Genomic DNA, 562,771 nt, shown 5'->3' with positions numbered 1-562,771 from the left:
AAATAAGAAAAGCTAGCTGGACATGATGGCGTGCACCTGTAGTCAGAGTTACTCGGGAGGCTGAGGTGGGAGAATCGCTTTAACCAGTGGGGCAAAGGTTAAACTGAGCCAAGATAGTGCCACTGCACTCCAGCCTGGGCAATAGAGTGAGACTCTGTCTTAAAAATAAATAAATAAATAAATAAATAAATAAATAAGATGCTGAAAATTCCTATTTAAGGAAATAATTCTTTTTCTGATTTATTTAAGGCTACATTTGTGTTTTCTTAATACAAATATTTTAAAAGTTTCTTCATATGTGGTTTTTGTATTTCCTATTGTTTTGCTTCAGATTTTTTTTTGTCTTTTCTCCTGTTATTGCGTTCACTCTCATTCTGTTCTGTACTTGATTTTTTTTGTATATAAGGATTTTTTTAAAAAGATTATTTATCCCTGTTAACAAATTGAAATCTGTATTCACTTTAATAGATTTTTGCCCCCAGTTAGCATGTGCTTAGTGAGAAGTTGCAGGGTAAGAAGAAAAGAAAACAAAGTTCCCTTCCCCAACATTTTTCCTGGTTATAAAGAAAAAAGCATGAACTTGTATAACGATCTAGTCCTGTACAGCATGAGAAATATTAATTGCTAGACTGAGGTTTTGGTGACTAAAGCTAGGAATAACTTTTTAAGACTGAAGAATGAGGTAAGCTATCAAATCTAACCAGGTTTTCACATAACAGGTTTGCAGAGACCGGTGAATAAAAAGTAAAAAAATTGTTTTATTAATTCCAGTGACTAACATTACTTCATCAACATATATCATAAATAAAATTTCAAAAATAATTGTTGATATGGTTTGGCTGGGTCCCCCCCACCCCCGCAATTCTCACCTTCAATTATATAATCCCCACGCATCAAAGGTGGGGCCAAGTGGATTTAATTGAATCATGGGGGCAGTTTCCCTCATACCCTACTCATGGTAGTGAATATGTCTCAGGAGATCTAATGGTTTTATAAATGATAGTTCCCCTGGACAAATTCTCTTGCCTGCCACCATGTAAGATGTACCTTTGCTACTCCTTCACCTTCTGCCATGATTGTGAGGCCTTCCCAGCAATGCGGAACTGTGAGTCCATTAAACATCTTTCCTTTATAAATTACCTAGTCTCAAGTATGTTTTTATTAGCAGTTTGAGAATCAACTAATACAGTAAATTGGTACCAGTAGAGTGGGGTGCTGTTGTAAAGATAACAAAAAATGTAGAAGTGACTTTGGAACTAGGAAACAGGCAGAGGTTGAAACAGTTTGGAGGACTCAGAAGAAAGAAGGAAGATGTAGGGAAGTTTGGAACTTCTTACAGACTTGTTGAATGACTTTGACCAAAATGCTGATAGTGATTTGGACAATACAATCTAGGCTGAGGTGGTCTCAGATAGAGATGAGAAACTTACTGGGAACAGGAACAAAGGTGATTGTCGCTGTTATAGCTCAGAGACTGGTAGCATTTTGCCACTGCCCTAGAGATCTGTGGAACTTTCAACTTGAGAGAGATGATTTAGAGCATCTGGCGGAAGAAATTTCTAAGCAGCAAAGCATTCAAGGGATGACTTGGGTGCAGTTAAAAGCATTCCATTTTATATATTCACAATATATGGTTTTATATATTCGCAAATATATGGTTTGGAATTGAAAATTATGTTAAAAGGGAAGCAGAGCATAAAAGTTCAGAAAATTTGCAGCCTGATGATTTGATAGAAAAGAAAAACCCATTTTCTGGGGAGCAATTTAAGCTGGCTGCAGAAATTTGCACAAGTAATGAGAAGCCAAATGTTAATCGCCAAGACAACGGGGAAAATGTCTCCAGGGCATGTCAGAGGTCTTCAGGGCAACCCCTCCCATCACAGGCCCAGAGGCCTAGGAGAAAAAAATTGTTTTGTGAGCAGGGCCCAGGACCTTGCTGCTTTTTGCAGTTTCAGGAGTTGGTGCCTTGCATCCCAGCAGAGGCTAAAAGGGGCCGACATAGAGCTCAGACCATTGCTTCAGATGGTGCAAGCCCCAAGCCTTGGTAGCTTCCATGTGATGTTGAGCTTGTGGGTGCACAGAAGTCAAGAATTAAGGTTTGGGAACCTCTGCTTAGATTTCAGAGGATGTATGGAAATACCTGAATGTCCAGCAAATGTTTGCTGAAAGGGTGGGGACCTCATAGAGAACCTCTGCTATGGCAGTGCAGGAAGAAAATGTGGGGTGGGAACCCCCACACAGAGTCCCCACTGGGGCACTGCTTAGTGGAGCTGTGAGAAGAGACCCACTGTACTCCAGACCCCAGAATGGTAGATCCTCCAACAGTTAGCATTGTGCACCTGGAAAAGATGCAGACGCTCAATGCCAGCCCATGAAAGCAGCCAGGAGGGAAGCTGTACCCTACAAAGCCACAGGGGTGGAGTTGCCTAAGACCATGGGAACCCACCTCTTGCATCAGTGTGACCTGGATGTGAGACATGGAGTCAAATGAGGTCATTTTTGAGCTTTAAGATTTGACTGCCCTGCTGGATTTTGTACTTGCGTGGAACGTGTAGCCCCTTTGTTTTGGCCAATTTCTCCCATTTGAATAGGTTTACTTACCCACTGCCTGTACCCCCATTGTATCTAGGAAATAACAAATTTGCTTTTGATTTTACAAAGGGACTTGCCTTGTCTCAGATGAGACTTGGGACTGTGGACTTTTGAGTTAATGCTGAAATGAGTTAATACTTTGAGAGACTGTTGGGAAGGCATTATTGGTTTTGAAATGTGAGGACATGATATTTGGCATGGGCCAGGGTGGAATGATATAGTTTGACTCTGTGTGTCTGCTCAAATCTTACCACATGTTAAAGGCAGGGCCATGTGGAGATAATTGAATCATGGGGACAGTCTCCCCCATACTGTGCTCATGGTAGTGAATAAGTCTCACAAGATCTGATGGTTTTATAAATGGGAGTTCCCCTGCACAAGCCCTCTTGCCTGTCACCATGTAAGATGTGACTTGGTCCTCATTTACCTTCCACCATGATTGTGAGGCCTCCCCAGCCACATGGAACTGTGAGTCAATTAAACCTCTTGTTTTAATAAATTATCCAGTCTTGGTTATGTCTTTATTAGCAGCATGAGAACAGACTAATACGATTGCATCAGTTTCCTAAAATGTTACAAAAATAAATGGCAGGAAACCACAAGGAAATATGTTGAAATACAGGTTATTGTAGGATCAACAAGCAATATCATCAGGAAGATGAAAATAAAATGTGATATAAAAGCATCAGTGGGGTTATCAAATAGTAGAGTATGCACCTAGCAAAGTGAATTGGTGTGATAGATAAGAAATTTGGTGTGATGGGTTTTCAAAGGGAAAACATAGAGAAATGAATGATTACAGAGATTATCAATCTGGAGAATAAATCATAAAAATCTAAGTCTAGGGAAGAAACCAGAACAATTATAGTAAGTACAATCATCAAAGTGTTCTCACATTTCTTTCTAAACACTTATTCCTAGTGTACAGCTTAATGTGGCTCTAGGCAAAGTGAGAGAGAAAATCTCATAGAAACATAATCTAGCCAATTGTTTTTTAATTATAAGACTAATAAACAAATCTTATAAATCTTTAGGCAGGAAAATAAAAATGACAGAAAAGGAAATCTTAAGGAAATAGAATGGTTGTTATATTAAAATGTAAACATAATATACTTGGCATGATATTTATCAGGCAAAACAACTATTTATGGGCCAGACATAGTGGCTCATCCTGTAATTCCAACACCTTGGGAGGCTGAGGTGAAAGGGTTTCTTAAGGTCAGGAGTTTGTGATCAGCCTGGGAATCATAGCAAGATCCTGTCTATAAAAACAAAGAAAACTAATTAACTGGGCGTGGTGGTGCATGCCTGTAGTCCCAGCTACAGGAGGAGGCTGAGGTGGAAGAATTGTGCCACTGCACTCCAACCCAACGACAGAGCCAGTCCCTGTCTCAAAAAGAAAATTAAAAAAAAGCTCCCCCACCCCACCATTTATTAGTTCATTGATTTGTGCCTAGAAATCAATTGTTTTAACACATCCATTAAGAATCATTATGTGCCAAGTCTTTTATCTAGATAAGAAGCACAATTTGAATTTGAAAATACTATTGCTCAATATCAAGTTAATTATAACTTTTTTGAAGATATAATGCAAACACAAAATTCAGAATATAAAAATATGTAGAGAGTATGTTGTTAACAATAAGGGAAGAAAATAGAGGGGGAAGATTGGCAGGAAAAACAAGACATTTTGACTTTATCACTTTGAGGTTTCTTCTATTTTTACAGTTATTTTATTTATTTATTTATTTTTAATTTTGTGGGTACACAGTAGGTTTATATATTTATGGGATATATGAGATATTTTGATACAGGCATGCAAAGTGAAATAAGCACGTCATGGAAAATAGGGTATCCATCTCCTCAAGCATTTATCCTTTGAGTTACAAACAACCCAATTATACTCTTTAAGGTATATTTAAAGTATGCTATTAAATTATTGTTGACTATAGTCACCTTATTGTGCTATCAATTAGTAGGTCTCATTCATTCTTCTAATTATTTATTTATACCTATTGAAAATCCCCACCTCCTCCCTGACACCCCCAACCACCACCTCCCACCACTAGCCCCCTGCCTCTGGTAACCGTTCATCTACTGTCTATGTCCATGAGTTCAAATGTTCTGATTTTTAGGTCCCACAAATAAGTGAGAATATGTGATGTCTGTCTCTCTGTGCCTTTCTGTCACTTAACATAATGATCTCCAGTTCCATCCGTGTTGTTATAAATAACTGGATCGCATTCTTTTTTCTGGTGGAATACTACTCCATTGTACACATGCACCACATTTTCTTGATCCATTCATCTGTTGATGGACGCTTAGGTTGCTTACAGATGTTAGCTACTGTAAACAGTGCAGCAACAAACATAGGGGTGCAGATGTGTCTTCCATATACTGATTTCCTTTCTTTGGGATGTATGACCTGCAGTAGGATTGCTGGATCATATAGTAGCTCATGTTTAGTTTTCTGAGGAACCTCCAAACTGTTCTCCATAGTGGTTACACTAACTTACATTCCCACCAACAGTGTACAAGTGATCCCTTTTCGCCACATCCTCGCAAGCATTTATTACCAGCTTTTAGATATAAACCTGTTTTCAGATATAAGCCATTTTAACTGGAGTTAGATGATATCACATTGCAGTTTTGATTTGCATTTTTCTGATAATCAATGATGTTGAGCACCTTTTCATACGCTTGTTTACTATTCATATGTCTTCCTTTGAGAAATGTCTATTCAAATCTTTTGCACATTTTTAATTGGATTATTTTATTTGATCCCCTTACATATTGCGGTTATTAATCCCCTGCCAGATGAGTCCTTCACAAATACTTTCTCCCATTCTGTGAGTTGTCGCTTCTCTTCATTGATTGTTTCTTTTACTGTGCAGAAAAAGATTTTCAACTTTATGTAATCCCATTTGTTCACTTTTGTTTAGGTTTCCTGTGCTTATGGGATATTGCCCTCAAAATTTTTTGAACAAACCTCTGTCCTGGAGATTCTCTGCAATGTTTTCTTGTAGTAGTTTCATAGTTTGAGGTCTTAGATTTAAGTCTGTAATCCATTTTGATTTTTTTTTATATGGTGAGACATAGGGGTCTAGTTACATTCTTCTGCATATGTTCATCTGGTTTTCCCAGCACCATTTATGGAAAGACTGTCTTTTCCCCAGTGTATGTTCTTGGCACTTTTGTCAGAAATGAGTTCACTGTAGGTGTGTGGATTTATTTCTGTGTTCTCTATTCTGTTCCATTGGTCTATGTGTCTGTTTTTATGCCACTACTATGCTGTTTTGATTACTATAGTTGTGTAGTATAATTTGAAGTCAGGTAATAATATTCCTCCAGTTTTGTTCTGATTGCTTAGGATGGCTTTGGCTATTCTGGGTCTTTTGTGATTCCACATAAATTTTAGAATTGTTTTTTCCTATGTCTGTGAAGAATGTTGTTGGTATTTTGACAGTGATTGCATTGAATCTGTAGATTGCTTTAGGTAGTATGGAGATTTTAACAATGTTGACCCTTCCAATCCATAAACATAAAATATCTTTCCATTTTTTTGTATCCTTTTGAATTTCTTTCATCAGTGTTTTATAGTTTTCATTATAGAGCTCTTTAACTTCTTTAGTTAATTCCTAGGTATTTAACTTTATGTGTGGCTACTGTAAATGGAACTACTTTCTTGATTTCTTTTTCACATTGTTCACTGTTGACATATAGAAATGCTATTGATTTTTGTATGTTGGTTTCATATCCAGCAAATGTACCAAATTTATCAGTCGTAATAGTTTTCTGGTTGAGTCTTTAGGTTTTTCCAAATATAAGATCATATCATCTGCAAACAAAGATAACTTGGTTTCTTCCTTCCCATTGTGAATGCCCTTTGTATCCTTCTCTTGTCTGATTGCTGTAGCTAGAACTTCCTCTATTATATTGAATGACTATGGTAACAGTGGGCATCCTTGTTGTGCTCCAGTCCTTTGAGGAAAAGATTTCAGTTTGTCTCCATTCAGTGTGATACTAACTGTGTATCTGTTGAATACACCTTTTGTTACTTTGAGGTGTGTTCCTTCTATCCCCAGTATTTGAAGGTTTTCAGCATGAAAGATATTGAATGTTATCAAATGCTTTTTCAGCATCAGTTGAAATGATTGTATGATTTTTATCCTTCATTCTGTTAACATGATGTATCACATTGATTGACTTACGTATATTACACCATCCTTGCATCCCAGGGATAAAGTCCACTTGGTCATGATGAATGATCTTTCTAATGTATTGCTGAATTCAGTTTGCTAGTATTTTGTTGAGGATTTTTGCATCTTTATTTATTAGAGATTTTAACCTGTAATTTTCTTTCTCTTTTTTTTTTGGATGTGTCTTTGTCTGATTTTGGCATCAGGGTAATACTGGCCCCCTATATTCCCCCAGCATCTGACATACCTCGGTACCATATCAGAAAGAAGGAGCCTAGAGTATTGTTCTGTTTCTCTGGGATGTTCTCTCACATACATGCATTCCCTCATCATTGGTCACACTTTTGCCATTTTCTGTTTACTATCTATCTTCACCAAGCTTAGTATCTCTGGATGGAAGTCCATAGGTGAGCTCTAGTACCCACCCATAGAGTGCAGCAATAGCCCCTTGCATCAATAGTCATTCCAGAACTTCCCTCTCTGAACATTCCCAATAAGAAAAAGTACAGTTACAAATATAAATATGGCAGGAGTATCTCTACCACTAGTCAGGGGGCAGCATCTAGGCAGTCTTAGTTTAGTGAGAGAAATAATCATTCCTCAGCCCATTGTCCCTTTAGTAATGTACACTTAAATTCAGAGGACTTGAAGTAATGTTTTCAGCTGCAATGACTTCTTGTGGTAAAATTTACAGCTGTATTTCTAAATTGGTAAAAATGGATCTGGCAAAACAGAAACAGTTACTAGGTTGGAAAGATGTATGATCTGACATTGCCATAATCCATGAGTCTGTACTAAGCATTGCCTTTGGGATAACCACTCAATTCTTTCAGAACTTCCAGACATATTGCCTTCAATGTTATTTACCACGAATCTTGCTTTGTAATCTAGATTTTATTATCTACAAGGTGAGTGTGTGACTCAAGTTAGGATGTGTTGTCAGAAAAATGGGCAGATTGCTTTGCACAAGGAGAAAAAGAATCACAGAGTTTGGACCATTTCAAAAAAGGAGCTAGAAGTTCTTTTGTGGATTATATCATTGGTCAAAAATGCTGGCTGCAAACAGCTTATGAATGTAATGTACACCAAGAGCAACCACCAGTGGAGGGCTGCTGCATGTGTCATTTCCATATTATTAGTTTTTCTAAACTGTTCCATGCTAATTGGAAGTTTGTCTGATATTACCTATGAAATAATAGGCATTTTGAGTTTTAAATTATTTAACCACAATGATAAGGGCTATCTTCATCAAAGCACAGTAACAAACAAGGAATTGTCTTTTAATCCCCCTTTAAAAAATTCACAAACAATAACCATATATATTTATTGGGTGCATAGTAATGTGTGTGTGTGTATATATATAATGTATAGTAGTCAGTTAGGGTGATTAGCATCTCCATTATCTCAAACATTGATCATTTCTTTCTGTTGGGAACATTGAATATTCTTCTTCCAGCTATTTGGTAGTATATAGTATATTCTTGGCAAGTGAAAAAAAAATTACATCTAAGTGTTAACTCCAGGTATCTTGAAATGCCAACTCCTAACAGTCATAGCCTAGGAGTTCATGTTAGCCTTCTTGCAACTATGTATATCTACATAATTAATCAAAATCATTTGTGTTTTGGTGAGAATTAGCATCTGCAATGGTGAGTTTTATGTGTCAGCTTAGTTAGGCTATCAATCCAAGTTATTTAATCAAATATTAATCTAAGTGTTGCTGTGAAGAAGGTATTTTATAGATGGAGTTAGTAACATCTACAATAAGTTGTCTTTAAGTAAAGATTACCCTTGATAATGTGGGTGGGTCACATTCAATCAATTGAAGCAGTAAGAGTCAAAGCTTAGGCTTCCCAAAGAAGAAAGTCTACTGCCAGACTATAACATCAACCCTTGTCTGAGTTTCTACTCTATTAGCCTGCCCCATGAATTTTGGACTTGCTTATACCCACAAATCAAGTAAACCAGTTGCATAAAACAAATCTCTCTCTATCTAATCTATCTATACACACCTCACACTATACATTCTGTTTCTCTGAAAAACACTAATACATCATCTTACCACTTAATATTTTTAAGCAATTAAAATCTCTCACTATCTTCCCAAGATTTGGTATTATTTAATATTCACTAGAGAGGCTAGTTTGACCAATTATAAAATTCCCATTTAACAAGAACAACTAAGACCAGGTGAAGAGAGTCCTTTTCCAAAGTCTGACTATAAGCCGGTAATTGAATTCACTACCAAATTACAAACCATTTATTTCAAGGAATCTGTGGAAAGATTAACCTGGCAGGTACCAATACTTTTCTGTTTTGCAAAGCAGACCACACATTTAATGTTATTTCTCTACTATTCATGGTCATCTGGTCTTTAAAACCTGGTGCTTGGAAGGCAGGATCTGTTGATGAAGGGTCAGAGCGAAGGAGTGCCATGACTTAACTGTATCTTCCTAAGTCTCCATCAGAACCTTTGTCGCACATGAAGTCAATTATGTTTGGTTCAGATATTTATCTCAATATTGCTGGGTTTGATTGTTCATTTGCTTTACTTTCCACCATGAGATGTTTTAATACCACCAAACTTGTTAGCAGCAACCAAGAAGATGTATTTCTACTAATTTCTCCATTATTTTGTATCTTATTCTAAATATATATATATATATATATATATGTATTTTACAAATTCTAGAGTCAAAGTCATATAATCCAAACTACACTCCTATGATTCATTCCAGATAATCTTCCTCTGAGGATTTTCCCTTCAGACAAAGAGTGCATCAGTAACACCCTGGCAATAAAAGTTTGTCAGACCCTTCATCCTATCCTTAAATTTCATGGTGCCTTTACCATATCATGAAGAAGGAGAGAAGCTCAGCATCCATTTCTGATACTACTCTGCCACTCCTACACTGCTAACAGCAGTGATCTTGCTTTCAGAACTAACAATTCACATTTTTACCTATCATTATGTTAACTGTTGAAAATTATTTAACACGGCAATAATGTCAATAGCACAGTGAGAATTGTGACTCTTATGTGTAGTATCTGATTATCCTAATCGTCACCTTAAATTCGTGTGTTTAAGGAAGATGACTCAATGTAGTGTCTGTGATTTCTGAAGTTCTTCCATCTCCTTTATTAGTTGATGAGCTTCCTCAGCTGCATCTTATGAAATCCAGTTATTTATTATACTTATTTTATATGGACAACCTAAAAAATGTGGTTTGAGCACCTTAACTCAGATTCTTATTTACCTTCAGTCTGGTGTACACCTAAAGATTCTCTTGCAAGAATTTTAACAATGGTCAAATCATCAGTCTTCTGTGAAATTAGAGAAAACATCACAGACTTATTTTTAAAACTTTTCTTATAGAAACACGCAGAAAACTGTCAAAAACATGGGTGACAGCTACCTATGTAGAGAAATAAAACATTACTATTTCATTAGAAATACAATTTAACTTCGAAAACTTAAATTTAAATATGATTTCTAAAATAGTTAAGACTTGGTTACATTTGATGCCATCAACAAAGATGAACTAGGTAGTAATCATAATGAAGTACATTCTTAAATACAATCATTTTTATGATATATACATACCTCAGAGTGGAGATAAATTAAAATATTAGTATGTAATATATCGTAGTTACTATGTTTTGTAGATTAAAGATATCCACAAATAATTTGAAAATCCTCTGATTAAGTGACCTATTTCCCCATCATCTTGAACTTGTGCTAGCCCATGACTCTTTTGACCAATAGGATATGGTATAAGTATCTCTATGCCAGATATGGAAATAAGCTTTAAAACAATAGCAGCTTCTACCTTGGTCTCTTGTAGCTTCTAACCAGCATGAGAGAATTCTGGCTACTCTGTAGAGAGGCCCTGAGAGTGACAGGAGTCACCTGAACCCCAAATTTCACTTGTTGCTGGCAAAGCACCAAACATGTGACTGAGGACATATTGAACCCTCCACCTCAGAATATTAACCAGATTAATAACAATGAATGTCTCCATTAATAAACAGAAAACAAAAGAATTATCCATCTGAACCCCACCAAAATTCTATGCCCCATGGAATTGTGTCATGTCATTAAATGGCATATTAGAAAAGAAGAAACACCTCAAAACACTAACCTAAGTTGCAACTTAAGAAGGTGGGAAATCATGAATATTAATGCAGAGATCAATGAAGCAAGTACAATATAGAAAAAAACTGCTTCCTTAATCTTCTCAAAGAATTAATAAAACAAACCAATGTTAGTTCTTTGAGAAGAATAAATGATACATTTCTAGCAAGAACAATGAAGGAAAAAAGAGAAAAGAAACAAATTACCTGTCATTTGGCATGGTATATGGCATTGATTGAAATGGTTCCAATAACTAAAGAGTATAAAATTATTTTAATTTTTGAAATGTCCAAAGTGTCAGGGTTTTGTCTGAAAAACACACCAAAAAAAAAGAGAATACCCAAAAGAGTTCCATTATTTAATGGAAATTTTATATGAAGGAAAATTCTACAAGAAGGTACAGCAATGGCCTTGGTCATATTCATGAGTAAATACCTCCTCTTCCTCTGTTACACTCTAGAGACTGCTGAGGCTCTGTCTTAGACTATTGAAGGAAGAGTTTAAAGAGATTCTCCATTAGAACACCTGCTGCCAGAGGCTAGATGGTCATCTTGTCTTTCTGATGGCAGTTCATAAATGAGTGGTTACTACGCTACCTGGAAAGTTGTGGCAGATCCTCATGGGAAAATATAAGATTAAAGGAGTTCAATGGCTAAACTTTAATGTGTTTTCTCAGCTATTATGGAAGACACTGAGGACATTAAAATGCCAGATCACAAGGGTTGATACCAATTCATGGTCAGTGATTAATTAATGGGAAAATAGTTGATTCGAGTACTTCTTGCCTGAGATACTACCTTTATGGGAATTAAAAGGACTGATCAAACTGGGACAAGTTGATGCCCACCAAAATAAAAACTCTACCAGGATTGGAAAGTGACTGGAGTCAACAAATAGGTATTTTGGTTCATTACCTAGAAGTAACTACTTATATACATGAAAGGAATGGTCACAGAAGGACCCAAACCAACAGAAGCACCAGAAAAGGTAAAAATTGTTTACCATAAAGGTCCAGTTTCTTAGCAAGATAGGTAAGATTTAAAAATTCATTAGGACATATCCACTGGGGTGATGGCCCAGCATATAGCTAGTAAATAGATCATATTTGATGTTTGTTCTTAACACCAGGAAGATTTAAGCAAGCTTTGAAGGCCACTAAAACGTATTTGAGACTTGATTTTTCTCATGGAAGTTAAATCTAACGTATGAAAATTAAATAATCTGAATTGTTTTTGCCCACCAAGTTATATTCTTCTGATCAAGGAAACTATTTTGCAGTAATGTTATACAACAATGGGCAAATAAACACCACATCAAATATACATATCATACCCTTTATCTTCTGCAGAGTAGTGGAAATATTTGAAATCATTAATTGAAATACCTGCTAAAAAAAACTGGGGCAGGTAGGTCAGTAATAAAGGCTGGTTTACTTGTTTTCAAGTTGTACATTAAAATTAAACATGAGATAATCGTGGTTTTTGCTTTTAGTTCTGTTTATGTGATGAATAACATTATTGATTCATGTTTGTTGAGCCAACCTTGCACCACAGGAATAAAGCCTACTTGATTGTGGTGCATTAGCATTTTGATATGCTGCTGGATTCTGTTTGATAGTATTTTGTTGACTATTTTTGCATCTATGTTCATCAAGGGTATTGACCAGAAATTTTCTTTTTCAGCTGTGTCTCTGCCAGGTTTTGGCATTTGGATGATGCTGGCCTCATAGAATCATTTGGGAAGCTGTCCCTCCTCCTCAATTTTTTGGAATAGTTTCAGTAAGAATGATACCAGCTCTTCCTTTCATATCTGGTATAATTTGGCTGTGAATCTGTCTGGTCCTGGGCTTTTGTTGGTTGGTAGGCTTTTAATTACTGATTCAATTTTGGAACTCACTTTTGCTTGGCTTGGAGATTGAATCTAAATGTCCATCAATGGTAGATTGGATTTTTAAAATGTGGTACACATTTACCATGGAATACTGTGCAGCCATAAAATGTAGTGAGATAATGTCCTTTGCAGGAACATAGATGAAGCTGGAGGCCATTATCTAAGCAAACTAACACAGGAACAGAAAACCAAATATCATACGTTCTCACTTATAAGTGAAAGCTAAACATTGAGTACATATAGATACAAAGAAGAGAACAACAGATACTTGAGGGTGGAGGATGGTAGTTTCTTCCACTTGATTGCATCAGCTATTGAAGCTTGTGCATGCATCATGAATTTCTCATGCCATGGTTTTTATCTCCATCAAGTCATTTAAGGTCTTCTCTACACTGTTTATTCTAGTTAGCCATTCATATAATCTTTTTTCAAGGTTTTTAGCTTCCTTGCGATGGGTTTGAACATCCTCCTTTAGCTTGGAGAAGTTTGTTATTATTGACCTTCTGAAGCCGACTTCTGTCAATTGGTCAAAGTCGTTTTCTGTCCAGCTTTGACCCACTGCTGGTGAGGAGCTGCGATCCTTTGGAGGAGAAGAGGTGCTCTGGTTTTTCAAATTTCCAACTTTTCTGCTCTGGTTTCTCTCCATCTCTGTGGTTTTATCTACCTTTGGTCTTTGATGATGGTAACCTACAGATGGGGTTCCGGTATAGATGTCCTTTTTGTTGATGTTGGTGCTATTTATTTCTGTTTGTTAGTTTTCCTTCTAACAGTCAGGTCCCTCAGCTGCAGGTCTGTTGGAGTTTGCTGGAGATCTACTCCAGACCCTGTTTGCCTCGGTGTCACCAGCAGAGGCTGCAGAACAGCAAATATTGCTGCCTGATCCTTCCTCTGGAAGCTTCGTCCCAGAGGGACACTCGCCTGTATGAGGTGTAAGTCATCCCGTACTGGGAGGGTGTCTCCCAGTTAGGTTACATAGGGGTCAGGAACCCACTTGAGGAGACAGTCTGTCTGCTCTCAGACCTCAAGCACCATGCTGGAGAACCACTGCTCTCTTCAGAGCTATCAGACAGGGACGTTAAAGTCTGCAGAAGTTTCTTCTGCATTTTGTTCAGCTATGCTCTGCTCCCAGAGGTGGAGTCTACAGAGGCAGCAGGCCTAGATGTGCTGCAGTGGGCTCCACCCAGTTCAAGCTTCCAGGCCACTTTGTTTACCTACTCAAGCCTCAGTAATAGCGGATGCCCCTCCCCGCACCAGGCTGTTGCCTCGCAGGTCAATCTCAGACTGCTGCACTAGCAGTGAGCAAGGCTCCCTTGGTGTGGGACCTGCCCAGCCAGGTGCAGGAGAGTATCTCCTGGTCTGCCATTTGCTAAGACCATTGGAAAAGCACAGTATTTGGGCAGGAGCATCCCGTTTTTCCCAGGTCCAGTCTTCCATGGCTTCCCTTCACTAGGAAAGGGAAGTCCCCTGACCCCGGTGCTTCTGGGGTAAGGCAATGCTTACCCTGCTTCAGTTCCCCCTCCCACTGTCCAACCAGTCCCAATGAGATGAACCAGGTACCTCAGTTGAAAATGCAGAAATCACCCATCTTCTGCACTGATCATGCTGGGAGCTGCAGACCAGAGCTGTTCCTATTCAGCCATCTTGGAGCAGTGACCACATTTGTTTTTCTTGTAGAAACACTCTGCTGCTCCAATTCAGGGATGGTGATGGCAGATAATTTATTTGCAAATGATTGAGGTTTTCTAACACTTAGATTACTGATAGAAAGAAAGGAATGGGCAGGAGAATGTGTGCAAGGGATTGACTTACATTGATGAACCATTGAATCTAATTTGGGTATGGTGGGAAGAGAGAAAGTGAAGGGAAAAGAATAGTGAAAAAGTGTCAGGGTCATTGAACGGTTGGAACGAATTTAGTACAGTAATTGAGCTAAAAAGATTGTTGAAATGATCTAGAGTGTGACACTTAATATTTAAATAATTTGGGTAGTTTAATTGGAAACGACAAAGTTTAGATAGACTAGAATCAATAGTGGAGACTACTAGTAGCTCAAAGGGACTTCTCTGGTTTCTTGATTGAACGTAGCTATGTGCATTCCCATTGACTTCTGAACCACCGTCAGTAAGTTTCATCTTAGTGGGAGTCCTTAGGCTGTCCCTTTCTCCAAATTATGCCATTAAATTTCTGGCTGACTGGCCACTTTGTTGCTTGCCCCAGCTAATATCCTCTACACATACTAGTCTTCTCTACTTGCTTCCCACTGTAACCTCTTTGTATTCAATAGGATCCTTGGGCAGGGATTTTTCCATGCTGTAAAGTAACTCCCCTTCAGTGGGGCAGCAGAGCTTCCAGTCCACATAGACTGCTTGCCTATCCAAGGTTCAACTTCTGAGCCACAGAACTGGACTGCTAGACAAAGGTGGATAAAAGCAGCCACTCTTCTTACTGAGATTTATATAGACTTTCTAGAATAAATATTTCCCAACAGTATGCTTTTTGGCCAATTTCTAGAGATTATTTTTATAATTTTATCCAGTTTTATTGCTGCCTTTTGGTGGTGAGTGAATATACCAAGACCCACAAATACCCATTCTCACAGTACCATCTGAACAAAATGATTTTGAAGTAAAATTTGTTTGTTCAAAAATTTCAGGAACATTTACATACCAAAAATTATTCTTGATTTGACCTTTTATAGTCTACAAAATATGAAAACTATTAAGAAGTTATCTTTTTTTTTTTTTTTGACAGTCTCACTGTGTCGCCCAGGCTGGAGAGCAGTGGTGTGATCTCGGTTCATTGCAAACTCCACCTCCCAGGTTCATGCCATTCTCCTGCCTCAGCCTCCCGAGTAGCTGGGGCTACAGGTACCCGCCACCATGCCTGGCTCATTTTTTTTTAATTTTTAGTACAGACAGGGTTTTACTATGTTAGCCAGGATGGTCTGAAGTTACCTCATTCTTAATACCAGTTTTAAGTGGAATTTACAACTAGAACAGTGATGCTGGCCTGATCACCTGCACTTGCTTGACTATTGATGTAGCTGAAATCTTGGCTAGAAAAAAGAAGGGGCTTCCTCTTTCCTCTTCAATGGCCCATTCTGAATATTCCAAACTCAGAGACTCAGGGACCACAGCAAGGATATTGAACAGCTTTTATTTTACTCAAGTAAATATTACATGATAAATTCAGAGTATTATTATGAAAACACTGATTAGACACTATTTGCTTATTTTGCACAACCCTCCATGAACTTTGATGTTTACCACAAAGGACATTACTAAACTAGCTTCCAGTTAGTACGCTGAAATTCAAAGTCATGCTCATAACTGTTAGTGAAAGAGGATTCAAAGCAACACCACCACCACTGAAGTATTTTTAGTGATATAAGTTTGGAACTACCAGGCATGTGGCTCATGATCAGTGTAATTCTAATCTCACAGATATCCTCTGTTGGGGGAGAAGGTAAGTTGAAAGCAGACCTGAATGTTTAGTTCCTTTTTCAGATACATTTATCCGTTTTGGTATGTAAGCTTACATATTTTTTAATGAATAAATAGCTGAAAATATTTTAAATGATTTATAATGTTAATCTATTTTATGGAAATACTTTCTAACATGCGATTAGCAGGAAAATAGAATAAAATTAGTTCTCTCCATCCTCTAAGTTGCAAAGGTAAATGGCCGCCAAACAGAGAATGTAAAGAGGAATTAAATGAGGGAAAATCTGCTATAATCACAGTGGCAAGGTGAAGTATTAGTGTAATTCTGCATAAACTCTGCAATGCCACTAACTAGAAAAATCAATCTCAAAAAGATCTGGCCACCTTCAAAATGCTTTTAGGATTTTATTTTCCTAGATTTGATCATTTAAATTTTATAGGTCTTTAAATTTTAAATGGAATTCCCATTCAATCTAATTATCATTCAACAGAGGGAAATATATTTTACTGAAACAATAGAAAATATCACTTATATATAAACCAGTGAACTGTCAAGAAATTGCTCCTTCTGAGCTCTTAAATATCAAGAATGAAGTAATGTATTACCTCTTTAATAATATTACAAACTGCTTCTTACGATATTTTATAAATGGTCCTATTTTATTTCATGTTGAAATTAAGGCCACCATACCACACGAATTGCAAATAAAATCTCTACCAAGGTCTAGGATACTAATTAAACTATGTGTGTACATGGAGTTTCGATCATTATGCTTTACTCTTTGATTTCCAGAAAGTTTTTACTTTACTGTTTTGCTGTTTCCTAATGTTTACAGACCTTTGAAGTTTTATTTGAACAGTTTCTCGTCTGTCCTGACATAAGAGAATGATATGAACAATAAAATTCTTTCCTTTAAATATTTGCCCTTAGAAGTGTTGCAAAGCATTATTTCTATTGGTTTGAAATTCATTTTATTTTGTTTTCACTTTTAGTGCTGAGTTGTAATCACAGGAGTGCGACTGTATGAGTGTATTTGATTTTTCTTAAATCTATGTTTATGGTATTCATTAAGTGGCTTATACACCTATTACAAATGGCATTACAAGAGGATTTCTAAATAGGGGGGAAACAGAGGAAGATAAGTGAAAAATATGAGAGAAATATACAGAATTTTGACAATTCCTAACCCTCCCCCCACCAAAAAAAAGTTCAAGCTTCAATCCAGTCTCTGGGAGAAACTTCAGTGACATTCTATCTAAAGGTTGCCTAGATGTTAAATGATCTGTAAATGTGTGTTACACCGTCCTTTAGGTGTCTATTGAGAGCCCTGCCAAACAGCAAAAACAACACACTGAAGCAACACATTTGTATACATAGAAAACTGCATGCTTCCACTAGCAAAATATTTATCAAGCAATATGTTGTGCTTCATGTAGCAAAGAAGCTGGAAGAAAATGACAAGCCTAACCACACCTCACTGCAACTTACCATAGTGTCCCAAAGAAAAGCAAAATGTAAATAGGCAAATAAATTGCAAGACTATATGTGACTGTGAGTGTGTGTGTGCGCGTGTGTGTGTGTGTGTATAAACAGTCATACATAATGAGAGGGGCACGTTCTGAGAAGTTCATCCTTAGGCGATTTCTTTCTTATTCAAACATTGTAGGGTGTACTTACACAAACCTAGGTTGTATAGCCTACTACCTAACTAGGTCATATGGTATAGCCTGTCGCTCCTAGGCTGCAAATCTGTACAGTACGTTACGGTACTGAATACTGTGGGCAATTGTAGCACCATTGTAAGTATATGTTTATCTAAATATAGAAAAAATACAATAAAAATACAGTGTAAAACATTAGAAATGGCACACTTGTATGCGGCTCTTACCATGAATAGGGTGTGCAGGACTGAAAGTTGCTCTCAGTAAGTCATTACATGAGTGGTGAGTGAATATGACAGCTTAGAACATTACCATACACTAGTGGAGGTAGAATAAACACTGTATACTTAGGCTAGACTAATTCATTTTATTAATTTATTTATTTATTTAAATAGTTTTGGCGGGAGCAGGTGGTTTTTGGTTACATGGATAAGTTCTTTAGTGCTAATTACTGAGTTTTTGATACACCCAGGTTAGACTAAATTTATTTTAAAACTTTTCTTCGATAATAAATTAACCTTAGTTTATATTAACCGTTTTACTTCATCAACTTTAATTTTTTTTGTCTTTTGAGATAATATTTAGCTTAAAAACATTGTAGAGATGTACAAAAGCTTTTTTATTTCTATTCTTGTTCTATAAGCTTTTCTCTTTTAAATATTTTACTTATTTATTTACTTTTTAAACCTTTTGTTAAAAACAGACACAAACACACACATTAACCTTGGCCTACAAAGGGTCAGGATCATCAGTATCACTATCTTCTTCCTCCACTCTTGTCCCACTAGAAGGTCTTCAGGGTAGTAACACACATGGAGCTGTCCTCTCCTGTGATAACAAAGGTTTCTTCTCGAATAGTTACTGAAGGACCTGAGGAAAAATTAACTGTAAAACAGTGAATAGAAGAAGTGAACCATAAAATACTGATAACAATTATAGTATATGAAATACATTAACCAGTAACACTTCTGTATTATCATCATCAAGTATTACGTACTGTACAAAATTGTGTGTGGTGTATTTTTATGTGACTGACAATGCTGTAGGTTTGTTTACACCGGCAGTGCCACAAACATGTGAGTAATATATTGCACTGCAATGCTATGATGGCTATTAGGTGATAGGAATTTTTCAGCTACACTCTAATCTTATGGGTCCCCTGTCATATAAGCAATCAGTCATCGACCAAAATGTCATTATGTGTTGAATAACTGTATGACTGTGTGTGTGTGTGTGCATATATATATATATATATATAAAATGTGTGTGTGTGTATATATATCCCAGAAGAAATATATTCATAGTATTCTATCAGAATGTTGAGACAAGAAAAATTATTTTCTACTTTTGAAGTGGGTGGTTGTGTAAAGGAGGTTTGCAAAAAGACATTAACACTCCTAGCTAGCACCACTGCAGATATGCACAATGAATATTTGATGAATGTCATAGAGTTAGTTCTGGAAAACCAAGTTATTTGGATAGCAAAGAATATGTAGGTGCAAATGTATGAAAATAAACTACTATAATTTTGGAGGAGTGAAGGATAATCGAAAGAGTTATGATAGGTTAATACTATCAAGACGGGAGTCTTTCCTTCAATACCTTTACCAAAACTATCTAATGTCAAATTTTAAACAGACAATCAATTTCAGGTTTCACAAGGTGAAAATATTTCAAATATTGTGTAACATTAAACATTACTTGTAGATAGATGAAAAAGAGAAATTTCTCTGATTTGTCAGCTTAATTTCTGCACACATCTTCCAAATAAGGTGAAAAATAAAATTATTCCTTATGCAGCAGTACTATATTGCAAAAATATCTTGAGATAAAAACAAAGAGCAGTATTATATTGAGGAAATATATTGAGCTAAATACTTACTCAAAGATAAAGTATATCAAACCCATAGAATGTACAATATCAAGAGTGAACCCTAACATAAACTATGGACTTTGGGTGATAATTATATTGATGGTGTGGGAGGTTATCCGTGTGGTAGGGAAGAGGAAGTGGTAGGTAGGAAATCTCTGTACCTTCCACTCAATTTTGCTGTGAAAAACCTGTAAATAAAAAATAAAGTCTACTAAAAAATATGTGTGTGTATATATGTATGTGTACACAAAAAAGAGTCAAAAAGTATGAAGATTTCACTCATTTTCTACATTGCTTTAATGTATCTTGCACCGTAGTGCGTATGGATGCATATGTACATATATACAGTAGTCCTTTAGTATCCTCAAGGAATTGGTTCCAGGACTCTACCCACACACAGTAGATACCAAAATCCAAGGATACTCAAGTCTCTCAGAGAGAATGGTGTAGTATTTTCATATAACCTGTGCATATCCTCCCATACAGTTTATTTTATTTTATTTTATTTATTTATTTACTTATTTATTTATTTTTTTTGAGGTGCAGTCTTGCTCTGTCGCCTCCAGGCTGGAGTTTAGTGGCATGATCTCGGCTCACTGCAACCTCCCCCTCCCAGGTTCAAGTGATTCTTCTGCCTCAGCCTCCCGAGTAGCTGGGATTACAGGAGCACACCACCACACCAGGCTAATTTTTGTGTTTTTAGTAGAGATGGGGTTTCGCCATGTTGGTCAGGCTGGTCTCAAACTCCTGACCTCAAGTGATCCACCCGCCTCAACCTCCCAAAGTGCTGGGATTACAGGCATGAGCTACCACACCCAGCCCTCTCATACAATTTAAGTAATTTAAGTAATTTCTAGATTATTTATAATACCTAATACAATGTAAATGCTATACAACAAAGGAAATAGCAATGATCTTTCTCCTGAGAAACATTTATGAGAGTTAAGAGAGAAATAGATATATGAAGATGTTCTTTGTCCCTAAAATAGTTTATAAACATAAAATATTTTATTATAAAAACCAAAATACAAGTATACACATATAAATACAAATATACAAATACATATTTGTATATACAACATTTAGCAGAGTTTAGCTCTAAATTTATCTTGATTGAGTTGTTCTTAGTGATTTTCTTATATTCTCTAAATTATTTCCACTGAAACTATATTAACTTTGTAACCAGAAAATATTCAAAATGATATTAGTAAACAAAAAACAAAACTACCTACCCAACATCTTTACTGCACCAGAAAATAAATAGGGCAGAGTTTCTGGTGGAGATACCTATGACGGTCAATGAGAATAGAGAAAAGAAGTAAGTTGAGAGCTAAGAGCAACCTTATCACTCCTCCACTGTATACTATGCAGATAAGGAAGATTTGCTACTCTTATACTCTGCTTCATTCTTAAATTGTGGTGTGAGGGTTTTCTTCTTGAAGAAATTGCAGGAGAGTTCATACTTCATATCACTCCAAAATATAAATTTTATATGCATTAACAATGACCTCCTCAAATACTTTTGTACCCTTAATTAGTGATGGTTTTTCATTCCTAATTTGTACACTGGAAAGCATTTAAGCTAAAGGCATTTAAGCTAAATGAAAGAAAAAAACTGTAAATGAGATGATTAAAATATAATCTACTGATTTATTTAAGTAGCTTATTGTGTAATTCTACAGTTTTGTGTTATTTTCCCAGCAACATTTTGTGATTTTCCAAAAATAAAACATGGAATTCTATATGATGAAGAAAAACATAAGCCATTCTCCCAAGTTCCTACAGGGGAAGTTTTCTATTACTCCTGTGAATATAATTTTGTGTCTCCGTCAAAATCCTTTTGGACTCGCATAACATGCACGGAAGAAGGATGGTCACCAACACCAAAGTGTCTCAGTGAGTAAATGCCCTGTTCATTAAATGGATGTCATTCAGTGAATAAAGAAGGATGTGCCAGACAAGACCATAAGGTCTTGATAATCACAGAGGCAGTGACCAGAGGAGCTGCAAAGATGGGAGATATAGTTCTCCAAGTTTGAGATGCCTCCTATGAGAATCAATGAAGAATAAATATGTCAACTGTCTTGCATTACATGGAAATGCTCTACGTGTTGAAATATATTAATTGTTTTAGACTGATGATTAATATATTTGACTGCTAATATTTCTTTACTAATATTCATTTGGCAGCAGCCTGATCATAGTTTTCCTTTAAAATGCCATTTTTATACATATTCTGTTTTGAATTTACCATTCTTCTGCACATTGCAAGGAGGTTTAGCATTTTCACTTTTATATTTCAATAAATCATTTATTTGGTCCTTCAAAGTGCAGCTATTAATACTCCAATAAATGTAGAGAGCAAACTCCAATGATAACAGGTGTATTAAAAGAGAAAACAATTGGGAGACAGATAGATGAGGCAACAAAGGAAGTAGCAATGATCTTTCTCCTAAGAAACATTTATGAGAGTTAAGAGAGAAATAGATATATGAAGATGTTCTTTGTCCCTAAAATAGTTTATAAACATAAAATATTTTATTATAAAAACCATAGAGCAACAACATGAAATATTTTCTTCTATATGTATATATAAAAGAAACAAAAATATATTTCAGCATATATATATAGTAGCATGACTTAAAGCCTTTTGAAAATGTTTATATTTGATTTCAGCTTTGAAAGTTTTCCTTTTTTTTTTTTTTGAGACAGAGTAAGACTCTGTCACCCAGGCTGGAGTACAGTGGTGCCTTCTCAACTCACTGCTACCTCTGCTTTCTGGGTTCAAGTGATTCTCCTGTCTCAGCCTCCAGACTAGCTGGAATTACAAGTGCGCACCACTATGCCCTCTAATTTTTGTATTTGTAGTAGAAACAGGGTTTCACCATGTTAGCCAGGCTAGTCTCAAACTCCCGGCCTCAAGTGATCCACTCGCCTCAGCCTCTCAAAGTGCAGGGATTACCAGCATGAGCCACTTCACCCGATTTATTAAAATATTTTAAAATGCAGTTGTACTTTTTCTTTGCTACTTCCATCTTGTATATTAATCCGTTTTGGGGTCCTTAGGACTGTGTTTCTTTCCTTTTGTGGAAAATGGTCATTCTGAATCTTCAGGACAAACACATCTAGAAGGAGATACTGTACAAATTATTTGCAACACAGGATACAGCCTTCAAAACAAGGAGAACAATATTTCATGTGTGGAACGGGGCTGGTCTGCTCCTCCCAAATGCAGGTCCACTAGTAAGTACAACGCTGTTCTCTCAGATGCTGTTATATATTATAAAGTTTAAAAGAAATAAATCTTTTTTTTTTACAAATTAAATATAGGTTAAATATAGGTTTTACCACAAAATTCTATCATTATTCATTTGATTTTCAGTTCCAATTGTGTCTAAATGGATGTGCAATAACATAGTTTGCCTAACTATATAAATCAAATGTATGTGGTAAGTAAAAACATTAAATAAGAATACACCTTGAATATAATCCCTTGAAGTTTAAGTAATGCCTGTGTGTGGTTTCTAGTGTCAGGTTAGAAAGAAATGGTTACAAAACTGAAGTATTAAAGTGAAAATAAATCAAATTCTAATGAAAATGTCTGGTAAGTAAGACAGCATTTAATATGTATCTTTATTTAAATTCTTATGCTTTATTGAATAAATCATCAATTCCTACGTTTTAGAAAGTCCATACTTCTGAGAGGTATGTTTATTTGTGAGCGGCTTAGCATTTGAAAAACGATTCTTTTGGAAACCTGTGGCATAAATGATGGCACCTCCCAGTCCTGTGTGAACTCTTGTAATTCTTCGTCTTTATAGCGCCTCAGTAATTGTTCTTCGCCCAGCCCAATACGATTCCGTCCTATGCTTGCACAGCTCAGTATTCAACTAAAAACACAAGGAGCCCCGTGGAAACTTCTACAGCTCTTTCTCTTCATACCACTTTCTCTCTACTACTATGCCCAGTAACTTCTGGCCACCGTAGTCTCCAAGACTGACCTTATTAGTCTCAACTCAAGAAGACCACTGAGTTCTTCCTGGGTTCTCCCTCACAGCACAGAGTCTGAGAAAGGCCTCCCAGCAAACAGATGGGGCTGTGTGCTATGGTAGTTTGGGGTTTTGAGGTTTTTTCATTTTCTTAGTCATCACGGTTGTGTGCTGGGAGATTTCCAGTGTTCTTGATATATATTTTGTACAGTTTTCTAATTTTTTTCCAGTGGGATGCTATGTTGATACCAGCTATTCCATCCAATCAGGAAATAGAATCCGTGGTATGCTTTTCAAAAGATGTTATGTTATCAAATATTATTCCACATCTTCAATATTTAATTTAAAACCTCTAGAGCAGGGCACAGTGGTGTGTGCCTGTAGTCCCAGCCACTGGGAAGGCTGAAGCAGGAGGATCACTTGAGCCCAGGTGTTCAAGACTGCAGTGAGCTATGACTGCACCAGTGCACTCCAACCTGGGCAACAGAGTGAGACCCTGTCTTCACTAAATTTAAACTTCTAGAAAACTGAGTCTTCTTAAAACAACTGAAACTGTGATAGTTTTTCGGTAAATAGTTAAATCATAGTATCTTTCTATTACTACAGGATTAAACATGATTAACATTTGCAAAAAAAAAAAAGAACAAATGTTATGAATACCAGAAAATTCCAGTGATTGAATAGGTTTCAGGATTTATAGGCTTCAATGATGGCATAAATATTTCCATGCTCTCTCTATGTCATGAACAAGCTCTCTTCAATTTGTGGGATGATGGCTATTGTCAGCCCAACGATTATATTTTAGAAGCCTGACAAATTAAGTTTGACCAGCTGTATCCCATACAAGCTGGCTCTCTCTTGTGTACAGTCTGTAAGACTTTGTTAGCCTTTGATTAAGTCTGTTGCTTTGTGACACAAAAAATATCCCGGGTTTAATTCATGTTTTCCCTGTCCAAGAACTAGAATCAGCCATACCTTCAATAAGTTCTGGTTCCATTCAGTGAGTAACGACATTTAGAAACTAAGTTGCCAAGATAAAGTTGCTTCAAAACTTAGCCCACTTTATTTAGTCTGACAAAGAACACATCTTTTTGTTCAAGTTCTCAGAATATTGCTACCTTTCCCTCTCTGCCTGTTGCTTATTCCAAAAGCATAAGGCAACATATTGAGGTTATAAGAGTAGATGGAGGAAGTCAGAATCTCCAAAGTGGAAGAATTCAGCAGAACAGTCTATGTCCAAGGTTGAATGGTAGCTCAAGAACACCATGGAGAGTTAATAAAGTTTCAGGGCAACTAGACTCATAATGATAGGTGCATAGTCTGTGTTTTCATCTAAGGTAACATTTTGCAAGTTATGGTAATCTATGTTCCAGGGATTAGTACAGAGCCATCTTTGGGAGCCATTATTCCTTCTACAACACCATGCAATAACCACATATGAATGAAGCAGCTGGGAAACCCTACATCAGCCAAGATCAATTATATTTATTTATTTATTTACTTAATTACTTACTTATTTCCTTATTATTATTATTATTATTATTTTTTGAGACAGAGTCTCACTATGTTGCCCAGGTTGGAGTGCAATGGTGTGATCTGGCTCCCTGCAAATTCTGCCTCCAAAGTTCAAGCGATTCTTGTGCCTCAGCCTCCTGAGTAGTTGGGATTACAGGCATGTGTCACCACACCCAGCTAATTTCTGTATTCTTAGTAGAGACAGGGTTTCACCAAGTTGGCCAGGTTGGTCTTGAACTCCCAACCTCAGGTGATCTGCCAACCTTGGCCTCCCAAGTGCTGATATTACAGACATGAGCCACTGCACCCAGCCAGATCAATTATTTTCAATGGCATTTTGTTTTTACAATTAGATTTTTTAAAAGATGACAATCAATAAAGAATTGCCATCCAAAATCTTGGAATAAAATACAGAGATTTAGGGATACAAGTTTTATGTAAGTGAAATGAGTCACATTCTAGTGGGATTTGCTCGAGTAAACTGCAATCAAACCATTAAAGTGCCAATGACAGTACATAAAACTAGTCACTTTAAATAATATTTATGAGATTATTAATTAGAAAATATTTCAATTGTTTTTTTGTGTGTATACTTGATTTATTCAGATTATTTACTCTGTCTTGAATGTCAATTATATATTTTATGTAAGAATTAATATATACTTTTATAAACTAACCATTAATGAGAGATGATTAAATAAGAAAAATAAACACATATTCATATACATAATTATTTCTAATTGAATCAGAAGATATTCATAATGAGTTTTTATAAACATACTAGTGATAGAGATGAGAATAATGGAAAGGTTCAAAAAACTTAGAAGATGGGTTTTCTAAAAAGTCTTTGATATTTAGTTACCCATTTATAAAATTGGGAATAATTTGATTTATAATTTCCCTCCAACTTTCTCCCCATATGGGTGAAATTGGCCAAAAGAACGGGGCTACAGTCCCCATGCAAGTTCAAAACCCAGCAGGGCGCTCATTAAATCTTCAATCTCCAAAAATGGTCTCCTTTGACTCCCTGTCTCACATCCAGGACACACTGATGCAAGGGGTAGACTACCAAGGCCTTGGGTAGCTCCACTTCTGTGGCTTTGCAGCGTTCAGCCACCAGGGCTGCTCTCATGGGCTGGCATTGAGTGCCTGTGGCCTTTCCAGGTGCATAGTACAAGCTGTTGGCTTATCTACCATTCTGTGGTCTGGAGGAGAGTACCCCCCTATGCAAAGCTCCACTCGGCAGTGCCTCAGTGGTGACTCTGTGGGGGGGTTCCAACCCTACATTTCCCTTCCACACTGCCCTAGCAGAGTTTCTCCATGAGGACTCCGCCCCTGCAGACTTTTGCCTGGACATGCAGGAATTTCCATACAACCTCAGAAATCCAGGCAGAGGTTCCCACTTGGAACCAAAAAAAGCTCAAAATCTTATCTTCTGTGCCTTATGCACAGGCACAAAACCACGTGGAAGCTGCCGAGGTTCGAGGTTTGCACCTTCTGAAAAAATGACGTGAGCTATATCTTGGCCCCATTTAGCCACAGCTGGAGCTGGAGCAGCTAGGACTCAGCAGGGCACCAGGTCCTGAGGCTGCACACAGCAGCAGGGCCCAGGCCCATGAAACTATTTTTCCTCCTAGGCCTGTGATGGGAAAGCCTCAAAGATCTCTGACATGCCCTAGAGTCATTTTCGCCATTGTCTTAGGCTATTAACATTTGGCTCCTTGTTACTTATGCAAATTTCTGCAGCAGGCTTGAATTATTCGCCAGAATATTCGTTTTTCTCTTCTACTACATGGTCAGGCTGCAAATTTTGCAAACTTTTATAGTCTGTCACTCTTGAATATTTTGCTGCTTAGAAATTTCCTACTCTAGTTACCCTAAATCATCTCTCTCAACTTCAAAGTTCCACAGATCTCTAAGGCAGGGGCAAATTGCCACTAATCTCTTTGCTACAGCATAGCAAGAGTGACCTTTGCTCCAGTTCCCAATGAGTTTCTCATTTCCATCTAAGACTACCTCGGCCTGGACTTCATTGTCCATATCACTATAAGCATTTTGGTCAAAACTGCTGAACAAGTCTCAAGGGGGTTCCAAACTGTCCCTCATCTTCCTGTCTTCTTCTGAGCCCCCTAAGCTGTTCCAACCTCTGCCTATTACCCGGTTCCAAAGTCACTTACACATTTTCAGGTACCTTATAGCAGTGCCCACTGTACCAATTGACTGTATTAGTCCATTCTCACACTGCTATAAAGAACTTCTCCAACCTGGCTAATGTATCAATAAAGTAGGTTTGGCCAGACATGGTGGCTCACACCTGTAATCCTAGCACTTTGGGAGACTGGGGCAGGCGAATCACTTGAGTTCAGGAGTTTGAGACTAGCCTGGCCCACATGGTGAAACTCTGTCTTTACTAAAATATAAAAATCAGCTGGGCATGGTGGTGCACACCTGTAATCCCAGCTATTCAGGAGGATAAGGGAGGAGAATCGCTTGAGCTGGGGAGGCGGAGGCTGTAGTGAGCCGAGATAGTGCCACTGCACTGCAGTCTGGGCAACAAAGTGAGACTCCGTCTCAAAATAATAATAATAAATAAATAAAATAGGTTTAATTGACTCACAGTTCCACATGGCTGTGGCTTCAGAAAACTTACAATCATGGCAGAAGGGGAGGCAGGCACTTCTTCACAAGGCAGCAGGAGAGAGACAAGTGGGTGAAGGAGGAACTTCCAAACACTTATAAAACCATCAGATCTTTTGAGAACTCACTCACTATCATGAGAACAGCATGGGGGAAGCCATCCCCATGATCCAACCACCCCCCACTGTGTCTCTGCCTCAGTACCTGGGGATTACAATTCAAGATAAGATGTGAGTGGGGACACAAAGCCTAACTATATCAGGTGGCAAGTATGTGTGATAAATGATGTGAATGCAAAAAAGAGTAATTTCAAGTGCTCCAGCTACCAGTATCTCCTCAGGCTTCTAATATCATTCCCTTCTTATATTTTTGATAGATTTGGAACAATTTAATGTAATTAAGTCAAAATAGCTGATATATTTTTTCAAGTTATGAGAAAAATATTGTACAGTATTAGTTGGTTCTACATGTCACTATTAGTTTATGCCTTATGGTCAATCTTGAAAGTGTTCAGTCATTTTTTTTTATTGTTTTCAGTCCGGTACTTTTTCTTTTCTCTTTCTGGATCGCCTCTCCTTATTTGTTATTGTTTGTTGTATCCTAAAGGTCTCTGAAGCTCAGTTCAGCTTTCTATTTTCAGTCTATTTTCAGACTGAGTAATTAATATTGCTCTGTATTGAAGTTCATGAATTTATTCATCTGTCAACTCCCAATGTATTATTAGGCCTATCCAGTGGGTTTTTTTTTTAATGCTTGTTTTACTATTTGGGTTTATAATTCCTACCGGACTTTTCAAAGCACCATCAGTTTCAACATCTGTGTCTTCTTAGTGTTGTCTTCTGTTATTAATAATTGTCTTTTCTCTATTGAGTTTCCTGGTCCTTAATATGATGAGTAATTTTTAAATTTATTCTAGATATTTTAGGTGTTATATATTGAGTACTGGATTGCAAAAAGTCTTATTTGGCAGCTTCCATTGCTACCATGCTGGGTATAAGCCCAGGTTTCCCACTTAGCTTCTGCTGACATCATGGGGAAAGGGAGAGGTGTCTTGTTACTTGACCATGTGGGTGAAAGTTTAAGTTCCACAGTTGACCTCTGTTTATCTGGGAGTGTGGAGGGTGGTCATTGGCTTCTTAGGATCTTTCCTACAGTATGTAAGTTATTGGTAAACATGATTCTGGTCTTGTAAGGCTGCTCTTTTCCTGGGCTTTTGGGTATAGAAAGTAGGCGCTTCTGGGGATTTTCTTTTTTTGTCTGAACCTCATATTAATACTGGGTTGCAGTCTCCTCCAGTGTCCTAACCAGGATATACAGGAGTCCAAAAGAAAACCCACATGACCCTGCTGTATCATTCCTGAGTCCTGAAGTCTCTAGCTAGATCAAAGTCTCTACCTCTTTCAGAGTCTTCTTATGTTCTTTTCTTTTTTTTTTTTTTTTTTACATTGTGTCCAAAATTCGAGTTGTCCTTAGCATAAGGAAAAGGTAGAAAAGTTCGTTCCTCATTTTGCCGATACCAAGAATCCAGCAATTTCCTTTTACTTTCTATTAATTTGTATTGTTTAAATTTTTCAAGGAATTAATGTTTCTTTTGTAAGGCAAATGAAAATAAAGAATGAAATGACTATGGACCCAATAAACTCCAAAGAATGTTGAATTTAAAATAAGAAACTTTCTGTGTTTGTCATAGCTTTCTATCTGTTTAGCACATACTCATTTAGAAAAACATTTCTTAATCCTGGAATACTACGAGGTGTCATCTTTGTTAATGCTGTATGTGTTCATTCAGTCAGGAGAAAATAACTTAAAATATAACTTTCAGTTTGTAGGATAAATTTTACTCCAGGAATCATTTCATTCAGCACAAATCACAAAAGCCCTGATAGAATATAAAGTGCCTAGTTTGTATTTGCCTTATTTGAACTTGCAGTTTTATTTGCTCTCCCAGTAAATCAAATGATGTTTTTTTAGTTTTTGCAGAAAAATGTGGGCCCCCTCCACCTATTGACAATGGAGACATTACTTCATTCCCGTTGTCAGTATATGCTCCAGGTTCGTCAGTTGAGTATCAATGCCAGAGCTTGTATAAACTTGAGGGTGATAATCAAATAACATGTAGAAATGGACAATGGTCAGAACGACCAAAATGCTTAGGTAAGTACTTTAATATTCTCATGGGTCTGGAAAAAATCAGTGTGATGAGTCTGATATTTCACTGTTTGTAATAGAATTTTCACAGATTAACAAACAAGCATTCTGCTGAATGCTTGCCTACCAAACGTTTATATAATGGAATGTAAAGTTTAGAAATTTTTCTCTTTATATTTATGTTTTATTTTAAAACATTTAGTTGATAAATAAAAAAATCTATTCTTGTTCTATAACATGTTGTTTGATATATTTATAAAGCAATGATTACTACAAATTAATTAACACATTCATCACCACCTATGGTTACCATTGTGTGTAAATATGTGTGTGTGTGTGTGTGAGAGAGAGAGATAAGGACTCTTAAAATCTGCTTTCTCTTCAAATTTCAAGTGAATAATACCATATTATTAGCTATTAATGTCATTACATTTCTCTATTTGATTCCCAGTTCTTGTTCATCTTATTACTGAAAGTTTGGATTCTTTCACCAAAATCATAATCAAACAGAAACAGCAATGACAGGTTCTAAAATACAACTATCTTAATATAACAATTGATGTTATGAATCTGGTAATAACTTTAAATTATCATCCATTAAACATAGTACCTCATTTTTACATCGTTTACCATTTTAACTTTACTTAAATCTATATTATGTTTTTACAGCATTGGTTTGGAAAGGATTTAGAGAAATAATTCCTCAACCATCATATAACATTCTACTTGAAAACCTGTCTATGAGTCTATAAAGATTTGCATACTACTTAATGTTTTATGTTCATTTTTTTCTACTTTCAGATCCATGTGTAATATCACAAGAAATGATGGAAAAATATAATATAAAATTAAAGTGGACAAACCAACGAAAGCTTTATTCAAGAACAGGTGACATAGTTGAGTTTGATTGTAAATATGGATATCGTCCAACAAAATCTCATTCATTTCGAGCAGTGTGTCAGGATGGAAAACTGATATATCCCAGTTGTGAAGAAAAATAGAATAAATGGCATTACTATTAGTAAAATGCACTTATTTTTCTGAATTTACTATTAAATCTGTTTTCAATTTCATTTTTCAAGTACTATTTTACTCATTTTTATTCATAAATAAAATTTTGTGTTGATGTGTGAAAATGCAATTATAATCTGAGACATGTCACAATAGTGAATACTATCTTCACCAAATCTAAGTAACAACCTAGGAATTGTCTTTTTTTTTTTTCCTTTTTAAAAAAAAGTTGACAATAACTGTATATATTCATGAGGTACATAGTTATGTTTCCATATATATAATGTATAATGGTCAGTTAGGGTAATTAGTATATCCATTATCTCAAACACTTATCATTTCTTTGGGTTGGGAGCATTAAATATTCTCCTTCCAGCTATTTGGTACTCCATAGTATATTATTGGTAACTGAAGGAATTATATCTAAATGTTACCCCCACATATCTTGAAAGTCAGTTCCTAACAGTCACAGCCTGGGAGTTCATGTTAGCCTTCTTTCAGAGCTTGCAACTATGTATATCCACATAACTAATCAAAATAATATGTGTTTTGGTGAGAATTAGCATCTGCAATGGTTAGTTTTATGTGTCAACTTGGCTAGGCTATCAAGCCCAATTAAATAATCAAATGTTAATCTAAGTGTTGCTGTGAAGAAAGTATTTTATAGATGGAGTTAATAACATCTACAATAAGTTGCCTTTAAGTAAAGATTATCCTTGATAATGTGGGTGGGTCACATTCAATCAATCGAAGCAGTAAGAGTCAAAACTTAGGCTTCCAAAGAAGAAGAAATTCTACCTCAAGACTGTAACATTGACCCTTGTCTGAGTTTCTACTCTATTCACCTATGAATTTTGGACTTACTTATGCCCACAAGTCAAGTAACCCAATTGCATAAAAAAAACTCTCTCTATGTCATCTACCTACATACATCTCACACTATACATTCTGTTTCTCTGGGAAATACTAATACATTATCTTACCACTTAATTTTTTTTAACCAATTAAAATCTCTCACTATCTTCCTAGGATTCGTATCACTTAATATTCACTAGAGAGGCTAGTTTGACCAATTATAAAATTCTCATTTAACAAGAACAACTAAGACCAGGTGAAGAAAGAACTTTTCCAAAGTCTGACTATAAGCTAGTAATTGAATTTACCACTAAATTACAAACCATTTATTTTAAAGAAACTGTGGTTAAAATTAACCTGGCAGGCACCAATATTTTTCTGTTTTGCAAAATGGACCACATATTTAATGTTCTTTCTCTAGTATTCATGGTCATCTGATCTCTCAAACCTGGCGCTTGGAAGGTAGTATCTGTTAATGAAGGGTCAGAGCGAAGGAGCACCATAACTTAACCTGTATCTTAACAAGTCTCCATCAGAACCTTTGTTACACATGAAGCCAAATATTTTGGTTCAAATATTTCTCTCAGTATTGCTAGGTTAAATTGTTCATTTTCTTTACTTTCCAACATGAGATGTTTTAATTTCACCAAACTTGTTAGCAGCAACCAAGAAATTATATTTCTACTAACTTCTCCATCATATTGTATCATATTCTAAATATACTTTTTTCACAAATTCTGGAGTCAAAGTCATATAATCCAAACTCCACTCTTACGATTCATCCCAGATAATCTTCCTCAGAGGATTTTCCCTTCAAAGAAAAAGTGGATTGGTAACACCCTGGCAATAGAAGTTTGTCAGACCCTCCATCCTACCCTTTTTTTAATTTCATGGTGCCTTTACCATATCATGAAGAGAATGAGAAGCTGAGTGTCCATTTCTGATACCACTCTGCAACTCCTATACTGCTCAGTTAACAGCAGTGATCTTGCTTTCAGAATTAACAATTCACACTTTTATCTATCATTACGTTAACTTTTAAAAATGATTTTAGGCTGGGCACGGTAGCTCATGCCTGTAATCCCAGCACTTTGGGAGGCCAAGGCGGGCGGATTACGAGGTCAGGAGATCAAGACCATCCTGGCTAACATGGTGAGACCCCGACTCTACTAAAAATACAAAAAATTAACCGGGCCTGTTGGCGGGCGCCTGTAGTCCCAGCTACTGGGGAGGCTGAGGCAGGAGAATGGTGTGAACCCGAGAGGCGGAGCTTGCAGAGAGCCGAGATCGCGCCACTGCACTCCAGCCTGGGCAACAGAACGAGACTCGTTTCAAAATAAATAAATAAATAAATAATAAAAATAAAAATGAAAAATTATTTTAAACAGCAATAATGTCAAGAGCATAGTGAGAATTGTAACTCCCATGTGTGCCTTCTGACTGTCCAAATCTGTCTTCAGAATGCATGTGGCTAAGAGAGACAGTCTTGATGAGTGTCTGTCATCTCTTAAGTTCCTCCATCTCTTGTACTTTATGAGTTGATGAACTCCCTCAACTGCAACTTATGAAATCCAGTTATTTGTTACACTTATTTTAGATGAACAACCTAAAAAGCGTGATTTGGGCACCTTAACCCAGATTCTTATTTCTCTTGGATCTGATGTACAAGTTTCTCTTGCAAGAATTTTAACGAGGGTCACATTATCAGTCTTCTATGAAATTAGAGAAAACATCACAGACTTGTTTTTAAACCTTTTCTTAAAAAGAAACATGCAGAAAATTGTCAAAAACATGGGTGAGCACTACCTAGGTAAAGAAATAAAACATTACTATTTCATCAGAAATACAATCTAACTTTGAAAACTTAAATATGATTTCTAAAATAGTTAAGACTTCGTTATATTTAATGTCATCAACAAAGATGAACTAGGTAAGTAATCATAATGGAGTACATTCTTAATTACAATCATTTTTATGACACATATATACCTCAGAGTGGAGATAATTAAAATATTAGCATGTAATGCAGCAAAGTTACTACATTATGCAGATTAAAGATGTCCACAAATAATTTGAAAATCCTCTGATTAAGTGACCTGTTTCCCTTCACCTTGAACTTGTGGTAACCCATGACTGCTTTGACCAATAGGATATAGTGTAAGTACCTCTATGCCAATTAAGGATAAAAGCTTCAAAAAAAATAGCAGCTTGGTCTCTAGTAGCTTCTAACCAGCATGCGAGAATTCTGACTACCCTGTAAAGAGGCCCTGAGAATGACAGGAGTCACCTTAACCCCAAATTTCACCCATCACTGGCAAAGCGATGTGACTGAAGACATATTCAACCCTCAACCCCAGAATATGTACCAGATAAATAACATTGAATGTCTTTATTAATGCCCCCAAAAAACAAAAGAATTATCCATCTGAATCCCATCAAAATTACTGCTCCATAGAACTGTAAGATGTAATTAAATGGTGTATTAGAAGAAAGAACCATCTCAAAACACTAAACTAAGCTTAAAATATAAGAAAGTAGGAAATAATGAATATTAGTGCAGAAATCAATGAAGCAAATTCAACTTAGAAAAAATGTATTTTATTAATCTTCTCAAAGAACAAATGAAACTAACCAATGCTAGTTCTTTGAGAAGAATAATAAATTTATTTCTAGCAAGAAAAACAAAGGAAAAAAAACACACAAATTACCTGCCATTTGAGATGGTATAGGGCATTAATTAAAATTCCTCTAACAACTGAAGGGTATAAAATTATTTTAATTTTTAAAATGTCCTAATGGTTTTATCTGAAAAACATACCAAAAGAGAAGAGAATACACAAAGTAGTTCCATCATTACATGGGCATTGTATATGAAAGAAAATTCTACAAGAGGGTACAACAGTAACCCTGGTCACATTTGTAAGTAAATAGCTTGTCTTCTTCTGGGACTCACTGCAGAGACTATTGAGGCTCTGTCTTAGGCTATAGAAGGAAGAATTTAAACCAGGGATCTTTCACTAGACCATCTGCTGCAGGAGCCTAGATGATCAGCCTATCTCTCTGATGGCCATCTATAAAAGAATGGCCATTTCTCTACCCAGAAAGTTGTGACAGATTCTCATGGGAAAACATAATTTTTTTTTTTTTTTTTTTTTTTTTTTTTTTAGGATTTTTGTGTCTATATTCATCAGGATACTGGCCTGCAGTTTTCTTTTTTGTTGTATCTCTGCTAGGTTTTGGTATCAGGATGATGCTGGCCTCATAAAATGAATTAGCAAGGAATCCCTCCTCCTCAATTTTTTGAATAGTTTCAGTAGAAATGGTAACAGCTCTTCCTTACATATATAGTAGAATTCAGCTGTGAACCTATCTTGTGCTGGGATTTTTCTGGTTGGTAGGTTTTTATGACTGACTCATTTTTGGGATTCACCATTGGTCTGTACAGAGATTCAATCTAAATGCCCATCAATGGTAGATTGCATTTCTAAAATGTGGTACACATACTCCATGGAATACTATGTAGCCACAAAAAAGAGTGAGATTTTGTCCTTTGAAGGAACGTAGATGGAGCTGGAGGCAAACTAACACAGAAATAGAAAACCAAAAACCCCATGTTCTCACTTATAAGTGGAAGCTAAACATCGAATACATATGGACACAAAGAAGCAAACAACAAATACTGGGACCTTCTTGATGGTGGATGATGGGAGGCTGAAGACAGAAAAACCACCTTTCAGGTACTATGCTTATTACCTGGGTGACAAAATAATTTGCACATCAAAGTCCCCCATGACACACAATTTACCTATGTAGCAAACCTGCACATATACTCCTGAATCTAAAACAAAAGTAAAATATACAAATAAAATTAAAAAGCTAAACAAGAGATAAACCAAATATGGTTTACTATTAGATAAATTTCCTAGATACAGTGGTAGAAGAAACGACGATTTAGGGATGGTACTAGCACTTATCTACAAGTCTTTCCAAACACATCACAATTTCCTTCTCTGCCTTACACTATAATTTCTGAGTCCAGTTTAAAATGAACAGCTCTTGAAGTATCACTCATATTTAAACAGAATTTACTGTCTATAATTTTTAATTTAACAGAATTCCGAAGGGATTGGTGGGCCAGATGAAGGACTGACAAATGACAGTCATGGGGAACTGTGGCCTGCTGCTTATTTTTGTAGGGCTCTGACTACAATGGTTTTTACATTTTGACATCTTTTTAAATTTAAAATAAGAATAATATTTTTATAATTAAAATTATATTCATAAAATGTATATGAAATTCACGTATTTGTGTCCATAAAGTGTTATTGGAACACAACTATGTTCGCTAGTTTACATATTCCCCATGGCTGTTCTCACACTATCAGGGTACAACAGAGTAGTTGCAACAGAGACCACAGAAGCTAGAATGTCCCGTCCTCTCACCTGGCCTATCTGGGCCGTCAGCAACAAACGCTTTGTTAGCAATTAGAAGTAATAGGCCTGTAAGTGTGTACATTTCTAATCCTATCCCATATGAATGAAAATAAATCATGAGAGAGGCACTGGCAAGATTCTTATTTCCAGTGAATGGGTTAGCTCGATGGTCAAGCCTGATGTTTCTTTTTGAAGAGGAAAGTGTGGGTTAAAATAAATGATAGAAAAAAGAAAGTGGCACAATTACCTAAATAACATATCTAACAAATATACCATTAAAAGGGAATATACTGTTAAAAGGGAATAGTTATGTAACTATTAAAAGGGAAACTCAAACATAGTTTTGTTTACCTCTAGACAACCTTAGAGCAGGAAAATAATTTTCTCTCTTACCTTTTATTCAGACACCTATAAGAGGGAAATACTTGGTCTCTTTAAGACCCTACCACTACTAGAACAAAATGCCATGGATCTGGGAGGCAGCAGGCTTGAGCAACAACATTACTGGAGTGATATACAGCATATGCTACAGCGAAACAAAGGAAATTCAGGTCACACACACATATGCTGATGTGGTTTGTATCTTGAGATAAAATACATCCTGTGTGACCCAGTGGTGGTAGGACAAAGAAGTCTGTGCATGAGTTCTACCGATGGATCTCTCAATGAATAACCCTCCCCTACTGCTGCTGCGCCCTTTGCCTGTGATACAGCCCTTTTGTGAGTATATGCTGTTTGAGTCCTGTGAATTCCTTCAGCAATCCAACGCCAACATTCTTACCACCTGGTAAGACTAAACAACTTAATATATATAAAAGCAAATAAAACACTTCTACCTGAAAACTATCTCAATAAATGTCTGTGTCTTTCATTAAATACTACTTCACTGATTAAATAATGTATAGGTGTAGGAAGCATGTCCCTGTCTCTGAGTTTCATCTACAAAATGGAGATAACATTTTTGAAATCAGATTTTAATTCATAAATGTATGTAAATAGTTTTCAGTGTAATGGATATTCAACCATATCTATAATCACATAGTAAGTATGCAATAAATCATTGAAGCTATTATTATCATTAATATTACTCAAAGGAAAAATAAAACGTGATCAGTAGAAACCTGGCTCTTTGTTTTGTATCAATCTGTGTAACAAAAATCTTTTCTCCAGCACATTGATCACACAGGTAAGCAGCAGCAAGATGAAGGAGCTTATAGATATAGCAGATACAAAACATGTCCACAGGATAGACATGTAAAAACTTATAGCAATATAATAAGCACATTAATAGTAAAAGATGGAAGACATGATAAGAATGTAGAGAAGAAATAAACACTTTCTTGGAGGCCAGGAAATAGATCTGAAAGGAAATGACATTTGATGTGAGATTCAAACTTGAATATAATTTTGGCAGATGGATACAGAGAAAATCAACACTTAGGAGAAACAGAATGTGAAAGACCAACAGCAAGAAAAAGAAAAAGCATAACTGCGAAGCTTCAACAAATTAGCATGACTACAGCTCAGAAAATTCATTGTGATGGGTGATGTGAGGTAGGGAGGAATCAGAAAAGATTTTATAGGCCTGACAAGGAGACTGAACTTTACTCAGAGAGTGATCAGGGAGCCATTGATGGATTTTAAGCAAGGGAGGTGCATAGACAGATGGACCACGGTTTCATGAGCGTGGAGCCTGGATTACAGTCGGGCGTTAACAATATATAATGTTCAGGTAGAAGAGCTATTTCAGACATCATTTCTACTGTGTTTAATTTGTAATATCTAGTACAATATCCATACAAAATGAATTTCACATTTATCAATACATAAGAAATACTTAAAGTATCAGGTTTGTTACCTCACAAAAGTGAAATACTAAAATATTTGAGAATACAAAAATGGACATTTGTAGCCCAAATCAAATTCAAGAAAAAAAGTTATCTGAAAATTTCATACAAATTATGTGCAATGGAAAAATTACAATGTTAAAAACTGATTAAATTTACTGAGAAAATCAATGATGTTCCAGTAGAAAAGTAGAGGCATAAATAATTCAGTTAAAGCAAAATAGTCAACAAGTAAATGGAAAGTGTTCAAATTAAATAATTTTGAAAAGAACAGTAGAGTTTTTAATTATAAAATTAGTAAGATTGAATATTTAAGCCTATACAGTTATGGTAAAATCAGTTTACATATGCATAGTTTGAGTCAGCATAAACAGATATGTATAGATTTATAAACAAAATGCTAGGGTTTAGCCAGAACCCTAAACATGCATTAATATTTTGTCATTTCCTTTTTACTACTTAAAATTTATGTAATAAGTTTTTAAAATATCATGTACAAATAATTTTCCTGCAACTTCATTGCAACAAGAAAAACTGAGAGAAGTTTTACTATCCAAAAAGATAATAAATTATATTATAACAGTTATAAGTAAGCATACATTAAAATAATCAAAATAATATTAATGATTTCAAATATAATATGAAAAGTAAAATCTTCTATATAGTTCTTAAATGATTTTTAAAACTATCCACAAATATTCAAGAAAATAGAAAATTCTTGAAAGTGATTGTGAGACAGATAAGGAGATACTCAAGTGTAAAGCCTGACTGTCTTGGGAACAAAAAATTATCCTAATTGAGTTGAAAAAAGGCTGAAGAAGGAAATGAAGACTTTTTCCATTATTCATTATTAATGAATAGCAACCATTCATAAGTTAGTTTCAGGACACAAAATATGATTTAAAAAATCTGAGAGTATCTTTAGTAAACTTGCATAATTCTGCTATGAGACATATATTTCTAAAATAGGTTGATCCTGAGCATCAGTAGGAAGAATATGTTCTGTAAGTAAGGGATGGGGTGCATAGCAAGGACTTAATAGAGTACAGCTGGAGAATGCTGGAGGTATCAGCAAGGCAGGAGGCTATGGATTAGGTAAACTCTTGCAAGATCATCTTACATGATCCCTGGAGGAAAATAGCGTGAGTAGGACATCATAACCTGTTCTCATTTCTTTGCTCAGTTAGGAGGTAAAAGTCGAGTGATTATCCATTAAAACTTATCAGCTGTGGTGGCTCACGTCTGTAATCCCAGTACTTTAGGAGGCTGAGGTGGGCAGATCACGAGGTCAGGAGATCAAGACCATCCTGGCCAACATGGTGAAGCCATGTCTCTACTAAAAATACAAAAATTAGCTGGGTGTGGTGGTGCGTGCCTGTAGTCCCAGTTACTCAGGAGGCTGAGGCAGGAGAATCACTTGAACCCAGGAGACAGAGGCTGTAGTGAGCCAAAATCGTGCCACTACTGCACTCTAGCTTAGGCAGCAGAGCGAGACTCTGCCTAAAAAAATAGATAAATAAATAAAAAACCTATTAATTGATGAAACACAATGGGCACCAGAAACAACACAAAACAAACAAAAAAGATGAAAATAAAATGTGTTGAAGTTAGTAACACTAAAGAATTTTAGAAATAATTTAATGTTTGTACTTTATATGTGCATAAATAAATTAAAAGATTCTGAAGGTTTCTTTTTAGACAGGGCCTCGTTCCGTTGCCCAGGCTGGAGTGCAGTGGCATGATCTTGGTTCACTGCAGCCTGCACCTCCTGGGTCCAAGAGATTCTCTTGCCTCAACCTCCTAAGTAGATGGGATTACAGGAGTGTGCTACCACTCCTGGCTAACATTTTTATATTTTTAGTAGAGACAGGGACTCACTATGTTGGCCAAGCTGGTCTCAAACTCCTGACCTCAAGTATTCCACCCACCTCAGCCTCCCAAAGTATTGAGATTACAGGTGTGAGCCACTGCACCCAGCCTAATTAGAAGTTTAATAGGATTTAGCTTCAGGTCTTTGAAGATTGGTTTTTGTCTTTACCTAAGTAAATATTTCAGATTTGGTCTCTTTATTAGAAAACTTGTTGAAAACAATTTTCATGCTATCAAAAGGTATCTTAAAACTGTGATAAACATTAATCGCGGAGTAGTGTACATAAACTTTGTGTTTACATACAAATTATTTATATTTCTTTACCACATATTACATTTTTATTTCTATATTAATATTTATTTATATGTTGTTTATATGATGTGTTATGTCCACAAAGTTGATTCTATTTCTCTGGAGACAATGCCAATTCTAAATTATTTTCATATTTTGCCACCACAATTTTTACAAATGTATACGTATGTACACACCTATTTTCTATTCATCATAATACGATTGTAATTACATCTCGGATTTTTTTTGGGGGGTAAATTTTTGTTTCTTTGTGATTCTTTATTCATTCTAAACTTTCTTCACTGAAAATATATTACGTTTGCAGTCAGAAAAATAAATAATAGTATAAAAAACTTACCCAGGTAGTATCCTGGCTGAACTATCAGGGGACAGACGTGGCTCAGCTTTCTGCTAAAAGATTTCATGATAGGCAAAGAAAAGAAAGGAGAATGGAATTGAATAGAGATTTAAAATCTGTACTGTTATGCTGACCAACATAAATCTTAGACATGGGATGTCGACAGTGTAAAGCTACTCATATCCTCTACCTTGATTTTTGTTTTGTTCTGTATTGTTATCTTCTTGGAGATACTTCAAAACAGTTTACACTTGATTTGACTCCAAAAATATTAGAGTGTCTTCTTTAACGATGATGTTATTAAGTCATCATGGGTTACATATAGTTCTCTGTTTCTTTTTTTGTTGTTGTTGCTGTTGTTGTTGTTGTTGTTGAGATGGAGTCTCACTCTGTGGCCCAGGCTGGAGTGCTGTGGCTGGATCTCAGAGTTCTCTGTTTCTTAATCACTAATGACAAGTGGTAATGAGTTAAATGAATAAAATGCATCAATGATATAATTGATATATAAGTTGTGTATTTTCAAATGCAGGATATTTATTTGTTTTTTCTCCCCAGAGAAATTTGTGGATATGCAGAAATAAAATAAGGACAGTTATATGACCAAGATAAACATAAACCAATTTTACCAGTTCACAAGAAAAAAAAAAATTGTTCTACTACTCCTGTGAATATAGCTTCATGTCTCCTTCAAATCCCCTATGGACTCACGTAACATGCACAGAGAAAGAATGGGTATCAACAGTGAAGTGTCTTAGTAAGTAAATGTCCTGATCATCATCTGCATAAATCATTCAGCAAATAGAGAGGGACACCTCAAAAGGGATCAGGGTCTTGACATCTCAGCAGAGATGAGAGATGTAACCCTTATATTATTTGGAAGCATTTTATGAAAATCAAGTGACAAGATAAGATATAAAGCTTTGGGGACTATCTATTCCCCAAATACAGTATTTCTATTCATAGAAATATTTGAATTATTTCTGAAATGGACAAAAGCCTTGGTAGTTGATACCTATTTTTTAATATGTATTTGTGTCAATATGAAAAGAAGTATTCCCTAGGAAAATCAAGGAAGAATTAAATAGAGTGCAATACCATGTTCTTGGAATAGAATACTCAACAGAGTAAATAAATAAATTTTTCTCAAATTGTACTATAGGCTTAACATAATTCCTTATTAAAATTTCAACAGAATTCTTTGTAAATATAGATCTTTTCATACTAAATTTATATTGAAATGCACAGGAGTTAGAATGGCTGAAACATTTTTCTTTAATAATAAAGTTGAAAGGATCACACAAATCAAATTTGAGGCCTTGAAATATAGTTACCATATTCAAAACAGTATAGTATTGATGGAGGGATAGACGTAAATCAATAGAACAGATAGAGAATTCAGAAATAAACCCACACAAATATGCTCAACTAACTTTTGACAAAGATGCACAAATAATTCAACAAAGATCCTTTTTTTTTTTTTTTAGTTCAGGGCTACACGTGCAGGTTTGTTACATAGGTAAACTTGTTTCATGGGAGTTAGTTATACAGAGTATTCTGTCATCCAGGTATTCAGCCTAGTACCCATTTGTTATTTTTCCTGATCCTCTCCCTCCTCCCACCCTTCACCCTCCAGTAGTCCCCAGTGTGTGTTGTTCCCTTCTATGTGTTCATGTGTTCTCATGATTGAGCTCACACTTAGAAGTGAGAAAACATGTGGTATGTTGTTGAGAAAAGTTTCTTTTCAACAAATTGTGTTGGGCATTAGCACTTTCTTAGCCAAAAAATTAATTTTGATTTAATCTCACATATTTTACAAAACATAACTCCAAATGGCTTCTATATCTAAATGTATAATGTAAAACGATCAAACTTGTAGAGGAAAAGAAGAGAAAATCTTTGTGACCTGGAGTTTGATGGAATTGTTCTTAAACAGGACACCTAAAGGATGACCCACAAAAGAATGAAATAATAATAATACTTTATCAACATTAAACACTTTTTCTCCGTGAAAGACATTCTATGAGAGTGAAAAGATAAGCTACGTATTAGGAAAAAATAGTTGCAAATAACATATCTGACAGAGGAGTTATACATCGAATACATAAAGAATGCTCTAAACACAGATAAAACAATCCAATTAATAAAGGTGCCAAAACCTTGAACAGATCTAACAAAAAAGATATTCAGATGGAAAACAAACATGGGAAAAGTTATTCAATGTCATTACCAATATGGAAATACAAATTAAAACCACAATGAGATTTACTATGTATCTAATAAAATGCTTTTAAAATAATTAAATGAAACACACTGGTAATAGCAAGTGCAGGTGAAAATGCAATACAATGGATCTCTCATGCATTGCTTGTGGAGATGTAAAATGGCATAGCCACTATGGAAAACAGACAATTTCTTATAGAGCTCAACAGTGCTTTTCATAAAACCCAGTAATCTCATCCCTGACTGTTTATCATAGGGCAGGAGATGGCAAACTGTATCCTAGGAACTAGCGCTCTATTTTCTTAATAATGTTTTATTGGATGTGAGTCACACCTTTTTATTTATGTATTGTCTATCATTATTTTGGCTCTATAACTGCAAAGTTAGGTAGTTCTGGCAGAGGCCATATGGTTCACAACCCTAAAATACTAAACATATGACCCTTTAAGAACAAGTTTGCCGTTCAAGTAAAACATTGCACAAAATTGTCCATCATAGCTTTATGTGTAATAGCCAAAAAAGTAGAAGCAACTCAAATGTCCTCAGATGAGTGAAAGAATAAACAAACATGTTACATCCATACAATGGAGTGCTTCACAGCAGTTAAAGGAAATTATTTATAATGCAACAGCTTGGCTACATGTCAAGGACATTATCCTGTGTGAAAAATATCCAAATCAAAAAGTTGACTTACTGTATAATCCAATTTATACAATACTCAAAAAGACTAAATTACAGCTATGCAGAACATACTAGTGATGGCTAGCAATGAGGGGTAGGGGAATGTGGGGACCATAAAAGGACAGCATACGGGAGTTTTCTGGAGGTGATAGAATAGTTCTGTGTATGATTGAGTAGTTCGGCATATGACTGATTGTGGTGATGGTTACATGAGTGCATACATGTTGTAAAATTAATATACCATACACACACATACACAAACACAAAGGCAAGCTCATGGGAAAAACCATGAAATTCAGTAAGGTTCATAGTTGAGTTAGTAGTAGAGTACTAATGTCAATTTCCTGGTCTCAATTATTGTACTATAGATATAAGAGATGGAGGAAGTTATAGTTATTGGAGGAAGCTGGGTAAAGGGTACATGGGCATTCTCTGTACTATTTTTGTGACTTATTATATAAATCTAAGATTATTTCAAAACAGAAATTGTTTGGATTATATAGACTGGGATGTTTATTTTATAGCACTTTTGAGGATGAGAATTTTGAATATTCAAGAGTTATAACCAATTTCAGTAATTTTTCTTTGAGATACGTAAACGTATCTCAAATTTTATCAGTAATAACTTCTACAAGCCAGTTTCATATGTATTTGAATGCTATAATTTGCCTTTTAACCCTTTCATATTTTTTGTAACAACAAATAGTTTGAGACTTAATTTACTTTCCCTGCACTAAACCTGGAATCCACAAAAAAAAAAAAAAAAAAAAAAAAAAAAAAGAGGTCCCAGGTTTCTAGATTTAAAATGCTGTGTAAGAAACTTATTGGCATAAAACAGCAATCATTTTATTATACTTAAGGATACTGTTAGGAATTGACACAGGGCCCTTAGGTGATGACTTATAACTGTTCCACAATATTTGAGCCTCACGTGAAAAGAGTTAAATGGGTTAGGACTCAAATAACTTAGATTTGGAATCTGAAAATTTCACTCACATGTATGACACCTGGGCTGATTGCCTGGACCTACTGGGACTGTCAACCAGAAGACCTATATATGGCTTCTGCATACAGATTGAACTTCTCGCCAAAGAGCAAAAGGCTTCCAAGGTAGTGTCAGAGAGATAGTCTTCCAAAATATAAACCCATAACTCTCTAATATCTAGCAGAGTCATTACGCCTATATTGTATTGACAAAAGCATGCCACTAAAAAGTACAGATTTTCAAAATGAGGGAAATTTGATTCTAAATCTTGATAGGATCGTGGCAAAATCACATGGCAGAAGAACAAGTAAGATGAGACACAGTGGAGTGAGCATCTTTCAAAATAAAATTGGCCACAAAATTTAAGACAAAGTTATTTTCTAACCTGCCCTTCTATCTCTTATCAAGTATAGTTTCCTTCTTTTATTTATTGTCAATGTTTCTGTGGGGGGAGGCATAATCTCCTGAAATTACTCGAAATAGGAAACAAACAAAAAAGGGCAATCTAGGTTTCTAAATTAGAAGAAATATTCAGCAAATAAAAAGAGAATAATTGTTGAGTACTGGGCTTCAAAAAAAAAATAGACAAGAGAAGATAGTGTTAATTCAACTAAAAATCAGCACTAGCTCTGTGAAAATTAACTCTGTGCTTACAAATAAATGATAACATCCCCTAGATTCAGACAAACCAATTATTTAAAGGTCAGAGAGATTAGAAGAAGCCAGCAAAAGACTGAGATGGTGAAGCCTTTGAGACAGAAGAGAAACCAGGAGAATGTGGTGTTCCATAAACCCTGTGAAACAGGGATTTCCAAATGGAAGGGGAAAGTCATGAAATTGTTCTGAGTATTCAGTTTTGACCAATGGATTTGATTAGATTGAAGAAGACATTGGTGACTGTTACAAGAGGGGTTTAAGTGCGGTGGTGGGAATGAAAAAATGAATTAAAGTAGAGATTGTAGATAACATATTAGAGTCATTGTATTATAAAATGAGAAGTGAATTAGATTACTAGAAAGAGATTTGGATTCTACAAACAATTTTTTGAGCTTTTGTTTTTGCTCTTTACAATGAAAGATGTTTGGTATGTTTGCATATTGGTGGAAATAATTTGGAAAATGGAGAAATTAATGATACAGGTGAGAAGGAATAATTGAAAGAGCAAAATCCTTTCATAGAAAAGATGGGATCAAATCTGGTAGAGACCATAACAAGATAGGAGTAAAGATCAACATCCAGTGAAACAGGAGACAATGCAGAAAAAGATGCATATAAATAGCAGGTAGTTTTCTTCTGATTGCTTCTATATCTAGATGAAAAAATAAATGAAGTCATTAGCAAAGTGCAAGGTGAGGACTGGTGGTTAAGGAGGGAGATAATGAAAATAGGGGAGGGGAAAAGCAGTGTCAAAATTATTTAGGACCATGATCATTAATTTAAGCAAGGCAAGTCAACACAGTTGCCTTTGTTTTTCTTGTAGACACACTCTGGTGCTTCAATTCAGGGACGGGGCAAGCAGAGAATTTATTTGCAAAGGACTGAGGTTTTCTAAGACTTGGATTACAGATAGAAAGGAAGGAATGGGCAGGAGAGTGTGTGCAAGGGATTGACTTACAGTGATGAGCCATGGAATCTAATTTAGATGTGGTGGGAAGAGAGAAAGTGAAGGGAAAAGAATAGTGAAAAAGTGTCAAGGTCATTGAATGTTTGGAACAAATTTAGTAAAGTGAGCTAAAAAGATTGTTGAAATGGTCTAGAGTGTGATGCTTAATATTTAGATATTTTAGGTAGTGTAGTAATTGGAAACGACAAGGTTTAGATAGACTAGAATCAATAGTGGAGACTACTAATATCTCACAGGGACTTCTCTAGTTTCTTGATTGGACATAGCTATGTGCATTCTCATTGACTTCTGAACCACTGTCAGTAAGTTTCGTCTTAGTGAGATCATTAGGCTGTCTATTTCTCGAAATTTCCCCATTAAATGTTAAATTTCTAACAGGCTGGGCACTTTTTGCTTGCTTCAGCTACTATCCTCTAGACATACTCGTCTTCTCTGATTGTTTCCCACTGTAATCTCTTTGTATTCAATAGGATCCTCAGGTGTGGACCTTTCCAAGCTATAAAGTCACTCTTCTCCAGCAAGGGAGCAGAGCTTCCAGTCCACATGGACTGCCTGCCCATCCAGGGTCCAACTTCTGAGCCACAGAATTGGGCTGCGAGACAGAGGTGGATGAAATGATCGCTCTCTTTTACTGAATTTTATGGAGACTTTCTGGAATAAATATGTCCTAACATTATACTGTTTGGCCAGTTTCCAGAGACAACCAATGGTTACTTTTAAAATTGTAAAAGTAGTTTTATTCCAGTTTTATTGCTGCCTTTTGGTGGGGAGTGAATATACCAAGACCCTCACAAAGCCATTCTCAAAGTCCCACCTGAACAAAATGATTTTGAATTATAATTTTGTTCCTTCAAACATTTCAGGAAACATTACTTGGCAAAAAGTATTCTTGATTAGACCTTTTATAGTTTATGAAATATTAAAACTGTTAAGAAGGTACCTAATTATTAGTGCCAGTTTTAAAAGAAATTTACGACTACAAAAGTGATGTTGTATTAAGATGAGGAGTGATGACTTGCACTTGCTTGCCTTTTGAAACAGCTGAACCCTTGGCTAGAAAAAAAGAAAAAAAAAAAAAAAGGCAGGGGGGAGCTTCCTGTCTCCTCTAAACAGTTATTTCTGATTATTCCAAACTCAGAGACTCGGTGACTACAACAAGGAAATTGAACAGCAGTTATTTTGCTCAAATAAACATTACATAATGAGTTGAGAACATTTTTGTGAAAACACTGATTAGACACTATTTGCTTATTTCACACAACCCTCCATGAACTTTGATATTTTCCACAAAGGGATTTACTAAAGTAGCTTCCCGTTAGTATACTGAAATACAAAGTGATCTTCATAACTGTTAATTTAAAGTAACACCACCATCACTGGAGTACTTTTAGTTATATGTGATTGGGACTACCAAGCATGTTGCTCTTATTCAGTGTAATCCTAATCTCATGGGTATCCACTGTTGGGGGAGAAGGTAAGTTGAAAACAGATCCGAATATTTTAGTTCCTTTTCAAATGTATTTATTGATTGTGTGTGTATATGCATAAGATTATTTTTAAATGAATAAATAGCTGAGGATAATTTGAAAGGGTATCATAATATTCATCTATTTTCTGGAAATATTTTCCAACATGCAATTAGTAGGAAAATAAAATGAAGTTAATTCTCTCCATTCTCTAGTTTGCAAAGGGTAAATGGTCACCAAATAGATAATGTAAAGAGAAATCAAATGAGAGAAAATCTGCTATAATAAAGGTGACAAGGTGAAATATTAATGTAATTCTGCATAAACTCCGCAATGCCACTGACTGGAAAAATCAACCCCAAAAAGATTTGGCCACCTTCAATATGTTTTTAGAATTTTATTTTCATAGATTTGATAGTTTAAATTTTAAATGTTATTAAAATGAAGGAATTATCATTTCAGTCTAATTACAATTCAACAGGGAAATATATTTTAATGAAACAATAGAAAATATTATTTTTATATGTAAACCAGTGAACTGCCAAAAAACTGTTCCTCCTGAGCTCTTCCACAAATTTCAAAAGTGAAATAATATATCACCTCTTTATTAATACTATATACTGGTTCTTATAACATTATAAACTATCCTATTTTATTTCATGTGAAAATTAAAACCACCATATCAAAAGAATTGCAAACAAAATCTCTAACAGGATCTAGGATACTGATTAAACTATGTGTGTACATGGAGTTTCAGTCATTGTGCTATACTCTTTGATTTCCAGAAAGTTTTTCTTTTACTGCTTTACTGCTTTCTAATGTTTACAGATCTTTAAATTTTTTTGAACACTTTCTTCTCAGTCCTGACATAAGAGAAAAATATGAACAATAAAATACTTTCTTTTTAAGATACGCCCTTACAAATGTGGCAAAACATTATTTCTATGGGCCTGAAATTCATTTAATTTTGTTTTCACTTTTAGTACTGAGTTGTAATCACAGGAGTGCGATTGTATGAGTGTATTTGATTTTTCTTAAGTCTGTGTTTATGATATTTATTAAGTGGCTTAAACATCTGTTACAAATGGCATTACACAAGGATTTCTAAATGGGGGTGGAAGCAGAGGAAGGTAAGTGAAAATTATGAGGATAATATGTAGAATTTTGACAATTCCTAATCCAACAAAAAAATTTCAAACTTTAGTCCAGTCCCAGGATAAACTTTAGTGAAATTCTGTCTAAAAATTGTCTAGGTGTTAAATGACCTGTAAGTGTGCATTACACTTTTATTTTGGTGTCTATTTAGAAACTGGCCAAACAGCAGAAATAACACACGAAAGCAACACTTTTATACAAACAGAAAACTGCATGCTTCCAGCAGGAAAACATTAATCAAGCAATATATTGTACTTCATGCTGTAGCAAAGAGGCTAGAAAGAATATGACAACCCCACCCATGCCTCCCTACTACTTAGAAGGTCCTAAAAGAAAAGCAAAATGTAAATAGGCAAATAAATTGCAAGGTTTTATATACAGGTGATTGTGTGTGTGTGTGTGTGTGTGTGTACACTCATGCATCACTTAATGATAGGAAAACGTTCTGAGAAGTGTGTCTTTAGGCAATTTTGTCCTCCTGCAGACATAACAGAGTGTACTTATACAAACCTAGATTGTATAGCCTACTACCTAACTAGGCTATATGGCCTGTCACTCCTAGACTGCAAACCTGTACACCATGTTACTGTACTGAATACTGTGGGCAATTGTAGCACAAATGTAAGAACGTGTTTATCTAAACATAGAAAATGTACAATAAAAGTACAATAGAAAATATTAAGAATGGCAGGCTTGTATAGGGCTCTTACCATCAGCAGGGTTTGCAAGACTGAAAGTTGTTCTGGGTAAGTCACTGAGTGAGTGGTGTGTGAATATGAAGGCTTAGCACATTACCATACACTACTGTAAACTTCATAAACACTGAATACTTGAGCTAGAGTAAATTTATTTCATTTATATATTTATTCAATATTTTGGGGGGGAGCAGGTGGTTCTTGTTTACATGGATAAGTTCTTTAGTACTAATTACTGAGGTTTTGGTGCACCCAGGATAGACTAAATTTATTTTAAAAACTTTTCTTCAATAATACATTAATTTATGGTAAGCTTTTTACTTTATCAACTGAAAATTTTTTAACTTGTAACTCTTTTGTGATACATTTAGCTTAAAACACATCTTGTATAGATGTACAAAATATTTTTTTCTTTCTATTCTTATTCTGTAAGATTTTATCTTTTATATTTTATTTATTTATTTACCTTCTACACCTTTTTGTTATAAACAGACACAAACACACACATTAACCTCGGCCTACAAAGGGTCAAGATCATCAGTACCACAGTCTTCCTCCTCCACTCTTGTTCCACTAGAAGGTCTTCAGGGCAGTAACACACATGGAGCTGTCCTCTCCTGTGATAACAAAGGTTTCTTCTGGAATAGTTCCTGAAGGACCTGCCTGAGGATGTTTTACAGTTATTTTTTTTAAATGAGTAGAAGAAGTAAACTATAAAATAATGATAACAACTATAGTACATTAAATACATTAACTAGTACCATGGTCATTTATTATCTTTATCAAGTATTATGCACCATACATAATTGTGTGTGCTATTGTTTATATGACTGGCAATGCAGTAGGTTTGTTTATACCAGCATCACTACAAACATGTGAGTAATACATTGGACTGTGATGTTGTGGTGGTCATCAGTTGATAGGAATTTTTCAGCTATATTATAATCTTATGGGACCACTGTGATATAAGTGATCCGTCACTGACCAAAACGTCATTATGTGATAAATGACTGTATGTCTGTATATATGTGTGTGTGTGTGTATACATGTATACGTGTGTGTGTGTGTGTATATATATATCTCAGAAGAAATGTATTCATAGTATTCTATCAGAATGTTGAGACAAAGAAAATTATTTTCTGCTTTTGAAGTGGGTGATTGTGTAATGGTAAGGTTGCAAAAGGACAATAACACTCTTAGCTAGCACCATTGCGGATGTGCACAATGGTTATACGATGCGTGTTGTAGAGCAAGTTCTGAAGGATAGGTAGAATACAACTGGATGACGAGAACAAAGTTATTCTGGATAGTGAAGAATATGTAAGTACAAATGTATGAAAATCAAGTACTATAACTGCAATTTTCGAGGAGCAAAGGATATTTAAAAGGAGTTATGATAGGTTAATACTATGAAGACACGAGGGAGTCTTTCCTTCAATATCTTCTCCAAAACTATCTAATGTCGATTTTTAAACAGTTAGGTAATAAATTTAAGGTTTCACAAGGTTAAATACCACAAGAGGTATTTCAAATATTGTGCAACATTAAACATTACTTCTAGGTAGATTAAAAAGAGAAATTTCCCTCGATTGTCAGCTGAATTTCTGCATGCTTTTTCTAAATAAGGTGAGAAACAAAACAATTTCTTACGCAGCAATGCTATATTGAGAAAATATCTTGAGCTAAAAAATGAGCACACTATATTGAGGAAATATCTTGAGCTAAAAAAGCATTGAAAGATAAAGTACATCAAATCCATAGAATGTACTATATCAAGAGTAAACCCCAATGTAAACTATGGACTTTGAATGACAATAATATTGATGGGGAAGGGGGCTATTCATGTGGCAGGGAAGAGGAAGTGTTATATAGGAAATCTCTGTAACTTCCACTCAATTTTACTGTGAAAAAACTGTAAATAAAAATTAAGTCTAATAAAAATTATGTGTATACATATAAAATATATATACACAAAAAAATAGAGTCAAAACATGAAGATTTCACCCATTTTCTACATTGTTTTAATATATCTGGCACCACAGTGGGTATGGATGTATGTGTAAGTGTCTATATACATATATCCAGTAGTATCCTCAGTATCCTTAGTATCCTCAAGGAATTGTTCCAGGACTCTTTTCACCCCCAGCAGATAACCAAATCCACAGATGCTCAAGTCTCTAAGAGAGAATGGTGTAGTATTTGCATATAACATATGCACATCCTCCCATATAATTTAAATAATCTCTAGATTATTTATAATATCTAATATAATGTAAATACCATATAAATTATTGTTATATTGTATTTTTAATTGCATTATTTTATCATTTTATTATCTTTTTATTGTTTTTTCTTTTTCAGATGTTTTGGACCTGCAGTATAACAAACATTTATATATACAGCAATTACCAGAATTTAGCTTTAATTTTATCTTAGTTGAGTTGTTCTTAGTGATTTTCTTATACTCTCTAAATTATTTCCACAAAAACTATATAAACTTTGTAACCAGAAAGTAATCAGAATATTAATAAGCAAAAAAATCAAATTACCTACCCAACATTTTTACTGCACCAGAAAAAAAAAATAGGACAGATTTTTCTGGTGGAGATACCTATGACAGTCGATGAGTATAGAAAAAGAAAGAAATTTGAGAGCTGAGAGTAATCCTATCACTCCTCTACTGTACACTACACTGATCAGGGAGATTTGCCACTCTTACAGTCTACTTTCATTCTTAAATTGTTGTGTGAGGATATTGTTCTTGAAGACATTGCAGAAGAGTTCAGATTTCATAACACCCCAAAATATAAATTTTATATTCATTAACAATGACTTCCTCGGTCCGGCATGGTGGCTCACGCCTGTAATCTCGGCACTTTGGAAGGCCAAGGCGCATGGATCACCTGAGGTCAGGAGTTCAAGACCAGCCTGGCCAATATGGTGAAACCTTGTCTCTACTAAAAATACAAAAAAATTAGTCGGGTGTAGTGGCAGGCACCTGTAATCTCAGGTACTCAGGAGGCCGAGGCAGGAGAATCGCTTGAACCTGGGAAGTGGAGGCTGCAGTGAGCCAAGATTTGCACAATTGCACTTCAGCCTGGGCAGCAAGAGTGAAACCTGAAACTCCCCCTCAAAAAAAAATAAAAATAAAATGACTTCCTTAAATACTCTTGTATTCTTATTTAGTGATCTTTCTTCATTCCAAATTAGTACACTGGAAAGCATTTAAGCTAAAGGCATTTAAGTTGAATGAAACACAAAACTATAAATGAGATGATTAAAATATAATCTAGTGATTCATTAATGTAGCTTTTTATTTAATTCTTCAGTTTTGTGTTATTTTTCCCAGCAACACTTTGTGATTTTCCAAAAATACGCCATGGATTTCTGTATGATGAAGAAAATTATAAGCCATTTTCCCAAGTTCCTATAGGGGAAGTTTTCTATTACTCCTGTGAATATAATTTTGTGTCTCCGTCAAAATCCTTTTGGACTCGCATAACATGCACGGAAGAAGGATGGTCACCAACACCAAAGTGTCTCAGTGAGTAAATGCCCTGTTCATTAAATGGATGTCATTCAGTGAATAAAGAAGGATGTGCCAGACAAGATCATAAGGTCTTGATAATCACAGGGGCAGTGACCAGAGGAGCTGGAAAGATGGGAGATGTAGTCCTCCTAGTTTGAGATGCCTCCTATGAGAATCAATGAAGAATAAACATATCAACTGTCTTGCATTACCTGGAAATGCTCTACATGTTGAAATATATTAATTGTTTTAGACTGATGATTAATATATTTGACTGCTAATATTTCTTTACTAATATTCATTTGGCAGCAGCCTGATCATAGTTTTCCTTTAAAATAAGTCATTTTGTATAGATATTCTGTTTTGAATTTACCATTCTCTTGCATATTGCAAGGTAAGGTTTGGTATTTTGACTTTTATATTTTCAATAAATCATTTATTTGGTCCTTCCAAGTGTAGCTATATTAATACTCCAATAAATATAGAGACCAGACTCCAATGACAACAGGTGTATTAAAGAAGAAAAACAATGGGAGAGAGATTAGATGAGGCAACAAAGGACATAGTAATGATCTTTCTCCTTTTGTAAGAAACGTTTATGGGAATTGTGAGAAATATTTATATGAAGATATGGTTTTATCCCTAGAAGAGTTTATAAACACAAGATATTTTGTTATAAAAACCATACAGCAACAATATGAAATATTAACTTTCTTTTATATGTACATATATAGGAACAAAAATATATTTCGTCATTTATACAATAGCATGACCTAAATTATTTTGAAAATTTACACATTATGTCAGTTTTCAAAGTTTTCCTTTCTTAATAAAATATTTTAAAATGCACTTTTTTTACTACTTCCATCTTGTACATTAATCAATTTTTGGTCCTTAGGAATGTGTTCCTTTCCTTTTGTGAAAAATGGTCATTCTGAATCTTCAGGACAAATACATCTGGAAGGTGATACTGTACAAATTGTTTGCAACGCAGGATACAGCCTTCAAAACAAGGAGAAAAGCATTTCATGTGTAGAACGGGGCTGGTCCGCTCCTCCCAAATGCAGCTTCACTAGTAAGCAAAATACTGCCTTCTAGTTTTGCTAATTATTTAAAGAAATAAGTCTATTGTTTATAGATTAAATATAGGTTAAATATAGGTTTCACCACTACTTCTATCATTATTTATTTGATTTTCAGTTCCAATTTTGTCTAAGTAGATGTGCAATAACATAGTTTGCCTACCTATATAAATCAAATGTACATAAGAAGAAGAAATATTAGAGAAGAATACACTTTGAAGATAATCCATTAATGTAACACCTGTTTGTTGTTTATATTATCAAGTTAGTTCACAATAAATGGTTACAAAACTGAGATATTAAAGTGCAAATAAGTCCAATTACAGTTAAAATGTCTTATAAGGAAGTTTTTAGTATTTATCTTTATTTAAATTAATATGTTTGAGTCAATAAATCATTTTCTAAGTTGTAAAAAGTCCGTACTTCTGAGAGGTATGTTTATTTGTGAGCAGCTTAGAACTTGGGAAACGATTCTTTTGGAAGTCTGTGGTATAAATGATGGCAACTCCCAGTCCTGTGTGAACTCTTGTAATTCTTCGTCTTCACTGTCTTCAGTAATTGTTCTTTGCCCAGCCCAATGCGATTCCATCCTGTGCTTGCACAGCTCAGTATTCAACCAAAAACTTAAGGAAACTTCCATAGCTCTTTCTCTTCATAATACTTTCTCTCTGCTACTATGTCCAGTAACTTCTGGCCACTACAGTCTCCAAGACTGACCTTACTAGTCTCAACTAAAGAAGACCACTACGTTCTTCCCGGTTTCTCCCTCCTTGCACAGTCCAGAAAAGGCCTCCCAACACACAACTGGGGCTGTCATTGACTTTGCTTTACTATTTTGAGGTATTGAGGGTTTTTTCCTTTTTTCAGTCATCACAGTCCTGAACTGGGTGATTTCCAGCGTTCTGAAAATAAATTTTGTAAAATTTTCTAAATTTTTTTTCAGTGGGATGATATGTTGATAGCAAGTACTCCATCCTACCAAGAAATAAAATCTATGGTATGTTTTTCAAAAGATGGTATGTTATCAAATATCATTCCACATCTTCAATTCTTAAATTCAAACCTCTAGAGCTGGGCACAGTGATGTGCACCCGTAGTCCTGATGTGCACCCGTAGTCCCCGCCACTGGCAAGGCTGAAACAGGAGTTCAATGCTGAAGTGAGTTATGACTGCACCAGTGCACTCCAACCTGGGCAACAGAGTGAGAACCTTCCCCACTAGAAAAACAAAACAAAGTAAAGCAAAATGAAATTTAAACCTCTAGAAATGGAGTCTTTTTAAAACAGCTGGAACTGTGATACTTTTTCAGTAAACAGTTAAGTCCTGGTCTCTTTCAATTACAAGGGGTTAAAACATTATTAACATTTGCAAAAAGAAATAAAATAACAAATGTTACCAAAACTAGAAAATTCCAGTGATTGAAAAGGGTTCAAAATTTATAGGCTTCAATTATGGTATAAATATTTCCACGCTTTCTCTTGTCCATACCTGTTCATGTCGTGAACAAGCTCTCTTCATTTTGAGAGATGATGGCTATTGTCAGCCCAACAATTATATTTTAGAAGCTTGACAAATTAAGTTTGGCCAGCTGTAACCCATACAAGCTGGCTCTGTGTGCAGTCCGTAAGATTTTGTTAGTCTTTGAACAATTCGGTTGCTTTGTGACACAAAAAATATCTAAGACTTAAGTCATGTTTCCACTGCCCTGGAACTGGAATCAGCCATACCTCCAATAAGCCCTGGTTCCATTTAGTGGGCAATGACATTTAGAAACTAAGTTGTCAGAATAAACTTGTTTCAAAATTTGGTAGATTTTATTTAATCAGAAAAAGCACATCTTATTGTTCAGGTTCTCAGAATATTGCTACCTTTCCCTTTCTGCCCGTTGCTTATTCCAAAAGCACAAGACAACATGTTGAGGTTGCCAGAGTAGACGGAAGAAGTCAGAGTCTCCAAAGAGGAAGAATTCAGCAGAACACTCTATGTCCAAGGTTGAATGATAGCTCACGAACACCATGGAGAGTTAATAAAGTTTCAGGGCAACTAGACTCCTGATGACAGCTTAGCTGCACAGTCTGTTTATTCGTGTAAGGTAACATCTTACAAGTTATGGTAATCTATGTTGCAGGCATTAGTAGAGTGCCATATCTGGGGGTCGTTATTCCATTTACACCACCATGCAATAACGATATACGAATAAAGCAACTGGAAATACTACATCGGCCAAGATCAATTATTTTCTTTTTTTATATATACTTTAAGTTCTAGGGTACATGTGCACAACATGCAGGTTTGTTACAAAAGTAAACATGTGCCATATTGGTTTGCTGCACCCATTAACCCGTGATTTACATTAGGTATTTCTCCTAATGCTATCCCTCCCCCTACCTCCCACCCCACAACAGGCCCCAGTGTGTGATGTTCCCCACCCTGTGTCCAAGTGTTCTCATTGTTCAATTCCCACCTGTGCGTGAGAACTTGCAGTGTTTGGTTTTCTGTCCTTGTAATAGTTTGCTCAGAATGATGGTTTCCAGCTTCATCCATGACCCTGCAAAGGACAAGAACTCATCCTTTTTTATGGCTGCATAGTATTCCATAGTGTATATATGCCACATTTTCTTAATCCAGTCTATCATTCATGGACATTTGGGTTGGTTCCAAGTCTTTGCTATTGTGAATACTAGCACAATAAACATATATGTGCATGTGTCTTTATAGCAGCGTGATTTATAATCCTATGGGGTATATACCCAGTAATGAGATCACTGGGTCCAATGGTATTTCTGGTTCTAGATCCTTGCGGAATCGCCACACTGTCTACCACAATGGTTGAACTAGTTTGCACTCCCACCAGCAGTGCAAAAGTGTTCCTGTTTCTCCACATCCTTTCTAGCATCTGTTGTTTCCTGACTTTTTAATGATTGCCATTCTAACTGGTGTGAGATGGTATCTCATTGTGGTTTTGATTTGCATTTCTCTGATGGCCAGTGATGATGAGCATTTTTTCATGTGTGTGTTGGCTGAATAAATGTCTTCTTTTAAGAAGTGTCTGTTCATATCCTTTGCCCACTTTTTGATGGGGTTGTTTTTCTCTTGTAGATTTGTTTAAGTTCTTTGTAGATTCTGGCTATTAGTCCTTTGTCAGGTGGGTAAATTGCAAAAATTTTCTCCCATTCTGTAGGTTGCCTGTTCACCCTGATGGTAGCTTCTTTTGCTGTGCAGAAAGCTCTTTACTTTAATTAGATCTCATTTGTCTATTTTGGCTTTTGTTGCCATTGCTTTTGGTGTTTTAGTCATGAAGACCTTGCACATGCCTATGTCCTGAATGGTAAAGCCTAGGTTTTCTTCTAGGGTTTTTATGGTTTTTAGGTCTAACATTTAAGTCTTTATTCCATCTTGAATTAATTTTTGTATAAGGTATAAGGAAGGGACCCAGTTTCAGCTTTCTACATATGGCTAACCAGTTTTCCCAGCACCATTTATTGAATAGGGAATCCTTTCCCCATTTCTTGTTTTTGTCAAGTTTGTCAAAGATCAGATGGTTGTAGATGTCTGGTCTTATTTCTGAGGCCTCTGTTCTGTTCCATTGGTCTATATCTCTGTTTTGATACTGTACAATGCTGTTTTGGTTACTGTAGCCTTGTAGTATAGTTTGAAGTCATGTAGCATGATGCCTCCAGCTTTGTTCTTTTGGCTTAGGATTGTCTTGGCAATGTGGGGTCTTTTTTGGTTCCATATGAACTTTAAAGTAGTTTTATCCAATTCTGTGAAGAAAGTTAGTGGTAGCTTGATGGGGATGGCATTGAATCTATAAATTACCTTGGGTAGTATGGTCATTTTCATGATATTGATTCTTCCTATCCATGAGCATGGAATGTTCTTCCATTTGTTTTTGTCCTCTTTTATTTCGTTGAACAGTGGTTTCTAGTTCTTCTTGAAGAGGTCCTTCACATCCCTTGTAAGTTAGATTACTAGGTATTTTATTCTCTTTGAAGTAATTGAGAAAAGGAGTTCACTCATGATTTGGCTCTCTGTCTGTTATGAGTGTATAGGAATGCTTGCGATTTTTGCACACTGATTTTGTATCCTGAGACTTTGCTGAAGTTGCTTATCAGCTTAAGGAGATTTTGGACTGAGACGATGGGGTTTTCTAAATATACAATCATGTCATCTGCAAACAGAGACAATTTGACTTCCTTTTTTCCTAATTGAATCCCTTTATTTCTTTCTCTTGCCTGATTGCCCTGGCCAGAACTTCCAACACTATGCTGAATAGGAGTGATGAGAGAGGGCATCCTTGTCTTGTGCCAGTTTTCAAAGGGAATGCTTCCAGTTTTTTCCCATTCAGTATGATATTGGCTGTGGGTTTGTCATAAATAGCTCTTACTCTTTTGAGATATGTTCCATCAGTACCTAGTTTACTGAGAGTTTTTAGCATGAAGGGCTGTTGAAATTTGTCAAAGGCCTTTTCTGCATCTATTGATATAATCATGTGTTTTTTGTCATTGGTTCTGTTTATGTGATGGATTACATTTATTGGTTTGCCTGTGTTGAACCAGCCTTGCATCCCAGGGATGAAGCCCACTTGATCATGGTTGATAAGCTTTTTGATGTGCTGCTGGATTTGGTTTGCTAGTATTTTACTGAGGATTTTTGCACTGATGTTCATCAGGGATATTGGTCTAAAATTATCTTTTTTGTTGTGTCTCTGCCAGGCTTTGGTATCAGGATGATGTTGGCCTCATAGACTGAGTTAGGAAGGATTCCCTCTTTTTCTATTGATTGGAATAGTTTCAGAAGGAATGGTACCAGCTCCTCCTTGGGGGTTGGGGAAGTTCTCCTGGATAATATCCTGAAGAGTGTTTTCCAAGTTGATTCCATTCTCCCCCTCACTTTCAGGTACACCAATCAAATGTAGATTTGGTCTTTTCACGTAGTCCCATATTTCTTGGAGGCTTTGTTCATTTCTTTTTACTCTTTTCTCTCTAAACTTCTCTTCTTTCTTTATTTCATTAATTTGATCTTCAATCACTGATACCCTTTATTCTACCTTATCAAATCAGCTACTGAAGCTTGTGCATGCATCACGTATTTCTCATGCCATGGTTTTCAGCTCCATCAGGTCATTCAAGGTCTACTCTACACTTTTTATTCTAGTTTGCCATTCATCTAATATTTTTTCAAGGTTTTTAGCTTCCTTGCGATGGGTTTGAACATCCTCCTTTAGCTTGGAGAAGTTTGTTGTTACGAGCCTTCTGAAGCCTACTTCCGTCAGTGCATCAAAGTCACTCTCTGTCCAGCTTTGTTCTATTGTTGGTGAGGAGCTGTTATTCTTTGTAGGAGAAGAGGCACTCTGGTTTTTAGAATTTTCAGCTTTTCTGCTCTGGTTTCTCCCCATCTCTGCGGTTTTATCTACCTTTGGTCTTTGATGTTGGTGACCTACAGATGGAGTTTTGTTGTGGATGTCCTTTTTGTGGATGTTGCTGCTATTTCTTTCTGTTTGTCAGTTTTCCTTTTAACAGTGAGGTCCCTCAGCTGCAGTTCTGTAGGATTTTGCTGGAGGTCCACTCCAGACCCTGTTTGCCTGGGTATCACCAGCAGAGGCTACAGAACAGCAAATATTGCAGAACAGCAAAGATTGCTGCCTGCTTCTTCTTCTGGAAGCTTCATTCCAGCGGGGCACCCACCTGTGTGAGGTGTCAGTTGGCCCCTACTGGGAGGTGTCTCCCAGTTAGGCCACATGTGGGACAGGGACCCACTTGATGAGACTGAGACAGTCTGTCCTTTCTCAGAGCTCAAATACTGTGCTGGGAGAACCACTGCTCTCTTCAGAGTTGTCAGACGAGGACATTTAAGTCTGCAGAAGTTTCTGCTGCCTTTTGTTCAGCTATGCCCTGGCACCAGGGATACAGTTTACAGAAGCAGCAGGCCTTGTTGAGCTGCAGTGGTCTCTGCCCAGTTCAAGCTTCCCCAGCTGCTTTGTTTACCTACTCAAGCCTCAGTAATGACGGTGCCCCTCCCCCTGCCAGGCTGCTGCATCACAGGTCAATCTCAGACTGCTGCACTAGCAGTGAGCAAGCCTCTGTGGGCATGGTACCCACCAAGCCAGGCACAGGATACAGTCTCCTGGTATGCCATTTGCTAAGACCACTGGAAAAGCACAGTATTTGTGCATGAGTGTTCCGATTTTCCAGGTACAGTCTGTCACAGCTTCCCTTGGCTAGGAAAGGGAAATTCCTCAACCCCTTGCACTTCCCAGGGAAGAAATGTCCTACCCTGCTTTGGTTTCCCCTCCATCGGCTGCATCCATTGTCCAACCAGTCCCAATGAGATGAACCAGGTACCTCAATTGGAAATGCAGAAATCACCCATCTCCTGCATCTATCACGCTGGAAGCTGCAGACCAGAGCTGTTCCTATTCGACCATCTTAGAACAGAATTAAGATCAATTATTTTCAATGGCATTTTGTCTTTAACAATTAGATTAAAAAAAAAAAGACTATAAACAATCAATAAAGAGCTGCCACGCAAAATACTAGAATAAAAACAGATTTAGGGATACATATTTTATTTTATCGAAATAAGGCACATTCTCTTGAGATTTGCTCAAGTAAACTGTGATCAATACATTAAAGTGCCAATAACAGTACATAAAACTAGCTAGTTTGAAAATATTTATAAGATTATTTGTTAGAAAATATTTCAATTTTATTTTCGTGTATGCTTGATTTCTTCAGATTATTTCATTTGTCTTGAATGTCAATTATTTTTACATAAGAATATATAATTGTATAAACTAATCTTTAATGAAAGATTATTAAATAAGAAAACTACACACATATTCATATACATATCTGTTTCTAATTGAATCAGAATATATTCATAATGAGTTAGTTTTTACAAACATATTAGTGATAGAGTTGAGTATAATGGAAAGATTCAAAAAACCTAGATGGGTTTTTTAAAAGTCTTTTATTTAGTTACCCTTTTGTAAAATTGAGAATAATTTGCTTTTTAATATTCCCTTCAACTTAACATTTATTAGTTGTGTCCTGTTTTGGTGTTTCACATATCTACTTTTGTTTGAGACAGGGTCTCACTCTGTCACCCAGGCTGGAGTGTAGTGGTGCGATTTCGGCTCACTGCAACCTCCGCCTCCTGGGTTCAAGTGATTCTCCTGCCTCAGCCTCCCTAGTAGTTGGGACTACAGGCACCCACTACTGTGCCTGGCTAATTTTTGCATTTTTAGTAGAGACAGGGTTTCAACATGTTTGCCAGGATGGTCTCGAACTCCTGACCTCAGGTGATACACCCTCCTTGGCCTCCCAAAGTGCTGAGATTACAGACATGACCCACCATGTCCGGCCCACATATCTGCTTTTTATACATCTTTTTTTTTATTTCACAAAAAGTAATTAAATATGTTGCAATTTGATTTTGTTACTTGAAGGATTTTTTTGTGATTTAAGTGTGAAAAAACCTTCATATTCTGTATTATAAACAAATAATGTTATTAAACTTATGTTTTAAACAACATAATTAAAACTCATATTGCTAATTAAACAAATGAAATAATTTACTGTATTAGTAACTTCACAGACTTTCTTATTACAATCCTGAAGAGATTCTCCTAGAAAATGTTACCTTGCTGCAATTTCCCAATTTGCCTGAGGGGTCTTAGATATAGTTGTTGGATATAAATAATTACTTTATATGTTTTCTCAAAGGCAAGAATATATTTTATACTCCTCTGTATATGAAGCCCCTTGCATCTTATTTTCATATAGCACACATTAAATTTGTTTCTGCAATGAAAATTCAATGTATGTTCATTTAATTTTATTTTTAGAAGAAGAATGTCATGTTCCAATTTTAGAAGCAAATGTAGATGCTAAGCCAGAAAAAGAAAGCTACGAAGTTGGAGATGTGTTGAAATTCTCCTGCAGAAAAAATCTTACAAGAGTTGGACCAGAATCAGTTCAATGTTACCAATTTGGGTGGTCACCCAACTTTCCGACATGTAAAGGTCAGTATTTATTTTAGAAGTGATGAAACAAGAATTTGATTTTTATAATAATGCCTATATATTTTTATTGGAGCTTATATTACATCTATAATCTGACAAAGTGGTAAAATGGCAAAGGTAGTATTTTATTTAGAAAGGAGAAAGGGTGCAGTTCTGTAGTAATTAAGTTGCATCCATTATTTAGGTGTCCTTAATCAAGGAGTAATTCTACTTCTGTGTTTGAAAATACATAATAGGATTTTATGGGTCAAAATATAGTAGCTGGAATTGAGATGTGTTAGGATTTTTCCATCTAGCTCAATAAAAAATTTATACATTTTAAAAATATTGTATGAACAACATTATATTTTATTAAGTAATTAAGAAAATAATCAAGTCATTGCATATATGAATTATTCATTAGAAAACAATGATGATTTGTACCTGCTTCAGATGGCACTATTTTTATCAAAAATGGCTTATCACATTATTTCAGGTATGTATTAGTCCATTTTCACAATGCTGATAAAGACATACCCAAGACTGGGCAATTTACAAAAGAAAGAGTTTTAATGATCTCACAGTTTCACGTGGCTGGAGACACCTCACAATCATGGCAGAAAGTGAAAGGCAAATCTCGAATAATGGCAGACAAGAGAAGAGAACCTGTGCAGGGAAACCTCCCTTTATAAAACCATCAGATCTCGTGAGACTTATTCACTATCATGAGAATAGCACGGGAAAGACCTGCCCCCATAATTCAATTACCTCCCACTAGGTTCTTCCCACAACATGTAGGAATTGTGGGAGTTACAATTCAAGATGAGATTTGGGTAAGGACACAGCTAAACCATGTCAAAGTATTTCTAGATATTAATAAAACTTATAATTATACATTGCATATGTATATTATATCACATATTAGATAACTATTTACTTTTATGTAGCATTCAGAATATTGACCTACTTAAAAATCTTCAAGAGTACAGCTTAATATCCTGATTATAATAAACAGCCAACAAAATATCGGTAAAGATGGACAATCAGGATGTTTAAATACAGAGAGGATATAAGATTGTACTAAGAAAATATTATTAATTTGGTGAAATGTAATAAGATACTTTGTATATGTAGGCAAATGTCTTTATGAGATAGCATTCTGAAGAATTTAGGACTAAAATCTCACTGTCATTTACTTTCAATTACTTCACAAAAAATAAGTAAATAGGGCAAAGTGTAACATTTTTATATCTAGATAATCAGTTTATAAGTGTTCATTATGCATTCTTTCTCCTTCCATTTGCTCAAAATTGTTCATCATGAAAAGTGTCAATATTCGAGGAAGTGAAAGAAGTCAATACACTATGTACACTGTAAAAAACACATGTCCCCAAAAATAGAAGTGCAATATAAAGATAATTAATTTCTAAGTCAAAAACATAGTAGCTCCACATTTTGCTATACTTATAAGACCATTTAAGCATTATTTATGGTTTCTTTATAATAGGACGAGTACAGTCGTGTGGTCCACCTCCTCAGCTCTCCAATGGTGAAGTTAAGGAGATAAGAAAAGAGGAATATGGACACAATGAAGTAGTAGAATATTATTGCAATCGTAATTTTATAATAAAAGGACCTAAGAAAATACAATGTGTGGATGGAAAATGGACAACTTTACCCACTTGTGTTGGTAAATAAATATTAACATTTAAACAGAACAGTTACTATCACTTTGCACTTACATATAAATAGACATGTAAATAGATTTAAAATATTTTCAGAGTAAGCACTCATTTTATTACATTTTCTTAGAGCAAGTGAAAACATGTGGATATATACCTGAACTTCAGTATGGTTATGTCCAGCAGTCTGTCCCTCCCTATCAACATGGAGTTTCAGTGGAGGTGAATTGCAGAAATGAATATACAATGATTGGAAATAACAAGATTACCTGTATTGATGGACTATGGACAGAGCTTCCTATGTGTGTTGGTGAGAAAACATTCCTAAACTTCATATTTGATTATTTATAATTTCGATTGGGATTGTATAAAGTGTTTAAATCTGGCTAGAATTACAACTTTATTGATACTGACTCTTCCTTTCACAAGTAAAATATGTCAATCCATTTATTCAGGTCTTACATTCAACTTTGCCATATGGTTTTATGAATTTCTTGTTATTACTGCACAGATTTCTTCACCAGTTTATATGGGATTTTTCTGGTATGATGAATGGAAACTTTTATTTACTTATATGCTTGAATAATTATACTTCCTATATGTAAGAATGTGATTTAATTGCATACATTAATTTTGTTTCCAGTAACCTTGTTGAATTTCTGTATTAATTCTAATATTTAATTTGGATATTGTATTTCTACAAATGATGGCAATTTAATACATTTTATTTCATTGCTCTAACTCAGTCTTTACCTCAGCATGTTCCAGATAGAACAACCTAAAAAATAACAGTGTAGCTTGAGTTCTATTAAATTCCAGAGTGTTTGGAGTCCCTCCATAGAAGAAGAGTAGGGGACTAGGACCCAGGAATTAGGCATGATCCTTGCTCTTTCTGTCCCCATAATTCTCTTATTTCTATTCTTAATTTTCTGGTCAGTTTGTCAGTTTCCTCCACAGAAGTAGTAAGTAGTACGTAGTAGTAGTCTGTCAGCCTGTGTGCTCTACTCTTACCTTGCAGCCTCAGGACTTACAGCCTTGACACTTAAGTATTTGCAGGTTTTCTTCCTGACACCCTCAGATCCTGGCCTCTTTTGTTCTATCTCTAGCAAACTCAATACATTAAAGCCTCTAATTTTGAACTTTAAAGACATGCAGATTTTCTGCTGCTGTTCTCCTTACAGAAACTGAAACAGAACCGCCTCTCTCTCCATCTCGTGGACTTTTGGATTATCGATTGGCCCACCCATTGCTGGGAAAAATTACAGTAGGTGTTGCCACCCATTGTCCCAGGCAAATACCTGGTCAATGGCCATCCATAATGACCTATTGTGAGGGAATGTTTTCCACTACCAGGAGCCAGAACTCTGTTATGGGAAGATGTAGATCATATATCTTCATGGTCATCAACTTTTATGCAAACATCAACCTCTAGCCCCATATGGGATAAATTAAAAATAGAAACTATTGCAGAGAAACACCTATAAGCATAGAAGTAGCAGAGCACACTCCATGTCTCGTTATCCCAAACTTTTACACACTAAGGAAAAGGCTCCATAACTATCTACATGTTTATGGGAAATGGGAAAGAAACTTAACAATGAGAACTACTTAGACAAGTAGGCTTATTAGGAATGTATGTTCTGAAGCTCAGTCATGTTATTATCGGTGAGTTCTTCCCCTGAGAATACTCTGACTTACTGAGTCAGAGGTTTTGCTGAGCTTTTGAAATGTGAGAGTCATTGAACCTCAAGGAGGATCTAGATTTATCTCTTACTGATGCTTTGCTTCCTACAGACTTACCCATGTATTGCCTCTTTTTATTATTTAAATGTTTTGAAGATATTTAAGACAGTTTAGTGCAAAACAATCATACATGCGTACATTTTCAGAGCCTTTAACAATTCATTTGTAGCTTCCTAAGAACTATCCTTCAGTCAAAACTCCCACCAGGAAAACCCATCTTGCACTTTCATTTCTCAGAAAACTTTCTGAACTCCTTTCCTGTCATTCAAAGATGGGATACAGTTTTTTGTTTCATTTTTTCTTTTTTCAACAGCATTGCCCATTTTATGCAATGAGATCAAGAATAATTTTTGTGATGTTGCTTAAAAGCATCAAACATAATTATGCTATTAATATTTCAGATATTTTATTGACATAATTGTTTAGTTTCTATTTAATGTTATTTTTTACAGCAACACACCAACTTAAGAGGTGCAAAATATCAGGAGTTAATATAAAAACGTTATTCAGGTCATCTGGGAATGAATTTAATCACAATGCTAGAATACGTTACAGATGTTTAGACATCCGTGGATACAGGCACTCAGTCTGCATAAACGGGAAATGGAATCCTGAACTAGACTGCACAGGTAAGATTTGTTTAAAACATTTTGTTGATGCTGTTCCTTCTTTACAAGAAAAATTATTTTGAAATTAGAATGTTTTTAAATTAAATATTTTTTGTGGCATACAATTTCTAAGCTAATAGTAAAGTTAGAAACTAGTTATAATACTCTTTCCGGACAAATGTTATTCTTTAAAAGCCTTGTCTTTCTGGTAAAGATGAGCGAGTAAAGCTGTTTTTACTCTATTACAGTCTCACAAAACCTTGAAAGAAAAAAAGAAATAAAGAACTGTAAAAAAAGAACAAAACTTAATCTTCAATGACTTTAAGAAACAATTAAAACCCCAATTATGAACTGTGAAACAAAACTAACAGATATTGCCAATTCTGGACCAGACAGTAGGCTGAGTAAAAAGTAGGCTGAGAAAGAAAATATATTTGAGTAATAAATTATTTCCCTAAGAATAAGTCCCACATTCCTCGAAGGCTTATATTCAAATCATTTAATTTGAGCAATAGGATTATAAATTACAAGTAATTATAAAATGGGGCACCCATATTAAATTAAAATAAACCAGAATTAGAGAAAACAAAGTGCTTAAAAAGGAGTGACAATAAAAGACAGAAGACAGACTGCAGACTTCTCATCAGCAATATAAAAAGCCAAAGAAAATAGGGTAATCTCTTCAAAGTGCTTAGTGAAAGTAACTGGCAACCAATTATTCTGTATACCAATATAATTGACTAATGATTCCAAAATAAAGAAATTTTCAACCACAGGAAGGATAGGAGTTTACACACAAGATCATAATTTGAAAGAAATCATATAAAATATACATAAATGAGATAAAATACTAATTTATAACAAAAGGTGTGAGGTCATTAGAAATTGTGAGGAAAAATACTGGAATATATTGTTAAACACATAAGGATTTCAAAATGATAACTACAATCTGTTTAAAGCAACTGGAAAATTTTTATGTTTATAAAATATTTGATTTTATTATATATTTTTTTCTATTTGAGGAAGAGAAATATTCTGATAGTGGAAAGAAGTTTGAAGCCTTTTATGTGTCCGTGAAATGTTTACTTAAATTGGCCATTCAGCCCACAAATAATTCTGACAACTTCAAATATTAAAGCCCTATAGATCACTTTTTATAACCACAAACAAATAATATTAAAAGTGGATAAAAAGTTATCCACTTCCTTACCCTTCATTTTGGGTAGGGAAATAATTTACTTCCAAATAACCTAGCAATGTAATGTTTAAAATACTAAGAACTATGTTGTAATTATAAGGACACATAATAAAACCTATGAGGTGCAACATAACCAAAATTTAGAATGATGTGGCATTCTAAAAGTATACATATATACTTTTTCCAAAGTAGATAAGTTTAAGGCTATGAATGCCACTATGAAAGTATATATATATATATATATATATACTTTTATATATGTATACTTTTATATATATATACACTTTATATATGTATACTTTTATATATGTATATATGTATATCCTAAAAAGCTAGGGGGAAAAATGAATTCAGATATTAGGAGGAAAAGGAGATAATAAAAGTAAAAGCAGAAGAAAATGAAATAGAATCTTGTATTTCCAACTAATCCAAGCCATGAAACTAATGTTTTGAAAAGATTAACAAGCAGAGCTGTCTAAATGAGATGACTCTAATCAAGAATGGTGTGCATACACAAACATTTCTACAACCAAAGAGTAGATGAAAACTGAAATACAGGGAATAATAATATGAGTTCAATTTTTTTACATAAATAAATTACAAGCATAAAGAGAAGGAAAATACTGTGAGGCATAAGTATCATAATAAGGAAGAAGCCTTTTTTAAAGTTTTGAGAAGAGCCGGTAGATAGTAGTCTGGAGATTAGGTAAGAACGTTATTAGGTGGCAAATATTTGTTACACACGTTGCTTGTTCTTGAGAAAGATAATAAAATTTCTCATTTTATGCATCAGAAATACATGGCTTCAATAAGTTATTTGGTCAAAATCAAGACTGGAGCTTGTTTCCAGATTTTTATATCAGTGCTGTTTCAAATAGACTGTGTCTACACTAGGCAGAAATTTCTAAAGAGAATGTCCAACTCTATAAAGAAAGTAAGTTAGACAACTGAGATCATTATGTGTAATGTTCTTTTACCTAAAATATAAAAACAATAGTATTTGTGTGATATTTGAACATCTAAGTCACTTAGTTCGGACTTTGTTGATGAAATTTTCATTATTAGTTGTACATTCGAGATTACAGACACCTTCAGCTTCCCTGTTTTCCGGCACTGGGACATCTAGGAGACTGATAGCAGGTAACTGCTGAGTCCCTAGATTGGCAGTACAGGCCTTGATGCTCACTCGAAAGAGTCTTGATGATACTTAATAAGTATTCATCTTTGTGACTATGTATTTAAACAAAAATACTTAAACCACCAAACAGAAATTCATAAACAATGAAAATGTTTAGTTTCCAAAATGTTTACAAAATACCTAAACAAAGAGGTAATAAGACATCTAAGTAGAAGAGCTTCTAAAGAATAAATAATATTGAAAAACTGACCCATCTATCAATCAAATGTGTCTGATATCCTCTTTTCATGTGCTCCTCATAGACTTTCTTCAAGCTCATGACCAAACTTTGCTAATCAAAAATGTGTTCTAACAATAATAATATCAGGCTAATTTTATCTTCTTTTGCAGTTAATTACTGAAATAAGACCGATCACAAAAGACTGGTCTTGTTAATGGTTGATTAGAATAAGATGCATCTGGAATTAAGTACTTTAAGTTCACCCTTTTCTTAAACCAGTAAATCAGTAGGACAAGTCATATAAAATATAAAATACGCATCAGTGGACCCCAGTCCCAGACATCTATCTAGATTTCCACAGGAACAGTGTCTGTTTAGATTTGCACTATTTTGCCTTTCTGAGCTTGAAAAAATAAGGAAAAATCCAATAAAAATTTCTAGTTTAGGCAATATGTATGTTTTGGCTTATTTTATACTGACCTCAGGTTCTGTTCAAAGAATTTATTAAAGATCTGTTGTATATAATTATCATATTTTTTAATCCAGCTAAACCGAGAAAGAGTAGATATGCATTCTTCCATCTTGATTTTTAAATGAAAATAGTATAGCAAGGAAAAAATGATATCTATCACTTTCAATATAATAATTTTGAAGGGAAGTGCCAGTAGACAGTAGCCACTACTCTGGAAAAACATGAGATGAAGAGATGAAGGAGACCACTGTAAGGGCATGAGCCCAGGTCAGGAGGTTTAGACAATGCTTTGGCATCCAAGTTGACCATTTTAAACTTTTCCCTAAGATAAGCCAAACAACCAAAAAAGAATTTAATTCCTAGTCCAATGGAGGCATTCCAGTTATGTTCATTACCAGTCATTCTCATGTTTACAAGAAAATGCAAGTCATGGAAATCCTATATTGAGATGTAGGGTTCAGTTATTAGGGGAAGTCATAGTTATTTCTGATTATCGTCATTTTTATTTTTAGTTCTAAATTGTTTAAATTAGATGTACATAACTTTTTGAATCACATGGGTTAGTTAGAAAAAAATTACAGAAATTTATTTGTAAATCATACAAGGGAATTGACAGGAATAATGAACAGGAGATGCAAGAGAGCATCTGAAAAATTTTAAACTAATGGTTATAACAAAAACAATCACTTTTTAAACTGTAAACTATAGTGACACAAAAAATATTTGTTATTATAACATTTATATATAGGGAGAGAGAAAGAGAAAGTGATAGGGAGACATAGTGTGTGTGTGTGTGTGTGTGTGTGTGTGTGTGTGTGTGTGTGTGTGTCATTGAATGTTCCATTATCCTGAAACACTACCCTGTTGAGCTTTTTTCTTAACTTTTATTAATCATATAATTTAATTCCAATATTTTGTAGAAAAAAAGGAACAATTCTGCCCACCGCCACCTCAGATACCTAATGCTCAGAATATGACAACCACAATGAATTATCAGGATGGAGAAAAAGTAGCTGTTCTCTGTAAAGAAAACTATCTACTTCCAGAAGCAAAAGAAATTGTATGTAAAAATGGACGATGGCAATCATTACCACACTGTGTTGGTTAGTAGTTTATTTCTAAGTAATTTCACTTAAAAAGAGGTTATTATTCCCCTTTGCTTTATCTAAAGAAAGAAAAAAGAACTTATGACTAATCTATTGCACTGTACCCTAAAGCCTTAAATTGCTAAGTAACCAATTCTGTCATTTAAAAAGTTTCTCGGCCGGGCGCGGTGGCTCACGCCTGCAATCCCAGCACTTTGGGAGGCCGAGGCGGGTGGATCACAAGGTCAGGAGATCGAGACCACGGTGAAACCCCGTCTCTACTAAAAATACAAAAAAATTAGCCGGGCGCGGTTGTGGGCGCCTGTAGTCCCAGCTACTCGGGAGGCTGAGGCAGGAGAATGGCGTGAACCCGGGAGGCGGAGCTTGCAGTGAGCCGAGATCGCGCCACTGCACTCCAGCCTGGGCGACAGAGCGAGACTTAGGCCGGGCGCGGTGGCTCAAGCCTGTAATCCCAGCACTTTGGGAGGCCGAGACGGCCGGATCAAAAGGTCAGGAGATCGAGACCATCCTGGCTAACATGGTGAAACCCCGTCTCTACTAAAAATACAAAAAAAAAACTAGCCGGGCGAGGTGGCGGGCGCCTGTAGTCCCAGCTACTTGGGAGGCTGAGGCAGGAGAATGGCGTAAACCCGGGAGGCGGAGCTTGCAGTGAGCTGAGATCTGGCCACTGCAGTCCAGCCTGGGCGACAGAGCGAGACTCTGTCTCAAAAAAAAAAAAAAAAAAAAAAAAAAAAGAGTTTCTCTATGCGTTATCTTCAACAGTGTTCATAGAAGAAACAAGTTTGAAATTTCTACATCTTCTTAAAAATCTTTTCTAACATATTTTTACTGTACCTTTTCTATGTTTAAATATGTTTAGATATGCAAATATTTACCATCATGTCACAATGGCTCTATAGTATTCAGTACAGTAGCATGCTGTACAGGTTTGTGGCCTAGGACAGTGATACCCAACCCTTTTGGTATCAGGGACCTGTTCTGTGGAAGACAATTTTTCCATGGACTGAGGAGGTTAGGGGATGTTTTCAGGATGAAACTGCTCCACCTCAGATCATCAGGCATTAGATTCTCATAAAGAGCATGCAACCTATATCCCTTGCGTGTGCAGTTCACAATAGGGTTCAAGATCCCATGAGAATCTAGTGCCCCGGCTGATCTGACAGGAGGTAGAGTTCTGGCAGTAGTGCTCGTTCGCCCACCACTCACTTCCTGTTGTGCAGCCCACTTCCTAAGAGGCCACAGAGGGTACTGGTCTGCAGCCAGGGGTTTGGGGACAACAGGAGCAATAGGTTACACCACATAGCCTAGGTGTGTAGTAGACTACATTATCTAGGTTTGTGTAGGCTCACTCCATGATGCTCACACAAGGAAAAAAGAGCCTAATGACACATTTCTCAGAATATCTTCTTGTCATTAAGTGCTACATGGCTGCATTTCAAAAACACGTATTTCAAAATATTACCTGACAGTACATCAGCTACATCAAGGAGTGCTTAGTGCTGGACAAGATGTCTGATAATTGAACAATCTATTTAACTAAATAAAAACCATTGGTAATTTTGCCTAGAGGTATTTCCATAGGGAGTGAGTAAATAATTGCACTGTGTTCAAGAAAGAATGTGGGGTGATAAAGTAAGATCGTGGAGGATGAGAAACAAGTAAATGTATTCGAAAGGGGATAGAGAAATGAGGCAGTTGCCAGATAGAAGATATGGATAAAGTGAAATTTTACCTTATTGAATTGTGACATTTTCAGCATGTTTGTAGGTTGGTGAATGGTTAAGTGGAGAGGGAGAAATTGATGTTACAGAAGAAAGGAGATAATTCATGAAGAAGGGTCCTTTACTAGTTTAAAGGCTAAAGAATCTAGTGTCCTCAGGAAGAAGTCAATCTGAGAAAGCAGGGACAGTAACTCGACGAAACAAGAGGAGGTACAAGTTATTTGGAACAGGATTACTTAGTGATTTCATATTTATGTTCTTGGTGACATATAAAGGGAGACCAGTCAGTACAATGGAATGTATTCCAACCAATCTTAGCATGAAGTTGTTTTTTTTTTAGTTTTCCCCAAAATCTCTTCATTAGCATGAAATTGAAACATTTATTGATAAGGAAAGATGCCTACAATATTATGTGGTATCAAAAAAGTAAATGCAGAAGAGTATGTCTGCAATTCATTTTCAGTAAAACTACAAGTTTATGATCATATACTAGTTGGTATATGCTATTTGCATAAAGTAATAATTACCCTGAGACTAGAAATGGTAAGAAAGTTGTTTACCTTTACCTTTCCTCATTAAATAACAATTGACTATTAAGGGGTGGAAGAGGAACCTAGACCAGAAGTTTACTCACCTGTCTCTCCTGCCTTAAATAAAAACTATTCCTAGTATTTTATATGAGTTTCACTTTAACATGAAAGGAGCTACGATACGTTTTGAATCAGACTTTATAACAGAAATACTGTAATTAATTATTTGAATTTCCAGACGCCTTATATTAAAGATATGATACATGGTGCTTTATGATATTACTTTGTTTAAACTAACATACTGACTGTCTCTCAACAAATAAATGCTATTTTCCAGAGTCTACAGCATATTGTGGGCCCCCTCCATCTATTAACAATGGAGATATCACCTCATTCCCGTTATCAGTGTATCCTCCATGGTCAACAGTGACGTACCGTTGCCAGTCCTTCTATGAACTCCAGGGCTCTGTAACTGTAACATGCAGAAACAAACAGTGGTCAGAACCACCAAGATGCCTAGGTGAGTTCTTCATATTCTCTCGGAATCTGAGATTTAATATTCATAAAGTAGTTTTTATGGACTAATTTCATAGAATAACCCTTAAGTTTCATTCAGTCAAAATCTTTCTTGTCAAATGTAAATACATACAAAGAAACATTTGAAAAATTTGCTTTAGGCAAAGTGAGAAAAATTTTTTTAAAAACTATAAATAAAATTTTAAAGACCTATGTGTGATAAGGTGCATTATGAAATTCTATAAATAGAGACCAAAGCTATTTATGGGGCCTATTCTCATACCATTAAATATCTTCATGTTATAAGCATCTACCTGAGAACTTCTCACAGAGACCATTTGAAAAACGTTGGTCTAGGAAAGCTGTCATTTAATACTGTATAAGGTCCTACTTGTAAACCTGAAAGCTTTCCCTAGTAGAACATCCAGTTGACTAATACTGACATGGCTTTTTACTTGCATGTTGCCAGAATTTCTGGCAGGAGAGATAGAAAATCTGGAAGAGTTATTGAGCCACTTTCCAAATCTTCACTATCCCTTCTTTTCACCCTATTTTTTTCTACTACAAAATAATGTCAATATACATGTTAAGTTTCCACAAATTCATGTGCACTTTGTGGCATTAAAAAAATTAACATAGTAGACTCCTTATGAAAACTTGGAGATTCACTTTTGGGGTTTAAAAGGAGATTCTTTTATTGGTCATGACAAACTAAAAGCGACAAGATACAAAGAATATGGGCGAATTAATAACACCAATTATGGGAAAAGGATGAACGTCAGTTTAGAATAAGCGGAAGAAAACTGTAATTTCCATAAACCCCTCTGTTTTCTGGTGTCCAAAAGAGACATCATGATAATAAGGATCTGTTCCTGCAACAGTTCTCACTATTGCCCAATGCCTCGATTCACAGGCCTAGACCAGAAGTTTCTTAGAGTCTTGAAAATTCATCCTTCTGATGATGCCTCTTTCTTCCACCTTCTGTCGTAACAAATTACCCCAATGCCACTATGGCCTATACAGTGCTTCAAACCACTACTCTACGTGAGTCCCCTCTCCCAGGATATCATTAAAATTGTGTGGGAACTGAACTCAGAAAATGTTGAGTTAGTATAAGGCAGAAGTATCATCTGAACAATTTTGATAGAATGTAGAAAAACTAGGTTTCAAAGGTAACTTCCAGGGTTTAAGTTGGAGGGATTGATGGATAGACAAAAATGCCGTTATCTAATATTTTAAGTGCAGCAAAGTTTTAGATGGTCCAATAATTTAAAATAGGCAGAAATTATCATGGCCAGTGATCATAAAATAAATTTCCAAAAGAAAAGCAAGAACAAACTTTGTAGCCTAAAAAGTGTGTACCATGTGGACAATCAGAGTTTGTGGGAAGGTCCTTCTAGCAAAAAGAAACGGTATTTTGAGCAATGACAAACACACAATTACAAAAACAAACAAGCAACAAAACCCATCAAAGGTATCTAGACAATTCAAGGAAACATGATCTAAATACGAAACGTAAAATAATTTTATTTCCTATGAGATAGGAGATTAAGATTAGACAGCTCTGAAGAAATAATTTTTTCCAGCCAGGCATGGTGGTTCACGCCTGTAATCCCAGCACTTTAGGAGACCAAGGCGGGAGGAATCACCTGAGGTCAGGAGTTTGAGACTAGCCTGACCAACACGGAGAAACTCCATCTCTACTAAAAATACAGAATTAACTGGGCATGGCTGGCATATGCCTGTAATCTCAACTACTTGGGAGGCTGAGGCAGGAGAATCGCTTGAACCCGGGAGGCGGAGGTTGCAGTGAGCTGAGATTGCGCCATTGCACTCCAGCCTGGGCAACAAGAGCGAAACTCCATTAAAAAAATAATTTTTTCCAAAACCAGACATAAATTTCTTTGGATGGTTTGTAGGTATTGAATGAAGTAGGGAGCCATTACATATTTTTAATAGCAGTTTCTTGACATAGTATCTTTTTTTTATTTTTATTTTTTTCAAGACAAAGTCTTGCTCTGTCACACAGGCTGGAGTGCAGTGACATGATCTTAGCCCACTGCCACCTCCACCTCCCGGGTTCAAGTGATTCTCCTGCCTCAGCCTCCTGAGTAGTTGGGATTACAGGCACATGCCACCATGCCCGGCTAATTCTTGTATTCTTAGTAGAGACAGGGTTTCACCATATTGGCCAGGCTGATCTCGAACTCTTGACCTCGTGATCCATCCACCTTGGCCTCCCAAAGTGCTGGGATTACAGGCGTGAGCCACTGCGCCCGGCCAAATGTAGTATTTTAAAATTATCAGTTGACTAAGAACATGTGGTTATTTTATACCAAGAAAACATGCAATATGGGGAAATTATTTAAGGCCCTGGCAGAGATAGATTAGGGTCTCGATTAGTAGTTAAAAAACAGGAACCAAATGAAAGAGGGGTTAAAGATAACTTCAGAATTTCTCAATTTATGGGGAATATTCTCAGGTGCTTAACACATAAGAATATTTACAAATCAATCAAAATTCAATATAAAAAATATGTAGGGTACATAAACAGAAAATGAAAAACATACGGCAAACATGAAAAAATGCTTGTCTACGCCAACATAAAATTTCAATGAAGTGGCAATGTTCAACTAGGAAATTGGCAAAAAGAAAAAAATATATAACATAAAGATTTGGCAAGGATGTGGGGAGTTAAGCACTCTAATATACGTAAAAGTGTATAATTACATATACATGTGTGTATACATAATAGAAATATATATTACATATTACATATATTTTTAACATATGTGAATACACCTATACACATAATACACATAATATATGTATTCATATAATATGTTATATATATTATATTTACTATATAATATACAAATATATATTTATACATTAGATATAAATTGATTACATTACATTAGATATAAATTGTATGTAACATTATATGTATAAAATTAACAAACATATATTACAATTAACATACATATAATGGTATGTGTTATATATACAAATTATATTATATATTATATATTTATATAAGATATATATAAATATATATAAAATACTGATTTTAAGAAAGAATGAGTGATATCTGTGGTCAGGGAAGAAGATAATACTGTTTTTCCTACAGAAATCAAAGTTTCACAAAAGTTAAGATTCACTGATAGTTACATAATAAAAAGGGATATCTAAACAAACAACATTCATGCTGGTAGAATTTTTAGTAAAGTATAGCAATTAAGAGCTCAGGCTCTGAACTCATACTGGCAGGATCCATATTCTGGCTCAAAACACTGACTAAACTGTGTGGCCTTGAGAAAATCTTTTAGCATTTATTTCCTTATATGTAGCCCATACACAGTGCTAAGAACACCACCAAGAATAACTCAATCAATATTATTTTTAAATAAATATTAATATTTTTCATCATTTTAATTCCAAAATACTCTTAAATGCAATTTCACTATTCAATGAAATGTAAAGATGTATTATTATTTATTTATTTTATTGTACCATTTCTTCTTTCAGATCCATGTGTGATATCTGAAGAAAACATGAACAAAAATAACATACAGTTAAGATGGAGAAACAATGAAAAAGTTTATGTAAAAACAGGGGATGCTGTTGAATTTCAGTGTAAATTCCTATATAAAGCGAAGATATCATCACCATCATTTCGAGCAATCTGTCAAGAAGGGAAATTTGAATATCCCATATGTGAAAGAAGCGAGCTTAATTTTCCTGAATAAATTCTTAAAACATACATCTATGCTAAAAGTAGCCATTATGTAGCCAATTCTGTAGTTACTGCTTTCATTCTTTCAGGTGTTGTTTAACTCAGTTTTATTTACAACTCTGGATTTTCAGAGTTTTTGAAATTTGTAAGCTGAGAGAACAATGCTTCACTTAATAAGAGGGGGTCTTAGTCCATTTTACATTGTTATAACAGAATATCACAGACTGGGTAACTTCTAACCAATAGTTTATTTGTTTCATAAATCTAAAAGCTGGGCAGTCCAAGATTGAGGGGCTACATCTGGTGAGGGTCTTCTCAAAGCATCATAATATGGTGGAAGGTATCACGTGGCAAGAGAGCATGTACATGGGAGTGAGAGAAAAAGGGAGAGAGAGAGAGAGAGTGGTGGGGGCGGGGAGGAGGATAAACTCATCCTTAAAGACACCACTCCTGAGATAACAATCCAATCCCATGATAATGGCATTAATCCATTCAAGAAGGCAGAGCTCTCATGACTTAATCACATCCTAAAGGGCTCACCTCACAACACTGTTGCATTGGGAGTTAAGTTGCCACATAAACTTTCGGGGACACATTCAAACCACAGGAGAAAGTCATATTATTCCTGGGCAAATCACAATATGGGGAATTGTATTCATAAATGTCCACAGAGACAGTAAATGTTCTCGCTTCAGTAATAATTCATCTAATCCCTCCTGTTTGTCTCAAATTATAAGATAACTTTGAAGCTTTCTGAATTGACTTTATTTAAGAGGAAACGTAGATGTTATTTTAGTCTCTATCTTCATGTCATCATCACTTAAAAACCTGCAAAAGCTGTCAACTTTTGTGGTTGTAGCAAGTATTAATAAATATTTATAAATCCTCTAATGTAAGTCTAGCTACCTATCTAATACTGAATACCCCTTAAAGTATTAAATGCCCCATCTCCTATAAAAGAGTAGACTTTGAAGTTTTAACCAGTTCTTCTGTGGAGCTTCTAATCTAGTCAAGAGGTGATATACACATACGAAAAGGTGAAAATTATTTGGTTACAAAATTGCATATACAGAATTATCTAGATGTGTATAAATGGTTGTAGAAGAAAGAGTGAGAGAAATAAAAATGATGGCTTTAATAATTCTATATGGTTTAGGTTTAAAAAATTAAAATAGGATGGGCACAGTGGCTCACACCTGTAATCCTAGAACTTTGGAAGGCCAAGGCAGGTGAATTGCTTGAGGCCAGGTGTTCGAGACAGCCTGTCCAACATGGCAAAACTTTGTCTCTAATAAAATACAAAAAAAAAAAAATAGCCAGAGAAGGTAGTGCATACCTGTGATTCCAGCTACTTGGGAGGCTGAGGCAGAAGAACCTGGGAAGCAAAGGTTGCAGCATGCCAAGATCATGCCACTGCAGTCCATCCTGGGTGACAGAGCAAGACTCTGTCTCAGAGAAAGAAAGAAAGGAAGGGAAAGAGAGAGAGAAAAAAAAAGAAAAAAGAAGGAAGGAAGGAAGGAAGGAAGGAAGGAAGGAAGGAAGGAAGGAAGGAAGGAAGGAAGGAAGGGAGGAAGGAAGGAAGGAAGGAAGGGAGGAAGGGAGGAAGGGAGGGAGGGAGGGAGGGAGGGAGGGAGGGAAGGAGGAAGAGAAAGAAAGGAAGAAAGGAAGAAAAAGGGAAAAAAGAAAGAAAAGAAAGAAAGAATATTTTCAAATTTTTCACACTTTCCCAAATTTTACATTTTTCATGTTGAACATATATTACTTTTATATTCAGAAGAGAGTAATCAAAACTGTCACTAACAAACAAGGCAATAGAAGATGGGTATAAAGACCATGTTAGTCATGATGCTGATTTCATGCAACAACTTTATTATTTTTTGATGTACCATAGTTTGGGAAAATACTAAACAGGAAGTATTAGAAATATATTTTAGATATTCCTGTACTTCACACAGCATTTCTTAATTAAAATATTTTTGGTCAGAAGAATTTTTTAGGTAGCCTGGAGGATGGAGGCTGCAGTGAGCCAAGACGGTGCCACTGCACTCCAGACTGGGCAACACAGTGAGACTTAGTCTCAAAAAAAAAAAAAAAAGATTTTTAAAAGTATCTATTAAAAATATGACTAGTAAAACAGGTAAAAATTAAGACTTAAAATATTCACCACCACAGATTTGACAATTGATTCTTAGATATCACACCAAAACCACAAACAAGAAAATATAAAGTACAGAAATTGCATTTTCTCAAAATGTAAAATGTCATGCTTCAAAGGATACTATTGAAAAAGGAAAATAGAACTCACACAATGGGAAAAAAAATTTGCAAAATTGTATATCTCATAAAGTACTTGTATCGAGAATATATGTAAGGAACTTTTACAACCACAAAAAAAGAGAAATAAGGCAATTTCAAAATAAGCAAAGGATTCAAATAGACATTTCTCTAAAGAAGATATATAAATGGCCTATAGGCACATGAAAAGATGTATAACATCATTAATTATTAAGCAAATATGAATCAAAACCACAGTGAGATAACACTTCACACCCTCAAAGATAGGTATAAGCAAGAAGTCAGGTAATAACAAATGATGTCAAGGAAACTGGAAGCAACATACACTTCTGGTGGGGATACAAACTGGTTTGACCAATTTGGAAAACAAGCTGCAGTTTTTTAAAAAGTTAAACAATAATATTGCCATTAATTCAGCAGTCTACTCCTAAATACATACCCAAGATAAATTTTTAAAAATGTGTCCACAAAAGCACTTGTACACATATGTTTATAGCAGCATTATTTGTGTTAGCCAAAAGGAGGAAACAATCTAAATGCTCATCAATTGATGAATGGGTAAACAAAATGTGGCATATCTAAACAATGGAATATTATTTGGGCATGAAAAGGGAATGAAGTGATAATAGATGCTATAACATGGATGAACGTTGAAAATATTCTGCTAAGTGTAAGAAGCCAGTCACAAATGACCACATATTATGATTCCATTTTTATGGCATGTCCAGACTAGGCAAACATGTAGAGATAGAAGGTGGATCTGTGGTTGGTTAGGGTTAGAGCTGAAGGAGAGAGGTTAGAAGCTGATAGCCAAAGTGTACAGGGTTTCTTTTTGAGGCGATAAATATTCTAAAGTTGATTGTGGTAATTGTTGTAAAACTCTGTGATTATATTAAAAAAATTAAATTATACCCATTAAGTGGGTGAATTGTATGGTATGTAAATTATATCTCAATAAAGACGTGACAGAAAATAGCAGTAAATGTTTACAATTCATGAGAAGGATACACTGGAAATTTTAAAACTAAAAATAGTTTTAAAATTTAGGCTTAGTAGCAGAATGTAGAAAAAATTATCTGGGGTTGAATAAAAAAATAAGAATTTGTTACTCACACTTGCTATCTATTGAAACAGCCGGCTTCATGTCTAGGAAGAAGGCAGGTAACAGTTTTCGATTCTGAGGGGGAAATCTTGAATACAAATATTACCTGAAACTTAAATATATATATGTGTGTGTGTGTTTTATTCTGAGTAAAATCATAACCTTATTTTATTTTATCTTTATTTTTATTTTTGTAGTGATGAGGCCTTACTATGTTACCCAGGGTAGTCTCAAAGTCCTGGCCTCAAGCCATCCTCCCACCTCAGTCTCCCAAAGTGCTGGGATTACAGGCAAGTGCACCACACTATTCCTGTAACAGTATTTTAAACCTGAACACTCCCTCTCAGTTCCTGAGAATTTTTCTAAGTTTCTCAAGCTATTCTGTGACACAATCTAAAGCAAGGTGTTTGAACAACAATATAGGGCTCGTTGCTTCACTTACCTTACTACTCCCCTCCAAAGTATAAAGGAAGCCAGACAAGCAAAAGGACTGAAATTAGAAATTACAGAAAACATTTCCTTACAGATATTTGTCAGGCGTCATGAGTACCACAATCGCTTTTCTTGGGGGAGATGGGTAGAGCTTCATTCCCCATTCCCTCCAGTGTAATAAGAAGGGCTTCAAAGAGATTACTTGGGTGGGTTAATCAAGAAAAGACTGACAAAGCCTCCACCCCGACCGCCACTTGGCTCATCCCCCTACTGGAAATCTAAATCCTTTTTTACTAGATAGTAAAATGGTATGCGGTGGAGAAAATGAATTCCTGGAACCAAAACATAAAATGCAAAGGCTGATAGGATTATAAAATGAAAGCTGAAATGTTTAAGCAGGTTTTATGTAAAGTAGTTGTGTATCCTTTACCTAAATGTTTCGTGGAAATGGATATTGTGTCTGAGGAATGTTTCCCCTGCCTAGGACTGTAAAACAGGACGTATAAATCAGCCCTGTGAGCAATATTAACTGAACGTACTAAATGGGAGCCAGTAAGATTGTCCAAGCCTAGAGTTTAGAGTGAAAGTTGAGAGTGCTGGTGGGGAGGAATCCTCCACTTGAGAGCCCTTTGTGGAATGTTCACTGGGACTGATGGCAAAAGCCTGTGAGTACCTCCCAACAGCAACTACTAGCGCTTTAGAGGAGAGAACTTTCCACTTTCAGGGCATTTACTGCATTGCTATGGGAAAGTACCCTTCTGCAAATGGAAATAGCAGTGCACAAGACTTCCATAATAAAATGGAAATGATTTGTATAGGACCTTGCTACTTGGGGAGCACAAGGAGGAGATTCTAAGAATCAGGGAGCTACTTTTTCCCCTTGGCCTGACTTTTTCTCCCTTGGCCTGACTTTTTCAATTCCGACTTGACTTATGGATGACAATTTAAAGGTGAACAAATGACATCCTGTTTGGAAGCCGCTACTCTGTTTGAAAAAGCCTCAAGAAAACCTTTTTATTTTGAGATATTTATAGCTTACCAAGATTGAGTACAGTATATTTTTGTGAGCAAAATTTACCTTCTCTCTATCTAAGATCTCCAAAACTTGGAAACTATTCATGAGTATTTTTCTTTTAGAGAAATATAATTATTTGCAAAAGTTCAGTAAGAATCTGTTTTATTTTGTAACAGGATATAACTGGAGACACTAGTTATTTTACCAGGACTTTGACTGAAATGGCATATTTTCAGATATGACCAGACTGAGGAATTGAGGCCAACTTTAGAGCGCCAATAAAAAACCCCTAGGAAAGGCTGGCCTGGTACCTTGTCTAAATGATTCCCGTGCAAAGTTTCTGACTTGTAGTAAGTAAAAAGAATGTCCCTTTCAAAAAGGCCCAGGAGCCTCAAGATATTTTGGGACCTCAAGAGGCATGGAATTTGTACATGTATAAGAAGCACAGTCTAATGGCAAGTGCTTGGCTTGGTTTCTGGCCTTGAGGCTTTTAAAAAGTCAAATCTAGGCCGGGCGCGGTGGCTCACACTGTAATCCCAGCACTTTGGGAGGCCGAGACGGGCAGATCACGAGGTCAAGGCGATCAAGACTAACCTGGCTAACACAGTGAAACCCCGTCTCTACTAAAAAAAACAAAAAAATTAACTGGGCGTGGTGGTGGGCGCCTGTAGTCCCAGCTACTAGGGACGTTGGGGCAGGAGAATGGCGTGAACCCAGGAGGCAGAGCTTGCAGTGAGCCGAGATCGTGCCATTCTGGACTACAGAGCAAGACTCCCTCACCAAAAAAAAAAAAAAAAGTTAATCCCAAAGTGCTGGAACTACAGGCGTGAGCTGCTGTGCCCAACAATAATGCTTAATCTTATTTCTCTATGAGATTCTTCCTTCTCTCTCAAAAGCTCTGGAACCTATGGTCATTGAGCAATAAACTTTCTTATATCTTCATCCTCTTCTCAAGAAATTACAAACTCCTTCACATAAGGCAAACTTTGCTCTCTCCTTTGTGGACACTGCTTTCTTTGTATTCCTCTCAAACTGAGATTGTCTGTTAACATGCATCCACTCTTCTTGGGACGTGGAATCAATGTCCTTACTGATCTTCATATTTTTTCTCAGATTATTATTCTGTTTCTTTCCTTCCTTTAAAATCCCCTTCTTGAAAGCTCATTCTTTTCAACGTTACCACTTGCCAAAATGTTTGCTGCTGTTATGGTTTGCCTCTGTGTCCCCATCCAAATCTCATCTTGAATTGTAATCCCCACATGTCAAAGGAGGGACCTGGTGGGAGTTGAATGCATCCTGGGGACAGTTTAACCCATGCTGTTCTTGTGACACTGAGTGAGTTCTCATGAGAGCTGATGGTTTTAAAGTGTGACATTTCCTCTCTTTTTCTCTCTCTCCTGCCACCATGTGAAAAAGATTCTTGCTTCCCCTTCACCTTCTGCCATGATTGTACATTTTCTGAGGCCTCTCCAGCCATGCAGAACTGTGAGTCAATTAAACCTCTCTATAAATCTCAGTCTCCAGTAGTTCTTTATAGCTGTGTGAAAACGAACTAGTACAGAAAATTGGTACTGGGAGTGGGACAATGCAATAGAGATACCTAAAAATGTGGAAGCGACCTTGGAACTGGGTAACGGGCAGAGGTTGGAACAGTTGGGTAGGCTCAGAAGAAAAAAGAAAGGTGTGGAAAATTTGGAACTTCCTAGGGACTGGTTGAATGGTTTTGACCAAAATGCTGATAGTGATATGGACAATGAAGGTGGTCTCAGATGTAGATGAGGAAATTACTGGGAATTGGAACAAAGGTCACTCTTGCTATGCTTTAGCAAAGAAACTGGCAGCATTTTGCCCTTGCCCTAGAGATCTGTGGAACTTCAAACTTGGGAGAGATGGCTTAGGGTATCTGGGGAAAAAATTTCTAAAAGGAAAGCATTCAAGATATAACCTGGCTTTTTCTGAAAGCGAACAGTCGTATGTGTTCACAAAGAGATTATTTGAAATTGGGACTTATGTTTAAAAGGGAAACAGACCGTAAAAGTTTGGAAAATTTGCAGCCTGACCGTGCAACAGGAAAGAAAAATCCATTTTCTGGGGAGAAATTTAAGCCTGCTGCAGAAATTTGCAAAACAAGGAGTCAAATGTTAATAACCAAGACAAGGGAGAAAATGTCTCCAGAGTGTTTCAGAGATCTTCGTGGCTGCCCCGCCCATCACGGGCCTGGAAGCCTAGGAGAGAAAAACGGTTTTGTGGGCTGGGCCCAGGGCCCTGCTACTCTGTACAGCCTTGGGACATGGCGCCTTGTGTCCCAGTCACTCCAGCTCCAGCAGTGGCTAAAAGGGATCCATGTACATCTTGGGCTGTTTCTTCAGAGGATGCAAGTCCCAAGACTTGGTGGCTTCCATGTGGTGTTGGGGCTGCAGGTGTGCAGAAGACAACAGTTGAGCTTTGAGAGCCTTTGCCTAAATTTCAGAGGATGTATGGAAACACCTTGATGTCCAGCCAGAAGTCTGGTGCAGGGGCAGAGCCCTCATGGAGAATCTCTACTAGGGAAATGCAGAAGGGAAACATGGGGTTGGAGCTTCCACACAGAGTCCCCACTGGGAGACTGCCCAGTGGAGCTGTGAGAATAGGGTCACCACACTCCAGACCCCAGAATGCATTGCATTGTGCACCAGAAAAGTCTCAGGCACTCAACGCCAGCCTGTGAAATCAGCTGCAGGGGACTGTACCCTGCAAAGCCACAGGGACAGACCAGTCCAAGGTCTTGGGAGCCCACCTCTTGCATCATTGTGTTCTGAATGTGAGACATGGAATCAAAGGAGATTATTTTGGAGCTTTAAGATTTAATAAGTGCCCTGTCAGGTTTCAGATTGCATGGGGCCTGCAGCCCCTTTGTTTTGGCCAAGTGCTCCCATTTGGAATGGGAACATTTACCAAATGTCTGTAACTCCATTGTATGTTGGAAGTAACTAACTTGTTTGATTTTACCAGCTCATGGTCAGAAGGGACTTGCTTTGTCAGATGAGACTTTGGAATTGGACCTTTGAGTTAATGCTGGAATGAGTTAAGACTTAGGGGACTGTTGGCAAGGCATGATTGGTTTTGACATGTGAAAAGGACATGAGATTTGGAATAGACCGGGCTGGAATGATATTGTTTGACTCCGTGTTCCCACTCAAATCTCATCTCAAATTGTATTCCCTACATGTCAAGAGAGGGACTTGGTGAGATGTGATTGGACCATGCGGTCAGTTTCCCACATGCTATGCTCATGATAGTGATTGAGTTCTCATGAGAGCTAATGGTTTTAAAGTGTGGTACTTCCTTACTGTCTCTCTCTCTCTCTCCCCCTCTCTCTCTCTCTCTTCTTCTCTCTCTCTCTTTCTCTTCCCCCTCTATCTCTCTCCCTCTCTCCCTCTCCCTCTTTCTCTCCTGTTGCTATATGAAAAGGTCCTTGTTTTCCCTTTGCCTTCTGCCATGACTAAGCTTCCTGAGGTCTCCCCACCCATGCAGAATTGTGAATCAGTTAAACCTTTTTCCTGTATAAATTACTTAGACTCCAGTATTTCCTTATAGCAGTATGATAAAAGACTAATACAGGTGTTATCTCTAAGCTTTCTGAACTTTCCCCCTCAGTCACTAATTGCTAGTACCTCCTGGCTCAGTTTTCTTCCTTACTCCAAATTCTTTCATGTCTGTTAGCATTAACACCTGCTTTGCTGTACCACTCAACAAATTTGCTTCTCAATCCTTTATTGCCTCATCTCTGTTGCCACTTTTCTCAACTTTATGCTCCTATTGCCAGAGTACACTCCTTCCCATCATCTGAAACTCCTCAACTTCAAAAGTCACAAATTCATATATTCTACTCATTAATTACCATATTTATTTCTTCTGACTAGCTTACTCACACTTCCATGGACTGTTTTAACCACATCTATACTTTCAACCTAATGCACCTGCTACTTTCTCACATCCTTTAAGAGCCTCCAGTATTTACTCTTTCTTTATGTCTCTCTTCAAATTAAATAGCTCACATTCCAATAACTCTTTTGCAAACAGCCTTAAATCTCTTGCTCCACTTTCCTTTTGATTGTACAGTCTACCAAATACCCATGGCTGAATAAACTTATACATCCATATTCTCCATTTATGTACATAAGCAGCCAAGTGTTGTAGAGAAAGGAAAAAAAAAAAAAAAAAGCTTATGTACATAAGCCGCCAAGTGTTGTAGAGAAAGGCAAAAAAAAAAAAAAAGCAGATTAGTATCTCTAAAAATTCATGATTCAGCACTGCTAAACAATCCTACTCTATCTTATTTTTGTCTGCTTAGTACTCACTACTTTGTTGTGATTAAGGCCCTTAATCTAAAATGGGAAAACGTTTAGATTTGATTTTTTTAAATATGAATTTTTAGGAAAATTAAGAGTATATATATTCAATCACGAAAGGGGGAATTTGTAAAGAAGTAAGTTTGGAGTACAGAAACACACTTCTAATAAAAGATTTTGATCAAATGTTAAATAAATCTCCTATTTTCAGCAGCATTTGCTTATTTTTATTGAAGCAAAGAGTGATTTAGTATATACCCTCACATGAAGTTGGCAGTGTTCATTTTCCAAAAAGAAAATACATTTTTGAGATAGAGTCTCCCTCTGTCACTCAGACTAAAGTACAGTGGCACCATCTCTGCTCACTGCAACCTCCACCTCCCGGGTTCAAACGATTCTCATGCCTCAGTCTCCTGAGTAGCTGGAATTATAGGCACACACCACTGCACCTGGCTAATTTTTTGTATTTTTATTAGAGGTAGGGTTTTACCATGTTGGCCAGGCTGGTCTGGAACTCCTCAAGTGATCCGCCCACCTTGGCCTCCCAAAGTGTTGGGATTACAGGCGTGAGCTACTATGCCCAGACACAAATCAATTTTTTTATATCCTCTCAAGGTGCTGATGTTTACTCTGACGACTCTGGTGCTATAAGTTTACTGTGCACAATATATATTGAGGCAACTACAACTACTAGCTCAAAAAATATTAAATTATTAACAGGCCTGATTATTCAGTATATGCAATCAAGTACTATTCTTTTCCTCAGCTTTACTGATACATAACTGACAAATAAAATTAAATATATTCAAGGTGTACAACGTGATGTTTTGATCTATGTGCACATGGTGAAATGACTACCATAATCAAGCTAACATACCTGTTACCTGGCATACTTACCTTCCATCTGTGGTGAGAATATTTAGATTCTACCCTCTTGGTAAATATCAGGTATGCAATATTATTATTAACTGTAGTCATCATGCTGTATAAAAGGTCTCCGAATTTAGTCATCTTATAACTGTAAGTTTGTACACTTTGACCAACAGCTTCCCTTTTCTCCCACCTTCTGACTCCTGGTAACTACTCTTCAACTCTTGGTTTCTATGAGTTCATTATTTTTTAAATTCCATATATAAGTGACATCATACAGTATTTGTCTTTCTGGTTTTTTTCCACAGTTTTTCTGCTTATTTCACTTAACATAATATCCTCTAGAATCATCAAATCATCATGTTGCAACCAACAGGATTTCCTTCTTTTTTAAGGCTGAATAATATTTAATTGTAGGTATATGTTACCTTTTTCTTTCTCTTTTTTCTTTCTTTTTTATTTAATTTTAATTTTAATTTTATTTTATTTTATTTTATTTTTTTGAGACTGGGTTTCACTCTGTTGCAGTGCAGTGGTATGGGTATGATCTTAGCTTACTACAGCCTTGAACTCCCAGACTCAACCGATCCTCCCTCCTCAGTCTCCTGAATAGCTGAGACTGCAGATGAGCACCAGCATACCCGGCTAATTTTTTTTATTTTTTGTAGAGATGAGGTCTCAGTATGTTGCCCAAGCTAGCCTCGAACCCCTGGCTTCAAGCAACCCTCCTCCCTCGGATTCCCAAAGTGCTGGGATTACAGGTGTGGGCCACCAGCCCGGCCACATTTTCTTGTTTCATTTATGGGCGGACACTTAGGTTGTTGCTATATCTTGCCTATTGGGAGTAATGTTTAATATCAGTATTGTAAAGAATTATTACGTATATATTTCTTGTTTTCTTTCCTTAAATATGGGTAAATAAAAAAGAAAAAATGGCCAACATGGTGACTTATGCTTGTAATCCCAGCACTTTGAGAGTCTAAGGCAGACAGATTGCTTGAGCTCAGGTATTCCAGACCAGCTTGGGCAATGTGGCTAAACCCCATCTTTACAGAAAGCAAAAATTAACCGGGTGTAGTGGCACACACGTGTGGTCCCAGCTACTCAGAAGGCTGAAGTGGGAGTATTACTTAAGCTCAGGAGGTAGAGGCTGCAGTGAGTTGTGATGGCACCACTGCACTCCAGTCTGAGTGACACAGCAAGACTCTGTCAAAAAAAAAAAAAAAAAAAAAAGCAAAAAGCAGAGTAAGAAGGCAACAGGGAAAGGAAAATGTTAGGTATCTAGTTAATAGAGAAAATGCTTAGTGACTATGTAATTAGTATTTTAATTACATTAAAAGTTTTAAATAGAAATACTTTAAAAGAGAAATTTTAAGCCCACTGTGACAATTTTCAGTTTTATTCAGGAAACAATGTAGCTACTATATGCAATGGACTGCATCAGCATTATAGGATGAAAACATAAAACACACTTTCCTCTTTCAAGGCACTAAGGTGCTTGTGGAGAAAGACAGTTATAAGCAGAACTTTTCAATACACTGTGAGACACAGAAAGAAAAATACTGCATGATTCCACTTATATGAGGTAACTAAAATAGTCAAAATCACAGAATCAATAAGTAGAATGGTGGTTACTGGGGGAGGTGGAGGGGAAAATGAGGAGTTACTAGTCAATAGGCAAGAAGTTTGAGATAAATTAATTAATAAGATCTAGAGATCTGCTGTACAACATTGTACCTATAGTCAAAAATACTATATTGTGCACTTAAAAAAATTTTTAGAGGGTAGCTCTCTTATAAGTTTTCTTACCATAATAACATTTTTGAAAATTAACTCAAGTTAAAAACAAAAAAAAAAAGATTTTGTTCAAACAACTATATATGTGTGTGTATTATATATACATAGAATAAATATATATTAATATATATGCATACATGTTATATACATAACTGCATATATAATGTATAATGAGAAATGCCACAATATAAATGTGTTCAAGGAGGGTCGATGAGCATATCACCCAATCTGGGGGAAGGAGAGTCAGGAATGGTTTTCTTAAGGAAATGACTGTGATCTGACTCTCAGTAGCTGAGTGAGAGTTGTTGGGAATAAGTATAACATTCTTGGCAGAAGAAATCAAACTACCAATATGGAGAGATGAAAAAACGCATTTTGTATGAAAAGAAATATTAAGTAAACGTATATTGTTGAGGATAAAGAGCACACTGTAATAACAGCAACGTGATAGAAAAGAGACAATTTACAGAGGAACTATGTGCTAGAATAAAAAGTCTAGGCTTGTCCTAAAGGGAATGCAGAGACTTTGCAGGGTTTTAGGTAGACTAGAGATGAAGAAAGTTTGCATTTAGTAGGTTATTCTGAAAGTAATGTGAAACATGATTCAGAGAAGAAGCAAGACTAGAGGCAGACAGATAAATTAGGAGTAGACTATTTCATTAGTCCAAGAGTAAGACTATTAGAACCTAAACCACAGCCATGGTAGTAAAAATGAAAGAAATTGTAAATTCAAGAATTATTTCACAGGTAAAATTAGCAGGATTTAGTGATTGAATAAAAGTGGTATGGGAACAAAGTGTCGAAAGGAATCAGGACAAAAGCCAGGCTTATAACATTCATGATTAGATGAATGGTTATATCCATAGCAAGAGGAAGAAGAGAGAGATAAAGACAGAGAGAGAGGCGGGGGAGGCAGGGGAGTGGTAACATAAATTCAATTTTTATTACTTCACTTTCATGAGGTTACATACGAGTCTGAACCTGTGAGAAGAGGTTTGGGAAAAGATGTGGATTGAGAAGGGCAAAAAGCAGATGATGAAACCCTAAATAGTGCAAACTTTATTTAATGGGCAGAAATAGGAGTAAAAAGACTATATATGGGGTCAAGAATAGTAATCAGAAATGTAGAAGCATAATCAGGAGAAAGTGGAATGATAAAAGCCAAGAAAAAGCAGTTTTCCAAGAAGGAGGGAATAGTGAATATTCACTGCCACTAGTAAAATAAAGACTGAAACATACATGTGTTTCCAATACATGTTCCCAAACTTACATGTATTTCAGATTAAAATAAATAAATAAGTGTAGAAGACAATTTTCAGTTAGTTGAGAAGTTATTTACCCCATATTATTTCTTGTTATTTATATTTGTTTCATCTGTATCTTTCTATTCTATCTTTTTAAAAAATTCAGACTTTTATATACTACTTTTGTGTTTCCTAGTTCCTTAAGGTTTATATTTAGTTGTATTAACTTTTTCTCTTTGGCTTTCTTTATTGTTCTTTCTATAGTTTTCAGATTTATTTGTTTAGAATTATTTATTCTCATTTTTATATTGATTGATATATTTTAAGCTAATAGTTTACTCTGAATACTGCTTCAGTTATATCCTATAAATTCTGATATGCAATGTTTTCATTATTGTTTCCTAGAAATTCTGTCATTTTAGTTTATATTTATTTTTTGACCCCAGAATTGCTTAATAGAAAGTTTGTACATTTCCAGGGAAAATAGCCTTTGTGTTGTGCTTAAGTTTTAAATGTGTTGTACTATGATCAGAAAATGTGACCTATATTAATTTATATGGAATTTAAGTAGATTTTCTTTATGACCTAACATATATGGCAAGTTTTTACGACTGTTTTATGTGTGCCTAAAAATAAGTATATTCTTTATTATTAGGGAACAGGGTTGATATAGATCCATAAGATATAAAGTATTGATTGTTCGAATCTTCTATATCTTTGACTAATATTTTGTTCACTTGAAATGTTTTAGATAATAAATTTTATTAAATTTTCTTCCTATTTTCTGTCTTGTATAGTTTCTGCTTTATGAAATTTACCATTACATTAATTTATTATAGTTACTTTGAATTGTGTCTCCTTTTGCAATTAAGGTTTTATAAAAGGTCCTTCTTTGATTAATTTATTGTTTATGGCAGGATTTTCACTTTATCAAGCCTAGTATCCTTTATTTTTTGTTGTTGTTTAAATTGGTTGTACTTTTAAATAATGTACTTTTTTTAAAAGTACAGTTATGGTACAATACATGTAAATTAAAATTTACCATCCTAACCATTTTTAAGTGTGTAGTTTAGTGGCATTAACTACATTCGCGTTATTGTACAACCATAACCAACATCCATCTCCAAAATTCTTTTCCTCTTGTAAGACTAAAGCTCTGAACCCACTAAACAACTTACCATTTCCCTCTCCTTCCAACTCCTGGCAACCACCATTCTACTTTCTGTCCATATAAATTGTCAATGCTAGGTATCTCATACAAGTAAAATAATACTTTTAGTACAATATTATATAATATAATAATATTTGCTTAATGTAACTGGCTTCTATAATTTAACATGATTACCTCAAGTTGATGCCTTACTGTAGTTTTGATATACGTTTCCCTAATGATTAGTGTTGGGCATCTTTTCATGTGTTTATCGGCCATTTGTATATCTTGGCTGAAGAAATACCTATTTATATTCCTCAGCCTTTTTTTTTTTTTTTTTTTTTTTTTTTTTTTTTTTTTTGAGATAGAGTTTCGCTCGTTTTTCCCAGGCTGGAGCGCAATGACACGATCTCGGCTCACTACAACCCCCGCCTCCTGGATTCAAGCCATTCCACTGCCTCAGCTTCCCAAGTAGCTGGAATTACAGGCATGTGCCACCACGCCCAGCTAATTTTTGTATTTTTAGTAGAGACGGGGTTTTGTCACGTTGGTCAGGCTGGTCTCAAACTCCTGACCTCAGGTGATCTACCCTCCTTGGCCTCTCAAAGTGCTGGGATTATGGGTGTGAGCCACCACGCTCAGCCAAGCAAAGTATTTTTTAAAACTTTGTCTTGTGGTAAATCTCACAGCAGATGAAAGCAGCTCCATTCCTACAATAACCTGACCTCAGGTGATGCACCCGCCTCGGCCTCCCAAAGTGCTGGGATTACAGGCGTGAGTCACCGCGCCCGGCCCCTCACTCATTTTTATATTCTATTATTTGCCTTCTTATTTTGAGTTGTGAGAGCTGTTTATATATTCTGGATAAAAATCACTGATGAAATATATGACTTTTAAATATTTTCTCCTGTTTCACGGGTGACTTTCTCACTTTGCTGATTCTGTCCTTTGATCCTTACTCGATGTACTTTTTTCTACTCCTTCTTTTCTTTTTTTTTTTTTTTTTTTTTTTGAGACGGAGTCTCGCTTTGTCACCCAGGCTGGAGTGCAGTGGCGCGATCTCGGCTCACTGCAAGCTCCGCCTCCGGGGTTCAAGCCATTCTCCTGCCTCAGCCTCCGAGTAGCTTGGGACTACAGGCGCCGCCACCACGCCCAGCTAATTTTTTTTTTTTTTTTGTATTTTTAGTAGAGACGGGGTTTCACCGTGTTAGCCAGGATGGTCTGGATCTCCTGACCTCGTGATCCACCCGCCTCGGCCTCCCAAAGTGCTGGGATTACAGGCGTGAGCCACCACGCCCGGCTCCTTCTTTTCTTTTTAACTATTTTGAAGAAGCTAGTTTTAGTTGTGCCTTTTGCACACAACCCTGAGCTGAGTTTTGCTTTGGAACCAAAAAAGAAAATACTTTTCTAATAGAAGATTTAAGTTCTTTATAATAATTTTATAGGTTTTTTATATCTATAGTGTGTGCAGATGCAGCTTTTTAAAACTTTTCACTATATGGTCTCTTTTCAATGTTCATTATATTGCTGCTATTGCTGCTGTTACAGTAGTTTATATTTATTTTGCTATTTAGGAAGAAGGGTATTTTTAGGTAGTTTATGCTATGATTTTAAAATAATATCATACTTCCACAGATTTTGGGCAATGTCTATTTGTTATCATTAAAAAATATAAAATTGGCTTACAACTTCTTTCTTTCCTCTCCTTCTTTCCAACTCCTCCATCTTCTAAGTTTATTCAATGTTAAGATCTTTTTTGGTGTTTATATTGGTTCTTCTAAATGTGTTAGAATTCTACTATTCTATTTCAGTTTTACATTTTATTATTTGACTCCCACCTAATGTACGAAGGAAGAAATGAAGGGAAGGAAGGACAGAAAAAAGAAAAGTAAAAGACAGAATATAAGGAAGATAAAACAATTGAAAAGTCCATTAATGAAAGAATAATTAAATTATGTTACCCCTAGCTTATAAAATGCTATTCAGTTATTATAGAGAATAAAGCCAACCTATATATGCTGACATGATAATAGTTTATTTTATTTTGGGTGAAAATGTAAGTCCTACAACAGTATATATGGTATGATATGTAACATATAGCCCACTTATATATAAAAAACAATGCTTTTCCAGTAGCTGGAAAAGAAGTCTTTGTGTTTCTGAAGGAAATCTAGGTAGTTCATCAAAGCTATAACCCTAAGAATCAAGTACATCCTCAAGAATCACTTGAACCTAGGAGGAGAAGGTTACAGTGAGCTGAGACGGTGTCACTGCACTCCAGCTTGGGCGACAGAGCGAGAGTGTCTACAAAAAAAAAAAAAAAGAATAAAGTGCTTACTTAGTCTTTTCACTTGCCTATCTCACAGTTACCTCAAAAACACATTTCCAAAATTATTAATAAAACTCTTCATGCTAATCCACACTCCCTCCCATTGCTTCTCCTTCCCATTCTTCCTATCACATTTAGATGGCCATCCCATCCACTTAGTCAAGCCAAAACCTAGGAGTTCTCCTGAACTCTTTTCTCTGCCTCACTGTCCCCCACATCTAATCAATTATCATTATAATGATGCCACATACTAAATATCTTATTTCAGCTTAGTTTGTACCATCCTGCTGCTGCCACCAGTGTAAGTGACTACCTTATCTTTGCTGGATGACTGCCTTATTTTCCTCAGTGATTTCTCTTTGCCCACACCTTTTCCCCGTCCAATCAGTCTCTCCATATTATAGTCAGTGATGTCTTTAAAAAATTCCCAGTAAGCATTGCATTCCATTTAGTGACTTCCAAAATCTTTAATTTGACCTACGAAGGCCTTCACAATCAGGGCTCCAACCTCTCCAAGTTTCATTTACTCCTCTCTGTCCTTCACTCCTTTCCACTCAGTCCGTATTGGATTTTTATTAGCTTCTTGGAAACGTCATGTTCTTTGCTGTTTTTCACGTTCTTTCTCTACATGAATTCTTATATTTTCTCCCATCCAAATCACTTATATATCACTTCCTCACTGAAGACTTTTTAAACACCCAGTACTAGGCAATATCATCTGGTGTTTACTGACAATGATGGGGTCTTTTCTGCCATGCCTCATTTCGTAGGGATTTGCTTGCATCTTTCCTCCGCTCCGAGAGACAAGCTTCACAAGAGCAGAAACAGGGTGTGTCTTATTGTTTTATTTTCAGTGGTTAGTGTAATGCCTAGCATATAGTATGAGCTTTGACTTTGCATATGCTATTCCTTCTACTTGAAATGTGTTTTCTTAAAATCTTTTAAACCTAGACTTACTTTTACTTTTTTCCAAGATGCTTCCTATACCACATCCATACAAAAAAAAAAAGTTAAATACTACTTACTTTGTGCCTCCACTTTACTTTGTAAGTGCTTCCACTGTTGCACTTTTCAAAATTTTTATTTCTTTAGCATGTGGAGTTTACTTTTAGCTGCATTGCCTAAAGAATTTTTTATCTCCTCTCAACATATAAAAATCAGTGTATTTCACAATTAGCAAATCAAAACATATGGCGATACTGGACACAATATTCCCCCATGACAATAATTCACCTTGAGCGAAGTAGTTGTCCTGGTTAAACAGTGCATGCCATCTCCAGTTCATAGTGATAGAAATATCACTAGATAAGCCACAATCATCACCCATTTTGAGTTTGCAATCACTAGTACTAGTTTATCTCTTTTACTAAGTAAGTAGGTCATTACTTTGCGTTCTTTGAAAAATAACAAGGAGAATTTTAGTCGTTTTGAATCCTGCACTACCCAGCATGTTCCCTGGGATAAAGCAGGTGCTCAATAATGTTATTTAATTGATAGATTGATGAATTTATTTAAAAAGATTACTGCTTTTCTGTTGATATTTAATTTTAATTAAATTTCCATTTTTATGGGATCCACTGTGGGAACCTACTACAGGAGATTAATTAAAATAATGAATATGAACTCAAGGACAGTTCTGAAATATACATATTTAACATTGAATGAATTAATACTTATTTAATCCACAGAGTTAGGTCAGCTGTGGCGTCATTTCCGAAAGAAGCTATTTCATAACCAGTAGTAGAGAATTGTCCTTTGGGCATTTGAGAATATCATCATAAGGAGAAACAGATCTTGAGTTAGAATAACTGAATAGTTTCTAGAAAGGAAAACTTGTTCTAATACCAACAACCAATCCTAATAGGGGTCCTAGTATCTGGGTACTACTGCTATTACATGTGCTTATGAATGAGCTGAAATAACAATTGGAAGTATAACTCTCACTTCAGATGAAAAAGTGACAATGTTGCTATTTCACATCTCTAACAGACCTTGATAATACTGACAGTTGTTTTTTGATGCTTGTAGGATGCTCTTATTTCAGATTTTGTAATCCACATAATTCCAAAAATCATCTAATCTAAAAAAAGGCTTGAAAGTGTAAAATGTAAAAATGCCAAGAGTCCTGGGAGGCCGAGGCAGGTGGATCACCTGAGGTGAGGAGTTTGAGACCAGCCTGGCCAACATGGTGAAACCTCATCTCTACTAAAAATACAAAAAAAAAAAAAAAAAAAAAAAAAAGTAGCTGGGTGTGGTGGTACACACCTGTAATCCCAGCTACTCGGAAGGCTGAGGCAGGAGAATTGCTTGAACCCAGGAGGTGAAAGTTGCAGTGAGCCAAGAGCATCCCATTGCACTCTAGTCTGGGCAACAGAAGGAGACTCCATCTCAAAATAAATAAATAAATAAATAAAATAAAATTCCAAGAGTCATTCTTTCTTTAACTGTGTCTCTTTAACAATATTTGAGCACATGTTCAAATATGGTAGTATACTACCTCATAAACAATTTGGTTATTAACCTGGTAACAAATATTACAGGTAATTTAAAAAGTATTTTTACATTTAGAAAGTCTGAAGGGCAGTCTCTTCTGTCTTTAATAAAGCAGATTCTCTAATACAGCATATAGTTTCTTATCTCTAGTGTGTTTGGCCCTTTAATACTGACATAAACTTTGAATTAAGGGTAACAAAAGCCTTAATATTAATAAAGGTGATAATGAATGTGAATGTAAAATTTTTACACATACAGTATATTGAAAACAATGATATAGTCTAGTCAATGGGCATTAGGAAATGAAAATATTTTGATGTGTAGATTAATTTGTAACAGATGGAAGACATACAAAAGAGATTACGTTCTACATCAAATTATACAAACTAAAAATTAAACAACATTTATTGGTTTTTATTTATAAATAAAGAAATGTTCAGCACAAACAATTTAGGTTCAAATATTTAAGCAAGGAAAAACTCAGAAGTTTTTAACTTAACATACTTCCTCAAAATTATGTTTTATAAGGAATTTCATGATATATTGAAATATGACTCCTCTTTCTGCCATTCAATTCTATGTTCTTAAGGGTTCTTGATAAGACAGAGTCCTTGAGGGGAAAAAGAGAGATTTTTGAAATAAGCATCAATTGTAATCAAGTGTTTATTATAATCTTAGCCTTTCAATTTTTCATATAGTCATTGTTTTTATTAAGTACTATTAAGAACAAATTATCTTACTTAGTAAATAATGCCACCAGTTCCCTTTAAAAAACTCAATATTATTTACTACACTACTCACCATTTTTTAAATATTTTTCTACATGTTTACCTTTTTCTTTTGAAAGTGAGAAATTCATACTGTACCAAAACATTTAAATAGCATATAAATTTTTTTCCACCCTGATTTTACCACAATTAGAAATAAAAATAAAAAATTTTCCCACTATTGTGTGTCTTTTACATATTTTTTTATTAGAGCGGTCAAAGCATCTAAAAAGCTGGCTTTATGTAATTCATATAGCTCATTGTTTGCAATTTTTAAAACAGGACCACATGCACTTTGCCACTACTTATATTTTTAATATTCTTAGCTGAACAAAAAATATAATTTCCATTTTCTGTATATAGTGTCTTCAAAAACGGTTAAAATTCTGATCCTACAAAATGGTTTACATAATTTTATTATACTTTTTTTAACATTTCTCTAAGAAAATAGTTAAATTATTTCTTGTAAGTAGTAGAAGATGTATTTTTTAAATTGTAGTATGAGGAAACTCCTTAGTACGTGATTTCCAAAAGTTACATAAAAATGTGGTTCCGAAAATAAACACCGTATTTTCTACACTTTATTAGTAGTGCATGAAATTAGATTAAGAAGTAGGAGAAAGTGTGATTTTGTCCTTATCACAGAACATATAGGTTGATTTTTGCACTTTTAAATATTACACATATAAATTGATTTATTTTTCCATTTGCCAAAGTGTCACAAATATCAAATGGCAAATGTTGCTTTCACTTCAGACAATTCAGAAGGCCTGTTGAATTCATTACCACTTCCAGTTGTTTGCTTGGTACAAAAAAAATGAAGAAAATATTATTATTTTTTCTTTCCAGTTGCCATAAAGTAAGAGTGGTGTAGAACATAACATTTCTGAAATGTTGAATAACAATCTGACCACAAAAAAACATACCTATAGGTGAAAGCCTCTTCTTACCTTTGTCTTGGAATACATCTTGGATATTTTAACTGCCCTCTGTCACATTGCATTCTAAGTATAGATCCAGTAATATATAATTCAGCTGGGTAAGTATCTCCTCTACAAATAAACTCAACATATTCACCATGCAAAATATGTGGTCTATTGTCAAAATCCCATTTCAGAAGTAAATTATTCTTTTCCATTTCAGTAAAAGATAACGTGCATGGCTCTGGGAACAACAACAAGAGAAAAAAAAAAAAGAAAGAAAGAAAAAGAAGAAAACTATCTTGTTACATCTTGGTAGGAACAGGAATCATTGTATTGCGTACTCATGAGGACCTTAAAATTCTCAGACGTAAGAGTAGCAAGTCAGTTAATTAGAATTAATATTTGAGTCATAAAATACGTTCAAATCTTACAGAAAACAGTGAGCCATTTCTCTCTGTGGTCCTGGATTTGGGGAAAAGGTATTTTCTGCCAGTCACTTAGTTTTATGTCATTAGCTTTTTCAAAGACAACAAACAAACAAAAAGAGGTATTCTGGGGGAAGCATTGACAGTTACTAATGGTCATTGATATCATGCTCTTTTCCCTTTTCCTTCTTCGGAAAGTTCAAATAAAATTATCATGAGACAAATTATTAATTGCTGTATAAATAACATTTTATGGAAATATAGACACTAACTAGATTCTCAACACTGACCAAAGCTTTATAACCTCATGCCATCCAAAATGGTTGACAGTTACTTCTCTTTAAAATGTCTAGTTAAGAAATATCAAGGCTGGATTAAGACATTTTAAATTCTAAGCATGGAAAGTATAATTGTGTCCTTTCCCATGTATACTAAACAAAAGAGAACCTTAAAGTGTGTATTAGGATACACACACACAAAAAAAAAAACTCTTTGATTTTTTTTCCCAGAATAAAAACATTAATATTTCTAAAACATCAAATATCAGATTATTTCAGAAAATGGGATTTCTTGTGTCCTTATTTGTCTCCTGGATGACCTAGCATTAAGAAATAACTTCTGAGACAGGTAAAAAGGTTCAGAGTTGCTAATAAGGCATATTAATCACATACCTGTAGTACATTAACAAACTTATTTACAGTATGCCCTGTCTGATTGCCTGCAGGGGATACATTTCAAGAACCCCAATGCATGCTTGAAACTGCAGATAATACCAAACCCTATTGTCATTCATTTGGAACACGTTTTTGTTCATGTCTTCTGCTCACAAATTTAAGGCCTCTTCCACCTCAACTAAGCATTTGTTATACACTGTGGCTTGTAACTTTTGCAGTCTGAGGTGCAACAATAAAACTTGCATGGATTTCTTTTTCCTTCTTTACACTTTCATAGATAGAAGACTCATTGTTTCCATGGATCTTAGCAACCTCAGCATACATTTATTTTTCTTTTCTTTTTAAGTTGAGAACTTCCACCTTTTCACTTAAAGGAAGAACTTTACGCTTCTTTTTAGCATACCTTGGGCAGGAAAGATGAAAAGGCATGAGATTTTATTATACTACTCAGTGCAGAATTTAAAATGTATAAACTGTTTTTCTTCTGAAATTTTCAATTTAACGTTTTCAGACTGCAGTTTACAGCAGGTAACTGAAACCCCAGAAAGTGAAACCGCTGCTGAGGGTACTGTGTTCAGTTATTTTTTTCAGCAACTACTTATTAAATGCCTATGTGTCAAACGTTATGCCGGAAGTGCTACAGGCGCTAAAAATGAACAAGAATTACTACAGTCATTACAAAATCGTCGTGAAAATGAAGTCAAGTAGTACTATAATTTAGAATGCCATTGTTCTACAAAACATGAGATTTAAATTAAAAGAAATTTAAAAGTTGATTCATGGACCTTTAACTTTCGGCTGTGGCAGAGTAGATCATACCAAACTCGGCTACGACAGAGTAGATTATATCAAACCAGCAATTCTATTAAGAAACCGAAAATCTGAAAAACAGGGAAACAAGCAAGCATTTCAAGGTATCAGAAAACCTCCAAGGAACTTAGTCAAGGAACTAAGGTTCTGGAAAAAATGTATTCAGGTGAGTTAAACGTCTACGTGAGGCTGGGTGCGGTGGCTCACTCCTGTAATCCCAGCACTTTGGGAGGCCAAGGCAGGTGGATGATCTGAGGTCAGGAGTTTGAGACCAGCCTGGCCAACATGGCGAAACCCCGTCTCTACTGAAAATAAAATAAAATAAATAAAATAAAATAATAAAATAAATAAACTAAACTAAAATAAAATAAAATATGCAGGCATGGTGGTGCTTGCCCGTAATCCCAGCTACTCGGGAAAGCTGAGGCAGAAGGATCGCTTCAACCTGGGAGGTGGAGGTTGCAGTGAGCCGGGATCGTGCCACTGCACTCCAGCCTGGGCGACAGAAGGAGAGTCTGTCAAAAAAAAATTCTATGTGCCATTTTTTCTCTTGAGGTGATCGTTGCCTTTAAGTCTGAGAGATTAGATGATAGAGAATGGCCAGGATAGGCATAGAGCCAGGAGAACTTGTGAAAATCTCATCATAGAGTTGAAGACAGAAAAACGAGAATTTGGTAAACCAAGGCAGCCAGGACTTGAAAAGGAAAGAACTTAGAAGGATAGGAGGTGTAGAGATATGAGCCCCAGGCTCTGCGCTAGCTTTTCCCTGAGGTACTGCTTATCCCTGACTTGTATAGAGGCATAGGATGAGAAACCAAGCAGAAAGTAAACACAAACTTACAGTGGGCATTTGGCAGTCTCCCAGTAATATCAGAGACAGTCAAGGAGAAAAAGCTTTAATAAACACAACAAACTCTCCGTGAAGAGCCCTGGACAGTTACGGTCTGTGAGAAAAGGCAAGCAGAGTCTGAAAACAAATGTAGAGAAAGTTTTATTTTTCATTGTATTGAAACCAACTGCCTCTACCCTAATCATCAGCCAGAGGATGAGATGAGCATTCTTTGGAGTAAGTTGACATCATCCAAACCTCCTAAAATTTTCCATATGTAATATTTGAAATTCAATCAACTGTTAACAAAAATATCAAGAATTTGGGGCTAGAAAATAGTTCCAGATATTGGAGTTTGCAGATAAGCCTTAATAAAAAGTATGAATTATATGTTCAAGAAGTTGATGTTAAGATAGGATCTTTCATCAGCTAACTCAAAGCTACAAAAAGAAAATATGAAATAGAAATGCAAAGATAATCGCTGAAATTGAGAACTCAAAAGATGAGTTTAAAGCAGATTGGATACATCTAAAGAGAGGATTATTAAACTAGAAGAAAATTGCCAAATTGAAACAAAGAAACAATACAACGAGAAAATTACCAAACAATTACTACTGTAAAACAAGAAGAAAATCAGAGAAAATATAGATTTAAAGAGACAATGGCATAGCAAAAAGATGTAATATATGTATCATGGAATCACAGCCAAGGAGTGGGAAATGCACACTTTAAAAGATATTAGCCAAACATTTCTAAAACCCATGAAGGATATCAAGCACATCAAGATTCAAGGAATGCTACTAACTTGAAGAATAAAATGTACAAAGAAACCCACATCTAGGCCAACATAAATAATTTGCTGAGATTAAAAACAAAGAGAAATGTTAAAAACAGCAGAGAAAAAAAAGATACATTACATTCAAAAAGTATTATTAAGAACAGCATTTGATTATTTAACAAAAACTATAAAAACCAGAAAAGGATGAAATGACACTTTTTTTTTTTAGATGGAGTCTTGCTTGTCGCCCAGGCTGGAGTGCAGTGCCGATTCTTGGCTCACTGCAAGCTCCACCTCACAGGTTCATGCCGTTCTCCTGCCTCAGCCTCTCGAGTAGCTGGGACTACAGGCGCCCACCACCATGCCCGCTAACTTTTTTTTTTTTTAATTTATTTATTATTATTGTACTTTAAGTTGTAGGGTACATGTGCATAACGTGCAGGTTTGTTACATATGTATACTTGTGCCATGTTGGTGTGCTGCACCCATCAACTCATCATTTACATCAGGTATAACTCCCAATGCAATCCCTCCCCCCTCCCCCCTCCCCATGATAGGCCCCTGTGTGTGATGTTCCCCTTCCTGAGTCCAAGTGATCTCATTATTCAGTTCCCACCTATGAGTGAGAACATGCGGTGTTTGGTTTTCTGTTCTTGTGATAGTTTGCTAAGAATGATGGTTTCTAGCTGCATCCATGTCCCTACAAAGGACGCAAACTCATCCTTTTTGATGGCTGCATAGTATTCCATGGTGTATATGTGCCACATTTTCTTAATCCAATCTGTCACTGATGGACATTTGGGTTGATTCCAAGTCTTTGCTATTGTGAATAGTGCTGCAATAAACATACGTGTGCATGTGTCTTTATAGCAGCATAATTTATAATCCTTTGGGTATATACACAGTAATGGGATGGCTGGGTCATATGGTACATCTAGTTCTAGATCCTTGAGGAATCGCCATACTGTTTTCCATAATGGTTGAACTAGTTTACAATCCCACCAACATTGTAAAAGTGTTCCTATTTCTCCACATCCTCTCCAGCACCTGTTGTTTCCTGACTTTTTAATGATCGCCATTCTAACTGGTGTGAGATGGTATCTCATTGTGGTTTTGATTTGCATTTCTCTGATGGCCAGTGATGATGAGCATTTTTTCATGTGTCTGTTGGCTGTATGAATGTCTTCTTTTGAGAAATGTCTGTTCATATCCTTTGCCCACTTTTTGATGGGGTTGTTTATTTTTAGTAGGGGCAGGGTTTCACCATGTTAGCCAGGATGGTTTTGATTTCCTGACCTCGTGATCTGTCTGCCTCGGCCTCCCGAAGTGCTGGAATTACAGGTGTGAGCCACTGCGCCCAGCCAAAATAACAGATTTTAAAGCACTGAAATAAAATAAGGGCTAGGCTAGAATTCTATATCAGGCAAAAATATCCTTCAAAATTGAAGAAAAATAAAGACATTTGCAGACTTAAAAAAAAACGGAAAAAATAATAAAGAAATAATAGTTTTCAAGCAAAAGTAAAATTATCCCAGTGAGAAACAGAGAAAAACTGGAAAAGATGAGGAGAAAATGCATTGATAAATATATAAGTAAATCTAAAAGAATATAGTTGGACAAAACAATAATGTCAATCATATCTTTTGGATTTAAAATACATGTAGAATTAAAATACATGATATAGTAATACAAAATGTTGGAAGAGTAAATAATTAGTGTTTTAAAGTCCTAGAGAAGTAATAAAAGTTCTAATATATATTGGATTGAATTAATATTGTATGATATAATCTCTATGATAATGGTTAAGAAAAAATGACAGGAAAGTATAATTAACCAGCTAATAGAGGATGAAATAGTTTAACAAAAAATAGATTTATCCATAAGAAAGTAAAAATATTTTTAAAAAGAAAAAATAATAGAGAACACTGGGCACCATGGCTTACATCTGTAATCCAGCACTTTGGAAGGCCAAAGCAGGAGGATCACTTGAGCCCAGGAACTCAAGACCACTCTGGGCAACATAAGGTGACTCCATCTCCACTAAAAATAAAAATAAAAAAAATAGCTGGGTGTGGTGGCACATGCCCCGTCTCTACAAAAAAAAAAAAAAAGAAAAATCTAAAAATTAGCTAGGTGTGGTCCCAACTACTAAAGAGGCTGAGGTGAGAGGTCATTTAAGCCCAAGGTCAGGGCACTCCAGCCTGGGCAACAAATGAGACCCTGTCTCTCTTTATATATATCCATCTACCTATCTGTCGATAGACCAGCCTAGGCAACATAAGGAGATTTCATCTCCATAAAAAATGAAGATAAAAAAATAGCTTGGTGTGGTGGCACACACCCTGTCTCTATAAAAAAAATATATAAAATATATATACATTTCTAGATGTGTCTACATAGATACACAGATATTGAGAGAGAGAGACAGAGACTTTGTTGCCCAGGCTGGAGTTCCTTAGAAACAAATATCTCTCTCTCTCTCTCTCTCTATATATATATATATATGTGTGTGTGTGTATGTATGTGTATGTATGTATATATATGTATATATGTATGTATGTGTGTGTGTATATCTACATATATATGGGTCGGTTCCAAGATGGCCAAATACGAACAGCTCCAGTCTGCAGCTCCCAGAAAGATAGACACAGAATACGGGTGATTTCTGCATTTCCAACTGAGGTACCTGGTTTATCTCATTGGGACCGGCTAGTCAGTGGGTGCACCCCACAGAGGGAGAATGGAAGCAGGGTGGGGCATCGCTACACTTGGGAGTGCAAGGGGTGGGGGGATTTCCCTTTCCTAGCCAAGGGAAGCCATGACAGACTGTACCTGGAGAAATGGTACACTTCTGACAAATACTGTGCTTTTCCCATGGTCTTAGCAGTCAGAAGACCAGGAGATATCCTCCCTTGCCTGGCTTGGTGTGTCCCACGCACACGGTGCCTTGCTCACTGCTAGTGCAGCAGTATGAGATCAACCTGCAATGCTGCAGCTTCACTGCAGGAAGTGGTATCTGCCATTGCTGTGGCTTCAGTAGCTCACAGTGGAAACAAAGCGGCCAGGAACCTCGAACTGGGCAGAGCCCACCACAGCTCAGCAAGGCCTACTCCCTCTCTAAATTCCACCTCTAGGGACAGGGCATGGCAGGACAAAAGGCAACAGAGAGCTTCTGCAGGCTTAAACGGTCCTCTCTGATAGATCTGAAGAGAGCAGTGGCTCTCTCAGCATGGCGTCCGAGCTCTGAGAATGGACAGACTGCCTCCTCAAGCGGGTCCCTGACCTCCATGTAGCCTGACTGGGAGACACCTCCCAGTAGGGGCCAACAGATACCTCAAACAGGCAGAAGCACCCCTGGGATGAAGCTTCCAGAGGAAGGATCTGGCAGCAATGTTTGCTGTTCTGCAGCCTCCACTGGTGATACCCAGGAAAACAGGATCTGGAGTAGACCTCCAGGAAACTCCAACAGACCTGCAGCTGAGGCGCCTGACTGTTAGAAGAAAAACTAACAGACAGACAGAAATAGCATCAACATCAACAAAAAGGGCATCCACACCAAAATCCCATCTGTAGGTCACCAACATCAAAGACCAAATGTAGATAAAAACCACAAAGATGGGGAGAAACCAGAGCAGAAAAGATGAAAATTCCAAAAACCAGAAGGCCTCTTATCCTCCAAAGGATTGCAGCTCCTTGCCAGCATGGGAACAAAACTGGACAGAGAATGAGTTTGATGAGCTGACAGAAGTAGTCTTCAGAAGGTTGGTAATAACAAACTTCTCCGAGCTAAAGGAGCATGTTCTAACCCATCACAAGGAAACTAAAACCTTGAAAAAAGGTTAGATGAATGACCAGCTAGAGTAAAAACTGTAGAGAAGACCTTAAATGACCTGAAGGAGCTGAAAAACACAGCACGAGAACTTCATGATGCATGCACAAGCTTCAATAGTCAATTTGATCAAATGCAAGAAAAGGTATCAGTGATTGAAGATCAAATTAATTAAGCGAGAAAACAAGATTAGAGAAAAAAGAGTGAAAAGAAATGAATAAACCCTCCAAGAAATATGGGACTATGTGAAAAGACCAAATACCTGTTTGATCTCTGTACTGGAAAGTGATGGGGAGAATGGAACAAGTTAGAAAACACTCTTCAGGATATTATCCAGGAAAACTTCCCTAACCTAGAAAGGCAGGCCAACATTCAAATTCAAGAAATACAGAGAACACCACAAAGATACTCCCCGACAAGAGCAACTCCAAAACACATAATTGTCAGATTCACCAAGGTTGAAATGAAGAAAAAAATGTTAAGGGCAGCTGGAGAGAAAGGTCAGGTTACCCATAAAGGGAAGCTCATCAGACTAACAGAAGATCTCTTGGCAGAAACTCTACAAGCCAAAAGAGAGTGGAGGCTAATACTCAACATTCTTAAAGAAAAGAATTTTCAACCCAGAATCTCATATCCAGCCAAATTAAGCTTCATAAGTGAAAGAGAAATAAAATCCTTTACAGACAAGCAAATGCTGAGAGATTTTTGTCACCACTGGGCCTGCCTTACAAGAGCTCCTGAAGGAAGCACTTAACATGGAAAGGAATAACTGGTACTACCCATTGCAAAAACATGCCATATTGTAAAGACCATTGATGCTATGAAGAAATTGCATCAATTAACTCATAAAATAACCAGTCAACATCATAATGACAGGATCAAATTCACACATCATGATACTAACCTTAAATGTAAATGGGCTAAATGCCCCAATTAAAAGACACAGACTGGCAAATTGGATAGAGTCAAGACCCATCAGTGTGCTGTATTCTGGAGACCCATGTAATGTGCAAAGACACATATAGGCTCAAAATAAAGGGATGGAGGAAGATCTACCAAGCAAATGGAAAGCAAAAAAAAAAAAGCACAGCTTGCAATCCCAGTCTCTGATAAAACAGACTGTAAACCAACAAAGATCAAAAGAGACAAAGAAGGCCATTACATAATGCTAAAGGGATCAATTCAACAAGAAAGAGCTAACTATCCTAAATACATATGCACCCAACACAGGAGCACCCAGATTCATAAAGCAAGTCCTTAGAGACCTGCAAAGAGACTTAGACATTCACACAATAATAATGGGAGACTTTAACACTCCACTGTCAACATTAGGCAGATCAGTGAGACAGAAGGTTAGCAAGGATATCCAGGATTTGAACTCAGCTCTGGACCAAGTGGACCTAATAGACATCTACGGAACTCTACATCCCAAATCAACAGAATATACATTCTTCTTAGTACCACATCACACTTATTCTAAAGTTGACCACATAATTGGAAGTAAAACACTCCTCAGCAAATGTAAAAGAACAGCAATCACAGCAAACTGTCTCTCAGAACACAGTGCAATCAAATTAGAACTCAGGATTAATAAACTCACTCAAAACTTCACAACTACATGGAAACTGAACAACCTGCTCCTGAATGACTACTGGGTAAATAACAAAATGAAGGCAGAAATAAAGATGTTCTTTGAAACCAATGAGAACAAGGACACATTTGTTCTCTGTGACACATTTAAAGCAGTGTGTAGAGGGAAATTTATAACACTAAATGCCCACAAGATAAAGCAGGAAAGATCTAAAATCGACACCCTAAGATCACAACTAAAAGAACTAGAGAAGCAAGAGCAAACAAATTCAAAAGTTAGCAGAAGGCAAGAAATAACTAAGATCAGAACAGAACTGAAGGAGACAGAGACACAAAAACCCTTCAAAAAATCAATGAATCCAGGAGCTGGTTTTTTGAAAAGATCAACAAAATTGATAGACCAGTAGCAAGACTAATAAAGAAAAGAGAGAAGAATCAAATAGATGCAACAAAAAATGACAAAGGGTATATCACCACCAATCCCACAGAAATACAAACTACCATCAGAGAATACTATAAACACCACTATGCAAATAAACTAGAAAATTTAGAAGAAATGGCTAAATTCCTGGACACTACACCCTCTCAACACTAAACCAGGAAGAAGTTGAACCTCTGAATAGACCAAAAACATGCTCTGATATTGAGGCAATAATTAATAGCCTACCAACCAAAAGAAGTCGAGGACCAGACGGCTTCACAGTCGAAATCTACCAGAGGTACAAAGAGGAGATTGTACCATTCATTCTGAAACGATTCCAATCAACAGAAAAAGAGGGACTCCTCCCTAACTCACTTTATGAGGCCAACATCATCCCAATACCGAAGCCTGGCAGAGACATAGCAAAAACATAGAATTTTAGGCTGATATCCCTGAAGAACATCAATGCAAAAATTCTCAATAAAATACTGGTGAACTGAATCCAGCAGCACATAAAAAAGCATATCCACAATGATCAAGTCAGCTTCATCCATGGGATGCAAGGCTGGTTCAACATATGCAAATCAATAAACATAATCCATCACATAAACAGAACCAACGAAAAAAACTGCATGATTACATCAATAGATGCAGAAAAGGTCTTCGACAAAATTCAACAGCCCTTCATGCTAAAAACTCTCAATAAACTAGATATTGATGGAATGTATCTCAAAACAATAAGAGCTATCTATGACAAACCAACAGACAATATCATACTGAATAGGCAAAAATTGGAAACATTCCCTTTGAAAACTGGCACAAGACAAGGATGCACTCTCTCACCACTCCTATTCAGCATAGTGTTGGGAGTTCTGGCTAGGACAATCAGGCAAGAGAAAGAAAGAGTATTCAATTAGGAAAAAAGGAAGTCAAACTATCTCCGTTTGCAGATGACATGACTGTATATTTAGAAAACCCCATTGTCTCAGCCCTAAATCTCCTTAAGCAGATAAACACCTTCAGCAAAGTCTCAGGATACAAAATCATTGTGCAAAAATCACAAGCATTCCTATACACCAATAACAAACAGAGAGCCAAATCATGAGTGAACTCCCATTCACAATTACTACAAAGAGAATAAAATACCTTGGAATCCAACTTACAAAGGATGTGAAGGACCTCTTCAAGGATGACTACAAACCACTGCTCAACAAAATAGAAGAGGACAAGAACAAATGGAAGAGCATTCCATGCTCATGGATAGGAAGAATCAATATCGTGGAAATGGCCATACTGCCCAAGGTAATTTATAGATTCAGTGCTATCTCCATCAGCCTACCACTGACTTTCTTCACAGAATTGGAAAAAACTACTTTAAAGTTCATACGGAGCCAAAAAAGAGCCCACATAGCCAAGACAATCCTAAGCAAAAAGAATAAAGGATGGAGGCATAATGCTACCTGACTTCAAATTATACTATAAGGCTACAGAAAACAAAACAGCATGGTACTGGTACCAAAACAGATATATAGACCAATGGAACAGAACAGAGACCTCAGAAATACCACCACTCATCTACAACCATCTGATCATTGACAAACCTGATAAAAACCTGCAATGGGGAAAGGATTCCCTATTTAATAAATGGTGCTGGGAAAACTGGCTAGCCATATGTAGAAAGCTGAAACTGGATCCCTTCCTTATACCTTATACAAAAATTAATTCAAGATGGAATAAAGACTTAAATGTTAGACCTAAAAACCATAAAAACCCTAGAAGAAAACTTAGACAATATCATTCAGGACATAGACATGGGCAAATACTTCATGACTAAAACACCAAAAGCAATGGTAACAAAAGCCAAAATTGACAAATAAAATCTAAATGAACTGAAGAGCTTCTGCACAGCAAAATAATCTACCATCAGAGTGAGGAGGCAACCTACAGAATGGGAGAACATTTTTGCAATCTAGCCATCTGACAAAGCGCTAATATCCAGAATCTACAAAGAACTTAAGCAAATTTACAAGAATAAAACAACCCCATCAAAAAGTAGGCAAAGGATATGAACAGACACTTCTTAAAAGAAGACATTTATGCAGCCAATAGAAAAATGAAAAAATGCTCATCATCACTGGTAATCAGAGAAATGCTAATCAAAAGCACAATGAGATACCATATCATGCCAGTTACAATAGCGATCATTAAAAAGTCAGGAAACAACAGATGCTGGAGAGGATGTAGAGAAATAGGAACACTTTTACACTGTAGGTGGGAGTATAAATTGGGTCAACCATTGTGGAAGACAGTGTGGCGATTCCTCAAGGATCTAGAACTAGAAATACCATTTGACCCAGTGATCCCATTACTGGATATATTCCCAAAGGATTATAAATCATGCTACCATAAAGACACATGCACATGTATGTTTATTGTGGAACTATTCACAATAGCAAAGACTTGGAACCAACCCAAGTGTCCATCAATGATAGACTGGATTAAGAAAATATGGCACATATACACAATGGAATGCTGTGCAGCCATAAAAAGGGATGAGTTTTTTATGTCCTTTGCAGGGACATGGATGAAGCTGGAAACCATCATTCTGAGCAAACTATCTCAAGGACAGAAAACCAAACACTGCATGTTCTTGTTCATAGGCAGGAGTTGAACAATGAGAATATCACACACCAGGGCCTGTCGTGTACTGGGGGGTTGGGGGAGGGATAGCGTTAAGAGAAATACCTAATGTAAATGACAAGTTGATGGGTGCAGCAAACCAATATGGCACATGTATACCTATGTAACAAACCTGCACATTGTGTGCATGTACCCTAGAACTTAAACTATAATAAAACACACATACATATATATGGAGAGAGAGAGAGAGAGATGACCAATTGGATATACATGGAGTATAGTAACATACACCTAGTATAGAAAGATGAGGTATAAACTGAAATATATTAGTAATTACATGAATACGTAAATGAACTAAATATTCCATTATAAAGAAAAAATTATAAACTGCATAAGTATATTTTAAAATAAGCTATATATTGCTTATAAGAGATGCACGCTAAAAGTAAGAACTCAGAAGTTTGAAAGTTAAGGGATGGAAAAATGTGTACTATGTAAATGCTTGTCAAAAACCCTTTGGTGCAGTTAAGGAGACTTCAAGTCCAAAAAAAAAAAAAAAAAAAAAAAAAAAAGGCATTACTATATATGAAGGAGGTCTTTTAAAATTAGACTATGCCAGTATACCAAGATTCAGTGTCCCAATTTGTGTGTGTACCTAATGAAATAGCATCAAAATACAAAAGCAAAAATTGACAGAACTAAAATATGAAATGTTTTACAATGCCAAGTGAGACTTTAACATGCTTCTCTCAGTCATTGATAGAAAACAAACACACACAAATCAGTACAGCTTTGGATTAACTTAAACATAAAAAAAAAATTCAATCCAATTTGCATATATAAAGCAGTGAACCCAATAGTGACAAAGTTAACTTTTTTCAAGTACAAAAAGAACACATACCTAAAGCAAATATATGCTTGTTATAAAGCAAATATCAACAAATTTTAAAGTGTAGATATAATTCAAAATATGTCTTAATTGAATTAAACTAGAAATCAACAACCAAAAGAAAACTAGAAAATCCCCTAAATATTCAGAACTTTAAAAAGAAACTTCTAAATGATGCAGAGCACACAGAATGTATCAAAATGAATACTATAAAATTTTTGAGCTGAATGATAGTAAAAATCCAAGATATAAAAATGGGTTGGATGAAGTTAAAGTTGTGCTCAGAGAGAAATTTCTATTTTTAAATTCATTTTTTTAGAAAAAATGTAAATGCTGAAAATCAGTAATCTATGTATGCATCTAAACAAGCCAGAAAAAGAGTAACAAAAGAAATACAAGAAAATAGAAGAAAGAAAATAATAAAGATAATAGCATAATTAATAAAATAGAAAGCAACATTTGATGAATCAACAAATGCAAATGTTGGTTGTTTGAAAACACTAATAAAATATGTAGACCCTTAGTAAAGCATGTCAAGACAGATACATGTTAATAGAAGTAATAACAAAAGATACGTCAATAAAAACATCAAAAAGAGGATAGGAAGATGTCATAACTACTTTATGTTACTGGATTGGACAATGTAGCTGTAATGAACAGATCAAGAAACCACTCTCTACCAAAACTGATAGAAGAAGAAATAATTACCGTTATTTGTTAAACAAATCAAAGCTGTCAGTTTGTCTTTTCACAGAAAAACTCAAGTCTCAGATGGCTTTCTGGTTAACTCTTAAGATTATTAAGGAAGAAATAGCATCGATCCAGAAAAACAGAAAAGAGGGAACACTTCCCAATCATGGGATGAAGTCAGCACAAACTTGATATCAAATCAGAAAGGAAAATAACCGACCAGTCTTTCTCATGAAAATAGATGAGTAAAATATTGATAAATAAAAATATAACATAGAATATACATAATTTATCACAACTTTGTGGAATTTCTCACAGGAATACAATCATGCTTTAACATTCAAAAGAAGCAGTATAATTCATTAAATTTGCAGGGAAGAAAACCAAAAGTAATAACCATGAAATTATTTCAACAGACATTGCTAAAATTAAACACTGAAGATTCTTTAAAAATATATTTTTGCAAAATAGAAAGAAAGGTTTCTATACCTTTAACTTGATTTTTTTAAAAGTATTTGTAACAACACATAGAGGTGAATTATTGAAAGTTTTACTTGTGAGAATGGGAAACAAAGACATCTACTACCTCTTCCATTCAACATTGTACTGAAGCCCTAGCCAGTGAAAGAACATAAGAGAGATAAATAAAAGTCAGAATTGGAAATAAAAAACATTTTCTTATTATTTACAGATGTGCTATTTTATGCCTCTGAGGCCTTAGTAAATGTTGTTACTCTTACTAGGATGCCTTGCTAATAAAACATTAACTTGCTTCATCTTTCCATATTGAGTTATCCATTTCTTTATTTCCCCATTGTACTAATGTTTTCTATTATAGTACAAATCACAATAATGATAATTGTTAACGTTTACTCACACCACTATGGCTTATCAACTTATAGCCCCACATCAACCTGATCTGTGGTTTGTCTTTAATAAATATTTATTAGAACAAACTGAACTATAGTCATTTATGATCTAGAGGAAAGAATAGAAACCAGTGATGAAATAAGCACATGAATAAAATAACACAAATGTAGCAAATTTAGCATTATATTAGTGTTATGTTACCTTAAAAATGACAGCAAATTAAAAATATATAGTTTTACTTTTTTAGAGGCATATTTAGTAGTACCTACCTAAACACAATGGTGGTGTAGTCCACGTTCCCTCTAAACAATAGGCCTCCCTAGATCCTTGTAGGAAATGGTGATCAAAACATCTGTATTCTACTGAAGAGCCATTTTCATAGGTGTCTACTACTGAACTGATAATGTCTCCATGTTTAATAAGTGGAGGAGATGTGCACATTCCTTTAGATTCTGCAAAAATAAGTTTTAAAGTATACAATGAATTGCTATAATGAACATCCAGTACTTTGTAAGTGCTACAGAAATAAGTTGAGATATATAATATAAAGGCATTTTTTTTTTTTTTCAGAGACAGAGTCTCACTCTGTAGCCCAGGCTGGAGCATGGTGGCATGATCATGGCTCACTGCAACCTTGGCCTCCCAGGCTCAAGTGATCCTCCTGTCTTAGCCTCCCAACTAGTTGGGACTACAGGTACATTTTTCTTTTGTAGAGACAGGGCCTCACTATGTTGCTCAGGCTGGTCTTGAATTCCTGGACTCAAGAAATCTGCCCACCTTGGCCTCCCAAAGTGCTAGGATTACAGGCGTTAGCCACTCCACCTAGCCATAAAGGCATTTTTTAGGCAGTTCTGAAACATTTTTAAAATATTGAAAATATTTTTGCAATAATATTATACCATACAATTTATTTTCATAATTAGAATCACATTTTATAGTATTTATATACGTATTTAAAACTATCAGAGTATTAACAATCATGATTTTATTTCTCCCTAAGTCTATGGGATTTTTCTAGAAGCCATGCTTTCTGTATATATTATCTTCCTTTTCTTCCTTATTAAAAGTAATAGTCCCTATATCCAGGCAGTATTGAGACAATGGGTCCCCAGAAAGCCCTAAGTAGAGCAATGCTTTACAGTGTTTGTTGTTGAGTGTCACAAAAAGGTGATTAATTCTCTGATAGTCTGGCAACATTTATAAAACCTCTTGATTTTTCCCCTTCATAAAATTGACTTATTGGAATTCAAAGATGTCAGCATGGCCATCCTATATTGGTATGTATGCTGATTGAAATTTGGAAGTTGGATCACTCCTCTCAACTTTATAGATTAGAAGATGATGGTGGTGAATTGGGGTCATAGGTATAAATTTTCTCTAAAGATCCGTGATGTTGAGCTTTTTCTCATATATTTGTTTGCCACATAAATGTCTTCTTTTGAGAAGTGACTTTTCATATCCTTTGCCCACTTTTTGATGGGTTGTTTGTTTTTTTTCTTGTAAATTTGTGTTAAGTTCCATGTATATTCTGGATCTTAGACCTTTGTCAGATGAGTAGATTGCAAAAGTCTTCTCCCATTCTGTAAGTTGCCTGTTCACTCTGAGGATAGTTTCTTTCGCTGTGCAGAAGCTCTTTAGTTTAATTAGATCTCATTTGCCAGTTTTAGCTCTCATTGCAATTGCTTTTGGCATTTTCGTCATGAAGTCTTTGCCCATGCCTATGTCCTGAATGGTATTGCCTAGGTTTTCTTCTAGAGTTTTTATGGTTTTGGATTTTACATTTAAATCTTTAATCCATCTTGAGTTAATTTTTGTATAAGGTGTATCCACAATGAGATACCATCTCACACCAGTCAAAATGGCAATTATTAAAAAGTTAAGACACAATAGATGCCGGTGAGGCTGAGGAGAAATAGGAATGCTTTTACACTGCTAGTGGGAATGTAAATTAGTTCAACCATTGTGGAAGACGGCGTGGTGATTCCTCAAGGATCTAGAACCAGAAATACAATTTGATGCAGCGATTCCATTACTGGATATATACCCAAAAGAATATAAATCATTCTACTATAAAGACACATGCACACATATGTTTATTGCAGCACTATTTACAATAACAAAACATGGAACCAATTCAAATGCCCATCAATAGCAGACTGGATAAAGAAAATGTGGTACATATACACCATGGAATACTATGCAGCCATAAAAAGGAATGAGATCATGTCCTTTGCATGGACATGGATGAAACTGGGAGCCATTATCCTCAGCAAACTAACACAGAAAGAGAAAATGAAAGACCATATGTCCTCACTCACAAGTAGGAGTTGAACAATGAGAACACATGGTCATAGGGATGGGAACAACACACACTGGGTCCAGTCAGAGGGTGAGAGGTGAGGAGAGGGAGAACATAAAGACAAATAGCTAATGCACGTGTGGCTTAAAACCTAGATGACAGGCCAGGCGCGGTGGCTCAAGCCTGTAATCTCAGCACTTTGGGAGGCCAAGACAGGCAGATCACGACGTCAGGAGATCGAGACCATCCTGGCTAACACGGTGAAACCCCGTCTCTACTAAAAAATACAAAAAACTAGCCTGGCGAGGTGGCGGGCGCCTGTAGTCCCAGCTACTCGGGAGGCTGAGGCAGGAGAATGGCATGAACCCGGGAGGCGGAGTTTGCAGTGAGCTGAGATCCGGCCACTGCACTCCAGCCCAGGGGACAGAGTGAGACTCCGTCTCAAAAAAAAAAAAAACCTAGATGACAGGTTGATAGGTACAGCAAACCACCATGGCACACGTATACCTATGTAACGAACCTGCAAATTCTGCACTTGTATCCCAGAACTAAAGGAAAATAAAAATAAAATAAAACAAAATTATAAATAATAATAATAAAAAGAAAAATAGCAACAAAATATAAATAAATTTTCAACCCAGGTAGCAGATATTGATCAAGTAAGATACTTGCAGAGAACATTATTATTTTACCTTTTCTAGTACATAAAGGATATTTCACTTCTCCTCTGTTGCACTGCACAGATAATTCAGACAATGGGGTTAACGGAGATAAGTCATATCCCTGTTTACATACAAAATCTATTAAATCTCCATGTAAGACTTTCCCTTCATATTTCCACTTCATCTCTATGTTATTTCTGTTCATGTAATCCACATTAACAGTACATGGCTCTGAAAAACAAAATGCTCTTTTAAATTCTTTACTTGTCTGACAAATATAAAAGTGATATTTTTTAAAACAAAAATTATGACAAGTATCAAAAGCAATATTTTATAATTTAAATCATAATTAAGGCTTCTCACACACATATATACATATAAGAAAATACACACTTTATTACTATCAAATGAATCTATACATTACTTGTCATAAACTAAAACCACTTAATTTAAAACATCAAAAATACTGTTGGAGGGCATCAATCAGTTAGATTAATAATAGCTTTCTTTCTACAAAATAAAAACCTTAAACTACCATGTAGAAAATAATAGAAAACCTGCTAATGAATAAAACCAAGACTCCTGCCCTCATAGAGCTTGCCTTCTAATTGAGAGAAACACCTACAATACATAATAAATATAATAAAGACATGAATTGTACAATGTGTGGCAGATATGGTTTGGCTGTGTGCCTACCCAAATCTCATCTTGAATTGTAGCTCCCATAATTCCCACATGTCATGGGAGGAACCTGGCCGGAGGTCATTGAATCCTGGGGTGGGTCTTTCCCGTGCTGTTCTCATTATAGTGAATAAGTCTCATGAAATCTGATGGTTTTATAAAGGGGAGTTTCCCTGCACACAATCTCTTGCCTGCCTCCATGTAAAACATGCCTAGCTTGTCCTTTACCTTCCATCATGATTATGAGGCCTCCCCAGCCATGTGGAACCGTGAGTGCATTTAATTTCTTTCCTTTATAAATTACCCATCTCAGGTATGTCTTTATTAGCAGCGTGAGAACAGACTAACACAGTGGCCATCTTTAAACTACAGCATAAGATAACTTGGTTGAAAACAAGAGTACTGGAGGGGGAGTGGGTAACAAAAGAGTTAGGTGAAGAGAAGTTGCACTTTTCAGTGAGGTGATTAGGGTAGGCCTAAATAAGAAGTAATATTTGCACAAAAGTTTGAAGGGGACTGAGTGAACCACGTCATTACGTCATTTTCTTATGAAAGAGTGTCCCAAGCAACTAACCAGTGCAAAGGCCCTGAAGTGAGAACATTCTTGGCTTGTTTGTGGAAGAGTAAGGAGACCAGAAAGACTGGAGTGATTAGAGCAGGGAAGGGAGTATGGAGAGGTTAGAGAGACTCTTAATGTCTGAAATAATAATTCCTACAGAGACAATTCTATGCTTTATCATACCGTTGTGAATTTGTACTGATAGCCTTTCCGGCTTCAATAGATAAGCAAGATATACAAATCCCCTTTCTCTTGCCCTGATAACAATGATTAATCTTCATTTGATATTTCCTTTGATTCATTAGGACCAAACCTAACTCTCTTGAGGTGGTTGTTCCAGATATAGAATGATGTATTTCCTTTAATGCTGTTATTTCCTTATGAACTTGTTTCATTACTAGTTTTGCCCTAAATATTTTAATCTAGTCTTTGTCCTTAGAGATTACTGTATCTCCACTCAACGCAATATCAATCAAATCATCAAAAACTTAATATCAAAACCATTTATAAAAATATGAGAGCAATAGAAAAATTCTACATGAATATGTGCCTGTGTCTGAATTTGAATGGGAACAGCCTCCTAAGAATTACTTGAAAGGTGGAAACTACTAACAAAAGGTTGAAAGAGCTCAAGACTTAAAACATACATTTATATATAAGTGTATATATATATATACACTTAAAAATGGCTAAAGTAAATTTTATGTTATGCATAATTCACCACAATAAAAAAATACACTAATATTTTAGGGACTTTCTACTTAAAGAACTGGGAGGGAAAACAGTTGTGAAAAAAAATGATTTATACAAAATAGTCATTTTCATGATATTAAAACACAAGAAAATCACATAAAAGTACGAACATAAACATTCCATGTGCTCTCTTTCTTACCCAAGCAAACAGGTGGGGATGACCATTTTCCTTGTTCACAACGAGATATTTTTGATCCCCTCAGCAAGTAATATTCGTTACATCTATATTCCACGGAAGATCCTGCTGCATAGCTTGCCAGTAACCCATCGGCCACAGCCCCATTCATTACAACAGGAGGATGCTTACAATTCTCATTATTTTCTAAGAAAAGAGGTTGTTTTAAATTAATATGAGCTCAAAACAATATACTATAGTAACTCATACTGTAGTGTCTCAATATTTGTATTAATAAAATAATTTAGGACAATTGTTTTATAAATTCATTACAAATATGAAAAATGTTTTTCAGCTCAAATATTTTTAAAATTTGCTAAGCAAGAGTTGACAGCAAATATGTTGCCTAAAAACAACTATACGTATTTTTTCTCTTTTCTCAATTGTGAAGGAATTATGATAACAGACATTTCTTAAATCTATAGAATGAGAAACTATTCTTCAACCTAAAGATTATGGTCAATTCTAAAATTGCTCTTTGGCATTAACCCATTTTTATTTTCTTCTTTCTCATTCCTCTTCATCTCAGGTCTCAATCGACCCACCGAGGAAATATCCATTTTTTTCTCTCTTTTTGGTATCTTTTTTTTTTTTTTTTTTTTTTTTTGAGACGGAGTCTAGCTCCATCGCCCAGGCTGGAGTGCAGTGGCCAGATCTCAGCTCACTGCAAGCTCCACCTCCCAGGTTTACACCATTCTCCTGCCTCAGCCTCCCGAGTAGCTGGGACTACAGGCAGCCGCCACCTCGCCCGCCACCTCGCCCAGCTAGTTTTTTGTATTTTTTAGGAGAGACGGGGTTTCACCGTGTTAGCCAGGATGGTCTCGATCTCCTGACGTCGTGATCTGCCTGTCTTGGCCTCCCAAAGTGCTGGGATTACAGGCTTAATCTTTTTGGTATCTTTCTCTTACTCTGTAAATTTCTTTAGCATCCTTCACAGCTTTTGTCTTATTCAATAAATATCCTATATAAACATGTGTGTGAAGATCTCGCTGTGATCTGATTAAGAAATGAGAAAGATGACAGGAATAGTAGCCCCCAGGAGTGATAGTGTAGCCTGGTGGTGCCCTTCAGTAAAATCAAAGACCAGGGACGTGTCTCAGAAGGGCATAAGGTTCAGAATGGCCAGATGCAAAATATCGGCAGGACTTACCCAAGGTCAAGAACAGAATGCTCTACCCTGACTTTGTAGGACACATGGGGAGAAGAAGCAGATAATGCTTATGGCCAGCCACTCAATCCACCATGCCCTTATTTACTTCTGTAATGAAGCACATCATCATTTATGTGCTGTCATTTAGAACTTACAGGTCATGGCATGACATAGATCAGATAACCGTGCTTAGCACCAGTGTTCAGAAAGGTTTTTTTTTTTTTAATTCTTTACATTGACTTAAATTCTATAGATGGCTACACATACACGCACACACACATGCACACATGCAACACAGAAGAGTAGGTGCTGTAGCAATGCGTTTCTAATTTGCCTAAGCCGTGGTCTCTTCCTAGGAATATGCAGATTAAAGTAACAGAATGGAAAATTTTACACCGTAAGTTTAGCTACTGATGGTAAATATAGCATACATACCAACACACTCAGGAGCAAGTGTCCATGTTCCACGATTACAAGTTATCTCATTCGATCCACGGAGAAGGTAGCCACTTTTACATGCATATGTCACTTTGTCCCCATTGTAATAAATCTTAGAGTGTAAATTTGCTGCACCATTTTCAACGAAGGGTGGTTCCTCACAGGCTACCCTCTCCTGTCCTTCTGAAAAGGTACAGTTGAAAGAGAACAGACCATTTATCTACACATGCAGATTTCATTTTAGCAAAGCTTCTTCGAGGTGTTACTAACCAATGCATTTTGGAGGTTCTGTCCATTTTCCATTTTCACAACGTATTTCTTCTGACCCATGGATCACAAAATTAAGTTCACATTCTATACGAACTATTTCTCCATGACGATAAGTTGTTGAATGTGTTTGAATTTTGGAGTTTATAGGCAGAGGTGGAGGAGGACATCTGTTTCTTCTTCCTTATGGAAAAAAATCAGCACCTTTAGTCATATAATTAAAAAATAATAAAGATTAAATAAAAAGGTCCGTTGTGTCAAGCATCATAGAGAGTATGGCAGACTGATTCCAGAAGCATTCCTTTGATCCCCACCTCCTGATGTTAACTTCCTTGTGTGATAACTCTTTCCATGAATAGGACCTGTAACTTGCTTCTAGCCCACAAAATACAGCAAAGATCATGGATTAGTATGTGATTATGTACACATAATTATGTAACATCAGATTTTAACACCATTCTTGCCAAGAGACTCTCTCTCCTTGCTAGTTTTGAAGAAACAAGAAGCTACATCATGAGCTTCCAAAGCAGAAGGGCTGTAAGGCAAGGGGCAGCGGGCTGCCTTCAGTTAACAGCCACAAGAAACAGAGGCTCTCAGTTCAGCAGTCTGCAAAGCGCTGAATGCTGTCAATGACCACAGTGAGATTGGAAGAAGTCTTGCCCAGTCAAGCCTCAGATGAGACTTCAGTCCAGCTAACATCCTGATTGCAGCTTTGTTAGCCAGGGATGCAGGGATCTGGTTAAGCCACACCCAAACTCCCAACCTACACACAATGGGAAATAATGTTTGTGTTGTTTTAAGCTGCTGAGTTTGTGGTGACATTGTTATTCACCAATAGAATACTAAAGTAGCAAGCATTTTACATTTATTACCTCCTTTAGTCCTAAAATAACTTTATTGTAGGAACTATTATTTCTCCCATGTTATAGACAAACTAAAACTTATGAAGTAAATAAATTAATAGCATGCAGCAGATCTGTTCTTGAACCCACGTCTGTCTAAATTAAAGTCTCCTACTCTAAAATACTGACCACACTACTTTCCTATTGCTGCTGTGATAAATTACAATTTAGTGGCTTAAAACAGCACAAATGTATCCTCTTACAGTCCTGAAGGCCAGAAGTCCAGAGTCAGTTTCACTGGACTAAAATCGAGGTATCAGGAGAGCTGCATTCCTGCTGGAGGCTTTGGAGGAGAATCAGCTATTTTGCCTTTTCTAACTTCTTGAAATTACCTGTATTCCTTGGCTCACAATCCCTTCCTCAAAACATTTCAACCTGTGGCTTCCTTTATCACATCTCCCGCTTCCTCTTCTGTAGTCAATCTCCCTCTGCCTCCCTTTTATAAAAGCATTTCTGATTATATTTAGAGTCTGGATAGATAATTCCAGATAGTATTCCTACCTTAAGATTGTTAACCTCAAAGTGTCTTTTACCAGGTAAGGTAACATTTAGTGGTTCCCAGTATTAGAATGTGGTTATATTTTGGGAGAAGAGAGATATAATTCAGCCTGCAACACTGCCTATTGTATGCCTAATGACTATTTACCAGAGAAAATAGGCTTGTTGTCATGCTGGCTAATTTGGAAGAGGAAAGGGGTATAAAAGGCCTTAAGTAGGTCTGCCATTTATTTTTGAAATAGCAATGTGGGAGGCGGAGGCAGGCTGATCACCTGAGATCAGGAGTCCGAGACCAGCCTGACCAACATGGCAAAACTCTGTCTCTACTAAAAACACAAAAAAATTAGCTGGGTATGGTGGCTGATGCCTGTAGTCCCAGCTACTCAGGAGGCTGAGGCAGGAGAATCCCTTGAACCTGGGAGGTGGAGGTTGCAGTGAGCTGAGATCGTGCCACTGCACTCTAGCTTGGGTGACACAGCAAGACTCCATCTCAAAAAAAAAAAAAAAAAAAAAAAAAAAGGAAAAATATGCTTTAAAAAATTTGCTTAAAAAATCTTCTCTACTACTATACCAAGGATGTCAAGCACGAATGAAAAATCATAAAATATTTAAAGTTACTGTACAGTGCATTTAGGGAATTATGATAGTTCTGGCAATCCCACTGCATACCCGTGGTCAGAGCCCTCATTTGTTTCCCCCAGCACCCGTTCCAAATCTTCACCACTTTCTTCCAAGTTGTGCCTTCATGTCTTTCACCTGCCTGTCAATAGACATTATATCCCATATTACGGAAAATAAAAAACTACTATCAAACCCTTTGCGTCACCCTATCCTCCCAATCCTCAAACTCCTATTTATCTCTTAAGACCCAATGTAAATATTAGCCATCACTTCTGTGAATGCTATTCCACAGCATACCAATCAGAATCCCTAATGTTTATTCCTGCACTTTGTACCTGAGTTGATTGTACCATTTGTCACATTATAGCAATTATTTTTTCATATCTGCAATTATTTTTTTCATATCTTCTACTAGATAGGACCGTCCTCATATTAAATTGTATGTGTGTTTAAATAATTATGGATGTCTTCTGACAGGTAATTGCATCACCCATTTGGACACATCCAGTAATAGAAATGTGACCATAGATATTACATTTTTGGGCAGCTTCTACTAGATGACCTCTTTTCCCATTTTCACTTCTGGGTGTTAGTGTTCTGTTTTTTCTGCTTTCTACCTCGCTATTTTAGATATTAATTTTTACATCTGGAAATATGTGGCAAATAAAGAGAAAGTATCCTTGCAAAGCTGCCAGATTGGGGTAATTAGGTCTAATAATTCCCAATAAGAAAAGTTATTTATTGTAATAAGGGATTTAAAATGTATAATATATATTTTTAAATAATAAATTTAAAAGATATAGTCATTTACAAACTAATACAAAACAAGATTTATTCAGGTGGAATATATTAAAGATTGCTGAAAATAGCACTGATTTAAAAGACAATATTTATTTTAAAAATAGGACTCAGGAAAAAAATTAGATACGACCACAGGAATTTTATCAGAGCTAATAGAGAGTAAAGCTGATAAAGACATGGCATTTTGTGAGTATTAAATTTAAAAATTTACCTTCGCATACAGGAGATTCTGGGTACCAACCGAAGTTATAGCATTGAATTAAATCAGATCCACTTAGATAATAATTTTCATGACAGAAAAACTGAATGACATCTCCTTCTTCATAGGTTTGCTTTACAGGATGAAAATAACCATTTTCAATTAATCTTAAAGAAGAGCACTTTAATTCTACAAATAAAAGAATGAATAAAATTACAAACAAATTTTTTTTCTGCTACAACAAAATTCACTATTTACATGACATATCTAGAATAAAAATTAAATTTGCCAAAAAGCTTATGAATTCATTTTATATATTTGTTAAATATCATTAAGCTTATTCTAATTTAATCCTGTGAGCTAAAATGAATTTTTTCTACTTGGGAGCTTTCAATTATCAAAGACTGCTATCAACATAATTAAAAATAAAGGCAAAAAATTATGAAAAGATGAAATATAATTAGCATGACAACTTATATACACTTCTCTATGAGAAAAAGCTTTCAGAGTGAGAGCAGATTTTATTCCAAATGAGAACCTACTGGTACATTTTGGTGTGAGAGACCATCCGTATGTGAGACATTCTACCTCCTCCGTCTTCTTTCCTCCGGCTGTGTAGTAGCCAGTAGCACATTCATATTGTACTTTGTCCTTCACTTTGAATGTTTTCTGTGTTGTGGAATAATTTCCATTATATAATTCAGGAGCCAAACATGTTTCTAAAATTATAAAAATTATTTATTTTATAAATCTTTTTAATAACCTAGAATGTAAAAAAATATCAAAATGTGTTTTAACAGATCTTAAGAATATATGGTAAAATCAACTCTTAGTAAAATTGAAAAATAGCCCCAATTTTTCTTTGCCTCTATTCTCTTTTTTCATACACCTTGTGACCTAACCCTACCAGCTTTCTGTTCTTAAAATTCTGGTCTACAAGTGCTTGACCAAAGGCCAAAATTCAACTGAAGGCTTGTGCAGTAGCAATTGTGAAGTATGTGCTGTCTATGCATTTTTACAATTTAAACAACTTACTAACAAAGTATACATATATTTAAATTATTGAACTATTTTTAAGTATATCTGGCATTGGTTCACAACATAAAATAATGTACATGATCTTAAATTCTTCTGTAATAAAGGAAATAGTGACATATAAAGGAAAAGCTTCTTTTATTTTATTCCATTCCAATTCCTTTCATTGGTGCAAAGTAAGAACTATTGGTGTAGGTGTGCTGTAGGGATTGAGAACATTTGGATTAAGGAATCACCTAGTACTTGAAAAAAGTAATATCAACTTCCTGCATTGCAGACATAATGAAAAATAAATTTTATTAAATAATAGATATCAATATAAGCTTCAATATATTCAATATAAGTTTGACAAGCTCTTATCTTCAGTTTTAGGAAATGATTCTTATACCATGTTCTTTCCTACAGGTTGGTTGAGAAGACCATCCATCTGAGAGACATTGAACCACTTCTTCATCCTTCCCTCCAGTGGTTTTGTACCCTGAAGCGCAACCATAATGCATGTTCTCTTGAATTTTATACAATAACTTTACATCAGAGATGTAACCATTACTCAGGTCAGGCTTAGTGCATTTTTCTATGGGAAAAAAAAATTATTTGTTTAACTTAATGATGAAACTAAACTTGTTTTTTACTAAATTGTAAAATTAAGCCAAAAGTATAATGTTATTATTAGCAATTTCATTTTGGAAATATCTGCATAAAATTTTTTTTTAAATAATCTGCATAATTTTTGAAAATTAACACTGACTTTCTTTGTATTTAGTATTTTTAGTTCTTATAGTAATTTCTACCCCTACCAGATCTACTTCTAGGTAGATTTACTAGATATATCAACAGCAATAACCATATTCAACATCCTCTTTTAAATGAAACTGGCTCAACCAAAGCCCCTTACTCTGGATCACCTGCCCTAGCGGAAGATCACTGATAGTTCGATGATAGTGTAGCCCGACATAAAATAATGAAATGAGTCAATTAGATTACCTTCTCACAAATTTGAACTCAAACTTTCAATTCAAAATTGAAAAACACATTTTTCAATGGGTATCATGAGAGAAGTTGGCACACAAAGGAGAGATGAGTCTTACAAATGATAAAGCATTAGAGTAGCAATCTTGCGCTTCCAGAGGCCAGCGTTTCAAGCACTTTTCTGGCATCCTATGCTTAATTATCAAAATAAGTTTCTTGTTACTTCAAGTAAATTACATCTCTTTGCCTTGTAATGTGATAAACAATTTCAGTTATTACCCTATTCCCTTCAACAGAGTATTATTAAAAACAGATAAAGAAAATAACATTTTCATGTAAAAGCGTTCTTTATCGGATTTCAAATTACGCCTTCATGTTGTAGAAAGACAGATGACTAGTGATTTTGTTCTTATCTACTAAAAGGTTTAACTGTTTTCTGTTTTTATTGGACCCCTATTTTTATATATGAATTTCTTTGAGTATGCAACGTTGAGTGACAGACACATCCAGCTGACTTACTGAAGCACCTTGGCTCTGGAGACCAGCCTTCTGTTGTACACGTGGTTCGCTCTTCTTGTCTTCCACTTTCGGTGGTATAACCAGCCAAGCAGAAAAATGACAATTTTTGGTCTATGCTCATTGGAAAGTAATAGCTTTTAAAAATATAGTAATATTGGGCAATTCTTCCATTTTCCACATGAGGAAAACCACAGGGTTTTTCTGAAATGAGTAAATGTCAAGCTGAAAATGGAAAAAGAAATCTAAAAACATAAATTTGTAATCAGGTGACAACACAAACTAAAAGTTTTTAGGGACACTTCAACTAGTACTTATTTTTCTTACTTAAATTTTCAAGGTACTTTTGTGATAATTCGAGCAGTCCTTTTATCATAATTGATCTGCAAATGACTTTAAACATCCGACAGTCATGGTAAAACTTAGCAGACCACCTTTTCAGAGAAGCTTTGCCTAACTTCGTAGAACAGTACTTTCTTTTTTCTTCCTAGAGACAGAGTCTGCCTCAGTTTTCCAGGCTTCAGTACAGTGCTGAAATATAGCTCACTGCCACCAGGAGCTCCTGGGCTTAAGCAAACCTCCTCTCCTGTAGCTAGGACTGCAGGTACATGCCACTACATGTGGCTAAGTTTTGTTTTTTTTTTTGTAGAGATGAGGGGTCTCACTGTGTTGCTCACACTGGTCTCAAACTCCTGGACTCAAAGGATCCTTCTGCTGTGGCCTCCCAAAGCACTAGGATTACAAGAGTTGAGCCACTCCACCCTGCCTGCACTTCCTAATAGATATGTATTGCAAGTCACATATGTAATTTAAAAATTTCTAATAGTCACATTCATAAAAATACTAAGGAACAGTTGAAGTTAATTTTAATAATAGGTGTTTATGTAACCTAATATATTGAAAATATTTTACAATATTTTACGTTCTTTATTTTCTTACTAACTCTTTAAAATCCACTATATATTTATACTTACAGAACATCTGATCTTGGACTAGTGACATTTTAAGTACTGTCTCCAATAGCTATATGTGGCTAATGGCCACTGTATTGGACAGCACAGTTCAGGAATAGATAAAATTTCTCCTTAACATATGCAAACTCATAAAAAATTTTGAAATAAATCGCATTTTTAAAGAAAAAAACAGACAACCAATTAAAACAAAGCAAGACTTGAGCAAGAACTTTGCAAAATAGGACATTTAAATGGTTAGAGACCTAGTACTTAGCATTACTAGTCATCAGGGAAATGCAAATGTAAACCACCATGAGATAGTACTGCATATCCAACAGAACTGCTGAAATGAAAAAGGCAAGTTATCTCAATGATTGTGAAGAAGTGAAGAAACTGGAACTTGCATATTTCTACAACTGAAAGTATAAATCAGTCCAAACTCTGTGAGAGAATACTTTTGCAATACATTTTGGGGTAAAACGTGTACAAACTGTATTACCCAATTGAAAAAGCATATATTTTTATACCAAAAGACATGTAAAAGAATGCTTATAGTAGCGTTATTCATATAGTCCAAAACTGGGAACAATCTAAATGCCTATAAATAATAGAAAAGATAAACACGTTTTAGACTATGCATACAATGGAACATTATCCAAAACAGAAATGAACAAATGGTGAATCTCATAAACATAATATTGAGTGAAACAAGCCAATCACATATGAATTAATGTATACATTTGCATAACTTTTTAAAAGAAGACAAACTAATCCATGATAATAGAAGTCAGAATGGTTACCTTTGGGGTTTAGTACCTTAGAGGGATCATTTTTGTTTCTGGGGTGCTCTCACTGTTCTATATCTTGATCTGATGGTGTAAACTTTTATAAAAAAATATATAAGTGTATCCTATGACTTTTGCATTTTTCTGGATATATTATACTCCAAATGAAACATACATTTTAAAAATTTATCTTCATGTTGAAAATCTTAAAATCATAAAAACGCTTAAAAGAAAGAAATACTTGAACAATCCTAGGAGCTGTGTTGGGAAGAAACATGGGCAGTCATGGATGGAAGAAGGCCTGGATCCAGTATGATTACTCTGGCTTCAATGCCTTGGTTGATCACTGTATACCTTAATGCTACTGTGAGACATAAAAGAGTAGCAGTGCTAGCCTAGGTCTGAAGGAAATGGATGTGGAATGATGAGTAACAAAACTTCCAGCATCTGATGGAGCAGACAGAAAAACATGGGCAGGATGGTCCCCATTCCCTGAGAATTTTTCTCACCATTTTTCACACCCAAGCACCAAAGGAATTTACAATAAAAAGAGTCTTTCGAAATAGCAGTGCAATGGTGAATACACAAGGAATTTCCCTGGGGGGCACAGGTGCTTGTCAGGGAGGTGCAGCAAAATATTCTTTGCACAACAATCCTAGGTTGTGGCTTTAAAGACTGTCCTGGGACATCGCCCTCCACCACGAGGATAGGCACATTACTTGTTAAGGTAGCTGGAATGCCTTGGAGAATATGAACTCCTGAGAAAAAATTAATGAGAAATGTGAGGAATATGCTAATCATATATAAACCAGAAAATCACAGACATCTGAACATACAAAAAAAGTATATGAAGAGATGGACACACTACTGATCAGAGAATGGTAAATAAATAAAAATGGATGTTATGAATAACCGTATAGCAACCAGTATAAAAATGGACAATATGAGGTGTTGGTGAGGATGATGAGAAGCAACAATTTACATCCTCTCTCAGAGATGATATACTTCGAAACTGCCATTCTGCAAAAGTAATCTCTCACTACTCACAGAAATCAAGTACAAGAATAGACTCAAGAATCCTACCTGTGAGTGAATACAGACTGACGATATTCTCACAGAAAGATAAGTTGGTTATATCATAATATTCATTCTAGAGCTATTTGTGGTTGAGAGAGCTAGAGTAACATATTAAAACACTATAGTAGGTCCCAGGGGAAACAGACTTCAAGACTGGGAATAAGGGGATAAAATGTGTAAGTAAAGTAAGAGTGAGACCTTTCATAGGCCAATAATAACTGCAAACCATGAAATGAGAAATACAGTTAATCCAATTCTTGCCCCTGAAGTGCACAATGGGAGTTGAGAGAAGCATGCAAAAATAAGATCATTGTCTCTGTCTTCAAGCTGCTTACTTTTTTGTTGCTGTGTAAAACGCATTGTAACCTTATAATAATTAGAAAATTGACTAGAATATTGCAATGGCTTTATGGTATGGATAACGGTCAATTATATCTTCTGGTATTTCCCTATTTAGACAGAAAAATAAAATCAAAAGAAATTCATGCAAAAATCATCCTATTATAGATTAAAAGTATAAAATAAGATGAATTCTGTGTCTTTCACTTTTATAATTTTAATTATAGATGTTTGGGTAGAAAACGTATAGTAAACTATTCAACTAAAACACAATGAAAACTTATATATTTAATTTCAACGAATTCCCTTAGATGTTTATTTTAGAAAAGCTTTATTGCTGTAGCTTCCTTCTTTGTATGTTCACTCTTGCTAATGCTAAGTGACCTCCCTGGATTCTTCATCCTACGGCCTGATAATATTGATAATGTTCCTAAACAACATACCCATGTATACTGCCTACCTTCCACTCTCACACTAATCTTACACACTGGGCAATCTGACTATAAAGCTATCTAATAGGGAGTCCACAGGTGTTGGTTTGTTTGGAAAGTCCTGATTTACATGTGTTGTCCAAACAATTATTAATAGAGCCCCTCTTTTACTCTCTAAGTGTTCCTGTTTGTACAAGCAATTGTATAGTTCACCTACTAATCGTTACTTAATGTCTCCACACCAATGAATAATTCATTGGGATAAAAATCAAAGTCTCAAAAGTAGAAAATATTTATGGCTGTTTCCTTTTCAAATTTCCCACATGAAACTCTCACCTTATGAACAGAATTAAAATTGTACAAGTTTTCTCAGTATTAGGAGTGGATTCTAGCATAAATTTAGAATTAAAGTTAACATGTGACTTTGAAATGGACATATTGTTAGCCTGAAAACCTTTTCGAAGTATTTAGATCCTTGTCTCCTATGCCCTCTAGAGATACGAGGATTTTTGTTTTTCTAACTTATACTACTGTAAGAACACTTTACTAATTTTGCTCAAAGGAAAAGGTCTAAATATTATAAAAAGTCATATTTATAAAATATGTTATAAAATTGATATATGAAAATGAAAGAGTACACTAAAACTTGAGTTGTACAAATATTAGAATCTCCATTTATATGTTTTAGAGAATAAAGAATATTAAGAATTAATTTTACCTTCTGCATAGAGTTCTCCTGAGATTATCAATATGATGATAAAAGTCAGGTTTTTCAACCTCATCTTCAGTGATGTGCTTCACAAAGATTTTAACAATTCTAAAGCACTAGGAACTTGTCATTAAGTACACAATACTTCTCTTGAGGAAAAAGTTAATAATTTATAACCTCTCTCTAAGTCCTTTTGTAACAAGTCTTACATTTCACTTAAAATATTTTGAAATAATGTTAAAATAACACAACTATATTAATTGACATTACTTATCATGCCAGAGTCCAGTAAGAGTATTATAACTGATTAGGGCAACAATAGCAACAGAATAAATAATTAACACAGGCTGCATAAAAAAACTAGGTAAATTTTCAACCTAAGTGCCCAATTGTCAATTCATAAAGTTCACTTGAGGCCATGAATCTTTACTAATATTGATCAGGTAAAAAGATGAACTTAGGAACATGAGATAATGGATACCTGATGTTGAAATACGTTGTTGCCTAGATTGCACTCCTTAAAGAGATATAGAACCATATTGTCTCAATGATAAAATAGTATTACTTATAATAGTAGTATTTGACATTTAGAGAGTTTCTACTTTGTGGTAAGTGGTGAGATCAGCACTATGCTACATCAACATTCATTCATGAGAAATGTTAAAATGTCTATGATATAGCAGGACATGTAACAGTTTTGAGGTATTTAGCAGTGAAAAAATGGGATTAAAATTATTGTCCTCATGGAGTTTACATACTAATGAGTTTTAATTTAAAATACAAAATAGGAAAAAATGGTGGCTAGGAGGCAGGACTAACTTGCAACTCCCACTTGAATGGACAGAGCAGGATGTGGAGACTCGCATCATGAACTTTTGCTCCAAGAACTACTGCAGGGATATACCAGGAAAGCCAAGAGATTCCACAGACCCTCTGAAGGAAGTAGGCTGCTCCTGCATGAAACAGAAGACAGCCCACATACTGTGAATGCCCAAACTGTGAAAAGTGTGAAAGGGGTATTGTCCACCCCTGAACACATACCCTTGGGGAGCCTGAAGGTCTAGATCACGGAAGAAGGATTTGACCTTACCTGGAGCCGAGACAATTTAGAGAGCTGAGTGAAATACAGGGGTAGAGGAAGCAGGGAGTAACACCCCATGGTCTCTGTGAGTCCCCAGAAAACCATTTCTGACTTGACTCACAGGGGCTGCCAGAGGAACTGGGAAAAGACCACAGGGAGAAGGAAACCTCCAGCTGAACTTTGTAACAATTCCAACCGAACACAAAGTTTCCTGGCCAGAACTCGTGAAAAAGCGTGAATCTGGTGTGGGTGTGCAGACTCAACAGGTAGGGAGGCACAAAAGTCTGGCTTGCATTCTCAGCTGGGAGGCTGGTAGCCTGGGACAAGTTCTCACTCCTGTTCCCCCACTGCCTGGAAACAAACTCGGTGCTTTTGGGAGGAGCACAGTAGAAGTGAGATTTGCTTGTTGGTTTGTGTGGGAGCTGGGTGGATGAGGTCTGTAACTGCCAGCTTTCCCCCACTTCCCTGACAACCTGCATGACACAGCAGAAGCAGCCATCATCCTCCTGGGAAGGTAACTCCGTTGACCTGGGAATCACACCCCGATTTCCCACAGAGCCACAACAAGCCCCACCCAAAGCGAGTCTGAGCTCAGACATGCCTAACCCTGCCCCCACTTGATGGTCCTTCCCTACTCACCCTATAGCTGAAGACAAAGGTCATATTCTCTTGGAAGTTCTAGTGTCCCACCCACCACCTCATCCTCCCTCCCTTATACTACCACAGTTGATGCTCTCTTGAAAGCACTACCTCCCGGCAGGAGGCCACCTAGCAGGAAACTAGTGCATTAAACACCTACAACTAAGGACCCTCACAGGGTTCATTTCACTCCCCTGCCACCTCTACTGGAACAGGTGCTAGTATCCATGACTGAGAGACCCGAAGACAGTTTACAACACAAGACTCTATGCAGACAACTCCCAGTACCAGCCCAGAGCCTGGTAGCCCTTCTGGTGGCTAGATCCAGAAAAGTAATAACAATCACTACAGTTTGGCTCTCAGGATGTCACATGCCTAGGAAAAGGGGGAGAATACTACATCAAGGGAGCACCCCATGGGACAAAAGAATCTCAACAGCAGCCTTGAGCCTCAGATCTTCCCTCTGACATAGCCTACCCAAAAGAAAATAAACCAGAAAGACAATTTTGGTATTATGACAAAACAAGGTTCTGTATCACGTCCCAAAAATCACACTAGCTCATCAGCAATGGATCCAAACCAAGAAGAAATTCCTGAACTGCCAGAAAAAGAATTCAGGAGTTCAATTATTAAGTTAATCAAGGAGGCACCAGAGAAAGGTGAAATCCAACTTAAGGATATCAAAAAAATGATACAAGACATGAGCAGAGAAATCTTCAGTGAAATAGATAGCATAAATAAAAAACAATCACAACTTCAAGAAATAAAGAGCACACTTAGAGAAATGCAAACTGTACTGGAAAGTCTCAGCAATATAATAAAACAACCAGAAGAAAGAACTTCAGAGCTTGAAGACAAGGTTTTCGAAGTAACCCAATCCAAAAAAGACAAAGAAAAAAAAATTAAGTGAACAAAACCTCCAAGAAGTTTGGGATTATGTTAAATGACTAAACCTAAGAATAATTGGTGTTCCTGAGGAAGAAGAAAAATCTAAAATTTGGAAAACATATTTAGGGAAATAATTAAAAAAAACAAACAAACAAACAAACAAAAACTTCCCTGGCCTTGCTAGATATCTAGCCATCTGTATACAAGAAGCTCAAAGAACACTTGGGAAATTCATCATAAAAAGATCATTGCCGCCGGGCACAGTGGCTCACTCCTGTAATCCCAGCACTTTGGGAGGCTGAGGCAGGTGGATCACGAGGTCGGAAGATCAAGACCATCTTGGCCAATATGGTGAAACACTGTCTCAACTAAAATACAAAAAAAAAAAAAAAAAATAGCTGAGGATGGTGGCGTATGCCTGTAATCCCAGCTACTTGGGAGGCTGACGCAGGGGAATCGCTTGAACCCCGGGCGGTTGTGGAGGTCGTGCCACTGCACTATAATATATAAAAGATTATAGCAGAATGTGGTCGCTCACGCCTGTAATCCCAACACGCTGGGAGGCTGAGGTGGGCAGATCATGAGGTCAAGAGATCAAGACCATCCTGGCAAACATGATGAAACCCCGTCTTTACTAAAAATACAAAAATTAGCTGGACATGGTGCTGTATCTGTAGTCCTAGCTACTTGGGAGGCTGAGGCAGGAGAGTCACTTGAACCCAGGAGGTGGAGGTTGCAGTGAGCTGAGATCGTGCCACTGCACTCCAGCCTGGCAACAGAGTGAGACACCATCTCAAAAAAAAAAAAAGAAAAAGAAAAAAAAAAAAGATCATCACCTAGGCACATAGTCATCAGGTTATCTGAAGTCAAGAGAAAAGGATCTTAAGAACAGTGGCAAAAGCACCGGGTAACAAGTAAAAGAAAACCTATCAGATTCACAGCAGATTTCTAAGCAGAAATCCTATAAATTAGAAGGGATTGGGGACTTATCTTCAGCCTCCTTAAAAAAATAATTATCAGCTAAGAATTTTGTATCCAGAAAAGCTAAGCTTCATAAGTGAAGGAAAGATACAGCCTTTTTTAGACAAACAGATGTTGAGAGAATTTGCCACTACCAAGCCAGCAATACAAGAACTGCTAAAAGAAGCTCTAAATCTTGAAACAAATCCTGGAAACACAACAAAACAGAATTTCATTAAGGCATGAATCTCACAGGACCTATAAAACAAAAATACAGTAAATAAATAAATAAATACTTAAATAAATAAAATCAATGTATTCAGGCAACAAACAGCATGATGAGTGGAATGATACCTCACATCTCAATACTAATGTTGAATGTAAATGGTAAATGTTCCACTTAAAAGATACAGAATTGCAGAATGGATAAGAATTCACCAACCAACTATCTGCCGCCTTTAAGAGACTCACCTAACACATAAGGACTTACATAAACTTAAGGTAAAGGGGTGAAAAAAGATACTCCATGCAAATGGACACCAAAAGTGAGCAGAAGTAGCTATTCTTATATCAGACAAAGCAAACTTTAAAGCAACTGCAGTTAAGAAAGACAAAGAAGGACATTATATAACGATAAAAGGCCTTGTCCAACAGGAAAATATCAAAATCCTAATTATACATGCACCTAACACTGGAACTCCCGAATTTATAAAACAATTACTACTAGACCTAAGAAATGAGACAGACAGCAACACCATACTAGTGGGGGACTTCAATACTCCACTAGATATGCCACCAAGACAGAAAGTCAACAACAGCAACAACAACAAAATGGATTTAAACTATACCCTGGGACAAATGGACTTAACAGATATATACAGAAGATTCAACCCAACAACCACAGAATATACATTGTATTCATCAGCACATGGAACTTTCTATAAGATAGACTGTATGATAGGCAATAAAACAAACCTCAATAAATTTAAAAAATATATATATCAAGTACTGTCTCAGACCACAGTGGAATAAAGTGAAAACTAACTCCAAAAGGAATCTTAAAAACCATGCTAATACATGGAAACTAAATAACCTGTTCCTGAATGATAACTAGGCCAACAATGAAAGACGGAAATTAAAAAATTATTTGGACTGGATAACAATAGTGACATAACCTATCAAAACCTCTGGGATACAGTAAATGTGGTGTCAAGAGGAAAGTCTGTTGTCCTAAAGGCCTACATCAAAAACTCTGAAAGAGCACCAACAGATAATTTAAGGTCGCACCTCAAGGAACTAGAGAAATAAGAACAAACCAAACCTAAGCCCAGCAGAAGAAAGGAAATAACCAAGATCAGAGCAGAACTAAATGAAATTGAAACAAAAAAAATTGTTTTAAATATGAATGAAACAAGAAGCTGGTTCCTTGAAAAGATAAATAAAATCGATAGACCATTAGATTAACCAAGAATAACCAAGAAAAGAAGGAATAAAATCCAAATAAGCTCAATTAGAAATGAAACAGGAGATATTACAACTGACACCACAGAAATACAAAAGATCATTCAAAGCTACTATGAACACCGTTACATGCACAAACTAGACAACCTAGAAGAGGTGAATAAATTCCTGGAAAAATACAACCCTCCCAGCTTAAATTAGGAAGTATTAGATATCCTGAACAGACCAATAATAAGCAGTGAGATTGAAGTGATAATAAAAAAAATTACCAACAAAACAAGTCCAGGGCCAGATGGATTCACAACAGAATTCTACGAGACACTCAAAGAAAAATTGGTGCCAATCCTACTGACACCATTTCACAAGACAGAGAAAAAGGGAATCCTCTCTAATTCATTCTATGAAGCCGGTATCACCCTATCACCAAAACCAGGAAAGGACATAACCAAAAAAGAAAAGTACCGACCAATATCCCTGGTGAACACAGAAATAAAAATCCTTAATAAAATACTAGCTAACTGAATCCAACAACATATCAAAAAGATAATCCACCATTATCAAATGGGTTTCATACCAGGGATGCAGGGATTGTTTAACATATCCAAGTCAGTAAATGTGATATACCACATAAACAGAATTAAAAACAAAATCACATGATCATCTCAGTAAATACAGTAAAAGTATTTGACAAAATCCAGCATCCCTTTATGATTAAAATGCTTAGTGAAATTGGCATGCAAGGGGCATATCTCAATGTAATAAAAGCCATATATGATGAACTCACAACCAACATAATACTGAATGGGGAAATGTCGAAAGCATTCCCTCTGAAAACTGGAACAAGATAAGAATGCCCACTCTCACCACTTTTCTTCAACATAGTGCTGGAAGTCCTAGCTAGAAAAATCAGACAAGAGAAAGAAATAAAGGGCAACCAAATCTGTAAAGAGGAAGTCAAACTGTCACTGTTTGCTGATGATATAATTGTATACCTAGAAAACCCTAAAGACTCCTCCAGAAAGCTCCTGGAACTGATGAAAGAATTCAGCAATGCTTCTGGATACAAAATTAATGTACACAAATCAGTAGCTCTCCTATATACCAACAGCAACCAAGCTGAGGATCAAATCAAGAACTCAACTCCTTTCACAATAGCTGCAAAAAAAAAAAAAAAAAAAAAAAAAAATTGGGAATATACCTAACCAAAAAGGTGAAAGGCCTCTACAAGGAAAACTACAAAACACAGCTGAAAGAAATCATAGATGACACAAATGGAAACACATCCCATGCTCATGGATGGGTAAAACCAATATTGTGAAAATGACCATACTGCCAAAAGCAATTCACAAATTCAATGCAATTCCCATCAAAATACCATCATCATTCTTCACAGAACTAGAAAAAGCAATCCTAAAATGTATATGAAACCAAAAAGAGAGCCTGCATACCCAAAGCAAGACTAAGCAAAAAGAACAAATTTGGAGGCATCACATTACCCAACTTCAAACTATACTATAAGGTCATAGGCACCAAAACAGCATGGTACTAGTATAAAAATAGGCACATAGAACAATGGAACAGAATGGAGAACTCAGAAATAAACCCAAATAGTTACAGCCAACTGATCTTCAACAAGGCAAACAAAAACATAAAGTGGGGAAAGGACACCCTATTCAACAGATGGTGCTGGGATAATTGTCAAACCACAATTCAAGATGGATCAAGGACTTAAATCTAAGACCTGAAACTATAAAAATTCTAGAAGATAACATTGGAAAAACCCTTCTAGACATTGGCTTAGGCAAAGACTTCATGGCCAAGAACCCAAAAGCAAATGCAACAAAAACAAAGATAAACAGATGGGATTTAATTAAACTAAAGAGCTTCTGCATGGCAAAAGGAACAGTCAGCAGAATAAACAGACAGTCCTCAAATTGGAGAAAATCTTCACAATCTATGCATTTGACAAAGGACTAATATCTGGACTACAAAGAACTTAAACAAATTAGCAATAAAAAAGAAAAACAGTCCCATCAAAAAGTAGGCTAAGGACATAAATAGACGATTCTCAAAAGAAAATATACAAATGGCCAACAAATGTGTTAAAAAATGCTCGACATCACTCATGATCAGGAAATCCGAATCAAAACCACAATGAGATACCACCTTACTCCTTCAATGGCCATAATCAAAAAAATCAATAATAGATGTTGGTGTGGATTCAGTGAAAAGGGAACACTTCTACACTACTGATGGGAATGTAAACTAGTACAACCACTGTGGAAAACAGTGTGGAGATTCCTTAAAGAACTAAAAGTAGAACTACCATTTGATCCAGCAATCCCATTACTGGGTATCTACCCAGAGGAAAATAAGTCTTTATACAAAAAAGATACTTGCACAAGCATGTTAATAGCATCACAATTCACAATTGCAAAAATATGGAACCAGCCCAAATGTCCATCAACATCAATCAATGAGTGGATAAAAAAAGTTGTGGTATATATACAGGATGGAATACTACTCAGCCATAAAATGAGTTAATGGCATTCACAGTAACATGAATGGAACTGGAGGCTATTATTCTAAGTGAAGTAACTCAGAAATGGAAAGTCAAATATCATATGTTCTCACTCATAATTGAGAGCTAAGCTACGAGGATGCAAAGGCATAAGAATGATACAATGGGTTTTGGGGATTCTGGGGAAAGATGGAACAGGGCTGAGTGATAAAAGACTGCAAATTGGGTTCAATGTATACTGGTTGGGTGATGGGTGCACCAAAATCTCACAGATCACTGCTAAAGAACTTACTCATGTAACCAAATACCTGTTCCCCAATAACCTATGGAAATAAAAATAAAATAAAATAGAGTACAAAATAATTCTGCAAGGCAGAAGCTATTATTATTTCAATTTTGTAATTTGTATTAAAATATATTAACAGAAAAGTGTACATATGTTAAAAATTCTCACAAATTTAAAACATTCATGAATCCAGAACCCAGAACAAAGAAGGAATATACCAGCACTGCAAAATCCCCCTCCCAAGTTACTGCCTACATCTACTCCAGTGTTAAACAATATCTTGACTTCTAACAGCATAGATCAATCAGTAGTTTTATACTATATAAATGTAATCATATGGGAAATACATGTATATTTTTATGTCTGGTTCCTGTTGTTTAACATTTTGGTTCTGAGATTCATCCATATTTGAGGGTATAGTAGATAGCACCTTTTCTAAATGGTATTACATTCTGTAAATATGCCATAAATTATCCATTCAACTATTTATGTAAATTTGTGTTACTTACAATTTATAAAAATCATTGACATCTGCTTATTTTCAAATTTTTTTTCACACAGAACCTCTACCTAGATGCTATCATTAACATTTTACTATCGTTTTCTTTTTCTTCTTCTTCTTCTTCTTCTTCTTCTTCTTCTTCTTCTTCTTCTTCTTATTATTATTATTATTATTATTATTATTTTTTTTTTTTTTTTTTTTTTTTTTTTTTCTTGAGACGGACTCTTGCTCTGTGCCCCAGGCTGGAGTGCAGTGGCGCGATCTCGGCTCACTGCAAGCTCCGCCCCCGGGTTCACGCCATTATCCCAAGTAGCTGGGACTACAGGCGCCCACCACCTCGCCCGGCTAGTTTTTTTGTATTTTTTTAGTAGAGACGGAGTTTCACGGTGTTAGCCAGGATGGTCTAGATCTCGTAACCTTGTGATCCGCCCGCCTCGGCCTCCCAAAGTGCTGGGATTACAGGCTTGAGCCACCGCGCCCGGCCTTCTTATTAATTTTTAAATACTTCAATTAACCTAATTTTAAACAATACGTCTCCAGAATGTATTCATTTTGCATAACTGAAACTTTGTAGCCTTTAACCAAAACTTCTTTATTTTCTCTAGCCTTCAGTCCCCTAGCAACCACCATTTTACTCTCTGTTTCCACTTGTTTGACTGTTTTAAATTCCACATATAAATGAGAGTATGGAGTATTTATCTTTCTGTGTCTGGTTATTTCACTCCACATATGCCCTCCATGTCCATCCTTGTTGCTGTCAATAGCAGGATTTTCTTCTTTTTTCAAGGCTGTATAATATGTCATTGTATGCATATAAAGTTGACCCTTAAACAATGTGGGGGTTAGGACTGCTGACTCTGGGCACAGTCAAAATTCTCCATGTAACATTTGACTCCCCCAAAACTTAACTACTAATACCATGTTGTGAACTGAAAGCCTTACCAATAACATAATTAGATGATTAAAACACATTTTTTGTTATATGTGTTACAGACCATATTCTTACAATAGAGTAAGCTAGAGGAAAGAAAATGTAACTAATAAAATCATAAAAAGAAGAAATATATTTACTAAGTGAAAGTGGATCATCATAAAGGCCTTATCCTTGTCATCTTCATGTTGAAAAAAGGAGGGGTTGTTCTTGGTGTCTCAGGAGTGGCAGAGGCAAAAGAGGTGGAAGAAATGGAAGTGCAAGCAGGAGAGGCAGGCAAACTTTGTGTAACTTTGTGGAAATGCATTATAATCTCTGATGTTTTGTTTTATCATTTCTCTAAAAATGTTTCTACACAGTACCAATCTTTCTTTCACCGTTTGCTTTAGTTTCTCTGCCCATATCATAGAAGGGTTCATGTCATAAAAGAGACAAAAGTAGTCTTAAATAATCAGAACACTTCTGCCAGATTGTCTAATGTAAATTTGTTTTCTGGCACTGCTTCTTTTATATCTTCTTCCCCATGATTGGCACTGGTTCAGAAGCACTCTTCTCCATCAAGTCTTCTATTAATTTCTCTGTTGTGGTGTCCATTACCTCTTGAATTTCTACAAAATTCATATATTTAAACCTTTCACCCCTTACCTTTTGTTTTTTTTCTTTTGCCATATCCACACTGTTCCTTGATTGGCTCCATTGTAAATCCTGTGAAGGCATGCACATATAGACAGTTCTCTGCAGCAGGAATTTATTGTTTTATGATCGATGGCATTCAGAGCTGATTATATAACAATAATGACATCTTCAGTAGTGTAATTCTTCCATATTTTTATGATGCTCTTTCTTTCGGGGTTCTCTATCTGCATGCTCTTCCAGAGCATTGACAATCTTTTCCATATGGTAATGTGGGTAATGAGCCTTAAAAGTCCTTATTACCCCCTGATCTAGAGGCCAAATTAGAGTTGTATTTGGGGAAAGAAGACGAATTCTACCTCTTCATTATTGAACTCATGGGGTTTTGCATGGCTAGGGGCATTGTCCAATATCAAAAGAACATTAATAGGCAGTTCCTTACTGGCAAGGTACTTCCTAGCTTCAGGGACAAAGCATTCATGGAGGCAATCCAGAAAAAGGGTTCTCATTGTTCAACCACGGTTCTCTTGTTGTACAACCAGAGACTGGCAACAGGTGTTTCTCTTTTCCTTTCAAGGCTCAGGAGTTACCAACTTTATAGATAAGGGCAGTCCTGATCATAAACCCGACTGCATTTACACTAAATGGTAGAGTTAGCATACCCCTTCGTGCCTTAAATCTTGGTACTTGCTTGTCTTCCTTACTAATAAATGCCCTTTGTATCAGTTTTTTCTATTTAGACCATTTTTGTCTGCATTTAAAATGCATTCAGGTAGATATCCTTTCTTCTCAATGATTTTCTTAATGGCACCTGGGAATTCATCTGCTGCTTCTAGCTTGGCAGAAGCTACTTCTGTTCTCTTGACATTTTTAAAACCAAAACTTTTTCTAAAATTATCAAATTATCTTTTGCTGTAGTTAAATATTTTCCAGCTTTAAATCCTTTACTTCCCTTTGGCTGTAAGTTGTCATATAACAACTTTTTTTTTTACAAATTAAATTATAGCCTATAAGGGTGACTTTTGTTTAGCAATCGTGCACCTACATAAAAGCTACATTCTCAAGACAGAAAGATATTTTGCAAAAAGTGCAAGATTTTTGTGACTGTTGGCATAGATGCAGTGATGGCTATCCAAATTTCCTTTTCTTTCTTTACAATGTTCCTTATTCTAGAATAATTTACCTTGAAATTGTGGGCAATTTCATCTGCAGACCTCAATCTGCAGTACATATCAAGCAATTCAACCTTTCTTTTAATGTTATGACTTTTATTTGCTTCTGGGGAGCCCTTGCAGTATCACTAGTAGCACTTGGTATGTGTTCCCTGTTGCTATTCAAGGTTTACAGTATTGCACGAAATATAAAGAAGAATACACAAAAACCACGAGAGATCCTTTTTTACTGCAATACACAATTTACTAGAGTGATGAACTGCTCACATGGAAATGATTAGCATCACATGACATTTTAAGCAGATACAACACTGGAGCTCACTACATAATAACAGGAGGTGGCTATGAAATTATTGCAGAAGTACAGTATATACTACAATTAATTTTATGTGGTTATGATTTAATACTGCATACTTTTGCTTATTTACATTTATCTCGACTGTGAACGGTCTCATGTATGGTCTGCAAGTGTTTGTGTGTGTAAATTTCAATACATTTTGACTTTTTACAATAGATTTGTGTATATTTTATGGTAGCATATAATAAAAGACTATTATCTACATATATTTATGCATGCATGGTATATTTAACTTTTTCTCAATGTTTTTAATGTTTCTATGTTACAGTTTACCTGCATGTTTTTTCAAACGTCACAAATTTCCAAAAAGTTTTCCAACACACGTATTGAAAAAAAATGTACATAGGAGTGCACTTCAACGGTTCAAACCCATGTTATTAAAGAGTCAACTGTAATGCTTTTGAAAATTCATTCATCTATCAGTGAACACTTAAGTTGTTTCCATATCTTGACTATTGTAAATAATCCTGCAATGAACATTGGAGTACAGACATCTCTTTGAGATACTGAGTTTAATTCCTTTAGACATATATTCAGAAGTGAGATTTCTCGATCAAATGGTAATTTTATTTTTAATTTTTTTTAGAAACCTCCACGTTGTTTTCTATAGTAGCTGCACCTTTTTACACTTCCACTAACCATGTATAAAGGTTTCCTTTTCTCCACTTCCTCACCAATAACAGGTCTGAGGTGACATCTCATTGTAGTTTTGATTTGCATTTCCCTAATGATTAGTGATGTTGATCACATTTTCATATACCTGTTGGCAATTTGTATGTCTTCTTTGCCCATTTTATAATCAGGTAATTTATTTCCCTATTAAGTTATAGGAATTACTTATATATTTTGGATATTAATGATTTGCATGTGTTCCCCAAAGTTCATATGTTGGAAATGTAATCTCCAACATAAATGTGTTGGAAAGTGGGACATTTAAGATATAATTAGGTCATGAGATCTCTACCCTCATGGTAGGATTAATGCTGTTTTCAAGGGGAGTAGGTTAGTTATTGTGGGTGTGAGTCCCTAATAAAAGGATGAGTTTGGCCCCCTTGATGGTTAATATTAGATGATATGGTTTTGCTGTTTCCCCACTCAAATCTCATCTTGAATTCCCACATGTCATGGGAGGGACCCAGTGGGAGGTGATTGAATCATGGGGGCAGGTATTTCCTGTGCTGTTCTTGTGATATTGAATAAGCCTCATGAGATCTGATGGCTTTAAAAGGCAGTTTCACTGAACAAGCTCTCTCTTTTTCCCTGCCATCCCTGTGAGACGTGACTTGCTCCTCCTTGCCTTCTGCCATGATCGTGAGGCTTCCCCAGCCACGTGGAACTGTAAGTCCATTAAACCCCTTTTCCTGCATAAATTACCCAGTCTTCAATATGCCTTTATCAGCAGCCTGAAAATCGAATAATACAGTAAGTTGATACCAGGAGTGGGGTACTGCTGAAAAAATACCTGAAAATGTAGAAGTAACTTTGGAACTGGGTAAGAGGCAGATGTTGGAACAGTCTGGAGGGCTCAGAAGACAGAAAAATGTGAAAAAGTATGGAACTTCCTAGAGACTTGTTGAATGGCTTTGCCCAAAATGCTGATAGTGATATGGACAATGAAATCCAGGATGAGGTGGTCTCAGATGGAGATGAGGAACTTGTTGGTAACTGGAGTAAAGGTGACCCCTGTTATGTTCTAGCAAAGAGACTGGTGGCATTTTGTCTTTACCCCAGATATTTGTGGAACTTTGAACTTGAGAGAGATGATTTAGGGTATCTGGTGGAAGAAATTTCTAAGCAGCAAGGCATTCAAGAGGTGAGTTGAGTGCTGTTAAAGGCATTCAGTTTTGTGAGGGAAGCACAGCACAAAAGTTAGGAAAATTTGCAGCCTGACAATGCAATAAAAAAGAAAATCCCATTTTCTGAGGAGAAATTTAAGCCAGCTGCAGAAATTTGCATAAGTAATGAGGAACCAAATGTTAATCTCCAAAACAATGGGGAAAATGTCTCCAGGACATGTTAGAGGTCTTCACAGTAGCCCCGCCCATCACAGGCCTAGAGGATCAGAAGGAAAAAGTGGTTTCATGAGTTGGGTCCAGGGTCCTCATGCTGTGTGCAACCTAGGAACTTGCTGACCTGCATCCCAGCTGCTCAAGCCAAGGCTGAAAGGGGTCAACATAGAGCTCGGACCATGGCTTCAGAGGTTGCAAACCTGAAGCCTTGGCAACTTCCATGTGGTGTTGAGCCTGCCAGTGCACAGAAGTCAAGAATTGGGGTTTGGGAACCTCTACATAGATTTTGGAGGATGTGTGGGAATGCCTGGATGCCCAGGCTGAAGTTTGCTGGAGGGGCAGGGCCCTCGTGGTGAACCCCTGCTAGGGCAATGCAGAAGGGAAATGTGGGGTCAGAGCCCCCACACAGAGTCCTTACTGGGGTACTACCTAGTGGAGCTGTGAGAAGAGGGCCACCAACCTCCACAGCACAGAATGGTAGACCCACCGTCAGCTTACACCGTGCATTTGGAAAAGCTGTAGACATTCAATCCTAGCCCATGAAAGCAACTGGAAGAGAGGCTGTTCCCTGAAAAGCCACAGGGGAAGAGCTGCCCAAGACCATGGGAACCTACCTCTTACATCAGCATGACCTGATGTGAGACATGGATTCAAAGGAGACCATTTTAGAGCTTTAAGATTTGACTGCCTTGCTGGATTTCAGACTTGCATGGGGCCTGTAGCTCTTTGTTTTGGTCCATTTCTCCCATTTGGAATGGCTGTATTTACCTAATGCCTATATCCCCACTGCATCTAGGAAGTAACTAGCCTGCTTTTGATTTTCCAGGCTTATAGATGGAAGAAACTTGCCTTGTCTTAGATGAGACTTTTGACTGTGAACTTTTGAGTTAATGCTAAAATGGGTTAAGCCTTAGGGAATGGTTGGGAAGGTATGATTGGTTTAGAAATATGAGGACATGACATTTGGTGTGGTCCAGAGACAGAATGATATGTTTTGGCTGTTTCCTCACCCAAATGTTATCTTGAATTTCCACGTGTTATGGGAGGGACCCAGTAAGAGGTAACTGAATCATGGAGGTAGGTTTTCCCTGTGCTGTTCTCGTGATATTAAATAAGTCTCACAAGATCTCATGGCTTTATAAGGTAGAGTTTCTCTGCACAAGCTCTTTTTGCCTGCTTCCAGCCACATAAGATGTGACTTGCTCCTCCTTGCCTTTTGCCATGATTGTGAGACTTCCCCAGCCACATGTAACTGTAAGTCCATTAAACCCTTTTTCCTGTATAAATTAACTAGTCTTGGGTATGTCTTTATCAGCAGTGTGAAAATGGACTAATACATTAGATATCAACTTGATTGCATTTAAGGATGCCTGGATAACTGGTATTGTTTCTTGATGTGTCTGTGAGGGTGTTGCCAGATGAGATTGACATTTGAGTTAGTGGACTAAGAGATAGAGACCCGAGATTGACATTTGAGTCAGTGGAGTGGGAGAGGGAGATCCATCCTTAATGTGGGTGGGCACCATCCAATCAGCTGCCAGCACAACTAGAACAAAGCATGTGAAAGAAAGTGGGAAAAACTGGTTGGCTGAGTCTTCTGGCTTCCATCTTTCTCCCGTGCTGAATGCTTTCTTCTGTACCTCCTGCCTTTGGACATCAGACTCCAGGTTCTTTGGCCTCTGGACTCTTGGAATTACACCTGTGGTTTGCTGGGAGCTCTCAGGCCTTTGGTTACAGGCTCAAGGCTGAACTGTTGGCTTCCTTGCTTTTGAGACTTTTGGATTCGAATTGAGCCACTACTGGCTTCTTTCTTCCCCAGCTTGCAGGAAGCTTATCCTAGGACTTCTCCATTTGATCATGTGAGCCAATTCTCCCTAATTAATTTCTTTTCGTGTATACATATATACTATTAGTTCTGTCCCTCTGGAGAACCCTAATACAGATTTTGGTACCAGGAGTGGTTCTAGAGGAACAGAGTTTTAAGGATGGATTTCTTTAGTTGGTTTTGGAGTTTCTGGAGATGGCTGTTAAATCTGATTAGATCCAAAAATGCCAAGGACTCTATTTCTGATAGTATGGAGAACACTGATAGTTTTTGATGTGAATTGTTTAGATTCAAAATAAATGTATTTGGTACTCCTTATTAATTGCTCCTGAGAAGCAAGGAGTTTAGTGTCTCTATAAATAATACCTTTGACCATATGTGGAGAACCAAGGAATATGATGAAGTTAGTTGAGTACTCCTAAGTTCGCTGAACAAAGTGATGAAAGAAAAAGATGAGCTCGGGGATTCTAACTCCCAGCTCCAGGAGCGCATACTTAGCCTCAATTTTTCTAAGATTGCTCTGGGTGAGGGCCTTATCTCCACATTCGTATCCACAAATCAGACACAAACTCTTATCATGTGAGTGGCTAACCTGCAATGAAAGACGCATGCTCAGCGCCACCAGGTGTCTACTGTTAAAGTGAGGGCATTGATCAGGAAAGAATGGGACCCTGTAACTTGGAAAGGGGATCTGTGGGATGACCCTGATGAAGCTGAGGGCACTAAGCTCCTAAATGCTAATGAACCTTTTTCACCAGAGGAAACAGTCTCCCCATCCCCAGTGGTGGCAACATTCCCTCCCTGACTCATGCTGCCATCAGCCTTTCCACCTTTGTCTGAGTAGATACATCCTGTGATGCCTGAGGCAACAGCAAAGGCCTCTCCAGAGGCAGTTGCTAGGCAAGACAATGCTAATTCTGCTCAGGACCCACCCCCACTACCCCTCTTTGCATCTAGAGTTGTAACAAGACTAAAGTTTTTGAAGGTCCCTAGAGGTGAGGTTCAGAGTGTTACCCACAAGGAGGTGCACTACACTCCAAAACAACTGTTTGAGTTTTCTCATTTATATAAGCAGAAATCCAGAAAACAGGTATGGGAATGAATATTAAAGGTGTGGGATAATGGTGAAAGCACCATAAAGTTGGATCAGGCTGAATTGGTTGATACAGGCCCACTAAACAGAAATTCTGCATTTGATGTCACAGCTCAAGGAGTTAAAAGGAGTTCTAATAGTTTATTTGCTTGTTTACCTGAAACATGGATCAAAAGATGGCCCACTGTGAGCTAGCTGGAAATGCCCTATCTCCCTTGTAGAGGGTTAATGTAGAGGAAGAGATCCAAAGGCTTAATGTAGAGGAAGAGATCCAAAGGCTTAGAAGATTGGAATGCTAAAGTAGATTTGTCACTTTAGACCTACTCACACCAACTAGGAGGGTTCAGAAGACATACCCTTCACCAAAACCTTGTGAAATAGATTGTGAGGGAAACATCAGCATCCTTGTAGAGCTCGCTCTGTGATTACTCCTCTCTGTATGCTAGATCTTACTGTGAGAACTGTAGTCACTCAAATGGAAAACTTAAATGTGATGGGAATAATTGGATCCCAAGGTGGCAGGGGCCAAGTGGTGGCATTCAACCATCACATCAAGGTGGATATAGTTGCCATAATGGACAGCAGAGGCAAAGCAGTAATCAGGCAGTCTACTCAAGTAGAGCTCTGGCATTGGCTAATTAATCATCGTGTTCCTAGAAGTGAAATTGAGAAGAAGCCTGCTACATTCTTAATTTGCATAAGCCGAAAATTTCTAGGTCAAGTGGACAAAAGACTAATTTGAATCACAAAAAGAGAATCACGGCCCCTCCATCATTTTGCAGACTTGAGCCAGTTTAGAGACGCAGAAACCCTTGAATGAAGGGGAAGCCAGGTCCCCTTGAGGAAAGACTCCACTACACTGCCAACAATTTATGCTGTTAATCTTTTTCCCATCCCCCCTCAAGGAGACCTCTGGATTATTACCAGGGTGACTGTGCATTGGGTAAAGGGGAATGATTAGACCTTTAAGGGACCACTGGACACTGGCTCTGAGCTGACATTGATTTTAGGGGACCAAAAACATCATTGCAGCCCTCCAGTTACAGTAGGGGCTTATAGAAGTCAGGTAATTAATGGAGTTTTAACTCAGATCTGACTTATAGCGAGTCCAGTGGGTTCCCAGACTCTTCCTGTGGTTATTTCTCCAGTTGCAGAATGCATAATTGAAATAGACATACTTTACAGCTGGCAGAACCCCCACACTGGCTCCCTAACTGGTAGGGTGAGGGATATTATGGTGGGAAAGGCAAAATGGAAGCCATTACAGTTGCCTCCACCTAGAAAAATAGCAAATCACAAACAATATTTTATCTCTGGAGGGATTGCTGAGATTAGTGACACCATCAAGGACTTGAAAGACACAATGTAGGGGAGGTGATTCCCAACACATCCCTGTTCAACTTTCCTATTTGTCTGTGCAGAACTCAGATGGGTCTTGGAGAATGACAGCAGATTATTATAAGCTTAACCACGTGGTGACTCCAATTTGCAACTGCCTTACCAGATGTAGTTTCATTGCTTGAACAAATTAACACATCTCCTGGTGCCTGGTAAGCAGCCATTGATTTGGCAAATGCTTTTTTGTTTATTCCTATCCATAAGGCCCACCAGAAGCAATTTGCCTTCATCTAGCAAGGCCAACTATATACCTTCACTGTCCTACCTCAGGGGTATATCAACTGTCCAGCTTTGTGTCATAATCTTGTTTGCAGAGACCTTGATCACTTGTCCTTTCCACAAGACTAGTCCATTTCATTGATGACATTATGATGATTGCACCCAGTCAGCGAGAAGTAGCAACTACACCGAACTTATTGGTGAGGCATTTGCATACCAGGGAATGGGAAATAAATCTGACTAAAATTCAGGGAACTTCTACCTCAGTGAAATTTCTAAGGATCCAGTGGTGCGGACCTGTTGAGGTATTCCTTCTAAAGCGAAGGATAAGTTGTTGCCTTTGGTCCCTCCTACAACCAAGAAAGAGGCTCAACACCTAGTGGACCTACTTGGATTTTGGAGGCAACACATTCCTCACTTGGGTGTGTTACTCTGGCCCGTTTATCAAGTGACCCAAAAGGCTGACCGTTATGAGTGGGATCCAGAACAGGAGAAGGCTCTACCACAGGTCCACGATGCTGTTCAAGCTTCTCTGCCACTTGGGTCATATGACCCAGCTGATCCAATGGTGCTTGAGGTGTCAGTGGCAGATAGGGACACTGTTTGGAGCCTTTGGCAGGTCCCCACAGTTGAATCACAGTGGAGGCCTCTAGGATTTTGGAGCAAGGCCCTACCATCTTCTTCAGATAACTACTCTCCTTTTGAGGGACAGCTCCTGGCCTTTTACTGGGCCTTGGTAAAAACTGAACATTTGACTATGGGTCACCAAGTTACCATGTGACCTGAAATGCCTATCATAAACTGGGTGCTTCCTGAGCCATTTAGCTATAAGATTGGGTATGCACAGCAGCACTGCATCATTAAATGGAAGTGGTATATGTGATTGGGCTTGAGCAGGTCCTGAAGGGATAAGTTACATGAGGAAGTGGCTCAAATGCCCATGGTCCCTACTCCTCTCGCCTTGTCCTCTCTCTCCCAGCCTGCACTGATGACCACATGGGGAGTTCCCTATGATCAGTTGACAGAGGAGGAGAAGACTAGAGCCTGGTTTGTAGATAGTTCTGTACAATATACAGGCATCACCTGAAAGTGGACAACTGCAGCACTATAGCCCCTTTCTAGTACATCCCTGAAGGACAGTGGTGAAGGGAAATCTTCCCAATGGGCAAAAGTTTGAGCAGTGCACCTGGTTGTGCACTTTGCTTGGAAGAAGAAATGTTTAGAATGTGTGATTATATACTGATTCAAGGCCTACAGCCAATGGTTTGGCTGGATGGTCACGAACTTGGAAGGAATATAATTGGAAAATTGGTGATTAAAGAAATTTTGGGGAAGGGATAGGTGGATGGACCTTTCTGATGGTCAAAAACTGTGAAGATATTTGTGTTCCATGTGAATGCTCTCCAAAGAGTGACCTCAGCAGAGGAGGATTATAATAATTGAGTGAATAGGATGACCTGTTCTGTGGATATCAATCAGGCTCTTTCCCCATCCATGTCACTACCCAATGGGCTCATAAACAAAGTGGCTATGGTGGCAGGGATGGAGGTTACAAATGGGTTGAGCAACATGGACTTCCACTCACCAAGGCTGACCTGGCTAAGGCCATGGCTGAGTGCCAAATCTGCCAGCAGCAGAGACCAATACTGAGCCCTCAATATGATACCATTCCTTGGGTGATCAGCCAGCTACTTGGTGGGAGGTTGATTATGTTGGACCTCTTCAGTCATGGAAAGGGTAGCTGTTTGTCCTCACTGGAATAGACACTCACTCCATCCTGAACACAATACCATCTGTGGACTCACAGAATGCCTTATCCACCGTTATGGTATTCTTCATAGCATTGCCTCTGACAAGAGCACTCAATTCACAGCCAAAAAAGTATGACAGTGGGCTCATGCTCAGAATTCACTGACCTTACTGTGTTACTCATCATCTTGAAGCAGCTGGATTGATGGAATGGTGGAATGGCCTTTTGAAGTCATAATTACACCACCAACTCGGTGATAATACTTTGTAGTGCTTGGGCAAAGTTCTCTAGAAGGTTGTGTATGCTCTGAATCAGGGTCTGGAATGCTGCCACCAGAAGAAACAACGATCCCATTAAACTGGAAGTGATGATTGCCACCTGGCCACTTTGGGCTCCTTCTGCCTCTAAATCAACAGGCTATGAAGGGAGTTACAGTGTTGGCTGGGGTGACTGACCTGGACTATCAAGATGAAATCAGACTACTGCTTCACAATGGAGGTAAGAAGGAGTATGTCTCAAATACAGGCGATACCTTAGTGCATCTCTTAGTATTACCATGACCTGTGATTAAGGTCAATGGGAAACTATAACAACCCAATCCAGGCAGGACTATAAATGGCCCAGACTCTTCAAGAATAAAGGTTTGGGTCACTTTACCGGGTAAACAATCACAACCAGCCAAGGTGCTTGCTGAAAGCAAAGGGAATACAAAATGAGTAGTAGAAGATGGTAGTTATCAATACCAGCTACTACCATGTGACCAGTTGCAGAAATGAAGACTGTCATTGTCATGAGTATTTATTTCCTCCTTATTTTGTTAAGAATATGTTTGTGCACATATATACCTGTACTAAGAAAATATCTTTGTTTTATTTCCTTTTATCATGTAGTGTAAGACTTATTGACTTCATATCAGCATTTAAGTGTTGTTAGCTTTATGTAATGGCATTTAGGTTAAGGATTAGTGTCCTTCCAGTTGTACAAAGAATAGCTATATTGTGGCATAACGATGACCTTATTATTATCTTTATTTTGAGATTAAGTATGATTTTAGGAGAGGTATATGGGTGCCAAGTTGACAAGTGGTGATGGTTAATATTAGGTGTCAACTTAATTGGATTGAAGGATGCCTAGATAGCTGATATTGTTTCTGGTGTGTGACTGTGAGGGTGTTGCCAGAGGAGACTGACATTTGAGTCAGTGGAGTGGGAGAGGAAGAACCCCCTCAATGTGGGCAGATACCATCCAATTGGCTGCCAGCATAGCTAGAACAAAGAAGGCAGGTGGGATAAGCTGGCTTGATGAGTCTTCTGGCTTTCATCATTCTCCCGTGCTGGATGCTTCCTTTTGTTCATCCTGCCCTTCAACATCAGACTCCGGGTTCATCAGCCTTTGGACCCTTGGGCTTATTCCAGTGGTTTGCTGGGGGCTGTCAGGCCTTCAGCCACAGACTGAAGGCTGCACTGTCAGTGATATAGTTTGGTTCTGTGTCCCCACTAAAATCTCACGTCGAATTGTAATTCCCAGTGTTGGGGGAGGGACCTGGTGGGAGGTGATTAGATCATGGGGGCGGATTTCCTCCTTGCTGTTCTCAGGACAGTGAGTTATCATGAGATCTAATGTGTAGCACTTCCCCCTTTCCTTTCTCCCCCTCTGACATGTGAAGGTATTGGCTTCCTCTTGGTCTTCTGGCTTGACTGTAAGTTTCCTGAGGCCTCCCAGCCATGCTTTCTGTACAGTCTGTGAATCAAACTGTCACAATCAAACCTCCTTTATTCGTAAATTATCCAGTCTTAGTTATTTATAGCAATGTGAGAAAAAATGAATACAGTTGGCTTTCCTGCTGTTGAGGGTTTTGGACTCAGACTGAGCCACTATTGGCTTCTTTCTTCCCAGCTTGTAGATGGCCTATCGTGGAACTTCACCTTGTGATCGTATGAGCCAATTCTTCCTCTATTTAATAAATTCCCTTTCACATATACATATACTCTTTAGTTCTGTCCCTCTGGAGAACCCTGACTAATACAGATATCCCTTGGTTCTCCACATACGGTCAAAGGTACTATGTATAGAGACTAAACCCCTTGCCTCTCATGAGCGGTGATCAGGAATATCAAATGCATTTATTTTGCATAACTCTCTCAGCAGTTCACACCAAGGATTATCAGTGTTCTCCATACTATTAGAAGTAGAGTCCTTAGCAGTTTTTTGGGTCTAATCATATTAAGTAGCTAAGTTCAGAAACCCAGAAACCAACTAAAGAAATCCTTCCTTAAAATTCTGTTCCTCTAGAACCATTCCTGATACCAACATATGTATTAGTTGTTGTTGGGTAATAAATTGTTTCCAATATTTTATTATTGCCCATGTTTCTGCAATGTCAATACTGCACATGCTATTTTGCATATATGACTATATATGATAAATCCCCAGAAGTGAAATGTGCATTTGTAATACAGATAGTGTATTATTTTTCTAATGAAATTATGCCTATTATGCCAATAATTCTTTTTCCAACAGCAGCATATGAGACAATGTTGGACCCATAGTACCAACCCATATCAACATTTATCGAATGCAGCAAAACAGTACTTAAATCTATAGCACTGACTGCCTGTATTAGAAAAGAAAAAGATCTCAAATCAATAATAACAGCTTCCACTTCAAGATTTAGAAAACGAAGAGCAAATGACACACCAAGTAAGCAGAACAAATGAATAATTTATTCTAAATGTCATATGAAAATGCAAAGGACCTAGAACAGTCAAAGCAACTTAGATGATTTACATCACCTTTGGATGATTTACACTAACTGATCTTAAGCCTTATTATAAACCTATGATAATCAAGACAGCATTATATTTGCATAAAAATAAACAAAGACATCAATGGAAAAGAGAAGCCAGAAATAGACAAATATATATATGGTCCACTGTTTTTTGACAAATGTGTAAATGCCATTCCATGGAGAAAGGATAGTCTTTTCAATAAATGGTGCTGGAGCAACTGGCTATCGATATGTAAAAAACTAAACTTTGGTTCACACCTTACACTGTATACAAAAATCAACTTTAAATTGATTAATAAACTACACAACTAAAGTGATACGACTTCTAATAGAAAACATAGTAGAAAATCTTTATGACCTTGAATTAAGCAAAGAGGTTTTAGATACAATACATCAAAAGTATAATCGATAAAAGAAAAAGAAAACATAAACTGGATTTCATCAAAATTTAAAACTTCTGTTGTTCAAAAGGCACTATTAAAAGAATGAAAAGTAACAGACTAGAACTATTTGTAAACTACACGTCTAATAAAGAACTCATATCTGGAATATTTTCTAAACTCTCAAAACTTAATAAGAAAATAACTTAATTTTTAAAATGGAGAAGACTTGAATAAACACTTCACCAAGGAGGACATGTAGATAGCAATAAATAAATATACAAAAAATAAAAAAAAAAACAGATGCTCAACATAATTAGCATTAGGAAAATGCAAATTAAAACCACTATAAGATAACGTTACTCATCTATATATAGAAGGCACAAATAAAACAGGCAGGAAAAATGTTTGAGAAGCTAAGTTTATTAAATAAACTGATATGTAATTATGCAATCCAGAGTAAGGATCTACTAAAAAGACAACTAGGATTGGGAAGTGAAAATGAAAGTGGGGACTGAGAGTTATACCACTTTTTATCTTTCACATTTTGTAACATTTCTTTTATCTTGCCTGTCCTAGGAGTGAAACTGCAGTTCAACGTACTAGTGAGGATGTTATCAATGCACAAGATGTAGTATGCGTATCATTAAATTTGACAGTGTATATTTTTAAAGGAATTTCACAGCAGATTATAACTTCATCCCTTATAGTCAAATTTGAGCTGTGGATGCAGTCCCACTATAAGCAGCGAGAATAGCCCTGTAATTCTTTATCTGCCAAATCTAACACACTTCCCTGGGAATGGGCAAAGGGGAAGCCCTGGTAAGACCGATGTTACTGTCTGCTGTAAGAGTAGTTAGTAGTACAGCTGAAACAAGGGAGTTAGGGTGTGAATTAAAAGTCCATTAGAAATTATTGGCCTGAGATTCAACAATAGAAAAATTGTTTTAATATCTGGAAGCCATCTTCTTACATATGTAACTTCATCTAAATATTTCTTGTGCAACTATTTATTAATTATATCTATCTTAGAGGAAATTGGTGCCAATAACATTTTTACGCTGGTCAATTATGTCCTACCAGTATAATTTACCAAAGTGAATAATTACTTATTAGTGCTAAAATTCTGTTAAGTGAAAAAGAAAAATAAAACAATAAAAAAGTCAGCAAGTCAGTCAAAAAACAAAACAAAACAATATTTGGAAAATACAGAGTCCCAAAAGCTCCCAAAACACTTTATTGGAACAAAAAGAGAAAAAAAAGAAAAAAAATTCTCCAGAGTTAATTTCCATATACTCTTTAATGCACCAATATATTTAGATCTATCCTAACCAAATCATAAGCACATAATTTCACACAAATTAGGTTTAATTCTTAAATTGTTCTAATCAAGTTATACATTAAGTAGTTAAATAGTCTCTCAATTTCTAGCTACTCCTGATTTATTTTGAACAGTTAAACACTTTCATGGCATTCATACATGGGCAGACTTTGAGATTCTATCAGATTTCAGCCATAAGAATTAGACATCTGTGGCCCTGAAACCGCAGATACTAGTAACAGTCACTCAAAGCTGTAGAAAAAAAATTACACTTCAATACTGAATCATTTTCAGGTCTGTGGTATATAACTACACAACAAGATTCTATTATGAGCAATAGCATGTTCCTTCCACTTCAAATTATAAACCCCATCAGTTCAATGGTAAGAATTTTTAGTAAATACAGTGGTAGGTGTATTCTTTTTGTGAGCCTAGAAGGACTCACTTGCTTATCTGGATGCTTTAGCCAGTCAAGGATATGGATAAGGATGCCGTTGATATGAATTTGTGAGATTATTTTATCCTAGTCTCACTTCTTAGTGAGTAGACAGATCTTCCATTTCTAACATTTGTTTTATAAAAATTCCTCAACTTGCCTATAAAAAAGGTGTAACCAGCTATTATTTCCTTTTAGGAATATGATTCCATTCTAACTACTATAATACTTTAAGATAATAGGAATAATATAATCATCTTATGGCGTATTAGTTTGTTACATGCATAAAGCTATAAATAATTAGAAAATGAAGAAGGTAATGAACGGTTATGCTTTTTTAAATACAAAGTCAGATTTCAAAAGTTGAACAGAGAGCAAAAATCACTTTACATACTCATGATTGGCTTTTATATTTTTTTACACTATACATACTGAAAATGTTTACATTTACTAATAAGGAATGCCAAGTGTATCCATCACCATTTGAATGGCTTGCAGGGGATTTGTGATTTCTTCCATGTTATCTCTTCTCAAAACCCAATCTGGCTTAAGCCTATTTAAAAAAAAAAAAAAAAAAAAAAAAAAAAAACATTCTGGCATTAATAAAGTTCTTCTCTTATGAGTTACCTTCACTTTTTTCGTCTTAGCTAAATTGTAGCTACTCCTGAACACATCATTTCCCTTACAACCTGCTCAAAGAGGTGGGAGAACTTCATATTATTGTCCATCATTATTTCCAGACTATTTCTCTCCATCCTTTCTTAAAAAATAATGCTGGCTTCTTTGATGCTTATGCTATTTAGCTTGCCCACTGCCTTTTGGTCATCGGCCAAACTCTCAGTGCCTTATTCCTTGTAAACCTGGTTCTTGGTCTCCTCTTAACTCCTGTCACCGTTCTCAGCAACAGCAACACCTATATGACCAACAACCTAGTCCGTTTTTGCCCCTCTTTCCTTGAATTCTACCTCAACTAATCCTTTTTAATATGATCACATACTAGACTTTGTCATCATCAGAAAGTGTGTGACCACAGAAATCTTAATTTGAGACTTCTGTTCTCCATCCACCATTTCTGATTCATCCATGTCATCTGCTCTAACACAGTCACTGAACTAGTTCTTCTACCCCACTGAGATCTCCACTTCATTTGGCCTCAACACATACCCAACTTCCACCAGAACGCTGTTCTTACTTTCCTGTGTATCTAGCTCAGGTGCATCAGTATTATCAAAACCTCTGCAAATGTCATTAACGGTTGTCTCTCTCTCCTACCAAACTAGTCTGAAAAATTCTACTTGGATTTCAAATTGAGTCAAAATATCTGCCTTCTCCATTCCTATACAGCTGCATATTACTAAAAAAGTTTACATAACCAAGCTGACTTTATTTTTTGCCAATAATTGCAAATCTAAAATCAGCATTTGAAATTGCCAGCATGCTCTCTTTCTCTCCAAGATGACTACCTTGGTCCTTTCTCCTTTTCAAACTTCCGCTCCATCCCCTCTGAGCTGCTTATGAGTTGTTAAGTTTATAATCTCAAACTTATTGAGAAAATAGTATCAAACAGAGGGGAGTTCATGCATCTTCTCACATAATTCCCCACTATATGCATTTCCATCATCTTATTCTGTCCTGTTAAAAATCCAAAGATGTATCAATTGGTGAGTGAAAAAAGTGTGGTATGACCATACAATGGAATAGTACTAAGTGATAAAAAGGAATGAAATTCAAATCCATGCATAAACATGAACACATTTCAAAAGCATTATGCTAAGTAAAAGAATCCAGTCACAAAAAGCTATCTACTATATGATTCCATATATGTGACAGCATAGAAATGGCAAAACTAAAGGTACAAAAACCAGATCAGTAGTTCCCAAAATCCAGGGAATAAAGAAAGAGAACTGATAAGGGGCATAAGGAAACTTTGTGTTACAGAATTATTTTGTATCTCAGTGGTGGTAGTTTCCTAACTGTATACAAAACCAATTGAATTGCATACATTTAAAGGATACGTTTATACTGTCAATAAATTTTACCTCAAAAGCCTGACCTACATCAAAATTTTAAGATAATCTATTCATATGTTAGAATGAGTTTTTAAAATATAATGAATATTAAATTCTACCAAGTCCTTAAAAAACATGTAGAAATGGTCCCATTAATATATTTCAAGCAAATGAACTTATGTTATGCTGTGAAATATGCATGCACAAAACCAATTTATAACTATATTATACAATTTATAATTACGAGTATAATTATAAAGCTAACGGCTGTGTAACCACTCAGGTCAAGAAATAGTGTGTTGTCAACAATGTAGGATTTGTACCTAGTATAGAAAATTGCTAAGTCTCAAGAAGGAAGGAAGGAAGGAAGGAAGGGAGGGAGAGAAGGAGAAGGGGGAAGAAAAAAAGGAGGAGGTAGAAAGAAGGAAGGGAGGGAAAAAAACTAATTAAATGCCATGACAGTTCACCAAAATAAACTAAATCTTTTTGCCAATAAAATTAGAAAATGTCAATCTAAATTTCCAGAAGGAGAAATTTCAAGAATCAGGGTGATTATGGGAGGACTGGAGGCTGATATTTTGGCTAAGAAGGACTTTTGGCACTTCTTAAACAGTGTAGCTTGTCCTTCATGCAAAATAAAATAAATAAAATTAAATTAAATAAATAACAAAACTTATAACAAGCTTCTTAGCCTTAGTTCTTAACTATTTAATAGAAGAAGTTTGTTGAATAACTACTAAATATCCAAAGCTACAGTATAATGTTATTTCATTATTTACCAAGATTGCCTCTTTTAAATTTGCCAAACATTCCATTCTTATTCACATGTTGTTTCTCTATTGAAAAGCACATCTTGTTTGTGGTAAGTGCTCAATAAATATTTGTTAAATGAATGAATGAACTGTAACACAAATTTATAGACTGTATTCAACTGCTTACCTTGAAACTATTCTGGTTCTTACAGGTGTTTCTGGGATAAAAGGAATGCTTATAGAAGAATTCTTCTTTTGCTTGTGAAGTATTCTTTCAGTATTCATTTTATGTTTATGAGCTGTAAGTTTGTAGAGACTGTAAATACGGTCAACAACTTTGGATCTACTTCGTACATCCTACAAAATAAAATGCACAATTACTAAAAAGTAGTAAGAATTAAAATTTTATCCCTTTAAGACTAGCAAAATCAAATATAACAAATAAAAACGATGCAGTAAACCTTTTTTTTTGAGACCGAATCTCGCTCTGTCACCCAGGCTGGGGTACAGTGGCACGATCTTGGCTCACTGCAACCCCTGCCTCCCGGGTTCATGCCATTCTCCTGCTTCAGCCTCCTGAGTAGCTGGGACTACAGGCGCCCGCTACTACACCCAGCTAATTTTTTTTTTGTATTTTTAGTAGAGATGGGGTTTCACTGTGTTAGCCAGGATGGTCTCAATCTCCTGACCTTGTGATCCGCCTGCCTTGGCCACCCAAAGTGCTGGGATTACAGGCGTGAGCCACAGCGCCTAGCCTGCAGTAAACTTTTAAGCTTTGAATAATCAAAGAAACCTCACCAAGTTTGGCAGGTAGATTGATTAAATTACGAGCTAATTTGTAAGGCAATTATAAAGAAGATAAATATTCAAAAGTTGCATAGTTAACTCCACACTGAATACAAGAAGGAATTATTATAGTCAACATAGGAATTATTATAGTCAACATACCTATCATATCCAGTTACCAAGTCTTGAAAAGTTTACCTCTGCAAAGTTTCCAAAGTCTTCTACTTATCTCTCAGCGACACAATCCTAAGACAAGCACAATCTCTTGCCTAGATCACTACATATCAACACTTGCCACCTTCCTTAATAGTCTCCCTATATCCACACATGCTCTCCCAAATTCATTCTTCCATCAGAAGCCAGAGTGTTGTTAAAATTTAAATTGGAAAATATAATTCCCTTGCTTTACCCTGCAGTGGTTCCCACGTATCGGGATAAAGGCCACAGTCCAATCATGGCCTATGGTTTCACCTATGTTAATTGTGACATTTAAAAAGAATGACTCAGAGGTCTCATCGTAGAAGAGCTTGAAATACAATTATGGTTACAACAGGAGGATAAGAAGTTATACATATCTGGTTTTCTATCTTGCTAGGATAGTTTTCTCTCTAGTAAATGGGAAATTGTTACTTATATGGCTGTAATAAATTTATTTTCAGAATTCAGTTTAATACGTCAGAAAGAAACAACTCATAGATATATCCTAAACTCATTTTATCAGTGCAAAAAGCAGGTTTGAACACACATAAAACCCTATTTTAGAGTGATAATTACTAAAGGAAAACCATAAAAGTCATAGATGTAAGATCACAGAAAAATAATCTTAAAGGAAGGCAACTGATTAATACTTACAGAGGCTCTATTTGTTGTCTTCAGTAAAACAGCCAACAAACAACAAGTTTTTGTAAAAATGCTTCCACCTTTGTCTGCAACTTTATTACCAGGCTTTTCTCGGTATATCTGCAAAAGCTCCAATAGTGTATCTATACAATTTTCTACATCATAAACTGCTGAAGTAGTTTTCTCATACTTGAAGAGAACAGAATGAAATTAAAAGTTGTAATAAACACATACATTTACAAACAATCCAACCAAAAAACAAAATACAAAAGTCCATACCTATAGCCAAACTTTTGGACCGCCTGCAGTAAGTGCAAAGGACTTTGTGAAATAGCTCTGATATCATCATTTATAGATCTATCATATATGTGTATTCACATTTTAATCTTAATCTTTTCCCCCTAATTCTAAAGTTTCACATTTAAAAAAATCAAATTTAAAACCTCTGAAAACAAACATCTTGAAGTCAATAAAAGCAAACTTTTAAAGATAAGACCACTTTAGTAAGAATCTCTAAGGAAAAATATAACTTATCTGTGATATTATTAATCAGAGGTAAGATAATGATAAAGGCAGGATCTAATTAGTTACTCTATTACATGCTCCTTGAGAGGAAGAAGAGCTTGCTCGAAAATGAAACAAGATAAATTTGATACTAATAAGTCTAGGATATATTTTCCATGTCTTGTTTTTCTAATTGTATTATTAGATTCATGGTGAAATTTGCATGGTAACAAATAATGATACTAAGATAAAAATAACAAAACAACATAGCTGACACTTTGTGTGGCAAGTTTATGTATTAATGTGTATTAACTCAATCCTCACAATAACGTTTTGAGTACTGTTACTATACTCATTTTATAGTTGGGGAAAGTAAAGTACAGAGAAGCTAAGTAACCTATAATAAGCTATTGGGCTGGGATTCAAACTCAAACAGTTTGGCCTCAGATCGGTGTTCTTAACCACTACCTCTCAATAAAAATATTAGGTAAAGTGCTTTAAGTTGTCACTGAAAGGTTAAGTAGGAAAGAGAAATCTTTCAACCTTTGGTTGCATACAATATAGTTTGGAATAGTCCAAGGCCAAAAGACAAATTCTGATACACAGATCAACAGTTACAGAGTAACTAAGTTATAGCAATAATTTTCTTTCTCACGCTTTGCTAGATATGATTATAATGTGGTAATACTATTTTGATATAATGCAGTAGATAACACCACTACCTCTAAAGGCAGACAGAAATGAATCCAAATTCAATTCTACCACTTATCACACTAAGGTTCTTAGGGGAGGAACCTAACTTCTATAATTATTATTATTTCTTCTCTATAAAATGGGAATAATAATATGAACTATTGTAGAGGATGATTATGAGGATTAAACAATGCATGAAAAATACTAGCACGTAGTAAGTACTTAATAACTTTTAATCATTTTTAATATAAAGACTGAGGAAATAAAATAACACAAAAATTGGAATTTAAATCTACATTTATGTTAATAAACATTTTTTTCACCCTAAGACTCTTGCACATAAATTAATTTTAACTTAGAGATTTAAGCCCTAGTGATGAGTAAACACAAACTTAATTTGCAGGGCCTTATTTGTTGACCCATGAATCTCATTAATAAAATGAAAAACTACCTTAGATACATTAAGCAAGACTTGCACAGCATATCTGATGACTTCCATACAAGGAACACTACGATTACAACTTCGGATCAAAACAAATATTTTAGAAATTGCTCCACTCTGGGCCATGTTCTCACAACAAAGTGGAGACAATCTAGTAACTACCTCTGAAAGAAAAAAAAAAAAATAACATACAGGTAAATTTACAGCAACGAAATGAATTTTTAGCTAATAATGTACTATTACAACATTTTTTAAACATGTGAACATAAACTAACCTAGGTGTTTTAAGGCCTCAAGAATGGCAGAAAGGTGCTTATATGTCAAAAGGTAATGAAGGGCAAGTGCAGTTCTTTTGTAGAGTTTGTTTTCTTCTCGAATCTCCCTATTAACAACTTGAAGACTTAGTCGAATAGCTTTAATTTTTGTACAATCGTTTTTCTTCCTCCAAGAATAGCCTCTCCATAATGCCTTAAAGAGATAAAATCGAGTAATTTTAAGATTATAGCCAATGTTTTCTATTTACATCTACATCTGTTTTCACAATGTAAACATTTTCAGTAAATTTATTTGACATGATCACATGCATTTCAATTAAAATTTCAAGTTCAAATAAACAGCAAAATCAATTTTCAAAAACAGAAATACAGAGAATATTCCTGTATGTAAACTGGGTAGCCTTTATTGACCAAAGATGTCTAAATCTATTCAAAATGTTAAAATACTTTTTTACTTATTGATTATAAACCTCCCCTAGAGTATTTGAAAATAAAGAGCTTAGCAATGAAATTATGGTAGTATAGAGCTTATGAGTTATTCTACTGGCTAATGTATTAGCTTTTTAAAATGGTGACTATGTTTTTATAGCATTAGATATCATGTAGATGATTTGCAAATTAAAGTTTTGGACTAAAACTATACAAATTTCAATTACCTGAATTTTAATGATTCCACTAGTGAATTTTTCTTGCTTTTTACGGAGGACAAAATGGCGCACTGCTTTCTGTATTACTGATGCAGCCCTATTTTGCTGGCTCAGACATTCTTGACCTTCATGCTCAATCTTTTTGATGCTGTATTTCTGAATAAATTTCTTTTGTTGTAATCTTGCTCGAAACCATCTCTGTTTAAAACACAGACTTTTGTTTTTCATTTCTACTTCAAGTTTTTTTTTTAAAAATACAAATATACATTCATATATAAATGAAAGAAATAGAACAGTATATCAAGAAATCTTTCAGCTTTCCCCAGAGGCATTACTTCCCCACTCCACTTGGTGTAAAAACCTTTCCAGTCCATGTTGGGTGCTTGTGTGTGTGTGCGCACGCATATGCACAGGAGTATAGTTAATCCTGGACAACACATGTCTGTGCACGCACAGGCACAGGAGTATAGCTAACCCTGGACAAAACGTGTCTGTGCATGCACACGCACAGGAGTACAGTTAACACTGGACAACACGTGTCTGTGCACGCATACACACAGGAGTACAGTTAATCCTGGACAACATGTGTCTGTGTACGCACACACACAGGAGTATAGTTAATCCTGGACAATATGTGTCTGTGCATGCACATGCACAGGAGTATAGTTAATCCCAGACAACATTGTCTTCATTTTACAATTTATATAAATTCTACCAAACTGCATGTATCATTCTGCAATTTTTTCACTGAATATTTTATATGTAAATATATGTTAATGTATATAAACTAGAATTCTTCTTCAAAATATGTAAAGAACTCCTATAAATCACAATAAAAAAGAACATCCAATGGAAAAATGGGCTAAGTGTATGAAAAAAAGATGTTAAAAAAAGTACACAGATAAGAACTTGAATAACCAACATATAGAATATAATTTTAGAATCTCTAGCCATCAAGTAAATCCAAAAAGAAAAAAAATGAGATGCTGTTTCCCATTCATTAGAATGGCAAAAATCAGAAAGTCTTCCGATACTTCATGTTGGCAAGCATGTAGAGAAACAGGGTACCCTCAAGACTTTGCTGGCAGGAATGTAAATGAGTACAATTACATCAGACAATAATTCACAACTTTATTACTGTGCCATAAAACATCAATCTATTTCTAACCCTCAAATCATTCTAACAGCTATATGGTGAAAGGCTAAATGTTGTACGACCTTAGCATAAAGCATTTGGAAATTGTTTATTACGTATCAAAAATTTCTAACAGAAAAATTATGTCCTATAGTTTTACTGCAAAGAAGAAGCAAACCTGAATACAGATGACTGAATTAACCTGCTTGTTAGCATTCTTCACAGCCAGGTAAAGTTTATAGGCTCTTTGAATTCTGAGAGCATTCAGGTGATAATATGCAGCTGCAGTGAAGTGAAGAAGTCGAATTTTCGTTTTCTGTTCTAAAATCTAAAGGTGAAAAAACAAAGCATATTCAAGTATCTGCTTCCTAAGTTAATCAATCAGTGTTTATTTTTTGTATAACCTCAACATCAAATTATATAAACTAGCAAGAATAAACTAATTTTTAATCATTATAATTACTTATATTGTAAATCAAAGTAATTACAATATTTTACTATACAATATTTCCAATAGTGTAAATCATAATTCAGAGTGTAGAAAGCAAAATTATATTTTGGGTACTTTACTAAATAACCATAGAATCTAATTCAACTAGACTGCCCTACAACAGTGAGTTAAGGTTTGCAATGTACTTTTAATTAGAGAAGGGTAAAAATATTAAACTCAAAAAAAGGTTACAGAATTCCAAGCAGAACTCTTGGAAATGGTGATATTAAATCAGAAAAAATTATGTGAATTAATATCTCTGCTATTAAATAGTACAGTGCAACTCTAGCATAAGACTCTGCAGAAGGAGCTTTCTACAGTTGCTGTTGGGCTTCAGACTTCCACTTGATGTTTAATGAACAAGATACAAACATTCCTCCTATTTAACTTCAAATCAAATTATTTTGTCTATGCCAGTACTTCACATATTGTAAGCTTAAATGTTATGACCTCCCTAAAAAGAATTCTCTCTTGCTGAAGATGTGGAAGCTGTCACAGGAATTCTGGTTGCGACACCTCAAAAGTTGCTTGGTGGTGGCAAAAAGCTACTAGAATAACATTTAACCTCTTTCGCATATGGAGCCTCTCTCTCATATTTTCAGTTCCTTTGTTAAGATTCATTACAAAGGAGAAATTTTATTTTGCGACTTTGGTGGTGAACACCTGTGAGAAACAGTATGACTAGGATCACAGAAAAAAAAATCTGACGGTCAGTGCTCTTGTCACTTACCTTTCTAGCAGCTGAATGAATTCAAGTTAATGGTCATATTAGTTCTGAAATTATTCTCTAAAATCCAAAGTTTCTTAACACTATTTAACATCAAGTGCTTTCATTTTATAAGACTGAGATATGCTACTTGAAAATACTTACTCTTTTTCGTACTAGCCAACCACGCACCAGTGCTTGTAGGATAACTGTAGACTTTTTAAATTCAATGTATTTTATCCTTTCACGTTTTCCAGCCTCCCTGGCTCGTATATATTTTTGTATGATCAAAGCAGCAGATTTCTGCCGAAGAAAGACCTGCCTTTCTTTATATCCTCTATAATGTGCTTGGATCAAACAAGCAGCTCGATGTCTCTATAAGGAAAAATTTACAAGTAACATTAATAGGTAGAAATAAAAGGATTTCTAACCCACTAGAAGTTCTTTAATTTCTCAATGAGATGGTATAATTATGATTTATAGTTTAAGAATGTCATGTTTCATAGATATGAAACGGTGATGAAGCATTATTTCTAAACTCACATAGGTCTATAGCCAAAATGAAGGTGTAAGCCAAGGGTCAAGGGTCAAGAGATACTTGGTGCTCTTCCCCTCTCATCCTCTTGATACTTTTCATTGTAAGAGGAAAAAGGACTAACATTACAGCTCAAATACATTTAATAAAAATGCTAGCTACAATAGAAAGAGCACAGTGATCATAAATAGCTATGACAGAAAATGTCTGTAGCTTGACAAAACATAGCACACCTTAGATTCCTCAATTACATAACACCCTGTGAGAATTACCAAAATGAGATACAGAGCCACAAAGTGAGCACATGATGTTGGAAATATGGCACCAAGAGACTTGCTCAACACAGGGTTGACACAAACTTTCAATTTATAAAAAAATGCAATATCTGCAAAGCACCGTAAGGCGAAGTACAATAAAACAAGGTATGCCTATACCTCATGTATTTTTAAAAACTAGCAAATAGTATTTTTATGGGAGAATATAATTTTCAATTGACTGAAATAGATGTGTGTGAAATAAATGCATACTTAGGCCTTAAAAACACTTTTTTTTTCCCCAGTGAAAGATTTATTTTTAAAAATTAAAAAATACAAAACATTCTGTTTTCTATTTCCTAAAGTAGTTATTTGCAAGTGAATTAATTTGTAATACCTACTTTTATCATTAAGAAGTGTTCATGAGCTATTTTTGCAGAAAGTATAGCTCTCCATTTTCTCTGAATGATAATTGCTGATGCTCTCACATTCAAAAACCTAAAAATTAGTTATTGGAAAGCAATTTCAAATTACTTTAACTTATTCAATGAGTATTTATTGCCTCCCCCCTTTAAACTATTAGAAGAGAATAAAATATAAGAAAGGCAATGACAGAATAAAAAAAGTGGGCAAGTATAATTCATAGTTAAATTCAAACAATCAGAATTTACACACGCACACAAAAGAAGTTTTACAATTGGCAATATTCCAGTGGGTAAGAAATACGAAGTTCTACGATTCTAATACGGCACAGAATTTTGAACTGGATCAAAAGAAAGTATAGTTACCCAGATCTAGCAAAAAACTAGATAAAGGGGGAATGGTAGAAATAATGGTAAAATATAAGATTTGAGTCTGCATTGCAAGTGAGTCTTTGAGCAGATGGGAGGTGGTTAAGAAGAGAATGTGATTTACAAGCAGCATCAGGTACTTCCTTTCATTTGAAAGGAAAGATAGGTATCATCAAAATATCTAAGTAGAGATATTTTGTAAACAGAACTGGAGAAAAATTTTTAAAAATCTGAGCGCTAGAGATTAAATTTAACAGATCAACATAATGCTGAGATAAAATGTGAGAATGGACAGGTTTTCTACTCTGTTCTTGATATTGTGGAAAAAGTAGAATGACTAGCTTGTTTTTTGCCATGTTTGTTAGAAAATAAGACCAGGCCGGGCGTGGTGGCTCACGCCTGTAATCCCAGCACTTTGGGAGGCCGAGGTGGGCGGATCACAAGGTCAGGAGATGGAGACCATGGTGAAACCCCGTCTCTACTAAAAATAGAAAAAATTAGCCGGGCGCAGGGGCGGGCGCCTGTAGTCCCAGCTACTCGGGAGGCTGAGGCAGGAGAATGGCGTGAACCCGGGAGGCGGAGCTTGCAGTGAGCCGAGATTGCGCCACTGCACTCCAGCCTGGGCGACAGAGCGAGACTCCGTCTCAAAAAAAAAAAAAAAAAAAAAAAAAAAAAAAAAAAAGAAGACCAAATGCCATTGAGTAAAATTCAGCATCTGTTACAGGAAAATTAGATACTGGTCCTTAATAGCTGATAGTAGCAACTGTATCTTTATATGCCTTTTAATTTTTATGGCTATATAATAGTTGTAAATATTTACGGGGTACATGTGATATTTTGATTCAAGCACATAGCGAGTAATGATCAAATAAGGGTAACTGGGATATCTATCATCTCGAACATTTATCATTTCCTGGTATTAGGAAACTTCTAATTCTATTCCTCTAGTTATTTTGAAATATACAATAAATTATTGTTAACTATAGTTGCCCTATTGTGCTACTAAACAGTAAATCTTATTCCTTCTCAGTGTATTTTTATATCCATTAACCAGCCTGTCTTTATCTACCCCTGCTTTCTCCCTATCCTACCTTCAGGTAACCAACATTCTACTTCTGACTTCATGCGATCAATTTTATATGTTAAGCCCTGCTTCTACCCATGGGCTTGATCCAAACATTCCTCTCACACTCATGTGCTTTCCTAAACCATCTTTAAAACCATCATTGATTCAATAATTCTGGGAGCCGAAGAAAAATTCTTATACTATGAACTCAAAAAAAGATGATTTGGTAACAGCTTGTGAAAATGTGTGTGTAAGAAATGAGAAATGTGTGTGAAATAGGGAAATACAATTAGCATAAGACAGGTTGGTAATTAGGGTCTTCATCATTAATGACAAAGAGTATGAGGAATAATACAAAGTTCAAAGAAAAAAGAATGAGTAAGAAAACAAATTTTGCCAGTAGTTAAGTCACCCAACAAAATGGACCAAAGCACTAATAAGAAAACCGAGTCTTAACTAAATGGTTTTATTAACTTCCACCTCTCTGTCCTTACTCTAATCCTTATGAACCTGAATTAATCAAGTATATGTAAATATTTTTAGTAGATTATATTAATTAAAGGCTATGCTCTATCTCAAAAAAGCAAGACAGTACAAGATATATTGTTTCCTTAATAAAGAAAATATCAACAAAACCAACCATATACATTAAACATAACAAATATTTAAAATAAAAATCAATAGGCAGTATACTTTTATGTAAGGACTTAGCTCTATCACACACAAATACTATTACATTTTCCACAGAACTATGATACATTACCATGTTCTCTCTAGTTTGGTATAGAAGCAACCTTGAATAATTTTAACAGCTTTTAATATAGCTAGATATTCTTTGTGTGCTCTCCAACACCTATACCAGGCTTGAATCTTGCAGGCAGCTTTCACTTTACATAAATATTTCTTGGCTCTATATCTCCTCCACATAGCCTATTAAATACATAAATATAACAAGTATGCAATGAGTTGCCTTTTTTTTTTTGTAAGTAAGACAAATCAGTATAAAGACAGTTAAAATAAGGTTAGTACAGACAAAAATAAATTGCATAGTCATATCATGACTCTATTAGACTCTGACACGTAGTGAGTCCTCTGAGAACAGTGGTGCTTACTATAGTGAACACCTATTATGTGCTTTATCACACATACCTTATGGCTGGCTGCCAGCCCAGCCTAACAAAACCCTAACCAGTATTTATAAATTGTAAGACACACATGTCTGAAAAGCCAGATGATGTGAATTATCCTCATCACCTCAATCCATTTGGAAGAACAAAAAGAAAATGAACACATTGACCTACTGCAGGTTCTGGGGAGAAAGAGGAATTCTTCCCAATCCATATTCACTTTGGGTTCTGTGTTCAGCCTGCAGGAGAATCCTGAGAGCTTCTGTAATAGGACTGTCAGACTTTCTGATTTTGACAACCTTCTGGCAGACTAAAGGTTTACATGACAGCAACAACTTATTGAACTAAGTACTAAGAAGATTAGTCCTTATAATCACATGGGTAGATAATACTATTAATTCTAATTTAGAGATGAGGAAATCAAGGCCTAGAGAAATTGAGTAACTTGATGTCACACAGGTTAATAAGTGGCAGAGTTGTCTTACTTGATATTTATAAATATCTTGTAAAATGGTTAAGATCTCTATTTTACAAAAAAGGAAAAAAACCCAAAATTGAAATTAAGAAGGACTTGTTAGCACACAGCTGTTAAGTGATAGAGTCAAGATCTGAACCCAAGTCTATTTGACTCCAACATTCCTACTGGAACAGGAATTAAAAGAAATTAAAGACTGTGTAAGCAAAAACTCAGTTGTATGTAAGAAAACCCAATTCCCCTAGTGGAAGACAAAGGGCTGGAGTCCTTTAAAATTAACTGCCTGTTTTTCTCTCTGTGGATAGTGAGCCTTATCTCCCCCTTTCCCAGGCATTTTGAAGACTCTGTTTCTCTAGCTGTGCAGCTGCAAGGTCACTAGACAGATAATCTCCAGTCGTAAAACAAGTTCCTTAAAAAGTAAGAAATAATGTAATACATATCTTAAATGAATAACTGTCTTTGTTTCTCACTTCTGTAATACGCTTCCCCCTGCACAGATCTCCCCACGCCCCATGAAATGCTTAAAGGTAGCTTGACACTGTTCAGGGCTCAGTCCTTTGGATGTTAATCCGACTGGGTCGGTGCACCTAAATAATTAAACAATTCCTCCTCAACCCCTTGGTCTCTCTGATTCCTTAATTATCCTGCAGCACAACAACAAATACTACAGGCACAACTTATATTTAGATTAGGTTCTAAATTCAGTTGATAATGCAATAATTATATATGGTCAAAATTACTCTGAGATGTCCTTAACTCAATCAGAGTATATTGTATATGGTTTTTATGTAAACCTGAATACATTATTTATGTATATCCCCAATACCTGCCACCCTAGTCTTAATCAGTGGTAGAAGAATGGTCTCAGAACTGTTTGTTTAAGTTGGTTATTTAACTGTAACAGTAAAAGACTGGTTAATGGTAACACTGCATCATAAAACCTTCAGGAGGAAAGGAGAATGTTTTGTGGATCACTTTGTTGTTTTTGTTTTGCTTGTGGCAGTTTTAATTTACTAGTTTTTAAAATCAGTACTTTAAAATGAAAACAACTTGACCAAAAATCTGTCACAGAATTTTGAGACTCATTAAAACAAAGTTTTAATGAGAAAATTATACATATGTATAGATATGTGTGTATATATATAAGCGTATACATTTATAAATATGCATACTTATATATACACACACACACACACATATATTTAAACACACACATCACACCTGAAGAACATTAAAATTTATGGACATTGACTAGAGAAGCCAACTTGGCGTTCAGAAGAAAAGAAGACAGCTAAGAGATTATCAAGAAACCAAGGGTTGAGAGAGGAAACAAAGTGTGCTCAAATTCCAAATGCTACAGAGAAGTTCATATATATATTTTACATAGATATTTACATATATATGTAAGTATTTAGTAATGTATACTATATCCCAGTGGCTCCCAAACTTCGCTGCTCATTACAGTCACCCGGGAGCTCTGAAAAAATCCCACGCTTGTGTTGTTTCCCATACCAATTAGAATATCTAAAGGTAGGAGTATTTTTTAAAACTCCAGGTTATTCCAATGTGCAGTAAAGTTTTAGACCACTGGCATATGCTAAAAATTACATGTGTAAAAAACAATTTTATTATGTAATTATATGAGAAAAAATAAATTTTTATAAGATTGTTATTTTGGCTATTTAATCATTTCAAGTGAATAAAACCATAACTAACACATCCAGTGAACACCTTTCAATTGTGAACTTATCGGTAGTGTTTAGAATTCGAGCACTCCTTTCCTCTTTCAACCCTTGGTTTCTTGATACCATAATCTCTTAGCTTTCTTCTTTCCCTCTTAACACCTTGTTGTCTTCTCTTGTCAATGTCTGTGAATTTTGATGTTCTTCAGGGCTCAAGTCCCAGGCCCTCTTTGTTCACTCATTTTATGTATTGCTCCTTGGTGATCTCATTATTTCCAGAACTTTAATTATCAGCATATGCCAATACTGTACAAATCGAATTCTAAAACTCACACTGCTCTCCTGAACTCCAGACAAACATAGTCAACTCTCTTACTAGATATTTCAAGGGGGTTACCTGCTAGGTACTTCAGACCTTATGTACTCCAAGCTGAATTCATTGTCAATCTCAAAACCTGCTCTTCCCTCTTTATTATCTATGTCAAGGTGTGAGGGAGTAACTCTGCAGAGTTACTTAAGCCATCAACATGGCTTGTCTCCTTGTTTATGCTGTATATAATGCCAACTTAACAATCCCATTGTCACAAACCTACACTGAACTGTAACTCTCACCTGGCTTACTGCCTATCTTTCATTTGGTCTACCTACTTCTAATCTTGCTCCTTTTCCAGTCCATCTTCCATATTCCTGCTGGAGTAAGTTTTGTTTTTTTTTAAATAAAAATGACTGTCATCTTCTCCTGCTTAAACTCCTCTAGAATTTATTTTGTCTGGAGCATAAAGACTAAATTTTTTCTGTCTTAAAAATCTATCAACAATCTTACTCCCTCTATTGCCAACCTGGTCCCATATCACTTTTTATTGTTTCTAGTTTTTTTTTAATTTTTCCATGTTATCTCTTGCAATTGGAATATTCTTCTATACATTTTACTTGGCTATTTCCAATTCATGCTTCAGTGTAACATTTCAACTTAAATGTTACTCACTCTGGGAAGTCTCTGATCATGGAGACTAGCTTGATTTCCCATTCTGTGTTTCCTGAAACATACACTTCTCATGTTGTATTATAATTATACTTTCTTGTTCAATTAAGTTCCTTGAGGACAGCAACTAAGTATATCTTACTCATTGTCTATTTATAACACCCACTACAGCATTTGACACTTGAATTTCTTGAATTAAAACATTACTTCTAAACTTCACGGTAATCCAGCAAGATATGAACATATTACACCTGGGTTAAGCCCCGGGTTATTGCAGGTGAAGAGAAATAGCTGCAGTACTTAGATTCAGTTCCTGGATCTGCTTCTCTCTGTGCAACATTGGCCAAATTACTTAACCTTTATCACTTCCTTCATATTTTAAAAGAGATAATACTGTACATTCCTCATACATTAGGCAAACAGATGAAACAAAATAATACAAAAGTGATTTGGAAGCCAAAGTACTAAACACTCAGAATAAAGTATGTCTAATAGGCTAAGCAGCAAGCAGCTCTGGTTAATAGATTATCAGAAGAACAAAGTTACTCTATTTTGCCTATATTATGCCAAATAATATTTCATCTTAGCTTACATTTTCTACTTAAAGAAATAACTTTGCCAAAGAGGGCTCTCATTTTCTCAAAATTCTTCTAAGAGTGCTACAATTAACCCACACTGAAATGTACCACAGGGTAACCATGGCCAGAACAATCCCAGTTCTGTGCTGTCTTGGCTGACTTACTAGTTCCCTTTCCCACTTTCAAAAATGTTCCACTTTGGAAGATAAATGGTCACCTCAACTAAGTATTTTTCCTTATGACCGGCTTAAGTTCATTTTATACATTCTAACAAATATTGGTCAAAACAAAGACTCACATTTTTATATTTAAATTAAATATAGAAATACCTGAATTTTTATGGTGCTATTTTTAATTTCCTGAAACTTCCGTTTCTGTATAAATCCTTTACTTCTAGCTTGAATAATGATAACACTGCTTCTGATCTGTAAATAAACTTGTCTTTGATGTTTTGCAGACAGAAATGCTCTGTAGTGATTTTGTAAAACCACTGCTGCTTTTCTATATAGTAAAAACTGTTTTCTGGTTTGCCACGTCCTAAAATAATGCTGTAAAGTGATAGCAGCTCTTTTCTGTTGAACAAATCTTCTCCGATACACAGCCATCTGAAGGAAGAACTGAATTCGTAGGGCAGCACATTTCTGTGTTTCCAGTTTTCTTGTGACCATTCTACGAAAAGCATTTTGAATTGTTACTGCAGCCCTACTTTGAGAATGATACTCTGCTTCCTGTGAACAAGCAAGGTCAGAAGCTTTGTACCACTCTTGAATCATAACACCTTCACTTTGAACAGCTTCATATTGAGTTTTACTTCTGTAACAGCAGAGTGCAGATTGGTTAACAATGGCTGCCATCTTTTCCTCTGATACGATTTTCAATTTTTGTCTAACTTTCATGCCTCTAAAAGCAGCCTGAATAGTTCGTACAGATTTCTGAACTGGTAAAAAGCTTTTTCTTTCTGTTTTTACTCTAACATATAACCTATAATAATTCTGTATAACCACAATTGCAGTTTTCTTTGTTTGATAATCAACTTTGGCCCTGTGCATTCGATAGAATGACTGAATTAGTGTGGCAGCCCGGTGCATATTTTGGATATCCCTTCGTACTTTAAAGCCTCTGTAGTAAGACTGTATACAAATAACTGCTTGGGTACGCACTGCAGTTAGTTTTCTGTATCTTCTTTGAATAGAAACTACTGTTGCTCTAAGGTGGAGATAATGCTTCCTTATTTTAAAGGCTTTACAATGCTTCTGAATAATAATGGCAGCCTGATGCTGTTCCTGAATCTGTTTTTGTATGTTCATGTCCTGAAAACTTGCCTGAACACAAGTTTCTTTCTTAAGTTCATTGTGTTGAAGTGCTTTCTGTTTCTTTTTATTTGCTCTATATTTTTCTTGTATGATTTTTGTAGCCCACTGAAGCTTTTGGTAGAAACAATACTGCCTATACATTCTGTATGTGCTTTGTATTATGATAGCAGCTTTGTGTTTTTCCCTTAAATGTTGTCTTGCTTTCATTCCTTTATATGCAGTCTGAATAACCACAGCAGAATGCCATTGTCTGATATAATTTTCTTTTTGCAATTTTGCAGCTCTATATGTTCGATAATGTTGCTGAATTAGAATTGAAGCCTGTTTCCAAGTCTGAAATGTAACACATGTTCTGTGCATCCTGAAAGTAGCCTGAATGAGAACTGCAGCCCTTTGCATTTCTTGCAACTTCTTCTTTACCATCAGTCTTCTGTAAGATGACTGTATTGTAATGGCTGCCTTTCGTAACTGCAAGAATTGGTGCAATTTATGTTTGGCACAAATGGTGGCTCGATATTTCCTCTGAACAAAAATAGTAGCTTTTTTGAGGGAAATGAATCTTCTCCTCACCAGTAATGATCTAAACCTACTCTGAATAAGGGTTGCAGAGGAATGCATACTCTTCAGATGTCTTCTAGTTTTCACACCCCTGAATGCAGCCTGAAGGATCACAGCAGAACGTCTTTGTCTGAGATAATGCTGCCTCTGCAGTTTTGCAGCTCTGTTTGCTCGGTATTGCTGTTGGATCACAACAGAGGCCTGTTTCAAAGCCTGATATCTCATATGTACTCTGTGCATTCTGAAAGTAGCCTGGATGAAAGTAGCAGCCCTGTGCATCTCTCGCATCTTTTTCCTTATCATCCATCTTCTGTATGATGACTGGATTTTAATAACTGCGTTTTGTACCTGAAGGAACTGTAAGTGATGCTTTGTACAAAGATGTGCCCGATATTTTCTCTGAATCCAAACAGCAGTTTTCTTAAGAGACAGGAATCTTCTTCTCATCATTAGAGTTCTAAATCTCCTCTGAATGAGGGTTGCGGCTACATGCATCATTTTTAAATGTCTTCTAGCTTTCTTTCCCCTAAAAATAGCCTGAATATATATTACAGAATGCCTCAGTTTGTTATACCTTTTAAATTGTATGTTTCTTTCCTTCACTGCCCGGTATCTTTGCTGTATTGTTTTTGTTATTTTCTTTAACTTATTAAAATATGTTTGCTGTTTGTATCTTCTATAGTTTGACTGAATGAGTGTTGCTGCAATCTGCATCTTTCTAAGAGTCCATCTAACTCTTACTCCTCTAAAACTTGCCTGAAGGATTTTAACAGCTTTCAAAATTGTCAGGTACTTTTCACGATGCATTTTACCTTGATAATATGCTCTAAATCTTACTTGAATAACAATAGCTGCTTTTCTCATTGTATGGTAACTTATTCTTGACTGATGCATTTTAAACATGGCTTTAATAAAAGTGGCTGCCCTGTGCATGTGTTGAATGTGTCTTCTAACTCTAATACCTCTATAAACAGACTGGATTTTAATTGCTGTCTTCTTCAAATTAAGATACTCCTGATGCTGACGGTGTGTAATTTTAATACCTCGATACCATCTCTGAATTATAATAGCTGAAGCTCTATAGGTTGCATATTTCTTTTTGGTTTTGTAAGCTCTGTATTTAGACTGTATAGTGACTGCTGCTTTGTTGCAATCCTTTATTCTTTTTCTCACTTTCATACCACGATAAGCTGACTGTAAAGTTACTACAGCTGCTTTTGTTTTCAGATATAAGTGATGCTGTTCTCTTCCAATACTATAAGCCTTATAATACTTTTGAATCAGAAGAGCAGCTTTTTTCATGATTTTCCACTTCTTTTGTTGCACATGCATTCTATAGTATGACTGTATGATGATAGCACATTTATGTTGCCTTTGAAGCTGTCTTCTCAGTGTTTTTCCCTTCCACATTGATTGAAGTATTAGTACCGCATGACGGAGTTCAATATACTCCATACGTTGCTTCCTTCCTGCAGTCCATGCTCTGAAATTTTGCTGGATGACTAATGCTGCTGTTTTAAACAATCTAAACTGCTTCTGGGCCTTGGCCATTCTAAAAGCAGACTGAATCTTCAAGGCAGCTTGATGTTCTCTTCTAATCTGTTTCCGAACCTTCCAGCCACGATAAGCAGACTGGAGGGAAACCACAGCTGCCTTTGTCTTCAAAAAACGTGTTCTTGTATCATGAAGAGTCTTGTATGCCCTGTACCATCTCTGAATCTTTATAATAGATTGAAGCACAGATTGATATTTTACCCTTTTATTATAGCCTCTAAAAGCAGACTGAATTTTAAGAGCAGCTATAGATTGTTGTTTGATTAGCTGACGTACTTTGTAACCTCTGTAAGCTGCTTGTAAGCAAGTAGCTGCTTTTTTGACTCGCAAGAAGTTCTTCCTCTGATTGACCTGTGCTTTGTATGCATGATAGTAATTCTGAATGACAATAATTGCTTTACACATTTTCAGGTAGTACTGCCGAGCCTTTCTCATTCTGAAATAAGACTGCAGTGAAATAACAGCTTTTCTTTGTAACCTCATCTGCTTTCGGACCAGGTATCCTCTAACAAAAGCTTGCAGTTTGATACAAGATTCCCGCATCTGCATATACTCTTCTCTCTTTTGTGTAGTTATTTTTTTGGAACGGTAACATTGCTGGATAAATAGTGCAGCTGCTCTTAAATGCAAATATTGTTTACGTGTTTGTTTCATCTTAACAATTGACTGCAATTTTATTGTAGTATTTTTTAGACTCAAAAATTCCTTTTTAGAAACATAAGCACGATAATATGATTGAATCTTTATAACAGATGTGAGGATGTGAATATACACTTTCCTGGCTTGCATCCCTCTATATGCAGACTGTAGCACAATGACAGCAGAGCGTGTTTTCTGGTAAGATGCTAGAACTTTCCTGGTAAAAATGTAAGCTCGGAAATGAGTCTGAATTATAACAGCTGCTTTCTTCATCTTCTTATATTTCTGTAACTGTTGATGTTTTCTTATGTGTGCCTGCAATTTGATAATAGTCTTCTTAAGGTTTAAAAATCGAACTCTGTCTTGTCTCATTCTCCAGTATGACTGAATAACACAAGCAGCTCTAATTTGTCTACATAAATTATGAGCTTTCAGTCTCCTAAAAGCAGCTTGCAATTGAATGGCTGCAGCTCGTTTCTGCAAATAGTTGGTGCGCTCAATCTTTCCTTTCAGATATGCTTTGTAGTACTTCTGGATAGTTAGTATGGACTCTTTTTTTCTTTTATATAACTTTTGGGCTTGGAAGCACCGAAATCTTTTCTGAATGACAATAACACAAGATCTAATATAAATATATTTCCGTAATTCTTTATGCATTCTATACCATGATTGTATGACAATAGCAGAATTTTCTTCTTTAGCTCGTTTCCTTAAATGCCATTCTCTAAAAGCTCTTTGCAATATTACTGTAGCTTTTACTTGTGATTGCATTTTACGTCGCTTCCATTTTCTGAACATAGATTGGATTATAAGAGATGATGATTTTAGCATTTCATATCTTTGTTGATCTTGTTTTCTTCTTAAATAAGCACGCCAATGCCTCTGAATTGTAACTGTAGCCCAAAGATATCGTTTATAAGATGTAACAGCAATTATCATTCTTATCCTAGATTGCAGGATGATTGAATAATATTTCAATTTCAGAAATCTTTTTCTAGTGGAATATCTTCTCCAATAACCCTGGAAAAGGTAAGAAAGGACACAAAGTTAAATAGGCATAGCTTCCTATATTTAACACTTTTGAAAATACTAATTTTTCTAACATTCTGCTTAAAAATAAACACACTGAATTAGAAAACTAATTATTTTTTGAGAGATATTTGTCCCCTTTGTTTTTAGTTTAGTTTTTATATTGAAATAGCGGTAGCCAATTCAGAAATCTATCCAAATCCTCATATTTATATACTGCATTTGTATTCCAGAGTCATAAGAAACATAAGCAAGTTTATGTTATATTAGAAGCAAAAGAGTCAAAATAAAACTATAGAAATATTCTTTGCTATCTATTGATTCTAAGTAATTTCCTATGAGTTTATTTCTGGGCCTTATATGGTCCCCTTATTTCAATGTTTGTAAGCTACCTTATGATGACTAGAAACTCTTTATGTGAAGGATCCTGCATCATCACATTACAGGCCTGATAATATAAACATAGGAGTTTAGGAATAAATGAACCAGATCACTCTCAGAGTCATTATTTTCATTAAGAATAAAATTACTTCCTTTTCCCAAATTTAGAACTATAAATACATGGCTTAAAAGTAGAATTCTAGCAAGACTTGAGAAATGACAAAACTTTTGTCTTTTGAAAAGCCATGGTTACAATGGTTAAGTCAACAATGTGTTGGCTCAACAAAAAGAGCTACAAACTCTCAAGGTAATTCCAGTTGCTGGTATCTAAAATGGTCCCAAGCTAATGGCAGTCAAGTTCTAGATGTTTTAGCAATAAGACCATTCCTTTGTACAAATACTCCAAACACTGCTAAGATTGGGGGTGGCATGGAAAGGTTGTTCTCTACTACATCTTACTTTTTCTCACATATAAGGAGAGTAATATAGGGACTGGGTACCTCATTCTCCTATAGCAGTATCGAGTTTACTTGCAGCTATGACTAGCCTAAGCACACCTATCCATGGGTGAGGAGACTTAAGGAGAACATGCACATCCCTTTTCCTGACACTTTTCCTATATATTTTATTGCCTTCTTTCTCTACTAAACATTACCAGAGGTTTTGTTTGTACTCTTCAACCTGACAGGAAATGATTGTATACATATTGTTTCTCTTACCAAGAAGAGATGCACAACTAATTAAAATATTTATCCAACAGCAGTCAAACTTATTTGTACAAAAGTATTTTGAAAACAATAAACTCTACATAAAGTAGTTTTAAATTAGGGCAAAGTAAAGCAATAATAGTACTCAGAAATGCAGATATTATTTTTCTTTTGAGCACCTACCCCCAACAGATATTTCTATGTAAAATCCTCAAACTAAGAAACTGAAGAATGAGTGTGTACTGATTGTTTTATACTTCAATAATCACTTTTTCTAAATTACTATTACCACTCCATTACTGAAATGTTAATCAATGTTGATATATAACATGGAAGATAAGATCATCTCCTCTCCTAACAGTTTTGCTTATTAAAATAACAATTTTTTCACCATTGTCATACAGCTCTTAAAAATAAATAGCTTTTACTAAAGAGCACATTACAAACAATTTTCTCACTTAATTCTCACAAAAATACAGTAAGTTGGCATTCTTTCTTCACTTAAGGAAAGGAACACTAATGTTACAAAACTTTTTGTGAAGTCCCACAGCAAATAAAAATAATTGATATTAGGACCTAGATTATTACACCAAAATCAAGTGTTCTTTCTACTCTACCACAGATATCTGTCGTAGGTTGATTGCATTAACAGCCGAATTCTTCATCTCTCCCAGTAACTATAACCTGAGCCATACTTTGTTTTTCCACTTACAAAAGAGTTTCTCTGCTTCAGATATGGGCACAGTCATGGAAATAATGCAGTAGAGCAGTGTAACTCAATCTCCAGTTTTCTGGTCAGAGGAGGAAACAAGGAAGCCCTGAGGAACTAGAGGGTACTAGGGAGATGGCAGAGACTGGGGAGCTCAGGAAAGCAATCTGATAATGTTGTTTATGAATTTCTAGGTTCACCACCAAGCTGTGCACAATGTGGATCTCAACCACAGTAGGCTATAGTCTTTAAGAACTGAATAAGATACAGATCACAATCTAGATCTCAGACTGGCTTCTGGGTGTTACATAATGAAACTGATATGATACAAACATCACTGTAAAGGTTTTCAAAAAGGAACTGTCATTGAAGCTATGCCATGGAAGGCTGATGAGAACATATGGCCTGAACCCAATCAAGTGAACTAGCTGCTAAAACTAAAATATCAACATTCTCCATAGTATTTAAACAAAACATAGAGTCTCATAACATACAGAATTCAATTAAAAATTATTTGACATACAACAGAAAAATTTCAACTCGCACAGGAAAAGACAATCAATAGACGCCAGTGATGAGATGACAAAGATACTGGAATTGGAATTAACTGACAACGACTTTAGAGCAGATAAAGTAAAAATGCTACAAGTTGAAACTAATGGAAACATAGAAAGTCGCATTAAACACATCAAAAATATGAGTAAGAACCAAGTGAGAATAGTAAAACTGAAAAGCACACTAACCAAAATGAAAATACACTGGTATGGTACAATAGCAGAATTGAGATGACAGCCAAGATGGCAAATATCTCAGCTATATGGGTCAATTCTGTTGAAACAAGTCAATTCTGCTATTATAGTACAAAAGCAGCTCCCAAATAACACATAAACAAATAGTTGTAGCCATATTCTAAAAAATTCTATTTATAAAAACACATGGTAGGCCAAATTTGGCTCTGACCATGTCAGCCTCTGACCATGATATGTCAACCTCTGACCATGATAGACCATATTGCAGGTCACAAATGAAACATTATCAAATAGGAAAGAACTGAAATCACAGTATGTGCTCTGGTCATAAGGGAATTGAACAAAAAGTCACTAACAGAAAAATAATAGGAAAATCTCCAAACATTTAGAAAGTAAATAACATATTCTGAAACTTTTAATCATAGAAAAAGACTCAAGAGAAATTAAAAACTATTTGAACTGAATGAAAAAAAAATATGATATCAAAATTTGTAGTATGTGGCTAAACCTGTACTTAGAAGAAAATTTATACCATTAGTGGGTTATATTAAAAGTGGAAGGACTCAGATCAGTTACTCAAGGTTATACTTAAAGAAACTGTAGAAAGAAAAGCAAAATTAATCAAAACAAGAAATCATAAAGACTGAGCAGAGACCAATGAAGCCAAAGGGTTGTCCACTGAAAAGATCAAGAGAGTTAAAACTCTAGCAAGACTGACAAAGAAGAAAAGAAAAGATACAAATTATCAATATCAGGACTAAAAAAGGGAATATCACTTCAGGCTACCCAGGCATCAAAAGGATATTAAACACATACTTTTTATATACATATGGTAAATTCAACAACTTGGATGAAATGGATCAATTCTTTGAAAATTAGAAACTGCCAAAACTCATCAAAGATAAATAGTTCTATACAAATTTAAAAAACAGAATCTGGCCAGGTGTAGTAGTTGACACCTGTACTCTTAGCACTTTAGGAGGCCAAGGCGGGAGGATCACTTGAGCCCAGGAGTTCGAGACCAGTCTGGGCAATTTAGTGAGACCCTATCTCCACAAAAAATATAAAAATTAGTTGAGTGTGGTGGTACATGCCTGTCGTCTCAGCTACTTGGGAGGCTGAAGTGGGATGATGGCTTGAGTCTAGGAGATTGAGGCTGCAGTGAGCCATGTTTGCACTACTGCGCTCTGGCCTGGGCGACAGAGTAAGACCCTGTCTCAAAAAAAAAAAAAAAAAAAGAAAAAGAAAAAGAAAAAGAAAAGAAAATCCAGAGAAGAATAATGTTTGAGATGATGAAAATGCTAATTGTCCTAATGTGATCACTATACAGTATTTGTATCAAAATATCACTATGTGCTTTATGAATATGCACAATTATGTCAAGTAAAAAGAGGAAAAAAAAATAAAATAGAAATTTCCACTCTAAGATAGTATCACTAGTAAGTTTTTTAAAATGATTAAAGACAAAATAATACCAAATGTCAACAATCTCTTCCAGAAAACATAAAAGAACCCTGAAACTTCCCAACTCATTACACAGATGCAAAACTCTTCAATAAAATACTAGCAAGTGGAATTAATAAAATATCAATGCATATAAAAAAATACATCACTAATATTTGAATTTTATCTTTAGAATATAAGTTCACTGTAAGATTAGAAACCCAATAAATGTTAATATATACATTGAAGTAGAAAAGTATTTAATGAAACCCAAATCTATACGTGATAAAACTCTCAGTAAGCTAAGAAACAGAGCCTCCTTCAACCTGATAAAGGGCATCTACAAGAAAACTACAGCCTATATCATACTTAATGTGTGAACAAGGCAAAGATATTGAATCTTACCACACCTATTTAGCATCATACTGGAATTCTTAGCCAATAAAATAAGTGGCGAAAATAAAAAATAAAAAGAGTATTTAGATTGGAAAGAAAGGCAGACAACATGACTGTCTATGTAGAAAATCTCAAATAATCTAAAACAAAAACAAACATAAAAACTTTATAGAAATAAGTGAGTTTTTTTTTTAACAGGATTAATACTTAACCCTGTTATATGTTAAAGGCTTAACACACAAAGATGAATGTTTATAAAACAGAAATGAGAACTGAAGTTAAAAAGCAATATTATTTATAATAGCTTCAAAATAAATAAGATACTGAAGTATGAATCTAACAAAAATCTGATCATGAACAACTCAAAGATCTAAATAATGGAGATATATGTCACCTTTATGAATCAGAATAATCAACATAGTAAAGTTATCAGGGCACCTCAAAATATCTGTATATGTGATGCAATTTCAATCAAAATTTGACAATATTTTTTGAGGACATAGAAAAACTAACCTAAAACTTAAATGGAAAGACAAAGCAACTAGAAAATTCCAACTCATTTTGAAAAAAGAATAAAATTGGAAGAATCACAATATCCATTAAGGCTTACTATAAAGCTGCAGTAATCAAGAAACTGTGGTATTAGTGAAGGTATAGACACATGTATTAATGAAACAGAATACAGTCCAGACAATCAACACACATGTGACCAACTGATTTATGACAAAGGTATAAAGACATTTCAATGTGGAAAGAAGAGTTTTTTACGACAAATAGTGTCGGAATAATTGGACATGTATATATTAAAAAAGTGAACATTGACCTAACCCTTACCTTAGATGAGAACTAACTCAAAATACATCATAGGTCAAAATTTAGAATGAAAAATTATAAAACTTTTAGAGTACTATGCTAAAAGCATAATCCATAAAAGAAGAAAAGTGATAATTGGATTCCATCAAAATGAAATACTTCTGCTGAACAAAAATCCCTGTTACGAGAATAAAAAGACAAACTGCAGATTGGGAGAAATCATGTGCAAATCACTAACAAAGAAGGAGGATTTACTTACGAGATATCCAGATTTCACCTATTGCCACAGTGCGAGGCTCAAAGATAGACAAATGGACCGACTGAATAGAAAGAAATACTAGAATCACACATATAAGAATAGTTGATGTCTACTACACAAATAGAACAGGGTAGAGAACCCAGAAATAAATAAAGCCACATATCTAAAACCACCTGACCTTTGACATAGTTGACAATTACAAACAATGGGGAAAGGATATGCTATTCAATAAATTGTCAGTGCAGAAGATTAAAATTGGACCCCTTCCTTTCACCACATACAAAAAATTAACTGAAGATGGATTAAGGACTTAAATGTAAGACCCAAACCAATAAAAACCCTAGAAGAAAACCTAGGAAATGCCACTCCGGATATCAGCCTTGGGAAAGAATTTATAACAAAGTCCCCAAAAGCAATTGCAACAAAAACAATAATTGACAAATGGGACCTAATTAAAGAGCTTCTGTACAGCAAAATAAACTATCAACAGAATAAACAGACAACCTACAGAACGGGAGAAAATATTTGTGAACAATGTATCTAACAAAGGTCTAATATTCAGCATCTATAAGGAACTTAATTCAAAAAACATATAATCCCACTAAAAAATGGGCAAAGGACATGGACCCTTCTCAAAGGAAGACACACATACGGCCAACAAATCTATGAAAAAATGCCTATCGTCACTAAACATCAGGAAAATGCAAATCAGAACCACAGAGAGATACCATCTCACCCATCAAGACGGCTGTTATTAAAAAGTCAAAAAACAGATGCTGGCAAGGTTACAGAGAAAAGAGAACACTTATATACTGCTGGTGGAAATGGAAATTAGTTCAGCTACTGTGAAAATCAATTTGGAGATTTCTCAAAGAACTTAAAAGAGAACTTCCATTTGATCCAGCAAACCCACTACTGGTTATATACCCAAAGGAAAAGAAATCATTCTACCAAAAAGATACATGGATCCATATGTTCATCATAGAGCTATTCACAATAGCAAAGACATGGAATCAACCAAGATGCCCATCAACAGTGGACTGGATAAAGAAAATGTGGTACATACACACTATGGAGACATACATGCGGCCAAAAATCATATGAAAAAAGGTCAACATCACTGATGATTAGAGAAATGCAAATCAAAACCACAATAAGATACTATCTCACACCAATCATAATGGCTATTACTAAAAAGTGAAAAAGTCAGATGCTGGCGAGGTTGTAGAGAAAAAGGAATGCTTATACACTGTTGGTGGGAGTGTAAATTAGCTCAGCCATTGTGGAAGACAGTGTGGTGATTCCTCAAAGCCCTAAAAACAGAAATACTATTCAACCCAGCAATCCCATTAATGGGAATTTACCCAAAGGAATATAAATTGTTCAATCATAAAGAAACATGCATGATGTTCACTGCAGCAATATTCACAATAGCAAAGACATGGAATCAACCTAACTGTCCATCAATGACAGACTGGATAAAGAAAATGTGGCACATACACAACCATGGAATACTATGCAGCCATAAGAAAGAATGAAATCATGCCCTTTGCAGGGACATGGATGGAGCTGGAGGTCATTATCCTTAGCAAACTAACATGGGAACAGAAAACCAAATACTGCAAGTTCTCACTTATAAGTGGGAGGTAAACAATGAAAAAACATGGACACATAGAGGGAAACACACACTGGGGCCTATTGGAGGGTGAAGGGTGGGAGGAGGGAAAGAATCAGGAAAAATAATGAATGGGTACTAGGCTTAATACTTGGGTGACAAAATAATCTGTACAACAAACCCCCATGACACAAGTCTACCTATATAACTGTGAAAAAAAAATAAATTGGACCCCCCAAATCACTAAGCTTAAAGAAAAACTCAAGCTGGAAACTGTTTAAGGCAAACCTGTCTCCCATTCTATTCAGCTATCCCTGTGCTCACTGAGGTAAATGCATATCTGATGCCTCCTTTAGAAAGGCTAATCAGAAATTCGAAAGAATACAACTGTTTGTCTCTCACCTATCTGACCTGGAAGCCCTCTCCCTGCTTCGGATCTTCCTGCATTTGTTTCAAGTTATCCTGACTTTCCAGACTAGACCAATGTACTTCTTACATATATTGATTGATGTCTCAGGTCTCCCTAAAATGTGTAAAACCACGCTGTGCCCCGATCACCTTGGGCACATGTCAGGACTTCCTGATGCAATGCAATGGGTGTACATCCTCAACTTTGGCAAAATAAACTTTCTAAATTAGCTGAAATCTGACTCAAATTTTGGAGTTCATATAACAAACCTGTACATGTACCCCTAAACCTAAAATAAATGGTAATTTTCAAAAAAAGGAAATGTAGCACATAAGCACCATGGAATACTATGCAGCCATAAAAAAAAATAAAAAAAAATAAAGAAATTATGTCCTTTGCAGTAATGTGCATGCAGCTGGAGGCCATTATCCTAAGTGAAGTAACACAGGAACAGAAAACCAAATATCACATATTCTCACTTATAAGTGGGAGCTAAACACTGAATACACATGGACACAAAGATGGGAAAAACAGACACTGGGACTGCTTGATGAGGGCGAGTCAGATGGAAGTATGGGTTGGAAGACTATCAGGTACTATGTTGAATACCTGGGTGACAGGATCATTTGCACACTAAGGCCTAGTGACACACAATTTACCCATGTAACCTCTCTGCTCACATATCCCCAGAATCTAAAATAGAAGTAGAAGAAACAAAAAAAGAATACATAATGTATACTGAAGGTACCATGGCAACAGGGCAAGGATGGTAATTTCCGTAAAAAATGTTGAAACAACTGGATACCCATATATTTTTTAAATGTCTTCTAAAACAAATCATCTAAAAATTAATTTTAGGTGAGATCAAAATGAGGAAAACAAAACATTCATGCTCATAGAGTATAACGTAGGCATACATCTACAAGGCCTTAAGATAAAGAAGATCAAGAAACACTCCTTAAATAGTACACAAAAAACACTAACCATAAACGAAAAACAAGAAATTTCATTAGTAAGATATAAAACAGTAAGTTATAGCTTGGGAGAAGATACAACACACATATGAAATAAAGGCCTAATAACGGTCATAGTATAAAGCCCTTTTATAAATTCACAAGAAGGCAAACAAACTAAAACAGTTTTAAAAGATGCTCATAATAATACTTCACAAAAGATTTCCAAAATGGAAAAGTTGTTCAACATCATTAATGAAGAAAAATCAAATTAAAACTACTCTGAATACTACTACATAATCACCAGAATGGCTAAAATTAAAAAGACAATTTCCAAATGTTCATGTAGACATGGAGTCATGTGAATGGTCATAAACACCTGGTGGGTTTTAAATCTTTGCAAGTACTTTAAACAACTCTTGGGCAGTGTCCACTAAAGTTGAAATACCTATAGGCATATCTCAAAGATATAGCAGGTGCAGTTCCAGACCACCACAATAAAGCAAATATTACAATAAAGTGAGTCACACAAATTTTTTGGTTTCCCAATACATATTGAAGTCATCTTTACACTCTACTGCAGTCTATTAAGTGTGCAAAAGCATTATGTCTAAAAAACTACAATGTACATATCTAAATTTTAAAATACTAAATTGCTAAAAAATGCTAAGAACCATGTGAGCCTTCAGCAAATTGTAATCTTTCTGCTAGTGGAGGGTCTTACCTTAATGTTGATGGTTGCTGACTGATCAGAATGGTAGTTGTTGAAGATGGCTTTGGCAATTTTTTAAAAAATAAGACAACAATGAAGTTTGCTGCATTGATTGACTCCTTATTCAGAAAAGACAGCTCCATAGTATGCAATGCCACTTATTAGCATTTTACCCAGAGTAGAGATTCTTTTAAAATTGGGGTCAATCCTCCCAAAGCCTGCTGCTGCTTTATCAACTAAATTTATATACTGTTTTAAGTTTTACAAAAAGTAGATTTTTTTTTTTTTTGTTAACGGTTAGGGTCTCACTGTGTCACCCAGGCTGGAGTGCAGTGGTGCAATTATGGCTCACTGCTGCCTTGAACTTCCAGGCTCAAGGGATCCTCCCACCTCAGCCTCCTGAGTGAGTAGCTGGGACTATGGGTGTGTGCCGCCACACTTGGCTAGTTATTTTATTTATTTTTTTTATTTTTTGAGACGGAGTCTCGCTCTGTCTCCCAGGCTGAAGTACAATGATGTGATCTTGACTCACTGCAACTCCTGCCTCTCAGGTTCAAGTGATTCTCCTGTCTCAGCCTCCCAAGTAGCTGGGATTACAGGCATGCACCCCCATGCCTGGCTAATTTCTGTATTTTTAGTGGAGATGGGGTTTCTCCATGTTGGCCAGGCTGGTCTCAAACTCCTTACCTCACATGATCTGTCTGTCTCAGCCAAAGTGCTTGGGATTACAGGCATGAGCCATCATGCCCAGCTTATTTTTATTTTTAAATGGGGTCTCACTTTGTTGCCCAGGCTGATCTCGAACTCTTAGCCTCAAGCCATCCTCCCACCTTTGCCTCCCAAGTTGTTGAGATTATAGGAATGAGCTACCACATTTGGCTACCAGGAGTAGATCCCATTTCAAGAAACCACTTTGTTTGCTCATCTGTAAGAAGCAACTCCTCATCTGTTCAACTTATATCATGAGATTGCTGCAATTCAGCACACCTTCAGTCACCACTTCTAATTCTAGTTCTCTTGCTATTTCTACCACATCCACAATTACTTCCTCCAATGAAACCTTTAACCAATCAAAGTCACCCACGAAAGTTGGTTGGAATCAACTTGTTCCAAACTCCTGTTAATGTTGATATTTTGACCTCCTCCTATGAATCATGAATGTTTTTGATGACACCTAAAATGATGAATCCTTTCCAGAAGGTTTTCAATTAACTTTACCCAGATCCATCAAAGGAATCACTATACATTGCAGCCATAGCCTTACAAAAATGTGTTTCTTAAATAATACGACTTAAAACTCAAAGTAATTTTTATCCATGGACTGCAGAATAGATGCTGTGTTAGCGGGCATGAAAACAACATTCCTCTCCTTGTCCATGTCCATGACCAGGGGCACTGTCAATGAACAGTAATATTTTAAAAGGAATCTTCTTTTCTGTGTAGTAGGTCTCAACCATTGACTTAGAATATTCAGTAAACCCTGCTATAAACAAATGTACGTCATCCAGACTTTGTTGTTCCATTTATAGTGTACAGTCAGAGTATATTTAGCATAATTCTTAAGGATCCTAGGATTTTCAGAAGGATAAATAAGCATTGGCTTCAACTTAAAGCCACCAGTTGCATTAGCCCCTAACAAGAGAGTAAATTTCTCCTTTGAATCTTTGAAGCTAGAAATTGATTTCCCCTTTCTAGATGCAAAAGTCTTAGATGGCATCTTCTTTTAATAGAAGTCTGTTTTGTCTTCTGAAAACTTTTGTTTAGTGTAGCCACTCTTATTAATGATCTTAGCTTGATCCTCTGAATAACTTGCTGCAGCTTCTACATCAGCACTTGCTGCTTTACCTTGCACTTTTATGTTATGGGAACAGCTTATTTCCTTAAACCTCATGAACCATTCTCTGCTAACTTCAAAATTTTTGCAGGTTCCTTACTTCTGTCAGCCTTTGTAGAACTGAATAGAGTTTGGGCCTTCTCTGGATTAGGCTTTGGCTTATGGGAATGTTATGGTTGGTTTCATCTTCTATCTAGACCACTCACACTTCCTATCAAAGATCATTAATCTCAGATTACCATAATAGATGTAGTACTAATGAAAAAGTTGGAAATATTGTGAGAATTACCAAAATATGACACAAACATAAAGTGAGCATATCCTGTTGGAAAAAATGTTGACAGACTTACTTAACACAGGGTTGCCACAAACCTTCAATTCATAAAACACTCAATAGCTGCAAAGCACAATAATGCAAAGAGCAATAAAACAAGGTATGCCTATATGCCTTAAGAACAATTGCACTCCTAGTACAATTGAAGAGACTGAACACATTTCACACCAAAAGACATGTTCATAATACCTTTAATCATAATCACTCAAAACTGAAAAGCCAAATGTTCATCAAAAATAGAGCAGATTAAGTATAGTGTAGAATACGAAATAAAAAAATTAAACCATGGCTATACTCAACAACGCTGATAAATCTCAAAAAATGTAATAATATCACATCAAAGAATTTATATGGTTTGAACTCATCTGTAACAATTCAAAAAGTAAGCGAAACTAAATTATTATGTTTAAAGAAAACACTTAGGAAAATGGTATGATTAGCATAATGGTTAGCTTGAGCTGGGATGGGAGAGTTAATTGAAAAATGCCTTTTGCTACACTGGCAATATTCCATTTCTTGATCTAGGTGGTTTTACATTGGTATACATTTTGTGAAAAATCATTAGGCTCTATATTTTTATTTGGGGTAATTTTCTATGTGTAATATTTTACATTTAAAAAAAGGTTTAAAAAGACAACTATTTAAGTCGGAGAACCCCTCATTTATCAATAATGGTAGCCAGACACAAAAACTTTCAAATTTATAAATCAGATACATTGATGGGGTGAAGCTTCAATGGCATTTATAAATAGTAAATTTAAATAATGCACATCTCTCATGTTACTAAAATATAATTTAATATAAAAAAACTAATTTACATAGATGTGAAGACCATATTATCTAAACTTAATATTAAATATTTTTTCCTAAAAAGAAAAATAATATAGGTATTCTACAGAATAATTATAAGCACTATTTCCGTTACATGCCAACTAAGTGGATTAGAGAGAAAAATGTGTACAGTTGTTCCAAAGAGAAGCTTCCAGGACTCATAGCAAAGATAAAAAAGGACCTGGTTGGTTATGTGGATATACAAAGTAGAATGGTTGAGTATGCCAGCATGTCCCATAGAGTAGAAGACGCAACAAAGAAGACAGCAAGAGGTACGGAATTAGAATGTTTGCTTTCTCAGAGCAAATGCATTTCAATTATGTTTCAGCCTTCTGCTGAGCACCATAACGAGCTTTTGGGTAGTAAATATTTGTTAAATTAAGTATTAGATAAAGAATTCTAAAATATAATCATTGAAAACTTCATCACATTTTGCCTTCTTAAAAAAATCATGAAAAGTTTTTAAATTCAAAAATTAGTCCAGGATACTGTACCTGAATAAGTGATGCTGCTTTATTTTGAACTTTTTCCAGCTTTTCCTTTTTTAATATTAATAATTTTCTCTGTGCTAAGACTCTTCGCCAGTATTTCTGAATGATGAGTGCCGCATTAACTCTTTTTCTCAATCTTTGTTTTGCTAGAAAATTGATTACAGCTGATTGAATAATTCTTGCAGCTTTATCTCTCTCCTAAAATAAAAAGTCAGCAAATGTAAACTAAACACTCGCTTAAGACCTTAAATTATTCTTTGTAAGATAATCATATGTTAAACACCAATTAAATTGATCCTGGAAATACAACACCCCCACGCTTCTTGTGTTCATCTTTGGAGTACTGATAATTCCAGGCATGTCGAAAGGGCTGATAGGTGGGCTTGCAGATATGTTTGTATGATGAAACAAAGATTCCTAAGAAATAGTCTAAGATAAAGATCAGACATGTTTAATCTATCACAGATCCTCAGTAATCAAGATAAAGGCTATTTGAAGTGTAATGTGGTATGTTTCTCAGATTTGGGTCCACTAGATTCAGGACTGACTTTTAGGAAAGGGGTGGATTGTATGAAAAAAAAATTTGTTAGAGAATTGTAACAATTTCAACAAAGCAAAACACTAAAGGGGAGAAACAAAATACCTCCTCCTTTAGCATAGAATATATTGTGGTCTTAGGCCACACAAGCTCAAGAAAAAGAGTATAGTTTGGGTTATGAAAAGTGGTATCTGAGATGCCCAACACTCGTGGTCAAAGAGGAGCCAGCTCCCTAGTTATGTTAGAGAACAATACCCCCCATATCTCATTTGTTACTTCTGATAATAAATTGCTGTAAATAATAACATATTCTATGTCCAGCACCATTCTGAACACTTCACAAATAATCCATTTAAATCTCACAACCACCACCCTAAGAAAAAATGAGCAAATACTACTCTTATGATCAGTAGAAAACTGAGGCAATGAGGTTAAGTAGCCTGTTAGTTTATTGGCATTATAGCCAGGATATGAACCAGGCAGTTTGGCTTTAAAGTAACTTTGCTATACTGTTCAACACTAGATTTCTCAATTTACGTCACTGGAATCGGAGACTAGAAAATGAACTATTTCCTCTGGTGGGAAGGAATAACTTATGGCAGAGATGTTTGGCAGCTATTTGTGTTGCTGTCTGGGACAGTCCACCATGCAAGGGTAGGCTCTACACAGAGATGAGCTATAATTCCAATTATTAATTAATAACAATCAGTGGATGGTATCTGTGCATGAAAATTATACAATAGGGGAAACAACTATGGAAATAATAAAATTGTTATTTTTACATATAAAAAAGGTGACCAATAGATTGAAACATAAATACGAAGGAATGGTAAGGGCTATATATTGGATCATTCCTCTGGGGAGAAAGAGTAGACAATTCTAAAATCAGGCTAAGGGAATTATGTGTTTAACAAGTTGATTAAGTCATCTAACACCATTGTCAATGCCCTTCTGAAACCTATGGCCTTTAGGGATGTAGAGGCTCAAGTTAAAAGCACACCCCTATTAGAGTAAATAAATAAATACATAAATCAGTAAAATTTTCAAATGTTGCAGTTCAGAAGTATATTGCATTTGAGTCAAAAGTTGTAAGAGTCAGGGCATTCATGGACAAAAAAGCTAAAGTAAATTGTAACTTATCTCAGTTTTTAGATCATCTCTATAGAACTAAAGTACAACTTACATGCCATTAGAGAAGTTAAAGACGGAAAGTAAATAAATTAGAAGAGGCAAATATATTACCAAATTTAGCAAGTATTTGAAAATTACATATACTGATGATAAAAGTTTCCATGCCTGTCGTCATTGACCCTTTTTAATCAGACTGTTGTTGAGTCAGCCAGGTACCAGCTTATTTCTTTCATCTTGCCTTATATATATAGGGCCAAATTCTAGGACTTCTTTTGCTTTGGAGTTTATGGCTATTTGTTGACAGGAAGAACTGAGAGCTGTAATGTACCAGGGGATGCTTCAATAATTCATCAGGTAATTTTAGTTACTTGTCAAAGTTTCTTTGTCACTGTAAAAGTTTCAGCCACTTCATTATTAATAGATTCATATGAATTATAACATAAAAGCAAAATATAAAACCTGAAAAATAGCTATCTCAAGTTAATATGTTTCGTAGCTTGTAATAACATAGGAAGCCTGCTGCTTAATGTTCTAAATAGAAAATGGAAAGATATAATTGGATGTGAGGTAATTGTATAAAAGAGGGAGTATGGTCACCAAGAGAAAGGAGAGAAGCAGTGGTCTGACTGGGTACAAGAAGTTTAACCATTAAGTATAGAAATTTCTCTTAATTTAGTCCTTCAAAAAATGGAAACTTCTACTATTTGCATTAAGGAAATAAATCAAGAAAAGGGTTCTCACCAGCAAAAAGTTAAGAAAATTCTACAGTTAATATCAGACTAAGACCAGGTGCAGTAGCTCATGCATGTAATCCCAGCACTGTGGGAGACAGAGTCAGGCAGATCACTTGAGGCCAGGAGTTTGAGACTACCTAGGCAATGCGGTGAAATCCTGTCTCTACAAAAAATACAAAAATTAGCCGGGCGTGGTGGCATGCACCTATAATCCCAACTACTCAGGAGGCTGTGGCACAAGAATGGCTTGAACCCAAGAGGCAAAATCTGAAGTGAGCAAGATCGCACTATTGCACTCCTGCCTGGGTGACAGAGTGAGACCTTGTCTCCAAAAGAAAAAAAAATCTGATTAATATAAGGCTATCTTAAGCAGAAAATAAAAGCAGAATACATATATATCTATCTCATGTAATTCTAAAACTCTCATTTAATGCAATATACAATGGATGAATCAAATAGCTTGAGGACTGGTCAGGGGAGACACTTTCCTGAACTCTTCCAATATCTGTGGAAGTATTGGAAGCTTCTAGGGGAATTGCTTTAGGAAAGTTTTCAGGAAGTTATTCTCCAAGTGATATGTAGGCAGAGAGGCAGATCCTGAGTTTAGGGGCACTATAGGGCACAGGGCATGTATAGTAGCAGAAAAGACCATTTGTGAGTATTAAGACCCTGCCTATTTCCCAAACTTTACTGTGAAGAGTTTGAGTAGGGGAAAAGAAAATTATTTCAATTAGTCTTATTTCCAAGTCTGGTGTGATATGAAAAAACATATATTGTGTTTAAAAGTTGTCAAAATTTAGCTGTTTTACACAGCTACCAAGAACTTTATCATAGATGCATTATATTTCAAAGTTGAGAAGGAATATTGGGTGGAATGTATTTCTGAAATATTTATGATAAATGTTACTAGGCATGGATACTTGTTTTTTTTTTTTGGTTTTCCAAATAAATAAATACAATATTAGTTAGTAGATGGAATAGGGAGATGAAAAGATTGAAATAGTTTGTTCAACTTGATCAAGGAGACCATTTTTTAGATTATTAAAAATAACAATTTTCTCAGAACTTACGAAAAAAATGTTTTACATTAATGAAATTTTTGTACTATTGGGGTCACAAAGGGAAACAACAAATAACACCTCTATTTTCATGCCCAGAACCTAACATTTTGAAAAATTAATAGCAGAAACCAAAATACCAGTTTTAAAACTAATAAAGGATAAAGTAGGAGACAGCTTCATGGCAAACAAACTAAGCTTACTAGTTAAATCACAAAATCAGACACTTGATGCTCAGGCCCAGGCAGCACTAGTTGAGGTCAAGCTTCACACGGCACCAATTAAAAAATTAATGGAAAGCTCCTGCTCTCTAGAGGCAGGTTAGATTCCAACAGGAGGAAAGGAAGAACTGAGTTAAGCATCCCTATGTATTCCTCACAAATTTAAAAAGCAGATTAAGTTATTCCTCTTCCCTTCTTGGAACAGACTAAGTAAAGGGGTGGACAGAGACTGGAAGATATATCAAATGAAGAGAACATTAGCAATTAGGGAGAAATACTCATACCTTCCCAACCCAAAATACATATACACAATTCATTAAATTTATCTTAATAATGCCATACATCTGTAAAATGTAAAATCACATGAAAAATCAATCAACTGATATCTTAAAAAGTAGAATTCACACTACAGTGATTTCATATTCTAGGAGTACCTGATGGCGTTTGAGATCTGTTTTTAGTTTATATTTTCTCCATGTTGTTTGTATGAGTCGAGCAGCTCTTATTTCTTTACGAAGATCCAAAAGCCTTGCACAAAGAAATGACAAATAGGTAATAACCACCTAAAAAAAACCCACAGAAGATAAAAACAGAATATCAACAGAGAATACAGTACTTACTATCATCTTCTGAGACTTTTATTATTGAATTAATAATTAAGAAACTCTTCTTTTCCTTACCTTTTCATCTGGAATTGTATTTGACATATCTGAATGATTAATCATAGCAGGTATTCCACCAAGGTCTCTAACTGCAGACCTAATCAATTGAAAATTTTTCTTTTCATTTTCTAGGAGCTCTTTGTATAGTTCTGAAGTATTTTCTATTATGCAGGAGGAAAGGAGAAATTAGACAGTTGTAGCTTCAAATCAGACATGGCAAAGAATTGGAAAAGTAACAAAAAGGGACTAACCATGATCAAATGCTTTAAGAGACATATCCAGAGAACTGTCATCAGATTCAGATGATGAATTTAATACCACTGAACCAGTTTGCGTACATTCCACAGTTTGAGTAGTACGCTGACATATAGCATCAAATGGCACATAGCAAGGATGGTAATGGTGGATCAGGTAACATAACACACGGCCGTCTGAGAAAGACACTGTAAAATTCTCCACCTGATTGAAAATGCCAGAAAAACAATTAACTGCATTTAGAAAGTAATATAGACACAATGGTTTGCAGAATACCTGTGAATGGTAGAGGCAGGGACTGGAGTGACAAACCTACACGGCACGTAATGGCAAGGTTGACTGTTAACCTCTAAAGTTTAAAAGAAAGGAATAAAACAGAGTCTCCCCTAGAACCTTATGTGAGATCATGGCACATCCAACACGTTGATTTCAGACTTCTAACCTCTGGAACTGTGAGAGAGTAAATTTCTACCTTAAGCCACCTAGTTTGTAGTAATTTGCTATGGTAGTCTTAGGAAACTACAACAACAAGCAATGAGAGTGAATTCTCATTATTTGTTAAAACTAAATTGTGAATACTGAACCATTGCACAGAGGAGAAATATAAGGTTAGTGTCCTGTGAGCCTCTGGTTATAAAGTTTATCAACCAATCCACACATAACCTTGTTTTACATGTGTTTCTGATCCAATAACACTAACTCATGGCCAACAGCATTATAATTCATGCCTGCATTAAAATTAGTTAACGCATATATTTTCTGTATATGGCACATCACAGTCTTCTCCTAAGAACACTAGACAGGGCTTCATTACTACAGTTGAAGGCCATTTTAAACAGGGAACTCACCAACAAAAAGCACAAAAATGCAAAAAAGCACAATGCTAAATAGGTCCTGAAAAGATGCTTTTTTACAGTATAAGAGCTGAAACAAAAAGACAGAGCACCACCTTGTTTGACATCAGCTAGCAACGAGTGACTAGGCATTCACACATGTCAATGAATGACCACAAAATACTGCAACTACTAATTTTGGCATTAAAAAGAAATTTTAGCTAGTATGCAAATTCCAAATATGGAATTAATATTGATGATCAGCTTTGTCTCTCGAGTATTCAGTTAAAACATAGAAGATTATCCATATGCTTAACAATTTTTCTACTAATAACTTCTTGGTATAACCATATTGCAAGGTTTACCATATTGAGTTACACATATCCTGTATCACTGTTCCTGTCTTATGTTTGTTACCAGATAGTTTATCCATGTGTTTAGGGGAATTTTTTTTTATATATTTACACTAAGAAGTATACTTCATACAGAAATATAGTGTCAACCTAACACATGATTATAGAGAGACTCAAATTTTGTTCTTCTTCTTCTATCTAGTGGTAAGTTCTTAGTTGTCCCTTTCTGCATGTGGGCTTATTTGAATTGACCTTTATAATAATGATACGATCCTTTTATGTGCCAGTTCTACACAAGCATCTTCTACTAAGACTTCTATCTAGGGCGTATTTTTCTTTTCTTAGTGATAAAATTATCATATATCATACAATTGGTGACAGATTAGATGAAATACGATGAAATAAGGTATATGATAATACATTCACTCATTTGAGGGAGAGTTTGCTTACACAGATGAATTAAGAAAGTCAAGAAAAGACTTTATGAATTAAGTTTAAGTGACTTTCATCAAAATTTATTAAAATATATTGGGTTAAAACAAAAACAAAGAAACTTACCTTTTTATTATAAAAGGCACAAACTGCATTTACCCAATCCATCAATAACTTTATGTTTTCACTATATTGTTCAAAAGAACCACTATCCCTTTTGCCTTTTTTCTTATTAATAAGAGCATCAGAATGGCATGATAGTAGAGATATTGTTTTCTTTATACTCTTTGTGTGTTTTAGAAAGGCAATTTCTTCCTTTAATTGATCTAAGTTAAGGGAAATATCCACCTAAAACAAACATAAAAAAAGATAAATACTGTCATATTTTCCATATATTATTTTTAACCCACAGAAATCAAAGTAATTGTCTTCTACTTAGAGAAACTGTAGAAGATTTTTTAAACCAGAAAGTTAAAAAAATCAAAGAAAATAAAGTGGCTGAAATGGATAATTTAGTACAAAACAGTCATTTTTTTTTCTCCCAAAGGCAAACACCATCTACACTGAAGTGATAACATGTTCAGTGGTTAAGAACATGGGATTTGGGGCCACATGGGATTTATCAATGATGTAAACTGTAGTTTCAGTTTCCTCACTGGAGAGGTAGACATAACACCTACTTTGCAGGTGTGGTGAAGATTAGATTGAAATATATATATATATAGCGTTTATCAGTTACTGGGGCAAAATAAACCTTATTAAATGATGGTTGTTGTTATTCTTTATTAGATTCAAATTGTTTTTACAAATCAGTAATCAAAAATTGATAAGAAGTACAAGATGTACTAAATGTATAATACCTGAAAAGCAAATGCTATTTTCCAAAGCAACCTGAGAGTTTTTTCTCTGTGCCTATCCACAATATCCTTAGATAGAATTGTATTTCCTATAAAAGAAAAGGTTGTCCATTAGCACAATGTACACACATATCAATATTCAGTGAGAAGAATAAGTTTTAACTCTACTCAGTTTTTACCATGCTCATCACTTAATTCAATTCCTCGTGATTTAAGAACTTGAAGAACAATGTCAACATTGTGCATCTTTTGAAGACGACTTATTGCCGGAATCCTGAGTTTCTTTGAGAGATTCCAGTTCTGTGTGAGAAGTTCCATGGTTCGCCTGGCAGTAATAAAATATTCAGATGAAATTATTATAAAAACATATATGAAAAAATCATTTATTGAAATATAGTTATTTCCCACATAAACCCCAACAGTTACAGGGCTTTATAACCAGAAAGACTTCAAAATACTATCTCAAAACTCTGTTGCCCCATAGTTGGCAAGTAGGTTCTTATTTTAAGTTTGGGATTGAAGTGTGTGAACAGATGATAAGAAAATAAGACATACACAGACAAATGTACACATGAACAAAATAATAGGGCTCTACAGAGAAGAGAAAGAAGAAAGGAAAGAGAGGAGAGGGATGTAGAGCAGAGAGGAAGCACATTTATTGGGATGTACTATATTCTACATGTCAAGCAAGTGCTTTATTTTCTTATTTTAGTTATCATGGTAAAGCCCACAATTAGTTATTGTTAGATGAAGAAACTAAGGCCCATAGAGCTTAAATGAATTGCCGATGGTCATAGAGCTGGCAATGGCAAAACTAAGATGAGGACTAAAATCCCATTTTACTAGTTTCCACAGTAATTCCTTCATATATACACATATATTGTATCTGTATATATATTATATGTGTATATATATGTATATATAGATATATATTATATGTGTGTGTGTGTGTGTATACACACACACACACACACCCACACACCCACAAATATTTGAGTATCTACCTAACAAAGACAGAAAAAGCAAGCCCCAACTGATTTCTGTCTGCAACAAAAAGCTGGTTGAATTACTTACACAACCAAAGTCTCTAAAGGCTAGAAAGAGACTTAAGATAATTCTAGGCCAACCATTCAATCAATTGTAGACCAACCCATCACCCATGGCATTAATAGAGTAACCATCCCAAAGCATTCTCAAGTGACTTCAAAGATCTATAAACAGTCATTTTTCTGACACTTAACAAAATAGAAATTTGGTTACTCAAGATCAATCTCTTAACTACTTAGAATTCCTAACCGACTAAACAACATCAACATCCAACAGTGCTAAATCCTCAGTAACTCCTATAAAAGCATAAAAATTGGCTTTCTGGCCAGTCACAGTGGCTCATGCATTTACTCCCAGCACTTTGGGGGGCCGAGGCGGGTGGATCACCTAAGGTCAGGAGTTCAAGACCAGCCCAGCAAACATGGTGAAACTCTGTCTCCACTAAAAATACAAAAATTAAATAGGCATGGTTGTGCACGCCTACAGTCCCAGCTATTCGCAGGGCTGAGGCAGGAGAATTGCTTGAACATGGAGGCAGAGGCTGCAGTGAGCCAAAATCGTGCTACTGCACACCAGCCTGAGTGACAGAGCAAGACTCTTTCAAAAAAAAAAAAAAAAAAAAAAAAAAAAGGAGGGGGGCTTTCTTTGTGGAAAAATAGCACTGAACATTAAACCAATCCTTGTTCCTCGTAGAAAGTGGAAAAAGTGTAAAAACAATTCCTATTGGCCAGAATATTGATGTGGTGGCTTGAATTTATTAAATAAATAAATTAGCCAACTAAAAAAAAATATGTGAAATATTTTAAGCAAAATGATCTTAGCTCATGTGGAACGGCTAAAGTGAGACAAAGCTGCAGTAAAGACTATTAACTTGTGAGAATACTGATCAAAAAGAAAAGAATGTTCATGGAAATTTAGCCTAAAAGAAGGCAAGGGACATGTAAATTGTTTTTCAAAAACCGAGGATTCATAAAAATCTAGAATCTCGTCCTCATAAATGTCAAAGAATTCCTCCATTCTGGCCAAGTGGTCCTCTGACCTCTGCTTGAACCTTCCAACACTGTGAACTGGTTTTTTGCTAAAGACATGTCTGAATATTGGCAAGTTTTTATACCAAACCCACACTCATCTTCCTGAAACTTTCATTGTTCATGCAGAGTTATTTGGCTTGGCAATAAACAATTTAATCACCTTTTAGTATAAGACCTTTCTTCAAATATCTGAAAACATTTATGTCCCAGAGTTTTCTCTTCTGTTCTATTTCTCTGAATATTCACGGTTCTTTCCATTGGTCTCCATGAAACATGGACATAAGGTTTTTTTAGTTTATACTCTAAAGTTATCTCTAGTCAAAACAAAGAAATTAAAAAGTATATCCAAATAGCTACTTTCCTATTCAGTTGAGTTTTTAGACAATATGAATTTTAACATGAAGACCGCCTGCAATTAATTTTAGCTACAATATAAGCAATTTAAAATCTCACAAAAATGTACCAGGGTCAGCTAAAGAGTTTGGTAAGTTTTATTGTAGAAGAGATATTTTATAAAGACCATTAAATCTGTGCTTCTCACACATTAACATTTAACTAGCTGTTTTGAGGCATAAGAACTTCCTAAACACACAGAGAAAATACTTTCATTGCTTTAAAGAAATCTCTTGCCTTGACCCCAAAAGTGCTTCCTCGATAAGGATGTAACATATTTTGGAGAGTTCCTTAGAAATAAAATGAGTATCTCCAATCCGGATACCCTAAAGAGGCCAATTATAGCAAAAAGCTAATAGCCATTCTTTCTAAGCAAAATTGGCTATCCATTACACATATCAAAGCCAATATTGAGCATTCCAGTTTGTTATTGAGGAAATATTGTGTAATTTGAAGTTGGATTTCATGAGTTTATGTCCCAATTCCACTGTGGAAAACTTGGGCAATGTATTCTACCACTTCATCTTTTTTTCCTCGTATGTAAAACAAGGTTCATACTACTAAAAGTGATCTCAAATGATATAAAACTCATGAAACCACTGTCAATAAAAAGTGTCATTTCGGCCAGGCGCAGTGGCTCACACCTGTAATCCCAGCACTTTGGGAGGCCGAGGTGGGCGGATAACGAGGTCAGGAGATTGAAACCACCCTGGCTAACACGGTGAAACCCCGTCTCTACTAAAAAAAAAATACAAAAAATTAGCTGGGCATGGTGGCGGTCGCCTATAGTCCCAGCTACTCGGGAGGCTGAGGCAGGAGAATGGCGTGAACCCAGGAGGTGGAGCTTGCAGTGAGCCAAGACCGTGCCACTGCCCTCCAGCCTGGGTGACAGAGTGAGATTCCGTCACAAAAAAACCCAAAAAAGTGTTATTTCAATGTTTGATATTTGAATTAGTTTAAAGGTCTTCCCAACTCCTATTCTGAGACATCAGTAATTATTATCCATGAGCCCTAGTCACATGCCACCAGGAAAAAAAGTGTGGCTAGGAGACAAGGTTTCTGGACATAATATTGATATACCATTTCCCTGAAAAAGAAATCTCCATTTTTTAATACTAAATTTATTGTACTAAATGAAAGAGCAACATTGAATAATTACACAAAGTGTTTTCCAGAAAATATTAGTCTATTCCTTTAAGCAAAATAATTCTATTTCTTATACTTACACAAGGCGCACTCCACACTGCAAGTCTACAGCAAGATTTGTAATGGCAAAATCAAATTCATCAAATGGTGTCTGAACATGGTTAACAGGTAATCCCAATAAGCCAAGGTGACGGGAAAGGTCACCTTCACCACTTAGGAAATCTCGTGAAAAAGCCAAAAGGATTTCTTTACTAGCCTATAAAGAAGTAAGTTCCAGATATTATATTCCAATATGATAATTTTGCTTATAATAAAAACAAATCCTCCAAATCATTCTGTACATATAAAAATAAAATGGTATAAAAATAGTTTCATATTATACATTAATAATGCAAATTTCATATATTTCCAACTTAAGATCTTTCTAAAAGTTGCTCATAATAATACACTATAAAAACTAGCATTAATGTGATAATATACTACATCAAAATTAGGAAAGAAATTTTCTCAGAAATTAAATCTTCAGAAGCATAGTTTAATCCCTTTTCAAGTCAAAATTAAGAGTAATGATGATGTGCTGGTGAAAGGTAAACCAATAAAAATCAGGGATGGTTAGAATTACTGATGGGACTCACTAGACAGGCATTCCTATTTTACTCCCCTGAGTATTATTCTTTGGAAAACTAATTTTTTTCTAAAGAGAAAATACACCATAAAAGCAAGCAAAAGTCGTAAATGGGAAATATAAAATATAAAGCATAAAATGAAAAGCATACCTTGAATTCGGCATCTTTACAGAAGAGACAAGGATCATGATCAATGAGTTTGGAAATTTTAGCATAATCAAGAAAACAGATCAACAACAATAACTTTTTCAATGTAAACTTGGACAAAGCTCCTTCATGACCTTAAAGAAGTACAAAAAAGCATAGCAAGTTCATCTATGCAAAGTAGATTTCATCTTAAAATATGATGATCATAATAATAATGTGTTAGTAAAACAAAAAGTGGGGGGTAGCAAGCACAACTAAAACACTATGTGCCTTTTTTAGTGCTTTATGTGTGTAAATCCATTTAATCCTCCCAATAACTCTATGGGACAGGTATGCACCACTTAATATTTTCAATTCACAGATGAGGAAACAGGCACAGAGGCATCAAGAGATTTAGTTGGTCTTACTCAACAAATATTTAATGAACACCTACTACATGCAGGCACCATCATGTGTTAGATATATAGCACCAAACTACAACAAACATGACCTTCATAGAACTTATAACCTACTGGGGGAAGAGGATGGGTAGAGACAACAAATAGAATTATAAATAGTGATGGAGGAATTGATGGGGAATGAGGGTAGATGAAGGGAGAGTACTAGAAACAGAGACTTATTTAGATTGGTTTCTTTGAGAAAGGAAAATGTAAACAGAAACAGAAAGAATGACAATAAACCATTTATATATAGTGTGGAGAGAATGTAGGAGAGGCAGAGATATTTACCATCTCTATACAGATGAGGAACAGTGGGGTGTCTATACTCAGCTGCTATATCGGGATTCCAAAGTAAGCGATTCAGAATAAACATAGCCAACCCTGTGACATCACTGTTATCTTCTAAAGATATGAGTTCTCCATAAATTGTCTGAAAATAAATTAAAGCCAAAGTCAGAATTATGCTATCTCTAAGAAACAAAGGGATGGGACTGAGGAATGGCAGACCATAACCTAAGGAACTGGCAATGTTCTACTTTCTAAATGACATGGTTATTTGCTAAATAACTTCTTTAAACTATGCATACATGATTTATGTATTTCTTAGTGTATAATGGTGTACTTCGTAATGAAAAAAGACAAAGCTCAGGGCTAAGATAAGTCTTAATCATCTGACAAGCAACATTCCGATTTTAATTTTTTCATTTAAGTTAAAGAACTATCAAATATAGGCATGTTGTTCACATTTATTTATAACTGCCCCACTAAGTACATCATGAAGTTATAACAGAAACCTAAATACTCAAATTTTTATAATAGTTATCAAGGTAGAAAACATCTGCAAATCATCCAAGATAATCTGGAAAGTACAGGCCTATTTATAATCAATGATTTAAATATAAAATTAGTTTAACATTAGCATGCTTATTATCAATAATTTTTAAATCAATTAGAAAAAACTAAAAAAAATCAAATTCTGCAACCCTACATTGACAAAATATAAAGATTAAAGCATGGAAAAGTATTAATTATTATCTACCAAAACAGAGGAATTTATCTTTATTTACTTTTTTTGGCTTTTGAAATTCTCTTAAAATCCTCAAAGGTCATGTCCATTTATTTAAAGAATCCTAGGGTATAGTAATAAGGTACCTGTAAAAAGATTATACATCTCCACCACCTGCCATAAACTTGCTGTGACTTGCAGGAGGTTAATACATTCCTAACTAGTTTGTTGTTTAGCTAGATAATGTGCTTTGGCTAATGGAATGTGGGTAGAGATGATACAAATTACATCAAAGAGGTTTTAAAAAGCATTGCAAGGTTCCATACAAAGTTATTGATTTTATTTTTGCCACAGAAAAGCTATGTCCCAAATATGGGGGGCTCTATTTCAATTGAGGTTCCAGAATTCTTTCACATGTGAAGTAGAGTTAATTGATATGTAACTTGCCAACTATTTAAAGGGAAAGGACACTGGAATTGAAATAAGAAATCCCAGCAATGACACCATAATACTGTGTAACCACAGTAAGCTTATTATTTATTCCCTCTGGACCTCAATTTATTGGTATATAGAAGTCAGATTATTACAAAGATCCTGTTCGGTCCCAAAGACTCTTCTATTCCAAAACCTGAAATAAATTGAAATAGTAATGGGAGACCCTACATTAAGAAGGTAAGAAACCTAGAAAAAATGTGAAAGCATACTAACAAAAGACTAAAGAATACAGATGCACAAAAGATATTATTAATAAAAATGTCTTTAAACAGCCAATTATTAATAGTATCTTTCTAATTCAGTTGGTTTCAACATTCTAGATATTACAAAGCCAAGTACTATGTAAAGAATGCAAATCCTGATGACATTTTTATGAGTACTATTTCATCAGATTGGTATAGGTTCAATTCCTGACCAATTAATTGGCAAAGGGCAAGTCACTTTAACACCTAAGTTTCTGCTTCATTAGTGAAGTGGAAATAATAATACATAGCTCACTGAGTTTTAAGAAATTTAAATTAGAAAATGTATTCACAGCAGCCTTGTCTTTGCATTTGTAAATTTTCAAAAACGAGTTTATTATAGTTGTCATTACATCCAACACCAAGTTATGTTTAAAGAGACTATACAGTAAAATGCTGTATTACAATACAGTGTAATAATATATAATGGCATAGTCTATTTACCTAATAAGCATTTATTAATGGGTCTTACATTTTATACTAAAAAATGAATCAATCTAACCTAATGACTTTAAACTTTTATAAGTAAAACCACATTTTAATAAAATGAGTCTATTTTACAAAAAGGGTGTCATAAAAAATATTGTTTTAGAAACCTGAAATGTATGCTTACCTCTAGACCAATTCGAAGCCACAAAGGATTGTAGGACAACAGCCAATTCAGGACTTTCTGACGTTCTCCTGAAATGCATGTCAAAAGCAAATAAGTTCAAATCGATAATCAAACAGAGATAAAAAATAAAACTTCATGGAGAGTATATCAGTGGGAAAAAAAATAATTGCTTATATGAAATAAGTTAATTTAAATAAAATACACTTCTAGTCTTAAATATACGTGATCATATTCAAGTATGTTGGATTTTTGGCAGCAAAGCTAAAGCATGTATACCTAGCTTTGAAATACAAAATCTCTTGGGGACATCAGTATCTGGAAGAGATAACCTGCATTCTTATGTTCATTGCAGCATTATCCACAATATCGAAGATATGGAATCAATCTAAGTGTCCATCAGTGAATAAGTGGATAAAGAAAACGTGGGGTATGTGTATGTGTGTGCATGTATATGTAAACATAAATATATATGATAAATATATATATTTATATATAATGAAGTACTATTCAGCCTTAAAAATGAAAGAAATCCTGTCACTTGTGATAACATGGATCAATCTGGAGGATATTATGCAAAGTGAAATAGCCTAAGCATAGAAAAACAAATACTGTATGATCTCATTTACATCTGAAATCTAAAAAAGTTGAACTCATAGAAGCACAGAGAATGGCGGTTGCCAGAGAATGGGGTAGAGGGACTGGGGTGATGCTGTCAAAGAGGTGTAAAGTTTCAGTTACACAGGATGAATAAATTCTGGAGATCTAATGTATACTATGATGACTATAGTTAATAACAGGGACTTATATACTTGAAATTTGCTGAGAGTACTTCTTAAATGTTTTCACCACACATACACACAAGAAGGTAACTATGTGAGTAGATATATTAATTGGCTTGATTGTTATAATCACAATAATATATACATATATCAACATCATATTGTATATCTTAAATATATGCCATTTTCACTTGTCAATTATATGTCAATAAAGCCGGGGGAAAAAAAACACAAAACCTCTTGAATGTTTTTAAAGAATTAATGTCAAGATTTCTGCAAGCTTCTTACCCACATCTTTCCATAGGTGTCTATCTTTTCGAACAATTAACCGCCTAGCTTCAATTTCAATTTCAAGCTTTTTAATAGCTTTAACCATTTTTTCAGAAGTAAACAAACGACATGCTGCACGACGTAGTCTGTTTAACCTACACCGAGCAGTATAAGCTCTGAGAGACATTTCCTCTTTTGTCGGTGCTCTAGGAACACTTATTTTATGTTGATTCTCTACCCCCAAAAGAAGAGTAGCAGCATTTACTGGGTGAAAACAAAAGAAAGAATGTTTCTGGTTAAACAATATCTCTATATATTCTTAAATCCAGCAATAAAATGCAATTTCAGATGGTAAAAACAGAATCTATTCCTCACCTTCTCCAAGCTTACTCCTTAGGCCAGTCTATTATTGCAACCTGTTAGCTCTACCTGCAAAATGTATTCCAAGTCTAGCCACTTCTCACCGCCTCTACTATCACAGATTCAAACATGATTATCTCTAATCCAGACTACTGAATTAACCTCCTAACTGGTTTATCTGTTCCTGTCCTTTTTATAAACAGATAAAAGTCAAGTTTCTAAGGAATATAATTTTAAAAAATCAATTGAATTTTGGAATGTAATTTAATCTTTTATAAAACACATTTTCATTTAAGAAAAGAACTAAAAATGGGGCTTTGCTTCCTTTTGGAAAAAAGTTGTTTTTTTTTTTTAAGTGATCTCTAAGATCACTGCTTAGAGAGCATCTAATCGAAAGACCCTTTTAATGTAAAAATCCAGCCAGGTACAATTGCTCACACCTGTAATCCCAGCCCTTTGGGAGGCCAAGGAAGGTGAATTACTCGAGCTCAGGAGTTCAAGACCAACTCTGGCAACATAGCAAGAACTCTTCTATTTAAAAATAAAAAACTAGCCAGGCATGGTGGCGTGCACCTGTAGTCACAACTACTCAGGAGATTGAGGGAGCAAGATTGCTTGAGCCTGGGAAGCAAAGTCCGCAGTGAGCTGTGATCACATCAATGCACTCCAGACTGAGTAAGGGAGTGAGACCTTGTCTGCAAAAGCAAAAAAAGAAAAAAAAAATCCTATACACGTGCTTCTCTGACAAAAATAAATCAGTATCTGTCTGAACACCAGAACAATAGGAAAATCATCACTTTAAAAGTTAGCTGATATGATGGTTCAACAATTTAAACATTTATAAGAATTTTTCCTTATTTTGAACTAAAATTGATCCCTATAACTTCTATACAGGAGCTGCACAAAAGTTAAGTTTCCTTCTCTTTCACAAGAGAACACTTCAAATGTTTGACAGGCACATCTCTACCTGGTCCCTTTCCCAAGTTTTCTCTTTTCCAGAACAAACACTGAAATGTTTAAAAATTCCTCCTATGAATTGGTGTTTATAGTTTCCTCATAATCCTATAGCTTTCCAACATACTTCTTAAACTAAGGTATTTAACAGTGGGACAATATACCCAAAGTGGGCAGGCCACACAGGACTGATTGCATTGACTGATGAGAAAGAATAGAGAACAAAAAGTATATTTCAGTACTTTTGGTAAAGAAAATCTACATATATAAATTTATGTAAGTAAAAATTCTTACCTATACAAGCATTTAGGCTAATGAACAGGGAATTATGCCATTAATTATAATAACTATGTATAATTAAAGAATGACAAAGTATGTTAAAAATTTTATCTGTTAAAAGTATTATTAAATTTAAACATTAATATAACGTTTACCTTCAGAAATATTTGTTTTTACAGTGAAGTCATCAGGGGTTAATATAAAATTTAACCACCAAGTGAAGCCCTGTTCCTGCTTTTCCTTCCAGCGCTCATCATAAAACATGTTTTTTGCAGCAAATGGCATTGGGTGTCTGGGAATATCTAAGAATACAATTAGGTTACTACATAAGAAAATTTCCTTTAACTTATTGTACGATATATAGCAAAAGCCACTTTTACTAGCAATATCATCATTAAAACACTGAACAATATTTGCTTTTCTACTACTTGAAGGAAAGAGCTGAAAGCATTTTGGGTATGAAATGTAATCAGAGCAAAATGGGGAAAGGTAAAGGAATATTTCCTGGTTATTTAAAAATACTAAACCACCACAAGTCAACTGCATTAAAGTCTGATAGAATACCTTTTTTATAATTGACGCATAATAGATGTACATATTTTTGAGGTACATGTGATAATATATTGATAGAATTTATACAAATCAGGTCAGTGTACTTGGGATATCCATCACGTTAAATATCTGTCTTTTTTGTTCTTGTTGTTGCCTTTTTGGTAGAATGCTTTATTTTCCTTTGGGTCTTTACCAAGTAATGAGATTACTGGGTAAATGGTAGTCCTGGGCAGACTGCTTGAGGCCAGGAGTTTGTGACCAGCCTGGGCAACATGGCAAAACCCTATCTCTACCAAAAACACAAATAAACTATCTGGGCATGGTGGCACATCCCTGTAGCCCCAGCTACCTGGAAGGCCGAGACGGGAGAATCACCCAAACCCAAGAGACGGAGGTCTCAGTGAGCTGAGATCACACCACTGCACTCAGCCCGGGTGACAGAGCAGGACTCTGTCCCAAAAAACAACAAAAAAAAGACAATGTGAGAATCTTGAAAGCTCAGAGAGAAGAGCAACTCTCACAGACAAGGGCTCTGGATAACATTAGCAGCTGATTTCTCAGCAGAAAACTTGAAGGCCAGTAGGCAGTGGATTATATATTTAAAATAATGAAGAAACCTGTCAATTGAGAAATTGATAGCTAGAAAACTTGTCCTTAAAAAATTAGGGAGAAATTAAGACATTTCCAGACTTTTTTTTTAAGCTGAAAAAATCCATTTATCTCTAAATTTGCCATACAAGAAGTGTTAAAGTCCTTCAGGTTGAAATAAATGAGCTCTAGTCAGTAACTATATAAGTAAGCAAGCTATATGAACATATAAAGCTCTCTGGTAAAGGTAAATACTTAAACAAACGAAAAACAGTATTATTGTAATTTTGGTTTGTAACTCCGCTTTTTATTTTCTATAGGATTTAAAAGGTAAATGCATTAAATGCAATTATAAATTTGTTAGGTGGTGTACAATGAATAAAGATATAATTTGTTGCATCAATAACCTAAAAAGAGTAGAGCTATATAGCAGTAGAATTTTGATATGTCATTGAAGTTAAGTTGAAATAAATTCAAATTAGAATGTTATAACTCTAGGATGTTATATGTAATTTTCATAGTAAACAAAAACAAAATACACATAGAATATACACAAAAGGAAATGAGAATAGAAACAAAACTTGTCACTACAAAAAAAACCAACTAAAGATAAAACAAGTAAATAATTGAGAAAATAGCTGGCAAAAATCAGTAACTCTGACTTATTAAAACTTTCCATGCTATATAAATCTGAAAACTCTATTTCACATAAAACTGGAGATGAAAGAGACAAATATTTACTTATAAAATTAAAAGTTATATAGGAATCAAACACTAATTTGTTTTAGAAAAAAATTATGAAGAGAGTAAAAATATGCCTTACAGTATCATATAATATCATGTTTTATAGCTCTGGGAAAATAGAAAATAAAATGTTCTGTTAGTATGAATCCTTCTGTGACCTAAAAAAACCCTATGGATCATACCATTATTACCTAAAAAGTCTATTCTCAAATGCCGCAGAGTGATAATTTTTATAAGGTAGTTATTAGTTTTAGATATGGAATAATATTGGTGATTTTAATTTTAGTAACATTGGATTAAGATGAAAGAATGAGAAGATAAAGGTCCCTCGGCAATATAACTCACAAACATGTTCAGAAGCAGTAAGTAAGTTACATTAATTATCTTTTGAAAGTCAATAATCTACGTTTTTAATTTATGCTGCTGGGTCCATTTATTCAACGAATAATTGCCGGTATGTGTCAGACATTGTTCCAGGCCTAGGAATGGATACATAAGTGAACAAAGATTCTGGTTCTTGTAGAGTTTCCATTAAAAGATCATTTAGTAAAATTTTTCTTCCCCCAATCTGTAAGATGATATAACAACATGTATTAAAGTCATTGTGGGCTAGGCATGGTGGCTTATACCAGGTGTGGTGACTCATAGCGCTCTGTCACTCATGCTAGAGTGCAGTGGCACAATCTCTGCTCACTGCAACCTCTGCCTCCTGGGTACAAGCAACTCTCCCAACCCAGCCTTTTGAGTAGCACGGACTACAGGTGCATGTCACCACGCCCGGCCAACTTCTGCATTATCAGTAGAGAAGGGGTTTCACCATGCCGGCGGGCTGGTCCCAAACTCCTGACCGCAAGTGATCCGCCCACCTCGGCCTCCCAAAGTGCTGGGACCACAGGCGCGAGCCACCGCACCCGGCCTTATTTTCTACAACTTTGATAACTTTAGTGTATACCCCAAATCTGTAAGACATAATATTATCATTCAAATGCAACTCATGGCTCCTCATTGTACTCGGATTTTCTTTAGCTTTTGAATTCTTTATTCTAATACGTTTTAAGTGTGACACAAAAGCATGGGAGTTCTAATCAAAATCCAATCTTTTATCATAATAAAAACTATCAAGAAATTATTAGTAGAGTTTAAAAAGGAAAATAGGCCTATTAAATAGATTTGTGTAACATATTTTATGCCTTTGAGTACCCAACAAAGCCTCCGCTTCTATTTAGATAAAAAATGTAAAAATCACTACTGGATCTACAAGCAGGACTATGGTAAAGAAATTTCTCCGCCTAACCAGCTCCTTTTACATGATGCTACATGTTTGTTTTTTCATTTTGGCAAATGTTGATCGAATATCATCTTCGTGTTAGTCTACGTCCTAAGTGCCAGGATACAGAATCTGAAAAGATGGACGCAGGACCTGTCTTCAAGGAGTTCACACCTTTTTCTTTATTTTTTGAGATGGAGTCCCTCCCTTGTCACCCAGGTTGGAGTGCAATGGCGAGACCCCGGCTTACTGCAACCTCCACCTCTGGGGCCCAAGTGACTTTCCCGCCTCAGCCTCCCAAGCAGCTGGGACCACAGGCATCGGCCACTACGCCCAGGCAACTCTTGTATTCCTAGCAGGGACAAGGCCTCATCATCCTGGTCAGGCTGGTCTTGAATTCCTGACCTCAGGTGGTCTACCCGCCTCTGCCTTCCGAAGTGCTGGGATTACAAGCATGAGCCACCACACCCCGCTAGGAGTTCACACTTTAGTTGGGGAAAATGTACAATAAGCAAGCCAATTTTTAAAATGAGAACTTCAGAGTTAAATGCTACAAATACAATCTCACAGGAAGTTGAGATGTAGAATGATAGGACTCTCAAACAGAAAATTAAGAGAAACTCTTCTCTTACAATGTTTTTCTTTCTTTGTATTGGTGCTCAGCTGAGTCTACAGTGCTTCAGAAGCAGCCTTCATTTTATAAAAATCTATTATTTCTCATTCCAGTTGTTTTTTCTCTTCTTCGAGCTTCCTTATCTCCTCCTGTTGAACCGTTTTAAGATGCTCGACCTTGTCGTGCAGTTCTTTTTCAGCTTCTTTAAATGTTGCTTCTTTCTCCTTGACTCACTGCATAAATCTGTTTCAACTCTTCTTCTTCCCTCTGACACTGATCATTGAAGTCTTGTCTTTTGGTTTCAAAGATGTCTTGAAAACTAAGTGGCTGGTTGTCTGGGCCCACATCGGTAAAGCCCATTTTCTGCAGTTTTTGATATCTATAACATTCATAGTGCTGAGTGTGGGTTTTTTCTTTTAGATTTCTCCATATTGGTACAAAGAAGCATATCTAGGAACTTAACGAAGTCACAGTGATTTTCATTTTCCACTTGGAAAACTCCCCAAGGGTAGTGACGGTCTCTGACCATCCCTTTTCCAACTTTCACTTCATACATACTCCCTACCACGGCATCGGATAACAACCCATGTTTTTGACAGGGCGCGATGGCTCTCACCTGGGAGGCCGAGGGGGGCGAATCACGAGGTCAGGAGATCGCGACCATCCCGGCCAGCATGGTGAAACCCCGTCTCCACCAAAAATACAAAAAATTAGCCAGGAGTGGTGGCGGGCACCCGCAGTCCAAATATCTGTCTTTTCTTTATGCTAGAAACATCAGTTATTCTCTTCTAGCTATTTTGAAATATACAATAGATTACTGTAGTGACCCTACTGATCTATTGAACATTTGGTCTTTATTTCTTTTATCAAACAGAAAGTTGATAGAATATCCTGTCATTTTAATACACACTTTAATAATTCTTCCAGGCTTTTATTCAACAACAAAAATCAATGTATTTCCATGTGAAATGCAATTAATGCTTCATTCAAGGTCATGTTTTCAGAGAGTTTAAGTACAATAAATACTTGCCTGTTTTTAAAGGTTTTATGAAGGTCAAATTGGACTGCGCCACAGCGATAATGGGTTTTGTCCTTTTGCTTGTTTTAGAAATTGGAGTTTTAAATATTAATAAATCTAAAATAAATTAGAAAACAAAATTAGGAGCATTAAAATATAAATTCCCTAAATAGGTCAGTGATTTGAAAGTTAAAGTTTGGGGTCTTCACAATCATATTCATTTAGCAAATACTTAATAACCACTGTACTCCAGGCACTAATGCTATGAATTCGGTGGTTTATCAAACCAACATCCAGAAGTTACAGACCATAAACCACAATTTATTTTGTGTTTATAGAGGCTAAAGTCTAGATTCAACCACAACTTATTGTGTCTGTATATTCCAGACTCTTTGCGAGGTGCTGAGAATATGCAGAATTGAAAAATATGGTCCCAGTCCTGAAGTAGTACTCAGTCTGGTAAAAAAAAAAAAAAAAAAAAAAAAAAGTTTAAAAATGGTAGAAGAGCCTTCCCAGACGGGAATCTACTTGAGTTAACTTATGAAATTAAAATTAGGCATGAGGAATGTGGCCTGTTGCCAGAACTGCAATAAGGATGAAGCAAAGAGTACATGTAGGAAATGACATACAAGAGGTTAGAAGAAGTAGGGAGGAGTTCAACAATGTTCAAAATAACAGTGGCAGCTAATAGTTAAATACTTTATGCCAGGCACTATCATCTTTTTCTCACACAATTATGAGAACAAATTTATGAGAAGTGTACTATTATTACCACAACGTATATAATTAGGATACTGAGGCTTTCAGCAAATAAGTCACATGGTCTAAGGTCACATAAGCTAGTAAGTAGCCAAGATTTGAACAAAGGCAGTATAGTTACAGAATCTTCACTTAATCACTTTGAAGCACCTACTGTGCTAGTGAAGAATTTTAATCAAAGAAGTAAAAACCCTCATATACATTTAAGAAAACAGTATGGACAATGGAATGAACAGGGTTAAGATTAGAAACAGAAAATTACAAAGCAGTTATTACAATGACCCAAGGTGGATATGGTGAGACAAATTAAAAGAGTCAATGGAGACAAATCAGAGGAGAGTATTTTAATAGTGGAAGCAACAACCCTTAATACTAACTTATTAGAAAAGTGATAGAGAGTAACAGGCTGATTCTCAAATATGTAAAAACAAGATGGTTGATATAATGCCAGGTGGCTACCAAAGAAAATGCAATACAAATCACAGTAGCAAATAACCTATTGGAATAGCAGTTCACTTTCAAAAACAGGTTTCACAATAGCATATACTGCTACTAAATATAAGCAGAGATAAGAGTAGGGGTCAGCAAACTACATCTATCCCCCATGCAAAATCCTCCTGACTGTTTTTATATGTTCCACGAGCTAAATACAGCTTTTACATTTGTAAAGAGTTAAAAAAAAAAAAATCAAAAGAATAACATTTCATAAAACAGAAAACTTACATAAAACTCAAATTTCAGTGTTTATGAATACAAATTTACTGAAACACAGCCATACTCCTTGATTTGCACATTGTCTACGGTTGTTTTCCCACAAGGGGAGCAGAGTTGAGTAATTGCAATGCAGATCTATGTGGCCTGCAAAGCCTAAAATGTTTACTATCTGGACCAATAGAGGAACAGTTTGCTTACCCTTGTTTTAAAGGAATCTCAAACCTATATCAATTGTGAAAATAAGGCACATGACTAAATTGGAACATTTAAAAAGTAAATTTCTAAGGAGAAATTCCTCAATCTGAAACCCTACAGAAATTAGTCCCTCTCCCTGGAACCACTTTCTTCTTTAGGAAGTCTTTCTTGGAACCATCTCACACTTCCTTGCAATTTACACACAAACCCTCTGCTTTTGTGCTTCCATAATTCCCTTAGCATAGCATAATCACAGGAGTGAACACAACTTGAGAACAGAAATTATACCTTTCCTCCCTGTGTACACAGTGCCTAGAATAATGCACATCACATAGTAGGTACCTTATTAGTCAAATAAATATATCTAGAAAAATTGCCTTCTCTGTTCCTTTAAATTTGTCAGAGGTAGAAAGAGCCACTCGTGGTGACTTACTTGCCTCTCACATAGGCTCATAAATCAGATACCCAATATGTGCAATTCTAATTCTAGACAAGAGGCTCTACCAGGTGGCTGCCTCAAACAAACAGTAGGTGTTAGTGTCGACCCTTCAGTGGCTTATTTGTTCATTTATTCACTTATCCATTAATTCAATTCATCTTTTATTGTACTTCTTGTAGGAGATTAAAATAGGTATGTTCCTTATTATCAAAGAATTTATCTGATCAGAATGCATCTACAAGAAACAGCAAAGAAAAATAGTTATCAGGCAGATACAAGATGTCACATAAGCTGTATTCACATTTGCTAAGGAAATGTACCTAGCAAATAAGTAAAAAGTATAAGTTAATACAAGCTTATCAATAGCAGAATTACTAAACCAAAAGGAAGTATGCCCTTTACAGGTATACTTCAGATTTTATAAATAAGACTCACCAGTTTTCTTCTTCAGGTTTAATTTCTCTCTGTTGCTAATACATTTTGAGATGGGTGTTATCACATTTTTTGTTTTCTTAACAGCTGATGTTTTAGGCTCTGAAGGAGAAAAATGGATTCTTTTGATTTCTCGCTCTTCTGTATGTTCTGTAACTGCAACTCTCACATTTGCATCTTCCATGCTTCCATCACTCTTTCTTTTCCGAGCAACTGAAGCCGTTGTCAAAGAGGGCATTATTTGGTTTTTATAACTCTTAGATTTACTTAATACTGGATCTATAACTGGAAGATAAGAATGAAAGTCTTCTTTTTCCTTTTGATTATGTATTACTTTTTCATGTTCACCCACTGCACTGTTGAGACATCTTTTTGCTTTTGGTTTATTAATCTCAGTTTGGTTTTCTCTGGTACAGGTGGGCTTCCTTTTTGTAACAGTGGCAGAAAGTATTGGGCGTCTCTTAGGTTGTTTATCGTGGCTATGACTAGAAATATCCTGAGCTGCAGAAAATTTAGGATTATTTTGTTTTATAAAACTGTAGTAATTTGACTTCATTTCTACTAGTTCTTCAAAAATAGCTTTGGGAGATTTTGAACCCTGATATTCAGGAATACATGGCGAAACTTCACTTTTGCTCCAGTCTTGAGATTGTGGGACTTGAGAATTTTCATTTGATAATGGTACTTTATATGTTTGCTGAGATGTACACATATATGCCATGTTATCTTTTAAAAATTGATTTGGGGATAAAATAGGATTAACTGACTCTGATTCTAGATCCTGATTTAGTCCATAATTATCTTTTATGAAAGAATCTGGACTTAAAATTTTCTGATAAATTTCATGTGCAGTTGTTGATTGTAAATGCACAGGCTTCGAATTATCTGTCATAAACATATCTGATGAAAGACATGTTACTAATTCTAGTTCATTATTAGCTCCATGACTATTATTTACAAAAGAATCTGGACTTAGAAAATTTATTTGGCTTTGTGTAATGTTCAAAGTTGAAGAATAGTTGGGGGTAAGAATAAGTTTACTATTCTCTCCACTTTGATCATTAACATTTATGGAATTAAAGGAAGTTTCAGTTACAGCTTTCTCATTAAAAGAAACTTTTGAAACGTTGGCACTATCTACATTTAATAGTTCCCTATTTTCTGATGCATGAAGAGATGAGTAGGTAGTAGATCGACGTACAGAAAGCGGCAAGCAAGTTGCACCATGGCATTCATTGAAAGCAGGGCTAATAGGTGATATGGGTATTTTATTTTCTTCAAGTGTTAAAGAATTGTTTTCTGTTGGGGGACCGCCTTCGTTCATAGCCAAGTTTTCACAAGCTTGTAGTGGGCTCCTAACTCTGTCAACTTTTTGGGAAACACTAAATGTTTTATTAACATTTTGAATATTTGAAACCCTTCTGTTGTGACTTGTAGAGGCTGAAATTTTCTTCTTTTTAATGGTATCCCAAAGACTCCTCTGCAAAAATAAGGAAAATATACCAATTAAGTTTGTAGCTATTGAATATTACCTTTAAATAAGCAATATTACTTCAAGCCTGTTATCAAAATAAGTTTTACTTATTATTAAACATTTTCTTAATCATAGAATGGTTAAAACATTACCTTTTTCTTTTTCTGCTTTTCTGCGTTTCCTAGTAATATAGCTTGGTGTTTCAGAACATCATTTACAAGAAACGTCATAATCTCTCTCACTCGGCCTTCTTTGAATGGTGTCCAGTTAACAGAAATAACAATTTTCTCTTTAGGCTATAATCAAAACAATACATTATATAATTACAATAGTAATTACATAATAACCAAAACACCTTACATACAACTTACAATATAGTAGGGCTTAATAATTGTTAACCAATACTCTATATAGTAAACATTTAATAAATCAAATATATTTTTCCTACCCTATCTGCTCACTTAATTATAAGAAAAAAAGCCACTAAAAATAACACAGTTCACAACAAAATAAATTATAACATTTTAACTGTATTAAAGCAATAGAACAGAAAGTCTCTAAATCATTTTGTTTGAGTGGTTTCAAAAGATTTAATTGTACATTTCTAATTTTTAGATGTGTAGAGTACTTCTATTTCAAACAAAATGATCCTGCATTATGAAGACTTTATTTAAAACGAAATATATAAAGATGATCAACTAAATTCCTTTTTCCCCACAAATTCCTATAAGGTCCACATCATCAAACTGAAATTTCTTAAACAGTTATTATTGTTCCAGGCATAAGTGCGGGTATCCTATGAAACTCATTTAATGCTAACATCCCTAGGAAGCAGGTATTATGATTATGCACATTTTACAGATGAAGTAACTAATATCCAGAAAAGTCTGCCAAAGTCACGCAGGTACCTATCAGAACCCAGGCAACCTAATGCCAGAGTTTGAACTCTAACATCTACACCCTACACCCTGGCAGGTAGATAGAATCTGCCAAATTTAAATGCTGACATGACAAAACAAATTTTGTTTTTCAGGAGAGACAGACAAGTTTTTGTTTTAAAGGAGAAATAATATAACATCATAAACAACTGATTTTAAAAAATAAGAATGGTGCATTTTTACTCTATAAAATAGTTTATTCTAAAAATACCAACAAAATTTAGCTCCACATTATAACAAAAAAGAGTAAGTTGAGGTATGATGTGGATAGAAAATAAATCTGTCTTTCCAAAGAGAGGAAAGCAGGCAGTGATTCATGAAACAGAGGGGCGGGGTGGGCAGGTTCTGAAGTGTAGATAGATGAACCATTGGTGACACACAAGTTAAGGGATCTCGAATTAGAATCTCTTTTTTCTGCCTAATGAAGTGGTTATTAGCCTACTAGTTCAGATCTCCTCGGCTAACGCTTTTCACACTTTTGGAGGTTCTACTCAATGGAAAGGTCACAGCAGTCAAAATAAAAACACAAATTCTCCCATCTTTGGTGAAGGGGATTGGAGCATTACTCTTGCAAATGCAATGAAGTAAAAGAAAGCTACAGGAGTTCTTGAAACAACATTTATAAAATTAAATTTAATGCAGCATTAAAATTACACTTACAGCAAAGAAAAAGAGGATTAAAATACTAAAGTGTGCAAACATAGTACACATACATACTGAAAACAACTCTGAATAGGTTTTTTTTGGTTTTATTGTAGGCATTTAGTCAAAACAAAGGCTCATTATTTCACCAGAAAAAAAAAACCAGTTACCTCGACTCTAAGGGTACAAATGGAAACTAAAATGCATATTAAGATGGCTGATAGAAAGTAATTCTAAAAAAGCTGCTTTAACCAACCAAGGTAGTCCTGTCAATCTTAAAAAATAGTGTTAAAAAAGCGCATTGTCTATAATTTAGAACTGCAAGAGCATTTCGCAACGCCTTAAGTCTAGTAAAAACGCTTGTCAATTTAACAGAGAAGTCTATGCAACTTGCTCCTAAAGATGCTAAGTGCGCGCGCGTTGATGTGCTGTCACCGCCCAAGTTAGCGTCTATCCTAGCCTTCATTTAGAGAATATATATATAAAATATTGATACATATATATACTCACACGCATGTGTATGCATCAAGGGCCCACCCACAGTTATTAAGTGAAATGGGAACTGACTTTATTATCTAAGGGTCTTTTCTGATTTCTTTTCCAAGCATCAATCCTCCTAAGGAGGGTGGCAGGAAAGATAGCGGAGAAGCAGAGCACCGGCCTGGGGCACGCTCCTCCTAAGACCTACCTGCAACACGAAACAGCGCTGTGACACGCTGAAGCCCAGGTCCGCGGCCGGGAAGTGGGAGATCTTCACTTCTGCCACCTCCTCGTTAGGGTTGTCTAGGGCCAGAGGCAGCGTCCGTGAGTCTCCCAGGAGAACGTCCCCGAAACAGAGGAAAGGAGACCTGCAGAAGTGGCTGAGAGACAGGACCGGCGGGGAAGACGCCTCCTCCTCGGTCGCGGGGCCCCGCAGCCCCGCGGGCGGCCTCCGCTCGGTCGGGCTCACCTCCCAGCAGCCTCGCCCCACTCGCCGGTTCGCCATGGCAGCTTCGAGACTCCCCTGGATCTCCTTGACCCGCTCCCACGAGGCTGCTCCGGAGCGGGGATCCGGGATACGCTGACCGTTTCCCCTCAGGGGCGGCTGTAAAGGTCGTGGGAATGAATTCGGCCCTTTTTCTTTTCCACTAACCTACACCCTAAAAAACAGAAAACAAGCCCAACAAACTCGCGAGTTCAAAAGAGGAGCCAAACAAGTATGGCGTTTTGACTCTGTTTAAACTTCCCGCCTCCACCAATGAGGACCTCCGGGCACCGCCCACCTCATCACGGGGCCAATCGGAGAGCAACATCCCCTGGCCAATGAAACGGCGGCGCTTCATTTGAATGATTTCATCTGGCCGCCAATCGCTGTCTGCGGAGAAGGTGAGACCCGTAGCGGAATCCTGGCCACCCTCTGAAACCTGGGGCTTAGAATTGAAATTCGCCTTTAGATTTTGGTTGTGCTGAAGGGAAGGGAGTCACAGCATTTCCACAGTACGTGTAGTAATCATTGCCGTTTCCAGGAACAATCACAGATAAAACTTTTAAGTAGGGAAAAAGTGGTTTACGTCACTCCTCTCATATGCATACCCCGCCCAGAATTATATTAATTAACTTTACTGTCGCGGTTTCCAGGGCTGAAGGGTAGACATGTAAAGATAATTAGTTTGTGTGAACATGCTTATTTTAGTGAATGAACATAGCAGGGACTCAGTACATTTATATGCTGTTAATTACCTCGGGACGCTGGGAGCAAAAGCAGGTAAACAAATGAAACCCGACATTCCCAGTAATTCATAAATGATCGTTTTGACTGGCAATGCCCTTCACAAATAACTTATTCGTTTTTATTTTAGTTGTAGGGATCTAATAATAATTATATCTTACATATTAGGGATTTTAAAAATTATTTATTTTGAGATGGAATCTCGGTCTGTCTCCCAGGCTGGGGTGCATTAACGTGATCTTGGTTCACTGCAACCTCCGCCTCCCTGGTTCAAGCGATTCTCCTGCCTCGGCCTCCCAAGTAGCTGGAATTACAGGCGTGCCTCACCACGACTGGCTAATTTCTGTGTTTTTGGTAGAGAGGGGAGTTCGCCATGTTGGCCAGGCTGGTCTCGAACTCCCGGCCTCAAGTAATCCGCCCGCCTCCGCTTCCCAAAGTGCTGGGATTACAGGCCTGAGCGGCGCCCCACCCTATGCTTGGGATTTTTAAAAATCCTTTACCTATTTATCTCAATCTTCACCTTAAACCTAAGGTATCTCTTAGGGCATAGGTACCATTATTTGTACCTTACAGGGGAGGAATATAGGTCATGCAGCCTAAGTAGGAAGTGGCAGAACCCAGATAAGGTACCCAAGCCTGTAATCCCAGCAGTTTGGCCCTAGTCTTGCTCTTACCCACTACATTATATTGCCTCTAAAGGTAGTAGAAAACTTAAAATATAAAAAATAATGTCTGGATGTATGTATGGTTACACAAAGCATCTTGTAAAGAGAAGTCAATGGAAAGTGAAAATAAGAAAGATGAGACGTGAAATTATATTTAATGGTATCCAATTTCACCTGAACCTTATTATTGGACCTTAACAATATTTAAATGAAATTTTTCCACTGGGCACGGTGGCTCAAGCCTGTAACCCAGCACTTTGGGAGGCTGAGGCAGGCGGATTCTTGAGGTCAGGAGTTTGAGAACAGCCTGGCCAACATGGCGAAATGCCATCTCCACTAAAAATTAAAAAATTAGCCAGGCGTGGTGGAGCACGCCTGTAATCCCAGCTACTCAGGAGGCTGAGGCAGGAGAATGGCTTGAATCTGGGGCGGGGCACGGGGGCAAGGTTGCAGTGAGCGGAGATCGTGGCACTGAACTCTGGCTTGGGCAAGAGAGCAAGACGCTGTCTAAAAAAAAAAAAAAAAACTTTCCTAGAGGCTTAAAAAAAAAAAAAAAAAAACCCAAAACCAAAACCCTGGAACAGAGCCTCACAAGTCACTTCAGTTCTCCTCAGCATCCACCTCCCACGACCTCTCCATTAGCTTAGGCTCCAAAAAATAAAACTTGGACAGAGGAGAGTGAAAGATATGCTGTGGGATGGAGGAAATAGCCTGTACAGCAAAGAGTTACAAGATTTTGACAGTCTAAGGTGGAATGTAATGGTGTTAGACCAAGAGGACAAATCATAAGGAACAATAAGGCCCAATTTACTGTAATGGGTGCGCTTTACCCATTTAAGTAATACAATGGCTGAAGTATCTGGGAATGACTTTAACAGTTTAATAGGTTCACTCATTGAAAACTGAACTCAGTAGCGGTTTACAGTGGTTACAGTCAGGTGGGTCAAGGCCAGGCACGATAGTTCTTGCCTGTAATCCCAGCACTTTGGGAGGCGGAGACAGGAAGATCGCTTGAGCCCAGGAGTTACAAAGCAGCCTGGGCAACAAAGTGAGACATGGTCTTTATAAAAACAAAAACAAAACAGGCAGTTGGGTCGAAATGCTCAAATTACCTGGCATTCTGTAGACGAAGGAGGCCAAAAGCTCAGGAAGATAGGAATGTTGGAGAAAATCTACATGTGCAACCTACCAATTAGTCAAGTCACCTCTAAACATGCACACCCTCCACCCATTCTCCCTTTACCAAGGTGTTGATAAATGCATTAATTAATAATAAGGACATCTAGCATCCATGAAAAGATCTGGGTGACTATTTTTTACAGGCCAGAAATGATGATAGAGGATGCAATAATGAAAATTGGTTCTCTGATCTCCATGTGAATTATAGGATCCACAAGTGGTCAAAGCTGATTGGCACTTAATAGACAAGGTGGTATAGTTCTTACCACAGTGTGCTAATGGCAGAATTGTAATTAGAGGCAGGGATCTGTGGCAATGGCCAGTTTCTCAAGGGCCCTATAAATAAGATGAGCTATATACTATGGTGCTGCCTAACATATATAGGCAGAGAAATATCACATATGCAAAGCAAAAAACCTAACTGAAGCCAATGTTGTGGCAATTATGCCTTTTACCCACTTTCCAAACTTAAGACAGTTCATATACCCAAAGCTCCTTGACTAAAAAGAACCTTGCAACATGAATACCATAAATCTCTCAACAATTCCCCAGAGGGAACTGCAGTCATTTACCGACATGAATATGGATTGGGGACAGGAACTTTACCTCCTAAGGGTTATTAGATAATGAGATAATAGCTCTGCCTTTCTGCTATACTCCAGAATCCTAAAATGTCACTGTGGACCACCAGACATAGTGGGAGCTTCTCAAGAACAGGTGACAGATGGCATCTAAGTCAGAATCTGTCTTACCAATTGTCCTTTGGATCCACCCATTTCCAGAATATAAAATAGGAATACTTACTGACCACATTCTCACACTGGTTCCTAGATCCAAGGAACGAGGGCAATTATTGGAGAAAGGACCAAGTGGAAGCCCCTGAAAATGCCCATTTCCCCACCCCTCCAATTCAGAGATTATTCTGAATACCTGAGAGATGCTGGGATAGTGATTTTGTCCATGTACCCACTTTCTCTACTTATTTGGCCAGTACAAAAGCCAGATGGGTTCTGGAAAATGATAGTAGATTATAACAATTGTATGATGATGCCAATTACTACACTATGGTTTCAGATGTGTTATTTTTATACACAAAACAACACACCTTTGTCAGCTGGTTTGCAGCTATGAATCAAGCAAAATGCATTTTTCTTGTTTTTCCCCATTCATCCAGTATTGAAAAATGGAAGCACTTTGTACTTAAGTAGTAGTACAATGCTATAGCATTACTGTCCTGCCTCAGTGCTAGAAAAATTTCCTACCTATACTGTAATATTGTTCAGAGGGACCTGGATCTTAGTATCACACTGGTCCATTATATTGATGACATTTGCTAATTAAACCTGGTGAGCAAGAAGTACTTGTCAAGAATTGTGAGAGTCTGAGATTTTATCCCTCTTGCAAGCTAAAGTGTTAGCGTGCTAGTTTTATAAATGCCAGCAGAAAATATGATAGTTTTGGGTTAGAGACAAGACTTCATTATTCACAGAAAAAACAGTAGCTAGAGTGTCAGCATGTTCATTCACATTGATTCCTTCTGCTTCTTAAGTCTCATGGGACCATACAAAGGGCCCATGATGGATGCCTGCACACACAGTGGGTTGTATTACAGGAAAGGAAGAGTGAATTGGAGATTTGACTGTTTTTATAGTACTATGCCTGGGCAGGGAGGCATCCTATCATCCTTCAAGATTTGTACAAACACAATCCTGAGAAATGGCCTACGTAAAAATTAATAAGGGCTTCATATTCTTAGCATAGCCAGCAAGAATGTGTAGGCCTGCTCAGAGCCCATGATAAGTTGCATCTCTCAACAGGAACAAGCACTCTAGATGCCAATAATAAAAAAATGTAACTCAGATGGGACAAAGTTCAGGGTCCTATCACATCTGTAAAGTTTTTAGGGATCCAATGGTCTGAGACATGTCAAGCTATCTCTTCTAAAATAAGAGGCAACTTGTACTTTGTATCATTTGGAAAGCCTCTTTAGATTTTGGAGGCAATGCATGCATTATTAAGATACATCTCATCAAACCATTTACCTAGTAAACTCTAAGACTGACATTTTTGAGTGAGGCCTGGAACAAGTAAGATCTCTGCAGCAGGTCTGGGCTGCAGTGGCCGAAAACACTCATTCCATGACAATCCCAGATGCTCTGGCAAGTTTCCAGAGAAGTATCATAGTACAAAATTCCAGGTTTGGAGAATAAGACTATGCCTTCCTCTGCAGAAAATCATCTATCATCTGAAAAGCAGATCCTAATTATGCTACTAGGTTATGGTAGAGACTGAATGCCTCATCAAAGGACTATAAGTGACTGTGTGATATAAACTGTTTATTATCAACTATTACCTAATCCAGGGATCAGCAAACTATGACCTAAAGGGCTGAATCTGACCCATTGGCTATATTTTTGTTGTTGTTGTAAATAAAGTTTTATTGGAGCAAGGCCACACCCATTTATTTACATATTGTCTATGACTGCCTTCACACTGCAATGGCAGAATAGCTGTGACAGAAGACATATAGCCTGTATAGCCTAAAATATTTAGTGTCTGGCCCTTTACAAAATATTTGCTAACCTGGGATCTAATCTAAAGGTCCATAAAATTTGATGTGAAAAGCAACATTGAGCTATCAAACAAAAGCAGAATCTACAAACCCAGGGCTAAGCAGCCCCCAAATACACAAGTTAAGTGCATTTTACTTGTAGATTTACACAAACAGGTGACTCAGATTTTAGTATCTTTTACTACTTTGCTACTTCTCTCTCTCAAACTGCACAGGAGAAACTGGATATTTCCTAATGATAATTTCACAAGAAAAAGGCCTGACTTGTGGATGAAGCTGTATGGTAGGTCAGAAATAAACAGACTTGCACTACAGCTTCTCCTTAAGGGTGGATGGAAATATTCTCAGTGAGAATTCTGGATGGTACGTCTGGTAGTCCACTTCATAAGGAAGAGAACATGGCCTAAGGTAAAGCTCTGTGCTGATTCATGGAAAATGGCTGACAGTTTGGCCAGCTGATCAAACCTTTGGAGAAAACAAAATGGAAAATTGGTGACAGCTTGGTCTGGGGAGGACAGTTATATAAAAGAGCCTCTCAAAATAGGTATAGAAAGTTAAATTTGTGTTCCATGTAAATGCTCATCTGAGAATATCCATGGCTGAGAAGGAGCTCAAAAATCAGGTAAAAAGGACAATCTATCCTGTGGAGGTCAGCTTCTTCCCCCAGGGATCCATTTGCTTGCACAATGAACCCATTTAGAAAGTGGCTATGGCAGCAGTGGTGGAGGCTAAGAATGGGCTCAAGGTGGTTTCCCTGGCCAAAGCTGATGTGATAAGCCCCATGTGGAGTGCCTAACCTACTGAAAGAGGCTGCTGCTGAACATCCAATCTAATTCCATTCTCCAGTGGGACCAGCTAACTACCTGTGGCATGTTGTTACATTAAACCCTTTCTATTGTGGAAGGAGCAATATTTTGCCTCTCTGGGATAAACATATTTTTCTGAGTATAGATTACTATATCTGCCCCCATTATCTATAGATTTATAGAAAGCTTTATCTATAAACCAATGAATATGTGATGGTTTTCACATATGTCCAAAATTTGTTGCTCTCCTCTCTTCAAGACAGGAAGTTTAATTTGTGTCCCTTGCATGTGGACTAGAATTAGTGACAATAGAAGTGATACTATATCACTTCCAAGATTAGGTTATGAAAAGACAACAACTTAAATCCTGAGTACGCTCTCTTTTTTGGATTGCTTTCGGGAAAGTGGTGTGTGTGTGGAGGGGTGGGGGGAAGCAGGGGCAGGAAGTTGCCATATCACTAGGCAGCTCTGTGGAGAGGCCATGTGATGAACTGAGGCCAAGGACCACATGAGTGAGCTTGGAAGTAAAGCCAACCCCAGTGAAGCCTCTAGAGATGGCAACTCTGACTTAACAGCTTGTTTTCAATCTCATGAGAGACCCTGAGCTAAAACCACCCAGCTAAACCCAGCCTAGATTCCTTACCCACAGAAACTGGGAGGTAATAAATATTTGTTGTTTTAAGCCACTAAGTTTGGTATAATTTATTAGACAGCAATAGTAAACTAAGTATCACACACAACATTGGCTATAATCAGAAGACTCATTTTGCAGAAATGTGCTCATGCCTATAGAATTTACTGGTCTTCTAACACTGAGAAGCAGCTGCTGAGATAAAACAGAGAAAGTCTATTGGAGGCTCAGTTATGGTGCCAGATAGGGATAAATAACTTGCAAGTTTGGGGGTATCATCCTATAGCCTACAGTTTATGCCTTCAACCAACAACCATTTCTCCCAGAGCCAGAATGTATGTTTCTGGAAGTGAGGGGGATTAGAGGTAAGAGTGGCCCCTCTCAATATTATACAGAATAACTCATTTCACTAATGAATTTTACTACACTTCAGATTTCTGTCTAAAAAACAGCATAATATGACTACTTGAAGCATAGAACTCATTACTACTATTTGAATTTATATTACACTTAAAATTCATTAGTTTAATGGTTTATAATTTAATATATAAAATATTTCCAAATATATAGCTTATGAGAAAATGTTTTAAAATGTGCTGCAAGTTACTTGGTTTCAGAGTACTGCATTCCCATCCTGTGAAAATGTGATTCAATAAAACCTACATATGCTGTATTAGGACCAAAGAACTTCATATTTATTTTAAATATCAAAATAACACAAAGAACTAGTTCAATATACAGTACACTTCCTACTCTTCACAGAGAACTGAAATTTTCTATAAAGACATTTATACTTAGGAACATTAGACAACCAAAGTATGTATAAAACTCACAAGATATTTTACACACAGTTCACAATAATTAATTCTGATATTTTAGATTTTTCTGTCATTGCTTTTAAAGTATCCTTAATTAAAAACAAAAATTATTATTTGAGACTGAAAACAAGTTCAAAAGCATTTCTACTTTAATGTACATTGTAAATCCCCATAATCAAAACACTTACTACACAATGTGGAACAGCTAAATGCCCAGTTTTGTATTATTTTCTGGCAGCCACACTCATCAACTGTAATACAGTTTTATCAATAGGGATAAGAAGAGTCCAATTGTTGGAAGGAATCAAAATTTTGTAATTACATCACAGTACATTGTCCAGCCTTAACGCAAGCAGGAATACCAAGCAAAAAAATGTGCAGTAACAATGAGATATATCCTCCTCATTCAATACATCTTTTAGAATCTCCAACAGCAATGCAAGCATTGATTACTTTTCTTTACCTAAGAATTTGACCAGACAAGGTTACATTCTTTGTATAACCTCTATGCTCCAAATATAATCCTTAATTTCTCCTCTGAATATAATCCTTAATTTCTCTTTATGTAATTGGCTGCATAGGCTAAATTCAAATTGTTTTAGGATTTTTCTCAAGATCATAGATTTATGATCATACACAGCAAGCTGAAACATGAAAAGTAAACAAAACATAAACACTCCCTCTACAAAAACCTTCTTTTTCTCATCTTCCACACATCTTAATCCTATTACATCTATCTTATTAATGCTACTTCCGAAGAGAAAGAGCAGAAAGCATGCTAAGATTATAGGGAAAAGGTATCTTAAGTAAAAATAATTTTACAGGAAATAAGGAGGGGATTCCCTCTACCCTCAAAAAACAAACAAACAAACAAAAAACCCCACATTAGAGAAATGTGTAAAAGGGTAGGATATAAGGAAGAACTGTCTAGTTTCTAGAAGTTGTTTAGAAAATTATTCTCACATTATCCCTTATGCACTCTAACAGCAAGTAGCATTTACTATAACACTACTTAAAGTTTTAGAAACGCTACTTGTAGAGTATATTTCTAAGCATTTTAAATTTGGCACTGAATCTTAGAATATCCAAATACAACTTTCTTTAAAGTCCTAATTTTTCCTGAGTTTATCAACTCGTTATATATTGGTTAGGATGTTCCTGCTCCTAATAAGAAATTCATCTCAAACCATCACCTCTTGTTCAGTTTTAGGCAAACTGAAATAAGGTCATTCAGTGCAGAGTTGTGTAGTTATGGTTACTGGTTATTTAAAAGAGAGAGAAACAGAGACACAGATGCAGACACACTACTCATTTTATTTCACTTGTCAGATTCCTCTAATAAGCATGTAGAGACAGGCCCAAGAGTGGCTTCACAGTAACTATATAGGCCACAACAGAGATTTTTTAAATGATATATAAATCATAAAAACAAATATTCACACTAACACTTAGTGCCAATTTGCCTATATAAACATAAAGCAACCTAAAAAAAAAGAAAAGCTGCCCAACCAGCAGGCAACACAATCATAACACCCATACCAAAAAAATAAAAAATAAAAATAAAAATAAAAATCTATTAATCAGTACACTCTAGCTAGCAGAATCAATTCTAAGCAACTACAACACATTGAAAAGGCACAAAGCATTCAATGCAGAAAAGACTGGGTATAAAAGGACACTGTCAAAGAGCTACTGCTCAAAATCTGACGTTTCATCACTGATATATGAGAATGATATGGTAGGAAGAAAACTCAAGCTTATAAACATATCAGTCTGTGTTCTTAATTTGTTTGCAATTATATTGAAAAGCAACCAATGATAATTACTTATTATTATTAACCATTAATTAGCAGTTTAGAGTCACCCTACGAAGATGCTTTGACACTTTTTAAGGTTGATAGAAAATTATTAGTGTACCTATTTCATGACCTGCCATTGCCTAAAAGGAAGTCCTTAATAAAGCACCAATTTAAAACCGTATTTTTCCTACTCCTATTCTCCCAGCAATAAATGCCTTAATTACTTAAATGTATGCAAAGACTACTACCTTTACAGTTGGTTAAATCTTGCTGGCATAAGGACCAACCCCTAACGTTAAATGGGATTTTAGGCTGCAAAAAAAAAAAAAAAAAAAATAGGTGGGGTTTCTTACAAAAATAACTTCAACCTGACTTAAAAAAAATCAAAGGCAAAAATTATTTTGATAGCGTAGTGTAAAAAATAGGCTTGTTTAGCATTTAGTAGTGTTCACTAACAAAGTAACATTGTATTAATTAAACTAAGGAAAACAGTATTCTCACTTATAAATGGTTTGTCAGTATGACTATTCCCAGAGTATTTTCTTCTGCTCCTATTTTTATACATATAAATACAAACAATAATCTCAGTATTCAAACTAATGACTTTAAAAAAAAAAAATCCATTATTCTAGGACTTCAACTGTGCTTCTTTGGACAAATAGTTATTCAAACAAGAAAGAATTTAAATTCTTTTAAACTATTTAATACCTACTAAAAATCTTTGGTGCATTTAAGTCAAAACCCATTAGATTAACACATTTCTGCACTTGATAAATTATTCCATTTACAGATTAAGTGCTAAATGCTATCTGCTAAAAATTAATTTAAAACAATAAATTATGCTCGCAAAATAAAAAAAAAAATTCTGAATGAGGCTAAACTTAGTTGCAAGATTCAAAATTTTAAGTACAGTTACAAAATAAATGGATTAGAGTTAGAGAGCATTTGTCCAAAATACTCTAAATCAAATATTACAAAAGGTCAACTGAAAAGAATAGGCCTCCTTTTATACTTTTTGTGCCAACTTTTGTCAAAAGCCTATGTACATTCAGTTTGCCCAAATCCATGAGGTTTTCACAATTGTAAAATTTTTTACATTTTTGGAAATTAGAGGCAGCAGATTAGTTTCATTTTGTTTTTGTTGTTGTTGTTTTCAATCATCCACTGAAACTATTTCTTTATCAGAATTATATTACACATCTCCCAGACTAGGTTAAGATTAAATGACAGGATGTAGTACCTGGCACATAGTAAGCATTCATTAATGCTAGCTTTCTTCTTTCCCTACTAGTAGCTCTGCCACTTACTGACCTTGTGAGCTTCAATGAGTCCTTTTATTTTAACCTCAAATTCTTTATCTATAAAGTGGGAATATAGCTTGTTCTTTCTATTTCAGGGATGGTTATGAGGTTCAAATGAGATAACATATATGAAAGCATTTTACAAAACAGTAAATCACTACTCAAGTTTAAGATATCTACAATAGTAACTAAATACAATTATATAATTATATTTCATTTTACTAAGAGATGTATTCCAAAAAAGTTCTATGTAAACCAATTCCTACAATTAAATTATATATTTAAAGCATTAGGACATTATTATTAAAAGAACTCTAAAGTAAATACCTTCAAAAATCAAAGTGTTCTTTTCAATGTGAAAATGCGATATCTTCTTTTTCTGCCACCAAATGTATAATATACCATATACATACATGTATATAAATATATATATACTATCTGCCTTTTTATAAGTCTAAACTTTTCTACATTAGCTTATATGTAAGGCAGGCTACATTTTTATGTATGATTTCTTTCATTATAGTAAGATTTTTAGTTATAATATTGTCAGTCTTTATGATAAAAATCATAAAGATATGTATTTTTAAAAGTCAATTTGAAAGACTAACAGACTAATAGTACCTCATATAGTCAAGCTCAATCATGTAAGTACCCCAGATATAACATTTCCACACAAAGAAATAAGAATGCTTTAAAAAGGAGAACTTAGTATGTCCACTAGTCTTAAGACAATTACAACCAAACCTTGATAAATGAAGCTAAACTCAGACTGGTTTTATTATTTATATGAGCTACTTTGGTTAACTGCCTCAATTTTCAATATTTCTTTGTTTTATCTTCGCTAATATGGCAAACATTGCTGTAAAGTACCTTTATTTCTTAAGTGCTTCAGCAACAGTTTCCACCACTACTAATTGGTTAAACTTTATTCATTAAAACTTCATTATTTTATTTGTGATTTTTTTTTTCACAAGGGCGAGGCTAGACTTTACAGTTTACACACACAAAAAAGTGCTTAAAGCAATTAGGAGTGTAAACAAAACTGAAATAGAAAACTTTTAAAACTGCTATTTTCTAGTAGTTTATGTACAAATGACATGCTAATAATAAATCAACCCTGTCTAGTCTAATCTTCAAGCAACTCTACTAGGAAACATTATCTTAGTTTTTAGTTAAAATTGACTTGAAAATATGGAAAGTGCATGTCTTTAAAGGTATTTTATAATTTTGATTTTGTCCTCAATTTTAATTACTGAGGTTTTGCTCTAACTGCTATTTCCTTTCACCAAGTCCTCAACTTTTGTCTCATACAGAAATAAAAATTAAAGGTTAATTACAGACATTAGGCTTTTGTGAAGGCAAAATTAAAGATCTAGATTGCATGTAAATGTGTATATAAGTAGTGGTTCCATTTAATTAAACAATGTTCAGTTAAATTAGGCACAAATTTCATAATTTGTTTGGCACCGTTTCTAACAATTGAACACAAAATATCTAGGTTCTGCTTCCTAGAGTTTCTACCAGACAAGTAAATGAAACTAAAAGTAGCATGTTTAATTAAATTTCATCTAGTTACAACTGCTCTTTCCTCAGTGAGATGAAGATATATGCTATATTATATTAACATTTCTGAAATAAATAGTAAAGTACAAAAGGTGAACTTACCTTGAAAAAGATCTAGTTAAAACTCTCATATTTTTCTTGTAACACATTTTCAGTTTGTATAATTTAATGCCCAGACCTATGTTTGCCTTTCTTATTCGTAACAATTGAAGTATAGGCAAAAACCAATTATCTGGATTATTATTTCAGTCCTACATTTAACAGCTAATCTTACATTAGTTAAGCTTTCCGGCTTTGAGTATATCGAAAGTCCAAAGTCCAAAGGATAATGATAAACTAAAATTACAGATGAATGGAAAGACAACACAGAAATATCCAAGACATTCTTGTAAATTCAAATTCCTAATTTCAATTTTAAAAATTTGTAGGCCGGGCGCGGTGGCTCAAGCCTGTAATCCCAGCACTTTGGGAGGCCGACACGGGCGGATCACAAGGTCAGGAGATCAAGACCATCCTGGCTAACACGGTGAAACCCCGTCTCTACTAAAAATACAAAAACTTAGCCGGGCGAGGGGGCAGGCGCCTGTAGTCCCAGCTACTCGGGAGGCTGAGGCAGGAGAATGGCGTGAACCCGGGAGGCGGAGCTTGCAGTGAGCTGAGATCCGGCCACTGTACTCCAGCCTGGGCTACAGAGCAAGACTCCGTCTCAAAAAAAAAAAAAAAAAAAATTTGTATAAAGTAATAATGAATCTTAAGTTAGGATAAGAAACAGTTGCAATTATCAGTATACTCTTAATTCCTTTTTCAACGCTATATGGTCCTCAAACTTGTTTGTAAGATGGGGAAGGAAGAAGAAGGGGAGGAATAAGATTAAAGAAGAATAAAAATTTCCACTGATGATTAAAAAAAATACTTCCATAATATCAGCAGCTAATAATTGCAAAAAATTTAAGAAACCATTAAAAGTTAGCACTGAATAATCTTTAAAAATCACAAAAATGTGCACAGAAATTTTATGTCAGAAATTTTGTCCAAATATTCATGTTCAGTAAATAGAGACACATAGTTTTCTTGATTTGAAACTGTTCTGAGGACTTGAGAAACTAGAGAAAATGAGAAAATAGCAGCCCCACAAATTTAAAAGCTATCAGCTCTACCATTAGCATATAACCGTCCAAAAATCTGTGGAATGTTTAGATTTACTCATGAATGATGCTCATTAGTAGAAATATTTTGAACACCAGTAGTGCTATCAAGGCCCAGTAATGTTCCAAGATAAGATTGTTCTCTAGGATCTAGCATTTGTTCAGGTCGAACTGGGTGAACTATATTTGCAGGTTGAGGAGTAAGAGTATATTTTTCCAGAAAAGCTAAATCTGCTGCTCGTGGATAATCAGTTGACTGTGGTTGTGATGACAGAATCTCATGAGAAGATGGTGGGAGAGTGGTAGTATGACGCACTAGGTCACTCGGAGTGTCAGGCATCTGAACTGGAACCAGTGTTACTGGAACACATACTTCCGCAGATACATTCTGTAACATCGTCTTGGCTTCCGATTGATAAACTTTGGGCTGGTCCATATATTGTTTTGTTTCTGTTTGAAAGATTTTGTCATCGGATGAGTACTCAACTGGCAAGGATACAAGTTTTTCCTCAGAAGTACTGAGAGGATCATCAGGAGATTTTATTTCATGAACATGGTCAATGTGGTATTTCAGCTTGTCTTTCCGCTTAAATGTTGCATTACAGTGTTGACAGTTGAAAGGTCGGGCATCAGAATGAATAACCAGGTGTTTTGTTAATGTCTTCTTAATTCTAAAAGACTGATTGCAAATTTGACACTTGTATGGTTTTTCACCTGTATGAACAAGAATATAATTAAATGTAAAATGTACTCAACTTGATAAGACAATGACTTCAAGTAGCAAACTTCAATGTGAATACTTGCAAGAACTGGATAATAGCAATAATACTGTATACTATCACAAAATGCAGACAGCACAGTAAACTGGTAAAAATAAGAGGCTTAAACATCAAAAAGATCTGGGTTTGAATTCTGGCTATCATACTTATTAGTCAAACATTTGAGCAAGCTACCCAACTTCTATGCCTAGTTTTATCATCTGTAATGTGGAATAATAATGATACCTACCTCACAGAGTTGGTAAATGGAATAAAAGAGAAAGTGGAGTAATAGGGCTTAGCACTGCACCTAGTACATAATAAGTGCTTGTAAACTATTATTATTGCTTACTTTTATTCCCATAGCCCTCAAAAAGTTAAACCAAAACACCTGATTTCCTCCCCCACACAAGGAGGATAAAAACTAAAACAGCAATTCTAATTAACCTGGTTCCTTGGATTAGATGAGAAGTAGTTATCTCTGGCCTGAGGTCAAAATAACAAGAGTTGTTCAGTGGAAAGAAAAAAGAAGTTGGACCTGTTTTTACTTCCCCCTCAGTCAGGTTCTCACACTATAGTTTTGTTTTGTTTTATATAAAACATTATAAATTCCTAGGTTAGCTAGTGTGGTAGGCAGAATGATGGCCTATCAAAGATGTACACACTCTGGTCCCAGGAAGCTGTAGATACTTATATGGTAAAAGAGACTTTGAAGATCAGATTAAGATAAGACCTTGAAATATGCAGACCAACAGGCGTACACAGGTGAGTCAAATCTAATCATAGGCGTCGTAGAAGATGGCCAATAACTGAGGAAGAATGGGTCAGACAGATGTAACATGAGAACTCAATCACTAATTGTTAGCTTTGAAAATGGAAGGAGGAAGCTAGAACATAAGGAATACTGCGGCCACTATAAGCTGAGAAAGGCTCTCAGTTTACAATAGGCAAGAAAACGAGAATCTCAGTCCTGGTCCTACAATTCCAATAATTGATTCCTGTCAGTAACCTGAATGAGCAGGAAACTCATTATTCCCTATAGCCCCTGGAAAGAAATACAGCCCTACCAAACACTTAGGTTTCAGCTTGGTGTCAGACTTCTGACCTAAAGAACTATATGGTAATAAATCTGTATTGTTTAAGCCACCAAATTTGTGGTGGTTTGTTAACAGCAGCAACAAAAAACTAATATATCCAGAAACACTAATACTGCAGTAGACACAAAGGCATTATTTTAAAGCCAAATTAGAAAATTACATATTGATTGTCACATGAGTTTGTTGATATTTTCTTCTCATTTCTCCATTTGAAACATCATCCATTCTCCTAGTAAATTAAAATATAATTACATCTTCAAGTCGAATCATTAATATCAAACTATTATTTGTTAAATATTATTGTTAAATATTTTGTAGCCCATTGGAACCTTCAAATCCCACTATCAGAAAATTTAGACAGACTGGGAGGCTGAGTACCTAGTACTATTGAATTTTTACTTGTTTCTGGACTAACATTATTACTGATGTCACACATTATATAGATAATTAACTTTTCAGAAAAAGTATTTTTAACTGTGTATAGAACACACAGCATCTAACATTTGATTTTAGAAGTGAATGCCTATATTCAGAGATAATATGGAAAAGCTCAGAGGAGAGTGCTTTGAAAACAACAAAACTTACACTTCCAAAATGCAAGAACTTTTAAGTGCTTTCTATAAATCCCTGGCATCAATACTTGCCATGCAAGGAGCATTCTATAATTTGTTTTTAAATAAGAACACGACCACAGCAATACTAACACCATCAAGAAGTACAGAATTTACTTTTAAAGACAAAAGTTTAAGTTTTGAGTGTTCTCTGGCACAGAATCAGCATGATGGTCCTTGAGTATCTTCATTAAAAAAGTTTTATAAATGCAATGATGTTTTTAAACTTAGAATAATATTCAATCAGTTCTAGTGAATAACAGAAACTTTTAGAAAAGTGTAATCCAAATGGGCATATTCCTTTGAGAAGTTTTGATTATTATTTTAAACAACTATCATTTTCAATAGAAAAATCAATTTAGGTTTTTAAAAAGATGAAAATTCATAAAGAAAATGTTAACATTATTAAATGTAAAAAGCACACCTAGAGTGCTTAAAGATACATAGCAGAAAAGGTGAAAACTATCAACTTGATGAAAAAATACAAATTAAGGAAATAAGCTTTCTGCAGTGAGAGTTTCTATAGTAAGATTATGTATTTAACAACAATAATGCAAGTGGAGTGCATCTCAAGATCATAAATCAGAGACATAAAGCAACCAAAAGGTCCCTTTCATTACGTACAGAAAGAAGCATTAAGAGTAGAAGGAAATAAACAATACTCAAAGAGATGTAAACTAATAGCTAAAATCATAGAATCTATGAGCCTTTAGAATTTAAAAATGTCATCCACAGAATCACCTTTCTTTAGATATTAAAAATTGGTATGTGAAAAATGTACATTAAGAGACTTATTTCAGACTTGATAAGTAGTTTATATCATATCATGCCTCTTACTGATGAGGCGGAAAGATAAAAGATTTTTTAAAAATAACTCCCACCCCCAAATTACTCTTTGCAGCTATCAAAACACAGCCAAGTCAGCCAGAACCTAAGGGGGAAAGGACTGGTGACACAGGAAGTATAGAGGTGCTTTATTTTCTCCTCAGTGCACTTTCAGATTTAGTCTATGGGGAAATAGAGGCCAAGCTGCAGCCCAGCACTTGAGAAAATCTCACTGGAATGAGAAGATAAAAGTTGGAGTTTGGGACTACCAAAGAAGTGAAGGGTCAGGAGCCTGAAAAAGAAGGAACAACAGCGAAATGAACAAAAATATCTGTATTTGCCAACTATTAAAAGAAACATTTGCTGGGTGAGACAGCTGGAAACCAAGAGTCAGAAGGCTACAGGGTTGACCAATATTCAGCAATCCCAAGAATATGGGAGACAGAGATTGGAGTTCAGGACTCAGCAAAGTGAGGAACTCTAGTAAAAACACCATGCTGTCAGTAGAGACCCCAATACAATGATGAACTAGGAGAAAGGCAGATCAGAAGCAGCCAGAAACAGAACAAAGTCCTCTCATATTCTATTTGCTTGTGAGAAAAAAATTAAATCTATCTGGAAGGAACACATGTTCAAGAGCTTCTGTAATTTTTAACTCAAAAAATCGAAAGTTCAATACAAAGTGACCAGGTATGCCAAGAAACAGAATCAAATGATCAAATGTCAAGAGGGGAAAAAATGCAATACATACACCCAAAGCAAATATTATACATAAAAGACTGGGATATAAAAATCAATATGATTAATATGTACAGGAAAAAATAGGAAAAGTAAATTTTACCAGAGATTGGAATCTATGGGAAACAAAGGCAACTCTAGAAGAGGTAAGTGAAGATGTCTAATGTACATGTAATTGAAGTCTCCGAAAGAAGAGAGAGAGTAGGCAACAGCAATATTTAAAAAGAAAATGGCTAAGAATCTTTCTAAATAAAAGAAAGACATCAAGTCACAGATTCAATAAACACTACAACCTCAGAAAATACAAAACACACACACACACACACACACACACACACTCTCAAATCAAGGCACGCTATAGTAAAACTTCTGAAAACCAAAACCAGAAAAATCTAAAAAAGTAGCCAATTAAAAAGAGACACTTCCTTCAAATGAGCGACAATAAGACTGATAGTATATTTTTTTCAACAAAAGCAAAACAAGCTCCAAAACCAAAAATAACCTATCTAAAGTGCCAAATGAAAAAAAGCTGCTAACGTAAATTCTACAGTCAAAAAAATTATTACTTATGAGGTAAAATAAAAACATTTTCAAACAAATAATATGGTGCCAGCCAACTGCATGAAAGAGAACTTTTCATGCATAAGGAAAATGACCCCAGGTGGAAGAACAGTAAACAGTAAAGAATAAATACATGGTTAAATCTAAATAATATTAAATATTTAAAACAAAAAAGCAATGTATTTGGGTTTTAAGAGACATGAAGAATTAAAATACATACAATACATAAGAGATAAGAAAGATAAGGGTGTTATAAAGATTTGCAGTTTCTGGAAAGTGACGAACAATTTCAATTATTTTATTTATCTTTTCTAGAAGGTAAGGTAGACTGTAACAATTTCAGAATGCACACTGTTATCCTGGGTAACCACTAAAAACATAATGAAAGAACACAGAATTAAGAAGTTAATTGAGGGAAAAATGACAACAACAATACTTAATGATTATAAACAAAGTGAAGACAAGAGAAAAAAGCATCAAGGAATCAATTGTGTAAACAGCATGATGATATATTCAAGCCCAAGTAAGTGAGAAATCACATATAATTTAAATGAGCTAAACATATAAATTAAAGGATAAAGATGATCAAAATAGATAATTAAACAATACCAAAAGATACATATCATAAATATAAGTCCAAAGAAGGCTTGGAAGTAAAAAATATATATATTTAATATGAAAGTACCCAAAAGAGTGCTGGTAATCTTTACCATAATAAACACCAACATTTTATAATTATGTAAAAGACCGTTCAACAGAAAGATTTGACTAATAATATATATCTAATACATGTATTATATTACATATATAATACATATCTTAATATATAACATATATTACATATATCTAATAATATAACCTCAAATTACATAAAGCAAAAAATGAAAAAAATCAAAAGAAATAAACAATTTACAATCATGGTTATAGTAGAGACTTTCACATAAATCTCTCGGTAACTTACAAAATAAGTGGTAAAAAATCAAGAATGTAGAATATTTGAATGGAATATCTTCTCTGACAAGAGTAGAATTACGCTAGGTATCAATCAGTAACATAAACTTGCTTAGAGAATCCCCAAATATTTAGGAATTGGATAATACAATTTGAAGTAAACCATTAATGAGAGAATAATTTAGAACAGACAGTAGAAAATATTTTTAACTGAATTATAATGGAAATATGAAATTAAAAATGACGTATGGATTGTAACTAAAGCAGTATTCAGAGGATAACATGGCTTTCAAATACATACAATAAACAATAAAAAATACTAAAATTTAACAACTTAGGCATCTACATAAAAAAGGCAGGGAAAGGCAAATTAAAAAAAAAAAAAAAATAGAAGCTGGTGGCTGATAAGATGACTAAACAGGAACAGCTCCAGTCTGCAGCTCCCAGCGAGATCAACGCAGAAGGCGGATGATTTCAGCATTTCCAACTGAGGTACCCAACTCATCTCATTGGGACTGGCTAGACAGTGGGTGCAGCCCATGGAGGGTGAGCAGAACCAGGGTGGGGCATCGCCTCACTGAGGCTGAACAATGAGAACACATGGACCCAGGGAGCGGAACAGCACACACTGGGGCCTGTCGGGGGATGGGGGGTTTGGGGAGGGATAGCATAAGTAGAAATACCTAATGTAGGTGATGGGTTGATGGGTGCAGTAAACCACCACAGCACGTGTATACCTATGTAACAAACCTGCACATTCTGCGCATGTATCCCAGAACTTAAAGTATAATTTAAAAAAAAAAGAAGAAATACAAACCAAATGGAAGAAATACAAAGAGAAAGCAGATATGAAAAATAAAATAAATCAACAAAGAGAAAAATCAGCAAAACCTTGTGGTTCTTTCAAAAGATTAATAAAATCAATAAATCCTTAGCATGAAAAGACATATTACTAGTAACGGGAATGACAAAAAGCTTATCACTAAAGACTATCATCACTAAAAAGATAAATAACAAAATAGCCCAAATTCTGCCAATAGATTTTACATTTTAGATTAATAGAATACCTTTAAAGTGAATAAATAAATTGAAAACATGACAGCTCTTTAACGGTCATACTAAAACATAAATTAAAAAACACACTTAAAAAAATCTTCAATTAGGCCCAGCATGGTGGCTCACACCTGTAATCCCAGCACTTTGGGAGGCCGAGGTGGGTGGATCACGAGGTCAGGAGTTGGAGATCAGCCTGGCCAAGATGGTGAAATCCCATCTCTACTAAAAATAAAAAAAACTAGCCAGGTGTGGTGGCGGGCGCCTGTAATCCCAGCTACTCAGGAGACTGAGGCGGGAGAATCACTTGAACCCGGGAGGCGGAGGTTGCAGTGAGCCGAGATCATAGTATTGCACTCCAGTCTGGGCGACAGAGTGAGACTCAGTCTCAAAAGAAAAAAAAAGAAAAAAACATTAATTAAAACCTTTCCCTACAGAAAACAAACTCAGGAATTTATTCTGTCAATTCTTCCAAACACTAATGAGGAAATGATGCCAATTTTACACAAACTCCTTCAGATAACTGAAAAAGATAAATTATTTCCCAAATCATGTTTTGAGACCAGCATAGTTATGATAACACAGCCTGTCAGGGACATTACAAGGGAAAAGATATAGGCAATATGTCTTGTGAACCAAAAAAATGTACAAAATATAAGCAAATTGAATTCAATTATACAGGATAATATATCATAAACAGGATATATGCATGTCTGTACATTTGTTTGTTTGTTTGTTTGTTTTTGAAACAAGTTCTCACTCCATTACCCAGGCTGGAGTGTAGTGGTGCCATCCCAGCTCACTGCAGCCTCAATCTCCCAGGCTAGGCGATCCTCCCGCCTCTGCCTTTAGAGTAACTCAGACTACAAGCATGCGCCACCACACCCGGCTAATTTTTGGATTTTTCGTAGAGAAGGGGTTTTGCCATGTTGCCCAGGCTGGTCTTGGACTCCTGGGCTCAAGCAAACCATCCACCTCGACTTCCCAAAGTGCTGAGATTACAGGGGCTTGTGAGCCATTGCACCCAGCATGAACAAGATATATTCTATCTTCAGTACACCATGAACAGAATGAACAAGATAATATATCATTAGCAAGATACTATGTCAAACCAGTCTGGGTTTATTCCAGAAATGAGGTTTCATATTCAAAAATCAATCAGTATAATTTACCACATAAATAAAATAAAAAAATATGATCACCTCAATCCCTCAATCAATATAGAAAAAACATAAAATTCAACAACTACTCATGACAAAAACTCTAAATAAACTAGGGATAGTAATTTCCTTATCTATCTACAAAAAACCTATAAATATATCATACTTAATTGTGAATTATTGAAAGCTTTTCCCTTGAAGATGAGAATAAGAAAATAATCTCTACTATCAATGTTTCTACTGGACATGTGACCAAAGTAATAAGGTTTTACTTCCCAACCCCAAAAGACAGAGAGAGAGAGAGAGAGAGAGAGAGAGAAAGAAAGAGAGAGAGAGAGAGAGAGAGAGAAAGTGTGTTATAAAGACTAAAAAGGGGAAAACGAACCTGTCATTATTCACAGATGACCTGTTTGCATGCTTTGAAAATTCCAAAAAAGCTAGAGGCAAACTATAAAATTTAATAAGAAATTTAGCAAGGTCACTGGACAAAAAGTCAATAAACGAATTCAATTCTATTCCTATATACCAGAAACAAATAAAAAATAAAATTAAAAAAAGGTCAAAATTTGATACAAAAATATCAAATGCCTAGGTATAAATGTAATGCAAAATGTGTAAGATAGCTACACTAGAAACCACAAAACGTCTTTGAAAAAAATCTAAACAAATTAATAGAGGTGTTCACAGACTGGATGTTATGCTGTTGTAAAGAAAATCAATTAAGGAAAAGTTGACCACAGGTTCAATGAAATTCCAATAATTCACAGCAAGTATTTTTGTGTGTGGAAATTAACAGACTATTTATAAATTTATATAAAAATACAAACGGACAAAAATAATAAACACATTTGAAAATAACAAGTTGGCAAATAAAGCACACATATATAATCACTTAATTTACAACAATATGCCAATGAAATGTAGTGAGAAAGGATCATCTTTCCAAAAAATAGTGCTAAAGCAACTGGATAACCATATGTTAAAAAAAGAACTTTCACCTTTACCTAATAACAAACACAAAAGCAAATTATAGAAAGTTCATGGATCTAGATATGAAAGTTAAAATAAATCGTCTATAAGGTAACAGCAAAAAATATTAATGACCTTGGGTTGAGCAAAAGCTTCTTAAAGAAAACACAAAAGAACTATAAAGAAAAAAATGATACATGACGTCTTTAAAATTCAAAATCTTTGTTCATCAAAAGACATCATTAAGAGTGAAAAGGTAAGTCATAGAGGAGAAGATATCTGTAATATATATATATATATCCGGAACGTAGAAAGAATATCTACAAATCCATTAGAAAAGGATAGACACTCTAATTTTTAAAAATAAGTACAAGAATTAATTTAGTATTCCATAAAAGTAGATACCCAAATGGCCAATGAGCACAACAACAGGTCCTCAACATCAATACTCATCACAGAAGTGCAAGCCGAAGCCACTCTCAGATAGTGTTACGTATCTATCAGATGGATTAAAAAAACAAAAAACAAAAAACAAAAACAAAAACAAAACAGTATCAAATGTTGATGAAAATGTGAAGCAACTGAGATTTTCATACATGGCTGGTGGTGGTGTAAACTGACATAATTACTTTGAAAAACTACTTAGTAGTATCTACTGAAGTAGAACATATGCATATCCTATGAGCCAGGAATCCTAGGGCCATGAATATATACAAGAGAAAAGAATGCATATGTGTATGAAAAGACATGGACAAGGATGTTCACAGCAGCTTTATTCATAAGAGAACCAAGCAAATATAAACCAAGTATCCATAAAAGTAGAATGAATAAATTGTAACGGTCATATGAAGATGAAAATGAAAAGAAACAAATTACTGTCATAACGGAATCCACACTTAATATTAAGAATCCAGAAAAAAAGATTACATATTACATGATTCCATTTACATGAAGTTCAAATAAAATTAATTTTTGGTGCTATTAATATAAATCAAAATAGTCATTATCTTTGCAAGGAGGTTACTGACTGGGAGGAGCCATAGAGAATCCTTCTGAAATCTTGGTAGTATTTTATATCTTGATCTGAGTAGTGGCTACATTGATGGATTCATTCATAAAAATTAATTGAGCTGTTTGAGATTTGTGCACTTGTGTGCTATACTTCAATTAAAAAAAAGCTTAGAAAGAAAATTCACCTTGAATAAAGAAATCAGTCAACATTAAAATCAAGTCCTAAATTTGTGGTCATCTTTATGCCAATTTAATGAATATGTTTCATCAAGACAACTGTTCAAGAATAGATGTAATCACTACATTCTGAAGATTGAACAAACAAAACTCATGATTAGAAAAAGCTATCTGTAGAAGAAAATCTTATATATATTTTCCAACTAATTTATCTAACTGTGTGGTTTAAAAATCAAAGAAATTAGAGAAGAGTCATAGGAGAACATAATAAATTTATTTACTCAACTAATATTTATTGAGTGCCAAACTCTTCACAAGCCCTAGGATATGCACTGATTGTACATACTCATCTGAAGCAGTTAGGTGTACTGAACTGGCCAAAACTGAAACAAACACATCTTATTGTTTCTCAGATGAGGATATGGAGAAAAGACATACTAATAGAAGAAAAAAAAGATATAGAGGAAGTCTAGTTAAGTAAATTCTAAAAACCAAAAATTTAGCAATATTTATAAATAATGAACTAAGAGTATCCTAACTAAGGAAAAAAAATCTGAAGAACAAAATTTTTCTGGTCACCTGCTGAGGGTAAGGATGGTTCAAAATCCTTCACCATTTCCTAGATAAACTATTCCACAAAATTACTATCTAATTTTACTCTATCTCTACATTTGGCAATTTTCCTTCTGATTAATAAACTCAGCAATTCTGCTTCCTTGATAAAGACACCCTAGCTAGTAAACATTAATATCTCATTTTCTAGAATGTAAATTAATGACATTCTGGCTAATCTATTCCCAGTATTTACTGTGAAGAATTACTCACAATACTTACAACTCTCAATGCACAGATAAAATTGAGTTTCTGAACCTATAAATCTCAAAAATGGACTTGGGAACATGGCGACCATTTCTTGCAAAAGCCACTCTGTGAAGTCCTGTCTGGGTAGACTGTTGGTCACTTTAGATTGGGAGTTGGTAAATAAAGTTTTATTGGAACACAGGCATGCTTCATCTGCTTACACAATGTCTGTGGCTGCTTTCAAACCACAACAGCAGAGCTGAAGGATTGTGACAGAGACTATTAGCTTGCAAAGCCTAAAACATTTACTATCTAGCCCTCAACAAGTATTTGCTGACTCTTGCCTTCTAATATTGTTCCCTCTCATTTCATAACAGCCATAGTCTTTGTCTTATTCCATCACAGAGCTCATGTCCTCAATTTTTTTTTTTTTTTTTTTTGAGACGGAGTCTCACTCTGTCGCCCAGGCTGGAGTGCAGTGGCGGGATCTAGACTCACTGTAAGCTCCGCCTCCTGGGTTCACGCCATTCTCCTGCCTCAGCCTCCCGAGTAGCTGGGATTACAGGCGCCCACCACCACGCCCGGCTAATTTTTTGTAGTTTTAGTAGAGACGGGTTTCACCGTGTTAGCCAGGATGGTCTTGGTCTCCTGACCTCCTGATCCGCCCATCTCGGCCTCCCAAAGTGCTGGGATTACAGGTGTGAGCCACCGTTCCGGGCCATGTCCTCAATTTTCAAAGGACAGAGAGACTTGTCTTCTAATTCCAATTAACTGTGAAATATCCAGAGATTGATGTTCCACACTGTCCCTGGCTACCAACCAATAACTATAAATCAGTGTTTTTAAAAATTTCGATGCAACATAGCCAGCACTAAATTTCTACTCTGGAAAAATTCTTGAAGTTGTACACAATTCTTAAATCATTTATGGTTTGAAATTAACTCTATAAGTTCACCATCTCTTTCAAGTCATGAGTTCTTTAGGTTAATTATTTGCAAAAGATATGGAAGATACCATTAAGTTTGTTTCCTCATTTTACACTTTTATTTATGCTCCCCCAAATTATGCCTTTTTTTTTTTTTTTGGAGGGGTGTCTAACTTTGCTTTTAACACCAGCACTGTATCAGTAGTAAATCCTTTACTGCAACTATTTGCTACTAATATTGCCCAAATTCAGTTATTTACCATTCTAATATTTATGAAATCACTTATTTTTCTCTTCCAGAATAGCAGCTTGACAAAATCCGAATTGAATATAAAACAAAGCAGGCATAAATACATAAATGGGTTTGTTTCTTAAGGAAAACAAGGTTTTAAAAATGTTACTTTATATGTAAAGGCAAACAAGGCTTCAGACAATATATAAGAAAGAATCTAACATATTCTGTATTTCAAACTGTAGTAACATTCCCAAGGGAGAAAAAGGAAAGATTTCAAAAATGACAACTTCTGGAAGGCAGCTGACGCAAAGCATTCTAATATAACTACCTATAAATCATGACTGGCTATGTAAAAAGGAAAACGACACGATGGTAACTTGGTAAACAAGACAATGAGGTCATATTTGCATTACTCTTTGAAAAGAGAAGAGAATAAAAGATAACAAGGAATTTAATCTGAAGACTTAAGGAAAGCCTTCAGAAAGCGAAATAAAGAACCGTAAGACAATCAGAAAAGGGAAAATTACAAAAATTAAATATCCTATGGATGAATTTTTCTCAAGTTTTATAAAATATTTAAAAGTATTGAAGTTTACATAACAGAGAATAGAAGATGAGTATATTGTTCAATCAGGGCATGAACTTCAACATAATAAGTGATACTCTTAATGGGGAAATCCAAAGAAATTTAACCAAGAACAACAAAGTTTAAATGCCTATATTTTACTTCTGATTACACATTTTTTATATATATATATATATATGAACTACCCATTAAAATTTACCTGAATGCGTTCGAAAATGCATTTCCAGACTTGATTTGCCTTTAAAAATTTTCTTACAAACATCACATTGATGAAATGTTGCTTTATATCTAAGAAAATAAAAAGATTTGAGTTTTTCAATATAATTTTAATAACTGACAATATTAACAATTATATTAATAAATAACATAATGAAAATAAGTTGCAAATTCATTTACAACTATATATATTATTCTCACATTAACAAAGTAAAGAACTCCAAAGAAACATGGAAATACTTTTAATGTGTTGAGCTTGCCTCTGGTTCTTCCTCTTCCAGTTACATCCAACAAACGAATCTATAAAAAGAGGTCCGTAGATTTTCAACTGCTTTAAGTCACTGAACTTTTATTATTACTAGCTATCCAAATATACAAAAAGAAAAATTGTAAGGATAGAAACAGATCAAGAGTTGCATAAAGGGGAAATGAAGAGCTATCTAGAAAGGGACATGGCAGAAATTTTGTGGTGACGAAACTATTCCATATCTTAATTGTGGTGATGATTACATGACTTGCAGAATTATACACTAAAAAGAATGAATTTCACTTTCTGTAAATTACACCTTAACTAAATTTAAAAAATAGATGCTCAGACTGATTAAAAAGCATCTGCAGCAATTTCAAAACCTGCATTTATCAAAAGGGTAAAATTGCTCTCATCGGTTTGTGTCCTAACAAAAAATTGTAAATTTGAACTTACAAATAAAATAAATTTTATATCTAAATTTAAAAATGAAATTAGTCCTTTATTTTTATTATAAAATATTAGACAGAAATAAAGCAATAAGTTACCAAAAAAATTAACTTAGTAAGCACCACAGCATAGTGCCTAAGAAGTGTCTGAATTAACAGTTCTCAACTGAAAATTTTATTGTGATAATTTGAGATATTTATAAAATAATTATTATTTAAGTGGCAGTTATTGAGAAAGCCACATCATCTCACCTTGGGAGCAATTCATATGGAATGAATACATGGCAAAATAATTAAATCAAACTTGGGCTACTTAATCTTCTGTAAAACAGTTTGCTCTTAACATACCCATTGAGTTTTACTGGAAATGTTTAGAACATTGTTACCAATACGAAATAGCAACATACTATGCCTAGGATTTCAAATGTCCCTCATTTTTCAATTTATCCAACCCAACATTTATAAGACAACATGCAAAGGACTCTCCTATAGGAACTTAATTCTACTTGATGAAACAGATGGTTGTTTTTATTTTCGTTAGAGACAGGGTCTTGGTCTGTCACCCAGACTGCAGTGCAGCGGCATCATAATAGCTCACTGCAGCCTTGAACTCCTGGGCTCAAGCTATCCTTCTGCCTCAGCCTCCTGAGTAGCTGAGACTACAGGTACATGCCACCACACCCAGATAATTTATTTTCTTTTATTGTTTTGTAGAGACAGGGTCTCACTTTGTTGCCCAGGCTGGTATCAAACTCCTGAAACAAACATTTACACAGATAATTTGGATTTTGTGAATTGAGGTTGTCAGTAATAACCCTGGCAAAAGACTCCTAACCAGGAGTTATGGAATAATGCTTGGTCTACCTTATTCCATTCATATCCATGGTAAATATAAACAGAGATACATGGGCACATAGAGAAAGAGGAAGCAGTACTCGACTGGGGGCAGTTTTGCCCCCATAAAACATGTGGCAATGCCTGAAGACGTTTTTGTTTTTCACAACTGGGTATAGGAGAATAAGTGCTACTGGCATATAATGGGTAGAAGTCATGCATATTGCCAAATATCCTACAACACACAGGAAAAGAATTACTTGGTCCAAAATGTCAACAGTGTTTGGGCTGAGAAACCTTGCTCTATACTATGAACAAAGTGATATTTTCAACACAAATATGCACAAAACACTTTAACTTCCTCACAGTGGACTTAGGATACATTCTGTAGGGCCTTGCATGGCTAAGACCCTATGAAAATATATCTTGTCATTATCACATGGATGCTAAGCCATATAGATTTTCAAGGAAGGAGAGCATAAACAATTCCAACTGAAGCAGAGATGTCAGTAAAAAAAGAACTTAAAAATGCCTATTGGATTTGGCAACAAGGAAGTCATACTGATAACTGTTTGAGCAGAATAAGATCAGAGGTCAGATTGCCACACTGACTGGAATGTGAAGAAGTGGTTACTGAAGTAGTCACCATAAAAAAGTTTAGAAGCAAAGATTAGAAAAATAATTGGTTGGAGGGGTGTTAATCCTTAGCACTCTTTGATATGCTCACAACCTTTAATCTTTATCCATAGCTCAAACTTCATTCCTGAGATTTAGACTACTATCCATCAAATTTTATGTTGACAATTTATATTGAGCATCTCAAAGTCAATAAACACCAAACAATTCATTATTTCCCTCTATAAGTTAATCATCTCTTCTATTCTCTTATCTCAGTGGCTGGAATCATCCACCCAGGCTTGCAAATAGAAATCATCTATGACTGCCCTTATTCCCTTACTCCCCGAAGTCAATCATGAAGTATTGCTAACAAGGGCCTAAATGTTTTTCAAATAAATATCACTTTTCATTACTAATGCAACTCCTGACTTTAGTCCCTCATTATCTTTTTCTCAGATTATAACAGCTGTCTAACTGGTTGATATACTTGCCTCTGGACTTATCCATCACAAATCCAACCTCCATACATCAGTAAAAGCGATATACCTAAAATACAAATCCAGCAGTGTCACTCCTTTGTTTAAAATTTTCATTGGCTTGTTAACATGTAGAATGAAGCACAAGTTCCACAAAATGATACATAGGGCTCCATATTCTAGATCTACCACCATTAGCCAGTCTTTGCAAAAAAGTAGAGTCTACAGATTCTAGTTCCTCAATTATCTAGGCCAGCCAACAGGGCCACAGGCCTGTTAAATAAAAGGTGATGGTAGGTCCCAAAACTCCTTTCACAGGGTCCACAAGATCAACATTTTTTTCAAAATAATAAGACATTATCTGCCTTTTTAACTATGCTGACATTGACACTACGATGCAAACGGAACAGTGGGTAAACTGCTGGTACACTGCTAGTATCTTACTTAGCTCTAAGTAAAGCAGTAGTATTAAAATTTACTAATAATTGTATTCTTTACTACCATATACTCACAAAAAGAAAAAAATGTAATGAAAGAGTAAGATTACTGATTTTATTATATTTTGCCCTTTCAGGCCTTGGCCTTTTAAATATTCTCTGATAAAATGAGAAGTACACATGAAGCACTTCTACTATATACCAAAACATGATGGTTATCTCAAGGAAAAGCACCTCTCAAAAATGAAATGAAGTGAGCTGGTCACTTCAAGACAAACAGCCGACAATGTTTGCTATCAATGATAAAATCTGAGCTTTCAAGCTAATATAAGAACTTTGGAATACTTGTATTTACCACTGTGATCTTGACAGCTTTCCAGTACTTCTTTCTGAGAGACTGGAGGCAATATTAACAAATGTGATCTGTTAATAGTATGCTGTGAAATGTGCTAACATTTGGAAAATCTGCATAACTCAGTGAGCCCATATTTTCTCAATAACAAACACATGATCTTACAAAATTATGCATGGTAAAAAAAAATCCATTCAATGTATAAGAGACCAAGAGATTGAATGTAATAGAGTGTGAAAACCTCATTAATCCTGTTTCACATTCCACCTTACAACTACCTTTAGGAAACTACCACTTGTTTAGCTTTAGTGTAGTAATAAAGAGGAATATCTATAATTACCTGAGAAGACTATATTAACAATATTCCTCTTTTTTCAAACTACATATCTATGTAAGGCTAGGTTTTCTTCATTGCTTCAACCAACATAACATATCACAACAGCTATGACAATGCTGCAGTCTTCTATTAAGCCATGAGAGATTTATAAAAATGTAAAATAATGTTGCTCTTTTAATATTTTGTTTTGTAGTTATTTCTTAAAAAATCGCTATTTATGTTAGCATATGATAGCAAATGAATTAATATTTGAAAATGTCTTATTTCTAATGATTCAAATTATTTATTTAAATAAGTTATATTTTTATATTATCTTACATTATAATTTATATTAAGATATATTAATATATTAAAATATATTCATATTATATTATTATATAATTTATATATCTAAAAGCCAAATAATTTGTAAGGTTATAAAGAAATCATGAAGAAAAAAAGTTACAGGACCTTTGGAGTAAGTGAGCCTGTAGTTTTAAGTCTATCTGCACAATGAATTGAAGTTACTATTTCCTTTTTTAAACAGCATATCTTTATATCCCAGCAAATACTATCATTCCTTACATATACAAAATACAAGAGTTCAGTGAATACATTGATTCAATGAGTGAATCATCGAACAAAATTAATGAAATAAATAATAAATAAACCAACACATGAAAATGTAAAAAATGATTACAAATCAACACTTTCTACTACTCTTTAAATTGGTCTTTGATTTACTACATTTATATATACTATGTACATTTTGCTAATCATGCGCAGGACTATTAAGTTAAGTCTCTTGGCACTTTAGAACATGTCTGTTATTTATCATTTGCCCAAATGCCTAATCCAAAAACATGAATTACTTGAACGTTTTACACTTAGCAACTAACCTCAGTTAAACTTGGATATCTAAATTATATTAAAAAGCTGATGTTCAAGATAGCACATACCACCTTTAAATAAAATAATATTTTAAATGCTTAGTATGATTAGAAACAAGTTTAAATTCTGACTGCAAACATTTCCTAACAATTGCTGTCTTATTAAGTATAATATATAGTCAGTATATTTAGCTCTCAAAGAGCCTCAGCAACCAAATGCTAAGATTTTTTATTAATTATTGTTAACTTGCATGTCACCTCCCTGGCCTTTGAATTAACTGAAAACAAGGAGGAAAAAATATGCTTGCTGAATTCTTTTAGGTCCATAGAGATGCTACAGAATGTAGAGAAAAACAACTGGTTAACCTAACTTCAATTAAACAAAGTAAATTTAAAAAGTTACAACTTTCCTCAGAGACTTAGGCAATGTAAATTATGAAACATTTTGCTTTTTCACTTACTTTTGCCACACTTTCTCTCCAAGGTGTACACTTTTGTAATGAACAGTGAGATGATCCCTACGACCAAAACATTTTCCACATTCTTCACACTGATGAGCTTTTTCACCTTAAAATAAAGACCCAAATATTTTGATTATAATATACCTTTCAGGTTTTTATCCCCAGAAACAAACTATCAAACAGTAAGATCACATGATGTCAAATATAACAGGAAAGTAAAGCCACATTTTATTCTGCACTATTTGCTCTATATTCCTTACTCAAATAACTTTCTTCAAAAATTTATGCTTAATTTCATGGATGTGAATCTTTTCCCCGCTTGGAAAAGGAATCAATAGCCTTTTGCTGTATACTTCAAATCATACCTTTCAACATAACAGAGCAAGATAAATGAAACTACTTCAAAACTTAGGCATTTAAAAAAATAAATAAATATATATATATCAAACACCTCAAATTGATACACAGTAAGATGAGGCTGTCTTACTGTTTATAAAAAGGACCCAAACATTTTCAGATCTTTGTACTTTTAAAAGATTTTTCATCTGTGAGGATTTCTTATGTTTGCAATGAGCCAAAATATAAATATAATGAAAAATTCGACGTAAGTCCAATTTCTCATCTCTATTCTTACATTTACTTACAAAGGCTTGGTTTAAAAAAAACAATCACTGTCTCAATACCAGTGTGCAATTAAGGCATGTGGCCTCTGAGTTAGAAATTAAGAATTCTCCTCCTAAAAATAAAAAGGCATAATTCCAATGGAAAAAGTCATCTGATTTTATTTTAGTATATCTTAGAAGTGGTGATAACAACTGCAACCTACCTCACTGAGATCATTTCAGAAAATAATTACTATCTGTTGCATACTTTATATTCAAAAATTATGTTTAAAATAATAATAATAATCACCTGTTCTACCGTGCTCATAGAGATGGCTCTTTCCCATTATTGTGCTCACAGAGTTGGCTCTCTTAGCACTTCCTGAACATCAATCTGAGAGGAAAATACGAAAGAAATCCCCAGAATATAAAAATTATACAGTATAAAGATCTGAAATTGGTCAGGATTATTAAGGTACTCTTCTCCAAAAACAGAGTTTCAAAATTCACTATAACATATACTTTTAACACCCAATTTTAATCATTTCCCTTTTAACATGTAAGTTTCACCAACTTCTCAAATCCAATCAAAATGAGAAATATTATCACAGCTTCTCCCTTTAGGGAAGTGTCAATAGCAATTATTAGATATATCCATGTAATATGCAAAATGCAAATTTTGAGAATTTATTTAAAATTAAACTTTAAACTACACTTTACAGTCACAAAGGGCAACCAAATAATTAAAATTACAGTGACTATGTCATAAAATTATGTCCCTTTTGGATGTTTTTAAAAAATGTTTTAGAACCAGAATTACAAAGAAGTGACGAGCATAAACCAAATTATTAAACTTATAGCCAACATAAACATAACATCATATGATGTTCTTTTCAGGTATTTAAAAAGGATTTTGGAACTAGCATTACAAAACACGGTATACCTGAATGTATTTTTTTGTGCTTTGTAAGGTGATCATGACGGATAAATGTTTTTCCACATTCATCGCACTCATATCTTTTATCATCATGATGTACTCGTAAGTGAAGTCTGTAAAGAAAAAAAAATTGAACACCATTAAAACTGGTGACACAGAAGGGAAAAGCTCAATAATGAATAAATGATGAATAAACAATGAAAACTGGGCTGTCTACTCAACTACTCATACATTATTGGCTTTATTTCTATGACCTTCAGAGTCCTTTTCAGTCTTTTACCACCTGACCCCAGGTCCCTACTCATCTCTTTCAAGAAAGCATTTCAACATTTGTATATGCTCAAACCACTTCTCAACATTATTCCTTCCCATCATATTAGATCCTAAATCTGGTTCACTGAATCTATCAAATGTCTAAGGTTATTATTTAGCTGACTGACCAAGACTCAAAAATATCAAAAGTGTAGTAATCAGAAAGGAATTAGAATCAGACAAATGAAGTAAGTGTACAAGTGACTAAGCATATCATGATAGCAAACGATACAGTAAATGATATGGTTTGGCTCTGTGTTCCCACCCAAATCTCATCTCAAATTGTAATCCCCACATATTGAAGGAGGGACCTGGTGGCAGGCAACTGGATCTTGGGGGCAGTTTCCCCATGCTGTTCTTGTGACAGTCAGTGAGTTCTCACAAGGTCTGATGCTTTAAAAGTGTTAGTAGTTGCCCCCACTCTCTCCTTCTCCTGCTTCACCTAGGTAAGACGTGCCTTGCTTGCCCTTCATATTCCTCCATGATTGTAAGTTTCCTGAGGCCTCCCCAGTCATGCGGAACTGTGAGTCAATTAAACCTTTTTTCTTTATAAGTTACCCAGTCTCAGGTATGTCTTTATAGCAGTGTGAAAACAGAGTAATACAGCAAATAATGGAGAATTTGCCCTATTCTAGATAATTGTTATCAACCACAAACTGATATTTAATCATTTTCTATCTTTTATAAGAACTCCACTTCATGAAAATTACATTTTACTGCTTTTCTTCACACCAATAGAACAAAATGGGGCCCATTTTATAGTCACCCAAAGACAGTATAAAAGGCTTAGATTATTAAGATTAGTTTAACTTGAATGAATTTTATCTCTGGAGCCTCCATCTCTCTACATATTCTAATGAAAGGAATAGCTTTCCTTTGCAAATTGCCAAAATAAGTGTTGATTTTACCAAGACCAACTGACTAGACTACCTCTAAAGGAGAAGTATTCAATTTAAACTTAAAACAAGATAAACAATAAATGAAAGTGTATACATTAAAGCCTTATATATAAGAACAATTTAATAAAAATTAAAATTGTACACACATTTCAGAATTAGTTACATTATTATTTATTTAGAAAAAACTTTTCATAAACTGCAAATATGGTCAAGGATTCAACCATAAAAATAACTAAATAAGTTATAATCATTATTAATGCACAAAAGACTTTTGAAAATTGAGAATAGGGAGATTTTTGTTTTGCCTTACTTTTATATTAAAATATTCTTTGATAGTAAAGAGTGGAGAAATGCACTAAGTTTAACTGAATTTTCATTCAGAGAAAAGTAATGAAATAAATATTTAAATAATGCCTTAGTAAAGCCTTCTGCAAACTTGGTGTGAGAAAATATTTAATAATATTTTATACCACAGAATAAAGATAATAAAATGTTTAGTAAAAAAAAAAAATCCAAACAGTAAAGTTTCTGCACAACTTTGCACAACTTTGCATATCATAAGGACTAAGAAATGTTTCAATTCAACAAAGTAAATAGAACTAAATAGAGAATAATAAGAAAAATAGAACTAAAATAGAGATATAATTCCATCTTAATAAAGGGAAAAAATGGTTTTACTTACCTATATGAACTTCCATGACGAAAACTTTGCCCACAAATACTACAAAGGTGAGGCTTTTCTCCACTATGGATTCTCAAATGTTCTTTCAAAGTAGTTCTGCATTAAAATATGTATATTCAAAGATTTTTAAAATGCCAATGTATATAGTAAATAGATTTGTGGAAAACTTACTAGAAAGGTATTCAAGCTAACTGATATTATGACAATTCTCTCCTCTTTCTCCTACAATAATTTTGTCCTTTACTATTCTCACTAGTATATAAACATGCTCATTATAGCTCTCTCTCCTTAAAAACAAAAAATACTTCAGCCTCATTTGCCATTGGTTTGCTCAAAGATTTAATTATACAAGTAAAGCAGACTTTCAAGAAGTATAATTTTAAAATGCTCATTATGACACTGAATTAAATTGATCTGAATTTTGATAGAGAGGGCTTAATAATATTGAAGTAATCCAGTTTATCAGTACTATTTCTTCCAAATATGTGCTTAGTATTTGTTGAAAAAATGTTGTAAAGCAAATAAAATGTTGTAGGTATTTCTAACTTCCAGGTGCTGATGTGAAAAAGGAACCTATATACAGAATATAATTATTGCTGTTCCTAAGTATTCCAGCCCCACTGGCCCTGGATGGGCTACTATGAAACCATTACTCCTCAAAGTACATCACTAGCAATTCCTACAGTTCTAACCTTCAAAGCTTCCCCACATATCTAAAGTGCTGAGTAATAATGGACAAAGTTATTTTAAGGGGAAATAAAGCAAAAGGGAAATATGACTGACCTCTGCAGGCTTTTAGCTATCACTACTATAGTCATGTACTGTATAATGACATTTCAATCAATGACAGACCATATAAACAATGTTGTCCCATAAGATTACAACGGAGCTACACAATTCCTATAACCTAGTGGCATCATAGCACAATACGTTACTCACATGTTTGTGGTGATGCTGTTGTAGACAAACCTACTACATTGCCAATTATATGTAAGTATAGCACATACAATTGTGTCCAGTACGTAATTCTTGATAATGATAAGCGACTATGTTACTGGTATGTATTTACTATACTTTTTATCATTATTTAGAGTGTACTACTTCTACTTATTAAAAAAAAGAAAGCTAACTGTAAAACAGCCTCAGGCAAGTCCTTCGAGAGGTATTCTCTAAGAAGGCATTGTTACCATAGGACATGACAGCTCTATGCATATACTGCTCCTGAAGACCTTCCAGTGGGACAAGATGTGCAGGTGGAAGACAGTGATACTGACAATCCTGACCTGGCGTAGGCCTAGGCAAATGTTTGTGTTTGTGTCTTTTGTTTTTAACCAAAAAAAGTTTAAAAAGTAAAACAAAAAAAAAATTTTTTTAAATACAGAAAAGCTTATATAAAATAAAATATCTTTACGCAGCTATACAATTGTGTTTTAAGCTAAGTGTTACTATAAATAAGAAAGTTGAAAAAATCAAAAGTTTATAAAATAAAAATGTTACAGTAAGCTGCTGTTAATTTGAGGGAAAAAAATTTTAATACATTTAGTGAAACCTAAATGTACAGTGTCTATAAAGTCTACATTAGTGTACAGTAATGCCTGAGGCCTTCACATTCAGTCACCACTCACTCACTGACTCCCCTAGAGAAACTTCTGGTCCTGCAAGCTCCACTCATGATTGGTAACCTACACAAATACATATATTCTTTTTTATATTTTATACCATTTTTACAGTACTTTTTCTATGCTTAAGTATGTTTAAATGTATCAATACTTACCACTGTGTTACAATTGTCTACAATATTCAGTACAGTAACATGCTATACAGGTTTGTAGCCTGGGAGCAATAGGCTGGCTAAACCACATAGCCTACATGTGTAGTAGGCTATACCATCTAGGTTTGCATAAGTACACTCTATATTTGCGTGATGACAAAACTGCTTAACAATGCTTTTCTCCAAACATAGCCCTATCATTAAGCAGCGCATGACTGTACTTGGTTTTTATTTCAATCTCATACCTAGTAAGTTTAAAGGATGAATCTGAAATAAAAGTAGAGTTTTGCCAGTAGATGGTGCTCTTCTACAAGGCCCACCAATATGACAGTCTGTAGCTATACCCAGCTTTGAGGAAAATATCCCTAAAGATATTCCCAGATCTCTACCTATTAAATAGTTGTAGTAAAAGATAGAAAGGTTATCTTTGGGATTCTTGTTTTGCCTTGTTTGCTTTTTCTTTTTACAGAAAGATCTTTAAGGGGAAAAATGAATGCATAATATATATAATAAACTTTATAATTTATCAATGCGTAAATGTTTTCATATAGTATACTGACTTTCCTATTTGACCATAGTATCTGCTATTTTAAGAACATGGCATTTCTCATTTTTTAATTATAAAACTCTTATATACTGCAGAGTATAAAAAATTTATAAGTACTGTTTAAAGAATAGTAAACACTTATATGCAAAATAAGAACATTACCAGTACCTTAGAATGTCTACCCCTACTCCTCCCTGATCTCATTCTCCTTACCACCCCCCTCAGAAATAATACATATATAAAGAATAAAAAACTAAACAAGATATCATATGCTTTTGAAAACCTGAGTAACAAGCACAAACCTAACAATATTGTCACTATTAGATAAAGGGCCCAGAAGACAGTACGAACAGGATCTCCAGATCAGAGTCTAGCTCCTTCTGGCACATCAGTAATTAAAGTGATGAAAAGTACTGGAAAACAAAGGTTTCACCATACTTGAAGTATCCGGCAGAGCTAGAATAGACCAGCTACTGAAAGTCTGGCAGAAATAGAGTCAAAATAAGTAGGCTGCTCTATATATTTTCCTTCTAAGCTGACCATGACCTGCCTCTAATTCTCATGGAGAGCTCGAAAAAAGACATTTCTATGAAATGAGTATCCTCAGTTAAATCAAGGAAAAGGGCATAAAGTATAAGAGTAGGAACCTTATTAGCACACAGAGGTACTAGACAGAGGCACAGTACAGGTAAGAAATCAGACCTTTCTAGCATTCTGTTCCCTAGTTAAAAGAAGAAACATGCTAGCAGGGACAGTGGCAATAATCCCCATCATGTCTTGGGTCATACTACTAACAGTCCACCCATTACATATGCTGTACACCTGACATCCTGGGATCTTCTTTCACCATCCTTCTGTGTTCTGTCTTTGCTTCTCTCCCATGTTATAGCTATTTCCCTTGTCTTCCTCTTTATGAATTTATTCCCTCATTTTGGTGGAGCACACCCAAATGGTGGAGCACACCCAGTAGCTTTATGAGAAAGAGTACATTAAAAGCTTATTTTTTGGCACCACGAAAATATCTTTATTCTGTCTTGAGATTTTATTGGTTAGTTGAGAACAGAGCTCTAGGTTGAAGATTATTTTCATTCAGAATTTTACAGGTACTACTTTATGGTCCTACTTCTAGTGTTGATGTTGTTAAAAGTCCAAGCAGTTCTAATCAATGTATGTGACTTTTCTCTCTCTCTAGAAGCACAGAAAACCTTCCCTTTGTTCCCCATGTCTGAAATATCATAGTGATGTACCTTGGTACAGGTCTATTTTCATCTAAGCATATGATACGTCATTTCTATCTGGCAAACTCATACCTTTCAGCTCTGGAAATCATCTTGAATTATTTCAGTGGTGATTTTTTCCCCCTCTATTTTCTCTGTTATTTCTTTCTAAAACTCCTATTATTCAGATGCTAGACTTGCCTGATCCTTTAATGTTCTAGGCCTTATTTTATATTGCTGGCTTTTGCTCTACTTTTTGTCCTTTAACCCTCTTGTTGAGTCTATACTTTGGCCATCATGCTTTGAATTTCTAAGAGCTCTAAATTATTCCTTGAGTGATCCTTTTATATATCATGCTTTTCTCATTTAATGGATTCTGTATCTTCAACTGAGGCAAAAAAGTAATTGTTTACTTCTTTTGAAATTTTCTTCTTCCTTAATAATCTGTTTCCTTAAACTTTTTTTTTTTTTCTGTTTCTCTGTGTTGGAAACTATTTTCTATGTTAAAGGTTTTCCTCTTATGTATCATGATCCTTGACTATCTGCTCTTGATTAAGTATGATAGGCTAAAAAGTTGATGAGAAGGGCAAAGGACATAGATGGTCTTGATAACTCAGCCTTCACTGTAGGTGATCTGGATGTACCACTTGTTAGGGAATACATTTGCCCTTAGGTGCTCAGATTTTCAGGAAACAGACTTCGGATCTGCTGCCTGGAGAATAAAATCTAAAAGCCAAGATACTTGCAGAGATAAGGCCTGAAGATCACTGCTTTCAGCAGAATATACCCCATCATGTAGCTATGTGGCATACTTTGGTCTAGCAATACTCTTGGGAGAGGGACAGGTGTCTACTAGCAATGGCATGAGTAGATGGTGGAAGAGACTCCAATGATATTAGTTCTAAAACTTCTAAAGTTTTTAATCTAGTGCTCCTTGTTCTGCCTCTCCTTCAACCCAGTTCCGAGGTACCTAATACTGCCAACAGATTCTGTGATGTAAACTATGTTCTCGCATTTCTGCATTTCCACTTTGGGGTTTGTCTTTCTTAGATCTGCTAAGTCAATTGCCACTGATCCATCTGTTTTATAGCTTCCAAATCTGTGTCATTCTTGTTACATTTCTGTTGTCCCTATCTTTGTAGCTTATTCTTTTAAAAAAACAAACAAAAACCCTTAATCTAGTTTTAGTGGGGTTTCAGAAAGACATAAAATATGTACATTAAATCATCCATCTAAAACCTGCAAATCTTGACTCCATATCATCTTCCATAACATTTGTGTAATTCCTTTTTTCCTTATATTTCAAACTAAAGCACAATTCATGCATGTTGTGTCTTACGTTACCCTAATGCTTATAAATCATATTCATTGATAGTACTAGGATGTTTCTGGGTGTGCAGATAATTCTTCACCTTTCTCGTACTGATTTTCCACAGATAAAGCAAGTCCATTTTCTCTTTCCACCATGAGTACATTCTATATGACGTTTCAAATTTCCAGTGTCATTAAACTGGCGACCACATATATCACATGGAAAAGGACCTAAAAAGGAAAAAAGAGTGTGCATTTAAAGTTTAAAGAGGAGATACTAAGTTAAATTTAATAGGTATGCTGTAAGTTCATGCCTATTCTGTTGGCACATATGTCATAATACACTGCAATTTCTCTTCTAGGTTGTTTATTCCTAGAATAACACTTCCATATCCCTATAACCAAGTATAGGGCTCAGCATCTAACAGACAGAATAAATGTTGAACAAACTAATGAGTTAACAAATTGAAATGGCCAATTCCTTGTTTGAAATCAGACTGGAACAAAGTAGAAATGGCTGCATACTAAAGTTTTTGGGAAAGTGCGTAATAAAAAGCTTTGGAAGAACAAATGGAGGACTTAAGAGAGTTCATAGTTTGGAAATATTTCTATTTGGTGGTACAAAATTAAGCCCAGGCCTCTCATAGTAATACTGACATTAGTTGGATTTGGAATTTCACTATGATTTTACCAAATAAACAACTGGAGACAAGACAGGGTTCTACTGACTGACAAAATCTAAGACAGACAAAGAATGCGTAAAAAAGAAGTTTAATAAATACAGAAGCTATATATTTGCAAGAAGACGTCTCAGTATATGGAAGGACAAACTGAAGAAACAATTCTAATGAATTAATCATAATAGCACAATAGAAAGAAAACAGAATTAAGACACTGAAATTCAGAAACATAACTATAAGCAAAATTGCTTGGTAGCCACAGTAGATCTGGGTAAATTTCCATGTGTTTTACACATTAGTATCTTTAACGTATTCTCATTTAAAATCTCTAACATTTCATTTTTCATGGCTCTAAACATTTTACTAATTTATCAACTCATTCAACAAGTATTTATTGATTCTTAATTCACATCAAGCACTGTGTTAAGTATTATGAAAAATCTCTCCACTTCTTCGCAACCAAAAAAAGGCTCTAAGACATTGAGAAAAGGAAAGTCAGTATTTACATAGCTGAAAAATAAAGGTGAAGTAAATACAAGTGCCAAAATAAGGTTATTATGCAAAATATGTGGTTAGTCAAAGAATGAAATATCTACTAGTAAAACTTTTAATAAAATATGACTATATGTATAGCTGGAGGTTTCAGCTGGGCAAAGGAAGAAATGAAGCATTCTCTTCAATGTTCAGTTACTTATGAGGATTCTTCAAAGAAAACAACAACTACATTTTTTTCCTATACTGGATATCCAGTTTTGCATGTGGCTAAACCTATTTAAACAACCTCCCGGGCTCAAGCAATCCTTCCACTTCAGCCTCTCCTCTTTTATTTATTTATTTATTTTTATAGACAACATCTCACTAGGTTGCCCAGGCTGGTCTCGAACTCCTGGGCTCAAGTGATCCTCCTACCTCTGTCTCCCAAAGTACTGGGATTACAGACGTGAGTCACCATGCCTGGCCAAGATCTGACTTTTAAAAGCCAAACTACAACTTTTACACATATATATTCATATATATTAAAAATTCTTCTCCTTTAACTGTTCAGATTGCATTACTTACATATCTTTCCCCCTGATTTAACAGAATATATATTCCTAATGTAGACAGTATGAGTACTGTTTTGAATAACCTAAAGCAGATGTTATCAAAATGTGATATCTAGATCATTTGCACCAGCACTACCTGGGAACTTGTACCAAATGCAAATTGTACAAGTTCCAAACGCAAATACAAATTTGGGGCCATACTCTAGAACTATCTCAATCAGATACTCTGGGAAATTCATTTTAATAAGGTCTCCAAGTGCTTGTGATATACACCAAATTGCATGATGCACTTATCTAAAGTATACAGTGATATAAGGGAACAGAAGCATAGAGATGGAATGCAAAAGAAGCTCTCTCTCTCTATATATATAATATTGCTTTGTGTATTTTATATTTGCATGTATACATACATATGTAAACATATGTACACACACAAACACAGAAAATACTCATAAGAATACTCTATTCGGTGTATTTTCTGAAATAATAGTGGCCCAAAATGCAAAGCTACTATGTCACAAGCCATATTTCTCAAAGGTCTTGGAAAGACTGAAAATTATAATACTAGAAATGACAACATATTCAGAGAAAGAGAATGAAAACCATGCCTGGCTCTACATTTGGCACTTATACAGTAACTCTTTTAATCCTCACAACAGTATCTAAGAAGTATGTATTAACTTCATTTTAACAAAAGAGGAAGTTGGAAGTCTGAGAGGCTGTTCCAGATCACATAGTAAGTGGCTAAGTCAGACTCAGAAAACAAGCCTGGCTAGAAAGTCTTCTACTTCCACTTCCACATCATGCCACACTTACTAAACTTTTTCTTCTATTAAATGTCAACTTAACCCAGTAAATGTCAACTCTTATTAAAAATCATACAAATTACCTAATCAGTTGTAAAATATTTGTGTGTACACAGTACTAAAATGTAATGATTTATTTACTGGTTAGATTACCTATTGCACTATAATTTAATTTGGCAGAAATAGTATCCCCAGGTCCTAACACTGAGCTGATCATACAGTTAGCAGTTGTTCCATAAATATTTACTATTTTGAATGTTGAATGTACTTTCCTTGTGTATTTTCTGCCATAAATATTAGATAGTAGGTTAGCTAAGCCTTTCTGCCTAACATTTCTGGAACACCTCTCTCATTATTGGTATGCTGCAGGATGATAGAAGAATCTCTTAACAAGTCATAAAAATCTTTTAGTTCAACCACTTCTAAAGAATGCCCTTTTCAACAACTCTAACAGCTAGTAAGGTAAGTTCAGCATATGCTTGTATACTTGTATAATTTCACTGATGGGCAAGTAACTATTGTGTAAGACAAGTTAGTTTGTAAGTTCTAACACTTAAAAAATTATTATATTTCCCTCTGATGTTTCTACAAGGTAGGACCAAAAAGATTACCTAAAAATTTTCATATCAAAAAGAAAGAAGTGCACCAATTCTCCAATACAAACTACTTTTTTTGGAACTAAACTAAAGAAATTTCTCCCATGAAACAGAATCAAGAACATGTCAACTACAGTTTGGTAACTATAAAAACTGTTTCTACATGATGGCTTCTTAGAAATGCTGAAACTGGATACTGTGAAAGAAAACAACTTAGTAAAGGCAATTTGGAGAGATTAAGCTTCAGGTAAATAATCTTCCAGCATATACTAGTCTTATATACTAAACTCACAAAGATTAAGACTCCCTTGTTGCACAATAGTGCCTTGAAAGTATTTGAAGACAGCTGCTCTATCTTCCTTTCCTGGATAAAATATTTCAAGGACCATGTTTTTCACATGATATGATTTCAAGACTCTACATCACCAAAATTACCCATCTCTAAAATATATATTTGTCAATATCCATCTTAAATGTGGTATACAGAAATGAATGCAATTTTCCAGATCAATTCAAAATCAGACTATTATTTCCCTAATTCTGAAAAACAGACTTTTATTAATATAGTTTAAAACTACACTGGTTTTGTAAATCATATCATATTATTGGTTCACACTGTGTCCAAAAAGCCTCTGCCTTTATGATCGTCTGTAAAGTGAGTACTTTGGATGATAAACTATTTTATAGTTCTTAAAGACTTAATGACTAAAAGATCACTCCCTTAAGTTTACAACTATTTGTTTGTTTGTTTGTTTGTTTATTTATTTATTTATATTTTTGAGACAGAATTTCATTCTTGTTGCCCAGGCTGGAGTGCAATAGTGTGATCTTGGCTCACCGCAACCTCTGCCTCCTGGGTTCAAGAGATTCTCCTGCCTCAGCCTCCTGAGTAGCTGGTATTACAGGCATCTGCCACCATGACCAGTTAATTTTGTATTTTTAGTAGAGTCAAGGTTTCTCCATGTTGGTCAGGCTAGTCTCGAACTCCTGACCTCAGGTGATCTGCCAGCTTCAGCCTCCCAAAGTGCTGGCATTACAGGCATGAGTCACTGCACACAACCTAGTTTTGTATTTCTTAATTAATTTTAACATAATTTGTTTTGACCTATTGTATAACATATAGATTTTTAAAATATGTTTATTTTCTAGTATATTAAATACCCTTGCCAGCTTTATGACATCTATCAATTTCATAAGCAATGAAGTGTATATTTTTATTTAAGTTGTTAACAAAGGTAATGAATTGAACACGGAGAGGGCCTCTACCTGTAATGACAAAATTCATTAGTGGGATTAATAGTCATAAATTTACCGAAGTATACTGCTATCTAGACCACAACTCTCCACCTTGGCCGTAAGCATTAGGGAGGTATTTCATTAAATACTATAGTGAATTCCAAATATATTAAGTTTATTCTACTCCTTGAAAAATTATCTTTTTCCAAAATAAGAACGTCTCATCCTAAGCACTCACAAACCTATGCAACGTCAACTATGAATAAATGCACAGCTTATGCCCACTGGCACATTTGTCATCAAAAAAAGGAACAAAAAAAAAAAACCCAACACACACAAAAAAACACATTGACACATCTCCAAGAACTGTGACATATACAGTACTCCTTCCAATTTATATGACTTTCTTTGCCTAAGCCAATACTCAAGGTTCACTAATGGTAGTTCAACAATCTCCCAAAATGAAACATTTAGGAATAAATCTAACAACATAAGTACAAGATCTATATGAGAAAACTACAAAACTCAGATGAAAGAAATCAAAGAAAAACTAAACACGTGAAAAGATATCCCATGTTCATGGAAAGACTCAACTTCACAACATGATCTATACATTCAATGCAATCCCAATCAAAATCCCAGAAAGTCATTTTGTAGATATCAACAAACTGATTCTAAAGTTAATATGGAAAGGCAAAAGATCCAGAAGAGCCAACACAACATTGAAGGAGAAGAGTAAGGTTGGAGGGCTGACATTACTTGGCTTTAACACTTACTATAAAGTTACAGTAATCAAGACAGTATAGTATTGGCAAAAATAAAAATAAAAAAAATAGATCAATAGAACAGAATACAGAGCCCAGAAACAGGCCTACATAAATATGGTCAACTAATCTTTCACAAAGAAGCAAAAGCAATACAATACAGCAAGGATAGTCTTTTTAAGAAATGGTCCTAGTGCAAATGGATATCCAGACCAAAAAAAAAAAAAAAAGAATCTAGACACAGACTTTACATCCTTTGCAAAAGTAAACTCAAAATGGATCACAATAATGTAGATGACCTTAGGTTTTGCAATAACTTTGCACAATCCATGAAAGAAACAATAGATAAATTGGACTTAATTAAAATTAAAATTTTCCTCTGTCACAGAAATTGTCAAGATGATGAAAATTCACAGATTGAAAGGAAATACTTGAAAAGAAATATCTGATAAGTGTTATCCAAAATATACAAAGAACTCTCAAAACTCAACAATAAGTAAACAACTTGATGAAAAAATGGGCCAGCTGGGCATGGTGGCTCATGCCTGTAATCCCAGCACTTTGGGAGGCCGAGGCAGGTGGATCACCTGAGGTCAGGAGTTTGAGACCACTCTGGGTAACCTGGTGAAACCCCGTCTCTATTAAAAATACAAAAAACTTAGTTGGGCGTGGTAGTGGGCACCTGTAATCCTAGCTACTCTGGAGGCTGAGGCAGGAGAATCACTTGAACCCAGGAGGTGGAGGTTGCAGTGAGCCAGGATTGCGCCATTACACTCCAGCCTGGGCGACAGAGCAAGACTCTCAAAAAAAAAAAAAAAAAAAATTGGGCCAAAGAACTAACAGACACCACACCAAAGAAGATATATAGATGTAAATAAACATATAAAACGATGCTCCACATTATATGCCATCAGGAAAATGCAAATTAATGCAATGAGATACCACTACAAACCTATTACAATGGCCAAAATTTGGAACACAGAAAACACCAAATGCTGGCAAGAACATGAAGTGACAGACATTCTCATGGGAATGCAAAATGATACAGCTACTTTGGAAGACAATTTGACAGTTTCTTATAAACTTATTATACTCTTACCATCTGATCCAGACCTTGTTCTCCTAGGTATTTAACCAAAGGAACTGAAAACCTAAGTCTACAAAAAAGCCTACATATAGATGTTTATAGCAATTTTATTTATAACTGCCAAAACTTGGAAGCAACCAAGATATCTTTCAGTGGGTGAATGGATAAACTGTGGTATATCCAGACAATGGAATAAAGTCCTCCCTAGGTATCCGTGAGGGACTGGACTGGTTCCAGGATGGCCCGGAATACCAAAATCCATGGATGCTCCATTCCGTTATATAAGGTGGTATAGTATTTACATGCAAACTATGCACATCCTACCATAAACTTTAAATCATCTCTTGATTACTTAATACTAATATGATGGAAATGTGATGTAAATCACTGTTATACTATATTTTAAAGTGTATTTTTTTTATTGTTGTATTGTTATGTTTTGTTATTTCTTTTTTAATATCTCCGATCCACAGTTGGTTGAATCCACAGACATGGAATTCATAGATATGGAGGGCCAATTGTATCGTTTAGCACTATACTAAGTGGAAGAAGCCAACCTGAAAAGGCAACACAGTGTATGACTCCAACCATATGATATTCTGGAAAAGGTAAAACTATGGAGACAGTAAAAAGATCTTCAAGTAGTAGAAGAGGTATCTAAAAAAAATGAACCATCCAACAAAGTACAAAGGTCAGTGGTTGCCAGGGGTTGGTGCGGGAGACAAATGGAGAAGCACAGGGAAATTTCGGGGCCGTGAAACTATTCTGTACGATACTATAATGATACATGTCATTATAGATTTGTCTAAAACAACAGAATATACAATACTGAGAGTGAACCCTAGTTTAAACTAGAGTCTTTGGATGATTATGATGTGTCAATGTAGGTTCTTCGATTGTAACAAATGTACCACTCTGGTGAAGAACTGCTGATAATGGGGGAGGCTGTGCATATGTGGAGGCAGAGGGTATATGGGAACTATCTATTCCTTCCTCTCAATTTTGCTGTGAACCTAAAACCACTCTTAAAAAGTCTTCTTGAAGAAAAAGAGTAATTCAGCTGTAGAAGGCTCCTCCAACATGTGATAATTAAAATTGTCATGGCTGCCTTAAGAAAAAGTAACTTGCTTACCCAGATGGAATTTTTCTTGATGCTTTAACCGAGCAAACCGTGATTTAAAATGTTCTTCACAATAGGTACACTTAAAAGGTTTATCTTGAGAATGTAGAATCATATGTTCCTCCAAGTGTGGTCTTCGAGTAAAAGATTTCTTACAAATCTAAATTAAAATGCAGACAAAATGTTAAGAGAACCTGAATTAAAAATTGTAATACTAAGCTTGTAATGAGAAAAAAAAAAAAATGTAAATTCAATAAACAGACTTTTCTCCCAACAGTAAACTTACAAAAAGTAAAACTAAATTCTAATTGTGCAGAAAAAAAATGCTCTAGAGGAAGTAAGGAATGATTTTAAATTAGTACTAAAGGTAGCTGAATTTCAACTCTTTGCATTTCTAGTAGGGATATAGAATAATCATACTATCTTAATTCTAGTCAGAATTTCTAAATCCATGAAACATATTATTTTTTAGTCACTTATGTGTCAGGAATAAAAGGTTCTTTTTCTTCAGTGTTGCCATATATTTGAATAAAAATCTGAATAAGAAGCCACAGAAAAAGTATTTTAAAGTATATCTCTTGAAGTGGTCAGTCTTTAAAAATTTGACATTCATCAGGTTTTTTAAAAGAGAGGTAGGCTGCTATAGTACGAGCACCAACAATAATGACATAGCACATACTATATACACCAGGCACAATGCTAAGTAATTCATGGATTATTTCTCTTAATTCTCACAATAATCCTGTGAGACAGATGCAATTGGCATTATTATTAATGTTTTATAGCCAAGAATGATGAAACTTAGTAAGGGGAAGACACTATCTTATGCAGATTCAAACATTGTAATTAATAATTAACTTCAATTTCTAGAAGCTGAAATCAGAGAAATTGTGAGAATTTTGCTGTATATATAAATTGAATCTTGGATTAAAGAAGGCAAAAGTAACAGCTAGGGATGCCTTTAAAAAAGATTCACCTAGCCTGGGCACAGAGGTTCACACCTGTAATCCCGGGAAGCACTTCGGGAGGCCGAGACGGGTGGATCACTTGGGGTCAGGAGTTCAAGATCAGCCTGGCCAACATGGTGAAACCCCATCACTACTAAAAATATAAAAATTAGCTGGGCGTGGTGGTGTGCACCTGTAGTCCCAGCTACTCGGGAGGCTGAGGCACAAGAATCACTTGAACCCAGGAGGAGGAGGCTGCAGCGAGTCAAGATCACGCCACTGCACTCCAGTCTGGGTGACAAAGCAAGACCATCTCAAAAAAAAAAAAAAAAGAAAAGATTAATGTAAATACTGAAAAAATACTTAAGAGGTACTGTAGAATAAAGATGTCCATAAGTACAATGGTACTCCTCCTATTGAAAAATGGAATCTAATTCCCTTCTCTTTAAATCTACCCAGGTTGGAGTGATTTGTTTGGCCAACAAAATGTAGTAGAAGTGATTTTCAGAGACTTCTGAGGCTATGCCATAAAGTCTAATAGTTTTTATCTAGGTTTCTTGGAACACTTACTCACTCTTGGAACTTAGCTGCTATGATAGAAAGAAGCTCAAGAAGCCTCAAGAAAAGACCAAAGTAGAGAAGAACTAAGGTTCCTGGTAAACAGTCCTTGCTGAGATTCTAGCCAGGAACAAACACCAAGTTACCTGTCCCATGGGTGGGCCACTTTGTTTTGTTTGACAGTCTGGCTGTGTCACCCAGGCTGGAGTGCAGTGGTGTGATCTCGGCTCACTGCAACCTCCGCCTCCCGAGTTCAAGTGATTCTCTTGCCTCAGTCTCCCAAGCAACTGGGATTACAGGCATGTGCCACCATGCCCAGCTAATTTTTTTTTTTTTTTTTTTAGTAGAGATGGGGTTTTGCCATGTTGGCCAGATTGGTCTCGAACTCCTGACCTTAGGTGATCTACTAGCCTGGGCCTCCCAAAGTGCTGGGATTACAGGCGTTAGCCACCATATCTGGCCTTGTGTGAGCCACTTTGGAAGTATCCCCAGACCAGACCAGACCATGCACTAGCTGAAAACTGTTGAGTGACTTCAGTTGACAACAAGTGGAACAGAAGAATTAACCTAGCAAATCCCTGCCCCAAATGTGGATTCCTAACACACAAAAGGGTGAGACATATCAAAATACTTATTTAAGGCCACTAAGTTTTGAGATAGTTTATTATGTCAACAACACATACCCAGAAATGAGGGAGAAAGTCTAACATTTTATATTCTGTGCAACAGTAATGTCACAGTTTACATATATAACCATAAATACATGGTATGGTGATTACAATGAAAATAAAAACTAGGATTTCTACTTCTTAGGTCCATCATCTAAAAACTAACCTATACCAGGCTTAATTTACAAAATATATTAGAATAATTTTATATAAAAGGAAAATTCTAAAAGTGAAATAAGCTAAGTCACATTACTTTAAAACCTAATTACTTTATTTCCCCAAAAGACATTTCATTTACTTTGGTTTTCTTATTTGTTTTAATTAAAAACTCTTACATCACATTTCCAACTTTCACTCTTAGTCTTCTTAATGGAAATAAATTCTTGTGCATTTTCTGGATGAAATCTATCAGAGGAAAAGAAAAGGGTTATTAGGAAAAGGTTATATTAGTTAAAGCAATAGTCCATGTGAATATGTTGACAGTAATTACCAGGATCAAGTACTGATTCCTTTCATAATGAGACAAGTAGGCACAGGTGAGCTCTTTAAGGAGGTATCATTATCATTTTAATAAATGTATATGTATACCTAAGTTTATGCAGAAATAATCAAAAGTATAATCATCTTTTAAATACATTCAGGAACCTAGTTCTTTATACATAAACTGCAATGTAATATGTCTGATTTTTTTTTAGTCCAGATTTCAGTAAATTTAATTTTTAGAGTTAAATATATAATATTCTATTAAATATTCTTTATCTCACAAACTGTTACACATTAAACACAATGTTGAGTATAAGAATAAATTTCTTGGCCGGGCATGGTGGCTCACACCTGTAATTCCAGCACTTTGGGAGGTCAAAGCGGGCAGATCACTTGAGCCTAGGAGTTTGAGACCACTCTGGGCAATAAAGTGAAACTCAGTCTCTACAAAAAATATAAAAATTAGCTGGGCATGGTGCGTGCCTGTAGTTCCAGCTACTCAGGAGGCTGAAATGGGAGGACTGATTGAACCCAGGAGGTAGAGGTTGCAATGAGCTGCGATTGTACCACTGCCTTCCAGCCTGGGCGACAAGTGAAACCCTACCTCAAAAAAAAAAAAAAAAAGAGAAAGAAATTTATGAGTATAAAAACCACATATTCTGAAGACATACTTGCCAAAACCCAAGAAAGAAAACAGGATAATCAAAATGCTGTATCTCAATGAATGTCCAATGAAAGAATTGGAGATAAGCACTTTATAGATGTTTTTAGCTTTCTACATATTTAAATTAAAAGGCACAATAAAGTATATTATGGAAGCAAGATAATACTTGCCTCTTAACATGCTTGGCTAAAGTCTTCTTGCTTGCATGAAGTTTATTACAATAAGGGCACTTGTGCTCCTTCTTATGAAATTCTGTTTCATTACTGTGCTTCTTTCTGTGAACAGTTAGGTTAGACTTTGTCGAATAGCGTTGGTGACAAATATCACACTCAAAGGGCTTCTCACCTGTGTGAACACGGGTGTGGCTCTCATATTTTCCTATAAAAAAAGAAAAATTAAAATTAAATTTAGTACATTTGCTATACTGTGATTGGAATTTGACAGTGGAATAAAATCTCATGGTTTAGCAAACTTAATGTACACACCTAAATCCACACACAAAACTAGAAAAAAGTTTACCTAAATCTCTACCTCTGATAAACCTAATGACTTACTATTTTGAGCTTACTGTTCAAAGTATACTTTTCCTCAAAAACTTGAGTCATTAAAAAAAAGTTATTCATGATCACACATTTTAAAAATTAAGAGGTTTGATACATTTTCTGAAAACTGTTGGCAAATTCTCTGAACCTTACATTTTTAAATATATTTTAAAATTTAAAATTAACTTTTAGCAAAAGATCAATTCATCATTTAAGATTTATTATGTTCATATTTTCAGTATCTCTGTGGGTCCACACACCTGGATATGGATACTGGCTCTCTAAATAGAGGGTTATGTGACCTTGGACAAGTAACCTCTATATGCCTCAAATCTTCCTCATCTGAAAAACTGAGATAATAACAGAATTTACCTAATAGAACTACTGTAATAATAAACAAATTCATACACATAACACACAACAGTATCAAACACGTAAGTTATCAATTACTGTTGTCTATTATTATTACTGGGTAATCTGTGTACTGTGAATGTGCACATCTGGTCATTTGAATTAGAAATTTCGAAATATATTTCCAAGCAAAAGGCAATAAACATAGGGAAAAAAAAATCAACATGAAAGGTAATTCTTAATTAAAAACTTAGCTTTGCTCTCTCCTGAAAAATAAATGTATAAATAAATTTTTCTTCAGATGAAAACTAATGTGAAAGTATAGCATTTCGGTCATGTACTTTAAAAAGGATATATCCTATGTATAACATGAAAATTATGAAAAATCCAAAATATTCCAAGGCCACTGAGGAAAAGGTATAATCATAATTATGTGCCTACCTAATAAAATAAAATAAATTCATTAATTTTGTAAATATATCTATATACAACTGATTTTATTAAGCAAGCAATATAATATTATCTAAAAATTAGTTATATTGCACTTATCACAATAAAAAAAACTGAGGAAAGGAAACCAAGGTATTTTCCTTAAGGTAAGGGGAAGGGTGTTAATCACAAGCAAAGAAAACAGAAGTATAATGAAAAATTAGGTATTTAGATGTAGAGCACAGTAATGGTATATGCATACCTGATATGCATATAGTCAGAAAACTCAGTCAATATTTAGGCATCTCCTAAATTAGCTACGTGATTTAAATCAAGCTAATAATTTAACCTCTCTTTACTTGAGTTAGTAACACTTCATGGGGTTGTGAGAAGTAAATACGTTAACAAATACACACAACAACACTTAAAACATCCTGGCAGAGCCAGGCATGGTGGCTTATGCCTGTAATCTCAGCACTTGGGGAAGTCAAGGTGGGCGAACACTTGAGGTCATAAATTTGAGACCAGCCTGGCCAGCCTGGCAAAACCCCAAGTCAAAAAAAAAAATTCCCAGCACACGGTAAGCACTAATAAATATTAACTGTTATCATTATTATCATACGGGTTACTAGTCATAATATGGACATGTAGGTATACCTCAAATATAAATATGGATGCATCCGATTTATGAATGAATATCTGTTATAACAAATCAAACAGGGGTTTCAGCTCTGATAACGTTGTATACACTTGGCTCTTTTCCCTTGCCACTGCTAAAATTGCTTAGTATCTCTGTTCCCTCTCTGCTACTGCTAGAGTATACCCAACCATTTACACATGCATATACACATCCTACCACCACCACCTCCCCTGCTGTGTTCAAGGAATCAGATCAAATACTGAGAAAAGACAGAGGTCACTTTATGGATTTTTTTTTAAGTATTCCTTTATTGTGAAGGTTTTCATATTTCAGTTTTAACTCACCTTTTAAATTATGTAAATAATCATACTGATATTTTAAAAACTATAAACAAAAGTATACAGTCTGATTTTTTAATAACTAAACTTGGTGATTTTTGGAACAGGTCCATTTTTAACTGGGGATTGACTGCGCAGGTTTAGCACTGATTCTCAAAATTGAGAGACAACTTATCAACCTCCTAATGCTTAAATCTTCTCATTTTTATTTCTTTTTTTTTTTTTTTTTTGAGACAGTTTTGCTCTTGTTGTCCAGGCTGGAGTGCACTGACGCGATCTCAGCTCACTGCAACCTCCGCCTCCTGGCTTCAAGCGATTCTCCTGTCTCAGCCTCCTGAGCAGCAGGGATTAGAGGCACATGCCATCACACCCAGCTGATTTTTTGTATTTTTAGTAGAGATGGGGTTTCATCATATTGGTCAGACTGGTCTCGAACTCCTGACATCAGGTGATCCGCCCACTTCGGCCTCCCAAAGTGCTGGGATTACAGGCATGAGCCACTGCACCCGGCCCTCATTTTTATGTCTTACCAAAGTAGCAGCATAATAAAAATCTTAAAGTATGAAAAATTTTTCAACAAATCATTTACTTGCTATGAAAATGCCTTTGCTGAAAAGATGTTAAATTAACAATTAGCAGCATTTTCCCTCTATTGAAAATCGAGAATTTCTTCTACGCATGCAAATAAAAATTAAGTTACTTATAGCTAAATACGAAGTCATTGAAATGGCAGTTGAATTAAAAATTAAAATCACTTTGACTATTAAGTTTCCATTTCCCTACATACCAGGAGAGATAAAGGTTTAAGCAAGGAAAAAAAAAAAAGAAGAAGAAGAAAGTTTGTGAATATAAACTGAAATAGCCAAAATTAGATAAACCTCATGATTTTTTTAAAAACCATTTTAAATAAATTGAGCAAAATCAAGCAGACCAATGGTAATACAGAAATTTGAATAAGTAAAATAATCTCTTAGTTATTAATTCAAATTTTATGCACATAGGCTTTGCATGGCCTGTTATTGCCATGGATTTGAATTTCTGAACAAGAACAGGCGAGAGAACTTTTGAGGGAATGCTGGACCCAAAAGAGCTAGGTAGATCTCTAGAGACTAGTGGGAAAATATATGCTAATCTTTGATTTTCATGTTTAAATCATTTGGTAGGTTTTTTTTTTTTTTTTTTTTTTTTTGCCAGTGGGGAGGGCACTCCTTAGCACAAACAGTAAACATCTACAACTGTTTCTCTACGTTTACGGAGTGGGGCATTCAATAATAATGTATAAATCAAAATGTTCACTTCAAACTTATCAAAGTTTCAATTTAAAAAACAGTATTCCTTCATAGAATATTAAACTACACCCAAGCATTCCTGATCGTGAACAGAAAATACATAACATTTTATAACATAAGAAATTTTGTCCACAGCATTTTTCTGAACTGAATCCCAATATGAATCATGTCTCAAATCAGGAGTCATAAAGATATTTTCACATGAACAAATTTGACCTTATACAGAATTTATTCCCACATGGGTCATATTACCAATGTTAGATTTTGTATGCAGTTTTTACAAAGAGAAATATCACCAGATGAGTTTATTATATATCTGATATTGCTACATCTTAAAATGTACCTTGAAATAGTCATATGAGTTACTCTAAAGAATATGTAATTAAAATACTTAGCCTTAGAGAGTTGTGCCATTGTTATAACCCTTTTCTATTAAGAACTAAGCAGAATATCTGCAGGATGCACTAGTCACATTTTTTTTTTAAAGGTATAAAACATGTTCTACCTCTAGACGAGATTGTGAATTTAATCTAAGGAAAGATTTTAGTTCTCTGTGGAAACAATAAAAAAGATGAATTATCCAAATTTTCTCTCTCACCCCATCTGTCATCTCCCTGCTTTTGCCTGTTTATCCATTACATTTTTGGTGTAAGGGGAAAGATCAAAGGATTCTTATTTGCATGATAATTTGCTGAGAAGACAGCCGGTAACCTACGGAAAAATATAACTGGCAGAAAGGATAAAAGATGTAAAGTAATGGAATCAAATTAGTAGATTACATATTGTGGAACTAATGGTTCCAGCAGAAGGTCTCAAAGCTTATGCATCTCTCATAAACCAACCCCAAAAAAGCTAAGTTAGAAGCTTAAAGAATGCTAATTGGCTGTAAGCCCAAAGTCAAGTCAGATACCAACTTTTCAACTTAGTTCAAATAAACAGCTGCTTACTAAAAATTTACTTGAAATGACCTGAGATGTTACAAAGAATACTAGCCAAGAGTAAGATACGTAACCCCCAGGCTCACAATCTAAGACAGATAAATAACCCAAAATTGGGGTGGCATTTAAAAATTCTACAAAAGGAATGTGGATGGTATGAGAATAATGACGGTGGCGCTCGAACTCCTGTGTTATTTTTTAAATAAACTGTACTTCTAATAATAAAGATGGTAAGAGAGGACACTTAAGACACATGGATCTTCTGCTAAATACTCTTTTCATTCTACCCATCACTGGTCCACTTAGTTTACATTCAATGTATTATAACTCTTTGCTTTACTCTCATTCTACACCCCACTCCCAATGCCACTCATCTTCCAAGTCTAAACTATATTATCATTCTGGTCCTTTGTCATATGCTCCTTCTTATCTCCCTGGCTCTTTTTTCATCCCTTTTTCCAATTTTCTTCTCCACACTGAAGCCACCATGATCTTTCTAAAATTCTTATACACCATGGTTTCCTTTCTAAAATTCTTTTCAACGGTCCCTATCACCTACTGGATAAAGTCCAGTCTAGTTAAGTTATGTTGTCCAAAGTATATGCCTTTGTAGAGTATACAAGACATACAAAATCTGACCACCACTTTCTTGCCCACCTTCATCTCCTGTTATTTTCACTATGAAAATAACACCTGACCACCTTGAAACCACTCACACTTGAGCAATACAACATACCTCAATGCCTTTACACATGCTGGTCCTTCTGTCTTGTAAACTGTTACCTATTCTTTGAGTCTTAGCTCAAATACTATCTGCTCTGAGACACTTCTCCTGATTTCCTTAGTCTTCTGTAATTATCCTGATAAAATTATCTTTATTGTAACATGATTGTGTTTTTTTTCATGTACCCATTAAACTCTAAGATTCTTGATGACAGAGAGTATATCATTTCATATTTGTTTAATAATGTTTGGCAGCTTAGAGATAATAAATATGTTAGAACACCTATATTTTGTGCAATATTTTAAGTGATTCCCAAGAATTACCCCATTTAATCCTCATAATAACCTTTCCCTACCTCATGAGAAGGTACTATTAGCATCACATTAGCATCATCTCACTTTACTTATGAGGAAACAAAAACACAGACAGGTTAAGTATCTCACCCAAGAACACGATTCCAAAACACCCAAGCAGTCTCATATCACTGTAACTCATGCTTTTTAACTAGCAATGTATGAATAAGATATAGATAGATATAGATATACTAAGGTAATAGAAATGAGAAACTACTGGTGAAAAGCAAGCAGCAGGGCTAAACAAAAGAGAGGAATGGGTAAAAGAGTGGCATAATGTAAAATACATTCAGAAAGATCAGTCGGAAATAAACCTACAATGTGACCTATTGACTCCCACAATTATCTGGGCTGAACTTGGAAAAAAAGGAAGGGGAAAGGGAAAGGGACAGAAGGGAGGGAGGGAGGGAGGGAGGGAGGAGCGAAATGTCCTCCTCTTAGTAAATTAGCACCTCAATCTTGAGCAGTGTTTTCCCAAATTGTGCAGAAAACTGTAGTTTCCTAGGATGCTCAAAGAAGTACCTCCAAAATATCTTGTGGTAAAACGATTTAAGGAAATACTGGGTTAAGCAAAATCAACAGGTTTCTTTACTAGAGAATCGGGCAGTTAATAGATTGTGAATTATATAGTTCCCAATCTTACTTGAACACAGAACCCTTCGTTTATACAGCATGTCACAGGACTAGTGAATGGGACGGTTTGAGATATTTGTGTTCCACCTACAATACCATTTGCGAACTCATCCCTATTCACTCATCTCCAAGTCAAATTAAGACAATTAAGGCAGAATACAGGAAGCGTGCACTAAGAGTACAAAGTCTAAGAAGTCTATTGGAAAGATGAAATGTTCTCAGATACTTCAACCCAAAAAGCTGTTCTCACCTCTATACACATCTTCACAGTATTTGTTTACAGCTCTACAACAGCATTTTATCCAGTCTAACTTTAACAATTTACTTGTATACATATGCTCTTGGAATTGTTATTGAAGAAGTTTTTTTATTCGTTTGCACACAGGCTCAGTTAAAATATTAATAATTATTAAATTAGATTATCCAAAGTGTTATGATTCGGAGAGAAAATTATCCCAAAAAACATTATAAAAAGCAAAAAGTAGATACCACTGTTATCTCAGCATATAATGCAACATATTTTTACAGCAAATGATCACCAATTTCTTATAAAACCAATTTCCACCTATATCAGTAACATAAGTAAGGTAACACTGTAAGACATATGGGGATATATTAAACCGGGTAAGTAATTTTACCAGGTCAGATTGCACTAATGTTTTTATCATTATATGTGGTAGAATATATTTCACGATTTCATAACTTCAATTTACCTGGAAGCTTAATTGTTGCAACTGAAAAGTTCATATTAGAACAGTTCACATAAGACACTTCCAAGAATTACCTTACCTAGCAAATATTAGACAACTTGAAATTAAATATATACTGACATAAAACTTAAAATGATAGACTACATTTACAAATTCTTTTCCAATAGAAGAAAAATTGATTTATTCATTATTATAACAACCAAAGCTTCTTGGCCTTTTGGCTAAGGTCACATGTATAATATAACCAGAGTGCTACTAACTAGGATACTTCCCAAAGTCTTTATCTACAGTATTAAATTACATTCATTTCAATTTTATCCTTCACCATAGTTTAATCTAAAACATCCCCTTTCTATTAAATAGTGCTAGATACTGGAAAAGTGACATTTATAACTCATATATTACCATGCAAGGGGAAAAGAATATACAAATTACTAAATGTAATATAATCTACTTTTCTTTAATGACTTAAAAATAGTACCTATCACTGGAATTAAACTGGCATATAAATCAAAGCTCTACATGATAATTATTGACACTCTGGAGTCTTTCATATCAAATGACATGATCTAATGATGTGTCACTGGGACATGAAGAAAAGTAAAGGCTAATATAAATACTTAAATTAATTCCTGAATCACAACAAATTTAAAGTAACAGGGTAAACACTATTGAAAACCAAAGTATTCTCCCTACATAAGCAGTCTTTTTATAAGCGATCTTTTTGATTAGAGATAGAAAACAAGTTTTCTTTTCTTACCTATCCGGTCAAATGTTTTATCACATTTAGGACACTGCAATATTTTTTTGTTGCTGTTCTGAATGACCACTGGAGTTAACCCCTCATGAATATTCCCTACAGAATCACCAGCCTCAGGTTCTTCTTCTGCATCATTATGATCCTTTTCACTTTGTTCTTCAATGTCAGAGTATTCATCTGACATCTCCTCCTCTAACTCATCTTCTTCAGCATTATATTCACTTCCAGGATCCTCAGAATCATTTCTATCTGACTTTTCCTTATCAAAATTTTCTTGATTCAAATTGTCTGACCCATCGCCACTTTCCTGTTCATCATCGCTGGTGTCATCAAACTTAACAGGGCACTTTCGATTCCTTTTTGATCTTCTTGTGGAGAAACTTCTCTCCAGCATTTTTAACCCATGTTTTTTCCCTAATAAAAGAGACCTATGGGTTTTAGCCAGATGATTCTCTAAAGACTTTTTATAACAAAAATGTCTACTACAGAATTTGCACTGATGATTATTTGATAGTCTTCCAGTTAATTCATTTAGTGTTTCTTCTGGTGATGACTTTTCAGCTAGCTCTGAATGAAAAGAGGCAACATTTTCGTTATTTAACAACTTCACTGCATCGATAATGTCCAAAAATTTTGCAGCCTCTAAAACAAGAGGTATTTCATATTTGTACACAAAAAATTCTGATGTGTAAAGAAATTCAAGCAAATGCTGAAAAACTGAATGTGTTACGTGATCCAGGGTGACAACATCAGTGCTTGGATTTTTGCTCAAACACGCATGAAAATAACTACTGCCAACAGCAACGACTACTTTATGTGCACTAAATTCTTTTCCTTCCACTATGATAAGCAAATCACAAAAAGATGGTTGCTTCTGCCTATCATCATTTAAATATTTTAGCAAATTCTTATTATACTGCAAAGAACTCAAAAGCTTTCTCTGATCTGGAGAGGGAGGAAGTTCCTGATAACAGTGAAGAGCTTCAGGAGTTGGTCTTTCTGCAGAATGAGTATAGGTCACTTGGTCACACTCCACTGCAACATTTCCTTCTGAAGAATCTTTATGATAGCCTAGATGGATCTTCTCAAGATTTGAAGTAACCTTTCTCCTCTTCTTCATTGCAGTGCAGCAATTTCAGAACAAGAAACTTCATAAGTGTCTTAAGTGATTTATAAAGGAAAACTAGATTGTCTTGGATAACAGCTTCTGAAGGGGCGTGCCCAAGGGTTTCATGGTCTGCAAAAGAGTGAGAACCACGTAAAATAACTCCATGGCAAAGCAATGCTAGATCAGCCAACGGCAATCATCAACGAATTCCTTCTAATTATAACTAAATGATGATAAAATCACAGCTTACACTCATTCGTGGCAAAGATTTTGGGGCGGAGAACAAGGAGGGCCGGGTTTAGAAAAGGCAGCCAACAAAAGAATAATTTTAAAGGAACCCAGGCACACCTTCCAGGCCTGATTCACGAACAGAGTGAAAATACCCTGGCAGAAATGGGAGAGATCTTCCAAGATCGTTGACTGTGCGGGTTGAGGAGGCTGTAGTCGTGGTTTAGGGGTGCTGGGATGGTGACAATAAGGCCGTGGCGGCCGCGAGATCCGAGTCTCTCCATTAACATGCTTTCCTCGGGCGGGCAAGGCACAGCTCTTCAGGAATAGAGAGCGTCCCTCGGCCAAAACCACCCGGTGAGAGACGGCCCCAGGAGGGGCGCAGAGAAGAAGTGGGGTCAACCAGAGAGACGACTAAAGGAAGCAGAAGAGCTTTAGCAGGCCCTGGCGAGGCGGAGAATGCGCTTGTAGTCGGCGATCCCGCTACCCTTCCCACCCAGTTTCCCTGGGAAAACGCCCCACAGATCCATTACCGGGAACCCAAGGCTCCCCCGCTGGCTCCCAGCAGCTGAGCTCCACTCTGGGCGCGCTCGCTCCTGCGCCTACCCACTTCCGGGTTCAGCCCCCCACCTCACCACCCCCTCCCCTCCCCTCCGCTCCTTCCCCTCCCAGAGCTCCGCCGCCTCAGCAGCCACCGAACACGTCAACTGCTCGCGCAGCCTCCAAGCCCTCCTGAGAGACCGGCGCGCGGCCCTGCGCGAACGAGTGCGCATGTGCGCGCACCGCGCTTTACGCATGCTCTGTAAGTTCCCCGTGCTCCCTTGGAGACCTTAGCTGCACCCCGAATCCGTTACTCCGGGTTTTCGCAGTGGCTCGGTGGCCTACTCCGAAAGAAAGCGTGAGGCTTTGCTGAGGGAGGGCGATGGGAGAGGGGAGGATTGGCGCAGAGTTTAGAAGTAGTTTGCGGAGGTGCCGTAGCACGGAAGGATTTCCTCCTCACTGGTGTATTTAATAGTTTGTAATCGACCAAACAGCAACTGCCGGAAGCCAGTCCCAGCTAACCTACTGGGGTGTACGAAAGAACCCAGCGATGCTGATCTCTTTTCGTTATTTTTCTGATTTAAACGGCTAAATCTAAACGCGATTACTAAGAGAAAAAAATTTATACCTATCATTGTACACAGAAAAAAAAAATAGAAAACGTATATATAAGCGTAAAGCTGATAGGACAGGAAAGGAAGCCGAAACAAAAAGAAAAGAAAAATCCACAAGGACAACTTTTGGAACTAGTGCCTGAGATTTTGGATTTCTGAGAGTCCCAGGAGGTGCTGATATCATGGTCTGAGGACCGTATTATGAAGACCAAGGGCCTAGAGCGTGTGATTTTACAAGCATAAGGAATGTAAGATGAAGGCTGAGACAAAATAGGATGGCTGGCCTAATTTTTTTCCCCCACCCATCCATATTTTCGTCCCTCACATACACATATAGCCTGACATCTAGAAGGGCCTCACTCGATGGAAGAACTGCAGAGGTGGACTCCCCACCGGCAGACAGGAGGAAGCTTTGAAGAAACTTGCCCGTCTCCGGTTTTCTTGGGAATTGAAAAAATAAAATTTTTAAGCCTTTCATGAAAATTCCTAGCAAAAACTCACATTCACATGGATTTGCACAAAGATTCATATCACCTGTGAGACTCATTACGCAAAAACTAGCCACACTGAAAAGAGAGTAAAATGTAAAACCAAGATTACGAAAGAATGGTAGTCTGCAGATATGGCAATTATCAGAAAGTATATTTAAAGAAATAAAGGAAAATGAAAAAATTATCAAAAATAACTAAGCAGATTAAAAGAATAATTTAGAAGTGAAAGCTGTCATCATCTTAGTACTTAGAACATTGATGGAAATGTGTAAGTTTTTTATTAAAACAGAAGGGCTGATCCAAGATAGAACAGTATAAATGCAAAGAAGTAGAAAAAAATTATGATAAGAGCAAATAATGAAATAGTGAAATATACAATAAAGAGAACCAATAGAACAGAAATTTGGGTATTGGGATATGTAAAAGGTTTAGAAACTTTTGGAAAGATTTGGTATTGCCAGTTTTACCCCACTCTTCAAAAAATTTAAAATGGGTGGCAGGGGCAGGTCACATTTCATTTTATGAGACAAGCATAATGATTATACCCAAACTTGAAAATACATTGCAGGAAATGAACATTACAGGTCAAACTCATAAATTAGGTTCAAAAATCGTAGACCTACAAATGATGTGTTTGTGGTGTGTGTGTATGTGTGTGTGTGAGAGAGAGAGATACAACTGAACTAAACTGGATTTAATAAAGGAATGGAAGATTTACTTAGCACTTAAAAATAAACGTGTAATTCTTCATATTAACAGAATAAAAGGTGAAAAACCATTGATCATCTCAATAGATGCAGAAAAGTATTTGATAAATTTAACACATAATTTTTTTTAAATCTCAAGGAAGAGAAAATGTCAATATAAATAGAAGCTACTGAAAAATTTTTAAATGGAGCAAATATCACACAATGAAACATTGAAAACTTCCATGGAATTTGAGAATAAGCCAAGTATGCCTTCTATCATTACTTGACTTTTTTTTTTCTTTTTTGAGACAGAGTCTCGCTCTGTCACCCAGGCTGGAGTGTAATGGTGCTATCTTGGCTCACTGCAACCTCTGCCTCCCAGGTTTAAGCAATTCTCCTGCTTCAGCCTCCTGAGTAGCTGTGACTACAGGTGCATGCCACCACACCAGGCTAATTTTTGTATTTTTAGTAGAGATGGGATTTCACTATTTTGGCCAGGCAAGTCTCGAACTCCTGACCTCAGGTGATCCACCCACCTCGGCCTCCCAAAGAGCTGGGATTACAGGTGTGAGCCACGGTGCCTGGCCTACTTGATATTTTAATAGAGGCCTTACCTAGAGAAATAAGCATAAGTAAGAAATATAATGTATGTTTTGGAAAGGAAGATTAAAATTATCATTATTTGCTTTAAGTATGTTGGTGACATATTTAGATATTTAGAAAAATTGTTTTAAATCCTATGGATTATTTTTGACTTTTTAATTTCAATAGGTTTGGGGGAACAGGTGGTGTTTGGTTACATGAAAGAGTTCTTTAGTGGTGATTTCTGAGATTTTGGTGCACCCATCATTCAAGCAGTGTACACTATACCCAATGTGTAGCCGTTTATCCATCACCACCCTCCCACCCTTTCCCTGAATTCCCAGAATCCATTGTATTATTCTTATGCCTTTGCATCCTCATTGTTTAGCTCCCACTTATGAGTGAGAACATACACTCGATTTTCCATTCCTGAGTTACTTCAGTTAGAATAATAGTCTCCAATCCAGCTTGCTGCAAATGTCATTATTTCGTCCCTTTTTATGGCTGAGTAGTAGTCCATAATATATATGTATACCACAATTTCTTTATCCACTCGTTGATTGATGGGCATTCAGGCTGGTTCCATATTTTTGCAGTTGTGAATTGTGCTGCTACAAGCCTGCGTATGCAAATGTATTTTTCATATAATGACTTCTTTTCCTCTGGGTAGATACTCAGGAGTGGGATTGCTGGATTAACTGGTAGTTCTTTAGAGAATCTCCACACTGTTTTCCACAGTGGTTGTACTAGTTTACATTCCCACCAGTAGTGTAAAAGTGTTCCCTTTTCACCATGTCCCCGCCAACATCTATTTTTTATTTTTTGATTATAGCCATTCTTGCAGGATTAAGGTGGTATCACATTGTGGTTTTGATTTGTATTTCCCTGATCATTAGTGATGTTGAGCTTTTTTTTCATATGTTTGTTGGCCATTTGTATATCTTCTTTTGAGGATTATCCATTCATGTCTTTAGCCCACTTTTTGATGGAATTTTTTCTTACTGATTTGTTTGAGTTCCTGTAGACATTTCAAAGGTTTTCCCCACTCTGTGGGTTGTCTGTATACTCTGCTGATTGTTTCTTTTGCTGTGCAGAGACTTTTAATTTAATTAAGCCCTATCTATTTACTTTGTTTTTGTTGCATTTGCTTTTGGGTTCTTGGTCATGAAGTCTTTGCCTAAGCCAATGTCTGTAAGGGTTTTTCCAATGTTATCTTCTAGACTTTTTATGATTTCACATCTTAGATTTAAGTCTTTGATCCATGTTGGGTTGATTTTTTTATAAGGTTAGAGATAAGGATCACCTCCTTGGTTAGGTATATTCCTAAGAATTTTATTTTATTTTTTTGCAGCTATTGTAAAGGTGGTTGAGTTATTGATTTGATTCTCAGCTTGGATGCTGTTGGTGTATAGCAAAGTTACTGATTTGTGTACATTAATTTTATATCCTAAAACTTTGCTTAATTCATTTATCAATTCTAAGAGCTTTTTGGAGGAATGGGTAGGGTTTTCCAGGTATCATATCATATCATATCAGCAAACAGCAACAGTTTGACTTCTTCACTGATTTGGATGCCCTTTATTTTTTCTCATCTGATTGCTCTGGCTCGGACTTCCAGTACTGTGTTGAATAGAAATAGTGAGAGTGGGCATCGTTTTTTTGTTCCAGTTCTCAGGGGGAATGCTTTCAACTTTTCCCCATTCAGTATAATGTTGGCTGTGAATTTGTCATAGATGACTTTTATTTTGTTAAGGTATGTCCCTTCTCTGCTGATTTAGCTGAAAGTTTTAACCACAAAGGGATGCTGGATTTTGTAAAATGCGTTTTCTGTGTCTATTAAGATGATCATGTGACTTTTGTTTCTAATTCTATTTACATGGTGTATCACATTTATTGACTTGTGAATGTTAAACCATCCGTGCATCCCTGGTATGAAACCCATTGGATCATGGTGGATTATCTTTTCCATATGCTGTTGTAGAGGATTTTTGCATCTGTTTTCATCAGGGATATTGATCTGTAGTGTTCTTTTTTTGTTATATCCTTTCCTGGTTTTGGTATTAGGGTGATACTGGCTTCATAGAATTATTTAGGGAGGATTCCCTCTTTCTCTGTCTTGTGGAATAGTGTTAATAGGATTGGTACCAATTTCTCATTCAATGTCTGATAGAATCCAGCTGCAAATTCATCTGGTCCTGGACTTTTTGTTTTGTTTTGTTTTGGTAGGCAATTTTTTAATTACCATTTCAATGTCACTGCTTGTTATTGGTCCCTTCAGAGTTTCTAACTCTTCCTGGTTTAAACTGAGGGTTGTGCATTTCCAGGAATTTATCCATCTCCTCTAGGTTTTCTAGTTTATGCACGTAAAGATGTACCCAGTAGCCTTTAATAATCTTTTGTATTTCTGTGGTATCAGTTGTAATATCTCTCATTTCATTTCTAATTGTGCTTAATTTGATTTTCTCCCTTTTCTTGTTTAATCTCCTCAGTAGTGGTCTATCGATTTTATTTATCTTTTCAAAGAATCAGCTTTTTGTTTTGTTTATCTTTTGTATTTTTTTTTGTTTCAATATCATTTAGCTCTGCTCTGATCTTTGTTATTTCTTTTCTTCTGCTGGGTGTAGGTTTGGTTTGTTCTTGTTTCTTTAGTTCCTTGAGGTGTGACCTTAGATTGTCTATTTGTGCTCTTTCAGACTCTTTGACGTAGGCATTTAAGGCTATGAACTTTATTCTTAGCACTGCTTTTGCTGTATCCCAGAGGTTTTGATAGGTTGTGTCACTATTATTGTTCAGTTCAGAGAATTTTTAAATTTCCATCTTGATTTTATTGTTGACCTAATGATCATTCAGGAGCAGGTTATTTAGTTTCCAAAGTTTTGAGGGTTCCTTTTGGAGCTGATTTCTAATTTTATTCCACTATGATCTGAAAGAGCACTTGTTATAATTTCAGTTTTCTTAAATTTATTGAGACTCATTTTGTGGCCTATCATATGGTCTGTCTTGGAGAATGTTCCATGTGCCGATGATATATTCTGTAGTTGTCGGGTAGAATGTTCTGTAAATACCTTTTAAGTTGATTTGTTCTAAAGTATAGTTTAAATCCATAATTTCTGTCTTGATAACCTGTCTAGTACTGTCAGTGGAGTATTGAAGTCCCCCAATATTACTGTGTTGCCATCTGTCTCATTTCTTAGGTCTAGTAGTAATTGTTTTGTAAATGTAGGAGCTCCAGTATTAGGTGTATATATATTTAGGACTGTGATATTTTCCTGTTGGACAAGGCCTTTTATCATTATATAATTTCCCTCTTTGTCTTTTTTAACTGCTGTTGCTTTACAGTTTGTTTTGTCTGATATAAGAGTAGCTATTCCTCCTTGCTTTTGGTGTCCATTTGCATGGAATATCCTTTTCCACCCCTTCATTATATGTTGAGTCTCTTGGAGACAGCAGATACTTGGTTGATGAATTTTTATCCATTCTGTCATTCTATATTTTTAAGTGGAGCATTTTGACCGTTTACATTCAACATTACTATTGAGATGTGAGGCACTATTCTATTCATTGTGCTATTTGTTGCCTGAATACCTTGCTTTTGTTTTTTCATTGTGTTTTTATTTTATAGGTACTGTGAGATTTATGCTTTAAGGAGATTTTATTTTGGTGTATTTTGAGGATTTGTTCCAAGATTTAGAGCTCTTTTTAGCAGTTCTTGTAGTGCTTGGTAGTGGTGAATTCTTTCAGCATTTGTTTGCCTAAAAAAAGACTGTATCTTTCCTTCAGTTTTGAAGCTTAGTTTTGCAGGATACAGAATTCTTGGCTGATTATTTTGTTTAAGGAGGGTAAAGATAGGGCCCCAATCCCTTCTAGCTTGTAGGGTTTCTGCTGAGAAATCTGCTGTTATTCTAATAGGTTTTCCTTCGTGGGTTACCTGATACTTTTGCCTCATGGCTGTTAAGATTCCTTCCTTCATCTTGACTTTAGATAACCTTATGACTGTGTGCCTAGGTGATGATCATTTTGCAATAAATTTCCCAGGTGTTCTTTGAGCTTCTTGTATTTGGATGTCTCTGTCTCTAGCAAGACTGGGGAAATTTTTTTTCAATTAGTCTCTTAAATGTATTTTCCAAACTTTTAGATTTCTCTTCTTCCTTAGGAACACCAGTTATTCCTAGGTTTGGTCATTTAACATAATCCCAAACTTCTTGGAGGCCTATGTTCTTTTTTTAAATTATTTTTTCTTTGTCTTGGTTGGATTGAGTTAATTCAAAAGCCTTGTCTTTGAGCTCTGAATTTCTTTCTTTTACCTGTGCAATTCTATTGCTGAGACTTTCCATTGTATTTTGCATTTCTCTAAGTATGTCCTTCATTTCCAGAAGTTGTGATTTTTTTTTTTATTTATGCTATCTATTTCACTGAAGGTTTTTCCCTTGACATCTTGTGTCTTTTTTTATATTGCACTAAGCTGGACTTCACCTTTCTCTGGTACCTCCTTGATTACTTAATAATCAACTTTCTGAATTCTTTTTCTGGCAATTCAGAGTTTTCTTCTTGGTTTGGATCCATTGATGTTGAGCTAGTGTAATCTTTTTGTGTTGTTAAAGAACCTTGTTTAGTCATATTACCAGAATTGTTTTTCTGGTTACTTCTCTTTTGGGTAGACTACATTAGAGAGAAGATCTGGGGCTCAAGGGCTGCTGTTCAGATTCCTCCATCCCATGGATTGCTCCCTTAATGTGGTGCTCTCCCCCTTCCCCTAGGTTTGTGGTTTCCTGAGAGCCAGACTGCAATGATTTTTATTTTTCTTCTGGATGTAGCCACCCAGTGGAGCTACCAGGCTCCAGAAGCGTCTGCACAGAGTCCTGTGATGTGAACTCTCTTCAGGTTTCCCAGCTGTGGATACCAGCACCTGCTCTGGTATAGGTAGTAGGGGAGTGCAGTGGATTCTGTGAGGGTACCTGGTTGTATTTTTGTTAAATGTGCTGGTTTTCTGTTGGTTGGCCTCTAGCCAGGAGATAATGCTTTCAAGACCACATCACCTCTGGTTGTGTAGGAAGGATACAAACTTGCCCTAGACTCAGGCATTAGGCGGGGCCATAGAGTTCCCCAGGAACTATGTCCTTTGTCTTTGGCTACCAGGGCAGGTAGAGAAAGACTATCAGGTGGGTACAGGGTTAGGTGTGTCTGAACTCAGACTCTCCTTGGGCAGGGTTTGCTGTGGCTGCTGTAGGGATGGGGGTGTGGTTCTCACACCAATGGAGTTACGTTCCCAGGAGGACTATGGCTGCCTTTGCTGCATGTGGGTCACCAAGAAAGTGGGGAAAGCCGGCACTTACAGACCTCACCTGGCTCCCACACAACCCAAAAGGCCAGTCTCACTCCCACCATGCCCCACTAACAGCACCGAGTTTATTTCCAGACGGCATGTGAGCAGGGCTCAGAACTTGCCCTAGGCTACCAGCCTCCCAACTGAGAAAGCAAGCAGAGCTTACAGGTTTCATGCTTCCCCACATGCCTCAGCTTCTGTGCTGTGTCTGCACTCCCGATTTGCTCCCTCTCCCAAGTTCTGTCTAGAAACTTTGCATTCAATCAAAATTGTTCAGCTGGAAGTTTCTTTCTTTTGCTGTTTTTGTTTTGGTTTGGTTTAGTTTGGTTTTTTTGAGACAGAGTCTTGCTCTGTCGCCCAGACTGGAGTGCAGTGGTGGCGATCTTGGCTCACTGCATCTTCCACCTCCCAGGCTCAAGCAGTTCTCCTGCTTCAGCCTCCTGAGTAGCTGGGACTACGGGCAAGTGCCACAATGCCTGGCTAATTTTTTGTATTTTTAGTAGGGACAGGGTTTCCCCATGTTTGCCAGGCTGGTCTTGAACTCCTTACCTCAGGTTATCTGCCTGCCCCAGCCTCCCAAAGTGCTGGGATTACAGGTGTGAACCACAACACCTGGCCTCTCCTGTGGTCTTTTCCCAGTTCCCCTGGCAGCCCTTTCCAAAAAACCCCTGTGAGACAAAATCAGAAATGGCTTCCCTGGGGACCAAGAGTGTGCATAGGGCTACGTCTTCTACTCCCGTATTTCGCTCAGCTCTCTAAATTTGTCTCAGCTCCATGTAAGTCCAAATCCTTCTCCTGTGATCTGGACCTTCAGGTTCCCCAGTGGGGGTATGTATTTGGAGGCAGATGATCCCGCTTTTACGCATTCACACTTTGGGGATTCAGTTTTTCCACTGTCTCCCGGGGCAGCTATCTGCTTCCTTCAAAGGGTCTGTGGATTCTCTCAGCTTTCCTGGCATGTTCCTATGGTAGTTCTTGGAGCAAAAGTTCACTATGTGAGCCTCCACACACTGCTCTGTCCATCCAAGTGGGAGCTGTAAGTTAGTCCTGCCCCCATTCACCATTTTTTTTTCCATATGGAGAAATTATTAGTTAATGAAGTTGCAGGATATAACACTGAAGTAAAAATAAAATAGTATTTACCTATAACTACTGTGATAGTTCATTTTGTCAACTTGGCTAGGCTGTGGTACCCAATTATGGGGTCAAACATCCTGAGGATGTTGCTGTGGAGGGGTGTTTCGTATGTGATTAACAGGCAGTTAAGTAGACTTTGAGTAAAAAAAAATTACCCTCCATAAAGTGGTAGACCTCATTCAATCAGTTGAAGGCCTTAAGAGCAACACAGTTTTCATGAAGAAAAAGAAATTCTCTCCAGGAGTTCAAGGTAGAAACCCTACGTGGGTTTTCAGCTTGCTGTCCTGTGGAATTCAGTCTCAAGACTGGAACATCAACTCTTACGAGGATTTCCCATCTGTGGACCTGTCCCAGGGATTTCAGACTGGCCAACCTCCACAATCATGTGCGCCAATTCCTTCCAGTCAATCAAACAATCAGTCTGCCTATCTAGCCTATTGCTTCTGCTTCTCTGGAAAACCATGACTAATACAACAGCAATGAAAATTCAGATAATAAAACTTGAAAACAATGTCATAGGATTTCTTCATTCATGTAGCACCAACATCCATGTCTCTAAGATGCCAGAAGTTTTTGTCAGAGAAAGTAACAGGTGAGACAAGAGCCCATAGGAGAGAGTATAGTCTGCAGAAGGCCAAGAAAGAAAGGGGAGCTACACACTCTAGAATCTCTTTCCAGTGTCTTTCTTTTGCTGATCTGTCTTGGCCTTAACATCTTTAACAAGCTGTTTCACAAGTTTATTTCTAAAGATGAAAATGTTTTTCTTCATTTATTCAATAGAATATATATTGAGCAAATACTTTGTACCAGAAATATTACATTTTAAATAAGCTTAGTCATAAACAGATGTTTTTCAGTAGCATCAGAAATGTAGAATACCTGGAAATGAATCTGATGAATTATGTTCAACATTTATACACATTTCTCTATGACAGAAGCTGGAAAACTTTTTTATAAGTAGCAACTATGAAATATTTTAGTGTTTATCCCACTTTCTTCTGCATTCTAACAACGCACTAAAACTGTAAAAATTATTCTTGTTTTGTGAACCACACCAAATAAACCACAGGTTGGATCTGGCATATCAACAGCCATTATTTCCTAACCACCACCTCTAAAACAGACTTCAGAGAAATTAAGAAGATTTAATAATTGAAGAAATGTGCTTCCTGTGCCACTGTAACAAAACACCACAGAATGGGCAACTTACATACAATAGAAATTTATTCCTCACAGTTCTGAAGTCTGGGAAGTCCAAGATCAAGGGGCCAGCATTCAGTGTCTGGTGAGGGCTTTCTTGCTGTTTCTTCACATGGCAGAAGAGATGAACACTGTGTGCTCATGTGGCAGAAGGCAGAAGAGCTAAACTAGTTACCTCTGGTCCTTTTATAAGGTGGACCTCTCATGAGAATCACTTCCCAAAAGACCCTGCCTCTTAATGCCACCACAAAGCGGATTAAGTTTCAACTCATAAAATTTGCTGGTCATTTCAGACAATAGTATGCCATATTCATAGATTGGAAAAATCAATATTATGAATATGTTAATTGTTATCAAATTAATCTGTAGATTTAAAGACATCAATAAATTGAAATTCATCAATATTAAACTTTTTTTCTTTTCAAAAGACAATGTTAAGAAAATAAAAAAGCAAGCCACACATTGGTAAAATACATTTGGCAAGCATATATCTGGCAAAGAACTTATATCTAGAATATAAAAAGAACTCTTAACTAATCAGTGAGACAAAACATATATACTAATATAAAATGGACAAAATATATACTTCATGAAAGAAGATGAGCACAGGGAAAGATCTTTTTTATCTTTAATTTGCATTTTAAGGAAAATGCAAATTAAAACCACAATGAGATACCACTATACATTCATTAGAATAACTGAAGGTATAAAGACAAACAGTATCAAGTGTTTATGAGGACATAGATAAACTGAAAATCTCATACACTTCCGGTGGGAATGGAAACTGGTATAGCACTTGGAAAAACAGTTGAGCAATTTCCAAAAACATTAAACTTGCACATACATACAAACTAACCATTCCATCCTTACTGAAGAGAAATGAAAGTGTATATCTGTACAGTCTTATATACACAAAAGATCATGACAGATTTACTTGTAATAACCAAACATTGGAAACAACCCAAATGTCCAAAAACAGATAAATTGATAAATAATTTGTATATTTGTATAATAAAATATTACTTCTACACAAATAATAGAGCAAATTGATGATAAAAGCAACAACATAGGTGAGTCACAAAATAACTTGTTGAGTAAAATACAAAAGGACTCTTCTATCTGATCAAAACTCTAAAAACTGCAAGTTGTAATAGCAGAAAGCCAATCAGTTTGTTGTGTGGAGACAACTGGGGGACAAGGGTAGGGGAAGAGTGATAAATTACAAAAGGGCACAAGAAAACTTTTGTTCGTTACTTTGATTATAGTGATGGTTTCATGAGGGTGTACATATGTCATAACTGATCAAATTATACACTTTAAGTGTACACAGAGTACTGTATAAGCCTAAAAAAAGCCATTAAAAAAGAGTGTCACCCAGACACATGAACAAAGACACACAATGAAACAAAACAATAGAAAATTCAGAAATGGATGCAAATTTGCAGGCAAATTTACTATATAAAAAGATAAAATTTCAAGTCCACGGCAAAAAGATAGACAATCCTGAAAATGAGAGTGGATAAAGAGGTGAACATCACAAATAAAAGTTTCATATAAACTTCTCAGCAGATCTAGAGAAATTCCAAATGGATCAAAGGTTTCAGTGTAAAAATTGAAAATATGTAAGTACTATACCAAAATGCAAGCAGACTTCTAAATAACAGTAAAATGGGAAATAGCATTTCCCACAAATCGTAATTCACAAGTAATTAAGGCAAAAAAATGTTAAATCAACAATACAAAAAATTTTGAAATTTGCATGGAGAAGTTCCAATATAAGTAATAGTGTATTAAGTGATTCAACCCAACTCTTCTGCTGAGAATGGATACAACAAAATGTTTTTAAACAAGAACTTCTGTCCTGAATGCACAGAAGAACTACAAAGTCTATGTGTAAAGAATTGTGTTGACATGATCTGCAAGAAGAGTGAGTCACAAAAAGATATCCTGGTATTTGGGGGAGCTTCTCCCTAAAAATAGTTACTGCTTAGAAAGCAGCTGCTGAAAGGCTGATAAGACGAGCAGAGCAGATCCCTAGACTTGTGAGACAAAAACATAAAAATTAAAATTATAAGGACCTCAAAAAAGAAAGTGTCCTAATAAAAATCCCATGTGACTTGGAAAGCCCTAGCCTTGAGTAAAAGTATACCAGAATTCAGTCACCAACCACAAGACTGAAGCTCTTTTTTAAAACATTTTTTGGATAGATCATACATTTGGCCACAAACAAATCTTCTAAAATTTGAAAAGCTTGATGTTATACCAAGTATTTTTTCCAACTGAAATGGTATGAAGGTAGAAATCAATAACAGGGAGAATATTGAAAAATTTACAAACATATGGAGATTAAGCAACACACTCCTGAACAACCAATGGTTCAAAAAAGAAAAGTCAAAAGGGAAATTAAAAAATATATTGATACAAACTAAAATGGAAACACAACACACCAAAACTTACAGAATATAGCAAAAGCAGTTCTAAGAGTGAAACTTATAAACACCTACATTAAGAAAAAAGAAAACGCTCAAACAACATAACTTTCCACCTCAAAGAAGTAGAAAAGAAAGAACAAGCTAAGCCTAAAGTTAGTTTGGGCTAGCAGAAGGAAGAAGATGATAAAGATAAGAACCAAAATAAATGAAATAGATGCTAGAAAAAAAGCAATGAAACTAAAAGTTGTGTGTGTTTTTTTTTTTTTTTTTTTTTTTTTTCCGCAAGGGAGAAAAAACAAAGTTGGCAAACCTTTAGCTAGACTAAGAAAACAATAGAGAAGACTCAAAACCAGAAATGAAACAGGAAACGTTACATTTGACACCACAGAAAAACAAAAGATTGCAAGAGACTACAGTTGACCCTTAAACAACATGACTTTGAACTGCAGGAGTCCACTTACATGTGGATTTTTTTTTCAATAAATATAGTCTGACCTCCATATGCATGAGTTCAGCATCTGAAACCAAACATGAATGGAAAATAAGAGTATTCATGGGATGCAAAACCTTCTTATATGAAGGACCAAATTTTAATATTCACAAGTTCATGGGCCTACTCCGGGAATTGAGTATGTGTGGATTTTGGTATCCATGGGTGGTCCTGGAACCAATCCCCTGTGGATCCTGAGGGATGACTATACTGTGAACAACTATACACTGATAAATTGGATAGCTTAGAAGAAATGGATAAACTTCTATAAGCATACAACCAATCAAAGCTGAATCATATAAAAAGTCTGATCTGAACTAAAATAAAAAACAAGTAATGAATTGAATTAGTAATGAAAAACCTCACAACAAAGAAAAGTCCAGGACCAGAACTTTCACTAGTAAATACTACCAATATTTAAAGAACGATTACTACTAATCCTTCTCAAGCTCTTCCAAAAACTCGAAGAGAAAGGAATACCTCGGAACTCTTTTCATGAGCCCAGCATTACCCTGATACCAAAGCCAGACCAGGCAGGATACAGTAGGAAAAAAAAAAAGTTACAGGCTAATGTCCCTGATGAACATAGATACAAAAATCCTAACAACAAAACAAAAAGACTGGCAAATTGAATTCAAAAACATATTAAAAGGATCACAAGCCTTGATCAAGTGATATTTATTCCTGGGATGCAAGAATGACTAACCATAAAAGTGATACATTAACAGAATGAAGGAAAAAACATGATCATTTCAATAGAGGCAGAAAAAATATTTGACAAAACTCAACATTCTTCAATGATAAAAACTCTCAACAAATTAGGTACAGAAAGAATGTACATCAGCATAATAATGGCCATTGGTATAGTGTATAGTTTGGCTGTGTGCCTACCAAAATCTCATCTTGAATTGTAGTTCCCGTAATCCCCAAGTGTCATGGGAAGGACCCAGCAGGAGATAATTTTTTGTTTGTTTGTTTTTTTGAGACGCAGTTTCACTCTTGTTGCCCAGGCTGGAGTGCAATGGCGTGATCTTGGCTCACCACAACCTCTGCCTCCCGGGTTCAAGCAATCTTCCTGCCTCAGCCTCCTGAGTAGCTGGGATTACAGGCATGTGCCACCATGCGTGGCTAATTTTGTATAAAGAGACAGGGTTTCTCCATGTTGGTCAGGCTGGTCTCAAAGCCCCAACCTCAAGTGGTCACCCGCCTTGGCCTCCCAAAGTGCTAGGATTACAGGCATGAGCCACTGTGCCCGGTGGGAGGTAATTTAATCAGCAAGGCAGTTACCTCCGTGCTGTTTTCTTGATTGTGAATGAGTTCTCATGATATCTGATGATTTTAAAAGGGACTTTTCCCCCTTTTACCCAGCACTTCTTTCTCCTGCCATCATGTGAAGAAGAACGTGTTTGCTTCCCTTCCACCATGATCATAAGTTTCCTGAGGCCTTCCCAGCCATGCAGAACTGTGAGTCAATTAAACCTCCTTTCTGAATAAAAGCTGAAAGGACCCCAGAGGTTATTGCAACTCAGTACTTTTCCCATTAATCCAGTCATACATCATTTATATCAATGACATATGTCGATAAAGAATGTAACTGGGTCTCAGTTTAATCTACTGGAACATATATCTGCATTTTTCTTTGCAATGGGAGCATCTATTTTGATTTAAATATCCTTAAATTGTTTGTCAGTTTTTACTTAATCATATCAACCAAGAGTTGGAACATCTTTAAATTTCTTAAACTTAACAGCATGCTCTTTTGCCCCCTATCTGGTCTTCTGAATGTAGTTTCCTTTCCTTAGAATATTCTTTCTCCAGTATGTTACCACTTTACCCCCATGTTGGTATAGTCCCATTCATCTATTCAAGTAGTTTCAGATTAGGCATTTTCTCCTTGAAGAAGTTTGCTGTGCATTCAAATGCAGGCTAATGTCCCTCCTTTATTTACTCTCAGAACACTATAGCTCCCATATTACATGGTTGCTTGCCTACTCACCTATGGAACTAAAATATCTATGAGGACAGAAGCCATATTAATTCTATTTATGGCTGTATCCTTAACAACTAGTAAAATGTATAGATCCTGATAATAAGCCAGTAAATAGTTTTGAATAAGTAAACTAGTTGGAAGTTGTCAATTAGACATTAGTGAGAAGCCAGAAGTATACTATAATACTGCATCTTGCTAATATTGAGCTACTCTTTTACCCTTAAGTTAGTGTAAAGATACAAGTTTTTCACTGGAGGAACCAAAATTATTATAAATCCTGGTGTGATATTTACCTTCACTAAAAATTAATTATGATTCAAAAGAATATAGAGCTAGATTATTTATTTAAATTAGGGCAATGGAAATTTTAGAAACTAGTACTCAAATATCATAGTAGTTAAGAGAATAATAGTGTACTGCAATGAGGTCAAAACTGAAGAGGGCCTACAGGCTCCTTTGAAAGACTTACATGAGTGTCAGCTGCCATAGGTCAGGAATGAGGACAGTTCCTTGTGATTTGTGAGAAACATTTACTCTGTCATCTTCAGAGAAAGACCAACTGAGGAAAGCATGGTTATAAAGTGACATTCAAGCCCTTCATCTTATAAAAGTCCCATAAAGAAAGAACATTCTCAAGAAAGTGAAAAGACAACCCACAGAATGGGAGAAAATATTTGAAAATCATAAATCTGATAAGAATCTAGTATCTAGAATATATAAAGAACTCTTACAAATCAACAATAAAAAACAACCCAATTTTTAAAGTGTACATCGAATTGAAATATTTTTCCAAAGATGTATGAATGCCAATAAACACGTGAACAGATACTCAATATCATTAGTACTTATGGATGGAAATACAAACCAAAGTCACAATAAAGTACCATTTCATACCTATTAAGATGGCTGTAATTTAAAAATTGTTGTTGGTGAGAATATAAAATGATGCACCTATTTTGGAAAACAGATTGTCAGTTCCTCGATATTAAACATGTGACCCAGAAATTTTACTCCTATGTGTATGCCTAAGAGAATTGAAAGCACATGTTCACACAAAAATTTGTACATAAGTGATAGCTGCATTATTTATAGCAGCCTCAAATTGGAAACAATGCAAATGTCCATCAACTGATGAATGGATAAACAAAATTTGATATATCCATGCAAATAAATATTCACCATAAAAAGGAATAAAGTACTGACACATGCTACAACATGGATGAACCTTGAAAACATACTAAGAGAAAGAAGTAAAAACACAAAAGACCACATACAGTATGAATCTCTTTACATAAAATGTCCAGAATACAAATTTATAGAGTTGGAAAGTAGATTAGTAGTTCGTAGGGGATAGAGAGAGAGGAGAATGAGGAATTACTGCTATTGGGTATGGGTTTTTTGGAGGTGATGAAACTGTTCTAAAATTAGATAGTGGTCATTTTGCACAACGTCACAAACATACTAAAATTGTCAAATTGCACATATTAAAATGGTGAACTTTACGATCATGAACTATATCTCAAAACAATATATTCTAAGAGACTGTAACAATATAGAAAAATACTTATGTAATACTTTTTATGTGAAAACAAATAGTACTTGTTGCCCATAGGGCATGATCACATACATAGGACGGAATTGCACTGAGTAAAGATGGGAAGACATTGCACCCCAATATTAACAGAGGTTGTCTCTGTGTAGTGGGGGTGATACAAGATTTTCTTTTCTTCAATTAAAAAAAATTTTGGCTCTTCTATTTTAAACATGTATTTTTATAATAAAAAAATTGTTAAAAGTACCATAAAGAGAGCAGATGATGTCATAGTCTTCTAGACTTTAGAGTCAAAATCAGAGCTTGCCACCTATGCCAGGGAAGGAACAAGAAAGGTGTGTCAGTTTATCATGAAACACAATGATTCTCAAAGCTTGATGTTGTGTCAGGAAGTACTCTGCTACTGGCAAGAACTTTTTTTTTTGTTCTAGTTGGGTTATACAATAGCAACCTTGAGAGAGTAATTTGAGATTGAAGGGTACTGGGTGATTGCTAGAACTCGTTTATATAATTAGTGAAGAAAGTGCCTTTTTTGAGATTCTCATATATGAGTATGGATTTGCCAGTCATGTAAAGTTTATATATTTAAATTTCGTGGCCCAAGCAAAACAACATATTTATCCTCAATTTGGCCCATAGGCCCTATTGATGACCTCTACTCTGGTGTTTCACTTGAGTGGAATAAATGTGGAGGTCAGTGAAGTTGGATGCATAACCCCAAGAGAAAAGGATGTTGTGTGGGCTGTGTACATGTAAAAGTCCCTTGGATGTGGATGATACAAGGTTTGTGGATGGCAGGGAATAGGAGAGCAGGACATGATATAGGCAGATACATGGGCTTCAAAAGAGCTAATTTATTTTTACATTAATTTGAAGGAATAATGGACTGGAAGTAGTACTGGGGAACAAGGAAAGGAGGGATGTGTAGTAGGAAACACCTGTTTGAGCAGCTGCAGGAAAAGCAATATCCTTAGGGAATAACAAGTTTAAGTTAAGGCTAGAAGTTGGAAGGGGTATTTAGTGAAGAAGTTAGAGTTAGGAAACCAGATTTACTATAGCAGCAAGTGCAGTGGAAAGGCTTGATAGGTAGAGTAGGACAGGGTTGTTGAGGCATAGACAGTAAGAAGACTAAAGCCCATATAGCTAACAAGTACTATGGAAGCCCAAGTGAATTGAAGGTGCTCGTAGGTTTGTCATGGCCACTGAAAAGATTCATAATGTGTTTAAAAATAAGTATAAGACATGAGTATGACAAAATTGTCCACAAGAAAAAGAAATTGTCATTGATGAGAATTCAACCTTGGATAATGTTTTTAAAAATCTGACTCATAATTTTATTTGAAACTGGAACCTCAAGTACAATAAGGTTTATCAAATGCTTACTATGTCCTGAATTCTGTGGTAACTAGTTTAGTCTAGCAACACTTTTAATCTTCACAAAATCCTATGAAATAGATAATCCACCACTTACTGTTTTGTTTCTTTCACTTGATTTTTGTGCCTTATTTTCTTCACTTGAAAAATAGGGCTGATAGTAATAGTATGTACATCACAGAGGATTAAAAGAGACAATCCATGAGACACTGAGAACAGTGTCTAGTGCCAGGTCCATAAAGCTTACCTATTATTACCAATACTACTTCTTATATGACTGCTAATGTAATGACTATTCTTGTCATTTCACAGATGAGGCTAAGAGAGATTGAGAAACTTGTCCAAAGTGATGTTACACAGAGAATATGTAGAGGAGTAAGATTTCAAATGCAAATATCCTCACATTAGTCCTCTTACCTCTGCTGAAGCATTTGAATGGCTTCCATTTGGTTTTAAGATACACACCAAAATTCTCAACAAAACTTGTATGATCCAAACTGCATTTACCTCTAAGTTTTATACCATGCTTCCCTCTCTCTGTGCTCCAGCCACAGTGACCTTCTTTTACTACCTGTAAGTCAGATTGCTTGTTCTCTCCTCACAAACAGTTTTGTAGTACTGTCTCTGTGTTGGTGGCACTCACTCTCTTACATATTTTCATCCTTCCATGAGAAGAGTTCATCTCTTCTTTAGGGAAGCTTTTGTTAACTTCTCTAACTAGGATAATGACCCAGTCACATGTTTTCATGAAACTGCACACCTCTTCTTGGTAACACTTAACATAGCTATAATTTTTTGTGTGTGTTTTTCTGATTAGTACATTTCCTCCAGTAGACACAAGTCATCATCTTTGTTCTCCTTTGTGAGTCTGACCTACTATTTAACATGGAGAGGTTGAAAGAAAAAAAAAATTAACTAAAATTGATTGCAAAAAAGAAAAGGAATAGAAGGAACACAGTAGAGTGTTAAATAATAAAACAAATTGGATAAAGAGTTTAGGAAATGAAGTAATTTTAAAAGAGATGAACAAAAAGTAAGAACTAAGTAAAATAATGTAAAAAGATGTATAAACAAGTAAATAATGAACTTAGAAGAAGTAAAAATAAAATGTGGACCAGCAACATAAAAACACTGGATTAGGCATTCAAGAGAGGTGAGAACAAACTGTCTTACCTAAGCTGGTTTCAAGCGGACTTCTAAGATGAGACAAGATCCAAGAAGATGGGAGTAGGGAAGGTGTCAGACCGTGAGCTTTAGGGAATAAAGGTAGCTATTGTGTTTACTTTCTTTTGAGAAGAAGTTTTAGGTTGATTTGTCAATGACAGCTAATGTTTGGCAAAGTGGTAACACAGGAAGAAAGATATATTTCTTAGCATAATTCTTGATATGGTTTGGATTTGTGTTCCTGCCAAAATCTCATGTCAAATTGGAGGAGGGGCCTGGTGAGAGGTGATTACATCATGTAGGTGGATTTCTCCCTTGCTGTTCTGGTGATAGTGAGTGAGTTCTCAGGAGATCTGATCATTTAAAGTGTTTGGCATCTCCCCCGACCTCTTTTCCTGCTCTGCCATGTAAGACGTGCTTGCTTCACCTTTGCCTTACAATGTGATTGTAAGTTTCCTGAGGCTTCCCAATCATGCTTCCTGTACAGCCTGTGGAACTGTGAGTCAATTAAACTTCTTTCCTTCATAAATTACCCAGTCTCAGGCAGTTCTGTATAGCAGTGTGAGAACAGACTAATACAATTCTCTACAAGGAAGAGATCTACATGTCTTCTAATGAGCGGGCTAAACATAAAAGGGTAGTAACAGACTACAAGACTTGTGTTTTGCCTGGGGTGCATAAGGTGTGTAAAGTGAAGGATAGAGTATAATTACTTAGGAAAATAGAAGATATTTTTAGAGGCCATCTTGTTGTAGAGAGAAGAGAGCCAATGAGTAATAAAGCCAACTTCTAGCAGAAATGACTGTTAAGAAAAGGACCTCAGTTTTAGGTGGTAACTGCCTGAGTTGACAGTATGCCACTGATTCATAAGAAACAGGGGAAGATAAAACAAGGGGTGAGCAAAGATTTTGGTTGGAAAGATTCAATAACTATAGAATGAGTGTAGAATATTGTAGGATGAGTTCAGTTTTAGAGTCAAGACCCTCTGTGTTCAAACCATACCTCATCACATTCTGTTAGTGTCAGCTTTTATGCTTCTCAGACTGGAGTGAAAAACAGATGTGCTCAATGTTTCAATTCTTTCTGAAAAATAATTTTACTAGTAGTAATAAAAATCTTTTACACTGTCAAAAAGCACATATATTTTGAAGCAGGATGAAACATCTGCCTGACGAATTTAAAAAATAAAGACATTTCTTGCTGATTAGTAGTAGCTGTGGGATATGCCTTCATATTTCTTGCAACCCATTTTCAATTTCCTTTGTCATTAAGAGGACTTTAGTTAAAAAAAAAATCAAGAAGCTGTATGAAACTGCTTTGAATCACTATAAAATTGGGGTTGGGTGGTGGTGAAATGACTTTTTGTATTGAACCACCTAGCCCTGATCCTAACATGTGATCTGTGCCCAGAAGTACCATTTTCCTTGCCCTACTCCTCCTCTCTTCCATTTATGACAAGAATAGGTGATGCTTCAATTTTTAAGTTTAAAAAAATTCCTCTTCCAATATTGGGCAACTACAGACCTTTCCAACCAAAATCTTTACTCACAGGAATATATATATTCCTGTGAGTATATATATATATAAAATATATATAATAGAAATATTATATATATATATAATATTTCTATATGAAATACATAGTAGAGGATATTCTTTTAGAAAATATTCAATATATACAGGTATAATTTTAGTTTTTACTTTTTAAAAAAAATATTCCTTTAGCCGATGAAGGGGCAAGCCCCAGGAGTCAGGACGAGTCCTAATGCCATGACCCAGTCACACCACAGTGCTTACCCGTGTCCCGCCGGCCTGCTCCTTGTTGACCTGCACTGCTGCGGCCGCAGCCACACCATGACTGTGTTTGTCGTGCTCCTGTCCTTGTTGGTGGCGGGTGTTTGGGGGAAGGAGTGTAGTTCCCAGTCTGTTATTTTCATAAATGGAAATTGGCCTATACCAGGAGAGTGAATCCCGGACGTGGTGCATTGTCCATGGGCTTCTCTGTGAAGGAAAACCTTTCTTGGTCAGGACTTTCTGTGGGTGACCTATTTCATCGTCCTTGGGCTACCGTCATGGTGATGGTGAAGGGAGTGGACAAACTGGCTCTACCACCAGGCAATGTCATTTCATACCTTTTGGAGAATACAGTTCCTTTTGGTCTTGACAGTGTTGCAAATTCCATTCGCTCTTTATTTCCTGAGGAAATTCCTGTTTTGCAGTTGGTTCTTAGTGAGGAAAGAGTGTATTTGGTAGGGAAGGCAAACTCAGTGTTTGAAGACCTTTCAGTCACCTTAGGACAGCTCCATAATCACTTGTTTCAGGAATATTCCATTCTCAGTTCACTTCCCCTGAATTCTCTGAGTAGGAACAATGGAGTTGACCTGCTCTTTCTTTCTGAACTCCAAGTGCTACATGATATTTCAAGCTTGGTGTCTTATCATAAGCATCTAGCCAAGGGTCATTCTCCTGATTTATGTTCACTGAAACTGGCAGGTTTGGATGAAACTGGGAAGCATTATGGGGAAGACTCTGAACAATTCAGAGTTGCTTCTAAAATCCTTGTTGACATTCTTCAAAAGTTTGCAGGTGACATGTACAATCTTTACGGTGGGAATGCAGTGGTAGAGTTAGTCACTGTTAAGTCATTTGACACCTCCCTCGTGAGGAAGACAAGGACTATCTTTGAGGCAAAACAAATGAAGAACCCAGCAATTCCCTGTAACCTTGCATATAATTTTGAATATTCAGTGATTTTCAACATTATGCTTTGAATAATGATTGCCTTGACCGTGGCTGTGGTTATCACCTCTTACAATATTTGGAACATGGATTCTGGATATGATAGCATCATTTAGAGGATTACAAACCAGAATATTCGAATAGATTGAATATTCATTGTGCCAGAATTAGAAAAGGGGTTTGGAAATTGGCTGTTTTTTAAAATATATCTTACATTGTGATTTAAAGTAGATAGTATACTTTAAATTTATTAAAAACTCACATTTTTTCTCTATTTGGTGTGTGCCTGTGGTTTTTTAATAGGGTGAATTATAGTATTGATGTGAATCAAACTGTATGGTGTAGATTCCATAATACACTGAAATATGATATAGCCATTTACTAACACGATTTAATTCCCTTTAATGAGTTTAGAAATAGGCACTGAAGGAAATTAAAACATTTAGAATAGCTTGTGCTATTTATTATGGAAAAAAATGCACTGAATTTATTAGAGAAACTTATGAATGTTTAACTTCTTTACACAGCATAGGTGAAAATCATGTTTGGGCTGTTGTATGCTATGAACAATTTGTAAATGTCTTCATTTGATGTAAGTATCTCTGAAACAAGAGAAAACGTTTTTAACTTTGATTAGCCCTAAAATATGAATGTGATTATGCAATCACTTAGTTTTGAAACTCTTTCTGAATGACAGAGGATGGCTGCTTTTTAACCTTCTTCTTCAAGTTTGGTGACCCATACGGTCTAGTATGGATACTAAAAATATTACTTTTATCTAAGAAGAAACTAGCCTTGTGGAGTATAAATGCTTTTAATTATACACACAAAAATCATTGAAGCATGAATATAAAATATTTTTAGTTCAGTAACCTGTCCCCTTGTGTAAGTTACTATGGTTTGTGGTCCAACTTCATCCTATAGAATATTAAGTGGAAGTGGATGAGTTCTACTTTTTATGTTGGCGTGTACTCATGTCTATAAAGACTGACACGTTAATAATAATTCTGAAAAAAATTTCTTTAAAGCTGTTGTACTTAGCCAATGTTTAATGTCCTATTTACATAATGGAGTCTGAAACTCAGAGGAACTCCTTGGGTACCCAAAATTATAATGTATATCTAATAGAGTGATATATATATATACACATTAGTTCTATATATTCAGGTCGCAAAACACAATTACATTTAAAAGAATTTTAGACAGAAGCAACTTTGAATATATTAAAGCTGCAGTGCAGAAACACATTAAAGTTTTAAGGATAAACATTTTTTCCACTGGAGGGTGCAATTTGTCAGTATATCAAAATATTCACAGTTCCTTTAATGAATATACTTTATAAATAATATCAGAGAACTGATTATTTCTAAGACACTAACATAGAATGCTAAGCAGATTTCATGAAACTTTAAATAAATGAAATTTCACCAATAGGAATCTGGGCTTTATTCCACAATACACTTATGTGGAATATACTTATAATTAGGATCAAGTAAGCTAAACATAATTTTATTCTTTTATTACCTTTTTTGGATAACGTACATGACTTTCTTGGCTACTAATACTGCAAAAATGTATACTAATAATTCATGCTGAAGATACAGTTCTACTTATTAAGTTTTATAGTTGTTTTCTTTAGCAGTCTATGCATTTATTTAAAATTCTTTATGAAATACAGATTTATTTTATTAGACTTTATACTCAGTAATAATGAGTAGTCTAAGATTAAATGTAAATTAAATAAACAAAATTAACATATACATTTAACTGAAACTTTTTTGTTATATACATCATATAGTATGAAGGCTATTAGACAATGTGTACTTTAAATATAATACTAATGAAACATGAATTATAATAAAATCTAGAATTTATTAAGCACTGGCTAGGTATTAGGCACAGTTCTATATTTATTAACTTTGCATTTGTAATTTACTTACTCATCACAACAACCTCAACAAATAGATATCATTTTCTCCATTTCACAGATGAATTCAATGTGCCAAGTGACTTGTCCAAGTCCATACAATTAATATCTGAACTCCACTGAGATGGCCTGGCTCCAGAGCCCAGACTTAATCACTATTCAACAACTGTGTTAACCTTGTTGATGCCAACCACTGCTACTCAAATACCAATGTGTTGATTTTTATTTTAGACACTTGACGTCAGGAACTTTCCATCATGAGTTAATGTTTCAAAGTCATCTATCAAATATGTGTTTATGTTTTCTATTTGGCCTAAATTAATAGAACTTCTTTAATTATGACTTAGATAAATGAAACTGTGGCAGAGCATCTTAATTGCTTACCCCAGCAGCTCTTTCCATCCCTCTCAGTAACAAAACACCAATATTTTGCTGGCACATTGCCACAGTATAAGACTACATTTTCCAACCTCCCTCTCAGATATGAATGACCACATAAATGAATGAATTAACGTTTGGCTCCTTGTTACTTAGGCAATGAAATGTTAAGTGTAAGTGTTGTGTGGAACTTCCAGGGAGTCTTCTCAAAAACTAAGGTCTGTGATCTTGCTGCACTTACTCTTAGTTACTGTTTTCCACTACCTGCAGTGTGGGCATGAAGAGCAGCTAGAGCTTAACAGCTATTTTGGATCCTGGGGCAGGATAACAGAATGACAGCCAGACAAGGAAGGAACTACTGTCTCCTTTAAGCCCATATTTTGAGTCTTTCTAGCATACACAACTGTATCTAATCCTACTAACAAGTTTGATAGGTTTTTTTTTTAAATTTATTTATTATTATTATACTTTAAGTTGTAGGGTACATGTGCATAACGTGCAGGTTTGTTACATATGCATACTTGTGCCATGTTGGTGTGCTGCACCCATCAACTCGTCATTTACATCAGGTATAACTCCAAATGCAATCCCTCCCCCCTGCCCCCTCCCCATGATAGGCCCCGGTGTGTGATGTTCCCCTTCCTGAGTCCGAGTGATCTCACTGTTCAGTTCCCACCTATGAGTGAGAACATGCGGTGTTTGGTTTTCTGTTCTTGTGATAGTTTGCTAAGAATGATGGTTTCCAGCTGCATCCATGTCCCTACAAAGGACACAAACTCATCCGTTTTTATGGCTGCATAGTATTCCATGGTGTATATGTGCCACATTTTCTTAATCCAATCTGACACTGATGGACATTTGGGTTGATTCCAAGTCTTTGCTATTGTGAATAGTGCCGCAATAAACATACGTGTGCATGTGTCTTTATAGCAGCATAATTTATAATCCTTTGGGTATATACCCAGTAATGGGATGGCTGGGTCATATGGTACATCTAGTTCTAGATCCTTGAGGAATCGCCATACTGTTTTCCATAATGGTTGAACTAGTTTACAATCCCACCAACAGTGTAAAAGTGTTCCTATTTCTCCACATCCTCTCCAGCACCTGTTGTTTCCTGACTTTTTAATGATCGCCATTCTAACTGGTGTGAGATGGTATCTCATTGTGGTTTTGATTTGCATTTCTCTGATGGCCAGATGATGAGCATTTTTTCATGTGTGTGTTGGCTGTATGAATGTCTTCTTTTGAGAAATGTCTGTTCATATCCTTTGCCCACTTTTTGATGGGGTTGTTTGTTTTTTTCTTGTAAATTTGTTGGAGTTCTTTGTAGGTTCTGGATATTAGCCCTTTGTCAGATGAGTAGATTGCAAAAATTTTCTCCCATTCTGTAGGTTGCCTGTTCACTCTGATGGTAGTTTCTTTTGCTGTGCAGAAGCTCTTTAGTTTAATGAGATCCCATTTGTCAATTTTGGCTTTTGCTGCTGTTGCTTTTGGTGTTTTAGACATGAATTCTTTGCCCATGCCTATGTCCTAAACTGGAAAAATTCCCTTTGAAAACTGGCACAAGACAGGGATGCCCTCTCTCACCACTCCTATTCAACATAGTGTTGGAAGTTCTGGCTAGGGCAATTAGGCAAGAGAAAGAAATCAAGGGTATTCAGTTAGGAAAAGAAGAAGTCAAATTGTCCCTGTTTGCAGATGACATGATTGTATATTTAGAAAACCCCATTGTCTCAGCCCAAAATCTCCTTAAGCTGATAAGCAACTTCAGCAAAGTCTCAGGATACAAAATTAACGTGCAAATATCACAAGCATTCTTATACACCAGTAATAGACAAACAGAGAGCCAAATCAGGAATGAACTTCCATTCACAATTGCTTCAAAGAGAATAAAATACCTAGGAATCCAACTTACAAGGGATGTAAAGGACCTCTTCAAGGAGAACTACAAACCACCACTCAGTGAAATAAAAGAGGGCACAAACAAATGGAAGAACACATCTTGTTCATGGATAGGAAGAATCAATATCATGAAAATGGCCATACTGCCCAAGGTAATTTATAGATTCAATGCCATCCCCATCAAGCTACCAATGAGTTTCTTCACAGAATTGGAAAAAACTGCTTTAAAGTTCATATGGAACCAAAAAAGAGCCCGCATCTCCAAGACAATCCTAAGTCAAAAGAACAAAGCTGGAGGCATCACGCTACCTGACTTCAAACTATACTACAAGGCTACAGTAACCAAAACAGCATGGTACTGGTACCAAAACAGAGATATAGACCAATGGAACAGAACAGAGTCCTCAGAAATAATACCACATATCTACAGCCATCTGATCTTTGACAAACCTGAGAGAAACAAGAAATGGGGAAAGGATTCCCTATTTAATAAATGGTGCTAGGAAAATTGGCTAGCCATAAGTAGAAAGCTGAAACCGGATCCTTTCCTTACTCCTTATACGAAAATTAATTCAAGATGGATTAGAGACTTAAATGTTAGACCTAATACCATAAAAATCCTAGAGGAAAACCTAGGTAGTACCATTCAAGTTTGATAGGTTTTCAGAGTTCATTTTGTCTATCTTTTGGGCCTCAGTCCACCCCAGATCACAGCCTTTTTTCCTTTCCTCTTTTCTTTTTTTTTCTTTTTGACTTTCTATGGTAATCTCACTCCATCACCCAGACTGGAGTGCACTGGTGCGATCACTGCTTACTGCAATTCTGCCTCCCAGGTTCAAGTGATTCTCGTGCCTCAGCCTCCCAAGGAGCTGGGACCAGAGGAGCGCACCATTATGCCCAAGTAATTTTTGTATCTTTTGTGGAGATGTGGAGATGGGGTTTTACCATGTTGCCCAGGCTGGTTTTGAACTCCTGAACTGAAACGATCCACCTGCCTCAGCCTCTCAAAGTGCAGAGATTACAGGCATGAGCCACTGTGCCCAATAGATATGATTCTACCATGAGGTCATCAAATATCCTTACAGGCCACATGAACTTTGAACATGTTATTAAACTACTAATATATTTTATGCTTTTTTTAAATCATAATTTTTTAAAGATAATTTCTACCTGAAGTCCAAAATTATTGACTTAAATTATTGTACAAGTAGTAGTAACTTGTGTAGTAGTGATTTGTGATTGACTTTTAAATTGTCAATTATTAAAATACTTTAGTTTTTGCAGATTATATTTCCCCTTTTGTAACCAGGAAGATACTTGTTTTAGACTGTGTGTTTGTGCCCTGTCCCCTGCCATCCATCTGTTGAAATCCTAACCCCCAATGGGATGATATTAGTAGGAGGTCGGGCCTCTGGGCAGTAATTAGGTTTAAATGAGGTCATGAGGGAGAGCCCTCATGATGGGATTAGCATCCATAGAAGAAGAGAGAGGCAATATTCTCTCTCTCCCTGTATGTGCTCGCACCAAGGAAGGCCATGGGAGGTTGTTTTCAGGAAGAGGACTGTTTCCATGATGCTGTTAAAGATAAACCCGAGACCAGGAAGATAAAGAGGTTTAATTGGACTTAAGTTCAACGTGACTGGGGAGGCCTCAATCATGGTGGGAGGCAAAAGGCACTTCTTACATGGTGACGGTGAGAGAAAATGAGGAGATGCAAGAGCAGAAACCCCTGATAAAACCATTGGATCTCGTGAGACTTACTCACTACCATGAGAACAGTATGGGGGGAAACTGCCCCCATGATTCAAATTATCTCCCACCAGGTTCCTCCCACAACATATGGGAATTATAGGAGTACAATTCAAGATGAGCTTTGGATGGGGACACAGAGCCAAACCATATCATTCCATCCTTGACCCCTGCGAATCTCTTGTCCTCATATTTCAGAACCAATCATGCCTTCTCAACAGTCCTCCAAAGTCTTATCTCATTTCAGCATTAAGCCAAAAGTCCACAGTTCAAAATGTCATCTGAGACAAGGCAAGTCTCTTCTGCCTATGAGCCTGTAAAATCAAAAGCAAGCTAGTTACTTTCTAGATACAATGGGGGTACAGGTATTGGGTAAATACAGCCATTACAAATGAGAGAAATTGGGCAACACAAAGGGGTTACAGGGCCCATGCAACTTCGAAATCCAGCAGGGCAGTCAAATTCTAAACCTCCAAAATGATCTCCTTTGACTCCATGTCTCATATCCAGGTCATGCTGACGCAAGAGGTAGGTTCCCATAGTCTTGGGCAGCTCTGCCCCTGTGGTTTTGCAGGGTATAGCCCCACTCCTGGCTGCTTTCACAGGCTGGCATTGAGTGTCTGTGGCTTTTCCAGGTGCATGGTACAAGCTGTCGGTGGATCTACCATTCTGGCGTCTGGAGGACAGTGGCCCACTTCTCACAGCTCCACTAGGTGGTGCTCCAGTAGTGACTCTGTATTGGGGCTCCAACCCCACATTTCCCTTCTGCACTGCCCTAGCAGGGGATCTCCATGAGGGCCCCGCTCCTGCAGGAAACTTTTGCCTGGGCATCCAGGCGTTTCTTTACATCTTCTGAAATCTAGATGGAGGTTCCCAGACTTCAATTCTTGACTTCTGTGCACCCACAGGCTCAACACCACGTGGAAGCTGCCAAGGTTTGGGGCTTACACCCTCTGAAACCATGGGCTGAGCTGTACCTTGGCTCCTTTTGGCAATGACTGGGACACAAGGCACCAAGTCCCTAGGCTGCATACAGCACGGGGACCTGGGGCTGGGCCCACAAAACCCTTCTTTCCTCCTAGGCTTCTGGGTCTGTGATAGGAGGTCCTGCCATGAAGAGCTATCACATTCCCTGGAGACATTTTCCCCATTGTTTTGGGGATTAACATTTGGCTCCTTGTTACTTATGCAAATTTCTGTAGCCAGCTTGAATTTCTCCTAAAAAAAAAAAAAATGTTTTTTTCCACAATGAGATACCATCTCACACCAGTTAGAATGGTGATCATTAAAAAGTCAGGAAACAACAGATGCTGGAGAGGATGTAGAGAAATAGGAACACTTTTATACTGTTGGTGGGACTGTAAACTAGTTCAACCATTGTGGAAGACAGTGTGGTGATTCCTCAAGGATCTAGAACTAGAAATACTATTTGACCCAGCCATCCCATTACTGGGTATATACCCAAAGGATTATAAATCATGCTGCTATAAAGACACACGCACACGTATGTTTATTGTAGCACTATTCACAATAGCAAAGACTTGGAACCAACCTAAATGCCCATCAGTGATAGACTGGATTAAGGAAATGTGCCACATATACACTATGGAATACTAGGCAGCCATAAAAAAGGATGAGTTCATGTCCTTTATAGGGACATGGATGAAGCTGGAAACCATCATTCTGAGCAAACTATTGCAAGGACAGAAAACCAAACACTGCATGTTCTCACTCATAGGTGGGAATTGAACAATGAGAACACTTGGACACAGGGCGGGGAACATAACACACTGGAGGCTGTCATGGGGTGTGGGGAGACGGGAGGGATAGCATTAGGAGTTATACCTAATGCAAAAGATGAGTTAACGGGTGCAGCACACAAACATGGCACATGTATACGTATGTAACAAACCTACACGTTGTGCACATGTACTCTAGAACTTAAAGTATACTTTTAAAAAAATGGGTTTTTCTTTTCTGCTGTATCGCCAGGCTGCAAATTTTCTGAACTTTTATGCTCTTTTTCTCTTTTGAAATGAAATGCTTTAACAGCACCCAAGTCACCTTTTGAATGCTTTGCTGCTTAGAAATTTCTTCCACCAGATACCTTAAATCATCTCTCTCAAGTTCAAAGTTCCACAAATCTCTAGGGCAGGGACAAAATGCCACCAGTCTCTTTGCTAAAACATAACAAGAGTCACCTTTACTCCAGTTCCCCAACAAGTTCCTCATCTCCATCTGAGACCACCTCAGCCTGGACCTTATTGTCCAATATCGCTATCAGCATTTTGGGTAAAGCCATTCAACAAGTCTCTAGGAAGTTCCAAACTTTCCCACATTTTCCTGTCTTTTTCTGAGCCCTCCAAACTGTTGCAGCCTCTGCCTGATACCCAGTTCCAAAGTGGCTTCCATGTTTTTGGATATCTGTTCAGCAATGCCCACTCTATTGGTACCAATGTACTGTATTAGTCCGTTTTCAGGCTGCTGATAAAGACATACCCCAGACTGGGAAGGAAAAGAGGTTTAATTGGATTTACAGTTCCACATGACTGGGGAGGCCTCAGAATCATGGCGGGAGGTGAAAGGCACTTTTTACGTGGTGTCAGCGAGATAAAATGAGGAGATGCAAAAGTGGAAACCCCTGATCAAACCATCAGATCTTGTGAGACTTACTTACTACCATGAGAACAGTATGAGGGAAATTGCCCCCTTGATTCAAATTGTCTCCCACTGCATTCCTCCCACAACATGTGGGAATTATGGGAGTACAATCCAAGACAAGATTTGGGTGGAGACACAGAGGTAAACTATATCAAGGACCCTCTCCAAGAACCTGACCATGCTGACACCCTGTTCTTGGACTTCCAGCCTCCAGAAATAAATGAGAAATAAATATGTGTTATATGTGCCACCAAGTCTATGATATTCTGTCATGGCAGCTCAAACTGACAGAGACAAGCATTATGGTGTACTTTTCTTGAGTTCAAATAAATTTGAAAGTATTTTATGAGATTAGTAACATGATGTGGTAGTAAAATTGAGTAAGTATGACAGCCATTTTCTGTAAAGGAACTTGGAAACTTCCTAGCTTCCTGGCATTTCCTCTTTGCTCAGACACAAGCCTAGAGTCTTCTGATTTGTCTTTTCCCTCCCCCAAATCTTAATTAATTATTTATTAATACAATTTCAACTTTTAGATTCGGGGGTACATTTGCAGATTTGTTCCATGGGCATATTGCGTGACATTGAGGTTTGGGGTATGAGTGATCCCGTCACCCGGATAGTGAGCATAGTGCCCAATAGGTGGTTTTTCAGCCCTTGTTCCCCTCTTTTTCTCCCTTCTCTAGTAGTTCTCAGTGTCTATTGTTCCCGTCCCATGTCTATGTGCATTCAATGTTTAGCATTCACTTTTAAGTGAGAACATGGGGTATTTGGTTTTCTGTTTCTGCATTAATTTGATTAGGATAACGTTCTGCCTGCTGACTTGTCTTTAAACTTGCCATCTGCTTCTCATTTTAAAGAAAAAGAATAATGAGGCTTGTTTTAAGGTCTTTTCCTCACGATTTAAGCAAGATTTGGGGGAAAAAAAAGACCTACAGCTTCACCCTAGATTAGAAGATGACCAAAAGTCTATGGGAGATATGGAAATCATACAGGTTTTAAGATTCTGTCATATGTAATAATAACAGTAGCAACATAATATGGTTTTAATAATGCTATCTTCTATAGTATTTATAATATGTTCAGCAATATGCTAATTGCATTATATGTATTAAGTCATTTTATCCTCACAACACTCTGAAATAAGTACTAATGTTTTACAGCTGAGAGAACTCAGTCACATTGATGCTAACTTGCTTGAAGTCACTCAGCTGCAGTGGAAATATCAAGACTTCAACTCATGCTTTTTGACCTTACAATATTACTGTAACGTCTTAATCCATTCAGATAATTGTTAGAATTATTGCATTGAATTGGCTCAATGAAAAATACAATTAGAGAAATATAAAAAGCTATACTAAATATTTTTTGGTCTGTACTATCAGATCCTCTTTCTTGGATCAAAGTGTAAATTTATGTAAATCACTGTTAGAATATGTATTGCATTAATAATACAAGATTTTTAATTTTTTAACCACCTTAGATAAGTTCCACAAAAATTTATAGTAGTTACTTCAAATTCTTCAAGTTTTTTCTATTTTATGGGATTTCACCATATGTAGGTCTTAACATAGATATGACAACTCAAGTTTAGATTCAGTCTTGGGAAATAATCACTATGTGGCACATTGACTATCTGATAAGTTATTGATTAGTTCTCTTCACTTCTGGTTGCTCTTGCAGGTGAATAAAATTATCCACTTCCATGTCTATCAGCAGTATGTGAAAGGAAATAATAGGTAGAACTAGAAAGATCCTTGAAAATCAATCAATTACTCCTTATATTTTTTCAGAGAAAAAGAAGTCCCAGACTGATAAAATAGTCTTGACCGACATACTTTACCCAAACAAAGGGTAGAGGTAAATATAGAGCATGCACTCTAGTATCAGGAGTTCTAGGCTAAATCTTGGCTTTGCAATTGATTAATCAAAAATCTTAGACATGTTATTTAGTCTCTTGGAGGATCAAGTTTTTAACTGGCAAAATTAGAGATATTAAAGATGATAGTATCTCATGAAATTGTCATTGATGATCAAATGATCAAATATAAGGCACAGTGTTTTGCAAACTATTAAGTGTTATGCAAATGTTTAGCTGTAATTAATAGACTTTGCTTCCCAATTTGGAGAGAAATGCTATAAAATGTGTATACCATCAACAATTTGGAATTGGTTCTTGTAAGAAGACAAGAGCAGAATAAATTATAGCTTTTTTATTACATGTTCTATAAAGAGTTACAGGCATTATGTTAAATACTAAATAATTAGACTACAATTCCTGCTTCATTTTAAAGTCATATGTTTATGATCTCATAAAATTATTTTTAGGGTTGTCCAGTGCAAGTAGAACAGGACTACCCCCTCATCATCTTATTTTTGATGTTTTTCATAAATTACATGTAATATTTGAAAGGAATGTCTACCATTTGCCCACTTCCAGACTCCTCTTATAAGGTATTCCACATGCCTGTTGCCAGGTGAGTAGACGTGAGACTGGATTCTGGTAGAGCTGGAATCAAAGAAGGATGTATGCTAAAGTCAGATAAAGTACAATAGGGGAACACTCTCCCATGATATAGCATTTGATACCCTGGTAAGGACCCTAGGAAACAGTGCAAACATGCTGATAGAATGAAATTTGTAGTATGAAGAAAGTGATGAGCCACAATAAGCAATGTAGAAAATTCCAGAAATGACATCCCAGAGGCTGAAATAAGGGATTAAAAGACTAGGCAAAATGGGCATGCTAACTGGATATACCATGTATATGGAAAGACCACCAGATACCTAGTTTCCATGGATGGTCTAGAACCATCACTGTTTACAATCAGGAACATTTTGGTGAGAGAAATACCAATATCAGAGTCTTAGCAGTAGCTCTCTTCTGTAGACGAGGGTTGATGATAGGAGATGCTATTTGTAGTAGGCTGAATAGTGCCTATCCCACCACAACCAAAGATGTCTCCATCCTAATTCTCGGAACCTGTGGATGTGTAACCTTCATAATTTAAGGGACTTGGCAGATTTAATTAAATTAAGGATTCTGAGATGAGGAGATTATCCTGGACTACATAGGTGGGCCCAATGTAATTATAGGGGGTCCTTATAAGAGAAAGGTAGGAAGGTGAGAGTTAGAGAATGCGATGTGACAATGGAAGTAGGGGTTGGAATGATGCAGCGATGAAGTAAGGAATGCAGGCAGCCTGCAGAAGCCGGAAAATGCAAGTAAATGGATTATTCTCTTGAGGCTCCAAAGGGAATGCAGTTCAGATTACACTTTGATTTTAGCCTAGTGAGACTTATTTTGGATTTTGACACCCAAATCTGCAAGAGAATAGATTTTATATTGTTTTAGGATACTATGTGTGGTAATTTGTTACAGTAGTAATGGGAAACCAATACACTTAAAGAACTGGGCTAACTGGTGGAAATGGCACTCTAAGACAACAGAGATAAAATGGTAATGCTTAACAGTAAGGAGTCAGGTCGATGCAGTTACAGTAAAGAAGAGCAAGGTTTGAGTGGTAGTCAGCAGATGTGAGACAAAGAGGGTTATAAGAGATGATGACCAGAACATGGTGTCCTTAGGGGCAAGATAGACGGGCAGCCAACACAGATACTACTCAGTCTACACAGTGAAAAGAAATCAAGAATAGATGTACAGAAGGCTGAAGCCAGTTGCTTCAGTTAAAAAATCATGATTCCTCTTCTAAATTTTGGTTTTCAAACCCCAAATTCATTGACTGAAGGAGAGGCCAGGTCTCTAACAAAAAGGGCTCTTTGTTACCATATACACTTTCTAAGAGATCTAATACTATCACAGTAGGTCTTTCCTATATTTAGGTAACTACATTCTGGGGAAAGATAAATATACAAACATTTTAAGGACTGCTTAAACTCAGAATTTGAGTTGATACTGTTACTCAAGAGAACCAAAAATCTCATCACAGCCCCTCTATTAGAGTGAAGACATATGAGGGTCAAGTAATAGGATCCTGGCTCATATACTGCTCACAGAGTGCACTGGTTCCAAAGATATACTTCAGATTTATTTTCCTAGTCTTTGAAGGGATCGTTTAAATGGATATCCTTGATAGTTGACACAACTCCCACTTTGGTTCTTTGGCCTGGGAAGAAAGAGTAATCATAGCAAGGAAGTTTAAGTGGAAGTTGTTGAAACTGCGTCCCCACGTGGCCAGATAGTAAAAAAAAACAAAAACAAAAACAGTATTCCATGTCAAGAAGAATGGTAGAAATTAAAGCAATTTTTAAAAGTTGTAGAATTGGTGATACTGTATTTTCATTTGATCCACTGGTCTGATCTCTACAAAAGTGAGATAGTTCCTGGAGGAATGACAATAGATACTGCAAACTCTGTCAAGTAGTTGCCCTAACTGCAACTGCCATACCAAATAAGGTACCTTTTCTAGAGTCAATTAAAAAGAAATTAGGTACCTGTATCTGGGAAATGTATTTAAGTAGAATCTAAGTGGCACTAACCACAGTTCTCTACACTGCACCTGATCTCAAGGATGTAAATGATTGTCCTTATCTCTCTCCTCTACCGTGAACTCCAGAAGACCCTCACCCTCAGCTGTTCAAGGTGACTTACTGGGAGCATGACGCAGGCTCCCACCATGAGGAGTCTGAGCCCTTTGCTCACCAAGCCCTTCTTAGGGCACATCTTTTATACTTGCCCACTTACATCAAGATTGGTCAAGTATGTATCAAGAGCCACGTAGGTGAGGGCCAAACATGTTCCTCCCACCATACTACTAGCATATGCTTAACTGACAACCTATAGCTGTTGACTTATTCAAGGTCCACCTCAACTTTTTTTTTTTTTTTTTTAATTTATTTATTATTATTATACTTTAAGTTGTAGGGTACATGTGCATAACGTGCAGGTTTGTTACATATGTATACTTGTGCCATGTTGCTGTGCTGCACCCATCAACTCGTCATTTACATCAGGTATAACTCCCAATGCAATCCCTCCCCCCTCCCCCCTCCCCATGATAGGCCCCGGTGTGTGATGTTCCCCTTCCTGAGTCCGAGTGATCTCATTGTTCAGTTCCCACCTATGAGTGAGAACATGCGGTGTTTGGTTTTCTGTTCTTGTGATAGTTTGCTAAGAATGATGGATTCCAGCTGCATCCAAGTCCCTACAAAGGACTCAAACGCATCCTTTTTTATGGCTGCATAGTATTCCATGGTGTATATGTGCCACATTTTCTTAATCCAATCTGTCACTGATGGATATTTGGGTTGATTCCAAGTCTTTGCTATTGTGAATAGTGCTGCAATAAACATACGTGTGCATGTGTCTTTATAGCAGCATAATTTATAATCCTTTGGGTATATACCCAGTAATGGGATGGCTGGGTCATATGGTACATCTAGTTCTAGATCCTTGAGGAATCGCCATACTGTTTTCCATAATGGTTGAACTAGTTTACAATCCCACCAACAGTGTAAAAGTGTTCCTATTTCTCCACATCCTCTCCAGCACCTGTTGTTTCCTGACTTTTTAATGATTGCCATTCTAACTGGTGTGAGATGGTATCTCATTGTGGTTTTGATTTGCATTTCTCTAATGGCCAGTGATGATGAGCATTTTTTCATGTGTCTGTTGGCTGTATGAATGTCTTCTTTTGAGAAATGTCTGTTCATGTCCTTTGCCCACTTTTTGATGGGGTTGTTTGTTTTTTTCTTGTAAATTTGTTTGAGTTCTTTGTAGGTTCTGGATATTAGCCCTTTGTCAGATGAGTAGATTGCAAAAATTTTCTCCCATTCTGTAGGTTGCCTGTTCACTCTGATGGTAGTGTCTTTTGCTGTGCAGAGGCTCTTTAGTTTAATGAGATCCCATTTGTCAATTTTGGCTTTTGCTGCCGTTGCTTTTGGTGTTTTAGACATGAAATCTTTGCCCATGCCTATGTCCTGAATGGTACTACCTAGGTTTTCCTCTAGGATTTTTATGGTATTAGGTCTAACATTTAAGTCTCTAATCCATCTTGAATTAATTTTCGTATAAGGAGTAAGGAAAGGATCCAGTTTCAGCTTTCTACTTATGGCTAGCCAATTTTCCCAGCACCATTTATTAAATAGGGAATCCTTTCCCCATTTCTTGTTTCTCTCAGGTTTGTCAAAGATCAAATGGCTGTAGATGTGTGGTATTATTTCTGAGGACTCTGTTCTGTTCCATTGGTCTATATCTCTGTTTTGGTACCAGTACCATGCTGTTTTGGTTACTGTAGCCTTGTAGTATAGTTTGAAGTCAGGTAGCGTGATGCCTCCAGCTTTGTTCTTTTGACTTAGGATTGTCTTGGAGATGCGGGCTCTTTTTTGGTTCCATATGAACTTTAAAGCAGTTTTTTCCAATTCTGTGAAGAAACTCATTGGTAGCTTGATGGGGATGGCATTGAATCTATAAATTACCTTGGGCAGTATGGCCATTTTCACGATATTGATTCTTCCTATCCATGAGCATGGTGTGTTCTTCCATTTGTTTGTGCCCTCTTTTATTTCACTGAGCAGTGGCTTGTAGTGCTCCTTGAAGAGGTCCTTTACATCCCTTGTAAGTTGGATTCCTAGGTATTTTATTCTCTTTGAAGCAATTGTGAATGGAAGTTCATTCCTGATTTGGCTCTCTGTTTGTCTGTTACTGGTGTATAAGAATGCTTGTGATTTTTGCACATTAATTTTGTATCCTGAGACTTTGCTGAAGTTGCTTATCAGCTTAAGGAGATTTTGGGCTGAGACAATGGGGTTTTCTAAATATACAATCATGTCATCTGCAAACAGGGACAATTTGACTTCTTCTTTTCCTAACTGAATACCCTTGATTTCTTTCTCTTGCCTGATTGCCCTAGCCAGAACTTCCAACACTATGTTGAATAGGAGTGGTGAGAGAGGGCATCCCTGTCTTGTGCCAGTTTTCAAAGGGAATTTTTCCAGTTTTTGCCCATTCAGTATGATATTGGCTGTGGGTTTGTCATAAATACCTCTTATTATTTTGAGGTACGTTCCATCAATACCGAATTTATTGAGCGTTTTTAGCATGAAAGGCTGTTGAATTTTGTCAAAAGCCTTTTCTGCATCAATTGAGATAATCATGTGGTTCTTGTCTTTGGTTCTGTTTATATGCTGGATTATGTTTATTGATTTGCGAATGTTGAACCAGCCTTGCATCCCAGGGATGAAGCCCACTTGATCATGGTGGATAAGCTTTTTGATGTGTTGCTGAATCCGGTTTGCCAGTATTTTATTGAGGATTTTTGCATCGATGTTCATCAGGGATATTGGTCTAAAATTCTCTTTTTTTGTTGTGTCTCTGCCAGGCTTTGGTATCAGGATGATGTTGGCCTCATAAAATGAGTTAGGGAGGATTCCCTCTTTTTCTATTGATTGGAATAGTTTCAGAAGGAATGGTACCAACTCCTCTTTGTACCTCTGGTAGAATTCAGCTGTGAATCCATCTGGTCCTGGACTTTTTTTGGTTGGTAGGCTATTAATTGTTGCCTCAATTTCAGAGCCTGCTATTGGTCTATTCAGGGATTCAACTTCTTCCTGGTTTAGTCTTGGAAGAGTGTAAGTGTCCAGGAAATTATCCATTTCTTCTAGATTTTCCAGTTTATTTGCGTAGAGGTGTTTATAGTATTCTCTGATGGTAGTTTGTATTTCTGTGGGGTCGGTGGTGATATCCCCTTGATCATTTTTAATTGCGTCGATTTGATTCTTCTCTCTTTTCTTCTTTATTAGTCTGGCTAGTGGTCTGTCAATTTTGTTGATCTTTTCAAAAAACCAACTCCTGGATTCATTGATTTTTTGGAGGGTTTTTTGTGTCCACCTCAACTTTTGAGCCACGACCATGCTCTTCTCAGGGCAGGCCATGGCTGAGTATAATGGCAGTACATGGGCCTAATCATTTCTGCCTAAAGTAAAATCCCTCTAATGGGTTCTTCTAATAAGTTCTCTGCTCCAGAACTCCCCCACTGAGCTGGAGAGAAATTTGTCAGTCCTACATTGTGATTTGCTTAATCCCTTGCCAAATGCTGTCTCCTCCTTTTGTGTTTCGCAGATGTTACCTCCCCTCCCCCAATACCTTGTTTTTACTCCTTACTCCATCTCGGTGTCTGCTTCCTAAAGAACCTGAGTGACCAGCACAAGGAGGTAGGGTAGGGTAGAGGCATGTGGATGCACCTATGGGAATGAGCATATGGTATGAAGATATTTTTATTACTTGTTGTAGTGGTTTTAAAAATGTATTGATAATCTTCTCTGGTTCCTGGTTCCCTCATCTTGAGTTTAGACTGAACCTAGTGACTCAATTTTAATGAACAGAATAAAGGGAAAGTGATGATGTGCAACTCTGGATACTAGTTTATAAAAGGCACTGTAGTTTCCTGACTCTTCTCTCTTGTATAGCTTTCTCTGGGGGAAGCAAACTAGCATGTCATGAGGACACTAAGGTGTCACTGGAACAGCCCATGTGGTGGGGAACAGAAGCCTTCTTCCAACAGCCATCTGAGTGAGCTTGGAGATAGATCCTTCAGTCCCCAGACTGCAGCCTCAGGAAACAACCTGACTACAACCTCTTGGAAGATTGTGAACTAGAAACAGCAGTTTTTAGTTGCCAAGAGTTGGAGGAATTTGTTAAACAGTAATAGTTAACAAATATAGACCCTCAGAAATTATCCACAGTTGAAGAGGCACTGAAAAAAGAGGGAAAATGACTTGCTCAGTTTTCATCAGTCAGCCTCTGTCATCAGCCACTTCAGTGATAGTATAATGGTTCCAAAGATAGAGAAGTCATGTGGGCAAGGACAGAAGCTATTCATGGTTCCAGTAACATAGGCTCCCATTCACCAAGGCTTATCTAGCTACTGCTGCTCCTAGAAGTCCAATCTGGCAAAAATAGAGCACAACACTGAAACATCCTTTGAGGAAAGCAGTCAATTAGGCCAGATAATTACATTAGATCCTTTCTTCTATAGTGCAGAAATGGGCACATGCTCTTAGAATTCAGTTATGTCAGTCACATCCTATCCCATACTACTGAGAAACTGCTAGCCTGACAGAATGATGGAAGCATTTGTTGAAAGTACAACTGAGATACAAGCTCACAGATGCTTCCTTACAAGAGTGGGGCATCATCTTTCAGGAGATAGGGTATATTTTAAATCTTTGAAATATATGGCACTATGTCCCCAGTAGGCAAATATATGAGAACCAAGGGGTAAAAGCAGGAATGGCCCTATTTTCCCTCCTGTCAGAGACTCAGTAGGGGAACTTATGTTTACTGTCCCTGCCATTTTGATGCATAGAGGTTATCATGTTTTAAAGACCTCCTTTCAAAGTGGGGATGCTTCCACTTACATCCCATTAATTGAGCTACAACTGTCACCTGTGCACTTCGGGTTGCTCATACTAAGAGACAGCAGTCAGAGAGAGAAGTCAACATTCTGAAAGAGGTAACTGAGCCAGATCATCAAGCAAAGGTAGGACCACAGAAGCTTGAAATATGTTAGTGCATTGTAGCTTGTTCATGTACTGCTTTTGGAATCCTGTGATTACCATGTGATTAAGTCTGTGTTACCCTGCTAGATGATGACAGACACATGGTCCCGTTGTCCATGTGCCTCAGTGGATAGGCTGCCAAATATAAGTCATATGAGTGAGACTATCCTAGATTAACCAGCCATCAGCCAAACCACCCACTGAGTGTAGCAGAGGCTTGAGCAAGCCAACAGAGATCAGCTGAGGTGATTCAGACCACAGAATCATAAGTTAAATAAATGGTTGTTTTGTTAAGTACCTAAGTTTTAGAGTGGTTTGTTATGGACCAAGGGTGAGCTGATATAAGAAATAGCTTGCCAAGAGAAGAGTTTTAGAAACCAGAATACTGTGGCTATTTCTCTTAAAAGCTATATGATCCAAGGATCATTTTGAGAAAATGGGTATTCGTGCTTCTGAATCAAATATTTTATCATCTACCATGATCCCATCCTGGTGACTTGACTGCAACCACAGGTGAATCTTGAAGATTTCTTTATTTTACGTTAGGTTTAACCTGAAGTAATGACCTAGTAGCCTGCTTATGTTATCCTTTCCCCTGGTTCTACTTGGACCCAGCTTGGAATTCTTAATCTTATGGTTGTATTCTTTTGGGTTCCAGTACAAACACGTTTTAGACAGAAAATAGACTGTGATTATTAGCCATACATATTGTGGGGTGAACTTGAGAAGTAGCCCTGTACCCACCATGTAGTTATGATCTATATGGCTTTTATTTCCTTTTTTTTTTTTTTTTTTTTTTTTTTTTTTGAGATGGAGTCTTGCTCTGTCACCCAGGCTGGAGTGCAGTGGCACAATCTTGGCTCACTGCAACCTCCGCCTCCCAAGTTCAAGCGATTCTCCTGCCTCAGTCTCCTGAATACCTGGGACTACAGGCATGTGCCACCATGCCCAGCTAATTTTTTGTATTTTTAGTACAGACAGGGTTTCACCGTGTTGGCCAGGCTGGTCTCAAACTCCTGACCAGCTTGTGATCCAACCACCTTGGCCTCCCAAAGAGCTGGGATTATAGGTGTAAGCCACTGCACCTGGCTGGCTTTTATTGCCTTATTGCACTGGCTAAAACTTTCAGTACCATGTTGAATAAGAGAGGTGAGGAGTGCACATTCTTGACATTTCCGTAATCTTAGGATGAAAATATTCTGTCTTTCCCTATTAAAAATAATGCTCGCTGTGGGGTTTGCTTGTAATGCTCTTTATCAAGTTAAAGAAGTTCCCCTCTATCCCTATTTTTCTAAGAATTTCTATCATATATGGGAGTTAACTTTTTTCAAAGGGTTTTTATGCATCTAACAATATGATTTTTCTTCTGTAAGCCTGTTGATATGGTGGATTATGTTGATTTTCTAATGTTGAACCAGCCTTGCATACCTGAAATAAATCTCATTTTGTCATGGTATATAATTCTCTTTAAGCTTTTTTAAAAGAATTTTTAAGAATTCAACTTGCTAGTATTTTATTGATATTTTTTGCATTTATGTTCAGGAGAAACATTGGCCCATAGTTTTTCTTTTTTATAATTTCTTTACCTGTTTTAGGCATTAGGGCAATGCTGACCTTGAATGAGTCAGCAAATACTCTCTTTTCTTCTATTTTCTGGCAGAGATTGTAGAGAGTTTGGATCATTTATTCCTCAGATGTTTGGTGGAAATTACCAGAAAAAAAAAAACAAAAAAAACCCAGAACACAGTGCTTTTATTTCAGAAGATTATTAATTATATTGATTACTAACTATTGATTCAATTTCTTTATCACATATTGGCCTTTCTCAGACCATTCTGGCTGTCATAACAAATTAATTTAACCTGGGTATATATAAACAATAGAAATTTATTTCTTACAGATCTGGAGGCTGGGAAGTCTGATATCTGGTGAGAGCCTCTTTCTCAAAGATGGCATCTTCTTGCAGCATCCTCACATGGTGAAAGGGGCAAGGCAGCTCCCTTCAATCTCTTTATAAGATCACTAATCCCATTCACAAGGGCCCCACCTCTTAATTTTATTACTGTAGGTATTAGGTTTGAATATATGAATTTTTGGGGGGGGACACAAACATTTAGACAATAGACATTCCAGTTATTTATTATTTCTTACGTAAATTTTGTAGTTGGTGTCGCTAAAAGAATTGGTCCATTTCGTTTAAGTTACCAGATTGGTAGACACAGTTGTTCATAGTATTCCTTTTTATTGTCCATGGGATCAGTAGTGACGACTTGTCTTTCATTTCTGATATTCATAATTCGTCTTTTCTCTCTTTTTAAATGCATGTCATTTTGGCAGAGGTTCATCAATTTTATTGATTATTTGAAAGGATCAGCTCTCCTTTCACTGATTTTCTCTATTTTGTTTTCAATTTTATTGATTTCTGCTCTTTATTATTTTCTTCTTTCTGATTGCTTTGTATTTTTTTGGTCTTCTTTCTCTAGGTTCTTGAGACAGTAGCTTCAATTATGGATTTGAGACTTATCTTCTCTAATGAATGCATTTAGTGCTATTAATTTTCCTCTCAGCACTACTTTCACTGTGTCCTACAAATATCTATATGTTGTATTTTCACTTTTCACTCAGTTTAATGTGCTCTTAAAATTTTTTGAGACTTCCTTTTTCCTCCATGGATTATTTAGAAGCATGTGTTTGAAGTGTCCGAGGGTTTGGACATTTTCCTGTTACCTTTCTGTTCTTGATTTATAGTTTGATTTTATTGTCAGAGAACAAACTGTATAGATTTTTTTAAATAAGTTTACATTCCAATTCCATAAGAATGTGGAAACACAGAAACAAATGAAGACAAATAAAATGATCCCCAATTTCCCAACAGATGTGAACTAATATTAATGTTAATCAATTGATATTTTCATATATGCTTATTTATATGGATATCATTATACTTATCTCAATATTGTAGACAATATTGCTTTGATCTTATTATTCTGCTTTTTTCCCTTTACATTTTTCTTGCCTTAAATATTTTTGAAAGTATGATCTTTTTTTCTTAAATGTGAAATCTCTTTACAGTTAAGTACATGATTGTATATGTTTACCCTACATGTCAGTAAAAAAACCACCAACTAGACAGAGTATGGTGGCTCATGCCTGTTATCCCAGCACTTTGGGAGGCCAAAGCAGGCAGATCACTTGAGGTCAGGAGTTTGAGACCAGCCTGACCAACATGGAGAAACCCCATCTCTACTAAAAATACAAAATTAGCTGGCGTGGTGGAGCATGCCTATAATCCCAGCTACTTGGGAGGCTGAGGCAGGAAAATCATTTGAACCTGGGGGGCAGAGGTTGCAGGGAGCTGAGATCATGCCACTGCACTCCAGCCTGAGCAACAAGAGCGAAAATGTCTCAAAAAAAAAAAAAAAAAAATTCACCAGCTATTGTAAAAATAGAAAAAAATATATCACAAAACAACAAAAACATAGAAAGAAATCATAAGAAATATATTGAACTGTGAAAAGTGTCTTTCTTTTGGTGTCTTCACATCCTAGTCTTCTGTGTACTTATGTATAGAACAGTATTGCCTTGGATAGATGCATTCCTTACTTACCTCGTCAGTTGTCCATTTGCATATTCTGTCAGTTCCAGGGATATCAAGCTCTATATAATTTTAATTCTCAAAATGTACTAAGATTTTTTTATAGCTCAGGTTATAGTCTATCCAGGTACATCTTCCATGCAAGCTTGAGAATAATGTGTATTCTGCTGTTAGGTGGAGTGTTCTATAAAAGTCGATTAGATTATATTGTTTCATCATGTTGTTGAGTTTCTTCTAGATTCTTTCCGAATTTTTTGTCTAATATTTATATCAAATTTTGATATTAAAATATCAAAAATTAAAATTCTCAACTATAATTATTTGTCTTGTCTATTTGTCTTTTAAGTTCTATCAATGTTTGCTTCATATATTTTGCAGTTCTGATCTTGGGGACATACCCATTTAGGAATGCAATATATTCTTGCTTTGTAAAATGTTTCTGTCTGGTAATTTTCTTTGCTGTAAAGTTGACCTTACTTACTATTAATATTAGTCAGTGTTTAAATGATATATCTCTTAGTATCATTTTACTTTCAATCTGTCTATATTGTCATAGTTTGTGTGGGTTTCTTATAGACAGCATATAGTTAGGTCATGTTTTAAAATCTACTTTGTAAATCTGTCTTTTAATTGATATATTTTACCCACTTACAAATAATATAATTATTGATACGTTAGGGATAACATCTGCAGTTTTATTTTTTGTTTTCTGTTTGTTTTCTTGATTTTAATTTCCCTATTTTCTTTTTTCTGAATTCTAGTTTTGATATATCCATTTTAATATCTCTATAATGTTTTCTAGTGTATCCCTTTGTAAAGCTTTTTTTTTTTTTTTTTAATACTTTAAGTTCTAGGGTACATGTGCGTAACGTGCAGGTTTGTTGCATATGTATACTTGTGCCATGTTGGTGTGCTGCACCCATCAACTCGTCAGCACCCATCAACTCGTCATTTACATCAGGTATAACTCCCAGTGCAATCCCTCCCCGCTCCCTCCTCCCCATGATAGGCCCCGGTGTGTGATGTTCCCCTTCCCAAGTCCAAGTGATCTCATTGTTCAGTTCCCACCTATGAGTGAGAACATGCAGTGTTTGGTTTTCTGTTCTTGTGATAGTTTGCTGAGAATGATGGTTTCCAGCTTCATCCATGTTCCTACAAAGGACACAAACTCATCCTTTTTTATGGCTGCATAGTATTCCATGGTGTATATGTGCCACGTTTTCTTAATCCAGTCTGTCACTGATGGACATTTGGGTTGATTCCAAGTCTTTGCTATTGTGAATAGTGCTGCAATAAACATACGTGTACATGTGTCTTTATAGCAGTATGATTTATAATCCTTTGTGTATATACCCAGTAATGGGATGGCTGGGTCATATGGTACTTCTAGTTCTAGATCCTTGAGGAAGCGCCATACTGTTTTCCATAATGGTTGAACTAGTTTACAATCCCACCAACAGTGTAAAAGTGTTCCTATTTCTCCACATCCTCTCCAGCACCTGTTGTTTCCTGACTTTTTAATGATTGCCACTCTAACTGGTGTGAGATGGTATCTCATTGTGGTTTTGATTTGCATTTCTCTGATGGCCAGTGATGATGAGCATTTTTTCATGTGTCTGTTGGCTGTATGAATGTCTTCTTTTGAGAAATGTCTGTTCATATCCTTTGCCCACTTTTTGATGGGGTTGTTTTTTTCTTGTAAATTTGTTGGAGTTCTTTGTAGGTTCTGGATGTTAGCCCTTTGTCAGATGAGTAGATTGCAAAAATTTTCTCCCATTCTGTAGGTTGCCTGTTCACTCTGATGGTAGTTTCTTTTGCTGTGCAGAAGCTCTTTAGTTTAATTAGATCCCATTTGTAGATTTTAGCTTTTGTTGCCGTTGCTTTTGGTGTTTTAGACATGAAGTCCTTGCCCATGCCTATGTCCTGAATGGTATTACCTAGGTTTTCTTCTAGGGTTTTTATGGTATTAGGTCTAACATTTAAGTCTCTAATCCATCTTGAATTAATTTTCGTATAAGGAGTAAGGAAAGGATCCAGTTTCAGCTTTCTACTTATGGCTAGCCAATTTTCCCAGCACTGTTTATTAAATAGGGAATCCTTTCCCCATTTCTTGTTTTTCTCAGGTTTATCAAAGATCAGATGGCTGTAGATATGTGGTATTATTTCTGAGGACTCTGTTCTGTTCCATTGGTCTATATCTCTGTTTTGGTACCAGTACCATGCTGTTTTGGTTACTGTAGCTTTGTAGTAAAGTTTGAAGTCAGGTAGCGTGATGCCTCCAGCTTTGTTCTTTTGACTTAGGATTGTCTTGGAGATGGGGGCTCTTTTTGGTTCCATAAAAATATGGAACACTTCATGAATTTGTGTGTCATCCTTGCACAGGGGCCATGCTAATCTTCTCTGTATCGTTCCAATTTTAGTATATGTGCTGCCGAAGCAAGCACTGTAAAGCTTTTTAATGGTTGCTCTAAATAACTTACTATATATTTTTATAAAAATTATAAATAATTATAATTTGTAATTATATATAATCTCTATCATAGTCTATTTGTGTCATAATTTTGCCAATTAGAATGAAGTGTATAAACTTTACCTTCCTTTTTGCCCCTTTAGTCTCCCCCATTTATCATATAATTATCTCAAATATCTCCTCTACATTCACATAGAACAACATCAGTGTTATAATTTTTGCTTCAATCATTAAATATAATTTAGGAAACTCAAGAGGAGAAGAAAAATCTATTGTCTTCACTTGTATTTTTGCTTACCATGTCTTTCTTTATTTGATGTTCCAAAGGTCCTTTCTTTATAGTTTCCTTTATGTTTAGAGAACTTTTTTTTTATTATACTTTAAGTTCTGGGATACATGGGCAGAACATGCAGGTTTCCTACATAGGTATACACATGCCGTGGTGGTTTGCTGCACCCATCAACCCATCATCTTCATCAGGTATTTCTTCTAATGCTATCCCTTCCCATACCCCCCACCCCCTGACAGGTGCCGGTGTGTGACGTTCCCCTCTCTGTGTTCATGTGTTCTCATTCTTCAACTCCCATTTATGAGTGGGAACATGCAGTGTTTGGTTTTCTGTTCCTGTGTTAGTTTGCTGAGAATGGTGGTTTCCAGCTTCATGCATGTCCCTGCAAAGGATATGAACTTACCCACTTTTATGGCTGCATAGTATTCCGTGGTGTATATGTGCCACTTCTTTATCCAGTCTATCATTGATGAGCATTTGGTTTGGTTCCAAGTCTTTGCTGTTGTGAACAGTGCTGCAGTAAACATATGTGTGCATGTGTCTTTATAGTAGAATGATGTATAATCCTTTGAGTACATACCCAGTAATGGGATTGCTGGGTCAAATGGTATTTCTGGTTCTAGATCCTTGAGGAATCACCACATTGTCTTCCACAATGGTTGAACTAATTTATATTCCCACCAACAGTGTAAAAGTGTTCCTATTTCTCCACATACTATCCAGCATCTGTTGTTTCCTGACTTTTCAATGATCACCATTGTAACTGGCATAAGATGGTATCTCATTGTAGTTTTGATTTGGATTTCTCTAATGACCATTGATGATGAGCTTTTTTCATATGTTTGTTGGCCTCATAAATGTCTTCTTTTGAGAAATGCCCTTTCATATCCTTCACCCACTTTTTGATGGGGTTGTTTGTTTTTCTTTTGTAAGCTCCTTGTAGATTCTGGATATTAGCCCTTTGTCAGATGGATAGATTGTAAAATTTTCCTCCCATTCTGTAGGTTGCCTGTTCACTCTGATGATAGTTTATTTGGCTGTGCAGAAGCTCTTTACTTTAATTAAATCCTATTTGTCAATTTTGACTTTTGTTTGCATTGCTTTTGATGTTTTAGTCATGAAGTCTTTGCCCATGTCTACATCCTGAATGGTATTCTCTAGGTTTTATTCTAGGGTTTTTACGGTTTTAGGTCATACATTTCGGTCTTTAATCCATCTTGAGTTAATTTTTATATAAGGTGTAAGGAAGAAGACCAGTTGCAGTTTTCTGCATATGCCTAGTGAGTTTTTCCAACACCATTTATTAAATAAGGAATTCTTTCCCTATTGCTTGTTTTTGTCAGGTTTGTCAAAGTTCAGATGGTTGTAGATGTGTGGTGTTAGAAAATTCTGAGGCCTCTGTCCTGTTCTGTTGGTCTATATATCTGTTTTGGTACCAGTACCATGCTGTTTTGGTGACTGTGCCTTGTAGTATAGTTTGAAGTCAGGTAGTATGATGCCTCCAGCTTTGTTCTTTTTGCTTAGGATTGTCTTGGCTATATGGGGCTCTTCTTTTAAAGTAGTTTTTTTTCTAAGTCTCTGAATAAAGTCAATGGTAGCTTGATGGGGATAGCATTGAATCTATACATTGCTTTGGGCACTACGGCCATTTTCATGGTATTGATTCTTCCCATCTGTGAGCATGGAATGTTTTCCATTTTTTGTGTCTTTTCTTATTTCCTTGAGTGTGGTTTGTAATTCTCCTGGAAGAGATCCTTCACATCCCTTGCAAATTGTATTCCTAGGTATTTTATTCTGTTTGTAGCAATTTTGAATGGGAGTTCACTCATGATTTGGCTCTCTGTTTGTCTCATTGGTGTATAGGAATGCTTGTGATTTTTGCACATTGATTTTGTATCCTAAGACTTTGCTGAAGTTGCTTATCAGCTTAAGGAGATTTTGGGCTGAGACGATGGGGTTTACTAAATATACACTTATGTCGTCTGCAAACAGAGACAATTTGACTTCCTCTCTTCCTATTTAAATACTCTTTATTTCTTTTTCTTGCCTGATTGCCCTGGGCAGAACTCTGTTGATTAAGAGTGATGAAAGAGGACATTCTTGTCTTGTGCCGGTTTTCAAAGGGAATGCTTCCAGCTGTTGCCCATTCAGTGTGATATTGGCTGTGGGTTTGTCATAAATAGCTCTTATGGTTTTGAGATACGTTCCATAAATACCTGGTTAATTGAGAGTTTTTTTTAGCATGAAGGGGTGTTGAATTTTATCAAAGGCCTTTTCTGCATCTTTTGAGATAATCATGTGGTTTTTGTCATTGGTTCTGTTTATGAGACGGATTACGTTTATTGATTTGCATATGTTGAACCAGCCTTGCATCCCAGGGATGAAATCCAACTTGATTGTGGTGGATAAGCTTTTTGATGTGCTTCTGGAACCAGTTTGCCAGTATTTTATTGAGGGTTTTTGCACTGATGTTCATCAGAGATAATGGCCTGAAGTTTTCTTTTGTTGTTGTGTCTCTGCCACGTTTTGTATCAGGATGATGCTGGCCTCATAAAATGAGTTAGAGAGGAGTCCCTCTTTTTCTATTGTTTGGAATAGTTTCAGAAGGAATGGTACCAACTCCTCTTTGTACCTCTGGTAGAATTCGGCTGTGAATAAGTCTGTTCCTGCACTTTTCTTGGTTGGTAGGTTATTTATTACTGCCTCGATTTCAGAAATTGTTATTGGTCTATTCAGGGATTCAATTTCTTCCTTGTTTAGTCTTGGGAGGGTGTATGTATCCAGGAATTTATCCATTTCTTCTAGATTTTCTAATTTATTTGCATAGAGGTGTTTATAGTATTCTCTGATGGTAGTTTGTATTTCTGTGGTATCAGTGATGATATCTCCTTTATCATTTTTTATTGCATCCATTTGATTCTTCTCTCTTTTCTTCTTCATTAGTCAGGCTAGCAGTCGATCTATTTTGTTTTTAAAAAAACAGCTCCTGGATTCATTGATTGTTTGAAGGGTTTTTCATGTCTCTATCACCTTCAGTTCTGCTCTGATCTTAGTTATTTCTTGTCTTTTGCTAACTTTTGAATTTGTTTGCTCTTGCTTCTCTAGTTCTTTTAATTGTGATGTTAGAGTGTCAGTTTTAGATCTTTCCCACTTTCTCCTATGGGCATTTAGTGCTATAAATTTCCCTCTAAACACTACTTTAGCAGTGTCCCAGAGATTCTGGTATGTTGTATTTTTGTTCTCATTGGTTTCCAAGAACTTATTTATGTCTGCCTTAATTTCATTATTTACCAAGTAGTCATTCAGGAAGAAGTTTTCAGTTTCCATGTAGTTGTATGGTTTTCAGTGAGTTTCTTAATCCTGAGTTCTAATTTGATTGCATGGTGCTCTGAGAGACTGTTACGATTTCCATTCTTTTGCATTTGCTGAGGAGTGTTTTACTTTCAATTATCTCATCAGTTTTAGAATAAGTGTGATGTGGTGCTGAGAAGAATGTATATTTTGTTGATTTTGGGTGGAGAGTTCTGTAGATGTCTGTAGGTTTGCTTGGTCTAGAGCTGAGTTCAAGTCCTGAATATCCTTGTTAACTTTCTGACTCGTTGATCTGTCTAATATTGACAGTGGGGTGTTAAAGTCTCCCACTATTATTGTGTGGGGGTCTCAGTCTCTTTGTAGGTCTCCAAGAATTTGCTTTATGAATCTTGGTGCTCATGTATTGTGTGCATATATATTTAGGATAGTTAGCTCTTCTTGTTGCATTGATGTCTTTACTATTACATAATGGCCTTCTTTGTCTTTTTTGATCTTTGTAGTTTAACGTCTGTTTTATCAGAAACTAGGATTGCAACCCCTGCTTTTTTTTTTTTTTTCTTTCCATTTGTTTGGCAAATATTCCTCCATCTCTTTATTTTAAGCCAGTGTGTCTTTGCACGTGAGTTGTGTCTCCTGAATACAGCACACCAATGGGTCTTGACTCTATCCAATTTGCCAGTCTGTGTCTTTTATATGGGGCATTTAGCCTGTTTACTTTTAAGGTTAATATTGTTATGTGTGAATTTGATCCTATCATTATAATGCTAGCTGGTTATTTTGCGCATTAGTTGATGCAGTTTCTTCAAAGTGTCGATGGTCTTTACAATTCGGTATGTTTTTGCAGTGGCTGGTACAGGTTTTTTCTTTCCATAAGCAATTTTTATTTCATGTAGATCTGCTGGCAGCAAATTATCTTCCTTTTTCTTTGCCTTAGAATGTCTTGATATCTGTTTCATCCTTAAAATATATATATTTTCTGAATATAAGATTTGGTGTTGACAATTTTCTTTCTGAACTTGAAAAGTGTTTTCTTATTTGCTTTTCACCTCCACAGTTTCTGATGGGAAATCTCTGTCATAAAAATAGATTTTTACTTACAGGTAGGGTGTAATTTCCCTTTCATTGATTTCAAGATTTTTTCTTTGTCTTTAATTTTCAAAACTTTCGTGATAATTTTCTTGGTGTATTTATTTGAGTATATTCTGTTTGGAATTTGTTCACCTTCTTGAATCTGTAGTTTTATGTCTTTTTCCAAATGGTGAAGCTTACAGCCATTATTTCTTCAAATAGTTTTTTCTCTTTTTTTTTTTTGTCTCATCTACATCCCCTCTCTTTCAAAGACTCTAATCACACAAACGGTAGATATTTTTGTTATAGTCCCACAGATTCCTTATGCTTAATGTATTTTTTTCCTTCTATTTTCTTTATGTTGCTCAGATTGGGCAATTTCTATTGTTCTATCTTTTATATCACTGCTTCTTTCCTCTGTTCTCTCCAGGCTGCTGTCAAACTTATCTATTGAGGTTTGTTTGTCTGTTTATTTAGGTTATCATATTTGTAGTTCTAACTTTTTTTATTTGGTTCTTTTGTATACTTCTTTTCTGAGACTTTCTATTTCTTTAAGAGGCTTTAAAATTTTTTTCACTTCAAGAATATTTGTAATTGCTCATGGAAGCATTTCTATGATGGCTGCTTTAAAATCTTTGTTAGCTGGGCACAATGATGTGCATCTGTAGTCCCAGATACTCACAAGGCTGAGGTCAAAGGATCACTTGAGCCCAGGAGTTTGAGGTAACGGTATACTATGCTTGTGCCTGTGAATAGCCACTGCATTCCAGCCTGGGAGGCAAAGGTAGATCCCATCTCTTAAAAAAAAAAGACAGATATTAAAAGCTTATTTGTTATATAATTCACTCTAACATCTTTATCACCTTGGTATTGACATCTACGGATTGTCTTTTCTTTTTTTTTCCATTCACCTTGAGATATTTTTGCTTTTTGCTGTTTTGAGTAATTTTTTACTGAAACATGAAATTTTGCATGTTGTGTTAAGGGTCCCCGGGTCTATTTAAGCTTTCTGTACTAGCTGATTTCCTCTGACACTGCTCCAGCATGGGAAAGGGATGGATGTTCCTTGCTACTGGCAGGTCAGGGAGAAGAAGGGCAGGTTCCTTACATGATCTATGCTGACACCTAAGAGTGGGTGTCCTCTGTGACGTCCACTGATATTTTTCTTGATAAGAGAAAAAGGAATGCTTTATTATTGCTCCCATGTGCCTTCCACTGTCACCACACTTGGGGGATATGTCCTCACTGACATCGGTTGGGGGCAAAAGTACTAACTTTCCAGGAGGGCTCCTATGACACCACCATAGTGGGGAGGGGTACTTCATAACTGTTGGGTATGCCAGGAAATTCAGGCTCCCCAAGTAGTCTACACTGGAAGTATGGGAGGAGCCTTGTTGCCACCTGATAGAGATGAAAGTCCCAGTATCTACTCAGTCTCTCTGACACCACAGCAGGAACATTAGGGTAACTTGTTAGAGCCTGGTAAGGGTGACAACCCACTCAGCCTATGCTGGCATAGGCAGAGGTAGGGACACAGTTCTTTCTGTGGTGTTTAGCTGGAGTAGAACAGTTACAGTATGCAAGTTTTCTGTATTACTGGGTTGCCCCTTTCCTGGTCCTTTTGCTAAAGAGAGCAGGATTTTATTTATTTATTTTTATTTTTTGTCTGTATTCATTGGCATTTCTGGGTTGCTGACTTCTTCAGTTCCAAGTCATACGAGTCCAAAAGAAAACCCAAGGAGCTTACCACTATGTCATTTCTTGTGCCCTGAGTCGTGTAGATGGTCTGCTTTCTTCTCACTACCTTTTAGAGTCTCCGTATATTTATTTTATATAAAATGTCCAAGGTTTCTAGTTATCTTTAGAAGAAAGAATGGGAAAAGCCTGTCTACTACAGTTTCCTGGAAGAAGTTTTGAGAATTATTTTAGATAATTAAGTGATTGAAAAAAAGATAAAAGGAAGAATACCATTTCATGACACATGAGAATTACATAAAATTCAAAATTCAGTGTCTATAAGTAACGTTTTAATGCAATATAGTCACATTCACTTACATATTGTCTACAATTCCTTTTGTGCTACAATGGCTGAGGTTGAGTAACTGTATCAGAGAGTCTATGGTTCACAAAGCCTAAAATATTTACTGTCTGAGCCTTTAAAGAAAGTTTGCTGATACCTGGCTTATATCATGGAATTACTTACATTTTATTAACAGTGAGTAGAGTACCTCCTCTACCAAAACTAAGAGAAAAATGAATGTATAAATTCAGATAGACTGTACTCAGTTTTAGGGAAATATAATTATCTATAGCAATCATAAGTAAATCCCCTTACTGTTAAAAATGTATATATACAGTTTTTAGTTTACGCCAAAAGCTACTCAGGTTATGTTGAATAAATTTTCCTTAAACATTGATGTCAAAAATCACTCTTTTACCATTCTTGGTTAGTGCAAAATTTTTTACTTGTAATTTTTTCTTCTAGAAAAGTCTGCTACAAATACTGTTATGTATTTTTTTCTACTGTCAAAACATTCCCCAAGAAACCTGAATGTTCCCACAAATATTTCTTATTATAAATGTTTTTGTATGTTTGTAACTTATTTTGCATGTTGAAATTCTATAACCAAGGTTGCAAGGTTGTCATTGTTATAGTGTTAACCATAGAGTCATAAACAGCAAGTCGAACACTAAACTTGAAAGACATTATGCAAGAAAAGAACACCAAACCAATAGTATTATTTCCCATTTATCTAACCTTTCAAGGGCACTTAGCAGCTAGAAGAAGATTATAAATACAGACAGATTTCATGATTAGAAGGTTCATTAGTAAGAAGGTACAGAATACTAATCACAAGACTTTCATTTGCACTGACAAGGTCTGACCTTGCTAGCATTCATCAGTGACAGTGGAATTGCTCCCTGGTGGTATCAACCACATGAAACACACAGAAAACATGTTTTTCGTGGAGGAATTCATCAAAAGTAAGCAGAACTGTATCACACACCATTGCTTCCAGGAGTTCCCCCAGAGAATAGCTAGCATCTTATCTGAATCAGTTTGTTTGGTCTGTAAAATATAAAATGTTCAGAGAAACTCTGCATGTTAAAGAAAGTTTAAGCTTTGAAACCTTGGAACAACAACTATCATTTCACATGACTCTTCATCTTAAATCATCGAATTGACCGTGAATAGGTGCTTTGGTCAATATTAAATCTAGAAACATATATATAGTATAGTCTGATATTAACTATTTAGGAATTATAAATATTATAAACTCTTGTAAATATTTCCATTTAAAAATACTGTGGCACTAAAATGATTATTACATTAAATAAATAAAATTGCATATTTTAAGTCTAGAAGTGCATTTTCATATTCCAATTATAAGTGTGTGTGAAGCGACTCTTTTCCTAAATGTCATTATTTTCTATGAAAAATGCCTTCATTGTCTGAAAGCCTTTTACTGAGTTCCGAGGTTTGTGATTGGACAAAACTGAACACAATTTTCTCATCTGCAAATAATTTACTGCTGATTTGTTGTAAAGTTAGCTAATTAAATAATTAGAAATTGTGTAAAATACAATATAATTTAGTGGAAGCACTAAGGCTCTGGAGTCAGACGGATCTGATTTTGAATCCTTTTAATTGCTTAACCAGTTACTGGACCTCAGTTTACTTATCTGCAAAATAGGAAAATACTACCCAACATCCATGCAGGGTTGAAATAAGTGTTAAGCAAATGGTGTTTATTATAACCAAACTCCAAATTGTGTAATAAATACTTTAAATACATTTACAGAAAAACAAGTAAAGAAGATCAACGAGGTAAGTGAAAATCTAATTGCATTGAGAGTTGGCTGGGCCTTAAAGATTCTCTGTTTATTATAACAATAACTTATTATTTTACATTTTAATGTTTCTGAAATTAATGTTAAAATACATGGACAATGAATCAGGTCATGATTAAACTGTGTACAGTTAGCATTGTCTACATACCGGCCAGCTTATGAGATCCCCACAAGAAGGTGAATTTTGACTTTAATTTGGGTTTTCATCATGGATTATAATGTCTTCATAAAGATTAAACTCTGATACAGAATTAAAAAGCTTTTATTAAAACAAAATGTGATGAAAGGCCACAGAAGAAACAGATTTCTCAAAGTAGATCATGAAGCTTTTATTTCTTTAACTTCAAAGTAAATACTACAGTTAGACTTTTCAAAATTAAAAAGATAAATACAAAAATGCATATTATAAAGCCTATCTAACTGACCGCCTGTCTCTCAGCCACCCAAGTGTTCTTGCCATGGATAAATAGTTATTGGTCTTTCTTTTTATTTCTTGTAATGACATTTTATGCATATGTAAATAGATAAATTTAATCATACACCTTTCTTTTTGTAATGCAAGTGTTGCATACATACCATACATATCATTTTCCACATTGCTTTTTTATAATATCCTTTGGAGATTTTTATAGTCAAGCTAATAAATAATTTATCTTTTTTGCTTTAACAGCTGCTTAATGCTCCATTAAGTATTCAGACCATACATTTTAACCAGTCCCCTTTTGATGAACATACAGTTTTTATTCCCCTAAACTTTTATAACTACAGTGAAGTCATAATAATCTTGTACAAAGAACATGGAATTTTCAAATTAGGAAAGGTTGATATAAACTTGTTCATTTTGAAAGATATGCATGCAGGCTCTTGGACATTTCTGAGTGAAGGACAACAGGAAATATGGTTAGAGACTAGAAGTGTATAAACTATAGGATGCTTTGAATGCTGTGGGATGATAATTCATAATATGACAGGAAATAGTATTGAACTAATTAAAGTAAGGAGAGGTCATGAAAAGTAGTATTTAAGGAAGATGAATGTTCTGAGTTTTTATTTCCTGGAACCCTGAAATTGTTTAGAGATTTGAGAAAGAGCTTTATAAGATTTCCTTGTTAGAATAAAACTATTGGTGTGATAGATACAAGCAAGCAAGATGACTAAATCAGACAGAAGTTGTAAGAGGAGGTAGAAAATTAGGACCTAAATTCTGAAAGATTAACTCAGATGAGAGAAGCAAGATAATACTCTGACATTCTAGGTAGCAGGCAAAGTCCAGAGTGCAAAAATTCAAGAGTGGATTTAGCAAAAGTATTTCATGAATTTTGAAACTAAGGAATAGGCTATGTGGTCTTTCCCCTATTTATACACTATTCTGAGTTTGAGTGACTCTGGGAGGGTTTATGACTGGGATATCAGGTTGTGATCAATATCTACAAGCACCATGCACTCCTGCTTCTCTCTTGCCATATAGATTTTCTCAGTTTGCTGTTTGCTTTTCAGTAAGATCAAATATATTAATATTTTTTCCTTACAGTATTTTAGTGTTTTATTATTAGTTGAGAAGGTTTTTCCCACTCCAAATCGTATAGTCACACCTGTATTCTATTCTACATAGTTTATTGCACTATATTTGTCATTTAAATTATTAATCTATTGGAAATGTATATTGACGTGTAGTGTTAGGCAGGGGAAAATCTTTTCAAAACTCTTTACTATTATCCTGTGGCATTATTTTCTTAATGTTTTTCCTTTAATTCAGTCAATTCCTTTCATCTCTTCATCTTTAATTTCAAAGATAGTGCAAAACTCCTTTTAGATGGTAAATCTTTTCATAAGACCTGTTTTCCTTCTTTACTCATTTTAAAATATAGATGACTAGTATTTTCCAGCAAACTTTACAGTTAGATTATTTTAGGACTCCCTTCCTGTCTGCTTTCATTCTGTTAATGTCATCTTTCTGAGATCACATCACATCACATCACATCACATCACATCACATCACATCACATTGCATCGCATGGCATCACATCACATCACATCACATGGGAGGGTTGGTTGATATACGTTACACCAGCTCAGTGATTCAGCAGCATAGGGGCGTAGAGACGGGGTTTGTGTAGTTACAGCAAAGGAATATTTTCTCTGTTCAAGCCTGTGTTTGTTGGTATTATAGTACCTGCCATTAGCTTTCCTGTCTAATTTACTTTTGTATCTAACCTTCATTATGGGCACATGTGTGGCTCTGGCTGACATCCTTCCTAGGAGAGTAGCTTATTGCCTCAGGGAGGAGCTGCACCACAGTCAGAAGAAGCCCTGTTTCTTCGCCATGTGGTTTTTGTATGGTATGGTTTTTCTTTTCCTTGTGTCTCCTGCAAGAGCTTCTTCTGAAAGTCATTAATCTGCAAAAAGGTTTTAAAAATGAAATAATTTCCATCTGTCTTCCATTCCGCCCACATGGTAGTCCTTACTTTATATTGAAGTTTTAAGTGATTTCCATAAAATGTAGTTATAGCCTTTTTTTTTTTTTTTTTTTTTTTTTTGAGACGGAGTCTCACTCTGTCGCCCAGGCTGGAGTGCAGTGGTGCGATCTCAGCTCACTGCAAGCTCCACCTCCCGGGTTCACGCCATTCTCTTGCCTCAGCCTCCTGAGTAGGTGGGACTAAAGGCACCCGCCACCAAGCCCGGTTAATTTTTTCTATTTTTAGTAGGGACGGGTTTTACCGCGTTAGCCAGGACGGTTAACCTGACCTCCTGATCTGCCCGCCTCCTGATCTGCTGGCCTTGGCCTCCCAAAGTGCTGGGATTACAGGCGTGAGCCATCAAGCCCGGCTGCCATTTTTTATTGAACAACAGAAACACAGACATCATGATACTTTCCATACTTTATCTTATTTGGAGAAATAATAACACACAGTGGTTAAGAGCATGAACTATGAATACAGAGTATCTGATTTCCAATCACAGGTCTTCCCTCACAAGCTGTGAAAATTGTTCAATTTGCTTAACTTCTCTGTATTTTGGTTTCCTTATCTGTAAAATGGTGTTATAATTAAAATAAATTAGTATATAAAATACTTAAAGCAATGCTGAGCCCATCATAAGCACAATAGAAGTGTTTTGGTTGTTGTTGTTGTCTTTGTTTTAATGGTGGTAGTGGTAGTGGTTGTTATTTGATTTTCACAATAGATCTGTAAGGTACCATTTAAGAACCCGGCTTAAGAAACAGGTTCAGAGATTTTAAGCTTGTATAATATCATGTAATTGCTTGGTATACAGTTGGTATTTATTAAATATTTATTTAATGAATAAAGTTACAATGATAGCATTAAAGCTCAGGACTGGCTGACATCAAAGCTTGAGCCTTTAATCCCTATTCCTCAAAATATCTCTTCTACTTTTGTCATGGCAAATGAAACCACTTTCTCCAGAATGGAAGTTACATATTGATCCTCCCTGGTGAGAGGTGACAGTGTGCTAGCAGCCTTCACTCTCAGCACCTCCTCCGCCTCAGCGTCCACTCTGGTGGCGCTTGAGGAGTCCTTCAGCCCGCCACGGCACCGGCACCGTGGGAGCCCCTCTCTGGGCCGGCTGAGGCCAGAGCCTCCTCCCTCTGCTTGCGGGGAAGTGTGGAGGGAGAGGTGCGGGTGGGAACCGGGGCTGCGTGCGGCGCTGGCGGGCCAGTGCAAGTTCCAGCAGGCACGGACACGGGCTCAGCGGCCCCGCACGGGGAGCGGCCGGTGGGGCTTAGCACCTGGGCCAGCAGCTGCCGAGGTTGTGCCGGGTCCCCCAGCAGTGCCGGCCTGCGGGTGCTGCACTCAAATTCTTGCTGGGCCTTAGCTGCCTCCCCGTGGGGCATGGCTCGGGACCTGCTGCCTGCCATGTCTGAGCTCCCCCTCTGCTGTGGGCTACCGTGCCGCCCGAGCCTCCCCAATGGGCGCTGCCCCTTGCTCCATGGCGCCCAGTCCCATGGACCGCCCAAAGGCTGAAGAGTGCAAGTGCAGCTCAGGACGAGCCGGCAGCTCCGCCTGCAGCCCATGTGCAGGATCCACTAGGTGAAGCCAGCTGGGCTCCTGAGCCAGATGGGGACTTAGAGAACATTTATGTCCAGCTAGGGGATGGTAAATACACCAATCAGCACTCTGTGTCTAGCTCAGGGTTTGTAAATACACCAATCAGTACTCTGTGTCTAGCTCAAAAGTTTGTAAATACACCAATTGGTACTCTGTATCTAGCTAACTCTCTATCTAGCTAACCTAGTGGAGACTTGGAGAACTTTTCTGTCTAGCACTCTGTGTTTAGCTCAAGGATTGTAAAGGCACCAGTCAGCACTCTTGTGTCTAGCTCAAGGATTGTAAACGCACCAATCAGCACTCTGTTAAAACGGACCAATCAGCTCTCTGTAAAATAGACCAATCAGCTCTCTGTAAAATGGACCAATCAACAGGATGTGAGTGGGGTCAGATAAAGGAATAAAAGCAGGTTGCAGGAGCCTGCAGTGGCAACCCGCGGGTCACATTCCAGACTGTGAGAACTTTGCTCTTTCACTCTTTGCAATAAATCTTGCTGCTGCTGACTCTTTGGGTCTATGCTGCCTTTAAGAGCTTAACACTCATCATGAAAGTGAAAGTCTGCAGCTTCACTCTTGACAGCAAGACCACGAACCCACCAGAAGGAAGAAGCTCCAGACACATCTGAACGTCTGAAGGAACAAACTATGGACACACCATCTTTAAGAACTGTAACACTCACCGCGAAGGTCTGTGGCTTCATTTTTGAAGTCACTGAGACCAAGAACCCACCAATTCCGGACACACCTGACTTCCTTAAATCTTTTGTTTATGACACTATATCTGTCAGAAATTCCTTAAATTTTTTTCTCCAAAGCTTGTTCCCTTCTCAAGTTTTCAGTGCAATATGGGCTTTCCAAATTTTTCATGTCTTTGTGAACACATGAATGTGCGTGTGGGATGTGTGTGTGTGTTTTAAATAATTTCACTTGGTAATGTGGTGGTAAATAGAAGGAGGAGAGATTGTCTGCTTACTGTCAGTTTATCCAATATTGTCTGATAGTTATATTTTTCCTTATTTGGGATCTTTGTTAGTTACCAGAAATTGAACTAGGTTAATAACTCAGCCATTAATATTTTTAGGTTTTGCTTTTTACTTATGGTAGTAGGACCTTTCTGAATGTAACTCATATTGGACCTAGCCATCCACAGTTTTGTTCACACCCTAAATCAGGGGTCAGCAATCTTTTTGGTAAAGTTCTAGGTAGTAAATATTTTAAGCTTTGTGGGCCGTGTGGTCTCTACTCAATTGTAGTATGAATGCAATCATAGATAATATGTATACAAATGAACATAGCTGTGCTCCAGTGAAACTTTATGGACATAGAAACTTGAATTTTATATAATTTTTGCATGTCATAGAATATTATTTGATTTTTTAAACATTTAAATATATAAAAACCTATTCCATTCTTAGCTTTCAGGTCTCGAAATAGGTGGCTATGTAAAGTTGGTCTTGCAAACCACAGTACATTCTCTTCTCCCCCTTCATGCCCTATATGACTATAATCACTATATTCTAGTGATTCCATTTTATCCCTCATACTAAGCTAGAATTATCATTCTTAAACTTAAATCACTAGCCTGATTATATCACTCCTATATCAGGGCTCTACAGAAAAAAGCCAATAAGAGATTTTATATATATGTGTGTGTTTATATACATAAAAATTATTATGGGAATTGGCTCAAGTGATTATGAAGGATGAGAAGTCCTATGAGCTTTATACTGCAAGCTGGAGAACCAGAAAAGCCAGTGGATTAATTCAGCTCAAGTCCAAAGGCCAGGAGCTCCGATGTCTGAGGGCAGTAGAAGATGGATGTGTCAACCCAAACAGACAGAACAAATTCGCCCTTACATCTGTCTTCTTGTTCTGTTTGGGTTCTCAGTGGGTTGGATGACGCTCATTCACATTGGTGAAGGCAGATCTTCTTTACTCAGATTATCAATTCAAATGCTAATCCCTCTGGAAATACCTTCACAGGCACATCCAGAAAGTATTTTTTTACCAGCTATCTGGACATCCATTAGTCTAGTAAAATTGACACATAAAATTAACCATCACAACTCCTCTCTTTAAAATGGTTTGTTGACTCTCTAAACTTACTGGCATGACATTTCCGCTCACAAAATCTGCCCATAGTCTACTCTTGCAGACATACCTTTCATTACTTCTCTCTCAGCATTCCTTAGTCAAGGCAATCCCAATTATTTGCTGATTCTGCAAATAAATACATTCTGTTTTCTCCTGGGCCCTGAATTTCTTTATCAAACTCTGCTACTTGGCATACTTATTCTTATTTATTCTTTAAAAGTCTATTTAAAATGGCACTTATGAAGTTGTCTCTGAAATTTTAGAAAGAATTAATCACTTTTTCATTCATGCTTTCATAGCACTTTGAACATTTTTAAAAACAGTATATCATGTTATAATCCACTTTGTGGTTGTTTATACCAATTTTAATATAAGCTCTTCATGTAAGAGATTGAATTAATTCACATTTTTTCCCCCAAACCTGGTATATATTTTGGGCTTCACAAATGATTTTTAATGCTACAACAAAGAAATTACACATGAATATTTACATCAACCGTACTTTACCAAAAATCTGCTTTTTAGGGAAGATTTTAAAAATACAGATTATTTTTGGAAAGTACATAATATAATGTATGGGTTTACCCTTTTGCAAACCAAAGAATCATTTGATAAAGAAAAATTTCTCTAAAATTTCTTTGTTTTGAATTTTTTTCTTAATGGGTTTGAATTTTTAAGCTTATAGTTTCATTTGCCAAAAACTATCAAGGGTTTAAGGAAATAACAAGCTTTTTGTGCTGATAGCTTCGATTACCCCCTATAAGTAAGCCAGGTGAGATAAAAAAAAGTCTGGATCTGATATTTTGAGAGGTTTGTTTTTGTAATAAACACATTGGCAAATAAATATTCCCAAAGCGCTAAATGTCCTAGGGATGCTAATGGTGAAAATGCTTCAGGCAGCTATTGATCCAAACTCTGGGCCTCCATTCTCTACCTCTTCATCCTCCTAATTCATATATCTCTTCTCCTTCTTTACAGAGAGGCTAGATACATTTATTTATAGATATAAGTATAGTTCATGGGAAGAAAGCCACCACACATATATTTGATAGAAAGCTTCCTGGAGATTCTTCAGACTTGTGTACCTTGTGATTATTTGCCTGGGAAGGCAACACAAGTTCTCCAAAGTAAGGGGTCAGCACATGAATCCCTTTGTACTTTTTTGGCCATTCCTTGTCATGAGTGATACTCACACAGAATCTGTGCAATCATTATTTATAGCAAGATATAAGAAAAAATATTATAGGGAGCTAAAGGTTTCAGTCCACAGATGATTTTTGAAATTAATATTGATGTCATTGATGACAACTACTCAGAATTGTTCACATTCTTTTCTTAGTAGTGTCACCGTGATTTATGATATGAACAGAATATGTTTTTTTTATATCGTCTCTCTTACCTGAATGTCAGGCTCTGTTGCTATTTCTACTTCTCTGTAGTGATGATAATTGAATGAGGAGAAGCAAAAAAGCTTCAGCTGTCTTAATTTCCAAATAGGAACATAAATTAACTAGAACCAGGGCTGCTTCCAGAACTCCAAATCAGTTTTTAAAAGTACACCTTTATCTGTCTTTAAATGAAATATAATAATTTCTGAAGGCAATTATAGGGTTTGAATAAAGTAAGTTTATATATGCCAGTAAGCTAATCAAATAATTGCTTTATCTTATATGACTTCCAGAATTTATAATATTTGTTTCCCCTATAATTCTGGAAGTATACCTCAATTCAATGATTGCAAACCTCAGTAACACATATATGCACATCTTTAATGTAGTCAGTGATTTTGTGACGGATCTTATCTTCAACAGGGTCTAATTTTTTCATGTGCCATCATGTACAATGACTTCACTCACTGGATTTTGTTGTTGTTGTTTTTAATTTTAAAAGCGTGGTAAGGACACTCAAACCTGTCATGAATACTTAATTAATTTTTTTGCCTGAGGTCTCTCATGGTCATTTCTCCTTTCGGTTGCCTGCATCCATTTCTCTTTCATTTGATAGCAGTGTGCTAAATTCCTTTTGGGGAGTTATACTTTTCCATTGAGTGTAGTTTTAAAATACTGTACTGCAAGTCAAGGTGCACTGCCCTACCCTAGGGAGGCTACTCTGACTCTCTCTTCCTGGACTTTGAAGGAAAAATAGGAAAAAAAAAATTAAAATTCACTCATTTGAATGGTATTTTCCTTATGAAATTGTGTGTGATGCTTATTGTCTGGACTCCACACCACAATAGTTCCATTCTATTCATACCTATTCTCTTGAATTCTCATCTATTCTGTGCTGCACTGAGTATCCTGCCAATAAATTCTTTATTTTCTTAAGGTAATTTGTTACTTGCAGTCCAAGAAATCTAAATTCTTTGATGTGAATCTAGCCATAGAAAATATTTATCAAGTCAGTACTTTTCAACTGTTCACATCCTAGTTGGAAATGAGCATTAGTAATTACAAGAAGGAGCCCGCAGTTGAATGCATGTTGATTACTGGCACATAATGCCTGTTTTGGAGAAAAAAGGACTCTTCTGCCTGTCAATCAATTGCTCAAATGTGCAAAGAAAAATGACAGACCTATACTTAAGAAATACTCCGTTTTTAAAACAATACCATTACCAACATCTGAAGTGTTGGAGCTAGGGGTAATAAAGCAAATTTAATGAGTGATTCATTCTGATACTTCATGAGTACCTAGCACTGATGTGGATTAAGTTCTGAAAACACAGATTTTGAAGCAAACTCCTTTTCTTAACTTTCTGTAGGGTAGTAGGAGAGTAGAAAGGTGTCAAAACTTTCCCTATCTACTGGGTCATTCCCAACAGCATTTAAATGTTCTATAATAATATAGAACATACACACACACACACACACACACATATATACACACACACAGACACACATTACAATATGTATTATATATATGTATGTATATATACATATCCCTTACATGTCCCTTGCATTTTCAATCTGCATTTATTTCTCCTTGCATTTTCTCTTGAACACATTGAAATTTCTCTTATCAAGGTCATCAGTGACTTTCATGTCACCAAACTAACAACCAGCTCTCAGTCATCATCTTAGTAGTAGATGACTTAGTTAATCACTCTGTTCTTAGAGAAATACTTCTTGGCCTTCTAGGTAACCATCTTTTCTGGATTCTCCTTCTACTCACTGGCTGCTTTTTCTTGGTCTTGTTCTTTTAGATTTACTGAGCTAAGTGAGCCACAGAGATTAGTCCTTGTTGATTCCTTTATTATTATTATTATTATTTTTTATAATAATCTCCTCTTACCTGCTAAGTGTTATTATCTCTCCAAATAGCTTAATGTGCCTCATTATGTCAATTTATATATCTAACTCAGAGTTCTCTGATGAGTTCCAGATTCAAATATACAACTCTTTATTTGATATATGTACTTATATGTTTAAGACACTTATCAAAATTTATTTTGTGTAAATCTGTATTCCTGCTTTTTTTAAATGCTCAGTGAGCAGAAGGGCTCCAAGTGGAGTAAAGCTACATGTAATGAAATTCTATGTCTTTTGAGGAAATGTTTTACATAATTTTCTACTTTCTCTGAACAGCAGGAAATTGATTTTTCTCCTTTATTCTACTTCTCTCTAGCTCACAGAATACAGTAGAAAAAACTTGGAGGGTGTCTTAGAAGTCTTTAGGGAAAAAGATATATTTAGTCCTATATTAGTCAGAATTCTACAAAGAAACAGAACCTGTAGGATTGGTGTGTGTGTATATGTTTGTGTAATTTATTAGGAAAATTGGCTCACATTCACTCCCATGATATGCCATCTGCCAGCTGGAGAACCAGAAAAGCCAAAGTGTTGTAATTCAGTCTGAGTCCGAAGGCTTGAGAACCAGGGAAGCCAATGATGTAACTCTTGATCCAAGTCCAAAGGCCTGAAAACTGGGGGGTGCCGCTGGAATAAGTCCCAGAGACCAAAGGCCTAAGAACTAATGTCTGAGGGAAGGAGAAGAGAAATGTCCTAGCTCAAGAAGAGAGAGTAAAATTGCCCTTCTTCCACCTTTTTGTTCTGTTTGGATTCCCAAAGGATTGGATGATGCTCACCTGCTTTGGAGAGGGCAGATCTTCTTTACTCAGCCTACTGATTCAGATGGTAATATCTTTTGGAAACACCCCCACTACACACCCAGAAATAATGTTTTACAAGTTATCTGGGCATCTCTTAGCCAGGTCAAGTTGACATATACAATTAACCATTACAAGTCTTTCACTGAATTGATCCTCATCTACTTGAATACCTACTTGTGGGGGTGAACTTTATTAAATAGCTATTCATTATATAGTTTTCTTAGGCTACACCAAATAATTTTTTTGCAATCTCCACCATGGTTCCAATTTAGCCTAGATCAAGCCTAATCAGTTCTTTCTTTTATATTTACAGACTTCAATATCCCACTGTCTGAATTCAACCGCAGTCTCATTTCATCTGCTTCTCTACCACATAAATACCTCTAATCCAATGAAACCTCATTTTTTCCTTGTCTGTTCATAACTTCCCTCATTAGTTACCTCAGTTGCCATTGTCTCTAAGCATTGCTTGTAAGGCCTCCACCTATTACTTATCCTTCCACTCTGAAAGCTCTCATTCCTGAAGTAATCCTGTAGTCTGCCAGCTCTGCTTCTGTGCTAGCACTCTTTTTGCTGCTGGAAAGATCATGCCACCGTGCTTTTTAGCAGCATTACAAATGAATTTAGCTGGATTTCAGTTCAGCTGTACCCTTTACTCTGTTATCAAAGCTGGTAGATGAGTCTTGCAGCCTTTCCATTTCTCTGTTTCTTCAATTCGTCTCTTTATTTAAGTACTTGATATTATCTTTTCTTCTAAATAGTTAGAAAGAATAAATAAGAACTAGTATTTGATAACACAATAGGGTGACTATAGTTGCTAACAATTTAATTGTACATTTAAACATAACTAAAATTGTATAATTGGATTGTTTGTAACCCAAATGGATCCCATTTTGCTCACCTCCTCAGGAAGCTTGCTCCATCAAATATCCTTATCTGTTTCATACCTTCAGTTTTTCTGGTTCCTTTTTTTTTTTTTTTTCTTCTTTTTTGGCATGTATTTCATGTTAAAAAAAAGTATTTGGCCATAAATCCCTTTTAAACTTTGCCTCCCCGTCCCATGTTTTCTGCACACCCATCTTTTGGAACGTGTACTTTGCACTTACTGTCTCTACTTGCTAATGTTGAATTCACTCATAAAAATAACTGATATTTGGATTTTGTCCCAATGCTCCATTGATATTCCTGTCACCAAGGTCACTAAAAATCCCCTTCCTGCCAAATCGAATTGGTCCTTATCAGACTTCACTTTCCTGCAGCATTACCACTGTTCGTCACTCTCTTTTCTGACCCTCTTTCCTCTCTTCCATGACACCACAATATCCTGGTTATTTCTCTTAAATCTCTGGGTTCTTATCCTCCAATTATTAAGTATTAGTGTGGCTGCTGACCCTCTCCTTTTCTTACTCTACATTGTCTTCTCTTCTAGAGTGACCTATTGGCTGTGATAACTGAGATAAATCACTGGATCTTTGTATTTTTATCATCTATAAAATGGAAAAAATAGAACCTGCTTCATAGTGTTATGATAGATATTAAATAAAGAATGCATAGAAAGGTTTTAGAAAGTGTCTGGCTTATAAGAATGACTCAATATGTGTTAAATATTGTAAGATTATTCAGATACTGAAAATTGCAATATTGAAAAGGTATCAATTATCCCCTCATTAGCTTTTGCAATAAAGGCAATCCCCATTATACTTTGAAGAGTAGTTTTTCAAGAAACAACAGATGCTGACGAGGTTTGGAGAAATAGGAATGCTTTTACACTGTTGGTGGGAATGTAAGTTAGTTCAACCATTGTGAAAGACAGTGTGGTGATTCCTCAAAGATCTAGAAGCAGAAATACCATTTGACCCAGCAATCCCATTACTGGGTATATACCCAAAGGAATATAAATCATTCTGTTTTAAAGATACATGCATACATATGTTCATTGCAGTGCTATTCACTATAGCAAAGACATGGAATCAACCCAAATGACCATCAATGATAGACTGGATAAATAAAATGTGGCACCTATACACCATGGGATACTATGCAGGCATGAAAAGGAATGAGATCATGTCCTTTGCAGGGACACGGATGAAGCTTTAAGCAATCATCTTCAGCAAACTAACACAGGAACAGAAAACCAAAGACTGCATGTTGTCACTCACAAGTGGGAGTTGAACAATGAGAACACATGGACACAGGGAGGGGAAAAACACACACCAGGCCTGTCAGTGGGGTCAGGGGTGAGGGGAGGGAGAACATCAGGACAAATAGCTAATGCATGTGGGGCTTAAAACCTAGGTAATGGGTTGATTGGTGCAGCAAACCACCATGGCATATGTATACCTATGTAACAAACCTGCACATTCTGCACTCGTATCCCTGAACTTAAAGTAAAAAAAAAGAAAGAAGAAAAATGCAATATTGAAAAAATATCAATTATCCCCTCATTAACTTATACAATAAACGAAATCCCCATTATACTTGGAATAGTTGTTGTTGAAAGGAGATAGAGCAGCTGCTTAGAAAACTAATCTGGAAGATAAACTGTACAAGGGAAGGCAAACTTGTAAAAGAAAGTTTCAGGCCAGGCGTGGTGGCTCAGGCCTGTAATCCCAGCACTTTGGGAGGCCAAAGTGGGTGGACTGCCTGAGCTCAGAAGTTAAAGACCAGCCCCTGAGGAACACAGTGAGACTCCACGTCTTTAAAAAAAAAAAAAAAAATGAAGAAGGCACATTGGAGCCTGGCTGTAATTCCAGGTACTCCGGAAGCTGAGGTTGGGAAGATCCCTTGAGCCCGTGCTGCTGAGGCAGCAAGCTGACATCGCGCTATTGCCTGCACTCCAGGATGGGTGACAGAGACCCTAAAAAAAGAAAGAAAGAAAGAGAGAGAGAGAGAGAGAGAGAGAGAGAGAGAAGAAGGAGGAGGAGGAGGAGGAGGAAGAGGAGGAGAAAAAGAAACAACTAAGTTTAAATTTACTGGCAGAGGAATCACAAAAGTTTAATTAAACAAAAAATTTTTATATACACCGGTTTTATACATGATTTTGTAGTTTGGACATTGGCTATCCATCTGGGAATAAAGTTAAGTCTATAATTTAGAAATAAAATTAAATATGTAAGATAGACCATTCATAAAAATTTATTCCATGTGGGTTAAAGTCATAAAATTTTAAGAAATTTTAATACATGTATTTTAAATTTTTAAAATAAAATTTGGAATAAAACTCAATGGGAATCCCTGTGTTAGTAAGCCTGATGAGAAAAAAAAGCCTTCTTTAATAACACAAAAATAAAAGTCATAAAAAATTTTCAAAATCAAATAGTATAAAGAAAAACTATAAACTTTAAGAGAAAATGAAACTACTGAGAAGAAACATTTTCAACATTTATAGCAGACTAAGAATTAAGATCAAACCTTTATAAATAAATGCTACAACTAACTAAATAAAAATTCTTAAAGAGTTGATAGAAACGTGAATATGATATGAGTTGGCAAATCATTGAGGAGTAAATACAAATGCTAAAAGATGCTCAATTTTTCTAAATAAGAAAAATATGCAAATTTAAAATTTCAAGTTTGTTGTAATTAATTTAAAAAAATCTATACAAACATAGAATAAATAATATGATATACCTTTACATACCCAATAGCCAGCTTCAAAATTTATCCTCAAAATTTCTGTATTTGCCTAAGGTAAATTTTAGCATTTACCCTAGAGAAACTCTTATGCATTTAAACAAACAGTTGTGAAAATGATTTTTATTAATCATTGTTTACGTAAAGTAAATTTGAAACATTGATGCCCAGAAAAATGAAATCATTAAACTATAGCACATGTATACTATGAAATGCCATGTGGCATTAAAAAGTATGTGAGTTAAATGCCGAAATCTTCAAGACACACTGTTTAATGAGAAAAGCAAGTTGCAGAATAATACATAGAGTATCATACCATTATTTAAGAAAAGAAGCAAAATAATATTTAGTCTCTATTCATCTATACATCATCTATCCATCATCTATGTATTTATCAAACTGTAGCAGAGAGTGGTATAAAATGATATTCATTAACAAATAACAATGATTACTTCTGGAGAGGAGTGTGGGATTGTTGTTTATCAAAGATCCTTTATCCTAATATTTGGGGTTTTTCACAAGAATACATTTATAATTATGTAATTAACAATAAATACCATTATAACAATAATTAAGAACATTGGAATAAGCAAGTTGGGTGTGAATCTGAACTACAGCACTTATTATACAGGTAACTTGGGTCTCTCAATCTCTTCTTTACCATTGTCAATTAGGGTTAACTTAATCTACTTTGTGGAGATGCTGTATTAAGTGAGATGATGTGTGTAAAAGAATCTATAATACACAGAACTGAACTGAAGATAAATCTTTGTACCCTTATTAGATCAATTTTGAATATCAAGGAACTGGGAGATAAAGTACTTTTCTCCTCAGAAGACTGCATCTGCTCACCAGAGTTTAATTCAACAAGGGTGATGACCCTGTCTTAAACATGCAAATTACTGATGATGACTCTAGTGTCTGATATATAGCAGGTGTATATATAATATACCTTTTGTATAGTATGTGTAAAACAAACAAATGCTTGTACATTAATATGGCATCAAGAATTTCCACCAATAAGAACAGCTGTCCTACATTCTGAAATTGTATCTCCAGAACCTACTGCGTTCTGGATCTCCAGTTGGTTTTGAATAGACAGCTCAAATTGAATATATTTTAAAACTGTACCTTCTATTTTTATCTATAAATCTTCCTCTTCTCCTACTTTCTTTGTTTTATGGCACCTAATTTATTCATGAAAAGTCTTTCATCATTTTGATTATTGCTCTACCGTAAACATTTTAGACTTTAACGACAAATGCTGACTTTTAAGATTTTATTTTACTTATTTTACTGCACTGTATGTTTTTATTTTTCTTTTTTAAAAAATTTAACTTTTAGATACTGGGGGTACATGTACAGATATGTTACATGGGTATATTGTGTGACACTGAGGTTTGAGGTATGAATGATCCTGTTGCCCAGGTAGTGAGCATAGCACCCAATAGATAGTTTTCAGCCCTTCACCCACTTCTTCTCAGCAGTAGTCCTCAGTGTGTATTGTTCCCATCTTTATGTCTATGTGTACCCAATATTTAGCTCCCACTTATAAGTGAGAACATGCGGCATTTGATTTTTCTCTTCCTGCATCATTTTGCTTAGGATAATGGCCTGCAGCTGCATCCATGTTCTTGCAAAGGACGCGATTTTGTTGTTTTTATGGCTACAAAGTATTCCGTCTTGTTTGTGTATCACATTTACTTTATCCAATCCACCGTTGATGGGACCCTAGGTTGATTCCATGTCTTTGCTATTGTGAATAGTGCTGTAATGAACACATGGTTGCATGTGTATTTTTTGTAGAATGATTTATTTTCCTTCGGGTATATACCCAGAAATGGTATTGCTAGATCAAATGGTATTTCTGTTTTAAGTTCTTTGAGAAATCTTCAAACAGCTTTTCACAGTGGCTGAACTAATTTACATTCCCATCAACAGTGTGTAAGTGTTCCCTTTATCTACAGCCTCACCAGCATCTGTTGTTTTTTGACTTAAAAAAAAAATATTCTTTCGAACTGGTGTGAGATGGCATCTCATTGTAGTTTTGATTTGCATTTCTCTGATGATCAGTGATGTTGAGCATTTTGTTACATGTTTATTGGCTGCTTATATGTCTTCTTTTGAGAAGTGTCTGTTCATGTCTTTTGCCCACTTTTTAATGGGTTATTTTTTGCTTATTGAACTGATTAAGTTCCTTACAGATTCTGGAGAATTACAGGACCTTTGCTGGATGCATAGTTTGCAAAAATTTTCTCCCATTCTGTAGATTGTTCACTCTGATGATAGTTTCTTTGCTTTGCAGAGCTCTTTGGTTTAATTAGGTCCCAATTGTCAATTTTTGTTTTTGTGGTAATTATTTTGTTGCACTTTAAATGTAATATTTTCTAGGGATTCAGTGAGCTTTTCTAAATTGGAGAAGTCATATTTTTTCATATCTGAAAACTCTAGTCCATTAGTTCTTGGTACTTACCTTCTCCCAATTTTTTCCTCGCTTCTGAGATACAACTTTCTGTTCTATTTTCTATGTCTCTTTACTGTTCATTCTTTTTCACCAATTCCTTATCTCACATTGATCTATTCTAAAAAAAACTTCAGATCTTCTGTTTAGTTTATTGTAGTGTCATCTACTATTTAAGTTACTAGTTAAATTTTTCAAAAAGTTTTAATGACTTTTTTATTTTTAGAATTTATCTTCAGTTTATTTTCAAATAGGCCCAATCATTTTTATCATGTCTTGTTCTTGTTTTATAAAATAAATGCATTCTTTCATCCCTTGAAAATTTTTATTTGCATATATTTAAAAGGCACAATTTGTCACATGGACATATTGCAGAGCAGTGAAGTTTAGGCTTTTAGTGTATCCATCACCAATGTACTTTACACCCATTAAGTAACTTGTCATCATCTGTCCCTCCTCCAACCCTCTCAACCTTCCAAGTCTCCATCGTCTATCATTTCACACTCTGCATCTATGTGTACACATTATTTAGCTCCCATTTATAAGTGAGAACATGCATTATTTGTGTTTCTGTGTCTGAGTTGTTTTCCTTCAGATAATGGGTTCCAGTTCCATCCATGTTGCTGTAAAATACATGATTTCATTTTTTATGGCTGAATTGTGTTCCATTGTGTTATATATGTAGACCATATTTTCTTTATCCAATCATCCACTGATGGACATTTCTTTGCTGTTGTGAATAGTACTGCATTAAACATACAAGTACAGGTATCTTTTTCATGTAATGATTCCTTTTCTTTTGGGCAGTTACACAGTAATGGGATTACTGGATCAAATGATAGTTCTATTTTAAGTCATTTGAGTAATTTCCTTATTGTTTTCCATAAAGGTTGTACTAATTTACCCATGAACAGTACATAAGAACAGTGCATTCTTTTTTTTTTCTTTTTCTTTCTTTCTTTCTGTCTTTTTTTTTTTTTTTTTTTTTTTTGAGACAAAGTCTCACTCTGTCAGCCAGACTGGAGTGCAGTGGCATGATCTTGGCTCACTGCGATCTCCACCTCCCAGGTTCAAAGGATTCTCATGTCTCAGCCTCCTGAGTAGCTAGGATTACGGTGGCTGCTACCACGCCTAGCTAACTTTTGTATTTTTTTAGTAGAGACAGAGTTTCACCATGTTGACCAGGATGGTCTCAATCTCCTGACCTCAGGTGATCCACCCGCCTCGGCCTCCCAAAGTGCTGGGATTACAGGTGTGAGCCACCGTGCCCGGCCAGAACAGTGCATTCTTTGTATAACATATTTTCTCAACCACTTATTTTCTGTGATACTTTTTTTCTGTATCTTAACAAAGTGTTATTTTATAATCCCTTAAGTTAGCTCCATTATCATGAATCTTTTGAGTGTGAATGTTCCCATTCATTGTGTCCAATGTCTGCCATGGCAGTGGGTTTCTAGTTTGATTCATAGTTTTAAGCTGTGTGAGCTCATCTTTGGTAGAGGTTGGCTTCCATGGGAACCATTTGTGAACTGTGAATTGTAGCATTTCCACATGAGAGTTTAGTTTCATCTCAGTTCTCATTGATTTCTTATTTCTGAACTGCTCTTTTCTTTATTTCCTTCTTTTTTCCCTTCCTCCCTCTCTCCTGCTTTTTTCTGTCCTTTTGTCCTTCCTTCCTTCCTTCCTCCCTCTTTCCTTCCTTTTCTTTCCTTTGTTCCTTCCCTCCCTCCCTTCTCTCTCTCTCTCTCTCTCTCTCCATTCCAAAAGTCAAGAATTGTCTATCTCAATTGGTTATTTTACTTTATTGCTGTTGAGCTCACTTACATATTTCTTACTTGGGAAGGATGGTTTTTGCTGTTCCTTGTATAGGTGCCCTTATCTATATTCTTCATTTTTATGAATGACATTAATAATATCCCAAATGCCAAAACTCAATACTTGATAAAATTAGTTTTCATGTTGCCTTATTCTCTATATGTCTTTAGATATATCTAGTTTATTGCTGTTTTGTTTTGTTTTATCATCCCCACTGTCTCTGCTTTAGTTCAGTCCCTTATCATCTCTCTTGTGGACAACAGCAATATCCTTTTCTCACTGGTTTCTGTGCTTTCCATCTGCCCTTTTCCAACCATTGCTACATTGCTGCTAGATTTGTCTTTCTAAACACAACTCTGAGTATGTGAATTCACTACTTAAAACCTATTAATGGTGTGCTTTCCTCATATTGAAAATTAAACTTGCTTGATTTTGTGGATTTGCTGAGTCTTATTTCCTGACATCTCTTCACACCTACGTTTCTGCAATATCAGAATATTTCTAGTTTCTTGATTTGCCCAACTGCTTTAGGCCTCTATTCCTATATAATATCCTTTTCCTGTAAAACTCTTACACTTCAGTCTTGCCCTATTTATTTCTTATACCCCTAGTTTGTTCATGCTGCTATAACAAAATTTAGACTGGGTAATTTTTAATAACAGAAATTGATTTCTTATAATTTTGGAGACTGAGAAGAGCAACATCAAGGTACCAGCAAATTTGGTAGCTGCCAAAGGCCTGTTCCTCTTAGAAGGTTCCTTCTGTGTCTCCTCATGTGGTGCCGGGGCAAATAAACTCCCTCAGGCTTCTTTTATAAGGGCAGTAATCCCATTCATGAAGGTTAGGCCTAATCACCTTTCAAAACTCCCCACCTCTTGATACTATCACATTGGGGATTAGGTTTCAACATGTGAATTTGGGAAGCGGGGAAACCATTTAGACTACAGCATACCCATACTTATGCTTGAAAATCAACGTAAATACTACTTCTTTTTTCTAAAGGAATTCCTGACTAGCCCAAATCTGACACATGGTACCCATTGACTCATTTTTATAATGGCTATATCCACTTAATTTTTTATATTCAAACTCCATGTATATAATTCCTATAACCATTCTTTGTATAACATATTCTCTCAACTACTTATTTTCATTGACACTTTTGTCTTTTGAAAAACTAATTTTCTTTGTTTCTTTGATTGTGACACTCCTAAACACACCCTAACAGAAGGCTTTCTAATACCATCAGATTTTTTACCTGAGTCTATTCACTTTTTTTTCCAGTCTATCAATTGGCCTTACATGTTATAAATTCCTTAGTCTTGGGGTTCATTGTGGAGGCCTCTTTAGGACGAATGGAGATCAAGTTGGTTCAGTGTGTAGATGTCCCAGAATGGTATTGTTGCAAAAGGCATGAAAGAACACATAGGAATAAAGATGAAAAGAGACTTCACAAGATTTATTGAAGAACTAATGTTCTAGAAATCATGGGAAGACTCTGGTCCTAATGTTGATAGTGACCCACCAGACTCTGAGCACACAGAATAATTGCTCTGCTTCTCAATTCTCCAGTTGACAAAACACAGGGATTAGAGTAGGGAGTTAATAATGCTTCTGTAACCTGAAATTCTTTTGCTCTTATTGTTAAATTGCCCAAGTTAAATTATTTGCATGAGAGGAGGAAAAAATCTTTAAAAATAATAATTGTCATGAATTCTATAAAAATTAAATAATTTTAAAAGGATAAACCCTATTTTAGCAAGTAAATCTGTGAGTATGTGAGAGAATAATGCTAATAAAAACCATTAAGCTGACTATCAAGATATTAGAGACATGGGCAGAAAACATAAAGACTTCAAAATATATGTTATATAGTTAAACATCTGGCAGATTTATAAAGCTTTGCAAAAATCAGCCATAGAAATTGCATTTTAAAGAGTAAAAGTGAATAGTTTTAACAATGGGAAAAGGCTATGTACTAGCACTAACATCAATTAGAAAATAAAGCATTCTGATTTTAATTAATGGATGTTTTCATGGTGTCTAATAAAAATATAATTTTAAGGACTTCAACAATTTAATCTGAGAAAATATCGTTGTATTTAAAACAAGTGTATTTTTTAAATAAGCAAACATGTTTACATTCATCAATTATAGTAAAACAAAAGCTCAAGAAATCCCAGAGCATATAATTTCATGAACCAAGAATAAAATGAGCTCTGGGCTTATGGACAAGATCTACCCCTGAATAATCTCCAGAACTCTGTTCATTTTATGCAATAGTTTAAGTTTTATTCTGTCTTGGCCCAACTTATAAACAACAGAAATCTGAGTTGTGGGAATATAATTTATGAACAGAAAAGATTACTTGTCTGTGAATTGTGTTCTGAAGATGAAAGTAAATATACAAGAACATACGGTATTCCGTTAAAAGTTGCCAGATCATAATTATGTGGCAAGACAGTTATCAGAAATTAATCCATCTATTGAGATCAATTGAAGACACTATCCCAATGTAGGCCCTTTTGAGGAGACAGCATTAACAGAAAAAAACTCATAGCAAAGGCTTGAGGGGGGAAATGAATCCAATCCAGCCTGAAAAAATCTGCACCAGGTTTGAAAAATCACCCCATCCTCTGGTGTAAGTGATGCTAAGAAGCACAAACTGCTTTTTGAATCTAAGTCCCTGTGTTTTCTGTGAAGGAGCTGTAAGTGGGGTGGGACAGAGATGGCACCTGGGGATTCTGAGGCACCCGCTCCTCTCTGAGACAGACAGGGATCAGGAGCCGGATTGGGACCAGACCACCAGCAACACACCAGAGGATGTTCTGTAAATAAGACCATGGCACTTAAGAATATTAACTACCTTCTCATCTTCTACCTCAGTTTTTCACTGCTCATCTACATAAAAAGTAAGCATTTCCCACTTTGGGCATTTTTTCCTGGTTTATTTCTGGCTTATTGTATTTCTTACAAACAATGGATAATGTTACATGTTCTATAAAATACAATGCTAAAAAAGAAGTTTTTATTTGTTTTTTTAAGTGTCATGTGTTAAAGAAATCAGTGATACCAGTTAATGTGAACAGTCAATTTTAAGATTCTATGATTTCCAGTAGGTATTCAGGTACAGAAATTTTGTTTGTAACCTTTGTAGTAGTGAGCTGGAGAATGAAATGGTCACATAGACGAGAAGATATTTTGTTGTGTTTACACTTTTACAAAATAGATTTAGCCCTTACTGATTGATATCCTTTAAAAGGAAGTTATTCATAAGCTATATTTCATTTTATTCCCATGTACTATATATTTATCTTCACTTTTAAATAACTCTGTATTGCAACATTTGCTCTCATAATCAAGGAGATAGTCTCAATGTTTCCCAGAGAGTAATGGTTCAAAGTGTTTCTTTCACCAGAGAAATGGGCTTTTACTGTTATGTGTTTCTGTTTTATAAATGAAGATATTATTTTCCACAAACTTCCCCAAATAGAAACAAGAGCAATGTTTCTGAGATAATCTTGTCAGTTCTATGGCAGGATAGAAAATCAGAGGAGACCAAATGGCCCCAGCAGTGTGTTTATGAAGGACAGTAGCTATTGAACACGTTTAAAACGAAGACAGGGAGAGTGTGTGCTTGTCAAAGGGGCCATGTGATTTGTGTCTGTTGAATCTGAATATCAATAAGGCAAAGCATAGAGCAGCTGCCGTTGAACAAGACAACTTGGCATTAGCACACGGTGTTGTGTAATCTGGGTCACCTTCTGTGGCTGCACCAGTGAGATTGTTACTTGTACGGTTTACAGTTGAACATATATTAGAGACTGAGTGAAGAAATAAGTAAATGCTATGGGTAGGTAGCTGATGGCAGGTACAGAAAAACCAACTCAAACTTTAAACAAATGATCAGTAAGATACGTGACTGCAACACACAGGCACAAAGGAATTTTTTCAGAGATATATTTGTTAAGGAGTTGTTATTTAAATAGTTATCTACCCTCCTTGAAACTTAATGTGAGCCCCAGGTAATGAGGAATGAGGAAGAGAAGTGCTGTGTTTAGTTGTGCAGGTAGGAAGAAAAAGGGAGAAAAATAAGACATAAGATGAATGTGAAGTGACTTTATGGTGCGTTTTATGGCAAAGAGCTTTGTCATTCAATGCAATATATATGAAAATTCCTACAGTTTGCTGCAGTTTGTTTTAAAGGAAATGAATATGTGATATCTTTAATTAAAAAGATAATGACTATGAATTGATACGTACATATACATCATTTGTTTTTGCTCTCTTTGAGTAGGTAATTTTGATAGATTCTAAATACTTTGTAATTATTTGATTTGTTCTCCAGCACAGTATTGTTACTCATTTAAAAAAGTAAATTTGAAGTCTCATTTTCTTCAGTTTTTAAGTAGGTAGACTTTTGTCTGTGTTAATATATTTGTTGGCAAGATATAATCATATTGCCTTCCCAATCAAAACATGTAGTTTAGACCTTGTTAGTTGAGTTTTTCTTTCCTACCTGACTTTAAAACATTCAGCTATCTAGCATCAGCCTTCCTTTCTACTCTTATCACCTAGTATTCTTGACATAAATTCTGTGTTCCAGACAAGTGAATAACATAATATATAGTAGTAAAAATTGCTGACATTGTGTTAAGCATTTTCTATCTCCTATATGTAATTTACTTCTTGTAACAACCCTATAAGATAGATACTATTATAGTAATTCACATTTTATAGAAGATGAAACAAAGATTCAAGTCACTATACCAGTGTATCTCAAACTTTGAGGCAACTCAGACAGCTGGAATGCCTGGTTAAAATGTGTAGCCTCTCAAGTCTAGCCCCAGGTACTTAGTGTCTTTATAGTAGATCCTGGGAACCTATAATTTAATTAGCTCTTCATTTCAAATACAGGTGACCAGAAGTTCTGACCTACACAATAAATCTTTATTAGGAACCTACTACATAATGATGCTAGGAATCATCAGAATAGTTAAATATAAACTATATTTAAATATAATAAAACTTTATATTTATAATATAAAATTTATATTTAAACTTTAAATTTAAATATAAACTATATTTAAATATAAACTATATTAAAAATAACTATAGTTAAATATAAACTATAGTTAAATATAAAATCTTTCTCTTCAACGAGATTATTTAGGAGAAAAGAGAAACAATATGAGCTTTATAACTGTTGTTCACTCTTACACACATAATAACCCTGTCAAGTAGAATTTATTATTAATTCCATTTTGCAGCTGAAAAAACTGAGGCACATAGAGGTTTATTAATTTGTCCAAGGCCATACTGCTAGTGAATGGTGGATCTGGAATGTGAACCTGGAGATCTGGCTCTGGAGTAACTTACATGTAGTTACTCCCATGAAGTGATAATGCATAAGGGGTTTAAGACACTGCTTGGAACATAATAGCAAACAAAGAAATGTCCATTATCCAGGTACGGTGGCTCAAGCCTGTAATTCCAGCACTTTGAGAGGCTGAAACGAGATCACTTAAGCTTAGTTCAAGACCAGCCTAGGCAACATAACAAGACCTCATTTCTACAAAAAAAATATAAAAAATTAACGGGGCATTGTGATATGTGCCTGTAGTCACGGCTACTCAGGAGGCTGAGTCGGGAGGATCGCTTGAGACAGGGAGGTCGAGGCTACTGTGAGCGTGATCCTGCCACTGCACTCCAGCCTGGCAAAAGGGCTACATCCTGTCTCAAGAAATAAAAAGAAAGGGATAAATAAATTTCAGTTATTAATATCATATTAGTTGAAGGAATCAATGATTCTTCCTTTGAACTTTGAAATATGTTCCCTTAAATTTAAGAGACAATAATCACCTCCAGTTCCATACTGTATTTTGTATCTAAAGTTCTGCCTTGCTTAGCTACCAGGGGAATGCTGTTTTTGTTTTCATCAACCTTTATGTCCTTCCAGTTGAGGACATGTGACATGAGGAATATTAGAGCAGAGTGCAGGAAGTGACATTCACTTTCTGTTCCTGAGCAGGTAGACATTCTCCTAACTTGGAGTGGCAATGAATGTGTCCTGATTGTTTTCATACCTGTTCCATGATTTTGCAAAACTGGTTCTAATGTGTGGGACCAACTAAATTTTAATAATTCGAGAAGAGCTATTATTTTTTGCTTCTGATGTATTAAAAGAGAAACTTATTAGAGGGAGACTCTCCTGTGATCCATTATTCGGAGACTGTCTTAAATAATGAGAGTACTTTATAATAAACTCTTTTTGGGACCTCAATGTATGAATCTGTCCTGAAGAGTTTTAAAGAAACAACCATGCCATGAATTAGAAAAGTAATGTCTATGTCTCTAGTCCTTTATATTTGGGGGAAAACTGAATATTTTCAATGTAAATGCCACATCTGGATTAATTTGAAAGTAACTGTTTTATCTACATTTAAAGTATGATCACAACATGTAAATAAAATGTGGTTGGACAAAACTACTTTAGAGTTACTAGAACAATGTTAAAGAATTTAGGGTAGCATCCAGTCTTCTAAAAACCATTAACAATTGTTAAGTAATTGATTTGAATGGAGTTATTTTAAAAAGTACTTTCTAATATACCTAAAAGAATGAAGAACAAATAGAGATTAAATAAGAACTAACTGAATTTGCTTAATAGGTCAGAGAAGGTTGATGTTAATCATTAGGAAGTAATCACATACTCTTAAAATTCTACGTGTGCAGAAACATTGAAAACTTTGATCTTCACTGTGTAAGTTAATATCCTTGCAGCAGCATTTTGTAAAGTGCCTACCTAATTATTAGTGTGAGAAAAAGGTATCCTTTTGCTTCTTCATAAGTGAAATAATCTCATCAGTTTACAATAAAATCGTCACTACTCCGTGAAGGTTACCCAGGGTTTCCTACATCACACAGCAGAATTAACTCTGGCTTCTTTTGTTAGATACTTCTCTTAGGCAAATGAGATTTTCTAGAGAATTGTATGCTTTCTTTTTCATCATTGATGATTTTCAAAAATTATAATTTGTGGTCTCACAATATCAAATACTGAAATTCAAATGGACAAAAAAAGTTAGAGTGAGTGTTTAAGCAAATTGTGGTACATCTATATAGTGGAATATTATTCAGTTATAAAAAGAAATGAACCATCAAGTCACAAAAGCACATGGAGAAACCTTAAATAAATATTGCTATGTGAAAGAAGCTCGTCCAAAAAGGCTACATATTGTATGATTCCAATTTTATAACATCCTCTAAAAGAGAAAACTATAGAAGAATTATCAGTGGCTGCCAGAGAATCAAGACTGCAGAGAAGAAGCACAGGGGACTTTTAGAATAGTAATTATTCTGCATAATACTTTAATGGTACATTTGTCAAAATGTACAGAATTTTACAGTACAAAGAGTCTACCCAGTTGCATGCAAATTTAGAAAATCATTTAGGAAATCAAGGAAATCCCAAGAAGTAATTCAGACTTTGACACAACAATCTAACTGCATTATAAATGTATGAAATAATCTCACAGAGGGGTTGTGAAAAAAAACTGTTCACCTAAGTAGTTTATGTAAATTTCCTTAGATATTACCTGACGTGCTTTCACTGTTCTAGTATCCCATCCAAGATATCACAGTACATTTTGCTGTCTTGTATTTTGAGGTTCCTCTTGGCTGTGACAGTTCCTCAGGCCTTCCTTGTTTTTGGTGACCTTGAAGGTTTTGAGTTCTGGCCAGGTATTTTACAGATTCTCCCAATATTGAGGTTAGTTTTACGTTTTCCTCATGGTGAAACTGGAGTTATAGGCTATTAGAATGAAGACCACAAAGGCAAAGGGTTATCCTCATAACATCATATCAATAATATTATCAATGATTTATACACTCAACATGATATGTGACTGCTGATATTGACCTTAATCACCTGGGAGGTGATGTTATCAGGTTTCTCTGATAACTGTAAAGTTATCTTTTATTCTTCTCCATACTGTACTCTTAAAAAAGGAAGTCACTATATTAGCCCACACTTAAGAAGTTTGGAGTTATGATCACTCTCCTGGAGGGAAAAATTTACATAAATTATTTGAAATTCTTCTGCATAGGAGATCTGGCTCTTCTCTTTCATTTATTTATTTATTCAATGGTTTATTTGTATCAGTATGAATTTATTGACATTTATTTTATACTCTGGGTTATAATTCAATACTACTTTATTTTGTTACTCAAATTGTTCCAGCTTTGGCCTGTGGGAGTTCTTTTCAGTTGACTCCTATTTTCTTTTGACATACTCCCCATCAATGTGGGGTGCTTTTTTAAAAAGGATTTTCTTCCTTTCTGGTGCTACAGTCTGTTTCAGACTGATCTTGTGTATTTCCTGACCCAATCCTACCATAAACCACCATTTCTCCAAGGAGCCCTGTTTCCTTTTATTAGAGAATGGTAACCCAAACCAAGATCTGGATGTCAGGTGTGCTTGTTGCTGCTGGGGTGTCAGGTCTTTTAGGCAATCTCAGCTGAAAGAGCACAGAAATATGTCTGTGTACTAGTCTATGTATATACATGTTTCTATAAATATCTCTACATGTAAATCTGTGCTTGTTTGTATTAAGCCAAATATGAGTTCATATTGATGCCTCTAACTCCATTTTCACATGGATCATTCTAGCTGTCTCCCCTTGCTTGTCTATAAATTCCAGTTCCAACAGTAAGAAACCTGATTTCCACTATCTGCCATTTATTCACTTGTTTAAATTCAGTATACATATATAGCAGTATTAGACTGTTAACCCATACTCCTATGGGAAACAACTTTATCTGTTTAAGTACAGTACTTATACCTATTTCCTTTTGTTTTTAGTTTTTCAGAGTCTTGTTTCCAAAACTATTTAGGTGAACAGTTTTTCCCCAACCCCTTCTGTGAGATTATTTCATATATTTGTAATGCAGTTAGATTGTTGTGTCAAAGTCTGAATTACTTCTTGGGATTTCTTTGATTTCCTAAATGATTTTCTAAATTTGCATGCAATTGGATTGACTCTTTGTACTGTAAAATTCTGTACATTTTGGCAAATGCACCATTAAAGTATTATGCAGAATAATTACTATTCTAAAACTCTCCTATGCTGCTTCTCTGCACCCTTGATCCTCTGGCAGACACTGATAATTCTATGTCTCTATAATTTTGTCTTTTATAGGATGTTATAAACTTGGAATCATATAATATGTAGCCTTTTTGGATGAGTTTCTTTCACATATCCAAATTTATTTATTTAAGTTTCCTCCATGTGCTTTTGTGACTTGATAGTTCCTTTCTTTTTATTACTGAATAATATTCCATTATATAGATGTACCACAGTTTGCCTAAACATTCACCTACTGAAGGACACCTTTGTTGCTTTCACTTTGGGGCTATTGTATTAGTTTCCTAGGGCTACTGTAACAGTACTACAAACTGGGTAGCTTAAAGCAACATAAATTTATTCTCTCATAGCTCTGGAGGCTAAAGTCTGAAATCAAAGGTTAGAAGCACCTTGCTCCCTCTGAGACTCCACTTGGAATCCTTACCTGCCTTTTCCTGGCTTCCAGTGGTGTCATTCAGTCCTGGGTGTTTCTTAGCTTGCAGCTGCATCACTCTAGTCTTGCCACTATCATCACATGATGTTCTCACTTTATCTGTCTACCTCTCTTCTAGTCTTCTTCTAAGGATATCAGTCATGTTGGAGTATATTTACCCTAATGATCCCATCTTAACTTGATTTCATCTGCAAAAACCCTATTTGCAAATAAGGGCACATTCACAGGTACTGAGGGTTAGGACTCTGACATACCTTGGGGACACAATTCAACCTAAAACATCTACTATGAATAAAACTCTGATATGTGATTTAAAAAAATACTTGGTTAATACCACTTTTATTGGGTAAAATTGGTTTACAATGGATTTTTTTAACATAGTTTAAGTGCTCAATAAATATTTGTGGAGTAAATAGTTGTTATGTTTCAAGAAACATGATATAGATATCCTTGTATTAACATGTGGTAGAAGAAAGATTATGCTAAACAATGTGCCCACATTGTTCTCTTCTTTTTCCCCTTCTTTACACTATCCCTACCTTTTACATATTCAGCCTTTCACTTTGAATTAAGTGTTCAGAAATTTCCTCCTATGTAAATTTGCCCTATGAAATTAACTTAGAGTCTGATCAATATGTAAAATAGCACTAGATTTAGGTGTAAACATGCTTTCATATTTCCTCATGACAAACAGTTTAGCTGTCTTCCATATTTGAATGTTCAATTCTTTAACCTACTTTTTTTCACAAATTGCACTCTTACTTAGGGCACCAAAAGATTACTTTCCTTTATTATTGATTCAAAAAGTGATTGCAAGTTATTTTACTCTGCATGTGTTATTTGTTGTGTTTATTAATAAAATATCATCTTTTATTTTATTTACATATTTTTGCCTTAACAATAAACAGTAAAATTTCTGAAAGGAAGAAGGTACTCAGTCATCTAGTATTAGATCACATTGGTTGCTATGGTTAGCACTCTTTATCTGTCATCTAGTGTCTTCCTAGTTTAATGAAAAGTAGTGATTCCTTCAAAGTTTCGATGCAACATGTTAAGTAGATTGTCCTATATTTCCTGGTTTTTGTCTTCAGAAGAGTTCTATTAAAAGCAAAATCCAAGGCAGTGTACTTTTAATAATAATAGTATGGAATACAGCAGTATGAGATACAGTCATGCTGTATCCCATTAGCATGACTATTTGGAGTTGAATGGTTTGGCTGGAACATAAATTTTACTGATTTTAGAGGTAACCAAGGTGAAGTTAGTTGTCCCTAGCCTTAAGATAGGACAATTAACAAATATTAAAATTTACTTTTTTTTCCATAGTTTTTTCATTTACTGATTTATCCAATACATATTTATTGAGGGCCGTAAGTCTATATATCTGACAATGTTCTAGGCTCCAAGGGTGCAGTAGTGAACAGAAGAGACCACAATCCTTGATACTGTGAAATTTGTACTTCAGTGGCGTAAGACAGACAAAACCAAATAAATAAGTAAATCATGTAATTGTGAGCTGAAAAAAAGTGCTATAGAAGAAAGCAAAATAAGAGTAGCAGAGAGCAGCTAGACCGTGAGGATATCACAGTGAATAATATTTTGACAAAGAAAATAGCAAGTGCAAAGACCCTGAAACAGGAGTGTGCCTATAGTGTTTGAGATACTGTAAACTGTCCAACATAACTGAAGTGGATTGAGTAAAACAGGGCAAATTAGGAAAGGTGTCAGGAGTTTTACTATAAGTATCTCTCATTCTTACAATCAATACATATTTCTCATTCTTACAATACTACATAGTAGCTATTAAGCCCATTAGGACACCTTAAGCAAATGACAGCCTAGGGTACGTACTAAAAACACAGCTACAAGGGAATACAACTAAGATTTAAACCAAGTTTGTCAGATTCTAAACCTCCCACAAGCTCACATCAGCTTATTTATTCCAAAAGATAAACACTGAGGAATTTAAGAGGCCAGTTATTAAAGAGTTGGTGGCTTAAAATCAGCCACACTGGAAGTAATTTCATCACGGAATTTGGCAAACACTATAAATCAGGGTTTGGGAGGTTTTTTTTGCTTTTTTTTTTTTTTTTCAAAAAAACAGTTAGTCCTAAATAATAAAAGTTTTCATTCTACCTTTAAAATTTTTTCAAAGTAAAATGTTTATAATTTCAACCACTATCCCACTCTTGTGACTAAATCTGCCAAGGCAGGAATGACTGATATGTAACCTAGATTAACCTCATTGTGTAGTCCTTTTGGTTCTCCACGTAATTGTCCTGATAATTCCCAGATGGATGACTCTTTTCTCTACATTCTGAATTCTTGGAACCTTTAAATACTTATTTTACTTTAGGCAAATTAGTGAGAGCAGAGTGCTAATGAGGCTGAGTTTATGGTTCAATCTCAACACAATTCAGTTTGCTTTGCACAGAGACCAGCTCTGTACAACAAGTAATTATGTCTGGTCAGATGGTCTCAAATTTGTAGTTTTGAATACAAGGAGAGAAAATGAAATTACCTCAACAAATTAAGCAACACCATTGAAATAATCAGTTGTTGGTTTGCCGCAATAACTTTTTCACACAGGTGATGCATTCTTATTATTGTGTTTCTGTCTTTAATTTTCCTTATCCATTATTCTTTTAATATAGCTGAAGAATAAATATTTATATTCAGCATTAATTTTTAAATGAGTAGTGTCAGTGAATCCAGATTCTGGCTCTGGCCCACAATTAGTTATGTATCTATAAATGCATCATTTAAACTTTCTATGTCTCTAATTTCTCACTTGTAAAGTGAGGGGGTTATATTATCTAATTACCACATTTTTTCAAGACCTACATTTTATGATTTCATGATTATTCTAATTGAATAGTAGACATTGATGAGCAGAGTGTTTTTAGTGACCTCACTCTACATGGTCCAGCTTCCACTAGGTTATATTGCAACAAAAAACAAACCCAAAGTCTTAGTGTTAAAACAACAAGGTGCATGTCTTGTTCCCACCACATATTGCGTGCAAGTTGGCTGCAGCTCTGCCTCATTTGTATGGTTCATTGCTATAGTGAATGTTTGTTCCCTCTCCTCAAACGAATATATATATTGAAGCCCTAATCTCCAAAGCGGTGGTATTAGTGGGTGGGGCCTTTGGTAGGGGATTAGGTCACAAGGGTGGAGGCCTCACACATGGAATTAGTGCCCTTGTAAAAGAGACGTCCAATAAATTCCTTACTCCTTCCACCATGTGCGGACACATGGAGAAGATGGCCCTCTACCTATGAACCAGAAAGTTGGCCCTGGACAGACCCCATGTCTGCTGGTGCTTTGACCTAGGACTTCCCAGCCTCCAAAACAAGAACGACAACAAAAATTTTCTTGTTTATAAAGCCACTTAGTCTATGATAGTTTGTTTTGGCAGCCTAAATAGATTAAGACATTCATTTTAGGACACAATCTGAAGGGGCAATCCCCTTTAGAGAATGCCGTTTTAATGGCAGAGGGAAAAGGGTAATGGAGGAAGTATATAATAGCTCTTAAAAGCTTCAGCTTCGCTTTGACATACCTCAGTTTGGCTCACCTTTCATTAACAAAAGCAGCTCATGTGGCTAAGCTTGACATCAATGGACTAAAGTCCATATTCAGGCGTAAAATATTTGGAACAAATAATGTTTTCTACTCCATCTTTTTTCTTCTTTCCAGCTTCCAGGGATCAATTTATAACAAATTTCTTTAAATAACCATTAAAATAAATGTTAGAAATTTAAAAGACTTGACAAAAATATTATTTCAGCAACTATATATTAAGCAGTTAAAATGAGCAAGGTCCACTGTTCTCCAGGCATGTACACTCTAGTGGGGTGGGCATGTGTGAAAAGGCTGTACAGACATGTTTGCCTAAGAAAATCATCTTACTTTTTAAAATGATGTCAGAAGTCTGTGCATGGATCTGGCTACTATTTTCACATGTAGATAGAGGTAGAAATTTTATTCTGAAAAATAAAACTAGTCTTATCTATGAAGAAATGTTTTCCGGAAGAAAATATAATCAAGCTTGCTTCGAAATTATTAGCCCTAATGAAAGTAGTTATATTTTGAGGTTAAGGTCAACTTAGATTTGGCAAACAGCATACATAGTTTGTAGATTAGGAATTCCTATTTCTCTCTAACCTCATTTCACTTATCGTTAGCACCTATAGCAGAGGTTGGGTAAGGAAAGAGAGGAAAAATGAAATGTAAAGCTTTACATTTTATGTATCAGTGCCTGAAAATTACATCAAACACAGTATTGCAAGGAGCTACTTAATACTTTCACAGACTAGGATCCTTAAAAGAAGCCTTCACAGCTTACCCATTATAGTATCAACTGTATTTCTACAATTTATCCTAAAGTAATCATAAAATAATTAAAGCATTACTTTCTGTAATTATAAACTCAATTGTAGATGTAAATATAAATTGCGTTCTCTTCACTAACCTCATTATATCAAAACTTTCTTTGTTTTCTGGCTTTTTTTTTTTTTTAACAACCCCTCTGTGGAGCAACTGAAATCAGGAAATATATGTGCTGTTTAATTCTTTCTGCTCAGCTGCTTCAGCTAGCAGGCTAGCTATATGAACTGCTTGAAGTTCAGAATAGCTCTAGAACTAAGGCAAAGTTTGCATAAACGTAGTTTTTTCTGTAGGCTGGGAAATATGCAATTGTGTCTATATAGAGGGACTCAATGTCAATAGTGAAAGCAGCCCACTGCTCCCTACCCTTTTATTCTCATATTCTTTGTTTTTGGAGATAATACATCTCTAAAAGTTTTTTTTTTAATTAGAGTAGTCTATGATTCATGCTTTCCTTGCCTACCAGATACAACTAATCTCTGTTACCCAGTTTCTCTATGTCAGACATTAGGCTGAATGTTTTTACAAGTTTATCTCATTTAATTCAAACCTTGTGATGAAAATTTTATTATTTCTATTTTGCAGAGATATCTAAGGCTTGGAGTGCACAAGTAAAGCCACTGAATTGTTGATTTAGATGCTTAAATTATTTTTTAATGTGAGTAGTTTTCACAGAACCATATCACAAGGTCAGAATTTGGAAAAACCAATGTCATTATTCATAAGACCATGGACAATTTAAAACTTTTGGTCCTTCTGAATTAAATAGCCTTTTATAGATACAGCATGGAAACTCTGCATCCAGACTTTTGGCTTTATGAAGAGAAGCATTAATGTAAATATAATTGTTAATCGTAAATCAGAAAAACATAAGGGAGAGAGATGCAGTGAAAAGATCGTCAATCAAGGTTGTAAGTAGGTTCCATCTGTGAATAATAATCTATTTCTCAAACAATAAGAAATACAGGTTTTAAAGATAATTTAGCATGTATTCATCACCAGCTACATGTGCTGCAGGTATAATTTCAAATATCAACATACTATATACCAAAGGGAATTTATTGTGTGACAGATGATAGAATTTCAGAGAGCCATGAGCTTTGGGAATAAACTGGCTTTAAAAAATCCAGATATCATACCAAACATGTATTCTATCAAGTACATTTCTTTAAGGCATTTTTTTAAAAACTCTAAAAGGTAGTAATTCATACTGGAATTGCTTAGATGATAGATTGTCACAAAAACATATTTTATTAGTTCTTAGGGTCAGTTGTAGTCCTTGCCATCAATATAACTATTTTTTTAAAGAAGGATAATTTTTATTATGTCCTTTTCCTAGTGGATATTTCACTGTTAATTGTTCATGGCTGGTAAACTCATATTTATGAAGACTCAAACACTTATTTAATTCACTATGCTTTTGTTGTTTCCTGACATATATAATCATATTTTGTAAAGTACATTGGTCAGTGAGATTATATATATGACATTGGATTAAAAAATTTAATGTGTAAAATAAACACATTGGGGGGGGCAGTCATTTAAGTGATAGGTTTCTGTGCTCCAACTCCTGATGCTATGATTTCATTGTTCCTGCATTGTACCAAAATATCAATTCAAAAATAAGTCTTATGTAATTGTGATCCATGTCATTTACAGACTAGGTTTTAAGAGACACTAATCCATAAGTTAACAAAATGAAAGTTGGTAGATGATTGATTCTTAAAGTGTGGCAAAGACTGGTGTGAGGGAAAAAGTGGAAAGAGCAGAAGAGGGAAAAAGGCAAAAAACAATCAAGGGCACAGTACATTTGGGACTTAATAGAAAAATGAAACAGGGAAAGTGACGTGAGATGAGGGTGTATTGGCAGTGTCCACATAATTAAAGGCTTTAAATGCTATAATTAATTATCTTATACTAGAGTTTTCTTGTAGTCAGAGGTTCCCAAATGTTTTCACATTGTGGCCTGTAGAGAGAGGATAATGTCTGTGCACCATACTTGCTCATGTAGTCAAGACTGTTGACAACCAGAGGTGATCACTTGGTGGCTTTTGCAGCTCTGGCACCCTTTAGCCTACTCTTCACATGTTGGGAAGTGCCATGAAGCGGGTTTGAAAGCCACTGAAGGATTTTAAATAGGAACCCTGGTGTGCTCAGACTTGGCCAGAATGAGAAGGGAATAAAGAAGGGTAAGCAAGGCTGTAGTTAGAGAGACCTAGCATGAAATGATGGAGACCTCAAACAGTGTGTTTCTGGTAAGGGCGAAGCAGAGTGGGCTTAGATACTTCAGGGGAACATTAACTTATTGTTTAATGAGAAATGAGTGACAGCAAAAGGGAGGATAGTGAAGGATGACTTCCAGGCCCCTAGTTTATGTATCTTAACAGTGTGGCATTATCTAAAATAGTAATGCACAGAAAATGTAGGATGAATTGTTACAATTTAAATCTCTTTATTTTGAAATATCTGAGGTACATTCAAGTGAATATATCCAGCAGGTAGTTGGATATATCCCTCCAAAGTTCAAAGGGGAGACCCAGTTAGAAGATAAAGAGTTGGGTCCTTACTTATAAATTCAGTAACTATCATCAAGTCCATCCTGTGGACTACTTATTAGAATAAGAAGAGAGAACACAAAAAATCTAGAGAGAAGTTCTATAAAATGATTTTACACTGTGGATTCAAGGCTTAAATATGAGTATTCCTACTCATTGGTCCATTAACTCTTCTAGGAGAAATAGTTGAAAATGAGAGCAAAAAATAGCATGTAAAGGAAGCCATATGTTATATATAATAGTGAAAAATTAGAAATAACCTTAATGTTATTAATCAAATGTGCAAGTTTATACTAATAAAATGTTTGAAACATAAATTGTGTTGCTTTGAGATCAAAGGAATAAATATAATCCAGTAATCGAAAGTAAATTAAAGCAATTTAAATACTTCCTACAGTCTCTTAAGAAAGACACACATATACACACATATACAATCAGAATATAAGGCACAGAGAAATATTCTTTTTCCATTTTATATTCTCAATATCTTGTAAAAATATTATTTCTCCATTGTTATGTTCTCAATGTCTCTCACTACTTCCTAAGGTCTAATGTCTGAAAAAGGTTGGACCTTTCTCTTGAAATTCTCATAGGTTCTTTTCTTCTCTCAGAAATAAATCTCTACTCTTTCTTATATAAGTCCCCTCTCCTAGTTTCCCAAATTTTGTTTATTTCTTTCTAGTTGTCTTGATTCTGCATCACAAAAGCCCAGGAATAAAGTTAGTGAAGATATATTTTTTAATATAGGTGTATGGAAGATGAGCGAACAGAGCCAAATGTACTCCTGTGGGCAAGGAAGGGGGAGAGAATCTCAACACTTACTCAAAAGGTCATTTTTGTTTTCCATAAAGGTTAAGCAAAAACAGATAAATAAATAAAATAAAATAAAAATAAACACATCAGGATGTCAAATCTTATGTAATCTATAATATGCAATTTGTCATGTAAAAAATATGCTTGGAAAAACCAAAGAAAAATGCTAGAGGGAAACATTTTAGAATTTTTTTTTCCTATGTTTTTCTGGGGAACAGATGGTATTTGGTTACATGAGTAAGTTCTTTAGTAGTGACTTCTGAGATTTTGGTGCACCCATCATCTCATCAGTATACACTGAACTCAATTTGTAGTCTTTTATCCCTCACCCGGTTCCCACCCTTTTCCCCTTGAGTCCCCAAAGTCTTTTGTGTCATTCTTATGCCTTTGAATGCTCATAGTTTATCTCCCACTTATGAGTGAGAACATACAATATTGTATGGTTTTTCATTCCTGAGTTACTTCACTTAGAATAATAGTCTCCAATCTAATCCAGGTTGCTGCGAATGCCATTAATTTATTCCTTTTTTTTTTTTTTTTTGGCTGAGTAGTATTCCATCATCTGTCTATCTATCTATCTGTCTATCTATCTATCTATCTATCTATCTATCTATCTAGATATACCACAGTTTCTAGAAATTTAATAGCAATTATCACTGGACTTCGAAATTACAAGGGATTGCAATATTTTTCTTTAATCTTGTTATAGGTTCTACGTTTTCTATAAGTAGGCAAAAAACCTTCCATAAACATAAAACAGGATATTATTTATTTTAAATTAACTTTATTTTAAAAATAATTTAGTTATTCAAACAATAAATTTTAAGTCACACAGCTACTAACAGAAGTAGCTGTATATAGACAAAAGTATTAAGTAAATATTCGCTATTTTTAAATATCAAAAAGTTATATTAGAAAAATACCAGTTTCAAAAATACTCAAGAAAGGATAGTTTATTTCAATTATAAGCTATGTGTGTTTCAATCATTTTACTTAAATTCTATGTTTTCTTACCTGCAAACTGGTAATAATTATTTTAAACTGCATAGGAGTGTTGTATGAAAAATGAATGTGTGACACTCTACTATGTCTTAACTTGATTTGATCGACAGTCAGACTTGAGATTCACAGTAGACTTCATCAAGCACCAATTGTACTTGCCTTGAAGAAAATGTGTAGGACCAGTGTCATAGCATGCACAACGACAACACAACAGAGGTCTCATGATTCTCAGACACAGCCTTGGATGTCCCAGTCATTCTGCACCCTGGGTGTGTGGCCACAAGGAATAAAGTTGATTGAATACAACTTCAGCTCGGGAAAACCATCAGCTCTGAGCTCCTCCCTTCAGTTTTTATATCAAGCCATGTGTATGTGACTGAGTAATCACATCTAATCAGGTTTATGTGATTAGCCCCATTTCTTCAGGGCAGTTCCATTTCATTAGTTCCCAATTACTCGCTAAACAACCTTGACAATGAGTTACACACGCTTAATCATTTCCATGGAACTCTCATTTCTCTTGCATCAATATAGGAAAATATCTAACTATTCCTCAGTTGCTGCTGCAAATCAAAGGTCTAGTCTTCAGGCATTTCCAGAGAGGAGGCCAAAGAAAGAGCTGTTAGTCCTTTTTTTGGTATATAAAATGCTCAGGATAGTGCCTGACACGTAGTAAGCAAACAAAAACCTCACAGAATCATTGAATTTGTTTTTTCAAAAGTGGCAAATAAAGTGTGTATTCTGATACTGTAATTTAAATAGAACAAAGGAATTCACTGCTTGGTTGTAATATCTTTTCTTCATTGATAATTTTCAAAATGATTGTTGCTAAAATCAGAGGTTATCCCTATGCCTCTGTCAAATTCCTTTCACATCAAATAAAATTAAATCCTATGATGTCCTTGAAATCATGTTGTGTTACAGGTCAGTGGTTATCACAGATGACTTTAAATATTCATTACAGGAATATTGAGGGATGATGGCAAGTCGTGGTCTTGAGAGTCATTGCTGACTTAGGCTATTGGAGTGTGAGTTGGTCATTAAACTGTGAAGGATCATTCATATCAACACGAAAGTCCCCTTGATTAGGAAGTTACCTAGTTGGTAACTAAGAATATTGGTTGAAGGAAGTGAAAGGGTAGTGAAAAGAGAAGTTGGTCCAAGAGCATGGCTTATAAGAGGATTGTGCAAGAAGATGGTAGTTAACTACTTTTTATAATAAATAACCATGAATTTGGGGGTCAGAGAGTGAAATAGAGAGATGATGGGGACAGAAATAAGGGATAAGAGAATAGATGAGGCAACTTGATAGAAGGCCTCACCCTTTAGAGAAAAGCCAGTAAAATACTCCTCTCAGTGGGATGTACAAGATACTAGTCACAAGAATGTCAAATTCTCATTTTTAACACATCAGTGTTACTGCTTATAAAGCCTCTCTGCATTGCCAGATCTTCAGTTCAATTTATTACTTTTATAGTTTTGGGGAGTAGAATGGTAGCAAATATTACAACTGGGCTATGAACAGATATAACATGACTCACATTGGCCTCTCTGTTGAAGTCAATGTGATAGAAACAGCTGTTCTTGAGGCACCGCAGTCCAGATGTTTGATGTGGTGACTGACAGCAAAGTGAGGTGTAACCTGTGGTCTGGTGAAGCATTCTGTGCAGCAGTGGAGCACAGGTGGATGACTCAGGACACTAAGCTCCTTCTCCCATATTTACCAAGGAAGGCCATGCCAGGGGAAACACACATGCTGATTAAATAATGAAAGAGAATCGTCTGGATAGAGTTGAAACATTCTCGATAAATATTAATTTTTAACCATTACTAGTTAATTTATTTTACTTATTCTCTGAATTTGAGCAGAATCTCTTTCTCCTTTTTTTAATTCCTTGGGCTTGTGTGTGCTCTCAAGACTTAGAATGTGAGGTCACAATGTTTCCTGTGATACAGACTTGAAAGAGTAATATAGGTCTTTCTCTGTACTCATTGTAGCTCAGTACTATTCCTAGCTTCTTAGCCCCTTCATGGCTTTCTAAAGGAAGGAAAAACTAATTATTGGTGTTTCAGGACTGGGAAAAGCCAAGAAAAAAGGGATTTTTTTCCCTTCCTGTGGCATCAGTTTGATAGCTTGTTTTCTAGATAATAGAGGGAAGGTTACCTATCAAAGGGCACAGTCTTTTTCCAATAGCAATAGTAACAACCTCATTTATTGAGAACCAAATACCTAGAAACTCTGAATCTTACAAGACTTCTTCAAGGTACCTGTTATCTATACTTTAAAATAGCGCACAATTATTCTCATGGAAGTTAAATGATTTGACAACTTGACAAAGTGAGTGACAGAGCTAGAACAGAATTAAAACCTCTTGTTATTCCCACTAAACAACCTATAGGTCTTGATAACCACAGACCTTAGAAAACTAAACATTTACTAATTGTTTATTTGTAATTTATTTTCCTAATAATAATGTAACAGATTTCAACTTTCTGTCCAAATTATTCTAATTACTAAAAGGCCTATACACCTGTAATGAAACATGAATTTTGAAATACACTTGCACAGAATATAATAAAGTTTTCTTAATCTTCAGTACTAATGTTGGTGCTTGGTGTCTGAAGACCACTGGCTACCTTGGATGACCTCTAAATGCACCCTCCAGCTCTGTGATTTTATCAAGAAATCACTGACATAGTTACCATATTTTGCATCATAATTTCATAAAATTTTTGTTTATATCTGTAATTTAATGCAAAGCCATATGGTTATCAGAAATAATGGATATTTAATTTGATTATTTAGGCTTTTGAGTTATTTTGTTTCATTCAAGGGAAAAAGAAAAACTTTTGAATTCTATTAATTTTCTGCTTCATAGAGAATTAGACATTTATAAATAAAAAGTTCATAACAGAAGTTCTCAAAGTAAACTTAGGTTGATAGATTCATTTAATGCACAATTCTTATATACGTGTGAAATTTCAAAAATTCATATTTGTGTCATATATTCATAGGTCACAGGAGAGGTAAAATGAGTATCTGGAATATGTCCTGAATATATAAGAAAATAAAGTAATATGTTACATTTTAGAAATCAGAAAGGCAGAATGTGGTAATAAAGGGTTTAGTTTGATAAGCCATAAGGTGAGAACCATAAGTGGTTCCGGCCCTTGGATATGCAAAATAGTTTCACCTACTGTAACCTGGCTAATATATTGCTCCTGGTAGCCTGCTGCCACATCCAAAATTTTCTCCTCAGAGTTTGTCATTTTTGTGAATTCAGGCTCTTCAGAATGTTTCAATTACAAAAAGACGATTTTACATTAACCCGTCAACATAGATTTACTTTCAGTTTCCTAACTTAAAGTAGGGATTTGAAACAAAAAGAGCTAAAATAGGTCAATGGTGGAGAGTTTGGGGGAGATTGTGAGCATATGAAATTGATGATGGTGGTCTTTGTAACAGCATCCCTAATTCACCCCACAGGGGCATGGAGGCACTGACTTCTTGCAAGGGAGAAAGGCACTAGGGAAAGAAGATGGTGGAGACAGTAACAAAGCAAAATTTTCTCATGTGCAGTTTATACAAGGATGGCTCACAAATAGAATTATTCTACTCATGAAGGAAAAAGAAATACAACAAACCAAATGATCCACCTGAAATTATTTCCTCTTTAGCTACACGAACAGGTAAAAAGAAATCCATACATTACATTTTACAATTTTATTCTGAAGAAGTGTCCACTTCTGAGCAAGATGGAGTAGGTGGGACTGGATTCACCCTCCAGCCTGAAGCAATAAAAAAAAAAAAAAAAAAAAAACCTGGCAACACATACAAAACAATGATTTTCAAGGCATCAGCTATCAGATAATGAAGAGTAGTCATCCCTAAGAAACAAACAAGGTGAGCCCTATTGCTTGAACTTACGACCATGAAAGAGTTTCCAGGCAACAGTACAGGGAGAGGGAGAGAGGGATTCGTGGAGAGCCAAGTGTTTGAGGAGACCTAGACAGATGAAATTCACGGGACAGAGTACCTGAGAGGAGAGCTGCACAGAGACAGACCAGAGATCTGCAGAAGCTTCCTTTTAGCATTCGACTGAGTTTAGATCAGCACATGCATGTGAGGAAAGTTCCCAAGACCTGGGAAAGAATAAAGCTGAAATGATTAGAGATAATAATGCCCAGCACTCATAGATGGTTAAGAATTGTACCTGTGTCCAGTAGCCAGACTGAATAACTTCATGATTTATGAAACATTTAGTAGGATATTGCTTCGGTAGTTACAAATATTTTCCTCCAGATTCAGTACGGTCTTGTGCTGCTTAACAAATCTTAAAAGCAAGACCTAAAAGAATCAAACTGTTTCTAAACAACTGCATTCCAGAACAAAGATCAAGAAGGCATGCATAGAAACAGGAAAATAAGACCCAAATGAGGAGAAAAATCAATCAATCAAAACAGATCATAAATTGGTCCAGATGTTAGAATTACCAGATAAGGGCACTAAAACAGTTATTACAACTGTATTCCAGATGTTCAAAAAGTTAAGTAGAAATACGAGATATGAGAAAGATTCAAATCAAACTTATAGAGACAGAAATTACAAGGTATAAGATGAAAAGTACATTGGAAGGGATGAATGGCAAATAAGATGTTGAAGAGAAGGTTAGTGATTTGAAGATATAGCAATGGAAATGATCCAAAATTAAACACAAAGAGAAAAAAAGGATTAGAAAACAAAGCAAAGTAAAGCAAACAAAACACCCCCAAAACTGTGACAACTTTACAAAGTCTAAGACATGCAAAATTGGACTCCCTAAAAAAGGGAGTGAGAATAAAAGGTTTTGAAGAAATAATGGCTAAACTTAAAACAGGATGAAAACTATGAATACATAGATTAAACAAAGAAAAATATCTTGAATTTCCAGGCACCATCATGGGGAGAGTGATCCATGTAAAGCCTAATGTTTAAGGAGACTCAGTCAGATGAAATTCCCAGGACAGAGTACCTGAGAGGAGAGCTGCAAAGAGACAGACCAAAGACAGACCAAAACAAAACAAAACAAAACAAAACAAATAAATCCCAAGCACAAGAAACACACAAACGAAAAACCATACACATTTTCTTTCTTAATTATATCTCTTGCTTTTCTGTCATTCTGTCAATAAGCAGGAAGTGTTTTCCTGAAATATAATTATCTTCTCTAATTCTTGAATAATATTTTCTTTTTGAAAATATTTTGTCTGTCTTTTTTTCTTCTATGGAAAAGTTGTGCTCTCATTTCACTCTAATTTTGGTTCCTCTGTAGGTGCTCCCTATTTTCTTTCCGGTTTCTTAATGCATTTTCTTTATCTTCAGTGTATTTTGATGTGCCGCCATTGGGGATTTATGTTTACCGTGTCTTTATTTTTCAAAATGTTATTTATGATTCTTAAGACTTTTTGAGCTTCTTGAATGTGAAGTTTCACAAACCTCATGGGTTTGGAGAAAATTAGAACCATTTATCACTTTGAATATGGTCTCTTCACCATTCTGTCTGTTCTGTTTCTTGGTATTCCTTTTAGATGAATATCGAAGCCTTTTCTTCTATCGTTGTCTGTTAATCTCACTAACATATTTTCCTTTCATCTATTTCTTTTCAGCTGTGTCTAATATGCTCTAATTTGTTGATTTAGTTTTAAATGTCAGTGCCTACATTTTCCTTTTCAACAGATCTATTTGCCTTTTAAAAATGGACCTATTCTTTTTTATATAATGTGCTTTATTTTTCATATTATAATTTAAAATTTTATAAAGATACATATCTTACATAGTTATATATCTTCTATATAGATAGTTATATATCTTATGTAGATAATTATACATTGATAGCTATTTAAGTATATAGTTGTTATATATAGTTATTTTTATCTAGTTATATAAAAGTTATATTTGTCAGTCTATCTTAAGGGTTGGGGATTTAATCTATCTATTGTTTCTGCTAACTTGTGGCTTATTTGTTTTTCTTATGACTTAAAATTTTTTATTGTGAGCCTTTCTTCAAGAGGTTTTTAAAAACATTTATTGTATTTATCCTATGAGTACATTTTGGAACTACATCCTGGTCATATCTCTGTAGAATATTTTTTCCTGTGCCTTTGCAGTGGTCAAGGACACCACTGGCTCAAAATCAGTTTTTATGTTCCCTTTCTTGCGTGTGTGTGTGTGTGTGTGTGTGTGTTTGAAGGGAAGAGGATCTCAGGTCATATGGGTACTGTAAATGGGATAGATGCAGAGTCTCAGGGTTTTGATTTTCTAGAGGTAGGGTGTGAAAGGACAGGAAGTTATTAGCTTCATTGTTGCTCACCACATCCCTGACAGTGGGAAGATTATTTTTTAGGCCTTCTTTTTCCCTGAACAGCTCGGTTTCACATCCCCCAGCTCCTTTCCATGACCATTAAAAACTAAACTCTTGATGCATGGGATCCATTTTTCCCTCTTCTCCTCTCCCCTCTATCAGCCAACAAGACAGACACAGTATGAATGTACATTGAGTGTCATGCTGATTTCCAACTCTTTCATCCCCTGTGTTACCTAGTGATCTCCCTTTCCTTCACTTACATATTTAAATAATATTTGTTGTATCTGATTCATTATTTCTGAGTATTTGTAATGGGAGGATTTTAAGTTTACGTACATTTGCCCTCTCACTAAAAATAGAAGTTAATTATCCATTCACTAAAGTAAAAATATCTGTGTGGAAATGACATGCTTTTACAGGAAATTATGTTTCTTGTGCCTGGCTCTCTGGTACTAAATGCAAATGTATTTTTAATTGTAATGAGCTCTAATCAAGAAAGAATTTTTCTTTAAAACAAATAGCTTTCAAAATGAGAAATGAAACTAAAATATACTGTGGACACTAATCATCTCGATTTTATACTTACGCGACAATCTCACAGACTAGTCCAACTTTTGTAAATTTGCATTTGAATAGGTAATAAGTACTAAAAATAATAATTTCAAGACCTAGGATGACAACATTTTAAAACTTAATTAGTAATATTTAAATTTCCGTGGAAGATAATTCATTTCCTGGACAATATAGTCTTTTAAAACTCCATTTAAATAAAGATGTTAATAATGAAAATATTTAAATATATAAGTGAGTGGGCGTGTGTCTTTTATCCCATTGTAATGAATTGATTTTTACTTTATTCAACACTATGGGATAATAAACATATGGCACTTTGCAAGTAGTTTATTTTAGCTTTTAATTACATTGGGGAATTTAATATTTCAGTATTTCCTTTATTTTCTAACATTAATTGGTTATATGTTTTATCAAATTAATGTTTGTGATTACTGCAAAAATCTTATACTCAAAATAGCTTCAAATTACTGTACATGATAAAATTTCATTTGATTTTTATCTCAATTCAGTCATCAAAAATTCATGACACTGTTGGATATTAGTTCGTGCTGTTATCTTTCTACAGTAAAAGCAGAATTAGCTAGAGATTTTGTATTTATTTCAAGATGCCACATATATTTGTCTTTTCAGTTTCCAGAGTCCTTAGCATACATAGTGCTTAATAGAGCACATTCCTGGACAGCCTGCTATTATTCATTGAAATTTTGGATTGTATATAATGCATTATATATGCATACATATGTACATACAACATTGCAAGTTTCATTCCATACAGTTCTTTGCTTTCCTGTCTATATTGTCCTGGAAGGCTTGCATTTAAGTTATGACCTAAGTTTGTTTTCCTTGAGTCTTTGGGAGGGGAGTATTTTTTTCATAAATGATATGTAAGAACTCTAAATTCTCATAAAATTATAAACATTTTTCAACCTCTTGGCAGGCTATAGAATTGTTAATCCTTTTTCAATGGTCTTTAAATGCTGTCCTGTTGCCTTCCAGCTTGCAGCTGGCCCAAGGTCTCAGTGAGGGTGGTGCTGGATTGTGTCATCAGGGTGCTAAACACCTGAGTCCTAAGGATCAAAGCTGAAAACCAAAGTAATGTATCAAATCCCAAGAGGCAGGCAAGAGCAAGGGTCAAAAGTATAATAGGGACAACTGAGAGCAGTGTGGGATAGCCAACAGGTTAGAGCAGCTGAACCTGGAGAAGTAACTTGGGGCTTTATATTATAGGATAAAGATTCTGGCAGTAAAACATTTTTAAGCCAAAGAAAGAGTGGAACCAGACACTTAAGAACTTCACAGTATCACTGAGTTGTGTGTCTCATCATGGTATATTTTGTAGTTTATATTTCACCGATAATGGAATGGCACAATTCAAGCCTTTGGTTTGTAGCACTGCAGCATTTAATAGCTGAAATATATTTGAGCAACTTTATTTTGGTCACCCTCCTTTCTTCCACCCACATGATTAAGATTTGTTAATGGAGATACTTGTCAGACTGTACAAGATTGTGAATTAGATTTTCTTTTAAGTACAACATATGGCTGAGGATCTAATCTTATTTCTGCCTGAGACCTGGTGTACGTAGGATGATCCTAATAAAGTATTATATCTTCATAAAGACAAAAGCCATACTTACTGTGAAACACAGCATCACACAGCTGGAAGAGGGCTACTTTGGTCTCTACTATTAGGTCTAAGAAAGATAACATGTTAACTCTTCTAAGATTTTTAAAAAATTTTTCTCTTAAGACGAAGTAATGCGTAATCCCTCATTAATAGATTTTATAGACAGAAGAAGGCTGTAAAAATATGAGCACTAGAATGGAGAATCTGAGTTCTAGAACTGTCTAAACTACAAAATACAAATTGCTTAAATCTCTCTTGGACTGTTTCTCTATCTGCAAAATATAGGCATAAATAATGTTCATAGCTATATTAACAAGAAACACTTTTTCATCACAGGTAAAATAAGGGGCTGTTAAGCCAGACTGCAGGCCTTGAATTCTACCTCTGCTACTTACCAGATGTTTGGCTTCAGAAAATTACTTTTGCAAGCCTCACTTTCTTTATCTATAAAATGGAAAGAATAATGGTACTTATGCTATTTTATGAAGCTTAATTGATATCATCATGGTAAATGATTTAGAAAGTACCAAACTATGCCTGGAATATAGTAAACAGTACATTTTAATTTCTACATGCATTATTCAATTAGATCACTGAATTTATTTCATCTTTTCTTGTATCAAAACTGCCTTGCTACAGATCCAGAAGTCAGTTGTATCTCCAGGTAAGAAGAAAGTGATAGACTTCAGAAATAAAGTGAAGTGATTTACCATTGAGACCCCATTTATCTGATATTGGAATCCCAGGCTTTTAGGAACTGATTTATCTGGTAACCAAGTTGATACGGTTTGGCTGTGTCCCCACCCAAATAGCATCTTGAATTGTAGCTCTCATAATTCCCACATGTTGTGGGAGGGGCCTGGAGGGAGATAATTGAATCATGGGGGCAGTTCCCCCGTACTGTTCTCATGGTAGTGAATAAGTCTCACAAGGTCTGGTGGTTTCATAGCGGGGAACCTCTTTCACTTGGTCCTCATTTCTCTCTTGCCTGCTGCCATATAAGACATCCCTTTTGCCTTCTGCCATGATTGTGAGGCCTCCCCAGCCATGGGAAACTGTGGGTCCACTAAACCTCTTTTTCTTTATAAATTACCCAGTCTCAGGTATGTCTTTATCAGCAGGATGAAAACAGACTAATACACAAGTCTCCTCCTTGATTGACTTCCTCTCTTTATTCTCCAGTCCTATTAGGTGTGTTTGTTCTTATTACCTTGTTCTTGCTATATTGGGCTTTTCTAATCCAGAGCTCTAGTTTTCCTATGACTGGGCTACTGAATCTTGTGGCATGGGTCATCTGAAACTCCATCAACTGCTTGCCATAATCTCAGTTCTGTCCCGTGTTTGCACCTTGTCCAACATTCCTGATATCCATGCTGTACTCCTTCCCCTTCTAATGATTTTCTTCATGTTGATTACCTGCTCCTAATTGTTCCTTTCTAGATTTAAAAAATATTAAATTGTGCTAATATACATATATTAGTTGTCTTTGGCAGTTAGAGTCCACAAGATTTGTTGGTTAATTGAATGTGTTAAGAAAAGATGAGAAAGGACCAAGATGAACCTGACTTGGTCAATTGTGTGGCCAGTACTTCCATCAGCTTTCTAGCTGAGGTATGGAATATGGCAGGGGGAAAAGTGCTGCATGGGAGTACAGGATGAAGATGACCAGCTTTAGGATGTTTGCAAGTTGAGTTAGAATGGAGATATCAGATAGTGTGATAGCCTTCGTGCTGAGGAAAGAGGGATGTGCTAGAGATTACAATTTGGGGGATATCAATCCATACATAGCAAGTAAAGATCTGATGATTGGGGATCACCCAGGGGAGAGTCCACAGGGGAAAAGGAAGAGGGCCCCTAAGAAGCAGTCATTTTAAATGACAACTGAGAAAAGAGAATTCACAAAGGAGCCTATAGAACTTAAGAGAGGAAAAGAAAAAAGTCAGAAAAGTATGAAGTTATGAAAAAGAATAGCTTTAAGAGAAAGAGAGATAAGATAATTCAAATATCAAGACTTCAAGTAAGAAAATGACTCCAAGTGTGTTATTACTGGAGACCCTGGCCAGTAGGTTCATGGGGTGGTGAGGACAGTAGCCAGATGGCAGTTGGCTGCACACTGAGTGGAAGCTGAGTGAGAATAAATGGTGAACATAGACAACTGTTCTGAGAGGTCTGGCTGTAAAGAGGGGAAGACAGATACTACAGGAGCCATAGGGAAATAAAGGAGAGATAAAGAGGGTTATGTTATATACTTTGCTTCTTTTCTTTTTTTCTATTTTTAGCAAAAAATGTGAACATGTGTACATACTTACAGAGAAAAAAGAAATTACAAATGGAAAATAAAGAGAAGCAAGACCTTCTAGGGAAATAAAAGAATCTTATTCTGAGCACGGTGAAGTTTTATCCTTGGATAAAGAGAGAAAACGTGGTAGCCTGGTTAACAGGAGGAAAACAGGAATAGATGTATATGGATGTAGATAAGTCTATAACATTCGTACAGGGGAATTAAAGAAGGTACCTCTAACAGGTTCTATTTACTCTGCAAAGTAAATTGCAGAGGATGAAAAAGTGGGGTAAGAGGATTAAATGCTTCAGGCGAGAGGAACCTGTAAGTAGTAGTTTTCTCCACAAATTTTAGAGGTTAATAATTTTCAGTGTTTTGGACAAAATGAACAAGTTGATTCTAAAATTGAGTAGAATAACAAAGAAATAAAACTGGCTAAAACACTCCTGAGGAAGAATAATGACTTGGAGGGAATATGTCCTACCAGATAATATAGCAAGAATTATTATAATGCTATAATAATTTAAAAAGTATGACATTGGCTCAGGGTAAATATATAAAACAAAGACTCAGAAAGGGCCATATATAAATGGAAAATTATACATAACATAAATGGTATTGCCATCATTGGGAACAGAACAAATGGTATTAAAAATTTTTTGTCCAATCATTTATTGATATGGAAAACATAGAATTGATCTTCTTCTCATTTATACATAAAAACTAATTCCAGATAAATTAATTATGTGGGAAAAGCAAAAATTTTATACTTTAAAAAGGCAAAAGAGTATTTCATTACCTCAATGTAGGAATACACTTATTTAAGACAAAAGTGGTGATTATGAAAAAATTAAGGATAAATTCAATTACATTAAATTAACTATAATAGTAAAAAATACTGTAAGTAATGTCGACAAACTGGGAGAAGGAATTTGTGTGGCATACAATCAACAAGATAATGATGATCTTAGCACATAAAGCACTCCTTTAAATCAATGAGAAAGTGACAATAGACCAAAAATGTAATGGGAATGAGACATGAAGAGCTGTTTCACAGAAGAGGAAACACAAATCATCAAAAACATAAGAAAATGCAGTCCGTCTCACTAGTTATCAGGGAAATGCAAGTTCAGATCACAGATAAATGCCATTTTGCAGCCAGATTGGTAAAAATGATTACATCTTACAAAGCCAATCTAATAGACACGAGGAACAACAAGCAAGAGTGACTCTTACCTAGTACTAATGCATGTATACATTGGCGATAGCTCTGGGAAGCAATTTGAGGTTATTTTATAAATTTGACTGTAAATTTACTCTAACTTAGTAATTCCACTCCTACACACACACGCTAAAGGAAAAATCTTCTATGTGTATGTGCAATAGAAAATGTGCACAAAAGCGTTCATACAGCAAAAACTCTTGAAAGATAAAAGTGTTTTTGCCTTGACAAGAAAAGGAAAAAACAAACTATGGTATATTTATACAACAGGTTGTTAGAGGATATTGAAAATGAATGAACTACTGTTATGTGCAATTACATGCATAAATTGTTAAAACCTAATGTTGAACCAAAAAAGGCAGGACTCTATAGACCAGGATGTGCTATACAGACATGCCTCATTTTATTGTACTTCGCAGTAATGTGCTTCACATATACTGCGTTTTTTCACAAATTGAAGGTTGTGGCAACTCAGCATCAAGCAATAGCATGTGCCCACTTTGTGTCTCGGTGTGACATTTTGATAATTTTTGCAATATGTCAAACTTTTTTAGTATTTTGTTACATCTGTTAGGGTAATCTGTGATCAATGATCTTTGATATTCCTATTGTAATTGTTTTGGGGCACCACAAACTATGCCCAATGACAACCAACTTAATTGACAAATGTTCAGTATGTCTGACCACTTCACTGATTGGATGTTCCTCTGTTTTTCTCCCTATTCTCCGGCCTCCGTATTCCCTGAGACTAAACAATACTGAAATTAGGCCAACTAATAACCCTATAAGGCCCTTTCAATGTTCAAGTGAAAGTGAGGGTCACCCAACTATCACCTGAAATCAAAATCTAGAACCCATTAAGCTGAGAGAGGAAGGCGTATTGATTGAGATAGGCTGAAACTAATCCTGTAGTGCCAGACAGCCAAGATGTTAATGCGGAGGAAAAGTTCTTGATAGGTGGGAACTGAACAATGAGATCACTTGGACTCGGGAAGGGGAACATCACACACCGGGGCCTATCATGGGGAGGGGGAAGGGGGGAGGGATGGCATTGGGAGTTATACCTGATGTAAATGACGAGTTGATGGGTGCTGATGAGTTGATGGGTGCAGCACACCAACATGGCACAAGTATACATATGTAACAAACCTGCACATTATGCACATGTACCCTAGAACTTAAAGTATAATAATAATAAAAAAAATTAAAATAAAAAAAAAGAATGTTAAAACTGCTACTCCAGTTCACACACAAATGAGAAAAAAAAAAAAAGTGAAAGGCTTATTGTTGAGATGGCGAAAGTTTGAGTGGTCTGGATAGAAGATCAAACCAGCCACAATATTTCCTTAAGCCAAAGCCTAACCCAGAGCCAAGCCCCTACTCTCCTCAATTCTATGAAGGCTGGGAGAAATGAGGAAGCTGCAGAAGAAAAGCTGGAAGCTAGCAGAGGTTGGTTCATGAGGTTTAAGGAAAGAAGTCATCTCCATAACATAAGAGTGCAAGGTGAAGTAGCAGGTGCTAATGTAGAAGGTGCAGCAAGTTATTCATAAGATCTAACTAAGATAATTTATTAAAGTGGCTACACTGAAAACCGGAATATTAACTTGGGACACAAGAGCTCCTTTAGGTCAGCTTGGGCTAAAATCTGCTGCTGTTAGAAACCACATCAAATTAAAATCAGAAAAAACAAACACATTCGTGAAACTAAATACTCCTTTATGCAACTGAAAGGAAGTGAGAAGGTATGTCAAGTTCTCTTTAATAGTTCAAGATACTTTCCTAAGGCACCCACAAATCACACATATTTCCCCAATGTCTCATCTTCAATGAAGCTGTACTAAGTATAAGCATTTTGTGTGTCATCAACTTGGTTTCCAGCCATTCTACTTTCCCATTATCAGTTATTTGCTAAAATAAGACCCAGGCTCAAATGAAGAGGCCAATTATTGTTAATGAAAAGAAGATCTTGTTCATTTTTTCTGTTTATTTTTACTCTGAAGTAAAGGAGTTATTACTAGTAGCAGTAGAATATAAAAATAACAAATAATTGTGCCATCTGATAACTGTATCTACCTTTTGACATTGTTTAAAATTATCTACCATCTAGCTTTACTCTCCCCAACAAGTCTATTAAGTGTCAAGTCACCTCAAAGTCAAATGTCATGAAATTCAGACCCTGAAAAAATTAAGCGACTTGTCCTAGCTAGATTGATGATAAAATCAAAACTAAAATTCAGATCTTTTGACTCATGCTTTCCTTGAATCAAATCTAAATAAGCCACTTTGGATTTCACATGTCTAATTTGCCTTTATCTAATACATAAATTTATTTTCATTCTAACATTAAAAGAGAATGTTGTGTATTTGGAAAAAATGCTGTTGAAACCATGCATTGAAACTGGTGGTGTTGGTGTGTGCCTGTAGTTCCAGCTACTCGGGAGGCTGAGGCAGGAGTGTAGCTTGAGCCCAGGAGTTCGAGGTTGTAATGAATTATGATCATGCCATTGCATGCCACCCTAGGTGACAGAGAGAGATGCATATATAAAATAAAAGCATAACATTTTAAATTAGACTTTGTGTATTGGATAAATGGAAGAGCAATACTCTAAAGCTCTTTCAACAAATCTTCCTTATGCCTTCACTAAATGGAGAAGCTATGTATTGATATGTGGTAATACTATTGGTGGATCAGAAAGTACTAGGTAATTCTAGGTCATTATAAATACTAACTGAAACAGTTCTTCCCTAAAATCCTCATAGCACATCTCTCAAAAACGGAATGTAACATACCCTTTAATAAGATTATTGTCTAATTTTTTAACGTAAGTCAAATGCAATTATATATTTGATTTTCTAATGGTTACATTTTAAAACATATTGATTTTGATTTTGAATAACATTAAATGTTTTTCCAAATCTGGGGAGGACACATCTATGAGTAGAAGTGACATGTGTTCAGGAAAGGTAAATGTATGTCCTGGTTCGGGCATATTCTCACTTAACCTCTATGATTTTCATATTCTTCATCTAAAGTTAGAGGACTTTATCTAGATGCCTCTGTGGTAGATACTATGGTATCTTGCTCAGCCTTCATCCCACCCTCCACCTATGTGGTTTTCTATACTGTAGATTCCGGAAGGCTAAAACTGCATTTCTCACTTTCCTTGAAGTAGGGTTCTACACATAAATTAGGTTTCACCAATTAAAAACACTTGGGAGGCAGAAGTGAAGTGGAAATCATTTTCCTCTTTTGGCCGCATCCACAGGCTTGCATAGTTATGATGACATGAGGATCTTGGCAACAGCATTCCATTGTCCACTCTCTAGCTACCTAAGTGTCAAGAGGCAGTTTTGACAAAAGCAATGCCAACCCTCCCCATTCACCAGTGTTCATTCACTTGCTTAGTGAATGTTCAGGGACCATGGCAATGGTGGCAGTGACACAGAGGCAGTCCTAATCCTTGGATCATAGCTATGACCTTGTGTTTTGTACTCAACAATTCCAGTTTCAGCCTGAGAGTTAGTTCTGTAGTGTTCTGGCAGTCATTTCTGGAAGCCCTGGTAGAGTCCATTCTTCCATTCATTCCAGGGATGCCATTTGCATCTTATTCTTAATACTAAATTTATTTCTACTTAAAATACTTAGAGTTGGTTTTTATGTCCTGCTCTGAATCCTGATATCTAACTTTGCTGTATGCTTCCCAGGTCACTGGGGAACTTTATGTGGTTTCTAAAACATAGTCTCCAATATTTATGGTAATTTCTTAAATAATTTAAGTTTCTTTCTATGTAGAGTCTATTTGTAATGTAATTTTAATACTATCCTGTAATTATCCTTGTTGGTGTTCAGTACATGGGAGTCAAGTGTATAAACATATTTGTTAATGAATCAACAGCCTATAATTTCAGGAATGAGGATAACTATTAGGTGCTATTAAAATAGAGAACACATATATGTTCCAAAAAAATTATGTAATGATACAATGAATTAGAATGTCTGAAGTAGATATAAGAATGTATAATTAACTGTATTTTCTAAAAGGATTTTTTGGAATAATATGACAAAATATTATTTATATATACATACATAGAGAAGAGAAATAATTATGCAGATGACTGCTAATAATCTATGATTTTTTTATGAGCATCCTTTTACAACATTTATCTTGGATTAACCATTACAACACCTGAATAACTATTTGATACTTGCCGTCACCTCCTTAAAGTCTTGATAATCAATATTAACTGCACATGAGCACTTTACGTTCTTCTTGAGCTTAAAACTATTCAAATACCTTCAATCCTGGTGAATATTTTCCCAAATTGCAAGGAGTTCTTGCAATCCCTCTATTCTTTATATTGTAAAGAATGTAATACAAAAAGATCTACATAATGTAGTTGATAAATTACTCACTTTGGAAACTGATATTTGTGATCTAATTGAAAAAAAAAAAAAAAGCAAGAACTGAGTAAGCCTGCAACATTATCAGGTTCAATTCTGGGAATATCTTTGTTACAGAATTATAAGGAGTGAAACCAAGGATGGATGGTAGGTGGGGAAAAGGAAGTATAGTGTTCAGTCCTAGTATTGGTAAAGAGTGCCTGAAGACGAACAGCACCAAGGAATGTAAGCAGAGGAATAGGTCAGATCCAGGAAAGGAAGCAGGGTAGGGGACATTTATGAACATGTTTCAGAGGAAGCAGCTGGCCAGCAGCTGCTGGACACTCCAGAAACAGAGATTCAAATTGCTGTAGAGCAAATTGTAAAGTCCAAAATGTAGGAGAATGGGTGGGTCCCAGGTGGCAGGGAAATTGAATGGTCAAAGAAGAAAAGTCATGAAAACAGTTCAGCCAATAATAAGGATAAATCAGGAGAAAACAAAGAGAAGATATTTGAAGTATCAGGAATGAGTATCATTTTGATAATGAAGGCATATTTCCTGTCCTAAATTTTGGGTTTTCTATTATACTTTGGAAGGAAGAACTTAATCCACAGTAAACAGTCCAGACTGAGCAGAAAACTGAAGGTACTGCACTGAGATGGAATATATACGCAGAGGCAAAAAGGCTGTCATATCCATTGGGTGGCAAGCTTAGGATTGTAGTGGAGTGTTATGTGGAGCAGTCAGGTTCTGGGAAGAAAATTTTGTGCTGAGAGCAAGACTTAGGCACAGAAACTTCAAGGGACAAGGATCAAAGAAGAGAGAAAAATTGGTCCTTTGCTGAAAATTCACTTGCACCAAAAAGAAAATCACACAGAAAGGCATGATGTAAACATCCAAGGTCAAGTAGAGAGGGGTGCTGTCTGTGCTTTCTTGACATCTACAGTCATTTTCACAGCAGACAAAAGCCCACAGGTGCTCATTTCTAAAGCAGGGCTGATGCAATTAGCTATTACAACTCAATAGAATGATCTGTATTCTAGTCACATCATGTTGTTAGTTGTGTTTCTTAGCAGCACACTGAAAAAAGAAGTCAATTTGTGTGGCCTGACCATTTTTCCCTCTTACAGTAAAAACAAATGTTATGTCTGAAAATTTAGATCTTTTTACCTTTATTTTTTCTATTCAAATATATTTTGAATATAAGTGGTATCTGTAGGCAAAAATCAACTAACATTTATTAAGCACTTTTTGCTTGCATTAGAACTTACTAAGTTCTCATATAACTGATAGTAAAACTTTAGACTAAGAATCAGTATTGCAGAGTTCAAGCTTCAGACGTATTTCTAAGCAACTAAAACCTTGAGCAAATTACTTCCCCAGTTATTGGTTTTTACAACTGTAAATGAGGATGTTAAAAGCTGTTTTACAGCTTGTTTGGACAAGATTAAAGGGGTTTACATATGAAATTCAGTTAAGTTTAATGAATATTTATTAACAAAATAATGTTTGGCAAACAGCATGCAAAGGCTTTGGGTATGATACAAAGGAAATAAGTTATGGTTTTGGCCACTGAGGTCTTGAGTCTAAAGGGGGAGACTGAAATGTACACTTTAAAATTAGAGAAAATGCATGAACTGTGAGAGCATAGAGAAGTTCAGCTTGAAAGTAACTAAAATAATAGCCACATTTTATCACTCTTGATGTTCAATAAGTAATTTTCTCATTTTGTTTAAATTATTTTAAAACCAAAAAACAAAGAACAGAAATGTCCATTATCACTGATGGGTAGATGATTTACAGTTGTGGATGATGAGTTACTCATTAATGTATTAGTACTGGAGGTATTATGATGCAGTAGGTCAGAGCCCCAAGGCTCACAGCAGGCTCTGGTCCATTATAACTTAACTATATAACTTGGGAACATTCTGGATTCTCTCTCTCCCTGGCCTTTCCACTTACTAGCTATGTGACCTTGAACAAGTTACTTAAACTCTCTGTTTGAACTACCATTTAACCCAGCAATCTCATTACTGGGTAAATACCCCAAAGAAAATAGATCAGTCTACCAAAGAGATACATGCACTTCTATATTCATTGCTTCACTATTCACAATAGTAAATACATGGAATCAACCTAAGTACCCATTGATGGTAGATAGGATGAATAAAATGGGTACGTATATACCATGGAATACTATACAGCAATAAAAAATGAAATCACATTATTTGCAGCAACATGGATGGAGCTGGAGGCCATAATCCTAAGCAAATGAATGCGAAAATAGAAAATAAAATACTGAATTTTCTCACTTATAAGTAGGAGCTAAACATTAAGCATACAAGGACATAAATATGGGAATAATAGACACTGTGGACTACTTGGGGTGGAGGGGCATGGGATAAAAGTTACCTATTGGGTACTATACTTACTACCTAGATGATGGGATTCTTACTCCAGTCCTCAGTATCACGGAATATTCCCATGTAACAAACCTGCACATGTACTCCCTGTATCTAAAAAAAAGTTAAGAAACAAAACCTCTCTGTTCTACTATTTATCATCTACAAAACAGGAATAATGATAGGTTGTACATTGTAAGATTATTATGAAGATTAAATGAACTAATCTATATAAAAAAAATTTTAAAAAGTGCTGGTAAACAGTTTGAACTTAATAAATGTTACCTATATTCGTGAATGTCATTTTTACTATAATGATACTGATGATGCTTTAGCATATCTTTTTGTAAAAGAGAGAGAATAATAAGATTTATTTCTTAGTTGTGTCATGAGGATTAAAATTAAAAATGTCTAGTTTAATAGGTCCTTGATAAATATGAACTGTTATGATAATAGTGATTACTACTAAAAATCATTCCTTATATATGTTTAGCATTTCACAATATAACTAATGCTTTTATGTAAACAAATAAATAAAAAACAAAAATTTATAAACATATAAAATATGTGTGTTTTTGTGTATATATAGGATTTACAGTATCTACATATATGTATATATGTGGGTATATATACATACATTTATATATGCAGGTATATAAAAATATACAGTATATATGTTTATACACAAATGTGTATATGTATATATGTTGTATGTATATACTGTAAATCATATATACACAGATATACACACAATGACACACATATTTTATATGTTTATACTCACATATATTCATCAGTGTGAGTATGTATATTTATATAAATAATTCACAATTGCACAAGAGATGAACAGGCCAGATTGTTCTATTCCTATGTATTATTCACATTTCATAGTTTGCTCATTAGACTACTGTGGTCTTCTACAGAAGATCTTTGAATTTAACTGTCTTACTATGTCTTTGCTCACACACACACACACACACACACACACACAGAGTTTCTGGTTGGTATATGGACTAACATAACACCTTCTGTTTAATTGATTCTGCATTCTTTTCTCCTTTCGTTTCTTCTGTTGCTGTCCTACTTCCATAAGTATAACACTGGAATCCACATATTTAGAGAAATTTACGGCTGGGCATGGTGGCTCACGCCTGTAATCCCAGCACTTTGGGAGGCCGAGGCAGGCAAATCATGAGGTCAGGAGATCGAGACCATCCTGGCTAACACAGCGAAACCCTGTCTCTACTAAAAATACAAAAAATTAGCCGGGCGTGGTGGCAGGCGCCTGTCATCCCAGCTATATGGGGCGCTGAGGCAGTAGAATGGCATGAACCCGGGAGGCGGAGCTTGCAGTGAACCGAGATCGTGCTGCTGCACTCTAGCCTGGGCAACACGGCAGGACTACGAGACTCTGTCTCAAAAACAAACAAACAAAAAAACTAGAAATTACAAGAAAAATAATGTGCATGCATAAGCCAATGTAAAATCAAGACCCCATACATTTATAAATTCAGATCAAATTTTGGAAACAATAATTTTCTCAGAAAAGAGACTGTAAAGCAGATGAATTATATCTACAAAAACAATTCTTTTTGGTGCTCTTATTTTGTAGTATGACACAGAACAAATTCTTTATTGACAAAATATTGATGTAAATCCATGCAAATTATTGAAGACTTCTCCTTAAGGAACTATATATACTATCAATATGTTAGTCCTCCGAATAGTCTTAATGTCAGACATTCTGATAATCAGTGTCAACAAGGCTAGAGTAGAATCATAGTGAGTTGGTATTACATTGTTTAACTCCAATTAGTATAGACTTGTCTGCCTTCATCAAACATATTTAAGCAACTTTATAAGCCAGGCTCTGTGATGGGCAGAGGAACTACAAGAAAGAATAAGGTACTTTCTCTACCCTACAGGGCACATATTCCAGTTGGGAAATTGGAAGTGAGAGGGAATAGAAGTGAATGTATAATTAATTGATCTTCCTGGAAGTGTCACGCTCTATGCTAGAAGCATTTTACTAACTTTTTATTTTGTTCAGAGACCAACTTAGAAAACTTTTTGCTATCCTTATTCTATATTTGGTGAAACTAAGGCTAAAGTAAATAAAGCAACTTGTCTATAGTTATGTGACTAGTGATGGAAAGAGAGCCTGATATAGAGGAAAGAGTATGAACTTTGGAGTCAGATAATCCAGGATAATAATTACGTTTCTGCTTCTTAATAAAGGGTGTATTACACTCAATGATATGGTTTGGCTGTGTCTCCACCCAAATCTCATCTTGAATTGTAGTTCCCATAATCCCCACGTGTCGTGGGAAGGAGCCAGTGGGAGGTAATTGAATCATACGGGGCCAGTTACCTGCATGCTGCTGTTCTCATGAAAGGGAATGAGTTCTCAGGAGATCTGACGATTTTATAAGGAGCTCTTCTCCCTTTTGTTTGGCACTTCTTGCTGATGCCATGTGAAGAAGGACATGTTTGTTTCCCCTTCTGCCACGACTATAAGTTTCCCAAGGCCTCCCCAGGCATGCAGAACTGTGAGACAATTAAACCTCTCTCCTTTATAAATTACCCAGTCTCGGGGATGTCTTTATTAGCAGTGTGAGAACAGACTAATATACTCAGTAAATCTTTTCCCCTCTGTAAGAGGTTCATATTGATGTTACTTTAGAGTTTTCCATGCCAATTACTTAAGAAAATATATATACACCACCTGACACCTCAATAGATGGCAGCTGGATAAATTACAACAATTATGTATGTTACATATAATGTAAATATGTGTACATGTGCTTATATTTATACACATGCATATATTAAAACTATATTAATAAATATACATTTACATAAGAATTCAGAAACAAAAATTATTTCTACTTCCATGACTTTCTGCTAAAATCTTATAAAAGAGATAACTTCAAGTTTTATAACTTGAAAAAAAATTTTCTTCATGCACCTGTTTCTTCCTCTCAATCAGGTCTTCAAAAACTATTTAAATAAACTCCCTCTGTTGCCTCTTCACTGTTTCTGGTGCCCTTGGGCTCTTCAGCACTGTGTAAACATCTCTAGGACTTCCTACCTTATCTTATTTATTTGTATCCCTCTCTCTCTCCCAAGAGAGGATAAGCTTTCAAAGCACCGAGGCCATGTCTTACTAAAATGTGCTTAGGTATAATTTTTCTTGTATTAACCCTGATTAAGATTTGCTAATGAGAACACTTGGACACAGCAAGGGGAACATCACACACCGGGGCCTGTCGTGGGGTTGGGGGAGCGGGGAAGGTTAGCATTAGGAGATATACCTAATGTAAATGACAAGTTAATGGGTGCAGCACACCAACATGGTACATGTATACATATGTAACAAACCTGCACGTTGTGCACATGTACCCTAGAACTTAAAGTATAATAAAAAAAAAAGTAAAATAAAAAAAAATTTGCTAAGGTTCTTGGATCTATAAGTTGACATCTTCCACCAAATTTGGGAAATATTTGACCATTATTAATTCAAAATATTTTTCCTCCCTGTTCTTTTTCTCCTCTCCCTCTGGTACTGTAATTATATGGGAACCTACTTGGAATTATCCCACAGATCACTGCAGCTCTCTGCAGTTTTTTGAAATATTTTTTCTTTCCATTCTTCAGATTATGTAATTTGTGTTAATTGTCTTCAGATATGTGAATCTTTCCTTCTCTGGTTCCAATGTACTCTTCAGCCCATCAAGAATATTCTTCATTTCAGATATTTTACTTTTCAATTCTGAAATTCTCATTAGGTCTTTCTTATAGTTTTCATTTCTCTGCAAAGTTTTCTCATTGTTTACTCATATTTATTCTTTTATTTAAGTCCTTGAAAAATATTAAGTTCTTGCATGCTAATTTCAATAGTTATGTCATTTCAGTATTTATTTATATTGACTTTTTTCTTGTTTATAGGTTATACTTTTCTGCTTCTCAGATGTAATTTTTATTGTATATTGGACATTCAGGTGTTCCTGATTATGTTAGCTTCCTTTAAATGATTTGGAATTTTGTTCTGGCAGGCAGCTAAAATATGTTTTTTCCCTGTAAATCTTGATTTTATTCTTTGAATGCTTTTATTTTGTTTTTGAATGTATGGCATCTTTCTCTCTGTGTAGTGTAGTCTTTACTCCTAAAGAAAGGCCTTTCTGGTTTCTCAATGCTTGAGATGTTTAGTGTCATGTCTCTCCATACTGGCTGAGCTGGAACTCCAACTCTCTAATTTTTGACATTTTTGTTTATCTCTCAATCTCTCAGCAGATGATATCTGCGAGGCCCCTCAAAGACCCATGATGATTAATGAGTCTTTCGAGCCCATCCTCTGAGTGGCTGTTTCTTCTCTGGTGCTCTGGCCTATATACTCTAATTGCTACTGCTGCCTATGACTCTGATCTCATCCTCTTCAGCTCAGAAACATTGCTGCTCATCTCATTGTACTCTGCCTACAGCACAAAAGCAATTCCAAATCCAAATCCCAGGAGATTGCTGTTGTATTCATGTGTGTTTCACGTCTAGCAAAAATCATAGTTCTGCACTAACAGTGCTCAGTTCCCAAAAATAGAAACCTCATTTGTTTCCTACCTTTTTTTTAGTTGTTTACATCAGGAGGGCAAGTCTTGTACTAGCTACCCTGTCATTCCATCGCAATGGCCAAACTAGTTTGGTTTCACAGAAAGGCATTAAATATTTCCTGTGTGTCTTTGTGTTAAGCACTATTTTACACATATGAACTATTTATTATCTCATCATAACAAATTTTGGAAAAGCTTGGGGTTGACTATAAATGCTATGTCAACACAGTTCAGCCAAAGACACAGTTTCAGACAATTTCTTTCACTCAGCTCCAAAGCTGTGCCTGCATAAAACTAAAATAAACAGATGGAAAGCAAAACGTGCTGAGGGGTACAAAAATCCACATGTGTGGAGAAAAGTATCAGAAACGACATCTAATTTTTGCATTCATATAGACTCTCTAAGAGTGAAATTATACTTCATGAATATAAATATCCAAACAAAGTCAACGAACTGAAGCAAAGAAGTGTTTGCATCAACTTCCACATATTTGTTTAGACTTTCCTAAATAATGTGCTTAATTAAAAATAACCTTCAGGTGCAATGAGTTGCGTTGTTCAGTTTATTCAAAGTAACTTGCTCGAATTTGAGTGACTAGATGCATTTTTATTTTTGTTTTGGGTGAATTCAGTATCCTGAAAATGGCCAACACTTAATTGAATAATTTAAATTATTTCTTTTCAAATAAAATGTTTAAAATGTAACAATTGTTTCTTACACTAACATTCTAAAAGGATAATCTTAGAGGTGAATTGAGGTCAATAGCCATGTATAAAGCTTATTCTGACTTCATATTTTTGAAGATTAGCCTTTTATTTACAACAATGTTTTTTCTACTCAGTGCATCATTGCTACAGGTTTTGGTTTAAGAAGTAACTCTAGATATATCTAAGATCTTCACTGGGGTGCAGGGGTTTTAAACATCATTGCCATCATCATTCTTGCATCGTATCTTCATCACATGAGCTTTGGTTCAAAACTCTGATTTTAAACTATTTCAAAGTCAAGATTTTTATATGTGTCTGTTGGAATATAAGAACCAAAGCACCATAAACTCCAACTATAAAATTTGCTTGTTATTAATACACAAAGAAAGTGAATATTAAGAGATGAAGTCTGAGACAAGAAAACAAAAAAAGTAATTATGTTTGGTTTAATTTATACATGCCATTTTTACACAAAATGATGTCAAAATTTAATGTCACATTCAAACTTTAAAATTCATTGAAGCAAACTGTCTCCATTTACAGATGCCATGATATTATATGGAGAATACCCCAATGACTTCACCAAAAAAACATGAAAATTAATAAACAAGCTCAGTAACGTTTCAAGATGTAAAATCAACGTACAAAAATCAGTGACGTTTCTATACACCAATAGTGAATTGTCTGAAAAGAAAGCAAGAAAGCAATTTCACTGACAATAGCTACAAAAAAGAAAAAAAAATCCCAGAATGCCTAGTAATAAATTTAACAAAGGAGGTGAAAGATCTCTTCAATGAAAACTAAAAAACATTAAGGAAACTGAAGAAGACACATATATCTCATGTTCATGGATCAGAAGAAATAATACTGTTAAAATGTCCATACAACCCAATGTACACCTCTGCAGCTATAGATTCAGTGCCATCTCTATCAAATTACCAATGACAGGTGGGGCGCGGTGGCTCACGCCTGTAATCCCAACACTTTGGGAGGCCGAGGTGGGTGAATCACCTGAGGTCAGGAGTTCGAGACCAGCCTGACCAACATGGTGAAACCCCATTTCTACTAAAAATACAAAAATTAGCTTGGTATGGTGGCAGGCACCTGTAATCCCAGCTACTGGGGAGGCAGAGGCAGGACAGTCACTTGAACCTGGGAGGCGGAGGTTGCAGTGAGCCGAGATCACACCTTTGCACTCCAGCCTGGGCGACAGAGTGAGACTCTTCCTCAAAAAAACAAACAAAACAAAACAAAAAAATAAAAAACAAACAACCAAAAAGAGAACCAATGACAATCTTCCCAAAATGAGAAAAAAAAAGAAAAATCCTAAAATTTGTGTGCAACCACAAAAGGCCCCAAATTACCAAAGCAATCTTGAGCAAAAATAACAAGGTTGGAAACATCACATGACCTGACTTCAAAATATACCAAAAGGCTAGAGTAACCAAAACAGCATGGTAAATGGCATAAAAATAGACACGTAGACTAATGAACTGAATAGAGAGCCCAGAAATAAATCCCTGCGTCTACGACCCACTGATTTTTGACAACGGTGCCAAGTATAGACAGTGGGGAAAGGACAGCCTTTTCAATAAATGGAACTGGGTAAACTGCATATCCACATGCAGAACAATGAAACTAGACTCCTATCTCTCACCATCTACAAAAATCAACTCAAAATTGATTAAAGACTTAAACATAAGACCTGAAATGAAACTACTAAAAGAAAACATAGGGGAAAAGCTCTGTGACATTGGTCTAGGTAAGGATTTTTTTTTTTTTTTAAATAAAACCTCAAAAGTCCAAGCAACAAAAGCAAATATAGACAAATAGGATTCCGTCAAACTAAAAAGCTTCTGCACAGCAAAAGGAATTATCAATAGGGCAAAGAGGCAACCTATAGAATGAGAGAAAATATCTGAAAACTGTACATCTATTAAGGGGTTAATATCCAAAATATATAAGAAGCTCAACACCAACAACAAAAGTTAAACCCATCAAAAAATGAGCAAAAGACTTGAGTAGATATTTTCCAAAAAAAGACATACAAATGGCCAACAGATATATGAAAAAAAGATGTTCAACATCAGAAATCATCAGGGAAAGGCAAATCAAGATGACAGAAATTTTCACCTCATTCCAATTAGAATGACTACTGTCCAAAAATCAAAAGATAACAAGTGTTGGTGAGGATATGGAAAAAAGAGAAACTTTGCGCTCTGCTGGTGGGAATATAAATGAGTACAGTCATTTTGGAAAATATTAATAGTTTGGAGTTTCCTCAAAAAATAAAAATAGAACTACCATATGATCCAGCAATCCCACTACTGTGTATACATCCAAAGGAAATGAAGTAGATACTTTGAAGAGATATCTGCACTCCTATGTTTACTGTAGTACCATTCACAATAACCAAAATGGAATCAACCTAAGTGCTCATCAATGGATAAATGGATTTAAAAAGTGCTATCACAAGGGAATATTATTCAGTCATAAAACAATAAAATGCTGTCATTTCCAGCAACATGGATGAACCTGGACGACATTATGTTAAGTAAAATAAGTCAGGCACGGGAAGACAGATAGCTCATGATTTCACTCACATGTTGAATCTAAAAAGTAGTTCTCATGGAAGTAGACAGTGGAATAGTACTTGCCAGAAGATGGGGAGGTTAAGGAACAAGGGGGGATAGGAAAGATTGGCCAATGGGTGCAAAGTTACAGTTAAACAGGAGGATAAGTTCTGGTGTTCTGTTGAAAAGGAGGATGACTAGAGTTAACAACAATGTATTGTATGCTTCAAAGAGAAGTTTTTGAATGTTCTCATTATAAGCAAATGATAATCAAAAGTTGACTTTTTAAATATGAGACTGTATTAGGACCTGATAATATCTTCTAATAAATGATTATAGGAAAATCACCTTAATTTACACTAAAAGAGACAATATTAAACAAAGGTATATTATTGGGAAATTCTCTAAAATGCTTAATGATGGCTTTAAAAATGGGATAATTTTGGGAGGCTAAGGTGGGCAGATCACGAGGTCAGGAGTTCAAGAGCAGCCTGGCCAACATAGTGAAACCCTGTCTCTACTAAAAATACAAAAAAAATTAGCCAAGCGTGGTGGCAGGTGCCTGTAGTCCCAGCTACTTGGGAGACTGAGGCAGGAGAATTGCCTGAACCTGGGAGGCGGAGGTTTCAGTGAGCCGAGATCACGCCACTGCACCCCAGCCTGGGTGACAGAGACTCCATCTCAAAAAAAAAAAGGGGGGGGGAGAATGTTTTTAAAATATTCTCCTGTTTGAAAATATACTTTATTAATACATATGAGTTCAAACAATGGAAATACAGAGATTTGGTCACCAATTTAAAAACTAGTTTGTCTATGTAATTACAATTTGTTTTCTCTCTGAATGTAAACAAAATGTTTAGGATCAGTTTATTGCTTGTAATGTGTCATCATTTCTCTCTTTCTTTTTTTCTCACCCATTTAATTTGTTTACTCTTTTTTCCACTGTGTTTCCAGCAACATAGGAGGATTTAGAAACAAAACTATCTTGGGCAGGGGGAGATGATGGCAAATGGATGAAAAACTGGCTTCTTGTCTTTTGGTGGTTACTATAGCAATAATCATGATGGGAGATTTTTAGCCGCAAATGGTTTCTATAACAACATGATAGGGTGCTTTAGAAATAGACCTGAGGTAAACAGATTCTTTAAGGGCCTCTTAACCCCTTTTATCCCACAGGATTAGCATCCTCTTGGAGGATGAATATTAGTTGGCTTATTTGATGAAAGGCTTAAAATCTTGCTTTTATTTTGTAAAGATTAAATGGTTAATTATTCTATAAAGACCCGGCCTTAGCCGATCAGCTCTTAGGCTCCTTTACTTCAGGAAATAATTGATAGCATCCTTACTTTATTTCTACACAGGAAATTGAAATAGTCTTAAAGATATGTACTTTATAGTATTCACCAAAAATTGGAAAACCGTAAATAGTCCTCATGAAAAAGTGTGTTCACTCTGATATAGATCACTCAAGGGTTCTTGCTTTACTAATACTTCATATACACTATTATTTCACCTGTTGGGCTCCCTGACAGGTGGAGCTTTTCTTACTCTAACTAATGGAGTCTGAATACTCATCCTTTATTAGGCTATTCAGTGTGCCCCAGAATAGACACGGTCCCTATTTGACTTATAATTCACTAGGTGTTACATGGAGAAGTTTAGTAATTTTTTTGAATTTATTAAATTTTAGTATCATAAAAACTGACATAGAAAAAAAGCAAAGGCCTCCCTTTTGTACACAAGCATCCTTCAAGAGCCCTTAAAAGTGAAAGACCAAGGGGAATTTATGACAGGGATATGGTACAGGAGTAGATGGTGGAAGGCAGAATATAATTTTTCAAGAGAAAGAAAGACGGAAGGCTTAAATTTAGTTAAGTAGTTAAACAGAGGAAGATGGAGATCAAGCTTGCTTGGTTGAGTTTAATAGTGAGTTGTTAATTATCTATTCTATTCTGTATACTATAGAGATATACAATGTTGAGTAGTATATGGGATTTATTTTTAAAACTAAATTATCATATCAAGTAAAACATTCTTATTAAACTATTAATTAAATTAATTGATTTGAAATGGCCATATATGTGCAAGAATGATTTCATTTAAGGTATGATGTCTCATGTATTTTCTACAATAGGAACTATCCTTATACTTTTGTTCTTTTCTATTCAGTTAAACTGTCAATTTAAAATATCAGATATTCTCTTTCAACTCTCAGAAGGATGTCAGGAACCACGCATCTCCTTCCCTCTGATTTCAAACATTACAAGCTTTCTTATTTCCCTGGTGTTTTGTGCTCTGCAATGAAGCCTCAGAATTCATTACATATCACTTGCCATAGCCTTCTGGGGTAGAGTTTGCCAAATGGATCCCTGGGAGATCAAGACCCATTCTCTATGTGTGCCATGGGGCTGTGCACATGAGCTGAGGCATGTCTGTATTCACCAAGGCCCTGCTCAGAACAGCATGTGCCAGAACACGCTGGGCAAGGAGCCATTCACAAACTCTTGAAAAATCTTATCCAGACCAAAGGCACAATGACATCGTAGTTGTTGCGCTCATTGCCATGGGGCTTTTAGCTGAATAAAAAGAAAATAAAAAATATATTCATGATGACTTCCAAGTTATCCAGTAACCACAGTAACCTGGGTTTTCCCCAAATTTGATCGACAACTTCAAGTCACCTGACAGAAACAAATCATTCTCTCTTTGTTCAAGCATAGTGAGCCATAGAGTGAGTGAAACAAATTTCCCTGGGATAAAACCAATGAATCAGCAAAGCATGCAATCATCATATATTTATTTTACTATTAGAAGGTGGTATTCAAAATGTTATCAAAACCAAATACATACCTCATACATACAGGCATACTGAAAAGCATATGTTACAGTTCCTGAACTTAAGGAGTTTGTTTGCTAATTGTAAGGACAAGTCTTCATATATGGCATGAAGAACACTTTAGGATGCATATAGATAAGTATTAAATTGTGTCTTAACAATAATAAATTCTGTGGCTGCTCAGGCCAGGAGCTCAAGGAGCATGTAAAAATATGAAGAGGATTAATGGGAAAAGCATGCCTTGCATTGGACTTCTAACAATTTCAATATATATCACAGTTAAACTCTCAGCAAGTATTTCAAGATATTTTTATTCATGGCTACTATGAGAAGAATGTCATAAAGAAGATAATTTAAATTCTGGAGGAATAATGTCTTACTCATAACCACACATTATTTTTCTAGACTTTAGTTCTCTACAAAAATGTGAGAGAACTGTTGAGCGCTGCACTATCCAATACAGTAGCCATTAATCACATAAGGCTTCTGAGCACTTGAAAAGTGACTAGAGTTAAGTGTGCTAGAAGTGTAAAATACACAGAGTATTTCAAAGGCTTAATGTTAAAAAGTGTAAATATTTCATTAATAATTTTTACACTGGCCAGGTATGGTGGCTCACGCCTGTAATCCTAGCACGTTGCAGGGCTGAGGCAGACAGATCACTTGAAGCCAGGAGTTCGAGACAAGCCACATCTCTACTAAAAATAGAAAAAATTAGCTGGGCAGGGTGGCACATCCCTGGAATCCCAGCTACTTGGGAGGCTGGGGCATGAGAATACCTTGAACCCAGGAGGCAGAGGTTGCAGTGAGCCGAGATCGTGCCACTGCACTCCAGCCTGGGTGACAGAGTGAGACTCTGTCTCACATAATAATAATAATAATTTTTATACAAATTACATATTGAAATATAATGCTTTATACATATTTGGTTAAATATTTAAAATTAATTTACCTGTTTGTTTTTCATTGTTAACATGGTTACGGAAGACTTAACATTCCATATGTAGCTCACATTATACTTCCATTAGACAGCACTGGTATAGATGCTTGCTATTTAAGTGTAGTATGTGGACCAACAGCATCGGTATTACTTAGGAGCTCATCAGAAATGCCAAGTCTGAGGCCCCACTCCCCCTGAATGCAAGGTTAACAAGATCCTCAGCAGTTCATATGAACATTAATGTTTAGAAAATGCCGATCTAGATAATGTTTTAGATGTTTCTTTTTATGACTCTGTCTTTTCATTTGGATTTTTTTCACATAAATGTTTTAAACTCTGGGCATCCTGACCTAGCACATATTAGATACACAACCTTGGGGAAGTTATTTGACATTCCTGAAACTCAATTCCATATTTATAAAATGGATGTAATACCTCCAATCCCATAATTTTTCTATAGGGATTAAATGAAACACAAGAGTTATGAGAGGAACCAATAAATTGGAGATATTTTTATAATATCAAAAATAACATTGAAAAATTAGATTATTCTAATCATTTTCATTCTTATATTGAGTGCCAATACTATTTTGATGTACAATGGAATGAACTAGGGTTCAAAGGGCTGTTTTCATTTATTTTACCAATGTCACTTATTTTTTTAACATTGTGTATAATAAAACTTAGCACACTGATAAGTCTCTAGTAGAGATATTAAAACTTTTGGATCTGCTTTTAGAACAAAAGTGTTGTGTAGCTAAATTTTCCTGCACTATCATTGTACAATTGACATTGAAATTATATCTGTTGATCATTGATCGGTTCTTCAAATGGCTTTATGGAGCGGGAAAAAACTTTTTCCTCTTTGTTCAGAACATTTTTAGCTTTACTGTGAGAATTTCAATTTGCTACAGGCAAAGAAACTAGTAAAATATAAGTCTATTCCATAGTAAAAGGGGTCATTCAAAAGCCTGTGGTTATTAAAATATACATAGATTATAATAAGGTCAGTGATTTCAGGCCTGATTAGCTTTAAATAAATGTAATGTCAAAGGAATATAATTAGATTCTCATTAAAATTTTTCATGATTGACAGTTAGTAAAAATGACCTTCACAACTTACATCATTTAGTCATGTTCTAAGGACGACAAAGGGCAGGGCATCTTCTATGAGGTAAATGTGTATGATTGCAGCCTGAGGCGCGTGCATTTGGTCCCTTACCCTACCTAACCCTAATGCCCAAGACCTGATCCAAGCCAGACCCTGTGCTTAGGTGTGTAGGCTGTGTAAAGGAGGACCCACAAGCTCTGATTCTCATGGGGATGCTTTGAGAGAAAAAGAAACCTTTGAACCGGCAGGACTGGATTTCATCTGTGATGATGCTAATGATCAGAAATTATATATAAAAGCAAATAGCAATGTGCCTATCAGATACAGGGGATTTAAATTATGTTAATGGAAAACTTTCCCACTGAGGCCACTGGCCTTCTAAAGAGGAGCTAGTAGTAGAATAGGGATATTGAGATACAGGTGATGCCAATGAATTTTGGCCAAAACCAATCTTCTCACCTGGAGTAAGAAAGTCGTGTTTCAAGGAGTTTGCATGAGTATTAATTGTGGTTGATGATGATGGAAACCTGCCCAGATTATTGGGTATGATTCTCAGAGAACGTGTGCTGGTGATAAACATGCATTTCTTAGAACGCCCAAAACTCTTTTTCCAATATGATATAGTTTCATTTTCTTGAATTTATTCATTCGTTAAATATGCATTTACTAAGCACCAACTATGTACGTGGTACTCTGCTAGTCAATAGACAAGTAACAAGATATATGTACTTTGGACCCTGCATTGAAAGAAAAAGCAAATAATGTTTTTTAAAGAACTACTTTGTGCTTGATTCTTATAAGGAACTTTATGTATGTTATCTCTTTTATTCCTAATAGTAATGAAAACAACAATGATGATTGATAATGCTGACTCTGTGCCAAGCCCTGTTAGGCATTTTATGTTCATTAATTTAACCCTTTATAACAACTCTATGAGATAGGTGCCATTTTTACAAAAATGGAAACTGAGGCACAGGGATATTATCTTGATAAAACTCATAGACTTAGTCCGTGGCAGAGCCAGGATTTAAACCCAGGCACCAAACTTCATGTGCTTATCCACTATATATATGGCTCCACATCATTTTCTTTAGTAATCAGGACACTGAGGCTCAGTGACAATGTTTTTTCTTAAAGTCACAGGGATGGTAAATACTAGAATCAAAATTTAAATCTCTGTCTACCATAAATATGTCCTCTTCTGACTATATTAAATTGGCCTCAATTTAGTATTTAAGATCACATATACTGTAGGAATACAAAGGAAAAATGGTCTTAAAGGAGCCCATCTACTTCTTATTTTAACTGCTCCATGTGGATTCTATCACACTGTACATCAAAGTAAGTGATTTAACTGATGATTTGTTCTGCTTGATTTTATCAAAAGAGGTCAAAGTAAGAATTTCACAGTAAGGCTTAAATGAGAATTCAGGTTTCCTTGCTCACTCATTCATTATTCAACAAATTTCTATTGACTGTCTTACCATGTGCAAGCCATTCTGGCTATGTGCTGATTAAAGATATACCCCTCCTGCACTGCCTCCCTGCACACCCCAATCCTGGAACTAAATTTCATTCTCTGCAGAAAGCCAGGCTAAAGAGAATTCAGCAAACCACTTTATTCTCATAAATTATCATTCTTAGACCTGGAAATTTTGACAGTTCTGTCTCTAGTAGCATTGTTTATACCTCCTATTTCATTCTGATTACATTTCATTAGCAAAGCATAGCAAATATTTATTAAATCGTCAGTCTTCTAGGTGAAACAATGTAAGACACCATTCATTCGGTTTTTTGGAAATATCAAATTTTGTGTTCACAGTTCCTCTATTCTGCTCTGATTATTTAGGTAAACATAGGCTAAATATAGGTAACTATAGAATTAAAATGTAAAAACTGTGCCTTCACATGTTTAGAAAATTACTCGATTTTTTTCAAGTAATGCCAACCATGTATATTGAAAAAAAATTACTCCATACCACAGGTGACATATTCTCTTCCTATCCCTAGCAGCAACTTCCACAAGTCCCTGTCTGTCTCAACAGTTTGAGGCAAAAAAACACCAGAAATATACATGTTCCAAAACAATGAACAAATTCCCGAATAACTTTATATATATTAGCGAGAATACGTTGAGGAGTGTTTATCTAGCTAAATACGAGGCATATTAAAAATTACTATTTTAACCCAGATATGAGCAATAATAGGAGTTCTATCTACGCCTCCTTCCTTTCCTTCTGCTGACAAAGGATACATTTAACTCTTGATGTTAATATCGTTAAAATGAGATCTAGAGACAGATATAATTAGAGAGCTAGGAAGAGAAATAAGTTAGTAAATCTTAAGAAAAGACTGAGCATACTGATGATAAGAGGATATTTAAATAGAATTTTGAAAAAGATCAAGGATCAATAATCATACATTTAAATATATATATGCGCGCAATACATATGCATAGTTTTACATAAAGAAACCATTAAGGTAAGAACGATGGCTTTGACAGTTAATACTCAAGAAATGTATACTGAGCACTTGTTATAAATAAATAGATATGGAGCACAATGTAAAGATATAGCAGATCCCCTGAACAACTAAGTCGTAATCACAACTCTAATTTCATAGCTAGCATTTTGCTGAGCCAAGCATTTAAATGGTACTCGAAATTTATAGAGGCCAGGGACTGTGGCTCAAGCCTGTAATCCTAGCACTTTGGGAGGCCTGGGTGGCTGAGGCGGGCAGATTGCCTGAGCTCAGGAGTTCGAGACCACCCTGGGGGCAACATGGTGAAACCTCCATCTCTACTAAAATACAGAAAATTGCACATTTTTCTTTCTTAAAATAAAATTCCTTCAGTGAAAATAGTGACTTGTACCTTTTTAATTATTTTTATTGCTATGTTTTGCACTTGTTCAGTAAATTTTTATCAAGAACTCAAAACTATTTCTCAACATCTTATAAAAGTAAGAGCTAGCATTTATCAAACACGATGTGTCTGCAAAGCATTTAAATTTAGTGACTTAATTCTTACAAAAAAAAAAAAAAAAAAAAAAAAAACACAGAAACCGAGGCTGGGAGAGGCAGAGCAGGCCTGGTACCCATCTGTTGCCCCTTTCCACTGCACTATCCTGGCTCACTGGTAAATCTCCTATGATTGCTAAATAGAAAAGTCAATGAAAAGATTGATAATAAAATCCACTGAATACAACTTTCAGATCCTTGATTGATGATTTTAAATTAGAGAATTACCTGTTTCATAGAAAAGTGCAAGGTGCAAGACTTTCAGGGAAGAGCATGTTAATTTCTCTATTTTAAGTAATATTTATTTAATTTTGGAATAAATATTACTTTATTCCAAAAGTATTTGGAAAAAATTCCAAAATTAAATAAATATTACTTAAAATAGAGAAATTAACATGCTCTTCCCTGAAAGTCTTGCACCTTGCACTGTTTCATTGTTCTAAATAAACATACTCGGTCTCATAATGAAGCTAAATTACCAATGTGGCTGTTTTCCAAGTCAATTTAATTATTAGAAAATACACACACAGATGCATACACACACACACAAGAAATATATTTACTATTATTTGGGTTTTCATCTTCTTTAAAACTGGCCAAACTTCTTTTTACTTCTCAGCAGACAAAAAAACTTTATTTTAGCACTAGAAATACTTAATACAAATATAGAAATAATTGCTTATAGTAACTATATAAAATATTTTCTTGTCTCTTGTGCAGAGGTTTTCAAATTGCTGGTCTCAAAGCCCAGCTCCTTGGAGGTGTCTCTAGGGGAGGCAGGAGACTGGTCTGACTGGGCTGCAAGGGACCTTCCCCTGCTTCTTCTGAGCAGATCTACTTTCCAATTGTGTACACTTGACATTTTCCTCATGACATTTTCCTTGAAGGAGTTCTGTTGCTCTTAAAAAGAAAAAAGAAAGGAAAAGAGGGAAAACAAAAAGTCTGAAACTCACTGTGGTAGAATTTCTTGTAATAGCCAGTAGATGGCAAACTTTACTGCAAGGAAACAATTTTGCAGCCTATATAATTTGGTCTGAAAATAGCAATTAAACTCTACATCCAGTAAAATTTACTATCCTGTATGTAAGTCTTCTGTTAAAGCAGGAAACAAAATTCCCTCTGGTAATTTCTCTGGGAACTAAATTTCAATTATAATTAAAATAATCCTATAACTTTTTTCTGTGTCCATTTAACTCTTGCTCTGAAGGTATTATCACTATGAAAATTATTGCATTGGTCACTGGAAGTACATACAATGTGCTAGGTATAATAATGAATATGACATAGTTTTTTCATTAGGATGCAGCCAACTATGTATTTTATTAATGAGTTTTGTTGAGGCAGCACAAAGGTCACAATGAAAGATTTTTAACTCTGTCCTCAATTATTTATAAATTTAATCGTGCTTTTTTTATTTCCTTGCAGATTCCTTTTGCAATAAAAACAACACCAGGTGCCTCTCAAATTCTTGCCAAAACAATTCTACATGCAAAGGTTTTTCAAAAGACAATGATTGTTCTTGTTCAGGCACAGCCAATAATGTGGACAAAGACTGTGACAATGTGAAAGACCCTTGCTTCTCCAATCCCTGTCAAGGAAGTGCCACTTGTGTGAACACCCCAGGCGAAAGGAGCTTTCTGTGCAAATGTCCTCCTGGGTACAGTGGGACAATCTGTGAAACTACCATTGGTTCCTGTGGCAAGAACTCCTGCCAACATGGAGGTATTTGCCATCAGGACCCTATTTATCCTGTCTGCATCTGCCCTGCTGGATATGCTGGAAGATTCTGTGAGATAGATCACGATGAGTGTGCTTCCAGCCCTTGCCAAAATGGGGCCGTGTGCCAGGATGGAATTGATGGCTACTCCTGCTTCTGTGTCCCAGGATATCAAGGCAGACACTGCGACTTGGAAGTGGATGAATGTGCTTCAGATCCCTGCAAGAACGAGGCTACGTGCCTCAATGAAATAGGAAGATATACTTGTATCTGTCCCCGCGATTATTCTGGTAAGTGTGATCATATCTGAATCGCAGATGGTGTAATTAGCTCTCTCTAAGTGGCAGAGGCAGAGGTGACATTTTATTTTTCATACAATTGTTTATGAAAACGGCCAAGTTCTTGACAGGAATCAATCACTAGATAGAAACTTCCTAAACTATTGAAAACCCACTGAATGCACTGAATTCTAAGTGGTTGCCTGCTGTCACTGTTGCTGTTTTAAATGGAGCTCTACATGATTTAAAACTGAGATTCAGTCTAGAATGAATGGGCTCCAGGAGAAGCTCAAGGGCAGTTCAGGTTTCCTCATCAGTGCATGTTCCTTTCATTCCAGTTCAAGCCTGCTTTCTAATCTCCAAAGCCTGGCACTGCAACCTTCTGGGAATGCAGTCTGGAAGTTAAAGGGTTTCTAGTGCTGACTTGAGTATGATCAACAGATCAGTGATACCAAAGCTGATGGAGCATGGTATATCAGATAAACCATAATTTTTATTAAGGAAAAAAAGCCTGTTCTTGTTTTATGTCTTAGAGCAAACAATTCTACCTCATATCTATCTATTCTTTACAATATTTCTGTTGATAGAATTTTATTTTAATAATAGAGTGACAAGTTGACAACTCATCATTACCACGTTACATGCTATTCAGCCTCTTCACACTCAGCATTTATCCTCCCTATCCTTTTGAATCACTGTTACTGTTTTAGGTCAGTTCTTCACGATGGCCACATTTCTTGCTTTCCTTTACTCTTTCACTTTTCCATTTACTTGTAAGGGGGTAACTTACCTAGTCTATGCTTTCTCATATGCATTCATTCTAACTTCTGCTCACCACTTTCTTACAGTTCCTGACTCAGATCTCTAAGACACCACTCACATTTTAATACTGTGTTTTCTCTTAGCATTTGCCATTTTTGTACCTTCCTGAGGCTTTCAGCTTTTTAACTTGCCTTCTTCTCCCAATACTTTCACACTTAGTTCTTTATTTTGTCAATCTTTTCCCAAGTGTTAAGCAATATAGCTATTTGGAAAATATTTCTCTTCAAAATTTGCACCAGAACCCTCCAGCATCATTTTGCTTTTAAACATTCTAAAACTATGTATTTTATAAAATAGACTTATTCCTAGCTGCTCTAAAATGAAATTTTTCCCTCTCCCTCCTCTCTTACATACAACCGATCTTCAGAATCTGCTGTTTTGACACTAAGATATGTTCCAAATTGAGCTTATCCATTCTTTTCCTTGGTTTAGGTTCATCTCAACTCTTGTGTGTACCACTACACAACCTCCCAGACGTTCTACTTATAGCTTCTACCTTCTCGAAGTTGTTCTGAACACTGCCTTTGAAATAACTTTTCTGAAATAGACCTATGCCGCAGTTCTGAAAAGCCTTGAGAACTTCACACTACACAGACAATGATTTTAGCCTCTCCCTGAAAGCCCTTCACAATTTGGGCCCATGACAGTGGCCATGTCTTCACACATTCCACCAAAGCCTTCTACTTCCTCTAATAAATCTTCATTTCTTATACAAGTCATTTCCTTCCCCCTGGAATGTCCTTTCCCACTTCACAATGTCTACTCTGAAGTTCTGCTATACTTTTTAAGACCTAGTTCAAATATCACCTAACACAAGGAGCGTTTCCAGGTTCCTTTCCGCCTAGAATAATAGTTTCACACTGCTGCAGTAATTATATTCATTATGTCTCTACTAGTTGACACCTGTATTAAAGAATCCTCCATAATTCTTTCCTATTTTACAGATATCTATGTTTTTGCCCCCCGCCCCGCCATGTTAGTTTCTAAAGGACAGAGTATTGTTTTATATTTATTCTTTAATTCATCAATACTTTATGAGTTTCTATTAGATGTCAGTTAGTGGATTAAGAAGAGGAGCCCTCCGCTGGGCGCGGTGGCTCACGCCTGTAATCCCAGCACTTTGGGAGGCCGAGGCCGGTGGATCACGAGGTCAGGAGACCGAGACCATCCTGGCTAACATGGTGAAATCTGGTCTCTACTAAAAATACAAAAAATTAGCCGTGCGTGGCGGCGGGCGCCTGTAGTCCCAGCTACTCGGAAGGCTGAGGCAGGAGAATGGTGTGAACCCGGGAGGCGGAGCTTGCAGTGAGCTGAGATCCGGCCACTGCACTCCAGCCTGGGCGACAGAGCGAGACTCCGTCTCAAAAAAAAAAAAAAAAAGAAGGTGAGCCCTCTTCCTCCAAGAGCCTGGCCCAGTATTTGTGAGTAATGGTTGCTTAATCAACTGTTACTAAATTGTTCTAAGTTTTAAAATTCTTCCATATATTTCTGGGCACCCTTCCCCGTCCTGAAAGTCAGGTAAATGAATATTAAATGAGAATTCATTTTCTGTATTACTTTATGTATACTCTATGATGCTAGAATGCTTATGTCAAATGGAAAATTATTTTATCAAGTGACTTAATTATCAATACTATGCTAAAAGTTATAGGAAATATTTTAAAAGCTTATAAAACTATAGTTGTATGAAAAGCTCCTTGTTTCTTTGCCATACTGAAGTGTCTCTTTTCTTTGGTGAGAGTTATGGCAGGTGAATTTCAATATTTTAAAAATTTTTGAATAAAAATAAGAAATTTTGTAGGGCTGGCTTGGAATTGCTTTGTTTACAATGGTCACATTTAAAAAATCAATACAGTTCATTAAGATAGTGCCTTCCATTCTCTGCTTCTATCTCAATATTGTGAATGGTAATTAAAAGGAATAGATATAAATAAAATTAATGTTTCATTCATTTAAACTATAGTATTGTGTAATAGTCTTATATTTATAAAAAGCACACCTTGAAAAACTATATTTTACAATGTGTGTTTTTTAAATATCTTAATTAAATTGGATTTTAATGAATCCTTTCAGTGGTCTAAATTTAGGCATAAAAGATGGAAAGGGTGGCCAGGTGTGATGGCTTACGCCTGTAATCCCAGCACTTTCGGAGGCTGAGGAGGGTAGATCATGAGGTCAGGAGATGGATACCATCCTGGCCAACATGGTGAAACCACATCTCTACTAAAAATACAAAAATTAGCTGGACGTAGTGGCGCGAGCCTGTAGTCCCAGCTACTCGGGAGGCTGAGGCAGGAGAATCGCTTGAACTGGGGAGGCAGAGGTTGCAGTGAGCCGAGATTGTGCCATTGCACTCCAGCCTGAATGACAGGGTGAGACCCCGTCTCTAAAACAAAACAAAACAAAACAAAAAAAAACAGATAGGATGTATTCTAAATGTGAAATGTGGGAAATGTAGTAAAATTCCATCATAAAGCACTTAACTTTTCATTTATGCTGTGGGTTGTATCACATCCCTGCAGGGTTCAATGGGAATGAGTCCCCTTTTCTCTCTCAAACACTTAGGTTCACAATGAGGATGCTTTCCTTGTCAATCCCTGACACAATAGTGTTGTTCTCTATTTGGCTATATTCTTCCCTTGTTTTCTACGAAATCAGCTACATGTTATTATTTCAGCTTTTCAAGTGACATATGTAAAACTTTCTTGCAAACAATTTAAACGAGAGACTCATAAGGCAGATAAAAATCGGGTCTATTATTAGCTGGTTAGTCTTGTTCGGGTAAAAAAAAAAAAAATGCAGTAATAGGCTTGCTCACCAATCTCCTACACAAGTAGAATGGCCTGTGTTCTGGTAGCTTCTGGTAGTAGTTCTGGTAGTTCTGGTAGAAGTCAGTGTTTCTCAGCCCTGACTACTCATTAGCAAATTACCCAGGGAGATCTGAAACAGAGGTGTGCGTACTCCACTTTCAGAGGGTCAAATTTAATTGATGAGTCTAATGTATAGCTAGGGCTGGCTGCCAAATATTAAGTTCATGTGAACTTTATTTGGAAACTTTTCTTGCAGTATACCATCCATTTAGACACACAGGGAGGTGTGTTTATTTCACTGCTATCCCATGACCACCAGTGTTTGTGGCAGCTCAGGCCAACTAACAAGAACCCCAAAGAAGGTCTGTAGAACCAAGGGAAAAATCCAAAGTTGAGAAGGAAAGAAAAAAGACCACCAGCAATCAGCATGGATGTGCTGGAGTGCTCTGCCTCCACTTAGACCTCCTGATGAATCCTAGAAACTGTATTACAATGACCTAGCTGCTGTGCACTACATCCAAATTTAGAGTGATCATAAAGAACTCCTCTCAGAGAAAAAAACCTGCATTCCTCTGAGCAGCAAAGTAAGAAAAGGTAATAAATTGTAAAAGGCAGAGAGGTAGAAGGGGAAAAAGAGCTGTAGCACATAGAGAGGGTTCACACCGCGTGAATTCTCCTCTGTGCACTCCATTATGCTTCATGGGCAGTGATTCATGAACTACAGAAATGGGCTCAGAGAGAGCCACTGAAGATGCTGGTGAGAATCTGCTGTGCATAAGCAAAAACTCCAATTGAAGCTGAAAGTAAGTGGATGAAAACTTTTTTAATGAAAAGAATATTAACTCTAAGCATGTGACTACTTTTAGTTCAAGTTTATGCAATGAATCATTTCATAATTGAGGCCTTCTTTAAAACTAGCCAGATTGATTAACGTACATTTTTCTCGTTCAGATGCCTGCAGTATGAGAAAAATAGGGCTGTAAGAGGGCAGAGAAAGGCCAGTTCAATGTATGTTGAAGCAAATCAATGTAGAAAAATATCTTACTTCCTCTATTATAAAATAGATCTTTGGTATAAAAGTAATCTTTTGGGAAGTAAGAAAATGCCCTATATTTAATGTACTTTTCAATTATATGATGAATTTTCTTGAGAAATAAAAATGTACAAAAATTCATTATATGAATTTTTCATTATATGAATTCATTATACTACTAACTTCTAACTAACAGAGTAGTTAGAAGACTAGTTAGTTCATGGAGACTAGTTAGGAGGCCGTTGTGATAACCCAGGTACATGATTTTAAGACCTGGCCTGGGAGAGTGGCCATGGGCATGAAAGGAAAGAGAAGGTATAATGTCTCTAGAAACAAAACTCACTTAACATTTATTAAGGTCAGAGTATTTTCAAACTTATGTTATTCAAGGAAAACTTGAAATCTCTAATATGAAAACAAATGCATTAAAAGTTTAACTGACATTGTCAACTTAATAAGCTTACAATGTATCTCAATGGGTCTCAAGTGTTGGCATGCATCAGACTCACCTATACAGCTTATCATTGAAATACAGTTTTAAATTCAACAGATCTGAGATGAGAGTCCAAGAATATGCATCTAAAACAAGTTCCCATGTGATGCCGATGCTGTTAGTTTGGTGACTACACTTTGAGAACCACTGACATAGACAATTATGTGGATTTCCATGTGACATCCTTGACTGTTATTTCACAAAGTGTCCATGAGGCAAGGAAACACAAATCAATAAAAGCAGGGTTTTATATAAAGCACTTATTGCTAGTAACAGTTCTATGTACTTGATGATATTATTTGAGTGATTGCCTCCTCCAAAACTCATGTGTTGGAGACGTAATCACCAATGCAATAGTATTGGGAGGTGGGAACTAAGAGGAGGTATTGAGGCCGTGAGGATGGAGCCTTCAGGAATGAATTAATGCCATAATAAAAAGGGCTTTTGGGAGTGGGTTCACCCCCTTCCACTCTTCTGCCATGTGAGGAACAATGTTCCTATCCTCTGGAGGATGCAGCCTTCAAGGCACCATCTTGGATGTGGGACTTTACCAGACACCAAACCTACTGGCACCTTGCTCTTGAATTTTTAAACATCCAGAGATGTGAGAAATAAATTTCTGTTCTTCATAAATTACCCAATCCTATATATTCTGTTATAACAACACCAGATGGACTATAAGACACATGATATGGATTTTTAAAATATTTGTTGAAGTCATTAGGTCATTACTTTATTCAACACATATATATTGAGTACCTCAATGAATTGGGCATTGTTCTATGTTCTGAAAATGAAAGAGTAAAGAGAAGTGATGACATAGTTTCTTACATTCTGGAAAGAAGAGATGTCTATAAAGTAAGTAATCAATATAGTGTATATAGTAGGTTAGAGGGTAATAACTGCATGGAGAAAAGTAAAACAAAATAATAGTATTAGGGATTAACTTTAGGTAGAATGATCAAGAAAGTCTTCACTGAGAAGGTGACATGTGAATAAAGCTCTAAAGAGGAGAAGATGGGAACCAAGGAAATGTCTTGTGGAATAGCATTCCAGGCAGAGGAACAGCAGATGCAAAGGCCCTGAGGTAAAGAGTCCTTGCAATGTTTGAGGAACAGCAATAAAGTTAGTGTGACTGGAGTGAAGGACGAAGGAGGAGATAGGTCAGAGCGATAATGAGTTTAGACTGTTTGGGACCTTGTAGGCCATTGTAAGGACTTTGGCTTTTACTCTAAGTGAGATGGGAGATTATTAGAGAGTTCTGAGCAGAGAACTGGAATGATTTGACTTACATTTTAACAAGGTCACTCTGATCATCATGTTGAAGATACACTGAAGGGGGCGATACGGGGGAATTCAAGTGTCTAAGGGAGGTTAATACAATAGTCCAAGAAAATCCACTCTTTGGGGGAGGGAACAGTGAAAGAGACCTATCAAGTTTTTTTATTTATTTTTGTTTTATTTATTTATTTATTTATTTTTGAGATGGAGTCTCTCTGTGTTGCTCAGGCTGGAGTGCAGTGGCGCAATCTCAGTTCACTGCAACCTCCTCCTCCCAGGTTCAAGCAATTCTCCTGCCTCAGCCTCCTTAGCAGCTGGAGGTTGCTAAGGTTGCTCCTTACAGGAGCGTGCCACCACGCCCGGCTAATTCTTTGCATTTTTAGTAGAGATGGCATTTCACCGTGTTAGCCAGGGTAGCCTGGATCTCCTGAGCCTGCCTCGGCCTCCCAAAGTGGTGGGATTATAAGTTTGAGCCATGGCGCCCGGCCCCTATCAAGTTTTAACAGTAACTTTCTCCCCTCCCTGTTCCACCCTTAAAATTTAAGAAGAAAATTAACAAAGAAGGATCATAGATCATGCAAACAAAATGAAAGCATGCCTTTCTCTTTCTGCCCTCTATTGCCCTCTGATGGCAATGTCTAGATTATTCAGAACAAATCTGTCCTTTAAAATATCCTAGCAAGAATGCTATAAGTCTTTCTTAGTAGCTTCTATCAACCATATTGCCATGCAGTCTTTCATGTGCACAGCTGAAACGTATTTTGCCTCCTTGGGTTACATGATGGTTACTCGTTTAAAGTGTCCTATCAGCACTTCTTTTACTTTTAATAATATTTCACGTTCCTCTTGGGCCTTCTCCAATGGTCCTCATCCATGCTGAGGCATCAGTCTAAGAGGTATGATGTAACTAACTGACACTGCCATTACGGTGGCACATATCAAAGACAAAATTCGATTTTCAGTCATTGTGGAGATTTGAATCTGGGCTTGGTGTTGTATCTTTTCTAAATACATTTTGATCAACTAAATCACTTTGAAGGCATCTATGGCAAATAATATAGATAATTCAATGGTCATGGGAAATAATTTGAGGAAAATAAAATATATGTTATTAAATATAAGGTTATTTCATGAGAAATAATGTTACTATTATATCAAAGAAAAATGGTTGTTTTAAATATGCTCTTAATTATGAAATTGATAACGTTTTATGGTGTCTTATAAAGAAATTAAACACTCGTTCAGGCTTTTGCTCAGAACTACAGTCATTTAAAGTAGTTTTTATGAAGAAATGAAGTTTCCAGGTTTTGACAAATGTTTGTTAAATGAGTGCACAAAATTACAAATATTCAGTCAGCAAATATTTATATTTACAATGCACTGGGCATTATGCTGGACTTTGGAGACATAAAAGTGACTAAGATAAAATTTGTTCCTGACAAAATGCTCACAGATTATTCTAGGATCAGAAATGTAAACAACAATTACCATCTGTCTATAAACATCATGCTGAGGAAGCACAAAGAAAGAAGCTGGTAATGTTGGTTGGAGTCAGGAAATGTTCCTAGAAAAAAAATGGCCTATGAATAGAGCGAAAATGCATCCCTTTCAGAATGTAAAACTGAAACTTGTATCCTCAGACTACATTTGCTATTATTATTTGAATAATAATATGTTGAATATCAAGGGACAAGGACTGCAGAGATATTTTGGAAAGGGGTTGCTATGATCTGAAAAGTTTGGTCTTTCCAAAATTTATATGTTGAAATGCTGTCCAAGGCAATAGTATGAAAAGTTGAGGCTTTGGGAGGTAATTAGATCATAGCGGGGAAGCTCTCATGAATAGGTTATGTGCCCTTATAAAAGAGGCCCAAGAGAGATCCTTCACCCCTTCTACCATGTGAGGACATAGAAAGAAGTTATCGTCTATGAGCCAGAAAGACAGCTTTCTCTCTGACATGCGACTGCTCTTTCTCCTAGTGCCTACCTAGTTATCAGCAGGGTGTGTGCAGGTCCGAATGCGAAGAGGATGAGCTGAAAAATATATAGTAATATAAAGAACGGATGTGGTGGAAAGACGAATTTGGAAGCAGAAGACAGGGATTCCAAGCTCAGCCTAGATGTTCTCTAGTGGTTTGGATAAATAACAATTATTATGAGCTTCCATTTCCTCGTTCAAACATTGGCATGGTAATACAACCTAACTCTTAGGGTCATGGTGAGAATGAAATGGATTTAGCAAAAGTTTTTCCATAAACTGTTTAGGCTCTGAGAGTTAATTGCCAATATTTCTGTCTCTTAAAACGTTGCTACTGATGAATACCTATGGTATCTAAACAATGTTTGCCTTTGTTTTTTACAGGTATCATTTTCTTATACTTGAATTGCTTTCAAGTAATCTTAACTTGGTTACTTAAAAGTATTATTTTTTGAATATTGTTAGAACTCAACTCGGGAATAGATTAACTGAAGGTCAAAATCTCTCTGCCACCCTTATAAATTTAAAGTGTAATATTTTAATATGCCTAGGCAAGAATTCAACTTCTAAAATGACCATATCATAAAATAAAGAACTAAGAAGTTATTACTATTTTAACAATTTTATATATTTAGGAATAATAATTATCCTAATGAAGAGAAACATAAGAAAGTAATTTGCTATGATTAAAACATTATAATTATGGAAGTATGAAAATATATAATATTTAATAGTGATGTATTTAACATAAAATGAAAATATTATAATTTTTCTATAATCTTTCAAAAAACTTATAAAATTAAAGCATCAACCATTCATAAAAGTAGTGTATTTTTCAAACATACCATCTTGGAGACTCTGAAATGGGTTACTCCAACTTTTTAAATTTGATATATATTTGATATATACTTTTTTACTTTCATAATTCTTTTAAAAAGTATGTGTGTGCATATATGTATAAAATATAGAAAGTGTATGGGGAAAGTCATTCCTATTAACTTGGGAAAATAATATTTTACTATCTTATGGTAAATTTTATGACATTTATGATGTAAGTAAAGTGGGAGAACTGGCATACAGATGCATTTAGAGAAAAATGGCTGGAGAATGGGAATGAAGAATGAGCTCACAGAACAGAAGAAACTGTTCTCCAAACAGACAACTGTAATCATTAGATACAAGGAAGTAGGAGAATTTCCTCCCAATGCTCCACTCCTAGGGCTGACGAAGAGAAGACATTCTTTCTTTCTCTTCCTAGAATTAGTTTCAGCCTCCATGATATTCTGGGAAGCTGGTTTTGAAACAAGTGTCAAGAACATTCTTAAACTTTCATTGATGGTAAAAGGGTACCAAAGAGGACACCATATGATAAGGATTAAGAAAACCTGAAAAAAAAGGTATATTTAATATGGAAACCACAGGTTTTTCCAATTTTGTCTAGCAGTAAAGCAAAACTTGTAGAAACAAAAAGGATTATAATAGTCATAATAACAAAATAATAAAATATAATAAAATAGTTAAATAAAATAATGACAAAGTATTAATAACATTTATTAAGATAAATTTTCTGTATCACAAGATTTAATACATCCTCAGTCTTACTTACATTTCAGATATCATTAAAAATGAAAAAACTATTTGGCTAAGTTATAACATGAAGCTAAGACACTGCTGATTGTAAAGTGCATCTCGGTTCTAGAGATGTTAAAAAAGTGAGGGAGGAAAAAAAGGAGTCTTAGAATTGACAAAATTCGGCAGTCCTTCAGAGATAGAATCCTGGGCTTGTAAAATCTGCTTTAAGTGAGTGATTCAGAAAGGGAATTTTGTTATTTTTGGTGTCCTTAGGAAAGGTATGTCTAAATTCACAAGCCGGAAATCTCATTGGCTAAAACTCCAAAGATGTTCTCACTGAAAATAATAATTATCTACCTTTAATTTCTTCTAACATCTTGCTAAATATTGTTATGCTTATTTAATGTTATTAATCAGAGCAGGAAGTCATCTAGCCTCTCCCTATTGCTTTAGGATGTTAAACAGATTATGACTATAATATGTAGGAGGAGAACTTACTGTAAATCTATCATGGTAATGAAAACCGAATGCTACAGTTCCACATTGCTCTGATACTTGTGTCACCGACTTGCACTGATAATTGTTGTACTTGATATACATAAAAAGCCCCAAAATAGCATGCATAATTCTTATTCAAAAGAAAAATATGGTGCATAGAGACCTGTTAGGCATCAAATACATTGAATGGAATCTGAAATTTAAGATGATAGTCTGAAGACAGACTACAATTATTTCCAAAGCGGGAACTCTGCAGATAATGAGAAAGGCATTCAGAATGGCTTATCAACGACTTGCTGTGTGCATGGTGTGCTCCCTGCCCACTGTAAAGAATGATGAGGACAGCGTCAGAGTCAAGACCTGTTCCATCCTGATAAAATATAATGTGCATTATCTTGTGGCACAGAATGTTAACAAGGATCTCTGAATGCCGAAAGATGCCAATTGGAGTGCAAAGTCTCTAAATACTGATCAGAAGTTTGGGGCACAATCATTCTGAAACCATAATATGTTTTAAACATTTGCCAAAGACACAAATTTGACTTTTGGGCTTTTGATTTATGGCCCAGGCTGGTAGAAGCACTGAGAAGCTCTGTATTGGCATACAGTTTGCCTTCCTGTAGAGGTGGTTGATTATTCCATAGCTGTGACTTGATTACTCATGCATTCAACATTTATTGAGCATTTTTTTATATTCAAGAATATGTGCTAAATGCCACAGATACTGGTGTTAAAGGTCAAAGACCCTGACCTCAAGGAGCTCACAATTTTGTAGATAAAATAGAAAAATAAGCAATTGAGGACAATATATCTAGACATTTATATTAAGGGGAATTTTGAGAGCACAGTGGAGCAGCATTAGAGGCAAATATAAGTAAGTATAGTTTCCAGAATCATGGGATACACGAACTGGATATTTGGGAAGTAATTGGAGCTAGCCTGGGGAAGGAGGGAGTAAGGAGTGGGGCTTACAATTAAGGAAAACACCTATATGCAGCCTAGGGTGTTGAGATACAGTGGAGCTGTGAGCACACTGCAGTGGGTAGCACCAGTAGCATCTACATCTTTTAGAAGCTTCTACTGCATTACAAGGCAATTGTGCTTTACTTCAGAGACTGGCAGATAGAGAGGGGATGATGTCAAAAATTTAAGCAGACAATGGTACAATCATACTTGTACTTTATAGTGATCACATTTATATAGAAATCTAGAGAGTGAGTACGAAAAGAGAAGTTAGTAGTAGTATGAGCAGATGAGACATGATGAGGGTTGACTTAAGGCCACAGCCATAAGGATGGCACCTTAGATCCATTTCTAAGAGAGAAATGATGAGATTTGATGACTAATTAAGATATGGGGAATAGTAGCAAATAAGATGGTAACTCCTAGAACTATGGCTTGGGTGACCTGGATGATAATACCATTCACTGAGAGGAGAGTTTTGGCAGGGATGGGGGTGGAGCAGATCAGCATGAGTGGGGAGAGGAAGGTTATCATTATTTGGAATTGGGGAATGATGACTGTATTGTCCATTTTTCACTCTGCTAATCAAGACATACCCAAGACTGGGTGATTTATACAGGAAAATGATTTAGTTAACTCACAGTTCCACATGGCTTGGGAGGTCTCACAATCATGGCAGGAGGTAAGGAGGAGCAAGTCCTGTCTACATGGATGGCAGCAGGCAAAGAGAGAGCTTGTGTAGGGCAACTCTCCCTTACAAAACCATCAGATCTTGTGAGACTTATTCACTATCACAAGAACAGCAAAGGAAAGACCCGCCCCCATGATTCAATTACCTCCCACCGGGCCCCTCCCTCAATACCTGGGAATTCAAGATGAGATTTGGGTGGGGACACAGCCAACATATCAATGCCTGTGAGATAACTGAAGAAGACATTCTACAGACAGTATCAGAAGGATGATCTGGGCCAGACGCAGTGGCTCATGCCTGTAATCCCAGCACTTTGGGAGGCTGAGGCAGGTGGATCACTTGAGGTCAGGAGTTTGAGACCAGCCTGACCAACATGGTGAAACCCTGTCTCTACTAAAAATACAAAAATTAGCTGAGCATGGTGGCATGTGCCTGTAGTCCCAGTTACCTGGAAGGCTGAGGCATGAGAATTGCTTGAACCTGGGAGGCAGAGGTTGCAGTGAACCAAGATAGCACCACTGGTGACAAAGTGAGACAAGTGAGACTCCGTCTCAGAAAAAAAAACAAACAAACAACAACAACAACAACAACAAAAAAAAAAACAAAAGAAGGGTGATCTGGTCTGGAGGTACAGATTGCTAATGTATACCTACATTCGCTTATGTGAAATGTCACAGGGCAAAATCTTTATGACTTCTGTTAGAGTGATCACCTGTTTCTCTACCTATAGTCTCTTCTCAACTACAAATAGATAAACCGAACATTTTTATCTTTCCCAATGCACCTTTAATCCCATGGCTTTTGCTGAAACTTGGCATTTATTCTATGAAACCACTTTCCACACAATCCTCTTTAAAGAGTTCTTATCTCCATGATTCTCAAGGACAAGAAGGAAGGCTGGCTTTCTTGCTGAAACCACTGTTCCTATGAGTCCACTGGTGGGACAGTTAACTTAAGTTTTAAAAGGATGCCTTCATTGGGTGGACAAGGGGGAAAAAGCATTGCAGAGAGAGATCAGTGTGTACAAAAACTTGGAGTGGTAGAGGTATATGGTAGGTTTGAGGAAAAGCAAACAGTCTGGTATGACATATGACTAGCACTTAGAGTGATGGCAGAATTTTAATAGGAAATAAAACAAATATTTAAAAGGTTAAAATAAGTTTTCACTTTACTCAAATGAAGTTAGAAGCCATTATGGAATTGTATGGACCATGCTTTTGGAATTTCGTGAGCTTCTTATTCTCGATCACCTTCATCTTTAATCCACTGCAGTCATACATTGATCCAATTTCAAGTTAGACTCTAGCGTCATTCAAACCTGCTTTACAACCAAAATTATCACCACATCCTGAGGCTTCTCATTTCCTTGCTTCTATTGAACTTTTGGCAGGACCTCTGTCACCTGGTCTCTCCATGCCCATACGCTGTCACCCCTTCTCTATCTTGACATCTCCCCAACAATCACAGACTTCATGAGAAGCATCTCAGGGATGTGTCTGTCATTGCTCTCTAAACCTTCTAGTTTTTGACCTTCAACTTTCCAGTACTGGAAAGCCCCATTTTCTACCTTCTTCTCCTCTCGCTGTAAGGCTATTAATCCACTTCAAATATTTATTACCTAATTTTAACTATTTACTATAGCTCTGTGGCTTTTTCTACTTTAATTGTTGATCTTTTTTAATGGTATTTGACATGCTGGCTGCTCCAAATTTTTCCAGTCTCTATAGTTTATACTCCCAGTAATGTCATTTATATTTATTGATAAGTGAGTTTATGGTTATTCTAAATTCTCTTTTAGAGTTGTCCTTGCTTCCTGTCACTTTTCATACATTTTTTATTCTACCTACCCTGAAGAATTAAAGATGGAATGCAGGAAATGACAAACACGCTATAGTAATACCTACCATTGATGTAGCATTTACTGTATCCAGCCTCGTTGTTAGTAGTGACAGAGCAGAGCTCAGTCCTGGATGGTCTATCTAAAAAATTTATGTTCTTTCCACTTTTCCAGGACCTTAGTTATGCCAAGTAAAAGAGCCATGGAAAATCTCATTCACAGACTGCGTAAGAAATAGCTAAGCCTTAAAGAGCAAACCATTTACCTGGAAACAAGTGCTATTGCAAAAGTTTCCGTTTTTATGGACATAAATTTAGTGTTTAAGTTTTTTATTTTTCAAAAAACAATCAAATTTAATATGCTGGCTTCTCTTTTAAGTTGGGTATTTGTTGAATCTCGTAACAGTTGTAAATAATAGATGGTGTTAGAATATCCTGCTGCATTTTCTGTCAAGAAAAATGGGTACAAATCAAACTACTACTGACTTCTGAGCTATTTGAAAATCTTTTAATATCATTTTAATATATAATTTATTATTTGGGATTAGAAACACAGAAACAAAGATGGGTAAGTATGGATATTCCTCCTTTTGTGTCTTTTAAAACCTGTATGCAAATGTGATTATTGTATATCAAATACTGTTTTGACATTTAATAAAATAGTTTGTTATTTAAATACTGCTACAACCTGTAAAAATCATAAACTTATTTTGTTTAGCAAATAATACTTACCTACTAATTTTGGGAGGATAAGTACAGTTTGTTTTAATATAACATTACCTTAAAATGAAGTGTTAACAGCTTCTAATGATGCCATTAATTGCATTAAGTCACCAATTTTTGTATTTAAAGGTAGTATTTTACAAAAAGAAAAATTAAGATAAAAATGTCTATGCAAAATGAGCACTTAGATCAATAGTTGCACATTATATTAGTACAATAGATTTTTTTTTGCCAAAAAAAGTGTTTTTTCTCTAGCAAATAGTATGTATCAGGTACTGTTATAAGTACTTTTGAACACATTTAATTATACTAAGAGTCTTATGAGATAATTACCACTATTGTCTTTTTCACGTGAGGAAGCTGAAACATGGAAAGGCTGAGAAACTTGCCCAAGGTCATACAGCTAATAAGTGGCTGTGCCAGGATCCCGACCCAACTGTCTGGCTTTGGAGTCTGAGCTCTTACCTACTGTTCTCTCTGCTGCTTTACTAAATTAAGTATTTAAAAATAATAGAAAAACATCGACCAGCCACTTTTAGGCTTCCAACAAAAGTGCAGTTAACAATAAACTTTGTTCTAAAAATGACTTATTTGTTTTCACGGACTAAACACCACAAGCTGTTGTATGCAATAATTCTTTGTAACAGCTGCTCTGCCTTGTGCAACTTCCCACAAGCACACCAAAAGTTAATATCAATTACAATTAAGGGGGAAATTATTTTGGGTAACAGAACATTTGACAAGTGCTCTGGTAAACAAAGCATTGTCAAATTGCTGAATTGTGAACACTTTGCTAAAACTTTTTCTGTTTTTTCTGTGCTGACTTTTTAAAAAGGTATAAACTGTGAATTGGAAATTGATGAATGTTGGTCCCAGCCTTGTTTAAATGGTGCAACTTGTCAGGATGCTCTGGGGGCCTATTTCTGCGACTGTGCCCCTGGATTCCTAGGGGATCATTGTGAACTCAACATTGATGAGTGTGCCAGTCAACCTTGTCTCCATGGAGGGCTGTGTGTGGATGGAGAAAACAGGTACATTTTCTCTGGCGTTGAGTGATTGCCTTAGAACTCCCTGACCAAGAACTATTTTACCACTCTGGTGAATTTAGAGCTCTCACATTCTCGGCTTAAAATTTGGGGGGGTAACTTTATACTTTAACTAATGAAAACATTCAGATTTCACTAAAAAGGGTATTCTTGGATACCATCTGTCTCAAGAGGGAAGATTTTACAAGTAATTCTTGTAATAGTTTAGAACTGCTTATCCTATGGAAAACTGCCAATTTTTCAATTGCATGAAATAAACCTGTTGTAGATAGGAAAGGTGCAAAAACAAAACTATAGATTATTATATATATGTATATAAGGTTGTATCTGTATGTCAAGGATATAAATCAGATGACAACAATAAATCCTTTAAAAATGTTATACAAACCATGACCATGTTGGAAAGGGCAGTGATATCTAATTACTTATATCTTGAATTAATTTCCACGTGTTCAGGGAATTGGGTGAATATTTTTGAAAAAGCATAATGGTGAGAAATAGCCATGTGATTCTGCTTCAAACTGAAGTCTATCATTGGCTTTCAGGCAAAATAGAACAGCAATGAATTACCTCTCAATATGATGAATATAATAAATGTGTGTAACAGTAATTGAGCTCATATAAAACATTTTTAAAAGAACTTTCTAATACTTATTTAAGCCACAACACTGAAAAACTTTCTAACACTTGTTTAAGCCATGATACTGAGTTATCAAATGCATAACAATTTTTAAAAAGATTAGCACTTAAAATTATCTTGTTTGATCCTTCAACAGCTCAGTGGAAGGCAAGATGAGTATTAATGTTTCCATATTACAATAAGGAATCTAAAGTTTAGGGAAATGAGAAGACGCCCACAAGTTCACAGAATTAATTCTTTGCAAAAGGAGGACCAGAATCCAGTTTTTCTTTATTTAGTAAATAAGACATGATTTATCCCAAATCTAATTTCAAAGTGAATCAGAGTTAAAAGAAGAGCAATAAAAGGCACATATGCTTCAAAAATTTGCAACAAAATAATCAAAATAATAGACTTTTTTTTTTCTTGCTCTGTCACCCAGGCTGAAGTGCAGTGGTGTGATCTTGGTTCACTGCAACCTCTGCCTCCCGGTTCAAGCAATTCTCCTGCCTCAGCCTTCCGAGTAGCTGGTATTCCATATGCCCGCCACCATGCCTGGCTAATTTTTGTATTTTTAGTAGAGATGCGGTTTCACCATGTTGGCGAGACTGGTCTCGAACTCCTGACCACAGGTGATCCACCCACCTCGGCCTCCCAAACTGTTGGGATTACAGGCTTGAGTCACCGTGCCTGGCCCTCAAATTTTAAATAGAACAATGTGGTTGTATATTCTTTTTAAAATATAAAATATAACTTTTAATTACATTCCATGTCTTGTCTTTGACTTTTAGTTGTACCCCAATAATGCTCTAGGAGCGTAAATCTACATTCCTGGAGACAGGTAACTGGCCAACACAGAGACAGACAGGTCACAATGGAAATTTCCACACAAGACCTCCAGAGGAAAAGGAGGCTCACCCCTCCCTACTCCACTGTTTCCAGAAAGCATAAGGACAGAAATGACACAACATTTTGATTCCTTTGGAAATGTAAACAAAACAAGGCTAAAACTTTGCTGTCTTTTATTCTCTCTCTTGAATATGCCATGAATAGTTTCCCTATTGTGCCATTTTCTCTTTTTGCCTAAATTTTGAGATGATAGTCATAAGATCGATCCAATACAACCTGACTTTGTTTTCTCACAAAAATTTAAAATGTTTGCTATGAGGTATACGGGGGGGGAAAAAAAAGAACTTCTTGAAGACCAAAGGAAGTATGCAAATGGAGCTCCTAATTCCATGAACTGAGGTCCATTAGTCAGCCAGCCAAGCCCTTTGACCACAGGGTTCTTGTTACTAATGTTTTACCTATACTAGATTTTTAGTAGGTATTTTTAATTGAACAAATGGAATAGCAAATAGATTTCATACAACACATATGAAGATTATAGTCACTTATAATATTTGGTTGGTGATAAAAACACATACAGCCATAGCGAAGAGGATTCTATGTGCCTCATAAATTCATAGATATTCTTTTCCCAAGATCCTCATTTTGCCTAAGCTGAGTGTGCAGATCCATTTTTTCCAATACTAAATCCTTGAGGAGACCCTCACCTAAATTAACATCTCCTCTTAATAAAATCAACAACTTTCTTCATTAGATGTGTATTTTGGGGCTATTTGATAATTCCAGTGAATCCGTGAATAATTAGAAATAGTAAGGTTTAAATATTCTTGCAATCTAAAAATAAGAGAACATCATAAGTCACAATTCATTTAATGAAGGCTTTTCCTGAGTTTTTCATAATTTATGTTTTCATTTTTTCATATGAGACCTTATTAATGGGCTCTCTGTATAACAGAGTGCCATGATGGTATAAATCATTCTCTACCACCTTAAAACATGTTAACAATTTTATTAAGTGCTATTTAGTAGCAACATATTTAGTACCTTCAGATACATGGGATTCTTTATATTTAGTACCTTCAGATATGTGTCTATTCTTTATACACATACATAATTGTCACAATAACCTTGTAACATAGGTACTATATTCAGTTTATGAATGAGAAACTGAATAGTCATGATTTGCATGAAGCTGTACTTTTAAAAAATTAGCATGAAGCTAGATTTTTTAAAAGATAATAAGACATTAATAAGTAAATAATCATGCATTCAGTCCTGTATAGATAATTCCCCAGAGTTTTTGAGGTAGTAAGACTATGCCATGGGTCTTGGGTTGATGGACATGAAGAAACAGTATAAAGATATCTTATCTCAATATGACCAAGAGTTGACATGAAAATTTCATTACTTTCCAGATATAGCTGTAACTGCACGGGTAGTGGATTCACAGGGACACACTGTGAGACCCTGATGCCTCTTTGTTGGTCAAAACCTTGTCATAATAATGCTACATGTGAGGACAGTGTTGACAGTTACACTTGTCACTGCTGGCCTGGTAAGTGACAAAATACCTTCCACCAATTATTTTTCATTTGTTTAGAATAGAAACATATCGCTTATAGCAAATGAAACGAAAAATTACTTTCGTTAAATGTTTTAAGTCAATTATTTCTTCTAGCTATTATTGTTTAATTTAGTTTTATTCTTCAGTGCTCAAACATATTTACCACTATACTAAATATTGTCTAAAGTAGGTTACTAAGTTGCCCAATGATCATAACCCTCTAGGGGAACAGAGGGGAAGAAAATCAATGAAAAGATGAAATTCAGCATGATCTTCATGGATAAAAATTCACTGGAAGATGCGTGTCTTTTTTCCCAAGATATTCTTTTATATGGAAGGAATATATAGAAACCAATGAAATAATGTTAAACTATTAGGAACTTTTACTCTCTTAGGCATTTGTAATGTAACCAGTTATATTTGTTAATACAATAAAAAGTTAATTATCTATAAACCATAACCAAAGTTCACATATAGAGGATAATTAGACTTGAGTGTAGAGGTGATAAAAGAATCAATAGAAAACAGTACGTAACATTTGTGTTACATTACAGGCCACAGGCAAATATTGATGCTTATTTTGGGAAACAAACTGCCTGACATACAGCTTTGCATTACATAACAACATTTTGGTCAATGATGGACTGCATATACAACTGTGGTCCTGTAAGATTACAATGGAGCTGAACAAGTCCTACTACTGAGTGATGTCATGGCTGTCGTAACATTGTAGCATCACTCACTATCCATGGGATTGTGGCGGTCCCTCAGGAAGTATTCCAAAAGAAGGCACTGTTATCGTAGGAGATGACAGCTCCATGTGTGTTATTGCTGCTGAAGATATTTCAGTGGGACAAGATGTGGAGGTGGAAGACAGTGATATTGATGATCCTGACTCCATGTAGGTCTAGACTATGGTGTGTGTTTGGGTTTTAATTTTTAGTAAAAAGTTTAAAAGCTTAAAAAACTAAAAATAGAATAAAACATAGAATAAGTGTTCCTCTCAATCTTTAAGTTCCTCATCTGCAAAAGAGGGATAAAAATATTTTACTTGTAGTATTATTATGAAAAGTAAAATTATAAAAATAGAGTCTGGCACATATTAAGCACTCAAGAAAGGGCAACTATGTTGCAAGTTCTATACCACCAGGTGGAAATTATGTATGAGGGCGGGAGTTTGTAATGGTCAGGCAGTTAAGAACATCTACCTCAAGAAACCCAACTAGTACATGTTCCATTCATTCATGGATTCAAGCATTTAAGCCACATGAATTTCAGTGGCTAAAACAATAGTGATCTGGGAATAAAAAAGGTACCGTGCCTTCCTCCAAGGAGCCTAAATCCTAGTAGGGAGACATATGTCAAAACGTATATAGTACAATTTTTGGTACAATAAGTGGCTATAATAAATTCTGTAAAAATGAATAGAAAAGAAGTACAGGGATAGCTTGCTCAAAGAGGCACCATTTTAGATAAGCTAAAGATGGCTGAGCAAGTTCCATAAATGTACTCAGTAGCTGTGTGACTTTGGACAAATTACTGCTCTGAGCCTCAGTTTCCTAATTTATAATATCCACAGGATAGAGTTGTTTCAGAGATAAATCCAGTAATGTATATAAAACTCCTGGCTTATCCTGGAGCATAGTAAGCACTAAATAAAAGTTAAATGAATATCAAAATTAGAAAGTTGTGTAGTCCATTACTTATTTAAGAAATGAAGAACAGAAGAAGAAGAAGAAAGAAAGAAGCAAGAAAGGTGGCAGGCACATGCAGAAAAGAGCACATCTGGCTGGGTGCTTTGGCTCACACCTGTAATGCCAGCACTTTGGGAGGCCGAAGCAGGCAGATCACTTGAGATCAGGAGTTTGAGTCCAGCCTGGTCAACATGGTGAAACCCCATCTCTACGAAAAGTACAAAAAGAAGGAAAAAAAAATTAGCCGGGTGTGGTGGTGCACACCTGTAGTCCCAGCTACTCAGGGGGCTAAGGCAGGAGAATCGCTTGAACCCGGGAGGCGGAGGAGGTTGCGGTGAGCCAAGATAGTGTCACTGCACTCCAGCCTGCACTTGAGGGCGACAGAGTGAGACTTCGTCTAAAAAAAAAAAAAAAAAAGGAGAAAAAAAAAGAAAAAAAAGCAAAGAGCATGTCCAATTGTGAAACTTTGAGTGATTGCAAAAATGCTGGACTGTGTAGGGCTGGAGGTAGAGAAATGGAACCGGGGAGCTGGACTGAAGCCAGATCACAAAGCTGCATATCTGCGCTGCCAACTATGGGACAGAGAAGTAACAAAATCTGCTTTGTTAATTTCAAAAGAGTTCCCTGGCTTCGTGGCAGATGATAGAAGAAAATAAAACTAAAGGCAGGGAAATCTAGGGAGAAGATTCTTCAGTAGTTTGAAGAGATAAGTCTGTTTGCTAGAACTAACAGAATAGTGGTTGAAGGGTGGGGGGATAGCCCTGAGAGTCACATAGGAGGTGGAAATGATGTGGGGAGTAAGAAAAGGGCACAGGTTTAGGACAGTTTTGCCTCTGGATTTCTGCCCTGGATTACTGCACGGATGGTAATATTGCCTAGATAGAATATCCTGAATACCTTTGCAACCTATCTTGCTGTTGTATACAAAGATAAAAGTTAACACTACAAACTACTCTAGAAAAGGAGACCGTTTCTTCAGATCATGACTCCACTGCCACAGAACACAATGGCGAGAATCCACTGCTATAATTGCCTAGGGTCCTCATTTCAGAAGTAATTAATAATTACAAGAAGTGTCAGTCACCTTAAATGCTTAGCTTAAAAGATTTCCTGATGCCCAGATGTGATTGAAATTGTTAACAAACAAACATAATATAAGAACCCCGGGGATGTGACTCAGTATCATATTGTTTCTTTGTTCAGAGTTTTATAGAAAAGCTTGTTAAAACTATTGAATATAGTCTTGACTGAAGGAGTCTATTTATATACATGGTTAAAGAGAGCAGCAAATAAAATCCCCACAGAGCCTCAGGGGTGGGGACAGGACTGGCAAGACTATAAATCAGAACCTTCCTAATGTTCACGATTGGAATGAGATAATGCATGAGCCGGAAAAGCAAAAAAAGGATTTATGATGATTCTAAATTCCTCCCTAACCTGGTTTATGTGCTTCTCGAGTCAGAATGAGAAGGAAATTGAAAATAGTCCAGCCTTTCTTCAATAAGTCCACTGTGGCACAACAAATACCAATTAATAAAAACTTATTGTAGAAACTGTTATTTAATGTATTTGAAGAACCTTAAGTATGAAATAATAGTATTCAAAAAGTAGACATTCAAGTTTAAGAGACTCTGAATGGTCTTTGTTGGGGTGGTCAATATAAAGGATTGTTGGGTCTGGATCTGACATGTTCTTTTAGTTTCCTTTTTTTTTTTTTTTTAAGAATGTTTTGACTCTAAGTTTCTTCTTCAGATTGTTGAGAAAGGCCCCAAGGGTCTTTTTGTAAAAAATGTATTACACTGTTGAGCTGCAGAATTTATGTTGTGGTTATGATTTAACATATTATCTCATTTAGATGTTTATTAAAATTATTAATACAAAATGAGCAATCATATTATAATCTCATTATTTGCTTTTAATAGTCAATTCCCTGGTTTATGTGTTAAACTAGGATTATAATCTAAATTGTTATTTTCAATCTTTGAGTAGTACTAGTGACTGAAGGTCTACCACTTACATATTGCTCAGTATTGGAGTGGTAAATAAAATGAACACAGTCTCTGTTTTGTGAAGCACACAGCCTGCTGAGGGAGGAAACCATACACACAAATAAATATATAATTTAAAATTATGAAAGGAGCAATGAAAGAAAAGAGTTGGGTGGCACGAGAGAAAATAAGGGAATCTTATTTATCTCTGTCCATGATGGAAAGTTATTCTGAGAAAGTAATACAAGATGACGTCTGAAAACTGAGTAAGAGTTAGCCAAGTAAACACTTGAAGGAGAGTTTTCTAGAAGAGAGAAAAACATCACAAAGACTGTGGGAATGCAGGGAGTTTTTAAAGTTATATTAAGGATGTTGAATTCCATTCTATGTGAAAGGGGAAGTTGTTGAATGAATTTAAAGACAAGACATACTATGATTTAGTTTACAAGTTTTATAATTCTCAAATGTAAATTCTGTTTCCAAAACATTTCTCAGCAGAGTTAAATGATATTGCAAAGGCCCTTAGGCGACTGTGAAGTTGAATTGTGTTTCTTTAAAAACATCAGGACTGGCGCAGTGGCTCACGCCTGTAATCCTAGCACTTTGGGAGGCAGAGGCAGGTGGATCACCTGAAGTCAGGAAGACCAGCCTGGCCAACATGGTGAAACCTCGTCTCTCTACTAAACATGCAAAAATTAGCTGGGCTTGGTGGCACGCGCCTGTAATCCCAGCTACTTGGGAGGCTGAAGCAGGAGAATCACTTGAACCCGGCAGGCGGAGGCTGCAGTGAGCCAAGATCACACCAGTGCCCTCCGCCCTGGACAATACAGTGAGAATCCGTCTTAAAAATATATCAATCAATAAATATAAATTTAAAAAAACTTTATACTTTTCTCTTACCATGTTACAAAACAGTTGATGTTATCCTGTCGACCATCAGTGTTATATTTGCATCCCACTAAATTTACATTTTGGGGCTTGCGCTATACACAATATATAAATACTCTTATAAATCAATATGAAAAACAGCCCAATGAAAAAATAGGAAAAAAAAATGAAATGGTAAAAAAAAAAAAAAATGTTCAGCTCAATATTAACTGGGAAAATGTAAACCAAAATAACAGTGAGATACTATATTCTATCCAACCAACTGGTGAAAATTTTTGTATTTGGTGATAGAAAACATTGGCAAACATTTGGAGCCACATTCACAATCATCCACTGCTGGTTGTGCAAGTGGTACAACTAAATTAGAGATGTTTGGCAGTTTTTATTAAAATTAAAAATGTACATAAATTATGACCCAGAAATTCCACCTCTAGGCATAAACTCTAGGGTTATACTCAAACACTTACACAAACAGCCATGTATAATGATATTCATTGCAACATTGCAATAGCAAAAATGTACATAAAACAAAGGTTAAACTGTAAGACAATGGTTAAGGTATGACACATCTATATTCTGAAATACTTGGCAGTGGTTAAAAATTATGAGTTAGATCTATATTACTAACACTGGTAGACTGTGCAAGGGAGTGAATAAAGCAAGTTGCTAAAGAATGCATATAGGCCGGGCGCGGTGGCTCAAGCCTGTAATCCCAGCACTTTGGGAGGCCCAGACGGGCGGATCACGAGGTCAGGAGATCAAGATCATCCTGGCTAACACGGTGAAACCCCGTCTCTACTAAAAATACGGAAAAAAAAATCTAGCCGGGCGAGGTGGCGGGTGCCTGTAGACCCAGCTACTCGGGAGGCTGAGGCAGGAGAATGCCGTGAACCCGGGAGGTGGAGCTTGCAGTGAGCTGAGATCCGGCCACTGCACTCCAGCCTGGGCGACAGAGCGAGACTCCGTCTCAAAAAAAAAAAAAAAGAATGCATATAATATGGTTCCGGTTATGTTAAAACATTCAGATACACTAAAACTGTATATGTTCTTACAGTTGCCCATATTTGTAAAAGCAAAGAAAAAGTTCAAATAGAGAACTTTCATTGATATTTAATATTTTAATTATCTATAAAGTGACAAATCATTTATGTTTTACTGTTCTTATTCCTGGTCCTAATAAAATAATCCAGCTAAGTCCATGCAAATTTAAAACAACCTATTATTCTGTTTCATTGAGTGTTAGGAAATAAGGATTTACCTTTACTTTGAGTTTTAAGATAATTTAGTTTGGTTTTGGGGATATTTGCTGACTTTTCAGCTATTCTCTTAAAATATTTTAAAATACAATTTCACAAATGAAGAATATTTGAAAAATTGGAGCCTTTCATTAAAATGTTCAGGTTAAATCCAGGTTATCCTGACATCCCATTTTATTTCAGGTCTTATTAATCAAATTTTTCTTTAAAATTTTTTGGTCAAAATTTTTTAAGTGATTTTACTGCTACTAGTACTTGTTTCCACATAAGCCTAATCTTATCAGATTCCCCTTACCAACTCCTTGAGGGCAGGCACATCAACTTGTTAAATCAATGCCAGTATAGCAGTCAGCCTCCTTTCAGGCAGATGCTCTATGATTCAACACCTTTGACTTAGCAGCTTCTCTGAATTTTTATCCTACAGGATACACAGGTGCCCAGTGTGAGATCGATATCAATGAATGCATTAGTAACCCCTGCCAGTCTGATGGGGAATGTGTGGAGTTGTCCTCAGAGAAACAATATGGACACATCACTGGACTGCCTTCTACTTTCAGCTACCATGAAGCCTCAGGTTATGTCTGTATCTGTCAGCCTGGATTCACAGGTGAGGCCAAGGAGATGGGATATGACTTGACTTTCTGGCATTTTATGGCAGAACGTGGATTTAACCAACTGGGGTATTAGCAGGATCTGTGTTGTGTAAACTCCGTTGCTATGGTGCAAAGGGTCCCCCTTGTGGGCATGAAAAGTATCTTGTTTCACATGTCAGAATTCCTCAAATCACGAGAGAAATATTAAAAACAGGGATAAAAGAGGTATGAAAGGGGTGACATTTTTATATGTTATGCTGGGAATTGGAGTGCATCTCAAGTTCTTTACTTTATACACAGAAAATGTTGAAATTTTTATGCTATCAAATTTGATAATGCTGTTAAATTTTATGTTATTCAAATTTGCTAAAAAACTTACTGTGCTTATATTTACACTGGGAAAAATGACCTAGTCTCAAGTAATCTTCCTCAACGATTCTATAGCTGAAGTCATTCCATATATCAAATTTAAATTACTCTCTCTTTTTTTTTTTTTTTTTTTTTACAACTTTCTTACCTAAAACCCAGAGGAAATTTGCATGTCTGTTTTCCATTGAACAGTTTTGTATGTGTCTCCTTCCCGTTCTGAAAATTTTCAGAATTTTTGAGGCAGTTTCCAATTCATTAATGGCTAGCAATTTACCCGCAATTGCATTGATACCACTGAGAAAACTAATTACAATCTAGATTTCTATCATGTTTCTTTCTCAATAGATTAAGTGATGCCTCTGGAAAATATTTCAGTTGTTGTTCAGGATTTCTCAGAAAAGTACATGAGAAATAAGAAAAGAAGGCGGTGGTCTATTTACAGTTAGGATTCTCTTTCAATGTTTCAGTTTTGAAGTTTAATGATCTTTGATTTGTGGCAGTGTTTGCTGCACGGTCGATAAAGAAAATGTTTACTTCCTTATTCACTGACCTTTCAAGGAGAACATACAGGAAAAAATTCCCTCAGGTGTCAATCAGCAAAGTGGTATTTACCCTGAACAAATTCTATCATGCATACTTCCTACCCTAGTTTTGAAAATGCATCCAAATAAATCTTGATATGACTAAACTGATTAAATGCATAAAACAAATCTTGTAATATATCGTATTTCCCAACTATTTAAGCTGCTAGAAATAAATATGAGATCTGCAAACATACAGGTCTTTCTGAAATATGTTTGTGTATTTACCTCACCTCTGGGGATATTTAAATTTCCTGTTTCTCTTTCTTACTATTGCTCCTTTTCAAAAATTTGTTTCTAAATTATTTGATTTTGGTCTGGTGTATGCACTTTTGTCAGCTACTTTATATTTTTCTTGGAATAAGGTGAAGCATTATAAACTATTTTTAAAATACTGGTTTTAGGGTCATAAAGGGGTGATTGTGTCAAAGCCAAAGAAAATTGCTAATATTGCCTCATCAAATAAAAGGAAATGGGTGACCCCTTGAATCTGCAGATCTAAACAGGAGAGGCAGTAGAATGTTCCAGAAAAAAGTGTTGGGCTTGATTTCTGAAGAGCTGCCAGGAATGACTATATGAGTTAAGATGTCCTGGCTGCCCCAAATCTCTGTGGCTTAATGAAATGGTTTATGTTTCACTCATGTGAATTCCAAAACTGGGTTCCCATCATCAGTTGTCCTACAAATAGCGATTCAGGGTCACAGGCTCCTCTATGCTTTTTCCTCACTTCAAAATGTTACTTCTAAATTTGCTGTGCTCCTCTGCAGCAAGCCACTGGAGAAGGAAAGAAAATGGAGGATGACACCTGCAGGTTTTATGGACCAACCACTACAAGTAATGAATATCTCTTTTACCAACATTTTATTGGTCAAATTTAATCATATAACTACATTTAACTGCAGAAAAGACTAGAAAATCTAGTCTTTCTGTGTATCTAAAATAAAGAGAAAATAAGTTTGCAAACAGATAACCAATTTGTCACAATAGCTAGAGCTGGTACACTGGGGATACAAACCTAGATCTTCTGATGCTAAGTTTATCCTCCTGCTTACTATGTCACATATTTTTATGTCTACATATGTTTTTCTACATTTCATTTTAAAATAGCTTTTTAAATGGTAATAGTATATTTATGTGCAGTTTTAAGAAATACAGGGAGGCCCATGTATACTTTACCTAATTTTCTCAATAGTACCATGTTGCAAAACTATAAGTCAGTATCAGACTTGGATATTGACATTGACAAAGTCCACATACAGAACAATTGTCATCACAAGGATTCCCCCTCTCTCCTTCCCTGCCTCCTCATCCCTTATCCCTGGCAAATACTAATCTGTTCTGCACTTGTATGATTTTGTCATGCCAAGAATGTTATATAAATGGAATTATGCAGTGCATAAAGTTTTAGAATAGGAGTTTTTTTTTTTTTTCACTCAGCATCATTCTTTGGAGATTTATCGAGGTTGTGTATCAATAGTTTGTTCCTTTTCATTGCTAAGTAAAATTCGATGGTATGTATATATCAAAGGTTTTTTGTTTTTTTCTTTTAACCATTCAGCCATTGAAGGGCATCTAGATTGTTTCAGTTTTCAGCTATTATGAATAAAGCTGCTAGAAACATTGTTGTGCAGGCTTTTGTGTGAATGTAAGTATTCAGTTCTCTAAGGTAAATGCCCAGGAGTAAAAATGCTGGTTCCTATCATAGTTTCATGCTTAGTTTTCTAAGAAACTGCCACACTGTTTTCCAGTATGTCTGTACCATTTTGCATTCCCACCATCAATATACGAGTGATCCAATTTCTTTGCATTCTCACCAGCATTTAATGTTATCACATTTTTTTAGTAGTCATTTTGATAGGTATGCAATGATATCTCACTGTGGTTTTAATTTGCATTTACCTCATGCCTAGTGATGTTGAACATCTTATATATGCTTGTTTGACATCCATTTGTCTTTTTCAGGAAAATGTCTCCCCATGATTTTTGCCTATTTCCTAGTTGTTATTATTTTTTTAGCTGTTGAGTAATTTTCCACATACAGACCCTGGGCATTTTTTGTGAGATTATACCTAAGTATATAGTATATACTTGAGGGATAGTAGATAGTATTCTGTTTTTAATTCACTTTCTACATATTCACTGTTAGTGTTGGGAAAGGCAGTATTGTGCATGTGGTCTTTCAAACCCCTACTCAGCCACGTAAGAATGGGCCTTGGGCCCAGAACACTTCCTTCCCAAGAGATAAAGCGTCCTCGCAGCCCATGCTGGAGTTATCACCTTGTGTGGGAATATCTTTCCCTGTTTCAGACTCAATATGTACTCCCTTGTTCTGCTTAAACATATGTATCATATGGCACCTAGCCAGCCCCACTGCTATAACTTTCTTCTGCGGGGAGGGCAAAAGGTTCTTCTGCTGCAGCATGAGAGGGTTACATGCTGCCAACTGCCCCGCATCTGCTGCAAGGAGGCCCTTCTATTTATGGGGACTGACGCCAACTACATAGCTGACCTTGCTCTGTCTCTTCTTTATGTGAGTAAAAAATTGTTCCATGTAGTACTTGACTGTGTTGTGTTTTCCTTGGTGACTCCGATACCAAAATGCAGTGGCCAAACGTGTCCAGACTGTTACTCCTGGTAATAAGCAACAGATGCCACTTGCTAGAGAGCTAGAACATAAAAATATGATTGTTTCTTGGTTGTTGATTGTGTATAGTGAGACTTTGTTTAACTCATTGATAAGATCTAGGAATATTCTTTTTGTAGATTCCAGGACATTGTCTGCATGGACAATTATGCCATCTGCAAAGAGGAATGGTGTTATTTCTTCCTTTACAATACACATGCTACTTATTTTACGATGTTGAGTATGAGTTGTGAGAGCAGACATCTTGCTTCATTCACCATTTTAGAGGGAAAGCATTCAGTCTTTTACCATTAACTATGATCTCCATAGAATTTTTATAAATGCTCTTTTTCAAGTTGAAGTAGTTCCTCTCTACTCCTAACTTGCTAAGAGTTTTTAATCATAAATGGGTATTGCCTTTGGTCAGACACTTTTTCTGCAATTGATTTATCATGTAAGTTTCTTATTTAGCCTGTTGATGTGATAGATTGCACTGTTTCATTTTCAAATACTGAATGTGACTTGCATATCTGAAGTAAATCCCATTTGGTGTATTTTTTTTCAGTTTGCTAATATTTTGTAAGACTTTTTTGCTTCTAAGTTCATGAAAGTTATTGATCTATAGTTTTCTTTCTCTCTCTTTTCTTTTTTTTTTTTTTTTATACTGTCTTTGGTTTTACAATCAGGGTAATATTGACCTCATAAAATAAGTTGGGAAATGTTTCTTCATTTTCTATTTTCTGGAAGAGAGTATGTAAAATTGATGTTAATTATTCTTTAAATATGTGGTAGACATCTTCAGGGAAATCAGCTGATCCTGGAGATTCCGTTTTCTGGATCTTTTGACTTGCAGATATAATTTCAGTATTGTTACAAGACTATTGAGAATACCTATTTTTGGTGATTTGTGGATTTCAAGGGATTGGTCCTTTTTTTTTCTAAAAATTGTGTATTTTGCTGTTGTTGGATGGAGTATTTCTATATATGTCAATTAGATCATGTTGGGTGATTGTATTGATTGGATCTTCTATATTGCTGATTTTTCTGTTGAACTTCTGAGCATAATGTTGCTCATAGTAGTGCCTTGTTACTCTTTTAATGGCTGCAGAATCTATAACGATTTCTCTATTTTATTCCTAATTTTGACTATTTACATCTTCTCCTTTTTTGTCCATCTTTCTACAGGTTTATCAATTTTATTGATTTTTTTTAAACTAGCTTTTGGTTTCATTGATTTTCTCTGTTTTCCTGTTTTCAATTTTATTGATTTCTGTTCCTTTTTATATCCTTGTTTCTGCTTGCTTTGGGTTTATTTTCTGGGTTTTTTTTTATAATTTATTTTTATTTTTCTAGCTTCTTGAGGTAGGAACTTTTATTATTGATTTAAGACCTTTTCTCTTTTCTAATATATGAGCATTATAAATTTAACTCTCAATACTGCTTTAGTAACTGCATCCCACATATTCTGATATGCCATACTTCCATCTTAATACTGTTCTGTGTATTTTTAAATTTCCTTTCTGACATCCTTTTTGACCCATGGATTATTTAGAAATAAGAATTGAATTGTTTAATTTCTATTTAGAAATTTTTCTCTATCTTTCTGTTATTGATTTTCAGTTTGATGCCATTATGACTAGAGAACACATTCTGTATCATTTCAAATAATTCAAATTATTTCAAATCTGTTGGGGCTTGTTTTTTGGCACAGGATACGATCTATCTTGGTAAGTGTTCCATGGTTGCCTGAATAAAAATTAAAGAACAACATGTGTTCTGCTATTGTTTAGAGGCAATTTGTATATATGTCAATTAAATCCCATTGACTGATGGTGTTGTTCACATTTTGTATATCCTTACTGATACAGAATAGCACTGTCTAGCAGTCCTATTACTTGTTTAGAGGAGAGGTGTTAAAGTCCCCACCTATAATTATGGATTTGTCTATTTCTTCTTTTAGTTCTATCAATTTTTCTTCATGTAGTTTGAAGCCCTGTTGTTTGGTGTATACACATTTAGAGTCGTTATGTCTTCCTGGTGTGTTGATCCTTTTATCATTATGCAATGATACCTTTTTCTCGTATTCTTTCTTTGCTTTGAAATCTACTTCATTTGATATTGCCATAAGCATTCCTGCCTTTTGAAAAATTATATTTACACAGTATATATTTTTCCACCCTTGTATTTTCAACCCACTTATGTCATTAAATTTGAAATGAGTTTCTTGTAAACAGTATATCAAAACAGCAAATTGTTGGGTCATGCTTTTTTAATTCACCTTGCCAATCTCTGCCTTTTAATTGGTGTATTTAGATCATTTATGTTTAAGTAATTAGTAATATTGTAGGTCTTAGCTCTATGATTTTATTATGTGTTTTCTGTTTGATTCCTTTCTTTCTCTTTACTTCCTATGAATTAGTTGACTATTTTTAGAATTTCATCTTGATTTCTGCATTGCATTTTTAAATATATTGCTCTGTGTAATTTTCATAGTGATTGCTCTGGGTATGACTGATCACAGCCTATTGGTTTCAGTATTTTACCACTTTAAGTGAAGTATAGGAATTTTACTTCCGTTTAGGTTTTCTTTTTTTTTTCTTTTTTTTTTTTTTTTTGCTTCTGCACTTTAAAATATCCTTGTTGTGAGGGTCAGATGGTGTTATAATTTTTATTTTAATCATTACGTATAATTTAGAAAACTCATGAAAAGAAGGATACTCCATTTTGTTTACTTATATGTCTATTCTCCATTGTTTGTCCTTCCCGTCTTGGGCCTCAAGATTCCTTCTGTTTTTTTAAATCACTTTATTTAGGTTTACAGAGCTTTCTTTAGCCATTCTATGAGGGTAGGTATGCTAGCGACAATTTCTTTTGGTTTTCCTTTGAGAATGTGTTTATTGCGCATTCATTCTTGATAGGCAGTTTTATTAAATGTGGAGTTCGTGGTTGACAGTTCTTTTCTTATGGGATTTGAAAAACTCTACTACACAACTTTTTTTTCTGCACCCCATGGTTTCATATGAGAAATCTGCTATCATTGTAAAGTGGTGCTGGGTGCAGGGTTTGGGGAAAGGAAGGTGGGCTTGGCAGGCGGGAAGGTTTGCAGGCTTTTGCTCCCTTTTTCAAATACCAACAGAGTCCCTTCCCAACTCCCAGCTCAAGCCCTTTTGGAACTGTGTGCTGTTGTTGGCACCCTGTGGCGCCTCCTTGCCACCCCTGTCCTTTCCATGCCCGGGAGTGGGTCTTTCTGGCTCTACAGAATGGAGACTTAAATCCAAGGTCATGGCAAAACATCTGAAGTTCATGGCCAGGACCGTGACGGTACAGGAAAGGAACATGGAAGGTGCATAGAGGACCCTAAACAGAATCCTCACTACGGATGGGCTCATTGAGGACCTTAAGCATCGACAGTATTATAAGGAGCCATGTGGCCGGCGACACAGGGAAAGCTATGAAAGGTGCGGGAGGATCTACAACATGGAAATGGCTCACAAGACCAACTTCTTGATACGAAAGAATCAGGCAGATCCGTAGCAGGGCTGCTGAGGTGGGCAGATCCGTGGGAGGGCTGCTGAGGCCTGTGGATGGGATACACAGTATGAAATCGTCATCCAGTTTTGTCTCCATCTCTTTTCTTTGTACAGTCTCATTTCCTATTACCGTTCTGCAATAAACTCAATCATATGCTTGCAAAAAAGAAAAAGAAAAGTGGTGTTGCCCTAAAGGTAATAGATTATTTCTATCTAGCTGCTTTCAGTATTTTTTCTTTGTCTTTAATTCTCAGCAATTTGTAATATGACTTGGTGTCAACTTATTTGGGTTTATCCTATTTGAGATAGTCTCACCTTTTAAAATCAGTAGATTTTTGCCTTTTGGCAAATTTGGGGGCTTGTTAGCCAATTTTTATTTGCATATTCTTTCAGATCCTTTTTTTTTCCACTTCTGGGACTCTGATCATACAAATATTGGGTCTTTTGCTGTGCTTTCAGAGGTTTCCGAGGTTCTGTTTTTATTTTTGTTTAGTCTATTTTCTGCCTTTTGCTCAGATTGAGCAAATTCTTTTGATCTGTCCTCAAGTTATTGATTCTATTCTTTTTTGTCTCCCGTCTAGTATTGAGCCCATTCAGGGAGTTACTTCATCTATTGTTTTTTTTCAAGTCTATAATTTCCATTTTGTTATTTTAAGCAACATATTTTTTGCTGATACTTCTATTTTTTTCTTCATCTCAGGAGAATTTGTAATTGCTTATTAAATCATTTTTATGATGGTTGTTTTAAAATTCTTGTTAGATAATTCCAATATCTGATTTATCTCAGGGTTGACATCATTTCATTTTATTTTCTCATTCAAGCCATGGTTTTACTGATCCTTGTGATGACAGATGATTTTGAATTGTATGCTGGACATTTTAGCTGTTAGGTTAGGAGACTCCATGTCTTCTTTGAATTTTTGAATTTAGCAGGCAGTCACCTTTTTAGGTTTCAAGAACAGGTCCTGGCCTACTTATATGGACTGTGGTTCCAATGATCAGTTTATTTCCTGAGTCTTTGCTGTGCTGTTCTGACTTTCTTGGCTTACCTTGTGCCATTGGGCCTCCCAGGTCTCTACTGATGATCCCTGAGTGGTCAGAAGGTGTTTCCTTAGGTGAGAATGTTCCATATCCTTCTGAGGAAGGGGAGTCTTGATTTATGGGGATGAAGAGGCTCCTTTGGTGGGTGTTGTGGTGAGCTTCTCCCTGTCTCTGGGGGTAGAGAGCATTTCCTAGGCTGAATACCTGTTGTGGTATAATCCCCTTTGCTGATCCCCCAGGCACAGGGTATCTCTTGAGAGAAGTAGAGAGTCTCAGAACTGTTAAGGAAAGAAAAGACTTCACATAACAGGCCATTGTGGTAGCATAATTCTTTTTGCCATGGCCCCCTTGCCATATGATGCCTCTGGGGAGCGGAGGGGAGCCTCAGCAACAGAGGAGGTGAGCTCTTTCTCTGGCTGCTTTTTTCTTTTCTTCTTCTTCTTCCTCTTCCTCTTCCTCCTCTTCCTCTTCCTCTTCCTCTTCCTCCTCCTCCTCCTCCTCCTCCTCCAGAAGGGCTGTGTTTAATTCTCTTTGCCCATTCTTCCAGGCTCACCCTGTGTTGTAGGTGGGACTCTCATTCAATCTGGGGAAAGAAAGAGCCAACCTGGGCCACCTTCTCTTGTTTCTGTTACTGACTGGGGGTCAGCAAACACCAGGACTGAGGCACCTTCTTGTATTATGCTGGAGGTTATAAAAAGCCCTGATGTTCTGCTGTTACACCTGGGATCTCTAACCAGTTCACCTTCCTCTTCTACCTTTCAGAGTTCTATTTGGTTGTTATATGTAGTTTTTAGTCATGCTTAGTGGGGAGAAACAGGGAGAGACAAGTCTATGCTGTCTTGTCCAGTCTAAAAGTCCCTATGTAACATTTGTTAAAAACACTTGTGTTATAGTAGGATAAGGAAAATTGTGTGATTTTTTTTTTTTAATGGCTTCAGGTAGAAAAGCAAGTGTTAACTTTCTCTTTATCTTCCTGATAGTACCAAGAAGTTCAAAATATAATTTATTTTTATCAATGAGATGACTATAATTAATCATTAATAAAAAACTTACTATTTCCCTTGCCTTTCTTTCACCCTGAATAGTTGGATATTCAACTTTATTTTATTTTTATTTGTTATACATCCATTTTATATTTTTCAGATAGAAAATATACAGTTTACTTTTTTGCATGCTATGTGTATTTACAGCTCTATTGGTTGTTAGATTAAAATAAAATTTCCATTATGATGAAAAATGTGTTTGTACATAGTACATATACTGACAGCTCCATTCAAAAGAACCATTCCAAGTGTTAAATACAGTTATAAACTATTTGTTTTTTGTATTATAATTAAGAATGTATTTATTACTCTTCACTACTTGTGTAATTACCTTCTATATTGAAAATATTTGCATATGTAATGTAATTTTTCTAACTTTTTATAATGTAAAAATGATATATACCAGAGAAGAAAATTAACTGAGAGTCTCAGAATTATACTCAGGGATATAGAAATAGAGAGAACCTGAAACCATGGAAGATGAGAAATGAAAACAGGAACTCAAGGAGGCAGAGAATCCTAGTGAGAGAAATCAAGGCCTCCTGAAGGAGGATTAGCTTTTATTCAAGGTTTCTTCTAGAATTTCCAGCAAGGAAAGCAAGTTACCATGGCCCAGAGAAACCAAAAGTCTCATTTGATGAGATAATTGAGAAAAGTCTAAAGATCCATTTCGATATTTTAATGACTAGAATTGAACCATGCCTCTAGAGGCAATAGTGGTTACTATACTCTAATTCTCCAAAATGGTTTCAAAAAAATTTGGCAAAATATGCTCATAGCTTGTCATAACTATTTGTGACCATAGTTGCAACACTCAAATTAAAATGAGAAGGGACCATTACCACTTGATTTAAATGTCTGTGCATTTATTTAAACCTGCACATCCACATAATTTTAATGGTAAGCAAAATAAATTTATAATTGGAGAAGGCCTGTAGTTGAGTAACACTATTCAGTCCGTTCCAAAGTCAGTAAATTATCTTTATTTTGTATGACCACCCTTGACCACTACTGAAGGAATGTTGGCCGCTTCTTTGTATTATGTTTGAGCTTTCCAGTCCGGGGCACTGGCCTCAGTTCTGGGGATAAAATGATGAGAGTACATGGTCTCTTCCCAAGGGAAAATGAAAGAACAGGAGGAAAATGATGCACAAAGTATAAGACAATATGATAACTGGCACAGTGGAGCCATAAAAAGGCACCATCGGATAAATCAATAAAGAGGAACTTTTATGCTGTTTATGCGAGATAGAAGTTAGTGGAAATTATAAGAACCCAAACAGCTTGATAAATTCACATTTTAAAAATACAAATCAACCTTACTACTGAAACTTTTACAAGGATCTCATGACCTATGTGCTTACCCTTGAACCACTCTGTTCTAACCAGCCAAGTGGAATTGGAAGCAATTGATATGTCTTTCATGTGAACATTTCATTTCTGTTTATCAAACTATACTCATGATAATACCCTTAACAAGTTTCCAAACCATCTCATCCAAGTCCAATTTTCATTTCTAACTTTCCTTCACCAACTCCAATTAGCATGTACTCCAACTCAGAGGAACACCCTCCCTGGTCTCTGGAACGCTACATTGTTGCCTCTGAGGCTGGGATTTTATTCTGCTTCACCCATCTGCTCTCTGTATGGAAAGAACTGAGTGCAGCAGGGGATCCTATGAAGTCCTGGCTTCAAACCTCGGGCAAAAATAGCGAGTTTCTTAACAATAAACACCCCGATGAGAGCCACCTGGCAAAGTGACTGCACACAGGGCTTTCGTTCTCAACTTCATCCGCTTCAAGCACAATGTTGCTAAAAATGAAGCTTTCGCTTTTCCTTAAAAATCAAATCCTGTCACTTTACCTAAATTCAACTAAAATAGCCATAGAGGGCCAAACATACATCATTCAAAGTTTCATGTAGTCATGAAGGAATTAGGCAATGGGACAGTCAATATCTCCTGCTGGAAGAGAAATTTTCAATAGAATTTTTTCATTTGCTGACTTCACATTTCAGGAGCATTGTTCCTAGAGATGCACTTTTCTTTTTCTTACTTACAATTTCAAGTTTGAGAGTATAAATCCTAGGACTCTCAAACAGATATTTGATATGCATATAAAACTGTAACTCTAAAAGATCAAACTTCTCTTATATCCTTGTTTACTTCATGAAACATCTTTTCAACAGATTCATCTGATTCATTTACCTTCGCCTTTACCATGCCTGTTGATTTCTAGAAACAAAACTATTCATCGTGTGTATAACTATTTATGCTTGTACTCCTTTTGATTTTACTATGTTAGCTGCAATAACTAGGACAGGCATACCACATTATACACACATTAATTTAAAAAATTATTTTTATTGATTGCTTACTGCCTACTATGTACAAAGATATTCTAGCTAGGAGGAAAATTTAAAGACTGATATTTGGAAGACCACATACAGACCAAAACACAGGCAGATATGTTTGTGAGACCCTATGACAAAGATAGATAACTGTGGCATCAAGGGCCTTGGCTGCTTTCTCAGGTTAGCATTCTTCTGTTGACTTGTAATCACACAAGTAAGGGAAAAACTCTCAAATGAATAATCAGCAGACAGGTGCCAACTCTTCAACTTAAGTATGCTGGCCAACACGTATTAGAAAAATTTTCTGAAACTAAAGAACAAAACCAGGAAATTCATCATTAAAGTCTTAAGGTGCTGTCCTGTCAACTTAGAAGACCTGAAAGGTAGATTTTCTTACCAGGGTTCTATTTTGATGAGAGAGATGTGGGCCACACCCATTTAAAAGAGCTTTCAGGAGAGTAATGTTTCCTGAGAATAGCCTAGTGTTTGTTAGAGTAAGAAGCTGAAGAAAATGATCAGAGGGAAGGTTGAGGATATTGGGAGTTGTCCTCACAGTAGACCATCCTGTGAGCTCTCATATGATGCGGTCAAGTGTGTGTTTGCTACTCATGAGGATGCCCATCTTGACATCCCCTGTTTTTTTCTAACTACCCAAGGTCCCGAAAAGTTTGTTTATTAAGCCTGGTAATCATTAAGAAGAACAATATTATTGACCTACACCTGACCTAAAAAATGATTAATTATAGCTCTTTTCCCAATGTCTACTGCTTTAGTTTGTTGAGAGAGTCTGTCTTCTCACATCAACACAGACGACCCTCAGAAACACCTGTTTCCTCCTGCATCCGCTCCGCAACTGCCATGACATGCACATTCACCTAGAGCTTCACTTTAGCCCCCAGCAACCCAGTTCCCAGGGCAAGAAAAAGTATCCAAAACCTCTTCCTGAGACCAACCAATCCTCTTCCTGAAGAATTACATATCGCTTTCTCAAAAGAGGTTTTATTATATCTGCCATTAGCAAAAAACTACCCCTTAGTAATTACTTAAGCAACAATTAATTTCCGAAGAAGATATAATCAGAATTGATTATAACTTTTCCTTAAGTACATCAGGAACAATACCACTATGACTTATAAGTCTGCTCACCTCAGTCACCCACAGAAGTCCCAGCATCCCAGTTCATCATTTCTGGTCTTTATCCAAGAATGCTCTGTACATATCCCAATTTCATGCAATTTTCCACCCCATTCTGAACTTCTCTCTGTATGCTGAAGATTTAATAAGCCCAATTACCAATGTCCTCAACTTTTTTCTAAATGTTTCCTTCACCTGCTTGCTTAAGCTCAAACCATGCTATATTCTCAAGGTACCATTTCTTCTGCAGTCTTCTTGAATGGTGGTTGTCTTTTATTCTTCTTCCAAATCTCATGTTTGACTAGTCCCAAAGGTAAGCTGAATATCCTCATGTCATTGCTTCATCTAGGAAATTAGTCTTCCTTCCTCATTCAAAATTTTCTATCCAGTGAAACTAAGCCTCATAAGTGAAGGAAAGACACAATCTTTTTCAGACAAACAAATGCTGAGAGATTTCTCCACTTGCAAGCCAGCACTACAAGAACTGCTAAAAGGCAGCTCTAAATCTTGAAACAGAACTTCAAAATACACCAAAATAGAGCATTCTTAAAGCATAAATCTCACAGGACCCATAAAACAATAACACAATAAAAAAAAAACACAAGGTGTTTATACTTTTGTTGATGGAAAATCAACAAAGAAACAATGGACTTAAACTATACCCTAAAACAAATGGACTTAGCAGATATTTATAGAACTTTTTTTTATAAAAGTAGAAATTATATCAAGTACACTCTCAGACCACAGTGCAATAAAACAAAATCAACTCCAAAAGGAACCCTCAAAATCATGGAAATTAAATAACCTGCCCCTGAATGATCATTGGATCAACAATGAAACCAAGAAGGAAATTTAAAAGTTCCTTGAACTGAATGATAATAGTGACATAACCTATCAAAACCTCTGGGATACAGCAAAAGCAATCCTAAGAGGAAAGTTTATAGCATTAAATGCCTACATCAAAAACCCACTTCATGTTGAACTACACTGCTCACTACCTCTTTTGGTTGCAACATTCTTCCTACCTCATGGTACCTTCTCCTCAGTCACTGATTACCTTAATGTCTTACTCCTGTCATCATTTTTGAGGCTTTCAGCATCTGTGCAGACAACCGATATAAACCAATATCTCTGTTATTTGAAATCTTTATTTCCAGTGACTGTGACTGCCATGCCACACACTTCTGCCCACTTCTTTGATCATAACTTATGCCTTATTATTGCCAATAACCTTCCTAAAATACTTCATTTTAAATCATTCTATTTTATGACCAGAACCTCCAATTATTCCAGTTCATATACTTTAGAACTTTTTCCATTGAGCCTAGTCTGGTGTCTTAACCACTTTTATTCCAGTCATTGCCTTACTTACTTTCTGTCTCAGCTAAGGTTCCAAGGTCCAACACTATAATTATTTCCTTGCATATACCTTCAGCTCACCTGATTCTTGTTCTCTTCATTGTACTTGCCTGACAAAGGTACAATTATGGTTAAATCAATCCTCCACCTTCTCCACACCTACAACCAATTTTATGTGGTTGGAGAAAAACTCACAAACCACACACTGAATCGATGAGTGTCACTTTAAATTTATGGCGCCAAATCTCATGGGGCCTTTAGCACTAGACAACAATCCTTCTAGAGCTCTACCTCCTAAGATGACCCTTTTTATATCTTCTATTTCTTCAAACTTCCAACACCTCCTGCCTCATTGTTACCCTAAGTTGATCATCAAGTCTAATTTCATCAGGAATATAGTATCTTCCCTCCACCAAAAGTATTGTCAGTTCTGAGGTTTGATTTTTATCCTTTTTACAAGCTCATACGTTATCCTGTTACTGTTTTGTGAATGCCGGCAAAAGACATAAAACTTTGTATCAGGAAAAAATGCACAACCAGCAGCATGAGCCTTGGCTTTACATGAATTAATATTGCACCCAACTCCCATAGGGTTGGTACTACGTGTACCCAGATGAGTACTGCACAGGCAGATTTTTGTCACAACTGATGAACATTGAGTTGGGGAACTCATCTATTTTATAGTAAACAGCAAGAAGCCTGCTCCTTGTCCCAGAGGGAGACATTACTTCATTCCTCAGAGATGCTTGCTGCAAAACCAACCCCAAGAAATGGGCAGGTAAAGATCAGTCAGGGCCTTGCATTCTTAGGATTCCCAGTAAAAAACTGCCAGGACACACAAGGCCCATGATGAGTTGCTTCTTCTAGCAATCCCTCCCATGACCCCATGTGTTCTTGGCTGAACTCGAATTTTCATATGAATATGCCACTCCCTTAGCCACCCTGCTTAATCTGACTGACAGAGACTGGGGTTAAATCTGTTCAATTTGCCTCATGCAGCATTTAATTAAGGAGACTATCAAGAGGACTGTAAGCAATAAGATGAAGTCAACCTGTAGTATACATTTCAACTCTACCCCCCAAGGCCCTGGACTCAGCCAGTTGTACATACATCCCAGGGGCACCAGTACATCTTGCTTTAGATAGCCAGAAAGTAGTCTAAAGCCAGTCAGTTATCCACTGTGACGCACGTAAGGGAGCTTAGATTGACATACTGATCTTTGATGTCATTACCAATAATGACAGGGGCAATAAATGAGCAACCCTAACCCCCAAAGGAGAGACATTCCCCCAAATACAAACATATAACACAAAGGGACAGACTCTAGTTCAGAATTTCTGATTAAAATTCATTTATACAGTTGTTACATTGGTTTGGTTAATTCAGTACAATAGAAGCATCACTTGCAGCTCCCATTGCCATTTATGGCAACACTTAAGCTGCCTGAGTATTAGGAAAAGTGTATCAATATATGTTATTAAGATTGAGGTTGGGCACAGTGATTCACACCTGAAATCTTAGTGCTTTGGGAGGCCAAGGCAGGAGGTTCGAGACCAGGCTGGGCAATATAGTGAGACCCCATCTCTAAAAAACAACAACAACAACAACAAAAAACACAGTTGTGGGCCTGTTTGTACACATACAAGGCTGAGGAGGAGGCAGTTCAGGACCTTCCATTAGTGGTGTCAGGTATGGTGAAGTAGTTTAGGACCAGCCAAGTTTGCAAGAATTTTAGTGTTTTTATAACACCTGGACAAGGATGACAAATCCTGTAGTGAGTTTAAATTGTCAGCTGCAGCTGCTCCTAGATTCAGCTAGACCATACAATTGTTTTGCCAGACTGCAGTGCTGAATCTAAGGAATAAGAAGCCTAAGTGACCCTTTGCCCTGAACTGCCTGGGGTTTAAAGTGATCTGTGCTCACTTGCTGGAATTTTTATTCTCCCTCCATGGCCATGAAACTAGGGTGTCCCAACCCAGTAGCTGTAACTTTACCTCTTCTCCAATCATCTGCTCATACCAATACCTTTTGTCCAGAGAGGTCAGACATGAATAGGAATAGGTCACTTTAAAAAATATTTACTGAGATTCATTATAGTTCCCACTTAGTCCAGTTAGGTCACTATAAGTAAATATACTACTTCGTAAGTAGTATATTCAACCAGTGGTCATTGTCTTTATGATCTAGGACCATGTTATTTCAATAAAAGAATCCAGGTAGCTGCATCAAGTTAAGTTTGAATCTCTCAGTCTTGCCTTTAGATGTGGCTGCCCTTCAAAGTGTGTACAAATCAAGGTTGTCACTAGGGGAAGAAAATACACTTCAGGTTCATAAATGATCAAGGGAGAATCATGCATTTTCAAAATAAGTTTATATAATTTTTCTACCCTTCCATTTTGATCATTACCTAGGAGTTGGCCAATAGGAGACAAACCCTTCCTGCCCATGACCATATTTAATGCTCAAACAGCCTTAATAAACTGTTTTAATAAAATCTGTGAGCCAGAAAGAGGCAAAGAAGGTAGATACAGAAAGGAGGGAGAGTCAGAAGATTTTCAAAAAGTCTATTCCATATCTCAATGATGCCAGCAGCCTTATCAGAGAATGATGAGAGTGTGGAATGTCCATTGAATATTTTTACTACTGATCCATTGCTAGAATATTTTTATTTTACTACTGATCCATTGCTGAATATTTTTACTACTCATCCATGGCCTTTATGAGAAAAACACACCATTGTTAGATTGTAGGTGGTCTTGAAAGCTGAAAATAAGAATCAGATTATCAAACTGAAATAGTAGAAAAATAATCTAAAAATGTGTCAATATTAGCAAGGCACCAATAGTAGTCCCAAGAGAGGGTCAGAGATCTGACACAGCCAATTTTCTAGAAGTGAGCAGGGAAAATGCTCCTTGTAATGTGGCCTCCTTTACTGCAAAACAATCAGGCCAATTTTGGCAGTAATCTCCTCTGGTATGCAGTTTCTAGGTTAGAAACATATAGTCCTTTGCTGTAGTCCGTGGTAGTGGATATGTTTTCTGGTAAGAGGATGGATCCAGGTATTGATGGAAGCCATCTAGATAGATGTTGGGTAATCCATTTGATTCTAGTTGTTCTTATTAGGGGTTATAGCAACAGCCACCAGAAAACCATACTATCCCCCAGTTGGGAATGAAAGGAATGCAGGAGGTGGGGAGATTAACCTATGGGAGTAGAAGTGGGAAAAATCTTGGTCCTTCCTCTGGGGCTGCTGTCCAAGTGCCAGAGCTGCTTCCTACCCAGGTGTATCCTGATTATCTGATTAGTGTCAGGGCCCAGAAGACCCGTTTTTTCTTGCCCCCATGCATGCCATTGTGCTCTGCCCCATCACAGGGTAGTCACCAAGCAAGAACAGTGCCACGTCTGAGTAAGCTAGTAACTTGAGGTCTCAGATAACAAGTTATTTCTTCTTAAAGAAGTTGGTGTTGTGGACTAGGGAGAGGGAGGAATCAGGGGTCATAGAGGGAGAGAGCAGCTCTACATCAGTAAACAAAGTTTTACGTTCAATTTCAATTTCAATTCAATTTCTCTTGCTTGTGGCTCAATCAAACAAACTCCTCATGTTTTTGTTCTAACTAAAATTCTGTATTGAATAGAAATGATGTCATTATTGGCTCCATTTATTTCATCTTTCGATACTCCTTGACTCAGCAGTCACAGACACATTGCCTTCTGGCTGGAGCCACAGGGCTTGCTGCTCTATTGTCATAACCATGTTTTTTCCTCCTCCCACCTAGAGGAGATCTAGAAACAACAAAGGCACCATATAAGACTGCTTGTTTTAATCCCAATCTGATTGACGGGCAGGACCTCGGGGGTCCCTTACTTTCATCTTTCACCTACCACTTCAGTGAGAGTCCAGGGAATCCATCTCCTACATCTGAACCCATCCCAAAAGGCTCTTAACATTTTTCTTCCAGAAAGACATGTCTCTTTCAGGATCTCATCTTTGTTGCCATAACTGTTGGGTCTGAGATTAAATTTTACCCCATTTATAAATGAATGAGTTAGCCTGTTACTGTTTTATGGATGCTGGCAGAAGATACAAAACTCTTGGGTCAGAGACAAAGGACTACATTACTCACAGCACAGCAGGCTGCATGAGCATCATGTTTATGTAGGTTTCTCTTGCATTCAAGTCTTACAGGGGTGATTTGATAGATGGATGATGTACCTGCAGTGGATTTGCATCACAGCTGAGGAACAACAGCCTGATAAATTATCTGTTTTCATAGCAGGCAGTAAGCAAATCTGCTTTTTGTCCCAACTTTGAACCTCATGTTTCAAAGTTGCTTGCTGCAAAAAGCAACCCTGAGAGATAGCCTGGGTAGAATGGTAAGGATCTTGCATTCTTGGTACAACCAACAAGAATTGCAGTGATTCTCAGTGTCCATGGTAGATTGACTCTCCCAACACCTACCTTATCTATCTGTCACTCATTTACTTGCCACCTCTCAATTCCTGCCTATGTTTGGTCTACTTTTCCATTACAACATTCCCACCCAAAGTTTACTTATGCATGGCACCCTGTTCATTCTCTGTGATTCAGGATGTTTAGCAGTTATTCTTTATAAATCTTGCATCATTGATTTTCCACTGTATTCTAAATCATTCTAATCAGCTTGCCTATCTACCATCTGAAAAAAAAATGCTCCTTAGAATGCACACACCTCATCAGATATCCTCTTCTCTACTCCAACCTTCTCTAAAGAGATATCTATACTTACTCTCTACTCTTTCACTTCCCAGTAACCTCCCCAATAAGGCAATTTTTTCTACTTCAGTGAAAGCTTCCCTGTCAACAATTTCCATTTGCTAATCTAAAGCTTAATTTTAAGTCCTCCTCTTAACTGGCCTCTCATTTATAGTTATTCTCTCTGATCTGCTGGATATAATTTATTTAACATCTGCCCCCTTCTTGTTCACTATCAGTGTATTGCTAGCATATCCTCTATTTTCCAGACTCTAAATGCTGGAGTCCCCTAGGATTCAGTCCTTAAACATATTTTTTCATCCCTTGGGAAATCTCATGTAATCTCTTGACTTTAACTTTTAGATAGATGCTTACAACATTTAAATTTTTGTCTCCAGCCGTAGCCTGTCTCTTGAACTTCCCTTAACTTTTGTATTTAGATAGCTAAAATGATTTTTAAACATAACATAGCCCAGGCAAAACTTTTTTATTTTTTTATCTTCATGAAATCCAAAACAAAAAATTAAGCTAAACCTAACAAACAAAATAATCACAAAACAAAACAAAAATTCACAAAATGACAATAATGACAAAAACACTTCTTCCTCATCTCAGTAAGTGGTAACAACATATTCACCCAGTTGGTCAGGCCATAAATTTAAAGCCATATTTGATTTCTCTCTTTCTTTAATATCCCACATCTGATTCCTCCACACATTTTGTTGGCTTCTCCTTTAAGCTGTGTTTCAAGTGTGATTATACTTCCCACCTCTACCATTTCTACTCTAGACCAAGCCACTGTCATGTCTCACCTCAACTACTGCAATAGCCTAATGTTTTGGTGTGTTTCCATTCTTGACTTCCTAAATCAGTTCTCCACACAGCTTTGGTAGTAACGTAATATGCATCATATCATGTGAGTCTTCCATTCAAACAGTCCAGTGGTTCACATCATGTTCTCAATAAAACTTGTACTCCTTAACATATTCTTACAAGCCCTTGTATGATCTGTCCTTGGTTATCCTCTCCAAAATCACCTCCTGAGTCCTCACTCTCTTCACTTTTGCTAGGTTGGGGTCTTAAAGTTACTTGGTTAGGCCAAACTCATTTCTGCCTTGGGGGCTTTACATTTATTTTTCCCTTTACCTAGAAGACTACAGATTTTTGCATGGTGATTCCTTCTTTTAAATCTTTAGTCAAAGACCACTTTTCCAGAGAGGTCTATCTAAACCTCCCACAAAAATGCCACCTCTCTCTGCACCCCAACACATACAATCACATGCTCTGTTTCCTTACCCTTATTAATTTCTTCATACTTATCATTGTGTGATCTTATGCACACACACAGACACACACTTCCGTTAATTTTTAAGCTCCCCTCTCTCAGTCCTTACTAGAATTGTCCACCATGAAATAGACTTTGAACATCTTGACTATGGTAGCTCCATGACCTAGCACAGTGCCTAGCCCATAACAGGAGGCCCAAACAATATTTCATGAATATAAAAATGCTGAAATTACTCAATTGAAGCTTGAGAGAAATCTCAGGACTCTCAGTTGTAAGCATTGATCATTAACCCACATGTCAGGAAAACTTTTGCCCTTAGCAGCTAAAAACTTTAATAAGCCTTATGAAGATTCTTTCATTCTCCTAATCTAGATGTAACTAGATGAGCCTCAGAATTCTTGCTCTAATTATAGTGTATGCCACATTTTGATAAATTAAGTTTTCCATGCCACTTGACATATCATAATTTGAAAAATGTGTTCTCCTTATTTCAGATTGATCTTCCATTTTCAAGAGCATCTAACACCTTATCTTTAAGTTTCTCAGTTCCATTTTCTTCCTATCAAGAATCTAAAGATTTATTTTTTCAAAAATTCAAATATATTATATGAGCTTACATTTTCATGAGAAAGGCTTTTGTTGAAAATGAAACCCTTTTTTATGATCTCTTTTTTTTAATGGCTCATGACAAACCTATAGGAGTTATTATTGGAATTGTGATTAGAATCATTTGTGCAATAAAGCACTTCCTAGCTTAAGGCAAAATTGGCTTAGCTGTAGCCTGCTGTATCCTTCCGGCACTATCTTTGAGTCAAGTGTATGTTCTTAGTTAATTGGCTTATGACAAAAGTAATTTTGTCAGTTAGATGTTTCTGTAGAGCTGCCCTTGGTGAATTGGTGTCTTAAGACAGAGCCACAAGGTTTTGTTGACATGTAAGTTTTCTGATTGTTTTTTTTCTGTTTTTACTTCATGACATCTCCCATAGTGTTTTAAAAAAGAGGAATTGTGGATAGAATAAGGCTATGTATGGGCAAGCCCTTTTTGGCACATGTGAAACCATCAGTTCTTCAAGCATCAAACAATGATATAGATGCCAGCCAATTGTGTAAGATTTTTCAAATTCAATCAAACAAAATGTCCTGCTCTCCACAATCTAATTTTTCTTCAGATTGAATTTATAGTTTAGATCAAGATGGGTTTACTAGTACGTTTTCCCAGGTGGCTATATTGACATCTGAAGGCTGCAGATTAATCTGATTTACTCCCATCTTTCTCCATTTTTTTCCTCTCTTTTCTCTTTCTTGTTTGCTCTTACCCACTCTTTCTCTCAATTATAATGGTTCTTAATGAATTCATTATATAAAGGATTCTCAGATCCAAAACTCTATCAACCCTTTCCAACAAAAGGGAACTAGACCTACTTTTGATGCCTCTAAGATGCAACTATATAAATTTCAGACTTGTATTTCACTCCTCTCATGGTAGTCTGACCCCAATAAGGAAGAGGGTCTGAATGAAACATTTCATAAGTGTCACAGATAATCTACTGCTGAAGCTGTATATGTTTATTGCTTTTTCCAAAGAGTTTTCTTCAGAATTACCCCTTTCAAAATAAGAGTTTACTCTCTACTGATAAAACTGTAATCAAGATCTGGTTATTATTTCTTGTTAACATTTTATTGAAGCATTACACACAGAGAAAAGTGTACACATAATATATTTATAGCTCAATACATGTGTTATAAAGAGAACATGCTCATGTATCTAGTACCCAGAGCAAGATCATGGTTAAATGCATGCTACTTTCTTTTGAAGGAAATGACTAGTGCTAGTGTAGGTAGTAACAGAGGCAAAATTCAGTTCAATTGTCAAAACATTTTCAGATAATTAAAACTGTCTAGAAATGAGACAAGCATCCTTGCAAAGAAGAAAGATTCTATGTGATTAGAATTGTTTTTGGATACGAAAGATGGAATTCTTGAGTTGTTGATTGGACTGGATGACTTCCTTGGGTCTTTCCAACCAAAAATGTCTGTAAAATCAAACTCTGAAGATCAATGTTCTAATGGTAACATCAAGGCAATTATAAACGTAAATAATAAAATAGTATTTTCTAAAAGTCAGTGAAGATGATACTTAGGAGATATTTAAAAACCATTTTTCTTTTCTTTTTCTTTTTTTTTTTTTTTGAGATGGAGTCTCGCTCTGTCACCCAAGCTGGAATGCAGTGGTGCGATCTCAGCTTGCTGCAAGCTTTGCCTCCTGGGTTCACGCCATTCTCCTGCCTCAGCCTCCTGAGTAGCTGGGACTACAGGCTCCCGCCACCATGCCCAGCTAACTTTTTGGATTTTCAGTAGAGACGGGGTTTCACCATGGTTAGCCAGGATAGTCTCAATCTCCTGACCTCGTGATCCTCCCGCCTTGGCCTCTCAAAGTGCTGGGATTACAGGCGTGAGCCACCAAGCCCAGCCCTTGCCAAAAAAAAAACAAAATCGTTTTTCTAGCTCATTCAGTAAGTAAATTAAAAGAATGGTGGAATGGACTTTTTGCTTTCCATATCATAGACTGTTTTAAGTTAAGGATACTATAAGTGAAGTCTGGATGAAAGGTTATAATAAGTTTCATAAGATGGAAGATTTATATCTAAAGTTTGTTCCTTGCACTGGGTAAGTGCTGGCAAACAGTGAAATTATTACATGTCTTCCACTAATGATAACATAATTTTATTTTAGCACAAAGACGTTACCTAGATAATTTCTGTAACAAAATTTTTATAACTGTTGCCCCCAAATTCAACAACTGAATTAAGATTTCATCTTTGTGCACTTTTTCGTGAGAAAGTTTGTTTCTTTCATATTCTTCAATACGTGACCATCTCACTTTGTGATTTAAATGTTTTAATTGCTGCAGTGATTTAATACGTAGAAAAAAAGAGGCAGATAAAGATAAAAAAGGTCTAAATTTTCTACTTAACACCTCGGTTCTGCAGAGCCCAAGGTGATTAAACTGAAGGCAAAATTCCTTTAGAGTCACCTATGAGACAATATTCTGGAATATCATCAAAAGTTTTGGCAGAGAATCATTTTTGGGGTGGGAGGTTAAACAGAGGCTAGGGCTTCAAAATTTATCTATTCATTTGAGCGAGTTTTAGCACCATTGACCTGGCCAAACTCCAACACAATTCATTATATTTTGCCTGTCTCAACCACCCTTGAAATTCTAATGAGGCCCTATATTTCTTGTCTTAACCTACTTTCATAATATTGCTTGAAGCAGCCATCCAGCTGTGGTCATTCACTTAAGAAGAATCTAGATTTATCTAGCAGCTAACGGTATCCAGTATCTCTGATTTCCCCACAGAAGCAGGAAGGTCAGTGAATTTGTTCCAGTGAAAAGATTTGAACAGCTTACACAAATAGGTAAGAAAATCCAAATAAGATAATCCAATTTCTCAAGCATTTCTCATAGTGCTCTTAGTAGGAAAAATGAGAGACACAAGCACCCAGCTGGGCACTTAACTTCAATCATAGTTAAATTTTGTAAAGCCCCCAAAAGGTAAAATACTACAAGAAATTAAAACACCAGGAAGCTCTACACCAAGATGCTTTCCCGATCATCTGAAGCCTTTTTTGCCTTTGAATTCTCATAGTTGGCTCTTGTGTGCTTTGATCCCTCCTGTCTGAGCGCATCCCCATGCCAAATTACACAAAGCAGCCCAGCAGGACTGACAAGGCCCAGGAGCCAGTGCAAGTATGTCTGGCGCATCTCTCGTTGTTGAACTGTCCTTGTTGGTAAGGATTTTTTTTTAGCACGCAAAGCGTGTCCTTAAAAGCAGTAGGAAGAGGGAAGGGATTCCTCAGCTCTTCATATGTTTTCTTTCATGACCCCGATATCTTATCTGACAACCATTCCCATTTGAATTATTACTCTTAGATCCTGAAAAATCATTTATTAATACCATCTTTGTGAGCTCTTTTAAGCAATACCATTCTAGGGCCTTCAGCCAGCTTCTATTAAATGGTCCCTCATTCTGGTTTACTCTCATTCTCTTCCTTTTAATATTTTAGCCTGTTCAGGCATTATGCATTGGGAGAATAAGATATTTTTTCAGTGATTTAAAGGAATATATGTAATAGAAAAATAAGAGGAGACTAGATTATTACTATACTTGAATCACCCAAATTGTCTGCATAATCCTCACTTACTTCGTATCTCATAGGTAAATTCAAATTATAATAAACATGCTGACATAATCATCAAACATAGAATTCTCCTTTCAGTGGCACAGAATTAGTAATCATTTTCTTTAAGTCCTTACAGTGATATCTTACAAATATGTCCTCCATGAAGCATTCAGGCATCAATTTAATCTGCATATGTGTAACTAAACGTGATTCCTCAATGAACACAATTACTTTTGTTCTTTGTAGTAATTTCTCTCTATAATACACATAGTTTTGTCAAATTAAGAACCTATAGAAAATGATTAAAGACACAAGAGGTTACACATATAGTCTTCAATTTAACAGATGACAGCATAACTCATTGCAATAGTAATAATGAGTATTGTTCCTATCTTAATTTAATATGAAAACTTTCCACATCCTCTTAACTAATATGAAAAATTTCAGTAATTTACACACTGATTGGTGAAGTCAACTACATACTAACCATTAAGATAGTTGACTTCCTTAAAAATGTAAGTTCTGTGCTCTTTATTGTGAGGGAGACAAATAATTTATGGATTTTAATGAGTAAACTCTTCCCTTGCAGATGTGTTTGATGCTTTCCAGATAGTCTCTCCTTCTTTAGGCTGGAAGAGGTTTGGCTCAGGATGTAATTTTCAAACACATAAGGTGTGCATAGCACTGTGCTGGGCAGTCCCTTAAGAAGCAAAGTGAGGAGAAACTGTGATGGTGATGGGGAGTAGGGACCGTGGATTCAGAATTCTTGGTGTAAAGGCCAATTATTAATATTATCTGTGTCCCTATATTTCTTCATATACAAAATATAGACAATAACAGTAACCTAACTTACAGGGTGGTTGGTAATAGGATAAATAAGTTAATATATACAAAATGCCTAGAACAGCACCTGGTGCAAAGAAAGCCCATTTGCCATCATTATATCAATGATTTGATGGCATTATATCTTTGCCATCAAAGAAAGTATTTGCCATCATTATATATCCCCCTAGAGGGCAGGCACCTAGGGCTCATGACTGTATTTCCAATACCTTACACTGCTCCTGGAATAGACTTGATAACCAATAAAATGTGATAAATTAGTGATGAAGGAATAGATAAATGAGTTCTGTGAAAAAAAAATCTTCTTTTTAATAATATACAGATATTTTAATTTGATAATTCATCCAGTAATTTATTTATTTATTGGAATAAAAAAGGAAATCTCAGAAAAGATACTCTAATAATTATTCAAAGATAGCAAGATGTTTTCCAAAGAAATATCTGGGTTTAAATCAGTCTGCTTTGAGTATCAAATAAATGTGTTTATTCATTATATCCACCAGAAGCTGCAAAATAGAAAATATGCCCAAACTAAAATTGTCATTGAAAAAAATCAGACACATATATGTATCCAGATGTCCAATAACAAAAAACTCTGGTCACATATTCAGCAAAGATTTATTAGGAGCAGACTCTGTGCCAGGCACTGTTGCATGCCCTGAAAAGAGTAAGCAGACAATAATCCCCGCCTTTGTGTAATTTACAGTCTTGGGAAGGAGAGAGACAAGAAAGGCACACACATAAAAACTCACTTTTGGGGCACGTTTTGCAGCTCTTCTAACCTCACTGACCTCTCAGGATGCAGACCTGCTCCAAATCAATGATTCTATAGGAATTAGATTAAGGTTCTTCTAAAACAGAAGTATGAAATTGGTAACTGCCCTCAAAAATCATAGGTTAAAATTATTTGTCCTCTATTTTTGATGCAGAATTCTGGACCACTATTCCAGAATCACTCAAAGGCTTGAGTGGGCCCAGAGTTACATTTTAGAATTCTTGGCCCTCCTGTGCTATTTTCTTTCACCAGTTCACCCTTCATCCCATACATATCCCTGGTTGGGGATATATTTAGTCAAAACACAAGATGTCTATAACAGAGTTTCCATAGGAACTCAAACTAAAATTGTTGATATTGGGGAAAGCTAAAATAGGGATCATGCTAACAATTCTTTACTCGAGATTTTCTAAGCTTCATCTCTGAATCGTCAGATAACCTCAAGCAGGATGCAACTGGACCCACTACCCTCTCCATTGCAAATGCCTTTACATGACTATGAATAAGTGTGCCTGGAGTTGGTCCTGAAGCAAGAATTAAGGAACTGTTACATACAGGATTTCTCTACTTTTTCAATAGAACTGCTACTTAAGATACTCTGTTGAATTCTCAAATGTCACTTATACAAAGACCCTTTTCAGAAATTTCTGAGTTAAAAGTTGAAAGAAATGTCTTTTGACAACCTGATATGCAGCTTCCTTCTGTTGAACAATGTGACCTAAACAGACTCATGATATTTCTCTTTCTGTCTTGGCTACCATGAAGCTCGGAGTTCAGTTTTTCCCCCTCCATTCCAGTGTTTCCGGAGCTTTGGTTTTCTGGGATATTTTCTCTCTTCTTTATACATCTTCAACTCTATTAAACTGCTCTGGTATTTTTATTTTGTTTTACTGACTACCAGTTTAATTGAAACTCTGCCTTTTAATGTAAGCTACCACAAGTCCTTTGGGCAAATAAAGAGAATATATAAGCAAATAAATAATTATGAACAATGGCTACTGAGCCTTAAAACCAGCGGAAGGTTATAGGAGCTTTTAAATAGACTCAAATAAGTTTAATGCAGAAGTTACAACCTGAGGGCCTTGGGCCAGATTTCACCCTTGGATATGGTTGATTCAGCAGATGTAATAATTTTAAAAGAAAAATTAGTTACCCAAATCCTTAAGTTAGAAAATTTCCAATAAAAACCTGAATTGCTCACTTCTCTACTCTCTGTGCCAGACCTTGTTTTAATACTGAATCATCTAAAAAAAAGTCCTCTAAAGTATCACCATTCTCATCATCCAAATCTCACAAATGAGGAAGCAAAGGCATAGAGAAGTTCAATAACTTATTTTACAGGCTCACACAGCTCGCAAATGGTAAAGCTGGAACCTAAACTTGGACCACCAGGCTCCAAACACTCCCAGGTGGTCATGCTGTTACCTGGAAAGAACGATCCAGAGGCCTGGACCCACATTTCCCCCTGACAACAATGGATCCACTTTCCAACCTGGCATCAATAGCTGGAACTGAAAACAGCGGGTCTCTTTCGACAGTCACCTGGTGTTTGCAAGCGTTTCTGTTTATGACCCTTGCCTTAATTCTAAGTTGGGAGCATATTATCCTAAGATGGGAGCTGCATCTTAAATGTATTTTCAACATCCTGTAGGTTTAGTCTTTGCTTGAAGTTAATTAACATTGATGAGTCCCACAGGTCTCTATAGCTTCCTGTGAAGTCCTCAACATTGACAATAAAATGACCAAATGAGAACCGAAATACATTTCACTGTAGCGCAGCCCATAAAAGCAGTTTTACCTAAATTATTACCCAAAGCATTTCTCACTTAATTGTTTAGCATTTACGTGTAATAAGGACATGAATGACCACATTTGCATATTCGTACTGCTCATTTGCCCTGTGTGCCATAGTCAGTGCTTTAGAAAGATATGCGTGCCACCTATTCTCTGTCAGTTATCTTTTCTCTCTGTTAAAGATTCTTGGATAGAAAAAAGTAAAACTAAAGCTAATCTCCTTCATTAAAGGTGGAGAGACTTTTAATAAAATGAGACTTGCTCTGCACTTCAGAGGACAGGCAGAAACCTTTGAAGGATTTTCTATCTGAGGAGTTTCCAGGGAGGAAAGGATATGATTTAGTCAGCTAGTCAGCTAAGCTCATTAATTCAGGTAACTTGTTTCTAAAAAAAGGGAATTTTCCTGTGAAATGCTGCTATTGCAAACCACCCTCCCCCAGCTCCTATCACAACTTCTAACCCTTGAGACAAGCCTGCTATTGTTAATTAGTCGCATTAGTTGTACAACTGTACGTTATCATTTGTTAAAGTCGCCTTACTGATTCCCAAATTATATTTTCTTAAAAAGTAGTTGAGAACTGCTTTTCCAGAACAGTATATCTTTTACAGAACAATGTAAATAGACAAATGAAGCATTTCTTGAAGCTGCTTTTTGGTATTCCCTTTGATAGTCTATCAGGAAACTATATGTCTAATATGTAGGACTATATGTCTAATATGTAGGATATTAAATTGTGGAGTGGGAAGTAGGTTTTCAGCTTTTCTCTTCCTCCAGAGTCTTTCTCCTCATACTTCTCCTCCTGACTCTTCAGGGTGCTAAGTTCAACAGTACAAGTAATATGTATATGTACAATATACAAGTAATAATAACACGCTAGAATATACATTATTGTTATACTGTTATATCCTTGTTATTATTAGTGTTATTATGATTACTATTATAATCTTTTGGTGATCTTTAATTCTGGATTGCAGGGCCAATAGAGAGAAAATAGCAAGAGTTGGAGGAGACTACTCAGAGGCAGTGGCAGGCATACTGAACACCTCAAGAGCTCCTAGAGCTGGCATTCATAATAATCACTTTAGGTATGAAAAGAAATAGTTAACATTTAAGATTCTATTTTTAATGACCCAAAGATGATAGAGAAGAGTTCAGAGCTTTTAAAAAAGGAGTTAACAGCAATCGGGAATGGTTAAAAAACAATCTAAGAGCTTGAAATTGTAATTGAGTTAAATTCAATTACCTTGAAAATTCTCAAAAAAGGAACTATCCATTTCCCAGCAAAGTTGTTGATCTTTATGCTTCTAAAGCAATTTGTACAGGAATAAATTCTAACATTCACATGTCTAGGGGGTAAAACCGACATGCAAATGTTAGAATTTATTCCTGTACAAATTCCCCCAGTAGTGGGGGGTAAAACACTACCACTGGAACCGCATACCCCTGGATTGTGTTCACCAATGTTCAAATACCAGCTCTTGCCAGTTTCTTGCTATGTAACCAAGAACAGGTTACATAATTGTTCTGGCTAATAATGGATCTATTAATAAGGGATCAAATGATATGGTAAATGTACAGCTCCTAGAATACCCTGGCACACAGTAAGAGCTTTGAAAATATCTGTTATTATTTTTTTTATTATTTTTTTTATTTTTATTTTTTTTATTTTTATTTTTATTTTTATTTATTTATTTATTATTATTATACTTTAAGTTGTAGGGTACATAACTGAACAATGAGATCACTTGGACTCAGCAAGGGGAACATCACACACCGGGGCCTATCATGGGGAGGGGGGAGGGGGGAGGGATTGCATTGGGAGTTATACCTGATGTAAATGACGAGTTGATGGGTGCAGCATATCTGTTATTATTAATCAACATCTTTGTATCTCTTCTCATACTCTTTAAGATTTAGAAACTGTTGAGATTTTTCAAACTTGTGAGGACCCAATTACCAATCTCTCAGTCAAGTTAGATTGCAGACCAAAGACAGAGTCTCCCTTAGCAGAGCTAAAAGTCCCTTCATCTCTGCATGCAAAGTAGACAGCACTTCCCTGAATTCATATCTGTCATAGAACTTTAATTTAAAAAACAACATGATCTGCAAGTTGCATTAATTCATTTTTCCACATGTTTTATTTCTCAGAATTTAATCACATGGTCAAAACTGGCTGCAAGAAATAATAGTCTATATCATCTTACTATTGCCATCACGTGCTCCTCTTTAACTCTGGAGATTCCTTACACAATGTAAGAAGGGGAGAGTAAATATGGGAGAAAATAAGCTGTCTCTATTATGTTGAGTGTTATTGGATTCTGCCTTTGAAATATTTTGAGGGATATGATATTAAGCTCTCTCAAGAAAATCAGAGAGAATATTTTCCCTGCTTTATTATCCTAGTAACTGTCACTTGTTAATAGTTTTATAGTTATCATAAAAGGCAATTCCATCGTTATATCTGTGTTTTTCTATAGCGATGAATATTGCCTACTACAACTTCATTTGTTTACTTTCTCCATCCAAGTTAACAGTCTTCCCTGATAGAAAATTTAGATCACAAGTAGCTCGCTTTCTGTCACTCAACAGTCGACATCACTCCATTGGTCCTTGGCAGTAGAACTATCATGTTCACATTCTTGTTCCTAATATAATCTTTTTTCTTTTTTTGAGACAGTCTCTCTCTGTTGCCCAGACTGGAGGGCAGTGGTGTGTTCTGGGCTCACTTCCACGTCCACCTCCCTGGTTCAAGCAATTCTCCTGCCTCAGCCTCTGGAAATATAATCTTTAAAGCACAAAGTCTGGAGCATTTCGGTATATGTAGCTAGATGTAGCTAATGTGGCTACATTATGTTAATAAAGCTAATGTAGCTAATATAGCTACATTCAGCAAATATAGCTAATCAGGAACTTCATTCTTTTGGGCACTGTTTGTAGAGAGGAATGTTTTCCTCTGCCATTTGTCTTTGGCAATTCTTCCCCTCTTCTAGATTTTTGTGTATCTTTTAAAGTGTGAATTTAACAGAAAGTTCCTCGTGTAGCTCCATAGAATTCTCTAAATCTCTCTATATCTTTTTTGGAGCTATATTTCATTTTGGCATCTGGCATAGTAAGAATGACTTGACCTTGGATGTGTTATAAATAATTTAATAATGTTTCCAGGAACCTTCAGTTAAAGGAAACGAATGATTATTTTATTTAATTTTATCCACTTATTCTACAACTTTTTTTGGGTGCAACAATTTTTTTCTAAAAAGTTTGTTTACATAAATACAAGAGCCTTCTAGTTATTTTTTTAAACTATTTTTACTACAAAAAGAATACAAGTTCATTGAAGGAAAATTTGAAAAATACAGAAAGGAAAAAAACACAAAAGCATGGGGAGACTATTTCTGTTGCCACCAAACAAAAATAATATATGTAATATATTATCAGATTCTCTTCTGAAATTTTATCTTCTTTCTTTTTCCCCTAACCTCCCCTCACCAATCTGAGTATTAGTATGTAGTTATATAATTGAGACTGTTGTGTTGTGTAAACTCAACTCTCTCTCTCTCTCTCCCTCACACTCTCTCTCTATATATATAGTTAATATTTAAGACATGATCAAATTACCTAAGCATCATTTTAATGTCTCCAAAGTATTCCTCCTTATGATTTTGCTTTATTATCCCCTATTCTTGGACATTTAGGTAGAACCCACTATTTGATATTATATATAACACTGCAATGAACATCTGAATTGAAAATTAATTTTTGATGGATTTCTGGAAGACAAATTACTAAGGTACAGGATACTTTAAGTTTCTTAGGATAAAATAAATGGCAAAAGCACATTTAAAGGAGATAATAGTAGGACAAATGAATTTTCTCACAATAAGCCACTTAACCTAAACAATGTCATCATTATATCCTAAACATTTTTGGGAGACTAAGGGAAAAAATCTATTTCACAGCATGACAATATAGCCTGAATTCTTTAAGCATGTCAAAAATCTTACGTTTTCCTCTCTTCCCTATTCATCAAGTTTCCTCTTCACTGGTCCAATGAGATAGAGCCACAGGACTTTCATTTAAATCTCTTTTTCTACTGCATTCCCATTAGTGAGGAAATTAATCAACAGTTAAGAAATCAATCAATTAAAAGAATAATTAAATAGCTATTCTGTAAAGAAAAGAAGTAGAAGATGGCTATGAAAGAGTTAATAATCCAATAATGTAGAAATCAAACACACATTTAAAAACAAACAAACAAACAAACATAACCATGAAATTCACCCCTGAAATGCTTCATGAGAGAATTGCTACATTTCTTTATGTTTTAAATGAAATTAAATATTACTCTTGTTAATTGTCTCTTTATCTGTCCCAGGAATGGCAACTGTCCTTAAAATTTAGGAAGGACAACAGCAACAACAATAATAAAAACCTGATTTTAAAATAGGCAAAGGACTTGAGTTAGACATTTCTCCAAAGAAGATATTCAAATGACCAATAAGCACATGAAAAGATGCTCAACATGACTAGTTATTAGAGAAATGCAAATCAAAACCACAATGATATGCCACTTCATTCCCATTAGGATGGCTATTATCAAACAGAAAAGTTACAAATATCAAGTGTTGGTGAGAATGTGGAGAAACTGGAACCCTTGTGCATTGCTGTTGGCAATGTATCATGGCGAAATACTGTGGAAAACAGCATTTGACTCCTCAGAAAATTAAACATAGTTATTACCACATGATTCCACAATTCTGCTGGATACGCACCCTAAAGAGGGGCAGCATTATTCACAATAGACAAAGATGAAGCAACTCCATCAATAGATGACTGGCTAAACAAAATATGATATATATGGTATGAATATTATATAAATATACCATACATATATCATGGAGTATGTTTCAGGCTTAAAAAGTCATGAAATTTTAACATATGCTACAACATAGATGAACCTTGAGGAAATATGTTAAGTGAAATAATCTAGTAACAAAAGACACAGATGTTATGATTCCATTTATAGAGTTCCTGGAGTAGTTAATTTCATAGAGTCAGAAATTAGAAGGGTGACTGCCAGCGGCAGAGGCGAAGGGAAGCAAGAATTTGATGCTTAATGAGTACAGCTTTTCATCTGGAAAGATGAAAAAGTTCTGGAGATGGATGGTGGTGATGGTTACACAGCAATGTGAATGTAGTTAATGCCACAAAACTGTATACTTAAAATGATTAAATGTCAATTTTATGTCATGTATATTTTATCACAATAAAAAAAAGTTGGATAGGGCTATTGGTTTCAGTTCATCACAGTTGTTTAAGTGGTTTGTCAGAGGTCTATGTCGCATGTCTTCAATCTTTTTATGTTAGAAATAGGAGCTGAGGCATTTTGTTGCAGTTTCCAAAGTCTTGAAAATTTAGTTTTCAGTGCCCTGGTATCCAGGAGCCACTCCACCAAACTCCCTGCCACCCTGCTGCGTGCTGAATGAAAGTGATGTGAGATCTTTGTTTTTGTCTCTGGTACATCAAATGTGCAACTCAAAACAATAACAACAACTGTGAACTTCCTTTTATTATGGTATTATTAAAGGATTGGGGAGTAGTGGCAGGTGGGACTGAGAAAGGGAAGAGGAGACATAGTAGAAAGGAAGTCAAATCTTTAAAAGAGATAATGTTAGCTTCTGCTACCTGAAAGAAGTATAGGAAGAAGAGCCCAGAGAAGGGGGTGTGTGTGTGGTGGGGAGAAACATACCGGATATAACTGTGTTCTTTTATTAAGTCACTACATTATAAACACATTTATAAAAATGTATTTTGGATAACAAGAGAGAAGTTCAAACATAGCTATAACAATCAAATATTCTGTGCTCAGAGGAGGTAAATGGATGAATAGATAGCAGACATTTTTCCCATATGCCCTACCCTAGTGCCAGCAGTGGGAAGGGTGCTTATATTTGAATTTGAGACTCTGAGCAAGTCAAGAAAGCTGAACAAAATCTCCGAACATCCTCCTGGGCAGTAGAAAGAAGACAAGGTCAGAAGGCACGTTTGAGAGTTTTTCATATTATAAGTATGTTCAGCTTTTCCAGGGCTCCAAGATTTGACCCAGCACACAGAATAGAAAGTGAGGCAGAAGTTACTTGGTTCCCTTCATTGTGCATAACATGATACCCTGTTTTGTTTACCCATAAATGTTCACTGTTGACATTTTAAACCAGAGTCAGTATAATACAAAAAACTTTAAATTAAAGATGTGAATTTTTAAAATTGTAGCTAAAATAGCAAATCAACATATTTTAAACTTTCCTTCCTCCTCTCATGAAAAAGATGACTCTAGGAGCTTCTGTTTGACTCTTGGTGATTGATCTCTTTTTAGGTAGAGACATTTCCTGTTAAAACTTCCATTTTCTAGCCCGAGGCCTTTAGGAACAGGCTACAATAGGCCTTAATAAGGTTATTCAAATATATTCACTTAGGTACTGAAGGTTCATATATTTTGTGACAAATTTAAAAAAAATTCTAAGGATTGTTGAAATACTTTCTCAAGAAACTCTCTCTCCAGGCAAAGAGTTGGAAGCAGAAAGTTTTGTAGTAGACAGCACAAAGGAGTACATGCCAAGTGAAATTAGAACAAGCAGGAGAATTCACTTGGAGACCAGGAACACAATTCCTTTTATGGCATATTAGGAGCATCCCAATCTTCCTCAATAGTGGTGTTCATCAAAGAGACAACATTCTGAAATTCCCTTAAGAAGTTGCTGGAGTGAAAATAAATTCGTTTTTAGTGTGATATCCTCAGGACAGAAACCTTATAAAATTATTTGCCTTGTTGGCCTGTCCACCTCCTATAATAACTATTGATCCCACAGGCTAATTTCAACCAACTTTGATAGAGGGGCAAAGAGTCTATAGCTAGACAGAGGCTCATAAATTTCTTGTGGTTTCTTCTATTTCTTTCAGAAGAGTTGTTTAATGGTATCATTTTGAAGAGTATAAAAAAGCAAACCAAGTTTCTGCTGTGAAGTTGTCACTGTAATGGAAGATGATTACATCAGAAGAAGTTCAAATGGAAAAAAAATGTTTGTAGTTGCCTTGTAGTTTCCTGATAACAAGCAAGTGAGCACCATATATAACACCACATAGTGGCAGGCATCTTTGCTTCTGATAGTTGCATCCTGGAACTTTATAATAAATTCCACTCTTGGGTTTTGCACATCCAAGTGGCTGAGTTTTTCTTGTTTATTGGAGTTGAACTTAACCAGTTCTCACAAGTATACTGACATAATTGAAAGGCTTTCAAAGAACCAATGGTGAGTTAGTGAGGGAACAAATAAGAATTCAGAAAAAATATTAAGAAGGAAGCAATAGACCCTCCTACAGTAATATACAGCAGGGTGACAGCTCAAGTTCAAGTCTAGGATAGAGTCAGTATGTGAGAGGGTCCAGGTCTCCATGTGGTGGGAGATAGAGTCAGTATGTGAGAGAGTCCAGCTCTCAATGTGGTGGGAGATCTGCGTATAGAGTTTGTAACTGAAACTTGGGGGGCCCAGTGCAAAAACAGGTTTTATTCTGAGGAATGTATTCAAGAAACTATGAGAAATTAGGAATGAGGCCAGCAGAGGGCTTACAAGGCTGGTACAGCATCGCGTGGTGTCTAAATCCTAGGGAAAGAGGGAACTCAAGCAGCTGGGTAGCTCCTCATTACACACAGTTAGAGGTACCAGGGTGGTGCTGCTAGTACCTGAAGGCCTTTTGGTCCTTACTGTACACTTCCTCTACACCTGAGGTCCTAAGTTTTCACTCTGGTGACAAGGCAAAAAAACAAAGATACACACACACACACATATATTTCCTACTTTAAAGTGAGGAAAAGGACTCAAAATCTGAGTCTAGCTAAGACCTCAAAGATTGTATGGCTGAATAAGAAAACCTGCAGGTTAACAGGATCATAATTATAGGCAGCTGGAATAAGTCTTGTGCTGAATAGGAACTGATACTATAAAGATAACTCAGATAATTTGTTTCCATAATTTTCATCTTTCAATTCTTTTTACTTGAACATGCTCTGAGCAGTAAATAAATAGGTTACACAGTACTGGGTATTCATTTTCCACACTCTGCTGGCAATATTGTTCAATCTCAAGAAAAGACCCAAGGAACTAAAAGGGAAAAGAGAAACAGGATAAATATTTTTTGATGAAACTTCTATAAGATGCAAAACATGAAACAATGGGGCTCTAAAGCCTCACCTAAGTGAATCAATATGACTACAGAGCTTGTAATAAAATACAACACTAAAAATACTATGAATCAAACATAAAATATGCAAAGTTCACCAGATCTTCAGCGGACTAGGGAAGCTGTCCTTGCAAAGGAATTAAGTCTTATTTGAAATGAGAAAGTGTAACTGAAGAGTTGGGAATTTCATTTTCTGGAGCTGCCACAATAGTACCCAAGTAGGGAATCAGCTTATAAATGCAGGTAGCTTGTAAATTTGGCACTTGATGAAGTAATATCCAGGGAAAAGGTACTTAATGTTCCCAGGGGAATATATGTTGTATGAACACATATACTGTGCTATAATAACAAAATATATACTACATAATTAGATTGAGTATATAATTTACAATGCAAATATAGTTAGGGCTGTTAATCAAATTAAACAGGACAGTTTAAAATACAGTTAAGAATACAGAGAAGAAAAAATAGATTAACATTTAAAAGCACATGCAAAAGAAGCACAGCAATGAATGCAGGACCAAAAAGTACCAAAAAATAGTATTGCATGCACAATGTGTTGTCTTCCTTTCTAGAAGTAGTCATGGGAACTAATATAAACAATGGCTTCTGAAAGCTAGGTTTGCTGCTCCGACCTTGATGGCTTCAGAATCTCAGCTTCTACTATATACTAGATGGAAAATCCTCAAGTGAAGCCTAGCAACAGCATAGCAAGAGAAGGGCTGGCTACAGTGACTCAGTAGCTAATATTTCCAGTGAAATAGCTAGGCTGTTTTCAGTCTTCCTTTACAAATCTAGATGAATGTGCCAGGCACTCTCATTAATTTCTTGAAAAGTAGTCATCTTTTTTTCAAAAGATAAAACATTCATTAAGAGGTAAAATCAATGGAGAAATATTCTCACTGTTATTTTACTAGAAAAGGTATAAGGATTTAAATGATTTGAATGATCAAACTCTTTACCCAAAAAAAGTATTACCCAGATAGTCCAAACTAATACTATAGATCATGCTTCAGCCGATGTCATTTACCTATTATTCTAATCATAGCCCATTATAACCTCTGCTTTCATCAGCAAGAATAGAGTTTTTATAAAGGTTAAGGCACATTCATCTGTTCTTCTGCTTAATTTTTTCAAAACTGCTTAACCCTATAAATGTATTTCAATATGTATCGAGATAACAGAATAAAGTTAAGTGAATGTATAGGAATACAAGGTGCTTCTGTTAATTTAAAAAAAAAAACTACAATAACGATCTTAAGACTAATTTTAAAATCTCCCTATATATAATAGTGTTTAGTCATCGTTTCTTAAAATTTCCACAAAATTTATGACGTTTTGGGTGGCACTGTATATAGTTGACCTTAGAACAACATGGGTTTGAACTGCATGGGTCCAACTATATGCGGATTTTCTTCTGCCTGTGCCATGCTGGAGACAACAAGACCAACCCTTCTACTTCCACTTCCTCTCCAGCCTACTCATTGTGAAGATGCTGAGGATGAAGACCTCTATGATGATCCACTTCCACTTAATGAATAATCAGTATATTGTCTCTTCCTTGTGATTTTCTTAATAACATGTTTTCCTCTGGATTACTTTATTTTAATAATATAGTGTATAATACATATAACATACAAAATATGTGTCAATCAATTGTTTATGTTATCAATAAGGCTTCCAGTCAACTGTAGGCTATTAGTAGTTATGTTTTTGGGTAGTCACAAGTTATATGTGGATTTTCTACTCGTCAGTGGTCAGTGTCCCAGCCCCCATGATGTTCAAGGGTCAACTGTGTAACTTTTATATCTATATACTATAGATATTGTAAAACTACTCATATTCACAATGATTATAAGTTATAATTATGTATTAATGTATATACTCAAGTTATAATCAATGCAATTATGATATAAATTTAAATTATGTAATTTTAATTTGTTTCTTTAATTTTTATAAATTTAACTTGTTTTTTGCCAGTCCTTTTCAAGGAATCTTTTCTGATTTCAGTTTTATTAAAGTCACTCTCAACACAGGGACACTGTTTCTGTTTAATGACAGGATTAGCTGCCAGTCCCTGTTTCTCTGGATGTGGAGATAACATTTTTATTCAGCAGGGAGTCTAAACCATTCACAGAAATCCTATTTTATACCATACGAGCAAACATATTAGGTTGCACTCAAATGAGATGGGGTATCTCCAAGTTATTTATCTGTTTTATGCCTCAGTTGGTTCCTAAGGCAACTAAAGAAATAAATAACTCTGACTTAGTAGGCAATCAAGGAGCATTGTTTGTACCATATGGTTGGCATATCGACCCTGGGGTATTGTTATTGCTACCCGCCTTCTAGAGAGGAGGAAGGCTGGGCCCCAGAGGTTAAGTAACTTGCTTGAGGTTACAGTTTCCACATTAAGCTGGAATCTAAATACAGCTGCTAATGGATGTCTCCAGAGTACATGCAGCAGAAAAACTAAGAAAAATTACTGTTCTATCTCCATCAGTGAAAATTGTCTAGTAAATTTTATGTAACCCACCATTATTGAAAGTAAGAGTTGAATGAAATAACTTTCTACAAGTTTCTTCTGACCTCCAAGTAATGTACATAATATCTGAAACTATTTGAAACCCTGACATTTACCATACAAGGAAGCAAAAAAACAAATTATTCATAAGCCAGAAATGTTCCCACCTTAGGCGCATGCTTTTGGTGGCTTGCTTAGAAGATTGCATGATATGCACTAAAGAAGTGTAAAAAGTTAACAGAGCAGATTACCTGGAAATAAGTCCCAAGTTGGAACATGAGAGAAATACTGTATAAAAGTAAGTTACTTGGTGATTCAACATACCGCTCTCCCCATAATTTTTAGTCTTTAAGGAACCCCATGTCTTCTCTGTGCTCCAGTGCTTCCTCCTTATGCCCATGACTCAACATCCACTGTGTGCCAGCAGGGACCTCCCAGGTTCTACACACGTTCACACACTCACAGCTTGTGTGAACTTTCTATTCTGTAAGTGATGCCAAACAACTACCTTGTACAAAGCAGGATATGACTGCTGGTTCAGACACGGTATAAAAAGGTCCTATGTACCTGGTTCCTCTTAGCTGGGATGTGGAAACCTGAGCTAAGAGAGGATAAGCGTAGGTGTTGGTTGCCTTGGAGTTACGGTGCAGCTGGAGGGAGATACTACATTTTTGAAATGTAGTCAACAACCCAAAGGGAGCTAGACAAAAATAGGGTAAGTCCAGAAAGAAAACCAAATCAGACCCAAATTGAAAGGCAGCAAAGAAACCATTTCAAACAGGGGAAGAGGAGCCAGGTCTGAAGGTCAGAATCACCGTCTATGAAATGATATGCAAGTAGATGAGGGAATCAGCGGACAGCACTGAACCAGAGGCTTGAGTCGTGAACAGTTACCTCCTCCACTCTGGCCTGGAACTACCTCCAGAATGTCTTACCAGAAGCAGCACTTCTGTCTACGGCCATACCACCTTCAATGCGCCTGATCTCATCAGAGGCAGCACTTCTCAAAGTTCTGTCAGTTTCACATCGTCCAACTGTTGCAGATATGTTGACACATCTAAATGGACCTATAGTTTTCAGGCATGAAGTTGTTATAGAACAGAACTGGGATCCTTTCACCCAGCAAGCAGGAAAACCAGATATGCACGAGTGAGGCTGCAACAGTAGAAAGGACGGCATTTATTTGCAGGGTGAGAAGCAAGTAGAGGTAGGTAGCTAATGCTCAAATTCTGATCTCCCCAGTGGCTGACAAATAAAGGCTTTTAAAGGCAAAGGTAAATTTCAGGAAAGTAGACATTGCAGGCAACATTGTAAATCAATATGTGAAGGTTCACATTGTTTTTAGCTTAGAAGGGTGGGATATCTTTAAATGGTGGGTTGGGAGGGCTTACACATAACAGGTAGATTCAACAGGTAGATTTCTGATTTGCAGTTAAGGAAGAGAAGCTTTGTTTAAAAATTGAGGGTCAGCAGAAGAGAATGTTAACTGGATCATGGGTATGACTCCCTTCAGACCCCTTAAGAAGAAATTCAGAACAATGCAGTGAGCAGAGTTCAGTCTTCAATTCCTGCTTACTTGAGGTCTATGTGCCAGTGGATCTGTTTGATGGGGGTCCTCTATGAGGGGATCTGCATTTCTAAAGGGCAACTAAGAGACACATCAGACTAGGCGTAGTGGCTGACACGTGTAATCCCAGCACTTTGGGAGGCCAAGGCAGGCGGATTACCTGAGGTCAGGAGTTCGAGACCAGCCTGGTCAACATGGTAAAACCCCATCTCTACTAAAAACACAAAAATTAGCCAGGCATGGTGGTGGGCGCCTGTAATCCTAGCTACTCGGGAGACTGAGCAAAAGAATTGCTTGAACCCAGGAGGTGGAGGTTGCAGTGAGCAGAGATTGCACCACTGCACTCCAGCCTGGGTGATAGAGCAGCAAGATTCTGTCTAAAAAAAAAAAAGAAAAAAGAGAGAGAGAGAGAGACATATCTTAAGATGTTACCTTTAGTTTCTAAAAAGAAACCAAGCATCTCTGGGCTCTAACTTCCTTGGCTATTGTTTTAGGCTATTATTACCCTCTTGCTTAGCAAGTTACTTACTTTACAGCACTAGTAGGTGCCTAGAATTTTCCTTGAAGGAACTCAAGATTTTTCCTTTATTTCTATGCTTGGGGGGATCACAAGTCCCTAAGAGGGAATTGCTACTCCACCTCAAAGTTAATAAATTTGCCAGATTTTAAAGGTTCTGTGGCCTTTAAGTTCTAAGAGCCACTGGGTCTCAAGAAAGTGATAGAGGTCGGGCGCAGTGGCTCACACCTGTAATCCCAGCACTTTGGGAGGCTGAGGCGGGCAGATCACTTGACATCAGGAGTTCGAGACTAGCCTGGCCAATGTGGTGAAACCCCGTTTCTACTGAAAAACAAAAATTAGCCAGGCGTGGTGGTGCGTGCCTGTAGTCCCAGCCACTCAGGAGGCTGAGTCAAGAGAATCTCTTGAAACTGAGAGGCGGAGGTTACAGTGACCCGAGATGGTGCCAGTGGACTCCAGCTTGGGCGACAGAGTAAGACTCTGTCTCAAAATAAAAAGGATCACTGTGTGTCTGGGCTCACCCATTTCTATCAGAACCCCTAATGTTTGTGGCACAGGCCAAAGAGTTTGGTCAGGGAATGTCATGAGTAGTGTCATTAAACCTGAAAAATTAGAATAAATGGTTAATAGTCCTAGAAAGACCATTAATTATCCTTTTATGTGTTTTTTTTTTTCTTTTCTTTTCGTTTCTTTCTTTTTTGAGATGGAGTCTCGCTCTGTCACCAGGCTGGAGTGCAGTGGCACGATTTCGGCTCATTGCAACCTCCACCTCCCAGGTTCAGGTGATTCTCCTGCCTCAGCCTCCTGAGTAGCTGGGATTACAGGTGTGCCCCACCACTCCTGGTTAATTGTTGTATCTTTAGTAGAGGCAGGGTTTCACCATGATGGCCAGACTGGTCTGGAACTCCTGGCCTCAAATGATCCGCCTGCCTCAAGCTCCCAAAATGCTGGCTGGGATTACAGATGTGAGCCAGGGCACCCAATCTATCATTCTCTTAATTAACCAAACATTTATTCTCCTCTCATAAAGCCTATGCTTTATTTAGAAAGATAAAGCTCAAGCCGGGCGCGGTGGCTCACGCCTGTAATCCCTGCACTTTGGGAGGCCGAGGTAGGCGGATCACGAGATCGAGACTATCCTGTTCAACATGGTAAAACCCCTTCTCTACTAAACATGCAAAAATTAACCGGGTGTGGTGGCATACGTCTGTAGTCCCAGCTACTCAGGAAGCTGATGCAGGAGAACTGCTTGAACCCAGGAGGTGGAGGGTGCAATGATCTGAGATCATGCCACTGCACTCCAGCCTAGGCAACAGAGCGAGACTCTGTCAAAAAAAAAGAAAGAAAAGAAGAAAAAGAAAAAGACACTGTGTGTCTGGGCTCAGACACACAGTGATCCTTTTTATTTTGAGACAGAGTCTTACTCTGTTGCCCAGCTGGAGTCCACTGGCACCATCTTGGGTCACTGTAACCTCTGCCTCTCAGTTTCAAGAGATTCTCCTGACTCAGCCTCCTGAGTAGCTGGGACTACAGGCACGTGCCACCACGCCTGGCTAAAGAAAGAGCTCATGTAAACAAAATGATAATCATAGGTGAAGGCAGTACATGATATGCTACAAGAGAAGAGTTATAGGAAGTGAAAAGAGGGAATGCTTACTTTATACTAGGGTAATCAGGGGAGAATTTCAAAGGAGGAAAGAAAAAGTCATCTGTTAGGTGCCAGTCCATGGACCAGCGTTTGAGAAACTAGCTTCCCCCTTTCATTCACACAAGAGCTTAGAAAATAGCTATGGTTTAATCTCCTACAGTCTCCCTTTTCTCCCTTTTTTTCCTGTTTCCCATGCTATAGAGCAACAACAGTAAAAACAAAACTTCATTCAGTGTTCAGCTCTCCTAGCTACTCCCTTTCTCTGTCCTCCCTGATTCATACATACAAATCACAAAGCCTAAAGTATTTACTATCAGGCCCTTTACAGAAAAAGTGTGCATCTCTAATTTTTAGCATTAAGTGCTTATATGAGAAAAATAAAAAGGTCACAAAATCAATAATCTCAGTTTCTTATATAAGATACCAGAAAAAGAAGAGCAAAAATTAAAGCCAAAGCATGCAGAAGGAAAGCCATCATAAAGATTATAAATAATTACACAGAAATCAATAAATTTAAAATCAGAAAATCAATAGAAAAAAAGATAAACCAAAAAAATGGTTTTTGAAAAGAAAGATAAAATTGATCAATGACAAACCAGTTTGACCAAGGAAAAGAGAAGACAAAAATTATCAATATCAACAATAAAAGGAGAAATAACTAGAAGTTATACAGACATTGGAAATATAAAAGTATATTGAGAGCAACTTGGTTAAAATGAACAAATTTCTTTAAAAGCATAAATGACAAAAGCTCCTCTAGCAGAAATATATAAACTAAATATTAATTAAAGAAATTAAATTTATAGCTAAAACCTGTCAAGGAAAACCCCAGACTGGATTGCTTTGTAGGTGATTTATGTAAACTACTTAAGGAAAAATAAATGTCAGTTTTACACAAACTCAGAAATTAGAAGAGAAGGAGATATTTCAGGGCATGAGAGTCTCAGGGTATGAGACTTTTATTACCCTGTTACCAAAACCAGATAATTCCTTCAAGAAAAGAACTACAAACCAATATCCCTCATGAACACAGACACAAAACAACAAAAAATATTAATAATCCCAACTCAGTAATGTATGCAACAGATAATATATTAAGACTAAATGAGATTAACCTGGGAATGCAAGATTCATTCAGCATTTAAAATTCAATTAATGTAATTCACCATGATAAAGAAGGAAATCTATGTGATCATCTCCATAGATATAGGGAAAAAAAGCATTTAACAAAATTCAACATTCATATGATAAAAACACTCGGCAAATGGAATTAAAGGAAACTTCCTCAGCCTGAAAATGACCATTTTCAAAAAACCTAGAGCTAACATAGTAATGGTGAAAGACTGAATGCTTTTCCCCTGAGATCAAGATTAACACTAAGGTGTTCATTCTTACCACTTCTATTCTACATTGTATTGGTGATCCTAGTCAGTGCAACATGGTAAGAAAAAGAAATAACAGTTACATATATTGGAAAAAAGTAATTAAAACTCCCTCTATTAACAGATGACATGATTGTTTATACAAAAAATTTCAAAGAATTTGCCAAAAAGAGACTAGAATAGATAACTTTAACATGGTCACAGGATACAAAGTAAATATACAGAAATTAGTTGTTTTTATACACTAGCATTGAACAATTTGAAACTGAAATTGTTTTAAGTATGATTAATTTTTTTTAAAAGAAATAACTAGGTATAAATTTAACAATAGTAGCAAGATTAGATTGCCAAAAACTACAAAACACTGATAAAAGAAATTACATAAGCCCAAATAAATGAGCTACATGTCATGTTCACTGATTGAAATACTCAGCATTGCTAAAATGTTAATTTTTCCAAATTTAATCTCTGCATTCAATTTAATCCAAATGAAAATATGAGTAGCATTTTTTTTTGTAGAAATTGATAACCTGATTCTAAAATGTGTATGGAAAGCCAAAGGAAATAAAACAATAAAAACCAATTTGGAAAAGAGAACAAAGTTGAAGGATTCACACTATCTGACTTCAAGATCTACTATAGAAGCACAGTAATCAAGATAATGTAGAATTGGCAAAGGATAGAAATAGATAAACACAATAAAGAATGCAGAAATAGGCTCACACACATACAATCAATTCATTTTAAACAAAGGTGTAAAGCAAATCACTGGAGAAAAGGAAATCCTCTCAACAAACAAAGCTAGCACATTGCATGCAGCCATATTGCAGGGAAATGAACTTCAACCCAAATTTTATACAATCATATGCAAAAACTAACTATATTAAAACTTAGATTTAATACAAAACTTCAAAGAAAACAGGAAATCTCTGGGATCTTGGTCTCAGCAAAAATTTTTAAAATTATACCTAAAAAAGCACAAATGATATAAGGGAATCTGATAAATTGCAGTTCATCAAAATTAAAAGTTTCAGCTCTTTGAAAGACACTCAAAAAAATAAGAAGAAAAACCATAGAATGTGAAAATATTGCAAAACATGTTTTTTCTTACGTATTGATATTCAGAATATTTAAAGAGCTCTCAAAACTCAATAATGAAAACAAACAAGTCAGTTTAAAAAATACAAAAGATTTAAATAAATACTTCATCACATAAGATAGCAAATAAACACATGAAAAGATACTCAATATCAATACCATGTCCATTGAAACCACATGAGATACCACTATGCAACTATTAACTATTTTATATACATGTATTTGTGTATGTGTTGAGAGAGAGGGGGAAGGAGAGGGAGTTGGTTATATATAATAATTGACATACCAAATGCTGAAGAGGATGTGGAATAACTCTCATGCTTTGGTGGCAGGGATGTAAAATGGAAAACAGTTTGGCATTTTTTTTCCTTATAAAACTAAAAATACACTTACTGTAACACTGAGCAATCTCACTCCCAATTCCTACATATTAGCCATGAGAATGAAAACATACTTCTACCCAAAAGCCTGTACACAAATGATTACTGCTTCTTTACTCATAATTTCAAAAACCTGATAAGAATCCAGATCTTCATCAGTTGGTGAATGGATAAACAGTCTTACCTTCTTGCAATTGAATGCTACTCAGCATAAAAAGACCCAAACCATTAACACATGCAACAACAAAGAATAATCTCAAAATCATTTTTCTAAGTGAAAGTAGCAAGATTCAAAAGGCTACATATCAGATGACTCCATTCATATGGCAGGATAAAATTCTAGGGACAGTGAAGAGATGGGGTGTTGCCAGAAGCTGGAATTAGGGCATGGTATTGACAACAAAGAGCATGAGAACTGTTTTGGAGGGGAAGGAAGTGTTCTATATCTCAATTGTGGTGGTGGTAGTTGCACAGGGTATACCTTTGTGCACCTAACATGATGAATTACATGATATTTGAATTGCGTATCAATAAACACAACTTTAAAGAAGTGGAAGTGTAACAAAAGATCTTGACTTCCACTTTGCCAGAAGACTCTATTGCCTCTGAGATGTCTATCCTAATCCCACTTTCTCACTCTTCACCCTACTGTAATCCAGTTTCTATCTCCACCACTATACAAAACTCATTTTTGTTAAGGTCAGCAAAAACATTCTGATTGCAAAATTCATCTTCAGTTCTTTTTATGACTTCTTACAACTTTTAGCATAATCAATAACTTCTCCTTTGAAATATTTTCCCCTTGTCTTCCACAATGCTGCTCTCTCCTAATCATGCATTCTTAGCATGATGAAAAGGCTCCTCAACCCCCTAAATATTGGTGCTTCTTAGATTCCCATATTTAGCCTACCTTTCTCATTTTCTATTTATCTATGACTCATTTGTTTTAAAGGTAAAGTTGAGCATTGTAAACAAGGGCATCACTTTTGTATTTTAGGGTATTTACCTTTCTATCAATTGGAAGATAAACTTGAAACAAGGCAAAACTGAAGGAAGGCAGGTAGGTTGGGAGATGATATGGAGAAGTGATGGATATCCAAATAGTAAGGCTTTGGAAGATAGGGATAGAGTAAAGAGATGTAAAAGAAAGAATCAGTATGGCTTGGCAATACACTGAACACAGCTAGGGCAGGAAAATAGAATTGTTAGATGAATGGTCAAATTTATGGTCAATTTATACAATCTGAATAATAGTGGAGTCTTTCAGCAAGTCAGCGAACATAAGAAAAGGAAGAGGTTTGGGGATAAAGTGATTATTTCAACTTGAAAAATAATAAGGATATATATATATTTTTTCCCATTTTTCCATTTATATGACATTCTGGAAGGGGTAAAATTCCAAGGACAATAGCGATAACATGTTGCCAGGAGCTGCTGTCAGGAAATGATGTGTGTGTGTGTGTGTGTGTGTGTGTGTGTGTGTGTGTGTGTGTGTGTGTGTGTAATATGCAGATATAGATACTTTAGATGTGACTCTATATATGTGTAATAATTGTCTATTTCTTTTGGAAGTAAAGAAGCATTCAAGTCTCCATGTATTTCTCCATGCTATTCTCTCCACTTGCAGTGCTCACCTTCTTCATTTGTTATTTGCAATTCATCCTCCATGATATGATTCACATGCCATCTACTTGAGGAAATCTTCCTTGATTAGCCCCATGCCCTCAAGTCCACCTTTATTCCCTAACTCCAGGCTGTTAGATGCACATCTTTTGGTCATTTTAATGTCACATTTATAACACTCTAATGAATGTAGCCTTTAGGATACTTTAATGCAACTGTTGATTAGTTTAGTTGTCATTTTCCCACAAAAGATTGTTAGCTCTTTCATCTATGTCTTTCATCTATGGAATGTCAGTGCTTTTTACAGTGCCTGGCTTACAGGAAATAGTCAAACAGGGTTGCAGTATTACACTGTTGGAAAGAACATGGTGTAAGAAATCAAATCGATACAAGTTTGAATTTTGACTCTTCTAGCCAGTCTGTGTGCTTGGTTAAATCGTTCAATCTCTTTGAGTTTAGGTTTCTATAAAATGGAGATTATAATGCTACTTTCCTCATCAAGTTTTTGTCATGTGTTAGTAAACTACTGCTACATAAAAAATTTTCCCCAAACTCTGCAACTTAAAATATTGCCCATTTATTATCTCACAGTTTCAGTGGAAAATGGCTTAGCTGTATTCTCTGCTCCAGAGTCTCTCACATGGCTACAATCAAAGTGTTCACCAGGGCTGGGGTCTCCTCTGATGGCTCAACAGGGAAGTAATCCACTTCACAGTTCTTGTGTGTTAGTTTTTGGCAGGTTCAAATTCCTTCAGGGTGGTTAGACTGAGGATCTCAGTTTCTGGGCGGCACTGAGTCTTCTCTAACAATGGCACTTTGACCAAAGTCATTATGAAACAGAGTCTTCTGGCAAAGTGGAAGTCAATATCTTTTGTTACATAATCACTGAAGTGACATCTCACAACCTTTGCCATATTCTATTGATTGGAAGCAAGTTGCTAGTTCCAGTCCAGACTCAAGGGGAGGGGCTTACCCAAGGATGTGAATGCGTGAATGTGGGGATCATTGGGAGCTATAGAGTCATATAGAACTCTGCCTACTACATGTCAGGACCAAGTCAATAAAACCAAAAGAATCAATAGATGCCTAATATTTTACATGGCAAGTACTCAAACAACTATTTATATCCAATGGATAAATGAACTCATCAGTGAATCAATTGTTCTGCAATTAACTGGAGTAACCACTAGATGGTGGTGCATCCTTCACAGCATTGTGCCATTAAAGTAGGGTCAGAGATTTTGACTATAAGAGCTTTTTTTTTTTTTTTTTTTTTTTTTTTTAGTTAGCTAGACTGGGTGGCACAATCTTGGCTCACTGCAGCCTGCAGCTTCGACATCCTGGGCTCTAGAAATACTCCCACCTCGGCCCCTCGAGTAGCAGAACCAGAAGTAAAAAAGCTTTTTTTTTTTTTATGATGATGATGATGATGATGGAATACACAAAAACACATTTTAAAAACAGAAACTATACTAAACTCCTAACTAAATCTCTTTTGAATCTCTGAAACTCTTACAAAATCTATCCTGCTTCTTCCTTCCAGAATAAATTATAAAATGTGCAAACAAAATAAACAGAAACTCCTCTCCTCACTTTGATGTACAAGGTTTCTCACTCGGATACTATCCAGTCCTGATTTAAGTTTCCTTTTACTTTGACTCTTAGAGACTTAAAAGCTTTTGTATTTCTGTTTTGAAATTTGTCTGTTACCTTTTTCTAAATTGAAGTAAAACATATTCATTGTAGAAAATTTGGAAAACATAGAAAAGAAATGAAGTTAAAAATTCTAATCTCACACCTAAAAATACTTCAGTATATTTATTCTGCCTTCTTTCCCTTCTTTTCCTCTCTGTTTTTCTCTATCCTTCCCTTCCCCAACACACACATACACAGAGAAATGGAAATTATATTATACATAACTTTGTATCCTAATAAATTGCTACCTCACAATATCTTTAAGCTTTCTCTTTGTAACACAGTTTTTGAGTCCTTGCCTTTTACTGGTGGGTTTAAGCATATATATATATATATAGCTATTGTTATACCATATGCAGTGCCTTGCTCCTATCTTCTCATTTTCTGTTATCGTGGAGTATGGGATTTTTTTAATTGGTGTTTTAAAAATAATTTTTGTATTTTTTGTATATTATTTTGTTGATGTTGGTCTCCCCCAGTGTTTTGGAATTTCCATATTTTGTTTTCATTAGGCTACTTTTAAACTTAAAAACATTTTTTAAATATTTTAATCTATTCTCCTCTAATTATCAAGGTCAAAGTGAAATCATATTGTTTTGATTGCCCACTATGTAAGACAAATAATTTAGCATATTTTAAATAAAATTTCATTTTTTTCCATGATAGCATGGTCTTTGCTAACAGAATCATGAGCTTGGGAACAAATTATTATTATCCAATTATTATTTTTACATTTTGAAAATTTATTTTTGGAGAATAAACTTGAACAATTTGTCATATTTTGTGTCTTCTTTTTCAAAATGATTTAGCCATACCTTCACATTGAACTGGTTTTAATGTTTATGGCCAGTTCTTTAGTAATCTGCCCACTAATATTTGATAATGTATTATTTTATGCTATTTAACTAATAGTCTTCCCAATGATATTATAATTTTTCCCTTAGTCACATGAAGCTTATCTTTAAGCATTTTTAGGCTATGCCCTTATCATAAGTACTATGTCTGTTTTCTACAAATTTGAATGACAGTTTCTCTGTGCACAGAATTTCAAGGTCTTAGTCTTTTATATTCAAAAATTTTTAACTGTTAATTCTATGATTTTGATATTCTTTTGGCATTTATTTGTATCTTTTAAATTTGTTTATTTTTATGTATTTTAAAATATTTTAATATAAATTAATATTTTTATGTTTTCCTTGTATTCACAGTTAATTTTTATTATTGTTTTTCTTCTTTTTGTTTTGTTTTCTTTTTAACTTTTATTTTAGGATTAGGAGTACATGTGCAGGTTTGTTGTATAGTTAAACTCGTATCACAGGAGTTTGTCGCACAGATTATTTTGTCATGCAGATACTAAGCCTAGTACTCAATAGTTATTTAGTTACTTTTTCTGCTCCTCTCACCTTACCCTCCACCCCCAAGGAGTCCTCAGTGTCTGTTGTTCCCTTCTTTGTGTTCATGGGTTCTCATCATTTAGCTCTCACTTGTAAGTGAGAACATGCAGTATTTGGTTTTCTGTTCCTGCATTAGTTTGCTAAGGATAATGGCCTCCTGCTCCATCTATGTTCTCACAAAAGACATTACCTTGTTCTTTTTTATGGCTGCATAGTATTCTGTGGTGTATATGTACCACATTTTCTTTATCCAATCACAGTTAATTATTTCATCATTATTTAGATGTATGTCTTTTAAAATTCATGTTGACTAAAAGAGTCATCCATTTTTATATGCTGTCTTCTGTCTTATTCAACAAGAAAAATAAGTCAGCTGTCTTTTATTGTTCATCTCCTTCAAGGTATTTTGATTTCTCTCTCAGTTACATGTGAAATTTTGAGGTCTAATTTCTGTTCTCCAGTCCCTTTATCTCTGGGATAGTTTCCCAGTTTTGTTCTCTTATCACAGATGTAGTTTTAAAATTTTTATTGAAGTACAATAAACAAAAATTTACATAAACCACAGTATTTAGTTTAATGAGTTCTCACCAACTAAACGTATCTGTATAACTAATTACCAGATCATACTGCTTTGATTATCTGCAGTACCAGTTTTCCACTTTTCTGCCCCAATGCAGATTTTAATAGCACTATTGCAATGCTAGTTTTAGTTTATTCTTATTATTTTGCACAGCATCCTTTTCTTCTCAGTCTGTAGTCCTTAATCCCATCCTGTTATCTTTTCAGTTATTGTTTTCATTTTTGTGTATTTTTGCTTTATTTCCATAGAAATCAATTTTCACACATATTATCATGAAAATAATGTAGTCTTCTAAAATGTTCTTGATGTTTTGTTATAAACCAAATTTTGGGCTTTCTTCCTTTAGCTCTTTAGCATTATGTTCCCTTTCTTTTGTGAAGCACTAGGAATGCATAATGTACGTGTGTATATGTATATATACTCAAACACACAACTTGTGTCTGTCCAATCCTCATGCATTCCCTCTTGCTTTACCTCTTCATAAAAGAACAGCGGTTTCTGGCCGGGCGCGGTGGCTCACGCCTGTAATCCCAGCACTTTGGGAGGCCGAGGTGGGCGGATCACGAGGTCAGGAGATCGAGACCACGGTGAAACCCCGTCTCTACTAAAAATACAAAAAATTAGCCGGGCGAGGTGGCGGCGCTTGTAATCCCAGCTACTCGGGAGGCTGAGGCAGGAGAATGGCGTGAACCCGGGAGGCGGAGCTTGCAGTGAGCCAAGATCGCACCACTACACTCCAGCCTGGGCGACAGAGCAAGACTCCGTCTCAAAAAAATATAAATAAATAAATAAATAAATAAAATAAAAAAGAACAGCGGTTTCTTTAATAACCTCCTTTTCCTAGCAGCCAGGTACATTAGGGGAGGCTGACTTTATTCTCAGTTTCAAAGAATAATCCTCTTTCCTCCTACTTCTTGCCATTGCTTCATTTAGAGATGAATATAAGTAAAGGTTTGCTGATGGCTTCTCGGGAAATTCTCATTTGTTCTTCAGGTAGAGCTGTCAGGCTGACGTGAATGAGGAAGCAGGTAGATAGAGTGCCACTTGCAGCCATCCTATAACTTCAAAAACGTCCTTGAGGTGAAGCTGAAACTTTGACCAGTGAGGTGAAGAAGTGGTAGATACCTGAGTTCTTGATCTTTTTGAGTCTTCAAGATAACCCTGCTGATACTTTTTTTTTCTTGGACTTCCTCCTTATATGAGTCAATAAATGTTAATATTTAGGGAAGCTTCATTTAGGTGTTCTATTGCTTGCTGCCAAATCATCCTAACTTACACATGACTACAGTCTGATGTTGAAAGGAATTAGCTTGCGCTCTCTCTCTCTTCCCCACTGCCCCACTCTTCCCCACATCTCCTTAGCAAGTGCACAGCTAGAGCTAGTGTTTACTAACAAAATAAATGTGTGAGGTATCATTAGCCAGGTTCACTGACCACCTTGAGGAACAGTCAAAGCTCCACCTCAGATACGTAGTAGAAATTCCTGTTCAAGTTCCGGTAGTTGGTAACCACCTGTTGTAATAATACTAAACTGTACTGGGATCTTACCTGTTTTACAAATACTTCAAACTAAGTGGATATCTTCTCTGTCACTTGTAAGATAAATAAAATATAGTCCTCTGTTGCTTTTGCCTTGTTTTGTTCTGCAAGTTGTCATTTCTTAAAGCATGGAGAAGACAGGGTATAAGAATGACAAGGAAAATAGTATTCAGACTAGCTCTGTAAAGCAACTGAGTGACCATGAGCTGACTCTTTCATTAGTGCAGACCCAGGGCTCTGAGCCTAATTGCAGATTGCAGGATGTGAAAACCATGTCTCTGTACTTTCCTAAAAGTAGTGGAACTTGTCAGATGAGGTTAGTCACCATTTCTGTTGCTACTTTCTTTGTTTTACATTGGTTTTGTTTAATTCAGCACCTTTTGTTTTATAGTTATGCATTTTCTTCAATTCAGACAGTAAGTTATCTTTTCATTTTATCTGTTACTATTATGTTATCTCTCATCTTTTTCTTGTCTTCATACACATTTTAATGGGATATTGACAGTAGCTACTAAACAGATGCTATAGAATGGATATGGGCCCCTGCTAAACAGCAATTATTGTTGATTACACATTTCAAACTTGTTTATATTGTTTCTATATAGCTAAACTTGTGATAGATATAAGTGTAACTAATTTATATTTGGGCACTGCCAGATCTAAATTTAAGTTCTGGCACTACCACTGTCTAATTCTGTGACTTTCGGCAAGTTTCATAAGCTGTCAAAGTTTCCATTTATTCAGCTTAATTACCTCACTGTGAGGTTGTGAGAAATGAATAATACAGTAAAATACTTAGCAGAGTGACCTGCACACCATACCTACCCAATAGCAGTAGCTATTGTTAATAATGTGCTCAATATTCAGCATATTTTAATTAAATAGCTGTTAGAATTTATATTTACAAAATGGATGGATCTCTAACATAAATTTAACTTTTCAAGTGTTTCTTTTATTAATTTAACTTTAAAATTAGAGGGATTTTTACTTCTTTTTAACCAAATGACAAATTCCAGACATTTAGAGAAGCATATTACCCTATGGTTGGATATTTTGCCAAATAGAGCACTTTATATTTTCTAAAATATTTACATATTTATTACCTTTTCCAGTTCTCACAACAACTAGAGGTAGGCGGTGCAAAGGTGCTTACTCCTGTTTCACCATGGACAAAGTGAAAACTCAGAGAAACTACATGGCTCTTGTAGGATCACATATTTAACTGGAGCCATTGCTGGGACATTTGACCTCCAAACACCTCCTCTGTCTTCCATATTTATTAAATAGGCTTGCCAATTAATATATGTGAACCTAGTAATTAAGAAGTTAAGTCAGCCTATGTTTACTACAATATGCCACAGGTATTTTTTTAATCTTAAGGTTGAACTAAGAAAGAATGAAATCGAAAAATGGTTAAAGCAAAGATAAAATGTAGAGGGAAATTTCTTGTTGCATATTTAAGATATTCTTTTTATTCTATGAAGGACATAATGAAATCTACTCAGTTAATAGGCAGCATATGGTATAATCCAAGTAGGTTAGAGATTTTGGGTTTTGGCCAAATAGAAATTTTAAAGAAATATTTTGGTGAAGTAGTTTCTGCCTTTTATCAAGAAACCGCTATCAACTAAGTTATTTCTTCTAAAAGTGACTGCCATTGTTTAGGGACAGTTTAAATGCCAGTCCAAAGCCAGCTTCTTTGAACTGACACATTTACATGGGTAAGTAAAATTTGTGTCTCTGAAAGTGTTTTATTTCCTGCAATCAGAGCTTCTTGGCTTTTCCAGATCAAATATTCCTGTGAAAATTTGTTGAAATTTTAGACCAGGTCTGAGGAAGAGTGTTAACAGAATTAACTGGTATACTCATAAGAAATGCAGCTATCTGAGTCCAATACTGATTCACAGAATCGGAATTTCTAGGGATGTGTCCTAAGATTTTGCATTTTAACCACACCCACTCCTACTAAGGGATTCTTATGATATTATATTTTATAGAGTCAATACTATAAATTCTTCCCCCAGAAAAATGCAAAACAACAAACCACAAAATATTACATATATTTTCAAATAATTTACGGACCCGTCATGTCCATTCATGGATACATTAGATATCTGCAAATGCCAGATTTACCTTTGCATTGAATAAAGACTAAAGTTGTCTTCCAGTACATTAGGCTCTTTATGGAGGAGAAAAGACTGAATACATGCTCATTTTGATTACAGCATTTCACACATTTCATCAAGATATATACATTATAGCAGTACTGTGTTATATAATACAGTATACTAGGAAGTAAACATAAAAAGAGGTATTCACACTTGTAAGACTTACAATACAGTTAAGGAAAGTAAATCACAAATATTTTAAAAAAAAGAATAGTACTCTATGCTGGGTTCCATGCGGATAAGCTCAGATGTTCAAGGACAAGCATGAATGAGAGTTACAAGTAGAAGGCATTTCAATATGGGTAAGTAGCAATGAGCAGAACTCTGAAAGAAAGTTGGGATTTTGAAAAAACTGAAGAGAAAGTAGCAGTTGAGCAGAACTCTGAAAGAAAGTCGGCGTTTTGAAAAAAACTGGAGAGAGAGAGAAAGCTTTGAATGTGTTTTAAATTTTATTCTACTAAAATATATCTTAATACAACCATTTATGTAGTAAGCAATGGAAAATAATGCTGGGAGATGAATAAAAGCCAGATTTGGAGGGCCATGAATGTCAGGCCTTACCAGGTCAATAATATACTTGATCTTTAATATTTTCATGGCTGTACAGAATTAAAATATTAATAAATTTGTAAAAAATGACAAACAGCACTACTAAAGAATGTAAAGCCAATTCTTACCATGGCAGAGAGAAAGCCAACATTTCTTTGAATAGCAACATCGAACTCAATACAAGACAGGTTTTTATAATTCACTGTAACTTGAGTGTTTAATCACTCACTTTTGACAAGACAAGGGAAAAAAGGACTAAGCAAGAGCAGAGCCCTTTCTGATGATTTACTGATCAAAGCCAATTAGGATAGTTCTGGTTGAACTGGGTTGAGTTTCTCTGAAATTACTTTTCAAAGTAAAGTCAACAAGAGCGAGCATGTGCAATGCTGTACTTTCTCCTTGTTAGTCCGTAAAGTAACTAAAAATCACTTACCTATATCCACTGAGCTTCAAAGTATGACTTTTGAAGTGCAAAATCAAGTGAAATGTGAAACTGAAATGCAAGGCTTTTTGCAGCTATTTTGTCTTTCGTTTGAAGATCTCAGAATACTTTCCACACAATAGACTGAATCAAATCTTCCTCTGGGCTCAGCATTTTTTTTATCTGAGCTACCATATGGTTCTGAACAAATATCAGGTCTGGAGAGTGTGTATATGTGTCTCTTGCATCAGAACTTTAGAATAGTGTAATCATAAAGTAGAGCAAAGAATGGATACTGAAGAAACAATTCCATGCTTTATGCTGTACACACACACAATCTTAATATACAAAATAAGTTAGCCATATAGTAACACCACTTTTTCTGATATCATTAAGGTTGAGAATGGCCCATATAAAAGAGCTTTTGGCATAACATATTTTTATAATTCTTTTGGGAAAAAAGTTTTATTTTAATCATTTCACATTTAAATATTTCAGAAATATGTTACACATTTTCTTGCATTTCTAGCTAAAAAAGTTGCATACAATTTTGTGTCTTATTGATGACAATGTTATTATTTATTATCCTATGTTCTATAGATTTTGATTTTGTTCCTATTTTCAATATCTTCAAGGTACTATACTTTTTAATATTATTTATTAATAAATAAGCTCATCATATTATTTTCCTTGGAGGCAGCATGTTGTAGAGAACAAATGTCTTATCTCAGGAGTCAGGCAGACTGAGTGAGTACCAACCACAAGTTGGCTCGGTTTCATCATCTATGAAATGAAGGTAGCAATACATCCTTCATCATTTATTAGAATGATTAAATGGCCACATAAATAAAGCACTTACCCCAGTGACTGGCACAGATCTGAGACTCAGTAAGTGTTAGTTCTGTCTACTCACATTTATTGTCTAGTTCTCGGCTGTCATTTCCTGCTGCTGAAAATGTACACGAAGTTCTCCCTTATCCTTTTCTTTTGCTGATTCTATTCCACTGCAAGCTGAAATATTTGATAATCAAGCTTGCTTTAATTGTATCTAAAATAATAATGAATGATGGACTAAGGCCTGAGGAAATAGTTAATAAACTTTGCAATCTCTAGTTTTAAACATAGAAACTTTTAGAACATATCTTCGTTCTTGATTATGTTCTGCATAGTTGAGGTCACATACAGGGATTGACCTCCAGAAAAGTAAAATTTAATGGGAATCAACACAGAGAAAAATTGTGGATATGATTACATCTAACTATGTGTTGAAGCAAATAAAAATGGAGTTGGGGAATTATGGCAAGACAAAACATTTGATAAGCACCTATGGCCTGGAACCATATGCTATGAACAATTGCCTCATTTAATCCTTATTAGTAGCCTTCTAAAAAAGTTACTGCTCTTTCCTTTTTACAGATTTTTTAAACTGTGACAAAATTATGAAATTATGAAAACGTCGACTCTTACATTCAGCATATTTTCCACTTAAAAATTATCTACTTAGAAATTATGCATGTAACGTATTCTTTACTTAGAAATTATGATAGAATCTTAGGACTGGGAGAATTGTTAGAGGCATTGAAATACATAACATACCTTTTCTTAAATTTCTATTATAATATCCATGCTGAATGATGATTCTCTCTAAATCTGCACAGCTTCAATGTCAGGAAACATACTGTCTCCCAAGAGAGCTGGTTCTATGCTTGATGAACATCAACTACTAGAAGATTCTGCACAGTGAGCATAAATAAACTATCCAAAGGCTTCTTACCATTGGTAGTAGTTTTCACAGTTAGAAACAAATAAAACATAAAATTCCATGTGATGGATCTTAGCTACATGAAGACCCTTCTGATAGGCCCTGGTATCTGCTTTTCTCCTGGTTAAACATCCAATTTTCCCCAAGAATTTCTCTAATGACATGATTTCAAGTAAAATCACTATCATATTAGCTTTCTTTATTGGAGTGTCCATATTTTATCTCTGCCTCCTAAAACAAAAAATATTTTGAGTTCAAATTGGGAGTTAGAAAGGGATTTTCATATCCTTTGCCCCAGATACTATCAATTGTCATGACAGCCCCAATGCCACATAAAATTTGGAAAGTCAGATCACCATGGATCCATATTTCAAAAATAAGTTGAGGTAATAAAGAATAAAGTAAACCATAGGCTGCTGTGGATCATAAAAGTGTTAATAATAATTATCAGCAAATTATCATCAATTGAAACTCATAGGTCTTCACCCAATAAGCTGTATCTCTTCTATTCAGTTTTGTGGTTTCTTCACCTCAAGTGAAAAGAGTTAACTCTTTACTTCAGATTAAGAGAACTGTCTTCTTTAGTTGACATGAGATCCCTGGCTTCCCTGCTTTATACCTATTCCATTCTGTTCCAGCCAATCCTATTCTATTGTTTCCCCATCCCCCATTCATTTTTCTCCCTTCCTTTTGTAAATCACTGTGATATATTAGATATATAGACTTATTTACATGTATTCATGTAAATTATTAAAGTTTGTGTATAAGTATATATTGTGTTAAAGTTCTCATTTTCTTTCTTCCTTTTTTTAACTTTTAGTTTAAGTTCAAGGGTACAAGTACAGGTTTTCTACATAGGCAACCTTCTGTCATGGGGGCTGTTGTACAGATTATCTCATCACGCAGATATTAAGCCTTATACCCATTAGTTATTCTTCCTGATCTTCTCCCTCCTCCAAGCCCTCTAACGGTACATGTCTTTGTTATATTGGAGAAGAAAGCCTTTTTCATCCTCCCCCTAGCAGAGCACTCCTCAAGTCCTATTGACCATGATTGGGTCACATGCCCATGACCCAGCTGTAAAGGAGTATGTGAAAGAATATATTTGACATGTGTATTCTATATGGTGGGACACCTGTCTCTCTGTAAGGAATGGGGGTGGGACATGCTGGAGAACGACTACTAGAGGTAACCATCATTTCTGCCTAAGGGAGGTCATTATTTTTAACAGGTTCATATTGCCTATAAATTAAAAAAGTATACCTTATATATTTTTATTCAAGTAATATTTATCCAAGTTCACTTATACTGTCCACAAAAAAAAGTTGATGAAACTCCTTTGAATGACTAGTATGCTCCAAGCATTTATAGTTATCTCATTTGGTTCACACAAAAATAATTATTTCATAGGCTTTATTCTTTCTACTTCATACGAAATTTCAGCTTAAATAAATTAGCTAATTTACCCAAGTTCTCATAGCCTGGTTTCAAAGCTCCAATTAGTATAAAAGTCAGTGTCATAGTCTGACTCCTAGTCCATGTTTATTCTACTTCATTATTCTGATTCCCTGAGGACTATTAGAAATGCCTCTCCAAGTAGATCCATTGATCAGAACCCTGAATATGTTACCTCTCCTTCTCATCCCACCCTTACCCTCGAGCCCCCAATAGATACATTTCTTCCTTCAGTCCTCAAGGCTATTGTCTGCTCAGCCTTCCCCACTACTGTAAGCTTGAGTAAACTGTATGCTTCAAGAATCAGGATTATATCTATTTTTCTTCACCATCATATCTCCTGCACTCACATACTGGCAATCAAACTAAGGCCTTGATAAGTAAGTTTTAAACATGAATGAATAATAAATGAATGAAGACGTGTACTATTGCAATGTCTCTTGCATCACACATTTTTCCGCCTTGTTACTGGTTTCCATTACAACTTATCTGACCTCAGTGATATGGCATTTTTTTTTTTTAATGTGGCATATACTGCCCATGATAAGGCATTAATGACTATTTTGTGATACAGTTACCGCCCCTCTCAGGTAACATTTTCACCTTTACTGAGGCTTCTAAGAGACAAGGTCTCAACCTAAAGGAATTGCTCTTATGGTGAGAATTTTAGGGAGTATGGTACTTCTAGGGGCCTTCATGACCTCTCAGCTTATACTGCCTATGTGAAACCTCTATAGGTCCTCAGGTTCCCCTTTAAGAAAATGTTAAAAAGAAACAAAAAAGAATTACTTTTTTTGTTTGTACTCTCAGTGTATCTCAAACACCTCACATATTCAAATCATTCTCTTGTACAAAATTAAATGCCATTGGATTTTAAAGGAGTGGAGCATAACTGGTCTTTCATAGAGGCTGGAATTTGTCTGATAGCACCACACAAGTAACTCTTGCCACAGTCTCAATTAATAAAAGCCTTTGTTCTTTTTTCTTAATTTTTCTTTCCTTTCTATCACTTGCATAGATATTCAATAGGTTTGAAGTTGCCATTAATTTCTTAACCACTATTCAAAAGCAAAACAAACAAAAGAAAACAAAAACAAAAACAGCATTTTCATTGCTGTAAAGCAAAATAAAATTAGGCCCTAATTTTCCACAATAGAAGTTGTCCAAAATGCTTATCTGTGGTTAGAGTCCCCAAAACTCATTTCTTCATAATAATAATGTCAGCGTTCAGTGTTGTGATCACAACACTCACTAGTGTGACTTAAAAAGGCGAGTCACCATATGCTAAGCAGGGATGGGATCTAAGAATAACAAGGCTGCCTGGTAAGCAGCACAAATGAGTCTTACTGTAAGCCCCACTGATCCAGCTTGGAGGGAAATGAGTCAAAACCAAGTCCCCATACTCTACCTGAGGAAGAGGTGACATTGGAAAACAAGCTCACACTTCTGGATATGGTCCAAAATGATCAGAAACTCACTCTGTCAACCTAGTAGGTGTTTGGATGGATATCTCTTTTTTAACAGAAGGATGTTTGGAGCCAGAACACATGGTTTTCACATTTTAATGGCGATGCTCATAGGTAACTAACTCTTTTCTTATATATGCTAATTTGCACCATGCTTAGTGTTTTTAAGATGTTTAGCAACTAATGTTTAATGCTATAACAGATATTACTATCAAATGAAAATTCGAACTTTTGAGAAAGGAAAAGTGGATATATTTATGCATTGAGTTTTTGGTTTTAGACAATTTCTACTTTGATTTCTATTTATTAAAATTTTTCTTTGATTTCTATTTATTAAAAATTTTTAAACCCTAAGTCAGTTAAAACAGATCAAGATGAAACTTCCTCATTTGTGTATGTATTTTATATATGTCTAGTGTATGTATGTCTAGTATATATATGTCATTTATATATGTCTAGTATATATATGTCTAGTGTAAATTATATAACTTCATATTAGATATTTCATTAACCATGGCTTCAGCAAAGTGAGAATTATGAAAAAAATCATCTTCATATACAATGATATTAATTCTAAATATAAAGTCTGCATTCTTTTTATCCATTAATATAATTTATTCTCAAGAAAATATGAGATATGCCGAGTGGTAGACATTTTTGTTATCATGATTATTTTTGAAATACAGTATTATCATGGAATCAGGTACCGAACTAAAAAAATTTTAGGAAAATAAAATAAGGTGACAGTTTTTAATTAATTAAATGAATTGACTTTATATAAGCAAATAACAATAAGCTTCAAGTAATCCATCCCATACTATAAATAATTGGACATAAATAACCAATTTGTATTCAACTAAAATACCCAATTAAGAAGACTGAATGGCCCCAGTGGTCCCATAAATATCCCCTAATCCTTTTATCTTGATTGACAGCAGATCTTGTTCTTTGCCCAGCTACTCCAACAACCAATACAAGACATTTTGATCTTTTTTCCCACTTTTAGTTTTCTGGGTTCATCAAATAAATATGTCGGACTTTATTTTACATTGGACATGTCAATAGAATTGATTTTAAGTAAAGTAAAAGCATAAACTGCTGTTTATCATTCTACTTTTCATACCTAATTCTGTTTGTTGTTCTTCTGACTATTGATCTTAATACAGGGTTTCTCTACTTTTTTTGTTCTTTTTAAAATTATGGTAAAATTTAAAACTTGCTTTTCTGTTTATATTTAAAAGAAACACATAATCTAATTATTGACATTTTATGAAAGATCAAATGCATAAATTTTAGCAATCATAAGAAAAAATAAAGTAGGCAATGGTATAGAAAGCACGACCATCTGCACTTATTTGCCCACAAAGGATAAATGAAAGTGTACTGTAAATTGTAAAGAAATAAGCATCCTATTTCAAGCCCTAATAAGCTAATGGGTAAATAGTTTTAATAGCTGCCTAGTTGGTCTTCCTGTCTTTAGTTTCTTCCCACTTTACTCTGTGTTACATATTCCTGTGAAGGTGATCTTTATGAGAAACCATGTTGGTTTTCTGTCCAACAATTACATATGACTCCCCACTGCCAGAAAATAAAAAAATACAGTTAAAAACCTCATAAGTTCCCAGACCTTCTCCACTCTGGCTGCATTGAACCTTTGTGTGTTTATTTTCCTACGTAAATCCTACGTGCCAACCAGATTGCCAAACTCATTGTCACCTCTAAATGTTAAGCTTTCCCATCGATGAGTGTTTTGTTTATTCACTTATTTACACATACAAGGACCTCTTTTTTTTTTTTTTTCTTTTGAGACGGAGTCTCGCTCTGCCGCCCAGGGCTCAGTGAAAGCTCTGCCTCCCGGGTTTATGCCATTCTCCTGCCTCAGCCTCCCGAGTAGCTGGGACTACAGGCGCCGGCCACCTCGCCCGGCTAATTTTTTTTTTATTTTTAGTAGAGACGGGGTTTCACCGTGTTAGCCAGGATGGTCTCCATCTCCTGACCTTGTGATCCGCCCACCTCGCCCTCCCGAAGTGCTGGGATTACAGGTGTGAGCCACCGCGCCTGGCCACAAGGCCCTCTTTATCAACTTGATCTATATTTGAAAACCTATGTTAAATTCTATCTCTGTAAGACCTTCCCAGCCAGGTCTGAAGAGATACCTTTCTCTGGAGGCTCTGCAGCAGCTACTGCCAATACAATTAACTTAGAATCTATTGTATACTGTCTAGTGAAATCTCTTCAGTATTATCTTCATCTTCACAAATTTGTCTTAATTTTCCTTTATTAAATTCATTGAGGACAGGGACTAGTTCAAACTTCATGTTATCCACAATATTTTATACATGATAGATATATAATCGATATTTATTGATTTGACTTAATATGAAGATTTCATATCTAAAGGTGTTTCATTATCTGTCATTCAAAGTCCTTTCCCTGAAACTTTCCTAAGTACACTCTAATGTTGCCTGAGTTTGATTCTCATATATTATCGATATCTACTGGGAAGCTACTATGTACAATGCATTTCCATAAATATATATTTTGTCCTTCCATTATATTGTAAGTACATTCAGGCTAGGTCTACGTCTTCTAGTTTGTATTCTGAGAGTACTCTGAGAGTACATCATAGAGTAGCTATTCTATAAATTGAGAAAATGGTCAATTGAAATTTCAACTAAGGGATCAAGATATGGTTGCTGTCAGGTACCAAAGTGAATTATGAAATAAATAAAAACACAGGATGTTAAAGTAAATACAGATAACAGACTTCAGGTTTTTGAACGGTTTATACTTTTTTTATTTTTTATTTTATTTTATTTATTTATTTATTTATTTATTTATTTATTTATTTATTTATTTATTTTGAGACAGAGTCTTGCTCTGTTGCCCAGGCTGGAGTACAGTGGCACAATCTCGGCTCACTGCAACCTCCACCTCTCGGATTCAAGCAATTCTCCTGCCTCAGCCTCCTGAGTAGCTGGGATTACAGGCCCACACCACCATGCCTGGCTAAGTTTTGTATTTTTAGTAGAGATGGGGTTTTACCATATTGGTCAGGCTGGTCTCAAACTCCTGACCTCGTGATCCACCCGCCTCGGCCTCCAAAGTTCTCGGATTACAGGCGTGAGCCACTTCGCCTGGCCAAAAGGTTTATATTTATGTCAGGGGTATGTGAAAATTCTTCAGAGGCAATTTGAAGGAGTGGATCTACAAGGAGATTTCATTGGAGAGGCTTGCTGCTGTATTGTGAGTTGAACTTGCCCCTCAAATTGAGGGCTAGATGCTACTTTCTAAACCAGAGTGACCATAGCTTCTAGGAGTGTTCCAGTGTCATCTAAAGTTGGTGGGAGGGAAGGAACGGGCAACTTAGACTAGATTCTCCACCTGCCTAAGGAATCTAAAGATGAAAAAGTGTGATGACTCTTAACCCAAGGCGTCAGGAAAGAGAGAGAAAGAATTGTTGCTGTGCTGTGTTGGAAAGCAAATGCGCTCCCCTCCTACTGCAGGTTAAGTGGACGTGAATCCTGTGGTTCAGATGGGGAACCCGTGGTAGGAGCATTAGTAGGTAGTTTGTGTAAGAAGAGTTCTTCTCAATAGGCCTCTGTTGGAAGGTGAAAGAATCCTACTAAAAGAGTTGATAAAGAAGGAAGCAGGAGTAAACGTCAATAAACCAATAGCAAAGGGGTTGAGGGAGGAGCAAATATGAGCCGTCAGTAAAAGGAGAGGCAATGTCTGCCTGCCTTCACAGTACTCTAGAGTGAGTCCCAGCTGGAGGAATAGAGTGGGCTCCAAGGAACTCATAAGTGCCCCTTATAACAAATACCAACTTTAAACACCTCCCAGTCTCAGAAACCATGGAACCATATTGTATCAGTCAGGTGAATAATTTCTGTACTCCTTCCCCCGTTTTTTGACACCAACTTCAGTCTTCTAGGGGACAGAACACATAAATCTGAGGGTGGAGACAATGGAAGAATAGAAAGAGGGAAGCAGGCTTCCGAATACTCCTTCAAGACAGCCTGAAGTTAGCCTAGCAAAGACGATTTTATTCTAAATTGCATTGAGACTTTTGATCATTATATGTGACTGGCCATTCTAATTGCTGTGGGTGTTTTTTTTTAAGAGATCGTGACACTACTATCAAATAGTAAGCCGAAAAGTCCTGGGGTCTGCTGAAGATTTTTATCTAGAGGCAATGAAACCCTTCCCCAGTTAAATATGTTTCAAGATAGGGTGGGAGAAAAAATCATGTTTTGCTTTTGTTATGCTGTATAAGTTATTCAATAGTTTTACCCTCAAATACTTGTTATTACTTTTTTTTGTTCTTAAAATGCTTTGAAAATCAAGTTTAAGTAAAATATCTTCTAGTACAAAAGTTTCAACTTTTCATATTCAGTTATATTAAACTTATATTGGAACACCCCTTTAGAATATACTGTAGTTTACCTGTAATTCCTATGTCAGTTTTCTGTGCTTCCCAGGATGACTATATAACAAATAGATTAGTTCCATTCAGTTCTATTCTTTCTATTCATCAAACATTTAATAATTCATACCCTCAGCACTGTACAGGTGTTGTGGGTGGCTCTAAGTAAGATTATAACATGTCCACTGTTTTCACAGAGCTTGAAATATTTTTCAGTTGACTAAGCTTGTATGAAAGTAATCCTAGTACAGTAAAATATAAGTACAATAGAGTCCAATCAAGTGCCTAGATATGTAGATCATAAATGGCAGTAGATCATCAAAGATTAACATTGCATACATTTATCTAAAAGTTTACACAAAGAAAGCACTTTGGTTTAGAATCAGATTGAATGCATTATAAAAATCTTTAATCACTTTAGGAAGGTCATAATGAATTCATTCATTCCAAAATTAATTACTAAATAGCTAATACAAGCCACGTACTATGCTGTTTTAGACATACATCGGTGAATAAAACAGACATTTTCCTTCCATCAAGGAAAGCACAATTTGATGAGATTCTAGACTAATATGCTGTCCAAGTAAATCCCTCATATAAAATTATGCAATTTACAGGGCATTACACATGCCCACACTTTCTAAATAGTTTATCTCAATGACTACGGTACTATTTGAATTTTGTCATTAGAGGATAATTCTTTCTTACTACTTTTTAGTAATGGCCAACACTTATTGAGAACTTGTTATATACCAGACAATGTTATGAATATTTACATGTCTTATCTTGTTTAATCTTTAAAAGAGCCTTGTGATGTAAATGCTATTATTAATCCCATTCATAGATGAGGAAGCTGAAATACAGAAAGTGTGTGTAACCTGCTCATGATCAAGCAGTATAGCTGGGGTTCTGATCCAACATCATCAATATAGGAATCTTTGGATTAAATTTTTAAAAACGCATAGAGTTAAATGGGAAAATAAGACATGCATATTAATAACAAACAATAAATGAGAATACACTAAATTATTAATTAAAAAACAGTGTGTACGATTGGATTTTTTTTCTTTTTTTTTGAGACAAGAGTCTTGCTTTGTTGCCCAGGCTGGAGAGCAGTGGCATGATCTTGGCTCACTGCAATCTTCACCTCCCGAGTTCGAGATTGTCCTGCCTCAGCCTTCAGAGTAGCTGGGATTACAGGCATGCGCCACCATGCTTGGCAAATTTTTGCATTTTTAGTAAAGATAGGATTTCACCGTGTTGGCCAGGCTGATCTGAAACTCCTGGCCTCAAGCAATCCGCCCGACTAGGCCTCCTAGGATTACAGGTATGAGCTACCAAGCATGGCCAGGTTGGATTTTTAAAACTTACCTAATTAAGGCAGGTGTGGTGGCTCGCACCTGTAATCCCAGCACTTTGGGAGGCCGAGGCGAGTGGATCACGAGGTCAGGAGATCGAGACCATCCTGGCTAATGTGGTGAAACTCCGTCTCTACCAAAAAAAAAAAAAAAAAAAAAAAAAAATTAGCCAGGCGTGGTGGCAGGCACCTGTAGTCCCAGCTGCTCGGGAGGCTGAGGCAGGAGAATGGTGTGAACCTGGGAGGCAGAGCTTGTAGTGAGCCAAGATTGCACTACTGCACTCCAGCCTAGGCGACAGAGCGAGACTCCATCTCAAAAACAAAACTAGTTAATTTAGGGTCTGATGGTAAAAGTGCTTTGGAATTTAGACTTCGCTCTTCCTACACCTCAATTTATTCTGTGAAAGAGAACTAAAAATATCTGCTTTGAAAACCTCAGAAAATTGTAGTGAGCACAAATATAATAATTTGAATGAAGATGTTGGGGAAACCATAAAGTCCTATGCATATGTCAGTTTTTATTGTTACTCTTTGTTCATCTGAATCTCCCTGGAAAAGCAACGGCCATCCCCTTTAAAAGGTGTTATACTTCTTCGTGTTACTTTTTTTAAAATGAATTCTAATAATTTCCTAATTAGATAGCTTTTTTGACTTGGAATCAGAAAACAAAAATAGAAAGTGAAGTTAAAATAATAAACAGGAAAGGAGCTTGTTATGGTGTAGACATCATGATTTACACTAGCATTGTAGGGAAGGAGGAAACGGGGACTTCCATTCACCTTAGAAGCCCTTCATGGTGAGAGCTGTTTGGACTATTTATATTTCTGGCAAACTCTTAGGAATTATGGGGAAATATAAACAAGATATAAGACAAAATCACTGTTTCCAAGTAGAATAGAATGAAATCTACAGCCAAGGACAGAATATACAATGTCTGAGAAAAAAGTCCTGAAATAAATAAATTGTATCTTACATCAGTGCCAAGAGCGATCTTTTTTCTCTTTTTGGTTTGTATGATATTCAGTGCTGCATGTATATCTGACAGTGATAGCTGGAATCAATCACAGTGTTTAGCAAATTATCTATTCCTAGAGGAATAATACAAAGCCTGCCATGACTGCATCTTTTTTCTTCACGACACATGTGGAATATAGAATTGATTTTACTTTCCCTTAATAAGTGTTTACATTTTACTCCATTACAGTTCTAAATCTGAGCTATCCATGCACTTCTGCAAGATTATACATGTAAATTATGTGAAACTTCTATTTTTGATGCGAATATATCTAATTTTAACCCTTTTTTATTATGTAACAGGAATCCACTGTGAAGAAGACGTCAATGAATGTTCTTCAAACCCTTGCCAAAATGGTGGTACTTGTGAGAACTTGCCTGGGAATTATACTTGCCATTGCCCATTTGATAACCTTTCTAGAACTTTTTATGGAGGAAGGGACTGTTCTGATATTCTCCTGGGCTGTACCCATCAGCAATGCCTAAATAATGGAATATGCATCCCTCACTTCCAAGATGGCCAGCATGGATTCGGCTGCCTGTGTCCATCTGGCTACACCGGGTCCCTGTGTGAAATCGCAACCACACTTTCATTTGAGGGTGATGGTTTCCTGTGGGTCAAAACTGGCTCAGCGACAACCAAGGGCTCAGTTTGTAACATAGCCCTCAGGTTTCAGACTGTTCAGCCAGTGGCTCTTCTACTTTTCCGAGGCAACAGGGATGTGTTTGTGAAGCTGGAGCTGCTAAGTGGCTACATTCACTTATCAATTCAGGTCAACAGTCAGCCAAAGGTGCTTCTGTACATTTCCCACAACACCAGCGACGGAGAGTGGCATTTCGTGGAGGTAATATTTGCAGAGGCTGTGACCCTTACCTTAATCGACGACTCCTGTAAGGAGAAATGCATCTCGAAAGCTCCTTCTCCACTTGAAAGTGATCAATCAATATGTGCTTTTCAGAACTCCTTTTTGGGTGGTTTACCAGTGGGGACAACCAGCGATGGTGTCGCTCTACTTAAGTTCTATAATATACCATCCACACCTTCGTTTGTAGGCTGTCTCCAAGATATTAAAATTGATTGGAATCACATTACCCTGGAGAACATCTCGTCTGTCTCATCATTGAATGTCAAGGCAGGCTGTGTGAGAAAGGATTGGTGTGAAAGCCAACCTTGTCAAAGCAGAGGACGCTGCATCAACTTGTGGCTGAGTTACCAGTGTGACTGCCACAGGCCCTATAAAGGCCCCAACTGTCTGAGAGGTGAGAGAAAGCTGACTGCTATGGCTGGGAGTGCCGTGCCTCAGAGCAGAGCAGAAACAGCAAAAACAGCCACACTGCTTCTGCCTGCTATGAAACATAATGACCCCACAGGACTTCTGCTGCTGGTTGCCCACTGATGAGAAAGAAAAGAAGAGGGCAGTGATGTGCATTAATTAATTTTGAGTGGATTCACAGGACATAAGTTTCACTCATACAGAGAAGTAAAAAAAAAAATAAGCAGATAGCTCCTTTCCAAAGAGGTTTTCATCTTTGTGTTTGCAAAATGCTCTTGCAATTTTACCATTGGTTGCATATCAGAAATGTATGTAAATCTTATTTGAAAGAGAAATAATTCTTTTGAAAAAAGGACCCTTAGACATAAAATTTGTCAGTGCCACATACTAGCATGATATCTTGTGCATAGTTAATTCTCGGTAAATATTCATTGCCTTGCTCTCCTTTCTATGCAATTCACACTTGCTCCAAAATCATAATTAAGCATAGCGTTTTTATAAAACACCAATTTTATTCAAAGGTATCTTTTCCAAGGCTGCCCTGGGGAAGACAGATAATATACTAGGTATCTTAAGGAAAAAAAAAGAAAAGAAAATGTGGAAAGTAACAATAGTAGAACTTGGTAGATGCCATAAACTAATTGATCGAATTTCTCTAGTAAACCACAGTTTGAAAAGTATTTCAAAATCCTTAACTTCCAACATTGTTCTAGAGATTGCTGTTGATAGTGATCAATACGTACCTGTTTCTTTTTATTATTATTATCATACATTGAAAAAGTCTGAGATGTAATTGTAACAGACTGCTTTGAAGTTCAGCTGTAATTTACCCCAAGATTTTAGAGTAACTTGAAGTAGGACAACATCTGGTAAGTAGTCTTCTCTGCTTTATATGAAGTAAAATTAAAACCAGTCTTAGCCTATACTCTATTCCATGTTCAAATGTCTAAGAATTATTAGAAACTACTCAAGGGTTTCCCCCTGACCACAATATTCATTACAAATCATGGACCTGTTTGACAATGAAGTATGGCATCTACTAGCTATACGTAATATTTTAAGTAGAATGGCAAGTTGTTTTGTGATTTTTTTAAGGAGAAAAAGGGAAATTATGCTGAGGCAATGTTCACTTTTTGAAGAAAAATTTAATTGACCTAAGGCAATATTTTTACTACATATACAAAATAACAAACAGATGCTGACTCATTTTGACTGGCTTCCAGATGCAGTGACCCATAAGGTTAATACTGACCATGGTGATGTTAACTGTCCTAGTAAATAGATTCAAGAGATGCCAGTCCAGTGGGTTCTGGTTTTCTTTATTTTATCCAACTTGGAAAACCATGAACTTTTCAAACCAAGTTCCTGAATTGGTTACCCTTCCCCCGCTTCTCCCAGTTTCCTTATACTCCAACATTATTTGAAACTGTTTAACCCTCATGAAAATGTTTGACTTCAAAAGATCACTTTACAGAGAGAGAGTTCTGTAAAATCTTTTCGTTCTGAAAATTCTTGGTATAAATTTAAGGAAAATTATATTTTTCATATCACTTCTTCATTAGAAAATTAAACTATTCGGTATTTTCTGTTATCTAGAAGGAATGTTTCCTGGAGCGTTTACTCCCACTACAAACAATGCTCTTAAGCAGTAATGAGAACATGGAATCTTTCTGCTACTGTACATGTGTATTCAAGAGGGAGGAGACATACTAAAAAGCACAAAGGCAAACTTCAGCCCATTCATGACTTGCACTCTTATTTAGCTCAATGTTTTCCAACCATGGTACATGCTGTAATGAACAAGGAGATTGGATAGAAGATTTTGGTGGCTGACTAAACACAAAAGACATAGTGATTTCCAATAACTCAAGGTTGATCTTTTTAAAATAATCTAATTTATCAACAGAAAGAGTACTGAAAAGGATTTAACTAAGCTTAGTTTACAGAAGTGTCCATAAAGTTCTCTCAGCATATCTTGTGTTGACTGTTTGTAAGAACATGGAGCATTCAAGATATTACTACTTAGAATAAATGACATCACCTACCTCTTGCTCTCTGGTGAATATTTGACTTACAAAAGCAATTTACATGTCTCTTCTCTTCAGCCATATACCTAGATTTTGAGAATTTTATTCTCTTAGAATTGTAGTTTCCTAGATATAGAAGAGGCTTCATTCTATGATGGAATTTTTAACACTATTGTACCTGCCAAATGTAGTGGCTCAAATCTCTGCTTAAATACCTTCAGAAATAGAGAGATCACTCACTCCGTCTTGCCAAAAATTGCCCAAAAGTTATTTCCTTATATTGAAATAAAATATGATTTGCCTGTAGCTTTCCTTCATTGACCATGTTGCAATTCTGGAAGACATGCAAATGAAAATCTGAACTTGCCTGCTACTTGAGAATACTTAATATCTGAAGAAAAGTATCTTCGGCCATCTAAGCCATCACTTCTATTCGGGCTAAACTTCCTGTTTCTTTTAATGTTTGCCATATGACATAGTTTTCCACACTTCATCAGCTGCTTGCAGGTTTTGGAATATATTTGCTTCTTTGTATTCCTTCTAAGATGTGATGTCTGTATGTCCTTGATGATACAGTGACACAGGGCCACAACCTCCCTTATTCTAGAAAATGTGCTTATGCTTTTCAGCTTAATACAACATTGACTTTTTGGCAGCCACACTTCGTGATTGCATCATTTTGTATCATTGTCACTCATGATGCCACGTAGTCCTGTTTCTCCTACTCTAAACTTATAAGGCACATTTAGATCGAAGTGGCTCTCGTTTATTCTTGTTAAATTTCATCTCGTTGTATTCCATCTGTCATTAAAGCTTGTCAAAATTGTTTTTCATCTGTATATGTTGTCCCTCTTCATAACATGTCAACCACTTGTATGAGAATCACCCTTCCAAATCTACAGCCAAGTCATACATGTCTTCAGGTGTTTCTAAAATCATGTAGCAAATCGCACATGCTGACTAGTTGCTTGTGATTTCTGAGGAATAGGATTGCTGAAGAGTCAGGCTTCTGAGAAAAAAAAATAGTCTGCGTTTTGGCTTTTAATCCGGATCCACAAAGTGATGCTGAAGGCATCCTGGGATGACCAGCAGGCACCCCGCTACCCCTGAGGTTGAGTGATTCTGGGCATATCTTCAAACCTCAGGGGCTTCAAGGGCCAAATTTTCTTATTAAGCATTTTATCTCATATGAAAGTGCTGCAGTGTATTCAGAGATGTTAACCTCTTCAAAGGGGTTATTTTATCTAACAGTACACTTTTGAAAGCTACCGGTAGTTGCCTGGAGCAGGTGGTCTCCAAATGCAGATTCAAAATGCAATGTTCCTGTAGGAAATCAAGTCAGAGTTCTGAAAATATAGCCTTTTATGCAGAAGATCTTCAAACACAGATGATTGTCTAAGCAAGTTTTACTATAGTTCAGCTAAACTAAAATGTGTCTTACCTTTACCCAAACTTCAACTGGGCCATATGACGACATTTAGACATGCTGAAATATGCTCTTTTTGTCTGGTTAGCATTGGGATATAAAATCTTGAGGACAACAATATCTTGAATACAGTGCTCTTGTCATGTTATCAATGCTTTCTAGATTGCAAAATCAATAGTCAATTTTCAGCCCCCATCTTGCTTAATTTCTCAATACCAGTTAACACAATTAAACACTCCCTCCTCCTGAAAACCTATTTTCTCACTAGGCTTATGGGCCACCACTCTGCCTTGGTTCTCCTCTTATCTTACTGGCTACTCCTGCATCATTTCCTTTACCTCCACTTTTCTAATGCCTAAGGGCTTACTTCTTGGACCTCTTGTTTTCTCTCTATATACCCACTCTCTTGGTGATCTCATGCAGTCTTGTGGTTCTAAATATCTAATATGGTTTGGATGTTTGACCCCTCCAAATCTCATGTTGAAAAGTGATTCCCAATTGGGGCCAATGGGAGGTGATATATACTAACAAATCCCGCATTATCAGAACATCCTGCCTGAACCTCTATATCAACTGCCCATTAGTCACTTCCGCTTGGATATCCAAAAAGGCATCTCAAATTTAATATGGACTCCCACCTCACCCAAAAAATCTGTTCCTCCAATTTTCTTCCCTAGCTCTGCAAATGGAAACTCCATGCTTCCAGTTGCTTAGGCCAAAAACCTTAGAGATGGCTCCAGAAAATTCTATTGTGTCTACCTTCAAAATATTTTGAAAATCTGACCACTTTTCACCACTTTCACATTACCACTGATCCAAGCCATCATCATTTCTCTCTTGAGTTACTACAATAACGTAGTATAACGTTGGGCTTTTGCTCAAATATCACTTTCTCAGAGAGTTCCTCCCTGATTATTCTATTTAAAATTACAATTCCATCCCTCCAAATCTCCCTATTCCCTTTCTCTACCTGACATTTTGTACTAAAGGATTTCTCACCATCTGACATATTATACAGTTTGCTTCCTTATCTGTATCTGGTGTCTTTCCTCCAACTAGAATGTAAGCTTTGTGAGGATGGGAAGTTTTCTTCCTACCATATCACCCGTATTTTACAATGTCAGTTTTTATTTTTATATATCTCAAGAGTTTTCTTGAGGCGATGCACATCAATAGCATTGCCACATATGAGCATCAGTAACTCCTCTGACCACAGGAAATGCTGCGTGGGTTTCATACTCAGCTTTGCCCCTACTTCTCTGTTTCCTGTGCCTCTCCTACACCCAACCAGGACCACAGAAGGAAGGGTCCTTCTTTTTCCTTGCTCAACTGCCCTGCCTCTTATGTGAGATGTCATCCCAAGAGAAGATTTACTCATCTAATTCTTGATTTCTGTTGTCCCAATTTATGTTCTTTACAGATTAAAAACCTGAAGTTTAGAAAGGTTATGTAACTAGCCTAAATCACATGTTAATAGCAGACCTGGGACAAATACAGTTCAGGCTCTAATAAATTTCTTTACAAAGAATAATTAAGTTTAATGACATGTGTGCTTCAGCATGCCTCCAAGTAGCAAAGATTATGACTGCCTGCACAGTCTGCTTGCAGAGGTTGCATGAATTCCTCTTGTCCGAAAATTTCTTCCACCAAGTTGGAGTACAGTAGTGTCTGATATACCACCACTAAGGCCCATATTTTAGGGCAGCGAAGGGAAGATTCTTTAGTTTATCACTGCAGAGATCTTTTTGGTTTGTTTTGTGATCAGTGGGCCTCAAGTGTAAACTACAAACCAAAATATAGTTATTTTAGGGATAAAGTATACTCAGAAATCCAGAAAGAGGCCAAATCATTATTCTATTAAGTAAGCCTGTCCTGAACTTTAAAAGTTGTGTATGAGTGTGTATGTGTGTGTGCATGTGTGTGTGTTTGTGAAATGTATAATTCTCATCTTCCATCCCTTCTGTCTTTTGAGCCTTAAGATGTTTCTTTTTCTTTTTTTCTCCTCCTCTATTTTGAAGAGTTTGTGGCAGGCAGATTTGGCCAGAATGACTCCACTGGATATGTTGTCTTTACTCTTGATGAGAGCTATGGAGACACCGTCAGCCTCTCCATGTTTGTCCGAACACTTCAACCATCGGGCTTACTTCTAGCTTTGGAAAACAGCACTTATCAATATATCCGTGTCTGGCTAGAGCACGGCAGACTAGCAATGCTGACTCCAAACTCTCCCAAATTAGTAGTAAAATTTGTTCTTAATGATGGAAATGTCCACTTGATATCTTTGAAAATCAAGCCAAATAAAATTGAACTGTATCAATCTTCACAAAACCTAGGATTTATTTCTGCTTCTACATGGAAAATCCAAAAGGGAGATGTCATCTACATTGGTGGCCTACCTGACAAGCAGGAGACTGAACTTAATGGTGGATTCTTCAAAGGCTGTATCCAAGATGTAAGACTAAACAACCAAAATCTGGAATTCTTTCCAAATTCAACAAATAATGTATCTCTCAAACCAGTTCTTGTCAATGTAACCCAAGGCTGTCCTGGAGACAACAGCTGCAAGGTAATGATTACTCATACAAACTAGGTATATAATATATGTTAAACTTTTATTTTATTAAGAAGATAACTTAATAAAACCATTCTTTCTGTATAAAGATGATGTTACTGACCCACCACCATAGAATGATATTTCATCTATATTTTTCCAACAAGACTGTGAAATTTACATTGAGGCATAGAAATGTGGCTTTGATCTTATTGGCATCATGATCTATTTAATTAACCAAAATAACTTCAGCTATAGACTTCTCTCACCCTCACAAAATCAAATTACTTAAGTATAATAATATTTCAATTCCTAAACTCCTAATGGCTCCCCAGAGGTTTAACTGAATTAACTCTTTTTGGATGATATTGTTAACTCTATTTTAAATGCCCAGCTACTACTGCTTTGAACTTTTATTAAGTCAGCAACAACAAGAGAAATCTGAGAGGTAATTTCCTTCTGGTAGTTGAAATCCTCTGAAATATAATTTCTCAAAGCCCATGCTTTACTTTAAATATTCTATGTACTCTTCTAAGAGCTGCTTAAATACAAGAACTTGTCAGCTCTGCATGACCTTTCAAAGGGAAAAAGGGAAATGCATTTCTATGTGTTGAACATTTGTTGAGCTCCAACTATGGCCCTCCACTAAGCTTGGTTCTAAATATACACAAATGAATTATTGTAACATTGTTATGGAACGTTTTCAATGAACTAGGCAGTATTTTACATGGCTTAATCTATTTAGTTCTATTGAAGGACTACAGTGGAAAGCAGGCATTGTTGTTGTCCCAATGTATGTTATTTACAGATAAAGTAACTGAAGTTTAGAAAGGTTATATAATTAGCTTAAATCATATGTTAATAGGAGACCCGAGACAAAGACAGTCCATGCTCTGATAAATTTCTTTTTAAATACTTTCATTTTGAATACTTTTTGTGAGCAAGCTTGTGAAAACTCAAATAATAATACTATGTCTGTGATTCAGAGGCAGATCAGTGTGGGAAGGGCAATCAATGAGTTGGGATCCAGAGGACCTAGGTACCAAGTTTCACTGTTTTGCTTCTGTATAGGATCTTGGGCAACTGGAAACACCTTCTTTTTATCATCTGTAAAACCAGGAGTAAGAATCCTTCCTCAAATGATAATTAGTGCATGTGAAAAGTGTCTGGTAATTTGTAAATTACAGAGGATGCTGCTATACTTGAAAAAATCCTCCCTGTGCTATAGATCAATTTTATATCTTTTTTCTCTCTCAGCCACCACTCTGCTCTTTTAGAAAGCAGTTGGTAATGGCAATAGTCATTTTCATTCTATTTAGTTAACAATGGATATTAAAAGTTTAAAATGTAGAAATGCAGGGAAATTAGCATTTTAAAAATAACAGGTATGTGGTCTTACCTTCAACATTTTTCTATTTATTTGCCAGTGCTTTTTATACCTTTGATTTCTTTTCCGCTCAGTCCAACCCCTGTCGCAATGGAGGTGTTTGCCATTCCCTGTGGGATGACTTCTCCTGTTCCTGTCCTGCCCACATGAGTGGGAAAGCCTGTGAGGAGGTTCAGTGGTGTGGATTCAGCCCGTGTCCTCACGAAGCCCAGTGCCAGCCGGTGCTTCAAGGATTTGAATGTAGGTAGAGTTCAAACCTATCATCTCGCCAGTTAAATTGGGACATCTGAGTTGTTCCAAGAGCAAACACAGAAAAAGAGTATAGACAAAGCCAGCTTATTAAAATCTATGGTTGTTTCCCCTATGTGAGTAGGCTAATAAACCTGACTGGCCTCTTGCCTCATCCTGCCTTTGGTGGGTGTCTGGATAGGAAATGGAGGTCACAGCAACACTAAACCTAGATGCTTAATCATTTAAAGCTGATTTCCTAAAGAAGAATTAGCAAGGTAATATTTGACTTTCCTTCCCTCATTACTGGGAACACAGAATAAATATGTGCGTGTTACACATTGTCATTTATTAACTATGAGGCCTCAGGCAATTCATGTGATCTCCATCATCTAAAGCTTCCTCACCTGTGAAATAGAGAGAACAATTTCTACTTTTTCAGTTTCTTTGTGATGATTCTGTGACCTTATGTGTAAATAAACATGTTAGGCACTCAATGTTTGCTATGAGACTTTCCCTCATTGTGAAAGGTTTTCCTGTCCAGCTTCTGCATTACAAAACACACTTTTCCAAATGTTAGCAATTTGAATACTATACAGTATTCACCATTTTGACACATCCACCCGCTAACTATACTGTTATTTATATTCTGTCTTCTCACCTACTTCAAATAATGCACAGTCCAGTCTATAGCCAACCCTCTATGTTTGCACTGAATTCTAATTTCCTCCCCTTATTCAAAGATTGTGCTCCTAAAATTTTCTCTCACACACCAGTATCGATTTTTCCATCACTACAAAACATTTCCTTTGACACTCCCTCACTCCTATTCCTACCAGCTACCATTCCACTTCTCTGCCTTAAAGAATATGGAGAAGAAAAACCCTCTAATGTGTTGTCTGCAATATGCTTCCAACATTATCACTCCATTCTCTCTTTTACACCATACAGTCAGGCCCACACACCACCACCTCCCTCCTGAACTCTGTTAACCCAGAGATTCACAGGTCACCTTTGTCACTTCATTTAGGTTTCTATACAAACATCCTCCAACTTGGCTTTGTTTTTATTAATATCTCTTATTGTTCCTTGATATTTTGTTACATGTGCATTGATATATTTGTCTATGATCTCTTTCATCATGAGAATATAAGCTTCACAAGGCAAGAAAATTTTCTATGTGGTTTCTTGCTAGTAAATATTTGTTAAATAAATTGATATTATTTTCTTCAAATTTACTTAATATTTTCACTTAACTACTGTGGACATTAAGTACATTATCTGCTTACTATAAAAAAAAATACATGCAGGATGCTGGATGCACGCCTATAATCCCAGCACTTTAGGAGGCGGAAGTGGGAGGATTGCTTGAGCCCAAGAATTTGAGTCTGCAGTAAGCCAGGATCACACCACTGCACTCCAGCCTGGGCAATAAAATAAGACCCTGTCTCAAAAAATAATAATAAAAAAAATAAAAATACTGCACTAATATAATGGAATGGAACTAGAGGATAGTTTGGCTTAAGGTCAGTAGCAATGACATACTATCTAGACTGGGCCCCCAAGTAACTGAGAAAAAGAGAAAAATGTATTTATTTTTATGTTTCTATACTTCAAAATCATATTATTTAAAAGACCTGTATGAAGTACATTACACTGTATGTACACTTGGGGAAGTTTTCTAGAAAAATATGTGTACTTTTATGTTTCATATTTAAGAAATATGTACTACACATGTAAAGAAAACATGATGACTTGGCATAAAGAATGTAAATTGGTTTTTAGTGAGGCACAAAATTTTAAATGATACTTTTTCATTATTCTACTTCTTCTATTATTCTAAAATAATTTCTTAATTATTAGTTTTACTGTTGATCTTTTGATAGAAGTACTAAAGTTGTTAGTCTCAGCTGTGTTCTACCTGGTGTCCGAATCGTTTTGAATATTTTCACAGGAAAAAGGAATAGGATTTCTAAAAACAGTAGCAGCCCCAAAACAATAGCCCTGATGCACACTGCTCTGCAATCTACACATCAAGCAGTTTAGGAGCTGGACAAACGTGTCAGAAAGAAGTGAAGTGAACCTTTACTGCTACAACATTGCCGATAGCAAAACAGTAGTAAGTCCAGCTCAGACACACCCAAAAAGTCCCAGTAGCATTTTTAAAGTATAGCTTAACTTAGTGAAGAGAGAAAACATAAATAAATAGGAGGTGTACAATAGGAATTATAAATCAATTTTCTAATTGATAGCTATTAACCCAGAATTCACTTTTACTACTCTATATAATTTTAATTTTATGTGATCTTATGACCCTATTATATTTTCTTTCCAAGGAAAATATATTGAAAAGATTAAGTCTAATGGAACAAGGTACTCTTGAGAGTACAGCTGATACATTACCCTGAGTTTGCCTTTAGGGCTATAATCATCTCTATCTCCGTATCGTACCAAGATTTAAACATTTACAACTCACCTTAATTACAGGTGTGTTTATTATGGCAAAGTTCCCCAAAGAAAAGGCGAAGTGCAAAAGTGGTTATGTATATCGTGGTTTTTACCCAGATCAGAAGACATGATTTCAATGTGCTCAGCAGAGTTAATAAATATATTTATATAGCATTATAGACCATAGTCTTCATTTCAGAGTTGGAGAATTAATGAGATTTTTTCATTTTAACATTTACTTAAAAAACATGTAATGAAACACTTGTTGCTCTTCTCCAAAGCTGATTGAACACACACACACACACACACACACACACACACAGAGTAAAAAACAGTAAGATCAAGGTAATTGACTTATTTAATTAAGTCAAATAATACACTCGAATGATACACTGAAATTTTCTCCTGCTGTGGTTTCTAATCATTATCTCACTTTTCAGGATACAGGATGGAGTTATTTTCATAGAGTATTCATTTAATTCTGTTTACTGAGCACCTACTATACATCAGGGACACACAGGCACAGGCATAGGGATTTAGTGATAACCTAGGCAGGGAAGATCCTTGGTTTCATAAAGCTTACATCCTAGTGCAGAAAGACAGTCAAGGAACAAGTCAACAAATAAACATAATTTTAAGTGGTAATGGGAGCTATGAAGAAAATTAAGCATAGACAGTGAATGCAGGGAGGCAGTATTTTTAACTCGGATAGTCAGGGAAATCTTCTCAGAGGAGGCGACATTTGAGGAGATATTAACACTCAGAAAAGCCAAGTATAAGAAGATCTGGGGAAATAGTATTCCAGATATAAGTAACAGCAAGCGTAGAAGGCCTGCATTGGGAACAAGCTTGGTGTATCTTCAATGAATGGCGAAAAACTGTGGCTGTGGCATGTTAATGAGAAAGAGAGTGGTAGGAATTGGAATTGGAGAGTTAATCAGAGGTCAGATCATGTAGATTTTTTTTTTTTAACATGACAGAATTTTGTCATGAAATTTTTTCCTTTAAAAGAGAGACAGGGTCGGCCGGGCGCGGTGGCTCACGCCTGTAATCCCAGCACTTTGGGAGGCCGAGGCGGGCGGATCACAAGGTCAGGAGATCGAGACCACGGTGAAACCCCGTCTCTACTAAAAAAAAAAATGCAAAAAATTAGCCGGGCGCGGTTGTGGGCGCCTGTAGTCCCAGCTACTCGGGAGGCTGAGGCAGCAGAATGGCGTGAACCCGGGAGGCGGAGCTTGCAGTGAGCCGAGATCGCGCCACTGCACTCCAGCCTGGGCGACAGAGCGAGACTCCGTCTCAAAAAAAAAAAAAAAAAAAAGAGACAGGGTGTTATTTTGTTGTCCAGGATGGTCTCAAACTGCTGACTTCAAGCTATCTACCCTTCTCAGCCTCCCAGATAGCTGAGGTTACACCCACAACTGACTCAGATCATGGACACTCTTGTGGTTATGTTTAGGATTTCTTTTTAGATGTGATGCTAACTAATGGAGTTTGACTAAGGAGTGGTTGTTATATTGATCTGCAGAGCAGCAGAAGCAGGGACACTAAGAAGTAATTAGTGTTAATGAAAGATGATGGTGGTTGGGTGTAGCGCCTGATAATGTAATCATAGTGTTTTCAGGTCATTTGCTACTGAAAAGTGTGACACAATAAGAATAGATAATTGGCCACTGCATTGAGTAGCGTGGAGTTCATTCATTGTAACCACGAAAGTGGTTTTAGTGAAGTGACTGGGACAAAAGCTTGAGTGGCATATATAAAAGAGAAAATGAGGAATGATAAAATGAGACAATGGGGATATAAAACTATTAGAAGTTTTGCTGGTAAAGAAAATCGACAAAAAAGCAGCAGGATTGGGGGATGTCAGGGTACTGTTTTGCATGTATTTTTATTTTTTAAGATTAAAGCAATTGCACATATTTGTATATCGATGGGAAACAGCAAAATGGAAGGGGAAATGATTATGAAGGAAAGAAAAAGATTGCATAGAGAAATAATATGTTTAAAAGGTGAAAATCAGTAGGACCCAGGGCATAACTGGTAGAGTTGACATTGGTGGGAATACAGACAGTTCATCTATTACAGCAGGATAGAATACAGTGTGGATCCAAATAATATTGGGTTTACAGATTTGATGGATATCTGAGGTAGCTCTGTTTTCTCAAGAAAATATTATGTGAGATCATAAGCTGAGATAGAATTCGATATTTTAAGAGAGAGAACAAGTTGCTCGCTAATCGTCTTGCAGTATGGGGAAAAAGTTTGTAATAGAGAAATGCAATAGGATTGCCCAAAGTGCTGTGCTCACATATAGTGGGAGAGCAATTGATATGGTTGTATATGAAAGTACTTGGGTGTAGATACAGAATTTGCAGCTTGTTAAATAACTGGAGTTTTACCAGGTAAGTAAATCAGTCACTTGAAATGCGACTTTTAACTGCCTACTCTTCAGCTTAATCAGAAGCCAGACTCCACGGTTAATTTTCTGTGTCACCAAGCTAGATTTGCGATTTCTTTTGGCTCAGTTTATTTATGTGTAAAATGAATTATCAATGCTTTATTTGTGGGAGCAAATGCAAAACAAAAATTGGCATGCATTAGGATTTCACTGGAAATGTATAGTTTTGGTTTTGCTACCAAACCATCCAAGTTTGACATTCTGGCTTTCTTATTTATTAATTACATCACCATGAACAAAATTACTTAAATTCTGTGAGTCTCAACTTCTTCTTCCATAAAATGGGGTTAATAATAATACCTGTATTCAAAAGTTTGATATTAGGAATAATATAAAAGCACCTAGCACAGTATGTAACATGTATCAGATAGTCAATGTGCAATGTTATTAACACGATGATCATTACTATTAATAAAGGTAATGAAGCAAACTATAGATTTAATAAAGTTGCTGATTATTATCATCTTGTCTCATTAGGTATTGCAAATGCTGTTTTTAATGAACAAAGCAGTCAAATATTGTTCAGAAGCAATGGGAATATTACCAGAGAACTCACCAATATCACATTCGGTTTCAGAACAAGGGATGCAAATGTAATAATATTGCATGCAGAAAAAGAGCCTGAATTTCTTAATATTAGCATTCAAGATTCCAGATTATTCTTTCAATTGCAAAGTGGCAACAGCTTTTATATGCTAAGTCTGACAAGTTTGCAGTCAGTGAATGATGGCATGTGGCATGAAGTGACTCTTTCCATGACAGACCCGATGTCCCAGACCTCCAGGTGGCAAATGGAAGTGGACAACCAAACACCGTTTGTGACCAGCACAATTGCTACTGGAAGCCTCAACTTTTTGAAGGATAATACAGATATTTATGTGGGTGATGGAGCTATTGACAATATAAAGGGCCTGCAAGGGTGTCTAAGTACAATAGAAATCGGAGGCATTTATCTCTCTTACTTTGAAAATGTTCATGGTTTCACTAATAAACCTCAGGAAGAGCAATTTCTCAAAATCTCTACCAATTCAGTGGTCACTGGGTGTTTGCAATTAAGTGTCTGCAACTCCAACCCCTGCTTGCATGGAGGAAACTGTGAAGACATCTATAGCTCTTATCATTGCTCCTGTCCCTTGGGATGGTCAGGGAAACACTGTGAACTCAACACTGATGAATGCTTCTCAAATCCCTGTATCCATGGCAACTGCTCTGACAGAGTTGCAGCCTACCACTGCACATGTGAGCCTGGATACACTGGTGGGAACTGTGAAGTGGATATAGACAACTGCCAGAGTCACCAGTGTGCAAATGGAGCCACCTGCATTAGTGATACTAATGGCTATTCTTGCCTCTGTTTCGGAAATTTTACAGGAAAATTTTGCAGGTGAGCATAAAGTCCATATGAAGCTTGGTCTTTGAAGCTGTACTCTGCATCACTGTTCTTGTCAAATTGGAATGCTGTCTCCTCGAGGTATACATATATACTGTGCTGAACAGGGCTAACACTGGTCACTTCCATCACAACTTGCTCATGTTAAGACAGGATCTCATACACTACGATATTCTACAAGTCAGAAAGGTAGTGTTTAAGTCAGACTTTCAGCAAAATATTTTCTCAGTCATCTGTGTGAAAATGTGTCTCATGAACTGTAGCCCCAGGGTCTGACAGCTTCAAGGCCTTGGGAAACAAATACATTTACAATAAGCGCAAAAGCAGAAATGTAGTATTGTTAGGGAAGGCGTGACTTCTATTGCTAAAATAATGCCCTGGGCTATTTCAGGCAGGTAAATATTATAAAATCCCGAAAAGAGTACATTAAAGTATACAACTGACCCTTGAGCAATGCAGGGGTTAGAGGTGCCGATGTGTAGTTGAAAATCCACATTTAACTTTTAACTCTCCCGAAACGTAACTATCAGCCTGGTTGACCAGAAACCTTAACAATAACATAGTCAATTAACACATATTTTGTGTGTCATATTCTTCTGTCTTCTTACCATAAAGAAAGCTAGAGAAAATAAAGTGTTATTAAGAGAATCATAGGAAAGAGAAAACATATTTACTATTCATTAGCGGAAATTGATGGTCAAGGATCTTCATCCTCATTGTCTTCATGTTGATTAGGATAAAGAGGAAGAGAAGGGGTTGGTCTTGCTGTCTCAGTGGTGGCAGAGGTGAAAGAAAATCCACATATAAGTGAATTCACACCATTCAAACATGTGTTGTTCAAGGGTCAACTGTAATTTCAAAACAGTGGTATTATAATTCTCAAATATAAAATAAATGTTTCAATTATTTTGTCATTAATTATTGAGGAAACTAGTAAGATATAAAAACTAATTCAAAGGACAATCTAAAGAATATGTATATGTATATATACAAACAAAAATGAGTGAATGAATTTACTAATAAATACAAAACTGTTTAATATCCCATAGGGCAAGAAAACTAGTATTTGAAGTCATCTTTTCTATAGTGTGATAATCAGTTATACGGCTCACTACAGATAAATTAATTTGCATTTTGATAAACAAGATTTTCATATTAATGTTGTTTTTTACAACTTACAGAATTGTAATATAGCTTAGCGAAGAAAATATAAGGCGCAGACCACTGCAAAAGTGGATAATCCTAGATGGTCCTTTATATAAACCCAGTATTGCATTGAAAGAATACGCAGTGATATTCTTTGCCCATTTCAAAGTATTTCACATTTTTCTACAACTACAAAAGCAGTATTTTAGTTCTTGTAACCACCTCCATTTCAGGCTATATAAACAGAGATAAGAAAGAGTATTTTTCTTCTAAGTCACATTGCTTCAGTATTTCCATGTAAGAAGTTATTATTGTTTTTACAACTTACACCGCTTTAAATTTACTAAATAATTGAGTCATTATGGGGAGGTGAGAGGGTTATTATTAACAAGTAATACATTCCAGAACTTCGGCAAGAACACCTGGAATGGGTTGGCAGCCTGTAGACATTACACTAATTCAGAGGTGGTACCTTAATTGCATGAATCTCCTGGCAAACATAACATGTAGGCATGCCTATACGAAGTTGTACATCTCTCCCTAACAGTTACTGTTGTTCTGAGCCTGAGAAAGCAAGGCACCGTTATAGGTGCTAAGTGTTCCCAACAGGTAACCTGCCTGTTTAAAAGCAAGAAGAATTCTGGATCAAATTCAGTACATTTCACTGTGAATTTTGATGAGTAAAATAAACACATAGGCCCTAGTAAGTAGTTCTCTAGAATTCCTTTCTGCCTAATTCATCAAAGTCAAGTTCTGAAAGACGAAAGCCCTCAAAAGTACCTTCTAATGAGATTCAGGAATTGTTTATTAAAACCAAGATGTATACAAAGCTTCATATTTGCATTGCTAATTGACCTCTTTCAAAGCTGGTTGACATTTTTTACTCTTTTGAAAAGTCTTTATGATATCTTCTTTTTAAAGTAGAATTGATTAGCTCTTGTGGGAAGAGACACACTTAGCATCATATTAGCTAGTCTATCCACATTAGCTGCAGCACACACAACAGGAGCAAAATTCAATTCATTTTACACTTCCTGAATATTTATTAGTTATCTGATGCCATGCACATACACAGTGGGTCAAAGGGCCTAAGCAACACTATTAAATTCCTTTTAAACATCAGTCCCTTCACACTACTAGATTTTGTCTAACAGTGAAGTTCTGCTTAGCTTCTAATACTTGTTCCACCTTTTATAAGGATTCTTTAACATGTAAAGCTTTGTTGCCATACCAGAGAGCCACACTCTGAATTCACATGCAGTTACCATCGTGTGCTATATACAAAGCTCCTGGACAGCATTTGGCTTGCATTCTTCGAAGCTGTGAATTATTACATAGGGAGCAGCAAGTCTTGGCAGGGCAACTGGAGTTCAGCTCTGAAAGCCAATAGAGAAATCACATGAGTGCTTGGGTACTAGAGTGCTGTCCTTGCTTTCCTGGCCTTTGTAGAGATGCAATTTTCTTATGGCCTTTATTGATTTATTAGCAAAGCAGCAGCAAATCTAGTTATAGCAAGTTCTTTTCCAACCCAAAATTTATTGCCACCCCATGGCATAGATCTTATCTCACAAATGAAAACTGTGTAGAAATGGAAGATGTATAGCCATGCTTGTCATAGAACCCTCCAGCAGGAGCTTTTTACTGGAGAAAGCGATTCTTGTATAATGCAGCACAATTAAGCATTTGTAGCTCCTCCAGCCTGAGTACTTAATTAGCTTGGCACTGACTACATAGATGAATTTATCAAAAAAGTTTTCTTGAATGAGATGAACAAGATGAACAGCTGTGGCTGTTGCTTTTATCTCTCTAGACAGAGCAGATTACCCTCAACAGTCTGTGGGAATGAGGAGACAAATCTCACTTGCTACAATGGAGGCAACTGCACAGAGTTCCAGGCTGAATTAAAATGTATGTGCCGGCCAGGTTTTACTGGAGAACGGTGAGTCACATTAGAGCTTTCTGGAAGAGAACTCTGGGCTAAAGAATGATGGGATTACTCAATGTTCATTTTCTCCTCTAATTTTTTATCTCAGTTCCCATAGGAAAATCTATGCTGAAATAGAGGTTCACACAGAGTGAAACAATAAAAAGAAGAAAAACTACAGTTTAGGTCAAAGGAGAGAACATTTTATTAGACAAAACTTCAAATAGGGAAAATGTTTTTTAAAAAATGTATAACGTGCTATTTTTTTTCTTGTAAGTACTTCTGAATTCATGTCTCTTTTTTTGTTACTAACTCTAATACATGATACAAATATGGTTGCTGTAGAAGTAAAATAAATTACAACTAAAAGATTGCCTCATAGAATTGCCTACAACCCAAAAGTATATATACCTTATCCATATGATTCTACTTTTCCCAGAGAAATTCTTCAACGCTTCACCTCATACAGGAATTCTTAAAATGGAGTTGGTCAATGGCTTCAGGCATCTGTGACCTGCTGAAAATACAGGAAAATTAGAATATGTATTTAAGTGGCTAGGGGTAAGTTCAGGGGTAGAAAGAATGCATACTGAATAGCTTTTATCAGCTGCTCAAAGGGATGTATGTCCCCAAAACAGTTATGAACCAGGGCTCTATAAAATACAGATACTATATAAGCAGATAATAAATAGTTAACCTGTGCCACGCACCTTACAAATCCCGTCTCTAATTCTTATAGCTCTGTAAGGAAAGTTTTATGATTTTTATTTTGCATATGTGTAAACTGAGGCTGAGAGGTTAAGTGATGTATGAAGGGCCTGTCCACATGTATGCTGCAGTAAGGTTGAGCTGCCTTCAAAGCCTCTGCTCTTCTATTTGATGTGCCAGCATAACTGTAGGAATAAATCTTTGCTCACCACATTTTTTTTTTTTTAATGAGAAAGATGTTCTTCCATCTCATGTGTCATCCAGGGTAAGACACAGTGGTCTCTGATCAAACTTCCTACATTTAAAAAAATCAAATAAACTAAGCTCAGACGTATTTGACAAAGATATTTTGACTGAATCAATATTTCCCATAAGCATAGTTAATAAAATAATGGATATGTGAGTGCTCTCTGGCAAGTGCCCTCTGGATTAACTTGAATTTTCTGGTTTTTAGCTGGCCTCTTTTGCATCACAAAGATACAGATATTTTGCCACCTTTACAAAACAGCGGGGAGTCTAGGGTGCACCTGCATTTTACCCTTCCAACGTTCTCTTTTATTTGCAGCCTGCCTTCTGTGGTTGGTTCTGTGTGGTACAGGCATTCCAAGTCTATATGTGCATGGAAGGAGATAGCCTTGAGTCACATTCTGCTTTCTGTTGCGCCAGTTTTGGTTCTGCAACTTATTAACTGAGACCATTCAGTTGTATTCCAATTCCATGTATCTTTCAAAATATCGCAAATATTTTCTTGTCATTAATTCTGAGTAATTCCACTATTGTCAAGTGCGGGTTGCTTCCTGGTTGGACATCACAGTTTCTGCCTAATGGCACAATGCATAGAACTCATCCAAAACCTTGGATTATTTTTCTCTGCCACTCACACATTGTTTCTATTTACAACAAACATTTCAGTGTCCTCTGATATTTATTAGTTTACAAAATTTATATTTGGCATTTAGATTCAAATATATTTGAAACATAGAAAGAAAAGAAAGCTTAGAGTTTTCCTTATTTTCCCAGGAGGCTTTTCTACTGGAAAAACTTACGTGACGCTAGATATTTCTAAAACATTGAACCTGTGTTCAGTAGATTCTATGCTTTCAAAGTCCTTCACCATCATTACTTAATTGACTGGATGTTAATAGATTTATTATTACTTTCTATGCATTAATTAACCTCTAATAAAAACGACAATGATGCTGATAATACATGTGTATCTATTGTTGACTGTTTCAACAGAAAAATAGGTGAGAAAGTGATGGAGTAGTTAGGGGAAAATAGAAAATCGTGGGCTATCTCCCATGGCCTAGGGAAATGTGACTTCCATTGCGTCCAAGGATATTGAAAAGCTATCCTCAAATAAATTGGCTTCTCTCCTGCCTTGATTAAACCTCCAAATTAGTGTCATCCTGACAGGTTTTGAATGATGGATGATGTGAACACTCTGGCCCACCCAAGACCGAGAATGCTTGGCAGGCTTCTGAGAGTTGTCAAGTTTTGCTCAGATCTAATCAGAGAAGTCTCCCTCCAGTCCAGAAGCATAAGCCAAAAAAGGAAAACAAAATGTCTCAGCTATGCTTGGTATCCAACGGGATAAGGAGGTGTTTTTCTTGGAAGAAATCTTTGTTTTCTTTTATACCTTGGGCTGGCCTTGCCCCACTACCTCATCCCCTTTCATTTTGAGCCTAGTGATTAGTCTCTGGCCCATACGTGCAAGTTTTACATTTTGGAAGGTGAGGGAAAGAATAAAGGAAAATTAAAAATTGTTTACATCAAATTTCAACATTATAAGCTGCACTGTAGAGATCAAGAAGAGCTAAGATTTTATACAAATTTTCAAAAGTAAAAATAGCCGCTTTAGTTACTGTTCTATCCCAAGGTCTTAGCAGAGTGTTTGTCACATAGTATGTGTTAAATATCCACTGAGTGACTGAATACATGATTGGTGGCTTAATCCATGAATATACAGAAAAACAAATTCTTGGTGGAAAATTAGGTTAAAAAATGACAACGTCCCAGGAAGAAGAAAACTTCAATTTACCTGAGAATTGATGTCACTTGTCTTGGAAAATTTGGCTTTTGAAAGTCATTCTACCTCAAGATTTCAGAAATTATGCTTGGCTGTTGGAACACAGATTTATTAGCAAGTACAATCTTCTAATTATCAATTTTTGCTTTTGTTAGAAAAAAAAGGATTTCTATGGAAAATAATTCAAAACTCTCAGAATAAACCCCCCCCTCCTCTTCCTCCTCCTTCATTTTCTTCTTCTGTTTTGTTGTTGTTGTTGTTGTTGTTGTTTTGTTTCTCTTTGGTGGGCTTTTCCCTTAGCCTGAGAGCTCTGATGCTTGAGGATCCTGATAGCCTGAATGTAGGCTTGCCCTGCAGACTCCAGATGGCAAAATGCAGCCTCTCTCCTTGTGCGCCTAATAAAGTGAACATTTATATAAGGTGGCAACCCCACTAATGCTCTTGAGCGTGACACTGGTGTATGCATGGCCCACTTTTCTCTTGGTTTCTAAATATTTGCATCTATTTTCTCATTTTAATTAATTCCGTGTATATGTATACATATGTGTACAAATTATTTCCATTAAATCCCAAATGTGTTAAAGAAATTTTAAGAAACATCTCCGACATTATCAAGTATATATAAAGTACGTGTGGATGGGTAGACAAGACTATGCTGTTCCAGATAGATAAGGCAAACTTTTCTTCCCATTTCACAACCAATGTATTCAACAGGGACCTGGGTTTCTGTTGTTCTGTTTATTTTGAAGGTGTGAAAAGGACATTGATGAGTGTGCCTCTGATCCGTGTGTCAATGGAGGACTGTGCCAGGACTTACTCAACAAATTCCAGTGCCTCTGTGATGTTGCCTTTGCTGGCGAGCGCTGCGAGGTGGACGTAAGCGACCTCTCCTTTTATGTCTCTCTCTTATTCTGGCAGAACCTTTTTCAGCTTCTTTCTTACCTCATTTTGCGCATGAATGACGAGCCAGTTGTTGAGTGGGGTGAACAGGAAGATTATTAACATATATTTGAACATTCCCAATTGAAAAAAAGCCATTGAATTTCAAAAAATGCCTTGATTAGTTTTAGATCTCTGGGGGAAAAAATGGAAATAAAAACTATCTCAATAATTAAAATAAATTCAAGGCTTATTTTAAACATATCAGAAGTACTTTGTCTGTATGAGAACACTTGGACACAGGGTGGGGAACATCACACACCGGGGCCTGTCATGGGGTGGGGGGAGGGGGAAGGGATAACATTAGGAGATATACCTAATGTAAATGACGAGTTAATGGGTGCAGCCCACAAATATGGCACATGTATACATATGTAATAAACCTGCACATTATGCACATGTACCCTAGAACTTAAAGTATAATAAAGAAGTATTTTCCTATTCTATCTTTGAATATGAAAAAAGTGTTCTTAATATAACTAGAAATATCTCCTTAACACTTCTGTACATGAATGACCACTGCAATTTCTTCCCAGTCTATTTCTGGGTACATTTATTTTCACATTGTAAGTTGCCCTCAATCACTATGATTCTATTTTCACTTCTGTTCTTTCAGTCTTATCTATTATTTATGACACAAAAATTGAGAATTACAGGCCAGGTGCGGTGGCTCACTCCTATAATCCCAGCACTATGGAAAGCCAAGGTGGGCAGAACACCTGAGGCCATGAGTTTGAGACCAGCCTGGCCAACATGGCAAAACCCCGTCTCTACTAAAAACACAAAAATTAACTGGGAGTGGTGGCACGTGCCTGTAATCCCAGCTATTCAGGAAGGTGAAGAGGGAGAATTGCTTGAACCTGGGAGGCAGATGTTGCAATGAGTCAAGATTGCACCCCTGCATTCCAGCCTGAACGACAGAGTGAGATTCCGTCTAGGGAAAAAAAAAAAAAAAGAGAGAGAGAATTACTGATTATTACTGATTATATCCATCTATGTTTTTACATGAAGTTATTCAAGTGAATTGTTACCAGTTCTCTGATATGTGATAAATATATATAGAGAGAACTCAGGAATTTACATCAAGTCCCTAAAATTGTAGAAAAACAATTATCTAGTATCAGTACTCAAATTATACCACACTGGTATAATTTTGGATTCCATAACTGTCCCTCTAACAAAGTTACAAATAATCCTTTCTCTATTTCTTTTCCTGCACTCCCTTTTCCTAACAAATAGAACAATTTTTTTGTTAATTGTTTCTAAATTTATGAGCTCCTTGACTTTTCTATCAACATGGACTAATTTCAGTTGCTTTTCAATGAATATTTAATAAAAATAAGAACTGTAGTTTATACATAAATTTAAAAGTATATATTGTAAAACTTGAATTTTCTTAGAGGCATGGTTTTCTAAGATTTGCAAGTAAATTTATTTTCTTAAGTATCTTTCTGAAAAAAATATGAAAGCATAGTATACAACATAACCAAAATATATTTGACGTTATGATTTTTAAAAATAAATGTATACCTGAAATGACAGATCTATAAAGTAAATTAATAAGATATGCAAAAATTAATATATTCTTTATTGTAAAGATTTCAGAGATTATAAAATATTAATATTTAAAAACTTTGTTAATGTTTTCATTGTTTCCACCAGTATGTTATCATTTATGCTAAATATCTTTGTGTAGATACACTCTTCCAAAGAAGATGTTATTTGTGTTCATTTAAAGGAAAAATAGTTTGATCCTATGAATTAATTCAGAAAGCAACTAAAATAACAATGGCCTGCCAAATGTCATTTTGTAAATATGTCTATGACTTTAGGAGCTGTCCTGGTTTGAAAACGTGAGGACAATTTATCCTTTGGATGACATCTATTTAGTCCCAGTTAAGAAAGTTGTTTTTCTGTGGGAATGACCAAGGTAAATTTAAATATACCATTCAAACAAACAAGAACAAAATAATATCCTTGTTATAGAGTACATGTAGCATATAGTATGAAGTAATATACTACAAAAGCAAAGAAAATGTATTCTGTCTTGTGATAGTAATAGACAATTTTTACATAGCAAATTCATATCTTTTGGAGTAGTGGCAATCATTTCAAACTGGGAGCTACTAATTGTGAAGATTTTCCTTTTTACTCATCCATTTTCTTCACATCCAAGACTGCATGTGTGATGCCGCTGCTTCAGATGATTTGTTCCAAAGTTAAATTTTGTGACAAAAGACATGGGGAAAACCTTCCCATCAATATTTGCATTCACAAGTATTTGCAGTAAGCATAAAATAGATTATAGTCAAAGACCATATGTATAGTTTTCACATTTACTCCCTTCTAGAAATATCTGTACTTATGCACTTACAGGCTGTTCCAAATGTAATATGTTCTCTACCAAATATGGTTAAGAAATATTCACTCACAATTTCTTTCTCTGCACAATTCTGAGGCCTCTGGTGTCGCTGTAATTGTCAGTTGCTTTTCTGTTTTCCAAATGTATTGTTGTCGTGAGGTATCTGACTTTAAAAAATGTTTTCCCTTTTCTTTTTGTTCTTCTGTATTTTCAACTGCATGTGTGTGACTATGGCTTTTACATATTTGCACAGAAAAATAAAATCTTTGTTTCTGTATCTTCTCTTTCTCATCTTCTAACGGTATTTGTATTTGTTTGCCTTGACTATGTCTTGTATGATAAAATGTCCACCAGCCATGCATACACACACACAGACACACACACACACACACAACAGAAGTACTAGTGCTGATCTTCCTGAACTGCGATCTCTTTCTGCGAAAGTGTCACTGCGTGTAAACACTGTGGCATCCAAGTAAAGTCGCATGTATGTTTCCTCTCTGGCAAGTAATCCTCTAGTTGGCCTTCTAAAGTTGATTACAACCTTAATTGTTCTTATTATTGATTTAAATTGTCCCTGCCAAAGCTAGCCATTGTTCAACCTGGTTCTAAGAGGGGCTGTTTTACCCAAATGACAGAAATTTACACTAACTCCTCTGGACCAAGCTTCTAAAACATAGCCTATATTTACTTGAATAATAACGAATTCCATTTGCTCCATTTTTCAGATTTAACATTAAACTAAACAGGGCTATGTGTCTGTGTTTGGCCATGCCTTCTTCTTTGTGTGCGTACATGGCAAGTGGGTTTTATTACCCTTCCTTTTGCAAAATAGGGAAGTAGAGAGAATAGGCAAATTTGGAAAAATCAGTGTTTGAGGAGCATGGAGAGACAATTAAGTTCGATTAACACCGTTGAGGACTTAGTCTGTGCCAGGAACTGTGATAAGCCATTTTAAATACATTATCTTTTCAATTATCTTTTTTCAATACGAGGTCAACCAAAATCTTTTATCTTCCAAATTCTTCACTACATTTTCTTAAAAGATCTTTTGGCCATTTCTAGATTTTAAAATAGAAACTGTTATGCTTTAATTTTGCAATATTAAAATGAAACCTTTTCTGCAAATGGTGCCACATAAAATTTGAGTTTAGTGAGTTAGGTAGGAAATCAGTGAAGAAATCTGTTTCTCAACTGCCAATATTACTACTAATATAAACTAGCTTACTTCTCTGCTTTTTTACTTATTCAACAAATGTTTAATGTATATCTACTATTTGCCGTACTGTATACTAGGTCCTGGGAGTAGAACTATGATTTAGACACTATGCTTGCTCAAAATAAGCTGAAGTTATGGTAAAGAATGTGGGTTAGGCTGGGCGTGGTGGCTCACGCCTGTAATCCCTGCACTTTGGGAGGCCGAGGCAGGCGGATCACCTGAAGTCAGGAGTTCGAAACCAGCCTGACCAACATGGTGAAACGTTGTCTATACTAAAAATACAAAAATTAGCTGGGCGTGGTGGTGGGCACCTGTAATCCCAGCCACTCAGGAGGCCGAGGAAGGGGAATCACTTTAACCCAGGAGGTGGAGGTTGCAGTGAGCCGAGATCACACCATTACACTCCAGCCTAGGCGACAGAGTGAGGCTTTGTCTCAAAAAAAAAAAAAAAAAGTGGCTAAACAAATAGTCTTAGGGTGTAACTGAGTGCCAGCTGTAAGGGAGCATATGGGAGGGGCATGTTGTCCAGTCTTACAGGTGGATATAGAAGGTTAAGGAAAGTTTCCTGAAGCCTTAGCTAAGATTTGAGGGAGTTAGACTATGGAAGAAGCAATGGCACAGTACTTGTGTTTCAGGCAGAAGGGGCTGGAGAGGTTGTGCACTGTGGCAGGGGGTATCACAGAGAGCGGCAGTGCTGAAAGATTGGGTGGTAGAAGGAAGCAGGAGTAAGCCCTTATACACTTTGGCAGAGACCTTGGTATTTTCCATAAGAGAAATGGAGAATCCTTGAAGGGTTTCAAATAAGAAAAATGTCATGATTATACTTGCACTTTAGAAAGATCACTTGGGCTTCTACATAGAGAATGGCTTTAAAGAAAGGCACGACTGGACCCAGAAAGAAACAGCTAGGAGGCTGCTGCAGTGATAAAGAAAAAACGAGATTTTGCACTACCACATATAGTTGTAGAGAAGATAGATTTTAAAAGTTTGAAGCATGATCGTTTGGGAGAAGCTGTGGGTCTAAGGGGGTGATAACTTAAATTTGGTGGATAATATTTTTAATACCTTTGTTGATTGAATAAATGAATGAATTTAAGATCTGTTGGATATCTAAATACAGTTATTAATCAGTGTACATATTCCATTCTGGAGTTCAAGAGGCATATCCGAATGTATATATTTGGAATATATATTATAGATCTATTGAGTTTTATATTCCATTCTTTGTGTATGTAATCCATTTGTATTATTTATTTACTGCTTTGCAACAATATTACTTCAAACTTGGCAACTTAAAACAACACATATTTATTATCTCGCAGTTTCTGTGTTCAGGAGCCCAGGCACGACTTAACTAGGTCCTCTGCTCAGGGTCTCACAAGACAGCATCATTCAAGCTGTGAGCCAGAGAGGTGGTCTCATCTGAGCTGAACCATGGGGGGATCCACTTCTGGAGTGAACTCAGGGATCAAGTTCACTAAGGCTGATGGCAGAAGTAGCCCTCAATTCCTGAAAACAGCCCTCAGCTCCTTGCCACTTGGGGCTCGCCAACATGGTTGCTTACTTCCTCAAAGCCATAAAAGGAGGGAGAGATTCCAGCAAGATGGATGTTACCATTTTATATAACATAATTATGTAATTGTGTACATATAATCGCATATTTCTCCTCATCTTTATCATAGTCTGTAGGTCAAAAGCAAGTCACAGGTTCTATCTACACTCAAAGGGAGAGGGGCACACAAGGTGTAAACACCAGGAGGTGGGGACCAACCATGGGGCGTTCACTTAAAAGGGTGTCTGCCAGCTGGTTGCAGTGGCTCTCATCTGTAATCCCAACATTTTGGGAGGCCTATGCAGTAAGATCACTTAAGTCTAGGATTTCCAAGCCAACTGGGCAACATGGTAAAATCCCCTTTCTGCAAAAAAAAGAAAAAGAAAAAGAAAAAATACAAAAATAAGCTTGGCACGTGCCTGTAGTCCCAGCTACTAAGGAGGCTGAGGCTAGGTGGGAGGATCACCTGAACCTGGGAAGTTGAGGCTGCCGTGAGCCATGACGGCACCACTGCACTACAGCCTGGGCAACAGAGCAAGGTCCTATCTTTGGGGAAAAAAAAGTCTGTCTGCCACACCTTCTCTCATAGTATCCTTTTTACTCTCTGTGCTGCATTCTGCATATATTCCCTATAGCTATCTTCCAAGCACTGGTAGTCCACATATAATCCACTGATAGATTTTAAATTTTAAATTACTTTTAAAAATTCTGACTTTTTTATGTTACAAATCAATCTTTTCTCTTGTTTGTGTCCTGTTTTTTTTCCCCCCTCTATAATTGCTACCTTCATCTTACTGTCACATAATTAGGAACCTATTTAATAGTGTCTTTCAGACTGTTGTGTTATTTCAAGGTCTTGGAGTGCTCACCCTCCTATTTTTGTTTCTGCTGAATTTTACTCACAACAGAGTTTTTCTTCTTGTGGTTTGTAATTTTTTTTTATGAGCAAAAACAACTTTAAGAGGATGTTTCTTTTTCCTGTGGGATCTTTGTGGCTGAGTTGCATAAATGCCCTTGACTACAGTCTTAGCTTTAGATTTTTGCTAGGAAGCCAGCAGTTCCATTGGTCTAGTGCCTGTTTTTGTGTTCTCAGTTTGGGGATTCCCACAACATCTGGAGAGTGTAAATTTGGTCTCCATATACAATTTAGGTTCAAGCCCTTTATCAATGTGACACAAACTCTCTCCAACTTCATTTCTTACCTGTGCTCTCACAAATTCCACTCTCCAGCCACATGGAACTTTGCACCTCCCTTTGAACTTTTCACAGCTGCCACAGCTCTTCCCTTTCATACTGTTCCTCCCACCTAACCTGTCATTCCCTTCTTCTCTGCCTGACGTACTTTTGTCCTTCCAGAAATCTCCGATCTTGTATAGACTCTTCTAGGATCCTTTCCCTGATTGCCCTAGGAAAAGCTTACTATTTTATTACTGCACTTTCTTGTTATTTTGTACTTATTTTTTTAGTGCTTATTGTTTGGTAATCATCTATGCATGTACACACAAAAACAACATCAAATAATGAACTGCTCAAGGCCAGAGGCCATCTAACATATCTAACTCAGCTCTACAAATGTCTGTAAAAGAATGATCACTTTACAGTAACATGGGGATCTTGAGAAGAAATTATATTGCTTCCTTATTTTAATATTTTTGTTTTAATGAGGATAAATGTGTAGTGTACCTAGAATAAAATTTATCATGATATACTTACAGCTAAGTGAGAAAATGCAGGATATTTAAGAATACAAATAACTGTTTATTCATAGTGGTATTTACAACAATGTCAAAAGAATAGCACCTATGTCAGTGTGCATTTTTATTTTCCCTTTTTTGTAACATCATAGTTATGACAGCTGCTTTAAAATCCTTTTCTGTTAATTCCAACACCTAGGTCATCTTGTGATTGGTCTCCATTTATTAAATTTCCTCTTGTATGTGGGTTTCATTTTTCTGTGTATCTAGTAATTTTGGAATGCATCCTGGTCATTGTGGCTTATACAATGCAGAGACTATGAATTCTTTTGTTCTTCAGAAAAAATATTATTTTATTTTGGCAGGCAGTCACTTAGCTGAATCAAACTTCTAGCCCTGTAGCAGTGCCCCTCATAGTGTGTCACAGCTGCAGTCTCTGCTCAGTTACTTTGTCGTTAGCTGGGTGACTTGGAGTGTACTCTACACGGGCATATTACAAGGGTTAACCAGAGATTTGAGCAGAAATCATTTTCGGAAATTGAGGCTCCACCCCTGTAGCTCTCTCCTTTCTAGAATTTTTCCTTCAGTTTCCAGCTGCTATGGTAAACCCTAACTCTTTTCTCTGGTTCTTCAAGCCTGTAAGATTGCAAACATCTCTCCTAGTTTTAGTTAACTGGCGTGGTGTTGAGCAGAGACTGCACTCCAAAAAAATAAAAATCATATAGTGCCTCTGCTTTTCTTAGTTCAAATTCTCATACGGGTCAATGCATACTTTTGATTATTATCTGAGTGCCCTCAGATTGTTGTTTTTGCTATTCCATCTGGATTTTATTGCTGTTATATGCCAAAGGGTTAGTCTAGTAGAAGCTACTTTGTCCACAGAAGTGGAAACTGTAATTTTAAGAAGGTAATCTGAGATTGTAATCGCATAGGTATTTGGTCCCAGAACAAGATACATGGTTTTCCTTCTGATTTCCACACTGACAGCATCAATTCAAAAGAGCAGGTTTTACTTCTGGGCACTACATTCTGGGGAAAACATTGATGAATGCCAGGGCCTAGAAAAGGGCATTTTAGTTTATTTTAGCAGGTTTGTTACATGGGTATATTGTGTGATGCTGAAGTTTGGCATATGAATGATCCTGTCACCCAGGTAGTGAGCATAGTACCCAACAGTTCGGTTTTTTTTGTAAACAGTATAAGGATAAAGGGATATTTTGTCTAGAAAGAGAAGACTTAAGGAAAGCATGAAACTGCCTTCACATATTTGAAATGTTATCATGAGAATGGAAAAAATAGATTTGTTCCATATTAATACAGAAAGCATAAATAAGACAAAGGGATATAATTTGTTGAAAGAAGATTTCAAGTCAGCATAAGAGGAAGCAAGTTAACATTAGAAGTACTCAATAATGTAATGCATTGATTTGCACCAAACAGAACTCCCATCCCTGGAAGCATTCCAATAGAATCTGAACGGCCATATTTCAGAAATAGTGTAGAGAATATTTCTGCACTGATTGAAAGAGAAGCATGGACCTGACATTTCTTAAGCATCTGTGATTAGCTGATTAGCACAACTCATGCATTTTCTATGTATAAAATTTCTCAAAATTATGGCATAGATTACTCATGATAACAAAATTATGGGCTAGGTGGAAAGATGACATTTGCAAATTTTAGTTGAGGAAAGTGTAGTAGAGAGGGCTAAATAATTGGCCAAGATCACCTGATACTTTGGAGAAAGGAAGGATTGGGAATGATTCATATAGATTTTTCAGGTCATTAATACGTTGGACCATGTTATAGTAAAGAAATATTTGAGAATGAGACATTTCCCTAAGAATTTATATATATATATATATATATGTATGTATATATATTTTTGAAATATATATATATATTTTTCAAATATATATATATTTGAAATGGAGTCTCACTCTTTCACCCAGGCTGGAGTGCAGTGGCACAATCTCGGCTCACTGCAACCTCCGCCTCCCGGGTTCACGCCATTCTCCTGCCTCAGCCTCCTGAGTAGCTGGGACTACAAGGAATGTGGTATTTTTAAATGCACTGATTTATTATGCTGCTTTCTCTGAAACTGAAAACCTAACACTATCGATTCTGCCCCATTCAGAGTGAGGATGGCCTCGGATGTTTGCCATGTTTGCCATGTGCTTCATATGCAGTTACAGGATTTTCTGAGCAAACTTCGAGGTCTGCTTTGCTTCATCCTTAATCATTTCCAAACAAGATCTGCAACAAAATCGAGGCATATAGCCAGACAATGGCAAGAGAGCAATTGGGAAAGTTTGTTTAAATTGTGCTTTTCTTCTTAAAATCGTATGGTAAAATACTGACATTAGAAAAACATTCCATTACAAATTGTAGGACGTCCCTTATAGGAAGATTAAGTGAATGCTCTTTCGACCACTACACTGAAATATATGCCACTGAAACATCAGATTGAATCATATGAACTTGCATATATTTGACATTTTGACTGATAAAAATGACAATTTAATACGGTTCAACTGACTCCATACACCTGGTATTTGCCAGGATGCTTCTTAAAGTTTGGGTTGTTAATGCAGAAGAGAGAATTAAAGAGTTTAAAAGGATTTCAGGAATCATCTAATCTAACTTCTTTATGTATGAGATGAAGAATCTAAAGCTCAGAGAGAGAGTGCTTTACATAGGCTCTTCAGGTATCCCGGTCTCTCAACCCACAGTTCAATATTCTTCCTGCTGTTCTAAGACGATGCAGGAAACTCCCTATCCCATTTGCCAGAGAGATTGTGAATGAGAGTCTCAGAGTGCTCTAGGCCACTGCAGAGTCCCTGCATATGTGACCTATTTTAAAGCTACAAATTTATAAAACCCAATCAACATCGGCACTGCATTCATCAAAATGTAGTCTTAGCCTAATGATATTAAAAGTACTTTAAATAAACATGATGACAAATATAAATGGTCATTATATAGGCCTAAGATCTTAGAGGATGTAGGAGACAAGGCTAAGTCTGGCTTGATTTCGTGATGGAAAAATGAAAGGATGTATGAGATGAAGGGACCTTACATATCAATTTTAGTAATAAATATTCACAGAAACCTTATGAGATAAATATTATAATGCCCATCTTATAGATGGGGAAGATGAGATTTAGAAGGGCTAGTTACCTGCCCCAAGGCCACACAACAAATAGGGATCAGAGCAGGTTTAGAATCCGGGAGTACTTAATTCCAAGCCACAGGTCTTCCTAGGATGCAGCACTATCTTTAGTAACAAACCCTGTAAGTTGATTCCTAAATAAGTTACGCATATGTAGAAATGGTTCAGCCACTATAAAAACCTGTATGAAGTTTCCTCAAAAATTAAAATAGAACTATCATATAATTTAACTATCATGTGATTCATGATTCTGAGTATATATACAAAATAATTGAAATCAGGATTTTAAAGACATATCTGCCCTCCCACATTCATTTCAGCGTTATTCACAATAGCCAATAGATGGAAACAGGCTACATGTTCAGTGAAGGATAAATGAATAAAGAAAACAAAATGGACTGTTATTCAGCCTTAAAAAGAACAAAATTCTGACACACGCTACAATGGGAATGAACCAGAAGTATATTATGCTAAATGAAATTACCCAATCATAGAAGGGCAAGTATTTTATGAGTTCACTTATATGAGGTATCTAGAAGAGTCAAACTCCTAGGAACAGAGGGTAGAATTATGGTTACTAGGAGCTAGGGGGAAGTGGAAATGGGGAGATGTCATTAAATAAGTATGTGTATGTGTGTGTGTGTGTATATGTATATGTATATATTAAATAAGTATATATAATTAAATTAGCATATAAGTATGTACACTTATATACTGTGTATATATACTAATTTAGGATACTTATAAATATATTAGTATGCTAATTATATTAGTATACTAATTATAAACATATTAGTATATAAATATATACATTAAATAAGTATGTGTATAAATATATGCACACAGACACACACACACATATATATATAGAGAGAGAGAGAGAGCGCAAGAGAGCGAGACAAGGTCTTGCTCTGTTGCCCAGGCTAGAGTCCAGTGGTGTGATCACAGCTCACTGCAGCCTCAAACTTCTAGGTTCAGGCAATCCTCCTTCCTCAGCTTCCTGAATAGCTGGGACTACAGCCATGTGCCACCACACCTGGCTAATTTTCTTCTTCTTCTTCTTCTTCTTATTATTATTATTATTATTTGTAAAGATGAGGTCTCACTATGTTGCCGAGGCTGGTCTCAAACTCCTGGGCTCAAGCAATCCTCCTGCCCTGGCCTCCCAAAGTGCTGGGATTGCAGGCATGAGCCACTGTGCCCAGCGAGGTATAAAATTTTAATTATACTAGATGAATAAGTTTTAGAGAATGGCTGTACAACACTTGTGCCTACAGCTAATAATACTATACTGTACACTTGAAATTTTGTTAGTAGGATCTCATGTAAAATGATCTTACCATAATTTTTTTTAAAAAGTTACTTAAGAGAGACTTTAAAATATTTCAAATGGAGGAAAAATAAATAAATAAAATAAGAAATTGTTTATACATGTTATTTCGATGCATTATCAAGTACCAAAATTAGGTCTTTTGGTTCACTGATCTGTTTTCCTTTTATCTTTGCACACATTATTAAGATTTCTGCTTCACTAAGTATAATTAATGTTCTTCATTTCTTAATGTGAGGTCATTGCTGCAGGCTTCATGGAAATCATGCAACATAGGCTTTTCCCATCAGAACACATTTTTTCATGTGTTCTGAATAGAATGGAAACAGGCAACATACAGAGTGGAGCTCCTGGATTATAGGTACAACCAACTAAATTGGTTGGTTTGTTAAGCCATAGACAACTGTGGGGATGTTTGCCACTGAGTTGACTAGCTAACCAAATCATGCAGCTTTTGTTAGCTGTCAAATCAATCTCATCATCTACTAAAATCTCCCTAAAATGATCATTGCCTTGGTACAATACTGGACTTATGGTAACCAGTTTTTTAAATAATGCATTTATTCATTCCTCTACCATTTATCAAGGGCCTTTTTCAGGCAAAGCTCTGAGCCAGGCATGGTAAGCAACTAAAATATACACAAAAAAGTGTGTTTGTGCTGTCAAAGAACTTAGGTAAGAAAATCAGGTACATAGCTTCATACATAAGAGTTCTCTAATTTTGTGAATCATAAAGATATTTCTAATGTGTCTATAATGATATATGTCAGTTATGACAAGGTTGGCCAGATTATTTATTGTCCAAATTGGAGCATTTTCAAAGTGAAAGAGAGCAACACTATTAATAATTATTCTAGGACAACAGCCTAAATTGATCCTGTTCTGGGCAAACTAGAACATATCCTAGTTATTACCCACCCAGCAGAATTATGTTTCACTTGATTCTCTTTAAAATGCCATTGACATCTATCACAGATCATTCAGAAATCAAGTCTACATGTTACAAATCAATTAACTGACAAAAATAACTCAAAGTAAACAATAAAGTTGATGGCATAGGGTTAGTTACCAATTTTCTTGAATTATTTTCCTTATTTTTTACTCAAGGAGAACTTTTGGCATCAGTTCCATCTATTAAAAATAGAGTTGTCAACCAAACTGAAAACTACTGGTATGCACCCGGATACTATGCCGTTGTCTTGTTTAACATGACATGAATTTAGTTTCTTCTAATTTTTAATTTTAAGAATGGGGTGTATACATTTTTATATAGTGTGGATTTTGTTTTCTTTAACAAATTATGTTGCCTTTAGGAAATGCAGTTGCAGCTCATTGAATTCATTGCTAAATCTTTTCTTTGTGAGAACAAATTGAATAGCATGTATAAGACTGTAGGAATTTACTATCTGAACAATTTTAAATACCAGATAATTGAAATTGTCAATTGCTTTAATATTGTTTCTACTTAAAACTTCCATGACTCATAATACTTATTCATGGATTATACGTGTATAATTTTCCTAAATTTCTTTTTTTTTTAATTTTTTTTATTTTTTAAATTTATTTATTATTATTATACTTTAAGTTGTAGGGTACATGTGCATAACGTGCAGGTTTGTTACATATGTATACTTGTGCCATGTTGGTGTGCTGCACCCATCAACTCGTCATTTACATCAGGTATAACTCCCAATGCAATCCCTCCCCCCTACCCCCTCCCCATGATAGGCCCCGGTGTGTGATGTTCCCCTTCCTGAGTCCAAGTGATCTCATTGTTCAGTTCCCACCTATGAGTGAGAACATGCGGTGTTTGGTTTTCTGTTCTTGTGATAGTTTGCTAAGAATGATGGTTTCCAGCTGCATCCATGTCCCTACAAAGGACACAAACTCATCCTTTTTTATGGCTGCATAATATTCCATGGTGTATATGTGCCACATTTTCTTAATCCAATCTGTCACTGATGGACATTTGGGTTGATTCCAAGTCTTTGCTATTGTGAATAGTGCTGCAATAAACATACGTGTGCATGTGTCTTTATAGCAGCATAATTTATAATCCTTTGGGTATATACCCAGTAATGGGATGGCTGGGTCATATGGTACATCTAGTTCTAGATCCTTGAGGAATCGCCATACTGTTTTCCATAATGGTTGGACTAGTTTACAATCCCACCAACAGTGTAAAAGTGTTCCTATTTCTCCACATCCTCTCCAGCACCTGTTGTTTCCTGACTTTTTAATGATCGCCATTCTAACTGGTGTGAGATGGTATCTCATTGTGGTTTTGATTTGCATTTCTCTGATGGCCAGTGATGATGAGCATTTTTTCATGTGTCTGTTGGCTGTATGAATGTCTTCTTTTGAGAAATGTCTGTTTATATCCTTTGCCCACTTTTTGATGGGGTTGTTTGTTTTTTTCTTGTAAATTTGTTTGAGTTCTTTGTAGGTTCTGGATATTAGCCCTTTGTCAGATGAGTAGATTGCAAAAATTTTCTCCCATTCTGTAGGTTGCCTGTTCACTCTGATGGTAGTTTCTTTTGCTGTGCAGAAGCTCTTTAGTTTAATGAGATCCCATTTGTCAATTTTGGCTTTTGCTGCCGTTGCTTTTGGTGTTTTAGACATGAAGTCTTTGCCCATGCCTATGTCCTGAATGGTACTACCTAGGTTTTCCTCTAGGATTTTTATGGTATTAGGTCTAACATTTAAGTCTCTAATCCATCTTGAATTAATTTTCGTATAAGGAGTAAGGAAAGGATCCAGTTTCAGCTTTCTACTTATGGCTAGCCAATTTTCCCAGCACCATTTATTAAATAGGGAATCCTTTCCCCATTTCTTGTTTCTCTCAGGTTTGTCAAAGATCAGATGGCTGTAGATGTGTGGTATTATTTCTGAGGACTCTGTTCTGTTCCATTGGTCTATATCTCTGTTTTGGTACCAGTACCATGCTGTTTTGGTTACTGTAGCCTTGTAGTATAGTTTGAAGTCAGGTAGCGTGATGCCTCCAGCTTTGTTCTTTTGACTTAGGATTGTCTTGGAGATGCGGGCTCTTTTTTGGTTCCATATGAACTTTAAAGCAGTTTTTTCCAATTCTGTGAAGAAAGTCATTTGTAGCTTGATGGGGATGGCATTGAATCTATAAATTACCTTGGGCAGTATGGCCATTTTCACGATATTGATTCTTCCTATCCATGAGCATGGTATGTTCTTCCATTTGTTTGTGTCCTCTTTTATTTCACTGAGCAGTGGTTTGTAGTTCTCCTTGAAGAGGTCCTTTACATCCCTTGTAAGTTGGATTCCTAGGTATTTTATTCTCTTTGAAGCAATTGTGAATGGAAGTTCATTCCTGATTTGGCTCTCTGTTTGTCTGTTACTGGTGTATAAGAATGCTTGTGATTTTTGCACATTAATTTTGTATCCTGAGACTTTGCTGAAGTTGCTTATCAGCTTAAGGAGAATTTGGGCTGAGACAATGGGGTTTTCTAAATATACAATCATGTCATCTGCAAACAGGGACAATTTGACTTCTTCTTTTCCTAACTGAATACCCTTGATTTCTTTCTCTTGCCTAATTGCCCTAGCCAGAACTTCCAACACTGTGTTGAATAGGAGTGGTGAGAGAGGGCATCCCTGTCTTGTGCCAGTTTTCAAAGGGAATTTTTCCAGTTTTTGCCCATTCAGTATGATATTGGCTGTGGGTTTGTCATAAATAGCTCTTATTATTTTGAGGTACGTTCCATCAATACCGAATTTATTGAGCGTTTTTAGCATGAAGGGCTGTTGAATTTTGTCAAAAGCCTTTTCTGCATCTATTGCGATAATCATGTGGTTCTTGTCTTTGGTTCTGTTTATATGCTGGATTATGTTTATTGATTTGCGAATGTTGAACCAGCCTTACATCCCAGGGATGAAGCCCACTTGATCATGGTGGATAAGCTTTTTGATGTGTTGCTGAATCCGGTTTGCCAGTATTTTATTGAGGATTTTTGCATCGATGTTCATCAGGGATATTGGTCTAAAATTCTCTTTTTTTGTTGTGTCTCTGCCAGGCTTTGGTATCAGGATGATGTTGGCCTCATCAAATGAGTTAGGGAGGATTCCCTCTTTTTCTATTGATTGGAATAGTTTCAGAAGGAATGGTACCAACTCCTCCTTGTACCTCTGGTAGAATTCAGCTGTGAATCCATCTGGTCCTGGACTTTTTTTGGTTGGTAGGCTATTAATTATTGCCTCAATTTCAGAGCCTGCTATTGGTCTATTCAGGGACTCAACTTCTTCCTGATTTAGTCTTGGAAGAGTGTAAGTGTCCAGGAAATTATCCATTTCTTCTAGAGTTTCCAGTTTATTTGCGTAGAGGTGTTTATAGTATTCTCTGATGGTAGTTTGTATTTCTGTGGGGTCGGTGGTGATATCCCCTTTATCATTTTTAATTGCGTCGATTTGATTCCTCTCTCTTTTCTTCTTTATTAGTCTTGCTAGTGGTCTGTCAATTTTGTTGATCTTTTCAAAAAACCAACTCCTGGATTCATTGATTTTTTGGAGAGTTTTTTGTGTCTCTATCTCCTTCAGTTCTGCTCTGATCTTAGTTATTTCTTGCCTTCTGCTAGCTTTCGAATGTGTTTGCTCTTGCTTCTCTAGTTCTTTTAATTGCGATGTTAGAGTGTCAATTTTAGATCTTTCCTGCTTTCTCTTGTGGGCATTTAGTGCTATAAATTTCCCTCTACACACTGCTTTAAATGTGTCCCAGAGATTCTGGTATGTTGTATCTTTGTTCTCATTGGTTTCAAAGAACATCTTTATTTCTTCCTTCATTTCGTTATGTACCCAGTAGTCATTCAGGAGCAGGTTATTCAGTTTCCATGTAGTTGAGCAGTTTTGATTGAGTTTCTTAGTCCTGAGTTCTAGTTTGATTGCACTGTGGTCTGAGAGACAGTTTGTTATAATTTCTGTTCTTGTACATTTGCTGAGGAGTGCTTTACTTCCAATTACGTGGTCGATTTTGGAGTAAGTACGATGTGGTGCTGAGAAGAATGTATATTCTGTTGATTTGGGGTGGAGAGTTCTATAGATGTCTATTAGGTCTGCTTGCTGCAGAGATGAGTTCAATTCCTGGATATCCTTGTTAACTTTCTGTCTCGTTGATCTGTCTAATGTTGACAGTGGAGTGTTGAAGTCTCCCATTATTATTGTATGGGAGTCTAAGTCTCTTTGTAAGTCTCTAAGGACTTGCTTTATGAATCTGGGTGCTCCTGTATTGGGTGCATATATATTTAGGATAGTTAGCTCTTCCTGTTGAATTGATCCCTTTACCATTATGTAATGGCCTTCTTTCTCTCTTTTGATCTTTGATGGTTTAAAGTCTGTTTTATCAGAGACTAGTATTGCAACCCCCGCTTTTTTTTGTTCTTCATTTGCTTGGTAAATCTTCCTCCATCCCTTTATTTTGAGCCTATGTATGTCTCTGCGTGTGAGATGGGTCTCCTGAATACAGCAGACTGATGGGTCTTGACTCTTTATCCAGTTTGCCAGTCTGTGTCTTTTAATTGGAGCATTTAGTCCATTTACATTTAAGGTTAAGATTGTTATGTGTGAACTTGATCCTGTCATTATGATATTAACTGGTTATTTTGCTCGTTAGTTGATGCAGTTTCTTCCTAGCCTCGATGTTCTTTACATTTTGGCATGTTTTTGCAATGGCTGGTACCGGTTGTTCCTTTCCATGTTTAGTGCTTCCTTCAGGGTCTCTTGTAAGGCATGCCTAGTGGTGACAAAATCTCTAAGCATTTGCTTATCTGTAAAGGATTTTATTTCTCCTTCACTTATGAAACTTAGTTTGGCTGGATATGAAATTCTGGGTTTAAAATTCTTTTCTTTAAGAATGTTGAATATTGGCCCCCACTCTCTTCTGGCTTGGAGAGTTTCTGCCGAGAGATCTGCTGTTAGTCTGATGGGCTTCCCTTTGTGGGTAACCCGACCTTTCTCTCTGGCTGCCCTTAAGATTTTTTCCTTCATTTCAACTTTGGTGAATCTGGCAATTATGTGTCTTGGAGTTGCTCTTCTCGAGGAGTATCTTTGTGGCGTTCTCTGTATTTCCTGGATTTGAATGTTGGCCTGCCCTACTAGGTTGGGGAAGTTCTCCTGGATGATATCCTGAAGAGTGTTTTCCAACTTGGTTCCATTTTCCCCCTCACTTTCAGGCACCCCAATCAGACGTAGATTTGGTCTTTTTACATAATCCCATACTTCTTGCAGGCTTTGTTCATTTCTTTTTCTTCTTTTTTCCTTTGGTTTCTCTTCTCGCTTCATTTCATTCATTTGATCCTCAATCGCAGATACTCTTTCTTCCAGTTGATCGAGTCGGTTACTGAAGCTTGTGCATTTGTCACGTATTTCTCGTGTCATGGTTTTCATCTCTTTCATTTCGTTTATGACCTTCTCTGCATTAATTACTCTAGCCATCAATTCTTCCACTTTTCTTTCAAGATTTTTAGTTTCTTTGCGCTGGGTACGTAATTCCTCCTTTAGCTCTGAGAAATTTGATGGACTGAAGCCTTCTTCTCTCATCTCGTCAAAGTCATTCTCTGTCCAGCTTTGATCCGTTGCTGGTGATGAGCTGCGCTCCTTTGCCGGGGGAGATGCGCTCTTATTTTTTGAATTTCCAGCTTTTCTGCCCTGCTTTTTCCCCATCTTTGTGGTTTTATCTGCCTCTGGTCTTTGATGATGGTGATGTACTGATGGGGTTTTGGTGTAGGTGTCCTTCCTGTTTGATAGTTTTCCTTCTAACAGTCAGGACCCTCAGCTGTAGGTCTGTTGGAGATTGCTTGAGGTCCACTTCAGACCCTGTTTGCCTGGGTATCAGCAGCAGAGGCTGCAGAAGATAGAATATTCTAAACAGCGAGTGTACCTGTCTGATTCTTGCTTTGGAAGCTTCCTCTCAGGGGTGTACTCCACCCTGTGAGGTGTGGGGTGTCAGACTGCCCCTAGTGGGGGATGTCTCCCAGTTAGGCTACTCAGGGGTCAGGGACCCACTTGAGCAGGGAGTCTGTCCCTTCTCAGATCTCAACCTCCGTGTTGGGAGATCCACTGCTCTCTTCAAAGCTGTCAGACAGAGTTGTTTGTGTCTGCAGAGGTTTCGGCTGCATTTGTTATTGCCCTGTCCCCAGAGGTGGAGTCTACAGAGACAGGCAGGTTTCCTTGAGCTGCTGTGAGCTCCACCCAGTTCAAGCTTCCCAGCAGCTTTGTTTACCTACTTAAGCCTCAGCAATGGCGGGTGCCCCTCCCCCAGCCTCGCTGCTGCCTTGCCGGTAGATCACAGACTGCTGTGCTAGCAATGAGGGAGGCTCCGTGGGTGTGGGACCCTCCCGGCCAGGTGTGGGATATGATCTCCTGGTGTGCCTGTTTGCTTAAAGCGCAGTATTGGGGTGGGAGTTACCCGATTTTCCAGGTGTTGTGTGTCTCAGTTCCCCTGGCTAGGAAAAGGGATTCCCTTCCTCCTTGCGCTTCCCAGGTGAGGCAATGCCTTGCCCTGCTTCAGCTCTCGCTGGTTGGGCTGCAGCAGCTGACCAGCACCGATCGTCCGGCACTCCCCAGTGAAATGAACCCAGTACCTCAGTTGAAAATGCAGAAATCACCGGTCTTCTGTGTCGCTGGCGCTGGGAGTTGGAGACTGGAGCTGTTCCTATTCGGCCATCTTGCTCCGCCCCCCCCTAAATTTCTTTAAATTAAAAATGATTTTTCCTCCTAAAAGGTTATAAAGATCATGGCTATTATATTTTTCTCACAACTGTAGTTACTGAAACACAGATTTGTTTCATTTAAACTGTAGAAATCTTTTGGAGACTAATTATACACAGAAAGGAAGCCACATATTAAATATAACATCCAAAACCAAATAGGCTATTTGCAATGAAAGTTATTTGATCATTTGGAAATTATATTCATGATTATTTCATTGTCTAGTTGAATTTATTTTAATTTAGTTTCACAAATAGCTACAAATATATGTTACTTTTATCTACTTCCCCTAATATTTCTTTGATAATCCTATGCTGATAACAACACAGTTATAAAGGAAAACTGAAGTGCTTCTATATTTGTTATTTAAAGTGGGAAAATATGTATTAATGACCCATAAATGGCTGAAATTACTCTAGTTGATACCTAAACTCAGGAAAAAATTATACTTCCCAAAGTCCCAAGAGTTAAATTTATTACCTTAAATTTTTCAATAGCCAGCGTCATCCTGAGTAAGTATATACTCAACAAATATCACCTAAGTGATTGAGATAATGAATGAGGTATTTTTGAGGTAATTTTGAAGTGTCAATTTCTAGCTTTGAGAGTTTTGTTTTTGTGCGTGTATGTGTGTGTGAATGTTTTTATTCATCCTGCTCCATAGTTACTGAAATTAAGATGAAAAAGATAGTATATAGTAAGTACAGAAAATTGTCCTATTTCCCTTTCAAATTTACAGGATGAAAAAGGCAAGGCTTGATCATTAGTCACTACTTTGTTGATGATAGTGTCTTGGAGACAAGTGAGCCACACTCTCCATTAGGAAAACATTTCCATCTAAGAACCCAATGCACAGAAACCCCATTATTCATTAGAATTTGATGTAAATTAACCCTTCCCTGAACCAATCCCAGATGCAGTCAAGATCCATAAAGATATAATCCTCACCTGTAACATAATCACATGGACACAGCTGAGGACACTCTCAAGGCAGTCCTGCAGATTATAATCAATTTGCCTAAAAATCGTAGTGGTTTGAGAGGAGGAGTGGATTTTCTCTTCAAAGTAAGACAAGTATGGTTGAATTGTAGAAAATCATGTCCTTTTCTTCCACTTGCTCTAAAACCAGTAAGAGCTGACCACTGCTGCAATATTGAAAAGACATTTTAAAGAATATATTGCTCATTGTTCTTTGACCCTAAAACCCTCATTTCATTTTCCTTTGCCTAGTCAAATACATTTGTTCTTATAATGTTCCAGTAAAGATTTCCTTGCTCCCCTTCCCCACACAATCAGTATTTGGAATGTCTTGTTGCCATACAATCCTAAATACACCTGTATCATAGCATTGTATAATAATACTAATAGTGGCTAATATTTGCCGTGTGCTTACTCTGAGCCAGAAACTATGCTAAGATCATTATAAGCATTATTTTACTTATTATTTTCAAAGTCCCAAGAGTTAAGTAATATTGTTTTCCTCATTTTATTGATGAGAACTCAAAATCAGAGAGAGGCTAAGGACCTTTTCCAAGGCTTTCCAATTCAGAAGTTGGAGCCACGCTTTCAGATCCCAGAGCATCTGCATCTATTACCAATTAGCTATACTGCAAAAGCCTTCATTTGTCTGCCCTATCCTCCATCCTGTGAGCTATAGGAAGGTGGAGAAAATGTCTCGTTTATCTTCATAACTTCAATACTTGGCAATCATTCCTGGCAGAGTAGTGCTTCACTATTTACCAAAGGAATAAATGAATGAATGAATGAATGGTATGTGGTGTGCACAGAAGAAATTAGAACATTTCCAGGACTGGGGGAAGGGCAGAAAAAGCTTCGTGCAGAAGACATTTGATCCAACTCTTAAAGCATAAGCAGGCATTATCTCAGAAGAACAAAAAGCACATTTCTCCTTGACTTGCTTTTTCGTATTGCTGATTGTTTGTTTGCTACCAAAGTGTTAATTTAATTTAAACTGTTGTTCACTGGAGAAATTAGTTCACAAATAAGTGGTATTCCTGTCAGCAAAGAGAGCTTAGAATGTCACAATGCCCATGTTTTTATTAATAGCGTAAGTGCCACACTGTGTTTATAATTATCCCTTGCTTTTGTTGATTATTAGTTCTTCTTAACGTAACTTCATGTTTAGAATTGTGAGAGTAGAGAAAGGAAAATCTGGAAAACAACCATTAAAGACGTAACTTTCCTTAGGGATCACCGAACAAGGGTTATAGACATAAGAGAAGAAAGGAAACTTAAGATAATCAACATCAACACAGACTTTTGAAGAGGCCCTAAGCAATGAGAGCAGAAATATGCCAAGGAAAAATGGGTGGTACCAGAAGAAAAGGAGGATCCAGGAAAGAGCTAGAAGAGTTCACAAGTAGAAAGAGCCCTACAGCAGCCATGAGAGTTTAGGGACATGGATGAAGATTTCTGTGTTTGCCCCAAAAGAAGCCATTAATAACACTAAAGCTTATCTTCCCCCCCCCTCCCCCCCACAAATCTAGTTGTCAGAAAAGCCTTACAACAAATTTTCCAAATGTTCTCTTCTTTCCAAATTCAGTTGAGCCTGAAGGGTTTATGCTGTCCACTCCCACCTACTCATTGCCAATTCATCTCCCCTGCAAGCCACCTTCATATGCAGTAACTGCTCCCCACAGGATAAACTGACATTCTGGGCTTCTAGACAGGAAATCCAATGTTCTGTCCTTTCATAAGTCCCATGACAATGCAGAGAGCTGCTCGAGTCAGTGCCTTCCACATACTCTCTACAGCTGAAAGAATGCAAGCATCTTCCCAAAGTAACCATTCCATCCACACGTTTGTTTCTTCAGTATGTCTGGCAATGGGTAGTACACAGGGAGAGAAGATGGAAAGCAGGGAATCAGTAAAAGATAATATATAATTCCTATGATAATACTTTCAAGGAAACTGTAATCTATCTGTCGAGAAAAAAGAAACTACAAAACATCCTGAAAACAATTAATCCCTCATTTATGTTACTGAGTAAAAGCACAGTATAAATTCACAGACGTCTGACCACTATGAGCTATTGCAAGAGGGAACGTTTTCATGGAGGATACGGAAATTAAACTAGGTCATGACATATGAGAAATATTATTTATAGAACAGAGAATGGGAGCACATTCAAGAGAGAAAAATGTCACAAGTAAAGATGTGCTAGTGGGAAAAAAAGTTTAGATGGAATGAAGAACAGAAACTAGATAGGCCTGATTTTAATAGACAAAGAATGTCAGGAAATAGTAGGATATAAAAGTGGATAAATTAAGAGAAAGATTAGATGATGGATTCCATCGACCAAAATTTTGTAAAAATCCAGCCAGAGAAGAAAGAGTCATTCCATAATTCTGCGATTTAGGTATATGCCATGTTTTCTTCTCAACTATTTCCTACAGGTTTTGATTATATATGGCCACAACTCACTTTCTGACTAGAAAGGACCTACCTTACTCTGTTTGGACTGCTGTAACAAAATACCATTGACTGGGTAGCTTTTAAACAACAGAAATGTATTAGTACTGGAGGCTGGGAAGTTCAAGATCAACTGACCAGCAGACTTAGTATCTAGTAAGGATCCACACATTTCCTCGTTCATAAATGATGTCTTCTCTCTGTGTCCTCACATGACGAAGGAACGAGGCAATTCTCCAGGACCTCTTTTATAAGGTCACTAATCCCATTCAGGAAGGCTGTGCCCTCATGACCTAATCGGCCCCATCTTCTAATACGGTGACATTGGCGATTAGGTTTCAGTGAATGAAATCTCGGGGGACATAAACATTCAGACCATGCCAGGATCTCACACTAAAATGATAGCATCTTTCCTTCATGATGGATTTATCAATCAAAACTCCTGAATTATATTCTTAGACATATTCTTTCATTTTGGAACTCAAATCAATGCAAACTGTTTATTCTTCCAGAATTTTTAAAAATATATAATGTTATGCTGACAGAAAGTTTTTCCTGAGCAGATTTTTTTGGGAGTTTGGTTTTTGAAACTAGCTTATTAAATACACAAAATCTTCAGCCCAGTTTTGGATTTCTGCTCATTAGAAGTTTTCTCTAGGCATAGTTTTGTTAGTAAGTCTTGCTTTAATAGTAAGTCTTGCTTTAAGCCCCTCCTTTTCTTTTTTTTTTTTTTAACTTAATTTGAATCTTTCTAAAGTTCTTAATTGAGGATTTTAATTGAGGGTTTTTAGAACTATGATGCTCTCCTATGTCTCTCAAAGGACCAAAGACATGTTTTGGTCTGGGGAGGTTCAGATATAATCAGATTAAGTCTTCCTTAACTAAAAATTGAGCAAATTCCCTGGATCAGCATCACTAAAAAGGAGTCTCTGGGGCAACAGACTGATGTTATTACTCACCATCTTAATGTATATAAAATTAAGAAACTATATTTACTCACTTCAGAACATTTCTAAGTTGTGGAGATCAATATAAAAGGTGCCTTATACTGAGCAGTGGGTGGTTTGAACATTTCTGTAATTGGTACAATCTGTTTTCAGAGCTAAGGAAGCCAGAAGATTATAAAAGCAGACCCTTAACTACGTGAGGGGAGTTAACAGTCTAGAGCACAAGAAAGTTTGCATCAGATGACCAGGATTCTTATGGTGCCTCTTTCGGCCAAGGGCTGTGCCTTCTCTGATATTAGGCCATAATAATCACATGCACTCAACATGCAATGCCTCATTTAGTTCTAACCATCAGTAGTACTGTTATTTCCACTTTACAGATGCTGAAATGAAGGCCCAAAGAAATGAATTGACTTACTTGGGGTCACACACTTCACCTAACCTCGAATCCTCAATTTTTCTCTAGTGTATGATTTTGAGTTTCTGTTTCCTAGTTTGTAAAGTGCAACATTTGGAGACTATTTTTAAGCAGACCGTCCTACCAGAAAATTCTAGAAGTCTTAACATTTCTTAATTGTAAAATAAGTGTTTTAAAAGAAATGCCATTACACATAGTTTACAAAAACACGAGTTTATCATGGTACCAACTATGTTCAGGGAACGCTGGAATGTCTTAAAGAACAGTTCTAGGGGCAAATGAGGAATGTAAATGGGAAAGAAATCATAAATAGTGCTCTTCAGCCCTAATGGGATCCAGAATCTATGTATTTTTACCATTAAGTCCTGTGAGCACTAAAGATAATCACAGCTGGCAATATGTAAATTATTCTTATTTGCAGTTCCTTGAAGTTAAAGGTTGTGTGTGTTTGGCTGGTATAACTGCGTTGCCACTTAATTACCAATATAAATGCTCTCAAATTATAGAAACCAATATAAGCCCCTCAACTTAAAGATTTATTTACAGAACCCTAAGTAATGACATTGAGCTTCACATTCACCTTGGGAGGTGAGCTGAAGAGGATTAGCCTCCTGTGTAATTGTGCATAATTAGTCTTCTGCCTTGAAACAGAAAAGGAGTATTCACAGGATTCCCACCATGGCTGGGGAGGACAGACCATGGCTGTTCCTAGCCATGGCTGGGGAGGACAGAGGACCACTCTGAAGGAGAAAATGAGCACCTTCGTAAAGAGGCAATGTGGGACAGAAAGAGCCTGGGGTGGGTTATGAGAGCCATGAAGGTGATGCACATGTGCATAAAGGGAAAGCATTTGAGTGACTGCCTCTTCAAATTAAATATTCTGTGACAGAAAAGTAGGCTGCATCCTATGTGTTAGCTCTCATGGCACTTCAAGCTAGAGAGACGTATAACAAGAACCATCATCATTGGTCAATTTTCTTTTAAAGACTTGTCTACTGTTTTACTAATTCCATTGATCAGACATTGCAATTCACAAGCTCCTATTACATTCTCTTGGTTAAAAGTGAGGTCCTGATTAGGCTCAACACATGAATCTGTAGAGCTTTCCCCTCTACCTGGCAAACAATCCAAGTTGCACCTGGATATATCAGACCTTACTCGTCATTTATGTCCAGGAGTGCTGCATTTGTTTTACAATGCCATCTAATTTGTCAGCTCAGTTCAAAAAAATTTCAGCACCTGCAAAACATCATGAACTCTGAAGTTGACAGGAAAAGGAGGAAAAGATGGCATGTTGTTTGAATAGTTTTCTCAATATAGAAATGTATGGGTCTTGAAATTGTACATTAAGACAAAAGCGTAGCATGCCATGAATTGCAGGAGCTCATGGCGCAGGACATGCCAATTAGAATTTATGCTACACAAATGCAAAAGTATGTTCTTATAAGTTAAATAGTTTGACTTCTCCACATTTTATACACCTGTAATGTTGTCGCTCTTGATTTTGTGCATGATAGTGTAGAATAAGCTTTTTGCCTTAGACTTTTTATAGGCAGAAATGCGCCATTGCAATGAAATAACTTTAGGAGCATTTTATGGACGACTGTATTACCATCCTCATCAATTGGCATTTACTGAATTCAGGCACTATATATAATACTGATATACCTTATACAGAGTGGAATATGTGTGTATGTTTTAATAAATGATCCAAATTATTTTCAGGCCATTTTTACATGAATCTATAAGGAAATATAAGCTCCTTTAAAACGGTTTTGAAACTTAGTGTCTCAAAAGGAGTAGAAAAACAACTCCGAAGTTCCCCTATGCTCCTGGAAACATTAAATCCTCTTGGCAATGGGTGACATGTGAAAGGACTCCCTCAGTTTGCCCCGAAATACTCCCCTTGGTCCTAAAAACATTACACACTCCTTTAGTGAGTTATAGGCAAAGGAGCCAGTGTGTTTTGAGGGACAAGGTATAAATGCTATGGCATCCAAAAGGATTAGCTGCCTTTTCTGGAAAATTAGGAAATTGATGTGTAATTTTTAATTACGCATAAATTTCAAACTTTTCATCAAAGTCAAATTGTGCTGATGTAGTCAAACCTAATCTAAGCATTGATTCAAGAACCTGCTGATGGAGTGAAAATACATGGCAACTTGTTAACAAGAAGTACAATTATCTACAGCTCAGCAAATAACGCTCAGAGTGTCATGTAATATGCTGAGCTCAGGCAGCCTATAGCCAATGCAGATCTCTCTCTTTTTTTTTTTTTTTTCTTCACGGTTAATATTTACAGTTGGAAGCAAAACATGGCTGCAATCTAAGTGCTGCACCTAACAAGGAAGTTGTTGGCTTGATACCTTGTTTCCTGACACTGAAGCACTGAAACAGCTACCTTCTTAATCATCGCCTGATGATATTGTGTTAAAACTGGAGGGGAGCACATGGCTGTTTTATATGAGCCACAACCCCGGGAGATTTTATTCATTGTTTAGTTGTTTTACTTCTTGATAGACATACTGGGATGTTAAAAGCATAGGACTGAAAGTTGTGCATTATGGAAGGAGTTTTTTCTTTGTTCTCCTGCTGAATTTTTCTAGGTCTGTGCAGACACTGTTTGTAAAGACAGTGTACCTCCCGACACCTACTGTGTGCTAGGCACCTTCCTAGAACTCAAAACAAAACCTTTCCACCCATCAGCCTACTTTATTGAAGTTATTCTCACATGCAAAGTCCAAAAAAAAAAAAAAACCTAAACAAACATCAGTAATCAGAGAAGCATGATTGGTTACATAAGCACTGTGCACAGTAAGAGACCTGAAATATAAAATAACGATTTTTACTCTTCTTTCAGTCTGCAAATATGCCAACTAAGGGTAATACAGTTGAAATTATGGGGTAGATTTGGGGTTACATTTATATAGTGCTCTAAGGATGCAGCTATGCGTAATTAAACAAGCCCTGATAATTTGGATTCTAAGCTGCTTACTAACTGTGTGCCTTTGGATGAATTGCTTAAATCATCTTTTAAATATATGCAATAATCTCTGTATCATTAGATTGTGGTGAAAATTAAGAGATGGCATGTAAAATGCCAGAAAATATTAAATCCTCATCTTGTAGTTACTTTTTCCATATCCCTATGTTCCACCTTTTAGTTCTAATGTATTTTGCAGGTAATCCCAGTGTAGAAAATGAACCAAATACAGGAAAGATTAACTACTTGGGTAGGAAGCTCAAAGAATCAAAGACCTAGGTTTCATCTTTGTCGTAGAATTTATATATTTACTCTGGGTTCCTGAAACTAGTAAAAGAACCCTAACAAATAGTAGCAAACGAATTTTAGTAAAAGAGAACATTGAAACATTTAATAGAAGACCAATGTCTTAGAATGATTTAATAAAAATGTCTTTTAATATTGAGGTGATTTCTGCTCAGGTCCACCTCACAAAGAGGACCTGGACTGAGTTGAGCTATGCTGCAACTCTTTCTCGCTTGTCAAAGTTGTAGCTCCTCCTTGTGTTGCTAAATCACAGCAGATGGCTTCCTTTTACACCCAGCACTGTCAGTGGAATGTAAATGCGTCTCCTCACAACACTGAAAATACTAAGGCTGTGTGTTTAATCTGTGCTGTACAAGCAGAATGACCCTGAAAAGAACATGAGCACTGAGCACGTTTGGAGAATTGGCATCAATCCTTGGAAACAGGATTGGGGAGGATTTTTCAAGCCTAGTGACTAATCATGGTTTTCTTCCTGAGGCTCCTAACTCAGCCATATCCCTGAGGACAAGCAATCTAAATGGTGATTGAATAGAAAAGTTATAGACCCAAGGGAAATATTTTTTTTTAAAGGGGCAGTGGGAGTGTTATTTGGGGTATGGGAAAAAGTAGAGAGAGTTGTGCTGCACCACAAAATTGAAGAGGCTTAGTTTATAGTTTGAACACTCAATTCTATGTCTCCTTGGGAGTTAAAAAAAATAAAATTTCCCTGTTTCAGATTATTTAAGTCACTAAGAGGAATATTTTCTCTAAGCAATTACTTCAAAATTCAGAAATAATGTAAATAATTCATGTCAATATGATACCAAATATGAGACAAGAATTATTCAGAAAAAAACTATATTTTGAGAGTATGAATAGCAAATTATAGAAATAAAATATAATCAAGCACATTATCCAGGTTATCTCATTTTTTTCTTAAATAGATGTGAGAGCTGCTTAGTAAACAGATAACCTGATCTTCATTTTATTAAAACAGTCTCCAAAAATTAACCAGTGGCTAAGGGAGAAGAGAACTTCTCATGCAATTTGTCTTTTGAGCCTTTTGTAGCAAAGGAACACAGTTCTTGTCACTTCTACTTCCCACCTTTCCTTGGGCAAGGGTCTCAAACTATTATTTAAAAAAAAGATGTGGTCATTGTGAATATCATAATTACCCTATGTACCATATATAACACAGACTTAGAGATCGCAAAGCATAAAATACTCACTTTAGCTTTATTGTATGATCTAATTTTATAGTAGGTTATTAAATTCTGTGCTAAATTTATACATAGAGATGGAGCAATTTTAGTTCAGCAGTATTTTTAAACTAATAGGAAAATGCTGTTAGACTTTATTTTTGTCCCCTCTAAGAATAAATGGTTTAGATTCCTCAATACAAATGAAAACCTAGCCTTCGTTTTTGTTGTGCTTTGGGGTATTTAGGTGAACTGTTAGTAAAGTCATACATAAGGTTTTGTTTGTTTGTTTGTTTGTTTTGTTTTGTTTTTTAAATTCTGCTAACTTTAAAACCTATAGACTTTTACCAAATGGCTTATGAAAGACTGACTTCTGAAAGAAACCTTAGTTCTAAAACTAAATACTATTTCAATAAATCCTCATAATATGAAGGTTTCTATCTTTGCTGGTTGTCAGGTTGCTTGGTGTTTTAAGTTGCTTTGAGTTCATAGGTTTTAGAAATGTTCACTTGGGATCTGATCAGCCTCTCAGCTTCACAGGATCCATCTCTGTTTAGACATACCAAGTCTCAAACTATTTTGAAGAGAGAAGGCTGTGAAGTGAAAGGCTTCCCATTAAAGCATGATGTGTGTCTTTCATCTTCCACTAGGCAGAGTTCGAAACTGAAAGTCTGATAATTTGATGTAAACTGACAGTGGCAATAGAAATGGCTACTTTTGAGATTATTTAAGAGAAGGTACAAAGTATAGACATTCATCAACGAAACACTAAAAGAAAGGTTTTTATTTCTATGCTTTTAAAAATAAGAATAGAGTAAATGGCACAATAGATTATATAAACAAGGACTTCAATGACAAGCTGTCAAAGTTAAAATAATATATTTTACATGGGTGACTTGACGCCACACTTTATCACCTACACGAGGGGAAGCCAATTTGAGTCTGGTCAATAAAATACAACCTCCAAAGTTGGGACTGGGGCAAAGCTGACATGTGTGGCAGAGTCTGGTGATTTGGCATCCACTTCTGCTGAGACACAGCAGGAGTTGGCACTGCTACCATCTGGGGTATATCCGACATTTAAACCCTATTTGATTAATCAACACTTATGCAGGTTGAAGGGACGATGCATTGGCTCTGCTCTGAGGCAGTTCAGGCTCTAGTAATTTAATGCAGGTCTGAGGCATAAATGGGACTAGTGATTCAAAAGCTGGATTTACTGCAGTCTCACAACTGTTGAAAATTAAAGTACATGTGCTGCAAGTTAGGGTTACTAGGGTATCTCATTATAGGAGGCTATTTTTTTTCAGAGGTTGGAATCTTTACTGAATTACTGAGAGACTTATTCGAATGTAGGCTTGGACCAAATAATTTTCTGATAAATTGGTCATAAATCCTCAGTAAAATAAGCTTGGTGTTCTCAGCATATCTATTGGCTTTTTGATCATTTTTATGGCTTTCCTTTTGCTGGTCAAATTATCCTTATATGCTCCTAAAGCTCCTCTGACATGGATTAAGTCAACACAAACCAATAGACCTTCATTACTTTGGCAACTGGTTTTGATTTGGGGGCAATAAATATGATGACACAGACTAGATTACCTCTGCTGAAGGGATATGTGATAAGCCGTAGGGATGTCAGGGATCCTGCATTATTTTTTCTGCCTAATGTGAGAATGAATTAATAGTAGCTTTTAACCAGTTGAAGAAAGTTGGAAAGAAGAAAGAAATCTGAATGAAAAGAGAACCGAGGTACGGCTTATAGGTTAAGAGCAGTGACACCAGTCAATCATAAGAAAGTCCATGAACACCCACTGTGTGTCCAACACCGTGCAAGGCACAGGCAGGCAGGGTCAGGGCCAAATATGTGAGGAAACTAACATGTGATGTGATCCATATCTTAGTGTCTAGTAGAGGAGATAAGACCATCAATGACAGTAAGATTTATTGTGCAATAAAAGTGTAGAGCAGAGAGAAATAAGCAAGGCCTGGAATAGCCAAGGAAGGGGTAATGGAAGAAGCAAGATCTGCAAATATGGGGGTTGGAGGAACTATTTTCTTTATAAAAAGTGTTTGTTAAATTATTACTTTTCCAACATTTTGCTTGGAAAAAAATGCAAACCTAAAGAGAATTGGAAAATAAAGTTACAACTAATGCATGTAAATCTTTAACCCAGATTACCAACTTTTTAACATTTTGATACTTTTGCTTTATCTCTGTCCCTATACATGTTTTTTTTTTGTTTGTTTGTTTTGTTTGTTTGTTTGCTCAGTGATTAGAAAGTAGATTGCAGATGTCATGACACTTTACCACTAAGTATTTTAGTGTCTCTTAAGAAAGAGGACTTCCTTCTATAACCATAATGCTAGTATCGTATTCAAGAAATTTAACATCTTATATGCTATCCATATTCAGACTTCCTAATTGTCCCAGTAATGTCCTTTATAGATTTTTTAAATCCAGGATACAATCAATTGCATTTAGTCATCAGTTGGCATGTCTTTTTAGTACCTTTTTTACCTCAAACTGTCCCCTGCCCTTTTATTCCTTTTGCCACTGAATATTCTCTTGCTTCTGGAATTCTGTATAATATCAATTGGCATATTTATCCCTTGTCTTCTAAAATTATTTAGTATGGCAGAAATGGGATATGAAGAAACTCCAATCTTTTTCTGCACTACAAAATGCAGGTTAGCAGAGGACCCAGCAGATGCATAAAAAGGGAACTGAAATAATGAAGCTACTATGTTTAGAAAAAGTGATATAAGTCATCAGGCTAGGAAAGGACCAGCAGCGAGTACACATGAAATTGCTCCCTCCATTCTGGCCCTCCTGAGAGAGAGGAAGTCAGGTTTCTTGACATGGTATCTAGATGGGTTACATGCCCAGTTTTGGTAAACACTTCCCTGGCACATGAGCTGTCTGCCACTTCCTATTCTATTTCTTCTCCATTTGTGGCTCTGCATAAGGAGTTACCCTTCTGTAAAGTTTTGCAGGCATGCAGGAAATGTCCCAGAACCACAGGCATGCTTTTTGTTCTCCTTAAAGCAATTGGATCATGGTGATTCCTTCAGCCTAAAACACACTTCTTTACCTCATTCTCCCAGCAACTTCCTTTGAGAAACTTAGAGATGCCATGAGGCACCTTCCTTTCTCCTTGTTTTTCCTTCATATTGACCTCTAAACTACCACCACCCATATGGAACTGTAATTGTTTATATAGCTGCCCCACCCCCAGGCACTACCACTAAATAGTGAATTATTTTAAAGATAATGGTTATGCCTTTTACTTCCATATCTCCAGGATCTAATATGCTGTCTGAAACTTTGAAGGCATTTGGTAATAATTTGTTAAGTAAGTAAATGAAAGCATGAATAAATGAATGAATGAATTTCACCACAAACAAACTTTCTGGGCTATACAGAACTCTTCTTGTGACTGAGAAGAACTTAATAATGTGTTAAACAGGGCAATCAGCATTACAAGTGTGTGAGTCAATAACAATTGATCAGCCATTTGCGCAAAGCACTGCGTTTTATATTATTGGAAAGTTCCAGAGTAACGAATAGTCATGCCTTAGAGTGCTTAAGGGAGGGATGGATTTGGCTTAACTCACATTAAACAACAGCTACACATTCATGTGCATATGCTATGCCAGGCAGGGCTAGCTACAGCTCTTCTCAAAAATGTGCTGGCCCTGGACATTGCTGTGTAAGAGTCACAGGTGAGTGGAGTCACATGGGCTTCCCTAGAGAGGCTTTGCAAAGTAGAGAAAGTTTGAACTGTCTTTTAAAAAGAGGAGAGGCATGATTGAATAAACTGCATGTTTCAGGATGGAGAAGTGGTTTGGCAGGAGCAGGTGATTCCTGTTTGAAAAGGGGCAGGTAAAGAGAGTTGCCCTGCTGGAACTCTCAGCACTAGTAGGCTGCAACTGATGGTGACCCTCATGAGGAAATGGGACTCATTAGTAAAGAGGCTCAATTTAAAAATTGTTGGGTGGGGTGGCGCATGCCTGTAATCCCAGCACTTTGGGAAGCCAAGGTGGGCGAATTGCTTGAGCCCGGGAAGTCAAGGCTGCAGTGAGCCAAGATTGAGCCACTGCACTCCAGCCTGGGCGACAGAGTGAGACCCTGTCTCAAAATAAACAAACAAAAAAAGAAATACAATTGAAATTAGCAATTTATATTTGATATGGATAGGTTTGATATAGTTCGTTCCCAGGGCTTCCTAGTCAGGTAAGTACGGTCATTGTTTTCTGTGGGGCTGGATAGAGGATGTAGATTCTGGAGGAAATAAGTGTATAGAGGATAGATGAATTACCTAGGGAGAAGACAGTTATGCCTTGGGCCAGGATTGTGACTGTGGGAACAGAAGAGAGAAATTTGAACAGAATGGTAGGGGAATTGGTTACAAATGGGTCTGGGAATAGAGTAATGAAGAGATGAAAAGGATGTGCTTTGAAAACTACAAGTGCTTGCAGCTCATAGCACTGAATGGGTTACACGCTCTGAATCTTTAGTTAGCAACCACTGTTTTCTAAAATGAAATAAAGAGAAGAAAAGAAAAAAAAGGGAGAGAAGCATGAATGTCCACATAGCTTTTCTGAGACCAAAATAGGCCAAGCTAATGTCCGGTAGTTCACCTAACAGAAACAAAAAGAATAATTCGCATGTAGCAAATGATAGCTGGCTGTGGCTTATTTTTTACCTTTATTTTTGTTTTTAATCCCCACTAGCAGCTCCTGATTGTGTCACTTGATAACGTTTCCATTCTAGATACGAGGGGGAGGAAAAGGTAAAAACAAACACATTGTTTGTTGATTTCACAAAAAGGAATAATGCTCAACTGTATTCATGTCTGGTTGGCTCCTTGGTCATATTATCCCTTACCTGCCACACCAATTCCTGCCTCAGCACCTCGGAGATGGCACCTCCCCTTGCTGCTTCCATTCCTCTGCTGGACACATACTGAGGTTTTTATTAGCTAAAAATCCCCAGAGGCAGAAGCTCTGTGTTGATAAAGTCAATAGCTCATTGCATGCTGCTGGACAAGCTCTAACTTTTAACTCTCTTCTGCCAAGTGGCAGTCTGCAATGTCTTTGTGGAACAGACGCTGTTCCAGGTGCCAGGGAAACAACTGGGAACAAGGAAGGCAAATATCTGCACCTGAATGGAGCTTCCATTACAGCAGGAGACAGACATAAACGCTATAGACTTCACCTGGTACTGCGTACTTGAGAGAATGAAAGCTGATTGCAATCAAAGAGGATGGTCAGGGAAGGTCTCCCGAAGAAGGTGACAGCAAATAGTAACACCTACCTAGTTGAGTTATTAGGAGAATTAAAGCGTCTTCTGTGTTAAAAACATCTGGCGAACCACTGACACAGGGTCAGAAGAAATGGCTGGCCATTATCTTTCAACAATAAATTTACAAAGCATAATGAAATATAACTGATTTTGAGCTGCTCGGATTTGGTTCTTGTATGAGACAAGGCGATAATTTTTATTCACAAGGCCATGTGCTCCAAAGAAAACAATGCTATCACTGATACCACCTGCTTATGGAGAGAAAAATATGAAAGCAATGTCCTCAAACTTCTAGCTGCATCTGTGCTTCTGCCTAAAATCTGGTATCCTAAGTAGGAGAGAGGTTGTGAATTATCAGGGCTTTTGCTTGATACTTATTTTCACGGATCCAATGCCTATACTGGCTCCTGCCAGGGACTGTTTGGCTCAGCACTCTACTTCTAGCTAGCATTGTGATTACACAATTTGTTGAATGCAGGAATAAACTTGCCTATTTATGACCAATGTCACAGCACATGTCAAATCTCAGTGTCACTGGGCGCTTTCCCTAAAGGTCTACAAGAGGAAATATGTCATGCTTGAGTTAATGTTAAGAGGTTGATTGTTTAACCTGGAACTATAATTCCAAATATATATCCTTATGTTAAATCAGTTTTTTTTTTTTTCTCATTTATCTCCAATGTATCCACAAGAAATTTCCACAGTAGCTGTTCTAGCTTCTTCCTTCCTATTGCAGCTATACCATTCCTTCTGGTGTGGAAATCATATCAGAAGCTTCCCAGGAAGCATCTTCCAGGTTGTGGTTCCCTGGACGGTCCCATCTCAGCTCAGTTATTCCTCCCCTGGCTTTTTGATGACCCCCAATCAGCAGAGTTAAAAGAAATTGTAATCACGTGGTGAGAATTAATGAAAAAGCCTTTATATTGGATTCCTTGTTTTTCCAGCAAGGACTTCAAACCCTGCTAACTGCAGTCTTACAGCCCTTGGAGGGGGCCGTAGCTCACCATTGTTCTGTTCTCAGCAATCCCAGTGGGAGCTTATCTGTTTTCTGGGAGAAGCAGAGCAGCCAGATGAAGAGATGGGGCAGTGCCAAGGAGAAAATGATACTCAGCATGCAGTGCAGATCCCTCCCTCCCCTGTTCCCTGCTGTCGGTCTGCTGCTTAGAGGGAAAGGTGCCTGGTGGCTCTCTGATCGCCGTCCTTTCTTCACATTCCTAAGCCTTTTATTTGGTGAAAGGAGCATCTGGCTGGATAGCCTCCTCCTTATCCCAGGACACTTCCCGAGTTCTGTCTTTTGGCTTTTTAATACCTTATTTTCCCCTTATGACTGTAAAGTGGACAGTGTATTTATGGTTGAAAATTGGCTGCTATAGCAATATTAATTTTAAAAACAGAGTTTTGGCACATATTCAATATTACTATGGAAACAGCCATTTCTAACAATTCACTGATAAGATATAGTTCAAGGACTGAGGTCTGTGTGGGAGGTTTTTACCATCCACCATATTGACGATCTACTTGTCAGAATAGCAATTCACAAGAACTGCTCTTCGAAGTTGTATTCCTTTTTAAAAAAATTTAGAGGATGAGCATTCAAGAGATGCCTTTATTTTGCTTTATATATGTAGACGGAAGATAAATATTCTAACTGGCATGTGAAAGACACAATGTGTTTAAAGTAATTTTTCCATGAATCACTAATTCTCTTAATTGCACATAATGGTCTTACTTGGTTATTCGATGTAACACTAAATACACACACAGACACAACTAGTTTCAGAAATGCACATATTGAAGCTGGAATGTAACCTGTAATCAATTGGCACATTCAAACATTTTAACTTGCCATCTTAAACTGTCTCCACATATTTCTATGTAACTGATATACATACAACTGAATTCCAGGAAAGACTTGAAGTAATTCACTGCACTGTAGTGTTTCCCAGGAGCCAGTTTTTAACCCCAAATATTGCCTCCATTTTTAACCACAAACATACTTCTGTTGGTTTTATAAAACGCAGGGATGAGAGAAAGGACCTCAGGGGGGTGATGGTGGCACTGTTAGTTCTTGAGTTCCCTCACTTTAAGTCAAAGCTTTCATGTTTGCACCTCCATTCACTTGGAAGTATGAGGTTATGTTTTCCAAAACATCCTGCAATGCTTCATATTTTTTTCAGGACTCCTTCTGATATGTTTATTGTCTTCACATTATTTCAAATGCTGTCATTGGCCCTAAATATCATGAAAGATAGGTCCTGATGCTGACAACAGAATTTGTCTCATTTCTTTTATTTCCAGCTCATTTTGTGTTTTCCAAATTAGATGAACTCTCAAGCAATTAGTAACAGTTGATTCTGATAGGCCCAGATTGCACACCCTTCTACCAGCGCCACATCAGCACAGTGAGAGTGATAACCCGAAGCGCCTCCTTGTTCACACGTTCGGCCCTGAGTGGATGGTAGGAGTTCTGAAATCCAAACAGGATCAAGAAAATCAATCAGGGGAAGGTCACTCAGGGTAATAAACAAGAGCAACCACATGGATCAAAGTTCTCGTACTGTGTGTATGTCCTATGAGAAGCTCTTTATCCACTGAATGCTATAATTCTCAGAACAATTCTAAGACATGGGAATTGTAGTCCCCGTTTAGTATACTTAGTCTGCATATACTGTGGGAAAATGGTATGCGAGCGGAACTCTTAACCACTTCATTACACAGCCAGGAGTGGCAGAGGTAGGGCTACATCCCAGGCCTTGAATTTTCTCTTTCATTATTATGACATTTCTGAGAGAAGTGAGAAAACAGTAAATATCGGCTAAGTATACTAAACAAGTAGCAAAACTGGATTCAAATCCCTTTCTGTCTGCTTAGCAAGTGCATGCTGTTTCTAGTTCCCCTTCAGAAGAAACAGTATGAAATTTCTTTTCTGGGATTAAAAGGAAAACACACATTAACGTAGGCTGCTACGACATTCCAGCATACAATAATCAGGATGGAAGTTTCAAAATAGGTTTTGACGGTTTCACCATAGAATACCACGGCATAACCTTGCTTGGGTCCTATATAGGCCAGAACCCAGTTAATGTTTCAGAATAAATTCTCTTTGAGGAGAACAAATGAAACATCTATTTATTTTATTCTGCAGATATGGAGTTCAAAGTAATCACAGTTTAAATTAATCATATATACAATATACATGTTTAAAAAGTGGTTAATATGATAACTGACTACAGATAGCAGCATGTCATTTTTTAGGGGAAAAAAACAACTTTACATGATATTTATAATTAATTTGAGGTATGTCTTTTCAGGAAAGGGTTATTCAAAAGCACAGTGTTAGAGCACAACCAATCCAAATAGGGCTGGCCTTAAATCTCGTCCTGCACCTGGAGGCCTTCATCGTCAGTTCATGTGTCCCAGCACTTTCAATTATCAAAAGATCCATCCTAGTGCCGTATATTTTAAGCACAGTTGAAGAATAGTGGAGCAAAAAAAAAAGCCTTTCAACTATGGGAATTTAAAAGCAAAGGGCCCTGAAGAGGCGATTTCAAAACCCTACTCATTCAGTTCACTCTAAAGCTTAATGACATGCCCTATTTGATACAGTTAGGGGAACTCTTTCATCAAAAACTTTATATGAGACTGGGAATTGCAATACTGGGTTTGTAGGTTTGCTCCCTTGGTCATACTGCAAGGTCCTGAAGGAATTCTAGTTTATCTTTTAAAAGCAAGTAGAATTAGGGATAATGATAAATGGTATACTAATGACTACTACTATGTTTATGTGTTTGAGAACTTCCTATAGGCTGTGCTTTTTGTATTTTGCATTCTTTGTGTTTTATTTGGTCCCATCCTTTGAAATAGATATTAACATTCCATTTTATAGGTGATGAAAATGAGTTCCTCAGAGGTGAAATAACTCGCTGTGTTTGCACAAGTATTTGGCAGAGCCACGAATCAAACCCAGGTCTCTGCCTATAAAGACTGATCTCTTAACCACTTCATTACACAGCCAGGACTGACAGAAGTGGGGCTGGATCCAGGTCTTGAATTTGCTCTTTTATTTTTATCACATTTTTAAGGACAGCAAAGCAATGTAGATGAAGGACTTGGTTTCTCAGGAGTCCCAAAATATGTGAAACAGGTCAGCCCTCTGGTTCCACCTGAATTGGGGTACTAACAAGGACTCAGGACCCACTCCCATGAGTCTCTCTTCCTCTCCTGTTGCAGAATAGCAGATGAGAGGATCTAGGCAGCCTCAGTTTACCCAGTGTAATCAATCTCAGGCTGAATGAGAAGAAAAGGGCCTGGAAAAGTTTAGAAAACGGAGACAAACCAAATGATTTTTCTCCTGTGTGCATGGGTGTGGACACTCCCAGCTCTCTCATCCAGGAGAACTGCCATTTCCTCCAACAGATGACATGATTTACCAGACTGATTAAGATGAAATCAACATCTAAGAACAAGAGTGTGCATTTTCTAAAGATCACTGGATAGTACTAAGGTGTTTTGCTGGTCAGATTTCATCTGCCCTTCTGTGTCCCCAGCCTTTTGACCTTTCAAGCCCAACTCTATGGTTCTGTTCCTCTTTCCCAGGCCAGAGTTATCTTTATTGATAAAACATATAATTATTTACAAAAGCATGGCCACACAGTATGGATGGAGAGCTTGCCCTCTAGTTGACATAAACTATTTTTCTAAAAAACTACTGAACTCTCTCAAATTCTACATGCTTTACTTCAAAAGCTCCAGTCATTGGAGGATGAAAAGTTGCCATAACCCAGAATTTTTGACAGTATTGTGAAGGGGAGATGGGGTCGTAAATGTGTTTCTAATGATCTAATAGTACTATATTCTTGAATGTCTCCAAGGCACCTAAGACCAGCTTTTCCCAACCTGACCTCATATTCTTCCTACACAAACCTCATGTGAACCCAATTTTTCCTCATGTGAACCCAGTTACAATGATTGACATCCCAATCCACCTGCTCATCTAATGTGGTATCACCAGCCATCTTCATCCTTCCTCTCTTCCCCACTACCCCACACAGTCTGACACGGAGTGATGCTGAATATACCTCAGAAATCTCTCTCAACCATTCTTTCCCTTCAATTCTCACTCCTTTGCTAAATTTAGAACTAGCTAATCTCTTATCATGACTAATAAGATAAACTAACTGCTCTGCCTCCAGTTTCTTCCCCACCTACACTATCTCCCATCCTCCACCCTGTTACCAGATCTTATCTTGTCATGCTTTTGCTTAAATATCTTCAGTGGCTCCTCACTGACTACAGGAAAAAGTCTGAGTTCAGTGTGACATTCACATTTCTTGACAAGATCCTTCTACTTTACAGTATTTCCTCTCCCCAACTCTTTTCATCCTTTCCCAATTCAAACATACACATTCATGGTCAATGTCTTCGGTCACACTGGGTTTCTTACTGTTTCCCTAAATTCTAAGGACTTTTGTATCTTCTTGCCTTTTATATTTTGTTTTTGTTCTTGTTCTTGTTTGGAGACAGAGTTTGGCTCTGTCGCCCAGGGTGGAGTGCAGTGACATGATGTCTGCTACATCAACCTCCGCCTCTCAGGTTCAAGCGATTCTTCTGCCTCAGCCTCTCAAGTAGTAGGGATTACAGGCAGCCGCCACCACGCCCTGCTAATTTTTGTATTTTTAGTAAAGATGGGGTTTCACCATGTTGGCCAGGCTGGTCTCGAACTCCTGACCTCGGGTGATCTGCCCGCCTCAGTTTCCCAAAGTGTTGGGATTACATGTGTGAGCCACCAAGAGTGTCTCATTAAAGTGGAATTTCCTCCTTGGAGTACTTGAGCATCCATTAATCCTTCAAAGGACAATCATGTCTCATTCCAATCTTGCTCCACCTACGCCCCAAGACAATTCATCACACCGTCATAACACCTATCTGTAATGTATTATGGTTGTGTGTGTGTGTGTGTGCATGTGTGTCTCCCACTTCTCCTATTTCCAGAATTTGAGCTCCAGATTCCAAACTTGTATTTGTCTTGGTATTTTCATTTCCTTGCTCAGTGAATACTCAGTAAATGGTCAATAAGTATTGCTGAATGAATGCACAAACTAATGAACCACATTTGAGCAAGGCTTATTGTGAGTAGATCCCAGACAATGCTATGAAGATATTAGAATATTATATTAATTATATAATAATTTAAACCAAGACACAGGGAACAAAAAGCAGAGACTAAGGATAGAAAAGATACTTAAACTCTCTAGGATGTTAAACAGATTTCATTTGTAATAGATTGGTTTGGTAACGTGGGGATGAGTCCTAGAGAAAGCTAAATGAGAAGGTAAAAGAGTTTTCTCCTGATTTACTCTGACAGAAATACGTCTTTGAAAAAAATCAGTTTAAAAATTCAAACAGTAATTGCTTTCTGTCTTTAATATTTCTATGCAACTCAGTCCCAGTTTCATGTTACCCATTGTTAAACTGATAGAGTTTGGGTTTGCTAAAGAGTGTTTTGCAAACACATCGGGATTAACATTAATCAAACCACTGTGTAAAAATACCAACTTTGAGAGCCCAGGATCCAGCTCCCTTTGACAGGGCTCTACCTGCCGCTTTCTGTTGCTAGATGCTTGGAGTCAGCGTTAAGCGCATGCGCCTTTACAACCATTCAATTGCCATGTCGAATCCGAATCAGTGATTCCTGTGGAAACCTCTGGGCGAAACCAGCGTGTCACAGTCCCTCCTCTGTCTCAAGAATTTTTCCCACAAGACCCAACTAATTTAATTTGTTTCCTTTCCCCAAACAACCAAACGAAACAAAACTGTAAAACAACCATTTCTTCAGTCCCAAATCAGAACTTTTGGCAAGGGAGGAAAGAGATCATGAATAATATGTGGCTATAGATCTAGAATCATTTTACAAATATAAATGTGGGCTCATCTTTTGCCTTTGTTGCTACGTGAATGATCTCAGTCACTGAGATTGAGACTGAGCAAATACAGCAGATATTTCATGCCAAATTTTCTGACTGTAGACTTTAGATGCTAGATATATGATCACTTGCAAATGATTTGAGAATAAGAAAATCTTTCTTTTAATACCTTGGTCTTTTTACAGTACTGAGTGGTAACAGCTTGCTCTGGTTGGTCTTCATTCCTGGGTAGTTCCATTGTCCTGAATATTTATTTGCCTTTGCTGTAGAATGCGCATCCCAATGATTTCAATCTTTCCAGTTGGCAGATGACTTGATCTCGGACATTTTCACCGCTATTGGCTCAGTGACCCTCGCCTTGTTACTGATCCTCTTGCTGGCCATTGTTGCTTCTGTTGTCACCTCCAACAAAAGGGCAACTCAGGGAACCTACAGCCCCAGCCGTCAGGAGAAGGAGGGCTCCCGAGTGGAAATGTGGAACTTGATGCCGCCCCCTGCGATGGAGAGACTGATTTAAGAGCATTCTGTCCCTTCAAGATAGGGATCCACACACTGTGAATGTGATGACTGTACTTCAGGGGTCTCTGACATACCTGACGATGTTAATCTGCAACCGGGATTACACTGGAACTACAGGAATGATTCCTTTAACCACCTTAAAGACTTTCACAGTTGTTCCACTCGACACCATTGTTTTATTATGTTATATCACCCAATCACGAAAAAAGTCTGTGCCAGTAATTTCAGCCTTATAATTAGCAAAAACATCTTCCAGAGAATGAAGTCTTCTGAGCAAAGCTCCAGTGTCTATCACTGAAACTCTTTCCTCCTTTCAACCTGGGGACAACTTTTAGTTTTCATTTTAGGTTTCTGTACTTTCTGTAGTTTCTGTGTAAACATATGGCAGTTTACACAGAAACTGTAGTTTCTGCCATATGTTTACACAGAAACTACAATAAAAAATTGGCTACATTTCTCACTTCTCCTATCATGTGGTCAAAGGTCATTGTTGTATACCAGCGATGGGATACTCCTGTATACTTTTGTCGTTCATTCATGGATTCAGAGAAAGCCATGGGAATGACCTGTGGTTCAAAAAAGTGACCCAATGGCAACAAATAAAAATCAAAATCTGGTTGTTCTCCTTTCTGAGTACTTTTTGCATTTTTGTGACATTACGTGTGACAAAAGTAACCTCTAGGAACATTTGAAGAACCTGTTTATGAATTAGATCTTTTAACTAAATCATCTCAAGTTGGTTACATTTTAAAATTATTACTCTTTGAAAAGGGTTGGTTAAGTCAAAATGCTTCCTAGATAGAAATCAAAACAGGAGGAAAACTCATATTCTCAAGTTCGAAAAATCAAGTTCTTTTCTTCCAACTGCTTTTAGGTAAACCAGTGCCAAACAGTGACATTGTCTAAAGGTAAGAACTCCAAAGTTAAATGTGTGCACTTTAAGGAGAATGTGTATAAGACTATGGGGTGCTTGGAGAAAATGCTGGGGCTTCTATTTTTATATTTTTTTCTACAAAGCATCTGGTTATACTTTTATATGTGCTTTGAAATATATGAAACATGCTACTCTTGTAGAATATAAATAAACTTTAAGAATAGATGCCTATATATTCTGGGTATATGCCCAACATGTCTAATGACATGAATTTTTAAGTGGTCTAGAAGAATCCATCCATCTCAACTATTCAAGGATATCATTACAGCAACTTCCCTTCTCTTCTACGTCATCAGTTTTCCCATTGTCCTGAGGCATCCCTATCAGCACCAAACATGCTGTCATATTTCCTATCATAAAAAAGTTATCTCCTGTGGCCCTCATCTCCCTCCAGTAACCACCCCATTCCTCAACCCCTCTTTTCAGCAAAACATCTACAAAGGAGTTTTCTGTATTTTCGGTTTCCCTTTCCTTTTCTCTCATCCTCTCTTGAACTTAAACTAATTTGGCTTTTCTCATCACCGCTCCATAATCTCCACATGGTCAAACACAATGTCCAGTCCTCAGTCCTCAGCTTACCTGACCTCTCTGAAGCATTTGAAAGAATTGTCACTCCTCTTGAAATATTTTCCACACAATGGGACACCATTTCATCTTGATTTTCTTCTTAACCTCACTGTCTATCCCCTCTCCATCTCTTTTGATAGTTTCTCCTCATTTCCTTAAACTCTGCTTTATTTTTTTCCATGCTGTTTATCACCCCCTGAGAGGTTGCGTATTTTGTTGTTGTCGTTGTTCTCTATTTTCTCTATCTAGAATTTAGGTTATATGAGGATAAGAACTATTTTTTTTTTTTTTTTTACTCCAGTATCTCTCACCTAGAACAGGCCTAACCCATAGGGAAAACACCATAACTATTTTCTGGATAAATTAACAAATAATGAATGAATGGTGCTCAAATTTGTACCTGCCACCAGAGAAATCCGAAAGTGCCCAAGATTTGTGTGGGCTGTCACTGGATGCACTGGTCATGAAACTATCATGGCTCTGTAGCCTATCTAATGTCTTACTCAATCTCAGGCTTTTTTATCCATATCCAATATTGCTTTAAGTGTAAGTTCAAGAAGAAGCATGTCTCCAGTGTCTACCTGTGAAGTATACCATGAGCTATATTTATTTTTGCATTTCATTTGATACAACTTCTTAATAGAAGTTCATATGGAAAAGAAAAGAAAGAGCTCATGCTTGAAAAAATAAGTAGCTGAGTTAAACACACACACACACATACACACACATACAAACTAAAAAGATCACAGGATATAAAATGGTTCTATTGGCTTAATTAATCTGAGTATTTGCTGTATTCCAGTATCTAGCTTAGAGCTTTGCATAGGAATGTATGTCCAAATACATGGATAAGTGAGTGCATGCAGGCATGAATAAATGAGTGATTCTTTCCATGTGGACACTCAAGTACACGGACATTTACAGGCTGCCCCAGCAAGCCAGATCTCTTTATCTTTGAAAAAGCTAAATATTCAATATCTAACATCAAGAATGCTTCCAAATTGGCCCCATGAAGTATTTGTACTGAACTATCTTTAACAATGTAGACCTTGTTTTAGTGAAAAAGTATAGTATCTGCATAATCAATGATGGTGCAGCTTTTTAATTGAGTGCATTTTCAAAATTTGTGTTAGGATTGGTTTCAAAGACCACAACAAAACACCACAGCAATTCCTCTCATGCTTATTTACAATGTGACATTGCCACCCCTCCCACCAAGAGGAATCTGTTTGCCTTCCCTTTGAATCAGGGCTGGCCTTGTGATTTGCTGTGGCTAACGTAATGCCATGGAAATGGTGCTCTGCCAGACATAAGAGGCTTGCAGCTTCTGTTTTCGCTCTCCTGGAAGGCGACCCTCAGACTGCCATACTGTGAAGAAGCTTGGAATGAAAATAACATGTCAAAAGAGAGTCCCAGCCAAGCCAGGTGTCCCTGCTGAACCCGGCCTTAGTCACCGTGCCTGCTGGTTGCAATTAACTTAGTGACCCACATGAGAACAGCAAAGGAACCACCAGCTCAATCCACAAAATCATGAGAAACAGTACGTTGTTTTAAGCCATTAGGGTTTAGAGTGATTTGTTACATAGTAATAGATAAATGAAACACAATTATTCACATCAATGAGGCAACCTAAGGAATACGGCAATATGAGGTACTTCTTTGATTCTGATTTCTTTGCTTTTAGAACTGCTGCTCTGGGAACTGGTGGACTATACAGTATTTGTTTGCAAAGCAACAATAACTAGTACATTATGAATAAAATATGACACCTATATGTCAGATTTCTCTCAGGATGGCAAATAAGGGTGAAGAGTCATTTAATCCAAATGCAGGTCCAGGAGGCGCTGAGGGTCATAGTCCTTCTAGCGCAGCTGTTTGCAGTGTTTGGGGCATGGTGTAAAGTGGACACAGCTGGCCTACTTCCTGCCCTAGGGTGAACCCTGGCCCAAGGTAGCCAATGTAAAAGGCACACACCTGGTGTGAGTTTACAAGGAATGACAGGAAGCCTCCTTCAAGTGGACTCTCATGTGGCTTCTGTAGTCACAGTGAGTGCAAAGACAAGCAGGAAATAACAAATGACTGTGACTTAAATCAGCTGTCAAGACTTCCCCTATTTTATTCCTAAATTACCACCGCTTAATAGATCCTCTTATTTGAGACTGAGACAGGCATGGTCCCACAGTCTGGCCCTGTGTAGCCATAATTGTTATTATCATTACCAATTAGTATTATCTGCAGTAATTGAAGAGTAACAGTAATAGGGAATAGAGGTAGAACTAGAAGGCATCATAGCAATGATAATAATGATAACTATAACAACAATGAGGGATCCTTTACTGAGCCCTCGCTAGAGGCCAAGACTATCTTAAGCTTGCTGCACTAAATGCATTATGTCTCATTTAGACCTCATAACAGCCTTTGAGGGTGAAACTTGTATCTTCATTTCACGAGCCTTTGCAGACAAAGAAACATAGTTTTAAATTTCTGAAATGCCCCATTCAGGTGATCTGAGCTTAATCTGAAAACTGGGAATCACATCTGTATTGCACTGGCACATCATGATAACATTATTGGAAAATGCTTAACTGCAAGTAAGCACACAATACATAGCATCCATAGCATCTATGATTACTATTCAGATGAGATGAAGTGTTAGTAGGACAAATGACAAGCAGCAGTCATGTTTAAATGGTTTCCACACTCCCACCTCCTGCTTTATCTGCCAGACAAACCAAATAGGTAACTACTTTCCTCCTATCCTCCTTCCCATTTATAATGTGTTTGTAAAATAAGCAGGTTTTGTGCAGAGAAAGATAATTTTTTCATGTCATTCCCATAACTCTGAATTGCCGCATGATGGTGGCCCCATCCAACTAAAGAATTTAATTCATCTGTAAGAATAAAATAAATGGTACACACCAGTTGTATGTCCTCAATGAAATTGTCAGAAATAAATCAAAAGGTCTCAGGTCTCTCAGACCTCCAAACAACTAATGATAGAGGGTTTTTTTTTTTTTTTTTTGGTTGTACATTGTAGAGATGACTTTATTATTATGGCTTTCTTGGCCCTTTTAGGGTTACTCCTTAAACCACTTTTGATAGAAAATCACCATCATCTTTTTTCATTAACAGCAAGAAATATTGGCCCATGTATCTTGATTTAAATCATCCTTCTGATAATGATTAGCTAGCCAACTTTCAACCTGGTTTTATACTCTGCAGGGGCA

General features: G+C 36.1%; 6 protein-coding genes, 1 long non-coding RNA gene, 1 other non-coding gene and 2 pseudogenes across 18 annotated transcripts; 6 read left to right on the top strand and 4 right to left on the bottom strand.

Annotated features, from left to right (window-relative positions):
• Positions 1-16,080: 16,080 nt before the first annotated feature.
• On the top strand, positions 16,081-31,224 carry CFHR2 (complement factor H related 2). Of its 3 annotated transcripts, none has more exons than XM_050782660.1 (5): positions 16,081-16,281; positions 21,496-21,690; positions 22,861-23,037; positions 29,907-30,089; positions 30,885-31,224. In XM_050782660.1, exons 1-5 carry the CDS (start codon positions 16,224-16,226, stop codon positions 31,082-31,084), a joined length of 813 nt encoding a protein of 270 aa, XP_050638617.1. In that variant the 5' UTR covers positions 16,081-16,223; the 3' UTR covers positions 31,085-31,224. The 3 variants fall into 3 exon arrangements, with proteins under 3 accessions (XP_050638617.1, XP_050638622.1, XP_050638631.1); XM_050782665.1 differs by having other exon boundaries at positions 16,112-16,281; positions 22,909-23,037; XM_050782674.1 differs by lacking the exon at positions 22,861-23,037 and having other exon boundaries at positions 16,113-16,281.
• Positions 31,225-47,556: 16,332 nt separating this feature from the next.
• Positions 47,557-77,264, top strand: CFHR5 (complement factor H related 5). Its single transcript, XM_050782638.1, has 10 exons — positions 47,557-47,733; positions 52,925-53,119; positions 54,003-54,179; positions 62,036-62,212; positions 63,699-63,881; positions 64,004-64,183; positions 66,069-66,245; positions 70,173-70,355; positions 72,947-73,129; positions 76,654-77,264. The coding sequence occupies exons 1-10, from the start codon at positions 47,676-47,678 to the stop codon at positions 76,872-76,874; spliced, it is 1,734 nt and encodes a 577-aa protein (XP_050638595.1). The 5' UTR covers positions 47,557-47,675; the 3' UTR covers positions 76,875-77,264.
• An 18,581-nt stretch (positions 77,265-95,845) lies between these two features.
• Positions 95,846-129,045, bottom strand: F13B (coagulation factor XIII B chain). 3 transcript variants are annotated; one of them, XM_050782497.1, is made up of 12 exons: positions 128,883-129,042; positions 124,583-124,783; positions 123,483-123,668; positions 122,602-122,778; positions 122,072-122,248; positions 119,042-119,221; positions 118,769-118,954; positions 117,148-117,330; positions 115,046-115,246; positions 112,324-112,506; positions 97,637-97,850; positions 95,846-96,529 (listed from the first exon to the last, which is right to left on the bottom strand). In XM_050782497.1, the coding sequence occupies exons 1-12, from the start codon at positions 128,944-128,946 to the stop codon at positions 96,496-96,498; spliced, it is 1,986 nt and encodes a 661-aa protein (XP_050638454.1). In that variant the 5' UTR covers positions 128,947-129,042; the 3' UTR covers positions 95,846-96,495. The 3 variants fall into 3 exon arrangements, with proteins under 3 accessions (XP_050638454.1, XP_050638463.1, XP_050638468.1); XM_050782506.1 differs by having other exon boundaries at positions 96,310-96,529; positions 118,769-118,951; positions 128,883-129,045; XM_050782511.1 differs by having other exon boundaries at positions 96,310-96,529; positions 124,583-124,804; positions 128,883-128,975.
• A 24,732-nt stretch (positions 129,046-153,777) lies between these two features.
• Positions 153,778-216,538, bottom strand: ASPM (assembly factor for spindle microtubules). Of its 2 annotated transcripts, none has more exons than XM_050782480.1 (28): positions 215,988-216,538; positions 213,872-214,015; positions 212,249-213,725; positions 209,719-209,823; positions 205,080-205,226; positions 203,350-203,595; positions 202,283-202,350; positions 200,215-200,356; positions 199,490-199,620; positions 198,794-198,969; positions 195,276-195,421; positions 195,100-195,185; positions 194,366-194,587; positions 192,618-192,825; positions 192,385-192,527; positions 192,139-192,267; positions 188,026-188,220; positions 170,623-175,377; positions 166,213-166,379; positions 163,994-164,090; positions 162,969-163,178; positions 161,786-161,935; positions 160,482-160,670; positions 159,826-160,018; positions 159,560-159,714; positions 157,924-158,100; positions 156,473-156,642; positions 153,778-154,077 (listed from the first exon to the last, which is right to left on the bottom strand). In XM_050782480.1, exons 1-28 carry the CDS (start codon positions 216,282-216,284, stop codon positions 153,975-153,977), a joined length of 10,428 nt encoding a protein of 3,475 aa, XP_050638437.1. In that variant the 5' UTR covers positions 216,285-216,538; the 3' UTR covers positions 153,778-153,974. The 2 variants fall into 2 exon arrangements, with proteins under 2 accessions (XP_050638437.1, XP_050638446.1); XM_050782489.1 differs by having other exon boundaries at positions 161,810-161,935.
• A 6,995-nt stretch (positions 216,539-223,533) lies between these two features.
• On the bottom strand, positions 223,534-275,840 carry ZBTB41 (zinc finger and BTB domain containing 41). Its single transcript, XM_050782464.1, has 11 exons — positions 275,750-275,840; positions 273,881-275,117; positions 266,344-266,551; positions 265,362-265,431; positions 262,866-263,013; positions 255,620-255,749; positions 250,673-250,768; positions 248,786-248,892; positions 247,241-247,346; positions 242,144-242,232; positions 223,534-230,200 (listed from the first exon to the last, which is right to left on the bottom strand). The coding sequence occupies exons 2-11, from the start codon at positions 274,998-275,000 to the stop codon at positions 229,545-229,547; spliced, it is 2,730 nt and encodes a 909-aa protein (XP_050638421.1). The 5' UTR covers positions 275,001-275,117; positions 275,750-275,840; the 3' UTR covers positions 223,534-229,544.
• Positions 275,841-275,993: 153 nt separating this feature from the next.
• On the top strand, positions 275,994-558,704 carry CRB1 (crumbs cell polarity complex component 1). Of its 5 annotated transcripts, none has more exons than XM_050765201.1 (13): positions 275,994-276,114; positions 290,083-290,178; positions 402,820-403,401; positions 418,925-419,120; positions 422,019-422,158; positions 428,418-428,600; positions 495,338-496,294; positions 501,780-502,327; positions 503,774-503,939; positions 509,311-510,217; positions 513,180-513,308; positions 516,780-516,906; positions 557,826-558,702. In XM_050765201.1, the coding sequence occupies exons 2-13, from the start codon at positions 290,169-290,171 to the stop codon at positions 558,039-558,041; spliced, it is 4,161 nt and encodes a 1,386-aa protein (XP_050621158.1). In that variant the 5' UTR covers positions 275,994-276,114; positions 290,083-290,168; the 3' UTR covers positions 558,042-558,702. The 5 variants fall into 5 exon arrangements, with proteins under 5 accessions (XP_050621158.1, XP_050621169.1, XP_050621190.1 ...); XM_050765233.1 differs by lacking the exons at positions 275,994-276,114; positions 290,083-290,178 and adding exons at positions 350,570-351,344; positions 503,299-503,433 and having other exon boundaries at positions 557,826-558,704; XM_050765212.1 differs by lacking the exons at positions 275,994-276,114; positions 290,083-290,178; positions 557,826-558,702 and adding exons at positions 350,569-351,344; positions 518,802-519,608.
• LOC126939692 (renin receptor-like) lies at positions 296,643-298,371 on the top strand (annotated as a pseudogene).
• LOC126944445 (U6 spliceosomal RNA) lies at positions 321,605-321,711 on the bottom strand. Its single transcript, XR_007722056.1, has one exon. It is a non-coding gene; the product is annotated as a U6 spliceosomal RNA (small nuclear RNA).
• LOC126939728 (uncharacterized) lies at positions 434,802-435,705 on the top strand (annotated as a pseudogene).
• LOC126939759 (uncharacterized) lies at positions 451,155-462,445 on the top strand. Of its 2 annotated transcripts, XR_007720446.1 has the most exons (4): positions 451,155-452,059; positions 456,468-457,322; positions 458,386-458,489; positions 459,930-462,445. It is a non-coding gene; the product is annotated as an uncharacterized LOC126939759 (long non-coding RNA). The 2 variants fall into 2 exon arrangements; XR_007720445.1 differs by lacking the exon at positions 451,155-452,059 and having other exon boundaries at positions 454,081-457,322.
• Positions 558,705-562,771: the final 4,067 nt, after the last annotated feature.

The sequence above is a fragment of the Macaca thibetana genome, chromosome 1 (genome assembly GCF_024542745.1).
Source record: "Macaca thibetana thibetana isolate TM-01 chromosome 1, ASM2454274v1, whole genome shotgun sequence".
Taxonomy (NCBI): domain Eukaryota; kingdom Metazoa; phylum Chordata; class Mammalia; order Primates; family Cercopithecidae; genus Macaca; species Macaca thibetana.
This window is presented reverse-complemented; position numbering and strand designations above follow the sequence as displayed.

What these genes read in the sequence shown, in the direction of transcription:
- CFHR2 (XM_050782660.1), top strand. Translation starts at nt 16,224, where the DNA reads ATGTGGCTCATGATCAGTGTAATTCTAATCTCACAGATATCCTCTGTT. An exon ending in ATCCTCTGTTGGGGGAGAAG is followed by an intron (nt 16,282 to 21,495) that starts GTAAGTTGAAAG and finishes TTATTTTCCCAG; the next exon opens with CAACATTTTGTGATTTTCCA. An exon ending in AGAACGACCAAAATGCTTAG is followed by an intron (nt 30,090 to 30,884) that starts GTAAGTACTTTA and finishes TTCTACTTTCAG; the next exon opens with ATCCATGTGTAATATCACAA.
- CFHR5 (XM_050782638.1), top strand. Translation starts at nt 47,676, where the DNA reads ATGTTGCTCTTATTCAGTGTAATCCTAATCTCATGGGTATCCACTGTT. An exon ending in TCCCAAATGCAGCTTCACTA is followed by an intron (nt 54,180 to 62,035) that starts GTAAGCAAAATA and finishes TTTTATTTTTAG; the next exon opens with AAGAAGAATGTCATGTTCCA. An exon ending in CAACTTTCCGACATGTAAAG is followed by an intron (nt 62,213 to 63,698) that starts GTCAGTATTTAT and finishes TCTTTATAATAG; the next exon opens with GACGAGTACAGTCGTGTGGT.
- F13B (XM_050782497.1), bottom strand. Translation starts at nt 128,946, where the DNA reads ATGAGGTTGAAAAACCTGACTTTTATCATCATATTGATAATCTCAGGA. An exon ending in AACCTGTAGGAAAGAACATG is followed by an intron (nt 122,779 to 123,482) that starts GTATAAGAATCA and finishes TTATAATTTTAG; the next exon opens with AAACATGTTTGGCTCCTGAA. An exon ending in TACACCACCATTGTGTTTAG is followed by an intron (nt 97,851 to 112,323) that starts GTAGGTACTACT and finishes TGTTGTTCCCAG; the next exon opens with AGCCATGCACGTTATCTTTT.
- ASPM (XM_050782480.1), bottom strand. Translation starts at nt 216,284, where the DNA reads ATGGCGAACCGGCGAGTGGGGCGAGGCTGCTGGGAGGTGAGCCCGACC. An exon ending in AAACCTGAAGAAGAAAACTG is followed by an intron (nt 209,824 to 212,248) that starts GTGAGTCTTATT and finishes AATTTATTTTAG; the next exon opens with ATTTATTAATATTTAAAACT. An exon ending in AACACTTCTTAATGATAAAA is followed by an intron (nt 163,179 to 163,993) that starts GTAGGTATTACA and finishes TTTTCCTTATAG; the next exon opens with AGACATCGAGCTGCTTGTTT.
- ZBTB41 (XM_050782464.1), bottom strand. Translation starts at nt 275,000, where the DNA reads ATGAAGAAGAGGAGAAAGGTTACTTCAAATCTTGAGAAGATCCATCTA. An exon ending in TAAAACATTTGACCGGATAG is followed by an intron (nt 266,552 to 273,880) that starts GTAAGAAAAGAA and finishes CTTTTTTTATAG; the next exon opens with GAAAATATGAGAGCCACACC. An exon ending in GGAGAGAAAGTGTGGCAAAA is followed by an intron (nt 242,233 to 247,240) that starts GTAAGTGAAAAA and finishes TTATTTTCTTAG; the next exon opens with ATATAAAGCAACATTTCATC.
- CRB1 (XM_050765233.1), top strand. Translation starts at nt 351,275, where the DNA reads ATGGCACTTAAGAATATTAACTACCTTCTCATCTTCTACCTCAGTTTT. An exon ending in CTGTCCCCGCGATTATTCTG is followed by an intron (nt 403,402 to 418,924) that starts GTAAGTGTGATC and finishes CTTTTTAAAAAG; the next exon opens with GTATAAACTGTGAATTGGAA. An exon ending in GGTGCTTCAAGGATTTGAAT is followed by an intron (nt 503,940 to 509,310) that starts GTAGGTAGAGTT and finishes TTGTCTCATTAG; the next exon opens with GTATTGCAAATGCTGTTTTT.